The sequence below is a fragment of the Accipiter gentilis genome, chromosome 9 (assembly GCF_929443795.1).
Source record: "Accipiter gentilis chromosome 9, bAccGen1.1, whole genome shotgun sequence".
Taxonomy (NCBI): domain Eukaryota; kingdom Metazoa; phylum Chordata; class Aves; order Accipitriformes; family Accipitridae; genus Astur; species Astur gentilis.
In genome coordinates this window covers 28,175,938-28,683,624 of record NC_064888.1, presented here as the reverse complement: position 1 = coordinate 28,683,624, position 507,687 = coordinate 28,175,938, and the positions used below count along the sequence as shown (strand labels likewise).

General features: G+C 51.0%; 11 protein-coding genes across 37 annotated transcripts; 3 read left to right on the top strand and 8 right to left on the bottom strand.

Moving 5' to 3' along the window:
- Positions 1–20,768: 20,768 nt before the first annotated feature.
- Positions 20,769–29,350, bottom strand: FGF8 (fibroblast growth factor 8). 3 transcript variants are annotated; one of them, XM_049809944.1, is made up of 5 exons: positions 29,174–29,350; positions 29,046–29,082; positions 26,672–26,852; positions 22,239–22,345; positions 20,769–21,173 (listed from the first exon to the last, which is right to left on the bottom strand). In XM_049809944.1, the coding sequence occupies exons 1-5, from the start codon at positions 29,203–29,205 to the stop codon at positions 20,886–20,888; spliced, it is 645 nt and encodes a 214-aa protein (XP_049665901.1). In that variant the 5' UTR covers positions 29,206–29,350; the 3' UTR covers positions 20,769–20,885. The 3 variants fall into 3 exon arrangements, with proteins under 3 accessions (XP_049665901.1, XP_049665902.1, XP_049665903.1); XM_049809945.1 differs by having other exon boundaries at positions 26,672–26,819; XM_049809946.1 differs by having other exon boundaries at positions 26,672–26,723.
- A 12,937-nt stretch (positions 29,351–42,287) lies between these two features.
- On the bottom strand, positions 42,288–46,856 carry NPM3 (nucleophosmin/nucleoplasmin 3). Its single transcript, XM_049809949.1, has 6 exons — positions 46,685–46,856; positions 44,746–44,831; positions 43,915–44,034; positions 43,573–43,666; positions 43,022–43,147; positions 42,288–42,901 (listed from the first exon to the last, which is right to left on the bottom strand). Exons 1-5 carry the CDS (start codon positions 46,854–46,856, stop codon positions 43,053–43,055), a joined length of 567 nt encoding a protein of 188 aa, XP_049665906.1. The 3' UTR covers positions 42,288–42,901; positions 43,022–43,052.
- A 2,046-nt stretch (positions 46,857–48,902) lies between these two features.
- Positions 48,903–74,915, bottom strand: OGA (O-GlcNAcase). Of its 4 annotated transcripts, XM_049809906.1 has the most exons (16): positions 74,324–74,908; positions 70,509–70,560; positions 70,075–70,172; positions 68,693–68,823; positions 67,822–67,993; positions 66,675–66,773; positions 66,203–66,487; positions 65,462–65,620; positions 63,599–64,209; positions 63,025–63,199; positions 59,091–59,176; positions 58,119–58,223; positions 56,390–56,475; positions 55,201–55,393; positions 51,961–52,120; positions 48,903–51,202 (listed from the first exon to the last, which is right to left on the bottom strand). In XM_049809906.1, exons 1-16 carry the CDS (start codon positions 74,508–74,510, stop codon positions 51,066–51,068), a joined length of 2,736 nt encoding a protein of 911 aa, XP_049665863.1. In that variant the 5' UTR covers positions 74,511–74,908; the 3' UTR covers positions 48,903–51,065. The 4 variants fall into 4 exon arrangements, 1 of the variants encoding a protein (XP_049665863.1); XR_007507229.1 differs by lacking the exons at positions 48,903–51,202; positions 51,961–52,120; positions 55,201–55,393; positions 59,091–59,176 and having other exon boundaries at positions 74,324–74,914; XR_007507227.1 differs by lacking the exons at positions 48,903–51,202; positions 51,961–52,120; positions 55,201–55,393; positions 56,390–56,475 and having other exon boundaries at positions 58,160–58,223; positions 59,091–60,753; positions 74,324–74,915.
- Positions 74,916–77,105: 2,190 nt separating this feature from the next.
- Positions 77,106–125,774, bottom strand: KCNIP2 (potassium voltage-gated channel interacting protein 2). 10 transcript variants are annotated; one of them, XM_049809935.1, is made up of 9 exons: positions 125,461–125,773; positions 83,825–83,924; positions 82,534–82,654; positions 82,054–82,123; positions 81,883–81,953; positions 81,250–81,357; positions 80,762–80,866; positions 80,418–80,480; positions 77,106–80,086 (listed from the first exon to the last, which is right to left on the bottom strand). In XM_049809935.1, exons 1-9 carry the CDS (start codon positions 125,531–125,533, stop codon positions 80,039–80,041), a joined length of 759 nt encoding a protein of 252 aa, XP_049665892.1. In that variant the 5' UTR covers positions 125,534–125,773; the 3' UTR covers positions 77,106–80,038. The 10 variants fall into 10 exon arrangements, with proteins under 10 accessions (XP_049665892.1, XP_049665893.1, XP_049665900.1 ...); XM_049809936.1 differs by lacking the exon at positions 125,461–125,773 and adding an exon at positions 122,556–122,820; XM_049809943.1 differs by lacking the exon at positions 125,461–125,773 and adding an exon at positions 99,735–101,177.
- A 9,486-nt stretch (positions 125,775–135,260) lies between these two features.
- Positions 135,261–266,020, bottom strand: ARMH3 (armadillo like helical domain containing 3). Of its 7 annotated transcripts, none has more exons than XM_049809913.1 (26): positions 265,900–266,020; positions 258,458–258,569; positions 257,930–257,986; positions 257,648–257,794; positions 255,625–255,732; positions 254,411–254,503; positions 253,458–253,532; positions 252,694–252,780; positions 247,209–247,265; positions 246,106–246,149; positions 244,537–244,597; positions 243,454–243,500; positions 242,693–242,768; positions 239,956–240,049; positions 235,067–235,168; positions 231,210–231,268; positions 229,774–229,839; positions 228,027–228,096; positions 226,413–226,473; positions 223,431–223,519; positions 208,529–208,611; positions 207,888–208,014; positions 204,724–204,799; positions 169,894–169,972; positions 143,623–143,739; positions 135,261–137,633 (listed from the first exon to the last, which is right to left on the bottom strand). In XM_049809913.1, exons 2-26 carry the CDS (start codon positions 258,557–258,559, stop codon positions 137,541–137,543), a joined length of 2,070 nt encoding a protein of 689 aa, XP_049665870.1. In that variant the 5' UTR covers positions 258,560–258,569; positions 265,900–266,020; the 3' UTR covers positions 135,261–137,540. The 7 variants fall into 7 exon arrangements, 5 of the variants coding, with proteins under 5 accessions (XP_049665870.1, XP_049665872.1, XP_049665871.1 ...); XM_049809915.1 differs by lacking the exon at positions 265,900–266,020 and adding an exon at positions 264,878–265,179; XM_049809914.1 differs by lacking the exon at positions 265,900–266,020 and adding an exon at positions 263,073–264,870.
- A 340-nt stretch (positions 266,021–266,360) lies between these two features.
- Positions 266,361–269,444, top strand: HPS6 (HPS6 biogenesis of lysosomal organelles complex 2 subunit 3). The gene is made up of 2 exons (XM_049809907.1): positions 266,361–266,415; positions 266,686–269,444. The coding sequence occupies exon 2, from the start codon at positions 266,701–266,703 to the stop codon at positions 269,158–269,160; it is 2,460 nt and encodes an 819-aa protein (XP_049665864.1). The 5' UTR covers positions 266,361–266,415; positions 266,686–266,700; the 3' UTR covers positions 269,161–269,444.
- A 1,010-nt stretch (positions 269,445–270,454) lies between these two features.
- Positions 270,455–284,587, bottom strand: LOC126042591 (prominin-1-A-like). Of its 2 annotated transcripts, none has more exons than XM_049809909.1 (25): positions 284,506–284,587; positions 283,345–283,495; positions 282,010–282,071; positions 281,575–281,780; positions 281,012–281,132; positions 280,815–280,878; positions 280,293–280,382; positions 279,830–280,020; positions 279,664–279,738; positions 279,285–279,348; positions 278,839–278,998; positions 278,412–278,564; positions 277,814–277,937; positions 277,564–277,655; positions 277,253–277,337; positions 276,994–277,137; positions 276,658–276,726; positions 276,358–276,447; positions 276,174–276,227; positions 275,726–275,806; positions 275,344–275,412; positions 275,158–275,247; positions 274,783–274,895; positions 273,498–273,515; positions 270,455–273,131 (listed from the first exon to the last, which is right to left on the bottom strand). In XM_049809909.1, exons 2-25 carry the CDS (start codon positions 283,472–283,474, stop codon positions 273,080–273,082), a joined length of 2,397 nt encoding a protein of 798 aa, XP_049665866.1. In that variant the 5' UTR covers positions 283,475–283,495; positions 284,506–284,587; the 3' UTR covers positions 270,455–273,079. The 2 variants fall into 2 exon arrangements, with proteins under 2 accessions (XP_049665866.1, XP_049665865.1); XM_049809908.1 differs by having other exon boundaries at positions 283,743–284,549.
- A 2,268-nt stretch (positions 284,588–286,855) lies between these two features.
- On the bottom strand, positions 286,856–313,945 carry LDB1 (LIM domain binding 1). Of its 2 annotated transcripts, none has more exons than XM_049810216.1 (11): positions 313,823–313,945; positions 293,417–293,519; positions 292,746–292,790; positions 292,429–292,504; positions 291,994–292,096; positions 291,610–291,782; positions 291,156–291,278; positions 290,896–290,979; positions 290,466–290,589; positions 289,877–290,025; positions 286,856–289,532 (listed from the first exon to the last, which is right to left on the bottom strand). In XM_049810216.1, the coding sequence occupies exons 1-11, from the start codon at positions 313,845–313,847 to the stop codon at positions 289,302–289,304; spliced, it is 1,236 nt and encodes a 411-aa protein (XP_049666173.1). In that variant the 5' UTR covers positions 313,848–313,945; the 3' UTR covers positions 286,856–289,301. The 2 variants fall into 2 exon arrangements, with proteins under 2 accessions (XP_049666173.1, XP_049666174.1); XM_049810217.1 differs by having other exon boundaries at positions 289,883–290,025.
- Positions 313,946–317,750: 3,805 nt separating this feature from the next.
- Positions 317,751–331,794, top strand: PPRC1 (PPARG related coactivator 1). Its single transcript, XM_049810730.1, is given in 15 exon segments — positions 317,751–317,909; positions 317,912–318,151; positions 322,044–322,187; positions 322,320–322,475; positions 322,915–323,031; positions 323,412–326,175; positions 326,564–326,617; positions 327,027–327,087; positions 327,437–327,504; positions 327,668–328,469; positions 330,034–330,219; positions 330,396–330,459; positions 330,711–330,832; positions 330,979–331,130; positions 331,454–331,794. Coding segments are annotated over 15 exon segments (5,193 nt in total). The 3' UTR covers positions 331,558–331,794.
- A 17,508-nt stretch (positions 331,795–349,302) lies between these two features.
- On the top strand, positions 349,303–438,635 carry LCOR (ligand dependent nuclear receptor corepressor). Of its 4 annotated transcripts, none has more exons than XM_049810003.1 (7): positions 349,303–349,478; positions 381,160–381,225; positions 381,647–381,726; positions 391,970–392,102; positions 396,783–397,070; positions 399,919–400,012; positions 427,112–438,635. In XM_049810003.1, exons 1-7 carry the CDS (start codon positions 349,382–349,384, stop codon positions 431,610–431,612), a joined length of 5,259 nt encoding a protein of 1,752 aa, XP_049665960.1. In that variant the 5' UTR covers positions 349,303–349,381; the 3' UTR covers positions 431,613–438,635. The 4 variants fall into 4 exon arrangements, with proteins under 4 accessions (XP_049665960.1, XP_049665963.1, XP_049665962.1 ...); XM_049810006.1 differs by lacking the exon at positions 427,112–438,635 and adding an exon at positions 402,833–404,468; XM_049810005.1 differs by having other exon boundaries at positions 349,382–349,474.
- A 2,359-nt stretch (positions 438,636–440,994) lies between these two features.
- On the bottom strand, positions 440,995–506,212 carry SLIT1 (slit guidance ligand 1). Of its 2 annotated transcripts, XM_049811226.1 has the most exons (37): positions 505,853–506,212; positions 493,513–493,584; positions 493,128–493,199; positions 492,406–492,477; positions 458,893–458,964; positions 458,694–458,765; positions 458,198–458,269; positions 457,722–457,885; positions 457,181–457,328; positions 456,600–456,671; positions 456,294–456,365; positions 456,119–456,190; positions 455,854–455,997; positions 455,557–455,720; positions 455,421–455,444; positions 454,794–454,938; positions 454,580–454,654; positions 454,207–454,350; positions 453,775–453,918; positions 453,491–453,657; positions 452,239–452,371; positions 451,066–451,134; positions 450,601–450,672; positions 450,284–450,355; positions 449,891–449,962; positions 448,169–448,332; positions 447,660–447,784; positions 447,351–447,448; positions 446,400–446,539; positions 445,908–446,001; positions 445,591–445,728; positions 445,006–445,243; positions 444,779–444,909; positions 444,534–444,688; positions 444,164–444,452; positions 443,343–443,554; positions 440,995–443,260 (listed from the first exon to the last, which is right to left on the bottom strand). In XM_049811226.1, exons 1-37 carry the CDS (start codon positions 506,053–506,055, stop codon positions 443,016–443,018), a joined length of 4,617 nt encoding a protein of 1,538 aa, XP_049667183.1. In that variant the 5' UTR covers positions 506,056–506,212; the 3' UTR covers positions 440,995–443,015. The 2 variants fall into 2 exon arrangements, with proteins under 2 accessions (XP_049667183.1, XP_049667185.1); XM_049811228.1 differs by lacking the exons at positions 445,908–446,001; positions 446,400–446,539.
- Between the last annotated feature and the right edge of the window lie 1,475 nt (positions 506,213–507,687).

Here is a 507,687-nt window from a genome sequence, read left to right as displayed (position 1 = left end):
TTCAGCTTACGCCAAGCCGTAAGGCAAATTTTACCCTCTATTCTCTTATTAATGAAGCACACATGTATATTAAAAAAATACAGAGTAAGGTATCCCCCTGTCCATACAGTGTAGGTCCTAGTCCTGCAACGGAGTACCATGCCAAGTGCAAGGTCCCACCTAGCAGATTCATACGTAGGTTTGGGGCCTTCAGCCATAAACCCCTTGGGGAAAGCACTGTGCCTACAGTACCTCACATGCCACGACTTCTGCTGTGACTGCAGGCTCTGAGGTATTATCATAAGGAGCAACTAATGCTCTGTCACTGCAGTAACTGTGTGTTTAGATACCCTGTATTACTAATGCACGTGATTTTTAAATAGGCCTCAACTTAACCTCAGGTTTTGTGACGAGAACAACAAACTGCAGGAACTGCTAATTACTAACCCAGTTTATGGGTCAGGGAACAGGCCTTAGATCCTCATTTACACAGGTTTCTTATGATCATGTAAGCCCTACCTCTCCAAGACTATTTTTGTTTGTTTGTTTAGATCAGTTTAAAAAAAAAAAAATCCCACATCCCAAAATAGAGAATGTTTTCCTTTGGAACTGGAAGCAAACACACTTGATGGCTTTAACATCTGCTGGACAATGCGTGGATGGGTGGTGGGCACCTCACACAGTTTTGTGACAAACACATGTGCGTACAGCGTGTCAGATTATAAATCCAAGAATAAAGAGTCATTAAACCCTCCCTTCTTTAGCCCACCTGCCATGAAAATGGGCCTTTCACTCTATCTATTTAAACTGAAAATGAGTATTGGGAAGGAAAATGCCGACATTCCAGGGATTCAAGTCAAAATGTCCCCCTCCAGTAAAGGAGGTCTGTCAATTGAACATAAATTGATCCATTGTCTGTCTCCCATCAGGACCCACAAGCCACCCCATGCACATATGCTTCTATTCTTGCTAGAAACTGAGACCTCACAGACTAAGACCATCACAGGAACATTTACATCTGTCATTGGCTTGATCTGAAAGTGCATAGTTCTCAAATACCTTTTCTGCTTTTGCAGCCTGTTAGTGCCTGGTGCAATTTTTGGGTGCAGATTCCAGTGAGATTAACTTGCTACCCAGCAGAGCACAAGCCCTCACAGCTCCACCATGAGTGCAAAGCTTTCTGCTCTTGAAAGGGAGAAAAGAAGAAAGAGCCACTTGCACTCTGGATCAACTCTTACCAAAATTCACTTGAGTACCACAAATGATAAATTTGGTCCTTTCTCTTTTTCTCCAGGATTGCAGTGGTCTTACCATTGTTAGTGTGTCGGAATTATTAGTAGCATTATATTGAAATGCATCTCAAAGTACAAAACAGCAAGGCTGTGCAAGATGCCTGTGACCCTGCAGAGGAGACGGGACTTCCGACTTACAGACATCAGTTGTGACTCTTGAAACTGAATTTACTAGTATGTGATGACTGACAAATCACAATGCTTCTCATAGGTTATTCTCCTTACCTGTAACTGTGCTTCTCCATCTGTTTAGACATTATGAGCTTTGTAACACACTCTGAGTCTTATAACTGCATTAGAAATGCCAGGAGGAGAATAGCTTTCTAAAAGGGGTAAAGCCCACGGCACTTTTTCCTGTTGCTTATATCTCATTCCACGCATACAAACGTGCTTTTTTTTCAGCATGAACCTCTGTACAAGGAATCAGTGAAGCCATCTACGTGCTTAGTTACCGTCTCACGCTCTGAAGTGCAAGGCCCATTTGCTGCGTGGGTGCCTTAGCAGGTGTTTGGATGTGCAGGTGTGTGCATAGGCAAAGTCCCGAGCGCAAGCACAGACAAAGATTCAAATACCAGGGCCTTTCAGCCTGAACCTGACACTGCCACTTTAAAACCAGAGACATGGACATCAAAGTTTTCCACTCCCCAGAAGGAATGGACTATTTTGCACCCTTCCAAATGATGTCTCTCATCTCTCTGCCTTCCCTACAGCCTTCTCCCTCTCTCACACGCACACTTTTTCTAATACCATCCCTCCCTCTCCACTTCAAACCATGGGAAAAACCTAGGAAAAGAAGCTTGCTGACTAAGGGACCGTTTCGCTGCATTGTGTTTTCCAGCTAGACCTGAACAGACTGAAATCAATTCAGCTCTCGCACTCGCTCTTTCCCTCCCTCTCCCATGTCTTTTTTTGTTTCTCTTAGATTGTGCTCTCTGCCTTAAGAAAGCCCAGTTTAGTTATATCCATCCCCATAGCAATCAAGTGACCAGTGGTTTTTTATTGCTTGTAAAAACACAGTATCTTTTTCATGGGAGTCAGGTTCTTCTATGGTTTGAAATGCTCAGTGAGCAGTGGCAACAACCTGCAGAATCTTTGATCAATTCTCACATATCCATTTAAAGTATCTTTAGCAGACCCATCAAAAGAAAGGGGCTTGGTAATTAATATTTTAATATAGTGTACCAGCCTCTCATTGTGTTATTGGCAAGAGGCTTGGTTTAACAGGAGCGTGCAGAAATACCTGTATCTGATCTGAATCGCTACGTCCTCTAAAAAATATACATTATTAAAGCTGAAGTCCAGCTGTTGCTATATTAATATCCTCTGTTTTTTATTTGCTCCTACCTTTTGGAAGGTTTCAGTTTTCATTCTGAAATTTTCCAGGCTTTCTCCCAATACCGAGGTTATAACTGCAGGGTAAGAACCAGAGGAGAATGCAAGAAGGTTCACTGGAAATTTGAACAGGCGAGATTCAGCACAGCAGAGCCAGCAGCCTGAAGAAAGCAGAAGTGTCACTTAAATTTTGATCGCACCACCTGTTGACAAAGGGACAGAGTTAAGTTGTGTGTGCAACCTGACTTTTATGACTTCCAATCTTTGGAATAGTTAATTATGCAGTTACTGTTCCCTTATCATATTTTTTTCTTTCCCTGAGTTGTCTGGGGTCTCAGGGCCAGATGTGAGGTTGCTGTAAAATAACAATTTCACTGCATTTAACAGAATTATGCTGCTTTACATCAAAATGGGGTATCACCCAAAGATAACACAAAAATTATCCACCTGGCCTATCCAGAACTTCCATAATAAAGAAAACGCAGCAACCAAGACTGACCACAAAACAGAAATGTCCAATGAAAGCCAACCACCACCATTGCAAAACAGTTTAAGCAAGAAAAATAAAGGTGTTGCAAAGTTGCAAGTTATCGCCGCCACCCAGCAGGCCTGAGCCCCAGGGACGATTTTATAGCTTGCCCTAAAACAAACGTCACTGCTCTCCCAGTCAAACTGGACTTGCAAAGTCCAGCCAGAAGATAATGGTATGCCAAGAGCTTCTTCGCATGTAGCCTCAGTTGACCACAAAATGCTGAGGTCTTGATGCACTTTGACAATAGCTAGATCAAAACCAGCACTGCAGAAGCCCACTCACCACTTACAAGGCGTTCAGTTCAGGTCATGTCATCCATCACCTGGTCCCAGGGGAGTACATCCCATTTAAGAACTGAATTGTCACCTTCTGTGCTACCTGCAGTTTCCAGCTGGAGGCTGGAACTATCCTAAATACAAGCAATTGCACTAAAACCTGCCTCCCAGATTGACAACCTCAAAGTCTGTTGTCTGTTTGTCACTGCCTGCTGAGTACCTGTGAAAGTCAAGCAGAGCTGTTGGGTGCTCAACACCACTGAAATGTCATTCTATTTAGGTGTCTAAATACTGTTTTCAGTGTCTAGCTTCTGACTTAACACTACCCGGTGCTGCGACTCACTTGCCTTTCATGCTACTTTGCTGTGATATGAGATTTAATACTACAATTTCAAATCATTTCACAATCAGCACAACACAGCATGGGGCTGTTTTTCCTCTACCACCTCAAACACATCGGTAGTATCTGGTAATTGCCTTGCAACTTAAACTACCAGAGATTCGTAACCAGTATCTTCTAAGCATCTTTATTTTGGCCACACTCAGAATGCGGCCTAATTATTTTCAGCCAGCTGCACAGCTTTTCAGAGCTATGTTTACAAGAAGAGGTGACTAATTATGACCCTAATTTTGTGCAATACAGACTTTCAGGTAAAGAAACTGAAGAGCTCAGCCATTCAGGTCAGCAACAATTTCATTTGGTTTATACATGTCAGTATTGTGGGTGTGTTTATAAATAGTCTCAATATTTAATACGGTATTGTGTAAATACCGTTTACCAAATATTTTTCCTATAAATGAATATAAGCTGAGTAACATGCAGTATAATAGATTCTATACAAAACTGCAGAAAAGGGCAAATAAAATATTGTACAATTAGGAAATCCTAGATGATAATAGGTATTTGTCTTAGAGCATAAATGAAAGTGGCTAGAGTTAGTTACCTCTACTGCAAGCTACCTCCTGATTAGTATGCTTAATCATTCAAATGTAACGGTCTCCTGGAAGCTTTAGCACTGGTGGTTTTTGGGGGGGGTTTTTTGGTTGTTTGGGTTTTTTTTGAGAAAAACAGTGCTGTGATAAAAAGAGGAAAAAAAAAAGTAAAAAAAACAAACATAAGGCAAAGCTTCAGTGTATTGTCATTGTTGTGGGTGTATTTTCAGGAGCAGTTTCCCAAGAGCTCTGTCTCTTACATGCTATGATTTCTTCTGACTCCTTATTTTATATAATACAAGGTGAAAATCTGAATACAAGCTTTTTCAAACCCTTGTAGGTGCTGAAACTGCCTGGCAGCTCTAGTTGCCCACTTCCAGGACTGCTGAACTTTTCTAGCTTGCAAATAATTGTCACAACTGTGTGTAAATGCCATCTCTTGGGACTCCTGCAATAGATACTGTAGGAATGCAGTTCCCCTGGAAGTAGCCAAGAGGGATCCACTTTCCTGCACATCTTAAAACATTCTTTGGGGAAAAACTTTTTTTCTCCATCCAGACTCTCAATTATGTCCCTGAAAATCCTGGGAAGAGAGTTGAAAACAGGGTACACACTCCAAGAAACAAAAAATATGAACATTAACAAGGGAATGGGGGAGAATAAAGACATTTTCCCACTCATACGAACAGATGGACAAGAATAGCCTTCCAAGCAATCTGAACTTTGTACAGAAGCATAAAGGCAGCAGACGAACATTGTATTAGAAAGGCAGAGGAGAGAACTACAGTGAGAAAGCAGAGCGATGGTGTTGAGACACTTTCGGGGGGGGGAGATGATTCGTTGGGCCAAGTGACCTTTTCCCATCCAGCAATTTCTTCTGTCCCAGTGCAGAATGACAATGGGAACCCAATGGCAGCACAATCTGACATCCACGTCCATACCGAAAGAGATTCAACTCGACCGTGCTGCGCTGCTGCAGCCATGGGATGCTGTGAAACAGCCCAGACGCAAGTTTCCAACTTGCCCTCTTTTCTGTTGTTGTTGTTATTGCTGTTTGTTTCCATTCACCCCCTTTTATTCTCCATTTTTTTTCTGTCTTGACTCTGATGGGGGCTCTTTTTGTGCAAAACAAGCCCTTCTGATCTCTTTGAAAGGCCAGCTCTTGTCATTCTTCCAGATCATCATTGTATGACATGTTTTTATATCAGACTGACAAAGGAGCTATTTGATCAGGGGGTATGGTGTGTGATTGTAAGAAATTCAGCTAGCCGGTGGCAACCATTGTTCCCCAAAGCGGCTCCCTGACCCCATTCTATTCAAGGAAAAACTCCCTTGGAGTGGCCTCTATTCATTGAGTAACACCAGTCCGCAGTCTCACTCCAGGAGTATGCTCAATTCAGAGGTGTGTCACCGATATTGCCCATCAACCAGCCTTTAACTCTTTCATCAGCATTAGGTTTCCAACACAACAGCTGTTACCGTAGGATGAGCTGGGGAGGGGGGTTGTGATGCATTCCAGCTCGCTGGAGCTCTCCTTATCTTGGAGAAATTTAACCTTCCTTTCAAAAGTTGCCTCAGAAAATATCCGTCTGCTGCTTTCTGCAGAGTGCAGCCTGAGTCGTTTGCCTTCCCATCCCTGTGCCCTGAAACATCCCAGTTTGTTACTCAGTTTCTAAAACAAGTATCTCTGTGCTTTCTCAGGCTAACAAGGGGCTTCACATTGATTTAAATGGTCTGTGGATTTGGCCTAAAATGTGATCCTCCTGTATCCCAATCCCACAACCTTCCCTCTCGCAAATAATCTTGTGCCTATGTGTGCGTCCATGGCATCAGTGCAACCAATGGCTGTAAGAAAGAACACAGAGCCAAGACTCATCTGTCTCCCTAGAAGACATTTCATCTCACATTAACAGCAGAGAAAACTTAGGGCATTCCCATGAGCTCTGAGAAGGTTATTCACTAAAACTACTCCTGCTTCCTTGAACAGAGCCCTCCATACACAGAGTCCCTCCAAAACCCAGGGAAATGAGTGCAAAAGCTCCCATGAGGTTTAAGAAGCTGTGGATCAGGCCCACAGTCCTGTGCGTGCAGTGGTTACAGAGCATTGCCATGCAGCCAAAACAGGATCAGACTCAGGTGCAAGATGGCAAACAGCTATGGATTTGGCAGCACGGTGATCGATGGTTTTGAACGCTATCGGGAGAACTGTCTAGATGACAGGATTAAAACTGGTCAGCCCAGTACAAATGCAGGTACACAGGTCACTGGCTGTGCACTGGGGAAGTGTCTGAAGCAAATTAAACTCAGTTCATCCATCTTAGCATAGCTCTGCTGAATCTTTCAGTGCAAAAATTTTTCCCCATGCAATGAGCATATCCATTGGCTCTTGCAGGACATCCATCTCTTGACATGGTTGTAGTGTCCCCAGAGTAGAGTCATTTGCAGGGCGTCCTGCCGAACCACTAGCTTGCTTCCCTGGTTGGAAATGCAGCCCTGCTTTCAGCATCACCTCTACAATCCTTCCACTTTCTGCAGCCTTCCTCCACCGGCAAGCATCCTGTGCGGGCTTTGGTACCACCTTGATAGCGGCTATCTTCGGGATCGGGATTTGTTAATAAACGCGGGCTCCCTCTGCTGGGATAGAGCACAAAATACTGGGGGGGGGGGGTTGGGGTCCTGTCTGCAGGACAGGGTTACTTCACTGCTGGGCTTTTGGCTTTTTTTTCCCATGACATTTCAGTAGATGTCATGATGAACCCTGCATTTTTCTCCCCTGGGTGATAACGGTGGAATAAACAGCAATGCTTTGCACTGCAGCATCCTTCACTGCATGCTCCAAAACCTCTGGGAAACTTGCATTAAACTTCCAGTGACCTGTGAAGTGATTTGGCACCATCTCCGTTTTACGCAGGGGGCAGGAGCTCAGGTGGTCAACCAGTTGTTCCATTTCACGAGCTGAAATGTGTGGCCCTCTCCTCTGTCCATTGACAGACACGTATTCCCACACCACAGTGCTGGTTTTAACCCCTCTGAGAACAGTCCTTTAAAATGCTTCTGCCACAAACTTGCTCTCCACCACAGGAGACTTTTTACATCAACCTCAGATGACCACAAAAGTTGCAGCGGCTTGGGGAAATCCTCTCCTCCCCTCGCCCAGAAGCATGCTCTGCAGCAAGACCCAGTTGTGTGCACAGAAAGGTGCTTCTTGGGGGGCTGTGCCTGCGCAGCCATCTCTGCATCACAAGTAGAAGGCACTTCCCTGCTCCACCCACGCCATGCTAAGCTGCCACCCCATGATTTAAAGCATGGGGGGAAAGATTCAGGTGCAGATGTGCTAGCCAAGCATTCCCAGCGTGCAGAGGTGTAACATCCCTGAGCAAATTCATTTATCATGACAAAGAACTGCATTAACTGGGGCTGCTAGGATTAATCGAGGAAAGGGGAATGTGGGTTAAATCTCAGGAAAAAGGTCCAGGCAAAAGTGAAACCTGCTAGGAAAGAGAAGCAGAGACAGTCCTTGGGTAGAACGGACAAAGCTGCAGAGAAGACACTTCAGGGAGACTTTCCCAGTGGGTCTAGGACTCTTCCCATCTGCTGCCTATGAATTCAGCATGCTACATTATCTCTATGACCTTTAATCCACCCCTAGTTACTGTGCAGAATGTTACTGCATCAACGTTTTTTCCAACAAAAACTGCAGTGTAGATCAAATTAAATGCATTTCCTCAGCAAAGCTGCTGCCTTCATCGCTCACATCTGTGCTTCCTGCCCAGAGATCACTGCTGAGGGTAAGCAGGCTGATCTGGATGCTCTAGTTTCAAGGAAGGTCAGACATTTCCCTAGCAGCTCAATACAGGCCAAGTAACTCAAGGAGACCTGTTGCCTTCCATGACAGCAATGACTGCTTTCGTCAGTGATTTGGGCACCCAGCTTGCAGCTAAGTCCACAGTACTGTCCTGCGGCATCCTGACATTTACCCTGCTGCCTCCAGTCTTATCTAGGGCTGAGCCTTCTCTGTGTAGGCTGTTGGCAGAGTTATAGGTTCACTGCTTTGATGGGGAAAGATTTGCTTCCCTGCAACGTGCATCCCTGAAACAGTACAGCAGCAAACACCTTCAGAGTTCCTACCCCAATAGGGAGTAGCTATAGGTTTAAATCAGAGCAAGTAGCAACACAAGAAGGTTTCTGGGCACGAGGACTCTGTACTGTGTTGGCGACCCTCCTCTTCACCATCCCAGGCTCTTCATGCCCCACCGGCACCCGCCCAACCTTTTGCCTGTCTGACCGCTCTTCGGGCTGCTTGTGGCTTTTTGTATCATGGCCGCTTACCAGGTGGCCTGCTCCAAACCTGCTGCAGATAACAGCAATGGCAGTGTGTACCCCGTGCATAAAAATCAGCAAGGGAGCACGGTTGGGAATAAGTCGGCACACTTAGAGCTTTCTTCCACAGACGGGAACCGGTAAGGCCAGACCTGTAACTACCAATGGCTTCAGTGCACAGTACCTGTGATGCTGTGCAGAGAGTGGAGCAGAGTATGATCTCGGTGTCAGACCTCTTCCCTGAGAAGTCAGCGGAGCTCCTCTGAACCATGAATCAGGACAGGGTACGGCCAGGTCAGTCCAGCTCACTGTGCCACGGGGTGCACCCAGCTCTGGGGTGGAACAGATAGCAGAGGGGCAGCGAGCAGTTGAGTGCTATCCAGCAAACTAGCCATGAAATAGTTGCCTGTGCCACAGGAGGTTTGCCTTGCTGGCATTTCTCTAAGTGAGGGTCCCCTGAAGCAGCCCTTTAGGGGTTCACTTAGTCTCAATAGCAGAGGCTGCACATTTGTCACCTCTGGGTGCCCTCGAGGCGACAGGAGGACTAAAAGTCCATGTGCTTCACTGACTGTTCGGTTCTAGCTTCCCTCTCCTCCCCACGGACATTCATTCCCAGGGAATGTACTTTAGGGAGCAGAGGGGTGGGATCCACAGCCCCTGCTCCCCACTCCACTGGCAAGCCCGGCTGCCTGGCAGAGAGGGCTCCTCTGCCTTCTTCTTCCTTTCCAGCTGGGACTTACCCACTTTGTCCCCTCCACTCTTTGTCCCTTTGCTCACATCACCAGGAGAGTCTTCCATGCCGTAGGCAGCAAGTACAAAAGAAATGCCCCATCCTCACCACGTGTAAGGTGATCCCATGTCACAGCACTGAGGGTTTGTCCAAAATCCCAGCTCATGGAGCCTCGCCATCAGGGCAAAAATCTCAGCTGTGATTTTCTTTTCCCTGTAGGGAATTTTCTCATCCTTACTGATGCTTAAGACAAGCTGGCTCCTCCAGGGAGCCCCAGACTTGATTTGGGGAGTCCTGGCTGGTGACTGGAGTGCCTGGGAGTATAGTGGCCTGGGGGCTGCCACATCCCACCGCACCAGCTGGCAGCATGGCCTGTGGGGAGGCCACCTCCACGTCACACGGCACCACCCTGGTATTCAGCCTTGTGCTGGGAATGGTCCATCTCCTTCTTGCGAGGCAGTTGGAGGGCAGCGTTGGTGGAGGACGGGCGGCTGCTGTGGTGGAGGCAGTCATCAAGCGCAAGTCATCTCCCTGTGCCAGTGTCAAGTGCACAGCGAGCCCACAGCTCTGCGGGGGGAGGTGGTGAAACCCTCAGCTCCTCACAATAATCGCCCTGAGAGGGAGTAAAGTGCGGACACTTCTCTGGGCCCCAGACAGAGGCTGTGAGGGCTCAGCACATGTCAGCAACCACTGCTTTCCCCTTTGGTCCCCCGAGTCCTTTAGGGGCTGGGGATGCCCCTTTACCAGCCAGCAGCAATTAGAAGGAAAGAGCTGTTTTTATAATTAACCAGGTTGTGATAGTGGTGGCATTTGGGTCAGCGCAGCAGGTGCTCCACATACTGCCACAAGACACAGCCATAGCCTTGGGAATCTGCAGTTTCCACAGCACCTTTCCTCTCCCTGCCTGGTCATGCCCCCTCCATCTTTCGGTCACACCTCAGCAAATGCTGTGGGACAGCATTTGGGTGCAGCGAGTAGCTCTTGAAACACGGCTTCTGCCAAAACCTTTGGGTATATGAAAGCCTCTGCACTCACTGCTGTCACTGTGCTGGCTTAGCGTAGGAGAATTGCAGATATGGACATTGAAGATAAACCAACCTGTACTCACATCTGAACTTATCCAGAGCAATTCCAGTGAAGGCAGAGGAACAACTGTGGCTTTACCCATCACAACTGAGAGCAAAAGTAGCTCAGACTTCACCAGCTGAATAGTTGAATGACCAGAGATAGAGGTCTCTGGGCAAGCATGAGACTCAGGATTTCAGGATTCATTATAAAATAAATGCTACCTTTGCTTTAGAGATGTGCTGTAGCCTTTGCAGCAGGAAACAAGGGACAAGTGACTGCAACTGTGCCCTAGCTGCACCTTCTGCACGGACCATCCACGCCTCTCTCCAAAACAGGCTGGAGTTACAGTGGTCCCAACTGAACGAGGGTTACAGCTCCACAGTTGGCTTCAATTGCTCTGCAAGTCCCTGCGAGAACCTCTTGGAAAAGACCAGCCCTGAGCAGAGAGACATCACTCCAGTGGGTGGTCACTGCATCATTTCTCCTCCCAAGATCCTGGACACAAGCTAGCCAATGCCGGACTCCATCACCAGATGCTGCAGCCAAAACACTTGGCTGCTCTTCACAAGGGATGTTGACAGATGGGAATCAGTTTAAAAAATCCCTACAAGAGCTTGGAGAGACCTGGAAAACCTGTTTGCAGTGCCTGCAGAAGCTTAGTCAGGTTGGATGGCACTGTAAGCTGGAAGAAAAGAGTGTAAGATCAAGTGCCGTGAGCTGAAGTTAGGCAATTTTAAACCAAAAATCCCAAATAATACTGAAAAATGGAGTCCCTGCAGGATATCCTTCCTTCCTTTTCCTTAAACAAGGACTACTGCTTTCACTCAGAAAGCACTGAGCAGGATCCTCTCATCTGAGTATTGCAGAAGACTGGCATGGACATCGAGAGTAATCCCCACGACCTTGAAATCTGCTCATGTACAAAAGCTGGTTCCTTCCAGGCAGGTTACAGGACAGAGTCCAACCTTCAGTCAAAGCTGGGGAATCGGACATGAGGTTTAGAAAAAGATCAGTTTTGTGGTTTTGTACTTCATTTATAGCTCAGATTATTGCATATATACATTGCTTCCCCCATTGGACCACTTCCATACCTTTTCTTGGCCTCCTGCGGATTGATTCAGCTGATTCACGGCTCTGCCAGGATTTCTTTCAGATCATAATCTTTCTATGCACTGATTCCCCCCACTCCTTCTCTGAAATAAGGCTATGCCACTTGCTTTCAGCTCCATCTGGGAGCCCCTCGGGCCTCACTCTATGTCTGTGCAGAGCCCAGAACAGCATCGGCTGCTGTGGCACAAAGTATAATGAGGATGAGGATGCAAGACTTTGGCAAAATAGCCCTGGAAAGTCTTTGCCGCTTCTCTTGCCGAATTCTCCACTGAGGGTTTGGCTCTGTTTGCGTTGGCTGCTGAAAGCTAAGCCAGCCTGATGATGATGGAGCATTTTTGATGTCTAAAAAAAGCCCCCAACAAAACCAACCGTTTCTGTTTATAACTGACCTTCTCTGTTATACTCTGCTCAGAAAAAGTCTGAGCAGCCAGAGCTCACCCAGCTCCAGCAGGTGAGAGGGACCCGTCACCACCTCCTGGGAGAATGCATTTAGCAACAGCTGAGGGGGAATGAGACACTCAGAAGATTCACGGACCAGGATTGCTGTATTCAGCCTAGTTAAATACACAAGCTGCAAATAAAACATTTGCTCACAGACCCAAGGAGTGGGAAAACGGGGTTGTCAGGTCTCCTGCTTACCCCAAACTTCTCATTTTTCCCTTTGTGAGAATCAGTTTCTCCTTGTACAGACCAGAGGGAGAAACCCTGACTGACCCCCAGGATGCAGAAGCTCACTGCACATGTACTGCCCAGCACAGGGGGAGTCCCAGCTGCAACCCAGCCTCCCCAGCCTCCTCAGCAAGGATGGCAAGGTAATCCCTATGTGGGAGAGAGCAGAGCTACTTTTAGTGGCTGTTTGATGAAATATAATCAACAGTGTTCTGTTTGCACAAGGAACACCTAATACAGCTAATTACAGAAAACATGCACCCTGCTGGTGTACATACTGGTGGGAATCTGGGACAACCATACCTCCCGTGAGTGGACGGCAAAAACACGGCACCAGGGGGAACAAGATCTGCACTTGGAGGAACGTTACGGACAGATCTTTGAAACTTCTACATGGTTCTCAGGTGCCCGCGTCCTGCTGAAAGTCACCGGGACCCAGCTTCAGAAACAGAGCTCAGGCTGCAATGCCAAGGCCCTGGCAGGACCACAGGTCCCCCAGTGCCCTCAAAAGCACAAGGACCATGGTGCTGTATGACAAGGCGCTCACTCCTCACCCTGCATCGCTCTGCTGCCTGGTGCTGTTGGAGTTCACATTTCACAAGGTCAACCTCTGCAGCGCATCCTCTGCATTTTCAAAGTCTTTCCCTAACAGGTGGCTGTCTCCCTCCTCCCCGTACATGCTACAGCTTGAATCGGCCACTTTGATCAGGGGGGAAATATCCTGGGGGAAAAAGCCCTTGAAGTAGCACTAGCAATGTGTTCAAACCAACCTGCCAGTGTACAGCAGAGAACCAGGGCCTGAAACAGCAGAGGGAAATGCATGAAGACCTGACCAGTAATCTTAAACAAAACCCTGCCTGAACCGTGGGACTCAAAGAGTATTTTATGGCTTTCATAGACATACTCACATCTGCAGATGACTCTGCATCGCCTACCAGCAGACACAGGCCAGTGTCCCAGGCTGCTCTTTAGGCATCCCCAGGCTTGCATACGCTGATGGGAACTGCTCTCCCTGTACAAGTTCCCGCGTGGTTGTGCAGATGGAAATGGCCCAGGTGATTTGTGGAAACATCTGAACATCCAAACTAATCTTTGCAGGTTTGCTGGCTGGAACAGTAACTATGGAAGAGAGCTGGACGCTGAGCAGTTCCCATCCATGGGGGCTTTGAATGCCATGATGCAACATGAGTACGAGTGGTTGCCCTACAAACAGTGGTGGCTGTCTACCTGGAGCACAGTGTGGTGGCAGCACTGGCCTGCCGGCTGCCAGTTCATCCTAACACACCCCAACAATCCATGCTTTAATCCAAATGGATAGAAATCCTGGTCATCACATTGCCTGCTCTACTGATGTGGGACAGCTCGAATGTTTGTCTGAGCCAGATGCGTTCACAAAGTCTTGGCTTTAACAGCATTTTGTGAAACAGGTTGGCTCCTCCACTGCAGCCCCAACTGCTGAGAAATCAATCATTACCAGCAGTTAGCTGTTTGATGGTTAACAGCCTGAACTGAAGCCAAACTGGTTGTTAATTGGGCTAACAACTGATTTCAAGGGGTTGTTTTGCAGGGCCCAACACTCCCAGCAATTGACTTGGAGTTGTAACTAGCAGCCAGGCGGCAATTAATGGAGTCAAGGAAAATTCGCAGGCCATTACCAAAGGGCCAGCTCCCAGCTGGGCATCTGCTTCTCACAGGGCAATGGGGAGTACAGCCACATCCCAGGGCCTGAGCAGGCAAGTACAGCCAGCACTCAAGGTCCCATTTCACATCTCAGCAGCCAAAATTTTCATGTTGATGTACAGCCTGGGCCTCATCATCCTGCACTTCAGCTACTCCAGCAGCTTTTTTTGGTTTTTTGGATGTTGCGATTGGAGTTTTTTCTTATGTTTGCTATGAACTTGCACAGACACCTTCCAACCCTTCTTCAAATCCCTCCCCAGGACTCTTTTTTTGCTGGGGTAGCAACTAGACCTGTGCTTAGCTCTGTCTTGCCAGCTTACGCCACCTGCTACAGCTGACCATACAAACCAGCACATCTTTAGGAGAAGGGCTGCCATTTACTCTATGAGGAGACTCTAGCCACCAAGATGTGCTACTACAGCAGAAAGAGTTGGCAAAATAATCACAGCAAGAGTGAGGCTGAATTTTCCCTTCTCATGCTGCTATAAAATCTTTACGAGGAAAACAAAATAAATTTAAAAAGGCTATTGGCCATATTGGCAGGAGAGGCCAGCCCAGGAAGCAAGGACCCTTTGCAGTGCTATGATCATGGCTGAAAGGGCTTACTTACTCCATGGATGAACAGAGGACTTGAATGGGAGCAGGGGCACAGATAGGGCACCCACAGAACTGGGGAGGCTCTGGCAGCCCTCACCATCCCGCTTCCAGTCCACAACAATTGACAGCACAAGCTTAGAGAAGTGGTAATACCTGGGCATGACTGGAATGGTTCTTCCCAACACAGCCAAGTCTCCCCCAGCCTCTGAGCTAGGGCTTTACAACCACAGATTATATCTTGGTCATCACATCTGACAGCCTGGAGGGACCTTCTGGTGCTACAGCCACTACGAACATAGGAGAGATGCTGTAAATCACATGAAGCCCAAGACCATCCCCTCTGCTCCCAGTACAGCAAATCTAAAGAGCATTTCATTGCAGAGTAGCCTGGGCCATTAATCAGGTAATCTGGAGTAATGGCTGTAATCTTCAACCCATCCACACAAGCCCTCTCTCATCCTCTAGCTGACATGGCACAGGGCCAGTGGGAAGACGAGCAGCTTTGCTAGAGCCTGGCACCAGTTTCATGCTGACTTTTACCCAGAAAGGCTGCAGTTTCCCATTAAACGGGCCCCCAGTATCCCTCCAACATCTCCCAAGAGCTCCTCTAGTGCACCAAGCCACAGCTGCCATGTCTCCCCAGGCACAGGGGTTGTCAACACCAAAGGATGCAAATTGCATATCCTCCCTCCAAGAGGAAGGCAAACAGCAAACTTAGCCATCAAAGGTCTTCTGCAGCAAAGCCACACCACCCACCCCAAACTGCTTATTCCAGTCATGGACGACAGCTTCCTGCCCCCACCCCAAAGCAGAATGTGGCTGCAGCTCACTGGGACCCTGCCCTGAAGATTTCCAGGATGAAAGTTGGGAGGTGGCCCCATTTCTAGGGGAGAGCTCTTACTGCTGTAGGCATGTGTGGGGAGGGAGCAGAGACACTGCAAATGGCAAGTGGGGTGGTAACGAGGAGCAGATGTGTAGGTGCTTGGAGCATCCCAGGTGCTAGAGAAGTGCTAAGTGTTATTATCATGGCCAGGAAACGCTGTGAAAATCCACTGTACTCCACATCCCCTTGCTCTGTGCCTTCTCCAGGATCTGGAGCCAACTCTCCCCATTAGCCTCAGGAAAAGATGAGACAGCCTGGAGGTGCCTTCAGCTGCAGCCGTGCTGGGGACACCATGGTCAGAGGGACTGTGCAGAAAGGAGAGGAGCACAGAGAGGCCAAATCTCAACAGGAGAGTTGGGTCTGGTCCACACGTGGCCAAGGAGACTTTACACCCTGTCACAGCGTGATGCAGTCCCCCAACACATGCAATTCCGTGGCAGTGTGGAAAGTTGTTTCCCTACGTGAGGTTCATTTTGCGGCCAGCCTATCCAACGTTACCCATCTCATGAGCTCCTGACCCTGGAGAGTCATTCCCTTGGGACACCACTGAGCTCATTTCTGCTCCACCCTGCGCCTCCCTCCAGGATGCTCCTGTGGCACTTGGGTCCACAGCCAGGGCTTGCTGACCGGCTGTGGGGCAGTGCTGAGCCCTCTCCGCTGGCAGGATGCGGTCTGCCAACAAGCCAGTTTGATTTGGAGTGGCCGTGTGAGAGCAAAAATATGGGATACCCCACTGAGCCCCTGAGCATCCCTGTTTCTGGCTATAAACCCCCTTCCAAGGAGGTGTCTTTAGAGAGCGGGGCCGAGATGATCCACAAGCCGCAGCCGTCCCCCACCCCCTCCCTGAGAGGAATTGCTCTCACACAAATGAAATGTGTGTAATTAATGGGCAGGGGGCTGGACAGGTCCGAGATGAAAGCGTTTCCTGGACTTGTCCTTCATTTGCATGGTATCAGAAGCTGTTCAGAAGGTGTGACTTTTCCCACAGGGAGCCCTCAGCTCGGTGGCACAATAAAGCCAGGACTTCTTACCCAGAATTAATTAAAGGAGGGGGAGGGGGATGGCAGGGACATGTTTGAAAGCTGAGCCTGATGCAATAAACAAACACCCCAGTCCTCCTTCCCAAGCCAGGGCATACTCAAGGGGGCCCAGGCAAGCCCCAACCCTGCCACAGCATCATGCAGCCCATCCCGCTCAGTGGGCATCCTTCCCCAAGCAGACCTCATAGAAAAGTTGTAAAGTGAGAGAAGCGGTGGGAATGGAGACAGCATGTGCCAAAAGGTTTGGGGCTTGGTGGATCAAGCCCTCGTGCAGCCCCTGCTTGGACGGCAGAGACCCCTTTTCTTGCCACTGTGACTTCTTCCTGCTCATCCACTGTTTCTCTGCCATAGCCACATTAACCTGAAAACAGCTCTTCTCCCTGCCTGGTGTTGCCCTGATGCGTTCACCCTACATTTACTTCTTGTCCAGCGTTGGCTGGCTGGACCAGCTGGACTCCCCAGTCTTGTCTCATGAGGCAGACTCTCCCAAACGCCACTCATCTCCAGCCTCGTCGCTGTGTCCAGACGGCATCATGAGGCAAAGTCCTGTAAAGGCAGGGACACCCATGCACCACTGCCTGGAGCTCAGTACAGGGCAGTCATCCCTGCACCAGCAGCCAGGGCAGTACAGCTCCCCTCCTGCTTTAACTGCCATCTCCCTCTGGCCAGCTGGTGGCAGTGAGGGGACCGCAGGGTGACACTGGGAGTGGTGGCTCTAGGGATAGGCACATCCCCATCACAAGGATTTTGCTAGCTCAGAGCAGGGATTTCTGCCCAGAACACCCATGCTAACAGCACGAGTCAATGGAAGCGAACACAGACCTCCAAAGCCTCCCGTCCCCAGCGCTCTCCTGAGTCCAGCCCTGGCTCAGTGTCCTGCAGTCCCCAGGGCCTTTGGCTGTCTGTGATTCTCAAGCTTGGTCCACACACCTGCTGATGATGAAGGAGGGAAAAATCCCAAATTCCTGGGCTGATGATTGACCATGCGTGTTCAACCAGCAGCCAGGGTTTCTGCATGCCTGGAGAAACAGCAGATACTACCAGGGACTGTCACCATCTCCCTGCATAGATGGTGGGAGCTACCAGCCCTGGAGGACCACATGCTCAGGACCCTGCAGGGCCCAGGTCATCAGGAAGAGCGTGAGCTGCTCCGGTCATGCCAGGGACTAAGCAGTATCAGTGCGGAGACAGGGTATGAGGAACCATTAATTAATTCACTTACTCATTAACTAACTAGTAGTGGGCTCTTTAATCTTCCAAGCAAAGGTGAATCAACATTTGCTGGCTGGAAGCTGAAGCTGGACAAATTCGAACAATAAACGAAGCCCCAAGTTGTAGTTCTTCTAGGCAGCATGGCCACCCAAAAGCCCTCTAATGAAAAGGGGCTAATTAACCATGGACTGAGCGAGCTGGGAAAGCAGGGCACCCCTTCCCAGGAACCAGGCTTGGGTGCCTTTCGCAAAGTCAGGCCGCAGCAGAGCAGATGGCAAGAGTTGTGGATGGCGTGTGGTACACATGATGGTGTGCAAGGACGCAGGGGTGTCCATCCCCAGCTCAAGCACCCAGGGTGCTGGGTCCTCCCTCCTCCAGCCCTTGACTGCACTCCAGGATGGCAGGGATGGGGAACAGCCTTACTGGAGGCTGAGCACCCCATGCCATGCCCTTCCCTGCCATCACTGGCCCTGGGGGACAGGTACCAAGGGGGAAGACGGCTGCTGACCTGCATGGAGCCAGTCCTGCCCCTCCACTACCCTTATCTGGAGCAGCAACCCAGCACCAATTCACCCAGATTCACAAAGCCATTAAGAAAAGCAATTAGACAAATTAATGAAAGAAAAGCACCCATTAAGGACTATCAAACACCACCTCTGCCTGGGGAAAGGCCAGGAGCCATTCACTTTTAGTTCCGGTAGTCTGGAAACCACAACATGGGGTTGCCCCAGCGCTGCCAGCTCCGGGCTTCTGTAGTCCTTGGGTCCCTCCTGGGACAGCCAGGCAAACGCCGTCCATGCTGTCCTGCAGCCTAAGAACCATCCGCAACCTCCATGACGCAGCATCGATACTCAGATGTAGAACACGGCTGAGCAATCAGACCCTGCGTTTCCCTCTTGAAATTAATGATATATATTGACAGCTCAGCCTAGTCTGCAACATCAGCCAGGGGACGGCTGGTCCTTGCACCCTGCAGACAAGTAACACCCCGAGCACTGAGCAGTGTCATAGGGACCCCATGAGGGTAGCAGCACCAGTGGGGCTGGCACCGATGATAGCAAGACTCTCACCGTGCTAGGTTGCTCCATTTCTGCAATTATTATTTTTTTAAGCATATTTAACAATTTTATTCTTGCATCTTTCCATACCTGAGATCATTCCATATCTGAATCCTCCATCAGCTCCTGTGAGCAAGACCCAGCACCTCAGCTGGTCTGAGTATCCACCCAAGGAGGGGACTCAACAGCCCATTTTGCACAGACGCCAAGCTCATTTGGACCAGAGGGGAGCAGATACCGGCTTTCTCTCTTCGAAAGCCTCAGCCCATGCTTGAAACTGGCAGTCAAGCCTCCACTGCACTATGTCCCCATCCAGCCTGCAATAGGCCTGTCCCCACAGGGCAAGGAGGTGGCATCTGCCCATTAAACCTGGAATTTGCTGCAAGGAGAACCATGATTTCCACAAGACTCATCTGGGTCTAAGATCTCAGGGCATCCTCTCACTTCCTACATCCATTCCCTTGGGAAGGGGCTCACACCAAGTGGCAGCCTCAGCACCATCCTGTACCTCACCATCCTCCTTCACCTCTCTCCAACCTGCCTCTCCAGCCCCAGCCCTTCCCTGGAAAGCATCAGGCTCCGTTAGACTAATACAAATTTTTAATGCACATATTAAATAAATATTTCAATCATTTCATATTCAATTTGTACACAACCAAAACAAAACAAAAAAATCCTTAAGGAAACAAAAAACAAACAATCAAAAAAAGATTGGATGAAAAGTCACCCCTGGTTCTGGCTCCTATCCAGTGTCTTTGTTTGCCCTCCCCGTGAAGAATAATTGCTTTAACCCTTTGGAGAGAGTCGCAGTCCCAGGGCAGCATGTGCAGAGCAGAGCTGGCTGGGGATGTTCACTCAAGAGATTTAATGTTTCCTTTGGGGTTTTTTTTCTAAATAGAAAATTAGGCTTCTGTCAACACAGAAATTTTGAAAGAAAAACTCTCCTTTCCTAGTAGGACAAGGACAGCGGCATTCCTCATCAAAGAGCAAACCTGGAAGAGATGATTGACAAGGGAAGTGCCAACCACAAACTGAATATTACAACAAAACCAGCGCAAAATGGCTCCACAGTAATTTGTAAACTTTTTTTTAATTTTACGGATGAAAATTTCCATCTGATAAAAAAATATAAACAGAAAAAAATTACCAATTTTTGGTGAGAAGTTCACATTTTCCACATGGGAAAAAAAACCAAAAAACCCCCAAAAAACCAGTTACCAGCCCACTCCACAGCAGCCATCGCCCACTGCCTCTCCTTAGTAGTTTAAAACAAACCTAATGCCAAAGATGCTTTCATGGGTAAGAGGTACCAAGTCAGTTCAGGACTTTCTCTGGGGTGTCCATGACCCCTGTCCCCTCCTGAGAAAAAATAAGTTGGGAGCTGTGAAGCCAGCAGTGTTTTCAGAAGGATGCAAGTGGCTTCCAGCAACCCCTCGCTCAGCCGAAGAAGTAGGCACATCCAAGGAAGGAAAGCATCCAGCGGTCCTCACCCCGGGTGTTGCAGCCAGCCCCCACAGGCAGTGCCCACACATGACCCAGGCTGCAAAACCCACCCAGGAGGCCTTGAACCACCACTGAAATAAATCCCCTCCCCTTAATTGTTTTCTGACCTCTCCATCTTCTCCAGTAAGCATTAATTCAGTTCATTTAAGTAGCATATTGCTCCCAGATTTGGATTTCCATTTTTTTTGCTTGTTTGTTTTAAACGGTGATTTTTTTTTCTCCTTTCCCCCTAGAGCTACAAAAAAAAATAATTACAAAATCAAGCGCGACCCCAAACAGACTAGAACATTTCTAAGTGAAGGGGTCTTCACCCTTCACCAGTCTTTGAACATTTCTTTTAAAGTTGGAGTACAAAAATAGAGCCTCTCTCTTCTTTTTTTTTTCTCTTTTTGCTTTTTTTGTTTGGTTTTTTTTGATTTTTTTGTGGTTTTTTTTGTAAAAACCAAACAACCCCCCCAAAATTATCAACAACTAGAGCAGGTAATTTTTTTTTTTTTTTTTAATCCTCCCCCCCTCCTTTTTTTTGGTTTTTTTTGGTTTTTTTTTGTTTTTTTTTTTTTTGTTTTGTTTTTTGTTTAATACCCATATGGGAAAGTCTCTACATATAGTCCACCAAGCTCAGAGGAGAGTCCTCCAGGAGAGGTCCAGGCAGGGCAGGCAGAGGCAGGCACATCAAGGGCCTGCCCTGGAGCTGGAGTTTCTAGTCCTTTTACTTCTCCGGTTGAAGGGGTAGTTGAGGAACTCAAAGCGTCTGTGGGGCTCGGTGGTCTGGTGGCCCTTGGGAAGCCTCTTCATGAAATGTACCTCCCGTTGGTGCTGCCGGGTCTTGGAGCCCTTGCGCGGGCGGCCCTTGCGGGTGAAGGCCATGTACCAGCCCTCATACTTGGCGTTCTGCAGTGCTGTGTAGTTGTTCTCCAGGACGATCTCCGTGAAGACACAGTCCTTGCCTTTGCCATTGCTCTGAGAAGGGGACAGAGAGGGAGATTTAAACAACGGGTGCTCAGTCAGAGGGCTGCTTCTCACTACCCTAAGCTGGACTGGCTGGTGTGGCAGCACAGTTGCAGTGCTTGTGGGCAGCCAAGGGCTCGCTTTTCCCACCTCTTCTCCTACAGGTCAGAATTGCCCAAAATCTGCTTTTCCTTAGAAAGATGCAGGGAGCAGGCATTGCGGCATGGGCAGACACTGCTCATCGCAGCTCCCATCCCTGGTGTTATGCAAGCCCCAATGCAGCTTGTCCCAGCCTTCATTTCCACTGCACCTATAAGGTGATTTTTGCCTGCTCCCATCCTGCCCCCATCCATGCCAAGGGCTGGATTCCCTTACCAGCATGACAATAAGCGAACCCTCCATCTCGGTGGCAGTTCACCCACCCACCTTACCCCCCCTGGAGTCTTTAATACAGGAGGGGCATCGAGGGGCAGAAGAGGGGATGTGGGGTCCATGGGGATGGTGCCCACAGACACAGGTGGCAGGGAGCACAGGGGCAGCTGAAGGCTGTGCTCCTCTCCATTACAGGCAGCAACGGGACCCCAGGGAAAGAGCCACCATGGAAAAATCCTCCCAGACAATTGCTGCCCCAGTGGGATTTTGCACACCCAGCCCCCTCCGCCCCCAGGGAGAGAGCATCGAGGCTCTGAGGGAGCGTGACTAACCAGCATTTGGCGGGGCCTGGCCTTGGGGCCAGCCCCACGGAGCATCTTAACATTCCTGGCACTTGTACCATGTAATCGGGGAGAATAGCCCAGCAATCTGCCTATTTGTTCGAGGAGATACAAGGAATGTGCCCCACACAGCACCCGCCCACTTCCCTTGCTCCCCTTCTTCCCTCCTGCCACCCGGGCTGCAGGATGGCCCGTGCCTCTGCCCTCCAAAGGGTGCATTGGCTGAGCCCCCGGGACCCCCATCCCACCTCCCCCTCCACACAGGTGGGCTCCATACTGGGCAAGAGTTCCTCTTCCACCGAGCCCCGCTCAGCACCCACAGCGCATCTCTGTCTCTCCCGTGCCCTTGACCCCAGCACCCTACCTTGCCGATCAGCTTCCCCTTCTTGTTCATGCAGATGTAGAAACCTGTGGCCGCCCCCTTGATGCGCACACGGCTCCCGAAGGTGTCCGTCTCCACGATGAGCTTGGCTGGGGAGAGCAGCGGGAGGAAAGACAGAGGGAGGTCAGGGAAGGCTCAGAGATGGGGCATGCACAGGGATGGAGATCCCAGCAATGCCTGACACTGGGCACTGTGGGCACACACTGGGCAGGGAGGTGGCTGGGCCAGAGAGAGCCCTAAAATCAAGGTACGAGGTTAAGAGCCAGCCTTGGCCCCAATACCCTGCCACTGTGTCCCTGCATGACCTTGGTCACATCCGTTTGCCACCCTGAGCCATGCTGGAGGGGGAGTAGCTCTCCCTTGCCCGGCTCCAAGGGACTCAGCAGTTCAGGCACCACAGAGACATCCCAGAAGGGAGGCAGGGCAGTGAGCAGGGCATGCACTGGCCAGTGGAGAACAAGCCAGCTGCCCTGCAAACCGAGGCAGGTCTGAACAAGCCTGCAGGCAGGAAGCAGGCAGGAAGCAGGCAGGAAGCAGGCAGGAAGCAGGCAGGCAACCTCTGGAAGTGCACGGCGCACTGCCAGCTGTCCCCAGCCCAGGGGACACCGCTCCATGTCTCTGCTGGGCCAGGGCTACAGCAGGAGCAGTGACTTTGCAGCTGGCAGGGGAGGCGTGAAGGGTACAGCCATCCTTTTAATGCCTTTCACCTTTGCACGAGTCGAGAGGGCATATTGATTTGGTCTCAGTTTTTTAATGGAGGCATCGATCGACTTCCGAAGGAGCTATGCAAATCGCCAGGTCGATGTGCCGCCTATAAATAGACCTGTCACCTTCTCTCCCTGCCTCCGCCCTGGGAACCCGAGCCCGGCAGCCCATCAATCCCCAGGGAAGGGGGAGAACGGGGACGGGACATCCTTCTCCTCAGACCTGCAGCTGCTGTCCCCAGAGCCAGCTTCCCTCCCCAGGGCAAGCCCAACAGGGATGGTGGCTACCTGCTTGCACCTCAAAAGGGCTGTGCTGTACCAAACACCAAAGATTTCCCCATGGCACTGAAAAAGCTGGGACTGTCCCAGCTCGCTACCATCACCTCTTGCCCAGCATCAGCCCCTAGTGCCATAAGCACAATTTAGCGAGGTAATCAGAGCAGAGCCTGCAAAGCTTCCAAGTCTATAGCCTTATTATGGGAATAAGCCCATTGATGCCTCATTTCTCCTCTCTGATCTCTGTAAAAGGGCTCCTCGGTTCCTCGGGACTGTGGTCCACCCTGGCTTACACATCTCTACCCCAGGATGCTCAGCCACCAGCAAGCGCCAGCAAGGGCAGCAATGTGGCTCTGGAGCAGGTGGCTTTGCAGGAAGATGCTTTGAATGGCAGAAGAAGGCTGTGGGTACACAGACAAGCTGAAGTGAGCCTAAATCACACTCTGGGCTAGGAGCAAACTGCTGCCTGTCTCTGCAATGCCCTGATCCTGCATCCCTCACATCATGGGCACTGCTGAGGTCAATGGCACCGAGGGTGGGGACAGCAAGCGGGCAGCACTGCCAGCAGCTGAGTTGAACAATGGAAAGGGCATCACAAAATTAACTGGGGCCAACTGATTTGGTGCTGCTGGGCAAGACAGGCTCAATGCGCATGCAGGCACCCTGTCCCCACACTCCCTTCTGCCAATGTCACCCTGCGGTATCTCTTGTCCCCAAACTGCCCCATGCCCACAGCCCACCAGCTGGGCACGGTCTGGACTCAGAGACGAGAAATTTGGGAAGAGCCAACTCCAGGCTGTGCCACCCCAGCACAAATGCCCAGAGCCTGGCACGCACCCAGCATCCCCAAAACCAGCCATGGGGTGCTCTGCAAATGAAGCACTGAGACAGTGACCCCCTATTTATCTATATGGGGAAAGGGGGGGGGGGAATTGATCTCAGAGGCAGTAAAAGGTTTGAGGAGAATTGATTTTTCTCTCTGAGAGATAGAAAGAGCACGGAGGGAGGGACGGAGGAGGGAGGGAGGGAGGGAGCTGGGAGGCCTCGGCCCCAGTGAGCACAAAACCACGCTTTAAAGATGCACATTGCTTCTCTTTCGGCCTTTTTTTTTTTTTTTTTTTTTCTCCTCAAACGGCAGCTGTGATTTACAGCCACCGACCGGGTTTGCTACCCTGCACGAGCCCAGCCAGAGTGCTGCTCCGGCCCCACCAGCCGTGGAGGATGAGGACAACCTGTCCCCAGGGACCTGCACCCCCAGACCCATGCAAGCGACCCACAAAGCCCGCAAACCCCAGCCCCGACCAGCAGAAAACCCCGGGCGCAGACAAAGTCGGCAAGGAGCTGCACCAGCATCCCCAGCCACTCGCAGGGTTTAGTCAAGGCTGCAGCTGGCGGCAGCTTGCTTGGTGGCAGGCATGGTCCGGGAGGGATGAGCCAGGATGCACCGGCTGCCCGCCTTCCCTTAGAATTAAAAAAAGTCAATCAAATATTGACAATTAAGACAGATAACTGAAAATGCCGGACTCGATGTTAAGTCGGCTGTAAAAATGTCAGTGTGGGGAAAGGGGTCATCTGCAAAAATAAATCAACCCCTTTTACACGCCCACCCCCAAAAATGAGATAAAAAAGCAGAAGGAAGGGCTTGGGGAGGGGGGCTCTTAGCTTCAAAAGTAGATTTCTAAGTAACATTTTGGGGGAGTCCTTCTCCCCCCCCCCCCCTTTTTTGAGGAGGGGGAGCTTAACGTTTCCAACTCTATTCTTTCACTTAAGTGACAGATTTATCCCAGTAAAATTATGTTTCTTGCTCAAACTTTGAAGGGAAAGTGGCTACGTAAATGCTGAAAAAATGCAGCGAGACACACTTGATCCCCCAACTGGACTGCGAAGAGGAGAAAGTATTCAGGAAATGTTAAAAAAGGTGAAAGTAAGAAGCGTTTTAATAGTTCTTCCAGACATGGGGGCCTCCCTAGAGATTCATATAGAACAATCCTGAACCTCTATTTTAACATTTACAGACTTGCAACTCTTTTAAAACTTTACATCTGAAAAACTGCTTGTTCTCTTTCTGGTTTAGATCAGTCTTCATTTTCCTCCTTAGCTCTTCAAATGCTTAACCTTTTTTTATTACATTTTAATAGAGTTTTTCAAGCCACCACAGTCCCCTCCTTCTGGCCTTATTTAAACCTGGTCGTTATTTAAATATGCACTAACTGCCTTTTAAATCCAGGCATTATAGGTCTAAAACAAGACAGGATTTTTTGCTTGGGAAATTAGCTAATGCCCTTTCAAGCCGGAGCTGCTAGAAGGATGGGAATACTTCATTTGGAAGATTAATGCTGGATGTATGGAATACCATATAGATGGAATCTGTGCTTCAATTGAACTGCTAAAGTCCAGCATGAAATTTTCAGCCAAAGCAAAAGGAAGAAAGAAAAAGAAAAAAAAAAAAAAAACACCAAGAAAACAAAACAGAGAAGGGGAAGGAAGAAAAGTGTTTCCACTAATCTCCCCGAGCAAGAAAGGGAAATTGCAGCTAATACCAAAGAAAAACAGTTGTGATTCCTCCATACAACACACATGAATACAGGCATTTCCCTGATCCGGGTGCAGGATCAGGCCTCCTGGTGCCAGGGCTCGCTGGCCCTGCTGACCCCTGCGTGGCGTTTGACTGTCCCAATGTGTCATTTACACACGCGATCAAAGCATCTGGGCTACGGGTGCCTCCAGAGGAGGGATCGGTCCCCCTGGCCCGGGGCTTGGGAGGTTTTGGGGGGGGGGGGGGGGCGGAATGCCAGGGCCAGGGTGATGGCAGAGGGCCGGCGGCATAGCGCACACTCTTGCGCTCACAGGGTTCCCCCTGCTTTGTCTCTGGAGATGCTGCAGCATCTCCGCCCGCAGCCAACTGCCTCGCTGACCGTCTGCTTGGGATTTGTTTTGAGAAGGGAGGGACGGGGGGCTACATCGGGAAAATGCCACTTTGGACAGTTCTAGTTCAGGGAAGGCTTCCAAAGCAGCCATCCTCCCTTACCCCCTTGCCCCACGTTTCTTTTTCAACTTTCCTTTCTATTTCTTTTCCAAAAGGAAGTCTCAGAGACTCCCAGCCCCACAAAGAGCTGGGCTGAAATGACTGATGCTGCTCTGCACGCTGCAGCCCAGAGCCCTCTGAGTCAGGTGCAAACCAAGAATGAAGAAGAAAGGAGCAGAGCCCATCCTGCAAGCACCGGTCCCCTCCCTCGGCATGGGGAACCTGCCCTCACCTTGAATCACACAGCCACTGATCGCTGACCCCTATGTTCTCTCTTTACAAGCCTTCACAAGCCAAATGATTTTAATGATTTCTGGCTAACAAACAGGACGGAAATCATCCGTCGCCGCGCTGGGCTGCGAACACCTCCCCAGCTCCCCCTCCCGCCTGTCCCCATCGCGCGTCCTTACCGTGCACATCCCCATCCTCTGCCATCGCATTGATTTTCTTGTTGTCCAAGATCTGCACATGTTTCCCACTGGTCCGGCTGTACAGCTGGTAGGTACGGACGAGCCGCCGGCTGAGCTGATCCGTCACCAGGCTCTGCTCCCTCACATGCTGTGTAAAATTAGGTGGGGACTGAACAGTTACCTTTAGGAAATTAAAAAATATACAACACACCATTATAATCTCTACTCCTCAGAGGGGCGATTGGGCTGAGCCGAGATCACCGGCCTCCAGCCGGGCTTTACAGGGAGGCACAGAGCTGGGACCGCGGTGGTACCTCCTGTGTCAGCAAAGCCTCCCCGGGACAAGAAGCATTAAGCTCTGGGAAACAGCAACCAGAGCCCTTTACAGAGCCGTGCCCACTCCGGACATGCCCTGAGCAGAGGGGTGCAGGTGACTTGGGAGCACAACAGGGCTCGGTGATGCCAGAGGCCTCCCAGGACTCAGTGGGTCCTGGCTGGCACCGAGGTACCCGAGATGGGCATCGAGGCTGGGAGCTGGAGGGGGTCCAGGAGGGGCATGCAGGATGGCACTGGGCTGCCCCCCCAAGGGGCCGGCACATTCATCCCACACCTCTCTCACCTCTGCAGGAGCACACTACTGCTCTAGCTGCCCCGGGCACGTACCCCAACCTCTGCCCCATCAGTTTCAACAGCTGCCTTTCCTCTGGGTCCCGGGCTCTTTATTTGCTCCTGAACACCCCACTTATTGAGCTTTTTAAATACAAATTTCCCAGAGAAGGTAGACCTATAAGGTGTAAGAATTATAAGAAAACCGTGCCCCAGCCTGGGTATTTAGTGGCATAAAAACCCAAGGATACTAACATGCTACCCATGAAAAGACATCCCCCAACTGCAGCCAGCTGTTTGGTGCCAGCAGTGGGGTTGTCCCCAGCCCCGGCACACTAAACCCGTTAGCCCCAGAGCCGGAGCTGAGCCCGTCCCCTCCAGACCCGACGCCACTGCTCCTGAGCTTTAAATGATTTTCATGAGCAGCCAAGCCTGCTCCCCCCTCAGACCAAGCTTGCGAGCGTGCACAGAAGTCTTTTCCCCCCTCGTCTCAAATCCCTCTTTTAAGTCTGGAAAGTTTCGCTGCTCCCTGACATTTATAAAGATGTATTCTGAGCAAATGTTAGGAGATAGCTCCTTTCAACATCAGAAGGCTGGGACTACCCCCCGCCACCCCCACGTCAAATGGGAAGATTTCCTCCCGTCTTAAACAACAACAACAGAAAAACCCAATAAAAGCAAAAGCCGCTGCTTTCCCAAAGCTGGCTTTATAGAGATATCTCCCCTTGACAATGTCACCTCTCTCCCTCTGCTTCTGCCTGTGCATGTGTGTTTCCTATAGACGGGTTTTGGATAATGCAGCAGGATTCTCTCCCCGGCTCTGATGAGGGTACCATGTGGAGGAGAGGTCATTAGCCATGCTGCTATTTGGTCTCCATCTCATACTCCAAAATATTACAGCTATGTTTTTATACAACTGCACACTCCCAGCGCTTCATTCCCTTTCTCTTTTCGGCTGGAAACTCGATTTTATTTTTTTTTCTCCCAAGCTTCCAGGAAAAAAAAAAAAGAAGAAAAAAAAAGTAGCTTAAAGGGCATTTTAAACAAAGCTTCTGCACCTGTGATCTCAGGGGGAAGGGGAGCTTCACCCCAGTTTGAAGGCGCACCGCTCCCAGCGACGCGTGCCTGCTGGTATGCGGGTGTTGCAGAAGCTCTGCCCGGGCTGTTTAATCTATTCATGACACTTCTGTCTCTGGCCATACAAACCAGCGACGCTAAAGTCTGACAGTTTTAAGCTGAATCAAAACCTGCACTGAATCAAAAACCAGTAAGGTTTTGGTGGGGTTTCTCTTCCCTTTTTAATTCCGCCTTACTTTTTGGATGAAGCGGTGTAGGAAAAAAAAAAAAAAAAAAAAAAACAAAAGCAAAACAAAAAAAACCCCAACAACAACAACAAACAAACAACAAAAACCAAACCCAAAACAAAACGCGGACGAGAGGAACGGGGGTATCCACAGTGGCATTTAGAGGTGGTGGGGGGGGAACGGGACGTAAAGCTACTTAAAAGTAACCCTGCGCAACTCCTTGAAACCCCGGGTACTCCCTGCCTCGCAGCCCGAGCCCTCCGCACCTTATTTTGCAGCCCGGGGGCTTCCCCCCTCGGCCTCGGCTTTTTACAGCCGGGCGACTTTTGTCTCCTGGGTTTTAAACTGTTCCTCCCTCTCTCCCTCCTTCCCTCCCTCCCGAGCCCGGGGCGCTCGGCGGCTGCTGCGGGGCGCCCCCCATCCCCGAGGGGCGAACAAAGCCGGGCGGCCAAGCGGGCACTTACCTGGGCTTGCAGGCAGAGGACGAACAAGTGCATTAACCTGGGAGGGGGGGGAGAGAGAAAGCAGGAGAGAGGTGTGAACCGGGGGGCTGCGGGCGCGGGGCGGGAGGGCCGGGGCTGCCGGTACTCACACGTAGCTGAAGAGCGAGGAGCAGGGGTCCATCGCGGCGCCGGTGCGGGGCCGGGAGCCCGGGGCCCGGCGGCGGCGGGGAGCGCCCGGGGGGGCGCGGCGCGGCGCGGCGCTGCCTCGGCTCCTCGCCTCCTCTCGCCCTGCCGGCACGTCCTCGCCCCGAGGAAAGGAGGGCACAAGCGGCTACAGAGGGGAAAGGCCCCCGCCGGCCCGCCCGCCCGCACGCCCGCCCGCCCGCCCAGCCCCCGGGGCGCACGGCCGGCGGCCCCCCGCCGCGGGGCGCCCCCCGCCCCGCTCCGCGGCCCCGCTGCAGCCCCGGGAGGCGGCGAGGCCGGCCCGCAGCCCCGACGGCGGGGGCGGGCGCGGCCGGGGAGGCGGGGGGGGGGGGGGGGCGGCCGCCACCGCCGCCGCCCCCGAGGAAAGCCCGGCCGGACCGCCGCTCCCCTCCCCGGCCCGGCGGTACCTGCCGAGGCGGAGGGGGCGGCGGACCAGGTGTCGCCGAGCTCGGTCGGGGCTGGCACTAAGGGCCGGGCTCCGCCGCCGGTCGCCGGCGGGACGCCCTCCCCGCCCCGTGCCTCAGTTTCCCCATCTGTAAAACGGGGTTTAAGGGCTGGGAGGGAGGCAGGGAGGGAGGGTAGAGGGCGGCGGGGCCGCGGTTCCCCCGCTGGGGGCTCGCCGCTCCGCGGGCGCGTTGTGGATTGGGAGCGAGCGGGGGAGCCCTCCCGGGACGTGCCAGACATTAAAAGGATTACCGGGGGATGGAGGGGGCCGGAGTTTCGAGAGGCAGCGAGGCTGAGCAAACACCGCAGCCGGGGTGGGGAGCGGGCAGCGGGATCCCCCCCCGCCATCCCGAGCATCCCCGCCGGGCGCTTACCTGGTGGGGCGGGCGGGCGCCCTCAGGGCCGGCGGTGCGGGGCCATGGGACCGGGCGGCGGCGGCGGCAGCGGCGGGACGGGGCTCAGCCCCGCAGCCCGGGCAGGGCCGCCGAGGGCTGCATTGTTCCGGCGAGCCCCGGCGCTCCCGGCCCCGCCACCTGTTGCGCACCGGGGCGGGGGCTGCGGCGGGGCTGCGGCGGGCGGCCCCCGGGGCCGGTACCTGGCCGGGGCCGGGGCCGGCGCCGCCTGCTCGGCGCTGAGTGACAGCTGCTAATTTGCCGGCCGTGCCCCGCTGCCGGTCCCCGCGCTCCCCGCGCCCTCCTTTATCTTATCAGAGCCCATAATTACAATTGCTATTTTGTTTCCTCGAATCAGCAATCAGCGCTATCTGCCGCCGCTGGAGAGGCAGCTCCTGTCAGCCGGCCTCTGAGTGACAGAGCGGCGGGCCGCACCGCCGCACGGGCACACACGCGCGTGCACGGCCCGCCTGCACACGCACACCGCCGGGCACACGCCTGTGCAGCCCTCCCGCACACACACGTGTGCTTGCACGCAGCCCTGGCGCGCGCACCCACGCAGCACACCCCCCCCCGCCCCGCACAGACCCCTTCACGCGCGCAACAGCTTGCACGCCCGCACGGCCTTTCCTGTGCGGCCCCCTCCTTCCCGCTCACCCCCCTCGCACGCGCAGCCCCCCTACGCACGCGCAACCCTGTACGCGCACGCTGCGCACCCCCCAGCATGGACACACGCGCTCCTCTCTGCTCACCCCTACCCCAAAATTACCCCCCCACACCTTGCACACGTAGGCACGCGCCAGCTGCAGTCACAGGACATTTCTCTCTCTCTCACACACGCGCTGACATCCAGCTCGCGCGTTTTCCCCCTTTGCTCAGCAACCCCAGGCACCCGTGCCCCTGCACCTCTCCCCACCGCACGCTCAGCTTTTCACCCCAAAACGCACCTCCAGGGATGGATCTCCCAGGGGTCTCACCTGGTCTTGCCCAGCGTCATCACTGTTAGGGGGTGCTGCAGGCGGGCAAGGGAGCCCGGGCACTGCCCGGTCCCTGGGCTGGCCCCACAGGGCTCAAGGAGAAAAACAGCCCCCGCGTCAGTATCATCAGACCCAGCACAGCACAGGGCTGGCAACTGCCTTGTTCCGGCAAAAAAAATCCCGCAAAATCAGCCCCTTGTGCATTTTCCTTCCCTTTTTCTTGGTGCAAAAGGCCAGAAGGATGTTTCTGAGGGGGGTTCCTACATGTAGAAAGAAGTCCTAGGCCAAGCCTGCGTTTAACTGGAAGTCTTTAGGAGCACCACAGGAATGGGCAGGATGGGTACTGAAGGTGCTCAGCTGCAGCAGGGGCAGGTTTCCAGGGGCAGCACACGCTCACACACTCAGCTTGTGGGTTCAGCACATGCTTGGGATAAAAACCCTCCACGTTGAGCTGCGCAAAAAGCTGATGTGCCACAGCACAGGTGAGGCAGCTCCCCGTATCCACCTCTCCGGGTTGCCTAAGGAAAACCAGGCAAAACCAGAACAGGCAGCACTAGATATTCCCGATGCTCTAAATTCAGACAATCCTCAGGTTTTTATATATAAAAAATTAAAGGGATTTAGGCACTATTTCCTAGATGTTGCTTTTGCTTACCGGCAGCCGCCGCTGCTTTACCTCCAGCAGGCTCAGGGTCGGGCCGCACATTATCCTGCACACCACACACTGTGTTCAACAGCACCATGTCCAGAACAGCCCAGGCTGCCTTAAACCAGGAGATTTATGGTGTCCTGTACGGGGTCAGAGGCAGCCGTGAGCTGACAGCCCCGCGTGCCCCCTGCCCTCAGCAAACAGGCTCAAGTGCCAGTCATGGCTGTAAAATCGAGCCGGTGCGGGATCACCCAGGGGCGGCCACACTTCGCCTGACAGTGGATGACAGACGATGCTCCTGCCAGCATCCTCGGGCCCACAGCCAAAGCCTCCACAGCCCCCATCCTACCCCACCTTTGGGCAGGGGAGAGACACGAGCAGGTTGGTGATGGTAGCTGAGGACAGGCAGCATCACAGCTGCTGGGCTCATCCTACGTCTGCTGCTGCCTCGGCTCATGGCCATGATCTGCTTCTTGCAGGGAAGTCAGGTGCCTGCACAGAGGCGTTTGCATCCTTCCCTCAGTGCTTCCCAGCCCACCACGGGGGTCACCCGTGTTTGCATCAAGAATGACACCACCCTGAACCCCCCCGTTTGTTTTTTAAGTAAAAACCAAAGCTTTTTGGAAAGCCTCTCTCCTGTGCAAGACAGCACAAGGGAAATCAGCCTCCCTATCAGCTCCTTCACAGGCCATCTGAGCTAAGCCCCCTGGTCCACGGGGTGAGGGTCCCCTCCATCCCCAGGCATTGAGGCTAAATGGCTTGTCTGGCTCTCCTGTGGAGCAGAGAAACCCCAGCCCTGCACTCCTGAGACCAGCTGGGCCTCAGGCCAAGCTGCTGTGGAGCTGGTGGAAGAAGTCACCTCCTGGCAGAAAGTTTTGGGGACCTGCTGCGTCCCCAGCACTCCAGGCAGCCATCAGGCTGTGATCCCTGGAGGAGGCTACCAGCATGGTGCCATCAGGTGCCATCCTGGTGCCCCACTGCTCCATTGCCCTGATCTGCAGAACTGGGACTGTGTTTAGGCTGGGCAGGCACAGGAGCGTGTTTCCCTCAGAAAACAGCTCATGTATTTCGTGTTCTTCAGGGATGTTAAATGTTGCAGATGAAGCATCAAACACCAAAGGTGTGAGCTGCAGCCCTTTCACCCCTTTTCCCATAAAGCTGAGAGTGCTCTGGTGCAGCTGCAGGACTGCAACACCAAGAAGCGGGAGCCAAGAGAGGAACCAGGACATGGAGATGGCTGTCCCAGCCCAGCTGGGGTCCAAACCTTCCCCACCTCCACCTCCCCTTTGCATTCCACACAGAGCCTCCTGGCAGCCAGGAACTATGGGGGCAGCTCCTAGAGCAGCCTAGACTGTGGTCTGGTAGTGAGCAGACCAGGAGAGCATTTGAGGAAATGGAGGAGGCAGCAGGCGAGGGACTCTGAGACCCCTTGGGAAGGCACTGCATGTGCTGCCGTACAGCAGAGACTGGAGAGAATGCAGGGGATGCCGGCGGGCATCTTCCCCCATTCCTGTGGTGACCCTCAGCACTTCACCCCCCCAACCAGGGCCACCCCAGCACTGTCCCTGCTCTCTCCTAGGATGTCCCTTCACACAGCTGCAGGACACAGCCCAGGTCCCAGCACCAGCTTCCAGTCTGCTTCTTCTAGGGCACCATCCCCATCTGGCCCAGACCAGGTCAGAAGTGGTCCACAGACACCCCTCTCCTCCTGCAGGGCAAGGGACAGCAGAGCAAGCCCCTGCTCCCCACAAGAAGTCAAAGCCAGCAAGGTGTAGCTGTTACCAGCTCCTCCCTGAGCATCAGTCTAAAATCTCCCCACTAACAAGAGTTCTTTCAGAAAGGCAGAGCCAAGAAAAGCAACAACAACCACAACTTTAGGGGCAACCAGTCCAAACGGGGGAGAGTGGAGACAAGGGCTCCTAGCAAACTGGGAGTTCACATCACAAGAGGAGGCTGGGAGAATTTGGGGTGAGGGGTCGCCAGCAAAATACCTGCAGGAGGTTTGGCTTGAACATCTCTTTATCAGGGGAAACTATCAGGCAGAGAAGCAAACAGAACATTGCTGTCACTCACAGAAAAGGGCCAACAGGCACAGTTCCCTGCTCCTGCCAGGCCAAGGACATAGACAGGACCACAGCGCTAATCCCGACTGATGGAAGAGAGCAGCACCTGCAACGGCACACTGCAACACTGAGCCAGAAGGCCTCCTCTCTGCAGGCGCAGAGGACTCAGAGAGTCTGCAGGGAAGTTGCCTTTGAAAGGGAACACACAGTGTAGGCAGTGGGGTGGCTGGCATGGGGCTGAGGGTTAGCCAAAGGCTGGGGCACACAAAGATGAGGACACTGGAGCGTGGGCAGCTGCACCCGAGCATCTCTCTCCCCTCCAACACCATATGATGGAGAGCCAAAACATGAAAACCAGGATCCTGTAACACTTTGCGGCCATGACTGGAGGATGCTTGGCCATACACCAGCTTTTGCCACCCCAAAATAAACATGTGGAGGCTTCCCAGCTGAGCCAGAGGGATGCTAGCCCGCTCCACCCTCACCCTTCCCAGCCCCAGCCCCACAGCCCAGCACCCCCAGCCCTGTCCGCTGATCCTTCACAAAGGGACTGCAGCATTAATGGGGCGTTTCAGAAGCAACAGCAGCTCTTCCATGGCTGAGCAGTGCAGAGCAGCCTGGGGCGATCCCACCGCTTGCCATTAACCTGCGTCGTCCCCCCCCCCTCGAAGGGAAGGAACTTGGCCAAACCCCACCGGGATGTGTTACATGGGAATGACCTTGTCTTTGCTACCCACAGCGCCAAGGCAGCCCTGAGGCAAACGAGGGGAGGGGAGACACAGCCTGCTCACAATTAATTCTCCTCTCTATTCAATTACTAGCAGCAGGGTTGAGGCATGTTTCATGGGCGGTGGGAACGCCAGGCTAGGAGACTGTCCCTGTGTTCTGGTCACAGCCCCCTGGAGCTGTGCCCACCCCTATGCAGGACCAACCTGGCTGACATGGCCCTGTTAGGTCCCTCTTCAGCAGCCTGCTCTCATGGCTTGGTTTCAGGGAACTGGGCTCCCTCCTCTGCCCTTTGGAGACCATTTTGCCACCACCTGTCCCTCCTGCCCAGCAGCTTTCTAGAAATGTGGCCTTTGCTTCCGTAATTTCAGGCTGTGCTCCTGGAAGTGCTGACATCAATATTGGCTCCATCATCCTTTGGTGTCCATGTACTGACTGCCAGGCAGTGATGATCCTGTGGATCAGAGAAGTCAAAGCTAGGCTCTGCTTTCCATCCAGGTTGGGTGATTTGGAGAACTCACCACCCACATCAGCAGGGCTGCCAGCATGGCAGGGGCAGCCTTGGGTGGCTCAGCATTTGGCAGCTTCGCTCCTGGTCCCCAGGCAGAGCAGGAGTTCATCCAGGGCTGTCCATGGATGCACAGGGGGATTTTTCCACTGGTGTTAAGCATCCGCCTCATGGCTACATTTGGCTCTGATGAGACCAGTGCTATTTTCATCTCTGGCATCCACACCCAGCGCACGGGGGAGGGCTCAGAGGTGAGCCAGGCACATGGGTAAAGATCTGGCAGAGCTGAGCAAGGCCAGGAGCCTTGTGGAGGACACCGAAGGGGACATGCACCCTGAGGCTGCATCCATCTGCAAGGAGAGAGAACTGGGATGGCTCTGAAGCCACCCAGCTTGGGAAGGGGTCCACACAGAGTCCCACAGCTGGGCATGAGCTAGGCAAGCCAGAAACAAATACCAAAGGCTCGCAGTGAGGGCAGTTCACATGGGAGCAGCCCAAGGAGAAGGTGGCATCCCCAGCCCTGCATGATTTAAACCCAAGGTTGAGCGTTTTTGTGCAAATCTGCTCTGCATCTAACAGGGGTCAGTAAATGAGCAGCCTGAGCAGGAATGGCCATGACAAATGTGCGTTGGGGAAGGGGCGACACACTGGGACACATGGATGAGGGTACATGTGCTCATGGCATTTAGGCAAGTCCACTTCATTCCTGACCCCTTTGCACACACCAGACAGCATCTCCAGGACCTGGTCCCAAGACATTCCTGGCTGGCACAACTTCCCCGGCATCATAGATCCAGCCCAAGCAGCAGCACCCTCCTCAGGGTCTCCAGCCACACACCATCAGGCAGGGCTGGGAAAGGGGGGTCAAAGCCAGGCTGGGTGGGAGGGGGCTCCACTGGCCACCCAGGAAGGTGGGAGCCGTCACTCAATGCCGGGGATCACTCTCCTCTCTGTGGGATGGGCTCAGAGGCTCCTTCAGGGCCATGAGGAGCTGAGACAGAGATGCAAAATGCTGGCCCTTTGCTGCCCAGCTCCAGCCTCAGCTCCCAGCCAGCCCGGCCAGGCAATTTGGCTTTGGTTTGGGTCCTCTTAGGAAGACTCCTGCGCACAGCCTGTGGGGGGGTTAAGCCTAAAACTAACAGCAGTGGCCGGGGGGGGTGTGTGTCTGTCGGCTGTAACTCTACCTTCATTTGTTTGCTTACAGCATCCACCCAAAATGCCCGTGTGTGTCTCCAGGCCCCTGTGTCAGTGGCAGCTGAACTGCTGACCCCAGGAGTTTGCAAAACACCAGGGTTATGGCCCCTTTGACATCCCACCCCAGCAGAGACGCAGCTCGTCCTGACCCTGGCCCCAGGAAGCCAGCCCCTGGGGCACCCCACATGGCCCTGCAAGAGCCAGGGGTACAGGGGGAGGCAGCAGGGCCAGCAAGAGTAAACCCCAAAGAAACGGCAAGCTGGGCATGCTCCCCATGGCACCTGCTGCTCCCCTGGCTTGGCCACACACCCTCACTTTGCTGGCCAGCCCTACAGACCTGCCCCCAAGACCCCTGCTAGCCCTTTTCTAAGCCCAGCCCTCCAGCTCCTGTCAGCCCTCCAGCCCCCACCCCACGTTAGCACTGGGGCTGGAACAGGAACCGTGCCCCTTTCCAGCTCCCATGCCCAGGGCCATGTCTGGTCTCTGTACCACACTGCACATCTCTGTGTTTTGGAAAAGCAGGGAACGTGGTCCCAGGCAAAACCACAGCCAGAGCCTGGAGACAGCCTGTAACTGGCTTCTCCCAGGCACTGGCTGTGGTAAGGAACTTCCACACCATCCTGGAGCATGGCCATGGCATGCACAAGATGCCCAAGCAGCCATTGTGGTGCAGACACCATCTCCAGGGTATGCAGGGATGGGTCAGGGCTGCAGGGAGCCAGACTAGGCACAGGAACAAGTACCCAGGGAGTTCAGATGGGGTTTCAGAGGTCTCCAGTGACTCTGCTCCCACTTTTTCTGCAGGAGCCAAAATCCCATCTCCCGAGGGCCCAGCCCCACCAATAGACCATGCTGCCTCCTCCTAGTGAGCTAAGCACTGGGAGATCTAGCAAAGCAGACCTGCCACAGACAAGATCCCTGTCCCCTGCATTCACTTCATCCTCTGCTCTGCCCATTAGCAACAACCCTTCCTATCCAGCCCTGAAAACCTTGTGTGCTGCAGCTCAGGGGTCTCCACACCCCTGAGAGCCCATCAGGGGAGCAGGGGCTAGAGGCATGGAGGGGGTATGAGGTGTCCCACAGCCCCTGTGCAGAGCCATCACCAGCAAGGACACCACAGAGGCCAAATTCTGCCCATCTAGCCTAGGGCTCTGCCACCCACGGGGCTGGGAATCAGGGACCACAATGTCCCTGTGCTCCCTACAGCAAAGTGCCTCCCTGGGAGGGTCCCTCCAGCAGATCCTAAATCCCCTTGGGGCACAGCCCAGCTGCTCTGGGAAGACCCTGTCCCCCCGCCTGCCACCAGCCCTGGCAGGGACGCGAGGCCAGCAGTGACGGTCCTGCCAGTGTCAGGGACAGCCCAGCCCAGAGCGATTAGATTCACGCCTCAGAGGGGTCGAAGGGCAGGACACCTGTGACCTCCGGGTATCTCGGCTGCGGCTGTCGAGCACAGAGCTGCTAACGCCGCCCTGACATGAGATGGGCTGTGCTGGGGATGCGGGAGGGGACGGTGTGGGATGGCTGCCATGGAGCCTTGCCCAGGCTGTCTTGCCTGGGACTCTCTACCACAGCCCAGCCATGTTCATTGTTAGCACCTGCTTTATGCGTTCATGAGTTTAAACCCAACTCATGGCACAACCTCTACTCTGGCATCAACCCGTGCTCCTCCAGCACCTTCTGCTGTGCCTTCACTGCAGGCCACAAAGCCACAGCTGTTGCAGCAGCACCTTCATGGAAACAACCCCCTCTTGTATTCTGGGCAGTGCTGTGGATCTGGGGACACGCATCCCCACTGCAAGCAGACACACTGAGCTGCTATTGCAGCCTGCGAACACCGGGAGTGGAGCCTGGCCACAGGCAACCTCCTGTGCCGGGATGTGCAGCCGGGAGCAGCTGTGATAAATCAGCCGCTGGCACCCGCTGCGGAGCCGAGAGCTGGAGGAGCCTCTGCTTCTCCTGCAGAGCAGTTGGTGGGGTAAACACCCACACATCCAGGCTCCCAGCCAGCTCAAGGCACGCTGGGGATGACCCAGCACATGACCAAGCACCAGCAAGCAGGAGATGATCCCAGACCTGAGTTTTGGCTTCTCACGCAGACAGAGCTGTTCCCACACAGTGCACCAGCAGCATTTCCCTCTGCAAGGCGTGTTAATGGGAAGAGGATGGGAACTACCAGCAGCCTGGCCCTTCCAGATCCTGCTGCTTCCTCTTGTTGCAATGTGTCCCCTGGCTCAGCTCTGCCAGGGCCAGCCCTGCGCGTCAGGGTGCCGGTGGCTCCCTGAGGCAACAGCAGAGGTACCTGTGCCCACTGCCCAGCAGGACAGAACAGGGATAGCACAGTCAGCTAATGCTGCAGAGAACAGGACTCTCATCACACCCACCACCAGAATGGTCCTGTCTGAGTGTGGCTTGGCTGGCCCTTTTCCTGGTGCCACTGAAGTGCCACCCACCCCATGGCTCTCTGCCCCACCTCGCAGAGCCACTGCACCCTGGGATAATGGGTGATGCTGCATCTCCAGGGGTGTCCCACTGGCTTCCCCCAAAGCCCAGGCAGCCAAGCCTCAGCGAAAAGCAGTATTACCCCAGAGTTCAGTGTGGGAACCAGCAACAGAGAGCTCATGGAGCAGGGGACCAGCCCCACCTACAGCACAGTTACAGCTGCGCCTCTCAGCCACGCTGGGGCTGAGTTCTCAGCCATGGAGAGCTGAAACCCAGCAAGAAAACTGTTGGGGCAGGACCGGCTGGGGCATCACAAGGAAAACTGCTGCCTGGCCATGCTCGGCAGACCAGCTCCCCATCTTGCTCCTCCGTCCCTGAAAAACCAACTCAAACCTGACCTCTGAAATCAAAGCATCCTCTGGGAGATGCTGGCCAGGCTCAGCCGCCTGGCTGGTGGCAGGCAGCCAAGGCCCAGCCCAGTAGGGCTGCACCTGGGCCAGAGCCTGTAGCGAGCAGCCCAAGCCCCTCACCGGGTGCAGCAGGCTGGTTTGGGAGAGCCATGGAGAGTGCGGCAGCATGGGTGCATGACCATACTGCTCATTCATGGTGACCTCCATGTCAAGCCATGCTATGGCCATGTTTCTCTGCTGCATGACTCAGGCCAGGGTTCCCCTGGTGCTGCTGGAGCAGCGATGGATCCATCCCCACCAATGTCAGCGTGCAAAGCCCCAAAATGCAGCAGAGAGGAGGGATGCTCAGACCAACCACCTTCTAAAGCAAGCCCTGAGCCATCAACTGGGTTGGGGCATCATTTGGGTCCTTGGGTACTGGCACCTCCACCACCCCATGGGAGAGCGACAGGCTCCATCCCCTTACATACCTCTCTAGCACATGGAGCCCACATATGTACGCAGACACACAACAACTTCATTTTTTCCCCCCACCCTATGCAAAACAATGCAGCCCTCACACTGGGAGCTCCACGCTTCACTCCTCACGCACAGAGCGCGTCCTGCCCCCTGTCACCCCTGAGCACCCCCCAGCCTGGCCGTGCCCAAGCTCACCTGCTCTTAGACAACCCTGTTTGTTTGCCCAAGGTATTTGCAGCCGGGGGCACCTGCTTTGATACCATCAGCTCTGCGAAGGAAGCTGCTCACCTAGCGTGACCCCTGTAATCCCATCCTTCCCCATTAAGCACTGTGTGTGAGCGCATCCCCCCTCCCAGCCGCCTGCCATCTCAGCATTTATCTCCCTCTCCCCGAGCTGAGCACATCAAGGCTGTGATATTGCTGGAGAGGGGGGAGCAAACTTCCCCAAGTCACTTAGAAAGGGGCCTGGCAGTGCCAACACCCCCCAGCCCTTCCATTGCCCCCTCTGGACTCAGAGTGTTCCCTCTCCCCTGGCCTCACCCTGCAGCAGGGCTGGGGACCAGACAACACTCATGGCAAGGCCTTGAGATGGGCTGGTCCTGCAGAGGGCTGGACAAGCTAGGTCTCCTCAAGCCTCCTGCCACCAGCACTGTGTCCCTCACAGTGCCACCTTTGCCCCCTGGCAGGACTGTCCCTCCTGCCACAGCCCTTGTCCCAGCTACCCGGACACCTCCAAGGAGACCAGCGCCCTGAAACCATCTCCTACCCTTTAAGAGGCCAAAGGCTCCTTCTCATCAGCCAGTACTGCCTCTCCCACCCCACGTGAAGCAGCTCTACCACCCTGCCAGGGCTGAGCTCTGCACACTCCCTCCCCTCATCACCTCCCACCAGGCTCCGAGCCAGCTGCCTCCCCCAGCCCACCCTTCCAGAAGCACCTTGTTAGAAATGATCTACTGGCTCTTATCTCCCCCGAGCCAAGCTGCTCCTCCACAGAGAGCAAGCAGGACCAAGGCCCAGCAGATAAATTAGCCCTGACCCCTTCCACATGCACAGAGCCAAGGAGATCTACGAGGTCCTCTGTGTGCCAGCCCTGGCAGGGGCTGAGCACCATCCCTGCACCCCCACAGCCACAGCTCCGCCACAGCCCTGAACTCCCCTCCTGCACCATCGGCACAGGCCACAGGTGCGCTGTGCCCCACCAGCACTTCCCAAACGCACATCCAGCCCTCAGGGAGGATGCTCCCACATCTCTTCGCTCAGCAAGGCTGCTGAATCGCCCCGCTTCCCACAAATTTCCCCAGGGCAATGAGATTTGCAGGGCGATCTCACAGTGCTGGTGGGCATGGGCACAAACCGCCAACCCCGGGCACCTATTGCCCTGGGATGGCAGGACGAACAATACTTCCCTGGGGACGTGACCTCTCCCTGCCAGCACCCATCCTCCCCGCAGGACCAGACCCGAGCACGCCGCTCCACCCAGGGGCCGGGAGCAGAATGCTGGATGCCCTTTACATCCCAGGGGCTGCTCGGACCCGGAGAGCGTGCCCTCATGGCAGGGCCGGGCAGCCAGGCAGGGGCAGGCAAGGAGAGGCCAGGGGCCGGCTGGCTGGACCCCGGTCCCCCGGGCCGGGAGCGGGGCCGCAGAGCCGCCGCGCTGCCCGCCTGCCACCTAGCGGTCCCCGCGCTGGGACACCCCCCCCCCCCCCCACCCCGGTACCGGGGTAAGGCCGATGCCTGTCCCGACCCGCCGGCGTCCTCCCCCCGCGCTGCTGCGGGGTGCCACGCACAAGCCAGGGGGTTCACCTGCCCCCGGCCGGGTCTCCTCCGTCCTCTGGTGCCTCCCAGGCAGGCAGGGTCCCATGGCACGGCGTTGGGATGCCAAGGGTCCTTTCCCCCCTTTGCTGCAAGGGACATCGAAGCCTCCCTCTGTGCTGGTCAAGGGGAGCCGATCAAGGGCTGTTTGGGGCCAGAAGAAAACAGTGGGGAGGTGGCAAGGAGCTGCACAGGCCCTAGAGAGAAACGGCCCCACTCACGACCTAGGATGGAGCCCAAGCTGAGGATCTGCCCTGGAGGATTTCCTACCGGAGTCCACGCAACTGAGAAACTCACCAGGTCCCAGGGCACCGACAGAGCCAGCGGGGCAGAACAGTACGTGCTGCTTCTCAGGGACAACAGCCAGTGTCACAGACAAGGAGGGCTGGGACAGGCATCCACCCGTGGGCCAGTGATCCAAGGTAGGATGCAGGGGAACCACCAGAGAAACATTTAAGGACAGGACCAGCCCCCAGGCATGAGAAGTGCCACCTGACTGAAGCGCAGAAAGGATCAAACCCTCTCCAAGTACCCAGACACAGGGGAATACAACTCCTCAACAAAGGTCAGAGCTCAAACCTGCCCCACGGCCTGCAGGTGCTGGTGTTTCACCCCTCCACAGGGCACTGCTGGGCTGAGAGCAGGACACAAGCGAGGCCCTTGCTGTGACAGTGCCCAGCACCAGGGTCAATGTGGCCCAAACCAGGGGGGTGTTGCTAATGGCTGGGTTACCTTTGGGAGCACATGTGAAGCTGGCTCCCTGGCCCATACAGCTGCCTGCAACTCTGCCTCTTCCCTCAGTAGCCTGGATGCAGCGCTGAGCTGCAGGGCACAAGCACGCAGAGCCCACAGGGGTGACAGAGGGGGCCCTGAGTCCCTCCTGGGAGCTCCACAGCATCACCAAGGGAAGCAAGTGTCAGGGACTGGACATGGAGGAGCATCTTCCACTGAAACGCACATGGGAGGAACCTGGTAGCCAGCAGAGATCCCTCTCCAGCCCTGATGCCTGAGAGACCTTTATTCAGAGTGTAAAAACAGTTCTTTACAAAGCAGGGTGACCCAGAACCTCCCCCCGCCCCATCAGACAAGCTGTGAGCTCCCACCCTACCATAACTGCAGCTGAGGACACAGCCTGGGCCCCAGTTTCACACTTCCAAGTGCATAAAAACCAACAAATTGTGAGTAAAGAAAAGCAAACACACTAGAATCAGTGAAACCGCCTGTCCCACCACTGGCTTTACGTCCATCTGCTGGGGAAGGGGCCAGGACTGGGTATTTCAGAGCCAGGAAGAGGGGGTGCACAGAGCAGAGGTCCAGGACAGCAAAAAGGCACAGGGCAAGGATCACCTCCTCCATCCCCGACTCCCAGCACAGGGATGGGGGGAGAGGAGATATACCAGCAGCATCCATCCAGTTTTGGGATCAGCCTCCCAGGGCTGTGGGAAAGGAGACACCCCAGTGATGGGAGCAGCCCCTGCTCCCCAAAAAGTTAAAACAGAAAAAAAAAAGGGGGCAAAAAAACCAAAGCAGCAAATGTTGAGGTCCTGGCAAGAGGTGTCCGAGGTAAAAGCCATCCAGGGAGAGAAGTCCCAGCGAGTACCTGGAGGAAGAACCAAACTGAGACCAGCAGTCTCCTGCAGCAGGGCAGCTTCCACCCACACTTGCCACACCAGCGTCACAGCCACCCAGACCCTTCCACCAAGGCTTCCTGGCCCCTCACCTTGCCTAGAGATAAGTTACTGCTTCCTCTTCTATTTCTTGGCTGGCATGATAGGAGCAAGTTCCTCCTCCTCCTCCTCCTCAGACAAGTCATCGTCCTCCTCAAAGGAAGCATCTTCCCTGTGCACTAGGACATACAAATAACTCTGTTACTTACCAACATATGTCTTCAGCAAATACCACTGACCCTCTAGACACCCCAAGAGCAGAGCAGCCCAAGGAGCACTGGAGCAGTTTTAACAGCAGCTTGTGGGCAATAAGCTGTATCCCAGCTGGAGGGAGGTCTCAGAGGGCAATGGTGAGAGCCAGCCACTGGAAAAGGGGACAGTATGGGTCATCCAGACCCCTTTTCCCATGCAAGGCTTTATGGCAGGGGAGGAATTCCTGCACAGAGATGCCCCCTGGGGAACCAGCACAAAGGAGGCACTGAGCACACGTGCTGGGCAGCACCAAGTGCATCGCCCAGGGGCTCCCCAGCTGGTGTTCACACTGGAGAGAGCCCCTCAATACCCCTCGCTCCTCCCAAGCCTTTCCCCATGCATGAGTGCTAACCTATCCGGTGCCAGCCGGTGAGGTGTACTGGGCCAGAGCCCGCTGCCAGGCGGAAGGTCACTGGAGGCTGGAGCTTGAAGTTGTCCAGACTCAGCTGCAAAGAGACAGAGATGGAGCTGAGTTAGGGGCAGAGGCAAAAAGCAGAATGTCCTGCAGTCCCCAGCACGGCACCTGGCCCAGTTAACCGTGTCCTTCTGGGGGCACCTGCAGCCAAGCCAAGGCTACCCAGGGCACTTCCCCGTGAGCTCATGGTCAGGATCCTAGGGGAAAGGTCCACAAACATCCAGAGATGTCCAGTTCCCTGCAGCCAACCCCACCTGAGTCTTCAAAACAACCTCTTACCAAGGGCTGGCATGACAACTTCAGGTTTGCCACAGGCACGGCGATCTCCTGGTTCTCGTGGTTTCGTCCAACAACCTCCACCACATTGCACTCATCCTTGGCACCATCCGTGAGGCAGACCTGGGTGGGAGCAGAGATCGTGAACTCCTGGTCTCCCATGGGACACAGCAGGGAGAGCTACGGCTCTCCCTGGGACAAGTGACCCACAGCAATACTACCAGTCCAGCTGCCATGCAAAGTTTGAGGATGCTGCCCCCAAAACAGGGAGAGCACAGAGCATCCCCTGCAGCAATTGCCCCCTTAGTGCCTGCAGAGATGCTCTGTGTCTTTCCTAGCTGGGACAGCTGTTCCTGCAACTGCCTCAAGAGATGGCACCTGGGCTGCATTTTCTGCTGATCCGATCCATGCTGGCAGGTCCTGTGCTCCCGGGACAGAAAGTGACCCCCAGGGAGAGCCAGGAATGAAGCCCTGCACCTACCTGGGCTTGGAAAGCAACAAGCCAGAGACCCAGCTGGTGTGAAGGGCATGTTCTAGTGGGAGGTTCCAGCAAGGTGAAATACAAGGGAAAAATACCTTCCTTTACCCCATGTCTGGAGTAGTCCTCTGCTGAGCAGCCTCCGGCCACCACTGGCTTTGCTCAAGCATCTCTGTGCAATGGATAAATGTGACAGCCCCATGCCCTGCCCTGAGAGCAGCCAGTGGCGAGACCTCAGCCAAGGGAGTCCCCTTGTCCAGCCCAACCCGGGAAAGGGGAATGAGCCTGTGAAGCGGGGGTGAGGCTGTGGGCCACTATGGAAGAGGACAAGCACAGTTAATTCTCATTTCTCTTACCACAGACAGGGCCAAAATGTGGTCAGAGTCATCTTCCTCGTCCACCTGAAACGTGTAGGATTTGGTATTGGCAGTGAGCTCGCAGCCTGGAAAGAGGAGATGAGAAAAGCTGCAGTGGCCATTATGCAGCCGCAGGCACCATGGGCAAAGGGTTCCCAGGGCAAGCCCCAGCCGGGCACGCACACGGCATCCCTAAACCACTTTATTTTCTCATGCTCAGGAACAGCCTCAGGCCAGAGCACCCTGGGCTCCAGGAAGGATAAAGTGTCCCCTAGAACTGTGCACCCAGCTCAGCACCATACAGGGACAAAACCTGGCATCCCCAAAGCAGGCTGCTGGGAAGCAGTGCCCAGGGGCACCCAAGGCCCCCAAGCGCAGCCAGGGCAAGGCTCAGCCCCTCCAGAGAGCAGCAGAGCCAAGGTGCACTGCTGTGGACAACAGGAGAGGGAGCAGGCAGAAAGGCAGCTCTGCTCTCCTCAGCATCAGTGGAACATTTGCTCTGGTGAGAGCGTGGAGGCAAAGACACGGAGCATGAGACCTGAGTGATGAGGGACAACGTGAGGGGACGATACTGGGCCAGGCTGCAGGGGGCTGGAGTCCCTCAAGACAAGTCTCGACACATGTTTTATTACATACTTCTCCAAAGAGCTGCAAAAACGAGGGAGATGCAAAATTACGTCCTCAGCTCTTCGGATTAGGATTCAACCAGCCGTGGGGAGGAAGGAAAGGCAGAGCGCCCTGGGTGTGTTTGCTTATTGCAGGATGATTCACCAATGTGAAGCAGATCGGAAAAACACAGACCTGAGCCCTGCATACCAGACCCGGCATTTGCAACGGAGAGAGAGGACTCAGCCTCAGCAGACGCTGCCCAGGGCAGGACCTCTCCCTAACCGTGCTTCTGTATTCAGCTCACCGGGGCAAGGACCGAAATCCAGGTGCATAAAAGGCCTGGGGGGGCTGCTGCTCCACTCCCCTTTTCGACAGAAGCGTTTGCCGAGCCGCCGTGTTTGCGGCGCTGTGGGCCGGGAGCAGCCGCGGACACGCGTGCGCACGCCTGCTTGCACACACGTTTATGAGCAGCGCAGGGCCACGTGTTGTGGGGGTTTAACAGCCCCGGCAGAAACCCCTCCCAGGGAGGAGGGACGCGGCTCTGCGTCCCGCGAAGGGCACCCACGAAACGCTGACGTGGGAGCGCGGGGGATTAACCGGAGGAACGGGAGAGGCCGGCGAGAGCCGGGGCTGCTGCCTGCGCTGGCGTGGAGCTGTCACCTCTCCCCCTCCTCGCCCCCATTAGTCCCAGCCCCTCCCGGTCTCCTGCACCCACAAGAACCCCAAGACCCCACGCGGCTCCCCCCAAACCACCCCAGGACCCCCACCACGTGTCCTTCCCCACAAACTCCAGGGCCTCGCTGGTCCCCTTCTCCCCCTGCCCCAGCCACTCACAGGTCTCTCCCCAGTGTCGTCCACCCCCCCCTCCCCTCCGCACGTCTAGTACCCCCCAGGGCTCAGTAATGCCCTCCACGTGTCTCTCCAGACCCACGTGTCTCCCCTCCCCCCCCCGTGTGTGTCTGCTGCCACCAGGTCTCTTTACCCCCCCCCCCCACGTGTTTTCCCTCCTCTTCTATTCCCAACCCATGTGTCTTTCCTGCCTCCACGCCGTCCTCGTTATTGCCAAAGCCTCTCTCTTCCCCCATCTCTCCTGCCCCCACGTGTCTCTCCTAGCCCCCCCACCTCCCTATTACCCATATGTCTCCTTACACCCATCCCTCTCTTACGCCCCCCCCCCCCCCCGTGTCCCTCCTGGCCCCGGTCTATTACCCCCCGGGCCATGTCTCACCACCCCAACCCATCTATTACCCCCCACGTGTCTCTCTTCCATCCCCCCCAAATCTCTCTACCACCCCCTCCGCGCTCGCCCACGGCCCCCGGTGCCGCTCACCGAAGAGGACGCTGCCGGGGCAGCCGGGCCCGTGCGGCTCCATGAGGCGGCAGCGCGGCGCTGGGAGCGGGGCGGGGCGGGCCGGGCCGAGCCGAGCCGCCCCGCCCCGCTCCGCCCCCGGCTCCTGGCTGGGGGTGACCAAACCAAAGGGCCCCGCAGCATCATCCCGCATCCTGCGGGGGGGGGGGGCAAGAGGGGGGGTGTCCTTTCGGCAAGGGCTCGCTCGATGGAGCAGCTGTGCGAGGAGGGGGAGTACCTGGTGAAATGCCGTATTTATAGTATTTTATTTCCTTGCAATAAAAAGGGAAGGGTTATTACCCCAACGGGATGCTAATGACTTTTCCTGGTAACTGAAGGAAGCAGAAGATTCTTCTAGGGGGGGTAGGCAGGAGGGTGAACAGTGGAAGGGGAGACGATTTTCATTGTGAGGATGGGGAACAGCCCAAAAACCACACAGGAGATGAAAGACACCACCACACCCTTTAACTGTAGGGTCTCTTGCCCATCCTTGGGCCTTCAGCCAAAGCCAGTTCAGCAGGACAACGCATTTACTGACCACACTGCCAGCTGTGGAAATGACACACCGACCAGAAAATGGCACTTACTGGTGGTTATCCACCTCTGGCCCTTCTCATAGGCACCATCCTGGCTCCACAGCACCAACAGAGCTAGGAGAGGCAGAAGACCAAGGGCATGAAGAGGGGTATCAGAGCGGACCGAGGTGGCAGCACAAACAGGAGGGACCTGCTCACCTCTATCCCTTTAAGTGTGGGCGAAGGCAGCGTGATCTGACACTGGGGACTGCGGCACAGGAGCCTTTGAGCACAGAAGGCAAGATCCCACTTCAAAAATCTATTGCGGGGAGCAGAGGGCCTGACTGGCCTTTCAAAGCAGAAAGGGAAGCAGCCTGGTCCATGCTGCAGGGTTGGAGAGGGGAGCAGCTGAATTAAACCCCACTAACGATGAGCTCACACTGCGTTCTCAGTTGGAAGCTGGCTTTGCTCCCACCACAGCAGAGACCTCCACCAGCCGGCCATGTGCTCTGCTTCAGCTGGAGTCGGTTCAAGAAAAACACATCTGAAGAGGTTTGAAAAGCCAAACCTGGCCCCAGAAAAAGGCAAGTGCTCAGCTCAGCGATGGTTATACAAGCACGCGCGCTTGCTTCTGCAGTAGCTGCTCTCTGCAGCCATCTGGCTGGCGGCGACATGTTACCTACGTGACCCGGAGAGCCCATTCCTGCTTCACAATCCCTTAAAGGAAAAGTTCCTGGCGCAACATCAGAGCCCCAACCTGCGTCCCAGGCCGAGATGGGTTTGGCATAGGCAAGTTATACTTGCCATTTCTGTTGCAACTTTGTGAAATAGGCTTCAAGAAAACAAAGACAACTATAGGCAACAAATTACGACTTTGTGAAGAAAAACTACCTTTTTAATATAGCACAGTTACTGGGTTAGGAGAAAAGTTTTTAACTGCTAATTTCTCTGCTTAGTTTGCATGTTATTGTGTTCTCCACAATACATACCTTTTGCACCGCACTTCTACACCAGGTAGATGAACTCTTGCAAACTGACCTTAGCAAAAAGCTGCTTTTCATACCCCTGACCCATTCCTTTTGCTTGGCTGTCATTCTCAGCAGGAAGGTACTTGCTTTAGCTATCTTGGGTGTTTAGCTTGGTAAGTTAAATTTTGTGGACATACAACTAAGGCCAGACTGGAGCTACAATGTCTGCCCCTTACACACAACGTGACCCTCAAGTCACTTCATCTCTCACCTTGTTTCTGCTGGCAGGCTCTTCTGGGATTCAGCAACCTCTACACTCAGCAGCCGGCAAGAAAAAAAAAAAAGGGAGTAAAAAAGAACAAATGAGCACTGCTGCAACACAGCTCACAAGGGCTTTGAAGGACACTGGAGATGACCTTTGAAAGAACGTTTTTTCACAAAACAGTTGAAATGCAACTGGTGCTACTCACAGAAGGGCCAAAAAGAAATGTCATTGCCACCTCAAAAATTTTGGGGGCGAGTACTTCTGAACGGTCACTGAATGCCTGCCTCTGAAAAGCATCAGCACAGGTAAGTGTCCACCACCAAAACCAGAGACAAGCTTCTATGCCAGGTGATCTTGAGGGCATCCAACACATACAGCATGATATAACATACACTGCTGAACCACTTCTGGTTCTGGAACCTCATACACAAAATAAACATTTCTTATTTACATTCACTTCTCAATTTTTATTCTATTTCTCGCATGGTCTTCAAATACAGTTTTACAGGTCGTTTTTTTCTGCTACAGATACTGTTGATCTAAAAACAGATTAATGAAAGTGGCATTCCAACCTTAATGAAAATTCATAACCATGAAAGATATGTCAACATATCACTTTACAATCCTAGAATGATGGTATTGGCCTGACATTCCATAGGCTTATACAATTAACTTCTATAATAATAACAAAGTCATAGGAAGAGAAAATGTGGCAACTCCTTAAGAGCCAAGAAATAAGGCCACAAGCATCCTATGCTGTAATGTTATGCATCCAGATAAAATAAGTTGACTCTGGTATCCATGAAGAAACAAAACTCTCCCACCTGATAAACCAAGTATCAGCTACTCAACATGCACTCAAAGCTGTATAAAAACTAGTGGCATTCAGCTCTGACTTACATGAAATCCCATAGCACAACCCCGTACCTCTCTCTAAAAATGAAATGAACTTGTTTCAACTTAAATATTTCGCTACCGCATCAAAAAAAAAAATTGTTCACATTCTGCAAAGGAAAAAAAAAAAAACCAACACAAAAAAACCAACCAAAAACCCTGCATGTGACTGTACCAGAAGGCCAAACACAGCATCTCCCTACAGGTCACAGACAACATTACTGCAGTCTTAATGCCATTCATTATAGGTTGCGTAACTTCTTCTATGCAGCTGGAGGCTTGTAAAAGGAACTGAATTTCCTTTGTGCACCACTGGAAAAAAACCCAGGAAAATTAAAAAGGAAGATAAAGACAGCTGATGGCAGCAGGTGAAAGAAGCAAGTTACTGCAAGGTGTATACCATTGGCCAGTTATGTATCTGGGACACTGGGACTTCTGTGAAATACCAATTTCATAAATGATGCAAAACTACCTCACTACCAGATCCCATACCATGCTGATTCCATCCCATAGCCAAGTATGTCAGTCCTGGGTAAAAACAAACTCTTGGAACATTTAAAAGCAGGTAACCATTTAAATAATGTGTAAAAATGTTCTTATTGTGGCATTTCTTATAGAAAAGTTACTTGATACAAATGTGCAGGACTTGAAGACCCTGATTTAATCAAACTAGTACGAACAGGCTTTGAAACATGGTGACTGTTCCAAGGACAAATCCCAGCTGTGGGCCAGCTCTCTCCCTCTCACCATCTTTCATCCAATCCCATGCGAACGTTACCAAAATTAACAGGTTCAGCAGACCGCCCTGTGAATTGCTGTTTCAGGCCCAGGAGAATGATGATAACCCCAAGCAGTGACACACTGCTGTCTGAAGGAAGGATCATTTGGGATCTGCTCCCCTTACCCAAGATGGTCAGTTTCTAGCCCTGGATACGAGGCACAATAAGAAAGGTCAGTGCTGAGGACAGATTCGTTCTCCATTGTGGTTTTAGGTTATTGAAAAGTGCCATCTTGGACCTATACCATTTCACTTTTGAAAAGAAAAAGTTACAAAAACTGGTAAACAAAAAGTTAGTCAGCATACGGCTAAGTTTATATACACTGAAATTTACAAGTTTGTCATTAAGTGACTTCTGCCACAGACCACTGAACATTTGTCCCTAACAAAGCACAAAGCTTGAACCAATGGTCATTAGAAGTGACAATGGGTCATTGCTTTATCAACAAGCATAAAGATAGTAAAAAATAGAACTGTAGCTACTTATCTTTAAATTTGCTGATTGACACAAGCAATCCCTCCCATTTCTGCAACTTCCAGTTGCACATCCTGCTCTATGACAGAGAAAAAGCCTGCATCCTTCTAGATACTTCTGCCAGAGACCACTTTTCTGTTGACACGTGAATGCAGAGAACTGCCATCAACCACAGCACCAACTGAGAGGGATTCCTCTGAAAAGCTATAGCCCATGCAAGATTCCTTGGCACTTCACACAGGACCAGGAGAGGACAAGGTTTCTCTTTGTTAAAACAGTGTTTTCAGCAGCATTATCCTCTTCCAACAAATTACAGTCTGAATTGTGTGATGGGTGATTTTCGCATAGCCCCGTCTACCAAGCTGGCTTATTGCTGGCTTTGCGCAGCCAGACCATATGAAGATCCCCACCACTACCTGCCCAGCTGTTAAGGGACTACAGTACTGGAACAGTTCGCTGTCAAGCACTTCACAGGCTTCTTCCAAGGATAACAACATCCTTTGGAAATCCTTCCATTTTAGCAATTTCAAAACAACCCAGCTTGCTGTAAAATTCCAGGATTCTTTTATCATCTGGTCTCACTTCACAAAAAGCCCCACGGGAGCCTGAAGAAGGAAGAAAGAAACAAAATACTGTAGGAGAAGAGTTACTGTAAAAAGCACAGACATCAAGTATTACTAGACTTTCCACCTATCACTGATCCAATTCCATATGGAGCATAGTGCCAAAAAGAGACCAGATTTATGGCAACATAGCTGACCATCCCCTAAAGGGACTGCACATTGCAGAAGTCTTCTTAGTCTGAACAAACCCTCTGTACACCTTTTATTTCACATAAAAGCATTCTGAAACTCTGATGTTGGCTCAGAAAATAGCACTAGAAGAGGACACCAAATCACACAAAGGAACTGTTAACCTCAGGTGCACAGTAAGGCAGACAGCCAAGTACTTCCCCATATTGAAGGTTTTGGTAATTACCCACCAGTGTACACTGCCACACATAAGAGAAAGCATCATTACCAATGCCAGCAGGGGAAATATAGACATTTGTGCATTGTTCAAGATGTAAAAATGCATGCTCTTATTGTCAAATTGCTCCCTCAGTTCTTCCTATTTTCCAATTTGCAGGAAAATGGCTAAAGTGAAGAGCTACCTTTTACCAAAGACAGTGGCAGAAGTTAGCTATCCAAAAGCTTTTATAATAATTTACCTAAATCTAGAGTGCTGACTATGGCAGGAATTGAATGTCTCAGGCTGACATGCAAATACGGTATGTTATAATATAACCATCCCAGGTTTGCCTTGCATCCTAGAACTAACACATAATTAGCAAACAAGGAAATTTTGAGTGCAAGAAGCTTACCATTAGCCTTTAGAGAAGAAAGAAGGCAGGCCATCATACTTTTGGCCACGCTTGGATCTGTCACTTTTTTGTGGATATCAATCTTTATCAATGATGGAAAGTTGGCAAGGAACGATTCTGGCAATACTTCTTGCTCTTCATGGAAGCTTAGCATTATTTTCTGAAAAGAATATGGGAAATAGACATTCAATCATTATCCAGCTTTTCATTTTCATTCATCTTTACTAAGGGAAGCTGCTTCACTCACAGACTATACCTCCAAATCAGCATGCTTTTCAACCACATGTCTGATGGTCACTTTGTTCCTTACCTGCTGAATTGCTCTCTGTATTCCAGATAAAAAAGGCAGACTACGGAAGCTTCTCAGACTGTCAAAGGAGGAATGCAAGACTCCTTGCATGGCTTCTCAGTGACTGACACTTCAAGCAAAAAAAACCATAAGCCAACACATAACAGTTTGTGCACGGGTATTCCTTCTCTTTGCATTTTACACAGGCAGTTTTAGTTCCAAGTGTCCTAACCTTTCACATGTATTCTTTGGTTCACAGCAGCCTGGAAACATCTCTCATATCCATGCAATTATCTTAGACTACCTGCCCCAAAGACAAATTTGCCTCTAACTTGAAATAAGCCTTACTGATGACTAAAGCATGTTGTTGATCACTAAAGACTATTGCAATCACCCAGGAAGGTCTTGGGAATGTGACATCAGACATTAACTTCATGCAACTCACGGGAATGGAACAATCAAGTGAGGTAACACAGAAGTAGACAAAGCCAAACCTGAAATACGCTCAAGTCATTCCCCCTGCTGATTACCGAATTTTAAAACCTTTAGGGAGCATTGCCTCATGTAAACAAGCCACCTAACTTCATTTCTTGTATAACTGAAAGTCACTATCATAACAACCCAAACGATGACTTCATCACACAAGGAACCGTAACATTAGCAATCCCCACATTTGTTTTCAGGTCAAGTTTAAATGCAATCCCCTCAAATCTATAAACTGCCATCTCCCAACTCTTGCAGGAAGAGTGTCTGCTCAAAGTTACTACTTCAAACTTGTTGAGCTACTTCAGGTTCAGAACCATGCCTGCTCCTCTGGGCTTTTCTTTATCACAGCTGTAACAGGCACAATCCCACATAAAGTGTTCAAAGCTAGCCATGCTGGCTTCAGGCACCAAGGCAAAGGTGATACCTGTTTCTTCCAGCCACAGAAGCACTACAAGAGGTAAAGCAGGTTATCAAGGAGTAAGGTACAGGTGGGGTTAAGAAGCAGTTAGAGAGATGATGCATTCATCTCTTGTGATCAATAATAACTAATCTCAGGAAAAGCAGATACCAGATAACTTCCCTGACAGGAACCTAGACAAAACTGCAAGACAAGCTCACAACAGTATGACACAAGTCAGAGGACTGGATTTTTCTTTTATTAAACAAAAGATTTTATTTATCCCCTAATGTTTGGAGCTCAAGATATATTTAAGTAAAATAGAGAACAACTGAACTGTATTAGAAGTCAACAATTTGAATCAAATGATCTAAAAAGTACAGAAAGGGAGCTTTTTCAAGCCAAAGCGGAGACTGAGATTATCAAGAGGTAAGAGGTCTATAAAGGAAACGAAATCAATCCTATTCCGTGAGAAAACTTTTCCCTACATAATCTTCAATGACAATGGCTTCTAAGCAACTACTGAGTATTCTCTATGTTCCATTGTAGTGTCAAAAGACTAAATGGATAAAATCCCACAGCATCTACCTCAAGAGCAAAGTACAAAGAGCTCCTCTGTACTCATGGGAACATCCCTCAAGCCCATAGTCTCAAGAAACAGACTTTTTTCTGAGATATTGTACAAGCAACAGAAATCCTGGGGCAATGTACCAACAGCAAAAAATGTTCTTAAACATCTCAATGGAAAAGCTAGTTTATCAGCACAAAACACCTGCTTTCTCTCTGAAGTTTGGCTTTAAACTTCTGGAAATCAAGGCCCCTTGTCCCTTACTGTACCCACTACAGCTTTGCTGTGTTTAGTTCCTGGTATCTTTATATGCATTAGCTTTGCTTCAAAAATTTGAATTTACATATACAGTTGAAAGCACAGCACAGCACTGTGCAAATGTACAAAAATCAAGTCATAAAGCCTATAGACTGCAGCATTAGCTCTGCTTCAATAGTGGTAGTGGAAGTTGTTTGTTTTCTAGAATGTACTTCACTTTTCCCCCCAATCAAACGTGCCTATAAGTAGTGGTCATTTTCACAACAGGGTGACAAACATTTCACTCCATTTCCAGGAAGTTTTTCTTTACTTGTGGGAAGGTCTGTGCTCTCAGAGCCATGACCTCCTTTAAGACTTTGTCTAAGTCCTAGTCAAATAAAGCAAGGGCACACTGCCATATATGTCATTTTTGCACTGCCCTTACCAGCCAGGGATTCCCTTATGAGGCCCACGAGTCTGACACTACCTTTTGTATTCCGACAACTTGTTGGAGAATACTTTCTGGAAAGTACTCTTTCCCTCTTGAGAGGAAAAGAAAAAGGCTAAGAAGTGGTGTTTCTGGGCCTGCCTCTATTACAACTTTGCACAGACCTCCTTCCACTTGCAGATGTGGATCAGCACCTCTTAATATAATATTAAATGCATTTCTCTCCTTGACAGGAGTGCATCAGCTAGAACTTTTCACTATTTCTAACAATTCAGTGACATTGTTTTTCTAATTTCTTCCAAAACCAATGCAAGATAATGATTTTCAGCATTTGCTAGAGGGCAGATGTTGTTTTGCATCATTTACAGCTGTCACACTACACAAATAGCTCAGATTTTAACATCAAACCCAAGTGCTCTTTAATTTGTTTTCCATACTTAAACTGATGTGACTATTGGGGTTAGCCTTACCTGCAGCATGGGGAAACCAATATCTCATTTTGCGGGAGAACAGAGCAGAAGCAATCTTTTATTTTCATAATGTAATTTTCTCTGTATTAAGGTGGCTTACATTTAACTCCATTGATTACTACTAAAGTATACCTCATGGGTGTATTACAACGCACAGCTGTATCTGACCGACAGTGAATAATATTACTGTTACCTTCTAAGATGTCAGATACTGTGCTCATCAAAGACTTCAGAAAAGTACAAAAACTGAATTACACAGAAGCTCAAAATGCAAAAGAAAAACAAAGACCTGCTTTGGAAAGAAAGAGTTCAGAATACAGTTCTGACCTCATGGGTTATACCAACCTCTGCCTCAGACAACTCCTTGTCACTATTTGGTTTAGTATATTTTTCTTGCATGAAAGGGATCCAAGACATTTTGCATTTTTTAATGAAAGGAGTCACATCAACCGTTCCCAAAGCATAGCCACATATGCCATCCTCATCTTCTAAGACGAAGCAGTAATCCAGGCTGAGGGTGAGTAGACCTCCTACTAACCTGCAGAAAGAAGTGTCCAAATTCAGTCAAAAGAACGTCACTTTGAACAAGTATGCTCTTCAGGTATTCTGGAGGAGACTCTAGGGTCATCCAAAGAAGTGACAGAATCCTTCAGTCACAGAATTAGTTCCTACAAAGCATTAACAGACTGATCAGCTGTCAAAACTCGAACTATGAGCAACATCTGCATGTCAGGATCCCATAATTTAATCCTATACACACTGCTCTTCTGACACACTAGAGACTCAAACTTCCTTCACCTTTTGCCCTCAGTTTCTCTGTGGCCATTACCTCCTTATTCTTCCATCTTCTATTTTGGGTATTTTTTGATACCAGTTACACATTCTTTCTTAACTACCTTCCTGTCACTCACAGAGCAACCTCTTTACAAAATTCTATCTAAATTAAACACTCAAGATATAAAAAAAACCTACTCAAAGTAGCTCATTTTACAGCTCAGATTTAATGCCTTTTTTTTTTTTTTAAGTTAATCTCACTAGTCATTGCTTATTCTTTTTAGAAGTTGGTACAAGTAATTAATAACATGTATTTCAGAAAAAACTCAAGGCAGTCAGCTGGGAGATCGGTCCTCAAAAAAAATTTCAATTATTTGAAGCACTATACTAGGTTGGAAAAAAAATACCAGAGGGTAACTACAGACTATGAACACTGTCATGACATACTTTCACAAAAATCTAAAATAATAAGATACTATGATGCACAGGTTTCATAATACAGAGGTTTCAGCTAAGTCTTTTTTCTAAGAGCTCACAACAGGTGACCAGAGCATGAACTGAGACATAACTGTTAATGGTATCTTTAAGAAATGAAAAACCCAATTTCATGAGGCCTGCAGAGGGCAGATTTTTATTTTTTTTTAAACCAAATGCTCTTTGTATTCTTCACACACACACTTTTAAAAACTCAAATTAAATGCAGTGTCAGGACTTCATCCTTCAGAACTACCTCTGTAGGTCATTCGTTTCTGATACATACTTGTCTCCAATTAAATCTGGTAGACTATGGAAGGGTTGGTCAGCTCCATCAGCATACATTTCTCTGCAGATCTTATATACAGATGCCTAAGAGGAAAGAAGAAAAGATTTCAAGTAATCAGTCGCATTAAAAAGCTATGAACTTTGTTTTAGTGAGATTTCATTAACAGCTCCACTGTAAACTAGTACTGACAGACACTTAAGCTACACAGAACAAGAGTACCCCTCTATGAGAAAGCATCTATCCACGCCCACACACACACACCCCCCCCCCGCCCCCCCCTAAAGTAACTCTTCAAGTTGCCTGCCGAGAACATTGCAGTTAAGTTCAAAGGCTGGGAAGGACAGGCTGGAGGTCAGCCTCCTGCACATTGTAAAGCACAAGATTAATCCTGAGGGTTAGTTGCCAAACACTCACTGAAGATCAATACCCTTGCTACAAAGTCCCTTTTCAAAACCTCTACTGTTGACATGCAACAATTTAACCACTGCAAAGGACAGACACACCCTGACTTTCTACATGTTAAAAGGCTTTCAGCTGAATCTCTTTAAAGAGTAAACTTGTATCAGTAACATTTTAAATAAGAAACTACACTTTTCAACAAAAAGGCTTTGCTTTTGACGTGTCTCAGGCCTCCCTTCATAAAAAAGGAGTTCCTCCTCAGAAGAAATACTCTTTATGACTGCATGTTTAGCTGTATCACCAATTATTCAGGTGGCTTAGAAATATCAGTTCCATTGCCTACAAAGGAACAAACCAGCTTAGGTACAGTCCTGCACTAAGGTATGGAAAAAGCTGCTTTACTGCTCATGAGAACAGCACAGGACAGAACTAGCCTAAAAGTAGCAGGTAAAGGACATGTGCTAGCCCTGTCTGTCTGATTGGCTTCAAAGTCAGGAGTCATTTGAGCTGCTGCAAACTCAACCTAGATACTTATGTTTCAAAGGAAACACATTTCATCTCAATGTAGCTACAAATGCAAAAGTTCAAGCTACATTAATCTTTACACTGTTTAAACTGCATCCACAGGGTCAACTAACTGTTGGTTGATATATCAGTTTCAAGTATTCTTGCTACGTTAGTACGAATGAAACTACACCATGGATCTGTTCAGTGGGGAAAAAAAAAAAAAGGAAAAAAAGCTCTAATCAATAATGATCAATGCAAAATTCCTGGGTTTAAAGTATCAAACACTCCAAAGCAGATTTGACAGTTCTTTAAAAAACAGGCCAAAAAATTTACAACTGTATGTAAAATTATAAGAATGCCTGAAGTATCATCACATTTTGCAGCTACATTTTGAGATGCAGTATCAACGTTCTGCTTATATAGCTCTGAGAAGACTAGGAGTTAACCACAATAATTACTGACTGAAGAGGTATACACACCCGCCCCAAAGTTTAATCCATTGCATGTGTCCCCACTGCAAGAATTCCTCTACTAGCCACGAACAACTTCAACTTGCCTTTCAGAAATAGGGAAGGCATTCGCAGATTTAAAAAGGTGGTGGGGTGTGAGACTGAGAATCAAGATGCAGGTGTACATGTACTGTTGCACAGCATGTTGTTGAACCATAGGCAAGTCATTCAACCTCATTTCTCCTGTGAGCTTATATTTGTGCCTTTGTGCAAGATATTGGCACATCTGTTTGAATAGGGTATGAAGGGACTCAGCAGCAACAAAAGGAAACGAATTACTAAGAACAGTGACAAGTGTCACAAGCACTTACCTCATCTTTAGGAAAGTAGGGTCGTATGGTGTACACTTTGGAAGTGGGCGTTAATGGAGGTGGTTGAAAAAAGAGGTCATTTGCCCCATCAATAGGCAGCAAACGCTGTGAAAACAAAATACTTAATATGACTGTATGAACAACAAAACCCATTACTCTTGGGTGTGCACTGCAGACTCCCAAATTAACATTTGCTATTTGCAGGCACCCCAGAAGAAGGTGGGGTTGGTATGCTTTACAAATGCAAAGACCTTATTTGAATAGAAAATATCCAATTGGTGTTTTAAAATATGCAATTGAAACAGCACATTAAGAGTCTGTTAATCTTATCTGCTTTAAAATACTTTTTACCAATCATATCTACACTGTCTCTGTATAAGAACATAGAATGTCAGGAGGAAAGGTTTGGTCTGAAGAGGGTTAACTGGCCAGAGGAGACGCTTTATCCCAAAAGCAATGCGCTGATTCAATTTGCTGCGCGCAGAGCACCTGTGAGGGGGGAAAAGTATAGCGCCTGAAAAATCCATGAACAAATTTGAACATGGTATAAACAATGATTTAAGAATATTTGCCAATTGAAATCTTCACAACAAAGCTCATTACAGCTTTATTTAGAGAGGAATCGAAATTTGGATGACCATCCGTTTTGCTCATGGAATTCCCATCGGCAGACAAGCATGCGCGCATTGTGCAATTGCGGGCGCAGATAAAAATGCTGTGCGACCTGCAAAGAAACAATGTGAAATGTACAACTAAAGCCGCTGCGCTTCGCATGCGCGTGGGACAGGCAGCATCTCCTTGAGAAATTACTGTAGAAAGGGGAGGAAAATTATTTTAAACCAAGCTGTAAGGCTAATGGGCTTTGGACCAGAAAGCCTTCGGCAGACCAATCCTTCCAGACCTCTGATGTGCAACAAAAGGTTTCTCATAAAACAAAGAAAATGTCATTCAGTTGTGAAGTCATATTGATACCTGGAACTCTCCTGCTAGACCACCTCTAAAGGCCCAGGGTTCTTGGTCTCCACTTAAGAACTGTGCTGAAGATTGACTACGACACCCTGTTGAGATCAGATCCAAGCGGAGAATGTTACGAGAAGGGGGATTTCCTGGGTGTCTAACATGTCCAAAAAGCTAACACACACTTGTGGAAAAAGCTCTCTAACTGAGCTAGAATCCAGGGCTTAGGGGGAGGCTGTAATAATGTAGGATTTATAAAGATTTTGTGCTTGCACACTAATTGCAGTATTCCAAATTTTTGATTACCTGTAACAGACTAGGCTAAGAACAGGTGAGGTGATTCAGTTAACACACCTCATTCCAGAACAGAAGGCACAAGAATGGTGCCATCCACAATTATGTAAGCTTCCCAGATATTTTGTACGTTCTTTTTTTCTACATTTGTGGCAGACACATCCATCTCATCTACGAAAAGATGACATCTTGGAAGCTACGTGGCTCAATAGCTACTATCATAAATTTTAGATCAAACAAATGCCATTATCACAGCCCCTTGAAAAAAAAAAATGGACCTTTCTGAAGTCACATTTTAGTAATGATTGTTTCTAATCTTGTCAGAAAACTAGGACTGGCAATATATGCAGTTTGGAACAGTTCAGGCAGCCAGGACAGTTGTATGAAACAGTATTCTTGCAAAAGACTATGCAGATTTACATAATCCAGGCTGTACCTTCACAATGCTGCTGGCACATTAAAAAGCTAAGCAGTATTAACAGGAATTAACTCACAATTGAACTAGTACACCCTGTAGGCCACAGATAATACTAGCTTTGCTTTTTAGCATCTTGATTTTTTTTCCTCCTCAAGCGTATCAGATGCACCAGGGTCCCTGCTGATCAACCAGCCACAGCAGGCCCATTGAAGTGCTCAGCTTTAGTTTACGCTTGCTTTAGAAAAGAAGCTGTTTGACTTTTAATACTGTTCCGCCAGCAAGATGCCACAGCCTTCACCAGCTAACATAAATGACAAGTCTGGAGAAAACAAACAAACAAAAAGCATGGTATCTGGAGTGGAGATTTCAATTACCTGCCTAGTTTTCTGACAAGATGAGCAGCGCAAATACTCTCTTCCTTTTGTAGACAGCAATCTACCTCCTGTTCAAGTAACAGTCTCAGATCAGTACAGACAAGTATGTTGTGCTAGTCAGAGAGTCCCAAAGTGTGCCAAGTTTGACATTTTTGAGAGTTTAGGAATATATGTTAAATGCAAACTACCCTAAGTATGGTAAATTTCAGAAATTATCCAAGCATCAGAATTTGAATTTGGTTTACTCCCACGTTTTTGAATTCTCACATAAAAAGATACCCTTCATAAGGAGATTTAGTCAATAACTTGGAAGACAGTATCTGTCTGTCCTTTGAGACTACAACTTAACTAGCACTTCCAATTATTACAGTAAAGAGCTGCGTGAATGAAGAGCTGTATAAATGAAAAACATAGTTAATGCCTTAGTCGCTGCGCAAATGTGACTTCAGTTCATGCCTATTGCACATCTAATCTATCTGAGCTGCCTCACAGACAAAACCTTTCCATTTTAATTAATTAATGACGACGCGCTGTGAACATCTGGCGCTGTCCATCCAATAGCAGTAGAAACTTGTGCTGAGGATTCTCCCATCTGTACACAATGGGGAAGAAGACAATAGAAGTCATTAGTAATCCATAGTACTGTACAGCCACACTAATTTAAGGGACTGAATGCTAGCTGGACTTGGGAGGAGAGGTGAAGAAAGTGAACATTCAGTGGACCATTGAGCACACCATTGTGAAAAATAATTTGTTTGGATTTGTAATGTATTTAGTTTTATATAATTATGTATTTTATCAAAGACCATTGAATTATATGTATTTACACTAGTGATAAAATGCAAGCTGAAGACAATAACATCCCCTCTCATAGAAGCACTGTTAGCATAAGAGTATTAAACTGTGCATGTCAAAAACTCTTATTTTTTCAGCTATCTAATACCAGTTTGAGTACTGGAGTAGAACAGTGCCAAAGTTAACAGACCTAGTATTTACAAAGTTGGCTTCTAACATGAACTATTGCAAATATTTGATTCATTTAAAGACTTGAACCCAACTGTACAGGGACATTGAAAACTGAAGACAATTTCAGCTGAAATCAGAAGGCAGTCTGATAATTCTGAAATTCAGTCTTAAGTTGGGCCCTCAATGTTTAGAAATTACAAGAATCACTGTTCTCTTTATATAGCTTTGGCCTGGAGTTTTAAACAGATTATCAAAAAGAGAGCTTTCTTTCTAGCTAAAGGTCAACATACAGCAAGAATAGTAAAGTTGGGGGAGTTGTGTTACACTGGTCTTAAAAATGCACAAACTAAAGCTTTTAAACAGCATTGGGCAGAGATGTTAATGTACTACAATGCTGCCAGGTTTTCCTCCCAAGCTAGTTTTCTTCTCTGTGCTTTGCAGAAGGCAGTCTTAAAAGCTTTTCTTCTTTATCAACCGTACGTATAGGGATCAGATATTTAAAAAGCACAAAACACAGGAAGCTGCGGAGCATGGACTGACTTGATGACTTAACAGGTCTTCTCTGTCCCTGCTTAAACCTGCCAGTGTTTAACAGTATCATTTAAAGACAATCCAAACACTAGGACTAGACCAAGGTTGTGTAATGGTTAACCACTGTGAGGTTTGTGACAGCTACAAGAAGTGTGACGTGAGATCATCAGCTTTGCTGCCTGCTGTGTATGTCAAGCAAGTCCACAGCATATTCCTTACAGTTGGATTGAAACCTGAAAGTGAAATGAGGTCACTAAAATTACCCAGGCCATGCTGGTGCTATCTGCCAACTTAGGATCCCCCAAAAATCTTTCAGGAAGGAAAAAACTCAAACCACAACAAAAAACCCCACCAAAACCAAAAAGCCACACATCTAAAGAAAAAAAAGGAAAAAGAAAGGGGTGTGTGTGTGTGTGTGTGTGCAAAAAAAGAGAAAGAGAAAGGGGGGGGTGCAAAAAAAGAGAAAGAGAAAGAGGGGGGGCAAAAAAAGAGAAAGAGAAGGGGGGGTGCAAAAAAAGAGAAAGAGAAGGGGGGGTGCAAAAAAAGAGAAAGAGAAAGGGGGGGTGCAAAAAAAGAGAAAGAGAAGGGGGGTGCAAAAAAAGAGAAAGAGAAAGAGGGGGGGGCAAAAAAAGAGAAAGAGAAGGGGGGGGCAAAAAAGAGAAAGAAAGAGGGGAAAAAGAAAAGAGAAAAAACTGTTTCAGGATCAGTTTAAGTCTCAGACTACATCTGTCTAGAGAGCTCCACAATTTCCACCCATTATCAAAAAATAAAATTAACAACAACAAAAAAAAAATCAGCAATTTGGAAAGTGTTTAAAGGGAATTATTTTGCACCAGAATAGCCTTATGCTAAAGCTCGCATGCGCACAGGGCTGGGAGGATCGGCTTCCTCTTGGCCAGGCCCACTGAAAGGTCGCTTCTGCAATTGTTCTGTTGAAGACAGCAATAATGTTATCAAGACAGAGCAAGCAGCAGATGGCTGATGTGGTCACATTTCGTAGTGTCATTTCCAATCATACACCAAGGTATCCAAGAGTTACATGGTATAGTCCAGTGTGCATTCAGTCAAGAGTAAGTTAAAGTCAACACTTACGTGTCAGATGAGATTCAAGTTTCATTAGCCCAAGAAGAAAATCAAGGTCTCCGATCTTAAGCATCCAGCAGACTTCACTTATAATACCAAAGCAAATTCACAGCAAGCATTGCTTCAAGTAGTGAGACAGGAAAACCTTTAAAACAGGGTCAAACCAGACCCTATGTCCAAGAAAACACACTTGCCTAATATTTTGTTTTCCCCGTGGGCTAATTAAAAAACAAAAAATAAAAATTACACTATCTGGGATTATAATGGCTCCCAATGCACCTACCTAACCACTGCACAAAAGATTTCACCATTGACATAATACTCTTGATATCCCAGACGTAGGAGTACATGTCATAAAGGATTGTCCTGTTGGCACAATTGGAGAGGCGAGTAAACATCCCCATCACCAAGCTGCACATCTCTTCAAACTTGGCTGCTCGGTTACGCCATTCTTCTATCTATGAACAGAGGCAAAAGATCCACAAGATCAAGCACAGTCTTCTAGGGAGAAGAGGTACTCCAAATATGGAGGAAGACTATACAGTTCAATACTTCATTTTACCAGCATGGAGTACCACACCACATGATTCACAGATATTCTCTATGGCTGTTAGAAGTGAGGCCAGTACAGGGATAACTGGTCAAATGCAGACACCAGACTGACTTCAAAGCTAAATGGCACTACAGGGCTTAGAAGAGTAGATTCCACTGGAGGAATAAAAATTACTGTGACCTGTGGTTAGTTATACCCTACCCTTCAGGTCCTAGGAAGTAGAACACCAGTCTCTATTACATACAACAGACAACATTGCTCAGGACTTTGATTTAAAAAGGAGAGAAACAAGATTCACACTCACTTTTTCAGCATCCTTTCCTTTGCAATTAACACTGACAACACTGCTATTTGCTCTGAGCCACTGGAATTCTCTCAGCATCTGTGCACCTTTGGGCCCATGTTCATATGGAAGGTAAAACAAGTCAGCAAGAAGCTGCAAGTCCTCTAAAGTCACTGGTTCTACTGTGTAGAGAGGCTTTTCATTTGGCCCAGGCACAAACTGTTCTTTGTTAATTTGCTCATCAGTCTGCATAGGGGCAATGTCACTACCAGAGTCTTCCTGCATAGACATCTCTGGGGACTTTGATTCAGCTATGCTCTCCTTATCGGTATCCATTGGCTTCAACTCCTCTGCCATCTTGGCTTCGGCAATATCTGTCAGTATCTGATTAGCATTCTTGTCTGCATCATCTTGTTTTTCCACCACCATGTCCATTGGTTCCTCATCAGATTGCTTCTTCTCTTCCTCCTTTACCAAGGCCGGTGACTCGCTGCTCAGTGCTGCCCCCTGACTCATGATGGGTTCTTGGTAAACCGTGGTAACCACAGTTGCTGCATTTAAAGAGGATGGTGCCACCAGAGGCCCTACATCCCCCACAGTAGTTTTAGCACCACTGTGGGCCACTTGCCTACCTGAGAATAAGAAGAAATAAGTTTAGAGTTTTCAGTATCTGTCAACTAACATTCAAATCGGCAACTTCTGCAAATCATGGATGATTCTGTTGCTATGGCATCTGATCAGCTCAGCTTCCTTTTGGTACTTTGCCTGCTCACTTCTGTCACTGTAATTATAACTACTGACTTTGGTTTTTTGCAAGCTTCCCCTCCATGTAACTGGTAAGCAAAGACAGGATGAGGAAAAAGTTAGGAAAATTAGTTAAAATTTATGTGCTACCAGCAGCATTTCTGACTTATGCCACCAGAATAAAAAGCCTTCACAGTTAACTTCTTCCCCTCTGCATCAACTGACTTGTTAAAGTTGTATTTGGATATAGAGCACACTTCAAAATAAAAGGACTAATGCTTAAATATTTCAAGTGCAAAAGTGTCTTTAACCTAAGGAAAACAAGGGACATTCAAAAACTGACTGGACATGGTCTTGGGCAACCTGGTTAGACTAGGAGATCTTAAAGAGGTGCCTTCCAACCTAAACTGTTCTGTGAAAATGGAGGAAGATGACGTCTTAATTACTACTCCTCACCCAATATTTTTGCTGCAGTTGAGTTTTAGAAAGATCCGAAACCCTACAGCAGTTCAGAAGGATAACTGCACCAGAGCAGAGCTGGGAGGAGAAGAGGTTCTTCCATTCCACCACCAGTTACCAGAGAAGGGCACACTGACCACCTGAAACCCACATTTGAGAAAAACAGATTTCACCTCAGATCCCAAGCTCCCATTGCTACAAGGAAGGTGTACGATGCTGGGCGGAACCTAGCTGATTTCTGTAGACAGCAACTCAGAAAAACAAACCCATCTTAAAACAACTGGAAGAACATGGACTCTTCTGGGCCAGAACTGATGTTTACAATAATCTAACACCCACTTCAAGAAAAAGCCTATTCTTCCTCTCTTCTCAGGTCCCATGGAAGTCTAGTAACAACCAGGACTAGCAAGATCAAGACTCTTTCCTGTCTTGTATCAGAAGTACCAAAGGATCCTACACAAAGGTTGCTTCTGCTGATCAGTCAGGGCACTACAGGCACACTGCAGAATGTCAAGCATTCTCCTTTATTAAGGTTTCCCCAGTTAGGAAGGCAAAAAATACTTCAAACTAGAAAGTATACAAATTGCCAGGATCCGTAAAATAGTTTTAGTCTAAATGCAAGTACTGAAAATTTAACCCCATTTTTCCACCAACCCCAGAAAGATACCAAATTAGACTCACTGCTGTATTGTTGAGGTACCCCAAATTCCTGCAACCATTCCGTTAAGGCCAACTTCAGGGCCATTTGTGGGCTGTAGAGAACATCCGTTTCAATATCTTCATCGCTCCCTTCATTTTCCAATTTAATCTGGATAGAAACTGTACTGTCTTCAGTATCAGCTACAGAGACAAGTTTTTAAAAGTTACCATGCAAGTTTCATTTAAAATAAATTAAAAAAACAAATGTCACGTTAGACAAGGCATTTGAGAACTCTTTAACAGCCTTACTTCACAAAAAAGAACAAACCATTACATCCTAATTAGACAAAATGTAAAACTATGGTCACCATCAATGTCAACACAGAAACAGTATGCAAAAACTAGACATTCTGGCATTCAGTTTCTCTTTTGATCTGAACTGCTTCTATTCCAATGACATCAAATCCATGGGACGCTTATGTCAAATTTGGGCATTAAAATTGCTTGCTGAGAGTGCTTTTTATACAACCAGATACTTCTTGAGACTAAGAAATTCTCTGGTAGCATGTGCTACAGATACTTCCCAGGAAGTCAGTAAAACAATCTAGATGCTCATGATCTTTCAGGTAACTGCCACTTACTTACAGGAGAGAAAATGCTAGATGATCTTAAAAAGAAAAAGTTGGTGAAGAAAAGGCTAGAATCATTACAAAAAATAAAATCAGTATGACTTATATGGTTAAACATAGATCCCAGCAAACAGTTAGGCATAGGCATACTTACTCATCACCACATCTTTTCTCACTCCATTCATGTTAGACTTGTACCAGGTAGCAAGCGTGTGAATAGCAACATAATTGGCTTCAAATTCACAGTTTGGATTGGTCAGAACTCCCTTTAGTCGAGGGATGAGCTCAGTTGACCGACCTTTGTAAGGCCCAAGAAAAAGCCTCTTTTGATCATAATCATTAGCATGAATGTTATCCCAGATAACTGGTGCTCTCCTGATGATCTTAGAAACTTCTTCGATGGATTCTACTGGAATGTCTTTGGATACAACTTTTGGACCTAAGAGGAAAACAGGATAATCACAGGGCTTTGCATATACTTGAAGAGTGAACCCCCAAGTAGCTGGACAGTTTATTTTACTAAATACTTCTGAGAAATAATTTTTAACACGAACAGTGAATTCAGTGAATTAAAAAAAAAAAAAAAAGAACAAAACCTCAAAACAACCAAACCAAACAACTTTTACCTGTCCATAACACCTCGATGCCAGGGAGCAGCTTTTCTCCTACAGTCCGTAAATACGGCGACTGGGCAACATTTGGATAACAGAAAGTTCCACAGTACTCTGCACAGGAAAAGAGAATGTCACTGTTAGTAGAAGGATGCACCCATGTGACAACACACCCAACTGTCCCATGAACACATTGAGAGAATACTACCATTTGAGAAGCGAATTACCTATAAAATTAACCAAGAAAGGCCCAGAAGTCTAAAGTATAAACAAAAAAGGACATTATGAAATGATACTTAGCATAAAGATCAGAAAGGAAAGGTAGACAGTTTATTTAAAATTGCTCAAATGACAAGATTAGGAAAAAACTAACAAAGTCCATAAATAGAAGGGCAGGTTATAGCAGACAATATGCGAGAACTAGAAACCTTAAGACTGATTATGAAGTGCAAATACCTAAAAATATTAACACCAGCACATATATCTCTCAAGTTAAAGAGGAGGTCTGCAACAGAACCAAACTACTACAGTATAAGGGGATAAACAAATTAACAACGATGATAACATTGCTACCGAACTGAATTTTCCTTGCAACAATCCACACCTCTGAACATCATGATTCTCTCTCCCTTACAATATTGTTACAGGTATTAGAGGAAGCTTGCAATCTAAAAAAAGCAATGATTGGACCCAAGTGCAAGCCACCTTATTTTTTAAAAAGTAAGTAAAGCAACTCATTGACTAGTGAAAGCAGGTAATCTTATTAAAAACAGGTACCAATGACAGAAGCGAGCCCAGACTGTGCTGCACCTCTACTTTAAGAAAATTCTAAGAAACTAACAGCTAGCTAGATCAAGAAGCAAAAAGATTTTGGTACAAGTCAAATAGAAGTCTTCTTTTAACCTAATTTTCAGTTCAAACTTCTTGAACCATTTTATCAAGCTGCCTTCTTTGCTTGGCATTAAGCCTTTCAGAGATGTGCAGATTTGGCAAAAACTCGGCATATATTTGAGTTACTTGAACCTTTCTTTGTAAGTCAATTTCTTCAAACAACCCCAAAATACTCCTTAAAGCAGCAATTAAATATTAAACAAGCTTTTCAATCAGTAAGATAACAGCCCCCCTCTTTTGATGCTGAACTAAATGATTAATCTCATTTTACCTGTAGGACAGAAAAGGAATGTGTCTGGTTCTCCTAGATATTGATAAATTTCATTTGTGATCGAGACTTGAGCATGTGCAAAGGAACTGAAAACTTCTTTGTCTGCTGCACACATGTTGTGATCAATATCATCAAACAGCAATGCAAAAGACCTGCAGCCAAACTGAGAGACCTAATACAAGAGACAGGAGCAAAGGGTTTAATTTTTAAATTTTTTTTTTTTTTTTTTTTTTTAAATCAAACCATAGAATTTTAAAATCTAATCTAGCTTAAAGGAAAAGCTACAAGAATGGGGGAGAGAAGGTACAGGAGGCAAGACAGACTTTGGTATCTATTCACAATGAATGCCTATCTCTGACCCACTGCTCTGATTCTCTCAAAGATTAGACCTCTGAAGACCTGTAATCTTTTCCAGGTTTAATAATCCAAAGCTGATCTCACTGCACAGACAGCTGGAAAAAAGCTAACTCTGTAATAGCTTTTGGACAAAGGAGAGGAGTCAATCTGGAGAACAACGAAGATGTGCATGTCAGGTCTGCCTCTGAAGGTGTTTATTGTGGATAAGAGTTCTTGCTTTAGAAATGCATCTTGGCTTCAAGCCCCTAAAATACTCTGAAGACAAGCTCCCAAGAACAGCCTTCAGAATCCAATACAAGATGAGACTTTTTTTTTTTTTTTAAAATCTATACGATCACTGGCTACTTCTGCAATGCAACCTGAACACATCCATTGGAATTGTTCAGAGGTGTCCAAACTAATGCTAGTGCTGAAAACATTAAAGAGGCTAGTGAAAAGCTGCAAGAGTGAGGAGGGTACTGAAGTTTCCAAATTAAGTAGCACTGCAGCTGTGGTAAATTTGTGTCATGCTTACCTGGTCCAGCTTGCGTTTCAATGTGGATACCTCTTTAGGATTGGAGAAAGTGATGTCAAGTCCAGGAGAGATTGCATAGATGAATTCTATTTCATGTTCTCGTGCAGCTGATATTAGAGTCATTAGCTGCTCTGGAAATCAAATTGAAATATTCCAGAAGAATTCAACGATTAAAAAACAAACAAAAAAACCCTCAGACATCATTGTAAGTAAATTATGAAGTGCAGATGCCTCTGCTGCCATAATAATAATAATAAAAAAAAAAGATTTCATGGAATTTCTTAAAACTAACATAGCAAAGAGCATCAAATTATTTGGAGGAGTTCTCAGAAATTATGCCAAAAGGAATACAACAACTGTCCTTGTATTGTTATTTTCTATGTTAAAACTTTTAAAGGCTTTAAAAATTCTCTTTATCTCAATGTTGTGAGACAAATGTGGATGTAGTCTGTTTTTACAGAATGCACACCAACAGTTCTAGAATTATTACTCACTTTTTCCACTTTTGTCACACATATTAAGAGACAATTCAATGTAGTAATATGCTGCATGACACTGATTCACATACTATTCATATGACTGAAGCTAGAGGCACATGAAAAAGAGCTTTTTTTAACATCACTGTGCAGAAGCAGTTGCTTTAAGATACGAACTTCAAATTTAATCTTCTATACAATGAATAAAGATAGTTATTTTTAGAATATTTAACAATCTTTGTTCTTATTGGCAATTATCTTGCAGTATCCTTTAGATTATATTTCTGCAGTGATTCAAAGTGGCTTCCAAGAAGGATTATTTAATTTCAAGCCAGTATCATTTTTCCCCCTCACCCAAGAAAAATGATAATCCCCACAGGCTAGTAAAACACTGTAGATCCCATAAATACCAGAGATGAATAAAAAGCCTCACACCAGCTTAAACAGGTCTTTCATGTTCCAACTAAATATTCAGAGGCTGCTTTTCTGACTGGTACACTCTTCATTAAGACAAGCACTTAATGAATCACATAAAAGGGCATGCTATTTGCTCATCAATCTTTTTTCTTTTCTGAAGCAAATAATTTCCACTTCAAAATATGGCCCAGATGTTCAAGAGCCAGAGGAATAATTCTGAGCAACCTTTCCCTGGAAAAAAGTAAATCTCGTAACACTAAGCCTTAAAAGCAGTTTTAGAAATCATCTTTAGAGTTATAGTTAAAAGAAGTAAATCCGTGCTTGTACCAAATATAAATACACTAAATACATCTGCGGGGTATTAAGAGCAGGTCTCTGCTCACCGTTGGAAATGGCTACTGTGATTAAATACACACAAGCATACGTAGCAATGTTCAATTCATTCAAGTGCCTATTTATAGAAAACAGAGGGAAAATAAAGGCAATTACCCGCTTCCTCCACAGAGTACATTTCTCGCCAGAACATCCTGTGCTTGTAGTCATCCTTTGGAGCATACAGGTATGTATTTAGTCCCCACTTCTGAAGTCTATAAACAGGAAAAAAGCCTTCATTCAGAGAATAGTCTACAAATTCAAGAATTCTATGTTTTACTTGATCTAATTCTAATTCTTGTACTTAATCTAAATTTTTTTTTTTGCATAGAACATTGCGTTATACTATTAAGTCACAATAACCTTATGCACAACTGATGTAAGATAAATTTGGTTTACACAAGATGGAAAGGTGAATATGAGCCCCCAGGAATATCGATATTAGACAAAAAGCTGCTCTAGGTTAGAACAATAATTCTTAGCAGGCTTAAGTGGAAGATTATGATTATATTGCAATGGAATGTGCTGCAGTAAGAGGAAGCATGACTTGCCTTCTAAAAAGTTCTTTCCTCTGCTCCATAATCCAAGGTCTTCCATAGAATCCTATGGGAAACAAGATTAAAATTATCCAGTTAGATGTTAGATTATGTCCACTCCATGAAACATTATATTACAACCCACCATTTTCTTCCTCTTCTGCTACATTCATCAAAAAGCTTCCCAAAGCAACAAAAAAAAAAAAAATCCAGTTAGCATTAGGAAAGTGTAATAACCCAAACTTATCTAAATTTAAAATGCAATTATAACTTAGATCATAATAAATGAAATAGTTCTTATCATTTTGGCCACAGAAGCAATTAATTTTCAGAATCCAAACTGTATTCCTGAGCATATGCCCTTGACAAGTCAAGTCAGCATTATTGTAAGAGCAGACTGAACAGTCATAACCTAATTAAACTATCACTCCAGACACACACAAAATAGATTTGATTGTAATGTGAACACTGAAGACACCTGAAAATATTTACCAGCTCAAAAATGCTTAACCGGTGGTACAGATTTGAATGCTAAATACACACACAAAGTATATAAATACGTACTGAGGTAGATGATGTGTAATTAAAAAAATGTGCAAGTGAGTCAACAAAATGCTTAGGATTTCATTCCTTTTATTCAGTTTAATAGGCTCCTTGTCAAAATTAACTTGCAAGCTGATATCTTGCTTTACAATTCCCACATCTTTACAAGCTAAGACTATGTCTTTGAATAATCATATAAAAGCATCTACACAAGTGATTTTAGAATAGTGTATATTCAAGGTCATGGAATTCCATGGAAATTGTAACTGCTTCTGGTTTTAAATCTAATCCTTCCATTCTAGAAACATAATACCTTAAAAAGCACTCCCAATGCACTCTTAGTCAAGTAAATTCACTTAGACCTATGTGCAAACAGTTCAACCACAAGTGGGCACTTCAAAACAAAGCTTCACTTTGGCAGTCTGTGCAAAGACCAGAGACTAAAATAACACTGAAATTTAATAAGCTCTTCTTTTCAAACAGCATGGCCAGTCAGTGATGAACGATGCTCCTAATACACAAAGCTCACACATCCCCACAGAACACAAGTTCAAAAGGTAGACAATATCTTCATTTCCAGAGCTGTTCATCATTGTAAATCTTCAAATATTTGGTCTCTCAGTGGTCAAAAACACCCTCCTACAACCTTTCAAAACTCAAAACTGATGCAACTGAAGCATTTTCTGTATGTTAGCATGTATTTCAGTTACCTGTTAAGTGAACAATGCTCCTTCAAGAAACTTAAAACAGGCTCAAGTTTTAAGAATTAATCTCTCTGAGTGATTGATCTTAGACTAACTGGCACCACAAAGTGGCAAAGCTGAGTAACTACTGCTCCTCACAAACCGCAAAGTGACAAACGGAGGACTGTTAAACAGAGGAACAAACAAGAGAGCAGTTGCAAGCCGTGAAAACCTCCCAGTTTATTTCACCCAGAACAAATTTCTCATTTTCACTAGCATTACCTAATTCTGACTGATGCTGCCATCAGGAAGCTCAAGAACCCACAAAATGAATGAATACCACCTATGTCTCATAACTTGTTCAGAAAACTTTTGCTTTACCTATGACACTACCTCTCAGACTTACTAGCCTAAAGCAGAGCAGTGGCCTACTATTAAAGAAAAAAAAAAAAGAATATATAACAAAAACTAATTAAATAAGACTGAAGAGAACATGCTAATCTGAAGTGACACTTTTCCATCCATCACCACATTTCGTAGATTACTAATGGTGCCAGCTCATGACAATTCTTGGAGCCTTCTGTCCAACTAAAAATTGACCTGGTTTTGTATTACTCCCTCAAGACTCTGTGTCAGATTAATACAAAGTCAACAGATCATGCCAAATACCTCATCCCAGTTACCACGCTCTCCATCACTAAAAGCCAGGATATATCCTGGAGGCAGAGCACCAGAGCAGAGCTTTGCATCCACGACTCTCTTAAATCATATTACTCTCCCCAAAAATGGTGAATTCTCTATCAGTCATAAGCTCTTTACATTCTTAGAGTGCACACCCAGTATTTTACCAATTTCCCCCCTACTTTTCTACAAAAGACCCAGACTCTCCATCTCATTGCTTTAATCTCACCATATATTTAGTCTGTTAACTGCCACACTACATTTATCTTCACTTCTAAAGTTAATCCCTGTTTTTCTCTTACCCCTATAATTCCCTTGAGTCACTAAAGAGACAGATGTTTTCACCCACTACCTTTTACCTAATTCACCACAACAGTTTGTTTTTAAACACTCTCCTGTTCCTTTTTTGTGTGTGTGTGCATATTAATGTTAGACTGGTAACTCCTAACTAGTGTTTAGACTGCTTCATTGGGCAGAGGCCATTTTCTTGCTTTATGCACAGTATAATCAAGAACACCTGCACCAAAATATATGCAGAGGAGATTAACCATGTAACTAAGATGACAAGAAAAACTATTATGGTATATGCAGTGGTTCTGATATAAACCTGGATGAACAGGTGATCTATGGTCAAGGTGTATTGGCAGGAACATGAGAAAACATGCTGTTACAATCTGTATTTCTGTTCACTAGTATCTGTCTCCAAAGCCTTCAATTTAGCATCTATTTTCACAGAATTAAGTCTATTAACAAAGTAAAGGCATCTCTCTCCACACTGACTGTATTTAAGCCCTAGTAAGTGCTAACAAAATAAAGGCATTAACTGGACCTAGTGCACTTCTCATAGTAACATTTGCAGAAGCCAAATGGTCTTTTCTGATATGAACAAAAGGCATTCTGCAAGCAATGCAGATACTGACTTTGATAAACTGCCTGTTTCCCTCTCCATTCCATCTGTTAATCTTTTTTTTTTTTTCTCCTACTAGATTTTCATTATAGGTACAGAAATAATAGCAGTCCACAGGAATTCAGAACAATTCCAGACCAACTATTATGTTGGGAATAAACCATTTTTCTTGCTGGCTTTCAACCACCTACCTTAACTGACCTGTCTGAAATGCACATAAATTCTGTAGTTACTGAGAAATGCAAAGAGAGTCCCTTTATTCTGCAGCTTCTGCAACAGTTTAAACCTTTTAATGCTGCAACTATGCCAAAAGGCAGAAGACGACTGTTCCACCGTGCAATTAAAATGGTAAGCTACAACACTTTAGAGAACAGGGAGCATTTAATATTAATTCCAGAACAGATGTCTATGGAATCACCTACTCCCTACCCAGGAAACTGAATCTGAGCCTCTGGCACGCAGGAAAAAGCATGTACAGCTGGGATAATCGCACAGTAGTTCTTCTCTCTCTCTCTCCTACCTCCCCCTTTAGACACGTACTAGCAAGCGAGCCACAGCACAGCCTCAGCTTCCATTAAGAATCATCGGCCCGCTGGGGGTGCCAGGCCTGCCCTCAGCCCGCCGAACAGCTGCCATCAAAGGGCACTCCCTGCTAGCGAACAGCTTCCAGCACAAGCCCCAGGGGCAGCAGCCCCGCCCGGGAGCCGCGGCTCCTCCCCGCCCCCCAGCCCTCTCTAGCGGAGGGAGCTGCGGCCAAGAACCGCGCACCACCCTCCTCGCAGAGCGGGCTCCTCCGGGCGTCGCAAAGGGTCGGGGGAGGAGACGGGGAACAGCAGCGCCAGCTGGACCCAGTTCCACCCACCCCCCCCCCGGTCTCCCGCGGATACCCACACCCCTCACGGCCCCCAAATACCCCCAGTCTACCATCGTGCCCCCCGCCACCCCGGAACACCGACCCGTCCCTCCACGCCCCCGGTCTGCCACGGACGTCGGACGCCCTCTCCGAGAGCTCTTACCTTCCACGACGCCGCAGAGGAAGCGGCGGGAGCCCAGCGCGGTCTCCGTCTCGGTGTCGGTTTCCTCGCCCCCCGGGACCGGCCCCGCGGCGGCGCCCGGCGGCTCTAAGGGAGCGCCGGGCACTCCGGCCGGGTTGGGGCTGCCTTGGGGCTCCTCCAGCGCCGTCTGCCCCTCCTTCTGCACCATCCTGCCGCCCGCCGCCAGGACCCCCACTCGCTGGGCCGGGCCGAGCCGAGCCAACCCGAGTCTCTCCTTTCCCCTCTCCACAACCCCTTTGTCTCCGCCGCTCCGGGCCGCCGCTGCTTCCTGTTTACGGGGCCCTGCGCCTGCGCGGGGAACCGGCCCCAACCGGTCCGCACCGCTCTGCCCGCAGCCGCGCCGCTCGGAGACGCGCACAGGGATCGCCGCGGAAGCCGGGGGAGCTTCTACCGACGCGTGAAGGAACGACACGGGCCGCCGCGGCCTAACGGCCCCCCTCTCGCCGCGCCGCCAGGACCGCGCCACTCGAGCGGGAACAACGGACTGAGGAGAGGGAGTTACCTCAGAGAGCAGGCGGGCGGGCGGGGGAGGGGCTCGCTCACGGCGCATGCACGGAACGCGGAAGGGCGAGCAGTGCGCCTGCTCGGGAGGCCGGCGGGGGGGAGGGGCGAGGCCGCGGCTGCCCAGGGCGCCGGCGCGGAGAGCTAGTGCGTGCCCGCAGCGCATGCGCCAGAGGCCCCGGGGAGGGGGGGGGGAAGGCGGCAGTAGGAGAACACGCAGGTGCGGGGTGGGGGAAGCGCGCATGCGCTATGAGCTTTGTGTAGGGAAGCGGCTCGGGGGGGGGGTGGATGGGTGGGAAATGAAGTGTTTACTTCGGTTCTGCGCATGCGCCTCGGGGGACAGCGCTAGCGCGCCTGCGCAGGACCGAAGCGCTGCCGCTCGCGCTCCCATGAGCCGTGACCTACTTCTTGCGGCGCCGCCGGGGCCCCACAAGCTAAGCAGGGTACCCTGCGGCTGGGGCGCGGATGGGAGACCTAGCCGCTGGGACCCTGCCGCAGGGTGGGCAGGGGCCGCGGATGGGGTGCAAGGGGAAAAGCCCCTACAGCTGCTCTCTCCCTCCTAGCGCAGCCCAACTGATGTTACACTTGCAGATGTTTCCGCACCTGGAAGGGGCTACGAGGATGCTGAAGGATGGGCTATGAAGCTGAGATCATCTCAGTAAATCAGAGCAGGGGCTTGAGGTCAGACAGCATCTCTCCAGGGAGAAGCTCCAGCTGCGTGGGAGCATGTGGGGCTGGGAGCAGCAGGCACCCAGAGCATGTCAGAGACCACAGGGCTGAGAAGATGACCTCCCATGAGGCTACATAGAGAGGACAGTGTGGTAACCCTTCCAGCCCACCCAGCACTGGGGAGGCCACAGCTAGGTGCCAGCCAACAAGAAACCAGTGAGCAAAAAGCTGCTGGAAACCCTAGCTTGTGAGGAAGGGCTGGAGAAAGCCTGCAGACATCACGACAGCCATGTCATGTTTTAGGGAAAACTGAAACAAAATTAATGAAAACTGATTAAAAACATCCCCTTCTGATTTGGACAGTGCTCACCCCTACCCAGCTCACTCAGCTTTCCCAAAATGCTCCCGTGCATTTTTGAAGTCTGTTTCTTGCTCTTCAAGCTTATTTCTGCTGTTGATATTTTTGTACAAGAAACCCAAGACGGCTGCGTTTCTGGCTCCATCTATATCCATGCTCAGGAAGCTGCAGCAAAGACCCTGGCCAAAGAGCATCTCTAGTTACCATCATGTCCAATCTAAGGCTTTCAAAGAGCAAAAATAGCAATTGTACTCCTACCCTGAATAGTAACTAGCTAAATTGTGTTAATGTGCAACAAGACTTTATGAAAGATTTAGAGAAGAGAAATGCACAAAATTTGGGTGGAAAATACACAGTGCTCTCACCACTGTATGCAGAGCTGGGCAGTTGGCTGCTAGGTCAGAAGGGACCCTGAAGCAGCCATCATGCTCACAGCTTTGTGCAGAAATAATACCGCAGTAACAGTTCCCACAGTGTTGGGATCTCAATCCTTCTACAAGATGTTTGTGTTTCTAGGCAATATTCAGGATGCTGGAGTGAATCACTGCCCAAGGCTGCATCAGCTGCCTCATCCAGTTGCTCAGCTGTTTTCCCACATAACTACTATTCTTTTTTCCTCTGAAAGCTGGGAAAGAGATGTCTTGAAACAATACAAGGCTGCCCTTTTCCAAGCACCCATGAGCTCCTACCTCTGCTCTCAGCATAGGCCCAACAGCTTTGCTGTTACCTACCCTTAAATGCCACTTCCTAACAAGGGACACCAGGTCCCAAGCCCTGCCTCAGACAGCAGCTTCTCATAACAAACTGATGACACACCTGGAGGGACTGATCCAGTCCTCCCTGCCTTTGGCCCCTTCCCCCAGGGCCTGCCCCAGGGGGGAGCTAAGCAGAGATTATTTTTTGGCTCCCAGGGGACCAGTTGCCTCCCCACCCCATAGCTACCAGCAAGGATCCCTGCCCAAACCTATTCCCATTTGGTGTGAAAAGGCTATGGCAGCATTTGAAGGCTAAGCCCCACAGCACACTTTTTCTCCTTGTGACCCCAGTCCCTTTCCTGCCCTTTGTCCTGGACAGAGGGACCCAAGGGACCCCATCAGTGGCTCACAGCATCCTTGTGCCATGAGGGCACATCAAGCCCATGGATGGCATTGCCCAAAGTAGCAACGAGCCAAGCAGAGCTCATAGGGAATACGACATACTGTGAAGTATGGGTTAGAAGGGAAAATGCACTCAGGCCCATTCATATTGCTGTACGTGGACCTGGGTGGTTGCCAGCAGGTCAAAAAGGTCCCTGGGGAGTCAGAGGCTTTGGAACGAGCAGACTCACAGCTTTCCCAGTCCCACAATAGCAATTTCCCCGTAACTAGAGCCCAACCCTTTAAGACGTTTGGGTCTCCAACAGCTCTTCACATTGAGCTTTCAGTTCCTGGAACACATACTGCGTAATGCTGGAGGGTGTGGTGTCACTGTCCCACATCAGGTCCATTATCCTGTTCCACTGGTTTCTTACTCACCTGCTTCTTTTTTCTTCTTTGTTTTGCTTCAAGCCATTTTTCCCAGGTCTACAAGGCTGCACTTTTCCAAGGACCAGCGATTGCACATCAGTTCACACCCCTAAGAAAAACCTCTTTCCAGCCCATACCCACCTCTTCAAGGCAGTAGCTACCCATCTTCCTGTTAGCTCAGCCTTAAATGTCACATCCTAATAAGGGCCACGCCGCCTGGTCCCAAGCAGCACCCAGCAGCATCTCATGGCAAGCTGAAAACACACCTGACAGCCCCACTCCTGAGACCTGACACACTTGCTGTAAGACCCTGTTAGCCTAAAGCTACAACCTCTTAGCAGGGCAAAGACTGTATTTATGGGGCCATTGATGGCATTGCCAGGCTGTTTGGGACCCTGGCCAGCTCAGCACACACCTCCTCCCCCATGCAATCTCCCAGAGCACCCAGGCAGAGCACCCTGCAGCACTGCAAAAAGGCTGCCAACCCTCTGCAGAGACCCTCAGGCCCTATTTCCCCTGTCCCTCCCAGACAGCTGACAGATGCAAAGACATAACGGTGGTGTGCATAGCGATTGTGGTTAGATTTTATTGGTTTTTTTGGTGTATTTTTTTTAACCCATATTATTGTTATAATACAAAATATACAGACTGGAGATGCCAAGCGGGTTGTGGGTCACCATGCCCCGGGGCAGGGGGTCACGCCATGCGACCTGCAGCGTGAGGGAGGAGGCGGCATCTGCTCCGCGTGGCGGGGGACAGTGGGTACCCCAGAGAGCCTGGGAGGAGGGAGGATGGGGAGAAGGAGACAGGAGGGGTAAGGGTCAGGATACCTGCCCTCTCACCCTTGGGAGACTTTAAGTGGGAGCTCAGTCCCACAGCAAACCCAGGAACAGGACTGTGAGATGAACGATGTGTTAAATGAACATAAAAAACACATCATGTCTGCAAGGGCTGGGCCAGGGATGGTCCCACTGGGGAGCAGCCCCATAGCTTTGGCGCAGGGCCCTGCGGGTTGGTTCTAATGGCTCCGACACCAGGGGCTCAGCCTGGGTCTGGGGCCTGGCCCAGCATGGTCCTTGCTCACCCCTTCCCCATTGATCCCAGACACCGCAGCTTGGGCCAGCCCCAATTGCCCTTGGCTGCTAAGGATGCGGAGGCTGGAGCAGCTGAGCAGGGGGCTGCCGGGGCTGGGTACATTCCCAATGCCTGTGGAATTGGGCAGAGGGGCTTCTGGGGTTGGCATAGGGTCATTAGCCCATGGGCATCACTGTCCCATCTATGACTCGGAGGGGTATACAGGCAGGACAGGCCTGCCTGCACATACCCAACTCTGAGGAGCTGGTCGTGACAAAGACGTGGGGATCTGCAGGGTGCTGGCTCCATCCCCAGCATCCCCAGGCAGGCTCTCACATGGCCATGCCAGGAGAAGGAGCTGAGCCTGCCCTGCTCCAAGGTGACCCTCCAGCCTGCCAGCAGCACAGCAATGACTCCTGGCTGGCCCCAGCCTCAACTTTCTCCCCAAGGAGCTGCCAGCTCAGCAATGCCCCCCAGCACAGGGCTATGCCTGTGGGGACACCTCTCTGCCCCATTCCTCTCTCCCCCGCCTCCAAGGCAGCAGATGGGCTGGGGCAGGCCAGGGCACAGGAACAGCGGAAGGTCAGCAGAAATGATGCCGGGAGCATGGCTGTGAGGCCCAAGGGCCAGGGCGGCCACTGGAACCCAGCACACCTCCCTGGTCCACGTAGACCCATACCCTGGCTGCCGTGTCCTTGGGGAGGGGTAGGAAGGGTAGCTCTCCATTGGAGCCTCAAAGTGGGTCCCTGAGGTCCCCTGTGTGCCAGCACCCCGAACTTGAGGGACGAGGGCTGAGGACCCCCAGCCCAACATCCTTCATCCTGGGGGACCAGTGCCACAAGAAGGCACCTCAAGGTGCTTTTAGTGTCCCCTGTCCCCACATCAGGATGAGCCTCCTAGGTCTAACCAGGCCCCCCAGGATCAGGGGTTGCTTGCCACAGCTCATGCAGCGATGAGCCCCGAGAGCCCGTGCAACTGCCTTCTCCAGGCACAGCCCTCTGCCCACCCACTGGCCCAAGGTCTGGGGAAGGAGGGTGGCCAGCGGCCCACAGCCGACATGCCAGACACAGTCCCCACTGCAAGGCACAGCCGGGGCAGAGGGGGAAGCCAAGTTGCTGGCGCCTGTTGCAAGACTTTATTTGTTTCTAGACAGCATCGCTGGAGGATTTAGGCTGGAGCCGGTGCTGGGGGCTCCCGAGGCTGGGGAGGGTCGGGGTAGGGGAGCCGTGGCTGCACGGGGTGCTGTGCACGGGGGAAGCCTCTATCGCAGCCTGAGGCTGCAGCTTTCCTGCCAGGAACGGGTGCAGGGAGGTCCATCCAGGCCAAACGCTTGCCCCGTGCCAGCTGTGCCCATGCTCTGACATCTGGGAGCACCTGCTTGGGATCCCCCAAGGAAAGCAGAGCCAGCCCAGGGGGAAGGGAAGATCCCGGCACCGACCACGTCTTCGGGAAGGGAGGCCCCTTCCCACAGGGTGCAGCCAGCAGAGGGGAGGCTCGAAGGAAAAGTCGAGAGAGAAGCAGGTTCTGGGCCCGGTGGCAGGAGAGCTCGGCTGGAGGCAGGTCCGGGAGCTAAATCACATTGTCAAAGAGCTGCATGGACCGCATGATGTTCTCATCCTGCGTGGAGGAGGTGGGAAGCAAGCGGGTTGGGCACGGAACAGCAATCTGGGCCGCTCCCCCAAAGCCTGGCTTTATCCTCATGGCAGCTCTGACCCACGGGACAAGAGGCCTAGGGATTACAGGCAGTTTCCAAGCCCTACTGGGGTGCACAGCTCTCCTCGTCTGCACAAGGATGCTGGCATGGATACAGTTCCCAAAGCAGAGCCCCAGCTTTGCCCCTGGGAGCCCTGCATTCACCCCCTCTCTGCCAGGAGGGCAATGGGGGGACAGAGGTGCCCAAGGGACAGGAGGTGGCCCAGCCCCAAAGCAGAGCTGCTGGTGGCTTTACCTTCTGGCAGGACTCCAGGAACTCCTCAATTGTCACCACACCGTCCTTGTTTCGGTCCATTTTCTGAAGAGAAGCACAGCACAGGGGGCATGGCAGGGCCAGTCCCAGCCCCAGGGAGAGCCCAGCACCACCTACCCAGGTCCTGCAGGGGCTGGACACAGTGCACTCCTGCCCCAACCATCCCCAAGCACCCAGTAGGACCAGGATGGCCTTTTCTTTCCCTGGCTCCAGCACAGCCCTGCTTCATCCCCAGTGTGGGGTATTTTCTCCTGTACCGTGCCAGGTTTTGGGCAGCCACTGGCTCTGTGCTGGAGCTCTGCTTCCCTGGGACGTGCTCAGCTCACCTGGAAGAAGTTCTCCACATGCTCCCGGGGTGCTTCCTCCCGCATGGCTGGGTAGGTGTATTTGCCCATCATGTCATAGATGGACTTCATGATGTCCAGCATTTCCTGGAGGGTAGGGGAACAGGGTTGCAGGGTCAACACAGGGCTCTGCCTCTGCCTGGTCCCCAACCCACACCTTTTTCGTGATGCTCCCGAAGGAGCTGTGGGGTACTCAGCTGTGTTCCTGCTGGCTCCATACATAGTGTGTGGCTATGTGTGTGCCTGCATGTGTGATGGAGCGCCAAAGCAGCACGTGCCTCATCCACCCTCCACCCCAGAGACACACCAGTGCCAGGGGGCCAGGAGGGACCTGTCTGCAAAGCTGAGCTCAGTAAATATTGACACACTGCCCCCAGCCCTTCTCCAGAGCTCACCCAACACCCCCTTGTCCCTGCTGGGTGCAGACCTGCGCTGGCCCTGGGGACCAGCCTGGATCCCCCCCATCCCACCTCTTTGGTGATGCAGCCATCTTTGTTCAGGTCATAGAGGTTAAAGGCCCAGTTCAGGCGATCATCAATGGTGCCCCGCAGGATGATGGACAGTCCAGAGACAAAATCCTGCAGGGAAGGACAAGGCAGGCAGACGGGAGTTACAGCCACAAAGGGTCTCATGGACACAGAGGGCACAGCCCTGCTAGTCCCTCCTGCAGAGGGAGAACTTGGCCCCAAAGCAGATGTGCCCTGGAGCTGGGCTGACAAGGAAAACACTGAGTATCAAAAAGAGCCTGGGGAAAACTGATTGCTTGTCCCCAAATAAGTCCCACACTAGTCCCTTGGGTCACAGCACCCATGAGGACAACGTGTATCAGGACCTGCTGTTCAGCCAAAGCCTGAACAAGACCCAGCCATGGCTGTGCCTGCCAGTCTGGGTACCTACAAGACAGTAACCAGAAAATAGAGAAAGCCCCCTTTTTGTTGCTTTTCACTGTTTTTTCATTTACTCTGGGAATTTAATAAACTCCACCAGCCCCTACAAAGCTCTCCATCCATCTGCAACAGCAATGCTGCTCAGCCCAGCCTGTGGTACCTGAAAGGCTGTGCCCTCCCTGCCCCACTGCCATCCCCACCTCGGCAACAGCTCACCTCAAAGCTGACGGAGCCATCGTGGTCGGTGTCAAAGGCATTGAAGAGAAAGGTGGCATACGTGCTGGAGTCTGGGGGGAGGTAGACAGTGTAAGGGGGTGCTGTGTGACACCCCACCCCAGAGAGGCACCCATACAGGGCATGGGGATGGGGACAGGGATAGGCACTCACCTCCCTGTGGGAAGAACTGTGAGTAGATCTGCTTGAAGTTTTCTTCATTGACAATGCCGCTTGGGCACTCCTGCCAGGGCAAGCCACAGGGTCACCTCCACATTGCAGAGAGGGCCTGAGCACCCTCTTAAATCCCTGTGGCTCCCTTGCCTTGCCCACTGGCCCTGTGCTCCCTGGTGGGGCAGCTGGTAATTCTGCTTGGAACATGTCCCTGATTTTGTGGGCTGTACCCCTCGCTGGAGGGGCTCTGCATGCCAGGCACGCAGGGAGGGGGCTCTCTGCACCCAAGGGATGGAGTACAGGATCAGGCCTCCCCACTGAGCTCCCTGGAGGTGGGATCAGGCCGTAGCCTGATATAAACTTCAACCCCAAGGTCCTGAAAGCCTTTGCAAACCCGAGGCACCACCAGGTGCAAAGCATCCGCTGCGGTGGACATGGCAGCGGAGCAGGGGCTAGCAAAGCTGGTCAAGGGGTACTCACATTCTTGAAGCCTCGGTACAGGACCTGCAGCTCTTTGCGGGTGAACTTGGTCTGCTCCTGGAGCTGCTCCAGCCCCTCGGGGCGATGGCAGACGGTGGAAAGCTCAAACTCATCCTCAACGCTGTCTGCAAGGAACCCAGGGGAAGAGAGGGCGGCTGAGGCCAGCACTGTCCTGCCCTGCCCTCCCCTGCCGTGCCAGGGGGGCAGGAGAGGCACCTTGCACAGCACACCCCATCATCTCACACCTGCCTGGGGTGACACATTTTTAGGGTACCCTGCTCAGCTGGAGTTGGGTCTGTGCCAACAGGGGACACTCAGAGACACCCTGGGGGCAGACCAGTGGCTGACAGTGGGCAACAGCCTCCCCAGCCTCCGGTAAAGCCCAGGCTGGGCAGAAAGGGGGTGTGAAATGCTCCAGTGCTGAGACTCCTCTTGCCCACCCTTCTCATCCCCCCCAGCACAGACATCTGTCCTGCGGAGCCGAGACTGTGGACATCCCGCAGGTCTGTGCTGCACTGGGACTCATGTCCAGCAGGAGAGCTGCCCACCAGAACCCCCAGCCCCAAATGCCCCCCCCCCACCTTGTCTAGACCCCATCCTGCCCACTGTGCTGGCCCTTCATCAATGGTTTCTCCCCACCATCTCGCAAGCTACACAACCCCTGCCCACAGCAGCCAGCACCCCCAGAACCCACTGTAACCGAGAGAGGCTGTAGGTCCACGGCGGATACCCCCCCCTCTGTGGGGTGGATTACCCCTGCCCCTCCATACTCACCTCTTCTCCCAAGGGGATCAGCTCACACCGTGGGGCAGGGGGACACCCCAGCCAGGGTCTCGGACTCACCGAGGGGCCAAGCACACCCAGTGCAGGGTAGGTAGGGGGCTCTGGGCAGCTCTGCGCTCACTCCGTGCTCAGCCCCTTTCACCCCTCCCATCACACCTCCATCTCCAAACCAACACTGAGCTTCGAGCAACAACCCCCCAGCCCTTAAATCAGTGCCAGCAGGGTCCCGCTGCCCTGAGCCAGCTCCAAAGTGGGTCTCGCCACTGTGCATCCTGTGGGAGTCGCTCCGGGGAGCTGGAGAGGGAGAAAACCAGCCTGGAAGCAGGCGAGGACAGAGGTGGGTGCAGAGCCCATCAGATCGGACCCCTCTGGGGCAGGACTGATCCTAACAGCCCCAAACTCAGGGCAGGGGATGGTGGAGGCATCCCCTTCCCATGGGCTGGGCCAGGGCGGAGGGCAGGCAGCAGCACCGCCGGGGACACACACACACAAAGGCAAGAAGAAGCACTTGCTTTCGCTGAGCGAGGGGATGGATTTGGGCCGGCAGCAGGGCAGCAGTTTGAGGAATCGCTGCTTCAGCGCTTTTTTAGTTTGGCCTGGCGGGTTGCCTGGAAGAAAGAAGGAGTCACCAAGCAGAAGAAGAGTTAACAGAGCAGCAGCTCCCAGACCCAGCAGGCAGTAGGGTTGGCACCCGGCGCAGGGTGAGCGGGGCTGGAGGCAGCACATGCAGCATGAGGCTGGAGGAGCAGGAAGGCAAAGCCCAGCCCAGGCTCTCCTCGGCCTTTTGACTTTATCCCAGGACAAACCCAGCACTGGAGTTTCCCTCCTTGGGAAGGATGGAGATGGCAAAGGGGCAACCCTGCTGGGCTACCCACACGCAGCACCTCTGCACCCTCCCATCGGAGCATGCCAGGATGCACTGGAGACATCCAGCAGCCCAGAGACCCATGAGATGGCAGGGCTGGACTCTGCCCTTTAGCCTTGAGGCCAAATACCTTCTCTCTGAGGACACTCCCCTCCCTGCGGGGCTGTGCAGGGAGGCAGGGCAGGATAGACCCCAAGAAACAGCCTGCGGCTGAGCCGGTGCATTGCATCTTCCCCAGAGCTTGGGGCTGGGTTTGATCCTGCTGGCACCCGACGGCTGAACACGAAGCATGCGCCGAACGCAGCCATGCAGCCCAGACTGCGGCATGCACCCCAGCACAGCACTGGGATCCGAGCCTGGCGACCTGCTTTGAGACAGCCAGAAGGGGAATGGGGCTGAGGGCTTTGCCTCGGCCAGGCTATGGGGCAGGGTGAGGGGCTCCCCACATCAGCCTGGCCCATGGCCATTGCTTCCAAGCAGACCTGCATTAATAGCAGGTGTCCGCACTGCACAGACCCCCCCCCCCCGCCACCCCCAGTTCCTTCATCTGGACCCCAATGGCTTTGCTCAGCCCCATCTCTCCCAGCTGGTGCTGCCCCACAACTGCAGACCCGCTCCCTCCCTTCCCACAGGGCTCTGCAGTGCCTCAAGCCAGCAAACTCAGCACAGGACTAACACCGCAGGCAGGAAGGGGAGGAAGAGGAGGGGATGAAGGCCATGCTGGGCTCCAGCCCCCAAAGGGAGGCAGACAGCAGCATGGGGCACCAATGGGACGAAAGGTGCAAAGTCCCTTTGGGGCTCTGCTGACACCACGTTTGCTCCAAGCGCCCTGGACCTCTGCAAGCAGCAGGTCACAACGCCTACGCAACCCAGGGCCTGGTTTTGGGGTTGTTTCTCTAGGGGGCTAGCAGATGGGGCTTCTCTGGCAGCTTTCTCAGCTTTGTGGGACTGAGCTGAGCCCCAGCTGCTGGGGAAACGGTGCTGCGTGGTACCCAGCTCCAGGATAGGGACGTGAGTCCGCATCCAGCAGCCCCTGCTAGGCAGGTCGGTCCCTGAGTGCCCACAGGCAGGACCTGGGACCCTTTGAGCTCATGCCAAGGCAGCAGGCTGGGGCAGGCAGCTCCATCCCTCTGCGACAATGGAGAACAGCTCCAGGAGGTCATTGTCCCAGCAGGACATCGCACAAAGCTACTTGGGAGACGGCAAACTTGTCCCCAGGGAAGTGGCATCCACATCAGGGTGCCAGTGTCGTGCAAATGCGTAGGGATGCACAAGGGACAAGGGTGAGGGCCAGGAACCTGGTGCTGGCAGGACAGCACAGCCTAGCTCCTGTCTGCTCTGAAGTTTGCAGGCAGGTGAAGAAAGAGGCTTTTTCCTTCCTAGAAGCAGACATCAGTTGTGCATAAAACATGATTTTGGCCCAGCTACTTTTCCAAGACTTTAATTTGCAGAGAGAAAGGGAAATTGCACCTTTCAGCCTTCCAAAGATGCTCTGGGGCCAGGTGCCTCTGGCAGAGCTGAGCTGTGGAAACAGACCTGGGAGGCAGGAGCAGCTCCTCTGCCCAGGGCGAAGGGACAGGGTGGGCAGAGCAACACCCAATGCCAGGGTGGTGTACCGGGGAGGGAGCCGGGCAGGAGGGAAACACACAGCGAGAGAGATGCAACAGAGAGTAAACTGTGGTTGGACTCACAGGGGCAGCAGGTATAGGCACGTGCAGTAGGTCAGGTCGGGTGCAAGTTACACTTTAGTTTGTTATAAAGAAGGAAAAAGAAAAAAAAAAAATAAAGAACATAGGTGTTTTCTTAAGGAGGAAACTGAAGAGGGCCCAATTCCAGGGGCCCCGGGGCAGGGGAGGGAGCACGTTCAGCACATGCAGCTTAACAAGAGGAGAGGGGTGACCAGGGCTGGGGTTTTGCTGTCCTGGCTTTGGTGTACCTGAGGGCTCTGCTGGGGAGGACACACTGTCCCCTTTCTGTCCCTGGCATCCAAACTGTGAGCAAGTCTGGGGGCTCCCTGGTCTCCCCCTTGCTGGGAAACAGCTCTGCCCAAAGACAGGGAGCAGAGCCCTGCCACATGCCGCCCCACTGGGTGCACGGGATGTCTGCAGCACAAAGCCCTGTCCCTGCCAGTGACAGTTCCTTTTCCAGATGTCACTCTGCCCTCCACCCCTCTGCAAGAGCCATCAAGTGGCTGGCACAAAACAAGCCAACAGAAAGGTCTGGCAGTGTTTTATCTGTGGTAGGAGGTCTGCCAGGTTAATTGGCTTGTTGCTGCCCATGCATCACTCCATAGCCCAGTGACTTCAAAACACACATGAACACGCACACAAACCTCCATCCTTGGGCAGCACCAAAAGCAGAAGGGATTTCCCATCCCCACCTCCACATGCTGTTGAAATGAATTCTAGAGGTTGCTGGACACTGGCTCTGAAGGGGCCCGCAGGGGGTGGACCCCTGACCCCAGAGGTGACCACCACCAGGATGGCCATGGACCACTTTGTATTGAGCCACCAGCAATTGATGTGTCCTTGGGGGCTGGATCCAGCCAGTGCCGCTGTGTTGGGGGATTACATGCTGCTGGGCTGACACCCCCCTTGCCAAGGAGGACCCAAGCCTGGGCTGCTCCATGGTCTCCCCAGAGAGAAAGCAGGAGCCGGGGTCAGCCCAATGCATGATCATGTCCCTGCCCTCCCCACAGAGCCACAGCCACCAGTGCCTTCCCAGTGACAGCTGGCTGAGGAGACCAACCAACCCCTTCCACAGCACCCTCCTGCTAGAAAATACCCTACAATAACAAACCAACAGGCAGTGCTAAACCCACACACACACTCTCAGTAACCCATCAATAAATGCTTCATCACAATGAGTGGAAGATATGCATCTCACAGCGGTGAGACCTCCCCAGTGTCCCCAGTTCAGTGCCCAAGCACAGCACCATTCCAGGATGGAAGCAGAGCACCAGCAGCCACAGTGTGGATCATGCAGCTCCCACAGCCCCTGCTTGGCCCTGTGGGGCAACAACAGATCGGTAGGAAGGTCAGGAGAAGCTGGTACCCAAGGGACAATCTGCCCCAGCACCCTGCCCTAGGAGCAGGCTGAGGTGGCGAAGGCAGCTGGGCTAGGAGACCTTCTGCCTTTTCAGATAGCCTGGCTGGGAAGCAGGAGGGCAAACCGCAGCCAGGGTAGGGGGATGACCCAGAAGAAGGGGCATGGTAGGGGGGCCTTATGGAAGGTTCCCCAGGGGAGCATGTGGAAGGGGTGAGCAGTTCCCAGAACACACTCTTTTCAGTAGAAGAGCCTCCATCCCCTTCCAGAGCATCATCTTTTCCTGGGAGGCTGGAGGCACATCCCCAAGCTCCCCCTGCTAGGCCATGGCTCTGGGTCCATCCAGGCAGTGACGCTGAGCCCAGCTTCCCCTACCTGTGGCTCACAATCATCTCTGTCCAGGGCTCACCTCCAAGCAGGGTCCACCAGCCCCTGGCTCTGTTCCCTCTCCACAGTGCCCAGCCTCAGGCAGTGCCACCTCCTGCTCAGGAGGACCACAGCTCGCCAGGGTCTGCAATGAAGGCCGGCAAGAGGCAGAGACGGTGAGCTCACCCAGCCGCCCCGGGGCAGGTCAGGATGGGTCCCACCACTAGCAGCTCTGCAAATGACCCTCATCAGTCAGCGGTGACAGAGCTGAGTGTAACCAGGACCAAGGTGCCTGCAGCAGCCACTGGGGCCAGACGGTCATCCATTAGGGGAATGAAATCAGAGCTGACATCTCCCAGGGGAGGGGACAGAGTCCCTGTCCTGGTGGTGGGACAGGGGAAGCCTCAGCCCGGACACCCAGATCCAGCAGGGCTGAAGGAGCTGAGAGCAGCAAAGCTGCCGAGTGAGACCTACAGTTCATGGGACAGAAGAGACTCAGGGCCAGGATGTTCCCTGGTGCCAGAGGGAAGAGAGCGGCTGCACAACCCTCATGCCAAGCAGGACCCAAAGGGAGATGGGGGCATGGGCCAGAAGGGGCTGCAGAGCAGAGCAGGGGTCACAGCAGTGCTGTCCCCATTCCCATCCTCAGTGACAGCGCTCCCAGATAGCTTAGCTGTGCCCAAAGGAGATGTTGGCAGAATAATAATTTCTCAGGCCACACCACGTATGAAACGTTGTGAGGAGAGAATAGGACAGGATACAGGTACCAAGGGACAGTGAAGCTCAGGGGCTCCCCAAACGGAGCAGGTAAGGCTGCGGGACTGGGACAGCCATGTGCATCGCCCTGCTGCAAAACCCAGGGAGGGTGCAGGGACACATCCTGCCCTGTCCTCATCACCACCTCCATGGCAGGGATGTCTCTGGCAGCAGAAACCGGCACACCCAAGGTGCCATGCCAGAGGAGCTACCCCAAAAATGCCCCAGCAAAGCAGCAGCTCCTCTTGGCTGCAGGCAGTGTGTCCCATAAGAGAGCTAGTGCTCTGCATACCCATTATCCAGATGCCATCCATACCCTCCCCAGTAAGGCACAGGGATGAAGCCTAGACATGCCTCAGCCACAGCCCAGCCAGATCCCAGGCAGCTCAGGGATATCCTACATTACAAAGGGGTTGAAAGCACCTCCTGGGCACAGTGCCCTCCTTCCCTCCCTCTGCTCAGCCACTAATTGCTCCTCTGATTACTCCTATCCACACATCCTCCCATCCCAGCTCCCATCCCAGGACCTGGCTGCCCAAGTGGATATGATCTGCAGCCCCTTCATCTCACAGCATCTTCAGCACCAGCCAGAAGGCAGAGGGGATGGGGGCAAACAAACCCCAAATTGCATTCATGCAAAGTCTGTTGGCAGCCCTTGTGTGAGCCGGGACTGTCTGTGGCACAGCCAAGGAAGGCAGCCAAAGGAGACAAAGCAGCAGCACTGTGCAGCTCTCTGCTCTCCCGTCCTCACCAGGCACAACCAACAGGTCGTGCATCCCTTGCTCTGGGGTGTTTTTGGCCCTCTTGTCTGGCCACATCCAGCCCTGTCCTCAGCATCCACCTGCCAATCAAGGGAGCTCAGCACCCACAGCAGCCCCTTCCCTCCACAACTCTGGCACAGTCCCACAGGGAGGGTGAAGGGGCCAGGGCCTCCAGCCTTTTTTAGCCACGCTCCCCCCATAGCTGCCAGTGCCTGCAGTAGTGGGGAAAGCTTTCCCCTGCACGGTGCCATACCCCACATCCATCACTCCTTGCCGCCAGCTCCCATTTTTTTCCCCAGCCCCAGTCACCTGCACCTTTTCCCCATCATCTTTCAAAGCCCAGTCCTTTGCATCCCAGTGCCCCCAGACTCCAATACCCCAAGATAGTCCCAGTCCCACAGCACCCCACACATCACTGCACCCCAATGCCTCCAGATCCAGATATCCCCCACCCTAATGCTTCCAGGCACCCTAGCTTTCTAGCATCCTGCATCCCACATCCCAATGTCCCCAGATATATTTCCACCCCAACATCCCTGATAACCCTACACCCCAGTGCCCCCCCCAGCACCCCAACACACCCAAACACCCCCAGATCCCAACCCCCAGACACCCTCCTTTTCCAGCTCCCTACACCATAATGCTGCCAGACACCCTAGACACCCTCTCACACCCTAATGACCCCCAAATGCCCCCAAACACACTAATCCTTCCAAACCTCCCCCCAGCCACCCTGCAGCCCCTGGGACAGGTAAGGAGCACCTCCACCACAACAGCCCCATCCCATTGCAACCCCATCCCCATCCCTGTCCCTGTCCCACCTCCCCTGGCCAGGTCGATGATGCCCAGGGCATGGAGTAGCTTGAGGCTGGAGCAGAGCAGCAGGATGATGCCCACCATTTGCAGCCCCTGCAGGTCCCAGGGTGCCCCAGAAACCGACATCCCCCAGACGTGCAGCCCCAGCAGGCAGCTGGTCTGGCAGCAACAGACCCAGCAAGGGAGGAGAGGGGAGGGCAGGGGAGGAGAGACCTGCCTTGGCCCTCCCTCTTCCCACGCCGGCACCCTCTGGGGTCCCTCAGGGCACCCAGGCTGCAGGGGAAGAAGGAGCCCACGCAACTGCCGAAGTGACTTAGGTGTCAACTCTCAACCCAGGGCACCCCTGCACCTACACAACCTGGCACAGGCACTCCACAGCACTGGAAACCACGGAGGGGTGCAGAGCTGGTACGGATGGGTGAATGGAGGAGGCTCAGCTGCCCCCGACTCCCACCCCAACAGCAATGCATGGTGGCACTGAACCTGGAGCCAAGCCACACGCGGGGACCCTCGAGCTCATTGCTCACTGCCCCCAGGACACTGCTGCCACGCAGCCCAGGGACCAGCCCTGCCCAGGTCAGCCCCTCTGCCCCATCCCAAACCACCAAACCTGTTCCTCAGCAGTGCCCCACCTTGCACGCACTCACAGCACAGCAAAAGGAGCTCCCGACCTCGGAGCTCAGCCTTGTCTGCCGATCACCTCCACTGACACCTGCCACCCTCACCTCTTCCCTCTTCACCTCCTAGGGGAATATCCACACCTCTCCGCTCCAGCAAGTAAGTCACAGCCCCATGCAAGATCTGTGGCACAGGGAGGAGCCACAGCTGGGGGCTGCCAGCCCTGGGTACCTCACTTGCTGCTGGAGGGAAGCGTGCCCCACTTCACTCTGGGGTGCTGCCTGGAGGGAGGAGAGCTTGGCGGGGTGACCAGCCAGGGTGGGAACTCCCTGCAGACCACTCAAAGCCCTGCCTTGTGGGCAGCAGGGCAGAGACCCCAGCCTGGCAGCAGTGGTTGTTAGAAAGTCTCTTTCAGATGGTTTTCTATGCATCTCTCACCTAAAAGCTGCTTCTGATCTGGCCACCCTCTGGTCCAGTGGCACAGCAAGCCCCAGGGCAGGCTCCTATGGGGAATGAGACATTTCCCTGCATCCCTGGGAGGGGACGCTGCAGCCAGGCACAGTTGGTGTGTGGGACCTCCTGCTGCCTGCACTCTGGGGACCACAACCCCACAGAGCCCTGGCCAGCACACCTCTATTCCCACCTGTGCCCAGTCCTGGGATCTAATCCTGCCCCTCACAGGGGAGAGGTAAAGGAGAGTCCGGTGAGCTCTCACAGCACCCTGCAGCCCAACACAGCTCTGCGCTAGAGAGCTCCAAGCCGACCTCTCCCATTGAACTCCAAGGTTTCATCCTCCACCAGCAGAGCAGGGCTGCAAAGAAGGGCTGTCCCAGCAAGCTCCCTTGCTCTCTAGCTTTATTGCTTTTTCTCTAGCCTGCAATTTTCTCACCTGCCCGTGGCTGAGTGATCTCCCTGCCCCTCCGTCCGCTGGCTCAAAGCCCATCTCTGGGGCAGGATGCAGCAGAGTGGGGTCCCTTCTCCACGTCCGGCTGGGTCCCCTTGCTCCCCTCTCCTGGCACATCAGCAACAGAAAGAGCAAGCCAGGCCAGAGGGAATTGGGAGGGAAGCAATGTGAAAAGTGATTAACGTGAGGCCGGAGGGAGAAGAGATTCAACAAGCTAATTATGTCTGGCTGGGCTGAGCAGGACGTGACACCACACAGCGGCAGAGTCAGCAGGGTGTGTGCTGCGGGCACTGCAGTCCTTGAGGAGCTCTGTGCTGGGAGAGCTGCCCTGCCCTGGCCCCAGCTGCGAGGGTCACAGCCAAGGTGACCCAGGGTCAAGTCCCCTTCTCCCCCAGCTTCGCCCTCTCCAGGCAGGACAAGACAGCGCAGCCCATCCTGTGTCCATGGCAATGATCGGGGCTGATGTCCCCGGGTGCAGAGTATGTGGAAGATGCTCCACAGAGGAGAGAGTAGGATACCCAGGAGACCTTCTTCTCCAAGACCCCAGTGCTGGCAGGATGTGGCCCAGCTACAGCATGCCTCAGAGTGTAAAGCTATGCGGGGATCCAAACTCAGAGCCCGGCCATGGCTACCATACATCTCTGCCCCTTCCCCTCCTACTTTGCAAGCCCTCACCATGAGTGAGCAACTCTCTCCTGATTCAGGCACCAGACCCTGCCCAGCCCAACAGCCAGCTGAAAAGCTTGCCAGCTCTTGGAAAAGGAAAGGCAAGGGTTAAACCCACTGCGCATGGGAAATCTCTGGTGCATCCCAGCCCAGAGAACCCCAAACTTCAACCTGGAGCACCTGCAGCTGTCCCAGGCTGGATTTCCATGCTCCAAGACCTACCCCACTGATAGCCAGCTCACCTGGATCTCTTGGGTCTGTCAGACCCACCAGGCTGGATGGTGCCCTGAGCCTGGGGACCCCTGGCACCATGCCCCAAAGGGCCAGTCCCTCCTGCAGCCAAGATGCCGTGCTCCTGCCAAAGGGGTTCCTGGAAAGCAGGAGGAAAGCCAGGCTTGGCACGGGGCTTCGCCCTTACCAGTGCTGTGAGGATGCTCGTTTTCTCCCCTCTCCAGAGGGACCCCTGCCCTGAGCCCAGCACGGGGAGGTGGCCATGCTGCTCGCTGCCACCGCCCTCCTGCCTGGCATCCTCTGGGGCACCAGTGGCACCCATGCAGGCTGCTGCTCCCTCCCGTTTCTCCCCAGACTCTGGAGGTGTTTGGCACACTCCCCAGCCCCACTTCCCCCTCCACATCCTCAGCTCTGGGGCAACAGCAGCAGCCTCCCAGGGAAGGCAGGGGCCAGCGCACCCCATGTCAGGGGGTCTCCAAGACACCCCCAGTCCTGCCTGCCCCATGCACAGGCCCTGACCCGGCCACGGCAGGGACAGCCCTGCCAGCCCCGGGCAGGCACCAGTTATCCTGCCAATAACAATCTGCAGCTTCATCTAATATTCATCTGAGGCCGGGCTACGCAGGCAGCTCTCCCGCCTTTTGCCTCCCGCCCACCCCTCCTCCCAGCCAGGACCGATTGCTCTGCGCTGAATTATTGATGCTGCACTTCAGAGCCAAAATCGATAGTGTTTCTCTTCGCCTGCCCCCTCCCAAGCGCTTGGCTGAAGCGGGCTCTTGGCAAGGGGGCTGGGAGCCCCCCAGGCAGCTCAGCAGTGCATGGACAGCTCTGCGAGGAGATGTTCGGGGCTGGGGATAGGTGTGGTGGCACAGGGCAGCAGTGGGGTGACGTGGCCCATGAGTGATTAACTAGCTGGTAAACAACACTGGCTCCAGCATCCATCGCCCCTGGAGTTCCTGGAGCACAGCATGCCCACAGGAGATGCTCCGCTGCTGCTGCCAGACAGCAGCTCTAACCATGCCACCAAGGCTGCAGTGGGGTCCAAGGGGCAACAGTGCCAAGGGGACAGGGCAAGGGGGTGCAGACAACCAGTGCTCCTGTCCTTGGTCAGAGGAGGGCCAGCTCCAAATGGAGGACAGCTTGTTTGGGGCCTCAGCCAGCTGAGTTTGGGAACTCACCAAGCCTGGAGTTCTGCCACATCTTCCTCCTTCCCTCCGCAGTCCCCCCAGGGGCAGATGGGGTCTTGCTGCCAGATACTCCCACTAAACCCTTCCCCAGAGCTGGGGCATTTCTCTGGCCTCCTCTGGAGAAGTTGCATCCTCAGCCCATCACCGTGGAGGCACGACACCTCCCAGCACAACCCATCCCCAGTACACTACCAGCACAGCCTGGGCAGAGAGACAACTGCAGGCAGGGGACCGGCAGGGACGGACCAGAGAGAACACAGGCACGGGGCAGAAGCCGGGGCAGGGGAAGCACGGCAGGCTGTATTGATGGCTCCACAGCGGGTGGCGGGGCCCTGTGTCCATTAGCAGACCCGAGCCATTAGTGTACGGTTTCAGGCTCTTTGCGGTCCCTGGGCTGTCACTGCCGGCCCAGGCATGGCTGGTAAACAACCCCCAGAGGGGACTCAGCATTTCCCAGCTCCAGACACTGCCTGGGACCTTCCCCTGAGAGCAAAATCTCCTACCTGCTGCCTCCCAAGCCAAGGAGGGGGATGACCCACGCAGCAGCACCTCACCCCCATCCCAACATGCAGCTGCTCACCCACAGGACTCCCCATGTGGTGCCCAGGGCTCAGTACAGCTCAACCTCAGCTGATTTCTGCCCCTCAAACAACACGTTTCCCTCTCTTCTGGGCACCTTTTGGCAATGCGAGCAATCGCTGCCAATCTGGGGCACCTGGGTCCCTCTCCCACCGCCACAGCTGGGGCAAATCTCCAGCCAGGCCAAAGGGACCCACAGCACCCCAACGTGGGGATGTGGAGGTGGGGGGATGGGGCAGGCTGTGCCTTCCCATGCTACACAGTGACAACACATCCTCCTGGGGACAAGAGAGGACTGGTGGTAAGGCTTGTCCTTCATGGGAAACAGGCACGCCACCGCCCATCCCAGTCCCCTCTGGAGGGGTGCTGGCTGACGGGGACAAGTCTGGACAAAGGACACCCCATCTCCAACCTTTTGCCCTGGCCCAGGCCAGAGCAAAGATATTTGCAGGGAGACAAGGAGTGTGCCCCAGGGGATGGAGGAGCAGGGCTCAGGCAAGGAGCAGCCATAGGCCAAGGGGTGGCCTCTGTCTCGTCCTGTGCCCCCAGCAGGGTTGCTGTCAGGTGCCAGGGATCTCTCTGCCTCCCCCGTCTCCACCACGGCTGGAAGCCAGCATGCTGCAGAGCAGCTGCAATCAATGCCACCGACTTTGGTCCAAAGCTTTGAGCAGCTGCATGGGGAAGCAAACGCACAGGGAGGCACCCCTAATCACCAGCAGAACTGGGGAGGGGGGGTCCAGTCTGGGCACAGTCAGCCTGTCCTCCCTGCCAGGGCTCACAGGCAGGATGCCTGGGAGTTAACTCAGCCCCTGCCTCAGTTTCCCTCCTGACATGATCCACCTAGGAGTGCTGCTGCTGGAGCACAGGACAAAGCAAGTAGTTAAGCAGTAATGAAAGCTTTCCTGCCCTGCAAGCAGGTTTGCAGGCCCAGAGGGAGAGAGGCCCCCGTCTGCCCCCTCCCTCCTCACCCCCAGGCACGGCCAAGCCGAGGATGCAGCCCAGGGGTGCTGCCCAGGGGCACATCGGCACCCTGTGTGGAGGGGAGCTGGCATTCACCGCTGCACCCAGCCTGTGCAAGAGTCAGCACTGCAGAACCAACGCGGAGTATCCCAGGGCTCCAGTGGACCAGGCAAACTGCCTGTCACCTCCTCACCCTGTGTGTGCCCTGATGCCCAGGGCTGGGCAAGCTGCAGCATCCTTCAGGTGGGCGTCTGCAGGCATGAACAGGGGCTGGCAGGGCTGGGGGACCTTTCACACAACCATCACGCCTGGGACTCCAGGGAGCAACTGGCTGAGCAGTCCTGACCTCCCTCCCACCATGCACAGAGTCCCCCAAGCGGATCAGGGTTCCGCCAAGCATGCCCCACACACACTGCTCAGCACCTTACACAGTCTGTCCCCAGCCAGGCAGCACCCCTTGTGTCCCCCCACCCTGCCCAAGGGCCACAAGGGGCCCTGGGGAGAGCCAGGATCAGGGAGGGCAGCAGGCACCCATCCTGCCCAGGCCTGGCTGCTCTGCAGGCTGGTGCTGAGTCTGACACCTCATGTTCATGGTGAGGTGACCACACCCCCTGGGGACACCTTGCTCCTGTAGAGGTGCTGGAAAAGACCCTGGTGTCCACTTGCACACTCACACAGAGTCCCAGTCCACAGCACCCCGGCACACATCAAAGTCACCACCGTGCAGCAGACACCCTGCCTGCCCTGTCCCCTCCCCACATCTCCAGCCGCTGGAACCTTGCACGGAGCAGGCAGGACACCCCAATCCTTGCACCAGGAACCCTCTGCTCACCCCTATGAACAGCACACGGACACTATGTCCCAGGACTCTCCCGTGGATGCAGCAGCCTCAGAGCATCCTCGGGTGCAGCTCTGGACACCCACTGCCTGCCCCCCGTGTCCCTGGAGGAGCCAGCACCACCCGCACCCGTTACCTTCCAAGGACACGGGCTCGAAGAGGCCAAATTGCTCCAGCACCTTGACGAAGAGGACCAAGACCACCAGCACCGCAATCATCTCAAGGCCTTCCAGGTTCATGGTGGGGGGTGTCTCATGGCCCCACACTCCCACACCCCCTCCCCACCGCAGTCCTGGAGCCCCCTCACCCCAGCGCCGCAGCTGCCGGACCACGCATCCCCAGGGACCCCCGCCTCTGTCCCTGAGGGGGGATCGGCTGTCACCCCTCTACTCAGGGGCACCCGCCATCAGCCGTGGGCAAGCAAGGGGGTCAGCACGGGGCTGTGGCGGGCGGCTCGAGGAGCCACGGCCAAGAGCCCAGGCAGAGCACGGCTGTGCCTGTGAGTAGGAGTGGAGAGAGGCCAAGTGGAGGGAGGCGTGGGGGGGGTGGCAGGGATGGGGGGGCCGGGGGAGGAAGGAGGCATGCCCTCCCATTCCAATGACACCACCTCCATCGATTTGCTTAATGCAGTTGCTAAGGAAACGGGCCACAGATATTAAAAGGCACTCGGTTCCCGGGGGGGGGGGGGGGGGGGGGGGGGGGGACGGGACATGGGGAGGGACAGGACGCTGGGCACTGGCTAAACATCCAGGATAGGGATGACTCAGACTTGTCCTCTGTGCCCCACACAAGTGCCTCCCCCACAGGGACCACCGTGGCTGAGCACCCCACGGTCCCCATAACCCTCTCTCTCCTGGGGAGCGTCTGGGGCAACAGGTCCAGCTGCCCCATTTCGGAGCAGGTGGATGGGTCCAGCTGTCTCACTGGGAGAGCCAAGGGGAGACAGGGAGCAGGGTGGGGGAATGGGCCAGGAGCTGGGGGCTGCCATGCACAATGCCGGAGATGCTGCCAGACCCACAGGCAGCACAGCAACAGGCAAGAGAGGAGGGGACACAGGGGCTGGGGACCCAGCGGGACCAAGAGACCCAGCCAAGGTCACACAGCAGCTGAGTTAGTGGGCGAACCCAGGCGTCCGCGTGCCTCGAGCACACATCCACGCACAGCCAATGGGGCTATATTTAGCTCCTAGAATTTTTTTTTAACAGTGTCCCAGCCCTTGCCTGGCTGCTCAGTCACAGGCCACAGAGACCACTGGGGAGCCAGAGGCCCACCAGTCCCTGCCCCATCACTGGGGCTCAGCACCCCTTGGGGTGCACAGCTTCCCCCAGGGATGCTGCTGGGACTGCCCATCCCTGGGTGGATGAGTCCCACATGGGGCATGAAGCAAACAAGACTCGTCCCAGCTCCAGCACCAGTGTGGCAGGCAGAGAGCAGGGCTGCCCCCATGCCACCACTGCTGCCCACCCTGCCTTTTCCCTGCCAGGAGCAAGGCCAGCTGCCCCAGGTACAGGTGGGGTGGCCATGCCCAGACCCCCTGGCCAGCTCTAGGGTCCCCCCACCCCCACAAAGGGCCCTGCAGACAGGGCCGTGGCAGAAAGCCCGTTTTCCTCCCTGTTGTCTTTGTGCCGGGGGGGGGGGGGGGGGGGGGGGTGGCGGAATATGTCATCAGGGGAAGAAACGTCGCCCTGGGACACCCCCGTGGGGGGAAGGGGATGGCAGAGATGCTGGTTGATGCCGGCAAGCACTCCCAGCAGGGCTGCCACACACCAACCCCCCAGGGCCCCAGAACCCCCACCCAAGGCCCCCATTCCCAGCCCAGGAGGCTGCAGGTTTGTCCCCTGGCAGGGAATGGAAAGGGCTGGTGGCTCAGTCCCTGGTCATGGCATGGCTGGGCTATCTAGCGGCTCCGTGCCACCAGGCTTGGCGTCTCCTGCCCGCCTGGGGCGTGCTCCCAAGGCTCTGACGCCAGCAGAAGATGCCAGCGATGCATCAGAGGCAGTTTGGTGAGAGCGATGAAAGTCCTCCCTGGGGAAACATCCCTCAGGCTGGAAGTTTTCAGACCTGGCATTTCCTTTTCTTGGAAAGAGGTGAGTTTCCAGGCACTGAGCCTGGATTTCACCCAGCTGGCTACCGACTGTGCCCCAGTCCCTTCAGGGTCGGGGCGACACAGGCCTGTTGCACTCTCAGAGGAAGTTTCCCACTGACACCAGCTGCATTTTTAAAGTGATTTTTCTTGCTGAGCCCTGGTTGCAACCCATTCTCTCCCCGAGCCTCCAGCTGCTCCCAGGGCCGATGCCTGTACCACATGCCATAGGGCTATTTATGCATCCTAATATTGTCCAGAAACAGCGGTAGAAGAGCCCTTCCAGCCTGAGCCAGGACTTATCCCAGCAAAGAGGGTTTGGGGCAGCTCCTCTGCCAAGCAAACCTGCTCAGCCTACATGAGCAGACTGTTGTCGGCCCCTCATGCGTCTCCACTGGTATTGTGAGATACTGGGGCTGAAGGGCACAGCGGCAGGTCAGCCACCGAGCAACAGCTTCCCTGCCTGCCCTCGTGCCTGTCCTGTGCCAGCCGACCTCCCCAGCAGAGCAGCAATAAATCACCCGCCAGCCGCCATGTCAGGATTACTCATTTCCGTGCTGAGGCCATTAATAAAAGCCCTCCACTGTTCACTACCAGCATGATGTAGGATCCCACCAGGACCAGCACAGGCACCCGGCGCCGGTCCCACATCCCAGTGCCACACACCATGCCAGAGCCCATCTCCCAGCACCCCCAAATTCACCAGGGTTGCTTGCCCAGAGCACATCCCCTCCCACTGAGGGCAACTCCAGATGGGCTGCGGGTGTCAGCGGACCACCCCCTCAGCTCATCCAGGTCCCCAGAGATGCTCTGGAGCTGCCCCCAGGCTGGAGGAAACACATGGAAGCACACGTGGAGCTTCGCCCATGGAGCCAGACCCGCAGCCGCCTGCAAGGGATGCTTGAAAGGCCATCCAAAACATACGCACCCCACCAGAAGTGGGACAGAGCTTTGCCTGCCACCCCACCAAGGGCCATCACTCCCAGGGGTGGCTCTCCGCCCCTGCAGCCAGCCAGCAGCATTTGGCCATGCCATGGGAAGAGTCACAAAGGCCCTGGCTGAGCCGTGCAGTGAGAGATCACACAGATGGATGAAGAAATGCACACCCTGGGTAGGAGAGGCCCTGCATGTCCTCAGACACGTGGCACCAGTGCCACCCTTCCTGCCCTGCTCCTTGCCTTGGGGGTCTCACCCACCAAAGCCCCTGGCATGCACATCCCACTGCAGCGGAGCTTGGAGAGACCCTTTGCTGGGGAAACTGGAACCCCCACCACATCCTGGAGCTCCCCAACATGCCAGCTGAGGAGCAAAGATATAGGTCATGCCCAAAGGGACCAAGAGCCCCAAAATGCAGGCTGAGCTCTGGCATCGGCACTGAGCACTTCCCACAGAGCGGGAGGCTCCAGGGAGCCTGTCTACATCTCTGTCCCGCAGCGAGGGGCAGCGGTACCCAGATGCCGGAAGCACAGCAGAGCTGGATGACCCCGGAGCAGCCCTGGGCACCACCGCAGCTCGGCTGTGGCCATACACAGGCTTCTCTCGCACACAGTGGAGCAGGACCAGTACCAGGAGGAACAAATAAAGTGACTGAGGAGGAGATCAGGGTGCCCCAGAGAGGCAGAGATGGGGGTCCCCAATCCCCCTCTCCCACACCAAGAGCCTGGCTCGCCTCACCACCTGGCTCGTGGAAGGAGACAGGATGGGCCAGCGTCACCCTATCCCCCCGTGTCCCCAACCCCATACCTTCAATGCCGCTGATAATTTTGAAGCAGCGAGTGGTGAACCAATAGGAGATGAGGAGGAGGATGGCAATCAGGGAGGCATAGAGCAGGCTGTCGTTGTGCAGGGATGTCCTCTCCATGGCTCCATCCCCTGTGCCCGCTCGCGCCCCCCACCTAGCCCCGCCGCGCTATCTGGGGCAGCCCTGTCCCGGCAGTCCCCCCGCCGGTGGAGCCGGCCACGGCGGGCAGGGAGGCGGGCAGGCAGGCAGGTAATTGGGAGCGTTGTGTGAGAGCCAGGCTCCCAAACCAATTACCTTAATTGTGCTCAGGCAGCACATGGCAAACAGTTAAAAATAACCCTCCCGGCCCGGGGGGAGAGTGGCACCATCAGCCAGGAGAAGGAAGCAGGGGGCAGAGAACAGCCGGGGCTCGTTACACATGTGGCTGTGTCTCCATGCTGCGGGGCCAGCAAGGCATTACCACAGTCCAGCGGCTGCCCTGAGTTCACTGATGACCCCGGGACCCTCAGGGCTCAGCCCCTCACTGCCAGCCTGCAGGAGGAGCTGCAAGTCCTGGAAACAGGGCTCCTCAGGGAATGATGCTGCCGCCCAGGATTAACGAACACCAGGATCTTCACTGACATGCCTGTGTCCGTCCTTGCTCCAGACACTGGGCCTTGAAGGAAGGTGTCTCTGCAGTCCTGCCGGCCCAGAGAGCTGGGTCTGGCAGAGAGACGCTGGCATCTCATTCCCTGCACCCCAGCGCAGCACCTCGCCAGGGACGCCTGGGATCAGCATCCGCTTTTCTCAGCTTGGAGTCAGAGTCAACCAGCCCAGTTCCTGGTCTGCAATGCCAGGTGCACTTGGGAAGTGCCACTGTGGGTTTGGGCACACTTGCTCAGAGACCCCAAACCCCGCAGGATTAGCTGCATCCATGCCTGGGACACGTCCAGTCCCCAGACTGCACTTGGCCCCATCGGCTGCCCCATGGGACATGTGGTGGGGGAAGATGCTGGACCCAAGTGTTTCACCCTGACACCTCTTTGCCTACAAGACGTCCCATCCCTACCCCTCCAGCTACAGCCAGGGGATGTGGCCACCCAGGCGTAGGGTGAGGAGCCTTTCAGGGCACAGAACCCAGGTGTCTGGGTCCATCCCCCCTTCCCTTCTCTCTGCCCCCAAGACCAGCTGCTCTGAGCATCCACAGGGGACACACAGCAAAGTGGCCCTGGCATGCACCCACGGCTCGGCACCGGGGAGGGCAGCGGGCCCTGTAATGCTGCCCCAGGCACAGCTGCGCCAGGATGGGCAGCCCAGACTGGCACCGTGTCCACACTGCCTGTCCCACTTTGGGCTGTGACAATAACAGCTGTGAAGCATCCCCTGCCCAGCCACCCCTGCCTCGGCTCTCCAGCACTGCCGGCAGCGCAGCCGTGCCACCCAGCTAAAATTAACCATCCCGCCAGCCACCCACTGTGTATAAATAGAAGTGCCTGGGAGCAGGGTTTCTTGTCCAGAAAGCAGCTCTGTGCACACAGCATGCCGCAGGCACGCACAGGGCAACACCCAGAGCTGTCGGGTAGCCAGGTGGCTGGTCCCTGTCCCCACTCTCCCAGCACCACCAGAAGCTGGGCACGGGTGACTGTCCCCCACTGTGGAACAGGAGCAGTTGGGGAGGGAGCAGGGCAGTCACCCATCACCAAGAGACCTGCCTCTTCGGGAAGGGACCACGCACATTGACCACAGCCAGGCTCTGTCCTGCTTGGGAGCTACCCGTGTGTCTACCCCTAGGGTGCTCCTAGCCCAGTGCTGCAGGGTGCTAGGGCACTACCCCCCCCCAAAACGTGCCATGGGACCAGCTGGGCCACAGCAGAGGCAATGGGCCTGGGCACAGCTGGGCAGCAGTTGCCCAGGTCCCTTGGGTGCTGCCGACCACCCGGGGGGGCCAGCCTGATGGATAGGAGCCTTTCCTTTTTTTTGGTTCTCGGGGCCATCATCCATTAGGGAGAGTTAAATTTAGGTTACAGCTGATCCCTTATTACCTCGCTGCTAATCAGAGCGCGAGCAGATTATTAATAAGCACATTAAAATATTGGCGAAATGCTATTTTTGGGAGGTGAAGTCACAGTTTTAATCTGGTTAATTGATTGAGTCATTTCTCTTTCCCCCCATCAGCGACCCGTCCTTGGCTAGCTCCCCAGGGCACCCAGCCAGGAGGGCACCCCACCCCGGGGCCTGCCTGGCTGGCACCCAGTGCCTTCTGTGGTGAGTTCTGCAGGACCTCCTTCACCTACACAGGGAGGGCAAAGGGGCTCATTGCCCCTCAAAAGGAGCCAATGGGCAGGATAGTGGCTGAAGGGGGGACAGCATCCTGGTGACCCATGTGCCACATGGACCGGAGCAGCAGCTGGGGAGGGGGAGATGCTGCAGAGTGGGGAAGGCTGTGCAAGCCCCACATCCCGCTCTCAACCCCGAGCTCTGAGCTTTGGGGGCGGACGGGGACAGAGCTGCCCAGCTCTGGGTTTCATGCCACTTCAGCTTGTCCCAGAGCTTCGGAGGACTCCAAGAAGAGGGTGAGCAGTGGTAGCTAATGCCCTACTGCCAGCCATGCCCTCTGTGCCCATCCCAGCCCTGTGCACCATGGCCACGCTGCACACCCTGGCAGGGCTGCAAGGACAGCATGGGGCTGGGCTCTTGGGGCCACCCAGCACCACACATGGCCAGCCCAGAGACCCGGTCCTACAGACCCAGCCCCATAGCACCCAGCTGGAAAGCCAGGGCACTGGGACAAGAACCTGCAGGACATCCTTGCAGGTGGTGGGGACAGGAGCACCCTGAAGTCCCCTTCCCACTCTGCTCCATCAGCTGCAGGTCTGCCCCTCGGACCCAGGGCTGGACTCAGCTGACTCATCTTCTGCCCCCTCTACTCCAGGCTAGTTGGCCAGTGCCCGATGGAGCCCACTAGCAGGGGCAGACCCTGCGCTGCCTGCAGGCACACCCAGCTTCTGGACCCTGGCACACTGCTTGGTCAGGCCCACACTTATCCTGGCACCTCTTCCCCTACTGACATATTGTGGGCTGCTGCAGAGCCCTGAAGAGCTCATGGGGCTGGGAATTGATGGGAAATGCCCACAGGGAGCATTTCCCATGGCCAGGAGACCCTCCGTCACAGGGCTCGGGTCCCCACGGGCAGGGAGGTGGCATGGCAGCTGGGCATTGCTCACAGGGCGGGTACTGCTCCGTGTCCCAGCCCCCAGCGCTGTACCAAGAGCATCGCCAGGGTGCCCCCACCATTCCTTGGCCCCAGGGATGGGCACAGGCTGGGGAAACCCAGGGGCTACCCCGGGTGAGGAGGGGACAGAGCCTGGGAGGGTTTTTCCAGGCAGGCTAGCTCCTGGCAAAGTCCCAACCCTGCTCCAAGGCGTGATGCTGCCACATTGGCCCAACAAGGCCTTCCCCATGCTCCCGGCACGGTACATCTCTCCCCAGCACCGTTGTGGCCCAGGGTGGCAGCCCAGGGGTCCACAGCCAGGCCAGGCCACAAGGAGGGCAAGCTGCCCCAAGCACAGGGATGGGGGCAGGAGCCAGGCACCCAGGGTCCCAGCACACACAGGCACACAACAACCTCCCCGAGATGTGCCCATTGGGGTCAGGAGGTAGCTCTGGGCTCACACCCAGGACAGGGGGTCCTGGCCAGCTGTCTGGGCTGTGCGAGGGCTGGCAGGGGGACACGGGTCCCGCCATGGCTGTGACAGCAAATTGGGAGCACGCGGCAGGCAGCTCTGTCCCCAGGACCAGGCAGCACAGGCGGATGCAGGCACCAGGGTGTGTCCCTGCCCCAGCCCATGGGCAAACCCAGGGCTTCTCTGGCCGGATGGATGGAGGGCGCAGCCCCGGCCCCAGAGGAGGCAGATGCCTGGCACGGTGGGCAAGGGTCTGGCCAGCTGTGATTTATTGGCACAGCAGTTTATCACGCTCCACTCTGCACCAGTCCCCTCCTGAAACAAAACATTCCTGTCACCCCAGGACCACAGGGGACCTTCAGGAGCGCTTGTTGTCTCCCGTAAGCATCTCCGGCTTTGCCCCACACGGAGTCAGTGCAACCTCTCCGCCTGGGGCTGAATCGCTCAGCACCGCTCAGCACCTAAACGGCATTTCCCCCCCCTCCCCAAATAACCCCACAGAGCCCACCAGACAGAGACCCCTTCCCGCAGAAGAGAGCCCCGTGCCCCCCCCAGGGCGGCACCTACCTTGGGAGAGGGTCCCGGTGACAAACTGGTAGAAGAAGCGGATCACCCGGCCCAGCTGCCTCTTGCAGCGCTGCTGGCAGTGGCTCATGGCTCCAGCTCACAGCGCTGGGGAGGGACCCAGTCGCACCCCCCTCCCGGCCGGCAAACAGCCCCCCAGCTCCTCCGAGCAGCAGGCGATGCCCGGGGGAGGACAGAGCCTTCCTTGCCCGGAGCGAGCCTGTGGGCATCGGCGGCAGGTCCAGCCCGGCGGAGAGGGCACAGGCAGCGCCTGGCAGCGCGGCAGCCGCCAGGCCCCGCTCCCAGGCGGCAGGCAGCCAGCTGGGAAGTTTTGTGCTGGGATGCTCCTGTGCAGGCTGCCTGCGATCCAGAGGGGCCGAGGCAGCCGACGGCGGTACCCCTCCTGGGGCTTAGGCTCACAAAAGCTGCCCGCAAGCTCGGAGAAGGAGCGGGGTGCCCGGGCGAGCCTCCCCCCGTGCCGTGCCAGCCCGCCGGCCCCCTCCGTGCAGCAAAGTTGCAGAGAGAGGGGGGGAGTAGCGGCAGGGGGATGCTCGGGACTGGGGAGACCAGCGGTGCCGGCCAGCTCTCCGGGAGAGGCAGATGGACGCCTCCCTGGCTGGCAGAGCCCCGGGTTGCCCCTGGCTCCTGGTCCGCCCCTTGCCGCCAGCTCGACCCGGCACTTCACGCCCCGGTTGGCCGGGAACCAGAGGCAGGTTGGTATGGCAACCCGCAGACTCCACAGGTCCCTCTGACCAATGAGGCACTGCTGCATCCCAGGGCCGCCTCTCTCCAAGAGCAGGGAAGGATGCTCCTTCCGGAGGGGAGCCGGCACCGAGAGCATCCTGCATCCTTGGGCATCAGCCCTCCGCTCCCACTACCAAGCGCTGTGAGCATCCTGCATCCCTGGGCATCAATCATCTGCTCCGGTCAGGCAGTGCTGCAAGTGTCCTGCATCCCCAGGCATCAGCCCTCCAGCACTGCGAGCATCCTGCATCCCCAGGCATCAGCCCTCCGGCACTGCGAGCATCCTGCATCCCCAGGCATCAGCCCTCCGGCACTGCGAGCATCCTGCATACCTGGGCATCCATTCCCGCTAGCTCCACGCAGGGGAGGAGATGAGGATCAGTGCAAGGATGGGAGGAAGAGGAGTCAGATTCCCAGACTGCCCAGACTGAGAGCTGCTTGCTCCAAAGCTCAGCCTGGCAGCGAGTTGCTAGCTTGCACAGTATGTCAGAGCCAGAAGAGAGTCTTGCGCGTGGCGGCGGTGGGATTTCCCTGCTCCCAGAGCCAGCCCGAGATGCTTTGTGCAGGCTGGCGGCCACATCCCTTCCCCAAGTCCCATTTTCCCAGCTGCAGTTCTCTCTCCACATCACATCCACACCCCGCACCAGCAGGATCTCAGCTCTGCATCCATCCAGGCTCTATTATCTCAGAAGCTTCATCTCTTATTAATGGGAGAGGAAGTGAACAAAAAGCGAACTGATGGAAATTATAGCTTCTGCTCCCTCGAGGATAGGAAAGGGGGTGCAGGCATGGTCCAGCCAGGATCAGTCAGACTGCTCAGTCCCCACTAATGCCTGAACAAGGGGCCCCAAGGGAAGGGGCAGGAGCCTCCCCAGGGGTTGGTATGGGGTAACATCTCCCCCTGCTCCCCAAAAGAAGGGCCATTCCCTCCAAACCAAGCCTTCCCTCCCTGTTATGCCAGCTGTGCTCCTGCAAAGGGTGGGCAGCCCCCAACAGAGAGACCCCACACCATGGCAGACAGTGCCCCGGGGCAGGGAACAGGCACCAGGGGATGCTGCACTGGTCACTGCAGGTGTGAGCCAGGTTTGGGGAGACCCTACAGCAGGGTCCAACACACAGTACAGCAGGGTCTTGCAACCCTACAATAATACATCCACAAAGCCTCGGGCCAAGGAAGGGCTGCAAGGTACATGGACCCCACAGGGCGGGACAGGACAGCCCAGGACAGCCAAAGCAGAGCAGGCAGCTCAGCAAAACACAGAGGCACAGATGCAGGGACAGTCTGTGAATATAACAATTTGATTGAACCTACTTCCTGCGGACCACCTGCCGCCAGCCAAAAGCTTAGAAATTTGGGCTGGTAGCAGTGCCCAGTCCCTTCCTGCCACCTCCCAGGGACAGGTCAGTGGTTTAGGACCCTTGTCCTAACCTACAGTATCCGGGAGCCCCACTCCCAACTCAAACCCAGAACACAAACACACCGGGACAGTTTCTTGCAACGATCAGATCCCGTGAGCTGTGTGATACAAGGCCAAATGCTGCAAATGCAGAGCTCAGCTCCCCCCGTACTGGAAGAGAGACCCAGCTCCACAGCATCACCGCAGCGACCAGCCAGCGCAACTCAGCCCAAGGTGGCCGCAGCATCCCAAAAGCCCGTGGGGTACAGGAGAGGTGGCAGAACAGCCACAGGAGGGTGCCAGAGCCCACAGGACCTGACAGCAAACAAAGTTTGCAGCTCCAGCCCAAACCCATCATCCAGCTCCTCGGGAGCCGGATCCCAACCTGGCCAGGAAGGTTGCTCCATCCCAGCATGTCCCGCGCAGGTGGGAGATGCAAGCATTGTTCTGTGCACCCTGGTCATGATCACCATGCGGGACAGGGGTGCTTATATGCCTCTCCATCAGCATGCATAGACCACCCCACTCCAGCCTGCAGGGACACGAGCCAGCACCAAGGTCACACACTCCACCTCTAGGCTTGGCTGCCGCTGCCCACCAGCATCCCCAGGCGCTACAACCAGTCCAGAACTGGTGAGTGATTTCCAAAGGACCATCACTCCTCCGGGTTGGCCCTTGACTCTCCAGAGAGGGCCTTGTGCACTGACACCGAGACAGAAGCTCACGGGGACCATGTGGGTGAGCTAGGGGACCGTCCTCTCCCCTGCACCTAGCAACCTGCAGCAGGTATTTTGCAATGACAGCACATTGCACAGAGACGTGAGCTGGCTCGCTGCCATCCCAGGGGCTCCCTCTGAGCACATGCTCCCCCGGCTGGCACCGGGAACTACATGTCTTGCTTCTGCAGAAGGGCAGCAAAGCCACTCAGTCACTGACCCACCTCCCTCCAGCAGGACAAACAGGAACCCAGCAGAATTAAAAAACAAGCCACAAAGCAGGGCTGTTGAGCCCATCTTTACACAAGCTTTCTTGCTGAAGAGCTTCCACCTGGGTCACAGCCACCACGGGTGCCACTGCAGGGTGCACCCTGCCAGCCTCCTGCCCTGCCGCCCAGCCTGCGCTTCTCCCAAACCTGCTCCCCCCACAAGGAAGCCACTGATCCCCTGCCCCAGCCCCAGGGGAACTCCAGTCCTCACGGCGCTTTAGAGTGCAAAGGGCGGCATCTCCCAAAGGGATATTTTGAGCCAGCCTGTGTCCCCAGAGCATCTGCTGGGCCCCGAAAGCGGACATGGCGTTGCCAGAGCCACAGCAATGGGAAGGAGGAAGAGCGTGGCTCCAGGCTCTGTCTCCAGCTCTGCTCCCGCCACGTTCTCTGGCTCTGGCAGGGGGAGCAGATGCCCCACACCGCCCAGTGCCAAGCCTGCGCTGGCGCCCCGCCCCGCTCCCCACTGTAGGGTATAAATGACAAATTCGGGGAGACTGGGGAGCAACATCGTCCCCCACTTCCTTGACCCAAACCCCTGCTGTCTGCCGGCAGGTTTGGGGGCTGTGCCGGGACACCTCCAGCTTGGATGCACGGGAGCCCAGGGCAGCCCACGCAATGCCTGCGCGGTGCCACGGCCGGTGCCACGGCCCGACCCCCGCTCTGTGCGTGCCACGGTGCCGTTGCCGCTGCCTGACGCTAAGAGGAGCCCCCGTACAGCACAGCGGCAGGGCCGCGGGGAGGTGAGCCGGGGACACGGTTCGTTCAGACAGCTGTGGCGGCTGATGGCACACGGGGGACAGGAGGGGACACGTGCAGTTGTGTCGGAGGGCGCAGGCAAGCGTGGCCGCCTGGGCGAGGCCGTGCGGGTGCGCAAGGACACCGTGCGTGGACCTCCAAGGCCCCACCGCGGTCCGCTGGCAGGTCCCTCGCAGGCTGAAGGGACAGTGACGGCACCGCCGGCGAGGGGGACACGACACAGCTGTCGACGCCAGAGCCATTGCTTCCTTCCCTGCCCAGGTCCTCTCCTCCCGAGATGGCTTCTCGGCAGACACATCCTTCCTAAGCCACCGACGCCTGGGTCGGTACCTGTCGCGGGAGGAGCGCTGGGGCCAGGGAGCAGCCGGGGGAATTCACGCTGGTTGCTGGCCATGAAATATTCATTAGCACAGCCATGAAGAGAAGGGGAAAAATAGAAGGTAAACAGAATAGGGGGAGCAGACACAATGCTTGCTAGCGGCTCAGCATGGCACAGACAAGCCCACAGGGTGGCTGGATCAAGGTTTTCAGGGCCGGCACTTGTATATGGGTCTCCTGGCACCTGCGCAAAGGCTGTCCCACTGTCACGGATGTCACGAGCACGTGAATACCCCTGGAAAATGCAACCAGGAGACAGCCATCCTTGCAAGCAGCCACATGCTTGTGTGCACACCCAGCATCGGCAGGGACACCCTGGGACACAGACATCCCCAGGGGGTACCATGCTGGGCTGGTGCTCAGGGGTCATTCCTGCCTGTGCCAGCCCTGGGTGGTGCCCAGGCTTCAGAGTGTTTCAGCCCAGGCCACACACCCCAAGGACAGGAACAGAGCAAGGCTCCAGCCTAGGGCCACCCTGACCAGGGCATCTGGGGGCTCTCCGGAGTCATCCTGGGGCTGGCAGAGGGCAGACCCCTGCAACATCGTCTGCCGACAACATCTCCCTCAAGGAGAAATGGCAATTAGGGTGGGCAGGAGGCACATTTCCATTAGAGCAATCAAGGTGGGAAGGGTACAGGGCACCTTGCAGCCTTGTGCCAAGCCTCAAACCGCTACTCGGGTCCACAGGGACTGGGCAAATGCTCTGTTCTCTCTGTACCTAAATCCAGCAGTCACGTCTTTTTGGGGGATGGAGGACGCGCACATCCCAGCAATGCCAGACCCGTGGCTGCCTGGGGGGTATGGAGCAGCTCCTGCCTGGAGGTGGGGCTCAGCAAGACTCACCCCAGAGCCAGGACATGCCGAGGGACAAGGAGGGGGACATCTGACACCAGGGACTGCGGGACCCATGTGAATCCCTGGTCTCAGACACATCATGTTGGGGCAGGTGGCTCCGTGGGGACCAAACACCACTGCCGTCCGCAGAGGGAGGCTCAACACAGCCAGCCCTGTGTGCAGGTCCCACTGCTGCTCCTGCCTCCTCCCAGCCCTGGGGACCTGCAGCCTCCAGGACCTGGGGAAGTGCTGAAAACGTGATGCCAGAGAAAATAAATAAGGCAGCTAATGAGGTAATTTGCATAGCTATTAGCAGGCAGGATTTGCAGCAGCTCTGACATGGGATGTGCTGTCACTGAGAAGCGCAGCCCAAGGGCTCTCTGCTGGTGCTTGCAGACGGAAGCACACCACAACCGTGCTGCGCGGGCCCACCGCTGGCACCTGCCACCCCACCCCGCCTGCCTCCCTCACCAGGGAAGTAATGGGGACAGGACCAAACAGAGCATGGAGGTGGGAGGAAGGCTCAGAGTGGGGCAGCCAGCCTGGGAGGAGTGGTGTGCTCTAACCGTGAGCCCATGCTGCCTTTGGCCACTCACCACGGGGCTTAGCCCTGTGATGTACAGAGCATAAGGCAGCACACGCCTCATACCTTGCCAAGATGCACAGAGAACATCCATGAAAGGGTGAGCTTGCCAAAGGCCAAGGGAGAGCTGCCAGCAGCCCAGGCTGCCTTGTGGGGCAACCCCGCCATGGCACAGCCAGCTGGCTCCATGTGCCTCCCTGTCCATAGAGCCAGCTACAGCTCCCTGCATCCCTTACTTCCTCTTGCTCCCTTGTGAACCTGGCCCAAAACACATCCCTGCACAAGCCCAAACCCTTCCTACCTCAACCTGGCTGCGAGCAAAGCCAGCTCGCTCTGATTCCCAGGAGAAGCTGCAATTTTGGGGTGTAGGACTGTGCACGAAGCCCAACAGCAGCAACAGCTCTTCATCATGGCTGCTCCCATCCTTAGATGCTCAGTTCAGGAACTGCTGTGCCATGCCAGGCAGGAGGGCACTGGCCATCCCAGTACCCCCAGGGATGCAGGGGCAACACCCCTGCTACCTGTGATGCTGCCAGATCCCCAACCTGCTCTGCTGGGATAAATGTCCCATAAATTGGCTGTGTGATGGAGGGGTGGCATGCAGGGCCACCCTCCCCCGGCCTGCCAGGGCACGTCTGGCTTTGATCACAAACCTGCGGCGACAGCTCGGCTCGTTCCCAGCCGATGGATCTTGTTAAAAAATGCATGTGGCGTGATCCGTCTGCTTGGGAAGGCGCTGCCAGGGAAGGAGCCCGGCCCAGCGCTGTGCACCGGCCCCCACCGCCAACCTGCCAGCAGCCGGCACGCCGCAGGTGACAGGGCAGCAGCCTGGCTCTGGTGGCACTAGGCTGGGGACCAGGACATGCCCCAGCTGGCATTTAGCTCCAAAGCACCCCTCCAATGCAGGGAAAGGATGAGGGCACCCCCATGGTCTCACAGCAGAGACAAGCAGAAAGACCCAACAGATGGGTGATCAGACACACAGACAGACATAAGCTCCACCAGCAACTTAGGTGGTGGGTGTAGGGCAAAGACCGGGTCAGAGTCCCCCCAGTGACACCTTGGTGCATCCATCATCCCCCCATGCTGGCCCTCAGCCCTCCAGGTTACGCTGAGGCACTAACTCCTCCCAAGTCGCATTTTTTTAAGTCAGTTCTGCTAAATATTTCAGGGATTTACACAGAAAAGCTCTCTGTGCTTGGCGGCACGTCGGCCCCATTGGCATAACGCAGGCAGCAGCAGACACCCCCGCCTGTCGGGGCATGAATAATTCATCGCCCCCACCACAGGGTAGCAATGGTGGGGAGGAGGGGACAAGGCAGGGGGGGACGGGCTCCATCGCCCCCTGCCCAGACTCCTGGGGTGCACCCCGAGACCCTCCATGCCCTGCAAAGGGAGGGTAAAGACCAGCACCAACATCTGCAAGGAAACCAGACTATAGGACTGACATGTCGAGATGGCAGAGGTAAGCAAGGACACCACAGCCCGCCTGGAGCATCCGGGGCCATTTCGGAGCTTGTTGGGTCTGCAAAGCACAGCAATGCTGGGGGCACCCAGGATATATCGGGCAGTGGTGCAGCATGGTCCCCAGGACCTCCAAAGAGCCCAGCCTTCACGAGCAGGGACATCGCCGTCTGGGGTGCATGGCTCACGCTGGGGCACAACACAGCCACAGCATCTCCTTATCCTGAACCAGCACCTTTTTGCTCCTCAGATGCCCACCCTACTTCATGCCCATGGCACCCCACGAGGATCACCACAGGCTTCCAGCTGCAGCACAGCACCTTGCATCCCCAGGCTTGTCCCAGCTCCCACTCCAAGCCTCACCAGTGCCTCCTGAACTGTGAGGCTGGGAAAAATCTCATCCTGGCCATAAGTGATGCCAGCCCTGTTTCCAAATCTGCTCTCAGGGAAGGTGTGGCCCTCGACATCCCCCCAGCCTCGCCACGCTCACCGCCCCATGCCAAGTCACGGTGACGGTGACAAATTAACAAGCCCCGTGCAATCATGCACAGGTTGGACTCTGGTAAATGGGAGATGGCACTAGGCTAATTTCCTTGCAATCAGTGCTCACTCGGCCACCGACAGCTCTGACTCGGCACGGTGACAGGAGGAAGCGCAGTAGGGACAGGCTGAGACACGACCTCAGCTCCCACGTGTGCAAGCAGCATGGGGCTGCCCGTAGGCCAGGCAGTGGGGCACCCTCGATCACCCAGCCAGACGCTGTCGGGCTGAGCAGCACGGGCTATTAGCACCAGAGCTTATCCAGGGGCTCCGGCACGTGCCGGCTGCACAGCTGGGAGAGGGAGATAAGGCGCCCGAGGGATCCCGGGGAGGGGAAACATACTTCAAATGGCAGGAATCTCCCCCAAAACGGACTTGGCTTGAAGGCACCAAGAGCATTTGCTGCTATTAATAACTCCACTGCTGCAACAAGGCACCTGCCCCCCGCTCCCTGGCTCAGACTCTCCCTGCACGGGGAGATGCAGTGACAAGGCAGGGAGGGAGAGCAAAGCGGTGCTGAAGATGGGGCTGAGGTCCTGACCAACGGCTTCTTGCCTGTCCCCACGCCAACAGCCCCTGGCACTGGCCTGAAACACCTGGATGGGCGACGACCTGGCTGGGGGCACCTGGGGCCTTAAGGCAGGGGAGACACACAAGGTCAGCGCTGTCCTTCCGACAATCCACAGCCCACTTGCACCTTTCTCCAGCCTCAGTCCAAGACACTGCGCAGCCCCACAGCCGGGCTGATGGCTCCCCATTCCAGCGCTGACACTCTCCACAGTCGTATCCCAAGTGAAGGCTCAGCCCTCCAGCCTCCTGCCCTGTGCTCCCTGCCCCACGGTGCAGCAGGGCCACCCGCTCAACATCTCCAGGGCACCCGCTCAGCCCACTGCCAGCCCGAGGGGGGCCCCCAGAGACTGCCTTTTTAAACTGACATTTTGGGGACAGGAAAGCTATTTTCAGTTGTTTCAGAGGCAGTATTTCCATCACAGTTTGTCTGCCTCCGCTGGAGGGAGGGATGATCTCCCCAGGGGTGCCATGGCAGGTAGCTTTGGGCTGCGGTGCTCAGCACCAGCTCTGCACCACTAGGTCATCCTCACCCCCTACTCCGCTGCCTACTCAGTGCCTGGAGCCAACAGGCCCAGGAGCAGGTGGGAAAAGACATCCCTGGGTTCCCACCTGGGCACAAGGGTCAGGAGCATCCCACCTGGCAGAGGGGCTGGCGAGAGACACAGAGAAGAGACTGGGGGCTGTGCTCCTGCCCAGGACATTCCCAGCATCAGAAAGGTGTCTTTTCCACACGTCTTGGTGAGACACCCCCAAAAATGAGCACACAAAGCTGAACAGCCCCCCTTCCCCTAGAGCCCCCAAGCACTCTTGATAGAAATAAATGTGCCTGGCAATTACATGGGGGGAGAGTACAGCCTCCCAGTGCAAGACCTGCTGAGAAGCTCAGAAATAAATATGTTAATAATCGAATATCCATCCTGCGCCTGAGCTCACGAGAGGACTTTCAAGTCTAATTAGCAGCAGATTTGTACCATCGCTGCCTGGGCTCAAGGGACAATTTGCCGTGGTTCCCACGAAGCAAGAGGCTCTGCTATAATTAGCCAGCAGCATTCTGTCTGCAAGGATTACCTCCAAATCCCCCCTGCGCTCCGGGCTGGGGGGGGGGGGGGGCAGGCGGGACCCAGGTAAACTGAGATGAGAGATGCCCCCAGGCTTTGATCTGTGCAAAGCAACTCTCAGCTGCAAATCCAGGGCAGGCAAGAGGACAGGCAACGAGAACAGGCAGCATACCAGGAGGAGAGGCACCCTGAGCCTGCAGGTCACCCCATGCTCCCCTGCCTGCAACGCAGCCCCTATGCGGGCAGGGAGCTCTTCTCCCCGCAGCATCCTGCCACGAAACCCCAGTGTGGCCCCAAAACTTCTCCATCCCCACACCGATCATTTCCAAGCCAGACTTCTGACACCCAGGGCTGCCCACAGCTCCAGGAGGCCAGTCCCCAAATGGGGGACATTTTCCAGTCTACCCCAGCCACACACGTTGTACATCTCATCACCAGTGCAAAGAGCTGCCCCCACCCTCCACAAGACCAACACTAAGTGTAGCTTGCGACGCCGCTTGCACAACCAATGGTGGGTGCTTGGTGCATGGGGACTCGGCACTGCGAGGGAAGGGGATCGCATCTGCAAAGGGACCCGGTTCCTCGCTGCAGGCAAGCACAAACCTCGGGGCTTGGCAACAGTTTGGGGATGTTCATCAATCCCCGCCCGGCCCGGGCCGACCTACTGCAGCTTGGTGCAGCGCTTTGTCTCAGGTAGATGGAAATCCCGTCAGATCAGACTTTTCCTCAATCCGTCACAGCAGCACAGGCAGTGCCTGGGGGACTGCTCCCACCGCCCCTGTGTTTTTAAACAGGGCCACATCCTGCTCCTGAGGATGCCATCACAGACACCATTCCCGGTGCTACAGCACCTTGCAGGGCGGCTTGGATGGGGACAAAAGGGCACCCAGGGGAGCAAAACAAGGGGACAGCACCTGGAGGTGCACCACTGCCGGTGCCCAAACTGGCACCCTGGGTCCATCATGCCAGGGGCTGCACAGCGTCTCGCACCAGGGGAAAGCGCAAAGGCAGAGAGACAGCAGAGGGATGAGGGAAGGGATGGGGAGAGAGCAGAGGGGGCCACGTCCACGCTGAGGACCAACGGCACAACTGAGGGTGCTCCGCCAAGCGGGGAGCAGGACCCACGCGTCCAGCCCCGTGGGGGGAACGCCTGGCAGATACTCAGCCAGAGCTCACTGACCCAGCAGCAGCTGCCACGGACACTCATTAGCACCAATTAATTGTGGGCAGAGGCAGCTGGCCTGGCAGCGGGCACCCTGCCCGCTCACTCCTCCCAGCCTGGCAGCAGGCACAGTTCTGAGCCAAGGGGAGAATTAAAGACGGGGCAATGGCAGTCAGATCCAGGGCACCTCCTCAGGGATGGCCTGGAAACGTCTGTGCCAGAGATGCTGTGCCCATGAACAACAAAATCAGCACTTCATCCCTCTCGGGCACAGGTACCCCGCATTCAACGGTGACCCCCAAGTCAGGGCACAGCCATCCCTATCCAGCTCCTCTGCCAGCCCCAAGACACCTCCCCAGCACGACCGGGTTGTTCATACCAGCAAACAAGGGGTTACCAGCCCCTCACTTCCCCACAGTTATTTAATTAAGCAGTGATAAAAGGAAAGACGTATTATCCGGAGAGTGACAGCGGGTTGTAATTACAGCAGGGCGGGCTGAGAAAACAAACAGCGCCGAGGGGGGCACAGGGTGGTTTGGGGCTGGGGAGCCACTGCAGCCCCTTGGGACCTGTATCCTCTGCCCCAGGGCAGAGGTGGGACCCTCGGTCATCGCAGGGAAAGCTCTTTTGCCCCAGTGGATGTGGTCCCAAAAGAGCCTCCCCCTCTAGCTCACACTGGGCTGGGATTGCCCCAGTCCTAGCCCCTTCACGGGGATGCTGGGTCTGGACCAGCCCCAGGGAGCAGCAGGTTTTCAGTGAGTCACTTCAAAATATTAAACACCATCTCCTCCCTCCCTGCACTGCTTTGGGGCAGCCCTCTACACCTAGGGGACTTGCTGTTCAGCTGGAGCGAGGGGACAAAGTCCCTGCTGGGACGTGGCATCCCAGAGGGTCTCTGCCTGCCCCCCACGGAGCCGGACACGATGCCCATCCGCTGGGTTCCTCCAGGCTTGGGTTTGAAACTTCTGCCCTGTTTCCCACAGACAGCAAGGGGCATGGGTGGGACATGGGGCACAGCCCCCTCCCTGCCCAGCCACCCAGCAGCGGTGCTCTCCCTGGGGACAGGGAGAGCTTCACTCCCACATCCTTCCAGGGGTTGGTGGGAGCCACTGGGTACCACCCCAGTCATGGCTGGGACACATTGGGGTGACTCAGTCCCGAGGGGTGCACGGCCACCTCCTCCCTCCTGCCCATCCTGTGCCATCAGATGCCGCTGTCCCCTGCACTGTCCCCAGCCCCAGCCACGTCCCTTCCCTTCGTTAAATCCTCCTGCTCTCAGCCCAATCCTCTTAGGCTCCCCCTCTCCCATTGCAGCATCTTTAAATTAATGCCTGGCCGAGCGTGGGATAGAAGGAAATTAACCTGGGGCAGGGGGGCAGCCTCCGCAATGCCTTTTAAAAACTCAAGCACTCTTCCCTGCCCTTCTCCCCCTCACTGTGCAGGGGAAGAGACCTGATCTGCCACAACCACAGCGAGCATCATTCGAGCAAGGGCTCCCAGCACCTGCAGTCCTGGGCTGGGGTGGGTGAAGGCAGCGAGTACCCCCTCCAACCAGTCCCCTGTTTGGGAGGCTGTGAGGTCCCCAGGAGGGAGCCCTGGCCGTGCTTGTGTTTGCACCCCAGGCACGGTTTCGCTATTGCCAGCAGCAACAGCCGGCTGGGACCTCGCTGTGAGCGGTTGCAGTGCTGCCCTTGGGGCTGTAGGGCCCTGAGCCGCACAGGGTCCCGCATGGCCTGCACCCCCGCTGGGGCACCTTGGAGTCCCCAGCTCTGAAGCAAGAAGCCAGGAGGGATTCAGCTGCCAGTGGGATGTGTTTGCCTCCCCACGTCTTGGGGAGCTCCGAGGAGCTGGAGCAGCACATGGCAGGGATGCGGCAGGGATGCAGGGTGCCATAACACACAACCTGATCAATTCAGGGGATGCTTCTTGCCCATGTCACCGTGGAGAAGTTAGGACGAGCCACTTTCGGAGGAGCTGTGTGAGGGTGAGCAGACACAGAAGCCATGACAATCCTACTGGTCCAGGTGGGACTTGATGTTTTTTGGGAGAACGCCTCAGGGAGCCAATACCATTGCTGCCTGCGCAGTGCAGCTGTGGGACCACAATCCCAGCAAGGCCTGGGATGCTCCCAGCCTGCAATCCCACCAAGCTGCCGTCTCCCAGGGCAGCGGTGGCCAGGGCAGTGGGAAGCCAGGACCTGGCATCACCTGCCAGAGCAGCACTCCCGCTGATCCTCTCTGTTACGCAACAAATTATTCCACTCGCATTAATGACTTTGCGGCAAAGGGGGAAATGACATGAATGATTCCTGGTGCCTGGGAGTGACTCACTTTGCACAGCAGAGGGGAGGTGAGCAGGGAGGGAGGGCGCCAGGGGAAATTTGTTCGGGTCAGCACAAGCAGCACAGGGCAGGGGCTGGGCTCGGAAGATGCAACTGCTGGAAGGAGAGTCAGGGGGAAAGAAAAAAGTACTTAAGGGCAGCTCTCACCACCCAGGAGAGGGCTGAGATGTCCCCAAGGGATGCCAGGATCAGTCGTAGCCACAGCATATTACAGCATTCCTTGCTGCACTGCCCGAGCCCTGCACCCATTTGCCAACCTGTGCTGCGACCCCAAAACCTGGCACCAGCGGCTGTCCCTCCCTGCTCTGGGGTCAGACAGGGAGCCAAGACCCCATGCAGGTGCAACCAGAGCTGGGGTGCTGTGCCCTACCACCAGAGCCCCCCAACTCTAGCATGCCCCTAGGAGCACAGCAGGATGGGCAGGGTGGGCAGCTGCCCCCCATGGCCCTTGGGGCAGGAGTGGGGGGCAAGGGGGACCCATCACATGGGCTGCAGCACTGAGCCCAGAATCTGACCTTCACCCTTACCTCCAGGAGGCTTCACTACATCACACCATTAAAAATTCATCCATATTTCCTCCCAGAGTAAATCAAGAGCTGTCAAGGGCCAGCCAGCCCAGCCAGCCACCTCCTGGGGACACCAGAGACACGCGGAGACACACCAGGGACTTTAACAACCCACTCCCAAGTAGCCCCAGGGGAACCTTTGCAGTGACGGAGGACCGGGTGGATTATTGCCTTTAAACCCATTCAGGGGCTTTCTGTAAGCAATGCAATTTTAAAAAATTCAATCTAGGAAGAAGCGATTAACCAAACGGGCCAGGAGCAGTGGCTCGCCTGTCTAATCTCATTAGCAAGCAGGCCGGCTCTCATTTCACCCCACTGCAGCTCGATGGGCCACAGTAACCAGGTGAGAGCAGCCAGACAGCTCTTCCCTGGCTCCTGCTGGGTCTGAGGGTGACCCACGGGTGCACGAGTTTGCCGGTGCCTCCCTGCATCCCGCAGGGCTGCAACCTTCCCCAGCCAGGCCAAGGGAAAAACCCTGGAAAGCCTCTTCCCTGTGACTCAGATCCTGGCCAGACCATCACCAATGCTCCATCCCTAAAAAGCACTTTTTTGGTGTCCAAATGCATGGGTTTGGTGATGGGAAGAGTACAGATAAGGGAGCCAGAGTATCCCAGCCCTGCTGCTGGAGTCAGTGCCTGGAGCCACGAGCAGGGTCCCAGTTTCTGCCCACGGAGGCTCACTGATGGAGTCCTGCCAGTCTCTCATGGTAGCATCTTGCCAAGAAACCTCCCTCTGCTTCACACTGTTGAGTCCCTTCCCAGCAGGAACATCACTGCCACAGAGGGAGGCTCACGGGGACAGCAGGACAGCCCAGGGGGGGTCCCATCCTGCCCAGTCAGTCCCTCCATCTCTGCACAGGAGATCCGGGACAGCAGATTCACGCCATGCAGAGTTAGTCACTCCATCCCTGTATCTGACCTGCTCCCTGGAGAGGGGCTGCAGGTGAAGCCATCCATCTCCACTGCCAGCCTGGCACCGGCCCTCAGGGCTCTAAGCATCCCCTGCCTGCCCATGGGCACTGCTGCTGCTGTGGCGTGGTCCTCACCAGACTTCTCTGTGGGTCAGCCAGACCCCACACCACTCCCTCCCGTCCAGGACGAAGCCACCAGCTTGTCCGAGGTGCAGCCCAGGGGCTCGCCTGCATGCAGGAGCACGCAGTGCCCTCGCCTCGCACAGGGCACAGCCCCCAAAACACTCAGTGGGGATGGAGCTGGTGCAGGAATCATATGGGCACCGCAGCAGCCATGCTCAGACCTGGGGCATGTGCTTGTATGTCCCCCGGACCTCGATGTCCCCAGGTCCATGTCCCCAGGAGGGGTGAGCAGGAGCAGCATGGATGGGACACCAACACTCTTGCCACACCACAGAGCCCCCAGCAGCAATGCTGACACCGTCCCAGAGTTGGGAAGGGTGCCAGCTGCCTGAACAGGAGGGATCCCCAACGGAACGGGTTCAAAAGCAGGGTGGCTCCTGCCAAAACAGGGCTGGAGTCACCTAAAGCAAGACGGAGCTGGGCCCTGGGGGCTGTCATCAGGTACAGGCAGGAGAGGCACGATGCTGCGAGAGCATGGGCACGCACACGTACAGCACCCCTGCCCACAACTGTCCGTAGGTGACTCTCTCCGGCTGGACCAGAGAGGAAATGTTCAAAAAGACCCAAATTCAGAGGCAGTGAAGGTGACAGCCTCCCATGTCCCCCATCCCCGCCAGCTCCTGTTGAACGCGGCAGCCATCCTGCCCCCAGCTCCCCTCCCGCAGGGCTCCGTATCCAAACAAGCTAATTACCCACACCACTCCCTGGGGAGCTGCACCACCCATCTTCATTTGGAAGACAAATTTACTTAAAAGGCAGAAACAGCCAGAGCCGCAGCAGCTCGAGGATGGGAGGACCCCGACGAGAGCCTTCCACCCAGAGCAGCCCTGCTGCCACATACCCTTTGCAAAGCCGCTTGGTAGGGTATTGCTGAGAGCGGGGCCACTCCATCCCCTGCATCCCATCCCCAGCCCTGTCCCGTGCACTGTCCTGCCGCTCACCCGCATGGCATGGCACCCACCCAGCCCCAGCTGCTGGCAGACACCCTGGCACAGACAGTGGGGTGAACAGAACCCCTGCACCCACCCTTGCCCCCTGGAAACACCTTGCCCCCTGGAAAGGGGCTCCTCTTGCCCTTTGCTCCCAGGAAAGCTGCTTGCATCAGCCCCAGCAGTTCACTTGCTTGGCAATAACTCCACCCAGGGCTCCACAACCCCTTAGTGGAGGATTTTGATCCCCCACCCTAAGCCAGAGCCCCTCACCGTGGTGTCAGGGAGGCAGCCCTCATGGCTCAGCCCCCCCCCGGTGGGGCATGGCAGAGAGATTCATTTCACTAGAGGCTCATTCATCTGCAGCGCGATTAAAGCCCAGGGCTGGGATCCATCCCGGCGGCAGGAGAGCGATTTGCCAGCAGATGGATTTATCATCTCCCAAGCACAGCAATTTGGCTTAAACAAAACCAAACCACTTCTCCTAATGAAAACACCATTAATGAGCAGAGCCAGCGAGGGAGGGGGAGGGCAGCTCCACTAATGGGGTCTCTCCCGTCCTTTGGGGCTGGCACAACCCCCTGATACCCCAGCTGGAAGGCAAGGGCATGATGCTCTGCTCCACCTGGGACATACGCACCCAGTATGGCCCAGGGGAAACCAGAGCCTGCTCCAGGGACCAGCTCTGCTCACCCTCCCAAACCTCTTCCATCCTGGATCCCAAAGCTCTGGGGGGCAACTGGTCCCAGCACAGCACACAGCAGGAAAGCAGCATGACCAAGTCTGGATACCTCCTCTGGCTGTCCAGCTGTGGGGAAAAACTCCTCTCTGTGCTCGGACACAGAGATGGTGAAAGAGCAAACCCCTCCCTGCCCGTGCATTGCCAGCCCTGTGCAGCAGGAGCTGTACACCTTGGCCAAAGTTGCGACAGGCCATGAATTATGCATTGGCATCTGCAGAAATCAGCCGTTTAACCGCCCCAACCAAACCCCTGAACTTCCTGTCAATTAATCCTGTGCCACTAATTCCCTGTGGGCTCCGACCTGCCTCTGCCTGCAGGGATGCAGCAGTGGCTGCCAAAACCTCAGCTCCGGCCTCTCCACCTGCAAAATCCAACCTGCCCGCAGGCAGCGGTACACAGCGGCATCACCCACATGCCCCTCGCCCCATATGTAGCTCTGCCCTGGCACAGGCTCGGAGCAGCATCCTCGCTGGCAGGGACCCCCAGGATCTCAGCCTCCGGTCAGGAGAGGCCACAACACCCCATGAGAGGGGATGCATCGGCATCAAAGGGCTGCAGACAAGCCAGGACAGCAAAGAGGGAAGAGGCGGAGGGGTACAGATGCCAGAGAGAAGAAGACAGCAGACAGAGACGAGGCAGAGTCAGGCAGCGCTCCCATCACCCCAGGAAGGTGCAGCATCCATCGAGGGCAGGGCGCTTTGGCACAGAGGGGACCCCACGGGAGCTCCCTGCCCCAGCGCATGAGTGGGAGCCCCTTTTCCCCCCATACCCCACCCTGACTGGGGGCCTCCTGGGGAGCTTGAGGACCTAGCTTGAGGGTCAGCCCAGCTTCCAGCCCAGCCTTACCGTCAGGCCGTGGGCAGTGGGAGCAGAAGCAGCAAGCGGGGGGGGGGGGGGGGAGGGCGTCATGTGGGGCAGCAATGGCAGTGCAGAAGAGGCAGGTTAGCGGGGGAGCAGGGGGGATGGGCAGCACACTTGGTTCCCATGGGCCAGACGCCTAGGGGAAGGACATTGGTGTGTGTCACCTCTCCTAGGGGCTGCTTCTAGGAGAAGGGGACGAACCATGCATGCTGCTTGCCACGGGGATGCAGGCAGCCGGCCCTGCCAGACCCGCGTGGGCAGAGCAGAGCCAGGTGGCCATGCACCCTGTACTGCTTGAGTAAGCAACCAGGCAAGAGAAGGAGCTTTATTCTGGGCATGGGCGAGGCACAGCCACAGTCTTGGGCACAGTCCCCATTGCAGTCCCCTTCACCAGGGTCTACCCCAGCAGTCAGCCACGGCACACAACCCGCCACGCACACTCGCAGCCGGGGCCCAGCTGGCCCCTGCCTCTCTCCTGCCCTCATTCCCACCCCATCGGCCCCATCACTCCATCCTCCGGCTCCAGATCCCAGCTCTTCCCCCTACACACACTATTATTTTGCACAGGCTAGCACTGACACCCCCTTCACACGCTGGGAATTAAATTATCCCCCTTGCAGGTGGAAATACTACACTATGGCAAGCTTGCAGACATTTTCCTCCCGTCTGGCTGAGTGCGGGCTGCGAGCAGCCACAATGGAGCTGCCGGGTTTGCCGGCAACAGAACAAGCTCCTGGCGCAGCCCTAGATCTGCCCATCACCTGGTACCTGCCTGCAGCAGACACATTGCTGGGGCACGGCTCTTCAGCTTTACCCCACGGCAGGGACCGGAGCCCAGCTCCCGCTGTACTCCCGCCAACCCCACTGACCCATCCTTCCCTTGGGGTGTTTGCAGGGGACAGCTCTGCCCCATCTCTCCTTTCTTACTGCCACAGAGAGAGATGCCTCCAAAACACCCTCCCTCCAGGCAGGGAGGGGAGCTCAGCCAGATGCTGCGCTAAGGCTACACTGGTACCTACAGTTTTCATCTCACTGGGTGGGCTGCTAAAAGTGCTAAGAATTAGGGAGTCCCCATCCATCAGTCATGCCTGGGCAGGATGGAGGATCCCAAAGCTCTGAAGATGGTCTCTATAGCAATCGCTCACCCACTGCAAACGCTGCGGCTGCCTTTGTGGTGGAGCAAAGCAGTTGCTTGAGACCCCCCCAACCTGACGATGGGAGGAAGAAAGCAGGGGTGAAAAAGCAGGGATGAAAAGTGAGCCTCCCAATGCCTTTTTGGGGGACCAACAGACCCAGAGAGGTGAATCCCTCATCCTTCCAAAATGCAGCTAGGGGGTTTGACTCACCCCAAAGAGCCCGGGTGTTGACCCTGCGCTGGCACCTGCCGTTCTGCTCACAGGACACAGCATGGCTGGGACGGGCTTGTCCCACAGGGTGAGATGGGGCACCGGGCCACCCACCCCTGCTCCCCAACTGGGACTGGGGCAGCCCCGCTGCCTGCACACCCCTGCAGAGCAGCGGGCAGGAGGGAAAGCCGCCTCCGAGCCCCACTCGCCTCTTGGGCCGCCGGGATTCGGGGCTGGGGACGCGGTACCTGCGCTCCTCAGGGCATAGCGGCACCAGGGTCCCATTTCTTCCGCACGGAGGGCCATGTCCAGAGCAGTCCCGAGACACTGGCTCTGGGCTCTGCTTGCACACTAATCGCTCGTGTCATTAGAGGGCTGGAGGAATAATGTAATTTATGGATGGCTTTTATTTCTCGCTAGCGTCATCTAAATACCCCAGAAATGGACCAGTTTAATTTCCTAGTGGCATAACATAAACATTTCTCTCCTTAACACCCAGGCAGGCGCCCAGCCCCAGGCTCAGCAGCCAGGCACGGCTGGTGCCTGCCCTTGCCCCACACTGCCGCACCGGGCCCAGGCATGGGCAGAGTCTGTCCCAGCTCACCCCAGCGCAGCCGGCCCTCGTCCCCCTGGCACACGGAGCCGGTGCCTGCTCTCCCTGCCGCTCACACTCAGGCAGCTTTCATTCACTCGGTCGCTCTCGCCTCTCACACACACATCCACGTGCCGCGCGCCGGCACAGCCCACGGCTGCTCTGGCTGGGGACCGGGGCAGCTGGGCACTGCTGGAGATGCCACGGGGTGGGGGGGGGGGGGGGGCTGTCACTGCATCCCCCATTTTCAACAGCTCTTGAAATGTAAAAATCATTGTGCTTCTGGGGAAGGTGGGGGGGGTTCTACCCTGCGGATGGCTGCGGGTCCTGCTTCCCCTTAGCCTTTCTCCTTTTGGAAGGGGGTATTGCTAACCCTTCTCTGGACACGCATAGATGGGTGTCTCATGTCCCCCACCCCTGCTTTTAGGGAGTGATGGGGAGGCAGCAGGACCGACCGGTGTTCCCATGCACACCAGCAATCGCTGGAACTGCCGTGGGGTTGTCACATCGCCTGACATCAAACAATCTCTCAGTTAACAGCTCTTGCATGGCAGATGTCCACCAGACCCTGATGGACCCTGATGGATGGAGGTCCCCAAGGCTGCAGGAACACCCCAAACTGCCCATGCATGTCCCCAAGCAGGGCTGAGCCACCAAACAATGGGCGCTGGCAGGGACCCTCCCATCTGCAGGGAGAGACTAAGCCCACACTGGCACTGCCAGCTCCACTGCTGGGCTTTGCTACAGCCCCAGAGGGGTCCTGGTTCCTCAACACATCCTCAAGGAACTGGGAGAGCCCAGGCCAGGTTAACAGGCAGGGGCTTGAGCTATTAAAGCCTCCCCAGAGCTAAGGCTGCATCCCCTCTCCTCCTGCCTGCATCACTTCTACGCTCTTTCTGGGAGAAAAACAACTTTCCCTCCACAGGGAGGGACGGCTTTGGTGCGTTCAGCCAACGCAGGGGAAATCGGTGCCACCGGGACCAGCTCCCTCCCTGGCTCTGCCCTGACAGGTCAGTGACCTGACAGCGATGGCAAATGAGTGACATGCTCTCCCAGGGCCTCCATTTCCCACACTGGGAAATGGGGCAGATGTTTCCAGCCTTATTCCCCAGAGGCTTCCCAGCAGCCCCATCCCCACGGGCAGGGGCCAGCACAGCGGCACAGCTCCCCTCTGCCCAGGTTCCTGCTGCACGGCTGGCTCGGAGGTAAGCCCAGGCATAAAAGGTCTCAGCCTCAGAGAGACTGGAATTTATTTTTAACCTCGGTTTGATTTAAATCCATATGGACATTTTAAAGTTACCGGAGAAACCAAAAGTTGTGTGTGGGTTCCAAGTTCCTACACAGCTCAAAAATATCTTCTCTGCAGCACGTTTGGGCAGGCAGCAAGCAGCGTTTCCCATGCGTGGGGCTGCTCAGGAAAGCAGAGCAGGGGTCCTGCCCTGCTACCACCACCTCCTTGAAACCCCAGAGCAAAGCCTGAAATCCACTCCAGACTGTGGCAGGAAAAGCACCACCGGGACTCAGGGGAGACGCCTGTGTACACACCCCAGTGCCTGCGGCACGAGGGCACCCAACCCCACCAGCTACAGACAGGTTCGGCTCTGTCGTGGGCCCCCGGAGACAGGTGGGAAGTGCTGCCCCATTTCACAGCTGCTGTGACGGAGGCCCTGAGAGGGGATGGGATTATGGGATTTGACCTGATCCATGGAGAGCAAGTGGGGAGGGAAGGGTGTCGCCAGCTCCAGCCCAGCTGCTTGGCTACCGGACGGGGGGGGGGGGGGGGGGGGGGGGGGGGGGGGGATGAGGTGCGACGGATGGACGGATGTATTGGTGGGATGTGGGATGCCAGGCAATAACCTGCTGGGGCAAAGGATGGAGGAGGATGCAATAGGGTCACAGCTGGGTCATATTTGGCCTCTCTGTCTGACAGCCACCCCAAGTCGGGGGCAGAGCATCTCTGGAGATACTCTGGGGGACACCAGGTGACAGGTGGAGAAGACACCAGGCTCTGGGGCACTGCGGGGGTTTGCTGACAAGGGTGAGCCTCTCCGTTCCCGTGGAAACCTGCGGCCGGGGTGCTGCCAGGCCACCCCAGGGTGCAGCGGGGGGTCCAAGGTATGGCAGAGAGACCCCAGCACCAAACCCCGGTGTCCCAAGGGGCTTGGGAGCAGTGGTGAGGTAGGGTGAGCTTGGGGGTGGCCAAAAGCATTTCAAGCAACCCACCCCCCGGTGGGGGCCTTTTCCCTGCAAACCTGCCTCGGGGCAACCTCCGTCCGGCTGGGACCGACCCTAACCCCCCCGCCCCCCCCCCCCGGAGCATTCTCTCCCCCGGCCCCGGGACTGTCCCCCTGCTCCAGCGCCAGGGTCGCGACCGCCCCCCCCCCCCTCTCCCCTCCCCGGGCTAAGGCGTGCGGCGAAGCGGGGCGGGCAGGGAGCCGGGGCTCAGCTGGGTCTGGAAGCGGGCGGGCCGGGGTGCCCGGGGCCGGGTCGGGGTTCCCGGGGCCGCCCCCGCGCCGTGGTCCCGAGCGGCTGCTGCACCTTCCCCGGCGGGCGGCACTCACCCGTGAGCTGGTCGTAGGAGCCGTCCAGGTCGCGGGAGTCGGACAGGCTCTCCTTCCTGCCCTTGCTCCGCATCTTCCCGCCCCGCCGAGCGGCGGGGGGAACCGCGACGGGGCGCACGGGCTCCGCCGCCGGGCAGGGGGGGCCCGCGCCCGCCGCCTCCCCCCGCCCCGCCGCCCGCGGCACTCACCGCGGCAGCAGGAAGGGGCCGGCGGTGCCGGGGAGCTCGGCTCGGTACGGCTCGGTACGGCAGGCAGGAGCGCGCAGCCGCCCCGTTCCCCGCCGCCGCCGCCGCCGCCGCCGCCGCCGGGGCTGGGCACGGCCGCCCCCTCCCTCCCGTCCTTCCCCGCCTCCTCCCGGGAGCCGCCGGCCCGGCCCCGCCGCCCTGCGCCGCGCCGTGGCGGGGAAACTGAGGCACGGCCGGGGGCGGCGGCGGCGGCGGGGGGGGGGGGGGATGCTAGAGACAGGGAGGGAGCTGCTCCGCGCTACACCGAGGTGGGCTCTCCGGCGGTTTGGGGGAGCCCCGGGAGTCGGGCACCGCGCAGGGACGGCCAAGGGAATGGAGAAGGCGCGGGGAAGCAGAAGGAGCGCAGACCCCCGCACCCCGCTGCGGGGCAGCGAGGACCCCCCAAGCCCTGAGTGTCGGTGCCCAAGCCGGCCTGCGCCTCGGGACCCCCAGGAGGTACAGAGGAAGAGGGACCCCAGCCCTGCCCAGTCCTGGGCGGCTGCTGCACATCCTGCTGGGGGGGAAGCTGGATGGGAAATCGGTCAGAGGCGGAGGGGATGTGCAGCGGCCGAGAGACGCAGCAGAGGTGTGGGGAGGGTGGCCCTGGTCCGCCTGCCTGCAAACAAGTGCAGGAGCAGATCCCCTCCGCCGCCCCCCGCCCCGAGCATGGGTTTCCCATTGCAGGGTTGGAGCCTTTAGCAGGATGCTTCCCCCCCATCTCCTGCAGCCCCAGGGAAAGGGTGAAGCAGCAACGCGCCTTGGGGGGGCTTCCAGGGGCACGGTGCTGCCGAGAGAGGAGCTCGCAGCCCCACCTGTACATCTGGCACCGGGGGCTGGAGGTCCCGCTGCTGCCTCTGGTTATTCGCTGCCATGTGTGCACGATGCCGTCCCAGGGGATGCGGACTGTACTGGAGAGTGCCCGCCATGGGCAAAGCCAGGGGCTTTTGTCATGCCATTGCTCGTGCACTGCCTGTTTGCACCGTGCCAGGGGTCCTGGGCACATCTCGGGGGCTGCCCAGCTCCCAGTGTTTCCCACCTCTCCTCCCTTCATCCTTCGATCTATGCAGAGAGGCAGAGGGGAGCAGGGGGTATGGGAGGAGGCAAAGCATCCCATCCCGATCCCTGCACCCAGCCTGGCCCTCCCAGCCCACGGGAGCTGCAGGGCAGACAGGGAATCCAGAGCAGCGAGGAGGGAGGGCCGCGCTCACGCGGCAGCATGTTGTCAGCGTGCTTTGGTGTCAAGCCATGAAAGAAGCCGCCTTAGCGAGGCAGCGATGCTTAGCAACTGCCTGGATCTAAAAATAAGAGCCATTTAGCGAGGAAAACGCAGCGGAGAAATGCTCAGAGAACTAAACACACTCTCCCGGCCCTCCCCGGGGCCTGGCCACCACCACAGAGCCCATGCGTGCAGCCCAGTTGGAGAGAAACTTGCGGGACAGCCCTGGCGATGCCCCCTTTGCTTAGCCAGAGCCCAGCCAGCCCGGGGACCCCCTTTGCTGCTGGGCTCGTCCATCCTGCTGCTCCTCGCCCTCTCCGTCCTCCTTCCTCCATCCTCTCCATCGCATCCTCAGCCACATCTTCTCAGCAGCCCCTGGGCACCAGCGGTGTCCCAGGGAGGTAGCCTCAGTCAGGAGGGCTGTATGAACGGTGCCCAGGCTCACTCGGCCCATCTCCAGCATCCTATGGGTTCATCCCACTGCAGACGTGGTGGGCCCAGCAGAGCTGCACGGGGGAAGTTTTCACCTTCTGCCATCCCTGGTCCATTGGGAGGCAAACATGGCTATTTTTATCCCAGCTAAGTGCTCCTGTTCCTGCAGGCAAGCGAGAGATGTTTTGCCAGACTGGGGAGAGGGGGGAAAGCTGGGTGGGTTGGTGGGTACCATGGGGTAGGATGGGGCAGCCCCAGGGCCAGGCTGACAGAGCCCATGCCCCCGCAGTGTAGAAAACAGGCGATGCAGCTTGCTTCCTCGCTGGCCACAGCTTCTTTCCTTAGCAGACACAAGGGCTGGGCATCCTGCCAGGATTCTCAGCCTTTGAGCCTTTCTCTGCTTGGGAAAAATGCAACATCCTCCCCTAAATGTTCCTCCGAGCACTGGGAGCCACGGGTCTGCAGGACGCCAGGGTGGGAGCAGCCCACTGCCGGCTGCTGCTGCCTTTGTGCTGCGGGAACAGGTCCAGTGCCTGCCCACCTGCCCAGACCCAGGCAGGGACCCTGCTGTGCGTACGCTGGGTGCAGGGACACCTTGGTAGTCACGTCTGGCCAGGGACAGGCATGGCAGCAAAGTCACCCTGGAGTACAGAGAGTATCCTTTGCAGCACGTCTTACCGGGACGTGCAGCAGATGCAGAAAGGCTGGTCCAGGCTGAGGAAAATCACCTAAGCGGTGTCCGGGGCTTTAATCAACGCTCTTGTGCCTTGCACAGCCCCGCTGCCCCTGGCCATGTCCACCACAAAAGCAATCAGCAGGTCCGAGGCAGGCAGGAGCCATCCGCAGGCAGGGCTGGTGGTCTGTACTGCTGCAGGCACTGCTGGATTAACTGTTTCCAGAGGATGGGAAGAGCTCCGGCGGCTTCCGTGAGCCCAGGTCCCAATTACAAGGGGTAACTGGGAGGGAGGGTCATGCCCCAGCTAGCCAAGAAGTGGCACAGGCTCCACAGCAAATGGGGCACAGCTCGCCGTGAAGCCCATACCCTGATTCCCAGGGCCCGGGAAGTGTGGAAGACAGGCAGGTGGCCAGATCCGGCCTGCTGGGGTGGGCAGGGGTCCTGTGGAAGCACCCAGGTCCCCTAACTCATCTCTGGGAGAGCAGCAGAGAGCCACAGGGGGAACAGGGCCATGTAAACCAGCCCCACGGCTTGGCACAGCCAGCAGCGGGGTGGGATGGGGATGGAGAACGGGGGGGCAGGTGACAAGAAGAAGGTAAGCTGGGGGCACGAGGGGTGCTGCGCACTGAGGCGCACCCCGTGCTGTGTGCTGTGTGTCTCTTGGAGGCAGGGTGTCCCCGGGACCACCCATCCACTCTCGCCGTGATGGAAATCACCCGTTCACATCAGCCTAGGCGTGAGGCACGTTCTCTAAGTGGCCCATCCATCACCCTGTCAGCGGCAGCGGCGCTTCAATAAAGGACATCTGCACGGGATTAACGCTGCTCCCCAGGCAGCAGAGCTACAGCCAGGAACGGCTCTGAGCCGGGACGAGAGGGGCCAGGAGGTGTGCACGGGGCCACGCTGTCCAGGGGGCTTGTTTGTCCCCAGGTCAGCATGCAGCCAGCGCAGCCTTGTCAGGAGTAACCGGGGAAGGGGACAAGTTTGGGGATGCTCCAGTGCTGCCCGGAGCACTGGATGCCGAGTCCCGCTGCAGGCAGAGCTGTGCCAGGCTGCCTCCAGCCTCGTCCCGACCTAGGCTAGACCAAGCTGAGCCCACTCACAACCATCCCTGTTCCTCTCCAGGACACCCACCCTGCAATATGGGGCCGATCCCTTCGGCTCATCCACGCCTCCAGCTCCCCTCTGGGAACCCTCGGGCTCTGGGGGAAGCAGCCTGCTCTTAGCTGCTGCTGCTGCATATCCCCACTCAGGCCTGCTGAAAACCCAAGGCTCGACACAAAGCCCAAGATGATCCCAAACTGCTCCCATCCATAGAAGCAAGAAGAGCCTGGAAAGGTGGCGGGAGCACTGGGGTCTGCACCCCACTGGGCTGGGGTAGAGGGGCCTCTTCCCCCCCCCCCCCCCCCCCCAGGGACGAGCCCTGCAAGCCCTCTGCAAACAGCCTGCTGTGGCTGTTATAAGGGGACTGGGAGAGGGAAAGATGCAATTTAACACTTCATTAGACAACCACAAGGCATCGATCTGCCCTACCAGCCTGCGCGTTGTCTAATTGCATATCTCCATTCTTATTAATTCTATCGGAAATGCAGAGAGCAGGACTTGGGAGTCTGATCCTATCTTTAGGAAATTTCAAACAGAGATGTAATTGCCAAGTGCTCTAAATCATGGTGCTTTATCCACTGTTAACAGTATTTTAAAGCCATGGTCATCAATAGCAGTCCTCGGGATGTGCTCTCATCAGATGCCATTAATCTTATTTTGGCTGCGGTCGCCTGGTGCCTCTGGGCTCACATTTACACTTGGCAGTGAGGGACAGCTCTGCATCCACAGCAGAGAGGGCTCCTGGGCAGCTCCTGGGCTGGGACATGGGATGCAGCACCCAGGGGCCGGTTCCAGGAGCAGAGGGCAGAAACGGGAGCTCCTTAATCCAGCCTCACTCCTTGCAAAAATGCCAGCAAACAGCAGCCTTAGACAGAGATGAACAGCTCAGCACCAGGGGCTATTCCTCCCCCAGGACCCACGCAGCCCCCCAGCCTGGAGGAGGGATGCTCGTGGCTATGCAAGTGGCTGTGGGGGGGGGAGCTCCAGGCAGGGCAAATGGCCTCACTCAGGAATAAACCACAATATTGAGTACATCCACAGAGGAAATGGATCTGGGTGGCATGAGACCTAGATGAGCCCCTCAGTCTCTGCAGGCCTGGGGTCCTGAGGACTGGGGGAGCAGCTACAGCAGAGCAGCAGGTCCTGGGGAGGTGATTCCCCAGCAGAGCATCGCCCAGGACACAGGCAGCTGGGGCAGACAGGGGAGGACAAGTCCCATCTCTGCAACCCCCCCTGCAGAGACACACGGGTAGGTGGGAGCTGCTGAGAGCTTTGGCTGGGGGCGGGGGGGAGGATTTCAGCTGCTGTAAATCTTGCAAAGCTAGAGGAGGAACAGATGCCTGCAAGCTGCTGGGTGAGCCTTGCAAGCAGGAATGATGCAGAAGAAAGGGAACCTCCTTTGTCAAACGCAGACCAGCAGGTGGGAGAAATCTGGATGTGCAGGAGGGAGAAAGGACTTTGCATCACACTCGGCATCCTTGAAAGCTGGTCACCTGCCTCTGCCCATGCTTCCAGCAAGGAGGGAACTCCCCGGCACGGCCCCACTGCGGGGCAGGCTGCGGGGGGCTCCGTGCCCACCCTGAATATTTCTCTGCCACTTCTGCATAACAGATGCAAAACCTGTGTGAAGAAAAGCACTTGTTTTAGAGAGGGGAGACTGGACTGGAGCATTACTGGATTCAGGAGGTACCCCAAGTATCAGGAGCCCTCCCGGCGTTATAAAGCATCTCGTGTTTGTGTGCTCAGTGCCTGTGGGCTCGGCTTTTATTTAAAGAGAATGAGATACTATTTCCAACCTTCACTTACACCATGCTGGATGCCACACCAGGGGGCCTTTCAAGTAGTTCAGGCCTGCTGTGAAATGGGTGTGCATCGCTGTCATGAGCGAGTCCATGCTGCGGACACGTGTCCTCCTGCTTTGCCAGGGCAGGGCCCCGTGCCCGAGCTCACCTCCGCGGGAGGTGAAATCCACACTGCGACTGCGGTCTCAGCACACTGCTCACTGTTGTCCATCCCATCTCATTGTTCTGGCAATGGCCACAGCAGAGGGGCCGAAACCAGGGCACGGGGGCTGGGGAGGTGCAGACCGGTGCTGCTGGCGCACCACTTGGCTGTGGGAGAGCAACCGGCTTGGAGCTGCTGAGCACAGCGCAGCCACGGGTCATTAGAGCATCCTCGCCCCTGTACGCCACCGGGAGGGCTGTGGTTGAACCCTGGAGCAGAGGGACTCCAGCTAATTAGTCACTAATAGCTTCAGAGAGGAAATGAGCAAACCCAACCTGTGCATCCCTGTAGCAGTGACCCGTGGGCCCTGGGACCCAGGCAGGCTGCACGTCACCGAGAAATGGTTGAGGGTTCATCTGTCAGAGTAGAGCTGGAGAACCAGCCCAGCCCAGTGGATGTCCATCTCCCTGCAGCCTCCTCAGCACCTTCGTGCCCCCACGGGACTCCCGGGAGCTCCCAGTGTCTGGCAGCAGCCTGGCAAGGCTTTGAGCCGCGCTGCAGCGAGCGGCAAGCCCGGCTCATTTAATCTATTCAATTGGATTCAATTTCCAGCCACATGATTCAATTAGCCCCGGAGGGACAGCACAGGAGAGCCAAGGCCACGGAGCATGGCCCTGTCCACGCTCCAGCAGCCGCTGAGCTGGGAGAGGGGAGCACGGCGTGGAGCCGCAGCGGCTGCTCCGTGCGGGGGCCAGGTAGGGGCCAGGACCCTACGCTTGTCCCTCTGGGACGTGCTGAGATGATGGGGGCTGCAGGGGAGCCCTGTTCTGGCAAGCAGAGGCAGGGGCTCGTCTGTGTACAAGCTGCTGGTCCCGAGTCATGTGTGGGCAGCTGTAGGGCAGGGGCTGGGGGCCTGTCCTGAGCATCTCCCTCTACAGTCAGTCACAACCCTGAGAGGTGACAGCCACTCTGGGTCAGATTCAAGGTCTGCACCCCTGAGCACCTGCCAAGGGTGGCCTAAAGATGCTTTAAAAAGACAACAAGAGTGAGGCAAGCATCCAGCAATGCTCCCCCAAGGGTGCTGCCTGTCCCATTAATTTGGGGTCACCCCTTGAGCCTGCCCCGTGTCCCCCTGAGCTCACCCATACTGTGCTGCAGTGGGGAGAACCAGGGCTCTGACCAGCACGAAGGTCTCTCAGCAGCCCTGGGGAAGGCCAGATCCTACAGGCCTTGCAACAGCCCTTCTCCAGCCTCCTGGCCCAGACTTTCATTCATCATTTACCTTTCTGTCTGTCCTCCCCCTGAAAGCATCAGCAAAGGCATCAATAAATTTCCACTAGGGGAAAAGCCCATCTTATCCTGGCCTCTTTGGATGTCTGCACCTCCCAAAGCTGGGCTTTACCCCTTTCCTTTCAGGTTACTGCAACAACTCATCTGCCAGAAAACCCCCATCACTTCCACAGGGACAAACTTCCATCCAGTACAACCCTGCTCATCCCAACAAGTATCGAACAAGAAAACAGAGCCCAGAAAACAGGAGGTGAGAATAAATATCCACGATGCATTGCTGCTGACACCGAGATGGAGAGCTGCTTGCGAGTGCTAAGAGCCAGCTGTAAATCTTACCACAGACTGCTGGCTGTGCACCAGCCCCAACATGCACGACGGCAGCCGTGACTTGGCAGGGGTAACAGCATCTCCCTCTGCCCGCCGTGCACGCGGCTGGGAAGAATAGCAGGTCCAGCCCAGGAGGGAAGCATGGGGAGGCAGATGGAGCACACGGGTTGATCCCCTGTGCAAGTGCCATCTAGGAGATAGCTCTCCCCAGGACAGCAAACTTCTCCTCCAAATACCCACCATGCAAAGCCTGGCAGGACCCCAGAGAAGGGGAACAGTGTCCAATTCTTCAGGCAGGGAGAGAAAAGTATCCCAACGGGCACCAGGACATGCTCACGTGGATGGCAGCTCAATCCTACAGTTACAACCATGTGGATGGGATCACAGCAGGTAACAGCCATGACAAAGAAGAGGACAAAGAGGCTTACAAACAAAACAGAGCAAGTGGGTGAAGGTGCACCCTACTCTCTGGCCGCTGTACATGAGACTCAGGGGTCTGGTACTACCTGCTCCCAGCACCCCCAAGGAGCAGCCAAACCATCACATGGAGCTGACAGCCTCCACCAGCCTCCCATCGGTACCCTGTGCCAAGGCATGGTGCCTCCTCTGACAACCCGCAGCCCAGGTAGGGGACACTCAGCTCCTGAGGACCTGCACCTCTCGTGAGTCTGCATGAAAAATGGGTCCCATAAGAGCTAGGGAAGAAGAGACAATACCAAAAATCACAGTGGCATTTACAAATCAATTCTTAATAACTCCCTCCAAAGTTTAGCTCAAACTCAATTTTTCTTCTCTAGAATTTGGTCATTAGTTTGTAAAATATTTGTCTCCCTGCAGCGGGTGCCTAATTTAAAGTCAGCAATCTGATTTCTCCCCACACTCCCCAAACCTCAGAAACAGCTCTTCCAGTAATAGACTGGGTTATGAATTAGATATAATAAAATACACTCAGCTGGTCAGATCAGATACAGGAATGTTTGGGGCCATCAGCCATGTGCTGAGGTTGAATGTTGGAGTTAAACGACTTCCTGCTCAGTTCAAGCTGGCCTCAAAACACAGGTGGTAGTAGGGTGTTTACTAAAACAGGCAAATCTGCAGCAGCATCTGAGAGCAGGAGTTTGCGGACACCAGCAAGGTTTGGCAAGGTTTTGGTAGCGGGGGGGGGGGGGGGGGGTTACAGGGGTGGCTTCTGTAAGAAGCTGCTGGAAGCTTCCCCTGTGTTCGAGAGAGAGCAAGCCCATACTAGCCGGCTCTAAGACGGAACCGCCGCTGGCCAAGGCCGAGCCTATCAGTGATAGTGGTAACGCCTCTGTGATAACATTTTTAAGAAGGAAAAAAAGTTGGGACGGAGAGAAACTGCCGCCGGAGTGAGGAGTGAGAACATGTAAGAGAAACAAGCCTGCGGACACCAAGGTCAGTGAAGAAGGAGGGGGAGGAGATGCTCCAGGCGCCGGAGCAAAGATTCCCCTGCAGCCCGTGGGGAAGACCCTGGTGAGGCAGGCTGTCCCCCTGCAGTCCAGGGAGGTCCACGGTGGAGCAGATCTCCACCTGTAGCCCGTGGAGGACCCCACGCCGGAGCAGGTGGGTTCCCGAAGGAGGCTGTGACCCCGTGGGAACCCCGCGCTGGAGCAGGCTCCTGGCAGGACCTGCAGATCTGTGGAGAGAGGAGCCCACGGAGCAGGTTTTCTGGCAGGACTTGTGACCCCGTGGGGGACCCGCGCTGGAGCAGTGTGCTCCTGAAGGACTGCACCCCGTGGAATGGACCCATGCTGGAGCAGTTAGTGAAGAACTGCAGCCCGTGGGAATGGCCCACGTTGGAGGAGTTCGTGGAGGACTGTCTCCCGTGGGTGGGACCCCACGCTGGAGCAGGGGAAGAGTGTGATCAGCCCTCATCCTGAGGAGGTGAAGCAGCAGAAAATAACGTGTGATGACCATAAACCCCATCCCTGTCCCCCTGTGCCGCTGGGAGGGGCTTGGTGGTGAAATCCGGGAGGGTAGTTGTGCCCGGGAAGAAGGGAGGGGTGGTGGGAAGGTGTTCTGAGATTTCATTTTATTTCTCATTACCTTGCTCTGGTTGACTTGTAATAAATTGAGTTAATTTTGCAAACTGAGTCTGTTTTGCCTGTGACGGTAATAGTGAATGATCTCTCCTGTCCTTATCTCGACCCACGAGCCTTTTGTTATATTTTCTCTCCCCTATCCAGCTGAGGATGGGGGAGTGATAGAACGGCTTTGGTGGGCACCTGGTGTTCAGCCAGGGTCAACCCATCACAAGAGCATCATACCGTGCACAGGTAGATCTCTACATCCCTCGCTCACAGGCTCTCAGCCGTGCCTGTGTTTTTCTTACTGGCAGCCCCAGGGGCACGTAAGAGGCGGAGGGCTGCTGGCTACTGGCTCATACCTGCAGCCTGGACCAAGGAGGTGGCACTGCTGAGTGGCACCACAGCCTCCCTCGCAACAGGCAGGAAGAGCCCAAGGGCCAGCGACTACCCTGCTGCAGCTAGCATGCCACCAAACGGTGATAGGGCCACCCCCATAACAACCCCACTCTCCCCTCTGTGAAGGACAAACACTGCACACTCTGGACAGGCAGGGCTCTGCTATTTATTGAGCTCTAGGTTTGTATGTACATCCATTTACAGTGCTTGGTTCGGCGACAGCATGACAAGAGGACGCGTGTCACAGTCTTACCCAGCTCGATCTTGGGTGACGGCTGACTTCAGGAGCTGCTCCCAGTCACAGCCTGGGCTTCTCAGTCCACCCCAGCAAGGGAGCGCCCTGGAGGAGACGAGACCTTCGATAGCTGAGCCCAGAGCAAAAAGCTGAAAATCCCGCAGGTTGCGCAGGCAAAGGCAGACTTACCCCCAACTCTCTCACCTATCTGTCTAGTCTCAGCCTAAGCAGGATCAGAGAAAAGGAGGCATGTGGACAGCCGGGTGACTCCGTGCTCTGACAGCAGTGATGCTGGGGCTGCACCTCAAGGAAGCAACTCAAGCCCCCTTTAGAAGAAACTCCCCTCTCAGAGGAGAGAGCGTCTACCAAGAGCTCCCCACACATACAGACAACGGTGCTGTGTGATGCATTTTTACTTATTTGCCACTGGAGAAGCTGCCTCCTTCTACATGTCCTAGCCTGTTCTCAAGCAGAGTGATTTTATGGACCCTGCTTGCTCTCCCAAGCACCATCCCTCTGACATGTATACGTTTCCACACACTTGCATGGCAGGAAAGCAAATAAGTGCCTGGCTTAGCTGATAAAAGCCAGACAATTCCCTGCTGAGGCAAGTATCTTCTGTTGGGAGAAGCCAGTGCTCCCAAGGAAAACATACAGTCTTCATCGGTCGCTGTGCCCAGTGGGTTGCCAAGGACACAGTTTTCAGTTTCCCATGCTCATGGCAGGTAAAGATGAAACATTAACACAATTAACACACGTTAGCATGAATAAGCCTTGCCTAAAAATGGTAGTAAATGAGCATGACATTCACATCACTCACACCAACCTACAAGGCTAAGAGCAGGACTAGGCACTTTTTTTAAAAAACTGTTTTCTAGGGGAAAAAAAAAATGGATCTGGGATGTAAATAACTTCTCTGCTTCAGTCCACCAAGTCAGGCCAGATCCTAACATCACTGCTGGGAGCTGAAAATGCACGAGCAGGGAATGGGTGTTTATACTGCGTATTCCTGAGTTGGCAGCCTGACGCAGCACTCGGAACAGGCTCCGACGGACCTGGGCACCTCTGAAACACTGTCTCTGGAGCAGAAAGGTCTGCCTGTGCCCCAGAGCATCATCCCAGAACTCTTCCTTAGGAAGTTCTCAGTAGATTGTTGCTGCAAGTCGCTTGGTGAAGATGGGAGGGCAAGTGAGAAAGTAACTAGCTCTCCAGCTGCATTTTAATTACGTGCTACACACAAGGGAAAAATGAAGGTCACCAGGCACTTGCAAACGTGCAAGGCAGATGTCCCTGTGAGGAAGAGGAGGATTGTCACAATGCAGTCTCTGAATGGGCAGTAAGGGGAGTGGGGAGAGGGAGTCAGCCTGTCCTCTGCCCCATGAAAATGTAATATCTAAAAATGTCCCTCAACCTTAGAAACAGCAGAGATGAGCTGGACTACTGGAAGCAACAGTGACCCCAAGCAGAGCTGGTCTCCAGTTACAAAGTGCTCTGTTTGATGACCCATATTCTTGCATACTGGCTCAGACTGGACCCTGTACGCCAACAGCCTTGGAGGCAAAATTTCTCCTTCTCCAGCAATCTGATGGCTTGATTCAAGTGACACCTTCTGACATCAGGAGCCAGCAGTGAGCAGGGCCTGCTCCTTGGTGAAACTGTTTCATACTCCAAAGCCATTCCTAATGGGATGGCAGTGGATTTGACCCACATTGCGGGAGGGCAGGTTGATCCAGACTGATAGAAAAGAACAGCTCTCAGCTGGGATCAGAGAGCTTTCCCCGTAGAGCAGGCGAGCAATCTCAACCCAGAATTGTCTCACAAAGCTGGACTGGTTTTATTATTTTGGTTGTGAGCTCTCCCCAGCTCTGCTACAAAGGTTTCCAGTGCATCTTCCCTGAGGCTGTGGAGGGAATCTCCCATTGCTACGTCACAGGAATGGCTGCTCACCTCCATGGCACCTTACAAAATTGCTTCCTCCTCTTCCTCAACATGCCAATCACCTTTCCTCAGCCCCAGTCCTGTTGAAACACACGCCTTTGGGATCAAACACACAGCAGCAAGGTTCTCCCCTAAAAGAAATGCAGTCCCTTCTGCAGGCGGAAGGCGAGGGGCGACCAGCTGCAGATCTGTAGTGTCCCTGCCCAGACAGGCTCATCTCTGGTCAGCCCTGCACAGCAGCAGTGTCCCCGCCTCAAGAGATTGTAGAGAATTCCTTCAGCAGCAGTTCCTGGCTCAGCGTGTTGAAAGCAAGGTTCTTCCTCACATTGATGCTGATAGACCGAACCTGACAGAGACAAAACAAGATGTTTTAGCCAAGGGACTCTTCCTGGCTCCCCATAAGCATGGCAGCTTTGACACGGCTGACCTCCAGGTTCAGCATGAAACCATTTTGCATGCTGTTATAGCCCCAGACAACTTGCTGAAGCCAGCTCCGAGACTCCAGCTTAGCAAGAAATCTCTGAAGATTAGCTGCTTCCTGGAATAACAGGAATGTCTATAGTGACATCCCAGCAAGCAGAGTAAATTCCAAATGAGACAGGGATGGGAGAGGATGCTCTGTCTGGATGCACGACCTATGATGTGTTTCCTGTTCTGGGGCAGTGATGTGAAAAGTGAGCTCTTCCAGGTTGCAGCTGGAAGAGCATTTTTTCTACCAGTGCCCATTGGAGTGCCAGCCAGCATTCTCCTAGATCAATGCAGTGCCATGGCCTCTGTCCTGCTCCAGAACCTGCAGAGCCAAAGACATGGAGTCAAGGAAAGCACAGAGGCCATGCTATTCTGCTGTAAACGCAAATTATCACCCAAGCTGGCAGAAAACCATGGGTTCAGAGCCAGCTGTGTGTATTCTGTGCTGAGTGCCTTACGCTTGACGCTGGCTCACTAGCTGTCTCTGAAGAAGAGACACCTTTATCCTTTAATGATGCCCAGACTTCTGGTCACCCACAGAGTTTGTGAAGAAGAGCTGGGCAGCCCTGTTGCACAGCAGCTTCCCTTCCCCCTTCATGCCTGCAGACTCATTGGCCGAACACACAGGCCCCAGACTGGGCTCAGTCTCAGCTGCACTCAGCAACGAGAAAACAAAGTCAAACATCATCTGTGTCAGCGACTGTGCAGCAGTGACAGAAAGCAAAACTGACACAAGCTCATCCAAACAACAGGATTACAGTTCCCAGAGACTTGGAGCCTGTGATAATAAGGTTGTTGCTGACCTGGTTAGTGTTTTGTGCTTTTTAAAAGCACTGGGGGATGAATTATATAGAAGCAGAACAAGGAATCTGACACTGGGGGCTGGAACAGCAAGTTAGCAATGTTTATACTGCTGAGGGTCCCACTTGCTGCCCTGGTGAGGAAAAAAAGAGGGGAAAGGCAGAAAGCTCCCAAAAAGGCAGAATGTGTAAGAGTGGGAAGCAAATCAAAACATAGAAGGTTAACAGAGAAAGCTGTGAAATGAACCCCAGTGAGCCCCTTGCACAGACCCTAACAACCTGAGCAAGCTAGCAAAGATGTCTATGCTTAAAGACAGCATATTTACGTTTTATGGCATCTGCAGAAAGCACAAACTCTCCTTCATCAGGATGCTTGGCAGAGACTCCATGTATCTTTGCTCCTTTGGAGCACCTCCTGAACTCTCTTCTCTGGGTGTCTTTTGACCTACTCCTTACTGAAATAGTTTGGGATCATGTCTTGTAAGATAACCACAGGTTATAGCCTACGTTAAACACCACTGCAAGTGGTCTCCAAAACACTGGTTTGCACTGGGCTGTCTCCCAGCCAAGGAGACAGGACCCTCACTGGCAGGTTTTGGTCCCAGTCCTACCAAGTGCTCCCCACCTCAGCGATCCGGTCAGTTCTGACAAGAGGGGAACAACAAAGCTAAACAGATGCGGGGAGTCCTCTGCCCTGGGGAACGTGACTGCCTGCAGAAAAGGGGCAGATGCTACATGTAGTGTAAGCCAGCATCCTTATTCTGACTAGAAGCATTTCTATGGGTTCCAGCAACAGAAAGAACAAGCAGAAATAAGCTCCTGGCCTCAGAAACTGCTGCCAGGGGCCAGGCACCTGCAGCAGAAGATGCCCAACTTGTATACACATCAAGGTCTCCAAGAAGGATGTGGTGGCATTCTCTACAAGCCCAGAAAGAGAGGCTGGAGTGGCTCATGATGAGAACACAGGGCTTAGCAGAAACTGTAGCTATGGGGTAGAGCACAAGAAATTAAGCCTGTTTAGTTTGCAAAGAGAAGGTTTAGGAGGATAGAGCAAACACTCTCCAATATGTAAAATGAGGTCAGAAAGAGAAGAGTGAGTAATATTTCTCTGGCTCCCCAGGGATGGGGCAAGAAATACTCAGCTTAATTTAAGACAAAGAAGATTTACATCGGAAAAGAGGAAATACTTTCAAACCTATGGGTTGTGAAGCAGTGGAGTAGTTCACCTGGGGCCATCATGGAGCTCTTTTCACTTAAAGACAGCTTCAGGTTTCAAGAGGAGCTTAGACACAAACTTTGGTCAAGAGCAGCCTAGATGGATTTAGATCTGCTTTAACACAAGTTGGGGAAGGGGGTGGGCATAATAACAACACACAAGATGACTCCAACATTTCGACAAATCTCTGCCCAGCATTTCTTCTGCTTTGAGAAAGCAGGCAGCTCTGAGCCAACCAGTTTAAAAGGTAAGAATAGCTCAAATTAAAGTTAAATCAAGTTATCTCCAGCACCAGGGCTCAGCACAGGGAGTCAGAGCTCATCTCCCTTTTGGGGTTGGAAGACCAGACGGCGACACAAGGAGGTGTCAGCCTGTAACAAGGATAAACTTCAGAAGCTTCCTGCAGTCTGGCTGAGCTGTTCCATCCACAAGGCTACATCCCAGGACTACTCCCAGCTCATGGTGCAGCGAGAAGCCCAGGCCTGCCTGCCAGCCTGGAAGCTTCCAGAGTTCTACGGTGTTCTTATACAAGGGGCCAAAACGAGCCTCAGAAAGTAAGCTCAGAGCTTTAACATTCATTCTGCAAGAAAGTAAAAGCAGAGCACATGTCCTCTTGCTTCTGTAGGGAGCATGCTGGAGCACACTAGGGCCAGAAGAGCTTTTAAAAAGTTGTTTTCTCCTATTAGAAGCTTGGATCATGTTTAAACCACAGACTTTGAAGAAATGGAAAATGCATGAAATGCTGACATCACCTGGAAAACAATGAGCAAATGAAAGAATGGATGAAGCAGTGGCACCAACCATGTGAGGAAAACATTAATCAGTTCTAGTTTTGTGTCATTATAGCTGGATGTGTGCAACACTGTACAGACATTCCCATTTCGCAGCAAGTCCCATCAATTAAACTTGTTTCCAATCAACAAGAAGCTCTTAGGAAATTTGTACAATGGGAGGAAGGTTTACACTGACTACTACATCTAATTAAAAGTCAAATTAGTGTAATTTGCCCTGCAGAAATCAATCCCTAATCAGACTATTTTGAGACTCTGCTGAAACCTATCCAACTGCAAAGACAGTGAATGTTTTGGAAAGATGCTGAATCTCTTTCCACGCATTCCTCCAGCTGCAATGTAAGGGTCCAAAAGCTCACATCCAAACCATTCATTCTATCAAAGCAGCACAGACCTCAAATGACATCCCTGAGGGTTCAAAGGAAAAGAAATAAAAAGTGTTAGAAAACTTCCTAACTTACTTCCTTTAGCCCCTCAAAGGCAGTACAACAGGCCGGAAAGCCCAGTTGATAAAACACTCTGCACATCACCTTCCACCACAATGTGGCTGCAGTATTGCAGGCCTTTGAAAGCTTCTTTGAAAAGGGAATGGGAGAAGAAAGCGGATTTTTCTTTGGGATTAGCAAGAAAGAGCAGCACTGAGGCAAAGCCAGAGAAGTGAAGCAGTGCATTAGCAAAGCACGTCAAAGGAGTGAGAACAAGATTTCTAAGCATAAAGGAGCCAAGAGAATGGCTTGGGGAAGTTTCTGCTCACCCACTTAATGGCAGCACAGAGAGATGAAAAGGCAGCCTAAAAGGAAAATGGTTCCTGCGTGTCATTCCCCACCAAGAAGGATCTGCTTTAATGCAATCACACAGATAGAGGTAAGAAAACCAGGCAGAATCTGGAAAGAATTATTTGCAAAAAGATCCTGTTCAGGAAGACCTGTTGGGACCAGCATGAGTTTGGAAACCATAGTGGAAACCTGTGGTTCACCACCAGCCCTGCTCCTTTGGCAGAGCCCACAAAGAAAATTGTGGCAACTTCACTCTGGCCCCACCATGAAAACCTGCAAACCTCAGCAGTTAAACACAATGCATCGGGTAGGGGGATATTATCCAACATCAGACCAGCAACAGAAGCCGAAGTAAAGACTCAGAAGCCTCGCAAAAAGGAAGCCAAGCACCTGGTTTGAACAGGATATGGGGAGGACAGGGCAGACTAGGACCTTGTTGATGAGTTGTTCAAACAATTAATAAAGCCATCAGTTACTGTGCACCGAGAGGTAAAAACAGTGTGGAGGACAAGAGGCCAGATGAGTTTGCTGAAGACAAATCATAACATATCAGGTTGATTTCCTGCTGTGTTGAGGGAATGGCTTAATGGAATGCAGGGGATTTTCTGTAGCTGTGAGTAAAGAACATTTAATAGGGTCCCAATTCTCAGGGCATCTAGAGAAATGTGGATTAAACAGATTCACAACTGGGTCAAATCAGCACATTTAGACAGTAATTATTCAGGCTTTCATATGCTCTTGAGGAGAGGGTCCCAGGGGTACCTGGACAGGCAATTTTCAGAAGGGAGTTGAGGAGGGACTGGTTATGCTAAACAGATTCTTAAGTGATACAAAATCGGGATTTGGGAAAAAAACCCATCAGGCTAGGAAGAAAATAATTTTAGCTGAAGTGTTTGTAGCTGTGATGATCTTAGGAATGAGAATGTCATTTTAATCAATTGGCATGATCAGCCTGAGTGTCTGCCAGGCCACGTGGAAAGCAGGGCATGCAGGAAGCAGAGCAGTCATGTGGCCAAAAGGCTGGGGAAGGAGATGCTGGCTGAAGTGGGCAGGAGCCCTTGGGACAGAAGAGATGACAACAGAAACATGAAGGCATCTTATTTCCAGGGTACAATAACAGGAGAAGCTAGTGTCACAGGAAGGCTATGGCCAAATGTCTTTGCATGTATTCCAGATGTGGTACTAAACAGCAGGCCAGAGAAACAAAAATAGGCACAAAAGAACACAGAAAAATGGCATGAAAGTGATTGCAAGTGGTTTTGCCCGTATACTACCCAATGGCAGTGCTGGAATGACCCAAAAAACATTAAAAAGCATTCTGTAGAAGGAAGCAAAACCAATTCAGGCATGCTTGCTCTGGAGCAGAGTAGACAGAGGGAGGTATAACATTCCCAAACTCATGCAGACTCGTGACGGAGTGGGCAGGCATCAATTACTCATCAATCACCAAGGACAGAGCTGGGAGAGAGAATCAGCTCTCAAACTGGTGGAGAAGCTGCCAGAGTTAGAGATCTCTCCCTTTGCTGAAGCTGTAATGATGCAAAAGTGAGGAAAAACAGGCTCCCCTCAGATACTAGCCACTACAAAAACATTGCCTCCCTCGTGATGTGGCTGTCGGACAAGAAAATGTTGCATCAGGGCTCTCTGGAGCAGAGTGAGCAAGCTGGCTTGCTGAAGAATATCACTACCAACCCGAATTATTTGGACTCAGTTTTGTCTTTGCTATATTATTTTTGTGAGGCTTCCTACCATTAGTCTTCTCCTCTGGCAGAAGGAGACATTTCTAGGGAATGCCTTTGCTTTCTTTGCTTGGGAAGCCTATTTTGCGAGTGATTGAGGAAAGCAATGAGCAGGCACATATTTCACCAGCATCCCATATTCTGCTCAGTCCCATACTTTGTGGTCCCCTTAACAGCAAAAAGGCCAAGTTGCGCTGCACGATAAACCCAAAGTGGGAGGAGTCAGCTTCTCCGCCACGCAAATTTACCACCACAAAGCACAGTGGATCCCCATGGCTGAAGGGACATAGACTGACTAACTGGTTGGTGGCCTGAGCAGTCTGGTGGTTCCTCCCCAGCCATGAATCGCAGGGCAGGGAGCTCCAGGGAGCTTTCAGATCTGTTGAGACATGCAGTGTCCATTCAGATCCTATTCCTGCCCTGCCTTTGAAGGCAGCCCAATGGAATAACAGGGCTGCTCAGCTATACCCCAAATGCCACTGCCCAGGCCATAAGCAAAGGCTTTGGAAAAGGGTTGTTGATTCTGTAGAATCAAGGCATCTTACCAGCTCTTTGAAGAAGGCAGCCTCTTTATGCTGCTCCGAGTAGCGCTCATACTGGTCCAGTCCGTCCTGCAGTTTCAGGGTCAGCGTGTCGTAGTTGGACCGTACCACTTCCAAAACCTGCCAGAGACAGTCAATACAGGACAGGAGTCAGCAACCACAGACACCTCAGCACAGGAGGAGCAAGACTGAGATAGATCACAGCTCTGGCACCTGCTTTTGCAATATACATGGCTTTAATATGATTAATTTGATTCCTACCCCTACCCTTCTACTTCTCCTCTTGTCCTCCCAACAATGTAAACACTACCCTCAATTGCCCTTTTAGGCAGCTGGTGGCTCCCGCCCTTTACAGGACTGAATCATGTCCTTATATCCTTTACTCTAGGAAACCTAGACTTGCTTAGGGTTCCTTCAAAAGCTTGTTTCCTCCAAACTTTGCATGTGACAGTGGTACGCAGAGACACTCATGCAAACGCTTAGAAACAGGCTAGGGCCTGAGGTAGCAGAAGCCACATGGCATCATCCAAATGAGGACTGGGGGCAAAAAAGGGTCCCAGAAGTGGTTCCCAGGTGAGATGGTCACACAGCAGAGTCTCTTTGCAGCTCAGCTGTCTTCCAGCATTGCAGAGGCAAGCTAGGGGTAGGAATTAATATGATTTAATATTTAATATGGCAATATTTGGCTCATGACTAACAACACGGACGTGGGCACTAAAGTCTTCCTAATGCCAGTAAGAAACAGCCCTCAAATTTACAGAATTTCTCCATTCATGAGAACAGTGGAAGAGCCTATATCTACGACAGCAGCAGTTTTCAAAATACTATTATGTCACCAGGAGAAGTAGACATGATCTTATCAAATTAAGCAGCTAATTACCATGTGTACACCCAAATGTAACACAGTAGGCCCTATGCAAACACAGGTTTGCCTGACCCCATGGTCCTTCCAATGCTCGTTTTGCCAGCACACGTCCCTCCTGGCTTGCCAATCACCATTCACAATCTGCTGAACTGCCAGCTTCTACAGCTGCTCAGGTCAGCTTCCATACAGAGCACTGCACTTCTCTCCTGATAGGAACAAGCTTCTGACAGGCACTAAGAGAAGACCCACTGTGGTACAGACTCTGGTTTTGGAAACAGATGGAGACACGAATCCAGGTCTTCCCGCCCAGGAGATATTTTATTATCTGCCTTCACCGCAATCAAAGCATTCCAGCTTATATTACTGCCTTACTCTGCTCCCAGCACTGGGCTATACTTGCAAATTCATAGTTACATATCTCTGTCCTATTGAACTATTCATTTTCCTAACTAGGGAACACCCAGAGTGACTCCCACAATGCTTTTTAGCTTCAAAGCATTGCATGGACAAACACATTCCTCAAAGCATTTGTGAGATGGTAAGTAATCTTCCTACCAGGAACCATATAGCTCAGCACTCCTGGGCAAAACATATGCTTGAAACAATTCTCTTAAACACATGAACTTCTTTCTCAGGCTGTTACCATTTGATCTGAGAGCTAAACAGAGTGCCAACATCTGAGGTTTGCATTACAGCAGCCTCTGCTCATGAAAAGCCTCAGCCAGGAGGACTACATAGTATAAAGTGCAAAGGAAAAGGACTCTGCCTCAAGGCATCACAACTCAGATAAGATCCTAAGAAAAGCACTGCAGAGGATTTAAGACTACAGTGACCAGAACAATAAGGAACCCTTCTACTTCTCCTCTTGTCCTCCCAACAATGTAAACACTACCCTCAATTGCCCTTTTAGGCAGCTGGTGGCTCCCGCCCTTTACAGGACTGAATCATGTCCTTATATCCTTTACTCTAGGAAACCTAGACTTGCTTAGGGTTCCTTCAAAAGCTTGTTTCCTCCAAACTTTGCATGTGACAGTGGTACGCAGAGACACTCATGCAAACGCTTAGAAACAGGCTAGGGCCTGAGGTAGCAGAAGCCACATGGCATCATCCAAATGAGGACTGGGGGCAAAAAAGGGTCCCAGAAGTGGTTCCCAGGTGAGATGGTCACACAGCAGAGTCTCTTTGCAGCTCAGCTGTCTTCCAGCATTGCAGAGGCAAGCTAGGGGTAGGAATCAGCATTTTGCAATGTTATTTAAGAACAGCCTGTCAGCGTCCTGCTGCTGCAAGAGCACGCAGCCTCCTCTCCAGGACTTATTTCCTAATGCCTTTGTCAGCTCCACGGGCAGAGGAAGAACCCCTGCAATGACAGCCATCTCCAAATTCAGTCTGGCCTTCTTACTCCTGTGTACAGAAGCTGCAAGAAGTATCACAGAGCCAAGAGCAACGATGAAAGAAAGCCACCTGGGTACAGGAATAATTTACTCTGGGATACAACTATCCACTAGGGATGGAGAGTAATAGCATAATGCACTTTCTTTTGAGCAATACAGAATCTAACAGCTTGCATGAATCAGAGGGCCATCCTCCTGTCAATCTGAGGAAGCCAAGTTGACCAAGATTAATAAGCTGCAGGGGAGAAACCTTGTTTGAAAGGTGAGGAGTAGAACAGGCTTCTCCAGCAGTAACTCAGAGTGGAGGCATTTTATTCCCACTCCCCAGGAACCTTCCCTTGGGCTCCTTTTCAGCCACCTGTGCCCACATACACACAGTCATGCACAGTGCCACATAGGTCTGCCCAGACAATGGATGTACACGCTTCTCCATGAAGAATCAGGATTCCTCCTTACTAGCTCTGAGTAGAGAGATACTCAACAGAGGCATCCTCAAACCACGCTGCGGAATAGTAAACTCCGAGGGCAGCAGCGAGTTCTGTAAGCAGTATCCTTTAAATTGGCCCTCCTGTGTCACCTTTGAAAGGCAGCTAAAACTCAGTTTGATACTCTAGGAGGAGGACAGGGAAGGAACAAGAGGCCCCAAAGTCTCTACTGTGTTACCCACTACTTACCATAATCTCTGCAGTGAACTTGAGATCAGCTTATCCCCTTAGCTGTATATTTTCATTGGCTTCCACTCCTTATCTCATTTAATTATGAAATAGAACTTAAAAATAAAGGGTAAGTTAAAAATAAACAGCTTCTTCTCACTGCCTGGTAATTTCCCTTTCTTGCTGCTGCTGAGAAAAAAATGCTACGTGGGATCTGGGATAAACCCACTCACAGATCATTTCACTTCATACCCTATAATGGATAGGAACTGTTACCGAGATTAGGACCTGTCACCCTTGAGACAATTTCATCTGCTCTTTAAGATGCAGCTGCTAGACAGAGGAGAGGTTAAAGAGCAGCAGAAGGTATTAAGAGCATCTAACATGAAGGTTTGAAAGGCATCAGCTTTCTATACAGATGACAAAAACTCACATCCTCTGTGTAACAGAAGATTGCATGTTAGCATCCTTCACCCTTCTTACACACTGCTTTGACTTTTGCTCAGGAAAACTACTGCAGGGAGAATGCCCTTTCACATTAAACACATGAGATCTTTATCTGCACTTTTCTGCCAGATACAAAAGAACTAGAGGAATTTAATTTTAAGATTAAAACATTTCTCCTTCAAGGTCTTGTCTGACCTGGTCTTCCTAGAAGTCTCTATGGAAGACTAGAAAACATTAATTCCAAGACAGTGAAGTATGAATAACTTAAGAAGGAAAGGACTTTTAGCCAGACTCTTCCACACGGACTTTAAATAGATATTTGTTTATTTTAAATTTCACAGGCAGCTGGAAGAACACCACTTCTAGTGTCAGGCAAAGAAAGAAGAAAATGGACTGTAGATGATTTCCAAGGAGCTTCTCAGCAAGCAAGAGGGAAGATAAGATGTGATACTCCTCAGTTTGCAAGGATAAACATGCAGGGCAAACTTCTTTAAAAAAAATGCTTTACTGGATCTTTACAGTGGAAAAATATTAAGTGAAGAGGAGTCACAACCTAAATCTCTTTTTGTAGATTACCTTAGGGGGATCAGAGTCTTAAAAAAGCAGTATGACAGAAGTGAGCAACTCAGACATGGTCAATACAAGAAAAGTAAAGGCTGCTGAATTCCTTTCCTGCAGTTACCTGTATCAGCCCTAGAGGCTACATTTGCTCATTTACTCCACTGCAACAACCCAGAAGTCAGTGGACCTGCACCACTGTAATTTAAAGATAATTTGCCATCAGATTAACCCCCTGCCCCACCACTCACTAACTGACTGCTTTCCAGAAGTTCCAGAGAAACATTAGCCATACAGGTCCCTGCGTACATGTCCCCAAACCAACCTTTCAGGAGCTGCTCTGAACAGCAAGTGCTTTCTGTGGCACTCAGGTTTCAGCTTGCTCCTGCAGCTACAACTGCCCAGGGCCCATAACTCTCCTTCCCCAGTAACGACAACCTGTGAGTAAAGGCACCCCTCAGGGTAACATGGCAGGGGGGCTGGCTTACAACGGAGGGGCTGACGTGGGGCTCAGCTCTCCGCAGCATCCCATCCGTGCCACACCATGGTGTGCCACCGCACCCAGAGGCACAAGATTATTTCAGACTTTTTGGCTCCTTACTTTGCTGCATCCACCAGCTTACCGCTTCCTTGCAAACTGGATGGACAACCTCCGAAGGGTCAGTGGACTCTTGCGGACACGAGCTCTGAAACCAGTTCCCCCAGAACAGACCATGCTTTGCTGTACCACTATCTACACACAGGCTCCTTCCTTACTGCACCAGAGCTGTTCTCTCTGACTGATCCTCAACAAGAGCTGACTTGCTGCGCTCGCCCAGGAGAGACCAGACCTTCTGGAAGAGCCTGTCGCAGGGAAACAAGGGGATTGCATACAGCAGTCTCGAAACCCCATCCTGCCCAGGAGAACATAGCCACTGTTAGCAGCAAAGGCAGAGAGGGAGCTGTACCAGCAATGAAATCTAAGGGGCAACACACAGAATGAAGGCCCACCTATCTGGGAGACACAGTAAGCTTCACTGCTTAGTAACTTTTTAACCCACAGAATCCTTCATCATCTACAACCGCAGTCTCTGCCTTACTAAAACATAAAATTAGAGAGCACCACCAATTCATGCCACCCAGCAAAGAACCTGGTGGTGGATAGGTTCTGGGAAGCACACAGGGTAGTGACAGAAGAATAAAGGAAAAACAGAAGCAAGAGAATGCAAGGGCTCTACACTGTCTTTTTAATCAGCAAAGGACAAGAATGCAATCCGTCAGCAGCAACAGCACCTTGCTCAAGCCTCTCCGCGCCCATAAGACAGTCATTAGCTACCATGGCACAGAAGCAGTTGGAAAAGAACTGACTGAATGATTTCACATCAAGCAAAAGGCAAAAATGAATCTGCCCCCCACCCCATCTCTATGCGGCTCACAAGGCTGGGACAGGGGGAAGCTCTCCAGATCAGGCCTAGCAAGCCCTCACAGGATGGAAAAGCTGGGTGCTGCTGTCCCAGCTGTCCCATGCTGGAGGATGGAGCAGCCTGTCTATAGGGCATGTAATGCCCTCACCAGCGCTACTGCATGGACATTGAATAGGGGCCAATGGCAGCCAGGGATAGACAAAGGTGCCTTCTGTCCTCTCTACAGAGGTGGTGGAGTCCCTGTCACTGCCAGAGAGGGACTTAGGGCAGTCCCACCTCCAAAACCTAGGCAAAGCCCAAGATACCACCAGCAAACCCAGCAGCCTGTCCCCTCAGCTCAGAGGATGGAGACTGTAGGAAGAGACATTAAGGTTTCCCTATTCTAGTAGAAGCCTGATGTGCATTTCACACTGGAGTCCTGGCTTGTTTACTTCAGGTTTAGTACAAATCTTCCCCTTTTTGTCCCTCACTAATCTCCACAAGCAACTCATAGTCCCTGAGTGTTTCTCCTAGTGAATTCAAGTGAACAGCAACATTTCTCATTGTAATGAAAAGGCTGCTGCCACCTGGACTACAAAGAGGCTATTGCCTCTCCATAATAAAGTGCCAGATAATTGACATAAATTGTACAGTAGTATCTTCTAATTAATATGGAAAATGATTTTTTTTTTTTTTTCCAAATGGCATCACACTTCTCACAAAGCAACTTAAAAGTTGCTGATGCAGGCTGGAGTCTTTGCTGGAATTAATCCCCAGAAGTGCCAAAGACAAAGCATATAACTAAACAATTAGAAGTTAAATAAAAATACACACACAGGTGCCACATTTCCCAACAGAATCTGCCCAGACCCCGACTGCACTCATCTCCTTCTCCCTTTCCTCTTTCACTGCCTGCAGGAGCCAAGTTCAGAGAGAAGATCCCCTAAGACTGCCAGTGCTCCGTGTGTGCTGAAAGCAGCTCCCATTCACACTAGCTTCAAGAAAAGCACCCAATGTAGGACAAGCAGCAGCACAGAGCTTTTGTCTGACCCAACACTACCTTACCTTTGCAGCTGTCCTGGAGCTAAATGCAGTGCTGATGCTTCAACATCATCCCTTACCCCCAAGCTGATCAAGCCATAAGTATTAATTCCATGTTCATGAATGCTAGGAGGAAGAGGAGGAGGGTGTTGCTATGACAGTCTAACGACTCAGATTCCCAAGATATGCTGTGCACACAGCACCCATTTATGGATCCAGAGGATGCAGAGTGGGTCTGGTGCACATGGTGGAAAAGACAAAGATCTGGGCTTGAGATGCAAGTGTAGTCATGCCACATACATGCAAGATAGGCAGCACATTGTCATTCCTGCTGCAGTGCCCCAGATCTCCTGCATCAAGCAGTTGCTGTTTGTACTACACGCAAGTGAAGGGCCTATGGTCCTCTCCTGCTGTGGGCTGAGAGCGTGAGGTTGCTCAGACTAAGCCTGTTAAGACGGCTCCCACCAGCTCACACAACTGTCACTCTCGGAGTAGGAAGCAGCATCTTGTCTGCCCTGAGGGCAGGAAAATTCCTGGAAGGAGGATTTTTTCCCATAGTAAAAAGCTCAGCTAGCCCAAAAGACTAAGTGAAAGCAACCAAGGGCAAATTTCTCCTCTGAGGTATGAAACAGGACTGCACTGATGCAGAATGCACCAGCAATGCTGGGCAGTAAGATACAAGAAGTCTGTCCAGGTCATAGCGGGGAGAAAGGCCCCCAGAGGTGGATGCAGCTGCCCATGAGTGCCAGGATGGCACTGAGCCATGAATACATGCTCCAGTCCTGACTGTGGAAAAGCAAAAGCCGATGGGACTCATGGAAGTCTCTTGTTCAGGGCCTGGAGCTGGACAGCTGGACAAGGCTGAGCAGCACACAGCAGTGATGAGCCAGGAGATAGGGAGAGAAGGTGCCTCACCCTGCTTTCCAGTGCTAAGGTGAGTGCAGGGACCCCTTGCACACAGTTCCCACCAGGTTACTTGCATTTGCCAATCTTCCTCTGCTCAGCTCACTGAGCATTAGCCCTGTGTCTAGGAGCCCGGGAGTAAACAGTCTTTGCCCATCAGTTTGTCCTTCGTCCCTGCCAGTCACTCGTGGCAATCCTGCCGTGTTCAGTGCACCGCCCTGTGCCCAGCTAAACACTAACTCTCAATGTCCCAAATCCTTCCTGAGGACTGCTTTTATACATTTGCACTTGAGTGGTATTGAAATCCAGGCCTTGCCACCTGTCTACACAAGGCAAAAGGTTTTGATTGTACATAAAAGATGATTATTATTATTTTACTTAGCAGCATCAGGGAACGACATTCCACACTCCCTTTTCCTCACCTCAGCATAGAGCCATTCTGTGGGGCTCAGATGATACACCGTAGCTCAGATGTTTGTTCAATGATCTCACAGAGAGCTGTGATCTTTAAAGGAACAAGCCTACAAAGTTGGCAGTTTCTATCCATGGAGTGGGAGTGTTCAGCTACGGTCTTTCTCCTCTGCCCACAGGTGCCTCTTCTAAAGGTAAGTAATTGATAAGCTCACTCAGAAAATTACTGTTGTTCTCTGAACTCTGCTAGCAGAAATGGCATCCTATTTTGGCACAAGAGTTATCTGCTCCAGAAACCTTTTAAAACCACAATCCATTAGAAGCCTAAGGTGTTCAACTCTATTTAATGGTGGGAAAAGACTCACTGATCCAACCAATCTGGAAATCACACAGCTTTCAGAAACATCTCAAAGCCAATCAAAGCCAATGCGGCGCCCATCCCAAGCTCTCATGGGACAGCCTTCACAAGATTCAACAGTTACTTCAACAAGCAGAAGGGCTGCAAAGTAGGACAAAGGCAAGTAACAACAGAGACATACGGTCACAGAGACCAGCTATGTGCGCAGCTTGTAGGAAACTTAATTTGTAAGAAGTATAGACAAATAAAAGATATTAATGTGGTTGATAACCCTTGACACCCCTGGGGCTAGGAAGTCCTGTGCTAGGAGTATGACACCGTCCGAGCTCTAGGAGTCAGGTAGCTGCAAGACTGCTCACCTCACCAGAAAGCCTGCGCCATGAATGCTTTTTAGTAATTTCAAGAAGCCATGTCTACACACACAACAACTCCCACACATTAAATTCACTTTGCTCCAAACCCAAACAGGTTGAACACAAGGAGCAAAAATGCACTTAGCCTCGCACTGCTTTTTCTCAGGACCAATCCACTTTTCTCAGTTGCAAAGATGGTCAGTAGGTTTATACTAATCTGCATATCCCACTTGGCACAAAGAACCTGGCACACTCCGTGGGACCCTGGGTGCTCTTTTCCAGACTGCAGGGACAGGGTCTCAGGAGGAAATACAGGAGACAATTCTGTGTCATTTGAGGGAGGAAAATGGGTTCAGTGGGTTTCTGCCAAGAGAACGAACATCCCTGGACTGCGCAACATTGGCACTTCCAAAGCCCAGGCAGGGAAAAAGAAGTCAAAGATCCTGAAACAAATTATCTTAAAAATTATCAATTAATAAAATAAGCACTCTCCAGAGCAGACTTTTAGATCTGGATGGGGAGATCCGCCAGAAACTGAATGAAGTCCACTAAGCTTGCCTGTTGTTAGAAATTCTGCGAGGAAGGCAGGCAGGCAGCATAAGGAAGGCCAGGATGATGGCAGGAGCATAAAACCCTGAGATAGATAGATTTGCTATTTTGGAGTTACAGCCCATTTTGGAGTTGTGAACCCTTATCTCCAGCTGGTGGCATTTATGAAAACATTTCTCACTGCTAGGTACATAAGAGCACTTGCAATTCTGCCAAGGCTTAAAATGCACTGCAGATAGCTATGGACCGGACCGTTAATTTTTTTATTTCCCCATTGTGCTTACAATTAACTTAAGTGCTGAAATGTGATGGGCTGTTCCAGGAGAAGCTTTTTATCTACCAGCTGCATTCTAGCACAGCAGTAAATCAACTCTGTCACCAAAACATCAAACAAGAGGACGAGACCATCCTTATGCTCACTGTGCATATTACCTGTTCAGCCTAAGTGGCTAACCAGCGTTCAGCAAATGAATGCTGTGATTTGTGTACACCCTTTGGTGCAATTCTCTATTTACAGAAGACTTTGTCCTCCTGAACACAGAGAAAAAAAATAACCAGCAGCAGCTCTCCAGCACCAGTTAACTGAACAAAGTAAGACCAGTAACCCTGGTGCCCAAAACAAGATAAAAGAGTTTAAGTTGTGAGCTGCTGCTCCAGTTGAACTGAGAAGCCAGGATGTATGAAGCTGTTAGAGAAATCAAAGACAGCTACAAAAAGCTAAAAAACAGTAGCTGAAGATTTTAAGAAAAAATGAAATCTTAAGAAGATTATTCTTAAGAAGAAATAAAATCTTTCTAGGGCCAGCAGCCAGAAAGCATCCTGGCAAATGCTGAAACTCAAATACACAACTTTCAGTTCAGATTGCCTTGATGAAGGATCCCTGATGTACACCAGAGGAAACTCATTCCTAGTAAAGAAATTCAAATTTTCCCAGAAGACAGTTGGCTCAGGAATAAGGCTGTCTAGAGAACAGATTAAGACAGGGTATACAACAAAAACCTGTCCCTTCAATCAAACCCTGACAGAAGCAAGTGGACTGTTCCAGTTTGAAGAAACCAAAACCTAATTGTGCCCAAGGGAAAAGCAATGGGGATGCTTATTCTGGTTATGATCTAATCAAACACCTGCAGTCACAGGAGGTTTCTGGTACTATGTCACCTGGTCAGGTTCACAGGAATCAGTGGAGGATCCAGGAGAGCTTGTGCTCCTCACACAGCCAGCACAGACTTCTACAAGTTGTAATGATTACAGGATGACTTAGAAAAAAACCCAAAACTCACCAGGACTCTGACTTGAAGATCAAGATAAATGAAAGGAGAACACAGACATTCCAAAAAGCTATGGAGCTGGCCATGCATTTCATTTTTCTTTTTTCTTGTTCTTTTACAGTAACTAGCAAGCAAACGGCCTCTACAAATGCTACTAGTACAGCCCTGGGTCTGACACTTGCCAAGAAAAAGTAGATGCTAATCTAGCTCATTACTTTTTTTTTTTTTTTTAAATGATTAGGAATCTTGTTAAGCTTGGTTTGTGAAACATGAATAAATTTAATTAAAGGAAGCAGCAAAACTAAATAGCAATATGCTAAAAAACTGGCCACGAACCAAGTGGATGCTGTATATTTAAAGTAAGTCAAAATAATATTGGACATGCCCAGCTAGGGTTGGGGGAGGAAGGTATGCATTTGGAGGGGCAGAGCTTAGAAAGATCAGTTCCATAGCCCCTACTTATACTTAAGCAATAGTGACAATAGAAGGCCAGCTATTAATCGCACAATGAGAGTGATAAAAGGCAATAATTCAGTGGCCTGAAGAGAAGCAATGAAGCCAAGATGGAAGAAATCCAGAGCTCACCTGCCTAACTGAACACATGTGGAAAATGAACTCAAGTCCATTCTAAGACGGGGAAAACAAGAACTTTTGAATACAAGCAACAAGTCTGGATAGCCAAGAAATCAGATGAGCAAATAACTGTTTGATTATCTATACTACTTTGCAGTTCTACAATATCTTTTCTGCAATAAGGGCACTGGAATCAATATACAAGATTTAAAACATGGCTTGTCACAGACTTATACAGTGACAGCACAGTACTCCTGCTTTATTTTTGTTCTCTCTCTAATAATTTCTCTATTTGCCTTTCTGACCACTGCTGAGCCTTGAGCCAACATTTCCAGGCCTACCACAGTGACCTTCCTACAGCTTAAAGACTCCAAGTGACTTATAAATTCAGTCTTCAAAAATGCCTTCTGAAGATACAGCCCCAAAGAAATAGATCTATAGTCAATTGGTTAGCCAAAAATAGCTAGAAAAACTGTAGTAGCAGTATGCTAAGGTAGCTAGCTAATAAGGAAAGGTGGGCAGTGCTTGGAATTTTATGTGACTCAAGCTGTATAAAAGTTCTAGCTATTTAGGCTTTTGCAAATTTGGAGTTGGAACAGACAGCTATAAGCTGCTGGATGATCCTTATAAACAGAAAATCCTGTAGTGAAAAGGGAACTTCAGTTGCAAAACATCTGTTCTAAGGCTGCAGTTCCAAAAGTGGTTTACTGCAGAAATAAGACATTCTAATGTGCAACTCAGAAGTCTCTTCATTCTGGACACAAGCACTGAGAGTGCTGATGACCAGGCACAGTACTGACATCAGGAGTAACTGAGAAGGTAAGAAGGAGCAGAGATGACCGTCCCCTAGATACTGAGAATATAGCTGTGCAAGTTAAGTTTATAAGAATTATGACAGTGGTGAAATTCCTACCAAAATAATGGAATTAAATCTGTCCCAACTAAGTGACTCCTCACAAACCCTAGACACACTTTTGGATCCTACTCTAATCTGCATTGCACAACTGAAGGAAAAGGAAAGGACAAAGTCTGTGATGAGGGCAGAAATAAGAGAACCAAACAATTTCCAATATGTCGTGCTGAAGGAGTGACACTTGTTAACATTTTAATTTGTTAAACTATCCCCTTTTGTGCTGTTGGAATGTGTCATTCTTTTTGAACTCCATCTGGGCAATGACCAGAGCTGAAACAGAACGAGACCGTTTATGCTTGGAAGCATTCATGGCCAGCACAGAAAACATCTTTTGCCTGTATAAACAGAACTGCTTAAAGTTGACTGCAAAGTTAATTCAAAAGGAACATTTAAGTGGCTATTGGGACACATGGAAATACGGGGGCTACTATCCAAGATAATCACTAGCAAGGGCAGGCCTGATGAGACGCTAAACGTTGTGTGCCGAGACATTTCTTGACTGAAATGGAGATGTACAGGATAGCTGGTCAGCAGACAGTCAGCAAGGTGAAGAGAGGGAGCAGAGGAGCAGAGACTTGGGCATGGACCAAACACAGAAAACAGGTCAGAGGTTTCTGCGAAATCAAATGGTCTGCTGCTTATTACTGCCCTTCTCAGGGAAAGAAGTCCGTGTGCATTCTCTGAAATAAACAAAGAGACACCAAAAGTTGCTGACACTCGGTTATTTCTAGTTTTTTCTTCTTATACCTAACCAAAGCAATCAAGGCCCAAGATAATAGCTATGACTTTCAAGAAGGATTCCTGCTACGGTTAAGTGGTGTCTTGCAATCCAAAGATATTTGGAGGACAAAAAGGGCTTGCATGCCTGGGAACTTGTTTATCCCTGCAACATTTGTTCTGCTTACATTCTTAAAGTGTCAGACCTACCACCTCTTCAGCATCAGCTTTCTCACAATTCAGACACTCCCAGTAACAACCCCAAAACACCACAGGAGACAAGTCCCTTCAGATTGTATGGCTTAGAAGAGACTGAAAAGAGGCATCTTGCCTCTATGAGAGTGAAGGTGTTATCTCCACAGAGGTTCAGATGCTGGATGGGCAGGAAGGACGTGACACAAAGTGGAGGTTTGTTGCTAACGGGCCAGATAAGATTATTGTGTTGGCTGTATGCCCACCATTGACATTCAAAGGAAAGGTGACTTGTGCTGGCACTGGACCCATTCTCCCCAAAGGATGAGGAGAACAAACCTTATGCTTCTTTTCCAAAGCACCTTTAGCTGCTGAATCCTCAAGCTAAGCTAATCAGTACACAGAGCAGCAAGCTGGAGAACTACTTGTCCACAATGCCTGCCCTCTGAATCAAAAACATGCACCCTTTGCATGTCACAGCTCTAAACTGAACCTGCTGGCTATAGAGGTGGGATGTATTTGTACATACTACTGAAGATTTAGGCAAAGACGATGCCACGCTCTTGGGGATAAGGAGTTGATCACCAAGGCTTCCGCTTTCTCTGTAAATTTCTCTTTTGCCATATTCCTGGGTAAGTACCTGCAGGATCTGTAATGGAAGTATCATCTCCACAGTAATTTCTGCAGTGCTTGGAGGACACCATTGTTCTACAGCCTAGAAATCCCTGTGTGAGGATTTAGTGCTCCCAAGTGCCTCTTGGACATCAAACGTTTTCAAAGCTATTAGCTCTGATGGGTTTTTGAATAAGGCTCAGGGAAGCCACTCACTCAGTATTTCTCATAAGAAGAAGGTGGTAGCTCTGACCTGGTAGAATAAAAATTACTGAGAAGGAGGAGGAGGAAGAAAGCCCACACAGCCCACGTTCTCTGCAAGCAAGGAAATGAGATTTGATTTACTCCGTGATTCTGAGGTGTGTTCAATTTCAGCTTGAATTCCTACTGCATAAATTCAGCTTGGCTGAGCAATGTCCCCATTAGAGACTGTCCAAAGCAATATAAGGTGATCCACACAATGATCTTTGAAGCTGAAGGTTCAAAGCCTTGGTAAGGTGGGTTTTTTTAGCATATTTTTGCATGTACAACCCACAAACCTGTGTCTTCCAAGAAGTTAGAGGAAGACAATATAAAAAAAGCAATTAGATACAGTGTATACACAGCTCCTTATTGTTGCCAATTAATCAATTTATTTATTTAGCTCACTGGTTAAATTTCCTCTTACTACACAGCAGAGAACAACTCTGGGTCTATGTTTTCCATGATTCAAAGGGATTAGATGACAAGCAGAAGTCACTCAACTAAAAGGACTTAAGGGCTTCAGTTCAGGGATTAATAACTCAGCTCCTTTTTCTCCAGATTTTAAACCCACTAATTTGTACTGCATCAGCTGGTAGTTTTATTTGCACAACTATTTTTGTTTTAATGGGAATCTTAAACTCTGCTCTTTCCAAAATGCTTCTGCGTTGCCCTCTCGATACTATTCTCACATCTGAATTTCTGACTATATTTAAAGAGGATTTCATGCTTGCTTAGCAGATTTCTTAAGAAACTTCACCTTATACTAATACACACAAGTTCAAGTTCTATTTGACTTTTCCTAACTAGCCAGGCATATCAGTTGAACAGTTCCCTCAGGAATTCACCACCACTAGAAGGCAACTTGGGTGGAAGCTTTGGACCAGGTCTCTCTGCATCTCCACTTCGGTCTCATGTTTCAGAGAAGCTCTACAAAATACGGAGATTGCATGCATTTGACCACATAGTAACACACCTTTAAGGTCCAATAAACCACAGGGATCCATTCTTACCCTGGATTAACACAGAATAATTGGGTACCACACTTATCCTGCTGAGAAACCAAGTAACAGAAGTTGAAGGGGACCACATCTCTGCATTACTCTCTGCAGAGACTCTGATCTTACAGTTCTGAGAATCATTCACAAGGGGGAGTTTCAGTGAAAGAGTGCTATAATTTAACCCCAACACTTCTACAACCTTGGGCTGTATGAATAAAACCCCAAAGCAAGTCTGCAGGTTGAAAAATTCAGGTACTTTAAAGTTCTGGGGTTTGTTGTAAATCTGCTGGCCTGACTCAGGAAAGACTAATTCCTTCCATATGCCTTTTTAAGGACTGACTTGTGACTGTGCCTAGAGCTTTTGTTTGGTGCATTTTTATAAATGGTAATAAGTAGAGCTGTTCACTTGGTTTACTGCGTCTAGACAACAACTGCCAGCTACAATCAACTCAGAGAGAACAGGAGGGCAGGGCTGGCAGCAGCCACAGGATGCATCATAGCAGCAAGTGATGGTTGTGCATTAGGAAAGCTGCCATCATTCTTCCTTCTCATCTCTGTGAAACATGTCAAGGGCACTAATTAACAGGGTATCCAAGGCACACAAGGGCTACGAAGAAACATGTCCCTAGTGCCCTGTTAAGGCCCAATCCCAAAATGACTACTGAGGCTTTAGGAGCCTGCTGAACTCTCCCAGACACGGGTCTCCAAAACTGTCTGATATTCAGAAGAATTCAAAGATCATAAGAGCTGCAGAACTGAGAAAAGCAGAAAGGAAGTAGAATGACCTACTTTATATTCTGCTATCACATGTTGAAAGAGACAGGATTGTAAAATGCCAGAAGAGGCACATGTAAAAGAATCCTCTCAAATGTGTGTGCTGTCAGCAGTGTGATGGCACACAGCCCCTCATGGAAGAAAAAAGGGCAGGGAAAAACTCAAGTCAAATACTGTGCCAGAACAACAATTCAATACCCAGAGAGAAAGGAACCTACAGTAGGAGCTATACAGAGTAAGAGAAGCCTGCGATCTGAAATGCCACTCACCATTACCCTGGCAAGCATTAAAACCTCTGCCAGGGAGGAGCACCTAGCATCAGAACAATCTGATCACCTTTTCCAAGACCAAGTGACAGAGGAGAGGTGTGATCTTAAATATTTTGTAGATATTTCTGTTCTTGACTTAGTAACAACAAGGCAGAAGAAACTGCAGTAGTCTGCGAGCACCTGGGCATGACTATGTAAGATTACTGGAGAGAGGGTTAACAGTCCCGAGTCTGGATTTACCTTTTAAACCACAACCCTGTTGAGTGCTGGAAAGTAAGGCTTTTTGTGAGAGTACAGGCAGGTGGATTTTTCCCTCCTTTTTTAAAGGGGAATGCTATCAAAATAAAATCCTCCTACTCCCCAGATTTGACTTCTGAGATTTTTGCATCATTCTTTTCTAAAACAAAGATCAGGATCAAATCAACTGACCGTTTTTCTTCAAAGCATCTTAACCTGACCTTTTCCAAACTCATCACAGAAAAAGCTCTCCCTGACATACATAAGCTGAGGTCACACTGAGGTATGATCTCATGTACAAAAAGCATGGCAGCTTCAATCCAGGTCTCCCAACAGAAGAGTTACCTCCATCTTCAAACTACGCTTCATTCAAGTGAAGGGTTCCTGGGTGAGGATGAGGGACCAGGCTATGCCTCAAGCTAATATTGTAGCTGACAAGACCACAGGTTTCTGGTTTGACTTAACAAGTGACTTCCTGATGAGTAATTGGGACAGGAGTGGTCAGCGACCAGCTTCTTTATGTCAAAATGTATGATACGACATTAACTGCCCAGCCTTAGCATCACCGAGTCCTAGTTCTGAAACATCAACATACTAAATAGTGACAGACGCACTTTAGGACTCAAGCAGTCCTGGAATATTATCCCTCTGGGTGCTACTGAGGGTGGAAAGCTCAGCAAGAACTGGATGATGTGGGAAACTGTCGTCAGCTGGAGAAATTAAGTTCAGATCATGTTAATACTCTCCCCTGCAAAAAGTGTGTCATGCTCAGGTATCTGCAAAGAAGGCTGAGTTGAGGCATTACAGTAGCTTTCTTTTTATTCTATTGAGAAGGGGAGTTCAGCCCAGCAACAGACCTAAGTTTCCTTTCTATGCCTACAAAGCACCTTGTAGGTGGTACTGTAATTAAATTGGTCCATCACTTAAAATAGAAAAGCACATCTTTATAGCTGAGGTGAGAACTAAGAGTCTGTAGTGAGATGCTTCCATCAAGTCGTTGGTTTTCAGGAGCATTAACAACAGGGCAGAAAATTCCCGGCAAAGCAGCCTGGATGCAAAAACCAAAACAGTCAGGAAGTCTAAGTTCCAGGATGACTACCTTGGCTCCCTCACAAATCCACATTTCTGTTTCCATCAGCTGGAAGACTGCTCCTGTCCTAGTGTTTCAAGATGTTCAACAAAAAGAGTACTTCTTGCAAACAAAACAGCCTTAAAAAGTCTATTGTGTAGCTCACAGCTACCTTTTGTAAGAAATGAAAGGGACAAAAACCCCTGCAGATATCGTCATGTGAAGCTCCATCTAGATCCATGTTCTGTGTTACGTACATCCTGTTACATAAAATCACTGATAAACCTTAGGGCGACAGTAACAGCCAACATTTCATGTAAGTTGGACAGATGCCTGACTCCAGCAAACCACCAATATGACACAGCTGAGCAAAGGCTAGTATCTAGTATCTAGGTTTGGGGGGGGTGGGGGGGTGGGGTGGGGTGGAGTATAGGTATTTCTAGTGCAGAAGAGGACTAGAAAGGGAGACTCAGTCATTAGCCAGCTAAGCACACTTTTTCTTTAAACACTCAGAAGAAGAACTGCTGGCAGAATGAGAAACATCTCAGGGTAGGCTCTGTGTGACCTCCATATGCACATATAGATTAATACATCCTGGGTTTGGAACATTAATTTTCACAGAACTAGTAGAAGGCTGCAAAGGACAATGCAATGCCTAAGTAAATACCAGTGTCTTACTTGCAGGAAGAGCAATGATTTGATTCACAGATGTTGCTGAAGAAGTATAAGCAGAGGGGAGTTGATAGCAGTGCCCCAAGAAAAAAATTCTCACAGTATCACCATGATACTATTATTTCCATCTTTCCACTGTGTTAAACATGCTCATGAGGCTCCAGGACAGCTCAGTTTGGTCTGCAAAAGATAGTACAGACCTTCCCAAAGCCAAAGCACCCCAAGATAGCTAGCCATGTCATGCCAGCTCCCTGACACCAAATCTCATTGCCAGAAAGATGCTGTGTCCTTCTCTGTCATCACATTTCGCTGCAAGCAGTGGTCATTGTCTCAGAGATGCAATCGGTCCATTAGCGGGACAGGAGCTCGCTCATGCCATCATGAGTGGGAGAAGCACTCACAAGAACTTCTCCACCTCTAGAGCTTCTACACAGGACACAAACCCAGCATTTTCTAAGAAGTCAGGAAGTCCAAGAGTAAGATTTCAACAGCATTGTGTGTGTGTTTACATCTAACTCAAAAAAAAAAAAAAAAGCAGTCTGCTGAATTACAGCTGCTGAGGAAAATACATTTGGGAAACCAAGATGGGTTGTGTGCACAAATAAGCCTTAAGCACAATATTTCTTCAGTGGGGTTCTGCACATAGTAAGACTTAGGATCCAAGTTTCCAACTAGGAAGCTGAGGCATATGGCAGGGGCTACTGGAAACAGTGTTATTAGATGTCAGTCCACAAGAAACTACCCCATTCTCTAAATGTTAAGGATAGGTCAGCAGATTTTCCATACTTACTCTCTTACAGCCAGAGGTCATCCTAACTAACCTGTGTTTTCATGGAAGAGAAAAGCTTCCTAGTTTAAACTAACATTGATGCAGCTGTGACACACCAGTTAACATTGATGCAAGTGATAGTTGCTGGGTCACGTCAGCTTATTTCAGAAATCCTAGGTACTTTCAGACAATGGTCCAGGCCAATTCATCAGCTTCTTGTCTGGGAGGCTGGAATACACCTTCCCTGTTAGCAATTCTTGCTGTGAAGCAGTTATTGATGGAGAACATAAATCCATGGTTTGGAAAAAGTGAAAGAACTCCTACGAATAGGTGCTCAGGTGAGACCAAACACAGGGCTATGATTTAATATCCTTCCACAGGCCTACACTCATGCCAGCTGCAAGGCAGATGCTGCTGCTGAAACAGCATGTGCTGCTAGCAATACTTAGCTCCCCAGGAGCTTATTTGTGCCTTAACTGAGCCATGGGGGAATCCAAGCGCCCTCTGACTAAGGTAGTGGAATTGATTTATCGCTCCTGGCACTTGGCTAATGCAGAAGCACCTTCCCCAATTCCATCTCTCTGGACATCCATCTCCCCTGCTTGCTGTCTTTGAATGACACATCTTAGCTCCCTGAGCAATCCCGCTGCCTGCCTCAGATCTCCCATGAAGACAGGAAGAGTGACACACATCAGAGATGCCGCCTTCTCCTCTATTAAAAGGTTTGCTTTTGAGCTCCCTACTGTAGACAAGAAATTTGAACTTAGTGTCTTAACATCCAAATGCCAAGTGTTAGAGAGCCAAAACCCCAAATCTTCCAGCTGAATGGAGCTCTGTTCAGGTGCAGCACCTTTTGCTCAGCAGCATTTACTCTCCTGCTCTGGGAGGCATAGGGACTGCAAAGCTCAATTTGCTTCCCACTTTGAAATCAGAGCGATGACCCAATTTGTCACGTTTTGGAACAGCTGCAGCCCCAGCTAGAGGATCCAGAGGAGGAAGGCAGAAAAACATCATCTGTTACAGCAGGATACTACCAGAGAGAAAGAAGAGTGGCAGTCTCTGAAGGCAGGAGTTTTATCCTAAAGAAGCCCCAAAATGAGCATAGCTGGCAGTCACTGCAAAGCCTGTCTCTTTTTGTGAGAGGAGAATTTGACTCCAGGAACAGTTACTCACAGTCACATTGCCATCTGTAACTGGCACAGCAGGCTATAGCCTGTCTGCTTTTAGGACTCCCAAGCAGAGAGATGACTGAGTGTAAGGAAGCTTAGGGTGGAGCTCGGGACTACAGCAACAAAGTATAGTGCTATAAATCCAGCTTTACAGAGGACCATGAAAGAAATTCGCATGGTATCTATATGCATTATGCACCTGGCAACAGCCAGCGTCTATTGTTCCTGTTTCACAAGGGATTAAAAAACCTTCTCAATCTGAAGTTTTACAAAATGCAAATTGAATTGCACGTTCGCACAAGCCAGCCGTTGACAGCTCCTCCTTTAATCGTAGATGTGCAAAGTTGTAATTTAATCTTTATAAATGCAGGCTGTTTTGATCCTTCTGTTGCAATCCTCTGTGGAGCTTTCCCTGCCCTATACAGGCGCTTAGCAGTGACGGCAATCCGTAACATTGCTTTCCACTTCCACAGCAGCCTTCCCCAGCAGATCGCACAGCACTTCAAACGCTGCCTGGGTCTCCAAGAGCTCCACACCACCTGCCCTCTCACTTGGGAGGACAGAGGGCTCAAGGTTTGCTCAAGGCAGCACACTGAAAGCTAGGAAGGAGTTCAGAACCCAGCTTGCAGCACCTTCCTATAGCTACCCACAGTCCTGTTTCCACATTTAGTTAAGTACCACATATAAAAGAAACCTACCAGGCATCTGGGAAGTGCTTTGTGAAACACATTGACCAGGGTGCAAGACAAGCACTGAAACTAGAGCAACGTCAGTCTGTCTCCGCAGTATGGGCTGGGACCTTATTACAAAGTTAAATCTGTGGCTCTTGCTCAGCACGCTGCCAGTTGTGATTCAGACTGGGCTCATAAGTCACATCCCTGAGTGCTGCCCCTGTAGCCCCAGTGCAGAAACTTATCTAGCTCCAGGAGACTTCACCCTGTTGCAGCCAGCAGTGAGTAGCAGCTCCGGAAGGTGGCTCTTCCAAAACAAGTCCCCAACATTCAGTGGTCACCTACACTACAGTAGTTTTCAGGCCCTTACCAGTCTCTGTGGTACTAGCAACAGCCAGGCAAGGATATGAAAACAGCTGTGACAACTGAAGGCGAACCTTGCTTTGAAGTTTAATGGACTTATTTTGTTACCAGTTTGTACTTCGAGGCAGTCCCTAATCTGCCCAAGAGGACAGCTCACAGAAGTGGTAGGAAGCAAGACATGCCTTAGCATTTGCCATGCACAAAGGGTGGAAAGACTCCTCTGCTCCTGGAGCAGTCAAGGTGATCCAGGGTCATGCTGCCTCTGAGAGTCACAGAGCAGCTCACTGCCACTAGCGGTAATGGGCACGATGCCGGGGCACCTTTGCGTAGAGCCTGAAAGAAGGGAATTGAAGGATTCTTCCCATTTCTTATTGAGGTGTCTGGGACTGAATTAGCAATAGGGTTACATCGCTCCAGCAGTAGGTGTTTTTAAAAACAAAGCCCTTCTTCTGTCCCTCTAACAGCCTAGCACGCGTTGTCACCCCTCCTCCAGTGACGCACAGTTTATTGTATTCTGCATGTTAATAAAAGGCACTACACAGCACAAAGTCACTGTTCCAAAGCTCACCTCCAGCTTAAAATCTCCTTGCAGCAAAGCTGATCAGTCCTTGAAGCCTCTTCAGACCCATTCAGTCTGGCACACTGCATAAGGCGGTCTGAGGCATTAGTAAATTGCAGGGATATTTCTATGGTGAACAAAAAACCAAACAAGCAAAAGATACCTAAACCAAGCCCCATCAGCTAGGCAAACTGGCAATTTGCCAACTCCGGAAGACTTTTTATATATATTCTCTTTAACCTGGGATTCCAATTTCACCTGGTGCAGCTCAGCTCTTTCTATTTAAACAATAAAATCTGTTTCAAGCCACTAATCACGAGTAGGTGTCTGTAATGAGACCATGAAACCCAACATCCCTGCCTCATTTGCAAAGATGTGATGATTTTAAATTAGGGCCTTGCCTTGGTGACCCCTTGGCTGTTGTTTCACATTCCTACTACTGTGTGCTACATGGCACTAGCAAGCTTGATACTTTCTACCCCAAAGCTCACTGCATTTCAGAAGTGAAGTAGCATTATGCCAAAACCATTTAAAAGTATTTCTGGAGCCCTCACAATGTGTTATATTAATGTAGGAGATTAGCAGGATTTATTGGACTAGTACCTAGCATCGATGATATTCAGCATTTTAAAAATATCAAACGCACACATGCCAACAGGCTTTTAACTCCTAACACCACAGCCAACAGTGCTAAACAGCAACAAAGCATTTGTTATCTGCCGGCAGTTTTGCTGCTAGTTACAGAACCCAGAACAAGTTGAATAAACTGTGATGTCAATGGCTCAGAATTAGAATACTTTAGGGCACCTAAAACCAACTGCACCCTTTTGTGACTTTCTGTGCAAGTCACTGGTGGAGCCTCCCTGAGCTGCACTTTGGGTTAGACCCTCAAAGCCCCGGCAGGTAACAAAAGGCCATGTGGATTGGGGGGGGCAGGGAGGAGCATTCAACATTTGAGGTGTGACCCCAAGGAAAGGGAAACGGCTTTGTGAGATTGCCTGAACAAACTGGATTGCAGCTACCCAAGTTGTAAAGGTATTACAACGTGGAACAACCCAAGTATTACACTCATTTGTCACAATTTCAAAAGCGATACAGTTGTCCTGTTTTTCCATCAGAATCTGCTCTGGCTCTCAGCACTTTCCATCTGCAGTTACCAGACTAATACACACAGTATAGGTGTTCACAACAGTCTTTCACAATTAACTTTACACCACCTCCAAAACAGAGGTACCTAGTGTCCCTGCTTGTGGCTGGGAAGAAAGAGGGGCTTCTACTAGAGAAAGCATATAGATGTTTCTGACTAGCAAGCATCATCAGTCCTACATGTCTGCCATCTCAATTTTAAGACCCTTAGAGTGGAAATTATAGAGAGAAGAAGTGCCAAAGAGAAAATGAGACCTTACTGACCAATTTTGCTTACTGACCAAGACTTGCTTGGCATGCAAGGCACCACAGGACATTCCTGCTCAGAGAGGATTTCACCAGAAGTACTGGGTTCCTCTCACTTAAGCCTTTCTAGAGTAATTGTGCTACATCACCATCAGGCAGAGAGCTGCCTTCTTACAAACAGCTGCTCTTTCACATCCAGAAAAGGTAGATGTGAGACCCTATCCAGATCATTCATGCCCTGTGTTTTCAGTTTTTCTGTTTGTCTGTGTTTGCCCTTCTGCCCTTGTTGCTGTTTTCTCACTGCCTTGACCCTGTTCTCTGCAACTACTTCTGCTAGAAAACATGTTGGGAGTTTCTCAGATCAGATATGGCACAGAGAAAAGTCTACTGCCTCCAATGTATTAAGTACAAGGCAGTCCAGTCATCTGGAGAGTACAGATAAGCCCATGAATTCATTTCACAGAAGGCTATTTTGCCCTTTGACTTGAGAAGGGACCGAAACATCTTTGAAGACATGGGAATAATCACTTGCATGGAAGGGCTAAAACTACATTGGTAGTTAATGGCCAACCCTATCTTTTTGACTGTGCAGCATCTGTCAGTTCCTTAAAGGACATGCAGGCAGGAGCCAAACATGGTGAGAGGGAGAATACCACAAAAACACAGATTAACACTTGAAGTCAAGTTTAACAAATTAGCAAGTGAGGGAAGATGCCAATAACTGGCTAAGACATTTCCTGTTTCATGGTGAGGAACTACAGCAAGGTCAAAATAGAAAATGACTAGGAAGGATTATGAGTTTGCTTTGGCAAGCAGACTCTTTGCAGAATGGCACTGGTAAGGATCACACAGTGTTGATAGAATGAGGTGGCTCATCATCAAATCCCTGGCATTTGCTTGCTCCTGGGAATCTCCCACTCTTTGCCCAAGAGAATATGGAAAGAAAAAGGTCTCTTCCCAGTATTTCTGATCTGAACATTGGACAAACCCTACAACAATCAGCAGGTCCTGCCAATATACCTGCCTAGAGCACCAATTTGCATATTCAAACTATGGTTCCTGGAGGTCTTTAGGGCTGAAGATGTACAGTAGTATTAACGGCCTATCCTTAAAACAATCCCATGTCCACCATTTCCAAGGCCCTACAAATCCCCTCAGCATGTAATAATGTTAACATTAATGCTTATAAATAAAAAAGGAGAAAGCACTGAAATGACAGACTGAGAATGGTAATAAACGGACATTAGTGATTAACAAGGTAATAAAGCCTTCAACAGGATTAGAAAAAGAAAAAGATAGAGCAAAATCTCTTCCAGCTGATTACTTAGCTACTTTCAAGGATATTAAAAATACAGAAATTAAAAAAAATAATAATTAAAAAAAAATCATCTAACACATGAACAGGGTGCCAGAACAGTCAGGGAGCAGCATAGTTAAGTTTGACACAGGCTCAAGTAAGAGTCTGCAAGCTGATTACGTTCAAGTGAATTGGAAGCAACTCAGAGCAGCTGGAAATTCCCCTTCAGATAGAGCTATGTTAAAGCCATGACATAGCCTGATTAACAAATCTGCCTGATTAATAGGAGATTCTCAGATACCACAGAGGAGTACGAGCAGCCATATGAGAATCTGGCCAAAGGCTAGTATCTGGGAAGGAAATCTTCATTAAAAGAAAAGATTGATCCTCAAAATTGTAAAAATGAATGTTTCCAGTAAAGAAATACCAGTCTCCTGATATTATTGAAATAACTCAAAGGAGAGAATGACCAGTCCCAAACGTAATATCTGTGTGTGGATATACAAGTTAAGTGTCAGCACTAAATATTTCAATATGGTACACTTCAGAAAAACAGGGCTATAAAGGAGGGTGGATTTTGTGTAGAAAATATTTATGGAGAGAAGAGAGAAAGGGAATTAAGTGAACACACATGTAAAAACAAAAGGTACAGCTGGAAGAGTTAAAGAGACTGCAGCAGCCAAAAGGCAAGCTTGACCACTCACCTCATGCTGAACAGCTAACACAGAATGAAAACAACAAATTCTGTACCCCACAAAAGACAGACCCTGGCCTTGATCTTGACCATCTACCAATCTCTCATGAACTTACCATGTGGGATGGCTACTGATGGAGGGGAAACCACAGTCCAACACACAGACCTGAGCTCACTGGCTAATTGAAAGCGGAGGCAAGAAGTCTCCATCCCTCTCCTCCTTGTAGAGTAAATTGCAGAGTGCCAACTAAACACCCTCACTGAGACCACACAGTCCCTCACCACAGTGACATCGCCATTATTTCTCTGCAGTTCACCAGGGCCTATTATTGCTTTGCTTTCTTTGATGTTCTCCCTATGTTGAGAGAAAGCATGAAGGGAGAAAAGAAAAAAGAGGAATCTAACTGTCTTTCAACTTCCTAATCATCTTCCTCAAAATGCTCCATGCATCAGCACTGATTTCATTATCTGCCTGCTGCTAGAGATTTTATTTAAGAATAACACACAAGGAAGAAAGGATTTAATCTGACCTCCCTGAACCGCTGGGGGATGAATACCACACAGAGCCAACAGCAAAAAGCTCGTTTCCTTTCTCAGACTAACCCAAAGACTATGCAAAATTCCCCTCCATCCAGGTCCCCAGTTTTAAATTGGGCTATCAAAGGCTTTTCTTTTTTAGGGGCCTGGGTTGATGCAATCAGCATATCACCAATGAATGAGGATTGATAACATGAACCATTGCAAAGCATAGCTGTAGGTACAGTGACTCTCACAGACAGAACAATACAGAAAAAATGAGTAAATTAAACCCCATGTTCTTCTATCCAGCTACATCAAGAAGAGAATAAAAAGCAGTAGAGTCTACATTTTTCTCCCCACTGCACCAGTACAGTATTAGACCTGAGACTTTAGAGTGTTACGTATTACAGATCAAGTAGGATAATAACCGAAAAGGTTAGTGGGAGGCATGGAAGGGTATCATCAAGTAATGACTAAAAATATCATGGACAGAAAGAGAAATTAATTGCAGAGAAAGATACAGTCAGGACCTTGTAATGGGCACAAGCACGGGATCTCATCCAGTGGAAGGAGCCATCCAAGGTGACTCAAATGAGGTGTACGCAGCCTAGGACAGACAATTACTTCTCTGGAAGGTCCAGAGGTGTTGACACAGCTGTGTCTGGGATGATGCCCCCAGCTCGCATGGCAGCTCTGTATATTGTCCGCCACAGGCTCCTACAGAGTCATTTACCTCTCCAAGAGTGATTAACATACAATCCCAATATTTTATTTTGGGAAATAGGCCATCTCTTCCCTTCCTGAGACCACACATAGTAGCCTATTTTCAAAAAGCCACATTTACACATTTATGCAATACAAGCAAGACACGGAAAGAGCAAACCAGGCCAAATTAAGGAAGGGAAACCTAACCTTATCACCCCCTCTTTATTAAAAACCTTCTCTTTTCAAAATCTAAACCAACTGAATTCAACTACCCTAGAAAATTTCTACCAACTGTTGCCTGAGTTCTAATTCCCCAATATCACAGAAAATCAAGCTACACCCAACAGTTCTATGATAACTAAATTTGCTGCCAAAAACTTCCTGTCCCATTCTAACCACCAGCATCTGCAGTCTCCAACTGCAGTTGCTGACAATGCCGCATATTTTCATCGTTTGTACCCATGCTTCTGCATTTACTGGACCAAGATATCTGCATATGATGGTAAAATTGGCTAAAGCGAGCCTTGTTTCTCTTCCTCTCGCTCACATCCGAACAAGGAACATGAAAGTCCTGCCTTCACCCCTCATACTGCTGCCACGTGATCAGTCCCAGTGAGCACAAGGAACTCCTAAACACCAATATTGCAGAGCTCACCATGGAAAAATGGTCATCGTATGCCTGGCTTACCTGATCCTCGGAGAGCTGTGATATGTGATTCACCGCAGCATAAGACTCTATCTTCGGGTTGAAGTGATTGATGATGGCTCTGAAACACAGGAGGGAAATTTTCAGAGGTCTTAGGAACAGCTTGGGGTTGCAGCAGAAATTCCCCACCAGCCTGAGTCAGTGCACGTGGAGCCACAGTCCTGCAAGAAGTAGTTCCTCCCTTACCGCACTGCATTGCTTGCTCTGCTGAAGGCACACTCCCTGCTGAGAGGCCAAGGCAGATTCAGCGACAGGCTCACTGGAAATTGCAAGCACAGGCACTGCCCTACACGCAGATGCATTTGTCCCAGCAGATGCGGGGCTGTGCTCGCCGCTCTGGCAGAGGGAATTGCTGCCTTCCTGGGAACAGGCTGCAAATTGCTCAGTGTTCCAGTGGAGACACAGCAAACCTGGCCATCGCTGCCCCATCCTGCACAGAAACTGCATCTCCTCATCCCTTCCAAAACTAGTATCACCTGACATTTTGCTCTATAGAACTTTGTTGCCTGATGTGTTGAAGCTGCTGGTTTATTGCTTTGGATCTCTACTATGTTTAAAATGTAGCTGGCTCTTACTTGTAATCATCCACCACTACAGCCACTACTTTGACTTCTTCCCACAATGACTGTAGTCCTCAGCCCCAATTTAGAACATTAGAGATAACTTATGTCAGTGTCCCAAACACAGCAGCAGAAACACTGATCACTCCTACTTCTCTGCCTTGTTTTTCTCATTGCCTGCACCAACATACTCCCCTTCCCTTCTAGGTGGATCTGGAAACAGGTGTAAGAAATCTAAAATTGAAAATAAAATAACAATTTGGGGAAAAAGAAAAAAAAAATCAAACTGTAGCTGGAATATTTCCTCAGCTCTCCTCTGCTTGTCAGGTGCAGCTGAAAGACAAATAGCAAGGCAGTAAAGTCTCCCTGGGCTAGACTTTGCAACTGGTCTAGCTGGGATATTACTCATGAGACCCACTGCTGAGGTAAACGCTCATCATGGGAACAGCCCATGTCAGTGCTTAGCACAGATGTGCGTTGATTGTGCCTGGAGAACACTTGCTTGGCCAAATTACACCGCAGCAAGTCAGGGCTTTCGCTCTCATATTCATCAGAACAAAAATTCACTCCAGCTCTCTCTGTTGCACTCTAATGGGTTCCTCCTCCCCACACCTCCCCCTGCAGAAGGGCTTTCAGCTGCTTTCTCCAGACATCATCACAGCTAAGAGCTAGTGCCAGAGTCCAGTAATAAGTGATATTCAGTGGTGCCAATCAGTGCCAGTGAAAGAAAACCTGCCTGGAAGCATCATTACTTCTTTAAATACACAGATAAAGAATAACAGTGTGGAAGGGCAGGCAGTGGAAGATTAAAAACCAACCAAGCAAAAAAAAAACCCCAAACCAAAACCCAACCCAGAATCTGCAGATTCACTGCAACATTCCCAGCCATGCACCTCATCGACACACCACATGCAGTCCATGTACATGGACAGTCACTCCAGTGGCTACTCCTACAGCATCAGTATGTACTTAGCACAGGGGGAGCTTCTGCAGTCTCGCCAGCCTTAACAGTTACATCAGTAAAACAAATTCAGCAGGGTCCCTGCCAGGCTTCCCATACCCCTCCCTCTCTCCAGAGGAGGGCAGGCAGGCAGGTAGAGACATGCCCAGACTCTTCCCATTTCAATCAGACCAGAGAAGCAGCTCCTGTGAGTCACGATTGTGACTACACTCTCCATTACCCAGCCTCTCGAACACTGTGGCTTTCAAGTTGCATGTTTCATGCCTGGCTAGAGTCATATTTACACTCCTACAGGACACGCTAAAAGTTATTGAGAGAAAAGGGAACACAGACTTACAACAACTTAACTTCTGGCTTGACAGAAGGTTTGGCAGCTCGGAGGGGTTCAGTGCACTCACATGGTTCCAACATTTACCAGGGAACAGATTTAGCATTCATTTATATCCACTGCTGTGAAGCACTTCAACATGGGCCGCCTGCTCACAAGTCCCTGCTCGGATCTGAGCTAGTGGAGCGGCACCTGCAATCACAGCTGGGATTCACCCAGGGAAAGCAAACCCAGCAACCAGCTGCCACTGCAGTAGGAATCAACAGACATTAAGGAAAAGAAAGAATTCAAGTCTCCTTCCTCATTTCCCTAAAGGTGAATGGACAACTCCTCAGTGACTAGAGGAAGAAGTTCAGCTGTTTAATTTGTTTTAAGTGAGCTCTTTCACTCTGAAGAATTCCTTCCCAACCTGATTTTCTGCAGAGCTGTGTTCCCGAACCTGCAGGCAGCCTGGGGCAGAGGAGCGTGAAGAGCTTGGATTCAATCCTGGCTCTGTGTAGCCAGGTTCTTACTGCCCAGCATACGCTACCGAGGCCAGGCCCTCCATGTGGTACAGCTCCTCCTCGCACATCTGCTACAAGAAATTCCACCACTGCCCAGCCCAAGCTGCTGTGCAATAGCAGTGCCTTTCTGCATCAACTACTCTGATATGCCTCCGCTATCCTTCCATCTCTCAAAATCCATCTTGTCCCTGGGGCATACTTTTAGGTAACTGGCCTCCTGGGTTACTGGGTAACAGCTGGAATTTCACTTTGCAAAGCTGCCACTCTGCAGGCATTTGTTCCTGGAGACAATAGGGGGCTGGAGCTTTTAAGCAGAGTCTCCCCCTTATGGACAATAGAACAGCGGCTTTGCCATCATTAGTTCACACACCAGCACGTCACAGCTGAGCCTTGGCAATGTTTTATTTTTACACTGTGTTTGCCTTGATTTTTGGGATATCAGCCAGTACCTTTAGGGAGGGGGAAGGGAGAGGTTAAAGCGGTTGGAAAAGACGTGATGTGCGGTGCTCTACTGAGATGTTCATATCGATCATGGAAAAAAAATAAAAACCTGGTGTTTGGTATTCATGAAGCACGAGTATCTTCAACGCATTTGTAAAACAAGGAAATAGTAAAGTGTCAGCTGAAAGACAAAACACTGCAGTTCCCCAACTAGCCTTTGATAGCGTGTACACTTAGACACTTCCACACCGCAGAGTCCCTCAGTGGTGCTGGCTGCCATTTGTCATACAAATTTCAGAGTGCTTTTGGAACACAATTCTCTGGGGACTGAGAGATGTCTGGAGAGATGTCACTTTAGCAACACTGCCTCCTCTGACAGATGCACAGTTCAGCAGTCAACTGGCAAGAGGAGACTGTCACTGGACAAGGCAAGGATGCTGAACAGGCAGAAGGTGAAACAATGGTTCAGGAATGAAAAATCTGGCTCCCAGTGGCTTCTCTTGAGGTTAAGCTTAGTGCTCCGAGGCAGACCACAAGCGATCTCCACGTTCTTTATTACTTGATCCTGTGGTGAGTCATTTACACACTAGCCATGCCAGTGCTCTCAGAAGAACACACATCTCTCATCACTTCTTCATGCAGCTCTTCAGAGAGCAAACTACCTAGACCCCATGATGCCAGAAGCCATGTAGAGGCACATATAAATGAACCTCTATTTTCCTCAGGATGAACAACCTAGGACACTTGCATTTATGTATTTATGCATTCATTGCATATTTATTGCATTTATTTATTTCTTTAGGAAGAAGGGAATGATTGCAGGAAAAATATAAAGTGTTCCACCCTGATTTAGGAACCTGAGTGCCAATGAATCATTTATTTGTACTAGCTGCATTAAAGTAAAAGCAGGTCCCACTGTAACAGGTATTGTACAAATACAGAATGGCAGAAAGCCTCTGTCCCAGAGAGCTAATGATCTCAAATGCAAGAGAACAGGGAATGCTCAGAAAAGTGCAGTGGCAACAGAAAAATATAACAGTGCTGTTACTTACTGAGTGTAATGGAAGACTTCAGTTAGAGATAAACCAAGGATAGAAAAAAAAACACAGAAAAAAATACTGAAGGAAGCAGCACAGAGAAGGGAAAAAGGAGACAGAAGGGTAGATAGGATCAAGAAAAACAGGGGTGAAAAGACTACAGGACAGAGATGATGAGAGCAACAGCAACTGATCCCTGGGCACTCTGTCCTCTGCATACTGGAAAGCTCTGACTGGTGGAAAGTTTCTGCTTTGGCTGTTCTTGAGGCTGCAACAATTGGCCAGTCTTGAAGTGACTGTTAACAGCCCTTTGTCCCCTCAAAAACACATGGACTGGAAGCTCAGAGTAAAACAACTTCTGAAGATGCAGAGTTTGCTGACAGGAAAGGGCTCCTGTGAAAACAGATATGGCATGCATGAAAGCAAAGATTTAATTGATTCCTCAATTTAATTTGCCACTAGTTGTAACATCAGATGTGAGAAGTGAAATGCATCAGCAACACTAAGCTACCGATCCCTTAATTGCTAGCATCTTCCAGCACATGTGCACCCACCGTGGCAAGGAACACCTCCCTGCCCGCCTTAACCTCACAACAAGCTGGTCTGGGTCCAGTGTGCAGGGAAGCAAAATCACTATGCTCAGGCAGGCAGCACTTCTTCAGCACGTTTTCTCTGACCTCCAAACTCTCCACATCAAGTTACTGCAGATGAGCTGTCTAATACCCACTCCTGCTTGACAGCAGCTACATTTCCAGAGTCCCGTAAGACAACACTGTCCTCTTGTCCTGAGTAGTGAAATTAAGCACTCTGGAGGTGCTGAAAGTAGGCTAAGGGAAGAACAGAAAGGTTGCAAAGCTTATTATAGAGATGGGAATGCTGAGCCATCATTCACTGCATGAGCCTGGTCTTTGCACCTACTTTGCAGGTCCAGTATGCAGTACCTGGCGTAAAACATTCTTTGTACGCTCAAACATTTCTTGTACAATAAAAGCAGCACTGCAAGCTCACTTCTTCCTACATCCTGTTACAGTGCAACAGAGAAGCTGTAACACCCGGCTGGTATTCACCCCTTTGTGGGAAATCAAGGGTGACTTTATACCCACTACACACATTCATCTTCTCAACTGAATGCTCATGCCAGCATAGCACACTGAGCAGCAGCGAGTGCATCTCTGTCTTCATGTAAAGCCAAATGCATGGCAAAGGCAGCCCGTTCACTTTCCCTCTGCAATAAAAACTGAGAGTATGTGAGATGGACAAATACTCCAGCATGCACTAAGCTTGCAGTACCATGATGAAAGTTAGGAACAGGCAGAAGCAGGAAAGGGCAGTTGTCTTTTACCACATTCCACTTTATAAAGCTGCTTTATTACAAAAGGGAGACCTGAGATACAGTGGTTTTTGTTCAGGAACAGGAATGAGTAAGTGACCAGTTTCTCTCTGAGTTGCTACAGCAGTTCCCTCTCCCTCTCACATGCCTTAGCTTCTCCCTTTATAAAACGGGAATAAAAACAATCACTTCCACAAAGTGTTTTAAACCATTAAGGTGAAAAGAGCTCAGAGTGTTTTACTATGTGGTATGTTGGAAACTGCTCAAGCACAAGGCAGCAAGTAAATTACATATAATACAGATAGCACAATGAACACAAACTACCTATCCTCTTCCCCTGTCCGTGCCATCGCAATCATGGTTGCTGGAGACCTGCACAAAACTCCCAACCACAAGCCAGCCTTCCTGCAGCAAGCTGTGTCTCAGCAAGCTGCTGTTTGGGGCAAGGATCCTGCTGGCATTGCTCTCTTACACACTCCCAGCACTCAAGACAATAAAACCCCATCTGTTCAGTGCCTGCAACAATTAGATTGAGTTACTCCATATGTATAGCCCCACCAGGCAGGAGGTGAGAGGGTTTAGATTATTTTAACACATGTCCACGAGGCATTGCTGTAAAGTACACATACCTACCATATCTAAGCTGTGTGCATCAATTAAAAGCAAGCAAACCCCCTGGAATGGTGCACTAAATTCTTCCTTCTACTGTGGTTTAACTCCAGTCTGTTAAATTTCTTCTGCTCCTACACTTTAATGAGTACTGACATTAAGCTGAAAGTCCAGAACTCACAGGGGGAGGCATCTTCCAGACACAATAATAAACTGCAGGGGAGAATCCAAGACAAAAGGATATTTTACTCAAAAGCATTTGCTTTACTACTCACCAAAAATATCCGAGTCAGCACTGCTGCAATTTCACAAAAGGAATAAGACTGCTACACCTGTTCAATTCTGCCATACTGAAACCTATTGATTGTGATGACAAGCTCTATGGCAGAGGGAGATACATAGTCTATTTATTTAATAAGAAGGGGACAAAAGAGTGCACGCGTGCCAGCTGAGCTCTCGCAATTCGCACCATTGTTTCACCAAGCCCTATTCTGCAAGGGCAGAAGCAGAGGATGTGCTTTCTGACCTACTATGCAGCTCCGCAGTGCATCTTTCCACTTCACTGTTTGCTGGATACTAACCTGATATCATCATGGCTTGCAGGATATGCTGATTTTCTCTTCTTACAGTTCATGTCCATACATTTAAGCCAAGCAAACCAAATACCTCCACCCTCACACCTAAATGACTTCTATTTGGCTTCTTAACTAAGGAAGCCCTCATGGCTGAGCAGTTAACTCTTTGGGGACAGCTGTAAGACCTCACTGGAGACTACAACTCAGGGATTTATCCACTCGCATATTTTCATGCGGCCACGGCATCACTGGAAACTAGTCTAGGTGCATTTCTGTTCCCTTTTTTTAATAAGTAGGCATCAAAATTCTTAAGTATACATAACCAATGGCACCGCTAGTTTAACTGACATGAATGACAAGGTAGAAAATGTTGCCTAGGCTTTGGGAGTGAAAATATCTATTCAAGCACAGGGCACCAACCTCATCTGCATTCCCGCTCTTCTACCAATCTGTCATCAACTGTTCCACAACAAAGCTATGACTTGATAAAGAATAAATTTCTCCTCCTGATGATGTAATTTATGAGAGATGAAATGACACATTTAATGGCACATTTCATTGCTCTGAAAAACCTGGCTACTAGTGGTGAGAGTTTATTTTTACCAAAGTAAAAGCATTAAAAAGCCAACCCTCCATTACACCTCAAATCTAGAGAGCAGCAGTTAACGAATACCTGCTCACCTCTAACTACAAACAGAATTGGTGCTGTTTGACAGAATATGGAAACATCACAGATATAAAGCCTACCCTCTGGGCTTGGGCTGCTGGGGACTAAAACCTGCAACTCAGTCTAGCATGTTCAAGATGTGAGAGCTGACCATGATATGCCAGCATACAGGATTTTAGGCACAATGTCTATGCTTCCACAGCTGTATTAGCAATTTTGAAGTTTCAACCAACTTCTAAAATGAGAAGCCCTCCTTACAAGGTTTCTTAATACACGCTTTTAGAAGGTACCTACTGTCTTAGGGCCATGGTTCCACCTCAATATCTGCACAGACCCATAACAAACATATTAACATGGAAGGATCTTTTCCAAAGAGTCTAAAAAACCTTTTCTGCAGCATGGTCCCCAGTCCTCTTACCTCATATATATTCATTTGTCCAGACAAAGTTCTTCAGCTGTGCCAAACAAGCAGAAAATATAGTCCACAGACCGAACAGGCTGTTGATCTTTTAGTATCTAAGCGCCCTTTGATGTAAACAGCACAATATTCTCTAGTAGCCAGGTGTTTTAGAGCCACAAAATGTGTCATAAAACACTGCCTCAACACCAAATACAGCCCTTTAGCTACAACTACTTTTAACTCCCTCATGTACAGGGCAACCTGCTCTCCAAAACAAACAACAAGGTATGAACAAACAGCTAATCCAGAAGGTGGGAAAAAAAACCCCAAACAAGGGGGGTAGGAGGGAAGGCATTTGACAATGGTTTACCAGACAGGTTTGCAGAGCCACCCTCTCTGGTTAGGACCTGAAGTAAAGAACTTTTGGCAGATACTTATTCTCTGCAAGCACTATAAGAGGTCAGCATCTACCCATTGCTTCATAATTCACATTACAGACTGCCATCCAAGCCTCCTGAGACCCAAGACATTGCAAAACTTCAAACAGGATAAAAACCTGAAATATTTTAAATTACTTTTATGCCCATTAGTATCTTAGTATTTTATCACAGGATGTTTAACTTTACGGAAAGCAGAAAGTCTAGCTTATTGGATGTTGCATTTAGTGCAGAATGCCATATGGACTGCACGTACCAGCTTCTAAACATACCAAGCAAAGAGTGAAATTTAAAAAGTTTATAAACCATCCCACTGGGACATTTTAAAGCTGTCTGAGAAAAGCAAGGAGTATGGCTGCTAGTCTAATTAACTTAATAACACTTGCCATCAACCCCATATTATCTAGAGTGTGCAGAAATGACTCTTATTACCCCATTTTGTCAGGTGCAAGCCAGCAGGTATTGCATGAGGCCCTGAACACCCTGTTTGCACACTGTGGCAGCAAGACAGAAACCTCTCTCTTTAGGTCACATAACACAACCTTATTCTACCAACTCACAGTAAAAACTGTGCCTGTGACAAAAGTCCCAGAGGGAAAGGAAGGCACTGAAGCATCAGCATTTGTCTGGATTGAGCGAGTAAAGGGTTAGAACAATACAATCTAGTCGTGAAGTAGCTGGATATTAAATGACACTAAGAGAGAGGGGGGAAGGAACATTGCCTAAGCAAGAAACAACTACAGTCAAACCTACTTCGCAAAGGAAATGAAGTTGAGTCCCACAATGATGTTTAATTAACTTAATTACACCAACTGCCAGCTACAGCTATACCTGCACAGCCATGTAAATCTGAAGGATTCACAATCTTCACCTTTCAGACACTACGAGCTACCATGCCAACCAAAACCCATTATTTACAGTCCAATCCTCTCAAAACACAAGATGCTGCAAACCTCACGATATTTTCTCATATGCAAATGAGAATCACATTTGTTGATAAATGCCTGCTGGAAATGACTAAAGCAATGCCTTGCCTTCCAAAATCCAGGACCAAGACTAAAGCATGGACTCTGATGACACCCCACACACGCCGAGTGAATACCACATCCTCAATAAAGGTGTCATCACACATCATTTGGACAAGGTGAAGTTGGTTTTCAATGTCAAGGAAAGCTGTAGAGCCAAACAGCATTTCAGCTGAATGAATGGTACTCATGATATTTATTTCATGTCTGAAACACTGGAGGATCTGTAGTTTATCTACTTTCTATTGGGATCTCTACTTTCAGTATCTAAGGGGTGATGATCAGAAGCAAGAGATTTATTGAACAAGTTATCAGCTAAGTTACTGAAAACAGGCAGGTATTAAATCCATTGTGACTGCAGAGTAAAACGCTATACTTCAAGCTAGCCTGTGTGCACACACTCATAGTTCATCAGACAACAGTGAGGACAAAAGGAGAACTGGGGGTCAACTCATCACAGCCTGACTGACAAGTGGCAACTTTTTTAATCACCTGCCTACACCAAGGATTTTCAGAATCACTTCAATGGTGTTGGTTTTTTTTAGTTTTTACTTTTATTTTGCACATCCTTACCCTGCACCAAATTTCAGTCAGATATTGACAAAACCCACACAGCTGAATTGGCTGTTGAAGGACAAATCTTTGGGGACAGACTTTCCCATGTCATGCAGAGGAGGAGAAAGTTATTTTCTTTTCAAATACCCACAGTGCCCTCTTGCCCACCATCATACCCGTCATACACCTGTGCTCACCTCCCCCTCAAAGCTTTGGTTTTGTAATTTATACCTACATTTATTTTTTCTGCTCTGTTCTCAGTATGGGTGTTACTGAAAGCAAGGCCAGTGAAGTGCATTTTCTAATTCAAAAGTATGGTTCTGCAATTTAAGAAAGAGTGGAGCACCAAACATTTCAAAGTTTATTGCTGATGTTTTCCTATCAAGCAAGTCAAAGAATAAGCCCAACTCCTACTGCATTCTGTTACTGATATGTCTTTTATGCTTTTATGCTTTAAAGTGTTTTTCAAGGCTCTTACAAAAACATAACACAAAAAAGCCACGTGTTTTTTAATCAGTTACATGTGATATAAAACAGGTGGCAGAGGATCTGCAAGCAGTAAGGACGTCTGAACTTTTCTCTGTGAAAAGAGAGTTAAAGGTTTGCCTCTGCTTTTTCCTTATAATAGCTAATACACAACTACACACTGGAGAGGTACATTGGTTCTAACAGGGCAGTAGCTTTGGACAATTCAAGCTAACTTCTTTGTGAAGCTTAAGCTGCACAATTCTTAAACCAGCACCTCCAATTAAACCTTCCAGACCTTGAGCCAACCTCCGAGTTGTGCAACCCAGACTGTGTTTTATCACCTCCTTTCCCTTTTTCTTTTAAGACAAAGCATCTATGTATTCAGTTGTCGCTGACAAGGTTTGTAGACACTCAGCAGATGGGGAAGACTGCACAACTTCCCAGGTTCAGCAAACAAAACTGTGGCCACATTAAAAAATGTTACCCACAATCAAACGAAAATGCAGGAAAAAACAAGCAAACAATGTCAGGAGCCAAATGTGCTCTTCCTATTTGCAAAATAACTAATACCAAAAAGGAAGTTGCCACACTGAGTTGCATTAATTCCTATAAACTCTATGTGATTCAGAATTGCTTTAGTGAATACCAAAAAGGTTCCAAGCATTAAAAAGCCACTGAAATCTTGAATTCTCATTTTACTATTACACTTGCATTGGCCAAAAATCCAGTGCTGACTACTTGTGTTAAGATACTTGATTTTTCCTCAGTTCCCTTTAGCTCTTCCATTCAAAGACTGAAGGCAACACTTCCTTCCTGGTCCACTCACTGCAGCAGGCAGATTCCTCTTCCTGCTGCACCGCACCACGCTTCTGTCTGCGTGCAAGGGGCCAGGATCTTTTCCCTGGTGTTGCTTCTTCTGAACCAGTGTTAACAATATCATCTCAGCACTAGAAACGTTTGAGATAACAGTGCTGCCATACACTACGAAGAGAAAGCTGCTCAATTTAATCATTTTGGGAAATATGGAAGAACAAGTATATCTTACAAAAGAGGCATTCAGCACACACACAGGTCACTATTACAAAGTTTTACACTGCCAATAATTACTGCACGTTTCTGTGAGTGATACGGCAGATCTCCCACATTTAAAGAGGAAAAAAATTTGCATGGCTTCTATTACCTTGGCTAGCATTCATTCTGAGCATATGCATAATTACTTGCTATTGATAGGCACATACTTAAAAATTTCTGACAATTTAAGCCAGCTCAAACACTGCTCTAGCCTAACTGATACAGCATTTATTGCCAGGTAAAACACTGTAAAAATCTTGCTCCAAAAATACTAGTCAAACTTGCAACAGAAAATCTGTTAGTGCAACATAAAGCAATCAGGCTGCTTATTGTTCACCTACCAAACCCTGTTCTCCCTTCACCCATACTGCACTTAAGTCATCATTTTCCTGACTATATTTAAAAAGCATTCTTCACCACCAGCCCTCTAGTGCTGTGTAAGTTAGCTTGCATGGCAAAATTTCCTTGTCTCTGTCAAGATTCCTAAAGGAATTAAACCATGCAAGTCATTAAAGAATTTTGATTATTATATTAAGTAACAGGTCAGATGATTACAGAACCTATTCAGTATTAAAGGGATTAACTGCTGCTTTAACAGCCAACACGTGCTAGCTGAGCAACACAGCAAAAGTGATACGGACTGTGGCATTTGATGCTAATGAGCAACGACACTTACCAGTTTGAGAGAGCCAAGGCGTGGCAACACGCTTGCTATATGAAGAGAAAACTGCATAAATCCCTCTCCGGGAAAAAAAAAAAAAAAAAAAAAAAAAAAACAACAACAAAAAGCAAAAAAGGAGGAAAAAAACCCCAGACCAAACCTGAATGCTATCTAAAGGGCAGAACTATATTTGGCTTCACAGACAAACTACATTGTGATACTCAACAGGAAAGACGATCAAAATTAGAACAGAGTTGAAGATCCCTTTCTTATAAAGGATTTCAACTTTAGAAGTCTGGCTATGGTTCAAATTCCAAATGAAACTGTATGATCTTTAACCTCTCCATTAAAATTTCATATTTATCCTTAATTTAAATTGATCAAAAACTTGTTTGGACAAAATTCAGTATTTCAGTTCAACTTTGAAATACAAGATTTGGGAGAAAAATTGTGATACATCAAATTTTCATGTTGAAAGCATCCAACTATTAAAAAAATTGAGGTAAGGACTAATTTCAAAACAAGAATTGGCAAATACTGAAGTGTGTTTTGTTTTCAGCCTTCCACTGGAAAACGGCTATATCCAAGTTCTTTCCAAGCTATCTCTAAAATAAACCCAGTAGCTCCAGCACAGAGTATTTCATTGCACAGTGCATGTATCCATACAGCAGACACACTAGATGCTCAGGACTAACTGTTCGTTTCCCCTTTCTAGCAGGGCTCCTCTTGCCACAGAGCAGGAAGCTCAGTTCAGGATCTACGGATCTCTAAGCGTTCAGATGCTGCATCTCTGCATGGGAGGAGACATAAAACTGCTTTGTACAAAATTCACTGCAAGATAAATGTGGCCATAGGCCCCTGGCAGGAGGCCGGAGGTGCTGACAGCAGGACAAAGTTTGGGGCGTATTATCCTAGGCTGGCAAGCCTGTTCATCGCTCAGCGTGTTCACCATTCTGCCTTAATGGGAGCCAATGTGCTTTCCCTGACCTTTACTTCCCACAATTCTCAGAAAGCCTGAAAAATTAATATTCAGGCGACTTCTAAAGCTTCATTCTGCATAGTGATGAACAGGGAGAGCCAGCAGAGAAACAAAGAACCTCTCACCTCAAGGCAAGTAGCACAGGAGAGCAGGAGCAAACAGAGTGCTTAACCTCCTGAATACCAATGGCAAAGCTGAGTGTCAACAAACCTTAATGACGTACTGCCCCAAAACACCTCTGCCATTATTCAACGGGCAGAATTAAGAGGCAGCATGAAAAGAGCAAAGACCAGCCTGCAGATTCTCTGCAGCTACATGTTGGGACAGCTAATGAAAGCTCCAAAACGCGCTGTTACTGGGCTTTCTTAAATCCTCCCTCAGACCACCTCTTCATGACCCAGTAATAGAACCACATCAAGTATTGACTGCCTTTCCTGTTTCCTTAAATGGTTTTTAACATATCATCAATCATACCATCACTTTTAAGAGTTTTTAGCCATTTCAGGGAAACTGTAGCCAGACAGCTGCTAAAAGGTCACGTTCTCTTCCAGCTCTAGCAGGAGTTCGGATTCACCACAGCCTGCTCGGCTGGGGCAGAGTTCAGCACAGTTTACTTTTTCCTGATGGTGGGCATCGTTAAGATTCAGTTCCTGCCCTTCCTTTACACGTGAAGCGTTGCTATAGGAAGTGCCAGTCGTGTTCCAATTACAGAGCGCCTGCATGCATGGAGGCCTCTTAGGAGTGCCGGGCTGCAGACCCTGAATCTGGTAAGCAGGACCTCTTGTGTCAAAGGGTGTCTTGACATCCTGACCTAAAGACTCAAGCATCCTCAAGATCACAGTGTTTAAGAACACCAACACCACAATAACACTCTATATGTATGCACTTTTGGGGAGGAAAAAAAAAAAAAAAAAAAGAAAAAAAAGAGAGAGAGACTTTGCTGAAATAAACAGCAAATTTAACCCTTCTCTGGGTTTGAGGCCAATTCCCAGCATTATTTACTGCTCCTGTCCATTAATTCCATGACTAAACATGGAAGGCTGAGCGAAACTCATTCAGTAAAAACTTATTTTTTAAGTAAGAAATAGACTTTAAAAAAATAGACTCTCTGAAGTCTCTGAAACACTCTAGGGTTTTTTTGCTATTACAATTTAGTATAAAACTCTTGCCGTTCTGAAACACAATGGGCAAAATCCCTGCTCCCATATAAAAACTGAAACATGTATGGCTGAAAATATAAATTACAAACATAATATTTTTACCAGGAGGTTAAGCTAGTGAGTGATTTTTCCACGCTTCCTTGCAGCACAGCTCCTCCATCCCGGCCCATACTCACTGAGCATAGCCATCGTGGTGACTGCAAACTGCAGAAAAAATGAAAAGCTTGCAGGCCACTGACATCTTTGTGAATCTCGCCTCTGTGTTGTGGTCTTAAAAGCAACAACTCCTCAAAATAAGTCTCAGGACAGCCCTTCTGTTTAATTGCTGCACAGATAAGTTTCAGTAGGTCTAAGGCTGACATACAGGAGGAGAACTCTCTCAATGCAAAAATACAAGCCTGAAGCACAGGAATCCAGAGTGAATTCATTACGTTTTAAAAGCAAAATGAGATCTTTGATCCAGTATTTAACTGATTCACAAAACAAGTCAGTAGATCACCTTATCTGAACTTCTGTATATCACAGACTGTTGCATTTTTCAACGTTATCCTTGCACTATGCAGTCTTATGTCAGTAGCTAGCTAGAGCATCTCTCACAAAGGTATTCTTTTCAGATACGAAGTGAAGAAAACCGATCCCTTCTGTCATTTACTACAGTGGTTAATTACCTATTAAAAAATAGATACCTAATTCGGAGTTTCAATTTGGTTTCAGTGTCTAGCCTTACGTTCCTTTTCTGTTTTGGCATTTTATCTTCTCAAAAGTGCTCAAACACTCTGAAGAACATACCTCAGGTTTTGTTTTAAAGAGATTAAGATACTGAAATCTTGAAAGCATTTTTACTAGCCTCTCATATATGAGGCTTCTCTGTCCTTTCTCCAGTTTTTCAATGTACTTTTTGAAACAGACACCAGACAAAATTACAAAATGTATATGATCATAAAATCGCTTTCCTGCTCCTGCTAATATTTCAAGGGTCAAATAAACCTTTTTAGCTCTACATTTCACGAGAGACCTAGACTAAAGCTGCCAGTCAATGCTTCTTGAGTCACTGCTTTTCAAGATACAGCCCCCTTTTGCAGACTGGCACTTGCTTTTTCATGAACTGCACTGCCTGACAGGTTAAAAAGCAATTCAGATCACACTGCCTCATCTACTTCATGATTTAACCTTCTGCCAGTCTTCCAGTAACTTGCAAAATTTATCAGAAATTCTTATGTCCTTTCTGATCACTGAAAAACTTACCACGTAGCACTATTTTCATACTTGTCACCTAAGGAAGTACACCCTTGACATCCTTGCCTTCTGGGGATGCTCCATGACACAAGTGCTTTGTCACATCACTTATTCTCAGAATCTACAGCATTGTTATTGATGCACACTACTAGCTCCAAAAGAAACACTATGAGTTTTACATGTCTATACAGCTTTGGTAATCTCTGCTATAAAACTAACATACAAAGGTTCTTAAATACCTCTTCTCTCTAATGTCACAAGTTGTCCAGTTGTGCAGATGAGCTATAATGTATGCATGTCAGCAAACAATACTTGGAGAACCAACAGGGAAAATTTAAAGCCAAGTCTGCCCAGCAGCAAGCTCAACAACTTTTGAAGTCTCCCCCTGCGCTGACGTTCAAGAGCTCTCTAAGTTACCCTGGGCACCTGGAGTTCCTTTGGTAATGAATACTGACATACGACCCCAAATTCCTAAAAACTCTCTGCTGATGGGCAACGTGGTTCATATGGTCTGTCTGTTTTAGCCAAGACAAAGTGCTTGATGCTAAACGACTTGAAGCAGAACTACTGAGTTCTGAAATTGTCTTATAGCTGTAGTCTGCAATGTGCTATTTGATCACATCAGCAGTTTTGGGGCCATCAAGTGCAGAAAAGCGACAGGAAGACAAGTCTCAGCTCTGAAAATAGGCTGTATCTATGTTTCCCCTTCAATTAACAATACTAATAGCATGTAAACACATTCTTCATCTTGCAACTGTGGTAACTAACATCAAGTAACTGCCAGGGAAACATTGATTAGAATGAATTTATGAGCATACAAATACCTTCTCTCTCCTCTGCAGGAACCACTGTCCATCAGTTGATTTCTCCAATGCAGAGAAGAACCCAAGCTGCCATGACCACAGACCACTTTGAAGAAAAAAATCAGCCTTGATATGCTGGATATTTCTAACAGACCAATCTAACAAATACCACATCCCTCTACCTTTTTGCTTTCTTTACACATCACTGACATAAAATAGAGCAAAAATCCAATTAAATTTCTAAAAACAGGTCACCTCTAAAACTCCCATATACTTTCTACAAGACTGCCAAGGAGTTCTCATACAATCTGGACCTAGTCCAACCTGAAATACATTTTGGTGCCCTAAAGCCCATGGAATCTCAAAAGGACAAATTATTCATCAATGTCCCCTACTAAAACGCATTCTGCAATGTTGCTAGCACAAAATGGCTGTTTGCTATGAGCCGGCAAAATGATTTATTTAGTATATATACATACAGCCTCTGAAGCACTGCAGTCCTTCTGACAAAGAGGCATACAAATGTGAGGATTATGCAGATAAATCACAGGCGCAGGACTGGATTTTACTGTACTTCCACTATGTGTATATATATGATTTACAACTAGTTTCAGATGAAGTTTTGTAATATTCTAACATTAAAAGCTCTTGTTTTATAAAGTTGATTACCACTTTCAAATACCTATCTTCCTACCCCTGTGTATTGACTAATACATTAAGCTAGAATAAGACAATATACTTTTTGCTTCACAGCTATTGAGAAACTCCTAACCATGATTAGATTAGCTCAGTTCAACCCAGACCAAAATGATTTCTGGGATGTTCCTACAGCACATTTCATCTAGTACATCTACATTATTTATGGCATTTACACAAGGAGGATTGAAGGCTCTTATAAACTAAGACACAAATCAATACAAGCTCTTAGCAGATGGGGCCTTAGTAGGGTTCCACAGCAGCATCGTTCCACACCAAGCAAACTCCTTCAGCTGAATAACTGGTAACGCAGAAGGAAAGGTCTGCTTAGAACGGCAAGAATTAGAGGCACCCTCGGCACCCAGCCTTTCAATGAGTACTGTACCCGCCTCATTTAGAGGCTAAACAGTCAGGGCTAGGTTTGCATGCAATAGGTAACTTAAACCGCTTCGCAACACCAGACTGCAAGCAATATGATAGCTCTGTTTCACTTCCTTCCCCAAGCTAAGATAAAAAGGCTGTAACACAGATGGCTTTCCCTGTCAGAGGCACCATGGACTGGGGAAGAAACGGATGGGCGGCAAATTCAGTTTGGCACTCAGTCAGGTCAGCAGTGTACTCCAAAGGAGATGCTTCTCAGCCTCCGCTGTGTTGGTGCTTGTTGTAGGCAGCACAGACAGAGGGGCAGAACTGGCCTGCGAGACCAGCACTGAGCAGGAGAACCAGCTGGAGCCACAAAGCCTTAGTTCCTCAGTGAGGGAAAGACCCTCCCCACCTCCAGACAGACACAGCCCACAGCTGGGCCAACGTGGGACGGCAGGCGACAGCAAGATATGTGGCTTCACATCTGCCTGTTTCCAGATAGTGCTCTTTAATTCACCTTGGCTGGTCTTCACAGATAAATGCTCTTCTCAAAGAACGGATCGTTATTTGAGGCACTTACAGCAGAGATCTCCCACCCTGATCCGTTTGTTTTCCTAACCCATCTAACTTGTGCACTGAGAATTGACGACGGGGGTTTTTTTGGATTTAGTGAAATCGAAGTTCATCTTCAGAGATTTTGGCAAAAGAACCTTTTAAACATCTATTTATAGAGCAGTGTATGGGGATCTGCAGTAGCCAGAAGGAAAAAGGAATGAATGATAAATTATCCAACATGAACTTCCTTTAGAACAGTAACCTGCAACAGAAAAAACGGATTATGTCCCTGTTCAATTCCTTGCTCTACAAAGGCTCAGTAAAAGGATTTGTCCCCTTAACCAAATAAAAAAAAAACCCTAGGGTCTTTAATTTTTTATTTTTTTAAATCAAAGAAGTCTCAGAAGGTCCCACCAACTCGGTCGTCTTCAGCTGACAAACAACAGGCTACTAAATTTATGAAGACCTTTCTTCCCAACCGTTATATTTGAATTGGGGCTAGCAAGCAAGGAAAAAAAAAGACAAAAAATCCTGTTAGACTTAATTAAAATCATGCCTTGCTCAGCTGGCACAGGTTTTACTTTCATGAGATTTATGAGTTCATGATCCTGACAGCTCTCCATGAGTTCTTTCTGGAGGAAAAAGGGCCAGTGAAAAAAATGACTGAAATTCTAAAGTAAGATCACGAGGGAAGAAAAACCTTCCATGGTTAATCATTCCACTCTTCTCTCCACCAGTGCTCCAGAAAATTACACACTTCTCTGCTACTCCCAGAAAAGAGCAAAAGGCTGCTAGACAGGAGACCAGCTCATAGTAAAGTATAGTCGTCTTCCTCAGACATCTCTCTTCTAAATTATCAAGGACAATATTTCCCCTGCACACACAAGCAGCAGCAGAAAGCCACAGAACGGCTTGGAGGCCTTCTCTTCTGTATGCAAAGCTGATGCGGGTCAAAATGTTGGTAAGAGACTCCTTCATATATAACAATGAACCCTTACAGACACCTAACATGGGATTCCAGCCTTCTCAGCTTGAAAGTAGTGACAGCCTTAAACCACATACATGACCCAGATGGGTGATTTTAAGTAAAATGTAATCCTTCAGTCCTGAAAGCAGTGGGATGGGGATGCTGGCACGTTGCCTTACCCTTGGTAAAGGCTTTGAAGCAAATAGCCGATTCCTGAGAAGTTGCTGACAGATAAAATTTATGTAAACATTAAAAATTGCCATACTGACTCAGGTAAAAAAGGCCAGCTCAGTGTCCCCAACTTCGAAAGTGTCTAGAAATGGGAGCTGAGGTAATGGTATAAAAGCAGACAAGAATAAAATGATACTGCCCCAGAAACAACTCTTACTTCAGCCATATGCAGTTCAAGATGATATGTGAGGCAGAGGTGGTATCTGTATGATCAGTAACCCATGAGGAAATTTTCTTCCATTAATTTGTATAATCATTGATTTAAATTCACATAACCTTTCAGGTGTTCCACAGCGTAACTAAGTTTTGCACGGAGCAGTATCTCTTTGGTTTGAGCTTATCTGATCTTCTGATGCACCCTCTTGTAGCTCCTCTTCATCTGCTTTATGACATTTAATATTTTTTACAAACTCTTGTGTATTCTCTGCCATCTCTCTTCCAGCCTGAAGACTTGTCATGTATATAAATGTTCTTCTTAACACATCTGGTTCCATACCTTCAGTCATGCTTGCTGCCCCTTTCTGAAACTCTCCTAGTTCTGCTACACCTTTTTGCATTTTCTATGCTCTGACTTCTACACAGAAAATGAAAGACTAGGTTAATTAATACAAAAACTTGCCTTGCCTCTGGGAATCAATTCCAATAGAAGACAATACACTATTTACTGAGGGAGAGGGGTTAAGTTGAGAAGCAAATAAAAAAAATAATATTATAGATGGGTAAGAGATAACCTCCACTTTAGAACCAGAGGCTTGAATGTTTTTAAACACCACAACTAACAGTTTAGTTGGTACATATTAAATATTTCATCTGGAGTGTTATAGCAGCATAAACAGTTAAAAAAAAAAAGAAAAAAGAAAACCAACAACTTTACAATAGAGCCACTGTAACGTTGTGGGAACATTAGGTTACCTGCAAATCCCAGGCTTAGTGTTGCAAAAGGATGGGGGTTATTTTATGCATGGGGGGGGGGGGGGGGGGGGGCAGTTGCACATGTAGTCGGGTCACCGACTGATGAAGGGAGAATGAACTAATGTCCTAAAGGTTGGGGCAAGTTTTATAATGAGAACTTAAACCAGCTTTTTCTTATTTTTTCCTTGAATTATCTACTGTTGGCCCCCTTCAACAATTTTAGGCTGTTACCATAATTCAGGTGCTGTTCAGCTTCTTGTATTTCTATTTTGTAGGCTGGGGGGGGGAGGGGGGAAGCCTCGGGCATGATCAGCGAGTACAGAGTACGCCTCCAAGAATGAGGAAAGCACGTGTGGTTCTTCCCTCCAAATCTGCTCTGAAACTGCAGGCAACGTAGAGAATACCGAACTGCTCTAGCATTGATTTTTCAGGTGAGACAAAAAACAAACATCCTGCCCACTTGGTGAGCTTTACACTTTCCAACAGAAGCACAAAGCTGAGCTTCAGTACCCAGATAAATTCCTGTTTGGGTGGCAACTCTGGAAATTTGCCTCCACAGCTTCAGTTCAGACATTCCTCACTCCTCACCTTAGACTGCCACATTGTGAACCTGTGCAAGGTTAGTATCATTCCTGTGTTGCAGCAGCACACCAAACAAAACACAGAAAAATCTCCGCATGTATCCTCTACACTGTGTGGTACTTCTATAAAGGAAACACTTTCTGGAAAAAGGGCAGTAAGAGTATAAAACGGTGGTCAAAAGAAAAATACAGACATCTTTCCTGAGGCTAGGAGAAAGCATGCTGTGCTAAACAATTTAATAATTAAATTGAAGAAGAAAATACCGTTGTAATTAACATACAAAGAACCAGCATGGCCTAGCTAATCTCATCATGAAGAGATCGAATAAAGTAGCATGCGTTTTATGGAGCAATTTAATCTGGCAAGCAATTAATCGTAAGAGCACTAAGTCAAACGAATAGATTTCCCTTTAAGGAGATCACATTCATCATCTGTAATGTATTCTAAACTGCAATTTGTTAGCCAGGCCCTGAATTTTACAGAAGACATTTACTGTCTTCCTTTAGTGGAAAAGTGATCCCTGACTGACAGGAGGGAGTGGCATCAGTCTTTTGGAACCAGCTAGCCTATTAACACTAATAGGTTCTGAATCATTGATGCAGGAAACAAATAACTTACAAAAAGGAGCTACAAGTTCTTAAAGTGTACTTTAGAAAACACTACAATGGTATTTACCAGACTATTCGAATCATGTCCTAATCCACTGACGAACCTGATCTGACCCATCTTTGTAATGTCCTGGAGATGATAACATTACTGATGGAGGTGGGGGGAATTAAAAAAAGCAAACAAACAAAAAAATCAACCCTTGCTCATTGAGAACGTCAGCAGGCATCTCTTGCCTGGGCTCCTCCTGGTGCAAGTCTGGGATTCAGGCGCTCTCCATCCTCTCATATTCTCAGCTACAAGACAATCCTTTCCTGACTAGTTTTAAACGGAACTAGATAGTTTAGATTGCATCGTCCTAATTGATCACAAGACTGCCCCAGACCCTCAGTGCTTTTAATGTTAGAATTCCTTTCACTTCCAACTTCTATTTATTCATAATACTCCCTGCCCATTTGTTCACATTACAAACTGCCCTCTAGCTTCAGAAGCTGTTCTACATCACTTGTGTTCCCCACTACATTAGTAACCACTAGTTTTCACTTTGCTGCATCAAGCAAAGCATGCACCAAGTGTCCTTCGGAAAGAAATCATGATTCTTGTTGCCTGTCTCTGTACCTGTCCCCATCCAAGTTTATCTTTCTAGAAGATGAATTTGAAGGCCTCCTCTCTTCCTAGGAAAGGCTTTCTGTTGAGTATTTTCCTATCTTACTGTGTAGCAGGCATTACTGTTCCTCTGCTTGAGTGCACAGTTTGGATCATGAAGATTAGCAGGCTGACAGCAATCAAAGCTCACATCCTCTAGGTGTCCTTGGGCCCAAACTGATTCCCCTCCAAACACAGCAAATGCTTTAAAAAATAAAAAAGTGTTATCAGACAGAAAAAAAGGCCCCTAAGAACCATTCAGTGCATCTTAAGTCTTAACAGGGACCACTAAACTTTACCAAAAGATACGTGGCAACATTTCACTTTGTCTAGAAACCACACAAAATTCACTCAGCTCAAGTGAGGCTATGGCCCACGTGCGACAAAAGCTTGCTAGAGACATAGAGCTTCTGCCAGTGCCTTCCTGCCCCACTGTCACTCTGAATCAATTCAAAAGACAGATTTCTTCAGAGTAATGACAGGATGAGACCTATGCCTGGCTGCTTTCAGTCCTCTTCCATCCTGATAATTTCCCTAATGCTTCACTCAGATTGAAGGCATGAATGTAAAGTAGCCCCATGCCAAATCAAAGTTAAATAAATAGTCCTGGAGATAAAGTGCAATGAAAAAAAAATAAAAAAAAACCAACCATGAGCTATGTTCCAGACCAAGTTCAGTTAGTATCACCTCATTCCAAAACCAGTTAAAACAAAACTTGTATTAAACTGATTATGAGAAAATACTGCTTTACTACACTGTCAAAAAAACAGCATGGGGAAAAGCTTACAAAAGCAAAATTAATCAAAATACAGATTTTGGTACTTGGGGGGGGGGGGGGGGGGTGTCACAACAAAAAGATGGCTATACTTGAGAAAAACTCCTGATGGCTAAGCCTTTAAACTCCTCTGACCTGAACCTAAGTGCACAGTATTGTTTCCTGATGCCTTCCTGCTATATAACATCATACTTACAATTAGACCGATACCACATTAAAATGACAGCAAGTGCAGGCACAATTCATTTAACAATTAATCTACCCTAGCTATCATTTTCACTTGTCATTAACTGCCTCTTAAATGCCCTCAATTTCATATAACCATAGACTCTTCCGTTAAACATACACACGGGGGAATATGCCATTATAGGCATTATTCAAAGAAGCGCTTTCTGTCCCCGTCATCAACCACAGCATTAATCATACTGAGAATAGTTTCTTCTCACAAATGACTGAGTTGCATAGTTGGATCTCATCAGCAGGATCCAATTTACTGGTAAGTTCACAGACAGCAGACAATACTAGGCATCTGCAGCAACACACACTGTGAGTTCTCTAGTTTTTACCCTTTACTGATCTTTCAGAGAAAGAAAATAGATACCAAGCACCGCAAGCTCCCACTGGTTTAAGTAAGTGCTCTCTACTCAGCATCTTTAGCAGTTGGACCCAGAGTCAACATATAGCACAGTGCACTCAAAGAAAACAAGCTTTCTTGCTTCTTTTTCCATTTGACCACGCAGCAAAGAGACTGCTCTCTAAAATCAAATGGGTTAGGTTGGAAAGGACCTTTGGAGGTTATGGGGTCCACCTTTATACACAGCATAGGGCCAGTTAGACCAGTTTGCTCACAGCTGTGTTCAGGCAAGATCTGAATAACTCCAAGGATGGAGATGGCACAACCTCCCTGAGCAATCTGTTCCAGTATTGGATCACTCATGTTGAGAAGAATTTGGGAAGAACCTCCCTAACTACAGTCCGACTTATTTCCTGGCCAGACTTAAGATCTTGGAGCAGTCTTGTTTTGTGGCTCTTCTTTTCCGACAGTAGTTTATGCCGAAAGTGGAAGTCAACAAACAAGGAAGAAAACAGGTGCTATCCAGTGAGAACTGCACTGTCTGCTCCTTCAGCAAGGCTCAAGATAACACACATGGGCTAGCCTCAAAGCAAATGCTAACAAACAAAGGAATCAAGAACAACATATGGTAGACCTATTGCGCTCTCTGAGTTTAGAAGGGAATGTCTGCCTCAGACAAACTCATTTCAAATGTCCGTAAAAAGTTAACGTCAAGCTCAGATTCCAAAGCAAACAGTGCTGCAAAATTATAAGGATGACGTTAAATAATTATAAAAGTATAAGTAAAAGCAATTGGCCTTTGTTCATATACACTGCCCTGCTTAAGAGGCTCCCTGTTAAGCCTGTTCAGACACCCCATGAAGGACTTTATATAAAGTGTACCATATTCACACCCCTCTGTCAGCAGCAAGAGCTTTACATTAATTAACATAACACACAACATTCTGGAAGAAGGATCCAGTTCAAAATTCCTCATCCGAAATGTGCACAACATCACAAGTTTGTTTAGAATAAAAGGCATTTATCCTGCCCTCAAGCACTTACCAGCTACATTTTCTATAGTGGATAGAAGCATTTTTTCACAGTACCCAAAGCCATCATTGAAATTCAGCGTTCTAAAGTTTGAAATCATCTTTCCCTTGGCCACAAAAGTTGCATTACTTTGCATCCCACACAGACTCAAAAACTTTCCATAATCCAACTAATGAGAAGAAAAATGTCACTGTAATTAACACATAAAGTGATGACCTAATTGATCACTAAAGCAGCAACATGAAAAAGCTTTTGGGCTTTCAAAGTCTTCTAGCAAAGTCAGGCAAAAGGATTGCCAGGGAGCTTTTAAGGTCATTCCACTTTCAGCCATCCTCGAAAGAAGACACATTTGAAACCATGTTCTTATATCCTACCAAACAGGAGTCTACTGCAGTGAGATACCTTCAATGCATCAGCGATCTCCTACTCAAGATCCCTTTCCGAGTAGCACCCAAGTTCTCACGTTTTGTGCTCTTGGCAGTATTGTCTCAACCCCAGTACCCAAACTGAAACTTTAGGCAGTGGTTATGTTGATATTTGTCTTAATGGCAAGAACAGTTTGCAAAAACTGCCTTGCACTGTACCAGCACAAGCAAAAGAATATGTGCTTAGAGCCCTGCGGAGTCACATCAGTGAACTGATGACAGCAGACAGACTTAAAAAACTTTGCAGCGTATTAGCCTAAAACTGGTGTAAGAGGTCAATGCTGCTAGAGAGACTGTCCTGTTGTCCCTAACGCTGAGCTGCTTGTACACACACCCTCTACAGGGCTGACAGCTGCTTGCGTATCTGTATGCGACGAACCAGGCTCGAGAACTGACCCAGGCTAAAACACATTGGTTTGTTCTTTTTTTTTTTCCTGCCTAGACAGTTTTATCCTGGGTCAGGTCCCCGGTCTCCTCCTTTATATGCAGCTGCACAATGCAGGCTGCACCCCACAGAAGAGACGGCAGGAATGAATGGCAGGTGAACCGTCCTGCTCAGCAACACTGTCAGTTTCTACCTGCTCCAAGTGACTGCAGAAGCACAGGCTGAGGAGGCACACTAGGGCAGTTTTGCCAGAGTAACATCCTTCAACTAAATCCTTACCAGCATGAGATATCAGAATCTGTCACAGATATCAGAAGCCTGTCACAGATGAATTCTTCACGAGATCACCGTTACCTTAATCAGGTTGCCTTTGATTGCTGAGAAGCAGCCAAGCACACAGGTGTTTCTGACTGCCAAACCTTCACAGTTAGCATCCCTTGAGACAGGCAACAGAACCTGACCTCAAAGCTAAGGGAGAAATTGTACTTCAGAACCATTACGCCATCATTTTCTGAATTATTCTTACAGCTATGAGCGTTAGAAAAAAATTTAAAGACTAGAAAAGGTAATAACAAAAGGTTGCATTCTGGCATTCCCAAACAGCCAATTTAATTCAGACCACCTGAAGCTCTGACATGTCTTACAGTCTCTGTCTGGGAACACAGATATTACAGCCTAAAATATTTTCACATTTTGGAAGAAAAAGAAAAAAAAAAAGATAACTCGAGCTCCCTTTTTTTTCTTCAAGGCAGCATTCTACTTTCACCTTTGTCTTGGCTATACCAACTGGTATTTACTGACGGTTGTGAAACTAGCCCCTGTGCTGGTAAGGCGAGACAACCTTCTCTGCCTTTAAAGGGAAGAGCTCCTAAAAAACAAGCATCTTAACTTTGAAAGCTAGGATGCGTGTTTCTTTTAATGAACAAAGTCTTACAAACAAGATGCCCTCTTCTCACGGTTCCCTGGGAACTGAGCTCCAGATTCTGGTGCAATCTTCAAACAACTGCAGTTCTGCAGTCATGCTAACAATGTATTATCCTTGCTTTCAGTTCAAGATAAGGTAGGTACTTCATTACCTTAATGAGCAGATGTACTTAATGAGCAGGTACTTTGTCAATTTAGTCCTAAAGGAAGAATTAAGAGAATAGGGCATTTACATTTCTAGAGCAAAAGCAAATTTTAGGCCCCCCACTAGTATAAGATAATAAGAAACACATGTTACTGGATTTTTTAAAAGCTTTTTTTTTTTTTTTTTTTTTTTTAAGTACACACACATCCCACAGCCCAGACTTTCAGAGGGAATAATAATTCTGGCTGCTGCTGTGAGCAACAGATTTCTTTTAAACAGAAAAGAGCAAAACAGCATTATACTACATCATTTTTCAAGGGGTAAAGGTGTTATTTAAGCTCACAATGATTTTTACATTGTTTGGGTTATGAAGAAAGCCGCTTAATGTTCTCTCTCCATTAAAGCAAATCTTGAAAGCTAGATTTGAGACCAGTGGAGATTAGAGTCCCTTATATTTACCCAAAGAATAAAAACAGCATGGGCAAAGTTTCGACAAGCTATAAACAGCTGTTTCAAACTGTGCTTCAATCATGTTCCAGTAGGGGTAGTTCTTGGGGCCAAGAGAATCCGGTTGCTTCCTGGCTGCATTAGAGCCACCAACAAAGATGTCAACTGTAAGGTTGAAATCTATCAATTAGGAATTGAATTCAGGCCAGCCACAGTACCAGAGAAATAATTAAGATTGTTCTCATAAACAGGATGAAACAATACAACCATTCAAAGCGAGAAAACAGCAGACCTTTTTGGATTTCATGCTGCAACAAAACCCCTGAGATGTTTACAAAACTGCATCCTAGCTTTGCAGCACATGCTTTACATATTACTGAGCTCATACATAACTTGCCTGTGCCCAGTAAGGGGATTCAAGCCCAAAATATCTGCAAACAAGTCAGAAAAATAACTTCTGACCAATAAATATTATATCCACTTCTGAAATAAACCAAACCCACTCCCAATGCTAACATATATTCTCCACTATTTTTATGTTTCTACAGAGAAAGGTATTTGGCAAGCAAAACAAGAAAGAATTTCTTGCCCGGTGCCACCCTTCTTCAGATTAGGCAGTGCAGTCCACTCACATAAATCAAACAGGAGACCACAATCGCACTGAGAAGTCTCTTTCACTTTTCTCCTCTACTGACTGCTCTCCCAACACTCCAGACCCTGAATTCACTAGGACAAAAGCTGAAACTATGTGCCAAACATTATACTTCCAAAGCTGAATACACAGATTTCAAGAAAAAACTGCTAGCAGCTTAACTAACTCCATTTTGTAAGCCCACAGTCTGCACTCATGAATCCAGTAAATGAAATCCATAGACAGGAATTCCCCTATTCACAGGGCAGTTGCATTTGATACAGAGTAGATGGAATCCGGGTTGCAATACCTCAGTAACGGAGGTAACATTTCTCAGCAAACTTCGCTAAGTAGCCTACAGATCCTGGCTAACTTTCCAAACCTTTCAGATCTCAGGGAAGAAATGTTTCCAACAAAATGGCCAAGATGACGAAGGTTCACAAGTGGGTAAACTTTGCACTGAGAAGTTCACTTTACGAGAATCACATGAACTAAGATACTTGCTCAACTTAGGAAGGGACTGCCAAACAGCAGCTATGCTGCAGAAGAGTTTCCTTTCTGCCCATCAAACAATTGTCTCGAACAGATGCCTCACCTCTACAGCAATCCTTACAGAGCAGCTGAAATACAGAAGTGGATCCTTCTGCAAGTTCCCTCTTAAAAGGCCAACCTGTTGACTTTGTGACATGAGGAAAGGAGATGAATGCAGCTGACACAATTACAGACATTGGAAAGAAGCTAAGAAAGTCAGTTAAGCAAGGCTACCATCCTGGGAGTAAATCACTTGAAGTTCATCCCCATCCCAATCCAAAAAGCATTGCTTGCTTTGAGGATGAAATTTCAGAGAGATAGTGATCCCTGCAGCATGACTTTCAAGTGCATTGAAGCTGTGGCTATGGCATCTCAGATAGAGGCATTTCTTTGCCATACAAACAGCTTTTCTCAAAATCAGCATCAGCTCTAGAAGCCTTAAGTCAGCACAAAAAAAAAAAAAAAAAGCTAAATTAATCCTCCCCAAAACCTACTGGAAAAAAAAAAAAGAAAAAAAAAAAGTTCATTAAAGAGAAAACAGGCTTGACACTGTCAGAGCCCATTTCAGTCACTGCTGCCTGGGAAGGGAAGTTACTGGCAGAAAGAAGAAAGGTGACCTGGGATGCACCTGACTTGCCGAGCCACACTGCAGCATGAGTGTAACTGGTCTATACAACACCACTCAACTAACACATTTGCTCTCTGGATTTGGGCCAGTGGCAGAGACAACATTTGATTAAGCCGCTGCATGAATGAGAAAGAATGAAGGTAAATTATAGCAGAATGAAGTTGGCTGCAACTCTGTATGAGAAGCACACCAAGATGAATCAGCTAGTAAATAAAGAGCAATAACACCACTGCTTCAAGAAGAAATCAGATAACGTAAAAGAAATGAAATGCTGAAGTTACACAACTAGAGAAAAACCCTAAACGTTAATAAAAACACTGGCAGCATGGGTAGAGTGCCATAAAAAGATGAAACAATGCACCCTGAGACAGGAGTGCTTCTTTCTTTTTTATTCTTCTGTTAGTATGTTGCTGGTCACAGTGGCCTGGAAGTGGTCTTTCCCTTTCAATCCACCTGCTTTCTCTGCTCAGGTGCCAGCTAACGCCAGAATCCGTGCACGTCGAAATTTGTTGCTCCTAGCAAATGAACTTTCCCTACCAGAATACTGCAAGGTCAAGTGAAAAACAAGCAGTGGTAGCAAATGAACTCTGAGTAACCAAGCTCCACTATAACCACTGTGGTATTTCAGGAAATGTTCTGCTGTGCCAGTGTCCCTATGCAACAAGAAAAGGATGCAACAAAAAACACATGAAATGACAGGAAGGGTCTACTAACTTTGTTCTGATACAAGATGTTCTTCTGAACACAATGGTCTTGCTATTTCTTTACCCAATTATTTGCTGACCGGTAGTAGATAAGAGCTCTGTAAGCTGCACAATCTATAAGATACCAAAGAAAAAAATGCTTTCAGATGGCCTTGCAGTGTCTGGAGAACTGCGTCATTAATGTAGACATAGATAATAGAGGCACTAATGAGCATTCTTTAGGATAAGATGTATCAAAACATGTAGAAGATCACACTGTGCAGAATCATCCGAGAAGGGTCAAACAGCAGACAAGTGAGGAAGACTACAGAAGACCACCAGAGGACTCCTGAAAACCACCAGAGACTTCAAATACGCCTGCGTGAGGGAGATTTGCATATGATAATGAATTAATATGTAAAACTTTTCTTGGAAATCTAATTACTACGTATATAGAACCTGTATATAAACTATGCAATTAACCTGACCAGGTGCACACAATAGGAGGATAGATCCCCTGTATACGCAGCGCTGCAATAAAGGATACCTGCTTAATAGTCTTCCAAATATTGAGTCCTGATTTTGGCTTTTCATGGCATCAGTTCCTTCAATGAGGAGTGAAGTGATTACACGTCACTAGAAAAGATCTAGAACCAAGCCAGAATCTTTATCTAGAATCCACTTTCAGTTTTTCAGCATCATAATTTTTTCAGGCTACCACTCGAAAACTGTGATGAACTAATTCTTCAAATGACTTAGGTGCATAAAGCTTGGAAGTCTTCTTACAGCATTTTAGGAACAATTTGATCCTTAATCTTAGCAAAAGTATGTTAGGATTTTAAAGTACCAATAAAACACATTTATGAGTTTCTCTTTGGGTTTTGTTGCTTTTTAGTAATTGTTGACTGTCTTGTATTAGCCTGTGATCTGAGCTCAGTCAGACTGATTAGTAGTGACAGCATGTCAGAGGTCATTACCATTAAAGACACCCCAGTGAACAATTCAATGGAGTTGTTATTCCACCAGCTGTAGCCCTCACAAGTGGGTTTAAGAATTAATAGGGAACCAACTCCAGATCACGCTGGGCTAAGCTGCATGCCTGAGCACCCTCTGCTGCTCAGCGCTGGGCAGCCCAAGCCGAGCAGTTCTGCACGGTCTGTCAGTCCCGGGGGGGTTACGTACGCACCCAGTGCAACACTGCTGCTGGCAGCTACTGCTGGAAAGAGTAACACCTGAGCATCCTTACCCAACACTCGGAGTTCACCTTGGACAAGGTTGGAAACAAGCAAGTGGCTTAGCTTTTTCAGCTTGGAAATTATGGCTTTAGATTAGCCCATTGTCAAAGGGAAGATGTTTGTATGTGTGTGTTTTATATATAAACATATATCTATATTTGTAAGTATATGCATGTGTGCGAATATGTGTGTGTATGTATTTATATATACACAGATATCCATATATGGATACACATTCATATATCTACATTCATATATATATGCATATACATATAATATACACACAGATATCCATATTTCACATACATGCACATAGATTTTTTTCTTGACCACTTATTTTCATAAACAAGCTTTAAGCTTGCCCTCCCTTTTTCATTCTCTTACTCATATTGGCAAGAAACGCATGTGTGTGTGTCCATTAAGTCTGTACAGAGAGGGAGAGGGAAGGAGGGAAGTGTGTGTAAAAAATACATATTTTTATATACATAACACAGTCTCAGCTGACTGTAATCCCTAGGCCTCCACTCCATACAGAAGCACCTATCTATCAGCAGGTCCCCTTTCATGTATCCTGCATAAATGCTACAGCCATCCATTACAACATGACTAGGTCAGCAGTGTTTAGCTTTTCTCTTCCAAGAACAGATGCTAAATTCCTTGCTGTAAAGCAGAACAACGCTGAAGGTACTATGTGGACTGCTTGCAGCTGCTCACTTTCTAACAAATATCTGAACAGAACCTCTTCCTCCATCAAGGTTTTCAATAAGTGCAGCTCTGTGGAGTGCTCATAATTTAACATGAGCTCTAGCTTCAGATCAGGGATGCCAGGCAGCCTACAACAAACAAGCACAGCCCAATTTGGCCTTCTTTCACATGAGTAAAATAGTAAATGCTCCTTTGGAGTGCTCCTGCCCAGACTGGCAGCAAGCATAACCATTTTATACACATCCATGTGATGCTTTAAATGCTCCTCCCAAATCCCCAATCTCTCCTTTACAACCCCAAACGCAGCCTTGGGAGAAGCAGCATCTCCTGTACAAAGAAAGAATATCACACAGGGTGGCTTATGTGGAACAAAGGTAGCTGCAAGATGGAAGAGTGAATAAAAGCACCCAAGTGAGGATTGCAGCATATGCTACAACAGCACATAAAACACGCTTTAAAAAAAAAAAAAATCCTACCACCTAGTTCCATACTACAGACTTACTCTCTGCTTGTTAAAAGTGTTTCAGTGAGAAAAATAAAATTACTTTTAAAATGATGATGGGACTGAATTTCAGACAACGGGGAAATTCAGTCTATTAATCATTGAGTTAATCTATTTATTCACCTTGAAAAAATCCTGATCAGGAGAAAGTCTATTAAAAGTATGCAGGGATTCAGCTGCCACCTTCCTCACTGAGTAAGCAATCAGAAGATGCCCCTTTGAACCCTGCGTTAATAAAATTCTCATTAAATGCAAACCTGCACAGTGTTATCTTAAAGAGGCTCATTAGCTTAAAAAAAATTACTTGTCTCAAAATGTGCTTATTTCCTCATAGGTGAAAAGGTGAGTTTTCAAACCACTAACTGCTGCAGCTTCTTATTTCAACCCCATCAGCGCTGCAGCTATATCTTGCAGTCCATCATGTCTCAATTATTTATGTAAACCACAGAGACAAATCCACAGATAGAAGTTATAATCACTATTATGGGATACCATAGCAATAGGCATCACTCATGCCAGTATGGTATGCAAGATTCTAGCCAGATAAGGCTATTATTATTCTGTCTTCTTCAAATTTTCATTTTCTTTAGGTTGGACAGAAATTATGAATTGTCTGTAAAAAGGAGAGGTATGGAGAGAAGCTAGCAATAGCCTCCCCATCTCTCGACACTCAAAACATTTGTGACTGCTCTTTTCCCTGGAGTAAGGACTAGAAAAATCAGACAATCAGCAACAACAAAACCTAATCAGACTGCCTAGTGGAGAATAGGGTCCAACTAAAAAGTACAGGTAATACCATAATAGGATACACAAAGTGGGATCTCTGCAGCTGAGTTTAAACAAGAACATGTCAAAGATTCTCTAGGTATTACTCATCCTGACTCTGTATTAAAGCAATTAATCAGATGACCTTGCCAATCCAGCACTGTGGGGTACAAGCAGGACTGTTTTATGCCTCTCCCCAACAGTTACTCCTGTAACACAAATGCATTGCAGCCTTGAAAAGTCGTAAACAACTCACCACTCCTCTCCTGGCAGAAATACACGTAAGATTGTACAGTAGGATTTAAGACACTTGTTAAAGCCCACCACATGCATGCACACACAGACGTTTTTACATTTGTAGTCTTCCCCACCAAAAGCCTTAGGATAAGGAAATGACAATTTTTATTTATTTATTTTTAAATAGCTGTTGTAATGAGATAAAGATATAAACCAAAGCAGGTAATTGTTGTGCATAAAAACTTTCCAGAATGATGGAACAAGCTGAGGGAAAAATCCAATGCGAGGTAGATTTCTCTAAACTCATTCCCTTCATGGCAAAGGCACCCAAACAAGAAACAGTATGCTAAGACCACTCTAAGGGGTAATCAAAGGGGCATAAACAAACAGGCAATCCAGACAATGGGGAGCTAAGCCAGGTTCAAACCAGCACATCCTTATCAATGCATGAAATAATTACATCTGATTATAATATTATCATTCATCAACATACTGTGTTTCTCTAAGAAAGCCATCAGCCTGAAAGCCCTAAAAGGCTTATTCTTCTCAAGCATCCTCTCTCCCTTTTCTCTTTGTTGATTTGGGCCTGCAACATCTCCATGACTCTGCAACACACAGCCACAAGCGTGTGTGCACAAGGCTCCAGTTTGCACTCCTGGTCCAACACCAGAAGAAAACATGTGGCCCTAGTATTAAGTCCTCCTACAGCCATTGCCACAGAAGTGGGGCAGCCAACAGGCCAGGACAAAATGGTCTTTCCAAACAGACTGCAGAAAACTTCAGACCTTGGAAGGCTCGAGGCAGTCCTCGAAGAATTATCCTCTTGTCCTTCTGCTGCATGATCTACAACTTTCAAACACCTAAATTCAGTCTTTAGGCCAAAATGGAGTATTACATTATCACAGGCCCTTCACTTCATCCATTTTCACTGTACAGAGATGAGTCTTTTGGAACTTTCTAAAGTATGTTCTCACAAAAAAAAGGCATCTAGTCCTAGTCACCACTTTGAAACATCACAATGTCAATCACCTTCACAAAAGCACAGTACCCTTGGGATTTCTCCAGCTTCCAACAACCAGCTGCTCTGAAATCTATTCAGTTAAAGAACCCCTCAAATGTAATATTTTTACCATGAGAAGAAAACAAACTGGTAGACAAAATACCTGGCCTCTTTTTTTTCTTTTTTTTTTTTTTTGAGCAAGAGAAGAAATGGGATAAGTCAAACAGACTAACCTCTCTGAATTCTAATCCCTCTCCAGGCCTTGAATCATCTCGAATTTAGACCTTTCCTAATTTCACTGAAAAGCTGCTATTCATGAAAACTTCTAAGGCTAGTAAAAGACCACATGAAATTTCAACATGCATGAGCAGTTAGGTAGAGCAGGGGAAAGCTACCAAAAGCCTAGAAGGGAAACATGTTAGAGGATTCGCTGATTCCAGACAGTACTGTGTACTGAACATGTCCAGGGAAGAGTATCACAGTGCCAGTTTTTTGGTTGTATCTTGTCTCAGTTGCATGCTGATCTTTACAAAAGCAGCTGTTAAGCCAACAGGAAATGAGCCAAAGCATAATCTTGGTTGCACAGACCAGGAGGTGAGCACAAACCCTCTGTGACCACTCGCTTTTTTTATCTCTTCCCGGTTTAGACTTCTCTTGGGGGGTATGCAGAGAATTCCCAGGGCAGACACTTTTTGACCCATTAAATGACATTAATTTGCCAACAGCTATCTGTTCTGCTGTTTCACTCCAAGTCCATTATCTGCCCACAAGCTTTCATTTATGTCTGTTTACAAAAAATAAAAATAAGGATAGTAGCAAAATAAATCTTCTGGAACCACATGTGATGTTATTAAGCTTACAGACTTACTAGGGGAGCCTTTAAGGTGGTTTATAGACATGTAAGATGTATATTGACTTGAAAGATGCCCTCTTAGTTAGTTCTTGTCCTACACAATCTCTTTTGTAGTGAGGAAAATGACACGTACTAACAATGTAGCAGTACTGAGCTACTTGGTGTTGCATAGACACCGAGTGTCTGGGCTGACCAGGGAAGTGATGGACAGCTATTTTTTCAGTATAAATACTTGTATCTTTTACGGTTTATTTACAAGCCAGAGATAAACAGTAAATTCTCTCTCTCAACATTCTTCCATTTTCAAATCAATCAGATCCATGAGACTCTTGCCCAGTACCCAGCTAGGTCAGTGCTAGCTGCTTCAGAAGCCAGGAAAAGAAATTATTGCTGTTGTGAAGGAATACAGCACAAAAGCACTCCTAGATATTCCTTAGCCTTACAAGCAGAGCATAACTTCTGCCCTTGAACAGGAGGAAGAAGTTTAAGAGAATACTGAAATGTCCTTAAATAATCAGTTTTAAACACACACAAAATCTTGCAATGTTAAAAGAGGCCTCGAATCTGCTTATTACAGCTGGCTTATAGTCCCCTTCATAGCTTCATGGAATTGCAATAGAATCACACAACAGAAATCCATTAGGTCCACAATTACTCTGCTAGCACAACATTGTTCCCTACTGTATAACTTCTCCCAAGAATGCTGTGAAGATTAATTCATTACAGCTTGTGTCACGCTTTGAAAGCACTCAGTCTACAGAAGAGCTGAGAGAATTATTAGAGAAAGGACAACCAAACCCTGGTGATCCTCTCTTTAGCCCAGTGGGCCCTGTTTAAAGCAGCAATTTAGTCCAACAAAGAGAATAAATTCAAAACTAAATTCAATACAACCAATGTGAAAGTGTCATGATAAGAATGCAGTCACACAGGACACAAGAATCTTTTAAATGGTTAACAACTTCTACTCCTTACCTAATATTGACCAACGCATGGGTCACCTTGCTTGCAGGCTCTTTCCATTGACCAGCATTGGTAGACAGCCTTAGAACTGAAAGGAAGAGACAGTTAGTGTGGCGCAGAACTGGCAATTTTCTAATCCAAAGCATCAAAAAAACCCTGCTTTGGCGAGATGGCGGTCTGGAAACCACATCAGAACAAAGGTCATCTTTGAGATGATCTGTGATCCAGGGCAGAAGTTCCCTTCAAAGCCCATCTAAGAAACGTAAGGAATACGTAAGAGGTGAGCAGAACAAAATAATGGCTGGGAAACAGGAAGCAGAGGGGATAGAAGAGCCTAGGTCCTCCTAACTGCTTTCATCACCACATATTAAAGTTAATTTCCCCCAGAAACAGGGCAGCGTCGCAGGTCTACGATACCCTTTGTTCCACACACTGCTGTTCTCCTCTGGCTCCTATTTATGCAAGGTTCCATCTGAGCTGGACTACATCCTGCAATTTAAACCCACCCCAGCAGTGATGGATTCTTTACCTCCCCATTTATCTGGAATTGCAGAGAGGAATTACACACCAGCCTAGGGAAAAACACTCCCTGTAGGAATGAGGGTGTTCTGTTGCACAGATGGTCTCTGACAAACTTGGAGGCAGATCTGAAAACATTCTGCAGCAGGAAGAACTTCTAGGGAATCCAGTCCTTTTCTGCCAGAGTACCAAAAATATTTATTTAGGTCAGAATCTGTAGTGTTTCTATGGTGGTAGTTACCTGCACATCTCTTGGTAAGTACCAAAACAATAACAGATCCTCTAGCAAATGTTTGGATTAATTTCCATATTGCCTGAATAGAAGGGAATTTTCTATGAATTTGTATATACAGGGTTTTCCGGAGGTTACATTTCACAGTCAGGTTCACCCTTGACTTAGGAGTGAAGGAACAGCACATCACTCAAAGCTAGGATCACCTAGAAACATGGATGAATCCATAAGCACAGTGGCTGCATACTCATGCCCATTATTGCATGAGAGAAGCTTTCAGTCCTGCAGATCTGGATGAAGTACAGATTCAGGACAAGAAAAATAAAGAAATAAAACCCAAGACAATTAGATTCCACCTCCACTCCCAATGTAGAAAGTTTCAACCACATTAACAGGGAAACTAAGGGACAGAGTAGCTTTCTCATCTGTGCTAACGAATATCCCAAGGCTAGGGGGTATGTCCTGGTTTCAGCTGGGATAGAGTTAACTGACCTCTTAGTAGCTGGTACAGTGCTATGTTTTGAGTTCAGTATGCGACAAATGTTGATAACACTGATGTTTTCTGTTGTTGCTCAGTATTGTTTAGACTATAGTCAAGGATTTTTCAGCTTCTCATGCCCAGCCAGGGCACAAGAAGTTGGCACAGGACACAACCAGGGCACCTGACCCAAATTGGCCAACAGTGTATTCCATACCATGGGACGTCCCATCTAGGATAGGAACTGGGAAGTGGGGGGGAGGGGAATCGCCGCTCAGGGACTGGCGGGGTGTCGGTTGGTGGGTGGTGAGCAATTACCCTGCGCATCATTTGTACATTCCAATCCTTTTATTACTACTGTTGTCATTTTATTAGTGTTAGCGTTATCATTATCATTATTAGTTTCTTCTTTTCTGTTCTATTAAACCATTCTTATCTCAACCCACGAGTTTTACTTCTTTTTCCTGATTTTCTCCCCCATCCCACTGGATGGGGGAGTGAGTGAGCGGCTGCGTGGTGCTTAGTTGCTGGCTGGGGTTAAACCACGACAGGGTAGAAGGGTGACTATAGTCCCAGTGAGATGGACTGACAAACAAAGGGAAGCTGTCAGGACACCTGGTTAGGTGACTTTCATCAACTTGACACAGTGCTACCTTCTCACTTCCTAGTGCTACCATTACATGTTATCTGCAGAAAAAAAGACGTCAGCTCTGAGTAACATTATTTTGTCAAACAGCAGGTACTGTACTTGAATATCTGAAGTAATGTATTCAGAAAGGGTTTCCATTCAGGCATCTACAACATTAATTCAAAGGGGTTTGCTCTGTGTAGCAGGATGGAAAACATTCATGTGACAAATGAATTTTTTCAACAGGTCACATGTGCCTATTGCAGCCCAAGTGAGTAAGTTTGAGCGCATTATTCTTCTACTCCACTTGCCTTCAGCTTCCACATGGGATGAGTTTGAAAAATTACTGGCTAGTAAAAGCACCTCATTTTACTAGGTGCAATTCTTGGGAGTAGGAAATGGGTTAGCAAAAAATCTTATGTGCTCAGAGGGCACAAAAATGGCCAAGTGATCCCTTATAAAATGGATGAAAACTGTGGGTAGTTTGTACAAAAGGGCAGTTCGCTTTTTGCCTCCAGTTGCAGGGACTATTTAGGCTACTTTATTTAGGTGAGGATGGTTCTCTCCTACGTCAGAAGAGTGCTGTGGCCAACTGTCTGTCTCCCATTGCCCTTTAAGTCCCCTTATATGCTTATATTAATTCCTGTTGTTTATTGAGTGATCATCCTGAGAAGGGAGCAGGGGGTGAAGGGAAGAAAGGTCCGTCTACAGCAAAGCAAACAGACACAGCTATATTCTTTTCTTCACAGCTTCAAGCATGCAGGCACTACACCAGCGCTGCTGCAGCTACCCTTGGCTGCAGGCTCCTGTGTATACACTGCCTGATTATGCCTCCATGCATTCCTTGGTCTCCTTTGTTCCTCTTTTCCCTGCTGGGTGTCACTTGGTGGCATTCCAGCATGCCTGTCTCTCTTTGAAGGATGGCAGCTTCCCCCTGTTTTGCCAGTAGGCACATTCTTCAGTCCAGTGATTTGCTTGTCATTGCATGCAGGTTTGTGAGCACTGTTTTCTTGGTTTGATTTGGCAACGAGTGTAGTAGATGTGCTTTGTCTAGCACAGCAAGCTTCTTGTTGTAATTTTCTCAGAGACAATGGGTCTCGTTTTTTTGTTTGGTTTTAACTAAAAAAAATTATCCCTTTAACAAGTTTATCCCTCTCTCAATTCTTCATTTACCAAACATGTCCTAGTACACAAAACATGTCCATTCACCAAGACACACATCAGTAGCAGGTGGACAGAAAACACCTGACACAAACATCCCCCCACCACAATCCTCACTTCCAGTCAACAGTAGTCCTGACCACTCAGGAGGTACTCACCCATAGAATAAAGGTTGTCAAAATTCTGATGCATCCGAATGATTTCATAATACAGCTCATCATAGCTGCTGGGAGTGGGGAGGAAGGTATCTCCGTAAGTGATGAACATGTTGAACAGGTTCACAACCTATACAAGGAAGTCAAAAGAAGTTACAACAGGAATATTTACACAAAATCTATTCTGCAACATAAACAATACAAACTACGTCCAAAACCTTTGAACAAATAACACTGTAATGCAACTGAGGGCTAATTACTTCATTGCTTTATCTATTATTTTCCTTATAGTACAGAAGAGACAGACAAGAAGCTTAAATACTATCATATCTGGGGTCAGGAAAACCGGTTTCTATTATTTTGTATACAAAGAGCCACAGAACAAGAAAAAACATTACCAGATCTGGAAAATTAAACTAAGCCTTTCCTCACATAGACTTGTTTATTTCAATGAGCAGACCCTACAGTGAGTTCCAAGCACTGCCCTTTCCAAACATCTAGCAAAACCAACCATAATGATATTCCTCCACTTTGTGGCCTTCTACTGGTATCTCCTTACCAGGCCAGAAATCCTGTATTCTTTCCTAAGATTTATTCAAGATTAAGTTGTTTAAAATAAGAGGATTTGCTTTGTCTGCACTCACCATAAGAGCGAGGGTGAAGATGTTGTGCTTGGCCAGCAACACAGTCTCATTAGACATGAGGAACTTCAACAAGTTGATCAAAGCTAGGAGAAAATACGTATTTTTTAAATAAAATTAAAAGCAAAGCCATTCTCAAAAAGTCACTTAGAGACACATTTTCATTATCTAGTATAAACTAACCTAAATTCCAGCTGCTTACCTCTCAGAAATACCTCAATTTACATGTGGGGTTTGTTGGTTGGGGTTTTGTGGCTAAAACACTCTGCTGGACAGGTAAGCGACAGCTATTTTACTGTCCCACATTTCTTCTCCTTCACTGACTTCCCAATCAAATCTGCTCAGGCTCAAGGTAAGTCTCTTGTTAGCTTAGTCGGTTCACAGGAGATTTTTCTATCTGCCAGATCCTGAAGTGAGCTTTGGGGTTAGAGAATCCAAGTGTCTCGTTTCTGCTTCATACATCACCAACATGATGTATGCATAGTCAGCCCCAAACTGTCACTCTTGTTGATACATGCAGTTAAAAAAAAGTATCAAAAAACCCCACGGCATAGCTTTTCTGTAGCTCTATGTCAACGCTGCTGCAATGGTACAAGGAAAGATATAGTACTTTATTGTGTCAGTTATCTTGAGCTGTGCAGTAAAGACTACAGATCTGGTTCACACTTGTCTTAAAAAAAAACAACAAAAGCTCCTGCATAACCACACAAAATCAGTTAGTGATAGTGGGAATTAACAAAAAGGTTGGCTAAAAGAGCTTTAATCAAACAGACTTTACAATAAACAATTGTATTCCATACACTTGAATAAAATGGAAAGTTCTTTATCTTGTTTTTTCTAGTTCTTGAAAATTTCAAAAAAGAAAGCTATTTTCTTCTGCATTATAGCTGCTCAGGACTGAAAGCTGCTGCCTGCCTAGAGCAGATTCTTAATGCACTCTCTGCTCTGAAGTCAACACATTTGAATTAGATAGCCTGCAAAGTCAAGCTGGAAGGCTATAAAGACTTTTAAAAAGGTTCTTAATTACCTACTAATTGGTAACTGCATCTAACAGAGTAATGCCAGGCATTACTCCAATTTTATAGGTACAACTAGAATTTGTTGATCTGTTCTTCCCCCCACCATTATACAAGTGTTACCCACTACCCAGTAACCTGCAAGAAAACCAACTCAAGTTTGAGTGAACCCCATGGCAAATAGAGAACAGACCATTAATTTCAGTCCAAAGGTACAGGCTATGAAATAGGAAGAGATAAAGCACAGGGAACAGGAATGAGGTAATGGCAAAATTTAGATATCCCCCCTCTCCTTCAGGATTACAAAGTATTCACAAAAGGTAAAACCAAAAAAACCAACAGTAAAAAGACAGATGAGAAGAGACTGGTAAGATCTGGAATTAAACAAAATTGTCAGATTCCGAATACAGTCCTGCAATCACTACCTTCCAATACTAGAAGTTCACCAGCAGTATCAAAAGTTTGTATATTCCCCCAAAAGGGAAGCCTACAACCCTAGTGTGGGTATTTACTCATCACAGACAGATGCTACTTCAGATTAATCTACCAGCTGGTGGCTTGATGCTGAAGTGCAAACCAGAACGAACAAAGTTCTCTGCAAACTCCAGACATGCAACTGATTTATCTTTCAGAGCTATTCCAGGATTTAACAATCAGCAGTAGCATCTCTCCCTTCCGTGACAGCAGCCCACCTCATGAAGCAGATATATTAATACCTTTTCAATCCAGCCACAGAACTCGCCATACCATCATCCCCTCATCATCAGACTGAAACTCCTGGGACCAGAAGCAGAGCCTGGATTCCACAATAATCCAGCTCTGGAAATACTCCTATCAGATATTTTTCTGTAAAACAGCCGTTTCAAAACAAAGAACTAGCAGGTACAGATGGGCTCTCCACCAGAGCAAAGATCCAGCTAAAAACAGGTTGCCAAGGTAACCAAGCCTCCACAGCAAAAAAGTAGAGTCTCCCGCAATCAGTGCCTTGGACTGAAGGCAGCTGCCCTGCATCTCTGTCACAGCAGCTTATTGGCCATCTCTCTGTTAAATAGTTATAAGCACGGTTTTACCTCTTGCCTGGCCATGCAACTCCACATAGCCACATCTCATGGCCAGGCGCTGCTGTTCAACTACTAGCAGCTGGGGCTTTTGAAAGCAGAGTAGCAGAGCTCTGGATTTCCTGTAACAAGTGGTGTGAAGCCTCTTGTTTGTCCCATTGCCTCTCACTTTACGACCAGAACCCTGCTGAAGGCCTTTGCCATGGCTGATCGCACAGCATGATAAGAAGTCACCAAACATCCAAACACAGTGAACATGAAAGCTGACCGTGGTGGGAAGACACCATTTTTATTGTCTAGAGCACGAGCACTCACCGACTGACATGGACAAGTACCCTGTGACTGCCCACTGCAGTATTTCTCAGTTACCGCCCTGAAGCACTTGCACTGCTCTATATTGGTGACAATGCTTGAAGGAGAACTGTTGGTCTGTTCTACCCCAACAACAGCTCCTACATTTGTTCCAGCCATTGTGATGAATTTGCGCAGGTTTAATTTTCCTGTTCCAGTTACAAAGAAGACAAGAGATTACCACTGCTTGAAATCAATCTTTATACCTGAATTGTACTGCAGCATAGCCCACTCACAGCCGATCTATGCTGTTCCTTCTCTAAGAACTAGGAAGGAGAGGGGTGTGCCTCACATGAGGAAGAAACTCAGCACTGGGCTCAGAGCTGGTCAGAAGAGCTAATCCACCAGGTTTACAGTCACTGTGTGCACTCACAGTGACTGACAGACAAATTTATCCAACTGTTTGGAAACTACACATTCCTAAAAAAGTTGCAGTGATCCTAATTACAATATCCACTACACCAATACTCAAAGAGCAACCAGTCTTTTTCCACACCAGTACATTCTGCACCAGCCTCTGCTCAAGTGGCTCTGAGGAACAGGAACACTGTGGAAAACAAACTCTTAAAACTATGGCTACCTGTGCCTCCATAGTTTGCTTGTAAGGCAGACCCCATACTGAAAATGAGGACAGCTGTGCCCTGGAGTTTTCAGGATTAACTACTTTTAGATCAAGCTTCATATGCCCAGTGCCCTTCAGTGACAATTACACACACAAAATAAACCTTTAGAGCAAAGGTCCACCGGTTTAACACCCCTCTGCCCCTGAGCTCCCACGGGGCACTGCTGCTACTACTCCTGAGCAACCTGAAGCCAAACCCAATGTGTCGCTTTTTCCCTGCTGCAATCAACTGTTTCCCTCTCACATCCCATCTGCAGGCTGCCCTCTCACACTAGCCAGGAAATTGTCCATGTTTTTTCCTAACGGAGGAGCAGTTCAATCTCCCAGCTGCGCAGGCAGACAAAACTGTGGCCCTTGCTTGGGCTCAGCCACATTATTCCAATTCATGCTCCAGGATTTAACAGTGATGGATGGTTTCAGCATGAGATCTATTTCAGCATTAACTGGAAAACAGCACCATTTTTGCAATAGCCTCTAGAGCTTTTTTTTTGCCTAAAGATACCTGTCTTTGGAATACACCCGCTACGGTGAGTCTTGGAACATCCATAATTTCACAACACAATTGTGTCACTAGAACTTCTTTAGCCACACAAGCAGGAGGCTGTAACTAAACTAAACTAGCAGCCATTACTATTTGCATGCAAGCTCCTCATTCTGTGACCTGAGCTGAACACACAGGCTATGGTTCTTAAATCAGCAAGAAGAGAATGTGGCCTTGAATACCTACATTTACGGCCTCAAAACCAAGTAGAAAAGCATCTTGAGTTGACACTTAAATTGGACATGAAGCCATGTGATTGGCTGTACATGAAAGTGGTATAAAGCATACAGGTTGGGTTTTAGGCATTTTTCTCTCCCAAGGATTATTATAGCCAAAGGATGAAAAGTGACATCACCAGCTTTTACAGATAGCCTCCCTGCTTTTTAAACTGAAATGACTGCAGTGAAAGAGGCTCTTAGCTCCTCCACTGCACAGCTGCTTTTGAGGACAGATACTTTCCCTTATCAGCTCTTGTGGCCAGTCTGCTGAGGAGCAACAGCACTCCTCCTTGGTTATTTGCTGCCCTTCTTGAAGTCAATCCTCTGTAAGAAGATGGCCAGCCAGCATCTCTTCTGCTCTTCTACCAGGAAGGAGGTAACTCCTGTTATGGACAGATGCCCTTCACTCCGTCCTCCCATAGCAGGCTCACCTTCTTTCCCTGTAAACCTTGTTTCAAACAGAAGTATATTCAGCACATTTGGGATTCACACAAAGTTTTGTTCTATTTAGTGTCTCAGTGTTCACTGTTTGCATCACGTGTAACGCAACAGGGGCGTGGAGGTAGGTTAAATAGAGAAAAAGGGGGGGGGGGGGGGGGGGAAGTAGTACGGTCCCTTGGGCAAACCAGAATGTAGCACAGATTCTGCCAAGAGCATCAAAAGGCTCTGATGTGTTATTGCACAACAGAGCAGAAGAGAACAGCCCTGAGACACACATCAATGAGAGGTTGGATGGGTTGAGCACAGTATGGAGGCCTCTGTCACTGCATCTGCTGCACTTACAGGTCAAAAATCTTCTAATGGTGCATATAATGGCCCTCAACAAAGGAGCAAGGGAGAAAAAGACATGTGAGGACTCCTCAACTGCAGTATAACATCAATTAACAGGATTCTGTACTCTACTAAAATCCTCCAATTTTCTACCCTCCAGCTCTCAGGACACAGTGTGAAGAAGAGTGATTTTCACATTCCTTCTGGAAGTTACCATTGCACCAACAGTACAGTCAGTGTCTCCCTTTAAGTGTTTCCACTCACAACCCCCTTAGGAGGATCCCCAACCAAATGTCACTACAGGGTGGCTGTTAATGACATCTGGGCAAGGCTTCCATGCTGCAGACAAATCCTCTGCCTACAAGTGCTTCAGCAGCACAGTAACTACCCTGGACCTCTTGCAGCCAGCCTGTTCACATATACACACTCCCAAGGCAAAGTCCATACAACTCATTGTAGTGCATGGTAAGCAAGATCTGGTAAGGATTAGCGTGCTAGACTGGAACTGAGAAAAAGCTGGATTTGATTCTTCAGGAAGCAGGACTTTGGTCTTTCTGTGCTTCAATTCCTCCAACACAAAAAAGAAAACAGCACCATTCTGTCCGCAACAGCACTGGAAGCATAAATAGAGCAACAAGAACAGCCCTGGCTATACCCAGTCAGACCAAAGGCCCACTGACGCTCAGTATTCTGCCTCTAAACGGCCGAAATCAAATGCTTGTTAAGAAGTAATAGGCCAAACAAAGCTTTCTCATAATGTTCTTCCAGATTCCAAAACTCAGCATGATCCCTTTACTCAAGGGAAACTACAGCAGAGAGTGTGGAAGTAACAGACTCTCACAACACGACAATACCATAACCATGGGCCAGTCCACTCTCCTATTGCAGGCTGGAAGTCACAAGGGCTAAGCTAGCATAACCACATATCCCACTGTGCTGTTATGAGGAGGAAGAGAGACCCTGCAACAGATTTATCACCTCTAATAAATACTATACCTGAAGAGAAATTCAGAAGTAGGGAAGCAAAAGGCTCAAATACGATATACTGAGATGACCTGAGTGTTAAGAAGGTGCAGATCTGGCCACATTCAGCATGGGCAGACACTCAGCAGAGCAGTGATCAAAACAAACTCGGCAGGAGATGAGTATCTACAGATAGGGTTTGACAGGAAAGAACCAACGGAGGTAGTTTCGAGATAGAGCAGTAGGAATAGGAAGCGTGTCCGAGAAATAGCTACATTGCTATTACAAACTAATGCACCAGAACCCCCCGAGGCACAAACTATCCCAGCATCCTTTGACAAGTGAACCAATTACTCAGGGACAGCACTTGCAGCTTCCTGTCAATCAGCCAAAGTGCTGGAAAACAAGACTGTTGCACCATTGCTGCAGTTGCCTCTCAGGGAAGTGGGGGAAGCAATAAAAGCTCTGTCAACATCACTATTCAACATGCTTCAGCTCCTTCCCTCTGCTCTGATAAGGAGGGAGCACCCTGCTCATAGTTGTAACAATTCACGTGGCCGGATGGCTCCTCTAACCGCTGCCTCCCTGCTTGCTGGCACAGGCACTGCCGAATTCCTGCTCCTGGCCACCAAAGCTCTGGCTGACAGCAGCTGGCTATTGGCAGGGTCCCCATCACCAGCACCTCAGCACTCTACAGCTGTTCCCTCTTTTCCCCATGACTCTCAGGGTATAAGCAGGAAAGCAGCCTGTATTCTTAATGAGAAACATCAGCTTGCCAGAGGCCTGGAGTACCTGCTGGCATAACCCATCGCTCCCAGGATCAGTTGAGTAGGCCACTTCACTTCCAATCCTTTACTTTCTTTATATAGTCCCCATCGCTGGTACTCGCTGTTCCCACCTAACTGCAGCCAACAGTGTGAAAATTGCAAGCGTAATGGAAATGCTAATTGCTGATGCCAGACCAGTGCTGCTTGATAGCAATCCAGCAAGCAGTAAGAAAGAAACCAAATTTTCCAAAGCTCAGATGAACAATATGCTTTTTTTTCTGAAAAAATAAAAAATAAAAAAGCAAACACCCACAAGCTTCATTCCTCTTTAGAGGAAAGAGAAGTATTGAGCTCAATTCTATTCTGTCTGACAGTGCAGGTTCATACTGTTAATTAAATAGCAGTCTTGGGAGTTAAGGTTGCACATTTTTGCATGGGGTTTTAAAACAGAAAAGGAGGAGCATCTGGAGAAAGAGCAGAAACTTTGTGTGAGAACATGGAAAGACAGCAAAGTAGGCGACCCAGGACTGCTGCTTCTTGAAAACAAAAAGGGGACAGGGATAAATCACTGCATTCTGAATGCTGCAACCCCTCCATGCAGACAAAGAAATGGCTGTGAACAGCTCTGGCTGTAACACTCCTGTCATCAACGGGACTGTTTCCCAGGAGAAATTATCACACTACCTCCACTAGGTCACCATGATCTGCAGACTGTTAGGGATTCACAATCAAATTGTCCTGTGTTAGCCAGCTTTATTTAAAAAGTAATTTGCAGGACAGAGCAACATATCCGGATGAGACCTGCCAGGCTGAGGCACAATGACCAAAAGGTTACTAGACTTCTGTCCACTTAGATGACTAAATTCCCTTTGTGCTCATCTGAGCAAGGCTCTGTTGATGAAGAATTCCCATCCTGATCTTACCAAGTGATCAATAACTGCCACAAATCTTGTATTATTATTCTTCTCTCCAGCAGCAAGTGGGGCCAAACTCTTTATCATCAGTATTAAAATATGTTAAAATAAAGTGAAGGTAACTAGAATTAAGTAATAGAACACTAAGAAGGATTTAATTAAAAGCAGATGCTTCCTAAAAATGCCCTGTGCAGAGAATTTAGAACATCCTCTTTTACAAGAAAGTCACTGAGTTTTTTGCATTTCTTACATTATTTTATTTAGGATATTTATACCAGTACATTTCACCAAATGGCTGTGTGCTCATACCACAAAACTGTTTTAGCTTTGGTTGAAGGAGGAAATGTGGAAAGGTTATCATGAAATTGGACCACCAGTTGAGAACAGCAGCAGAAGACTACAAGCAGATGTTTGCAGTCTTCCTTCTGAACTTCCATCTTCCACCTGTAAGTGACATTTGTAAGATGGGACTAGGGTTTTCTTTGGGGCAACATGGAGTGCTACCAGAAGTACAAATTAAATAAATCAATAAATATCAACACGCAACATACATCACAACTACAAGCAAAATTTATTTTATAAAACTATATTTCAATTTCAATCCTTTCCTAAACTCACTGAAATAGCTACCAGGACTAACAGTTACACTCCTGTACCAAGCCTGTGCCAACATAGTACCGCATGTCCAACCAACCACCAGCATTCCTATAAGTAAAGAAAATAGGCAACTCTAAGGGCTGCCAACTTCCACTACCTATTCTATGGCACATAACAGTTACAGCCTTTAATTTGTGTGAGAAACTATTCTTTCCAACACATTTTCAGAACTATTCCACCTCCTCAGAAACTTCACTAGAGTCAACAAGGACAAATGCTTGTAAACCTGTTGGGCTTCCTACTAAACAGCTGGCCAATATTATCTATTTTCTTTCAATTTCAAAGATAAGGAATAGAGATAAAGCTTGCCAGTCACCTATCTACAGGTAAAGGTGAAGGAAGTTGCCATAGACAAGGACATTGCATGAAATGCAAGTTAAACACAATTTTAATAATGATTTACTGAGCCACTTCGAAATAAACACTAATTTAAAAACTTCAACTTAATGACCCAGTTCATTGGAATACTAAAGACCTCACTGTTTTTTGCAGTCCTAGAGCTAAGCATCTCTGCTCTCAGAGTGCTAATATGAGACCTGTGAAGCCCTGTCCATGTCCTTCTTGGCACAGAAAGAAGTCATAAGCACAGCTGAAATGGTCAAAACATCATTCCAAGAAGAAAATATCCTTTTCCTCTTTCAAGCATACAATTCATTAAGCAGCACTAGGAAAAAAAAAAAAAAACAAAAAACCCACAGGATACACACCTAAGCTAGATGCTAGCTCTCATTCCTCAGCTTCCCACAACAAAGAATAGTCCCCGGAAGACATTCAAATAGAAGAATAGGAAAAGGATATTTAGTCCCCTCCTGAAAGTTAAAAATGCTGAATAGCTCCCTCTTCAGATCATGCCACGATTTCTAACCCAAAGTTTCTATCTGGTAACACCTCCCAGCCTCTCTAACCCCAAACCTCATCCCACCTAGTGCCTCCTATTCCTCCTAACACACTATCACCTCCAATTCATCTCAGGCTCTCCATCAACCCAGGTCGAGATCCCCAACAGCTCCAAAGACCCACCCACCCCATCAACTCAGAACTCCCCTTCCCATTGCAGCTGCTCAGCAGCTCACCTTCAACAAGCTTGGACACTGTTCTTGACTCTTCCTCCCTCAGTTCCTGGTGCTCCCACTGAACTACCAGTGGGAACTGCAGAGGGAGCCTATCATTCCCACTTCCAGCCTCATTCCTCCGTGATGTGGCACTCTCTTTAAAAAGCCAGCATCCCCTTGTACTCAAACAACTCATGAGATCCCAAATCTCCAGCATGGCATACGGCAAATGGCTGGGAGCTCTCAGTCACATGGAGATTCCGATGTGCAGCTTTGAAAAGTTGGGCCAACCTCCCACTATCAAAAGGCATAGAGAAATGAGAGGGCAAACACCAGGTAAAACCTTTAGGTAGAGTATGTTGACCTGCAAAGTTGTTAAAACTCTAGCATTTGTTCTATAGTTCTCTTTACAGTTTACGAGCAGCACAGTGAAGTCAGAAAGCATTTCTGCTGGAAGGTATTTGAAAGGTCAAGTCTCACATAATGACTCCTTTTTCTTCCCAAAGCAGTAAGTTCAAGTAGAACCCTTTAACAGAGACAAACAGACCTCCTCTTTACTCACCCTAGTTTTCATTTTACGGAAGTATTTTACACTTAACACACAAGCTCCTGTTCCTTTTACCCTACCCTACACAATGACCTTTATTAGTTACCTTTGAACTTGCTGTGCTGAAGAGACTGTTCTCTTATGCTTGCAACATCCTTCACAGCTTTAAGACATTTCTTTCTTTGTTACTACGTTATAGAATTCTTCATTGTGCAGAAATTACCACAGCAGCCTTATCTATACCCTCAGCTGGACCATGACTGCTTCCTCTGAACTCTTAAGACTTCAGAAGCAGGCAGAAGACAGTGCTGTTGGATCTTCTACCTTGGTAGCATTTTTTAAAGCCACATAAGACATTCTGTGAGTTTGTAAGAAGGTCAAATTTTAGGTCTTTAATGCTTTTCCCTAAAATCTTTAAGTCATTTGCTAACTGGCCAAGCAGCTCTATAGTCTTTCAAACTCTCATGGCACTCGGTGATCAGGCATTTTACCAGTGAACTAGGCTGTCTGGTACACCAGTATAGGAATCCTGACTCCACAAGAGCTGCAAGGAGACAAGCTTCCCTTGCCAGGTAGCTGCTGCAGAGTATGACAGCGACAGCAGGATTAGATATAAAGGGGAGACACAGTGTCACCTGATTTCCAATCTGTTCAGCAACACAAATCAGAGGGCTGAAGTAGACCTGATCAATAGTTGGAGAACCAGAAATGCCATAGGTAACAAATACTATCAGTAATAATATTTCAGCCACAGAAATAACAAAGCAAAGTACAAGCGACTAAACAATACCACCTTAAACATGCACTGTATAAAGGCAAGTGTGTTATACAAACTGAAAGTGGGATTTTTTTCTCCCCTAAAAAATATTGCCTCTTTATTTTAAGAAGTTCCAGAGGAACATTTCACCTCTTTAGTATTCTCCCAAAAAGATTTTGAAAGCAATATTATCCTCATGTTATAAATACAAAAACTGACAAAAAGATCTAAAGAGTCGACAAAAAGGAAAAAAAGTATATTTTGCCCAGTAGCATTGCAAAAGTCTGTTTTGATAATCCTAAAATAAAAACAGAGATAAATTAACTTCTTCATAGTGCTACACATTTGAAGCACCTTCATTTTAACAGTGCGTTCAGCATCTATCAGATTAACTAAGCTACAAGCTAAGAAACTGTAGCCCTTATGTTAACAATAATTTGGAAACTGATCTTCAATGCTTACTAATGGCAAAGGTCATTTTTAATCCTACTTTGCATTCAGTTGTCCTAATAAATAGCTATTTCACCATTATTCATTATTATTTTTAAGATTTTTTTATGATCTACTCTTGCTATTTTAAGTCTATATTAGAATTGCTTTTCTGTTTCTTTAAACATGGCTTTTTGCTTAAAGCAAACCATAGCAACTGCAAAGAAGTTATCTGCACCCCCTAAGCTCAGAGTGAATTGCTCAAGCATTACTAATTTTGAGGTGGGAGGAGTTGAAGAAATTAGGTCTTTTTATATAAAAAGCTTAAATGACTCATGAAAACTCTTTTGGCATAGCTTATACATGCTTGACAACAACATATATAGCACCTTCCATCACTCAAATGCTGTACAAACTAGTTAGAGTTCAACAATTAAAACCCAAACCCTGCCTTAATGACCAGCAAAATCAACCTCATTTTCACATGACAAGGAGCAGAACTTAAGAAAAACATTAGGCATAACATGCTATTTCTGAGAGCAGGGAATTTGTTGTTACTGAGTAAAGTTTCCTTATCAGCTCTATAAAGTACCTTACACTTGACATTCAATAAATCAGTGTTTAAAAAGTATAAGGTACCTGGCATAACAGTCCAGGAGATTTCCAATTGGCCAAAATGACAGTAAGGGAACAGGTCAAACACAATGATATCCACTTAATGGTTTCTGACCTTGGCCAAATTTCCAGGCTAGTGACCAGTAACAGTACACTGTCACAGAAGAAAAACCTTAAGATTTTCTTCAGTGCTCAAAAAGGAAGAGCTATCACAGATGATTGTACTGAAGCTAATAATCTGCTGAAAAGGTCCATTAAAAAGGAACCAAGATCAAGAGGCATCTCTAGATGTGAATGTCTGGTCCACCTATCAGTAACTGCGCTTGGTAATCATTTTCACAGGCTAATCAAATTACAATTGCTTTTCACTCTCCAGCACTCTTTCCAGGATATTCCAGAATCTAGCTCCACTAGTGATCTGATATTTATTTTCAGACTACCTTTAGCTGGAGCCAGCTTATATATACTACTTTGGCCACCTACAGATCTTCCTTCTGTCAGTCCTGCTTCCAGCTCTCAAACCCCTGCATCATTCTCTGTCAGCTAAACATTTTTGGTAATCTGGTCAGCACAGCTAGAGATTTTATATTGTATTGAGTGCCATGGTCCTGGCCCCTTAACTTAGTATGAAAGAATTGATCTAATAACGAAGCTAAGGCTGAATCACAATGAAAGACTCAGTAACAATATTGCTCTTCCTCAAGCTCAGATGTTGACAAAGGAAGTCCAACAGAAGTTAAGATCATATGTATGCAATGTGCCACATAGTGGCATATCCAAAAAACTATAAAGTATTACAGACTGCACAAACTGCCTGACCTGTGTCCTGAGAGATGCCAAACACCAGGCTCCGCTGCTTTTCTCTGCAATCATTGCAACTTAAAATCAAAAAAGGAAATGCAGAAACTCTCAAAGTGCTGCTGGCCTTCCATACTGAAGACAAAGCACCCACAAAGGAAGAGCATCCATCCATCAGATGAGACACAAGTGGCCTTCCTTGATTAGAGACTAGCTAACATTAGAATCAGCAAGTGAACAGAAGGCTCTACATATTGCTACTGCTTCCACCTACCACCTTTATCTCAGTTCCTCCACACCCTATACCGACTACCTACCCCACAGTATTCCCTTTGTCTTCTTCTCCCACTCAATTTTCTGCCTGAAATGACTCTTCTCTTTTCATGTGCCAGGTAGAATTCTCTCCCCTTCTTTCAATACTTCCTTACACCAATTACCTCCAGCATCTTTGTTCCACTCAGCGCTGTTGGGGGGCTTCCCTTGCTATTATCCATGCTGCACGACAGGGGCATTGCTTCAGTCATCACACACCTTGTCATTCAAGAAGACAAGTGTGGGCTTGAAGACCTTCTGTAAAGCACACCTGATGGGGCAACCTGAGATCTCAGACCTTACAGTGAATAGCTGCTCCCTTTTAGTTATCACTGCTGGATGAACAGCTAATTCTTCGATGAAAAATAAAAGCCCAAAGGGGAATATACTCACATAAAGGATAGAAATGAATTCAGAAGTCCTTGTGCTCTGGTTTGGAATCGTCTGTCAGATAGATCAAGACCAGAAAAATAGCCATTCTTTCACATCCAGGGCAGCAGCATTCTGGGTAATCAAAGAGCAGCCTTGACAGCGGTAAGAGTTAATTATGAAATACAGCTCAAGTTAGGGCTGGCAATTAGCATTTAGTCTGCCACATATAGCACTCTAGAAGTACACACCTGGAGCAGCCAGGATGTGCCCTTTTGCAGGTGCACGTACCATTCAACCCAGGGCCTCCCAGCCTCTATGGATCACCTAGCAGCTACTGAAGAATCTCTCTGTTCACCTCAACACCCTATAAGAAAAAAATCTGAAACATTCTTACTGTAATTTACTCCCGCATGAAAGGATCTTCCTAAACATGCAGAAATCTATAGTAAGCATGGAGCTCTTCAGTGTGCAGGCATTCCAGGTCCTTCACAGAAACCTGACCAGAGTGCTTTTTTACTTTAATGCTTTGCTTTTGAAGTATGTGCAGTACTTAATACTTCTGAGGCACTTTACATTTCCAAAGCACTATACAAACACCAGCTAATTAGAGACAGCTAAAAAGAATATCCCATGATACTGAATCTCAGCATGTAGCAAGGATTATTCCCCCCCCCCCCCCCCCCCCCCCAAATAGGGAAAGTTAAGGATTGAAAGATGCCTAAAAGTGTGCTCTCTGAACTGTGGAACAGTACATTCAAGCAAAAGCACTATATTTGAGACTTCCATACTGCCAGTGTGTAGGAAAGACCCAGCTCAGCCTGGCCAAATAGGAATGCATCTGGTTCACTGGTAACTGCTGAGAAGGCATCACACACACTGTCAGATGCATTTGGATTCACAATAGATGTCTACACTGCACATGGTGTTCTCCTGAACCAGCACTACACTGCAACCATGCCTCTAGGGGCTCTGTTCTGAAGAAAACAACCAAAAAGAACCAACAAGCAAAAAGAAATCACTAATCCCTTAATTAGCAGCACCCACTTCACCTTCTACAAGAATAATTTAAAAAGTCTGAACGGGCCACATGCCACACAAGGTGAAAATTTAATAACTGAAAGTGACTCAGATTGTTGGTTCATTTCTCTGTACGTACACTCAGCTGTGCAAAGCTACTGAAGGGAAGTACTCAGTGTTAATTGAGAGCAGCTTCGCAAACCACTCATCAGCACCTCTTTCAAAAGTCATCCCCTCTCAGATTTCTGATGGAGTTGCATTACACCAGCCAAGTCGCTGATCCTAGGTCTCAAGCACAGCTCCAGGAACACACAATTAGGACCATGTTCCCTTGAATTTTCATAAACCTCTTGTTTAAGCCACAACAGCTAGGGGATTAACTGTACTTTCCTAGCTGAGCTACTTCACTGCTTGCAAGATAAGAACAGAAGCACACACCATATCCACAAAAGAAGCCTGTTAGGTCTCATCATCCATTCTGCTGACCCCTTCCTCAGACTTCCCACACAATGATTGCATCATAAAACAGTCTTACAAAGCTATGTCCACTAGATTATGAGTCAAACCCCATAATACTCATCTATCTCAGGATACCAGTGGCATGAACCAGACTATCTATTGTCAATGCAAAGGTCAGAGTTAAAAGCCTCTCTTCCTTCCCGCTGACATTTCTAGGTTGCTCTCTTCAGAAGGAGCTGCACACACTACTCTACGTGTATCTATGTCTTATAGTAAAAAGGAAAAGTAAGGTCCACCTCCCTTTACCCAAGAGCCTACCTCCTTTCTACTCACAAATAACTGAGAGAGAAACACTACTGCATAAAACATAACTCCATTTCTCCAATCAGGTAAAGAGGGACTCGGGTAATAAAACAGAAAAACAAAGACATTTGGATACCATGGTAATCATGGCCAGACAAGAAAGTAAATTAGCCACCATTATGATAATGACCTGACTTTCCAAAAGAGGTAATTTGCACATAGCAACTAAGAAGCAAAATAAAGATGCTTTAACAGAATTGCCACTTGCTGTTTAAGCCTGTAGCAATGGAACAAGCAGTCATGGCCACCAAACAGCCACACACTCTGGGCTTTTCATATTTGACTGTCTCTGCAGATGCAAAGTACCTGACCAGAGCTCCCTCCAGGTGTAATGAAGCCTCACTCTGCATTTCTTCTGGTAGCACAGCAGCTTGTGCACAATCTGAATGCACCGTCTGGAAAACAGAGGGCAAAGGATGGATTACATTGCATTTCCCAGCAATTCCACATCAAACCTGGAAACGTCTCTGAAATCAGCAGCAGGGAAATAGACAAACCCAAAGCCTATCAGAGGAGGATGAGGTTCGTGGTTTTGGACTCTAAGGGGAAGCAACACTCGCAAGAAAGAACCAGACGAGACAAGAGAAAGGGGCCTGTATGCCAGTTTAAGCTCAACGTGATTGGATCGACTACAAATGCAAGTTTGTTGTTTATATTTAATTAATACTTTCCACTCTTTGCTGCCCTTACCTGAGGGCCTCATAACGTCCACAAAAGGAGTTACTTAACTTGCAGGCTCCATATGTATGAGATGCTATTTTGTAAAATCTGGACACAACGGAGCCTTTCAGTTTCTTTGGCCCAAATGATGAGGCTAAAGGAAATGACAGAGTCAAACAAACTGCAGGATTTTTAGTTTGACTGAGGCATGCAGTTTAATTATATAAAAAAAGAAAGACATTTCCGTCAATTTTTCCAGCCTCCTTAAACAAATAATTTAAGTATGAACTTTGGAATGATCAAGCAATACACCTACAAGCTGTAAAATCCCCCAACATACAGCTAGTATACTTGTTCATTCTCCAAATCCTGTAGGTCTCCATAGCATCTAGTGTTTATACAAACTCTTAGGTGTACAAACATTCTTCACAAATAACATCAGAACTAAATATACAATATAATTAGTAAATTCTCTAGCATTAGCTATCATTAAGGACAAGACAAAAAAGATATACAAATTTGAATGTTAGACCAAGCTATTTTTATTTATTGACATTTAGAAAGAACAGAAGGAAGACTTGGAAAAAGAGAAATTCTTTTCCCCAAATCCCTATTTCTCAAAAACACATTATCTCATTAATATCAACATCTCTCTGAAAAGACACTACTGAAAGACACTACACATCAGACAAACACAGAGAAATTGAATTTTAAAAATTTGCATGGAAGTAAGTCAAAATGGAGTGAAGAGTTCAAAATAAGGCTTTAAAAAGCCTTAAGAAATAAAATGGAGAAGGTATACATTATTCTTTTCAGACCCTTAGATGATCCCAAAAATAGCACAATGGGGTAAGGATTGAAACTGACTTTAGACAAATAAAGGTAAAACCATTTTAATAGCTGAGCATCACTTTAAGTGCTGTATTTCAAACCAGATTGTCATAAATTCAACGAAGAAGAGGAAGCAAACCAGCTAGAATACAGACAGCTGTCTTCACACCAGGAACAGCAATTGCTCTGGGAAGGGACCTGCTATTTCTGATGTTACTGGTACCAGACAATGCCCAATACCTTTCCACCTACGTATTTGCTTGGCTGCAAGCCTAAAATTGGCCTCTACAAAAAACCCCAACTATTTAAGGCACTAACCAGAGAGAACCTGGCAACAGCTAAAACATTTCTTTGTAATTACAACAGCTGTTAATGCAAAATACTCTGCAAACATATCTCAGCATTGAAACCTTGTGGTTGCATACAGTAGCACACAGCGTTCTGGGTAAAATCAAGGCATGGAAAAAAAGGGATGAGGAGGGGCATAACAGTCCCAGCACCCTTGCCTAAGGAGCCAGGGCACCAGCTAGCAGCCTACAGACTCCCAAATCACACTGCTTTAGTTATGAAACTGCTTTAGTTATGAAGTTATCCACCCTGGTAGGGTGTGTCTGTTTTTTTAGCTTTGTGCTGAGGATTCATAACACACATAATGGACAAAAAACACCCTTGGTCAAAGCAACCTGGATTTCTGTTTTAAATATTAATATGCCCTCCCTTGAGCAGCTTCATATTGTCACCTTTTAAATGTATTGCAGAGAAGTATGACACTATTTGTGCATTCAGAACACCCACTTTGCAATAACTGTGTCTGCTATGGGATGGTTTCAGACAGCAGTGTAGTGAAAGGACTGCACAAACATGCCAAAATGAATGGATACAGATGTCCACTGATGGTTGCTACTGCTCATTATTTTTACTCTCAGGGGGTTTCTAGATGTGACCTTACATTTGAGCCCAAGCATTTCACACCTTTCTTGTGAAATTCCAATGCACTACATCCATCTACAACTACTTCTCTAACTGTCATTAAAAAAACATTTCTCACAAACTCATAAGTGAACTGTACAACCCTTTCAAAGGCACTGTAGTTGCAGGGTTATTTGGGCAAAAATCAGAACATGCTGAAAAGATACCTTAAGGGAAAACAGCCTATGTATCTTTATCTCTTCTACAGAATATAGTGCTGTTCAAGCCTTGGGGAAATTCAGTACTGTACAGTCAGAGCAAAGCCAATGATCTGCCTAAATCCTATTTCTGCCCTCCAGGCTGAAGCAGAACAAAGCATTCTAGGGGCCTCCTGGGACACATGGAGTGCTCTTGTGTAGCCCTGTCCTCTTCTCTCCTTTTCCCCATTGCTAGGTTTTACCCTTTGCTGCCTAGCAGGCTATTTCAGGCTTAAACCTCTCCCCTACTGTCCACATTGCCTTCCAGGCCTCACGTCAGTCATCCTTGGTTTTTCAAAACTGACTTTTCAGTTTCTAGACCAAGATTCAACTTCTGGAAGGAGGGATTCTTGCAATGACTGCTATTATGAACCTTCTTGCAGATTGAAAAGCTCTTTGTATTTGATCAAGTAGATTAGGAAATTGGCCTGAAAGGTGGAAATTAATTTTGCTTTCAGTTTTCTGGTACACAGAGCATTTTAGAAGTAGAAAAAGTTGCTGGAAGAGTTCATGAAAAGCCATCCTGCTCCCCATCAACCACAGTGTTATTTCAGCCAGAAGATTGCTCTGACTAGAATCCACCCAAATTCAAACTTCAAACAAAATCATGAGTCACCCCACAGATACTTACATGTAGAGATCCATCGGAAATTCTTTCATCATGTGTGTTACAATGAACTCAACCATTAAATCTGACAGAAAAGAAAATTATAAAAGTAAGTATTGAGCTAGCTATAGTTAAATTCTAGTAGACAACAATGAGGAAGTCAAACTACCCTGCCTACCTACCTCTACCAGACGATAGTCCGACTTAGATGAGAGAAATTTCCCTTTTTTTGTTGTTGTTGTTGTTCATTTTAAAGAGAATTAGACATTCTCTGGAATTAAAAAAAAACTACTGGAAACTGAGGTCATGTAGTGTAATTTGCTTTGAGGCACTGCTTCCCCATATGCTTTCCCCCACTATTAGTCAAATAAAGAATACACCACAAATTCTGATGCTTAGAATTGCTCTTATATTTCAAGCCTTGTCACTAATGGAAAATTCCATTGAGAAGCACATTTTAGAAAAATCATTCCTACCAGAAACAATGTACAGCCTAGATGTTTAGAGAGAAAAGATTGTAGAGAACACCTAATTTTTCCCCTAAAATAAATTCTGAAGCAAGTAAACCTAGTGTGATCTCAACACAGACTAAGCTTCTGCTTCAGGCTCATTCAGGGGGAAAAAAAAAAAGTTAAAAGTTAAAAAAAAAGGGAGAATGTCTCTAACATTTTAGGGCTCCCAGTGTGAGGATAAGAGGCAAAGAGTAAAGAAATACAATTGAAAGAGATAAGTTACTATGGTTCAGCTAATAAACATGAGCTGAATCTGTGTGTGTTCTCTGCCCAACACAACTTCAGCATAAAAATGCTTAATCCATGCCAGTGGTAACAATTGTGAGATGTAACTTCCTAGGGTACCAATAGCCCAGCAATATGATTCAATAGTGATTAAAAACAATCTAGGGAAAGAGTGCCTGAAAACCGGTAAGTCCAGAAAGATATTTTTTTTTATGCAGCACTTGTATCTTGGCTTCAAAAATCACCTGTTTGAAAATGCTGTTTTCCATATGGAAAGACTGTTTCCATATCATCAAGTGTAAGACTCATTCAGGGATTCAGGCTCTGTCCATTTCTGTACCCATTTATGTTTTTGGCCTCCACAGCAACAAGTGTCAGAATCTAATCATATGCTGCATGAAAAGCTTTCAACTGAGCCTCCATATCCACATGCAAAACCTAGCTACTGACATTCCTATTGTTTTTTGCTCAGAAAAGGTTAAATGCTGAGAAAACACCTTTCCCCAACATACATCTGTCCCTTCTGTAGGTTTGCCTTCATTCTATCGTCTAGAAAGTACTTGTAACCAACTGTTACTACGCTCACCTAAAACTCTAAATTTATCAGCTGCCCTCCCTATTGTTACTTATTCAGGTAAAGGAGACCAACAGACTTCTGCAAAACTTACTGTAAATGTATATAGGATTTCTTGCTACAGAACAGCAATTTTGGCTTTAATTTCTCTGTGAGGCAGCCAGGTATAGAGATGGACAGTCCATCGCTGGAAATATCTTTAGTACCTAACTGCCCTCCTTTTAAGTCCATCCACCACTCCCCTTAATCCACAAATCTCATACTTCTATTGCAGAACAAAAGATGCTTCAGGAACCACAAGAGCACAGGTACTCTAACAATACTCACCAAGCACCGCACATACCAGCGGGCGACAGGGCAGGTTCTTGTCTGCTGCTTTCTTCCTGTGTCTCATTGGCTTCAAACACACAAAGATGAAAAGAAGTCAGCAGAAGCCTGAAGTGACATTCTGTGTATTACTGTATTTTTCATGCAAATGGTACCATCAGCATAGGCTTCCCTTTGTCTTTTTCTCCAACTGCTATCTCACCTATATTAATCCTAAAGGCCATGGCTAGAGCAAAATTATGCCTGTTTTTCAGCACACTGACCACTGGGTTTTTGTTCCTCTAGCTGTGTAACTGGAGGGCACTGTTATATCATGGGGGCAGGGGGGAAATCACACAGTAATTCCTCCCCCCTTGGTTAACATACTGATTTGCTCCTGACCCAGATGTCTGATCTGCATTCTTAACAGTGTGTGCATATTAAATGGCTTTGGCCTTTATTGTAAGAGACCAGAAAGGCTAATTGAATGGTGTCGTGGTTTAGCCCCAGCCAGCAACTAAGCACCACGCAGCCACTCACTCACTTCCCCCCCACCCAGTGGGATGGGGGAGAGAATCGGGGGGGGAAAAAAAGTAAAACTTGTGGATTGAGATAAGAACAGTTTAATAGGACAGAAAGAGAGAAAATAATAATGATATTAGTAACAATAATAAAATGACAATAATAACAATAAAAGAATGGGAATATACAAAACAAGTGATGCCCAATGCAATTGTTCACCACTCACTGACTGATGCCCAGTTAGCTCCCAAGCAGCGATCTGCTCCCCCCCCTCCCTCCCTCCCCAGCCAACTCCCCCCCAGTTTATATACTAGGCATGACATCACATGGTATGGAGTATTTCTCTGGCCAGTTTGGGTCAGCTGCCCTGGCTGTGTCCCCTCCCCACTTCTTGTGCCCCTCCAGCCTTCTTGCTGGCTGGGCAAGAGAAGCTGAAAAATCCTTGGCTTAGTATAAACACTACTTAGCAACAACTGAAAACATCAGTGTGTTATCAGCATTATTCTCATACTAAATCCAAAATATAACACTATACCAGCTACTAGAAAGAAAATTAACCCCATCCCAGCTGAAACCAGGACAAATGGCATGTTTGCTGTTAAGTGGGAATCACTAGTAGCCTTGCAGTATGCTCTCCATAAAGATGTTTTTTTCTATCCTGGACTAGTGACACTTCCAAGTGCTGCTTCACTATGAGATGAAGTGGAACTTGCCAGTACCACAAAGACAGAATGCATCAAGTTAGGATAACCATTCAAGCTACTTGTAACTACAGAGCTTCATGAGCCAGGTAAGGACACTTCCTCCATAGATACCTATAGGAAAAAGCTCTGGAAAAAATACTTTCCTCCTTGAAGGTGAGTCACCACACCCAGCATGAAGCATAAGCCAAATTACAGCACTCTGTTTAACTCCAGCTGGCTATTAATATATCACATGAGGGCTAATGCTTGCTGAAGATTAAGATTGCCACTGATTTCCTCAGAGACCTTGTAATACACAGCTCCTCCGCAGCTACACAGGCCTCTGAATTCACCAACAGGGCAACCAGCTCTTTGTTCTCTGAAGGAGTGAGACATTCTGAGAGTGATTTCAAAATCATTCCCAGCTACTGCACTTCTCACAGTATTTCCACATGCCTTAATCTAGATTAGATGTTTGTGACACAGTTTTCAACATACAGGGACTCAAATCCTCTGTGCTCTCATCCCAAATAGTAACAGATCATCTGGAGGAAAAGACTCACCATCCTGTGTAGGTTTACTCGAAAATTCATATTGTCATCATGGAGAAAAGCATTAGCATACTGATCCTATTGAAAAGAGCAAGAAAAGGGAGGAGATATGAATAGCCAACCAAGTGGCCAACACCTTCCACTTGCCTGTCAAATCACATGCGTTTCAGTGTAAAACTCCCAATATATAGCTATAAGGTTAAAAAGCCACCTGTCACCTCCTCTTGTCCCCACCCATGCCTCCAGTCACACAAAAGTAAACCCATCCTGATCCCAATTCCACTTCACTTAAAGTCTGTGCTACTACTTGCTTTGTTAGCAATTTATTTTCCATTCTCCTCCTTTGCTCATCCAAACTCTGGACTGCATGCACCACAGTGTCAAGAGTTTAACAAGTGCTGTCTAACTCACGAGGTGATTCTCTAGCACGCAAGCTCCTGTGACTGCGTGGACAAAGGTTTATATCGGCGTTTTGATGGACCCATCACACCAGAAGTTACTGCAGTACTAGCAGGTAGGTTTATCAGCTGTCCCACCCCTCAGGCAAAGCTCATTCTAAGACCAGCTCTAAATCAAAGTGGTTCCTCCAGATAATGCACAGCCAGATTGAGTAATAAATATACCCTCCCTTTAATACCAGAAGCAAAATATGTCCTTGCTATGTAGAAGCAGAATTTCTTATCTTGTATTATCTATGCATCCACCTGAAGAACTCAAGTACCAAAACCATTTAATTATAAATATTTGAAATGCAGATGGTTAGCTTTCAGGCTGCACCCTGAAGAAACATTACTTCAGAATCCTTACACTGGCTATCAACATTGCTGCTTTTTATTCTTTGTTACAAATGAAAGGCCTTTACTTGCAAGCAAGCAAAACACAAATGCCATACAAACTCAATCACCATTCAGGACACCAGTCAAGCCATTAGTACATACTTCCCATGAGACAGGACCACATTCAGTCAGGACTGCTGATGTAGCGCCATGATACTGCTTTCTCACACTACCACCAGATTTGCTACTTGTCTTGCTTGTAGGGGCCTACAACCATGGGGCTTTCTTTCAGACTCATATCGTTCTTAGGCGGGAGAGATATGGCATTGCCCATGTTTACCATGAACAGCACAGAGCTGAAAGCCATTAGCACATCACTCATCTAAAAGCCACACCACAAGGTCACTTGACAGCTAAGAGAGAAAACTCTTAGGTTCACTCTTTTCTCTCTTCATCCCTGGGAGTTGATTAACCCAAATAAGATGATCCAATTTTCAAGTTTCAAGTCAATTTTAACAGTACTACATCAGGTTTATTAGCAAAACGTTAAGCACCTGAGTCCTCACTACCACTGCAGATCTTCAGCACCTGCTCAACAGGAGGCAGGGGTATGCATGCAGATAGACCCCTGTAACACACAATCTGCTGAACAGTTTCACAGAAGAAACCTACCTCTGCTATGCACGTCAGGATAATCAGACACAGCTTGCCACTGTGTAGCCGGTGCTCATCTGCAAAGAAGAAAAAACAAGTCTTCCATGAGCCACACAAGCCTAGCAATGCTGAAGAGCAAGACAGCTGTTGCAGCAAGAGAAAAGCCCGGCCTTGGAGATTGTTCATATTCCTACTTCGTCCATGATAGCTAATAGTTTAGCTACTCTCATTAAGCACTTGGCCTCCAGCCTGACCACTAAATCCCACCAATTTGTCACTAGTCTGCACCAACAGCAAAGTTTCTGATTTGAACCTCCAACAGCACCGTAACTATCAGTGAGGCTTCTGTCTCATTCAGTTTTACTTCCACAGATATTCTAAACACTGGGGTTAGTCCATCTTTCTGCCACAGCAGAGACACACTTTTCCCTCTCTTAGACAAGATTGAAAGAAAAAGATCACCTTTGCTGTAGGTTACGAAACAAGCAGCAAAGCTTTGGTAGAGGCGTAGCACAGTGTAGCAGAATGACTCCTGACATTGTGCTCAAAGTCCTGAGTTTTAACGCCAAGACTGAGAGACATGACCCACTCTGTGCAAAACCATGAAAGAAGAAAGTCTGCAAAGGCTTAGCATTTTAAGCCAAAGGAGGTCCACCCTGATCATATTCCACAATTTGTTATTCATCTCACAACTTCAAGCAGCTTTTGCCCTGAATCACAACTAGAGGGCTGAAAGACTCACAAACAGAGAGGGACTAAGACCGAAGAATGCAATTTTTCTTTGGATTATTTAAAACTCTTCTCTCTCAATTTTAACCCTGAAATACCAAAAAAACAAGATACATACAATCACAGAGTAACTTAGAATGGAAGAAACCTCTGGCCCAATCCTTGCTCAAAGCAGGGCCAGCTAAGATCAGGTTGTTCAAGGCACTGTCCAGTCAAGTTCATTTAAAAATTTTTGTTCTAAAAATCAAACCACTCACATCACACACCTCCATAACCACAAAACCAAACAAACAAAAAACCACCACAACATACTTGTAACTAAACCCCAAGGAAGCTTAAAACTGCACATTCCTGAGACCTCCAATAGCTTCTCTAAAGCACAAGACTACTAAACATCTGCCTTGGAGTCAAACCTGGAGGAGAGAGAAACCTGAAACAGTCAAACCACTTTCATATAAATCAGAAGACAGCATCAGTCAAACTCCTTGCATCTTTTCAGGTCACTTTTACAAACTTTGCTAGTTAGTGGGTATATGGTTATCTACAAAAATAGATAGAATGGGCTTAGCTAGCTGTTCTGCCTAGTTCAATGCCTCTTTTGTTTTCTTTTCTATGCTGCTGAGGGACAGTTATTTACTAACAAGAGGTGCCCTGAAGTGTGCTGATTTCATCTTGCTGTACTAAAATGAAGAGGAATTTTGGAATGGGAGAGTTAAAAGTCTCTCCTATGTCTCCTTAACTCAGCTAAAATGTTTAAGTGAAAAGTTTTCTACTCCAGCAAAGCAGGAGAAATGGCCTCAAAGAACACTGATACACTGAAGCCTTGTTATTTTCCTATTGTAAGGCCTCCCTATGTATTTTTGCAGGTGCTGCTACCACTTCTCTCTCTGGGTATTATGCTGTAAAGGCTTCTGTTTCACACCAAGTACTCTGCCTTCAGCCAGTGTGTTGCGAACATCATGCTGGTTTCAGCAGTTATGGGGCAGCTATGCAGGCCATTACTCACACAGACACTTTGTACTTTCACAGCATCCTTCATTAAGGGAACAAAGCAGACCACTTCCTATGGGGAGGTATATCCGTATGAACTCTATTTTACGGATGGGAAAAAATGATACAGAGTTTTTGTTTCTCCCAAGGCAGCTGCCTCTGACTGACATGAGAGAAAACAAGAGGACAATCCAGCAAATACAATCTATTAAATTATGCTCTCTGGGACAGGACCAAAACAACTGTCTAGTCCTGGATGTGGAACAAACCAGTCTCCCCTCTAAGTGTTCCCACCTGTCTCAAGACACATGGAGTAATTAGAGTTATTAATTCTTCTTCTCTTGTTGCTATATTGGTGTCACATGCTTGGACTTAGACAAAAAGAAAAAAGTTAGGCAGAGCCTCATCTGTCATCAAAATATAAGGACAGGAATATACACACTAGAATTAATAAGCACTGGTTTGGAAGGCACGCTTTTTTTTAAACAATCAGTCAGTGGAGCTCATTGCCACATACTACCATGACAGCAAGGAGATTAAGTCTATCAGCCACACGAATTTCAAATGTTATAGAAGCTAGAGCCAAATCAAAGAAAGAAACATCAACTCCTGTCTCATACCAGAATAAACTCATCTCTCACTTGCTTGTTTAGTAAGGAATCCCCTCTATAAGATTTCACTCCACCTGAAACTAATCCAGTTTGGCAGTTTCTGAGGCCCTGTGCAGACTTTCCATATTACAGTGACAAATAAGTGCAGAAGTGAAATTGGAAAACATAAAATTGTTCCATCAGAGACTTGGATCATCAAGAGAGACCCTGAGAAAAGCAAATGAGAATGATTAGAGAGCTGGTAAGCCCTCTTCATGTGTGCAACCTATAAGAAATGACTGAGCAAAGATTTGACATGGTTAGCTTAAAGACAAAAGCAAGAGAAAACATGAAAGACTTCAAATACATAACGGCTGCCACAAAGAAAGAAATAATCCATTCTCAGTATCTGTCCTGGAGAAGATAACTAGTAATTCATTTAAATCACAGAAAATAATTTAGGAAGCACATGAAGCTTTCTCACAATAAGGGTAGTTAAACACTTCACTGGAAGTCCAAAAATGACACTCCACTATCAGAGTGTCTTCATCCAACCTGCTAGCAACATCTCTGAGAATAGATACACATAAACCTGATTCTGCCTTGGTCTTGAGGGGTACGCTAGATATTTTTATGAAGTCCCTTTTGGTCCTAATTTCAATTATTCACTTTTTCCTCAACTAGCTTGGATACTGAACAAGAAAAACACAGCCAGGTACAATTTCACTGCAAGCTAGCAGGTACAAGGAAACTCTTCCACCTGTTCTCTTATTCAGTGCCAAACATTCATGAAGTTCAGTAATCCACGTGTCATAGCTCTGCAAGTATCTTCCTATTTTTGCTCAGTTGTTACATTTAACTTAACAGCAAAAGTCAGTAATAGGCTGAAATATGGTACAAAGATCACTTGTTACGTTCACACTGTGGTACTGCCCATACAACCACTGGGGAAAACAGCACCCTTGGGTACCTTGAGCAGGAGATGAAGCAATACTTCAACTCCAGCAAGCTGAAATTAACCCCCACAAAACTATCAGGAGAAACAGAAAGCACAATATGGAAATATATCTTCTCAAGCAAATTACTGCCAGTATAGTGTAAGTTACTGCTGTCCTGTTCATAATGAAAGAGCCTGTTTAACCAGCAAGTATCAAAGGACAAAGAAAATATTTCCTCTTAATGCTGAGCTTTGCCTCCTGTGCCAGCTTCTAAATGTTCTTAAAAATACACTTCTCTGGTACATGGTTTCTCCTGTCTGACAGTTGGGAATCAGATACGCTCACACCTCCTGTATAGGGACAGACTTGGTTATTAGGTACTATTATTATTATTACATTCTTTTCATATTTGACTTTCCTCCTGCCAGCATTAGGTCTCTCCTGGTCTCATAACTCTTATCTCACAATAAGAAATTATTTCGTATTCTCAAAAGGTGAAACCTTCAGCTCTCTAAAGGGACTCCAGTTAACTTCTATTTCTGGAGTCACTAGACATGTTCTTATACCCTCCTGACTTCAAGAAGCACTGCTTGCTGCATCCACAGCTGCATCAACAGAACTTATTTACCTTTTGTGTCCTGCATCACAATCGAGCTGTACTTCAAGAAGGTTATCAGCAGGTTGCTAGTTTGCACATCAGCATCCAAAGGCAGCTCTGCAGAGCTTATAACTGGAACAAAACAGATAAGACACGTTTACCCTCCACAAATACAAGAGATAACTATACAGAGAACCAAGTCACAGACTCACAGATCTGGGATAGGATCAGCTTATTTGCAGGGCCACCTGACCTCCTCCTCCTTCATGACCATCCACCAAAGATTTTGTTTTGAAGACTGGTACCACTCCCTCAGAGACCGTTTCTCCTGCTCTAAAGATAGCTTGTGGTACCCAGCAAAGTGATACCCTTCTCTGTTCTGCCCCTTTGCCACCCCCACCCCTGAGGGACATCAGCCTGCTGTTTTAGCAATCATCAACACTCCCAACCTAGGGAGCTCAAGATATTCTCACCAACACAGCTAACATTCACACCATTCTCAGCTTTGAAAGAAACATGCCAAGCAAAGACCCATCTCAGTTTCAGCAATTTTGGAATTTCAGTTCCCAAAGGTCCACATCAATTCCATTCTTCCCTCCCAACAACAGCCTCTCTTGCAGAAGCAACGCACAAGACAGTCATGTAATAATTATTGCGTGACCAAAATGGTAGAAAAGAGAGGTAGAAAGACCAACTTTATAAAAATCAAGAAGCAGAAGCAATCATAGCCTGCGCTAGAGAAATCACAACACAGTAGGGAACAGAAATGTACTTTCCATACCTGCAGCAGAACAGCAGTTCATTGGCACATGTCTAGGATACACTCCTTGTTACCACCAGCTGTACTTTTGACACCTTAACACTGGACATCATCTGCCTTAGACTTTACAAGAAGCTATCTCAATTACTCAGGTAATTGCACAATGTGCCTCCTGCTCACTCCCCATGTACCATCTGAAGCACCGAATTTATGAGCTGTCAAACCTCTGACTGAGCCTGAGCTGTCTGCAAGGGCCATTCTCAGTCTTCCCATTCAGAAAAACTTTACAAGAAATGTTGAAGGAGGGGAAAGATAAGTAGGAAAAACGCAGCATGCATTTACCTGCAGATCCTGCCAGATAAGTCTGATATCGTTTAAGATAAATTAGCTCAGACAAAAAAAACCCAAAAATCACACAACTGATGAAGCTAGTCTAGGAGGACTTCAGTAAAGCATTCAATACAGCTCTGTATGAAAAATTAAAAGTGAGGCATATAGGTGGGAACAAATGCAGAAATTTAGAGTACATCAAAGATCTGGCAAAGGAGAAACAATTGGAGAAATTATTAGTCTGGGAAGAAGTTACAACTTGAATTCCTTAAGTGTCAGTTTAGGGAATAGTTTTCTTTTTTGAGAGTGACCTGAGCACAAGAAACAGTTGCTTGCTAATGAACTTGCTATGGGCAGAAAGTTTGGATATGTAAACACAGAGGAACATCAGACTGCGCACAAAGAACAAGATAAAACCAAGGACCAGATAATAAACACAAGAAGAAATTCAACAATGCAAGCTATAAGGTCAGGAACTCAGGGATTTATTTCTGTGGCAAGCTGACTGCTCATCAGCTGCAAACGAAACGCTGTGATATCATGGTACCCTATCATACCATGAGATGACGAGCTACCAACACAGAGCACTGAAGAGTGTGGTCCTACAACATATCCAGAAATCCACTTCCAGCAGAGACAGGAACACAGTAACGCACTGCACAAGGTGCTGGTGAGACCTTGTCTCGAACACTGTGCATAATTATGCTGATCCCATGTTCAAAGAGGATGAACTCATATTTGAACAAGTTTAGAAAAAGGCTAGTAGGTTGACCAGAGGAACAAAGTGCCCTTCTTAAGAGACAGAAAAATACACAGGTGGGTAACCCAACATATGAAAAAGAGCTATCTGTGTTCCAACATAAGGTTAACATGATAAACTGACAAGAAATGCAGGTTGGAAAGATGAAGATTTCTAACCAAGGAACAAGATGCTGAAACTGCCTCCCAACAGGAATTAACAGGAAACAAATCTAACAAATTAAGACAGAGTTTGATAAATTTAAGGGATCCTATGATGACGTGCCTGAAAGCACAAGGCACTAGATTCAAGGAGTCAAGGGGATCTTTTCCAGCTCTATGTGCCTCTCCTGATGTGACAATAATACTACTGTTCTGGCTGCCTAGGAGCTCAAACTCACAGGTTTTCACAAGCAGAAGTTCATAGGTGGCTTGAATTACAATTGCCAGAAGGCTCTCTCTCTTCTCAAGCTGTAAAGACAGCCAAAGATAGGGCTCCCTTTGCACTGGAAACAGATCTGCAGACCACTAGGACACACATCTTAAGAGCTATATTATCTCTTTTCCATTTATCCTCAGGAATGCTGGAGGCTTTTCTCACTCTTAAGGAAAGATGAAGGCATTTATGATGAGATTGGACCTTGTGAGAAGTGAGGAACTACCCACATCTGATTTTTGGATGGCTAGGTTTGGGGCTCTGAGGGGTGTACGCAGTTGTATTTTGGTTCAGAGAAAAGTCTGCTTTAACAAACAATGCCTTTCATAATTCAAGCCTTATATCTCATAACCCTGTAATGAGGCAAGTAAAGGTTTATCTACCCCTGGAACTGGGGCAAGCACAGGCACAGAAGGATGAAGGAGATGAACCAACAGTAAAATGCAGGTTTCTTTAAACTGAGCACTGAGAAGCCCAGAGCACAGCAGAGGTTCTCATGGAGCTCAGGATTACACAATCACCTTGAATATAAAATTGTAGCCCTTGGAAACAACAGGCCAAATAGATCAATGTAACCTCACTGTTCGAATCACATCAAAGACATGATAAAGGGGCTTTTAGCTTCTAAAGGCTGCACATCCCCAAGTGCGAGCTGTTTTATTCCACTCAATCTTGAAGCTCTGGGGCTCCTGACACGTTGCTAACGTGCCCAGTCTGTTGGCAAAGTCTATGCAATGAAACTGGAAGCTTTTTCACCCCCAATATTATGAATAGCTCATAGATTTAGCTAAAAGTCTGAAAAACATATTTATATCCCCAGTGGGTCCTTCTGGAGCTGTTACAATGAACGCAGTGAATGAGTATTTAACAACAGTAAGCAAACTGACATTTAGATAACTATGGTGACAGGCACACTTGATTTACATATTATGGATCAACAGTTTCTAGCAAAAGTCTAATTTTTTAAAAAAAGAAATCACTCTGAAGAACACATCGCTGCTTATCCTGGTTCATGCTACAGACCTTGATTTTTTTAACACACATTTTGAAGCTTTAAAAGGTCTTAATTCACACTATAGGCTAACAGCCAGAGAAATTTCAAACCAGAATATGAACCCACTTCTAATCCCAGTCTGCACAAAAAAAGGTGCCTGAAACTCAAAGATGGATTTCTACATGTTGCTGTAACTTGAAAATAGCTCAACTACACACTTTTTTTAAATGCAGGAGAAAGAAGAAAGCAATCTTTTCATTCCAAAGCCAAAAAGCCTCTTGCTAACTTTCAGCCATAGTCAAATTTTACAGCTGAGTTGCAAGACCTTAGAAAACAAGGAGAATTCTGACATACCTTTAAAATAACAGCAATACTAAAGCACCACCAAATTAAACCAAGCCGAGGTCCTCAAAAAAAAGAAAAATTATCACTGAGAGTAGGGGTCAGCAAGGTGACAGCAAATAAAAATAAGGAATGCTTCCCGATGTAATTGCTGCCCATTAAGATCAGCTCCTCTCCTTAAACTTAGTAACCCTACAAGCAGCAAGAAGCCTCAAGCTTCACAAGATCACTGCCTCTGCTGAAAGCAGGATGGAGTTTTTGTTTTGCTTTTGGTTTTCGGTAAATTAAAAAAAAAAAAAGAGTGTGAGCAAGCTGTAGATGTAGGTAAGCATAAATTCTGTCAGTTGTATAATATGGTGTGTGGGTGGATACATTTGCAACGAACACATTGAACAGAAGCCCACAAAATGCCCGTCCCTCTACATTTTATGTTATATGCACGGGGAGATTTGAGGCATAGGGGGCTTTTTAACTGAAGCTTTTGATATCCATGGTAACCAGACAGAATTCATCCACAAGGAGGATCATCCTTAACTAGGGTATCAAATGACCTGAATAGCTGATATAACTGAGTAACCCAGGCTGCTTTTCCCCAGAAATACTTCCAAACTGTGCTCTATTCAAACTGACTCTGTTCCTTCATTAAACGCTTTCTTCAGATCTAGATGATGCCACTGAAGTATGTGACGACAGCCATTTGATTTCTTCTCTTAAACTAGGCTATATCTATCCATACCTTAAACGAAAAGGGGTTTATTTTAGATGATTTGAAAGCATATTTATGTGGACATGTAACATCTCATTTAGAAGAAAGATCTCCAGTCATTTACAAAGCCTACCAGAGAAAAGGTAACAAGAGGGAGGAATACCTCCACACCCAGGTTGGATTGAAATCCCAATTAATACAAAGCTGAGGACAAGTGCATTAATGACAAGCAGGAATCCACTGCAATTCTCTGTAAATCTGTTCCAGTGACAAGTAATCACAGGCAAAGAACCTGACAGTAGAAATATTCATAAGTAAAAGCCTACATAGAATAACTAAAGGGTTGGGTGTATCTTCATGAAGATACTGGGACAGTACTGTTTTCAGAAGGAATATCAGCATAATTTTGTTGAGCAATATACAAGGTAAAACAGCAATAAACTCGAGGCAAAGAATCTCGCTCACGTTTAGTAAGGCAAGTCACTCCAGGAAGAGACCATCAGGTTACATCTGCTCCAGACAGACCTCATTAGTTGCCATCTTGAGAAAATGCTTTGCTAGTTATTTTACAGTTTGTAATTGTTTTTCCCCAGGAGATCATTACATTTCTTACCATCTGAAGAAGGCGGGGTGGTTCCAAGTGGAGTGACAGGTGTCATTGGAATTGGGCTTGTCGGTGTTGTCATCAGCCCCATTTCAGGATGGCTCTAACAGGAAACACAAATGGCCATACATACACAGGTCAATAGCTTCCCTAGGCACTAGTCATACAGACTGCAACTTGTACTGTTCCAAGGTCTCACGCAATAGACGTGACTAATGAGGTCTCAAGAAACTTCAACCTCTCCTCCAAAAAGTAAGGCTATGCTTCTTGACCTTGGACATCTAACAACTAAACTATATATCAATTTCTTTACTCCACAAAACATAAAAATATGTCAGAAAGTGGTGGCTGTCCCCAGCAGACAGATAACATGCCCTTCTCCAGAGTAGAATGGGAAAAGGTATGCAGAAGCCTACACTGTTTACAGCTTCCAGTTCCCTCCAAAACAACCCAAGGGTGTGCATTTGAAGTCTTCCTCCAAGATCCTTTTATTTTTCTTTCTAAAAGGAAATTCTCACTCCTGCCCTCCACCTGTTCATATTCAAAGACGATGGCAATTTATTACTTCCTTGTCTCACTATGAAGCCCAGGCACTGCAGGAAAAGAGCACATAACATAAATAACACTATCATTATTGATCCTCTCAGCTTCCATCAGTCCGTTACTCTCCTCACTTCATCTTTGCTAATAGTTGCCTGCCTAATTACTGCTTTGACTTTACTCTTTATGAGCTTCCGGATCTATCCACACTGGTGAGACTGTAGGCAATCTGCCATGCTATTCTAAGTCTGGCTGCCAAGCAGCGTCCATTTCATAGGGCAAGCTTTACATAAATGTATCATCTGCCTTAATATATCATCACAATTTCAAAATAAAAGAAAGGGATACAGAACTGCTGATTTGACATTAGTTCCACAGGATTTTTCATAAGTGGATATCCACAATGTCTTTGAATACCTCATTTTATGAGCAACTATAAATGCATGTATTTTATGAGAAGCACAGACACACATACCACAATTCAAAGACAATTTAAAATCATTACAGGTACAGATTTAAACTTTAAAATACAATTTTCCATTGAAAATCTTACATAAAACACATTTGCTTCCATAGATTTTTGTGTGGCGTTTACCTTTCTTTTCCTCAAACACTGTCAGTTGAGAGATGATAGTGCCACCTAGCAGCAAAAACTGAGGACCAACAAGGTGGTAAGTATACCAAAACGTTAACACTTCAGGCATCAACACAACTGTATCCCTGCTCTTCCTATGTGCCCACACAGCAGCAGGTAGTCATTCATGCAATGACTGCAATGGACACCAACTTAGACAAGACCATTCATCAGCTTTTATAAGTTTTTTTCAAAGGACAGAATGACCTACCTTGCCCTCTCTTAAATGAAGGATTACAGACAATACACCCAAGAACATCAGGCCTCCACTTCAATTAAACCCACTGATCAGGGGCCACTTCAGCTATCCCTTTCACAAATAACTAGTTTATCCTTTTATTTTTAATTAAAGAGCTTTTACTCTAGCTGCTCTTTTCCTGCTCTACTCTTTTCCCTACCAAAGGCCTCTCTTCCCTCTGGGATATCTTGACCACAGAAAGACCTAAGTTGGTATTACACAGAACTGAAAGAGGAGAAATCTCTCACAAGTGGTAGGAATGAATAACCTGGGAAAAGAGAGGCAGAGAACTTCAGCAAATTAACCACTTGTGGAACAAAAGCTTTCTTCAGAGGCAGTAGTTCTGCCTATCCGACCTCTTCCATCACCACTACTGCCAGGAGTCCCCAAAGGTCTCCTCTGGCACACCAAGTGTCTAGCCTGTGATGCATGGCTGCACTCTGAGGACCTGAAATAACTGGGGAAAGGTGTTAACTGTTTTGTTGATGTCATTTTTCTCACAGATTACCACTAGTACTTACAAACCAAAATTAAAAGCCTAAGCCTGAACATTTTCCTAAACAAATCAGACTATCCTTCCAGCTAGCCACAGCACAATCACTGGATCAGACAGACTTGTTATCTGTCTCCAAGCAATAACCACCTTTGCAAACTCACACAGTGTTTAGAAAATCATCCAGAGGTTCGTGATCGGAGGTATGGAGCAGCCCACTGCTTCTCAAAAGGCTGCCATAGCTGTTTCTTCACCATAAACAGCACAAAGAAGAGTGCTATGCTCTGGCAACAGTCTCCGAAGCAAAAAGGGCTGGGCTCTCCAAGGAAGTTTGAACACAAAATAGTATTTGAAACAACAGTTGTCACATGTGCCTTAGTCCCTAAATGAAGGATATCCAAACAGATAACAACGTGCAGTCTGTGCACACCCACAAAGGGCAATTCATCCAACTTTGGAGCTGGATCAGCCTCTTTCCCTCAACCTTAACCTAACAAAAGCATAACTGCAGCTATCTTATCCCTACCAGTCCACTCACTCCATCCTCCCACTAAAGGCAGTATCAACAGGGCACAGAAGGCTCTCCATGCAGACCTTCCCATTCAGTGGGAAAAACGACTCATTCCAACATGAACTGTGCCCTCAAAACTTTACTCGTTTTCTGGCAAGGCAGGAAGCATTTCCTACAAGTATAATAAACCCAGGCCCTCATCTACACCTATGACACGTATGCAAGGGGAAAAAAAAAAAGAAAACTTATCTTTTCACCAGTTCCATTTCTGACCTTAATTTCAAAGACATCCCTTACAAAGAAACAGGCGAACATCACACTGAAACTCACTTGTGCCAGAACTGTGATGAAATTCCGGTTTAAGTGAACAGCTTCATAGAGGGCCAGAAGGATTGCTTCATTCGTTCTGTAGAAAGACATACAGACAAAAGCACAGTTAGTTAAGGGCTAACACCAGATGAGAATCCCAACAGCAAAGTTTTTCAGAAGCATGGCTCATCTGAAAGAAGAAATTTTATTTCTTTTTCAACTATATAAAACTCTACCTCTGCAATCCAGTTGTTCTTCTGATTATTAGTACTTAGCAATCCATAAAAAATAGCTATTTTTGGAGCTCAACTACAGTCTTTGTTCCCCTCTGGCTGAAGGTCTCCCTCATTGCTCAAACAGTGTTTTCCCTTTAAAGTCCTTTCTTTTAAGGGCAGGGGCTCCTACAGACACCACAAACCCTCATAGTGATCACTTGCCCCCTTGATTTAGAAAACATTTTGTTGGGGACAAGAGTGCACAAACCATCACCTCCCATCTGCCACCTCCAACATGCCCATTATATGTTAAAAATGCCTTGTAAAAACCACAGAGGGTTTTTTATACACTTCATTACAAGCAATTCAGCTGTGGCTCTTCCTGCTGCACCCTTCTCACTTAAGTTAGAATCCATAGTTTGCAGAGGTGTGGTACCATTTTAGTTACAAGAGAACTTCTCTCTCTAGTTCACTTTGCTACATTAGAACAGCTCCATGATGGAGGGGATCATGTTGACCAGTGTGGTGAGTTGCCATTCATTGTGTAACAAACATCTGTGCACTTACTGGACTGAGATTTTCTCATCAGCATCTGCTATGAACATGCTGCCCACCTATGGAAAGAAAAAGTATTGCATAGGAGGAATTTGTGAAAGCTATTAGACAAGAGAGAAGACATGGATTTAACTAAACCAGAAGTGCCCTGGGAGAGGTGTTCTCATCCAAGGCACACATGCAGCTTTCTAATACTAGTAAAATACAAATGGGAAACAGGATGACCATCTACAAACACATTTTATTTTGCACTACTGTCACTGACCAATGCTTCACCTGTCAAATCACAAAAGAGGAAAAAAAGGACTGTATCTTGAATCCCAACCTGGATTAGTCTGCAATTCTGTAAGAGGACAACAGAGATCATTTCCCATCTGCTTGCTCAAAAGTGGTAGCAGTTTTACCCACGTCACTCCTGACAGACCGCTGTCAACACTGAACTGACTTTATTTACAGGAAATTTTCCTGTCAGTCAGATCTCAGACTACAATTAAATCTCAGACTAAATCAAAGCCAAACTGAACAAGGGGAACAGTGGATACTCTTTACAAGGAAGAAATTCACAATTGCCTTTGAAGGCTACCCCTCCAAAAAATGCAGACACTGCTCATTGCAGAATCCAAGCTTACTTCATAGCTACAGTGCATCCAGGCTTGAGAAACAAGACAGTAAAGAAACCGATCTCTAAAACTAGTGGCAGACTAGACTTTGCCACAAAAATATTCAGCTTCTCTGTTTAAGGCTACATCAGCAGAGCAGCAACTTGTTTTTAAAAATAAGCAGCTGTTTAAAAGTGTCCAACAAGTAATTGTGATTTTTAAAATAAAGTCAACTAGAATGAAGACGATGAAGGGAAACAATTTCAGTTATCAACACCAGAATAGAGATCTCAACTTTTGAAAGAGCTTTCCCAGCCAGACAACAGCACACTCCTCAGAATACAGCCATTTCAGTTGTATTTGGTTTGCATTGCATCAATGCATGTCCTCCTCCAGACCCCACATCCCAAACTCACAGTTTGTGGAAACACCCTATTGCTGAACTTCCCTGAAGGCACCTATTTTAAGAATAGAAAAACACTGCTTCCTTGCTTACCATATTAGTTAGGGCTGAGAAGAAACCACTCTGGTGCTCCTCTTCCTTATCTTTGTATTGCCTGAACAAAAAGGAATAAGGATGAAGCTTCAGGGTTAGAAATGGAACTAGGGTTATTTTATCTACATCCCTATGAGACAGTCTTATCTGATAAAAATACAGGATGGAGAAAGCTTCCACATTCACAAGCCCTTTTCAAGAACTCACAAAAAGAGATGCAAAGGATATTAAAATATCTGTAAACTGTGTAGAGTTGAAGTGGGGTTGCTGAAAGATGTGAGACTGAACAATATCTGTGCTGTTATAAAGTACACATCCAGTTTGGGCTAACACTGAAGCAAGAGGACCAAGTGACTTCAGAAATTTTGTCCTGCACTGGCAAAACAGTAATGAACCACATGAACACACACAGTCAGTAACCACAGAACAGTTTCATTTCAATCGTCATCCGCTACAAACTAAACCAGAGTCGATCACCCTATGACCAGCAGAAACCATGAGGACCATTACGGTTCATGGCCTGATCCCATGTTCCTGGAGTAAGTGAAGGGACTGGAACTGGAGTAAGTGAAGTCAACAAATAGGTTGGGTACCTCAGATTTAAGCTAAGTTGCTTCACATGGCATTCAAATGGACTAGCAAAGTTCACATGGCCATTTGTTGTGTCTTTCATACAGGAATCTGATCATACAAAATGCAACATGCAAAGAAAACAATTTATATTTTTTGGGAAGGGGGAAAGAGCTAAGCAAAACAGGCCATAGTCTGAGACAGCTTCTGTCAGAATGAAGTTGGGTGGCTGAGGTTTTTTCTGCTTTACTCTAATAATTTACTCTGTTAAATACATTTACATGATTTGCTGATCTTGCAAGTCATCTGCATATCTATAACAGCAGACCTTTAAAGGAAATAAAACATTTTTCTGGATACTTTGAGAATCCTACTGCAGAAAAAAAAGTCTTGGGTTGCTCAGGAGAAATTGCTCAAGTTTCCAAATTCTTCTGAAGTCCTTTCTTCTTAGGCAAACTTCTAAATTTTTTGCTGTTGCTTATGAAGCAGAAGCTCAGAACATGCTACCCCTACTGCTGGCTTTCTGGCCCTTTCTTCAGAAGCAGTTAATGTTTTCCACCATTTGGAAGAGCATACAACCCTAATCATCTCTGATTTGGCATATGGGTAGTCCTGGATACATTTATTTGGTTTAGATCATGTTTCAGTTAAATCAATTTTCTAACAGAGAAGTACTCAGCAAATCATTTATCTTTTCACTTGGGACTAAGATTTTACACGAGGCTCAGAGGTAAAATCCATGACAGTAAAAACTTACAATAGATATCTTCACCTACAGCAAGATCTCTCCTGAAGCACATCAGCACAGCTGGTCCAGATGCATTTACACTTGCAATGACAGCAACAACTGAGCCGAGGTACCTCAAAGCATAAGACTATTCCCTGCCTCTCCAGGTGCATCAGAGCTGTTAGGTGATAAGTGCTTTAACACAAAAAAAAGTTTGTGGAAATGTACAGCAACTATCGTGCACTGAAAAAGAAGAGACAAATAGGTTTTACCTGTTATATTCTGATAGAGCCTGGGCAATTACAAGTCCCATTCCCTGAAAAAAAAAAAGCATTAAAAAATATTTACATTACAAATCTCAATGAAGGAAGTCACGCACTGAACACACATAGCAGTGCTGCCCCTGCCAAGATAACCTAGCACGCTATGAAGAATTTCCCCTGAAGCTGTTTGAACTATTAAGACATGCTATGATACAACAAAAATATCATTCAAAAATCAAGACACCAAAATTTAAAGTTGACTAAAGTTGAAAATTTAAAGTTTACTAAGTCCAACAGAGAACATTTACTCTCTTTGGACCTCCAGACAGAGCTGACTCACTCAAGAAGCCTCAATAAAGCAGCAAGAACTTCAGAAGGAAGCTGGTGTCAGAGGAAAGACACCTAAAAGTTCAAAACAAAGGCCACAAACACCAGTAATCTTTTCACTTCTTGCAAACAGCTTCCACCATTCCACAGTTACTGGTCATCCTTTCCATCAAGCTAATTTAATTAACTCAGAATAATCGTTCTCACCCTCTGGTTAGCATGGAGCTTGCTTTTTACTTCATGCTGAAGGACAGCTTCTAAGTCCAGACCTCACACAGCTCATAGTGTGTTGCCACTTTCTATCCAGGCCTGAATACAAAACTTAGGCAGTGGCTACAACCCAAAATATGTTGCAGGACTCTTGACTCTGGTACAAGCTTCCACTGAGCTACAAGAATTGACTTGTAGACTGGTAAAATTGGATGACACAGCACTGGAAATGAGATGATCTTTGGCATAAGCCATCTTGTGCCTCTTTGGCACGTGACAGCAAATAGTGTATAGATAGTTCATAAACGTATAATAGATCAATTTTAGCATGTTCCTTGCTACCTAGCTTTTTAACCACCCCCACCATTTAACTGGTGATCAAACTGTTCAAATCATGAGCTGCCTAACCTATTGCAAGAGCGCAGTTAGAGCAGAAACCCATTATATTGGTGTTCTTTACAGTAGCACTGTTCTAGTCGTTCTTTCTACCAGACACCATGACTGCATTCATTACACTAACATCACATGTGAAAGAGCATCCCCAGCAGCGCAGAGGAATCAAGTCAAATACTCACATTGAGTGTGGCTTCATCATCGACGATGGAGAGCTTCACAATGTAGGGATTCACTGACTGCTCAGGGTGGGGGAGAAGGAAGAAAGAAAATTGGTCTTAAGTTCAGCCTTCAGGAAAACAACACTATTATCTTTCCAAGTTTACCCAACCACCTGGGAAGAATCTCTCTCCTGTCCCACAAAGCAGAATACACACAAAGAAACAGGAGTCACAGCACATGCTAAGGCCACTATGCCTGGGACACCTTCTCTTCACTGGCTCAGCCAGGCAGTCTCCTGATTTTATTGAGAGGAGAAGGAGTTTCTGCTCCTCTGCTAGCTCATCTGTCAGTCTTGAAAGTGGAGCAGCTGTCCTGCAAGCCTGTTATCTGTGACATACACACTGTTATGCAGCAGGAAGAAGCAGTGAAGCTGGGTCTGAACATTAGCGTTCTCATTATCTCCCTTCTGCAACACCTTGCAAAGATTGCTTAAAGAAAGGAGGACCCGGGAAGGCATGACAATGCTATAGAGTCATCTGCTGCTGGGTTAGAGCTCAACACTTTAATAGTTTACACCACTGAGAGGTGGAAGTCTCTGGAGAACATAAATTCCTCAAACTTAGCTGAACAAAGCACACAGGCTCCATCTATAAAGATAATTCCTAATACTTTGGGAAGCATTTTAGATTAGCAATGTACATTTGTTTTTCCTGGTTTATACATGTCAGTGCAAAACTAAACACAGCTGATTTGGAATGGGAAGAATAAAACCCAAAGCATGCATCACATGCAGCCGTACAAGTGACGCAGTTATCTAATGGATTTGCTCATGGCTTAACAGCAAGTTAAAAATAAGGCTGATCAGAAAACACCACTCTCGCAATTATTTGGTGCTTTGGGAGGATCAGGCTTTCCTTTTGGTTCAGAAAAGAAACTGATCAGAACAGACCAAAGCTCAGCCAGTCTGTCAGCCTGCCCCCAGCAGCACGCACCTCTGCCTGCTGTCTCAGAAAAAGACAGAAAACTCACACAGAACCCATCTGTGCATGAAGCATGCAAAGACACTTCCTTGAGGCTGGAGTAGAGACTCCTATTGAGTAACAATATATGTGGTCCTCTCTGTACAGCCACGCTCCTCTTCAGAAATTAAATTTAGTCAGTGTCAGTAAACCAGAAGCAAGCTTCACAAATTTGTAATTAAACATAGATTAAAATCCATCCTTGTAAATATCTTAGTTTTGCTAATTTCAGTCATTCTCTTGCTCTCCTTATACAACAAGGAGAAACTCTCCACACCACAGCTGACACACAGAAGAGAGGCCTGCCTGTGACTCGTGACCAATAAAAGTGATGGGGCTTTTCCAGGCAATGGGCAGCAGGGCTATCCTGGATTAGAGGCTGCAGAGTTATCCAAATTCCCAGATGTGGGCAATAAGCAAACTGGGAGATACTGCACTGACCAACACCACCAGACTGCCCTGAGACCCAGGCATACACTCCATCCCATCACAAAAAGGGAGGGGGCCTGGGTTCGTTGTCATCTCTAGCCTACGAACAACTCTTCACACTCCCGTTGCCCTTGGCTTTCCAAGATACATGCTCCATGTCTCCTGCCTCTTGGCAGCAACATGTCATCAGTGCATGGCTGAGTGGGTCATGAAGCGGCCTAGCTAGCTACAGATCTCTGTCCTCTACCTTTTCAATTGTCATTTCCATATCTGCAGAAGTCTGCTTAATAATTCCTGTCTGAAGTATTCCATTCCCCTGACACATTCCATGCTTCTCTAGGCTTCCCTAACTCCTTAAGCAGCAGGCAGATGACTAACCAGTGCAATCCACATGCCATGTCACTCTATATGGGACAAGGCAGTTTCTAGTGCCTTTCAGTGTGCAAGTCTGTACCAGTGTGATAAGAATATTTCCTGTGCTGCCCACAGAGCGTGCAGTTTGCTCCTGCCCCTTGAGAGCCAACAGTTCCAGTTATTGTCTACGAGCATCAGTCTACACATCTACAATGAACATCAGCAACCTACAAGTTGTACAAGCACCCCTAAGCCCACGCCATGCACAATCCTGTTGTTTCAGAGTCCAGTTCCCCTCTCACTGGGAATCACAGCAAATGTTTTAAAAGTCAAAATTACGCCTGCCACTCCACAACATGCAGAAACTTGCAACAGCCTTGAAAACTGGTTGGTAAGCATTTTGAAAACTTCAGTGTGTCAATGAAGCGGTTATACAAACTTAGAAAAAGCTTCTGCCTCCAGGAAGAACTCAAAAATATGATTTGCAGCTCTTCAGAGCACAGGCCTTTTCCTATCACTGCCATCAGATAACAAACACTATAGCATTAAAGTGGTCTTGTCAGTGATGAGGTACAGACACAAACTCCTGGAACTTGGGAATACTCAAGATGTCCTCCATGAACTACCCACCATTAGATGCCAACAATCTCACAGAAATAAAGGTGGAATCTGCGAGGAGATCATTACCAGGTAATTTTTAAAGCAATCCCCAGGTGAAAGATGCCATACAAAGTGAGTATTATATGAAGAAGCATACAGGTCTGACAGAGGGAGTGAGATCTCCCCCATGCCCCCAGATGTACCTCTGCATCAAACACAAACCTATGGGAAACAGTTTTTTGGTAGGAAAAGAAAGTAGAAGAAAAACAAGCTAACCATGTATAATCTCAAGTTAAGTGCTTAACTTATGTTCACATCTGTAACACAAATGAAAGCCAGAGTCCACTCGATTATCCCTCACAAGGCTTTTCCCTGAACACTCATTAGGGATGATTCAGCAGCTTTGTTGCCAGCCCTGATGAGGCCATCTCCTCTGCAGGCAGGCCATCTTGCAGGGAACTGGAGCTTGGATAATTACTCTTTTTGTTAAAGAGATTCATTTAAAATAATATGAGGTGAGAGAGACTTTTGTTTTTAAAAAAAAAATTCTGACTCTTCAGTGTTGCTAAGTGTCTCTTCAGCACCTCTACTTGACTATATCAAGGGCAGGCAAGTACACGTAACTGGACGTGAAAGGCTGTTGGATACACTATATGCTGCCAGACAAGCACACAAGCGGGAAAACCCACATTTTGACTGATTTCTTTCAGCTCTGCCTAGCAAAAGATACAATATGCAATTCTGGAAGGTTGAACAAGAGGCAAAGAAATTTCCACCTAGACGTTACCAAAGAATCTAACTATTTAAAAGTCACTACCTGATTTTATATTTTAACTTGCTATTCTATCAGTCATCCCTTAAAACACTGAGGAAGTGATCACATAAATACCCTTCCTCATAGCATTTTCTCTGTTTGGCAGTCTTTTGTGTACACTGAGCTTCACCATTTTCCTGATACAGTTAATTATTTAGTTACTCTTATGTTTGTCTCACATAGTATCAAGGTAAAAGTATTTTCTCTGAAATCAAGACTAGGATTAAAAAACCCATAAAATATAGCTGAAAACTTGAATAAGTATATACTTGGAACAACTTTTGAAAATTACTAGGTTTCAAATCAGGGACATGTTTAAAGGTTCCATGTAAAGACACATAAATCATTTTTACTCCTAGAACAGAAGTTAATGAGCAAGCCAAGACCTCAGCTACACTGGTAATGAAAACGTGGACAGATATTCCCCAGGGAATTTGAGAAGAGACCACAAAATTCACATCCCAAAAATATGAAAGAACATCCTGATGCAAAACACATTGGTATTCACATTAAAGACAGACACAAAATCATAGTCAACTAATGAATTTTCAGCCTAATTAGACTTTCTTAAGCAGCTGGAAACACAATTTAGCAACCAATGAAGTTCAGAACAGAAAAGAGCCTATCAACTGCAGCACAGTTAGCTAAAAAGAGTACTCCAAAGGATTTGAGACATGAAAGTATGCTACAATACACTGCCAACCCGGCAACCACCAAACTGACTCTGAGGGCCAAAGAACAGCAAATGAAAGCTGCTACTCTACTTAAGGACAAGGATTATGACTTGGCTTGTAGTGCTGCTTACAAAGGGCAATGTGAGGCAGCCATCATATGAAACCTTTCTCCAAGTTGCTTTCAACTTCACCAGGTGAACTGCTCAAGCTGAAATTCCCCTTGCTACAAGTCTGCCTCAGGTTGGATTGTACTTTTTTAAACATCAGCACAATTTCTTTTGGGTGCACAGTTTGAAGATATCTAGGACAATGTTTTCCAAAGCACTCGACCCCAACTCAATAGAGAAAGCTACTGCAAAAAGCAGAGGACAAGTCTTATGTACTCACAGCACTCTACCTTACTAAGGACATATACTATAGTACACAGGGATCCATAGCTCAGGGATGGGACTACACAGCTCTCCACCCTTTGACCTGAATATTGCAATGAGACCTCTGGTCTTTCCAGTCTGCCCTCATCAGTAACCCTCCCCATATCATTCCCAACAGTTTTCCTTCATGGCCATATACTAAAAGCAAACTCCATGCTCCTATTCCACGCTACCATGACACAGATTGCTGAACAGAATCTGTAATTCATGATTCTGACAACATTTACAGGAATGAGAAATTAACAGGGATTACTTTGACACTAAGTGTAGCTCCTGTCTTTGCCTATTCTCTAGGTCTCTTCATAATTCAAAACAAGATCTATTATAAAACCAGGTAGGTTTTAGAGCCTGCCCCTCCCAGTAATTCTGTTGAGGAGGGGGTATTCCAGCACTTCATCATTTTTTGCTGATCTAAATATATTAAGATATTCCTAATGATGGAAAAAACCAAGATTGTTCATTAAAGCATCGTGCCTCATGCAAAGAAAAACCAATATTGGGTGTGGTTTTGACATTTGAAATGTTCCTTTTTCAAGGTGATGAATAACAGAAAAAAAAATGGGAATACACCACAAAGTAGCACAACCAGTTTAAAAAAAGGAAGATGAATAAAGTTTCACAGAAAGGAATCAGTCAGAGATAGAGACAGACTTCTCTTGGAAATACTAGCTGTGATGTTTCAGTTCATTCTTTGGTCACAGCTTCGCTATCTCTTCTGGGGATCTGTGCTCTTTCAGTCTGCTTGTCAGGTTCTGAATCACAAATTCAGTCTGAAGCCCAAGACGACCAACAGCTCGTTTTACTTTGGAGATCATGTATAACCACACAGTCATACATACAGAGGCAAACACGCGAGTTTGGCACAACAGTAACTCTTCCAAAAGGACCTTCCTCAGAATACTTTCATGAAGGAAATGCAAATCCCCTAGGTAGTTTCTTTCATGCTTGCACTAAAGGAGCTGTATATCATACACATTTGATTATACACATATGTCAGAGACAGATACAGTTAGCATAGTATGATTGCCATGCAAAACTTCCGTAGCTCTGTGCTGATACCCTGATAAATGTTACAGTGCGTACTGCTGAAAACTGTACTGTAGGCTGCCTTAATAATCCAGAGGCCAGTGTAAATTAACGAAGTAGAGAGAAGCGATGTTTCTGTTATCCAGAAGAATACCCACCTCATACTTTCTGTAGTTGACCAGCAAGGCAAGAAGGACAACAGCATCATAGCCATGTTCCCTGCGACTAAGTGGGCTGGACAGGATCTGGAATAAATAATCACACTGTTCTGTTCAGGCCTGCTTCAGGAAGCTTGCAGTGACTCTCAAACAGCGTGTGGCATGAAATACATTCATAAGAGCAAATTATGTCTTAACTGAAAGAGGATATTTAAGGTTAAGGGAGTGTCGGTGCTTCCAAGAAGTTCTGCACACAGAGAAGCTTACTTATTGCAGATAGGATGCACATAGGCTTTCTGGGCATAAAGGGCAAATATATTTCTCAACAGCACTGGACAGTATCTCAGTGCATCACCAACATTATCTGTGCAAGTTTTCTGGGTTTCCCCAAGCCCAGTTCCACTTCTTAAAAGTATAATTTATCAAAGAGCAGAAAAAAACTCAATATATCCAGAATGCCTTTTGAAAAAAGTTCATCCAATACAAGAAGCCTCTGTGAAATTAGCCCAGCTTCTATGCACAAATGTCTCAAGTGAAAATACTTTACTCAGTAGTGACTAAAAACAGAAGACTAGAGTAAGGAGGAGACAGCACTAAAAAAAAAAAAAAAAAAAAATTAAAAAAAAAAATCTGTGACTGAGCTATGAATGGAAGCAACACACAGAGCCAGTCAGCTATGCTGCACTGAAAAAGCGGAAAACCAAATGTATCACCGAAAAATCTCACTACAGAAGAGCACCTGCAGTAGAAGGAAGAACCCTTACCTGTAATATAGCTTCAAATATGCTGTTAATCATCACATACTCCAGGATAGTGTTCTGGCTAATGTTATCTGTCACCTGAGTACAAACACAAGTTTTAAAATCTCACCCAAAGTCTCCCATGATGCTGTAGCTGCCTCTGGCACACACTGGGAACATAAGAGTTCTACTACCAGATGGACACATTTATCCAGAATCTTACACTTAGTCAGCAAGTCAACGTGTGACTAGCAGTAGAGCTAGACATGAAGTAAAAGAAATCTGTCCTGCCTCCCACCCCTCTCTGGCAAGAAGCATGACCCTCATACCAAGAGCTCCCCCTTTCCTCTACAGATTGATATTTTACACAGCTGCATGACAACAGCCACCAGCAGCTGAAGCAGGCTGCTACACAGGAGGCAAAGAATAAAAAAACAGGGCACATATGCTCCACTGAGCACTTTCCCATCATGAACAGGAGAGTGAAGACCTCCCCACACTCAATTATCTCTTATCGCAACCAAAACAGTTCCCAGTTGACGATCTCCAAGAGATGATGAGTGGCCACTAATTCCAACTTCCTCATTCTTCACATCCTCACCACTCTTGTCTACTCCACACTTCCTGTCTTTCCTCAACCCCTCTCCTCTTCTCCCTTGCCATTTATCTGAGAATTCTTAAAGATCTTTTTCCCTAAAAAAGCCCTGTCAATCCAATTGACACTTCCTCCTACGTCTCTCCCCTTTTGCCCCAGTTGGCACCTATTTTATGAGGTGAAAACAGTCTGCTGGTCTATATTGGCATTATGGTTAAAGCAATGATGCATATTCTGGGCTGACCCTTGTTCTCATTTACAATTTCTTTCCCCTTCTTAGGCTTCACACTGCAGCATTCTGCTCAAGTTTTGAGGCAGTTCCATAACTCAGAAAGTGGCTCACATAACCCTGTAAGTTGTTATACAGCTGGTATTTATTTACCGTCACCAAGCAGAGAAGTAGCTTTAGACACAAGCTTTTGAGGCTTTCAGAACCTTCTGCACAGAGGAGCGAGTCCAAGCTCTCCATCAGATTCTAAAGAAAAACGATCACATTATTTAAAAGTATTATTTAAAATTATTTGAAATGTTTGTTACAAAAAGCTTTTGGGGAGATTCAAATACAAGAGCACCAATATAAAGCCATGTTATTCCAGAATCAATAATTGAGCCATTACTACTGTTACACAGGCCATATTGACACTATTGGTTCTCAATATTGTTTTGTGTTAAATACGTTTTAATGACTACAGGCATAACATCATGATCGTTTTCCAAGAGTTTTCTCTAGATGCATGAGAGATTTTTGTATACATGTAACAACAGATTTTATTCACAAAGTAATTTTGAGCTCTACAAATACGATCTTCCTTTTTGTTTGCAAGACAGTAATATCAGTGCTTTCTTTTTCCAATATTCCATTTTGCTTATAGGCACCGTGAGATTTTTTTGTAAGCAGCACACCTCCAATTCAATAGGACATACATTAGTTATGATTAAAAACAGGTACTATATAGCTCTTTAACACATATTCATAAATAACTGTTTTCCAAATACTAAGTAATGGGTAATACAGTTATTCTTCAAGGAAAAATGTAGTTCTGATAGGCAAGTTACTACTTAATATTTTCCCCAAATGTATTACTATTTGTAGAGAGATGAAAATTTACTACTTTTTGTAGAGAGATAAGAAATATAACATGAATTCAGCTTTATCACTGATTCCTTTGTCATTTCCCCAAACTCAACATCTTTACAGTGAAGAGCATCAAATAAGTACAAAATGGTACATGTGCTGATGGAAATGTGATCACACAGGATATGACTATCAGCTAAAAATTAAGCACAAGGTATGAGGTTCAATACTAGGTACTAACGGCCTGTGACAGCCTTTTCTGGCCTTAAGATTTCTTACCAATAGTGACTGCACAGCATGGAACTAAAGGAAAAGTGCTCTGTTATATTACTAACAAACACAGGGACCCCACGTGTCTTTATGCCACTAGCAGGTAAAGAACTTCAGCACAGCTCTTTTTAATAAGTGGCTGGAATATTTCCCCCAAAAGCTGCACCTTGGTAGATACAGCTGTCTACATATCACTGCCCCTGCAACATGGTCGCTGCGCAAACTGTTTCTCTACATTGCCAGGGCCTCACCTTCATACACAGCTCTGCCTTATCAAAACCCACAAGCATGTTGATGATGTCAAACCCAGAAGTGGATTTGTTCTTCTGATGGACACCCCGAATCAATGCACATAAAGTCTGCAAAGGGAAAAATCAGAGGATAAGATGTAAGGCAACACCTACAACGGCAAAACTCACCCTAAGACCCTCTCCCAGCGCTGTGTCCTGGTTCAGCTGGGATAGAGTTAACTGTCTTCCTAGTAGCTGGTACAGTGCTATGTTTTGAGTTCAGTATGCGAAGAATGTTGGTAACGCTGATGTTTTCAGTTGTTGCTAAGTAATGTTTAGTCTAAAGTCAAGGATTTTTCAGCTTCTCATGCCCAGCCAGTGAGAAAGCTGGAGGGGCACAAGAAGTTGGCACAGGACACAGCCAGGGCAGCTGACCCAAACTGGCCAAAGGGGTATTCCATACCATGGGACGTCCAGTATAGGAACTGGGGGGAGTGGGGGCAGGGGATCGCCACTTGGGGACTAGCTGGGTGTTGATCAGCAGGTGGTGAGCAACTGCACTGCGCATCATTTGTACATTCCAATCCTTTTATTATTACAGTTGTCATTTTATTAGTGTTACCATTATCGTTATTAGTTTCTTCTTTTCCGTTCTATTAAACCATTCTTATCTCAACCCACAAGTTTTACTACTTTTCCCGATTTTCTCCCCCATCCCACTGGGGGGGGGGGGAGTGAGTGAGCAGCTGCGTGGTGCTTAGTTGCTGGCTGGGGTTAAACCACAACACACTGGCAAAGCACAGATATTTAAATGAATACCACCAGCCTGGAAGCTATACATTTTGTCCGACCTCTCCTCCACCTCTGTTGTTTCTAAGGAGGATCTTGGATGCTGAAAACTCAAAACATTAGAGAAGAATATATTTGTCCATATTTTTCCTGTTTATTCACGCCTTCATCTCATAGCACTCTGAGGAAAGGTAATCTTACTGCTTCTTCTGTGCAGACCCAGTTTATACCAGACAGGACCATGATCTTTGGAAAAATAGCTAAGTGTGGCTTTAAGGCCAAAAATATTGACCAGGAAACTGCAAGGCAGAAGCAGTGTCCAGGATATGGATACACATGCCTTAGAGCTTTCCAGATTAATTTCTTATTTCAAGCATGCCAAAACATACAACATCCATACAACATAGTTTATCACATTATGCCTGTCCATACAGCAGATGCTTTTGCTATAGAGAGCATAAATTTCTGTTTGGTTACCACATTGCTATACTAAGTCTGACCAATAAACTGTCTCTTTGAAGGAAAAGAAACAGGAAAAGAAACGGGAAAAGAAACAGTCCAATGTCTCCTACAGGTGACTTCTCCAAACCTGAAATTCATATCCTGTATTCCTACAGCTGAGAGAAGCTGAGACAAGTGCATTCTCCAAACTGTAAGAATCAGCCTGTGAACTAATAACATCAAACATGAAGACTGAAGAGGGGAGTTTCCTGCACAAGACATGGGACAGCATAGCTTTGGTAAGGAGCAACCTGCAGGAAAATGGCTATTAATTCTGAATGACAATTCTTCACAGCTTCCAGTTACGACGTGTTGAGCAGGGAGAGTCCCCTATATAAATTTCACACTTTCTCCAGAGCTTTATTTCATTTTCAACCCACATGGAAATTCAAAAAGGAAGCTGAAATGAAGGACAACAGGCGAAAGCAGAATACAGACAAAGCTACACAGAGTACTCTTGAGCCCCCAAATTGACAACCTGCAGTGTGAACAAACCCTTCTTGTCCCCCCCCATTGCCATCCCCTTCATCCTGCATCACCAGATCCTCTTGAACTCTGAAACAAGCTATTGTTCTTCAAAGACCAAAGAGACTATAAATGTTTGTAACATCCACAGACACTAAGTAGCAAGTGCTCTGTAAACATTTCTTCTCCTCAGAAGCAAAGAAAGGAGCACAAGATGTCTGATACCAGCAGCAAATACATTGGCTCATCAGAAGCAAAAAAGAGCATTCACTGTCTCTCAGCGTGGTACCTGTAATGCATTGACCACTCTGATTGGGTGCTCCTCACCCAGGGCCTGGATACAATGCTGAAACAAGCAGTTGATGTTATCTTTTATCTTCATTAACTCTTCCCCATCCAGAGCCTCCAGCTTGCCTTCTAGATATTCCAAGTTGACCTGTCAGGTTAAGAAGCAGTTCACTCATGTTACACAACCACTGACACCTTAGAAACACAAGTCCTTGCACTGACAGTCTGCCACTTCTTAGGCAGAACAGCAGCAGCAAATCAGAGGACATTCAATTCCTGTTACCTTCATGAGAAACAGCTCCTCCCAAAACCTAGGGTTGCATTTACTGGGGTCCTCTGTCTGAAAGGAGAAGGAACAGCAATGAGAGCAAACAAGAAGAAATCATTCAGGAAGAATTTAAAGAAAATCATTATCATGAGTAGCTCAGAGTCAGCACCATCCCACTGGATGACCAAGTGGTCTCACAGTATGGAATTCTGTCTACACAGATTCCCAGAAACAGAAGGACAAACAGAAGCAGCTCTCAATTGGGATGCCTCTGTTTATTTTCTGGATTATTTTTTGAGAAATACTTGAAAAGCTGTGACTCGCCATAGATCACAAATGGTCCTGGTAGACAACAGGACAAGGTGACATTAAGAAAGAGCAGAATACAGAGCTCTGCATGACAGTAGGAGAGCCTGAAGTGTGTGCGTACAGTGTGCAGTCCTTACCTTGGGAAAAGAATCCACCATGCAGAGCCCTCAGCACGAACTAAACCAAGAAAATTTAACACAACACTTTAGAAAGAAGAGATGCTCAAGTCCTTACCGTGAAAATCTCGTCATACATCAACACAACTTTCTCCTTCAATGGCTTCTTGGAGGCTGAAGATTTCCGGAGCAGCCCACCTTTCTTCTCTGTTTGGGCCATGCTGTATACCCTGAAGGTTAGAATAGACAAAAAAGGCTAAGGAAACTTGAACTTTTCTTCAAGGCATATCTGGCCTGCCTCAACCATGAAAGACTTTTTCAAGGCACTGAAATACTAATAGTCTCTCACAAGCTGAAAGTAGGGACTTTAATAACTATACCAGATAAGAAATCAGATCAAAGGTCCTATCTAGTCCTATATCCCATTTCAAAGAAAGATGCAAAAGTTCATACACAAGCAGATACAGAATAAGCTCCTTATGGATACACTTTCTTAATTCTTCTCTGCTATAAATTGATTCATGATCCAGACCAATGCAGTTTACATCTAGAAAAGTAAGTATTTTTTAATCTCTTTGCATGCACTGTGATACTTGTTATCAAATGGATGCCCAGTCCTTTATGACGCTGGTCAAGCCTCAAGGACATCTTGTGACAAAAAGCTCCTAAAACTGTTTGAAAAAGTCTTATCTGTTTAATTTGCTGCCTACCAAAGCACTTCAGAAGTCTACTTTTGCACTCTGAGGCAGCGTCCAACACTAGGAAACATTTGGCTGCAAAGCCTCCCTCAAGCACTCCTGCCACTCTTGTTCATCCCTACCTCTGCACCTTGGCACCCCTCAGCTGTGCCAGCTGCTCTGCAAATCAAGCCAGAGAAGAACCCCAGCCTCAAAAGCATCACATGTGGTTCAGTTTTGGGAAGAGGATGGAGGAATACAGTGAGGAAGCTTTGCAGGGATTTTTTTTTTTTTTTAAATCAGATGAATTTCCTAACCCATTTGACAGCAAAGGGTTTTCTGGAAACACAAACAGATTTTACTATAATTAATTGGTGTCTCATGCTTACTGATTATCCTATTAAAAAAAAAAAGGGGGAGTATCATTATTACAAAATGAGCTGTTACAAAAAGTAACAGCCATAGCTGTAGTCCTGAACCTTCTGTGACAGCCAACCCATTCCAGGGGCTGAGAGTCAGAACGCATGACTTGCCATGTATTCTCAACCTCATATCTGATGCTACAAAGCACATCACCACTCTGACCTTGCAGATATGTATTTATCTGTAATCACAGATTTTTCTGGCAAGCATCACAGCTTTAGCACTGTTCTTACCTCCTCTATCGCTGCAGCACTGTCAGAGATACTTAGCAGAAAGGGAATGCCATCCCTTCTCATATCACTCACCTCCCAACCTTTCTCCCATACCTCCAAAGGTAATTACACACACAGCAGCAGCATACCTCAGGCAGAAGCTTGACTTAAGTCATGCTCCAGAGAAACATGGGCAGGCTCTTGTGGTAGCTGCACTCAGCAGTACTAAATTATGCATGGAGAGGGAAGTTCACTGCAGTCAGCATCTAAGACCCCAGAGCTTTCTGAGCTGGCAGCCATGGAGACAGCTTTGGATTTAGCCTCCATCCCAGACTGCCTGAACCCCTTCCACAACCACAGCATGTTTAGATATAGATCTCTTTCCCTCAAAGAGCAAGTTCCCGCAACTACTGAATGCCAGTTCCAGATCTCTTCTACATTCTTTCCAATGCAGACAGCTTTTGATTGATAAACTACAGCTATGTTCTCAACTAGGATTCTAAGGCTCCCAGAGTTGGTTATTCAGACATCCATCCCTTGAGCTGTAAAACTCAGTTCTAAGTGGCAGGAAAACATCTTTGGGCCTGGAGAAATAATGGTGCTGCAAGAGACCCTACCCCAGATATGAAGGGAAGGAGCTTTGCCTGGATGGGAAAGCAGAAGGTAGGACAGAGAGCAGCAGACCTCACGCTTGAAAAGTTGAGATTTATATAGAAAGGCAGAGAGGTGTTCTGTCTTCCTGCTAGAAAGGGAATATGCACAGCTAGCTGGTTAAGGGCTGGTGTGAGAATGGAAACAGCTGCAAGACATACTGACAGAAGAAAGCTTAGCAACTACTGCACCATAACCTGTAAATACCAAAATTTTTCCTGTAGCTTGGTAGGTCTATATATCCAATTAAGATCGAAAAAGGTTTCAGTCTAACAAATGAAAAAGAAAACATTATTCAATCATCTTGATAGCGTCTCTTTTACAGACTTTGCATTATTTTTAAACTGTCATGGGAAATAAGACATTATTCTAATTAGAAACATAATTGGAAACAGAGAGAAATCTATTAAAAACCAAATCAAGAACGATGTCACTTTTAGCCTAGCAATACAAATCTTACCCAAGATTGCACAAAACAATTTCCTAACTAGAATTGTAAGTTTCTGAACCTAAAGCAGCTGCCAGCCCCAGCACACAAACACATCCATCAGTGTGCTTCTAATTGAATTACAGCTAACGAATCCCAATGTCAAAACTAATAAACTAACTCTCAGTGCTTCTAGGTCAGCATTCTCACATCAAAATGTACACATGAATGGGAGGGGATCAATACACTCTGCTTAGTCCCTGGATTTTTGAGACCTGCATTTTAACACTTTTCCTACATTTCCAGAAAGACAGAAGAATCTAAATCCCACAAGACACAAAGGCTTGATACTGGGTGAGCATCAGAGAGATCGCATGATCATGTGAAAATTCTAGTCTCTGTCAAAATGGGACTTGGGATTCATATTCTCTCAACCAAAGCTGCACAGAGCACGTACAAAGAAGACTGCTAGAGGCAAGGATTAAATAATGTTCTTGTTTATAATTTGCTATTCTACAAATGAGCATATGGAGGAGCACGGGGAGAAAAGTAAAAGTCGCCTTTCATGCCAACACTTTATTAGGCTGTGCTTGTTTCACGACCTATGATGATCAGGCGGTACAAATGGCTTTTTCTTTTCACTTTATGCAATTACATTTTCTAGATGTCATAAAGAGAGAAACAGGAAACTGCATTTCGCTAATGGGGACCTTCTAGGCAGCTGCAGAAAACAACAGTTAAATGCACAAAACATTTATAAATGAGTTGTAGAGGTGTCAAATTATCAGGATGCCATGACAGCTTATGAAAACAACAACACTGAACACAGTTAACAATTATCCTTTAAACACATCACATTTAAAATCATCAGTGCATTTTCCACATTTTAGGTTCAAATGGATAATTTATTCTGTCAATAGGTCAGTCCCATTAACACATGCTACTAAGTGAATCCTGCTGTAGTCACTGACTGCACAGGATAATTACCCCTCAGGGCCAAGAGAAGCACATGCATGTGGATTTTTAGAACAGCAAGTACTTTGCTGTGCAGCAGAAGATCCAAGCTGCTTCATCTGGAAGTAAAAAAAACCTCAACATAGCATGAGTCTTGGCAGCTCAAAGGCAGGAAGATAAAAGCCAGGGCACACAGAAGTTCAGGCAGACTCTTGTTTTATCTATCATCAACCCCAGGATCAGCTGATCCAGTCAGGAAGAAAGGGATGAGCGCAACCAACCATCCACTTCTTTTCCATTTCATTCCAGAACTCGTAGCAGAGATTCCAACCAAACGTGACGTTCTGAGGAACACATCTCTCTTGGCTTTTCGTTAGAATATCCACAGGAAAAATGAACCTGACATTTTGAGTCTGATGTTTACTCAGACTTGTGCACATTGAAAACTCTAACCGCTCCACATTGGTCACTCAGCTCCTGTACAGACTTATTATTATTCCATAGATCACCTTTTGATAGCAAAAATACCACTGTAGAGAACATAACACTAATGCATAAATACATTATAACGACATCAGGATCCAAAACTTGTAATTTCTGTAATCTTGCACGCAGCCCATCGAGGACTGTATTTTGCATTTAATTTCCTAGGCTAACAAACCTGAAAGTTTTCAGGATTACAGATACATATATATAACCCCCACATACAACCAAAACATGAATAAGTGTATTTTTTTCAGTGTGGACCCCTCAAAAAAAATATACTGTAACACTTCTTGGCTAAATAAAAAGAAAACAAACAGATGACATAAAATGGTATTTTCACACACTGACTTAATTGGCAAACCATTTATTCCCTATCTGAAAGGGAAGTGCTAATGATGTGATCTATATTAGTTCGTTAATGCCAAAGCCCTGGACCTCAATCAATATTTATAAAACCTCTGAATAAGAACTGAGATACTTTTGCTTTTGAAATCCAATATCCCTTGACTGGCCACTTCTACTAAGAGATCAGACTCACTTGTTTAAGTATTTCAAGGCTAGTAATTGCCCCCACCACCAATTGCATGCACTTGGGACCCAGTGTGATCACGCTTTGCCTTTCAAGGTATTTTGCAGGTACATCACTCAAGTCTAAAGGAAAGTTGTTCAAAAATTACCTCGATCATGCAAGAGAGGGGGATAAACCCCTGCCTAAAAGAACCTAAAGCAATGCATTATAAGCCAAGTAGTCATTAAACTCTTCAGTGAAATTCCAGGAAAAGCTTGCACTTAATCCACATAATGAATCTGCAGAGTCAATATTGGACCCGACCAACAGGCAGTTTAAAAACAGAGGTTCCAGCACTCATTCATCACTGGAAGCAACAGACCATCTGCACCTACCACAAGAGTTTATGAATCTCAGTGCATAGACAATGCCTTGACCCAGTTCCAGTTTGAGTATTAAAACCCCCAGGACCAACCAGCAGCAGCCTGGCAGACCACTAGTAAAAACAGAGAGAGGAGGAACAGGTTGGGCTGGATTTTGTCAAGGCTTTAGCAACCATCATGACCAAATTCCTGTCCTAAACCCTTCCGCAGATTATTCTCTGCCAGCCCTCGTGTTGGCGTTTACAGTTTGTGCTAGTACATCCACGCTGCTTTTATAATTTCTTCCATTCTTTACAATCTTATTTGTATATTGTCCCTTGGAGTGCAAACTGCTCAGACTGTACCTTTCTTTACAACTGTAAGGTACCCAACCCACCAGCAAGGGAAACAGTAATGCTCACAGCACACAAGCCTTGAATCCATCTGGCAGAATTTCCAGGTGCCTTCATGCAGTATATAATGAGAAATATATTCTGAGGGTGTGCTGATAACAAAAACCCACACAGATCCTACTTTTTTTTCTGCAGTACCAAACATCATAATCTCCAGCACAGTCTTGGTACGTGCGTTTCTACTAGCAAGTCCTTCCATCCCACTCAGAGCAGTAGCAGTGTATGTGCTTCTACATAGACAATCTAAAGTTACACCACTACTGACCTGTTCTTCCCCCCTTGAAAAACAGGAAAAGCAGCTTCCTAATACAGATACAACCATGGACTACCTCCCACTACACCTGCTTTAGCAAGGATATAAAAGAATAACATCCAAGCTACATTTTTAACTTCATCCATAATTGCCTTTCATTTCTATCTGTCCAGTTACAATAACACCCCATCCATCAACTTCACACCATCAACCAGTTAAGCTTCTTCCTGTCAAGTCCATCTAGACAAGCGTCACATGCTTCCACATCCATCTGTTCACACCATTTTTCAAAATTAATTTTTTCATTTCATCACACTTCCTTTCCGTATTCCTGGCCACAATGCCCAGCTCTCTCATGTCAGAAAGTCTCTCTGGGTTTTCACTTTCCGAGCCTTTGAGAATCCACCCCACCTAGTTTACCATGAAATATTCTGCACTGCCTCTACACTCTCACCTAAAAGCTCATGCCTCGGAGACCTTTTCAGATGTCTTCCTTCTGAAGAAAAACACTCTCCCTGTAACCTTCCCCTGCCCTTCTCCCATGGCTTCAGCTGTCAGTGTGGATCCAAGGCCCACGCTGAATACAGCGCAGCCGCACGACCTTGGCTCTGGCTTCTGAGGAAGCTGCTCTGTTGTAAGAAGCTGTGCAGCAGAGCCACACCAAGATAAGAAAGGTATGAGCCGCAGAGAGGTAACATTTTTGAGATATGGAACATTAGTAGCACAAGCACTTGGGAGGAAAAGCACAACACAAAAAGGTGTAAGTCCTAAAACAAACAAACGACAAAAAAAAAAAACACCACCACGGAGCCAGAATGTAGCAACTCAGCAACTTTGAGCAGCAGAGGCTGACCCTTCCCCTCCTGAGGGATGTCTGCGTGGCTGCCTGCTGTGTTAGCAGGGGTGGGGTGGTGGTGAGCAGATGAATGCTTAGCCTAGCATTATACCCCGCCTGTAGTATCTCTGCACACAGCAAAAAGTGCCCTAAGTGACACAGAGGATTACGCTATTATTATTGGAAAACAAAACTGATGTCTTCCCCCCCTCCCCCCCAAAACTCCTCTTAAAAATTTTTGTCATACTTCCTACAAGAGCTCAAACAGCTGGTGAACTGCAATTGCCACATACCACAATGATCCAAATTATCTTACTGCTTTGCATATTCCACCCACCTGCTCAGCCCGAATTGGCTCTCATCATATATTCAGTTTACAGTCTCTGCTTAAGAGCAAACTTTCTTACACTGACATACGCAACAGGGTTTTGACTGAGGCTGCACGCTTGCTTACATAGCAAGCTGCCTCTGCCTTCAGCATAATAAACCTAACAACTTCCCACTCCTCTACCACCGCTCACTGCTCCCCTTTGCTTTGCCAGTACAGGCGCTTGTAGGACCGTGAGGTAAACCAGATAATTAGAATGGCCAACAGTAAAGCAATGCGCCCTGCTCATTCTTTTTCTAGAAAGAGCTATCCGAACCCAAACCATTTCAGCAGCCAGCCGACGCTGTGGCCCAGGAGCGGCGGCACCAGCACAGCCAAAGGGTTGTGCAGCTCCAGCCTGCTGCGAGGCCTCCCCAGGCAAGGCAGGGCTCGCTCCCTCCCTCCCCGGCACCCGAAGGCACTCGCTGCGGTCAGGCATGCTTATGGGCAAGAGCAGCGCTGCAGGCAGGCGGGGAAAGGAGCCACAGCCTCCACGGGACAGACTGCTGTATAAAACGAGTCCCGCACGCCACGGGTTTCCAGGAGGCGGCCAGGCCTCACACGCAGGGCAGGGCAGGGCAGGCACCGAGGGGCCCTGACGGAGCCCGGGGCCACTGGCCCGCGGAAGGGGCTGTGGCAAAGCAGGCTTCGGCCCCCTTCCCCGAGACCCCCGGCAAGGTGCCGCCAGCACCGGCTGCCCAAAGACCGGGGGGGGGGCTCCCCGGCGCCCCCGAGAGCCGGGCCTGCGGGGCACCCCGGCGGGGCCAGCGGCGGGCCGGCAGACGGGGCCCGGCGAGGCCCCTCGCGGCGGGCAGCGTCCCCCACCCGCCCCGCCGCCGCGGCGGCGGCGGCGGCGGCAGAGCCCCAAGGGCCGGGGCCGCCCGGGGCCGGGGCCGGGGCCGGGGCGGCCGACTCAGGAGGGGCGGCGGGGGGCGTGGCCTGGCCCCGCGAGGGTGGGGGGGCCGCGTCCCTCCCCGATCCCCAGCACTTACCTGCGGGCGAGCCGTTCTCCTTCCCAATGCGCAGGCGCCGCCGGCCGCGCCGCGCATGCGCTTCGAGGAGGGTTGCGCCGCGCGGTCCTAGCGCCGCCGGCTAGGCGGGGGGGGGAGGGCGCAGAGGGCGCTGTCAGCGCCGGGCCTCGCCGCCTGCCGGTTCCCCGGGCGGCCCCGGTTCCCGACGGCAGGCGGGGCGGGCAAGGGCAGCGGCGGGGAGACTCCTCCCCGGGCCGGACGGAGCTCGCCTCTCCCTGAGGAGACTGACACACCCACCCTCCGGTAAAAAAATGGCCCCTCCGCCTGCAGAGCCTCACGGGCCGCCCCCGGACCGCGGCCCCGCCGCCCTCCCCGCACCGGCGACGGAAGTAGGAGAGGGGCGGCCCGGACCGGCGCGGCGCGGCCCCGCCCGGAAGCGCGCCGCCTCGTGATTGCGCAGCCAGCGCCGCGTCGTGCCGAGCCCCGCCGAGCCGCCACCGGCCCGGCCCCGGCGGAGGGACGCCCCGGCCGCGGCAGGTAGGCCCCGCGGGGTCCCGGCGGGAGCGGGGGGGGTCCCTCGGGCGGAGGTGGGTGTCCGGGGAGCCGGCGGCGCGGCAGGTACCTACCTCGGGGGGCTGGTGCCCGCGGAACCGGCTCGCCGCGGGGGGGGAGGAGGGTGCCCGGAGGGGTCCATGGGGGTCGGAGGGTCTGCAGAGACCCTGGGGAGCGGGGAGGGGGGGTGCGGAACTCGGTGGCAGCAGGAGCTCCGTGCCCCTGCTCGCCCTGGAACGTGCTCTCGGTGACCAGGGCGGGCGCCCCGGGATGAAGCGAGCCGGGATGCTGCGGCAGGTCGCCGACTTCAGTGACTTCAGCCGAGGCCGCTGGCTGCAGGAGCTGCTGTGCCGGGGAGAAGAGCCCAGGTATGTCCAGTCCAGCCCCGACGGGCAACACCTTTTGGTCCTGCAGAAGAGCCGGCCGCCCCCCCTGCCCCAGGTGGTGGCCTTCCAGCTCCACGGCATGGGTGGAGCCGACCTGGAGAGGAACTGGCAGCCGCCCCAGCCAGCCCTCGTGGGACTGCTGTTCCTGCAGAGCCCTGCGACGCTGGGCTCCTGGGTACTGGCCATCGTGTGGGAGCACGGCCGGACCGAGGTCTGGCACTTCGTGGTGGCCGTGGGCTGGCAGCTGCTGCAGACGCTGGAGCTCTGCCAGGGTGCCCGGGCCCGAATCGTCTCCGTGTGCAGCCAGGAAGCCAGCCTGGTGTGGTGTGAGGAGAGGCCTCCCCTGGATGCCCACTCAGACATGAGCAAGTGTGCCTTCAGGTTCTGCGTCTGCATCCGAGCTCTGGAGGTAGGGGAGCAAGGCGTGCGGCTGGGCGCCGTAAGGATAGTCTTGCACAACAGCCCTGAGTACCAGGTCCTGGCCTCCCCGCAGCACATCTTCCTGGTGCCTGCCGCTGCCAGCTTTGCCACCATTTCCAAATTCCTCCTCATCTGTCATCCCGAGAAGGCAAAGCTCACCATCACAGCCCCCTCTGCAGGCTTCGTCCAGAGCAAGGTGCTGTGCTCCAGCAGCGAGTCAGACTTCAGGAAGCTCCTGCTTGGTTCTGTGGGTCTTCTCTCAGGTTTGGCACCTCTGGACATTCACACCTCCGCTGTGTCCAACAGTGGGGGTCTGCTGCTGGTGAGCACGAAGGGTGCCGTGAACATAGTGGAGCCAGACGGGACGCAGAGGCATATCTTTGACCTGGAGGGTGGCCCCCTGGCCCAAGAAAGTCCTGTCCAGCTGAAGACCTTTGGCAGCATCCTGGCCTGTGTGCTGGCTGGGGTCCTGTACCTTGTCGACCAGAACAGTGGCAGGCTCGTAGAAAAGAAAACCCTGAGCATGAAAGAGGTGCATTTCCTGGAGTCCCCGGGACAGGAGGACAGCATTCAGCTCCTCACTCAAACTGGCATCTATAGCTTTAGCTTCTCCAAACTTGAGGACAGCAGCAGACCTGAGCCGTGCCTGGTGGAGATGGTGTTCGAGGAGGCCTGCAGATACTACCAGAGGAGGAGCCTCAGCAGCTCCAAGCTGACAGTGGAGAAGTTGAAGAAAGGCGGTGTGTTCCAGGCTCCTGTGGCCCTTGCTGCCATCCTGCAGCATAGCCTCCGTCAGAAGCAGAAGGCAGCCCGAGGCCTCCAAGACACTTACGCCAAGCTGTTGAGCACAATGAGCCTGGAGCTGCAGAGCTACATGAGCCTGGAGCTCCTCAAGACCTGCGTGGTGTGTGCCCCAGAGAGTGAGGTGGAAAGCTACTGTGAGGAACTGGTGGAGCAGGAGGTCAGCCGCGTTCTGCACTCTGACATGGACAAGGACAACTTGGCCTACCTGAACTCCATCTTCGCCTCCTTCCCCAAGGCTGCCTGGAAGGCCATGAGGAGCTGCCTGCAGCTGCAGCAGAACGGGGACGGCCTCTTGGTAGCCAGGGCCACCCCGGAGGTGTGGAAGAAGGTCCTAGGAGGGCCGCATCAGGACGAGATGGGTCAGAATGGGGTGGTCCCCCTCTTTGAGCTCATCTGCGCCTCCTTCCTGAGGTTCAAACCCAAGTGGCTGCCCAGTTTTGTGGAGCTGACCCAGCAGTACGTTAGTATCTCTTGGACATACGGCAGCAAGGAGGGCCCAGAGGGCCGGGTGCCGCTGTACAAGAGAGCACTGGGAGTACTGGCCAGGAAGAACAAGCGCAGCGAGGCAGATGATGAGATGGAGCTTGAACTGCTGCTCTGCAGCATGAGGCCTAAGGCCGTGCTGCAAGCTCTGCACCTTCTCATCCGCCTGAAGCGGTGGCAGCGGGTGGTAGAGGTGGCAGAGAAGTTCTCTAAGCTCAGCCCATTGCTTAACAAGGAGATATTCACAACGCTGCTGGCAGAGTTTGCCCAGCACCGGGAGCTGGACCCTTATCTGGACACACTGTGGCCGCTGTGCCCTGTTGAGCTCACCGCCTCGGACGTCCTCACCGTGGTCCTACAGCACCTCCCTCGCTCCCAGGAGGACCCAGTGCCCTTCTCCAGCGAGGGGAACCAGCTGACTGTAGGCTTGCTCAAGCCGCTGCTGCAAAGGATTGTGCAGCGTCCCTGCATCCAGGATGAGATGTACTCGGATGCCTTGCAGAGCCCCACCTTCCCCCCTCCTACCCCACCCCGAGAGCACAAGAACCCTTCAAAAGCAGCAGCTGATGATGCCCCTCAGCCACCCGTAGCAAGGACTTCCTCCCCCTCAGCACTGGTACAGGGTGACACTGCATGAGGGGGGGAAGCACAACGGGATCCCAAGCCTTGGGTGTACAAGGAAGGAAAGCCGCATCCATGCCAGGAAATCCTACCCTGCCTGGCAGTACAGAAGCCTGCTCCTTTCTGAAGCTTCCCTGTGCCGGCATCTCAAAGAGTCTGTTGGGTGGCTAGGGTTGGGGGATCTCACCTGAAGCTGGGGCAAGCTTTCTGGCTGTTTCTAGCAAGTGCAATTGCACGTGCTCCAGTGGAGGAGCAAATGCCAGGTGCATTTGCAGATGAAAGCACTGGCTGCACTACGGGACAACAGAACTGCTCCCTGCCCAAAGCACTTTGTTTTTTGTTTGCTTGGCTCCTTTATAACTTCACTTCTACTTCCCTGAGCCTCTAGGAGCAGCGGTAGAGTGGTGGGCTGGGACGCAGTCTCCCCCCCTCCCCCCCATTCTCTGATCAGTGGGTTAGGTGGTGGCTCCAAGCTCTGCCTGTGAGAAACAGCATGTTTCTTGCAGTGGGGTCACTGAGCCCTGCTGCTTTGGGCTCAGTCAGATGCTAAACACCAGTGTGGCGCGGCTCTGTGGTACTGGGGGTCCCAGCACACGCGCTGGCAGCTGCAGCATTCTGTGCGCTGTCTCGCTGCAATTCCTCTGGGATCAGTCCTGTAGCTGTGACTGATTGCAGCTACTTAGCTGAAGAGAGCAGCCTAATTCCCTTATCTCTCTATCCCAGACGGTACCCGAACTCTCTTCTGAGCTGAGAAGCTGGCAGCAGCCTGTGCGAGCTTGTGGCTGGCCCTGCCTCTCCCTTTCCTTTGTGGAAGCTTAGATTATGCTGCAGGACGCCCGAGCCCTCTGTTCCCATCTCCTCTACCTTTGGCCTTTGCACATAAAGGGGCTTTGTCAGGGTTGTCTGGCTCATATTGTGCCTCTGTTTGCAAAGTCAGTGTAACTTGAGAGCAGTCATGCAGGAAGATCCAGGTTCCAGCCTCTCTCCTGTGCTCACTGCCTGGCCCCCTCCTCCAGGAGAGAGACCCTGGCTGTGGCTTTGCCCCTGCATTCCAGGCTGTGGTGTGAAGGAGCCGTCTCGAGCCTGGCTGGGACGGGATGGGATGGGGGACATTCGCCTGCATTAGTCCTCTTGAGAGTGGGGTTAAGTGTGGAAGATGGAATCCTTTTAAAAATAAAGATTCCCAAAGCAGTGCTGGGGCGGTGGTGGATGTTATAAGGACGCACATCCTCAGGAGGAGGGAAGTTTAATTTTGCTTCTGGTGGAAAGTGGCCAAGCTCAACTCACCATGGTACTGCCCAGTGTGGCTCACCGCTGGTACGTGCTGAGCTCAGAAATCGAGCTGTACCTGGCCAGCCCATTCCCTCTGTGGTACTCAGCTCCTTACCACTATGAAGCCACAGAGGCAGGAGCCTGCACAGGCAGGCAGGAGTATGTGTGCTGCAGAGAAGGGCCATCCAGATGGTATATGATTGTGGCTGGGCCCAAGGTAGAATTGAGGAAGGGAGAATTTTTCCTCAAGAGCTGCAACTTGTCCCTTTGTTCCTGGCTGGAAAACCAGCAACAGGGAGCACCAGGCTGGCCCCAGCGGGAGCCTGCTGCCCCAGGCATGCAGTGGCAGAGCTGCCGTTGGAGGGATCTTGAGTTGTCAAACCCCTGTGAAGATGTGGCAGGGCCTCCCTCCAACAAGGGCTGGGCTGCAGAAGGTCCCTGTGGTGGAAAAAAGTCTGGCAAAGGGGAAGCGGAACTGCTGCAACGGTTCTTTAGAGGCTGGCTGGCTATAAATGAGACCTTCCTTATAGTGGGCCTTGTGCTGTGGCCGTGGGGTGCTGTGAGTTTCCCTCCCACGCAAGGGAAGCGGATGCTGACAGCTGCTGCTGATGTGAACAGAGGGAGCCTGGCCTGAAAGGAGAGCCAGCAGCAGCCGCTGTGGGCATTTTGCAATGAGCCGTCCTCACCTTTTTCCCCGAGCAGCTGCTGGCCCTGCCTGACACTGCTCTTGCCCACCTCCCAGGGCTGTGCAGGAGGAGGAGGGTGGACCCAGGCCCCTCTTAGAGCCACAGCTCCAGGGACTGGGATGCTGCCCTGGAGCAGCACAGAATGGGGACTGCTGAGAGCAAGCCCTAGGCCTTGGCAAAGGCTGTGCAGTAATCTGGGGGGAGATTTTCATTGCCAGGCCTGGGTTTGGATGCAGGTGGCCACGGTGACACAGCGAGCAAGGAGGGTCAAGCTCCCTGCCTTCCAGCACTAGCTCTGCAGAGAAGAAAAGGCCGTGGCTGGAGGCTGAGCAGAGAAGGAGCAGGGAGGGAGCAGTGCCTGCAAAGCCAGCGAGCAGAAACCGAAGCCTGCAGCAGTCCTGCGCAGGCTGCTGTCCCCGAGGCTCAGCAAGGGACGAGGAAGTGGGGAACGCTGTGCGGTGGGTACAGCCTGGGGCTCGGGGATGGAAACCTCCACACGCAGCCCCTAGACAAGCACAAAATAGTCACGGCTTGGGAGGTTGAGGGCTTAGGGTAGGGGAGAGCAAAGGCAGAGCAAATGGAGACAAAACTGAGCTAAATGCTCTCCAAGGGGGTGCTGGGAAATCCCATCCCAAGGACCAGAAAGGGTGCGCATCCCTTGGGGGGAGCAGGGGCTGAGCCACCACCCAGGACAGATTCAGCTGGGTGATAGGCAAGCGCGGGGCTCTCTTTGCGGTCAGGACGAGTGCTGCGGAGAGATAGCAGGAGGTAAGGCTGGTGCAGCTTCAGATAACGCCTGAAGGAAAAAACAGTGATTAGAAGATCTGAAGGCAAATGGAAAAAGCGATAAAGCACATGCACATAGCAGAGAGCAAGCTGGCCAGCTTGGCCCTGTCGCTCACTCCAGAGAGACTTGGACTTTGCAATGAAGGAAATGAGTCAGGCTGCTCGCATACGTCCCCTGTGCCTGGCGTGGCTTTTGGGATGGTCCCTGTACTTGCACCAGGGAGCAGCACAAAGCAACTCTTAACCTCACCACAGGTGCAGACCAAGTTGCCCTTGGCTTACGTGTGCATGCAGCTGTCACCATGCCCATCCGTGCCATGCAGCAGTGTGGGACATGCAGTCTGAAAGTCCCCATGCCACCATACCCAGTAGAGGGAGGGAGGTGCAGGCTGCAGGCACCCCATTAATTCACTGGAAACCCACGGATGATGGATAGGAGGGTTGCCAGCGGGCACAGGAAAGTGTGCTGGGAAAAGCATGGTGTGGCACCTCACAGACAGAAGGGTCTTGGTGCAGCTTTTCCCAGGGAAGGACCTGGCACCCACCCAGCCACAGGTGCAAAGGGCTGCCCAGTGAGGGGAACCGTCACCCAGCCCCAGTGACACTGAGCAGTGGTCGTGCATTGACCCATGGGCTGGGTCAGGGCTCCAAGAGCTGGCTGTGGGCAGAGCGTGCTTGGGGACCGCAGCAAGAGCCCTCTAGTCCCAGGCACATCCCCAGCTTGTGCCAGCAGTGGGGAACCCTCCCTGCCCTTACCCCTGCATCCTTCCATCGAAGCTGCACACGAAGAGCGGAGCCACATGCCCACAGTACACACAAATGCCCCATTTATTGTTTGACGCTAATAATCACAGCCTTAGAAAGAGGCTCCCTGCAAAAATAAATAGTCACATTTTTCGAGCGAGGGGCCTGCGTGAGCAGGTTCCCACTGACCAGCGGCACAGGCTGTGGTGGCATAGACCATGCAAGCTGCCCTGAGCCCACAGGGTCTGGTGTGGAGGGGTGTGAAGATGCACCTGAGGCAATGCAAGGTGCAGCCCCCCTCCCACACATACCGGAGCATCATCACATAATGGGAATGGGAGTGGGAGTTTCAGCCGGAGGGTCCCAACCTGCTCCCTGGTGCCCAGGGAAAAGGCACAGTAGGTGAAGCAGCCTTGTCCATCTCCTCTGTGCCTGGGCAATGGGGGGCTAATGCCTTGTGGATGGTCGGGGGATTTTGTAGAAGTTGAATGTGGGTGGCCTGCAAAACCAAGGTCACTTATGTCCCCAGCCACAGCCCAGGATGCGCTGGGATGGCCAAATGTCATCCCACCTCTGTCACTCAGTCCCATAGGAAAGAGGGTATGGAGACCATGCATCCCACCAGCTTGGGGGGGGGCTCGGAGCAGCAGCACCCCCAAACTTAGGAGTGTGGGAAGATGATGTGGGGGGACCCCAGAACATTGTACACTGCACAGATTCCACCTTCCCAGTCCTCCCCTGGTACCAGCACCCTCCAGTGCCTGCGCTCACCCTGTTCCCCTCCTCACCACCCTCCTGTGCCCTGTCCCGCCTCGTGCCACAGGAGCTGCGCCCTCCCACACAGGGACCTGGCACTGCTACTTACATCTCCAAGGTTTCATTCCTGGAGGGGAGAAAAAAGAGGTGACAGTGTCAGTGGAGCAAGAAGATGCCTCCTGGGACAGCCCAGCATCTCCCAGTGGGACAGGGTCTCCCCTGGGGCACACAAGGAGGACACAGGGGGCTGCAGGGTGCTATGGTCCCCTCTATCCCAGCTGCCCCATCTGGACACAAAGCACGGGCTCCTACAGCTCTCCCCAAACATTGCTGCCCCCAGAGCATCACTGCTTCTTCCCCAGGCGGGCAGAGCGGGGCTCCACACTCACTGCCTCAGTGGCACACCGCTCCCCCATGCCACAATTTCAGTTCCCCCAAATTTCCCTGGCAGCTAAGCCCATGTCTCCAGCCAGTTCAGCTGCTGGCTGCAGGGGGAAGTGAAAGGCGCCGGGGCCACCAGTGGGGACCCTGGGCAGGCTGCGGGCAGGGCACAGCCCAGCTCAGCACCACATCCTGCACACATCCCATACAACCCCAGCAAGGGTCCTGGGAAAGCCAGGACGCAGAGTGAGGAGGAGTGGGGCAGGCAGAGGGAGGAAGGCTGGCTGGGGCCACAATGGGCTGCAAGCCCCGGCTCCCTAGGCAGCTGCAGCCCTGGACCAAAGGGGTGGCAGGTGGGGGGCCGGAGCAGGGGAACCCCCAGCAAACTGGCTGCACTGCAGGGCCAAGCCGTAGCCCTCAGCAGTTGGAAATCCAACTGGGAACCACTCGCCACCCTCAGGGGTTGGCGGCTGCACTGGAGGCGTGACTGCTGGTCAGAGTGCCCCAGAGGAATGGGGAAAGGGTCCCAGAGGGCTGGGGGACAGCCCTGGGGCGCCGGTGGCCACAGGCATGCAAGCAAGCACTGCACCCTCGTGGCAGCGATGCCAACAGTGCAGCACATTGCATTCTGCGCGGCATCCAGCTGTACTCCCATTTGGAGGCCCCAGCACAAAAAAATGGTGCAAAGTAGAGCGAATAGGGCAGCAGACCCCCGAGCCAGGCTGGGGGCTGCAGCCGTGCCATGCAAGCCAAGCTGCTTCCTCCGAGGGGGGTCACATGCAGCTTCAGCTGCCCAAAGAGGAGTTGCAGGGCAGGCAGAGACAAGCTCTTCTCCAAAACGTCTTCATCCTCAGAGGCTCAAGGTCCCAAGCCACCTCCCTGCCCCCTGCCCCAGCCCACATTACTTTAGGATCAGCCCCACAGGCTGCCACGGGGCACATGAAGGGGCAGTTTGCAGTGCGCAGGGTGGACCCCAGACCCAGCGCGGTCACAGGGGATGGGCAGCTCCTCACCTGTACACATCGGCGGTGTCCATGCGGCGGTAAAACTTGGCAAGTCTGACAGCCAGGATGATGCTGGGCAGCAGGAAGAAGGTGCACCAGCCCAGGCTGAACCAGAAAGTGTTCTGGGGGGGCAGGGAGAGCCATCAGGGCCCAGACAGCAACTGCAAGAGCCTCCTCTGCTCCCAGGCCCCCCCAAAGACCACCCACCCACCCCTTCTCACAGCCTGGCCTTTGCTCTTAGCCACAGCAATCCACTGGTGAGATGCTGAGCCCTGCTTGCTTGGGACAGAGATAGGTACCCCTCATCCTGTACACGAGGGGGGACAAAGGGACCTCATTACTACCCCACACACGTGTCACCCCACACACCGCAGCGCCACTCACCAGAGAGTCCAGGATGTAGTTGCAGGTGATGGCCTCCACATTATCCAGGGTCTGAGCTATGGGCTTGCAACGTGCCACGTCTCCTGTCAGCTGGGGACACCGTGGGGACAGGACATGTCAGTGTCCTCAAAACCCTGCAGTCCGTCCTCTCCTTCCCTCCACCCCACCAAGGAAGGCTCAACTCACCCTGCTCTTGGCCCAGGAGATGTAGGTCTCAAAGAAGTCCAACAGCTCCTCCAGGAAGGCCCACGTGTCCTGAGGGGAGCAAGCGGAGAGTGGAGATGCTGCACCCCCAGCCCACTCCATGCCCCATGTCCCCTCCGTGTCAGGATCAGGGCTGTCAGACCACCTCAACCGAGCAGCTGGCTCCTTCCCTGGAGTGCCATAAGGGCAGGGGTTGCCCTAATGGGAGGGGGCACCCAGGGGTGCAGGGGACCCCCAGGGAAGATGACAGGGTGGGACGAGCAGCCAGACATTGCTTGGCATCCCTGCGCAGAGGGAGGTCTTGTTGTGGGGGTCCAGCCACAATCCCACTGGGTGGCCTGGCAGCAGGGCAAGGCGAGCTCACATTCTTGATGATGTTTGCCATCTCCCTGTCCAGGAACTCCTGGGTTTCTCTGGCTTTGTCCAGCGCAGCTTTTGTCTGTGCCTGGGGTGAAATGCGCTCTCAGCAGTGTGATGGGGGAATTGGAGTTCCCACATCTCCCCCACCCTGCCCAGCAGCAATCCCTGGGGTGCAGCGTCTCTGAGCTGTGGTGTCCCCAGCAGTCACACGCTGGTAATGCCCAAGTACCTCAGGTGGAGGGAGCCTGCACCTGGCAGGGTCCATGGTGTGGGCCCCCATCCCTCTGTCCCATGAGCAGCCCCTACAGTGCATGCTTGGGGAGTCCCACAGCAGCCACCAGCCCCCCCAGACTGCAGGTTAGCCCCCACCATCTCCACTGCAGGACCTCAAGAGTGCTTCGCAGGGTGCTTTGGAGTGGGGTGTGCTCAGGAGGCCCCTTTGTGTGGCTTACCTTGAGCTGGGCAGCCCTACTCTGCACCAAGTGGATGTTCTCCTTCAGGCTTTGCTGGGGATGGAGAGAGGGGGGTCAAAGGCGCGGACCCCATGGCTCAGCCAAGACCCCACCAGCAGGCTCCAAGCTCTGGGAGAGCCCAAGCCAGCACCCCCAGGACCTTCACCACCCCAGCATCGCTCACCAGCGGTCCAGAGAAGCTCATCTGCATCTCCTTGTCCAGCTCCCTCAGCTTGCGAGCGTCAGCCTTCAGGTCCTCTTTCACATCCGTGCCCTGGAGGAGCTGCAGTCAGCGATGCCCCCCAGCACGAGGTCCCTACCCCACCACAGCCAGCTGATGGGAGGCCGGGCTGGAGAAAATTGCTGGGGGAGGGTGAAGGGCCTCGCCTCCCCTCGGCAACCAGGCAGGTCTGTGGAGGAGCCCCCACAGCCAGTGGCTTTGGGCACAGGGTGGCCATGCCCCTGGGGTGCCATGGTCTCTCACTTTGTCTGCCAGCTGCTCCAGCTCTGTGGACAGATCCAGGAGGCTTCCCTGGGTCACGTTCTGATTCAGCTGGAAAAGGCAGAGACAGAGCCATGAGAATCGGGAATGGAGCTCACGGGGGGCGTGGGGGGGATACCCCATCCCTGCAGGGCAGAGTGGAGCCAGGGCCTCCTGGTTGGAGGAGGTGCCCGGTTGCCCCAAGGGGTGACACAGATGCTAGGGGACACCCTGGGAGCCTCTGGTGGAACTCCCACAGCAGCAAAGGGGAGGGGGCAGTGGACCACTTCAAAACATTCCAGACACCCCCATCCCAACATAAGGCTGCCCCCAGCCCACCTGCTCCAGGGCGAGGGTGAAGTCAGGGGGCTGCCCAGCCTGGCTGGCATTCAGCAGCAAGTCTCTCTGGCTTTGGTTGAGCAGGGAGATGGGGCTCAGGGTGATATTCATCTTCTCAAAGGCCGTGGAGATCTCTCCTGTGTACTGCCAGAGCAAGGGGAGCTGTGATGGGGCACAGTGCTGGCCCCTCACTGTCCTCCGCAGCGCCAGCCCTGCGCCCCCAGCTCTGGCCCCCAGACCCTGGCACCCCCACGCTCACCTGGCTGATGTTCAAGAGCTCGTCCAGGGACACGGTCTGGTCCAGGTGCAGCGTTTGCCACAGGGCAGCGTCTTGCTGGCACTGCCTGTGGGAGGGGGGCACGGGGCTGAAAACAGGGCAGGCGAGGGCCACCCCCTCCCAGGAGCATGTCCTCACCCGCGTGGGCAAGTCGCACTTTGCTCCTTCCCTGGCATGGGCGTCTGCCTGCAGCCAGGGCAGGTAGGGCAAGCTGCCCCCATCCTGGGGAGCATCCGAGGGCGCTGAGTAGCTGTACCCCTTCCCAAACACGCGGTGCTGGGGCTGGGACCCACCTGTACATCTCCGAGAAGTTTGCTGTGCCACCCTCCTGGCCCAGCAGCTCTGACAGGTTGAAGCCAGGGATCAGGCCAGGAGTGTCCAGGAGCTGCGAGCAAGGGAAAAGATGGAGAAACTGGACACGGCGCAGGGCAGGACACCTGGGAAGAGCTTCCCAAACTGGCCAGTGCTGCCTCCGCTCCACCAGGTGCCCTTGGAAAGGTGGCGGTGACTCCAGGCAGGAGTGTCTCCCCATGGGGAGCTCACCTGGAAGAGCTGCTGGCTGCGCCAGGACTCACAGATGAGCATGTAGATGTTCCCCCCCAGCACGAAGGTGATCAGCACCAACAGCATCAGCAGCCAGGAGAAGATGAAACTGAAGCCGACCCCTCTGCCGGGACAGAGACACCATCAGCAGCCAAGGCCCTGTGCCCCAGTGCTGATGCTAGCACTGCCTCCACCCGGCAGATCCCAGAGCCTGCACACCCCTTGCACCCCCAGCAATGTCAGGAAGCACCACCATTCCCACAAGCGTGTCTCCACTCTGCCTTTGGCCCCCGGAGCACAGCCAGGCTGTACCCTGGGCCGTATTTCCGCCGAGCTTTGCAAGCCACGACCCACCTGCAAAGTCCTGGGACCACGCACACACTGCCAGGCCCCCATCGGCAAAGGGTGAATGGGCTCCACTTGAACACCTTTCACCAGCACCGTGTTTTACCCTTGTGTTTACTGTGGTGAGTTGCCACAGGGCAGGCCATTAAGCCACAGTAATTTCATGATTTGGGAGCTGGAGCATCCCCAGGCCAACCCTGCCCGCCCATCCCACTGCTACCACACATGTCCTCGGCAGCCGAGGGAGCCTCACGCCATGAAGAAGTTCCCGCCGGCATTGGAGAGGCTGCTGCGCTGCGTGGGCAGCACACTTTCCTTCAGCCCCAAGGGCCCCAGCAGCAGCCCAAAGACATTGCAGAGGACCACCAGCAGCACCATGCAGCACAGGAGGACACATATGCTCCACCTGGGGCAGAAGGAGGGCCAGGAGTCAGACAGCAGGACCTGGCACCCCGAGCAACACCCAGCATCCCATCAGCTGCCTTCTCAGGGAGGAAAAAGTCCCCAGGCACTCTGGCAGAGAAGGGGCACAGGTGGTTGCAAGGCACAACTCTGGCTACCCTGCACCCACAGCCCCACCATCAAGCAAGCCCCCAGCTCCAGCAACTGGAGGATCAAGAGCCTGAGCCTCTCTGGACAAAGGAGCTGGGGGATGCAGCAGCCCCTCGCCACGACACTACCTGAGCCTATCCAAGGTGATGATCGGCTCCCTGTACTCCTCCAGCACCGACGTGGCGTTGCCCACAAAGGCCTCAATATTCTCCTCCACTTCCAGGAGCGGCAACTGCTCCTGCCAGCTTCTGATCTCCTGCCTGATGAGGCCCAGCTGGTCCTGGGTCTCTGTAGGGGACAGGGACAGGTCGGTGCCCTGAACTGCTGCCCAGGTGCTGCTCGTCTGGGGCAGGTAAGCCTGGGACAGCAAGGAGTGGGAGAGGATGGGAAGGAACGGGGTGGCTTTGGTCAAGGATGGCATCAGCATGACAGCACATGGGGACTTGGAGACAGCCAGCACTGCAAGCAGTGGGGTGGCAGCAGGGGAGGTCTCCAGGCAGGGATGGGATGAGAAGGGAGTATGGAGCCCTGGGAGAGGGGCAATTTGGCACATGGGCCACAAAGCCCTGCTTACTTGCCACCACATCCTGGGACTGCTCTTGCACCTTGGCAGGGGTCGTGTCCAGCGTGCTGTTAACCTGCATCCGGGGGGACACAGCGTATAGCTCATGTCCCTGCCTGCAGCCCAGGGCTGAGCATCACATTCCCTCTGTCCCAGAAGCTGGTGGCACAGGACAGCCAAGCTCCCCCAGCACCCATCCCTGATAGTGCCAGCGCCCAGGGGTGGCTGGGACAGTGGGCAGGCTCCAGCCAAGGCAGACCTCTGACGAGCACATCCACGCAACAGCAATTAACTCATTGGTGGCTCATCCCAAGCCACCCCATCACAGCACAGCCCCAGCAGCACCCAGACCTGTGCCTGCGTGCGGGGGGGGCGGGACACAACCCCTTACCTCCTCTAAATCGGATGCTATGTTGGAGCCAGACACATCACCCAGTGCCTCCAGCTGCCGCTCCACACCGGGGATCTGTGGGGAAGAGCCTGGGGTGAGGGGGCTGCAGGAGGCTGGGGAAGGGGCTGCAGCGGGGCCCCTCGCCCCACACCCTGCCCCTCCTCACCATGCTGAAGTTGGCGCTGAAGGCGAGGCCGTCCAGGGACACGCTGCCGCAGGGGTGGCCGCAGCGCTGCAGAGTCTGGTTGAGACCGTCCTGCAGGCTGGCCAGCCGCCGGCTGTAGTTTCTCTGCAGCTCCTCAAGGCGCAAGCGAGTGCTGGCGATGCTGCCAAAGGTGGCCTCCAGTGTCTCCATCCCTGGGGAGACAGCGAGGGGTAAGGGCCTTCATCCTGCCAGTGCAGCCGGGGCTTGTCCTCACCCAGCTGAATCTTAGGGACACATCAAAAAATGCAACATAGGGGCACCCCCTAAAGCCTCAGCATTTACCCCAGGCTGCAGCTGGGAGGCCAGATGGACCCCCCTCCCTGGGAGCCTTACCCAAACATGCATCTACCCCAGCTCTCAGACCCAGTATCCCTCCCGAGTCCCCTCCAAGGCCCTGCCAGCCCCCCAGCAATGGGGCCACTACCTTGCAAGAGGCTCTGGAGGGATCCCAGAGCCCCGTCCATGCTCCTTCTGATGCCCAAGATGATCATGCCACCCAGGTTGGGCCCAGTGTCTGCAGAGATGGGAGAGATGGTGTCAAGGATGGGAGCCCCAGGGTCCTGGGGCTTGCAGGGGAGCTGCCAAAAACACTGACACCCCCCCTGCAGGACCCCATCCCACACCCACCCCCGGGCAGGGGGCTGAGGGGATACCTTCACCCTGCCACCACCTGCCCGCATCACTCTCCTCAAAGAGCCTGAATGGGGAAAAGCAGCACCTGGAGCAGTGCAGGAGCCTGGAGGAGCCCCCAAACCCTCTCCCTTTAGACATCCCCATGAGAACCAGCCCAGTGGCCCCCAGGGTCAGCAACCATCTGCAGGGCAGTGAGGCACACCCACGCAGCACCCCCAGCCGCCCCCACTCCCCAAGCACCCACAGCCCTGCCAGAGCAGCTCGCTGCAGGTGCACGGGGATGCTCCAGCCCCTCGCTACCACACACCCTTACCCTGGAGGCTGCGGTTGGCGTGACCCAGCGGGACGTCACTGCTGTCGATGACAAAATTGATTTGCTGCAGGGACAGAGATGGGGTGTCAGTGCGGGTGGGGACCCTTCCCCGCCTCCAGCCCCACTGTCATCCTTCCCCAGGGGGGCTCTTTGCCCCCCATCAGGCACCCCAGCCAGGGTAGGGGGACCAGGCGTGCCTGGGGAATGGAGGCCACGTAGATGCGGACATTGTCCAGGGTGCTGTTGATGTTGGGGAAGGTTCCACACACAGCCTGGGAGAAGCGGGTGTTGCTGATGAAGGCGCAGACATCGCCAGCCCTGCAAGAGAAGGGTGTCAGGGTCAGCACGTGGGGACCTCAGTCCCGATGCTCCCCCCCAGGACCCTCCAAATCCACCTGCACCAACTCCAGGCTGCAGGGTCCAGAGCACACCGCTGAGCCCCACTTCCAGAGCATCCCAGTGAGTGCCCTGCACACAGTCAAGGGACCAGAGAGGAGGGACACGGGAAACTGGGGCATGGGGGAGCACGGTGCCTGGTGCGCCCACATTTCCCTGCAGCAAAGCTGTCGGGAAGGGTCTGTGCCTGCCAGTGTGCAGCCCCCCGGGGCCAGCTCCCCACCGCTGCTGCTTCCTCTCCTTTGTCCCGCCGTGCTGGGTTCTGCTCCTCTGAACAATGGCAGCTTCCTGGCACAGCCGCCAAGCGCCGGCGTTTCCACCCTCCCTCGGGTCCCATCCGGAACCTCCCAGCCAGCACACTCACAGGAGGAGAGCAGAGACCAGCAGGACACCGGCCCAGAGCACCCGGCGCCGGCAGCCCATCCGCCGGCCCTGCTTCTGGTACATGCGGCCCCCACAGTTCCCGCAGCAGCGGCAGCAGCTAAAGCAGCATCCCACCAGGGGCACGAGGATGATGAAGAGGAGCCCGATGGCCATGCAGACCAGGAAACCTAGTTCGTAGAGCAGCAGCTAGGAGAGGAAGAATGAGAGGCAGCATAACACCGGTGCCCCTGAAGGGTCCCCGCACTGAGGGTCCTGTCCAGACCCCCATGGGGCAGGATGGGTCTCCCCAAGGGTTGCACATCTCCCCTTGCTGCTGCACAGCACAAGGGGCTCAGCCTCAGAGCGGCACCCACCAGCATCTCCCAGCCTGTGGTGGTCTAGGGCTGCCGGCTCCCTGCCCTGGCTGCCCACTCACCTCCTGGACTTGCTCCCCGATGGCCTCCTCACTCTGAGACTGCCCAAAATCTGCGATCAGTTCTGGAGGACAAGGAGTGGGGAGGACTGTGAGCAGGCACTGGGCCCTGGGGGGCTATCCAGGAGGGCCACACACCCTGCTCACCCCAGAAAGGGGCTACCAGCACTGGGCACCACCTCCAGCACTGCGGCTCAGAGCGGCTGTGAGTGCATGGTGTGTTTCTCCCCTCCAACTGTCCCTCCCTGGCCATCGTGATGCAGAGCCCTTTTGTACTCAGGAAAAGCTCTGCCAGCCCCCAGGCTCACAGGGCTGCGTGGAGCAAGGACATCTTCACCTCAGCAGGCACCAGGGGCAGGCTTGGGGGAGAATGCTCTGACAACCACCTCGGGTGACCTTGGGCTACCCTCCTGTGGCCCAGCCCCAGGCAGACACCCGGCCAGCACTGCCAGCATGGGATGGGTGCTGGAGCAAAGTCCCCCCACCACACTGCCTCTTTCACCCTGAGGGCTCACCCTGCCCGTGCCCCATGGCCTCATTACAAGCCATGCCGGCACACAGTGCCATGTGATCGTACCCCGATATCTGCACAACACAAACAAGGCCACAAAGCCGTTGCATTGTTTGCCAGCCATGTGTTTGCCTGCAAGTTTCTGGTGACCAGGGGCTGAGCCCAGCAAAGGAGGAAGCACAAGCACCAGCAGCCAGAGTGGCAACCCCCCCTCCCCAGGGTGGGCAGCACGCGCCTCAGGGGCATCGAGCAGCTGCAGGGTTCTGGCATCACCCATCCAGACCTACAGCCACTTTGGGGCAGAGCTGTGCCAGTGACACATCCCCTCGGAGATGAAGGAGGGAGAGAGAGCGCTGGCAAGCAGGGTGGTGCACAGGGGGTGCCTGCAGCGCTGGCATGAAGGCACTGGGACATGTTGTTCTTGGTGGCCCTAAGCCAGATCCTGCTGAAAGCACACCTTGTCACCTGCAAGCACAGAGGGCTGCAAGCCAGGCAAGGACCCTGCAAAATCATAGGTAGCGTGCGGTTTGTTCTGCACCTTTCATTGGGGCCTGGGATGAAGATACCTGGAGGGAGGATGGGGTAGGACTCTGCAAGGTGGCACTGCCACCAAAGCCTGTCCTGGGGCCCACCTGAGACTGGCCCAGCAGGACACAGCTGGCAGTCCTCAGGGACCCCGCTCCTTTCCCACTCCGCCCCATCCCTCCTAACCCAGTACCCCACCATTTAAATGCTGGGTGGACAGTCACGAGTGCAGGAGGGCTCAAGCTCAACCAAGACCCTGCAGCTCTGAGCAGCGCCCCCCCCCCCCCCCCCCATGCACCCACCTATGGGCAGAGCGTTGGGCTGCACCAGCCGCAGGAAGCCGTGCGCCATCCCCACCAGGCCCGGCATGCTGCTCCCCGGCGCTTTGGGGCCAGGGCCGTACGTGGGCTGTGAAACATTCCCCAGCTCCATCGTGGCAGCTCCAGCAGGCACCTGGACACAGAGAGGGGTTGTCAGTGTCGTTGGGGTGCAAGGCCACCCGACCCGCCCTGGCTCTGAGCAGGAAATGCGGGGAGAAAAAATCAGGCACCTGCCAGCTCCTGCCCGGAAGGAAAGAGCTATGGGAGAGCACCGGGGAGGGATGGGGAGTTCCGGGAGCAGTGGGGTGGGGGTCCAGGCAGGAGATGCCCATGAGGGACCAGAGGAGCTGTGGGGGACGAAGCGGAGACGAAGCACTTACCCTGTCCTCGGCACCTCCATGCACCCACGTCTGCCACAGGGCCCAGCCACACAGTGCCAGCACGCAGGCTTTATGGTTTGTTTAAGTTTCAGCTGTGATTGCTGAAAAGCTGCTTGCCAGGGAAGGCGGCGATGCTGGGATCGCCTCACCCTGCCCCTACCACCTCCTGGCAGCCGGCCACCCCAGGCCACCTCCCCACACCCGGGCCAGGGTCACCACCAACCCGTCCCAACCCAGGTATTGGGAAGAATCCCTTCTCCTCGCTCTCTGCAGAGCTCCTGCGTCCTTTCTGGTTTCCTCCTGTCCCAACCCAGGAGCTGGGTGATCCATGGTGATCCCGAGGGCATCCATTCTGCCCGCTCCACCCCAGCACCAGCTGCATCCCTTCTTCAGAACAGGGTGTGCTGGACCGGCCACAGTTTCAGCACAAACCAGCTCTGGCCACAGAACCAGTTTTTGCACTTAAAAAACCTTCCCAAATGGGGCATCGCAACAAACGCAGCATTTTCCACAGGCATCCCGATTCCCCCCAAGTGGGGGACAGCCTCAGGGGCCCCCCGACAGGATTTTTCCTCCAAGGCTGGAGGTCTGCCAGCGCCTGCCCGGCTCCGTCTCCCCCTCCCCGCCCACCGAGGAGGGCTCCCACGCCGCGGGAGCCACGCGTGGCTCTATGCCTGCCACCGCCCCGTGGTCCTTAACCCCCACCCCGCCGCCGGGGAGGGCCGAGGGTCTCGGGTCTCTCCCGGTTGTGCCGCGGACGCACCCGGTAGGCGCGGGGCGGGTGCCCCGGGGGTCGCGTCCCGGTGGGCGGCGGCGGCGGCGGCGGCGGGACCTCCCCGGCACGGCTCGGCTCCGCACGGCACGGCCCGGCTCCGCACCGAGACCGCGGCGCGGGCGGCCCCGGGAGGGGTGGGCAGGGCCGGACGGGGCCGCCCCTTCCGCCCCGGTCCCCCGGGGTCTGCCCGGGGCGTGCGGCCGCCCCGGCCCCCGCCTCTGCCGGGAGGGACCCCCCGCACCCGCCGCGCGGCGCCTCGGCACCCCGCCTCTGGCCGCGGGGAGCCCTGCTCCTGTCCCGTCCCACCCTGCCATCCCGCAGAGACCCCAGCTCCTGCCCTGCCCCACCTGGGAGAGCGCACTGCCCCCCGCGCCCAGCCCCTCTGCCCCATGCCCAGGTGATGCTCTCTCCGCCCCACAGAGACCCAGTTCTGTCCCCACACTGCCAGCCCCAGCGCTGGCCCCTCCAGCAGCCCACCCTGCCCCAGCCCCCGTGCCCAGAGCCCCCCACGCTGCCCACCTTGCCCCCACGCCAGCCCTCAGCCGTGCCCCGCAACTCCCTTCCCAGGGCAGCCGGTGCCCCCAGCAAGGTCCTTGGCCCCTGCCCCAGCCCTGTGCCCCCGCATGGGGCACCATATGCTTTCAGATGGGCACCAGTGGGGAGTCTGGGCGAGCCGTACCTGTACGTGCTTTGCACGGCTGGGCTTCTTGGCCCCCTTATCGCCAATGGCTTGCTGGCCGCCATCTCCTAAGTTACTGCTTAACTTTCTCTGGCACAAGCAGGCATCTGCTCTCCGTGACCTTGGGTGAAGGCGGTGCGGGGAGGAAGGCAGCCCTGTCTTGGGGTTTCCTCCTGGCCTGGCCTGGCCTGTGCCAGGGCACCGTGTGGGACCCTCTGGCTCAGCACTGGCACTGGGGCAGGGCAGCACAGGACAGAGATGCAGCCCCCAAAAAGGGAAAAAAAAAACCCCATCAGCAACTGTTAAGTTTTGCACAGCACTGGGGCTGATGTGGGGAGGGAGGTTTGGGGGTTTTACGTGCATCCCTGGGCTTTCCAGCTCAGACCTCAACCCCCAAGTGTTGCATTGGGGCCCTCCACCAGCTCCCAGGGGCGGGGGACACACGCAGAAGCCGGGCACCAGGGACAGGGCTGGCTGCCCTGGGTGCTGCCCTCTCCCAGGTTGGTGTGCGCCCTACTCCCACAGCTGCGTGTGGGCAGGATCTGGCCAGGCATTTGTGGGATTCTTCACAGATGGAAGGATCTGCTTCTGCAGGGTATTGCTCCCATTCAGCCCAGAGCATCCCGCTGAGGCTGCTAGAGCTCGGTGCACATCAGGAGCAAGGGTGTTGGCACGTCAGCCCAGGGTGCCACCATGCCACGGGCTCACCGGGGCCACCCTGCTCCCACCTGCCCAGCCATGATCTCCCACCATAGCACAGGTATCCTGCAGCTCCCCAACCCCAGCCCCGTCAGGGGGAAGGACGGCAAGGTGACATCCCTCAGTGCAGATGTCAACCCAAGCCCTGCCACTGCTCTGAGGACAGGGGCCCATCCTGCCCCCACCCTCTGCTGCATTAGCCTTATTTTAAGAGCCTGTTTCCTCCACATCCCTTTTTCCTCCCCCATTACTGCCAGATCTGCCCCTCGCCCCAGCATTACCTGCAGCCACAGGCTCCTTGCCCTGCACATTTGGCCAGGAGGGGTTGCATGGGATGAGGCACCCACAGTTTAAGCCCAGTGTCCTCATGGCTGGGGGCTGGACCCAGTGGGGATGACAAAATGCCATCTCTGGAGTCAGCTATCTGCCCTGGTCTGGGGGAACTGGGAGCCAGCATCTTGCCCCCAGTGCTGGCAAGGGGCCCCCCAGCTTCTGGAAGATCGGGGTAGCCCCCATGGAGGCTGGTGCTATGCCTCCCCCTCTGGGAGGGGTCACATCTCCCCCCTTTGCCCCCCCCAGGACACCTCCATGCTGCTTAGCTGCTGCTGCCCCGTTTCCACAGCGGGACTGTGCCACCCCCACTGCTCCCCAGGGGATGTGCCCATCACCTTGGTGTCCAGCCAGGCCCTGAGCCCCTTGTTTGCTCTGACTCGGGTACAGGGCTGTTTGCCAGCAGCCCTGTGCCTCATCCTTGCTGGGATTTCTGCTTTCCATGGCGTGGCAGCAAGCCAGCCAGGGCCAGGGCCAGCAGCCTGAGGTGAGCCAACATCGTCCCAGGAGCACAGCAAGCCCTGTGCCCGCACCCCCTGCCAGGGCACGGGCAGCACAAGGGGACGCCCCTCCATCTTGCCCACATCAGCTGGTTCCCATGCTCAGAAATAAGCGCTCAGGACAGCCTCAAACCGAAAAGTCATTTTATTGGTACCATACATGACTCATAAATGGCACAAACTATGGAGGGGAGGAAGAAAAAAAAAAAAAAAAAAAAAAGAAACAAAAAGGCATTACAGTGTGCCCGGGGGGGGGGGGGGGGGGGGGGGGGCAGCGAGGGGCTCCACACCCTCCATGGGAGCCCAGCAGTGCAGCGGCGAGAATCGTACCTTAATTGCAAAGCAGAGCCCCCCCTCCCCACCACGCCGGGCTCCCACCCTGGGAGCCTATCCCCCACCTGCAAAGAGGCCATGGGGACCCCCCGTGCCTGCGGCTGGGGGTCAGCGGGGCTGAGCCCTCCACCTTCAGGCTGCCCGTGGAGTGGCCCAGGAGCCGACACAGGTGGCTCTCCGGGGATCTGGGGCTTGAGATCAGGCCAGGATGGAGCCAAGGGGCTCCCGTCTCCCTGCCAGACCTCAGGGACAGCAGGGGGGGGACGCAGGGGGGCTGTGTGTGTGTCCCCCTGGCTCGGCCACCCCTTGCAGTCTCAGCCACGAGTGGGTGAGACACAGGGTGCAGGCAACACCCCTGCTGCAGCCAGAGACCCCGTGCAGGGGGGAGCCCCTCAGTGATTCCTGCCAGCCCCATGGGGCAGCAGGACATGTGCTGCGGGATCCCCTGTGGGGAGCTGGGAGAGGGGGGGGTCTGGTGGAGAGAGTGGGGTGCATCCCCCCCTCTCCCCCAAACCGCAGGGCTGCTCTGCCTGCCCCAGGCTCCCTTACACACGCACAGACAGACGCACAAACCTCTCGCACACGCACTCTTGCACACACACGCCCCCACACCTCACCAGGGCAGTCCCCTCCCTACCCCGGCCACCCCTGTGGCAGCGCTCGCTGCAACCCCACCTCGGGGCCATGCCAGGGGGGTGCCCACGGGCAGCCCTGACCCCCAGCTCCCCCCAAAACCCCCCTCTGAGGCTGCTGGGGTGAGCTGGTGAGCACAAACGCCCTCCCCCAGCACCTCCCATCTTCTCCTTGGAAGAAGCCTTGGAAGGGATTTTTTTTTTTCTTTTTCTTTTTTTTAAACCAAAAAAACCCCAAAAATTATTATTTTTCTCATCGTTTCCCCTAACATCAATGGAGGCACCTGCTCTAGTGATAACACATTGAAAGAACAGTATCGTACACACTGTCTACAGCGCGGAAATGTACAAGCACGAGGTACACGAACCCGAGGCGGGGGTGGGGGGAGCGGGGACAACAGCACACAAGATTTACATTGAGGAGGGAGGCGGGGGGCTGCCCCCCCCGGCCCCTGGAGGGATTAGAAAGGAAGTCTGCAAAGTCTCTCCTTGGTTTGAAGCTCTCCGAACTGGATATAAAACGAGACTCCCAAGAGAAGAAGCCTGTACAAAAGTCAGGACAGGGTGAGAGGGCTCAGGGTGGGGAGGGGGGAACCGGCGAGGGGGCTGGGGGGGGGCTTGTCCCATTTTTTTTTTCTTTTTTTTTTTAAACTTACAATTTTAATAATATTATTTTTTTTTCTTAAAAAAAGACAAAAGTAGGAGGTACTGGGAGCCGGGGGTTGCAAAGGGGCCCCAGGCGGACTCACGCGGGGTGGGGGGAAACGCAGGGGCTGTGGGCAGGGAGCCCGGGCACCGGCTGCTCTGGCAGAGCCGCAGGTCCTCCGTGCACCCCCCCAGTCCCCCCCAAACCCCCCCACCACGTGCTTCCTATATACAGAGTCCCCCCATGGCCCTGCTGCGCTCTCACCCCTGGGGAGCGAGGGGAAAGGGAGGGTGCAGGAGAGGAGGGAAATGCGACGGGGCCATATCCTCGACACCAGCCCAGCGCAGCAGGATCCGACCCCAGCCGGAGGAAGCTCCGTGGCAGAGCCGGCAGCACGGGGAAGGCCTTCCATCACCGGCCCCCCCCACCCAGCCCCAGGTTGGGCTGGGGATGTGCAACCCTGCTGCAGGTGGCTGCCCAGCAAACCCCAGCCGTAGGACCCGGGGAGGAGGAGGAGGAGAGGAGGAGGGTCTCTGGGCTGTGCCAGACCCCAACACACGGCATTCACACGCCGCCAGCTTCCCCATCGTGCCAGCCACTGCCAACACCTCCCTCCTAATTCTCCCCGCTCAGCAGGCAGAGGCTGGGCACATGAGGGCGGGGATGAGAAGCTCTCCGGGGAAGAAGCAGGGAGGAAGAGGGAGAAAGGGGAATAACGAAGCTACGGCCCCGGAAGCCCACCCCTGCCCTGGGGTCCGGCGGGGAGACAGGCGTGGGGGGAGCGGGGAGGCGGCGGGGGTAGAGGGCTGGGGGCTGCCCACCAGGCACGCGCCCCAGGCCGTGCACCCCGTCGGCCGCGCGGCGCCAATCCGCCCCCGGTACCTCGCCGCTTCCCAGTCACTCTCCGTTGCAAATGTACAGGTAGATCGGTTGGGACTGAGTCCACGGGGCGGCGTGGGGGGCCGTTACTGCGACGCCTGCGACGTGGGGTTCTCTGACTTGCTCTCCTGGCTGGAGGGCGGTTTGCTGTTCCAGGGGCTGTTGGCCCCCAGTGCCGGCGAGTTGTTGAAGCTGTCCTCGTCGTCGATGCCGTTGGCGGCGTCAAACTGCGTGTTCTCCAGCCGGGTGATGAGCCGCTCGTCCTCATCCCCAAACTCCCCCCCCATCAGCGTGGGCTCGCCTACCACCATCACATCCTGAAAGGGGAGACGGTCCCGAAACATAATCGAGGTGGGGGGAGCCCGGGCCGCCAGACCGCCCCCCAGTGCTGCAGCCCCTTTTCCCAGCTGCAGGGCCACCTCCTCATCTCCATCGCAGGACCCGCACAGGGCAGCACACCCTCACCCCCTCGCATGGGAGCAAAGCAGCTCAGGGAAGGCAGCTGGGACACCCCCTCCTTCTCCCCATCACCGGGAGAGAGCTGGGGGGGCTCAGACAGGCAATCCCCCGGGGCCTCCCCCTAGCCACTCCCAGGGGCCGGGGCAGGGAGCCCTCCCCTCCACCCCGGGGGAGGAAGAGAGAATGGAAACGGGATGCTTACAGGTACCTGACTGGACAGGGCAAAGGTGCTGGCTGGGCTCTTCTTCTTGCTGTTGCTGTTGTTGGTGTTTCCCCCGCCGGAGCTCATGGTGCTGCCCCCCGACATCTTCCTTTTCCGGCGCTTGCTAGGCTGCTGCCGCGCTGGCTCCGCTGGCAGAGGAGGGAGACGTGGTCAGTCCTGATGTGAAGGAGCTGGTGCACCCCAGCCCCTTCTCTGCAAACCCCTCTTCTCTGCAAGGACCACAGCCCCCTTGGGGGAGCATCACCACCCTCCTCCCCTCCGCAGCTTCATTGTCCCGCCAGCACAGGGGACAGGAGAGGGTGCAGGGAAGATTTCCGTCCCTGCTTTGCTTTCTGCAAGCAGCTGGCAGCCCCTGGGCAGGGAGCACTAGCTGCCTGCAGCCCTGCTCTGCCCCAGTGAGAAGGCAGGCCAGCAGACAATGAAGCTGGCTGCCCGACCCACTGCCCCAGCCTCACAAGACAAGGCCAGAGATAGGCTCTGGGGCTGGGAGAAGCCTGCACCGAGGGCAAGGCCCGAGCGGGCAGCACCGGAGACCCGCAGGCAGCACAGCGGGCAGCGTGAGACTCACCAGGTGGAGCAACCATCCGCTGCCACTTCTGGAAGAGGCAAGTCTTGAGGCAGTCCCGGGGACTGAGGCTGTAGGTCTTGTGCCGTGACATGAGCTCCTGCATTGGTTCTAGGATTACACAGAGCTGCAGGGAGCAGAGACACGGGGTTAGATTGTGATGTTCCAGGTCCCAGCAAAAGCCCCTCTGTTGGGCAGCCATCTGCACTGCGCCCACCCAAGCCGTGCTGGGAGCCTGTGGGCTCTGGCAGGCCCACAGCCCCACAGCTCTCTGCAGCCTGTTTGCAAAACCCCTCTTGCAGAGCCTGCCCCACTGCCTCCCCCTACCCCAGGGCAACCAGGTGTTGGGCAGCTGAGAGCACAAGCTGTGGCCACCCTAGGCCCCCCCCGCTGGAGCAGAGCTGCATCCCCCCCCTTCTTCCCGCATGCTTACTCGGAGGTAGTTGAGTGTGGAGTTTGAGAGCCCACAGCGGGTGATGTTCTTGGATAACTGGTCCAGCATCTGGGGGTCCTGTGCCTAGGAGCGAGAGGGACAGATGGCTCAGCTGTATCCAGGCTGGGGATGGTCCTCCAGTGCCCCGGCCTGCGATGGGGGGGACAGCGTTGAGGCCCCCCCAACCTGCACAGCAGGAAGAGGAGCTCAGCAGCCCTGTGTCACTCATGCCCCAGGCGAGCTCCCAGAGAGGTACTCACATGCATTGCAAGGATGCTGCGGGGGATGAGCTCTCGATGCTGGCGGATGCTGAAATGCCACGTCTTTATCCTCATCATGTCGTCGAACATGAACTCCAGGTAGAGCCGCCCCTCCACACACACCTGGGCAGGGCGCAGGGTCAGGCACAGCCTGCCGCCCCCTTCCCCCAGCCCAGATCCCGTGGGAACCCACTGCTGCACACTGGGACACCCTTCTCGTGGCTTGCCCCTGCCTGCCATGAGACTCTGCACAAGCCAAACCCACAATGGCAATGGCCAGGGGATCTCTGCAAAAAGGGGATGCTGCAAGGCTGGCTGAGACATGTGGAATTACAGCATGGCACTCAACAAGCCATGGAAATCAGTCTCCTTTGCCCTGTGGGACTGCAGCCACCATGAGGGCATGTCAGACCAAGACATGAGGGGCAGGAGAAGCTGCGGGTGCCGCCAGTACCTGGGTGAACATGGGCTTGCCGTGCTGGGTGACCATGGTGCACTGGTCGCAGTCCAGCGAGACGAAGTTGTTGTGGAAGGACTCCTTGGGGTGCTTGAGCACGTAGTAGAGCTCTGTGGCCCCCCCTTCAAAGATGCTGCGGAAGTAACGGGGAATCAGAGTCCGGCCGATCGCTGGAGCAGGAGAAGGAGGAAGATAATGTCAGTAAACCTGGTTCACCCAGACATGCCTTGGGGCTGCATGGGGAGGGGGCCTCCCGGTCCCTGCTGGCTGGAGGCAGCTGAGCTCTGACACCTGCCCACATCCCCGCCCTGCAGCACAACCACCGCATCTCCTGCCAGAGAGGCAATACCCTGGGGAAAAAGGGCTCAAGCTGCTACTCACTGTATCTCTTTGGTCCATCCTCCAAGCAGAAAGTGATTGTTAACATGGCGTCATCCTCAAAGAACTCCGTGGTGAAGGCGTCCCACCACAGATTGTCACATTCCTGGGGACAGTGGAGAGATGCCAGGTTATGGGGAGACAGACGGACAGACAGCTGCTGGCTGCCAGGCACAGCAGCCACACGCTCAGCCCATGGAGGGCTGCACTCCCGGCTGAGTGCTCGGAGACAGGGATGATAAGCCCTGTCCCACAGCCAAGCGAGGCACAAGGCACTCAGGGACCTGCACAGCAGGGCAGGACCCCGCTGCCAAGGGGATTCCTCCTAGAGGCAAGGCAGCTCATGAGGGCAGGCAGCGCAGAGGACCCCATCTCCAAAACACACACCTGGGAGCATCCTCCCATCCCTGGCCTCCCCTCACTCTCCCAGCTCCACACCTCTGTCCAGTTCTGCAGCCGCTTGTTGAGCTCAAATATCCTGTAGTCGGTCTGGTTCCCGTACGGCGTGTGCCTCCTGCCCAGGGAGCAGAGCAAACAGTCAGAGAAGGAGGCAGCCACAGGGTGGGGAGGGGACCCGAGCCCACAGTGGGGGGGACGCACAGCCCCTCCAGGGCTGGGCAGAGTCCGAGCAACCCCCCTCCCCGCCCCCGCAAATCCCTGCAGACAGCAGCGTGCCAGCCCTGCTGAGGCATACCCGCTGCGGGGCATGACCTCCTCTCCCCTCAGTGCGGTCCCTGCCAGCCCCCCCTGCTTACCCGATTCCAGGCTCCAGGTACGTTGGTGGGTACATGGGAGTAGGTCTGGTGGGGGGGAAAGAGATGTAGGCAGGTCAGTGCTGGTGGGGATCTCCCTCCCTGCCCGCCACAGCTCCCCCTTCCCTGCCTACAGCAGCAGGCAGTCAGGCTTGCTGGAGGCGAGACCTGACGCATGTTGCCGGCTCTACCCTGGCTGCTGACGTCTGACAGACCCATGGGGTGACCTGCACCCCTGAAACTGGGCTCTGCTCCTGCATCAGTGGCTGCTCCACTGCCCCTGGGACCTGGCCCCTGGCTCTGCAGGGATGTGCCTGGCTCCTCTGCAGCTGGGGCTGGTGCCAGACAGGATGGATTTTGGAGAAGGGGTTGTTTTGGCAGGAGCTGGGAGTGCTCCTTATCCTGGGTCATCCCAGGGGCTTGGCCTGGCAAGAGGCTTGGCCCAGCACAGCTTGGGGACCTGGGGGCTCCCTTCCACCCAAATACCACCCTTTCTCTACCCAGTCCCACCCGTGCCTGCTCCGATCACCTCTCTCCCCTTGTGCTAACTCAACTCCATGTGCTGCAGTCTCCGTATGCTGCTGGGAAGCACGACAGAGACACCCTGGGGTGCAGAGCCTGGGGAGGGCAGAGCACTCCCAACCTTGCAGACCCCTTCCCAGGCCCCAGCTCACCCCACATCTCGATCCAGCATGGTGCCCGGGTGGAATGGGGGGAAGGCGTTGCCGTTCGGGGGCTCCTTTGGCGAGTACAGCTTGAATGACTTAGAGGAACAGCCTGGAGAAAGAGAGGGGACATGGGTCAGCCGGGGGCATCCCACAAGGACAGACACCCTGCTGCAAGGAGGAGGAGAAAAAGGAAGGATGCAGAACCAGTCAAGCCCCTATCAGCACAGCCCCATCCCTCTCCTCTGCCCCCCCCCCAGTGCCAGCCCAGCCCCTCACCCCACAGAGAGCTCCAGGCCTCCCTCATGCAGGATAGGACCCACAGGGTCAGGGCTGAGCACTCAGGATCAGCAGCTGGAGGGGCCCATCCCCATCCCAGAGATTTTTCACTGGTGCCCAGAGTTTGTCAGTTCTCAGCTGGCCAGGCTCTGGACACGGCACCCGAGGGGGACAGTCCAGCTGGTGAGCTGGGGCGGGGGGGCTGGCTGGGCCCTATCGTCCCCCCAGCCCTCCCTCCTGCGCCGCTCCTAATCCCACCAACTCGACCCGGGAATCACACGGGATCTTTTCGCTGACCTTTCTATCGTCATGGCGACGGGTGAATAATCGCCCAGAGGGACGGATGGCGGGTCCCCAGGCAGCCACCATCTGCTGCTCGGGCAGGCCAGCGGCCACCCGGCTCCAGGTGGACAGAGATCCCACACACCAGTCCCCATCCCTGATCAAACCACCCCAACGCCTCGCTGCCCCCCGCAGCACCGGGGCAAAGGACGAGGAGCCCACGGACGGCCACGGGGTGCGATGCGGGGGTGCAACGAGGCCTGCCACGTCTGCAAGCCAGCACTCATCCCTGAAAGCAACCTGGGGAACCCCCAGGCCTGCCAACGGGAGACAGAGATGCCTGCCGGACCCAGCCACGCCAGCGCCATCCAAGGCTCTGGAGGGGCAGCCGGGGACTCCCACGCTCGCTGGCCCCCTCCCACCGCTGGGGCAGGTTCCCGGGAGCGGCGGCTGCCAGCACCCCTCTCAGAGCCCCGCGGGAGCCCCGGCACGCCCTGCTGCCGGCAGGACCCGGCACGCTGTGCCCGGGCGCTGCCGAGGCACGCGGCTCCCTCCCGGCAGGCAGCCGGGCAGACGGGCTGACCTGGATGGGGCGCAGCGGCGGGCGGGCTGCCAGGCAGCTCCGGCTCCACCGGCTCAGCCGGCCCTGCCGCGCACAGGCACGTCTCCCCCTGACACGCCGTAGGTGGGGGCCCTGAAGCTGGCCGTGCCAGGCTGCCGGCCGCAGCCTGGGCCGAGGCGGGATTCCCGTCGGCCGCCCGCAGCCCTGGGCTGGGCGCTTCCCAACGCCCACGGGCCGCCGGGATTGCAGAAAGCGAGCCCAGCAGTGGAGGGAAGCATCTGGGAAGAGCCGGGCACGCTGCTGCCCATCTGGGTACTGCCGCATGGCCGGGCAGCTGGGAAGGGTGCAGGGACAGGATCGGAGCAGCCACTCGGCTGCAAAGGATGCAGGACGGGAGCAAAAAGCATCAGGGTTAAGGAAAGCGGTGCCACCAGCACCGGGACCCAAGATGTCCACTTTGTTGCGACCTGTTAGCCAACACACGAGCCCAAATGACCAGGGCATCACCATCACCCCTGCTGAGCTGCTTGGGACCCCGAGCCCGCAGTCGCAGGGATCACACACACAGCTGAGCAAGCAAGGGCTGGTCACAAATAGAGGAAGCCACCTCCCCAGCATTAAATACAACTTGCATTAGGGGAAATCTGTGTTTCGCTCCTTGAATCTTGCCTTCTTGAGGGCCTGGTGCCTTTTCACCTCGTTTCCCTGTGGCAGCCAAACCCAGCAGCCTCTCCCCAGCACCCACCAGGATGCACTGGTCCCACAGGGCTGGAGCCAGCCGGGCCGCTCTGCTGGGGGCTTGCTGCTCCCGCTCCTTGCTCCTGCCCGCCTGCAGCGAGGATAAGTGGGGCACGGCCCAATTTCTCATACAGCTGCTAACAACATCGGCCTCTTGCTCTTACCCAACGTTTTCAAAGATAAAAAATTTTTTAATAGGGAGGTCGGTGCTGGTGCGAGGGAATTTTTGCTTTCTGCTTTAATCCCTGTCAACTTGCGCCAATGGAAATTATAATTCAACCGGAATTGCAATAGAAACACAGCATTTCCATTTCCTCCACACTGCTGTTAAGCAACATGACGTCAAAGTGTGCTTGATGCATAGGAAACGTCCCAAAAGCGCATGCCTTCTGTTGAAAACAAACCGATTCATTAGCCAGAGACAGCAGTGGCTGGAGACGGGGAGCTGAACTGCTTGTTTCTGGTCACCACGTCTCCTCCACAGGGGGTGGGGGAGAAAAAAATCAGACCCAGCAGATCTTGTCCTCTGACGCTTTGTTTTTATTCACTGATGAGAGATGTGAGGAAAAAGCCCCCAAGGTTTCTTGCTGTCCTTGGTCCCCAACTTCCTTCTCAGGGTGCAGGAAGGTCTTCTGGGGTGGTGAGACCAGGGGGACATGTCCCTCTCCATCCATTCTGCTTCTCGTGCTCTTCCCTAGCCCCCTGCTCCTGGAGGTGGGACAGCAGACGAGCTGGCCCGCCACTCCAACCCAAGCATCCTTTTCCATCCTGGGCCTTCCCAAGCAGGTTAATACAGACACGACCTGCTTTTGGGGCTTCACTGGGTGACCTATCTCAGGATCTAGAGGAGTGGAGAGGAGCCTGTTATGCGACCTCAGCAACACCGGCATCCTGACCAAGTATTATTTTTAATGCAGCATAAAATATATTACTGGATTCAGTGGTTTTAAATAACGCTAACAATAGCCTCAGGATTTGATACAGGCTGTCCAAATTCTACATTCACTGCAGACACTCACACTACATGCATTACATGAAATAACGCAATTACTTTACAGAAGTAGCAGCAGCATCAACACCAACTTTTACTCATACAAGTATCACACCGCCCAGTCCAGGAGATCCCTCCATCACCACCTCTCCCCTTCATGCTGCCCCAGCAACCTGCAAGCCCTGTCCCACTGGGTGCAGTGACCCAGACCCACAGGATGCAGCCCTTCCTGAGCCGAGCCAAGCCCAGCGCTTGGCCCCAGCCGATGTCTCCCCATGCCCCTGCTTTGCCTCCCGATTTGAGCACGTAAGATCTGGGCAGGCTCAGTGCAAGCAGGGATGCCGCTTGGCAGCTGGGCATGCGATGCCTCTGCAGACCCTGAGATGATGGGAGAGGCTTCCCATGGCTGTCCCTGGGCACTCACCCCGTGCCACAAAAACACATGCACGGTCAGCAAGTGAAAAAATCAGGCTGACACTGCAGCTGGTGAGCTATCGGCCCGGGCAGGTCCGGACAAACGGCACGGTGCCCATAGCCAGGTTGGTGGCCCCACGGCTCCTCCTCGGCAGGGAGGTGCAGGAGAAAGGAACTCCATAGAGGGATGCCCAGGTGCAGCGTCCTCTGCTGAGGCCAGGTCCCCAGCCAGGGTCAGGATGGAGCTGGCCGGCACTGCACAGACCTGCCAAGAGAGCTTGGGCAAGGAAGCAGCTCCAGGCAGGCAGGTGCCTGGGGAAGGGAAGGTGGGTGCTCTGCTGGTGACTCACATACAACCTGGCGTTGCCCAACCCTCTGCCTGCCTTCTCTGCTTTGCCTGCCTCTGCGCTGCCAGCCCTGTGGGGAAGGCTCTTCTGGTGCACTGCCCAGTGGATATACTGGAGAACGGTTAAAACCCTAACCAAGCCCCCAGAGCTGGGGAATGTCAGGTTTCCCAAGGAGCCAAGAGCACGGTGGGCACCTTGCAGAGCCACCACAGCCAGGAGACAGCGGGGCACCGTGAGCTGAGACCAGCAACAGCCAGGGAGCTACCTGCCTGGGCAGGGGACACACAGAGCCTTCCTTGGCATCTGGCAGGGAAAAAAGCCCCTGCCTGCACTCCCCTTGCTCTGTCTTGCCCGAAGAGAGCAAAGAGCTGCCAAGGACAAAGGCGAAGCAACGCCAGTGCCTCGCTCCTACACCTGCAGCCACCGGCAGGAATTGGTGCTCGCTGTCCCAGAGAGGAGCAGTCCCTGGCCAGGCAGCCAGCACGCTTTCCGTGCAAGCAGCAAAGCTCAGCAACGAGGCATGGACTCCAGAGGCTAAAAAAAAAATAATGATAAAAATAAATGAAGAAACAGGGCTTGAAAGAGGCCGCAGGGTTACAGCTCAGCCAGGGAGCATCCTGCTCCTCCCAGCAGCCCGGCAGCAGCGAAGAAGAGGGGCTAGCCTTCGCTAAAGGCTGTCGCTGCTTCCCGGCATGCACTGTGCCTGCTGCTTCCTGGCTGCCTAACGAGGCTTTAAAGTGTAAATAGCGGCATTGTTTCGCAGGGCTGCCTCGACGGGGTGTGGGAGCAGTGATAGCGGCAGGAAATCCATCTTCCCAGCCCAGCCCCACTGGCAGGGCAGTCAGGAGGGTGCTATCCAGGAGGGTCCTATCTGGAGCCGGGTGCAGGGCAGCGTCTCAAGTAATTCACGTGGGTTTGCCCGGTGACAGCGCCTGGTGTCAGGGAAGCTGGCAGGGCGGGGGGACAAACACAGAGAAGTATCCAGAGCAACTGGGACAGGCAGAAGCACAAGGAGCACTCCGTGGTCTGCTCCCACAAACCTGCCTTCACCGCTTCTTTCTCCTCTTCTTCGGAGTGGAGGGGATGGAGCGAGGCCAGTTGCAAACCCCGATGTTACTAAACCAATGGGAACCCAGGCAGCACACACTGAGGCATGGCCCGAGACACAGTTGGTGACAATCTCAACTTGCGGCAACCCCATTGGCTTTGAAAATGCAGAACTGACCCAGCTGAAGCTCCTGGGAGGCTGGGCTGTCCAGGGAAGAGGAGATGGCACTCTTGGAGAAGACCATGGGATGATGCCATGGATCCTGCGGCATCCAGGGACCGAACCCGGACAGCACTCTGCCCGGCCCTGACCTGCACGGAGGCAAAACCTGCAGCACCACCAGCCCTGCTGCATGCAGGGACTACCCTCTTGCTTTTCTCAAGCCACACATGCGAGCTGGCCGCGGAGCCTATCTTGACCATGAGCTGCCTCTCTGCCCACACCACATGGCTGTGCACGGTGTCCCTGCGCGCAAGGCAGCGGGGAGTGATGCGTGCCCCAGGTCGCATCCTGCAACATTAGTGCAAAAGCCCCCCACTGCAGCACACAAAGCACCTTGGACCAGCAAGTGCTCCTCTCCATCGACTGGCCTGCAAACTCAGGGGGATGACCAGGGAAGTAATAATTAGCTGCAGTTACTTATTACACAGTGACAAACTTGATGCAGGCTGTGAGGCGGCACTGTTCGAAAAGCAGCGGGAGAGGAGAGCCCAGGCTGGGACGTGGATCTGGGGGTCGAGGCTCAGAGCCGTCCCACAGCTTCAGCTCTGCCGGAGCCCAGGGTCTCCCGAGAAGGCAACCTGTGGAGCTGGGTACTTAGCAGGGGCCCCGGGGGACTCACTGCCCTGCGGTAACCCTAGGGACGCAGTCTCCCCTTTCCCGTTCAGGCCCTCAGATGATTCAGACACGTGGATGGGGATTTCTCTGGGAGGGAAAACGGGAGAAGAGCATGCCCTGCCAATTGCAAAACAGCCTGAAAATTGAATCACGTCCAACGCTGCAAGCCCCAGATGCAATCCCACAGATAACCCAGTTTCAGCTCCACTACTATCAACTTACCACGAGGCAGTCATTTCCTGTGACTCTCGGGGAAATATCCCACTGTCCCTAATTACTCCTTTCGGCTCACCGTCTCAAAGACGATCCATAATCAAACACTGCCGGTTTCAGCCTCAGGAACACACCTTTCACATTTTCGGCTGCTCTCCCTCTCACCCAGACCCCTGCACCCTGGGGCCCTGCTGCCTTGCGGGGCTCTTGCGGTGACCAGGCTCCCGTCCCTCCCACAGCACACACCGAGGCAGCATCGGCAAACAAACGAACGACATGGTGTGGGAACCGTGGGGCTGGAAAATAAACCCTTGTCAGCATCCCATGAAAAAAAGCCTCCCGACAAACTAGGATTTTCATCTTCAAAGGTTTTTAAGGCTCTGCGGCAGCAAGGAAAAATCCACAGCCATAGCCAACCGTGGCAATGGCCCTGCAGAGCCTGCAGCCAGCATCTCTGCTCCTGCTCCCGGCTCCTCGCCTGCCACGCACGTGGTGGAGCAAAACCACACGGCTCCACACGGCATTGTGGGGCTGCTGCTCCAGGCAGCCCTCCGCAGGGGCAAGACGTGCCCCAGGAAGGCCGGAGCCAAGAGCCGGCAGGCAGGGAAGTGGCGGAGAGGGGCTGAGGTCTGTCCCTTCGGCCGCAAAGGGGGATCCCCGGGCTGATCCCCTGGACCCGCAGGACCCCCAAACACTGCTGCCTCGGAGTGCAGGAGGCTGTCAGCCCCCACGTGGCGCATGGAGATTCGCAATCCCGGGATGCAACGCTCCACCTCGCTCCCCGCTGCTGCCAACGGCACTGAGTGCTGCACGCTGGGACGCGTAGTCTCCGGAGACGGCAGCCCCGCCGCCGACAGCCGCCTCGCTCCATGTTGCGTCCTAGGTGGAGCCCCGCAGCCCTGGCAGCTGGCCAGCCACCCGCTCCAGGGGGGAAAAAAAGCTGGATAACTCCTGCTGCAAGGATGTGGTGGGAGCTGGCGCCTTCCAGCTGGCCGCGCCGGGGTGGCGCACGCCTGGGGGCAAACCTTGATGCTGGGGTGCAGCGCTTGCCTCAAGGTCCAGACCATTCACGGATGCCTGCGGAGGGGAGGGACAGCGAGAGCATGGTGGGAACCTGCTCGCTGCAGGTTGCAAGGCACCTCCATCGCTTCTTGGAGCTGTCAGGGCAAGCCTCTGCCCCCCCTGCTCAGGCTGAACTTCTCTCTTGTTAGGACTTGGTTTAAGAGGCGACGCGGGAGCAGCTGAGCGAAGGACGGGGCGGGCCGCTGGCAGTGCCGGGGACAGAGCAAACGCTTGCGGTTGCCGGACTCGCACCGCGCCGCTGCGCTGGCAGCACGTGCTGTCGCTGGCGCCAGGGCTTTGGATGACCAGTGCAGGATGGGGCCAAAACCCCAGGAGCAAAGGGCTGTCCCTTTGCTCAGGTCTGTCTGAGCACACCTGCCTGGTGCTCCCAAGGCACGAGCAATCCAGCCTGAGCTCCCAACCCCAGCAGCACAGTGCTGTAGAAACCATCTCCACCATCGCAGCACAGGCTTGGGGAAGCCCTCTTGGCCAGGCATCCCCATTTGCAACACCAGTCCGCCCAAAACAACAGCAACCGGTGGGGCAGCAAACCTCATCGCGGCAAGCGTTGCAACCCACGAACACACATGCATGCAGTGCAAACAACAGTGGGAGCACCCCGTCCCCAGGTTGCTTGGAGGATGGGAGGTTTCCGAGGGAGAGGTCCAGGAGAAGTGCTGTGGCTGCTCTGCCACCACGCAGAACCTGGCGTTCGTATTTTTTATGCAGACCTCAAGCTCATGCCGGTGCAGAGCTGCAAGCGTGCGGAAGGCCGGCACACTGGGAGAGACCACTTAGGGACAAGCGGTGCTGCTACCCTGCCAGCCACAGGACAGGGAAGGGATCCTGGGGCTGGGCTGGTCCACCTCACCCTCCACTCCTGCATCTCGAGGGGCTGGGGAGGCTCAGGGCTGCCAGCTCTCACCACTCTCCAAAAAGGAGCTGAAAGAGGGTCCAGGTCCCCAGCCCGGGGCACCTCTGCTCACAAATGAACTTCTGCGGCTTTTCATTGGCCTATTCCAATTTTACATGGACTGTGACCTGCTGCGGGCAAAGGGAAAAGTCCCCACCGAATGATGGCGAAAACCCCGTATCACCAAAACCTCCGACACCAGCCTGTCCCCCCTTGGATCACAACTTTTCTTCCCCTTTCTGAAGCAATATAGCTTGGGTGTTGTTCTGCTTGGCACTTGTCTCCCTAGTCTTTAAGGCGTGCTCGGATCACGGACCTGGGATTTCTACAAAATCAGGAGGGCAGAGACCATGTTCGGCTCTCCTTCAGTGAAAGCCACAACTCTCCAACAACGAGAACACTCCAAAACCTGAGGCTTTGAAGAAGGAATAAGGGCATCCAAATTTGCCCGTACTTACAACAGAAAAGGTAAGAGCCGATACCTGACCAGTGCTGGAGGAGTCGCTGCAAAACTGCCAAGACAAGGTGCTATCAAAAGCATGGGGAGAACAAACTGGGGAGACCCCAGGAAGGGGTGTTTGCTCCCACACCTGCCTGACCCGCCGGGCACCCAGAAGCCACCTCAGACCCTCGTGGTGAGACAGAAGCAGCCGGGGGTGGGGGGTTTCAATGCAGAGAGGGTGCACCGCTCCGTGCCCCAGAAGGCGATTCCCCACGGGACCCCACAGCCTCCAAGCCCTTTGCTCGCGCCTCACCCAGGGACCGGCCGCCACCTCTAGTTTGGGCTCTTGCTGCGGCACCAGCCTGGGCAGATGCCGGTGGCTGCTCCGCGAGCCCCTGCCAGCCAGGGCTGCAGCGATGGGATCAGGAGCTGCCTGAGCCGAGGAAGCCCTGGCAGCGCTGACCCGGGGTGCTTATCTTATTGCCCATCCCGGGCGAGCGGGCTGGCGGGCACCGCTGGAGGTCAGAGCCCAGCCAGCGCCCGAGATCAGGGCAGCCTGCCACAGCATGCTCTCCCGGCGGGTAAGATACCCCTCTGCAGCCCCCAGCACGCATGCCGATTCCTGAGCTGGAGCTGCAGCACTGACTTTCCCCCAGGCCTGAGGATGCTGCAGCCACCCCCAGCCCAGCCCCCCCGGGCCGAGCTGGTGCTTTGTCTGCTGGGGAGGATGAGCCCCCTGCACCCACAGGCCCCGAGCCCGGACCCCCCGGCGGGGCAGCTCCTGCGAGAAGGTGCATGGCTCCCCAGTGTTTGCACCCCTTGGACCTTTTGATTCTCTTCGAGGCACCCGAGGGAGGCTGGCGGGACCCTGCGAGCCACGGGCAAGGATGAAGTTGCAGCAGGCAGTGAGGGGAGGCAGGCGTGCAGCCCCCGGAGCCGGGCACCGGCCCCGCAGCCCCTGTGACAGCATGCACGGGGGGACCGGGAGGGCGCGGGGCAGCTGTCAGGGGGCTCGGGCAGGGGAAGGAGCCGGGGGAAGAACAAAGGGAGCTGCGGGCTGGGATGGAGCAGGGCACGGCAGGGCATGGGGGCTGCCAGCAGCCACCCCGCGGGGCTGGGGATGCCTCTCCGAAAGCCAAGACCTAGGGGATGGAAAGGGGAGCCAGGGGGACAGGCGGGGGGGGGGGGGGGGGGGAACAGACCGGGGAGCTGGCGGTGAGGCAACAAACTGGGGGGCCAGGGATGCACAGGGCCGCTGGGGGAGAGGAGAGGGACGGGGGAGCTGGGCAGGGATGGAGAGAGGAGCTGGGGAGGGAGAGGGGAGCTGGGGACGGGGATGGAGCTGGAGCGGCGGGGAGAGGAGCGGGCGGGCCGGGGGAAGCAGAGGGGGCGGGCAGGGGGCTGCAGCGGGGATCCCGGGCTGTACGGGGTTCGGGCGGGGAGCGGCGGCGCGGTGCGGCCGCGCACAACTTCGCAGGCGCGGGGGCGGCGCGGGCAGGACCCCGGCCCTCCCCTCCGCCGCCCGAGCGGGGCCGCCACCGGGGGAAGGGGTGGGGGGGCGGGGGGGCAGGCCGGGACCGGGAAACTTCCGCGGGGATGGGATAGGATGGGGGGGTGGGGGGGGGGGCGGGGTGACTCACGGCGCTGGCGGCGGGCGGGGGTCCGGCGGCGGCGCGGGCGGCGGGCGGGCGGGCGCTGGGCCGCCGCGGGGGCGGGGCGGGCGGGGCGCGGGGCGGGGCGGGGGCGCTTCCTTTGTCTGCGCCGCGGCCGGGACCACAATGGCTGCGGCGGCGGCGGCGGAGACCGCTCCCCCCCCCCCCCCCCCCCCCCAACACCGCCCCGGCCCCGCGCTGCCTGGGGTGGGCGGGGGCGGCGGAGTGGGTGCCTGTGGACCGGGGGTGACGGCCAAAAGAGGGGGTCCCCAGAGAGCTGACACACACCCCCCCCCCCCAACCCCTGTACCGGCGCTCCCCGGGATGCGGGAGCCGGGTCCCGGCTGAGGAACTAGGCACCAGCCGGGGAAGGGTTTCCTCCCCCCTGCGAAAGTTTCAATAAAAATATACCTTTTCCCTAGTTCGGTTTGGGGTTTTCTTTGAAGTTTTTCGGGATTTTTCTTTCTGAAACTTGTTTCCCTTTCCCCCAGTTTCTGGCGAGGGAAAAAATACACAGCCGTTTCCTTTGGGAGGGGGTACTAAAAATGAAGTGTGCTGGTTTGCAATTGCCAGCGGACCCAAAGGGTCTCCTTTCCTTGACAAAACTCCAACCTCTTCCAATTAGGAGTTTTTACGAAAATCTCCATTTTTGTAAAAGATTTCCATTATGAAAATTTCCATCACAAAACAATCCCATCTTTTCCATTCCCACCTTGCCCCACACCTGCCCCTCGCAAGCTCCTGCTCCTTGCCCTGGCAAATCAGACTGGCACAGACCTGTGCTCCCAAGCCAGCTGGACAGCCCATGGGCGGCAGAGACACGAGCCGGGACCCCAAAGCCCAGCCTGCGTGTCCCCCCAGAGGCCCAACAGCCCCCAGCTCCGGGTGAGAGAGCCAGGCTCGGCACACGGGGCTGTCGCAGGCACACACACGCACACGTTAGTGCATCTCACCCTGCACGTGTGGGCTGGCGTGCACGCTGATGGGCCAGCATGCGCTTGCACATCTCCCCAAACGCCTCCCGGCACACCCCCGGTCGGGTGTGCACCTACGCCTGGAGCATGCACACCTTCCCACGCCCCCTCGATCACACGGCAGGGCCTGCACCTCATCCCCTCCCCAAAACAGCAGCTGCAGGGTAACGCAGGCACAACCGGTTGGGGCCCGCCAAGCATGCTTGTCCCCCCGACAGCACACGCATGGTAGGCACAAAATCTCAGCCACGAGGTTTCAGGGGTGTCCTCCCCTCCACGCCCATGCACCCCCAAAGCCCTGCACCTGAGGACTGGGGGTAGCCCCCTGCTCCGCAACTGGGTGTGCTGCTGGCTGGGACCAACACCAAGGAGGGACAGGCAGGAGTGGCTCTGCAGCAGCAAACCCAGCTCCTGTCCCCCACACTCCTTGGACAAGCAAGGCTCCGGCCCCACTCTGGTCCCCATCATGCCACCGTGCCTAATTTCCCCTTCCCCTTGCAGGCTAACAACCTGCAGTGAGCACCACCTTCCAGGGGCACATGGATAAACGGAGCAGAAGTCTTTGTAAAACCCAGATCAACAGAGAGAAAAATTCACTGTAAACCCAAAAACCTCTGTGAAACCCTGCTCCGCAAAAGGTACGTGCAGCTGGAAGTACCCACGCTGTCGGTGCTGCAAGATCTGGGCACGGGGGATGCAGCGAGTGACCCGACACGCTGCCCCATCGCTGCCTGTCCCCCTGCCAGCCCACATCTGCATGGTACCAGGTGAGATGGGGCTGTGGCAGGCTGCCACCCACCATCATTAGGCCAATAAATCACACCAGCAGTTACGCCGGTGACAGCTACAGGATGGCACAGCCCTCCTGGTCAAGACAGGCCATTAAATACAGCCTGCCTGCACCCCATTCCCACTCCAGGGCTGAAGGATGCACGGCGCGCAGCCAGCCACCAACGCTCAACACGGTGCTGTTACTGCAAAATACTGCAAAACGCTGCAAAAAGGGGTGCTTTGCCCCTGTACCAGCGGCTCCCAGCGCTGGCGCCATGGCCAAGGGGATCAGAGAGGAGCCCCCACCGATCCCCAGGCTCCACGGCCCGGCGCATCCACGGCAAACATGCCCCAAGCAATTTATCCCGGGGCTCAGCAGCCCTCCGGGACTGCTCACGTGTCCCTGCTCGGCTCTGACGACAGTGCTGGACTGGTCCACGTGGCTGCAGCAGCCCCAGCTGTTTATGGTTATAGCCGAGTTAATAATTAAATAGATGCTGGATGGAGAGCAGAAGGGCTGGGATGCAGCTGGGAAGCGTGTGTGGCGGCGACGGTGGTGGGGGGAGCCCCTTCCTTGCAATGTGCTCGCGCCCACAGTGCGGGGGGAGCGGAGGGTGATTCCAGCTCCCTGGGTTTTTGTGATGGGGCACCACATCCCCTGGATCCCAGCCTCCACTCTCCCCCTAGCAAGGGCCCCACGCCTGCCTGGGCTCCCCGAAGCCCAGCCCTGCTCCGACACCCGGTGCAGGTCTTGGCCAGGGAACTGGCAGCAGCTCACGAGCAGGAGTGAGCACAGGGATGCATCCTTAACAGGCGGATGGGAAGAGCCCAATGGGGACCACAGCAGCTGGGGGATGCCCAGGTCACTCTGATCCCCATGGCCAGGGCTCGGTGTGCCCGCAGAGCGCGCCTGAGGGATCCCAGGCGAGCAGGGCATGCTCGCACCGACACCCGGTCAGGGCCCCGGCAGGCACAGGCATAGAGCAGGGATGCGGACCCGTGCTTACATAAAAAATAATAATAATAAAAATCTGCTAGCTCTGCAAACAGCACAGCCTGCACAAGGGGACAGACTGGCCTGGCACTTCCAAACCTCTTGGACTTATCCAAATAGTGGCGAGACTGGGGCACCGTCACACGCATGCAGACGCAGCCTGCAGCAGTGCAGCACAGCACGAGCCCCAGAGTCCCCCTTTCAGGAACACAACAGCCACCCTCCCCCCCAAATCCTACCACCTTTCAACCAGCAATATGCTTTGCTTCCCTGTTTCTCAAGGAGGGGCTTCTCTCCCCCCTAAAGCTATGCACGCCCAGATCAAGGCAGGGGTCTGGGGCAGGAGGGGCCCCCTTTTTTGGCTGTAGAAGGCAGGGCTCTGTCTCTCCCCAGGAGAGAGGCTTGGGGGAGGCTGGAAACTCAACAGTGAGTCATGCCGGGCAGGCCGCAGATCCGGGGGGGCTCCTGGGATTAACCCTTCAAAACCAGAACTGCTTCCAGACACCCAGAGGCAGGAGAAACGCCCAGGGGCTGCGGGAAAAGCTGGCTGCCAGAGCAGGGTGGGAAGTTACAGGGTCACATCTTGAGCATCCCACAGGGGATGGACAAGACCACCTGACTACGCAAGCACTGGATGAGCAGCAACCGAGTGCGTGCATCTGTGCCCATCCCCTCCAAAACAAGAGGTGGAAGAGAAAGATTACAGGGAGCGCAGGACCCCAAAGTGCACAGGGTCCATACAGGGTGTCCACCCTCACATGACGCCTTGCTCTGGCACAGTGGGTCGGCCGCAGCGCTGCCCGGCTGGCCACAGGCTCTGAGGGGAAGGCACAGTCTGCAGGCAGGCTTTGGCAGGTCCTGTTTGGCAAGGGGTTTCCCCGTGGCACCAGCACCAGAGAAATGCCCCGCAGTGTTCCCGTTCCGTCCTTGAGACATCGCAACGCGTGTCCTGCAAGACTCAGCCCCGGCGTGGCCACCCGCAGCAGCAAGCCCTGGCCCCTCTGGCAGCAGCCTTGGGCCAGCCTGCCAGAGCCGCAGGGTTTTAAGGCTCCTCCAGAGGCTCCAGGTGGATTCTCTCATGTTACAAGAATGGTTCATTTTACAGCCCCCTTCCTGGCCTGGGGCTGATCCCCACAGCCCGGCTGGGCCTGGGATCCCATGGCGGGGAGGGGGGTGACATGCAGCATGACTGTGCAGCCCCAGCATCCTGCAACTGCCTGCTGTCCCCCAGGAAGACCTTCACCCCTCTAAGGGGCAGGCACTGTTGCTTAAAAGGGAAACCAAGGCACAGCCCTCAACACCCAGCCCCGCAGCTCAAGAAACTCTCACCCCAGCTGGGAGAACACCCCGATCCCTGGTCTGCTGCTCCCCCTCCATCCCCTCCCCTCTGCCTCCTAAGCTACAGCAGGACCCCAGCATACCCACAGAGATCTGCACGGCTGGGAGCTGCCACCCACCAAACCCCCACACCCCAGGGATAAGCACAAGGCTGGCATCCCTCCTGGCACCCACATGTCACCATGCCCTCCCATGTTGGAAGCCCTCCAGGAGAAGGCAGCGGACATCACCTGGGGCCATGGCCACACGTGGTTGACTTGAAGCAGGTAAGCCTCCACCAGCAGAGCCCACCCCCCCTGCCACTCCCCTACTCGGTGCTGCCGAGCGCTCCAGAGCGGCTCTCCGAATATAGCAGCATCAAATAGCTCCATCAATAATGCATCGCTTCTGCTTCCTCTCGCTGCTGTGTTTTCGTTGCTAACATGCGTGTCCTTCCTGTTAGCGATTGCCTCCTCCCCACCAGCTAGGCCAAGCAGGGACACGGCCACCGCGGGATGGGGACGGCAGCTCCCCTGGCTCCAGGTCCAGTGCCCAGCGGCGGCGGACATCCAGCCCCGTCCACCCCATTCGGGGGCAGCCCAGGGTTCAGGGGAGACCTCGCCGTCGATCCGAACCTCCTGCAGCACACGCACTGGCAGCAGGCAGGGTGCCTCGGCACACTGTGGCTGCCCAGAGGACTTGGCAGGGGCCACCGAGCTGGGAGGAGCATGACGGCATCTCCCCGGCCTCAGCGGCAAAATACCCCTCTGCGAGGATTTTTGGCAGCCTGGTACCCCCCGTGCCCAGGCGGCACTCCCACTCCTGACTCCAGGCACTGCTGCCCCACGCCGGGCTCCTCCAGCAGCTCTGTGCTGCCGCACCAGCACTACCATCCCCGGCGGGGAGAAAGCTCCCACTGCCTTGCTCCTGCCTGCCCCTGCCCGCAGCTGCCCCGGGCTCACCCCGGGCCAGTCAGTGCAGGCAGGTCGGGGCGCCCGGGCCTGCCCCGTGCCCGGCGGAGCTGCGTGCCTGCGACGCGGCGTGCTGCCATCTGCTCCCACCAGTGGGGAAGTGGGAGCCGGGGCGGGCAAGAGCTCGCACCCACCACCCTGGCAGGGGAGGGAGGGTGGGCAGCTGCCCGCAGTGGGCAAGGGCAACCCTTGCCCCTCGAGCGGACCCCGCAGGGCTGTGCATGACCCTGGCCAGAGGAGGACGCTTGTCCAGAGCAGAGGTTGGCGCAACCAGCTGCTGCAGAGCGGGGCTGCGCAGGAGCTGCGCCCCACCGTGGAGGGGGTGCTGACAACCCATGGGGAGGCTGACACCCTGCCAGCCCTTGCCCAGCACCATCCCCATCACGGCCGGCATCCCAGCCTGGCTCAGGCGGCAGATCCACCTGGGCTGCACTGCAGAAAACTGGCTGCGCTCCCAGCACCAGCCCCTCGGTACGCAGGAGGGGGGCCGGGGCTGCCACTCCTGCAGAAAGCAGGGGGCCCCCCCCCGGCTCCTGCCTGCCGCCCTCACGCTGCGGGGCCATCCCCGGGGGGAGCAGGCACCGTCACCCTGGTGCAGAGGGACATCCGGGACGTGCCTGCGGGTCCCGCAAAGCTGAGGGCAGAGTGAGACCCTGCAAAGGAGGGGTGGGAGCTGCACCCCACAGGGCCCCCCCCCCCCCCCGAGAAAGCGGCCACAGAGGGGTGCAGGCAGGGCCTTATCGGCCACCCTGCGGGCAGGGTGGGGTCAGGGCCGAGCAGGGGCTGGCGCCTGCGGCAGGGGAGATTACGCCCCGGATCTAACGTTCGCCCCGATCAGCAACCTGCCTGGAAGGGAAGGGGGCGACAGGGGGGCTGGTCTAACAGTTCAGGGGGGAGGGGTCCCATCCCTCGTGGCGCCCACTGGCACCCCTGCCCAAGGGGGATGCCCCACGTTGGTGCACAGACCACGCTCCAGCATCTCCATGAGCACGCTGCAACCCAACCTCCCAAAAACCCGCTGGCATCGCCCCTGCTACAGCCACCCCATCCCTGCCCAGCAGAGCCCCTGGGACGGGGTCCCAGGCGGGTGGCTGCCATCATCCCCACTCCAGGTGGGGCCCAGCAGGCCCTGGCAGCCCTGCTGGCTCCCCAGCACCCTCCCCCCGGCTCCCCCCCCCCCCCCTCCCCGGCACCAGCAGGAAACCACAGCCTCAGCCTGCAGGCAGGCCGATAACGGTCACCCAGCCCCATCCTGCCTGCACCCACCACCGCCTCGGGGAGGGGGCACCCAGCCCAGCTGCCTTGACACCCGCTGCTCCCCAGGCGCAAAGAAGGGGCGCACCCACGCCGCACACAACGGCAGCCCCACGGGACCCGTGTCACCCCGCACTCTCGCAGGCTGTGCCGGCAGTGCAGCGCACCCCAGGACGCACCAACAGCCATCATGTGCATGGGCACACACGCTCCTGGTGTGCCCCCGGCACACCACGCAGCCCCACGCCTCGTGTGTACAAGCAACACGGATGTGGCTGGGGAATCCCACAGCAGATGGGGGGGGAGGAGAGGGTGGCATGAACGGAGTGAGCTAAACACGCATGGGCCAGGCAAGGGATGCCTGTGCTGCTGCCACTCCTGCCCTGCCTGGGGGCATGTAGCTACCTGGCCAGGGCACTGCTGGCCACAAGTGCTCCTGGGTTGCAGGGACACCTCCCTGCCCTGGCAGTCCCATCCCACTGGCTGGCATCCACCCACTCCCCAAAGGAGCAGCTTTCACAGCAGCTTTGTGTTGAGCAGACAACACCATTTCTGGAGTAAACTCAGCATCCAGCACAGACACCCAGTGCTGAGCCCACTGGTACGGCATTAACCCATCCACATTTCTCCGGCCGAAGCTAAGCCGGCAGCAGGGTGAGCTTGCACCAGCCCCAAGGAGTGCTGTGAAGTGCGCAGCCTCACACCAGTGCCCGAGACCCCGAGGAACTGCCTCGCCAAGCACCGGGTGGCCATGACACCAACCTGCCTTTGCCAGAGCGTGCCAGGCACGGGCAGGTGACATGGCGCACGTAGCATCTATCAGCCAGGTGCTTTGCCACGCAGAGCGGGACGGGGCGAATGGCATCTTCCATCCAAGCATCGCCCACAACACAAAGAGAGCCTGGGCAAGAACACACGGCCATGCAGGATGAGGCTTTGGGACCCCAGCTGCTCCCTCCCCCCGGCATGCCCGGGTGCGCCCCAAGGTGCCAGGCAGGCCCGGGGGGTGTTTCAGAGCCAGAGCCCACGCACGTCGGGGCTGCCCGACCCCCCCCCCGCCACAGCGCCCAGCCTGCTCCCCGCACACCGCCGTCCCTCTCCCAGCGCATCTGTCGCAGGAGGCACGTGGCACAGCTCGGCCTCGTGACGGCGGGGGACGCGCGGCACCAGCTTGGCAGAAGGGAGGGAAATGGCAACAGGCTGTCCCCCAGCCGGGCACGTCCATCCCGGGACCCTAAGCGCGGGGATCGGTTCATCTTCCCTCCTGCCAGAGGGGTCCACAGGCAGAGTCCCTGCAAGGTGTCCCAGGGAAGAGGTGCTGACCTCGGGAACGTCGCTGCCCTGCCGTGAAGCTAGAGCCAGAGCCTGCTCCAGCAGGGCTACCCTCCGGAGCACAGCTCTGCAGCCCTCCTCCCCCTCTCTGCACCAACACCATCCCTATGGGAGGAAAAATAATGATAATAATAAAAATAATTAAAAAAGAAAGTGCGGAGCACGGTGGGAGAGCAGTGCCCCCAGGGATCAGGACCCCGCTGGGGTCTGGATGCCAAGATCTGCCCAGTGCAAAGGGCTGAGCCGAGCGGCCCGGCTGCCAGCCCTGCTCCGAGCAGCCCTGGGGGCGGCAGCACCAGCACCGGGTGGCTGCCACCCTGGCCACCATCAGCTCCACTCTGAGCCTGGCACGCTCTCCCTGCTCACATCTCCATTTCGGGGCTGGGGGCTGAAGTCCCCCAGCCCTCCACTGACCCCAGCAGCTCCCCACCATCCTCAGGCACAAGGACCGTGGCAGGTTCCCAGTTAAGCAGCCACCCCATTCCCCAAACCTCTTGAAGAGTGGGGTGAAGAGCAAGGAAACATCCCCGGAGGGGTGCAAGAGGAGCTGCAGCAGGGCAGGATGCACCCCGGGGGATGGCAGGGAGTGCATCGTCCCCCCAGCAGGGCACAATTTCGAAGGGGGCGGCCAAGACCCCCCCAACAGCAGCTCCCAGGCAGGAAACTCCTCCAAGTTAACGCAGCCCCGAAGAGCAGCCTGGGCAGAGCGGCTCATTAAATGTTTCTGGCTGGCGGGAGGCCAGCGGCAGAGCTTGTTTTTTCTATATTCCGATAAACAGTCCGGGGAGGGAAAGGGGGAGGGGGGCGCAGGCTCTGGATGTGCCACCCAGCCCCGGCGGGGGGAGCGGGGGGAGAGGCAGGGGGCACACGCGTGTGTGCACACACGTTGCACGCACCCGCGTGTCCTCCCCGCCGCGGGGGAGCGGGCAGCAGCGGCGGGGGGGGGGGACGACACGGACATGACAAGACATGAAGCCATCCGCAGGGATGCTCCCGGCTGCGGGGCGACCCCACGGCTCCCCCATCACTGCACCGAGGGAGGACAGCCCACCCCCCCACCCCCCCTTTTGCGCCCACCAACATGGCGATGACATTCCCAGTGGCACGGGGCCAGCTCCCGGGGGACGCGACGGGGCCCCGCCGTTAGCCACCGCTCTGCCTTCGCCCCCACTGAGGCGGGACCCCCGCCAAGGCCGGGGGAGGAGGAGGGGGTGTCACGGAGGTGGGGGGCGTCGAGCCCCCCGGGTGCGGGGTGCCTGCCGGGGCGGGTGCTGTGGCTGCTCGGCCTGGCTCGCAGGGAGGTTCACGTGACTTTCTGCTTGAGGAAGCAGCGCTCTGGCAGCTTCCAGTGGGAGATGGAGGAGGAGGATGGGGGAAGGGGCCGCCTGCCTTCATGGAAACACGGCGGAGAGGCGCAGGCAGCGCAGGGGCGGGGGGCCGCCACGCAGGGGCACCCCCCCTTCCCCGCCCTGGGGAATCCAGCTGCAAACCCCTCGGCGGAGGCAGTCCCGGGGGGATGCATGGGGACCGTGTGCCGTCACAACGTCCCGCTGCTCCCTGCAGCCTCCCCAGCACCGGGGGTCCCGGCCTGGCGGGAGGCTCTCTCGGGATCGCTGGGGCACCAGAAAGCTGTCATGGGAGTTGGGCTGAGGAACGTCCCCCGTTGTCCCCCCGCAGGGACCCCAAGAGCTTGGCGGCCCAGGGAAGCGGCAGAACCTCATCCCCAGGGCCCCTGGGCAGGGGTCCCTGCTTCCACCACCCGGTGCCACTGGGACCTGGTGCCGCAGAAGGCTCTGGCAGCCCTCCGGGACCCCTGCCCTGCCTTGCTCCCGGCACAGCGACGTCCTGCACACAGCAGCGGGCGACGCAGCTGGGCCAGCTGCCCCAAACCTGCCCCAGACCCCAGGCGTCCGGGTGAGCATCCCTGTGGGAGCGTCCCTGCCAGGTGCTGAGACCTCACCAACTTGTCACACCCCCCAGGAGACCCCAGCAGCCTTGCCAGCCCACGGGGGCCAGGACAGGGAAGGAGCCCCTCAGCAGGCACCCCACAATAGCCACGGTGGAGGGGCACCCAGCACCCACACCCATCGGCAGTATGGCCAAGCCACTCTAGGGACCCCGTGCCCCGCACCCACGTGGGGAGCACAGGGGCAGCCCACAGAGCTATTGCCCCAGCTGCGGGGTCTGCTTCAGGGTCACCCCTCGCAGTGCCACCTGCACGCCTGCCCAACGCCCCTGAGGCACCCTGCCCACGGGGTCCCAGCCCCGGGGCTGGCACCGGCACCCATGCCGTGGGGCCCCAGCCCCACAGCCAGACCACAGTACCCACACCCTGGGGACTCCAGCCCTACAGCTGGACTGGAGCAGCCATACCATGGGGACCCCATCCCCATGGCTGGACCCAATGGCCACGCCATAGCGCTGGGACTCCAGCCCCCCCTCCTTGCCGAACCCCGCTCCGTAGCTGGACCCCAGAACCAGCACCACGGAGACCCCAGCCCCACGGCCAAACCACAGCACCCACGCTGAGGAGTCCCCCACCCCATAGCTGGCTCCCAGCAACCATGCCCCGCGGACCAGACCCGTAGCCAGCCCCCAGCGCTCAATGCCGTGGAGACCCCAGCCCCACAGTCGGCTCCCAGCAGCCATGCCCCGGGGACCCTGGCACCACGGCTAGACCCAGCACCAGTGCCAGGGGGTCCCAGCCCCACGGCCAGCCCCCAGCACCAGTGCCGTGGGGACCCGGCCCCATAGCCGGACACCAGCATCAGTGCAGCGGGGATCCCAGCCCCACAGCCAGACCCCGGTCTCCATGCTCTGGGGCCCCAGCCCCATAACCAGCCCCCAACGCCAACGCCGCGGGGACACCAGCCCCACGGCCGGACCCGGACACCAACACCACCGGGGCCCCCGCCTCACAGCGGGCCCCCAGCCCCACGGGCAGCCCCGATGCCGTGGGGACCCCAGCCCCACGGGCAGCCCCCAGCCCCGCACCCCGGCCCCCCGCCGCCGCGGCACTCACCAGGGCATGCACAGCCCACTGACATCTTCACATGCCTGGCCCGGCCGGGGGTCGCTGCGCGCTGCCCGGGCCGCGGGGGTCTCGCATGGGCGGCGCGCCGCGGGCTCCGGCGCGGCGGGCGGCGGGCAGCCCCGCGCGGCCGCGGGCACGGCCACGGCCAGGGGCGGGCGGGCGCGCCGCGGACGGGCGGCGGGAGCGGGCGGGGCTGGGGCCGCGGCGGCGGAGCGGGAGCGGGGGCGGCTGCGCCGGCGGCGGCGGCGGCGGCGGCGGCGGCGGGCGGGCGGGCGCGCCTCTGCGCGTGCGCGGGACGTCCGTTCGACACCCCCCCCCCCCCGCGGCGGGCGCGTGCGTGCTGCGTGCGTGCGTGCGCGCCCCCACTGCCCGCCGCCGCGCACGCGCGCGAGCCCCCCGGCCCCGTCTCCGTTCCCCCCCCCCCCCCCCACCTCGCTTCTCCGCGTCACCCAGCGGGCGGGTGGGCGCCGCCATGTCAGGCGCCGGCGCCCGCCCCCGCCGGGTCCTGGGGACACACGGCCGGGCCGGACCCTCCGTCCGAGGGGGCTGTGGGGGGGTGGGTCAAGGGCTCCTCAGTCCTGAGGAGGCGCCCGGGCCCTTGGCGCTTCCCCCCCCACCCCCCCGCCCCGGGGTCTGCAGCCGTCGGAGGAGGGGACCCCACGCGGGGAGCGCTGCCCCCAAAACACCCGTGGGTGAGGGCTGTCAGAGCCACGGGCTGTGTAACTGTGTAACCCGTGGGGGCTTGTCCTCCCCGGGGAGGTGGCGGGGGGCTGAGCCTCGGCTGCAGACTCCCACCGGCCTCGGGGGAGCTGGCTGTCTCTAACCGGGGCCCTGCGGAGGCCTCAGGCTGCAGCTCCCGGCCCAGGCTGCCCTTCCCCCGGGGCGGAGAGAGAACCAGGGAGAAGGTGGAGGGACGAGTGCGGGGGCACCCAGGGGAGCAGACGAACCCACCCGTCCAAGCCCAGAGCCCAACGGCACGTGGCCAAGATCCAGATCCCGGGGCAGGCAGTGGCCGTTTCCAGCCGGGAGGCTGGGGCAACACGAGGGGAACGCCATGGCTGTTCGGCATGGCGCTGCACAAGGCTGGTGCAGTTTGGGACCTTGCCAGTCCCCCAGCCGGGGGCACCGTGGTGGCTGCCAGCCCCGGGGGAGGCTAGAGGAGAGCGAGTGGGGGGAAGGGGCCAGGCAGCTGCAGAGCTGGGGGGCAGGAAGGGAAGAGCGTTTGCAGCAGCATGTTGCACGGTCGGGGAGGTCATGGCTGGTGCTTGCTGCACCTTGTGCGGAGGTGGCAGGGGCTGCCAGGCAGGAGGCAGGGGAGCTGCTCGGATCTGTGCTGCACCCTGTGCCACGCAGGGACGTGACCACATCCCTCCGCCTTCCCAGCACTGAGGCCGGAGAGATGCCAGGCCAGAAGGAGCAGAGTGCCATCCAGACAGGGTCTCCCTGGGGGCATGAGCCCCACGAGGGATCCTCCTCCGGCCCCACACAGCTCTGCAGGACCCTGCACGCCTGCTGCAGGGGCAGAGCCTGGCACGGCCCCAGCGTCCCCATCTGCAAGGGCAGGTGCCATCCCTCTGCCGCCCGGCAAAGATGCAGCCCTAGCCCCACGGTGGGAGCAGCATCCCGGGCAGAGCAAGCTGCCTGGGGAGCCTGGCCCCCCTCTCCCTGCTGAAGGGCCAATGCCAGCCCATCTGCTCCTGCCCGGGTGGGACTCACATTCCTTTTCACTGAGTGTCCTTTAAGCATCACATGGGTTTGAGCTCTCCTTTACAGGCTGTTCCCATTAGCCCCGAGCAAACTGTCCACTCCGAGTCCTGCACAGGCTGAGCCTGGGTGGCACCGGGCAGCATCAGGATGGGCTATTTGCAGGCTGTGCCTGGCCAGGGACGTCATCTCTGCGAGTGGAGGGAGGGGAGCTGCGGAGCTGGGATGCAGTACGTGCGATTTCCCTTCTGCCTGTTGTTTGTTTTTCCCTGTAAACCAGCAGGAGTGCCTGGTGCTGCCCTTGTGCCAGGAGAGCACACCTGGCGTGGGTCATACTGAGGGAGGGAGGTACCTGCCCTCTGGTCGCACCCCAGGGACCGCATGTGCAGGGGATATGGTCCCACATGCAAGACTCACATCAGGCTAGGCTTGCTCTGTGAGGGGTCGGCCTCGGGATCAGCTCCCTGTGTGAGGAAATGGATGCTGCAGGGTCCTGCTACATACAGGGATAGTGATTAGGCAGGTCACTGCATGCCCTGGATGCACCCCAGGGAGAGGACACGGAGGGAGAGGAGGGTTCAGAGCAGGAGGAGGAGAGCTGTGGGTCTCCAAGGCCAACGCTGCTCCGCATCCCTGTTGGCAGGTCCCTGGGTGCTGGGTCATGGCCGCCTTCTCCCTGGGCCAGTGGAGAGACATGGGCTTTTCCAAAGTGACTTGTTACTTGTTTTAAACATGTTGAGCTCAAGAGAACAAAGTGTCTTTCAGAGGGGCAACCACTCCTGGGTTGTAGATGGAGCCTCGAGCACTTGCCCACATTTCCCCCGCTTCCTCTGCAGTGCTGGGGTGAGCGCTGGCCTGAGGAGCCTGTTGTTAGAACCAACACAACCTCCCGTGCCCAGCACCCCAGGGGCGTGCTCATGTCTCCCCTTACCAATGTGTGCATGACCCAGCGGGTGCTCTCTGGTGCTCACACGTGGGTCCATGGCCCCGGAGGAGGACCCAGCTGCCTGGCTTCTGCTCGGCCGGCATTTTGGCCAGACAAGGGTGTCCATGAGACGCTTGGAAGGTGCTACAGGCCTGTTGGAGGAGCAGGGGAGAAGCTCGCCTAGGCAAAAGCCTGTTTGTTGCTAGGGAGGAGCAGCCCCTGTGAGGCAGGAGGTGACATGGGACAAGCAATTGCAGATGAAAGTCCCTTGTGGCAGGGGTGGAAGGAAGGAGAGCAGCAGGATGAGGCTCTGTGTGTCAGACATGCCCCAGCTCAGTGACCAGGCACACAAGGCTGAACAGAGCAGCTCTATCCTGTGGGTCCCCAAGAGAACCTGGCCTGGGCAAGTCTGTGCCCCCAGGGACCGATGGAGAGGCCAGGACAATTAGCCCCCACCAGGTGAATCCTGCACCGCAGAGCTCCTACCAGCATGTCCACACTGCATTTGTGCTGCTGTGAGCACATTCCTGCACCCTGCGAGACAATCCTGCTGTCTGGGAGGAAGAGCTAGAGGAGGTGACAGCACCCAGAGGGTCTCTGGGCTTACTGAACAGGGAGTGCCAGAACGGAGCCAGGCCAAGAGCCACGGACACCAGCATCTTCCGCCCCTCCTGGGGGAGCTGGGCTGCACCGCAGCTGTGTCAAATGAGCCGAGTTTGGTTTCCTCCAAACCCTTGCATCCTCCAGGCCATTTTCCGTGTGCCAGCTCTGGAGAGCTGCACAAGCCCAAACACAGGGTATGACTTGGAAGCCAGTCCCGTCCCATGCCCGTGCCAGGCGGCTCACGGTGCCCATCCTGCCAGTCACCCCCGAGAGGTTTTGTTTGGGGTTTTTTTCCCCCATTCCCCCTCGCCCACCACGCGTGCGCATCGCCCCCGTCGAAGTTTGGCTCCGTGAAGCACGGAGTGCTAAAGCACGTCCCGGGGCCGGGCAGGCCCAGGGCCGGGGGACGGCGAGCCGCGGCCCGGCGCTGCTCCTGCAGCGGCTCCTTCCCCGGGAGCCCGGCGGACAGGCGGAGGGTCCCTGCCAGCCCGCCGGGACGGCGGAGGCCGCCGCGCCCACGTGTGCGGCAGGGCCGGCAGCGGGGCGGGCCCCGCCGGCGCCGCGGGAAAACGCGCGGCCGCCCCGCCCCGCCGGGGCGCTTCCCGCCAGTGACGCCCTGCTCCGCCCCGCCCACCGCGCGGCGCAGGGCGGGGCCGGCCTTCCTCGCCCTCGCCCGCCGCAAAGATGGCGGCGAAGCTCGAGGGCCTGCCCGCCCTCAAGATGGCCGCCCGCCCCCCCCCTCGGCGGCCGGGCGTCCCCGCAGGCCGGCGTCCGTCCTTTGGCGCGCCGCCGGCGGCGAAGGGGTGCGCTCCCGGCCTGCCCCGCGCGGGGCGGGGCGGGGCGCGGCGGCGCGGTGGCCGCCGGGAGCTGTAGTGCGGAGCGGGCGGCGGTCACGTGCCGCGCCCGGCAGTGGCCGCGCTGGGAGCGGAGGCGCCAAGATGGCGGCGCTGCGGGGCGGAGCGGTGCCCGCCGCCGCCGCCGCCGGGGCCGGGGTCGGCGGCGCCGCGGCCGGGGCCGCTCCGCGAGGGCTGGCGGGCGGCGGAGCCCCGCGCGAGCCGACCCTCCGCGCCGGCAGCCCCCTGCAGGTAGGCGGCGGCGGGACGCGGCGGGCCGCGCCGTGACACGTGGAGGCCGGGGCGGCTCCCGCGGCGGCGGCACCACCACGTGTGCCGGGAGCGGGCCCGCCGTGCCGGCGGCGGGCGGAGGGCGTAGGCGGAGTGGGGCGCCCGGTGCTCTCCCGATGGGGTGGGGTAGTGGCGGCACCGGCGCGGGGAGCCCCCGGGGCCAGGGGGGGTCCGCGGCACGGGCCCGGGACCGGCCGGGGCTCTCGGTGCTCCCCCGAGGGAGGTGACGCGCGGCCCCTAGGGTGTGGGAGCCAGGGGGGCGCCGGCCGCGATCCCCTCCGCGGTCCCTCCATCCCGGCACCGCCCTCCGCCACTTGCGGCCGCGGTGGAGGGGGGGGGGGGGCGGTTTTGGACACCGGCACTCGCCGGTTTCGGTGGCAGGAGCTCTGGCTGGAGGAGGCGGAGTGCTCCGGCCCGCGCCGGGGTGGGGGAGCTTCTCCGAGCTGCACCGGGGGCTTATACCGGGGGCTTATACCGGGGGAAGCGTCTCCCGCTCCGGGGCAGGGCTGGGGTGCGGTGCTGCCGCCCGTGCGCAGCGTCCCTGCCACCGCCGGTGTCACCGGTCCCGGTGGGACCCTGCTCCTGCTGGGCCTGGATGCGGGTGTGCTGCTGGCTGGACGGGACCTGGGGGCACCTGCGCTCTGTAGTCTTTGGGATTTCGGGGAACCCTATGCTTCTGGCCCTTCCAGGGTGCTCCTCCCTGGGTAGGGGGCTGCCCCGGGGGCTGCGGGGGAGACCCACCCACCCCGAGCCCAGACAGGGGGACACCGAGCCCCTCTCACCTCTCCCTGATGCAGAGGAAGCAGTCTGCATTTGGAGAAGAGAGGTGTTTTCCTGCCTGATGCTTCCCGAAAGCATCGGCAGAATTTGCAGAGCATCCTCTGCCGGTGCTGCACTGGCTGGTTGGAGCCCCCCCGAATCACCGAGCTCGCCCTGTCCAGGTGAGAGCTGCCTCAGCAGCCTGCCTGTGGCCGGCACAGGGAGGATGGCCACCCTGTGCTTGGGGCGTAGCCCCGGCACGGCATGCCGGGCACACGTGTCACGCGTTGCCAGTGTGGCTTGGATGGGCAGCTGCCCGCGGAGGCCTTGGTTGTGCCTCCTGGGTACCGTGGCAGCAAGCGCAGCGTCCTCGGCTCCTGTTGGGTGCCGCAGGAGCCGGTGGCCACGCTCAGGCCGTCTCCATCTCAAGCTGTTGGCTCAAATCCCGGCTCCCTGTGTGCCCGAAGGTCACTCTGGGGCTGCGGGCATCCTCCCTTCTCCCCGGCGGTGCCGGCTGCTTGCAGACGGCATGGCCCGAGTCCAAGACTGTCCTTGAACATCCCTGTGACCAGCAGCGCATGGCCTCATCCCTGCCGGGCCTAAAGCAAACACGGGGAGCTGGGAGGCCCCGGAGGGTGTCCCCCCCTCTGAACTAGGGGGGGGCAGGGGTCTCTGACAAGGAGGAGAGCGGGCAGGGATGTGGGAGCAGGCTGGGCTGGTTCGTACCTCCGCCCCGACGCACAAGCGGCAGGGCTGAAGGAGGTGCCCGGCCCCAGGTGGATCAAAGAGAGTCCTGGGGGAATGTAGCCTCGTTCACCAGTGAGTCATGGCTGTGGGACTCCTTGTTGCAAGGTGCTGAGTCAAAGGAGTCGAGGAGGGCTTGGGCGATCGCCTGCCCGCCCTCCTTCCTGGGCTGCGGGCAGCAGCCGTGGGAAGAGGCCATTTGAGTGGGAGGATTTTACTTCCCTCCCTCCAAACATCCAGTGCTGGCCACGACTGGAAACCTCTTATTAGACACTGCCTTTGGGGAGAGCCAGCCCTGTGGCAAGACGTGCAGGGCCATGCCCCACCCGGGGGGCATCCCCTGGACCCCCCCTGCCATCAGCAGGCAGGGGTGAGCCGGCTCCTGCATCCCTTGGCTGCTGATGCTCCACGAGATCCCTCCCGCTGGCTCCTCTGGTGGCCCAGACACCTCTGTCTGCCGGTCACCGCTGACTCAGGGCTGCACGCTGGCGCTTGGCAGTGCTGGGCGTGTGAGCCTGGATGTGCTTCCCCGCTCCTCCCAGTATCTCCAGGAGGATTGGCCGGGAATCGCAGCCAGGCTGCGCCGTAGACGGCTGCCAGCGGGGCTCTGCGCCGGGCTCTGACCGGCAGCCAGTGCTGGCCGAGGGAGGGGACTGGAGATGCTGAGCGGTAAAATTGCTCCATAGCCTGGTCTGCACGGCAGGGTGGAGCAGTGTCCTGGTGCGACTGGTGGGTTCTGCTTCCAGGCCAGAGACCCCTGGGAGAGCATGGCCTGGGCTGCTGAGCTGCCTGCTGAGCCCCAAACCACTGCAGGCTCCTGCTCTTTGGGGCTGCCATGTTGGCATGCAGTAACAGGCTGGGGGGATTTGGGATGGGTGGATGCAGGGCATTGCCGTGGGGTTCCTGGCTTCGATTCCCAGCCTGGTCCTGGGATGCCTGTGCTCCAGGGTCACACAGGGCTCCTGGCTGTGCTGCGGCTGGAGGTGCCTGCTCTGTCTGATGGGGGCAAGCTTCTGAAGAGCCCCAGGGACCTGGGGTTTGAGCACGTGGCTTTGGTGCTGCCATATTTTAGGAAAAACCTATTTAGCAAAATGCCTGCTCTCCCTCCGGTGCAGCTCCCCTCTTTCCAGAAGAAGATTTCAAAGTACAGGCAAGTCTTGTACAGGGATGGAGGGCATTTTGTCCTGCATGGGGTCAGGCTTTGTGCAAGCTGCGGTGCCTACGTGAAACACGGGTGAGCCACATCAGATGCGCGTCCCCCACGGTTTGGCCAGATTCTCCCTGTGCTGCTCCAGGGGAAGGATGGCTCGCTGCCTGCTCCCTGCCAGCTTTGGGAGCAAGGTGTACCCTCCCAGGGCTCCGTCCTTGGTGCCCTTATCTTCCCTGCCTGCATTATCTCTGCCTAAGTCTGTCTGCAAACAGGAATTTGCGTCCTGTCTCGTGCTGGTGACGCCTCCGCTGCTGCTCCGCTCCTGGCAGAGGCTGCGTGGCCAGCAGCTCTGCTCAGCCGGGGGCTGCAGCCATTGCCCTTGCCCGGCATCTTGATTTTGCTGGCTTTTCCTGGCCTCCCTGCAGCACCGGGCTGCGTGGCACTGTGGAGCGCAGTGCAAAGACCTTTCCGAAATTACCTGGCGTTACCCAAACATCCCTGGAGCTAGCTGGGGGAGGAAAGGACGTGGGGCTGGGAATTTGAAGGAAGAAGAGCAACAAAGCCAGTTTGGTCCTGGATTGCGAGCGCAGCCTGTGTCCTCTTGTAGCCTGCAGCAGAGGTGTCAGGGTAGGGGCCCAGCAGTGGCAGCTGGCTGCATCCCTGTTGCTGACTGCTGCGCTTTTGTTATGAATTTCGTAATGTTTTGGGGCTTATCTGAAGCGCCGACAGCCAGAGTCGGAGGAGCGCGTGACAGTCCGTGGGGTGGGGGGAGCTTGCCTCTCCCCTCCCCGTTCAGCACGAGTGATGCATGGTGTTGGGCAGAGCCTGGGGGGAATTGCTGGGGGTTTATTGATTTGTCTTGCCCAAACACGCAGCTGCGGAGCAAATCGGAGTTTTCGGTGTGGAGGCATCCCTGGTAATCGGAAGGGTCTCAGGCTGAAAGTGGCATGGGGCTTTGTGCGGTGGGGTGGACTGGCCCAAACCTCTCCTGAAAAGCAAGAGGGAAGGGTCCCCTGTGCTATCTTCTGACCTGCAGCGCAGCTGTCCCGCCTGCCTCTCCTGTGTGTCTGGGGGTGCCGCAGTGAGCTGAGCTGCTGTTTGCAGCACAGGCTTTCGGGAGTCCATGTGCGCTGCGGAGGAGAGCAGCGTTGGTAGTGGTGCTTTGCAAAGTATTTAACTGGCTCCCTTTGTCCTCGACAGTGCTTTTCCCTTGAGGAGGATGACCTGAACTTAACGTCGCTGGATGCAGAAACCATCTTGGAGGCTGAAGAGATCCTGGGGACGATGCAGAACTATCTCGACTCCTCTGTGATCTCCATCATCGAGGACCTCTCTCTGAGTGAGGTGGGAGCCCACACACATGGGCGTGGGAAGCGGTGGCTGGGCTGGCTCTGGCTGTGGCTGTGGGGGTGGGGGTGGTGGCTGGGTCCCGTGGCCATGCCCCACCGCCCTCTGAGACTGCCCCTGCCCTTGCAGCAGGGCAAGGCCTGCCTGGATGCACAGAATGAGCTGTCCCTGCTGACTGCCATCACTGAGATCCTGGACAGCACGGACGACGAGACCCTGTCCCCCTTCGACACCATCATGGATGCAGAGCTGCTAACCTCGCCTCGGGAGCGGGAGAATCCCTCGGTGAGTTGTGGGGCAGAGCCAGTCTGACCTCAAAATGGGTGGGAAGATGCTCAGGCAGGGTTCTGCCAGGTCCTGGTATGAGGGTGCCCTGAGGTGGACCCTGGTTCCCAGTGCCCTGGGATGGTCCCTTTGACCAGCAACGTGAGAGAAGGGCTGAGCCAGCCCTGGACACCCCTGGGGCTCCAGTGTGGGCTCGGGGGGCCATGCCTTTTCCTTGAGTCTTGATGTAGAGCCAGAGATGTGCCAGGCGCTCTGGGGAGCAGCATGTCCCCCTCTGCCTGACCAACCAGGGCTGCATGTGCTGTGGGTGAGACAGGGTTGAGTTTGCTCCCAGGCTCTGCGGGGTGACATGCGTGGCCGCTGTGGGGCTGGGGGTGGCCTGTCCCCTCCAGCAGTGGAAACCTGCTGCTGCCTCATCCTCTGTCCATCTCCTCTCCAGTTTCAGAAGTTTCTCAGCTTATCCCGTCCATCACTGGAGTGTGAGAGCTCTGCCCTGGAGCAGCCCAAGGCTCTCAGGCCTCTCAGCAGCAGCAGCAGCATCTCTGTGGTTGGGAAGGTGAGCAGCTGAGCAGGGGAAGCTGAAGGAGCGGTGTCGGGGTGGTGCTGGGGTAAGTGTTTCCCTGCTGCTGCCCCCCCGGCCCCTGCCTTCCCGCCATCCTCTCCCAGAAGTGATGCTTTTGCAGGGCACCAGTGGCAGTGGGAGCAGGGCCTGCCCCAGCTGGTGGGCACTGTGGGTCTGGGGATGCTGTGGATGCCGTCATAGGGGTGGCAAGTTTCCAGCTTTGTTGTGTCTTACTGGGAGGCTCAAACGTGCTCCAGCTTTTTGTCTGCCCAGGGGCTTTGCTGCAGACTGGCAGCAGACCCACAGTTGGCTGTGCCTGGGGGGGCTCCGGTGAAAGCCCATAAGCTGACGCTTGCTCTGGTTCCCCTTCCCAGAACGACACAGACCTGGCTTGGGACTGTGCCGCTCATGGCCTCGAGGACCCGGTGCTGCCAAAGAAGCAAGTCTGCAGCACCCCAAGGGTGGAGAGGAAGGTGGGCCGGCACAGGGCCCGAGAGCAGCCCCTGCCGCAGCGCAGTGATGGGGAGGAAGAGGAGGAGGAGGCTGCCTTGAGCCCAGAGCTAGACAGCAGGACAGAGGCTGGGGAGTTTTGCCTGAGCGGGGCCAGGGCAGTGCTGGAGGAGCACGAAGACCCCTGCATCATCAACACGGGCGATGTGTCCCTGAGCGAGTTGGTAAAGTCCATGCACCCTTACTGCCTGCCCACCTTCACTGTGTGCCTGGACCCCGACACCGAGCCCGTGGCTAAGGAGCTCCTGAGCGGTCCCGTCTTGCTGGAAATTGTGCCTGGCGAGGGGGAGAGCGTGGAGATCCCTGTGGTCCTGCAGCCCTTGGCTCCCAGCTTCCCTGACCTGGAGCCCCAGCTCCTGGGAGCAGAGGAGGGTACTGGGGAGTCAGCCCCAGAGGATCGAGAGGAGCTGCCAGGAGCTCCAGCCCAGAAAAACGGGATGGAGGAGGAGGAGAAGGTGGAGAAACTGCCTAAGAAGGAGCCCTCCTGCACTACCCCGGAGAGCACATCCCCAGCGGAGGTGGCAGCACCCAGCGCCTGGAGCCCCGACAGCAGCTCCCAGCGCAGCACGGAGGCCCTGGCAAGCAGCAAACGCGAGGGCTGTGAGAAGGGACGTGGCCGTGAGAGAGCAAGGAAGAGTCGGAAAAAGAAAGCAGAGGAGGACCAAAGCGAGCAGGCCAGGCCAGGCAGGGACTGCGTGGCCCACCGGCTCCGCTCGGCTGGCTCTGGGCAGCCCCTGGGCCAGCCACCCACGAGCCGGCGACGGGCAGCGTGTCCCTCTGTCCAGGTCTCAGACTTCCTGGCGCGGCAGCTGGAGCAAGCCCGGAAGGAGGGGCAGATGGAGCTGCATGCCGAGCGGGTGCCGCGGCCCCGGGGCAGGCCCCGGAGCGTGACGGGGAACTCCCTGCTTGAGAAAGCGCAGCGGGAGCTGCAGAAGCAGCCGGCACCAGAAACGGTGAACGTGGCCCCAGAAAAGGCTGAGACTGTGGTGCCTTTGGAGAAGACCGCAGCAAGCATGGAGGAGCGGCCAGCAGCTGCATGTCCTGGCCCAGTGGACCAGGCTGAGGGTGGGGGTGATGCACAGCCAGCCGCCAGACAGGGTGGCGGGGTCTCGGAGGCTGCCTCTCCGCTTCCGGAGCGAGGCGTGGGGCTGGAGCCCCCTCAGAGCCTGGCGGTGGCGGAGCCGAGCGAGGGCCTTCCCAGGGAAGCCAAGCCCAAGGCCCTGAGCCTGCGGGAATACCGCATCCGCATGCTCCACCGCCAGCCCAGCCCGGGTGGCAGGAAGGACAGTGAGAAGCAAGCGGCCAGCAAGTGGCCCAGCATCCCTGAGCCTCCGACAGAGCTAGCGGAGATTCCCTGCCTGGTGTCGCCCGTTCGCCCCGCCACCGAGGCGGCCAACGCTCAGAAGAGCCCGGAGAAACCCGCCAGCCCTGCTGCTGTCCCTTCTGCTGGCAAAGCTCCTGCTGCTCTGTCTTCAGCTCCAGCACCGGCCATGGCTCCACCACCCCCGTCAACACCAATGCCTTTCATCGCACCAAATGTGCCCCCGGCCGCTGGGGTGGCCCCCGCTGGGATGCCACCAGCTTCTGCCGGTGCTTATGCCCTTTACCCACCAGTGCCTTCCTGGCCCTGCTTCAGCCCGCAGCCCATGGGCTGCCATGGTTTGCCCCCACTGCCCAGTGCCGGCTCCCCCAGTACTTTTCACATGGTGCCTGGCCTCCCGCCTCCGGCCATGGCCTGGCCCCCGCCAGCTGTGCCGCCCCCGCCTCCTTTTGGCCCCGGCGGCCCCTATGCCCCAGTAGGGTGGGCACCGCCATCGTACTGGCCAGGAATCCCCATGCCACCTCCGGTGCCTCCCCTGGCGTACGGGGACCCTGGAGCGGCACTGCAGGGTGCCGCTTCCTTCCCAGCCGGTGGCCACCCCAGCACGGCCCTCCTGCACGGGCAGTCTTCTGCTGCTCCTGCGCTCAGCTGCCCGGAGCCACCGGCCTTCCCCACCCAGCCGCCCACTGCCCCGGCCAGTGAGATGGGGGCTGCAGGTGGCCCAGCCAGGCCAGCGACTGGCAGGGTGTCGGACCCCAGGAGGCAAGCACGGCTGGCGGGGGAGAGCTCTCTCCCCAAGGCCCCTCCAGCCCCAGCCCCTGTCCAGCCCCTGGCGGTCCCATCGGCTGCCACTGCCCAGCCCAGCAGGGTCCCTCCTGCAGCGCCAGCCCAGCACACAGCAGCCCCCCAGGCTGCCCCCACCCAGACACCAGAGGAGCCCCAGGCTGCAACTCCCACCCAGCTCCCAAAGGCCCCCCCAGCTGCTACCCGTTGCCTTGTGGAGGTGTCTCCTGCCGCTGGCCCTGTTGGGGAGTCCCCTGGCACCCACCCCACGGAAGAGGCTGCAGGGCCGGGGAAGGGGGCAGCAGAGAAAGCCCTGCCGGAGCCCCAGGCAGCTGCTGGGCAGGAGCTGCCCGGCCAAAAGTCCACCTCCCAGGCTGCGGCACCACCACCAAAAGCAGGTCGAGAGAGCAGCCTGCCCACTAAGGCACCCACCGCACGGCCATGGAGGCACCAGCCGCTCCTCAGCCCGGCGCAGCCCAGTGACAGAAGCAAAGACATCGTGCAAGCCTTCATCAGCGAGATCGGTGAGTGGGAGGGCTGAGTGTCGCCAGCTGGCAAGGCTTTGGTGCTGCCAGCAGCCCAGGTAGCGGGACCGGTTCCTGGCACTTCTGGGGGTGAGGGTGGCAAAGCTGCGCCTGTGGGCTTGCAGTCTCTTCCCGGCACTCTGCCAGGAGGTTGCCTCCAGTGCATGGTCTGGGCTGGCTGTGCCCAAACTGGCCCCTCCTGAGGCTGCAGAGCTGGGTGCTCCTGTCCCCACTGCAGGAGAGATGGAGCTGCTGCAGGCTCTGCTGCCGCTTCTTCCCAGCACTTGCCCTGTCACCTAGGGAGGCTGATGCAGGGGGAGGATGGTACTGGGGTGCATCCCTGAGGGTTTTGACTGACCTGGCTTGCTGTGCTCTCTCCCTGGCCCAGGGATCGAAGCCACTGACCTGTCCAGCCTGCTAGAGCAGTTCGAGAAGTCTGAAGGTGCGGATGCAGCGTGCTGTCCCCCGCGGGGCTCCCTCCGTGCCACACCAGCCTCTCTGGGCTGCCTGTGCTCCCCATGGTGGGGTGGGAGCTGGGGAGTCAGGATGCTGCTGCCTGCAGGCTGGTGTTACCTGGCCTGGGTGCCTTGTCCCGAGGGTGTCTCTGCCCCCATCTCCTTCTTGGCCTGTGAAAGCAGCTGGGGGTCCCCAGGGCAGCTGAGGGGGTGGTGAAGAGCCCGGGAAGGAAAGCGAATGTGCAGCTCCTCTGCTGGGAGCTGGGTTTGGGATGCTGTGAAACCTCTCCCTGGCTGTCCCGGGGGTAGTCTGTGTCCCCCCCCTGTACACAGGGTCTGTCCCTTGCCCTCCAGCCCCAGCCTCTTACCACCCTCACCCACCCGCTCTCTTTTCAGCCAAGAAGGAGGAGACTCCTGTGCAACCCCCTGTGGACAGGCGGCCAGCGGGGAGCTCCGGGTGAGTACCAAGTCCTTTGCAGCTGGTGCCCCAGCATGGAGCCTGGTAGAGGGCTGAGCCCAGCTCTCAGTTCTGGCAGGGCCTGAACTGCACTGGGGACTGTGTCCATCGGCCCAGGAGGGGCTGAGCTTCTCACTGGACCAGGGATCAGAGCTGGCACTGAGGGGGGAAAATTGGGGGAAGCAGCGGTGGGCATGACTGGGCTGTGCAAGTTCCGTCCTTGCAGCTCTCTCAGACCCTCTGTCCCCCCAGCCCAGCTGGTAGGGCAGCTCGGGTGCGTGCCCCAGGCGTGAGGACTGGGGCTGGGCTTTGGCTGCTGCATTTGACAAAGCTCCTTTCCCCTTCTCAGGCCTGAGACCCAGCAGGACAGGAAGCCCCCGGATGGCCTGCAGGCCTCTGAGCTGGCCAACGTGGCAGGTAATGCCCGGGGCGAGGTGGGGGAGCCCGCCGTGTCCTGGCAGGGGCTGTCGTGGGGCTGGGGGAGACCCTGGAGCTTGAGGGGAGTTGGGCCGGGAGGGAGCCCCAGCTGGGTGGGTTGCAGCAAGGGGCTGCTCTTGAAAGCCCTCCGGTGCTCTCGCAGGCCTCACCCCCCCAGCGACGCCCCCCCACCAGCTCTGGAAGCCATTGCCTGCTGTCTCGCTACTGGCCAAGGCCAAGTCACCAGGGTCTGCACCCCAGGAAGGGCCCCAGAAGACAGCCAAGCTGATGAAAGCCAAGCCGCTGCCCCCAGGCAAGCTTCAGGGGAAGAGCCTGGCTCCAGCCCCTGCTGGCTCAGGCCCCAGCCACGTCTGCTCGGGAGACCACGACTACTGCATCCCAGGTGCGGCGCGGCCGGAGAGCAGCAGCAGCACTGGCACGCAGCCCCCTGCCGAGGGTGGCTCCCGCTGGAATGTCAAACAGCACCGGGACATCACTATCAAACCCATCTCCTCCTTAACCAAACGGACGCTGGACCAGGCCAAGCCCACCCCGCCAGCCCCCAGCACCACCGTCGTGGGGCCCAGCCAGGAGCCCCTGGGGACAGCCTGCCTAGCCCCCCTCGATTATCGGACTAGCGTCCCCAGCAAGGCCACCACTGAGTGCAGCAGCCCCCCCACCTCGGTGCTCCTGTCTCCAGCTGCATCCCCCTGCCGGGACCAGGAGGTGCGGACTCCCAGCGCCCAGCCCAGCCGTGCTACTGCCAAGAGGTCCCTGCGCTGCTACCGGAGACCCCGAGACTCGCCCAGCCCCTCTGCTGGCAGCTGGAGGGCTGGCCGGAGCCATGCTAGCCGCTCTTTCAGCTCCAGTTCAGATGGAGCTAGCGAGTCCTCATCTTCATCTTCATCCTCATCCTCCCGATCGCGGTCACGGTCGTTCTCCCCACCACCCAAGCGGTGGCGAAGGTAAGCGGTGGAGCGTCTGTCTGCTTGCTCTTTGGGCAATTGTCTGGTGGCCGGTCTTTTGTGAGGGTGCCCAGACATCTCTTTATGGGCCTACTTGATGGCTGTGTTTGATCTTTCTGTCCTTGTGGTCTTTCTGAAGTGGTGCCTGGCTCGCAGAGACTGGGGGAGCTGCTGCGACACCCTGCCAGTGGGTGTCTGGCTGAACCCCACATCTGGGCAGGTGTGCCTGCAAAACCACCACTGAGCTAGGCTTCCTTACTCCTCCTGGAACACCATGGTACGAGTCCTTGGGTGCACCTTGCCTTTTAGATGCTTTTTCTGGGGTGTTCTTGCAGGTGTTGGTGTTTGTGCTGTGGGGCTGGTGCAGCCCCAGGTGTAGAAATGAGAGGAGCCACAATGGAGCCCTCCAGGGAGCTGCTGGAGGCAAGGAGAGAAAAACCCATCTGGCTTGGCTGCCTCAGGGGCTCCCTGTGCTCCTTATGGAGGTGGCTGCATAGGAAAGTGGGGTGGCTTGGTCTTTGCGGAATGTGTTTCTTTTGGAGTCCTTGTATATCTTGAGTGATGCACAGCCTGTCCCAGCTGCAGTGGGAGGCACTGGAGCTGGCGAGGGATCCCTTGTCTGCCCTTCCCTGAGTGTTCAGCCAGTTCTGGAGACATCCCAGATCACTGGCTGAGAAGGGCTTGTCCAACCAAGGCCCCTCCATTGGTGGCCAATAGGTGGAGGCTGGAGCTGGAAAGGGCACATACATAGTGCCATGTCCCAGGGATGTGCAGCCCAGGCACTTGTCCTGTCTGGCTTGGCTTTCCAGCAAATGCACCTGGCCCTGTGCTGGGAAATGTCCCCACAGACTGTGCCATCCTGACCTGCTGTCCTCCAGGAGAATATGTGGCAGTACCAGGCAGCACACCCTGCTTGGGGCCTGTGTTTGCTTATGGCGGGGACCACCTGTGGGCAGCATGTTTAGTGAGGGACGCTGCTGCTGTCTGGAGGCAGCACAGCTTGATCCCAGAGGGGTTTCAGTCCAGCTGCCCTCAAGCTTTGCCTGGCCCTGCCAGAAAAGCTCTTGTTGGCAGAAGGCTGTGGGCACAGAAGCCCAGCCCTGTCCCAGAGCATGCCACGGCCCTCAGCATGATTGGAGGCATGGATGGTCTCCATTCGCATGGCTGTTGAGTGCAACATGGATGTGACGGCTCCGTTGTCATCCTGTGCACCGTGTGGGGCTCAGTGCTGCAGCCCCGGCCCCTTCTGGGCCCTTGCCTGGTCGCAGCCATGTGCTGCATGGTTCCACCATGACTATTTCTTGCTCTTCAGAGGCTGTACCTGTGAGCCTGCTCCCTTTTCACTGCGGTGTTTGGAGCCAGGTGGAGCAACATCTCTAATGTCATTACTGTCCCGGCAAACTTGGGCAGAGGTTTCCATAGCTCAGCTCAGCCTGGGGATGGGTCCTGTCCGAGTCGGGTGCTGGGGACCTTGGGGAGGATGGAGGTCTTTTTCTTCTCTGGAGCCTCATGGTGCTGGGCATGGGGAGAGCTTGGCAATGAGCTGTGTCTATCCTTCCCCCAGGTACCGCTCAAGATGTTCCCACAGCTCCTCTTCCCGCTCCAGCTGTGGGTCATGTGGCAGGTCCCGGGACAGGTCCTCATCCTCATCATCAACATCCTCCTACTCATCCAGGTCCACATCCTGCAGCCAGTCTCGCTCTCGGTCCCGCTCCCCCTCACCCTGCAGGAGGAGTAACAGGCGGAGAAGGTGAGCGTGGCCACCCTGCAGGGGTGTGAGCTCCCCCCAACCCATCTCTCAGCCTCCTGTGTCCTACCTGGGCAGGGGTGAACCCCCTCCTTCAGTATCTCCCTTGTGTCCAGAATCACTCTCGTTCTGGAACCCCATGACCCTGTAGCTCACGTGTCCGGTTTCTGCCTTGCCAGATACAGTTACGATGCACAGGACCACTACCAAAGGCAGAGGATCCTCCAGAAGGAACGTGCAATAGTGAGTGCTGGAGGGCTGGGAAGTGAGGGCTGCAGATTTGGGGGCCCCCAGCCCCTCCATCACTTCAGAAAGCTGTGGGTTTGCAGCCTTGCAGGCAGCATTGCTGGGACGCTCTGGCCAGGGCACGGTGTGATGGGTGGCAATGCAGGGAGGGTGCTCTGCGTGAGAGGTCCTGCTCACTGGGAGGGCTCAGGGATGCCAAGTCCCCCCCCCCATTCCCATCTCATGGGACTGTGCATCCCTCCTCACAGGAGGAGCGACGAGTTGTGTTTATTGGCAAGATCCCCAGCAGGATGACACGGTCGGAGCTGCGACACCGCTTCTCTGTCTTTGGGGACATTGAGGAGTGCACCCTACACTTCCGCTCTGACGGGTAAGAGCTGTGGGGATGTGGGGCAGCCCTTTTCCAGGAATGGCTCCTCTTGGCCCTTTTCCCATTCGTCAAGGGGATGGCACAGACCAAGGGGGAACAAACATACTGCATTGCTGCTGATCTCCTTCCTTCTTCTTTGGCTCCAGGGACAACTATGGCTTTGTCACCTATCGCTATGCCGAGGAAGCCTTTGCTGCCATCGAGAGCGGGCACAAGCTGCGGCGCCCAGATGAGCAGCCCTTCGACCTGTGCTTCGGTGGCCGCCGGCAGTTCTGCAGGAGGAACTATGCCGACTTGGGTGAGTTGCTCAGCCCCCAAGTTGGGGGGTGGCACCCTGTGTCCTCTCTCCTTCCCAGCTGTGTAGGAGTCACCATCCTTGGGGTCAGTCAGGCTTGGCTGGTCAGAGCCATGTCCAGGGATAATCCTGCCCCGAGGGGAGGTTGGACGGGGGCTCCCCGGCCCTCCAGCGCTGTGATGGAGACCAGGTCCAATCCTCTATCAGCCCGACGCTGGGTCTAGAGGTTGGAACATGAAGTGAGATGGGAAGGAGTTGCTGTGGGGATGGCTGGAACTGTGCCAGCGTCCCCATGGCTCAAGGCAGCCTCTCCCCATGTTTTCCAGACTCAAACAGGGAGGATTTTGACCCGGCCCCCGTCAAGAGCAAGTTTGACTCCCTGGACTTCGACACGCTGCTGCGGCAGGCACAGCGCAGCCTGCAGAGGTAGCAGCAGGCGAGGCGGAGCGCCCGCCCCAACTTTTATACTCAAATACAAAAGACAAAAAAAGTATGGAGAGAGAGAGAGAGAGATGGGGTTTTTAAGAAAAAGAAAAAGGAAAAAAAGAAATTTGTTTTATAACCAATATTTAAGGAGGACGGGTCATTTGCCTTTGACCGGAGGGGCTCTGGTGAGTGGCAGCCCCAGGCTTGCCCCAGCCATGTAATAAATGTGGATGCCCAAACAGCAGTGCTGCATTGTCTCCTCCTTCACGTGGGCCATTCCCAGGCATGGGCTCGGGCTGTGCCCCCTCAGGACCCTGGGGCCTCTGTGCTAGGGTCTGGCCCCATGAGAAGTAGCACAGGTCAGGGACTGGGTGCAGGAGTGGGGTGTCTGGGGAAAGTGGGGCAGGACTGGGGTCACCAAGCCACTCTGAGGGCTCTGTGGCAGCTCCCAAATGGCCTGGCACGGGGTGAATGCCTCTCTGAGGACAGGCAGCGCAGACCCCTCCGACTGCCTCTTGGGCTCTGCTGAGGACTCAGCACCCCAGCCCTGAGGCACCTGGCTAGGTTTTGAAGTCACCTGCACCTCCCGTGATGGCCACGGAGGGGCAGTGCAAGATCCTCCTCCACTGCCGCTCCCTGCTGTGGGATGGGGTACAAGGGGCTCAAGCCCTTGGCAGGAGCACGGGCCCCTGCCCGCTCTGAGGGCAGCGTGTGCAACTATGATGTCTGCCTGTCCCCTTCGAGCCCGCTCGTTGATTTTGCTCTAGCTCGCCAGGAGAGGGGTGTCTGACATCTCATCTCTGGGTGTCCCCTGAGGGAGGGGTGTTGGTGTGACTGCAGAGAGGTTACAGGCATCCACAGTGGGCAGCACAGGATGGTGCTTGGCAGAAGAAGGATGGACAGTGACAGGGAGGGAGGGGATGCAGATGCCTGTCCAGGCCCCCCCACTGTGTTGCAGGTCACAGAGGAGAAGGGCAATCCCAGGCAGCCCCCAAGGGAGCGTGCCTGGGCCTGCTGCTGAGCATCTTCCCTGCACCTCGTCCTGAGCCAGCAGTACTGGGGCCCTGCACCCTGCTCTTGTGCTGGCAGCCAGAAAAGAGCCCTGCCTTGGGCTGCTCCTGGGCTGGGACAAGCCCAGGGATCCCCAGCACCAGAGTGGGGCTGAGCTGGCAGTGCTGACTGGGAACCCTGAGATGGCATCGAGCACCCTGGCTTTGGCAGGGTGCAGTGGTGCCTGGTTGGGCCCTCTCCCGGCACACCCTGGGGTGGGAGATCCTGCAGCCGCCTGGCTGGGCTCTGCGGAGCAAGAAGAGCGTGGGGGGAGGGGACGGGCAGGGAATGGACCCCCCCAGGGCTTCTTGCAGTGCCTGGAGTGGGAGAGGGCTGGTCAAAGTCCCCCCAGACCCCTTGCTTGATGGAGGCAGCGCCCACTCCTCTGGTAGGAGAGCAGGGAGGGGAATAGCAGCAATAAACCCAGGGTGGGGTGTCCAGCAGCTGTGATGCTGGGCGGGGGGTTCGGCCAAGCTGATGCTGCCACTTGGATCGCACTCAGGCCTCCGAGGCCCTTTGGGGGTGTGCCTGGGATGTGCTGCATGGCGATCCTATGGTCTGGTATTAGCACAGTGGCTGGAGCCCGCTTGTGCCCTCTCTGCTCCCCTGGATGGAGAAGGATGTTCCTGCCTGTATGCTGGGTGACTTGTGCCACTCTGTAGCTCGGCCCAGGGAGGCCTCCACAATACCCCAGGTATGTGGGGTGCGGTGAGGCTGCCAGTGGGGTGAGCCCAGGGGCAAGCTCCCACCCTGTCATCTCCTGCCTGGCCCTGGACTTTGCATGAGAGAGGGTCCAAGGAGGCGGCTGCAGGCAAAGGTCTGAGCGGGCTGGGGGCAAGGCAAGTGGGGGGCTGTTAATTGGTAATGCAGCTCTTCCCAGGGATGTTGGCTTGGTGGGAGGGGGTGAAAGCCAGGGTCTGGCAGGGACTCGGGGAGGATGTGACTGTCCCTTTTTGGGAGTCCATGCAGATCCCTTTTGCTGCAGCACACATGCAGCCCCTCTCCTGCCCAGGGCAGGTAGGCCAGTCGCGGAGCTGACAAGCATCTCCCTGGTCTCTGAGCTGCCACAGCAGCGCTGAGGGTGTGTGGATCCAAACAAGAGTGTTGCAGGGAGAGTGCCTGTCAACCAGCTGCAAACAGACCCGCAAGCTGTAGTCTGAGTGAGGTCTGAGGAAGGGCTTGTGTGCTGGTTTCTCCAACTGCTGTAGGTGGTCTGAAAGTTTCTTCACAGCCTTTCCTTGAACCTCTGCTGCAGCTGTGGAGGCAGGCTGGAGCTGGGAGCGTCATGGGGAAGCCGGAGCTGGGCATGGGGGATGTCCCCATGCAGAATGATACCTGGGGATGTGCTACCTCCTGGACCTGAGGTGGGTGCATTTGGGCAGCCCTGTGAGCACGGCATCACCCCAAATGCATGTGCTGCTGGCTACAGCAGGAACAAGGCTGCATTCCTGGGGCTGGGCTGCACATGGTCCCCTCTCCCCGTTCCTGCGGGTGAGGAGAGGCAGGGGGTGTGAAAGCGTTTGTGTTGCCAAAAGAATTAACACCCTGCTGTTGTGCCCTATAAATCTTTCAAGTGTTAGACGCTGGCTTTATCCCCCCGTGTTACAGTTTAATGGTTTCCGTTAGCAATAACCTGGCCCTATGTTCTGGGGTTATTGATTTAAGGTCTATTGTGGAGGGTGTGAGAGTTGCAGAAAGGTGTTTTCCTGCTGCCCAGCTGGCGGCAAAGGCGCCATTGCAAAGAGGAGGCAGGAGAGCGGGAAGCGGTGCACAGCCAGCTCTCTGGAAGTGTGGGTGCTGGTGGGAGCTGTCTGGAGAGGATCAGGGGACAGTGGCAAGGAGCAGCACTTGGAGCATGTCCCTCGCTCAGCCCTCATGGCTGCAGCCGCAGAGGTGACTGCAGCTGTGGTGGTAGCAAGGCAGCACAGATGCATCTTCTGAGCTCTAACACACACAGGACATGCCTGCCTTTGGCTTTTGTTGGAGTTGTTGTGTGCATGGACAGGCCCTGTCTGGACAGCAGGCAGCCCTGTGTGCCTCCCCGGTGCCAGATGGACCACGCTGCTGCGCTGCAGACAGCTCAGTTTGGGAGTTTGGACCTGGAGCTCCCAAGGCAGAGGCATGCCTTGTCTCTCCTCTGTGCACACCAATAGGTAAGTCCTGCTGGTGGCCACATTGCTGGCCCAGAATAGTCTCCCTCAACTCAGGTGCTCTTCAGAAGAGGCTGGGGTGCAGCTCATGCACAGCCTTTGTCCCACTGGCATCAGTGGTACCTGTGGGGGTTTCCCCTGCCAGAGGCATGCCAGAGGTGAGGGACAGAGAGCTAGGGCTTTGTAGGGACACCAGCTCCACTTCACTCAAGGCACACAGTGCATTTAGAACAGCCAACCTTCCTCCTACAAGTCTCGGCATCCTTTGGCATCCCTCTCTGCCTGTGTGAGTGGCTCTGTCTTGAGCTGCAGCAGCCCATGGCTGGGGACTATACAGGGGGTGTTTTCTGAGAGGTCACTAAGTAGAGCTGGGATTTTCCCTCTATTTCTCTTCAATGCACTCTCAACTTTTCTCTTTCTGTTCCTGCTGCAGACTCTACTCTCTTGCGGTTGTCGCTAACCCTCCCTGCACCAGGCCCTGTCGTCTGCACCCTTCTGCTGGAACAAACTTCCAAGGGACTGATGCTTATTTCACATCTTCCTCTTCCCTTTCCCTTCTCATTCCTTCTTGCATTAGTATGTCCTGAATGTGATCTCCAAGCTAGAAGGGCATTCAGAGTGGTCTTTCATCGTGGGTAAAACCTGGAAGATGAGGGGCCTCTGCTCAGTGCATCAGCTGGTTTGGACCCCAAGTGCAAAAGGCAGTGGGGCAGCAAGAGAGTCTGACAGCAGCACTCCTTGCACACCTCTGCCCGGGGCTGGAGGCTGCACAGTCCTTGTCCCCATTGCTTTGCAGAGCTCAATGTTTCCCCAGCAACAGCAGCCCCTTATCCTCAGGAAAGGTTATTCTGGGACCTTGGAGTTGGATGTTGCCAGGTGCTGAGCACCCATGTTGCTGTGAGCTGGGTGTGCTTTTTCATACTTAGGAAGTTCACACTTAAGATGTTCAGCATGCTCATCCTGAAAGCTGACAGGGATGCCCGTGAGAAGAGGTGCCAGGCACAAACCTGGGTATGCGATGCTCCTTGCTGTTTGCACCCATTCCCTTTCCTGGGACCACCAGTCCTTGAGATTCAGACTGACTCCGCACATTCAAGAGCTCAGAGGTCCTGACCCAAAGCAGAGGCTGCTGCTGCGTCATGTCTGTGCCTCCTCAGCCTGGACTCCCTGTACTGGGAGCCTCACAGGGGTACCCAGCTTCAGGGTACCTCCAGAGAAGGGCCATGGGAGTTTGGTGCTGGGATCACTGGAAACATGGGCTCAGAGGAGCCCCGGAGAGCTGGAAGAGACACTCATCCCCCTACAGCACACAGATCCTGCAAGTTTGGGGTTCCCTCACTCTCACATCTTCTCTGCTCTGTTACACATCCCTTGTCCCAAATCCCCGCCTGCCTGCAAGCAAGCCCTGGAGGCCAGCCAGTGGTTGTGCGTGCTTTAAATCTGTGCTTGTACAGCTGAGAGTCTGGGTTAATTCCCGTGTTCCCTCTTACAGCTGCTTTTGCAGTTATCATGTGTACTTGTGCTCACATTGGGGCAGTTCTCCAGGGTCACCCCATAGTCAAGTGTCCTGCAGTTGTGAGTAAAGATGCAATGAATGTACTGCCAGTGCCTCTACACTGGACACCTGCTCCACTCAGCCCACAAACCAGGCGCTGCAAATGCTTCCTGACTCCTCTCAGCAAAAAAGCTGCAGCTGTAACATGCCACACAGAGCAAGCAGGGAGATTAAGGGACCATCAGGTCTGCAGCCTGGTGATGGCAGAGAATTTGTGAAAAAAATTATGTAGGATCTAGAAAATAGACATGAACTTGGAAAAGTAAAAAAAAATAAAATATCCAAAGCAAAACAACAACAAAAAAACCCCAACCCCAAACCACGCAAAAAATGTAACCACAATTTTTCTATCAATCCAGGAAAATTCCCTTCTGACCCTAATCTGGCAATAGCATTAAGCCTAATGTGTGAGCAGACCTCTTGGACTGTAATGCTGGGAGCACCAATGCATGAGGCCCAGAGCTTGCCTTTAGTGCTCTGGAAGAAGGAAAACCATAGTACCTTTAGAAGCAAATTAAGGGGGAAATTGTTTATTCTCCATCTTCACAGTGACCAGCAGTAACCCAGAAGCCTGGGGTTGAAGCAGCACCTCCTCCAGACAACCTTAGTGCTGCTGACTCCTTGGCCAGCCAGGAGCTGTGTCCCAGGGTGAACTGCCCATCTCCAGGGTTCCTCAGTTTAGAAGTTTATGGAGGGAATTCTATCAAACTGTAGGTTAAAATGATCTGGGTTTCTCTGCCCCATTGCCCTTCTTGGAAGGCTGGTCCAGAACTTCGCTCCTGGCAGGGCTAGAAACTCTCCAGTTCACCATCTAAACTTATTCATTATTTTGTACCATTATTGTATGTCTTAAAGATTTTCTTAACATTTTCTTATTTACAATTTTCTTTCAGTGGTTCTTCAGAAATATGTTTGTCCCCTGACAGCCTCTGTCTGGCCAGAAGAAGCCAAACTCTTCTAGTAGATCTTCATCACCTGGTGCTTGTTTGTCTCAGTATCCAAATAGTTTTTCTCTGTGCAGTGGAAATTTATCCTTCCTGGATGCAGAGCTACAAGGATATTCTGGAAGAAGTCTCACAATGCCTTGCGCAATGGCAATTATATTTCTGCCTCTGCTAAAAATAACTTGTCTGATGCATCCTAGCATCATGCCATTCCTTTTTCACAGAAGCATCATGCTGCTGCTTCACATTCATCCTTCAGTGCAGTAAGGTCTTTCTATTCCTTTGGTGCCTCCATTTCACCAGTTTATAGTAAATGTCCTTACTGCTGGTCCCCAAGTATTTTAAGTTTTCCCTTTCTGCTGTTACATTTCACCCTACTTCCCCCATCCCTTCACAAGGTCAGGGTCCTCTTCTTCCTCTATGAGGAACTATGTCTCTCAGCACTTGCAATCCCTGCCAACCCTGTGCTGTGTCTGCATTTTGGGAGCTTGCACTTGGCTCTTCTGAAATTACCAATGGATTTACTAACCTGAATTTATTCCCAAGATACGTGGTTAATATCCTTCCTGCAGCCTGGTCATGCTTGTTTTTGATGCAGCTTGGGCAGTCTTTCCCATATCTCCTTACCAACCTTGGGACTCATCTTCACCTTTAGCAGCAGTTTCTCCTGCTTCGTAGTGCATCATCCTTAACTCTGAATTGAGTGCCCTAGTCTAAGAAACTGGCAGCCTCATCTATGTATAATTTCTGTTGCCTTCCTCCTGTTTCACTAGGTATCTCATGGCTCCCTGTGTTCCCCTAATCACCTTTACTGAAATGGAGTAAAACCCACTCTTGGGTTTTGACCACAGCTGGCTCATGCCTCCTCTTCCTCCACTCTGCTCCTTGCAGGATCTGCCTACGTTGGGTCTCTGCTCCTTCCTGCAGGTCTGTTGCCTGACTGATAGAGCAACCTCACCATTCACTAAACCATGTCTGAAATAAAGTTGTGTTTTACGTTACAATTAATCGATAAGGAAATTTGCTTTCTGTCTTGTGAGGATACCTGAGCCCTGCTATTCTGGCACTGTTTAGTGCCTGGCATTCACTGGTAAATTAAAGGCTCCTATAGTTACACAATTTCTACTCTGTATTCTTGTAGCCTTAGAGACGGCACAGTTTATACTCAAGGCTGCATCTGGTGCATCTGTAGCCAACCCCCAAGAATACCTGTGCAGGGCCCTTTTTACCACCCTTTCTCACACCTCCTCAGGACATATCTTATCCATGTCATCCCCTTTTACATCCTAACAATGACCTGTTTTACTAGCAGTGCCTCACAACTTCCTACTCTCCTCCTACTGACCAGGTGCACCCAGCCAGCTTCCACACATGCTTATCTCTGCAGCTTCATTCCAGGCAGCACACTCTTCCTCTGCCACATGTCCCAACATGCGCTGGTGTGCACCATCCTCTGGCTTGTCATATTGCCAGTATGCCAAGATTCTGGATTGCCTGATGTGACCACAGCAGATAGCAGAACTTGGGGAGAAGTCTATAAAATCAGTGGCCACAGGCTGTCACAAAATCTTAGAAGTTGTACGGGGAATGGATGAGGGAGATAAAGGACATGGTGTTTCTAGTTTAACCTCATGAGATTCAGATTAGGTGACAACTGAGCCTTAGGAGACAATGCTGCTAGGACAAATGGATTTAACACTTCCCGGCTTAATTCAAGGGAGACCCACAAGTCCATGTGAAAATGCTAAGCAAGGTAAATTGAGTGTGGCTAGAAGGCTTAGTCAGTGGGTGAGTTACAAGGTTGTGAAATTGTGTACGATATCAATATTGCATACAAGCTCTGTTCCCAGGTGAACTGGCGAGTATTGGAAACTGCATCTTTAAATAGCTTATTTTTAGAGTCAGGAAGTATGTAGAGAAGCAGCAGAAAATACACTTTCTCTGTTACCTAGAGACAGTTGGAACTTGTCCCTAAATAAAGAAGCTCTCCTTCAAGTACCTGGGGGCAAAGGGATTCCTGAATACCACTTGTTTGCTAGAGCAATGCTGCACAGGCTTAGAAAATGAAGTTTAACAGCTCTAGACATGCAACCCAGGAGTGGACATGCTGGACAGCGTCATTCAAATGGCCTGATAAGGATAACAAGCAGGATGTCTATAGTCCATCAAAGGTCTCGTGAAGTGTACATGGGACATTTACAGTGTTGTGCAATGAAGATGTGTAGACTGGGCAATGTCTGTGTATCAGAACTTCCAAGACCTGGGGTTGCACTTAACATGGAGGCAAAGTACTTAATTGGTTAAAAAAAATGCACATTAAGCGTACAACAGAAGATCATAACCTTTGGGGAAACACATGGTACAATGCATGAGGAACTAGTTCAGACTATGCTTGGGCTTTTATCGGGTTTGAAGCCTGGCTACTGGACAGTTAGACCCTGCTCTGGTCCATTTTCACCCATGGACAAGAGTGAGTGCTACCTACAATCTCGTGTGAGTGAAGAGAGCTGCAGGATGTATCTGGTCATGAATTGTAGCTGCCACTGGAGGAAAATGAGTAAGTCAGGGTCCTCCAGATGCTGGTGGATGCAGACCCCAGAGAAGGCAATGTTATTAATGGCCTGGATAAAAGGAATAGGTCAGAGCATGACAGGATCTCTGGAGTGCCAATAGCAACCAGGGAGAGAGGTGACAGCAGCCAACAGTACTTACTGCGATGGACAGCTGTTCTCCTAATCCCCATCTCTATCAACATCTCTAAACATCTCCATGCAAGAGCAAGGTTAGTGAAGCAGTAATCCCTCCCAGAACCACAAGCTGGCCTCAGTTTTGTCTTTGTTGCCTCTCTCTCATGGTGCTTTGACTCGTGGCTAATTAGTTCCTCAGACCTCAGTGCTTCCCATATGACTATTCACTTCAGAGTCATCCATTAACAAAATGTCTCTAAGTTAACAGGGACTGAAATCTGGTCTGAAACCATCAGTCACCACCTTATTATTTCAGCAGTATTTTCTTCAGGCTGCTGGAAGGCACATAATGGAGTGAGGCAATTATAAGGCTGGACCCAAACTTCAGTAGAAATAATACATATACCCATTCCTGTTAAACTGCAGCTGCCTGGGAGGCGGTGCAGGATACTCAATATCTAGCAACAAAATGTTTGGATGTGCACAACTGTGTCTGGTGACAGTAGCCTGTAGTGAAGGTCATTTTTCTTGACTGTTCTTCCCTTAATTCTTGCTGTTGGGCCCCTGAGTCCCCGTAGGCTTTCTCCTACTCTGTAAAACATGTTTTTATTAGTAATCTTCATATTTTTAGCAAGCTGTTGTTCAAAAACTATTTTGGCTGGCCTAAATGTGTTGGGTTGTTTTGTTTGGGGCTTTTGGTTTTTTTTTTTTGTTTGTTTGTGTTTTTTTTTTTAATTTAACTTGGCAGAATTTGGGATTTTCTGTATTTCTTCTTTGGTCATAACTTATACTTTTTGAAGGATGTCTTTTTATTTCTAAATGTCTTCTTTGCTCAGCTGTTTAACCGTGCCAGACCTGGGGATTTTGTTGTTGTTGTTAGCATATTTTGAGTAATGGCATACTTAAAGCTTTAAATACAGGTTCTCAATGCCCTTGCGAGCATTTTGTCCTTTCATCAGCTACTTTAAAATTCTTCTTAATTACTCTCCTGACTTTTATACTTACTCCCTTTTGAAGGAGAATATACTCATCTCTCTTAAGTTACATTGCACTGCAGTGTACTTTAGTTGCTTTTTTTCTCTCCAGCAGTAATATTGGATTTGAGCACATTGTGTTAGTTATGACGAAGCGACTGTTCAGTATTACATTTCAAACTCCTTCCTATGTACTACTCATGACTAAATCAAGAGTTCATCCTCCACTTGGCTCCTCTGAGTGGTCATTCTAAGAACTATGCATTTATCAGGGCTAAAAATACAGTCTTTGCATCATTCTTTGACATGGTATCTACCCAGTCTATATGGGGGTAATTAATATCTCCCATTATCATTATGTTTTCTCCCCGGACAACCTCTTAAAGTCCTCCAGCTGTTTTTCATTCCACTATCCTAATCAGGTGGTCAATAGTATACACAGTATTAGTTAAGACGCGTGTCAATACATGATGGTTCTCTGATAGTTTAAACAACATCCCAGGCTTTTTTTTCTTCTTTCTTTTTTCCTCCCCCCACCCCCCCCCCCCCACCCCCCCACCCCCCCCGGAACCTGGTCAAATACTGTGCCAGTAGCCTGAATAATTTTCTGTGGCTTCACATCTCGAGCTGCTGCTCTGGCAATCATCTTCCTACTGAAATGAGACAAGATCTTACACTGGCTTGGGTTTTTTGTTGTTGTTGCCTTTTTAAGATAAAATTCACATGTTCAATGTCTAGCTCTGGGCTTTGCTCCATGAAAATGTCTTCCTTCACCAGCTCCTTTTTCAGTTTGCTGAATGTACATTTGTAACTGAAAAGAAAACTTTTATCACCTTGGAGAAGGGCAGAGAGATTTTCTAGCTGCATGTGCTCCCCTTATCTTCTGTAATGGCAAGAAGCATGTTATGGTCATTGCTGGTTAAGGTCAGCTTATATAAAGACATTCAGCTTTTTATACCTATACTGGAGTTCTTGCCAGGGTGATGGGTATGGTAATCATTCCCCAGTTTCCTCAGTCTCTACACATGGCACTACATTTGCCACCTTTCACTTGATTACTGAAGGCCAGCTTAAGCAGAAGTTTGTACACTGCATCAAATAATTCAGTGGTTTCACATCTGAAAGTTCTTGGGCAAGTGCTATTACAATTAGTCATTTGTCACTGAGCCTCCAGCACCTCCCTCACACCTTCACAGTGACCACAAACACATTTAACATTGAGCATAGTTTTGAACGTGGCTGTGAGTGCAGGACACCAACATCCGAAGCCAGTCTTGAACGCTGCCTTTGTTGTTGTAGTCGATCAGGTTTGGGGATCTTTCATGGGCAAATTTAAGTTCTCAAACTCTTTGCATCCTTCATTTTGGGGACACTGCACCTGTCAGGTTGCTGGTGTGGCGAGCTTGTAAGGTGCAACTGCCTGTTCCCCTTGCTTCTCTCCTAGGATGCACCAAGCCTTCCTCTGAGCTACCCACATGCTTCATTAACCTAACATTTTGTTGTTTCCTGTTTCTGTAGCATTTATGGTTTTGGCCAAGCTCCTTAATGAACTGACACCCACAAGACCATGTTGTCTGCTAATTACCTTGCTAAGAGCTTTGGAACTATACTGAGATTGCCACCATTCTTGCAAATTTGACTGAATCAGACGAAGGTCGATTAAGTTCCTGCAAATTTCCTGACAATCAGCAGTGGCACAGGTGAAAGATAGCTGACCCTCTCCCCTACAATCAGGGGAAAAGCAGAACCCAGTGGTTATCTGTTCCTTTAGCAGCAGAATGGCTCATCCATCACACATGTGTATGACCAGCTGTGGTGCCTTGTGTGAATGTAAGCATCATGCAGAGGAGATATGCTTAGTACATGCAAGAGACAGTGGCACTGGAGCAAAGCACACAGAACTGAACCAAGTCTGCTTTTCTTTGGATTATGGTGGGTATCAGATGCAGCCCTAGCAACAGCCTGAGGAAAAGGTATCTTGCAATCCCATGCTTTGCTTTGCTAAGGGCAGTTGCAAAACCCTGTGGACACATCCAGGGTGGCAAAATATTCGGTGTTGTATTTGTCAGCAACTCTCATCTTGAGGGTTTTGTATGTATGTATTTGGATTTGGAGGGTATCTGTGTGTAAATGAAGGACTTTATCTATTATCTTCCTACATATCCCCATTCTTGGGTTTCTTTGTTTTTAAACCCATCCTGAGACTTTTGAGGGTATAGCATTATATACATTTAGCCTCTGATAAAGACAAAAAAACTATCTCAAGTTGTACCTGCTGGGGACAGCTCGGCTCTTCCAGCTCTATCCTGGTTTCAGATGAAAGTTTCCTCATCCCCTTGAAACAGTTACAAGTTAACCTAGTGTTCTCCTTGCAGCATGCACCCTTCCTTTTATTACAAAGGTGATCTTTTCTAGTCCATTTATTCAACCCTCCAGCTTCCCTGTTCCTTTAATGGGGATAAACCCCCTGCTGTGAACCCCAGATTATTCCTGTCCACCTTCCAAATCTATTGTTTTCTATTTACATTAATGGTACAACTACTGACAACACATTGTCCTGTGCACTGAAATCCATCCTAAACTTAATAACTCACTTTCAGGCTGATAGTCTGTCCATCTCTAGTGAAGCTGTTACTGCACGTGACAAAACCCTCTGAAAAAGGGATCTAATTGCTGTTCTTTCCATCCATCCTGCGTGCACTCCATGGTGGTTTGCAGACTACTGCCCAGCAGCGTCAATCACAAAGTTTCCTTTCCCACTATCTGTGGATCATGGCACGCGTCACTCCGTGCTGTTCTCAACTTGACTGCCTCTCGTCTCATCTCTTGCAGGATGTACAGTTGTATCTATCGCGTCAAAGCATGGCCCACAAGCTTTGCTTGGATGGAGTGACTTTTGGGAGTGACTTTTGCTGCACAGCAAATGCTGGATGCCTTGTCAAACGTTAATTTTGTGTCTCTTCCCATTGACTGGGGTAGACTTTCCAGACTGCAGTGTTGTCTCCTTGGCCTGTGATCAGTCATGGTCTCCCCTGTGATTTCACTTTCTTTTTCTTAATTCCAGGCAACCCCCACCCCCACCCCCCGCCAAAACCTACCGTGTTAGGTTTTATTTCAGTGTAGGATAGAATATACACATTTGTGTGGGCTCCTCCCTGCAGTGGGCCTGGGACAAGCATTCAATCTTGGCTTGCATTATTCTAACAGTAATCCAAAATTTGCTGCAGGGAACAATCCTGTCCTGGCGAGAAAACTGAGAAGATAATATCTTTCTCTCGTTACTATAAATCATTTAACAAAGGCAATATATTGGAATTAAGCCACATTCCTCAGAAGAAGGCATGTTTCTCCTTAACGTTCAGTGAGGTCTCATTTGTTGCTCTACTTGACGGGACGTAATCTGCTTTTGGTTCTGCTTGTCTGAGGGCTCCCCAGAGGACTGGGTCACTTGCTTCTTCATTCAAAAGTTCACAGCATGTAGATAGAAGCAGAGTTTGTGTGATATGGTCAATATACTTTGTTGATGACTGGCAGAGGGTTACAAAATTGAATCTGTGCCTTTTTTCTCACTTGTCTTTGTTCATACTTGTGATTCAATGCTGCCTTCCTGAGACTGCGGTACCTCACATTTCCACGGGGCAGATTCCTTTCTCACCTTTCCATTTTTCCCACACCATCTCTCCATAGCAGGAGCTCTGCCTAATCGGGGTTCTCCCTCGAGCATGTGATGTGCTACCCTAGGGAGGAGTCCCAACCTCCTTGTCTGGCGCCCATGACAAGGGCTGACTGAACCTGTGGAACCTGCAACACATCCATGTGCTCTTTTGTACCCTGCCTCTGAGGGGACCCATCACTGACCTGTAGGTTTGCATGCACTTGGCAGTGTGCTGCTGCCTGTAGCAGATCTACAGAAAAGTGTTTTGCTGGCATATCCACTTAAGAGAATAGTCCAAGGCCGCCTGTGCAAGTCTCACTTCACTGCAGCTGGCCCATTTCATTCAGACATCTGCTGTGCTGATGGAGAAGGTGCCACTTTCAGAATGGGATTGCTGCAAGCACCAGCCACACAGGAGCCAGTCTCTTGCAAATCAGCAGTTTACAGCCCATCCCCTTCTCCCACTTCTGTGTATTCATACTGCAGGACCAGAGAGGCAGGCAGTTTATGGGGCTTGGTGGTAAATCATGCTTCCACTGAATCCCATAAAGGCCATGCATTTGGATGGGGCTGTTTTTTATTCCTGCTATTTCCCTGCCTCTGGCATCTCTGGGGCTGTAATGATACTGGGTGTGGTGCAAGACCGGGTGAGAAGACAGGTTTCTGCTCTAATACCTTTCTGAGTATTTTCTGTTCTATGGCAAAACGGATGTTGGAGAGACTTGCTGTAGAATCTGCCTTGAAAGTCTTACCTCTGAGATGCCAGGCCCTGCTCGGTGTTAAGTGAAATTGTCTGCAGCTCATTAACATCAAAGCATTTTCTCCACTGGTCTGGGCAGCTCAGTAGTAACCAGCAGATGAACCAAAGAACAGCTACGCTCTCCACTAAGCTTTGCCTGCAAACAATTAACATCAAAGGGGAGCCACTGTGAAACAGGGGAAAAACAATGCTACACTTGCAGAAAGTCTCATGGCTGGTGGGGAAGCGGGGGGGGGGGGGGGGAGGCTGAAGCTCTGTCCCAGCTAGAGAGTTTGTGCTGAGACGTTTGGAGGAGCGAGCAGAGGAATGGCTGCTGGGGCCTGCTGATGGTGTTGGCCAAGAAAACGGTGGATCCACTTTGGTTTAGACAAAATTGTCTGATGGTGTTGGTGGCAGCATGGTACAAGCTCTGGTGTATCAGACCTGGGCCAGCCTAATTCTAGGATCAAGTCAGATCTGCCGCTGCCTTGGTATGTGTGTGATTGCTCACTTAGCTGTCTCTCTTGATGGGCCTCCTGAAGCCAGTTCCACTGTTCTTTACACCCTTCTTCTCCATCCCTCTGAACACAAAATGTTTGGCTAGCAATTCCAGATGTTGCTGCCCTTTTTTAAAATAGACCTTCACACTCTGTTTGCCCTTCCCCACAGGAGGCCTATGGAATTAAGTCATTTTTTAGATTACAGGACTGTTCCCTTCCTCTAGCTCTCAAGCACTTTCTCCTCCTTTATGTACTGGATCTTCAGGTTCATGCTTTCCTCTTCCTCTCTGCTTTGGTGGTGGGTAAGAAATCCAAATTGTTGGTATTTATCATGCTAACAGTCTGTGATTGGCCCTGGGGGGGCAGCAGGGTTTGGAAAATGAATTAATTCTCATACGTGTCCCAGTCAAGAGATCAGAAGCTTTTTGGTAGGTGCTGCACCACCACAGAGTAGAAATGTGGGGCTGCCTCAAAGAGTTTGCTATCCAAACATCAGTCTAGGAAGAGAGGATTGCAGAAAAAGAGAACAACAAAACTGGAACTCTCTATTAATAAGTGCTGGGGGTCAAGATTAAAGATAGTATAACCACAGCAAGATGTGCCAGCCAGTGCATGTGCCAGCCAGCAAATGCTTCCTTCCTGCTAGCTCTGCTGTGTGAGTGCTAGCCTCCAGCTACAGGGCAGATGATAGACCTGCAGGACACAACCAGAACAGTTCAAGCCACCGAGGGTCCTAAGTCAAAGTTACAACTTTGTGACCTTCAGGCAAGGTACTTTCTCCAGAGGGCGGGTGCACTTTGTGGAAAAGCATACCTAATTCTGTGCATGCTTGCTCAAGAAAAGTATGTTCAAAACCGATCAGGCGCACCGAAGGACAGCTAATACCATCTGGGCAATAGTCAAACTGCCACAGAAGGAACTACAGAAATATATCTTGTCCACCCTAGAAAAATGAGGGCCACGTGGAGGCTGTGCACGTAAGTGTGTTAGGGGAAGGCTGGGGAGAAAAGGTGCTTAAAAGAGCACTTCAGCACTGCCTGCGGGTAAGTAGATTGGGGAACGCGGGCTACTGGTATGTTAGGAGCTGGTCTGCAGCCACTAAGGAAGGGAAATTTGGGGGAAGCCTCCTGAAAGTAGTTAGCGGTAGCAAGAAACCAAACTTGCTCTCAAATGGAGATTGATAAAATTAAGGCTGGCATCATATGACCCAGTTGCCTGTCACGGCAGGGATGCAAACTGAGAACAGAAGAAAGAAGGAGATGGGAACAGCTTGATGGCCAATACCCATGCTGAGAGCAAGCTCACCACCACCAAGTTTATTTTGTGGGCATTGGAGCAAGAGAAGAATCTTGCAAGGAAGAATTTGCAGGAGGGCTCTCATGAAGACCACAGTGGGCAGGTACTAGTCCTGGTGTATCTGGACGACTGATAAGATGCAAGGTCAGCAACCATTAGCCTCTCTAGCAGCTTGTCCACCTGCTGCTCTAGCTATCATCCAGACTGCAGACAGAAGTTCCCTGCCGGAGTCTAGAGCATTCATGTTGCAATCCTTTTGTTTAGATCAACTACCTCCCAGGGAAGAATTTCTGTGGTTAGTACAGCGCCTAACAGACTTTTGAATTGGCTCTAGCAAGAAGCATGTCTGAACTTTGAGTGGAAGGAAGTTTCCCCACTGCCAGCACAAGGACGCTGGAAATGAAGACACGTAGACTCCAATGGCTTATCGCACTGAAAAAGGGGTGGAAAGAAGACCAGGATTATCACCAACAACTGGAGTGAGGTGCAGCTAAGGGGATCATTCCAGAGCAGAGGTGCCCAAAGAGCTTTACCACAGTTTGTAGCAGAGAAATTCTCCACAGGTCATGCTTTCCTTCTTTCCAACACTAATGGCTTTCAAACCAGGACTGGGATTCCCTGGTCACAAAACCTGTCTGCTCTGCTCATGAAAACAAGCTTCGTGTTGCCCTCTTCACAAGGAAGATGCATCTTGAATCAGGCTTTTGCCTCTTGCTACTCTGATTGCTGTCTGGTCTGGGAAGTTCCACCTCCTACAGTTAGAAACCATCCTCTGATTTTCTCCACGAGGTTATTAAGAGCCAATTAATAATCTGTCCTTATGCTACCATTGGGCTTCAGATAGCTCCATCCCTTCCTTGGAATTTACACCCTTTCCTCACTGGACCTTCCCCAGTACACTGGCAGAGCAATCACACTTCAGTTTTGCTTCCTTTTGCTGGACTAGCCAAACTGAGCTGTCCTGATCTCCTTTTGTAGGACAAGCTCATGGCTCTCCTGCCTACATGTACCAAAAACCTGCTCTGTGCCTCTTGGATTTCCCTTTGAATAGGACAACTGGCTTACTGCAGCTGGGACTGCACCTGAACAGCGGCTTAAACACTCCTCTATCTCCACAGGAAATATCTTATCTGGGACATCGTACTACGACGTCTGGATACAGCCAGCTTTGACCTCTCCGCCTTCCAAACTCCCTAATTGTGCGTGGCTTGGCAAGGTGAGGGTAATGGCTCTGATGGTTAGGGTGGGGGGATAAAGGCCATGACTCCTGGGCTTCGTCTCTGGCCTTGTGGCAGGGTTTGGGGTAAGACATTTCAGTTTTGTGAGCTCTTCCCCTGAACTTGCAGAAAGCTGGTGCTAATGTTTTCCTCCTGCACAAGGCACCAGGCGGTACCACGCCTTCCCTTGCCTATCAATGCGCTCACCACTTGCCGTCAAAAGTGGTGTTATTGCATCATCAACCCCCTTACAACATCTGAGCTCACGCCAGAGGGAGGTCTTTGTTCTTGCGGTGTAAGGCTGAAGAGTAAATGGATGCCGCTACAACAGAGGGGGTGGTCGTGTCAGGGAGCTGTCATGGCGGGATTGGTATCAGGAGGCCTCTTGGCCGTTGCAGCCGGTTGTCTTTCCTTTTCATCGTGGCCACCAATAGACCTGGTGTTTCCAACTACACCGTGGAGCAGATGAGGAGATTTCAACTCTTCCTGACAGAAAACTAGGTGGCCCCCTCGGGGGTGGGATGTTCCCTGAGGGACAGTCACTCAGGGGTGGCACGGCCCCTCAGGGGGCAGCGATCCCTCAGGGGTGGCACGGCCCCTCAGGGAAGGGACGGCCACTCAGGGGCGGCAGGCCCAGTGGACCGCAGCCTCCGGCCAGGCCGGGGGGCGGCCGCCGCCGGGGTCCAGCGGCAGCGCGCGCTGCCCCGTTCCCTGACGGAAGGCGGTGGGCGGGGTGGTGGGGGGGGGGGGTGGGGAGGCAGAGCGCCCCCCAGCGGGCGGGTGCGGCGGCGCCGCACGTGCGGGCAGGTGGGGGGGGCGGGGAGGAGGAGGATGCCGCGCGGGCGCAGGCGCGCGGCGGGAAGGGGCCGGCGGCGGGGCGGGGCGGGGCGGGGCGCGTCCCGGCGGCGCCTGCGTGGCGTGGCGCGGCGCGGCGAGGCGAGGCGGGCGCTGACGGCGGGTGGGCGTGGCGCGGCGCGGCGCGCGGCCCTTCCTTCCCGTCCCTGCCCCCCTGGCCGTGCCCGCCGCCGCCCCCACCCCCACCCCCGCCCGCCGCCCAGAAGATGGCGAGCCCGTGCGGGCGGCAGCAGTGCTCCATCGAGAGGCGCGGCGTCCGCCACCAGCTCGATTCGTGGCGACACAAGCTCATTCACTGTGTAGGTGAGGGACGGCGGCGCGGCGGGGAGGCCGGGCCGGGCCCCGCGGCGGCGGCCGCGCCGGGGAGGCTCCGCCACCGCCGCCGCCGGTGGTGGTGGGGAGGGGGGGGTTGTCCCGTGAGGCGAGCGGCGCCGCGGCCTGCGGGCCCGCCCCCCCTCCCCCCGCCGCCGTGAGGCGAGCGGCGCCGGGCCGGGCCCCGCCCTTCGCCGGGGAGGGGGGGGGGGGTCCTGCCCTGCCCTTTTGTGCGGCCCCTGTCAGCGCCGCGCCCGCTCCTCCCCGCCCGCCCGGCCCGGCCGCGGCCCCTTCAAACTTGTTTACGGCGGGGCCGGGGCCGCGCCCGCCGGCGGGGAGCGGCCCGCCTGTCACTGCCCATCCGCCGCCGCGGGAGGCGAGGCGGGCCGGGCCGGGCCCGGCCCGGCCCGGCCCGGCCCGCCGCCGTGAGGCGAGGCGGGCGGGAGGGAGGCCGCGGAGCCGGCGGCGGCGCGCCCGCCCGCCCCGCGCCCCAGCGGGCGAAGCAGCCGGGGGGAGGCTCGGGGAGGCGGGGAGCGCGGTAGCGGGGCCGGCGGAAAGTTGTGGATCGGGGTGCCGGATTGACGCCGCGAATCTGGCGCGGGGCTGCGGGGGTTAAAAGGATGTGTGATTGCTTTTCTCTTTTTTTTTTTTTTTTTTTTCCCCCCTTCTCTCCCCCCCCCTTTATTTTTTCCCCCTACTCCTCTCTTGTGCGCGTTTGTTGTTATGCAGGCTCCTTGCAGTCAGATGTTTGTTTTTTTTGAAAAAAGAAGTCCCCCATGCCCTTTCATCTCGAGTAACTTTCTCCATTCAAAATACAGATTTAGCCGTTTTCTCTTTCCCTAGTCAGAAATCAAGGCCCTTTCTACGGGTCCCAACATACACATAAACGCCAGCTCTAGGCCTGGAATTTGGTGGGTGTCTGCAAAGATAGTAAAATAGGTCTGACAACAGTAGACTATGAACTTCCAGAGTAATCTTAAAAATCTCTAACCAGAACACTGGTATGTCTCTTCTTCTTTGGCCTCCTGCTTTTAATTGAGCACATTTTATTTTTATATATGCAAATATGGCCGTAATCTGCCAGTGACTGCTCAGGGTAGGTAATCTGTAATAACATTCACAGATTCACTTTAGTTCCTTGTGTGCAGAGTTAAACCTCTTATTGTCAGTTAGCTCAGCATCCTAGTTCATTATCAGGGATTTGAAACACCATTTTTGGTTACACCAGGAGTTGTAACTGCTGCTGTATATATTTTTGGCTTCATCTAAATGTTTAAATTTTTGTAATATACAAGTGTGCGCTAGATGCTTGTTAACTCCAGATTAATAGGAGTGATTAACTTGTTTCAAGCATAAAGTGATTCAAGGGCAATACATTGTTGAGAAACTCAGCCTCTACACAAAAGTGCTGGGTTTTCTTTCCAACCAATTAGTGATGCTTCTAGATCCAGTTTATGGCGTTTTATTTTTATTCTAGCTTTGCTGTGTTAGGAACATTTTGTTGGCATCCACCTCTGCTTGAACCGGATTTATTTTACTTCTATCTCCTTTTCTCATCTCCTCTTACCTCGGCTGCCGTGGATCACCTGTTCTAGTCCTTTCTAAATTCCCTACTTGCAGCATGTCATCTTCTCTTCCTCTTGGTCCTTGCTGCTTTATTGCTAGGTCCTTGAATCCTACAGTGGAGCTGTCCTGCTGCTCAGAGTTTTAACCAGATAGCTGTGAGGAGTAAATGGGGGGGAGGCATGAAAGAAAGGGGAAGGGGGGGGGGGGGGGGAAAGAGGACAGTTTCAAAGCTGCTGTTGCAGATCTTGTGTTGGGGTGAAAGGCAAGAATTGTGTCTGTTCATTATGCTGCTCTTTGGGAAAATCTTGGGTAGCTAGAGAAGTTTGTATTACCTACAGACTCAAGGAAAACACTATGTTATTAAAGTTCTTAGCAACCCTATGTGCTAAAACTTAAAACAAACACCAACACCACCCCCCGCCACCCCCATTTATACACACCCTGTTTCACTTCCCTGAAGCCATTTAAATTGCCAGCTCCTGGAGAAGTTGATTTTGCCTCTGTCCCTTCCATATCTCTTCCTCGTGCCTAAATTTGATGTATGTTTTGTTCGTCCAAAAGATTTCTCTCTGTGAAAGTCCCTCTGTGTGTGTTTAACAAAAGATACTGTGAGTACTGTTAAGCACAGAGTTGACTGGAATTTTTTGGAGGTAAAGTACATAACCATTTAACAAAAAAAAGTCCAAAGTGTAACAGTGCTATGTTACTTTTATCTTGATGGCACTATGTCATAAATAGTTTCAACCTTAAATTGATCAGCTTTATGAGATCTTCGGACCTGCCCTGTTCTTAGTATGAATCTTGCACAAATTGTTGGGTCATGTAAATGTGTTAATTGTTACCTTTTTTGGTTTTGATATTTTTTCATAGAATTCTAAAAGGTTTATTTTATTGCACTAGCGCAGGATGTCCAGCTGAAATTATGCTGTGATCTTAACCACTTGCCCCAAATACATCTCTGTTGTCTTTTTAAGTGAGTATTGACAATGTTCCTTGAGATTTGGAAGTTGACCTGTTAAACGACGTAATGTTCTGTTTCACCTTGACCATTTGTAAAAGTATTTAAGAAATTGGTCCTGTAATAAATACTGATAGATAAACATGGGGAGGCAGAGTATTGGAAAATCCTTCTTGTTACTTCAGAAATACCCATTCATATTTAGTTCTGAAAGTAAATGTGAAGTGTGTGGGATTCTCTGTGTTAGCATCATTCCCTGAAAAGTCATTCTAATACCGCACAGTGTTGTAGTCAGAAAAAATAGTCTGTGGTTTGAACTAGCACATTTGGCAATTAAAAGTGGCTTAAGTAATTCACTTTCCTCTCTTGTTTCTTGCTTCTCCAATAGGCTGCTCTTTCGGCTGTGGCTTCGTGACAGTTTGTCAAACTAAGCTTGTGCTCTCAAGGGGAGCAAAAACACAGGAGGGCTGAAGGACTACCTTTGACCATCAGGAGCCAATTCAGGGGAGCTATGCTAGCAAAAAACATCTTCTTTTGGAGGGAATAGAATAATTTTCTGCTAGTATAGCTCCCTGGACTGGCTCACTGTCGGGTCAAGCAAATACCAGTGCTAGCACAAGGAAGAGGGTGAGAATGCATAGCTGGTGGAAAGGAAAAGAGCGAGAACGAAGTAGCAGAGATCTAGATCATCTTGAACTGCCACTGAGTTGCACCTTCAGTTGTGCCAGCACAGCTTTTTGTGGGAGGTAGCTCAGGGAACTGATTTGGCTTAAACCTTCCTTCCTTGTCATGCATTTCAAGCCCTTTTTTGAGGGAGGGGGAGGTGGTGCAGCTGGTGGGGGACAGGTCTGTGAGCAGTTCCGTTGATGCAGTGATGCAATTGAGGGAGCAGCATGCCGTGGTCTGGAGGTGGAGGGTAGTGTGGAGAAGGGGTGTCTAAGCTCCCTTTGCAGTGAGATGTATTGAGGCTGTTGAACCACAGCATGGGAGGGTAGCCGGGAGCGGTCGTAGTGTCTTGATGCCCTGGTGGGACTTTGATTCTAGAGACACGGTGTGCCAGAGGATAACTATTTGATGCTGACATGTGTGTTCTCTGTACCAGTCTTGAGTGTTAGTGTCTTTCTTGGTGGCCAAAAGCAGGTACCTAGAGACAAATCTTTGTGATGGTTTTATTTTTTTTCATTTTTTTTTCCCCTCCCCCAGCCTCCAGTCACCTGTTCAGACACTTGCTGAATTGGAAATGGTTGATGAGATCAGATCAGTAAGAAATGGGGAGTTAGAGGGAAGAGAGAACCCACAGATCCCTGAAATCCTCCTGACACCTTTTATACAGGCAGTAATAGCATTGAAATGCTGTGTGGTTACTGGAGTGATAGTTTGAGGTGGTCGCACACATTTCTACTAGCTGGTGATGCTTGGCCCTTTGTTAAATATTAGCTGTACTCTTAGAGACTCCCCGAATGAATTACAGCCTGTTGGGGGGTGGGGTGGGAGCAGGGAGGGAATGTATTAGCTCTCTTCAGCAGTGATCCTAGTTTGGCGAGCAAAATGATGATTTAAAGGGAAAACCTGTAACATTCACATAAGATTTCCAGTCAGCTTGAGCTCTGTCAGTGTTTCATTGAGATGCTGCTTAGCTGTTCATTTTACTCTTAAGCTGTGAAAATAAGATGAAGTAATTTCCTTTTTTTTTTTTTTTTTTTTTTTTAAAAATGATTGTTGCTGGTAAAATACTGGAACCTAAGTACCTGGTCTGTTTCTGTGTACTAATGTGTTGAATAATGGTGGTCTTCAGTGACCTTAGATACTTAGGACTAAAGTGTGGATCCTGTGAAAGAAATGTGATATATCAGGAAGTATTAGAAGCTAATATTAATCAAGAGAAGGTGTATAACAGTTGAATAATTCTGAAATCTTTATTACATTTTCTTATCTTGATTATTGCTTGGGTATAGTTCCAGCCTGTATGTGATATGAATTAGCTGCTGCTTCCAGTTAGCCGTGTTATCTCATCATTTTGGAAGTAGGCTTGAGTCTCCAAGTGTTTAACGTAGTTCTAGTTCAAAGGGCAGATTGTATTTCTTTGTTTCAAAATGAGAAAGGTTATTATAGCCCTGATGTTGGTGAAAAATAATAATAAGAAGCAAGTTAAAGTAAGTGAGAAAGTAAAAGTTTAAATGTAGGACTATTCTAAACTGTTATCTGTTTTAGATATGCGCCCAGCTATGTCCCCAGCAAATGTGCAAGTGGTGCTATTTGCCTTATTTCAACCTGCATGTAATGTAAATGCAGCTTGTGGCTTTTTTTTTATTAATATAAATCCACTGTACAGAAACTTTACCGTATTGTAGCTGAAGGCTTGTTCAAGAAGATCTGGGCTACACACACTTTTGCCTGTTGGCAGGATGGGTACAGAGGGAGAATTACCCTCTTATGACAAAGTTATGCCAGGAAAAAAATTGAGGCAGCTGTCATTTAAAAATAAAAATCTTTAGTTGTAAGGAGTGAAATTTACAGTTTGATATTTAGCTTTACTTTAAAGGTGCATGGAAGGATGGTATGCATCTGAAGAACAGTAGAAGTTGAACTGCGAGGGATGTATTTAGATCTGTTTCAAATATCTCTTTGGATTCTCCATAAGTCACTTCAGATTTGCCCTTGTTTCCCTATTTGCAAATGAAGAATACCTTCTACTCTGAGAAGGACTTATGTCAACCAAGCAAAAGTATACTCAAAAAAGTCTTGACAACCACTTTCTATTATACTATCTTGAGTTCTTCTGGTGGCTGTGACATGAAATTTTGGACTAGGCCAAATCACTTAGTTTGGTTTGCGTTTGAACAAAAATCTATTTTAATTTGTGTGAAGTAATAACTATCACTGCAAGGTGAGAGGTTTCCTTCTTGGGACATGTTCACCCTGCAGGAAGCGTAGGGTTTTTTGACTTAATTTCTAACTAAAAGCTAATGACGTTCAAAGATCATCCACTTCTAATAGAACTTCTCAAAATGAATTACAGTAATCCATTCTGTGTGTGCAGGAAATAGTCCAAATCCACCTAGATAAAATCTCTGTAGTATTTATATTGAGATATATATACTACAGATTTACAGTTTTGTGGTATGGCACCATTTTAAAAGAGTACCTGAAGGACTGTTCAAAACTTGTAAGCCATTTTTTGCCGGTTTGTGCCGTATATTGGTGATAATCCTAACAATGTTATGTACAGAAATACAATAACTGCACTTTAACTAAGAATGGATGATACAAAATGCCAGTTCTTGTGCTCAGTTGTCTGAATCCTTATTGCATGGTACTTAAATGGCTTAATGCTCTGCCGTCTTAGGCTATTTTACATCCAGACATTACTGTCATTTGTTTTGGTGTTCAGTTTTTTGTTTTTTTTTTTGTCTGCAAACTTTTGTGGGTAATGTAAAATAACAATGAGAATACTTCCTAAAAGTCGGTTTAGGCAAGGTTTGAGGAAAACCAGGCATTTAGTAGGGTTAAAGAAAGGTAGCCCAGTCATGCTGGTTGGGGTGGAGGGGACACTACTGCAGTATTTTACAGGGGACTTTCCAATCCTCTTCCTCACCCTCCTATATATATTTATATTTTCACTCTTAAGAGGATGAAGCTTTGGTTCTCAAAGGTTACTGGGATGGGTATTTCTAATTCTCTGAGAAATACAAAGCTTCTGGGATTTTCTGAGGGCAGGGTTGGATGGGATGGACTCAGCCAATCTAGGCTCTACCTCTGGCCAAAAGGGGTGGTAGTGCTTGTTTTTACTAAACTGACAGAAGACTCTGCAAAACCAGCTAATCTTCTGGTGATGCTTAGTAACCTGAGTCATCCCAGTGAAGAATGAGATGAGCAGGAGAGCTCATCTGAAGCACTGGATGGGATCATTTCTATGGGGTGAAGCAAAGGGGAGAAGAGAATAGAATAGCTTTCTCCAAAGGCAGAGAGTTTTCTAGTTTGCATCTTCTGTCTTGTAACTGTGCTACAGACTTTCGTTATGTTCGATAGCAGTGCCGTCTAAGCTGGCTTAAATAGTCCTCTGTGCTGCCACAGCTATGTGTGGCAGCTTGGTGAATCAGTTCCCTGACTAGACCTGACTGAAAAACAACCTTTTTTTTTTTTTTTTTTCTTGCTACAACATCTGCAGAGGATGGAGAGGCAGAGAATGAAGAGTTGAGGCTATTCAACTGGCATTGTCACACATGCACAAATCCAAGTTGTCATTTGCTGAATAAGTGCTAATTTCTGCATGTATCATGTTCACTTACAGTAGCAGGAAGATTGCTTCAGTCACCCTTTTCAAAGTGCCGTGGGTTATACCAGGCTCTCTCCCTGATAAGGAACTGTGGGCTTTGCTTTCCCAACCATGTTGGATGCTCTTGTCCAGTACCTTCATTAATGAGTTGCAGCTTTACACCACCTCTCTTCAGTATCTCTGCAGGCCTCTGGGGTTCCTCAGTCTTCTCCGATAAATCCATGTGGCCTCAGCTTCTTTTGGGAAATGAGAGCTTCAGCTTCTTTCTTTTTCTCTTGAAGAATGCTATACTGATATTTCTCTGGACATCTTCAAGTCATTTACCTTTTGTCTCAGATTCAGTTTGCCTTGTATACTGTGTAGTATCATGTGTTCTTTTATGGTGAGTTGACAAAAACATTCAGCTCTCAAAGCTGAGTAGTAGATTTAAGTTATACATCAACACTGCTGGCACATGAAAGATGAAGTGGAGGTTATGGTGTTTCAACATTTCTGCAGGACACCACTTCCTATGTAGTAAAATTGCTGTTAGATGATGTCTCCATCTGTTTTTTCTACTCTTCTTACAGAGAAAAGAGAAGATCGTACTCCTGTTGCGTTTTCCAAAAGCAGCAGCGAAGTGGCTGCACAGGGAAGACTTGCTGGGAGACAAAGGATGTTCCTTATGCCCTGAGGACCATGATATTTTATGGGAGGGAGAAGAGGGGGAGAAAAGAGGACTAGACAAGAGCCTAGTATTCATTAACAAAGGAAGCTTTCAGAAGCTGAATCTAGCAGTGTGGAAAGACATCAGAGGCCACCAGGCAATCTTAACTCTTGAGCTGAGTTTACTAATGAAAAATTTCCTGGTTCTCTTTGAACATTTTTTGTGTACGCTTATAGTACAGGCGTTTCAATATCTAGCTGGAGAGAATTGCATGGATGAATCTATATGATGTGGTCTTTTGCCCTTGTCTGCTGTTAGTCGATTAGGGTGCTGCTCATGTTTCAAAAGTGGAGTAACTGACAGAGTAGGAAGAGGAACAGGTAGTCAAGCTACAGAGTTCTTAATTTCTTGATTTCTTTTTTTCATTGGTTACACTAACAAAAGGATGTCAAAGTTTCAGCCCACAGCCTGCAATTCCCCATGCTAATACTTCCAGGCCAGTACATAACGCTAATGCTCTTCACCCTGTTCTCCTGAATTCATAGTGGTGTCAGTTGTTAGTCTGTAGCAATGTGCTGTTTGGCTCCCTTTGCTACTGTATATGTGTGACAGGTGGCAACTTGCTATGTTACCTGTGTTACAGACTTTTGAGTTCAGCCTCCTGTCTTGAAAGAAAAGGCTAGTCCTGCAGCTGTAAAACTCTCCGCAGCAGTTCATATGCACAAAGCTCTTATGTACTCTGCCTGTGCTTAATGCGTGGACAAACGTGGGTGAGTTTTGAAACTTTATCGTGGGATAGCTACAGGTCAGTCAGAGTACTGTGCTTGTACGCTTCAGCTGGGGAGTCTTGTGGCCAGAAGAGCCCTTTCAACCTGTGCCTTGTGTCCTGCAGTCTTGGGCTTTTTAAGAAATATATAAATATATTGGAATACACAAAATGGATTGGCTTTGTTTAAATGCTCATAGCAAACTGGCTTGCTTGGCTCTTGGCTTCTTTGGCAGTTATTCTGTCCTTTTCATGAACAAGTTGAAGCTAAGCTAGTGTTGCAGCAGACCTTGTCTCAAGTCTGGTCTTCTCCTGGATTAATATTTGTAATTGTGGCAAAAACCATGAAAACTGCTTTCTAGGAGATGCTTTATCATGATCTCTAGATGCGTTTCTGAAAACATGCCATTTTATCCTTTGCGTGAAGAAAACTTTTTGCAGAGGTGGACGTTTAATAACTTCCATTTTGCTCTGCAAAAGCAAGAGAATAGGAAAGCATGGAGGTCATTTCCTTTTCTGACCTAAGAAAGCTTAAAAGCAATCTTTTTAAAGCAGTGATTCCATTTTATATCCTTTAGAAAAGGAGGAGCATATCTACCTTATCCCTGGCTTTCTATTTTATATTTTGAAGTGATCAGTGAAACTTAAGTATATGATACTACAGTCTCTCTTCTGGATCTCACAAGGATCTTACTTATTTTTTATGGAAGAACAGCCATCTGATAGTCTTCACTTCAAAAAGAGGCAGTGAGGAAAACTTCTCTTAGAAAAAAAAATGCACTTTTGTTTTGATAACCATTTCCTGATCTAATTGACCTCACTGCCAAGTAAGGGGAGTGCCTCTTGCTGGTTTTAAATGTCCTTTGGAAAAGTTGTTCTCCTATTCAACTGGAAGTGGAATGTTTCAGTGAGCTTAGTGGTTATCATTTATCTGCATACTGTAGTTTACTATCTTTCAAAATATTACAAGAGTGAGTGAAGGATGGAAAAGTGTGAGGGAAAAACTAAGTGTGAAATGTTGGTTATGTGTAGGTTTAGATGAGTATCTATACTGCAAAAGGTGTTGTGTAAGACAAGTGTACCAAGCCTTTGTAAAAATGAAGTGTCAAAGTCTCTTGGAGGGGGAAAAAGTAACTTTTTCCCTGAAATGTTTCCCATGAATGTTTAGGTTATTCTAGCATATACTTGGGGGGCAAAATTACAGCAAGTATAACACTAATTTTAGTATTTGTGGTTAAATGCTTAACTATGGCCCGCACATTTCTCTTGTTATTTATACTTTTCTGCCCTCCTTGTAATCCTGTGCATTCATATGAAGTAACAAAAATGTAATCATCTAACTATATGGTAAGATGCTATGAGAACCTAGTTCTCATATCTTACAGGAGTATTTTTGTAAACTCTTCACAAAATCTAATCCCTTTGTCTTGCCTCTGCAATTTTTTTTGAGTGATGTGCAGTGATTTGGGAGTGAACGGGTTCAGTGCTTAGATGAGACAGGCCATGTGGAGGTCCATTTTGTGTGTGATCTTTTGAATTCAGCAGGAATGCTGTATTTATCTCTTGGACAAGCCTAAAACCATTGAGAGAAGAACTGTGTTTTGCCAGGGCTCTCTTAAAATCAGTGGTTTTCAACCTGGAGTTGGCAAGAAGCAACTGGAAAAACAAGGCTATTGCCAATAGTTTAAATTGCATGGGGTCTTTATGCTTTTCAGGAGCCCACAGTTTGAAAATTACTGCTCTAAATGATTTGTAAACAAGGACTGGTTTTCCTTTCCAAAGTGGCTGTAGGTGTTAAGAAGTATGAGCTGATATTTATTCATCTATTAGATTAGGATTGAGTTTTATCTTTCTTTTCTCATACCTAGCTATTTAAAAGTATATTTTATCCCAAAATGGGTGTCATGGAGGAGACTAACTGTGGAAAACTTCAACTTGAAAGCTAACTTCTGGAAAAAGGTTAGAGTGGCATTAAGTAGGTCTGTTTTAAGTGCTGTACTCCCTATACTCAGGGCTTCCTTATTTTCCCTTCCAAGAACCTTGGCTGTGAAGGCCAGACTGCTGCTACAGAGTTTGTGTTGGATCTAAAAATTTCATTAGCACTCCTCCCTTATGTGGTTGTGAACAGAATTTTGAATACACAGGCATAACTGATGTAGTCTCCGTGCTGTGCATTGGCAGATACCCTGAAACAACAGGTAAACCACCTTTTTGGTCTCAGGAGGACATGACTTTTTTTATGTTAATGACTAGAAGGTATTTGAAGTATGGAATGGACACTAGGCTGTTTGGTAATCGCTAGGTGCACTGCTGTTATGGGTATCAAAGCCCAAATAGTCTCCATCCTGACCACTCTTCAGCTCACTATTTTATTAGAACCATAGCTGAGGTCACAGACTGAGTGTGCTAACAGTACAAAATTGAATATAGAGTTCAGAGGTTACTCTGTTCAACAAGTTACTCAGTTTCAAATTAGATTAAAAATTGACTTTGTAAGTTAAAGATGTTGCAGAACTGTAGTCTACTTTGCTGTGGAGGCTGCACTCCTTGCCTATAACAAACAGATTGGTTCTTGTTCCTTAATCATCTGCTTGCCTGTGACTAATCTTGAATTCGTATCTTCCTGCTGCTTGTACTTTGAACTGAATTTTGTGCTCCAAATAAGAACAGCAGATAGGGCTTTAAATTTTCTCAACCCCTTGTAGCCCAAGGACTGCTTCTGCACCTAGGATAGGAAATGCCTTATGTAGCTTTATATATAATGGGAGATGGTGGAGGGGAAGGCATGTAGGGAGAAGTCAATCACAGCTGCTTTGGTCTATACTTACTGGCATGTTGATGAACTTTAGCAGCTAAATGCGCTTGTGATGACACCTCACAAACTTCAGAAAGTAAGCAGTTATTTTTGGATTTTTTTTTTTTTCGGGACTAAAACTACTAAACCTACTTTAAAAAAAAAAATCTATGCAAAATCACTAGTTCCCAAGAAACCAGCACCTTCTGTGTATCATATTCATGGCTATTTCAGCATCCTAACACTAAATCCTGCTTGATGTTCTTTCCTGTCTGTCCTTCTTCTAGTATCTGGAACTTGTGGAGCTTTCCGTTGCTGTAAGAGAAGAGGAATAGTTCTTTCATATTCAGTTTGGGGGAAGACATGAGTGGTTTTCTGATCTCATCTTTAAGGCAGATAGATCTTTGCTCTCAGCATGCCATGGTGCTGCCTAGGCGGATTTTCATGATTCTGCCTGTAAGCAGCAGACAGAGCTAATTTCAGAACTGTTTTGTACTGGCAGACTTGCAGGGTTAAGAGTGCTGAATTTATTTCATAGTTTTGAGATTCTGTTGGCAGTGGCAAAACTTTCTTTAAAAAAAAAAGTATTCTTGCTCTGATCACTAGTTTGCTGCCCCATAGTTTTGCTAGTGCAGCTATATTAGGGACTGTTTGTAAGCCAAGCCTTGAAGTCAGGGTTTGATAAGCCTTGACTTTAGTGAGAGGTCGTAGTTTAGGCTGAGCAGGGTGCATGGGACCTTAGCTGTGAGTGGGCCTGAATGAAAGCTGTGGATTTGGGTATGTGGAAGAATTCCTGCAAGTGGTGTCCTATGCCTCTGAGCTACAAACCATCTATTCACAGTGGCTGCAAGAGGGCACTGGTGCCTGCTGGAGCAGCTGGTGGTTAGGTGTGTGACAAGTGAGACTCTCCTATGGACAAATTCCTGCTTTCTGTCAGCGTGGCAGCCAGCCTGCAAATAGGCTTTGGCTGTTAGTACAATAACTAGTTCACTCTCTGCTGTCAGTCCACATGCGGTGTAGGGTTGGGGGCTAAAGCAGAATGAGCCACATGGTCTTGGGAATATGATCTTTCACTTCAGGTGGCCTCACAGAAGGTCATAAGTTTACTATCATTCTCAAAATTACATGCAAAATACTTGTCTAGAGACTTTAAATCTCCTTGGTAATGCATTCTTTTACTCAGGTGGCTCCTCCCTATTAGTTCAGTCTGAGGGGAGGTAGACAAGATAGAGCTGATTATGAGCTAACAGGACATCATAGCCTTGAAATATCCCAAGAATCTTTCCTCTCAGAACCAGTGAAGGAAAATGAATATCTCTCTAAAACTAGGTCTCTTTTTGAAAATCCAGATTTAGCATAAATGAGGGTCAAACTTCACAAAGAATGCTTTTAGAAAAGGAGATTATGAACTTTAATAGCTGTATAATTACTTGCCTTGTTTGAATCCACTGAAGGAATGTAAAGGTACATCTAAAACAAAGAATTAAAAAGTTTTGGTGGTTCTGCCTCTCTATTAAGTGGGCTGTGAGTGTCATACTAAGTGGTATAGTTAGTTTAGTTGAGAGATGTTTCTGTGAAATCCAGAGACAAGAAAAATGGAAGGTCAACCAGAGCAGTGAAATAAATTTTGCATAAAAATGTAGTCCTAAATGGATGTTTCTAGTGGTGTGGTGGTTTTCTGTGTGTTTCTTTGGGGTTTTAGGGAGATTGTGGGTTTATTTTTTTTCTTTTTTTGATGGGGTGAGGGTAAGCATAACTAAGAGACCTGTTTGAAGGGAAATCATGGCTATTTATTTTAAGGTACTAGAACTACAGACTAAACTCTAATAGTCTTCCAAATATATCTTAAAGCATTTTTTGGAAATGGACAAAATGTTGCCCACTCTAGGTGAAAAACAGTTTCAGGTAAGTACCTGTCATCTTCCCATGAGAGTGAAAGAAATATATGTGTTTGAAGCCTTTGCTTGTTAAAGTTCTAGCTTAAAACTTGGAGGATAGTGTTTGGGGAGAGACTGTTGGGAGAAGGCAGGCAGGTTCTGTGGTTTGGTTTTTTGGTTTTTAAGCTTAGAAAGCCAAATAGAACAGCTTTTTCCAGAAACTTCTAAAAACTTATTGTTTTCAGTTGATGAGTTAAGGGTTAGGACAGCATATTTGCCTAGATAGATTCATCAGAGAACCTTCATTTTAAGGAAATTGACATCAGAAAATGGCCCTCAAGAATATTTAATAGAACCACTGTTGGCTTATAAGCCATGAGTTATTGTTTTTCCAGAATAAAGTTAAACATTATGGTATTTTTTTAACTGTATTGCATCACAGTAATGTAAGCACGTTTGTAGAAGGTCATATTTCTGAAAAGGCATGAAATTATTCTCTGTGCAAAATTACTATTTTAGTAGAAAATATTGACATTTATTGATTATAGTTTATATATCCTAAATTTGATATCTAGTGTGTGTAGAAGATGCTACAGGAAACATTCAGTAGACTTTTTTTCCCTTTTAAATAAAGGAGAGGTTATGCTAGAGCAATTGTAATAAAGTATTTCACCCTGACTTTGAAGAAACTGCAAGTTAATCTACAGACCTTGCCAGACTGTGTGAATTTGCATTACATTTACAGTTGATACAGGTTTGGGCAGTAACCCTGATGGTAGTTTCTGAGAAATCACAATTTTATGTCATTTAACCTAAATGAGCAGTATGGGAGAGTACAGTTGTTTAATGCCAGCCAATATAGACGATCTTTCAGGAAGGGCCTTGGTTCCACCACAGGAGAAGAGAGTACACATCCAAGGGATGCATAACAGTGGAAGTGAATTTTTTTGTAAAAACATGATTCATGGTTACATAGTAGTTTTTAATCTAGTGTAGATTTAAAATGCTGCAGAGAGGAGTGATCATACCACCTCCTTTGTGCTAGTGCCCTCACTTTGTGTAGATGCATGGTGGGTTGATCAGGGAACTGATCCCTGAGCCATCTTGTCATGTTACCATGCAAATACAAGGTGAGTGAGCATCTGAGGGGTGGGGAGGATGAGTGGGATCAGCCCTTTCAGTGGAGAGGTGGATTTATCGTGGATTAAAGTGCCAGGTAATCAGTAAACATAGCTTCAAGACATTGAAGACATGCTGCAGAGTGGACTTCCATGTTTACAGTAACCTTCAGTTTGCAGTAATCTGTCTTCTAGCAACTTGGGATAAGCAAGTTGTGGAATTTTGAGTCTTCTTACTCTGCTTCTTGTAATTAACAATTTACACAGTATATTTTGGCATCATGCATTTTACATGCACATGCATTCTACTGCTGTTAAATTTTTTTTCATCTTTTAAAGCACGAGTCAAACAAGCCTCATTCTGCTCTTGATGGTGCTTTGCTAGTGAATGTGCCTCAAGTTGCAGTACGTCTCCAGTGAGTAGATAAAAATCTTTTATCCAATGTGTGTGTTCTTCATAAAATTAACAGAAAATTACAGAGAAACTGATGCTGTAATGGAGACATTAGGATCATTGCTAGTTGCTGTCAGCAAAAGATGCTTTCCAGAGATCAAACCAGCTCAATCTATCTTTTTATCCCTTACTAGTGGTTTTCATAGGTATTTCTTGTTTCTGGTTCCTACAGCGTAATGGTAATCTTAATTCTTCTCCTTTTGGATTAGAGTTGGCATGCTTTTGAATGTTAGCCTAAAGGAAGGGTTTCTGTTTACCTGCTTGTGTGATCTGCATATTTGGGCTTTAAGGAAATGACAGCAATCCCTGTGAGGTTACCATACACCTTTAGGTTTATGATCTCAATTGGAGAGATGGACCAGTGCTGAATCAGCTTGTTCAGGGGCAGTACTTTCCCAAATGGCAGAGGCAGTAGATTTCTAGCCCTGGGAACCTCCTGAGGGTAGTCGAACCCTCATCACACCAGACCACTGTGAAGCATTCTTGTTTTAGTTAAGTATCTTACCTTTTCACTGAGAAATAATCCCGACCACAAAGGATTAATGGGTTGATCACAAGATGTATGAGTTGAGCAGGTTTGGACTGGACTTTCTATGTGGTCATTGAGTCAGGGTACGTATTCATCATGGCTACTGGTTTAGGGCTTTTGCCTTTAGACAAGGTTGAAAGTTAATATAGGGCTTGCTTCCAAACAGGAGTTACCAGGGAAAAAAATCACGTAGAGCTAAGGGCAGTTTGGCACTTTTGCTGAATTCATCTGCTGAGATTTGTCAGCCAGCAACTCTGATGGTTGACCAAGGAGCACAACAGGGCTATGTCAGACCAGCACAGTGTTCGGGAGAAAGAACTGGAATAAGATCCATTCCCAGAACACATCCATTTGCTCATTCAGCAGTAGGTCCCTTTGCCTTCCATTGGAGCTTTGTGATCCATGTGGTGGTCTCTCCTGCAGGAGCATGAATCTGGTCTGCTTCTGTATGTCTCGTCTGTTCTTAGCAGCCCACTGTGCAAAAAACTATGTAGCACATGGTATTGTTGACTCTAGCTCCCTTCTGTTCTAGTAGGCCTTGATTCTCCAGTATCTTCAGTGTAATACACATCTCCCATGTTTTTCACTTACAAGGAGTCCAAGGCAGTTACACATCTAACAAATCAGAGTAAGTGCATACTCTGTTCTTGACCAGTCTCTTAAGCAGTAGCTACACTTCTAGTTCCTAAGCAAATGTACTCTGGGGTTTGCTGAGCATGCTTTTCATGATGGCATTAAGGCAAACCCTTGTGTGGGCACTTACACTTTGCCCTTATTGGAATTGGGATTCTGGGCTAGTTAAACCTTTGTCTTAACCCTGAACAGCCATTCTTATGCAAGGTGAACTTGCAGAAGTTACTTATTTAAAAAAAAGAAAAAAGTGAGGGGGTATGGGGGAGCAAAATCACTTGTCTTGTCCCTTACGCAGTCTCATGAACTTGCACCAGTGTAACTGAAACTCTTGGAGTGCAGGGGTAGGTATGAGTGATGGAACAGAGAAAGGAAGGGCTGCAAAACCTGCTGTTACTGCTGAAAGATAGGCTCATGAGACTGTGCTTTAAATCTATAGCCTTGATTGGATTTTTGCCTCCATGAGTTTTGCCTCATGCTAGCACTGAGCCTTCAAAGGAGGCAAAAGATTACATAGATACTTTGCCTATGTCCTCTGGTGCCAAAAGCAAAGGTTAATTTTTGTCATGTCCAAAGCCTTACATGTTCCTAAAGTGCATTGAGTTCTTCAATGAGATGATGTGGTTCTTGGTTCTGTACTGTCCCTATAGTTTGAACTGCTTTAAAATGGTACTATAGTACCCTTAAAAGCTGTGTTTCATGTGCCTTTGATTTGAGGGATGCCTGATAATCTGTCGTTTGAATCTCAATTGAAATATGTAGGACTAACCAGCCTCTATCAAAGATGAGGCAGACTGGTAAGAACTGTTTCTTTGTTCTTGCTATCGCGCCACAAGCAGAAGCTGTAGATGTTCATTGGATGACTTATTTAAGAAATCACGTAGCTTAGCAGTTGTCAAGAGGAGGGAGAACCTTCGTTCTCCTGTTTTCATGTGATGATGATATGCATAAACTGAAGTACAAGCCTCCATGCTGGAGCTTGTCCTAAGATTCAGCAACATGATAGGCAGAAAGATGGCTTCTGTTAAAAGTTTTTTTTTTTTCTTTTTTTTTATTTCCTTTTTGATCTGTGGACTGCCCTGAGTATAAAGCATCTACAGAGTTGCCTCACAGAAGCCTTGTTAGTGAGAGTAACAAATCCTGCAAAATTAACCTATTCTGTTAATTTGGGAGTGAAGCAGAATAAATGATTTGTAGTTTGTGCCTGGTAGTATTTCTGAAGAACAAAGGCTTGACAATTCTTGAAGATGTATGCTGGTTACTTAAACTTCTGCATTTGTATTTATGTGGCTGCTGCGAGTGGGGATCCTCTTGTAGCCTTTCTAAAGGTGGAATCGGTTCTTTCATCCTGTCGTCTTTGCCGTTAAAGCTGGATAGTGCAGACATCTACCACGATAGATGAGTGGACGTCATTCTTGGGAAAGTAACTTTAAGGCAAAAGTAAAGGGTGAAGGTTTTGGTGGGTTTTGTTGTGTGTGGTTTTTGGTTTTTTGGGGGTATTTTGGTTTTTTTTAGTTGTTGCACTAGCTGTTTTGATTTCCTTTCTCAAGGACCACATGAACAAATCTGAACAATGTGAGGTTGAGTTGCACCTGTAAAAATGGATTCATTTTGTTAGCTTCCTCCTGTTCTGCACAAAACCATGAGCAGCAGAAGTACTGGAAGAACCTGCTGCGTAGGCTTATGCTAACCGTATGTTAACTTTGCTTAAAAAAAATTAAACCCTACCTCCTGCAGAACTTGATTTGCCATTGAGAAGAGCTTTCCACTTGCTGGGAGTGAAGGGGAATTTTTCAGTCCCTGGCAATTGTGCAAGGAGATGGCTATTGTTACTGGCTCAAAGACTGTAGAAAGAACTTTAATTTCCCTGCTCTGTTTGATGCCTCTGCAACTTCAAACTGTTTTTCAATGCAAATATTCAGCTGACTGTCCACTGTTGCTTCTAGGTTGCTTTCATTTTACTTTTTCTTCCCCTATCCTCATGTTTCCTCTACATTGAGTGTTTGAAGTTATTTTTCATGAGATATTTTTGTTTTTAGACTAATTTTATTTTCTCTCTAGGGCATTAAGTATTTGTCTTCACTAATGTTTACAACATCTCCGAACATAGTATCCTCTGTGAATATAACTAACATGCTGTTTACCCTTTCTTCCAGATCCAGTTTCTGATCCTACTTCCACATTTGGGAGTATGCAAGGGACAAACACATCTCTTTGCGTAGCTTGACTGGATATCCCAAGACTAGGATGTTAGTATATTTAAACAATTTTTTGCATTAAAATGTTGCCAGTATCTTAATTGCACATAGATTATTATTTTTTGAAATGTAATTAGCTTCATTGGCATTATGCATATTCAGAAGCCTGCTAGTAGAAACAGTTTTTCTGCAGTCTGACTAGTGCTCATTGGTGACTTTAAAATGGGTGCAGGAGTAGGAAGAATTTCAGGGTTGATTTTTAAATGAACCAAGCTTATTTAGTGTTATAGCTTTAGCACTCATTCTTGAAAATCTTAGCTCTTTGTCTAATAAGATTAACTGTAGGTTAATCCAAGAACATATAAAATCTTTAGACTGTGTTCAAGATATTTATGAAAGACCACTTCAGACTTCTGAATGCATGAATACAGGTCCTAGGAGAGATTTTTAAATACTTGAAATAGTCGAATACCTATAGAAATACTTGCATCAAATAAGTGTTAACATAAAATAAAATTGCACACTGAAGTTTTTTGAATCCCTGCATTGCAGGTCACATTCTGGTACTTGTAAGGAACCAGTTGTCTGGAAGAGAGAAACCCTATGCTAAACTATTTTTGCAGATTTGATAATGCAGCTTCCTTTAAAATGTGTTTTGTGATTGTTTAGTTATTGCAAAATGAGATATTGCATGTTTTCTGTTATGTAAGCTATTGTCTGGCAGTAATTAGCAGTTCAAAGATAAGTCAGCATTAAACTAATGTGCTATTTTTAAAAATGTATTTTTGACTCTGCCACCTCTTGGAGTGTCTCATGTATTCAACTACTACTATATTTAATTGAATTACTTATTGAAATACTACTATAAGCAACTATTTAAATTACTGAAGTGAATTTGATGCTGAATGCAATGTTAACTGTGTGGCTGTGGATTTTGCAGGTTCCTCTGCAGCCTTAGTTTTCCAGCGCGCTTCCATTCTTTTTCCCTTGTAAATGAAAGGAGCCTTCTCTTCATGTGGTTTGAATTTCTTTTGTTAAAACTGTTGCTGATCTTCTTGGCTAACATTTTAAAGCAATTGGTTATAGTTTCTTTGCTTGGATTTTCATTTGTACTGTCCAGCTCTGTACTTGGGTAATAAATTTAGGTAAGACTGCAGTTCTTCTTTGGCTTAGCTACTTCAACAGATGTTCTCAGAAGAACTAGTGTTAGGAAAGTGCAGTGTTTTCTAACACTTGTTCTAGTATCCCGCTGCATTTTGGTTTAGTGACTGATTCCTTCACTCGCCCCTTCTGGTGTTATTCCTGTGGTTTTTACAGAAAAGCAAGTTTGTTATGGTTGCTTACAAGCTTTTCAAGGGAATTTTAGACCCATCAAGTACTATTGTTTGTTTTATCAAATCTGCTGAAGTACAATGTGTTCTAGAAGTCTAATATTCCTTGAGCCTGGAAATGTTTCTGGTGTCAAAGAACACTTTTTAAAAAAAGTCAGCTATATCTGAAATAACCTGCAGAGGATTTAAGGTATAAAATTGACAGTAGTGGGGGACAGGGCACCTACATGAAATTGTTATTAATGCTTCCTGCACACACTGTCTTCAGCGATTTATTGTTCACTCTTTATGGCATACTTTGTTCATTATATGTGCATGATTCTCTTTCTTTTAGAGAAACTTATGTATGAAGAATTCTGTAAGGAAAAAATGACCTTAAGGAAAGATATTTACAAAGTGTCATAGACCTAAACCTGTAACTTTGAATATCTGTTAGTGCTACCCTAGACTTTTAATCCCATAGGATCAGATGATTAGCATGTAGCCTGCAATAGCACAGTTTGTATCAAATTCCTTCACTGTTTATATGGCTGTACTGTTGGCAGTTCCTAGCCATGGATTAGGAAATCCATTTCAGAGATTTTTCTCTGAAAGGACTGTTCAGAAGTTAGAAAAAGAGCTGCTTTGGACATAAGTGGACAGTGACCCTCATCTTGAAATCTGAAGCTTTTCTAGCAAAGTAGCACTCAAAACTGTGAAGTGTTTCTGTTGTTTCTTCATATAGAGGTTGTTACAGATGTTTCAGTCTCCAGTGAATTTAGCAATACAACCTAGTGTGGAATGCCAAGCTTGAGAAACTGTGTGTAGATTACCTGGAAAATTTAACTCAGATTTTAAACAAAGGTCCTGTGGTAGGCAGTTTTTTAGAAGGCCAAGTGTTCTCCCAGCGTTTCTTCACTCAGCACCAAAGAACTGTTTTTAGATCTACTGGGCATCCTAAACAGGGACTTCATTCTTTGAACAGACCTGGGGCAGTAACAGGTCTGCTAAGACCTTTTTATTGAGGTGAAATTGGAGCAAGGCTGGCTGCTCTAGAATGCTGATCTCCAGATGTTTGTAAAAGTGTGATGTTCTTGACTAGAAACCCATAATTTGATTAATTGTGAGCATATTCTGAGATTCTGCTGTAATTTAATGACATTGAGAAACTCAGTGTGCAGAAAGTGTAGGACTGCTGTCTTCTCTCAAGTTCAGATCACACACACTGCTTGCAAGCAAAGAACTTCAACTAGAATGAAAACAAAAGTTGTGAGGGAGTAGGGTGGCCTCAGCCAAAGTACAGTGGATTAAATGTTTGACTTCCTTGATTACGAACGGGCAATAACATGCTGTGCTTCACACATTCTAAAAGGTCTGGAGTAAATGAGATAGAGAAGACTGGGCAGTGTCAAAAAGCTGCACAGAACTGCTTGGCTTGAGGAAGACTTAAAAATGATGATAGCAACTGAAATTACTTTGTATATAACTCAGTTCAGTGCTATGTAAACTGTTCACTATACCCATAGACACTGAATTCACTGTAGCTACCCAGAAAAGATACTTGGGCACAACTCTGAAATCCTGAATGGCCATCATAAAAGATGTATTCTCTATCACGTTACTTTTGCATCAACCAAATCCCAAGGGGTTTTTTTCTGACTAGCTCTGATCCAGTATCTACTTCAGATGTCTCTCTCAAATCTGAATAATGGGAAGGCAATCTGAAAGAACAAACAAGGAAGTCAAACAGATCTTGGATGTCACCAGTGTTGCTGTCTGAGCTGTTGCTGTCCTGCCACTTGTTCCTGCTGATGTAACTGGAGTAGGCCAGGAAATTGTTCCTGTCTAGAAATAAAGCAAGCAAAAATGATTATTTTTTTTCATTGTCTTCTGAATGCACCTGCACAGTTGTTTGTATTGCCAGTGAAAAGGGAGTAGTGTGAATAGACATGCCTGATGTTAAGCAGCCTTTCTTCTGTCCCGTGTTGCTGTCGAGGAGGAAAAAGAAAAGCTCAGTGTAACCCCAGTTGTAGTTGGACACAAGATACCCTAAAGAAACTGAGTGCTTCTCCTGGGAAGCACATCTGCAGTCATAGGTTATGGAATTGATGATGTGTATCTGAAGCTAAAAGGTTAGTAAGATTCAAAGAGTTGCTACCTGAAATGATGGCAAACATTATATGACTTCAGAAGTAAGAGAGATTTATCAGTCATTTGCTCTTTGGGAAAAATTCCATTAAACTCCAAAGGTCAGGCTATCTTATAGCTGTTTACTGCAAGTTTCTTGCATCTGTGTGTAGTTTTCTTAAAGAAGGTTCACTGTTCCTAGTCTATACTGAGTAATGCTCCATCACATCTGGCAATTTCAGTTCCCACAACTTATTTCAGCACCAAATTGTTTTGCTGCTGTAATCTTTTGTTGCGAAGTTGCCAGTGGCTGTGCTTATGCTTCTCTCTTTCCAGAGGAGTATCAGGGCTTGCAGCTTCTTTAGTCCATAGGCATAACCTGAGGTGTGAATGAAGGATAGGTAAGAATAATTCTGCAACTATTTAGCTCTGTTGGCAGAAAAGCAACAATAGTAATACAGCTACATCTTCCGTGCTGTATGCAAGAGTTGTCACGTGCTTACTTTGTACCATTGTGCTCTTGATACTATTGTGCAAACGACCATAAAGCTGGAGAGCGCTGTTAGGCTTTGCTGTGCCCACTTTTCGTTTGCACACCTTGTGTTGTAGACTGATGAATGCCTCACATGAGGTATACTTTCAAATGTGACTTCACTGATGACAGTTAGTCACTAATCTGTTCTGTAGCTCGTATGAATTCTATGCTTATGTCTTTTAGTGTTAAGACACTTCTCTTTGTGTGCCGATCTGTTTGGTTTAGGGGTTTTTGTTTAAGGTGGATAACTTTTGCCCCCTGCCCAGCTTCCAGGTACCCTTTCATTTTTGTGTAGCTGCCTGTATCACACACTGATTTCACCTAGATAATCCTTTCTGTTGAGACAAAACTGAACAGTCAATCTGAAAAAGCTAGGGATACTATTCTAGAGTTTCTAGGGAAGCCTTCTCAAAACATGGTGTGCTTCATATTTACTATAGTCATGATTCAGCTTTCTTACCATGATCTAGATTCTTCTTTTCTTCTGTTAGCTTCTTAATCAGAATTTAGATATACTCACTTGTATTTTAGTGAAATAATGACTTGACTTGATAAAGTGGTATGCCTTTGCATATTGTAGGATTTTTCAGGATGCTGTTAGCTAGCTGGAGTCAGAAGGCATACTCTTCATTGGGGCAATTATGTAATGACTTATCATGGAGGTTTATTTAACATCAGACAGACTTTTACAATTTCAAATAACAGAATAAAAAGGGCTCTTGGCAGTTTTTACCTTACAGGTAAGCTCAGTATATTCACCTCTCAACTAAGAAACATTCAATAAACTTTTACAGGTCTCTGCTATTGTTGAAGATCATCAGATTTCCAATGTTGGGTGATATAACTATATTTAGTTTCCTAAGTAGAATCACATTTTCATTCCCGTTTGCAGACTTCTGCATAGAATTGAAAATCTCTGTAAAGATGGTGAAAGGGGTATTTATAACTTGAGATCCAAAAAGAAGAGTAATGTATTGAGTTAATTCGGTAATGAATGATGATGTAACTGACCTCCTGTGATCAAGGAGGTGAAACTGAGTCACGGTCCAAGGGTGTGCTTAGATCACAGCTGTGGCTTGGTAGATGACTTTTCTGCTGGCAGTCCTTGTTTAAATGGATTCAGCAGCTTGTGTCTACCCTTTCTGGGCTGTTTTTTAGCAGAATTGTTTCAACAAGTCTGGTTTCAGTAGGTGGCTCTGTGTTGCAGACAGAATGATGTGGGGCAGGACAGAGTTGCTAGAAGCAGGCAATGCTCTTCACATAGGACTGTTGTGGAGTATGAAATATAGCTAATAGCCAGTTTAACTTGCACCTCTGACATGCTTCTGCATCATGCTAATACATATCTCTTGAGGCTGGGGTGGAAATCACTGGAATCCTGTGCTTCCACATATACAACTTTTGGGGGAGAAGGAGGTTTTAAACTGACTTGGGCCTCTGCTATACCCATTTGTGGCAAGTTGACCTGGCAGCACACCTGTCTCTGGCTGATCAGTGGTATGAGCATTACTGTGGCCATGAAATAAAGTGGAGCAGTGAATCGATGCTGCTGGAAATCCTATCTCTTCTGTGGGAGGCATTTTCCAGGCAGATCAATTCTGTCTACTGCAAGGCTAGTCTTATGCTTGTGCCAGGGGAGCATGGGGTATGGGGATAAACACTGTTAGTTAATGAATATCATCTTAACTTTGCTTGGCAATGAAGCATTAACAGGTTGTCTCCCACAGGAAAAAAGTTTCAAGGTTTTGCTGCAATAAATAATGCAACACTGTTGGATACGGAAGAAAATTGCCTCAAGTTTGAGAAACGTTTGGGTCTCTATATAAAAATTTTTGGTTCATGATGTTCTGTGCTATTGAGCACTCTCATTCTTTGGCTATTTGGCTCTTTTGATCTGTTTATAAACTTGATATTGTTTCTTCTCGGTGAAAGTTGTACCTGGCTGCTTGCTGGAACTCCAGACCTGGAGTTTGAACAAATAAGAGCACCGTCTTTGAATTGAGATACTGAAAAACAAATACCACTTCAACTTTTAGTATTACAGTTTGTTTGTTTGAGATTTTTTTTGTTTGGGGGGGTGGGGGTGGGGTTTTTTGGTTGGTGTGGTGTTTTTTTGTTTTGTTTTGTTTTTTGTGTGGTGTTTGTTTTTTTTTAAATTTAGATCTTATTCTACCTTTAAGTAAAAACTACCTTTTTAAGGATACATAGAAAGTTGGTAGTTACTGAAACTCTTCTGCTGTCATTCGTTTCCATTTTGTGATATTTGTATTTTTTGGTTTATTTTCTAAAGTAATAAAATGCAAGTATTTACATGAGAAGAGTCCATTTAGGTTCTGCATTGGTGGCGACTGGCTGTGAAGAAAACCAGGTAGTTGTACCATAAACCTCCTGATCTTGAGTTAAAATGTAAAACGGAAGCCCACAACCCCTGACTTGAACAACTAGCCAGATTAGTGATGCAGTGCAGTATCTACAAATCAGTATCTACAAATCTTCCCACCCCGACAAATCCACATGAAGATTACTGCTCGGTCTGCCAGAGCAATTGCTGTGTCTTGAGGTGATGTTGAGACAGCTATTGCAGAGAGTCCTTGGCTTTTCTTGAATTCTGCTGCTGAGTCTTTTGATCAGAGATAAGAAGGTTGCATGCCTTCATGTAATTCTCTTAATACCAGATCACACACACAAAAATACTCCTTGTGGGAGGGGGGCAGGAGATCATCCATATTATGCCTTTTGCCTTGCTATATTCTGTACTCTAGCAACAAGCTTTATGACTTGTCACTTCTCTTATTTGGGGGGTGACTTTTCAGTTGTAATTAGAGATATAATCTGCCAGTTAGAGTGCTAACATAGGATGGGGAGACCTGTTTCCATTTCTCGCACTGCAGAACAGCCTGATAACTTGCTTTCTTTGCCCCTTTGTTCTCCCCTGTAGAGGGAAGAGACCTACTGTCTTTTAGGGGATTTTGTAGGGCTCTCTTCTGTTGTGAAGGCAAGTGTGATGCAGCACTGTAGTCCAGATACGTAGCTGGTTTTCTGTTATACTTAGCTCATTAACTTTTAAATGCCTTGCTGTGAGTTTGATACTGCATCAGAGAAAATGTGCTTAGACTTGATTCTCAGAGGAAAAGGAATTGCTTGGTTCAGAGGGATGCTTGGAGAGAAGAGTGAGGATGGCCTGCTGCAGCTGCTTCTTCTTTATTAAAATTACAGACCAGTATTGGAATTTTAATGAAGTCTTGCAGAATGGATGGTCAGAAGCACTTTTATCAACAGTGCTTGTCTGCTCCCGTAGTAGGTTTTTTGTCCCTTTTTTGATTTTTCAGCTTATTGCTGTGGTAAGTTACTGTGTGAAATGGCTGTTTGACAGAACACGCACCTTGTTGGCTGCTTGATTGCTTCAAATGAAACTTCTCTACAGGAGATGCTGTTCTGTAGTGAGTAAAGCATTAGTCTAAGGCTAAAGGATGGGATTTTTTTCTCTTGAGCACCAAGGGCCTGTTTAGGGACCTTAGCAGGTCATACTACATATTTTGTCCTAGGAACACGAGGTGTTCTGGTGAAAAAAGCTATAGAAGAGCTATATGTATTGCTCTATAGGACTTGGTCATACCTGTTCTTTTAAACAGTACCTATCTTAACATCCGTAGTTCTTTTCTTCTGTATGCATGTGTCTGTATTGCTCTTACAGAACCAGGTTATTGATATTTAAGGTCCCTGGAAAGTCCTTGGATTTACTAAAGCATCTGTTGTCTCTGGAACAGGGAAGTCTGGAGTAAGTCCCTGGGCGGTGCAGCTTCATTAACAAGAATGTGGAAGCATGAACTTTGAAAAATTGCTGAAGATGCATAGCTTTTTCTTTGTTCCCCCGGAAGCTAAGACAAAGTTGGTTTAACTTGTAGTTGGAGTACTTAATCGGGCTCCATTCAGATAACGAGATCTCTCATCATAGGTGGATGGGAGTTTCTTTTATTTTGTTGCATGAATAAAAGAATATTCACAACTTAAAATTATATGCATGTCCTGAGACTTGGTGTATATTAATAACTGTCCTGTGACTTTTTTCTCCTCCCTTGTTGCTTGGTCTTGCTTTTCTATTAAGATGCCTGTGAGTGAAACATTCAAGTTTAATAGATTTTTGTCCTGAAAGAGACAGAATTCCCGTGTTACATGTAGACTGTAGGATTTTTCTGAATTAATTCCTGCTTCAAATCCCATAGCTGTGGATAAATATATCCAATCTTGACCAGAAAATCTAGGCATGAGAAATCCAATAAAAACCTGATGTGATGGTGGTGGCTCTTGCTTCCTACTAGTTAATGAGACTCCTAACATGATGAATGTAAGTGCTGGGGGAGAGTACAAGGGGAATAGATCTTAGCGGCCAGCCCACGCTTACCTAAATAACACCTCCAGAATCCTAGAGTAGGGAAAGCGTCCGTCTGGTCCTGGAGTGCATATCTTGTGTTTTCAATTGGACCCTTGTAAAATTAAGAGTATCTTATGTCTGGCTGAGTTTGATCAGCTTCCAATTTCAGCTGCTGGATCTGGGTATGTCTTTGAAAAGCTGTTTTTCCTGTTCCTGGATGTGTGTTTTGTGGCTTTCTCCATTCCCCTCCGCCCCCCTTTCAAAGTAGTGTTTAATTGCATTTGCTTTGGTAAGCAGCCTCTGTGACCTGGGCCTTTTGTTATTTACTGTTCTTCCTGTCTTTGTATCTCCTGCAAATTTAGTGACTGCTTTCTTCCAAGTCACTGACTAAAATGTTAAATGGCATAGGGCCAAGAACCAATACCTGATGGACTTCACTAGCAGTGGTTTCCCATTGACACCAACATTTCAAGAGCTGTCACTTAATCGATTTTTAATCTGTTTTGTATGTATTTGGCTGATTTTTGTTTGTTTTGTTTTAGTTTATCTTTTTTAATTATTTTTTTTCTGGCTGGTTTTGGTCAAAATGTGTTCTGCTAGCCCAAAAATGTTATATAAATCTAAAAATATTATATCAAGCCTGTTACTGTTGTTAATCAAATTTTTAGTTTCATAAAAGTTAAATAAGATAATTTGTGTAAGCCTATGTTGATTGACACCATTTTTGCTGTTAATTCCTCAGTAGTCCTCTGAGCTATTCCTTGGTTTTGAAAACCTTTCCCAGGTTGAGACCCTAGTACTAATCTGTTTAATGTTTTGACATTTGAAAGGGATGATTCTTCCCCCCCCCCCCCCCCCCCCCAGTCCATTGGAACTTTCTCACTATTCCAAGACTTTCTGGAATTAAACACTGCTGCAAACATTCTTTGAGTAACTCCCACAGAAAAAAAATCGCCTCCATAGGATTTTAAGACTGTTAACTTACAAATGTTAAATAACATCACTTTTATAGATTTTGTTGAATGATTGTATGCCATTCTATTGAGTGTTTGTTTGTTAATATACTACCATATTCTTATAGAATTTTTTTTAGGTGATATGCATATGTGCCTTCTTTTTGATTTTTATCTTTGCTTACTTTAAAGCTGTGTGTGTCTCTCTGCTCTGATCTTTGTAACATTTCTGAATTTTGATCTACACTCTGTGCTCTGAATCCCCCTGCCCTTCTTCTAACCTATTCTCTTGTCTTCATGCTTTCACACATTGTGGTTTTGGGTTTTTAGGGGTTTTGCTGTTTTTTTCTTATTTTTTAATTTTTTTTTTAATTAACAGGTCAGATTTTTTTCCTATTGTATTGTTTTGAGGGTTTCTAGTAAAAAGTTTGTAAATAGTTAAGAAATTTAAACAAAAGATGTAGACAACTATTGTCTTAATTGATTTGACTCAATTTCCAGCTTTTTGAAGTTGTCCTTTTAAAGTGCAAATTGCTATCTATTAGGCTGATAGTTTACTATAAATAAATGCTGGTGAATCAGTTGTCTTTTTTCTATTTCAGTTGGTCTGCAGTGTCTACATAACTACTGCCCTGGCTCGTACTTACTTAGCCTATTGACATCTAGTTTACAAATTGATATTCACAGATTAAATTGATATTCACAGATTAGGGTTGAAGAGTTGATAACTATGTATGTTGTTGGGTTTTTTAATTTATTTATTTTCCCCCTTAGGGGCCCTTGCTATGTTGATTTATTTTTTTTTATTATTTTTTACTTGGAGTTCTTTAACAATTTATGTAGTAGTAAAGATGGATTATAGCTTTTCTTTTCTTTACTACCCTCAAATTTATTTGACTTCTAGTTAGTGGTACAAGCTTTACTGCTTTGACTAGGTATGTGTGTAAAGCTGAATTATGTAGTGAGCATTAAAGGGTATGTTTGAGCTGTGCTGTTGCAGGGTAAAAAGCATTGTTTGAAATGCTAGGCTCTGTGTCAGTGGCAGTCCAGAAATGCATCCCTATCTTCTTCTGAAGATCTTGCATTCCTGTTTTTTAAGGGGGAGAATGTGTCTGACTAATCCACAACACTAGAGATCAGTCAGTAAAGTCCTCTCTTGGATTATCAACTTCTGTAATAGTGTTATCTCAAGGAGCCTGGTAGCTACTTAATCATTACAAGTGCTCTCAGTTTTAAGGCAAAAGATGATATGAGGATCTAACTGGATTTTTTTTTTCTTTTTGGTAAAGCTGGAAGTTAAACTGTTGTCTTGAACTGTTAACCAACAAACTATAATTACAGTTTAAATTTATGACTTAAAATATTTGGTTACAGAAGGGAGGATGAAAATGCCAGAAAAGATGAAAATAAAACTGTTTAGCTGCAGAGACAAAACCAGTGAAATTTGACCATGCTGAAAACTGCATAGTTAACTCTTTCTTTTTTTCCTTTTGTTTTAGTTTTAATTTCTGTACTTGTTACTCTTAGCATAAAAATGGCACATCCATATTCTGACTTTTTTCAGAGGACATTATAGAGAATAATGTTTCTTATATATTGCTTTACTTCTAGAGCTAGCAATTGTGAAATAGTAACAAGTGTGTAACAACTTCTGCATTTAAAAAGTTAGTTCACCCTTGCTTCAGTACTAAGAGTTTTCTTTGTTCTTTCTGGGATTTTTTTTTTTTTTTGCTAATTCTTCACTTACTGGAGAGCCTTCTGAGATAGAGAAAATGTTTTACGCTTTATAAATGTTGTATTTTTTAAAAAAATAAAAACTTTTTTTCTAAATTCTTACACTAACACCGTAAGGATGTTTTCCCTTGTCTAGGTCACCAGTAACATTATAAGTGTTAAAGGTATGGCTGCTTTAATTGTGAGGAACGTACCTAAGACAAAGCTCTAAAATATTGGGATCTTCATCCTTTTTTCTCCTCTGTTATTCCTGCAACTTTTCCACTGGCCCTGCTCTTCAGCTGCTGTGAACTGTCAGACAGTGAAATATGGATGATGAAAATATAGAAACTGGAATTTAGCAGAGGCAGCCATGTTAATTTCTGTTCCATTTGAAATGCAGGAAAATATCATCTGCCAAATGGAAAAGGACAATCGGTGGGAAAAGAAATGTTCTTTTCAAGCTTCTAAGAGCAGTGACAATGGAGAGAAAAAATACTATAAAAAGTAGGCAGCTCCTTTTTCAAGATTTTGTTTTCAATGTATTATGCATGATTAACTGTACACAGTTGCTCTTTTGGAGTCCTGAATGACTGAATACTACATCGCAGGGCTTATACTGTCTTTACTGCCTTGCACTTTGCATTTGGGGGGGGGGAATAGGTCTCATCTTCATGGCAATTTTGCCAGTCTTTAGTATAATTTTTGAATACATTCATACTTCCCTTACTTGTCTTTTTTAATGTCAAGCATTGCACATAAGATGTTCTGCTGTTGCTATGCAACTGCTAAATCCAATATTTAATATTAATAAAAACCAAGTGGCATTAGCATCACTGAGAACAGTGGGCTAGCAAACTATGATTGTACAATATCCAAGCTGTAAAACTTGGCAGGGACTTCAGTGTGCAATTGCATGCATAGCAAACTGTGGGGCATGAGTCATTGGCAGTTACTATTTTAAGAGTGGTGAGTTTGAGTAAAATTTCTGAGCTCTTCTGATTTTTATTTATATCTATAAAAAATACAATTTTTTAAAACAAAACGATAAAGAATGAGGTTGGTTAGCTGTTTTCCTTAAGGTTTCATTCGAGATACAAATTCTGAGAGGTCACTACCCATAAAAGAGTCAATGTTATAAACCTACGGGTCAATACCCTGATTCTCCTATTTTTCTTCTAGGTCAGGTTGGTTGGCCCTTTCCCACTGTTCCTGCCACTTCCTGAACCCTGAATTGGCTTTTTTTGGAGGCAGTGCTACTTCTCTGCCTGACAAGGTGCTGTTCAATGGGATGTTTTTGCAGTTTCTCCTCTTCCACCTTGTTTTCTGATCTCTCCCCTATTTTTCTTTACTCTTGACTGTTATTTCACTGTCACTCTTTCACCTTTTGTTTTTGTTTTTTTTTTTTACTTTTGTTCTCCACTCGGTGCTTTCTGAGATCAGAATTTTAGTATCAGCCTCTGATAGGCATTAGATCAGGGATGGTGGTGTGCCCTGGCAATGCTTTGGCCATTTAAGTCATGTTGCAGGCTGCAAATTTTGTAGGGGCCTGCATCTGGCATCTGAAGATGTTAGTGCACTGGCATTCTTGCTGATACCCAGAGGGATGGTAACAGTACTTGTCCTTTCCTGTTGAAGACTGCTGTCCAAAAGATAACTTTGATACTAGATCTGTATGTAGTCAGAGTTATTTTAGAATTATCGCTCTTTTGCAATGTAGTAACAGATTTTCTTCATAACGTGATCATTTAGATTTTCATTTGTTTCTTAAAAGGGCTATTTCAGGTAGTTTATCTGTCCGCAATTCACCCATGCAACTTTCTGTAAATTTAAAACCATATTTTTCTGTCTTAACACTTTTTTTTGTCATTTCTTCTTCTGCTTCTCAAAGATTGAGGCAAGTAGAAGTTGCCCCTAGCTATATGCAAACTTTTATTAAACCTACAAAGCAGAAGTATTAATGGGGGGGGGGGGAAATACAGTAAGTTGTAGTCTTGAGTTTTATGGTCATATCTGGAATACATTTTTATAAGCAGGTGGAATTTGTTTGTCCCCCTTAAAGTCGTCTTTGTACTTTTCATATTCACTCTGCTAACCTGTCTTCTCACAGTATTGGGTAGTTAATAGCTCTGTAGATTTTACTGCCAGCAGGACTTTAGTGTAATATTGATTTAACATTTCCAAATAATGGCAGTAATTTCGGTAAAGGTTTTTCCTCTTTTGGAATAAACTAAAATTGGTTAGATTTATTTTAAGTGAGGCATAAGTCATGGCATTGAAGTAAATTGGACTGTGTATCTTAGATGCGGATCTGTGATTGGAATTTGGTTCCTTAGTCGCTTGACACTGCTGAATCCCTTTCCTTCGACTTTTCTCTCTTCAAACCTGTAACTCTTCAGGAAACACTGATTCTAACATTTGCTGAAATTCAGAAAAGCAACTGAGTGCCACTCAGATGGAAGAATGTTTTGTTGTTTTTTTTAATTGGGAAAATGTACCTTATTTCAGTTTGGAGGCTTAAGCAAGAGAAATTTTTTTGTATAGAAATTACCTGGTCAAATTGTAGAACCTACATCTTATTTTATTTTCAAAATGGTTTATTTCAATGTCGCGGTGTTCTTTGTTTTTAACCTAGCTATTTAAAAAAAGTACAGGAGTTGGTGGTCTCTAGATTGTGCTATGATTTGTCAGTAGTTCAGTCATCACAATTGACCCATGCATCTTGTAATACTTAGAGAAAACACATTGAGCTCTGTTCTTGGAACAGATAAATATAGAACTGCTATTGTGAATATTCTTGTAGTGACGTACTTAATCTAGAAAGCTAACAATTCTTTTATTTGCTTTTAGGGTTTGAAAGTATTCTAGAAGGCCTGTTTGGACCTGGATTATTAAAAGATCTCAGTTTGTTTAAAGGTATTCAATCTCTATGTTTGTATCTTGTTCTGCATTTCTAATGACAGAAGCAGCCCCAGCTCTGCCTCTAGAAAATGTGTGTTACCGTGGTGATTTGTGCTTTTTTTTTTTTTCCCCCTCCCCCAGGCAGTGCTCACAGTTAGTTTCATATTGGCTAAAATTACTAATGAGTGTGCGTTCATCTTTATGTAGCTGGGAGTGTATTTGGCAGTGCTCGGAAAAACAGATTTGTTGTGCATAGATAAAATGTATACAGTTTGGTAATCTGGGGATTTAGAAAAATGGCTGAAATGAAGCCTGCATCCTCAGAATGCAGGCAAGAATGTTGTGAAACAGGTATTTAATTCGGCATTTCTCTTTTGGCTCCAGTTGTGTCGCGGTTTATGAATATGAAGTAATTTGCTATTCCTCTGATTTACAGACTGTGAGCCTGAAGGTGTTTCTGATTGGTCTTTTGATGAAAATTGTCTTTTCTGCTGCCTGAGAAGAGAAAAAGTGAAGGTAACAATGCAGATGTGTGAAGCTAGTAGTTGTAGGGGAGGGACAAAGGGAGGGAGTTTGCTGCTTCTAGTTAACTGAACATAGAAAATCTGCAACCTCCTACCCCTTTCCCCTCCTTCAGAAAAAGGCTTTCTGAATTAAAATAATGCAAGCTAATTGAACAGACTTGCCTCTTCTCTGCAACTTTTTCTTTCTAGTATGTGATGCAGATTTTTTTTCTTTTCTGTGTAGTGGCTCTTTCTGTTTGGTGTTTTTTGTTTGGTTTGGGTTTTTTGAGCTCTTTTTAAGAGATCTTGTTGGGATCATGAAACCCTTCCCAAGGGAGCCAAACTGTGGCTTGTGCATGTTTACTAGAGTCAGAGGCTGGGCTTATCTTCAGTATGGAAATGTGGTCCATTTTAACAACCTAGTGTCTTGTTCTGTATCTTGGAATCTCTTTCCCTATGGGCCATATCCCTTTTATTAAGAGGCTCATGTGTATGGTAGATTTTGTACTGTGCTTGTTTATAACCAAGTCAGAGCCTAAATGTGGACAAGTCAGCTTTGCCCACATAATAAACTTGCAGTTTGTTTTTTTAACAAGATTATAGCGTATATGAAACAAAGGCTATCATGCTATACGTAATTGTTGCTCAGACCATGTGTTGAAATAATGATTGTTCTATAGCATAGGAAGGAAGGCTCATCTGTCTTGGCAAAACTTCATTTGCTGAACTCTTAACTACTACTTCTTCCTGCACAATGTAAAATAACATGCAGAGTGGATCTCTATCAACTTAAGAATGAAACAAAAGCACCCTTTCCTCTGCAGCAGCTAACACTTATGGCTGCATGGCTTGTTTATAAAGGAATTACCTTGTTGACACTAATACTTGCCATGTTGCCAGTTTATGCTTGGTTTTGTATTGCAGTTTTTGTTAAGGCATGGGGAGGAGGGTTAGGAACACTTGCATTTAGAACAGATAAAGGGCATAATTCTTTCACTGAGACTGACAGCAGGTAAGCTATATGTATGCTTGTGCTGTAAGAAGTTCTGTCTTGTTTGACTTATGTCATATCATAAAAAGACAAGATCCAGTGTTTAGGACAGTTCTAGTTAAGCCACTGAATTGATTCAGAAATTAATTTTGTGCTGCGGTCAGAGACTGGTTGTAGTATGGGAGAATCATGTAGTGTACAGTGTACAGGTAGAGCTTCAAAAAGACTGTTTACATCTCACAGGTCCACAGTAACTAAAATAAAGCTCCTGAAAATCAGTGATTGTTAGGTGAAGACAAAAACTAAGAACATGAATGTCCAGTGTGCTGGTTAAGCATGGTCGTCTTGTCCTTTTCAAGCTTCTACACAACCTTTAAACAGAAGCTGAGATATCACTATTTATATTTTCATGTACTTTGCTAGGCTTTTCTTTCTAGTTTCACGTAGTAAAGTGTAGCCCATGATTGTGAGTATCACTGAAAAACTGGCAATGTGTTCCTTATGCTAGTGTTAGTTATCGTTTACGTTAAGGTTCCTCACATGGTTTCCCATTGTACCGTGTGGTGGCTTTTAAATGGGCAAAAGAAAAGATGCAGATATAGTCACAACTGGTGTGCTCTGTGGTGTTTTGGCATCAGGGGTCTAAGGAGATTTTAGGATTGTGTACAGACTGACGCAGAATGCAGCAGGCGTGTGCAGCATCGCTAGGCAAAGGTGCTAGGTGAAGGGGAAGGAGGTTTTAAGTTCTGAGCAGGCTGGATAGAAATGTGAGTTAAGAGAGGCAGTGGTAGTGTCAGTCAGCTACTATGGGCTTGGATAGAATAATTTTTATAACTAAAACCCAAGCAATTTCTGTCACTTTACATTTCAGTAGCCAAAAATACCTGTTTAAACCATTTTTCTTACAGCCAATTGATAAACAGGGACAGCAAAGAGAGCTTTGTACACATGGTTGTTTGCTGGGTGGCCAGGGATCACTGACTGGGAGAGGGGGGATTGGGGAAGGAGGGTGAACCACTCCATTCAAATCAGATGTGTGACTTCTCTGTTAATCCTGGTGATTCTCCTCATGCTTGGCACAGGGCTTCTTTGGAGTACATAGGATTCCCCCACCACCACCCCCATCCCTCAGCCTCTGTATTAGTTCTGCTGGGTTGTTTTTTTGGTGAGAGGATTGGTTTCTTAAGGAAGAATATGGCTGCTTTTAGACCTAGTGAGTTCTTGTATGTCAGCTGAGGGAGATGACAGGGTGGGAGTGCTTCCTTTCCTCTGTGAGTATGCCAAATTGCTGCACTGCTGGCTGTTTCTGATGTAATTAGCTTGCAATACAGAGTTAAGTGTGACTCTTCTATGGGGGTCTTCAAATAGTATGGATTTAACAATATCATAATTTTGGAATAAAACATTGGAGACTTAATTGTTACAAAAAAGTTTGTAACTTCATTTGGTATTTAGCCAAATGATGGCCAGTCTCCAGCTGATGGACTGAACTAAATTAGAAGTGGTACCTAGTTTATTTGAAATCTCTTCCATTCAACATCTGTAATGATAGCTTTAACTCTTCCTTTTATGGAGTTGCAGGCTCAATCTTCTGTAACTGTGAAAACATGTCTGTTCCTGTACATAATGTGGTAGCAGTTGTACTTTCTGTGCCACATCCTCTGTTCTGCTTATTTTATTGCTGATGTGCATCTTCTTACCTTTTTAGGGAAAGAACTGGGCAGGATGGGATGATTTGGGTTTGTGCTTGTATACTGGTGAGTTACAGAATTAAAAGGTGTGTAATTGATGTTGTAGCTGGGAGCAAGATAGCCACAAGCCACATATTACAACGCTGTGTGGCTGGCCTTTTTTTCCAATGAGTACATCTCTACCAATACCTCCTTTTGGATTAGCAGAATAATCAATTGGTGTATTTGATTTTCATCTTTGAGTGACATGTAGGCACCTGGTCTGACAAGTTCAAAACCAAATAAAATCTTCAGGGTTTTTTTTCTGGATTTCATTTACCCTCAAGAATTACCTGTAACTTAGGAGACCAGTAGTTGTCCTCAAGGAGAACTGAGTTCTGGACTACAGGATGAAAATTGGAAGCTGTTGTGGTTTAACCCCAGCTGGCAACTAAGCACCACACAGCTGCGCACTCACTTCCCCCGGGTGGGATCAGGGAGAGAATCGGGAGAGTAAAAGTGAGAAGACTTGTGGGTTAAGATAAAGACAGTTTAATAGGTAAAGCAAAATCCATGCATGCAAGCAAAGCAAAATAAGAAATTCATAGACTACTTCCCATCGGCAGGCAGGTGTTCAGCCATCTCCAGGAAAGCAGGGCTCCATAATGCTTAACAGTTGCTTGGGAAGACAAACGCCATCACTCTGAACATCCTCCCTTCCTTCTTCTTCCCCAGCTTTATATGCTGTGCATGACATCGTATGGTATGGAATGTCAGCTGGGGTCAGCTCTCCTGGCTGTGTCCATTCCCAGCTTCTTGTGCACCCCCAGCCTACTCGCTGGTGGGGTAGTGTGAGAAGCAGAAAAGGCCTTGACTCTGTAAGCGCTGCTCAGCAATAACTGAAACATCCCTGAATTATCAACACTATTTCCAGCACAAATCCAACACATAGCCCCATACCAGCTACTATGAAGAAAGTTAACTCTGTCCCAGCCAAAACCAGCACAGAAGCCAAGATTAGTTTATTGGCGGAACTATTTAAGGGAGAAAAAATTACGCTTGCTCTCCCACCCATTTCAGTGATGTTGGTTCTTGCTTTTACAAGCAATCAGATTCAATTACATGCATTCTTCAAAGGATGGAGAACCATCTGCGGAAGTATTCTGAAAAGATTAATTTATTTGTAGCACTAGTTCTACTTGCAAATACTGAGCAAATGCATGGATTTTATGGTAGTCAAATACAAGACCGTTTTTGATAGAGAAATAGACTTAAGTGTTTTCATTGGAAAGGGATAATAAAAGAGACAAAGTAGGGAGCTAAAATCTTCCCAGACATATTTTTTCCCAAAGCCAAAGGGTTATGTGCAATAATGTAAAGCTTTTAGAAATTGGAATTTTTTTCTTCCATCATATAATATAGAATACATAATTGTTTCAGTATGGTGTAATCAGAGAGAATAACTAGTTACCTAAGGATATGCTATCAGGTTATTAACACGGGTGCCTGTGTGCAGAAAAGCCTGGGTACATTGATGGGCATGAAAGACAAAAAAGACAAAGTTGGCAGCTCTAGCTGCCTGCTCACAGTGAGAGGATGTAGATTGGGTTCTATGGGACCAAACCTGGTGAACTTTCATTTGGATAATCTGCAAATATGGTAATTCTCAATTCTTTGTGGGCTTTATCCTTCATAGGGAAGTTTTAAGGTAGTATATTTTGCAAGGTGGTTGGGTTTTGGTTTGGGGGAAGGGTTTTGGTCTTTTTTATGAAGCTTTCCTTCTAAAAAGTGGTACAGACAAGACCCATCAATTCAGACAAATTGAACTCTAAGTGTACTTGACTTTTTTTAATTACAGTTCTTAATTTTTCAGTGTAGCTTGTTAAATAAACTGACAGAGCTATCATTACAGAAGAAATCTGTGGCTCCATGTAGAATGTCTGTATCAAATGAGGTAGTCTCTGCTGTCACTTGCTCATAGTTGGAGCTCAAGCCTAATTTAAGATTTATTTTTTAAAAAAGATGCAGATAGATAACGTCAGAAGAAAGCACCAGTAATAAGAGGGGGAACTGGAAAAAGAATCCTTAAAGAGAATTAAGTTGAGTATATTAATTCGGAAAAGAAAACACTGTTGTCTAAAGCTACATAAAGCAATTTGTACATTTAAAAAAAAAAAAAAAAGGGAGGGGGCGACACGACTAATCTCATTAGTTGGTGAGAGCAGAACAAGAAGGATAATACTCCTAAGTACATTAACTATTTTATAAATATATTTAAGCTACAAAAATAGCAAGAGAGAAGATGACTTTTAGGAGCATATTGTGGAGTCTCATGCTGTTGACGGCAGAAGATTGAGTCCAGTCTTCCAAGTACCATAAAGTACCTGGGCTTCAGTGTAAGGATCTCTAATGATTTTTTCAGTTATGAAGAAGTGTGGTAGGGTGCAGCATGTGAAGGAGTGATTTTAAAATTCAAAGTTACTCTGATATGATTTGGATATTTTTAAAAGCTTGTAAGTAATTGCTTTACACAAACATCTAAAAGGTAATGCCCAAAAGCTATCACTTGATTATGATTGATCATAATAACAGCCTCTGAGTCTGGTGTCCTTTCACTATGGAGGAACATAAACAATAAGTAGTAAACTGTGGTAAGTGTCTGAATAATTCCAAAGAGAAGCTACCACTATCATTTAAAGCATTAAGTCATAGAATAATTGAAGATGGCAAAGGAAATATCTGAGAATGAGTTGAAGTTGCAGAACTTATGATTTTTGATGGCTTCAGAATGTGTTTAAACTGTGTACAGAGAGCATAAGTGCGCTAGAAGATGCTCTAAAACATTTTTAATGGATTTCATCACTTCAAAAAACTCAAGCATTTAGACTGTCAATTTTGTATTGGGTCGTTTTAAAATAATGTTATATGGAGGCTAAAACCTGAAGAGGCTGTTTGTGATAATCTCCAGCTGTGTTTAGTAGTAATGCAGGGTTACAGTTTTGCTTGTGCATAAATATGAATGTAAGCGTATTTATTTCCACTGATTTTTTTTCTTTTTTTTTCCTCTCCCCCTTCTATAGATAATAAATGCTATTCAGTAGTTATGGATCAGTCAAATTTGTTTTGAATTTGATAAATCTGACATCAGTCATCTTGGTTAATAAGAAAGTAATACTGTTTCTTACTATAAAAGTAGGTGTGCTTAGTAAGTGAGGAACATCTTAAAACTAATTAAACCATTTGAATTTTTAGTTGATGCCAAGCTGGGAACAGTTCTAGATGCTTTAAAGGGCATGCTTAGAATTGAAAATGATCTTGATAAATTTGAGAAATGGGACAGGCAGACTTGTTTTATCAAGTAAAAAATTATAGATGTCTGAAAAGTCGCAGCATTGTAAAAGTAGTAAACTATTTGGGGGGATATATCCAGAGAGGCATTTGTCTTAATACCTGGAGAGGAAATTCTTCTCTTACCTAAATGTTGGTGAAGCCTCAGCTGGGTGTAGCATTTTGAGAGACACAAACAAACTGAATAGCACTGAAATGAAAGCAACAAGAATGACTTGGTCTGGAAGGTAGAAGGAAGAGAAGGAAAGACGGCAATCTCTGGTGCCCTTAAGGCTTGTCTACAGAAAATAGTAGATTATCCTCCTTTGCATTGGCTAAGAGTTAAAAAGACTGTACAGTCTTAAGAAAAATGAAGCATTGGAGAAGACAGTCTAGGGATGCTGAAACATTCCTTTCTTACTCACTGTTCCTGATCTTGCCTTGGGGTGGGAGGCTGGATTGTATCCCTAGGGTCCATGGGTTGGCCGGTCAACCACAGTGGTCTGTGGGAAGCCTCCCTCCGTTTTCTCCACAAAGATGGGTAGGAATTCTCTCATACTATTCGAGTTAGCAGGCAATTCACCCTCCATCTGTGTGCGGTCTGTGGCTTAAACACGAAGCTGCTGTTGCCATATCTATACAAAAACCAGCCTGCATCAGACATTTCTCTTCATGCCAGCAGTTTAGCATTTAGAAATGCTGTATCAACATTACCTACAAGGAGAGTGTCAGTGAGGATCCAGCACTAGTGCTGACAAGGCCGGGCTGTCCAGGATTAGGTGGTCTCTCAAGGTCACGCATTGACCTTGCATTTTGAAAACCTAAGCCCTGTATTTCTAAGGCTCTTTGACTTAATTATATAGTTATACTGTATATCTTAAGGTACAAAAATAGCTTTAACCCTTTGGGGGAATGTGCAAACCACTCCAACTATCTTTTTCTGAAGCACTATTTTTTCAATATAGTGGTACTGCATGTTCACTGTTGGGATTCCAGGGATGGTTTCCACCTGAAGAGAAGCACAAAGAGAGTGGAATGAATGCTGTGTTATAAATAATACGTAAAAGTAACTGCTTGGTTTTTTTCCAGGGTATTTGTAACCAATGACAATGCTATTTAAATATTAATAGGTTATTATTCTTCCTACTACCTGCATGTTGGTACTGAAAACTTTGATGTGATTCAGGGCTGTAGAGTGAGAGGATAAGACTGAAGATAGTGGATTGAAATAGTAGTTATTGGGAAGAAATGGTTGAAAATGTGAAAAAGAATCCACAAAACCAAACCAACCAAAAAAACAACCAAGCAACCAAAAAAAAACCAACCCAAACCCGTGCTTTTAGAAGTTGACCTTAACTGAAAATCACAGTCAAATATTTAGTGTGGAAACTTGAACTTTCCCTCTAAGGGTGAACCATCTGCGAAGATTACTGGAATAATTGTGACACAATTAATAAGAAAATAAAAAAATGCAATAAACAGAAATCTTTCAAGTATATTTTCTCTCATGTAGTCGGTGCTGTACTGCAGATGCCAGAAAATAGCTGAAGATTTTTTTTGCCTATGCACAAGGTTAAACCTGACTCTTTTATATAACTGATTATCTTTACATTTTGATGTCTTAGCATGGGTGTTGGTAAAAATCATACATGTAAAGAGATGCGTGCTCCTTAGTTTGAGGGGTAAGAACTAAGTGCTACCATTGCCTTGCTATCCCCCTCTTCTGAATGCAGATCAAATGATCCTTTATTCAGCCATTCACCATTGTAAGCCACTTAGAATTCTTTTTTCTGGCTGATCCCTTTTTCTTCATTCCACCTCTGTGTGGAAAATGTACAGCTTCAGGTAGTCTAGGTAGATTAAATTGTATTCTTTATACATTACCTTTATATGAGTAATGCAAAGTAAACCTGTTTATGGTGAGGCATGCTGCCCCTGAACTCGGTTTCCACTGAGTTGCTAGGCTAGTACTTACTATGTATTACCTTAGTTGTAAAAAGTAGGAGGAAGATTTGAAATGCATTGTGTTGGGCAAGGGTTATTTTTATTTTAGGCTTCTTGCAGAGCTATAGTCTGTCAAAGGGCAGAGTATCAGATCAGGTTGAAGGGGTAATGTTTCCTTCAATTTTTAATTCTCTGTCCTTTGAATTAAAAGAAAGTTTTTTGCAATGGCTTGTGGGACTTTAGCCAGAGGATGCTAATTAACTCTAATGGATCTTATATAGCCAAATCTCTGCAAATCAGTTTGCAGAGATTCCTTTTTGAAGTAAAACTTAAAGCAGTTTGTCTGTAAATGCTTAGATATTCCAGTGATTGTTCTAACACTTCTGTATGCTAGATTACTTCTGTTATTAGTTAATTTGCACAAACATCTGCTTTTTACACAAACTGATGAATTTACAATTATCGTGATAATGCCTAAAAGATAATGGAGCTTGACTCAGAATGGCTGTCAATAACTAGGACAGATCCTGCATTAAACTTTGTCAGATGCGGAAACACAGTTTAAAAAAGAGAATGCAGGTATATTCTTTCAAGTCTCACCTGAAGAGTAACTCTTCCAAAAATATTGGGCTTACTTGCCACAAATATTTTTATTGTGAAATCCTGTACAGACTTCACACATTTTAAGTATCAGAAAAGTACAACTGCATTTTCAGCATGTTCATAAAATGCCAGTGAACTGCAGGAGCACTACTGCTGGTTACTGGTACAGGACTATCTGGCACAGAGGTGAATGCTTTTATTACAGTTAACACATCGGTTCAAATGCGTATTCTTTAAGGCTGTCTCAAAAGTGCTAATACTTCCTATGACAGCCAGCAGGTTTGAGAGCAAGCCTGGAATCTCTCTGGTATGGAAAAAAGCATCAGTCACTTTGTGAGATGTTTGCTTCTGCAGACTCTTACCTTCACAGCAAACGTGTTGTTTTACTCACCTGTCACCTCTGTCATTGCATGCTCCTCATCTTTTCATTTCGCATAAAATACTGCTTTGTCTCTATACGCTGTCTGAGATAGTATCTCCCTTTACTTTTCATGGAGAACTTTTGGAAGCTGTTAAATTACAAATCTGAGGGTGAGAACCCATGCTGTTCAGGTCAGAGTCCAGAGCATTTCATATTATTGCCCTTTGCACATAGTTCATGTGACTGCTGTGTGTGTTAATTTGCTATGGGCTGGTTATGTAACCTTGCTTCATTAAACCTCTTGATGTTGGGATGGTACAAACTTAAGAATAGTCATTCTTTTAGTTTATTGTCATTTATAAATGAATTGCCAGTTCTTTCCTTCCCTTCTAGTCCCATGGGGATACAAACCTGAAATCAACTTGTAAGGTAGAGGCTAAAAAAAAACAGATGTAGGCTAGATATTATGGTAACTGATACTTTGTAAAGGTTAACAAAACAAAACACTCCCTAAACCCAAAGAGTGGTTGTGTATGCATTCCTGCAGTAGGTAAATACAGGTTACTTTAATACAGCCTAAAATGAAAGTGGAGGGAGAGGGCCAGGAAAGAGATTGTTCTCCTAAGCAGGAACAAGGCATTAAAGTGGAAGAAATGAGAGGGTGGTGTGCGTCTAGGGGGCAAATCCAAGCATTTAGATTTTGTGGTTTTGTAACCATTGTCTTGTAGTTTCTTGAGTGGTATTTAAAAGTGAGTAATTTATCCTGGCATCTCTCACAATTTAATTATCCTAGTTAAAACACTTGTTTTGAAATATTTTTGAGATAAGTCAGTTGCTTCCAGTTGTAAAAGATGGAATTAATTTTAATTCATTGCGGGTGTCATAAGTAGCTAACTTTATTTCACTTAAAAGTAGCTACTACTGAGCCTTTTTACAAAAGCACCTGTTTTTTGCTAATGCCATTGGTCATTTATTGCTCAGCTTGCATGTGTAAATTAAGGAGAACTTTCTGTGTTTTGCCTTCAGCAGTTATTTCTTGGAACTAAAAGTAATAGCCAAAGAACAAGTGCCTAGATATGAGATTTGCAGCCAAATGTAAAATACCTAAATCTTCTTTATAGTGGGTTCTTATTTCCCATAATGCTATCAAATCTTACAGGCTTCTGCTGCATTTACAACAAGAAAACAGGACAAAGTACAATGTTCTGGAGCAGTCAAAAATCAAGTTGTGATTTCGATAGATTCAACTCTGTGCTGAGTACCTAACAAAAGTTTTGAATTTAGTAAAATGTTTAACACCTAAAGAACTTTATTCATTTTGGAGTCAAGAAGATCTTACAATTATTAAATGTCTTTGCAGGAACACTTAGTCAGTCTGGATGAGCCAGCCTCAGAAGCTGGACAAGAAGCTCTGCTTAGACAAGAGCAAGCAAAAATCATTCGTTTTGAAAGGCAAGCGGAAGAGTTCCTCAATGCAGTCTTTTACAGAAAAGGTTGGTTTTAATGGGGGGAGGGGAATGGTATCTTTTGCTGGTCTTATTGCACGCAATGTGGGTATCAAAGATCCGACGTTAAAGTTGTCACTGTATGTTCAGTATTTTTCAGTTGTCTTCTTTTTATATATAAATAAATATATATATTAAAAATCCAGATTAAAAATTGATTCTCAAATAATGTGGCAATACATCTGTGTGCGCTTGGGACAGAGGAAGAGAGTGTAACATATTTAACCCTAAAACAAATCTCTCCATGAGAACACTGGTGTTTTGCACTTTTGGAGGAATGACTCAGTTCTTACCCAGAAGAACTGCTCCCCTGAAACCAATGTTTAGGCGAGTGGGCTGTTTGGAAGAAGAGGCAAGTGGCAGTGGTGGTAGTAGTTGGGTAATTTTTTTATTTATTTATTTTAATGAGATCTGTACTAATGCAGTTTTTCTTAAAGGTCAGCAGTCTTCTCACTGTGGTCTGTAGTGATTACCCACCCCAGCAATCCACAGTATAAAATACTGTTGGAATAGTGCTAAGGGGGATATACAGAGAATTCAAAACGTGATCAGCAAAAGAATTGGAAAATCAGTACTGTAGAATATGCTAAGAACAATAACAGTAGCTCAATGCTAGAAAATCCTCTAAATCTCTTTTGGAGAGTTATGTCAGTTAAACTGTGCTCTTAGGAAGGCACAAAACTCATTTCACTGTTTTCTACCAATCTGAGAAACGGGATTCCAGAGGTTGCTTCCAAATGCATCCTGAATGAAAGTACATTGTACTTATCAGTCTAACCCATGTGTGAGAAAATCTGCCAAATCAGTAATTCCAACCCGTCTGCTGGGGGACAATGCGAGGCTTCAGTTTAACAAATTAGAAATTGCTGTAGCCAGTCCTCAGCCCTTCTCCCAGTGACCAAAATATTTAAAGGTGTTTTAAGTAGATAACAGTATCTTTGCCTTTCTTTTATGACTCAAATGAATAAATACAAACTGTACATTATGATGTATTGCATAAAGTATAGAAGCATGCAGGATAGTAGGAAGGATAGTTATTGCATTACTACTGATAGTTCAGATAATGCTTTTATTCCAAGTCCTCCTTTTCAGTGTGGATTTTTTTTAAATTTTTTTTTATTTTAAGGTTAAAGTTTCCTTTTGCGTTTAGATTTATCCCATCTCTCTTTAAATTCAGAAGGGATATAAGAAAACAAAAATCTAGAGAAAATACACTTTTTTCCATATTACTCTTCTGTTGAAAGGAAAAAAATGCAGTTCCATCACTTCCAAATTGTTTATTAAAAATGTCATCCCTTTAACATTGTGCTTAAATTTTTATGTATGACCTGTGTGCATGTCTTATTAGAAATGCATGCTTCCTTAATTGTTGGAAAACTACTGGAACTGTGCTGATGAGGGGTTTAACACTCTGTCGATGGCCAGATACACAGAATTAAGACAATGAAATCACTTTAGGTGTCTAAGCATCTTTGAGAATTTTTTTAGTCCACACTTGCTTTCATTCCTGTGGCAGAGCTGTGCTTGGTGCAAAAGTAATAAGGGAGGGGTAGAAGCCTGGCAGGAGCTCAGTTCTGAATCCTTAATGCATCGTTGTCAAGTTTGGCTGTATTTAGATCGCTTGAAAGGTTATTCTAACTCATGCCACTGCCATAAGATCCCCAGGCACTGTCATACCAAAGAGGACGCAAAGAATGGCAAAACTCTGATGCTCTTATGTTGCTCCGAGATGCTTAGCTCTCCTGGTTTCATGCCAGCAATTAGTTCTTTTTTTCTTTCCGTCCTTGCTGCCAGTAACATTTGAGACTGGTATTTTGTAGCCCAGGCAGATCAGAGAGTATGCAGATGTTCTGCGAACAGATGCCTGTTGCACGTCAAGGACATGCACTCATGCACTTAACATACATAGGTAATGAGCAGGATCAGCAAACTTCCTGAACAGGTTTACTGTCCATTAATCTTACATACTTTTCCTCTGCTTTGTCCCCATGGTACTCTGATTCAGTAATGCTTCTTTCAAATATTCATACCTTCCAGTGAAAGTAGACTGGTAGAACCTAGTTGTCCGTTACACCTCTGCCTTGTGGCAGGATGGGACCTTCTCTTGATGGTTTAATGAAATCATACCTTTTTTTGTTTGATACTGCCCTTCTAAGATTTCAGGATAGATAAAATACACAAAAGCTATTAAGGTTTTAAAGCTCAGAGGTACTGCTTTTGATTACTTAGAGCTCATAAATATTTACTGTTATTTTTTCTTCTCTGAGAATCTGTTTTGGTTAATTTTAGTTTTTGTTGGGGGGTGTGTGTTTTGGGGGGGGGGTGCGGTTTGGTTTTGGTTGATTGTTTGGGGTTTTTTTTTTTTAAAAAAAACAAACCTAGAGGCTTGGAGTCAAAATAAACATCTGTTTGATTTCAAGTGATGCTGCAGGGGCACGAGCAAATATTTTGCACTAACTTTTCAACAGTTTTTAATCCTTAGAGTTCAAGCTTTATATTAAGCAAGAAGCCTTTAATGTGCTAGGTAACTACCCTTCTGGTTGAAAATTGAGTTTTCTGTCCTGAATTGGAGAGTTTATCTTGAGCAGCACTGGAAAGCTCTCAGTAGTCACTCTGTGCTGATTCTTTGAAGTTGCAGATTACAAAGATGCATGGCTGTAGGCATATGTAATATTTTCTCCCTGAATTTGGAAATATGTTCAGCTGTAAGCATTACAGAATTGTACATAGGAAAACTGGTGCACAGTAAAGGCATGATTCTTCAGAAAAAATAAGTGCCATAGAGCTCTGCATTCCTGCCAGCCCCGCTTGTATCTGCTACAAGCACATGTCAAATACTTGGTATGAGTGTGATCATGCCATCAGTTAGTGCCCTTCTGGGCTTTCCTAGAGCCTTTCATAAGTCCTTCAGCAGATTATAGTAGAGAGGTTAGAAAATGGAAGAAATGTCACCATAGTGGAAAAAAGCCTCCACACTTCTCCAGGCTTGTGTCCTTATAGACCATTTGGGAAGAAAATGAGAATATAAATGTACCTAAATTTAAGTTTGGCTCATCTCTTGGCTTCTTAAAACTCTAGTGTCTTGTCTTTAGCAACAATAAAACATCCTGTAGATTTTACAAGAAGATGGTTATGTATTTACATAAACATCTTGGAAGTTTACAGCTATTATACCTGTATAAGAATATACATGGTGACTGTATAAGGTCTTAGATTTAGAAAGCTGTGCTTAACAGGAAGGAATTTGGGCTTGATAAGTATCTAAAGCTCAGTATGGTTTTTCATCAAGAAACACAGTAGCTGCTTACTGCTGCTCTCTGGCTTGTGGGCAACTCCATGTTCAAACCTTTATGTCAGTTATCCTTTACAGATACACTAAAGCTGGCTTGCTGGATTGATGTACTTTTGTAAAAATGGTAGCAAAAGGCAAAACTAAGGCCAAAATGTGTCTCAGAAGATTTTGCTAATACTTCTAATAATTCAATCTCAATAGTTTACCTTTCAACCTGGGCAATCTTTTTTAAAGAGGAAGTAAACATTTTTCTATTGTTCTGTTCTGAGAGCTGCTTTTAAAGATTTGTTTGGTCTTCTAGTGCACAATTTTCTCTGACTGTTTCTTCAGAAATAGAAAAATCAAACCTTTTGAGCCATTTCTGGAGTTGTGTGGTTATGGTCTGTTGTTTTGTGGTTGGAGTGGGGTTTTTGTTTGTTTTGTTGGGGTTTTTTTGTGTGTGTTTTTTTTAATTATTTTTATTTTTTTTAACCAAAACTGATTTGGCCAGAGAACACAATCAGTGTCTGAGGTGAAGTGGCAGGATTTAGCTTGTGTGATGTAGGAATTACAGATTTGCTTTCACATTGTGAATTACTACTGGTCTAAAATAGTGATTTATTTTTTTTCCAATATGTTTTTGGGTTGCCCACATCCCCAAATACCTTTGTATTTATACACTATTTCATATAAATAAATTGGAATGTCTACCTGTTCCATTTCACATTTTTTACTAATAGATTTAGCAGCTCTTCTAGAAATAGAATTACTTTTCATGTGACAGATCTTGCTTTTTGTATATATGAAAGTTCTTTGGGTAATCCCTGATGCTGCATTGATTATAATGATGGAAATGTCAAAAGGAATAGATAGGATGGGATGGAAGACACTCGCACATTTGATCTTCATGTGAATTATTTTGAAGAATCGGAACTATAGGGCTTTATTTCTCAGTAAACTTGTAGGGAACTGCTGCAACTTTATTCTCTTTTCTTTTCTTTTCTTTTGTAGTTGCAGGTAAGTTACTTAAATCTTCCACTGAATAACCCATTCAATTTTTTTGGAATGAGCTTTATTACTTGGTACTTTTCTTCATGGGTCTAGCTTTCTTTTGCATTCCACACCTCTTAAAAGTCTGGTTGAATATATCTATATTTGAAAACAAAAGATGAGATTGCGTATTTCTCTTAGGAAACTGTTATTTTGGGAAGATTATACCAGAATTAGCAATGGTTCTTATTCAGGTATTCTAAGACTAAAGTACATTTTCTGCAGAAGGTATTTTATCTTTGGCTTTCATTTATTTCCCTAGTTTTTTTTTTTAATAAACAATGCCTTAATATAAAAGCTGTTTTACTTAAAGTGCTTCCTTAAAAAAAAATCTCTAATATTTACAGACAGTCCTAGGGTCTCTGACCCCAATATTCCCCTAGTGGCCCGTGAGATCATGCAGCGAATGATCCGACAGTTTGCTGCTGAATATACCTCAAAAAATAGCTCTACTCAGGACTCCAGCCAGCCCAATAGCACAAAGAACCAAAGCCTGCTGAAAGCATCTCTGGTCGCCTCCTCTCCCACGGCTGCAACTGCTCAGAACCCTGTGCTCAGCAAACTTCTCATGGCTGACCAAGACTCACCTCTGGACCTTACTGTCAGAAAGTCTCAGTCAGAACCTAGTGAACAAGGTAGGACTCTTACCAGTGTCTTGCATCCTATGGCAATCCATTAATGGCATTCTTGTTGTAAAACCAGACAATTAGAAGTTTGCACTTTCACATAAAATGTAAAGTGGGAAAGCAGTAGATGTCTTTACAATAAAATAATGACTAGCTAGATGTGGCTGGAAGAGAAGAGACTTTTTGCAAGAATGTAGGCCCATAGACATGAGTGATTTTTCTGAAGAAGGGCAAAGGGAATGGACATGCTCTGGGGACAAGTGTGCTGTTCTTGCTGGGAGCTGCAAGAAACAGTCTGCCAAAATAGACTGTACGCTTGCTGATAAGACAAGTTCATGTGGTCATGAAAACCATAATGTCTCCTTTCTGAAGATCTGTACACAGTCTGACTGAAGGACTGATTTATTTTCTTTCTGGTCATAGTGTGAAAACAGTATCTTTTAAAAGTCTGTGAGAAATTGCTTTGTGAAGGCTGTAAAAATGATACCCATGACTGTACAAAACCTCTAGGTTTATGCATTTGGAAGAAATATCTCTTTTCTACCTTAAAAATAGACTTGTTCTGCAGAGCACAGATTGAATAATTTGTAACAGTGTTGCAGAACTTGTTTTAATTTGAAAACCTTGCTTTCCATCAAAAATGGTTTTTAACAAGCAGATTCTGTGAGTGATTATAGTATGTGAATGTTTTTTTCTGAAACTGTTAGAGGTTATCGTAAGTGTATCCTCCTGATAGGGTTAGAAGTAGCCCCTTTACCGTTCTTTAGAAATGTATTAGTGTCTGAAATCATTCTATCAAGTGCAAAGTAGGCTGTCCACCCTCAAGTAGAAAAGGTGCCTTAACAGAAAAAAAAAAAAAGCCTTTTGCTAGCTAGTACAGAATTGTAGGTGTCCCTTTATTCTTTGAACTTATGTTTATGAAACATTTTGTAAAAAGGTTAATTTTATGTGTCCAGCAATGTGCAACTTGGGCATCTGGACACTTACTACACATTGAAAGTTGTTGCCACACTTCAGTTACAAAACTGCAGTGAAAGGTTGTATGGTGTGTTTCCTGAAGTGAGGGGCTGTACGTTTAGCTGATAGGCATTTGTTTCTAGCTAATTTTATTATAAATGTATTTCATGAGTGTCTTTTGCAAATATGTTTATAAATGTTAAACTGTTCTCATTGTGAAGCTTTTCACTGAGAGAGGGAGAGAATCAGTTTTGCTTCTGTTTTTTTTTAAATTAGAGGATCGTATGGTGAAGAAGAAAGCATGTACATGAACTGTTGTTTAGCTACCATGTGACAAAAAAGCTGTAAGATAATTTATAATGTTCATAATACTTGTTATGGAATTAGAACATGTGCATATTAACTTACACAGTAATCTGTTTGCTGATGTAATTTTTTTTCTCCATTTTATATTTAATGTAATTGGGAAGAGATTTTGCTAGACTTGTTAGTGAGAGATTTAAGAGGCTGTCATGAAAGACTGCTAGTGTTGCTTTTTGTTATATTTCTATTCTAGCGGGTTGAGGGGAACCCAGCTGGTTTGTAAACTTCTCCATGGGGTATGAGGCTGGTCCTACTTGCCCTTGGAGAATTCTAGGTCATAATGACCCTTCTGATGGAGGAAGCGTGGATGCAAGTGTTTCTGGCAGCAGACTGTGCTGTTTAGTATAGCCTCTTGAAAAGGAGATGCTACTTGATCCAGTCTCTGTATCTTGTGGCTGCATAAGTGTTGTTCAAAAGGAAGATTGAATTCTCTGCTTGCTTAAGTTTGGGTTATGGTGTGTTCCCAAATGCAGTGGGTGGAACAGCTTTCTGTAAGTTAATTCTAGTTCACTGTTTATCATGTTTTCTCTCCATATGTCAAATGAGAACTTTAAGCAATCTGAAAGCCATCTTACATTGTTCTTGTGTTGGGTGGTATTTACTTGAGTAGATGGAATGAGCAAGGAGCTCTGAAATGTCTCTAGTTTACCTTGCCAACAGGTTTCATTTATCTTTGCATCATAAATTCCTTGTTCCAAAAGTTTCCAGAAATTTCAGATGGCTGTGCTGCTTCTATGACAATGTTGCCCTTATTAAAATGACCAGAATTTCAAGTTGGTTTCAGTGCGGTGGGAGCAAGGCTATTCTAGCAAAAAAAGCGCTCCCTTCTCTGTTGCCTAGAAATGCAGAGCTTATGTAAGGGCTTGCAGAGGAGTATGGGTGAGCATGAGGAAGTACCATTAGTGAGAATGGAAGAAGCAGTCTAGCAGGAAAAACAATTGGTATATGGAAGAATACAGGGAGTAAAGTGGCACAATAGAGAGGGGAAAGGCAGCAGCTCTGCCAGTAGGGACCCATCACAGACACGGAAAAAAGGATGAAGCTAGCTGCCAGGTGAGGAGTCATCTCACATTTATGTATGTGTGTTCATTTGAAAGTGAGTTTCCAATGTGAAATTCTCAATGAATTTTCCTATGGAGATTTGGAACAAAAAAATCCCAAATACTGGCTTAAAGCCCCCCAAATCTCAGAAACTTGAAGAATGTCTCATTTTAGGACCACTGAGGGTTAGTTATGCGACAGGCTTTGTTGTATCCTGAACTGTCATTTGTAGGTCAACTTTTATTCTCTGGGCCTTGTAACAGATGTACTTTAAATTTTTGCCAAATTTTGTTGTGACTTCTGAGGACTGTGTTGAAGTCACTTGTAAGCCAAATTGCAAACAAATCCAAGCCTTAGTTTGTTTAAAAAAAAAAAAAAATAAATTGAAAATGCTTTGCATTAAATACAACTTTAGCCCAAAAGCCTTGTTTTGTCAAGGGTGAACATGGCTGCTCCTGTTTCTTCAAACACTGAAGTCATTCTTCTGTCTCTACAGACGGTGTGCTTGATTTATCCACTAAGAAGAGTCCTTGTCCCAGCAGCACCTCTCTGAGTCATTCTCCAGGGTGCTCCAGTACTCCGGGAAATGGGTAAGAGAAAGCAACTTACTATGACCTTTTAAAACTGTTTTTTACTAAAAATGTGTGCTTACTTCCTGTTAATATTAACTTAATTTTGGTGTTAACCCTTTGGAGTAATGTGTTTTTCAACTTGTACCTTTGGTAAATACCTTCATCCCACCTGCCAAGTAAGAGTTGTTGCAAACTGAGACAGGTTTAACTTGCAGTTAAGAACTCTTAATCTCTGTTATTTTGGCCAATTTTGTACTTAGCCAAAGATTTTTCCATTAGCTGTTTCTTGGGTTCAGTGATAAGTGATGTCCGTGGAAATGCAAGTTCAGTTAAACGTATGAAGAGTCTTAGATGCTTTGCAATATAATATAGATTTCATTTCACTTAGTGGAAAGTTAGCTAACAGAAAAGTTTATTTTAGTGGTAGCAATGTTCTGGGTGATGAACCGAGCTGAATTAGATTTAAGTCACTGCCTGCTCTTTGTTAATATTTGCTAGCATAAACCACAACTTAAAAAAAAGAAAAGCCGGGGTAAGTGGTAGTCTGGTAGTTCAGAAGCAATTGCTTTTTTGGATTTGTGATTGTACTGTAGCACTGAACAAGTTTTTTGTTTGTTTTTTAAATTAAAATGTGGTGTACTAGTCTTGCCTTAAGTAGTTCAAGGTGTGAAAGAATGTTATATCAACAAGATTTCTTTAAGGTTTCATATTTCTAATGGTCACCGTTTGCATACATTTAGAAACCTTTTACTCAGCCAGGATTGAGTTAATTGTACTGGAGAGGCTGACTGGGACCAAGAGGGATTTTGGGTGTTGATGGGAGAATTTTTTTCTTGAAGCTACTGTGAACAAGTACTTTTTTAGTGAAGTACAGAAACAGTATATGGTTTAAACTGCCATTTAATTGCTGGATTTAGTTTTACAATAGACTTTGAAAAACTAGAAATTTTAAACTAACAATCCACCACCACCACTAATTCCACGTACTGCTTACAACTGATCTAACTTTCACATTTCTCTTTGGAAAAATATTACTGTCTCAGATCTCTCCCTTCAGGATTACTTTTTCAATTTAATATTTCTATTAATAAAATACTTCGATCCTTGTTTAAAAGTTAGTCTTAATACTTTTTCACAATTCTTTAGCATAAACATTCCCTACCACCTCTTCTCTTTCAATTCTAAACAGATTATTTCCAGCTTTATTTACCTAGGAAGGCAGCAGAAGCCACTGAGGCTGTGTATTGTTTGTTCCCTTGTTTGTGTATCAAGCGAGGGCCAAAGTCCAACACACAGAGATGATAGGGCCAGCATCTGGCACTGTCCTGATGGTCAAGAGAGGATGTGGCGTACTGGCACCTGTGGTTACTTGTACAGGTGTGTGGTAAATGAGGGTGACTGTTTAGCATCAGCAAGATCAGATATGACCCTCTACCATAGTTAGCTGCCAATATGTCCTTTATTTAGGCATAGAAACACTGATGTGCATTCTGATGCTCTTATGTGCTGTAGAAAGGGCAGAGAATGCACATTTCTTGAGAGAGTTCTCTGGAATAGCAAACTTTCATTCCTTTCTCTGGGTTTTGTTCTGAATCCTTGTTGACTCTTGTTACCCACTTCAACTATGACCTATTGCATCCTGGAGAGAAGCTAGTAGCGTATGTATCAAGCACTGTGTGTGTTATGTGCCAGGTCCTTTCACTGGATGTCTTTTCTCTAAGGACTTTTTTTTAAATCCCAGTGTGATGTTAAAAAGAATCATGTAGCTTTTCATTACTATGTATCCTACCCTTAAATAATGCTGACTTAGTTAGAGGGCTTTACATCAGTATAGTGTCCCAGAGCATTAAAATAGAATCGCTTCCTAGTCTCTTCGTTAATCTGCGTGTTGAACTTGGAGAAGTTTGGGGGTGGATTTTGAAATTAGCGTGACTTAATTTCTACAGGGGGCTAAGCAAGCAAAATAGTAAAATACATGTGTTCATCTGCAGTAGTAGTACTTTGTGTTGTAGAAAGAACACTTGTGATGAAAGGAAAATGGTAAAAATACATACCACTTTTTCCACTATTACCCTTTGATCTGGATGACAGAGCTAGGATCTTTTTTTTTTTTTTTTTTTTCCTAGCCATGCTCTGTATCAAATGAGAATCAGGGACATGTATATATGCAATCAGTTGTTAAGAGAGCAATTTGGTAAGTCTAGTGTAATGCAGTGTTCTTCTTTGTGATCTGCAGTATCTCAGCTTTCATATTTGGTGCTTAATGAAAGTCAAGCAAGTACCTCTGAGGCCTGCTAAGCATGTTTTGGGTTTTTTTTATGCTGAGCAGCGATTCTTCAGTATGATGTAAGCGAACACTATCCAAGGTTTCCACCTATGTGTAGATACTGCAGGTGGCAGTCATATTTGCATGTTGAATATGTTGCACTTTGGCTTACTCTTTTATTACTGTACTTGTTTAGTGGTAACGTCACACCAGTAACACAGTTCTGTGTAGATCTATGGCGATTGATTACTACTTTGTAATTGAGGTGCTATTTTCAGACGCTTGCGCGAAGTCTTTTCTACTCCGAGAATTTGTGAACCCAACCAGAGACCAGCCAACAGGTTTCATTTTTCTTTGCCCAAAAAGCTTCTCTTTTTTTGTGAACAAGTTTTAAAACTGACTGATGCTGAGACTTAAAAAAAAATTAAAAAAAAAAAAAATTTAGAGAAAAATAAATAACACAAAAAGTGATGTTACCCAAGCAAGGCCTTCTAATAAAGGAGTGGCCCCCTCACCCATCCCTCCCTACCTGTGCAAGTCCTGCTCACATCAGTTTCCTTCCATCCAATTAGGCGACCTGGGAGACCCAGCCAGCACCATCCGGAGGGACTACAGAGTGGTGATGGGGTACCTCCAAGAAGCTTGCAGGATGGAACCAGGGAAGGTTATGGCCACTCCACATCTCTTAAAGTACCGCTGGCTCGATCACTCCAGATTAGTGAAGAACTGCTGAGCAGAAACCAGTTTTCTACAGCTGCCAGCCATGGGCCATCTGGACTACAGAATCATGGACAGCACTTAATATTATCCAGGGAGGCTTCTTGGGCAAAACCACACTACGAATTCAATTTCAGCCGCATGAAATTCAGGGGAAATGGTGCACTCAGCAACATCAGTGACCTTCCTTTTCTTACAGAAAACTCTGCCTTTCAAAAAATGGCACTTCAAACTAAACAGGATGGGAAAAAGGACGTGAGCCATTCATCTCCTGTGGATTTAAAGATACCACAAGTTCGAGGCATGGACCTTTCATGGGAGTCCCGCACTGGTGACCAGTACAGCTATAGCTCTTTGGTAATGGGTTCACAAACGGAGAGCGCGCTTAGCAAAAAGTTAAGGGCTATCCTTCCAAAACAAAACAGGAGAAGTTTGCTGGATGCTGGACCAGATTCCTGGGGCTCAGATGCTGAGCAGTCTACCTCTGGACAGCCATATCCCACCTCAGATCAAGAGGGAGATCCTGGCTCCAAGCAACCTAGGAAGAAAAGAGGGAGATACAGACAGTACAACAGCGAGATACTGGAGGAAGCAATCTCTGTGGTTATGAGCGGGAAAATGAGTGTTTCCAAAGCTCAGAGTATTTATGGGATCCCCCACAGTACACTGGAGTACAAAGTTAAAGAGAGGCTGGGCACTTTGAAAAACCCTCCAAAGAAAAAAATGAAATTAATGAGGTCGGAGGGGCAGGATGTTTCAGTAAAGATTGAATTAGATCCCCAGGGAGAAGCAGCACAAAGTGCGAATGAATTGAAAGATGAGTAGGGATGTTGTAGAGTGCCAATTACTTTGCAAACTGGGTGAGCACTACTGCATTGTTCCACCACCACTGAGCGCACCTGATTCTCCTATTTACTGCAATGATCTTTCCTTTGCAGTTTAGCATAGACTTGTGTGGACACAGGTGAAAGGTGTGCTCTGAATGTCACATTTGTAAATTTTTCTAGCCTGGTATGGCGCAGTTTCCCCTCCTTCACCTGCCCACTACCCCCCACTTTTTTTTTTTTTTTTCTTTTGCCTTTTGCATGTTTCTCTGTAATAGAGAGTTAAGTTACCTCACAAAGAATGCAGATCTGTGGAAGTGGACATCTTGCCTGTAGAGCCTGCCTGAACTTCTGGTTTTGGATTTTTCATGTCTGCCTTTATAAAAATAGTCCACTTTGTTAAACTGATAGTCTCCTAAAAGCAGGCATTTTTTGAATGAGGATCAGACTGTCATTCTTCAAAATATTTCAGAAATCTTTTCCCCCCACCTTTTCTTTGATCCAGTTGATTGAAAGATTTAAGCTAAATCAAGTTATTTAGGAATGGTACCTCTCTTGAACTCAGAGATTTGTTTATTAGATGGATAATCAATTGGGTCTAATTAGGCTCTCCACTATTTTCTTTCTAAATTAAACATACTTACCATTCACTGTCTGCTTAGTGCTCACCCGGGGGGGGAGGGGGGGGGGGGGGAGGGAAAACTTACATACACTACCTTCAGAATATGTCAGTTAATTATTTGTGACACTACCTTCGCTGTAATTTTGTTTGATATTTTTGAAGGGTGATATTTAGACTCACCTGCTTGAGGATGTAGCCTTATCTCACGGAAGACAAGCTTCTCACAGTCAGGAGCAGTCAGGGTACACTAAATGATGTATTAGGGTATGCCTCATTATAACAGAACTATGGTTCTTTGTGACCTTTATGCTTTTTACAGACTTGATTCTCAGTTTACTAAACTATGTGGTTCCAACAACTAGTTTAAATGACTATAATCTGGGGAAGGGGGATTTGTGTAACAAACTACTGTGATATTGCAAAAAAGAAAAAAAAAAAAAAAAGGAAAAAAAAGCCCACAAAACAGTGATCTCAAACGTTACAACCTCAGTAGTCTGCCCAAATATCCACATTAGTGAAGGAGCTTGTTAATGTTCAGGGAAGAAGTAAAACACTGGTAGTCTGATCTAATTCAGGCTCTGCATCATATCTATCTGTAATACTGTCAGGGTTGAACACTCAATGAATGGGTGTTTCCTTTTTAAATATTACAGTTGCCAGTAGCAGGAATTAATCTAAGTCCTGCTTTTTTGTTGTTGTTTTTATTTAATCTATTTTGATAGTGGTTTAGCACATGCTAGAATAAGCATTTAAACACCGTAAAAGCACTCCGTAAACCACAAATCCAGTTTTTTTCAATATGATGATACTGTTTATCATTATATGGAGATCCAGGATAAGTTTTGTACAGAACTTTTATCTTTGATACTTTCTGCAGGAGTGGTCAGTAACTAGGTGGAGCTTACTGGACTTACCGCAATATGACCAAATCAGAATTGCTGGTTCTTCAGGTAGAAACAATTTGGTCTTAATCTGTGCAAAAGGTAAATAGAATTACCATTTTTTTCCCCGTTTGCACAACCAAAAGAAGCATTGGAGTTTTTGTGTGAGAGCATTAAGTGACATCAGTGATTGAAAGTGGTTTCTCAAAGTTCATGGGAGGGTGGCCTAGGGTAGCCCTAGGGATGCTGAATGACTTCTGAACAGTTGATTCTATTAGTCTCTCCCCCTCCCCGGCAACTTCATATTTTCAAAGGTTAGGCACACCATTGCTGTCTTTTTAAATATGCACTGCTCATTCTCGAAATGGACTGGGCGTTTGGCCCCAAGTATACTTTTGTTTTTGTTTACTTAATATATTTTAGTACTCAAAATCCTGGTTCCTCGTAGCTCTCTAGTGTCATCTTGGCATTTAAAGCAGTTTAAGCTCAGTAGCAGTATATAAACTCTGCAATACGTTCCAGTTTAGCTGGTGATTGCAATAAAGGTGCAGTTAAACGTGTGGTTTCATCTGCTATTGAAGGTTATGGTAGAAAGTTTGCTGCAAGTTTAAAAAAAAAAAAAGTAACACAGTTTTACTGTTCAGAGAGGTTTAACCTTTTGCAGTTGTCTTTATTTAAGCAACATGAGTTGAGTTTTATAAAACTTGTCACTGTAGTGTATGTGGAGTGCTCATTTTACTAACCTAAATATTTTGTATGTGTATGTTTAAGTGGGTGACAATCGTGCAGCAGAAGAATGGTGTGCCTACCCTTTAATGCTGCAGTTTTAAAAGAGAATTTGTCTTGTCATTTCAGACTGTAGGCTAAGAATTGTAAATAGATAGTGAGAAGTTGAGTACTCTTTATTTGCTTTGGTTAGAAAGTGGATTTAAAAAAAAAAAAAAAAAAAAGACAACAAACCAAACGCGTAACTTTCTCAGTTTAAATGTCCTGAGACCTGAAGATTGTAATACTCATGTCTGCAAAGCTTTTAAACACAACACTTGATCTGTGATAACTTAATATTCAGGTAATCTTTCTTTTTCGAGAAGCTTTTGAACAACCATATTTCCTCCAAAGGTCTCTGTTTAAAAAGGAAAAAAAAGAAAAAAGTGTAGATTATTTTTTAAGCACTAATTGCATTACATTGGTAACTGCAATATGAAATAGCCATTATTGTTTTGTGAAGCATGGTTGAGATTAGTTAGTGGTCCCTTTTTAAAATTTCATGAGCCTCTCAAAAAATAAAAACAAATTTAAAAAAAAGCTGCTGAATATTCAAAAGATATATATTTTACCTTATTGTAGGTTTTGTAAATTTAGTCTGTAATATTCAGGTGCACCTTTTAATGTTACCTTTTTGTTTCAAAGTCCCATCTAATGTATTTTCTCTGAGGTGATTCATCACATAAGACTAGTATCACTCTAAGTGCTGCAGTGATCACTAATGTTTTTGTTTCATTTTTCACTACATATTTTTTACAGGCGCTTTCAGTGTAGCTAACTAGTAGTATTTGGGATCATTTTAAATATATGATTGGAATTAATGTTTGTCCATTAGCATGCTTAATTTTCTGCTGACCAGCAGTTTGCATGGCCAAAATCCCTGGTTGACCATATTTTGGTGTGGGAAGGTGTGGTTCACTGCTGTCTTTGTAACAAAAGCCTTGTTTCTCATGTTATTTCTGGTAAGTGGATGCTTATGTTACTTGGATCACTTGGTCAGGAGAGAAGGTTTAAAATCTTTCTCCTGCTGCTCTTTTGAGATCGCATTAACGTGTAACATAGACAAACTGCAACCCTGTAAAAATCGAGATGTCGTTAGGAGGAGGCCTTTCGGGTATTTTTCGTCACTAGTTTTCTCTTACTCCCGAGAATGTCCATCCGATGTAGTTATTGGACTTAACAGTATTGTTGTGTACTACGTTGATGTAGCTGAAAAAGCCTGACAGCAAGAAACTGTGAATAATATTTGTGGCAGTCTCTGAAAACTAGTTTTTCAGTCCAAGTATCATGAAGGAGAATCCCTCTCCCCTGCCCCATCCTAGCAAAGTAATTTTATATTTTGTGTGTATAAAGTTTTAAGAATCAAGTTTCATATTGTACTGAAGTTTAGGTGTTGCTTGGTAAATCTTTGCTGCAGCATATAATTGAAGATGAGTAAGGCTTAGTGTGGTAGGGGTCCTGGTGTGGAGTTAATTATCGTACAGTTCTGGTGAGAAAGCCCAACATGTATGAAATGTGTCCGTTTTTTTTATTTGGACTTGTAAGATGTAAAAGTGCTTTTTTAGAACTCTGACCTATTACAAACTATTACCTCACTTTCAGCCAGCTGGATCCTCATTCCACGGTGTTGTTGGCATTATTGTGGCCGTAATGCTTGAGTACAGCTATAGAGTTGAACGTTTCTAGTTAGATATTGTAGGGACATGTTTCTGGACTTGTTTTTATTTCTGTCAAAAGATATTTTCTTTTCCAGTCATTCCCTGATTTTTATTTTTTTTTTAAAGGCTTAAGACAGTTTCCTTTAGAATTTCTCATTTTTTTCCCTGTTGCGCAGGAGAAGTTGCTGCATAAGCAATACAGGTATGCCTTTACTTTCTTCTTGTTGCAGAACTCATAATTTGATGCTTGCATTACCAACCCTGTTGCTAGACCTGAAGTCGAACTCTGAATTTTCATGGCAATTGGAAAACAAATGATTTTTAATAATGCAGATGTACAGGTAGGGTAGTACCTCCAGTAAGGGAACACATTCAGATTCTGTGTTCTCATGCAACTCCTATACCACCTTTTTTGTAGAGCTTTCCAGTGCTCGAGGATATTCCTAAACATAGGAGGCAACTGCACATGTTTTTAGACCGGTTAAGAGCAGACAAGGAATAGTCTGTGCTTTATCTTGTGGCAGGCTGACATTTGAGTCTTAAGCGTTCCTTTCATGAGAACCCAAGAGTACATTGCCTTCCCCTGGAAGTTCACAGGAGCTGGCAAAGTGATTCAGGGGCTTTAGGATTGAGTAAGCTTTGTATAGATTGGAACAACTTTTTAGGTGTGATTGAATTGCTTTTTGTATCGTCTGCAACGATTCTTATACAGGCAAAACTGGAATTACTGTGTTTCCTTCCAGTTTACTTTGAAGTAATGCTCTCAAGATGTCCTTGAGTCTTAGGAGAAGAACACAGTGTCCAAGGAGTGAAGGGAACACTGTGCTGTTCCTTGTTTCTCAAAAACAGTGTGGCTACATCTGTAATGTAAAGAGCTCTTTCTTCAGTGAAGACAAAATTTTAACTCTCCAGTGTAAGAATAGCATACACTTGTTGCAGTCCAAACTCTTACAAAGGCAAAATAATTAACCTGTGCTGAAAGCTTTGTCACAATATTTTAATAGCTTAAATTCTCTGCCAAATGTTAGAGGTAGAACGGGAAGGGTGGTTTACCTCATTTTCATGAGGATCAGAAACTTCCAGGTTTTGCCCACAAATGTTTTAGAAACTAAGTGTAATTTCAGTCTAGGTCCATGTTGCTTTTTCTTGGCACCAGTAGATAATGTTGACTAATATTGGTTTAAAAAGCTGTACCTAAAAAAACAGTTTTGAGACTAGTTTTTGGTACTATAAAGGTTTCCACTTGATCTCAAATTATATCAAAAACTCAGTAATTAGAACCTTCAGAAACCTGAAAATCTGCACTGCTAGTTATATGCAGTTCTGATGGATGTAGCAAATAAAGTAACCACTACAGTTATTCATTTCTAATTATCCAGTGTCTAAACATGGTATACTGTGATGATCACTAAGCAGAGAGATATTGCGGACTCAAAATGATCTGTAGATTTGCTCCACATATACCAGAAAAAACTGGAAGTACCTACAGCATTCCAGTGTCCATCTCTCTCCTTCTTTCCTGTTCTTGCTTTGATTGGGGTCAAGTCTCTATACCAGTATTACAGCAGCAGTTTTGGACTTCATGTCCTATCAAATTATACCTATATTCAGGTATGGTCACGAAAAACCTTCATATTAAGAGAGCTTTATTTAATCCTCACAAAAATCTCTTAGCCCAGTTGCAAAATCAACTTTCCTGGGCAATGTACTAGGAGGAAGGATTTTTCTCAGCTTGTCCAGGGCATTTCATTCACCTTCTTAAAAACAAACATTCCCACCCCTGCCCCTGCGCTTCTTTTTACTGAATTGGTAAGTATAATTTAGAAGGACTCAAGATGATAATTCTACCTTATGGAGCAGGGATTAGGATACAGACTTCATTCTGACTGTAGCAGGAAAAGTTAATGTCAGAAAACAATTTCTGTAGTCATCACCTAGTACAGTCTAACTTAATGTTTTTTTCCTACTTGGAATTAATGAAGACACCACTGCAGCTACTAATAGTTTATCAACTACTTGGTGCTACATTTCTCAAATATTTTTGCAGATATTTTTTATGCCTGCATGAAAGCATGTAAACTTTACTGTCACTATAAAAAGCACTTGTCTGACCTATTCTAAAGTACCAGAAAAGGGATAAGTAACTGCAGCACTTTTTCTGTTACAATGCCAGAATCTTAATTAAATCTGGTCTTCAGGTTATGACATATTTTAAACATACAATCTAGGATCATTAATGGCTTTTCAGGTCAGATCACAAGTTCTCTTGGGATACTAATCTGTCTTTTAAAGACTAGTACAACAAAATATTCTGAAGTTCAGGCAGGGGATGTATATATATACATGCCTGATATTTTTAACTAATCATTTCAATAGGCCATTTCAGGGCTTGACATTTGGAATCTGGGATGATGGGTAGGGAAAGGGAAGTTTCCCAAACTGAAAAATCATTTTGGATCATTATTTAATCTTCAGTTTGAAAACTATATCACAAGAAAAATGGGTAGGGATTCTTTCTCCCTTATGCCTTCAGGGAATGAGTAGTATTTAGAATCTCTGGCTGAAATTCAAGCCTTTTTACCATGTAAATTTTTAATATAAACTCATTGACATGCTTTTTACATCTGAGGACTGAAAATGGATCTTAATGTTTAAGTTGTGGAATGGTATATTTCTTAAATGAAGGGGGAACATTAAAAAAAAATAGATTAGAATACCAGCATTAGTGAGCTTAAGGAATTTTAGTATGTAATAGCAAAGTATAGCAAAGTATTTGATTAAAAAAAATAATCTTGAATTGCTAGTCTGTAACTAGGTGCATTCTAATTTAGCAGGTGAATATTCTTTACTTATCGATATATGATGGGCTTTTTGCAAATAGAAACCTTTATCTGAGTCCCATGTGTTGCTTGTACTGATGGGATGTATGCTTACAGCAGCTTACTGCTGCTTTAAAATGTATAAAATATGTTTTGAGTGTTTGCTCATAACTCTTTCTAACCTCCACTTGTTAAATTGTCAGACATTGGTATTTTATCAGTCCGCAATGTAAGTTTAAACTAATGTTAGGAATCCAACTTGTACACACACTGTTTAAAAACCCTCAGGGACAGTTTACACACTATCCTCACTCAATTCAGGTACTTGTACTCTCTTCTTAAACCTAGCAGTGACTTGTATTTTGTTTTGCTTTTCTTTTGACGTGCTGATAGCACATCCTTGATGAATGTCAACTTAAAACTCAGTTCAGGTATCCAGGTATAACTCAGCCAAACGGATTTTAAAGCTGCATATTTACTCTCCAGCACACAGTGCCTCAGACACTTATAGTGGCATTCTGTATATTCAGTTATTACTACTGAGCAGATCGCGTGGGGGTTCCTGGTATGTATTGTAAGAAATTCCTATGTATATTATATAATATGTATTATATTATATACATATATAGTATATATGTTATCTTAAACTTATATATTTTAAAATGCCACTACTAGCCAGCGCAGCTAAAAATGAAATACATTCCCAACTGCTTCTGCAAATGGCAGAGGCAGCTTCTTAACGTGGCTCTTGCTTCTCTCTCACCATAACTACTTCTAACCTCAAGCACGGGTCCTTGGCTGTCTGACCTCTACACTCTAGTTATGCAATGTCCTTAGAGAATTCTGTGCACTGGCCACTGTGATGGAAACCAATGGGCCGGGAGTGCTTTGAGTTTATTAGTAATTGTTCTGCCAAAGTTGGTGTTTGTATGATAAGCGTGTAAACCTGTCAGATAATCAGCAGAGGTCCAAGTTGGTAATGGTCTATGTAATCACTTCCACCTAACTGGTAGGACCAGATCCTCAGCAGGTGTCTCCTCTCTAATGCTGAGCACTAATTCAGAATGTGTTGGCACTTAACATCTGTAGTGATGGGCCTCCATGCCACGCTTGTGAGGAGGAGAAACTTTAAAATCTGCTGTTCTGCTCTCGCAGTGATCTGTTGGCAGTCGCAAGTCAGCAACACCTCTGCTGTATTATTTGACACTTTACATCTAAAAAGTCTTCTCTTTCTATTTATGTAACCCATAGTCTTTGAAGAGTATGGAAAATGGCATTTCTCTCTGACCTCTAGAAGTTCAAGTGTCATGGGAAAAAAAAAAAAAAAAAAAAAAAAAACAGGAACCCCCCCCTTTACTCTTATGGACCTCATTTCAATATACTGTTTACAGTTTGACGGAATTGTATAATTTAATATTTCTCTTGTACTGTAGTTTATATTTATTTACAGATTTTTTTTGTACTGTGTGATTTGAATTTTTTTGTTCCTTGCTATGATCAATGTTTTATGTAGTAGAGCACTTATGATCACAAATTAAGGTTTTTGGTTTGATTGCACTACATTAATTTTTTTTAATGCAGTTCTGATTTTTTGACTGGACTAAATAAGCTGTGTCTTAATGTATGTGATAAGTACTTTAAAATTTTTATTTCATGTGGTCCATTTATTTTTTGCATTGTATGTCAAAGCGCTAATTCTCTTGTTGTGCATGTGTAAGATTTAATGGCTCCATTGTATTATTTGACCATGTCATTTTGGAAACACATTCCCAGCTGTAACGTTGTGTATGGTAGTTTTCACTGGATGCTAGACTTTTCAAAACCACTATTCTTCTAATAAATTTTGTTGTGAAAAACTTTAAGGGGTTCCAATTCTATTGTTTCTAGTGTGCTTTCTAAACGCCCACACTAATCACCTGAGGCTATGAAATGCAAACTATCACAAATCAAGAGAAGCAGGGGAGGAAGTGAAAACAGGAGGTAAAGCAAATTCTGGCCAAAGGATCGAGCTTTGGAGTCTCTGTACTCTGGTTCTTGTCCTAAATAGGATTGGCAAAAAAGCTGCTTTAGGAGCTGGGTAGGGAATACATGTGAAAGCTGCAACGCTGTCTTGTAGCAGCCTGGTCTCATGAACTCCCGTACTCTAACTTGCTCTTCCCTACTGGCTGCTTTCTTTCGTGGTAAATAATTTATCCGATGAAGAACGAACAGTCTCTCTCAGGAGGAAACCAACAAAAAAAAAAAAGTGATGTAGGCTTGTTCATTGAGCACTTAGTAATGAGTCAAGGTAGAAATGGTGGTAATAAAAGCCTTGCTGGGAACCCTGGTCGTTCCCTTGTGCGGTTCAGTTTGGCTGGCGTGCACAGTCTCATGTGTGCGCCGGGTTAGGCGGCGGGGCAGTGTGCCTTTTTGAGCAGCTCGGTTGTTTACCAGAGGAGATGGGGCCAGGCTGAGGGAGGTTGCTGAGCTGCTCGCTTGCACCAGTAGGCACTGGTGTTGCTTGAAGGTCCCCAGCTCCCGATTAACTTACGGAAAGCTCTGTCCTACTGTCCTTCTGCACAGGGGCACAAGGCAAATTCAGCAGTGACACCATGCTTCAGCTGGCCCTGGTTTGAGACCCATGTTTACTTTTTTGCGACCGTACTTTGGGTTGAACTACTTTTGATGTTATGCATTATTGATACTGAAATGCTGAATACTAAAAAGTAGGTTACAGTAAGTGGTGTATAATGGAACCCACGTGAGTTTAGGCATTTCTGCTAACCTTTGTGTTCAGTCCTAGGATGATTTTTGAGAGTGATGCATAGGGATTTCTTAGCTTTAGGAAAATTTAAGAGTGCTGCATGTTCTCTAGCCCAGGTTTCTTTTCTCCTGAGAAATTGCTTTTTTAGTTTGTGCTATTGAAAAGTAGGTAATTTAGGGTTTACATTTGCTAATATAATTTTTTAGTGCCCCCTTTTTTTTTTTTTCTTAAAGATACTTAAATAACTGTTACATTGCAAACTAACTATTGTATTCCTTGTATACTAGTATTAAAAACAAAAAGCAATGGGTGTTGTCATTAGTTTAGCTTTACTGGGCAAATCTCTTTTAAATAAAAACTTGGTTTGACTAGAGACTACATCTTACACTTACTCAGGAATAGTGAGTCTTTATGTGTAAATAGCTTGAAAGCCTTGTGCTGTAAACTAGCATTTATCATATTTTTTTCTGTATGTCTGAATACATCTGTCAAATCTATGAAAATAGCCTTTGAAAGTGATGAACCATATTCCCATCTGCTATTCTTTAGGATGTATTACACTCCGCAAGCTTTTCCCAGAACATTTTTAATTGACACTTTTAGTCCTGCGATTATCAAAAATACAAAGTTTTTCTGGTTTTCTTGGAGGACTCGCTGATGGTCTCACACTGTTAAGCTGAGTTTGTTCAGACTTAAAGGAACACAGTCTCGAATTCTTCTTTTATACCTGTTTTCTGTAATACAAATACATATCATGACAAGAGTGCCAAAGATGTTGCACGCAGACCCAGAAAGAAGCATCCATGCCGTTGTCATAGAAGTAGAAAGGAAACCTAATTAGCCCTTTTAGGCAGCTTAAAAAGTCTTCTGCTAATTTACCTCAGCTCGTTGTGACTCAAGATGGGTTTTGAGCTGCTTCATTTGTTTTTGGAAGAGGCAGCTGCCTCTGCTGAACCTGCAGGAGCATATCTGGTCACTGTCTGAAGTAACAGATCCTTCATGGAGTAGCAGTGGGCTATACCCCCACATACACCTGGGTCACTTTCTACTCTAGCAGATGTGAAATGAGGGGCTCTGCTGATGCTCCTTTGTGAAAATGTGTGCTTCTGTGAAGGGAAAAGCAGAAGGCTTCATTCAAGGTCACTACCTGTAAGTGCTGGGATTAATGCTAGACCTGAAAGTGGCAACTCCCTGACCTCAGCGTGAAGGATCTGAAACACTCTTGTGTTGGAAATCATGTTAAGTTTTGCGAGTGAAGCTGATTTAACTACAGAAATTCCCAAGCATCACAATTTCATCTTGTGCAGCCAAAACTGAGCCCTCATGTCATGGCTGCTCAAACAGCAGCAGTGCAAAGCTTGCTCTGGCGTTCTCAGTAAGGCGGATCACCGGTGGCTTTCTGAGCGTGCTGAGCTCTCTAATTTCCTAGAGGCATGACAAAAGTGGGTCTGTGGGGAGGGGGAGGATTTAAATCCCAATTGAGGAAGATGCTTCAGCAAATCACTAATTCTTAATCTGCAAACTGGCCTCTGGCAGATGCCCAGCCATGGGTACTTGCTGAACTATGGTTTTAACTGGAAGTGAGTAGCAGGTTCATGGACCTATTTAGGAATGTGATTCATGGACAGAGGAGCAGAGGTACAGACCAAAAGCAGTTTCAAAAACAGAGCTTGAAGTGTTAGGGGCAAATCCAGGAATATGGAGTTTGATACAATGAAGATTGCAGAGAGATTAAAATAAAACTTGATATTTTTAATGTAGTTATTCTCAAGATACTTTAATAGACGTTACAATGCTGGAAGGATCCCACACAACACCATTTGTGGGAGTACTGTTTCCCCTGATCTGGTACATTTGATGCAGACTCTGTGACTTAAAATCCAAGATGTTCTCAGTTGTCTAGTAGGAAATTCAGAAGAAATCTGAATGACTTCACACTTGTGAATTATGAATTAATTAAGTTCCTTCTTGCCCACCACTCTGAAAACCCCAGACAACACAACCTTTAAAAGCTCTCTTTTAGTATCATGAAGAGGCAGCACAAAACATTTGCATCTTATTTTTACAGGTCACTCAACGTATCAAAACGTACAGGTTGCATTTGAAAGAGAACTTCTAAAATCTTCTCTTGCCTCCTCCTCCTATGCAGGTGTCACGCAGCTCTGCAGGAGGTCTATTCTGTACACATTTGACTAAAAGGCACATTTTTTTACGAGATGGCTAGAGGTCAAATCTCCAGGAATTGTTTAAAAGCTCAGCTAAAATTAGAAGTGCTTAAGGTATATTTCAGCATAGAAATATAAGCACTGCTGCCTGAAAATGCGAAGACTGACTGCCTGTATGGAAATATAGCTGCATCTCCCCACGGCACCAACCACAGTTGCGGGCTGTAACCTTCTGAGCGCCCCCAGGAATGCCGTGAAGGACAGGGCAGAGACTGCAGCTGGTGCGAGAGCCCGTGGTGGATCTAGTGACAGGCTTCTCCCAGCCCGTGCGGAGGCTCCTGCCTTATCTCCCTTCCCGCTCTTACCTGGGCTAGCTCAATCACAGCTTGAGCGCCTACCTTTGCTGGACTCCTGCCTCCGGGTGCGGATCAGCCAGCCTCTGCTGGCAGGAGGAGTGGTTTGTCTGTACAGGGTTCTCAGCAAACAGTCTGTAAAAATTACGGTGCTAAATAGGCAGTTTTGTTACACCTGCTAAGGTTTAGGGTTTTTTGCTGGCATGCACCTAGATCCCTTCATCATGTGTCCCAGATCCCTCCTGCCCAGCTAATGAAGTGTAGGACTTGCTTAACTCGTTTCAGAATGACGTTCCTCACTTTGAAAGGGGCTTTTATGGTTTCCTTTCTTAAAGCTGAGCCTTTGACTGTGTTTTTCTTCTCACTGAGCTTTAGAGGAAGGCTCTGACACTAATCGTTGAGATTTACTCAGACTCTGCAAGGGAAAAATTACCCTTGGGGAAGCCGAACAGCTTCCCCACACGTGTGAAGGGGTTTTCATACACGCAGCTGATACCTGTGCTGGGACCCTTGCTGCAATCTAAGCCACAGGTGGCTGCTTGGAGAATCTACTAGTTTCCACCATGTTCCCCTTTTAGGTGAAGGTGGTGGTATAGTTTTTTTCATGTTTTCATATGTGCTGTGGTCATACGTGGTGTCTTCCTTAGATACCTTTCAGGCCTTTAAAGCTGCGTGTGAGGTGTTAGCAGTGGTTTAAAACAAACTATTTGACTTTGAAAGGAAGCTGTAAAAAAAGGCACTATGGGATTCTGCCTTTGCGTAAGAAACTACCATAACAAATGTACTCTGTTTGTATGGAAATACAAGTTTTCTTCTGATTTCTAACCATCAAACATCAGCCCAGGATGTGAAAGTTAAGCCAGTTTACTGGGTGCCTGAAGTGTGTTCGCTAATAACAAAGTTCTTGTTGGACCATGGTGACAGCTACCTAACCTCACTGCTCGCTAGAGGTCTGCCTAGCTGTAATTCAGTGAACTTTTCTGTTGATGTGTAAAAAAAAGTAGACTTTTGCTCCTGTTTCAGGGCCTGTGTTGGCTTTTCTCTAATAGACAGACGCAAGTGTGTATGGTAAGGGGGACTGCTCGACTGCTCTTTAATTCTAGCCTTCTTGCCTACACCTGTCCTTATGTTGGTGCCTTTACTTCTGTTTGGGTGTAGACTGGATTCCTAATTGATATAAGCAAAAATAACATAACTCTGGATTTAAAAGAAATATGCCTTGCAGCTCCTTTAATGATCTTATTATTAAATTAGGGATAATAATTAGTAACAAAACTTAAAATCAGTGTAACCTAGCACAAAGTGACAAAGGTAGTTGCTTAGTGCTGGCAAAGAGCAGGTTGGTGAGGTTTGGGTTTTGGCTGTTTCATCTGTTCTTTTATAGCTTCTGAGTGAAAAAAAAGACTTTCCTCACAAGATTAATAGGAGTAGCGAGGCCTCAGCAGGACAACAGGGAATCTGTCACTCAGCCTTTTGTGGGTCAAAAATCCACACGGCATACGTGGTTTGGGCTCTGGCGTCACCGTCTGAATGTGTGAGTCACTGCGAGGAGGATTTTTCAGAGGTGGTTCTGCTGCGATTTCTGAGGATGGTCACATTCTGTATTTCTCTGGTCATATAAAGCACAGTGAAAATGCCAACATCCCCTTAGTGCCGTGGTCTCGCTACCACCGCGTGGTTAAGCGTGAGTTCATTTCTCTGAGCTTTCAGGGTTTGCGTAGTGCACTTACTGTTAATACGATAAAAAACGTCTGCGGTAGAGGAGATCTGTGAGTGCTTGATGGGCAGCATGTGCTAATGGGCCATCATTGCTTTAGTTTCCTCTGCGAAGGTTAGGGACTGCTTTTCTTGCTGCTGGGAGCAGTGGGACCAGGGAGGTGGAGAAGTCAGAGGGAGGCAATCTGTGAAGGCATCTGGGGGGGGATCTGCCTGGCTCTGGTGCTTGCTCCTTCCTCACTGTGCATGAGGAGTGATGAGTCACTTCGGCTTTTTCCAAAGGATCTGTTCCTTTGCAGGCAAAAGCTGTTGTTCATAAATTTTTTCCTTTTATTCTTCTCTTTATGGCAAACCAGCAATTGATGGGTTTTGTCCCCAGCATAAAGAAACAAACAATACCTATCATTATGCTGCGTGAAGGAAAATCACGCAGAGATAAAGTACATTTTAACGGTGGCATCCAATTATAAAGGGTAAACTGCCAAAATTCGAGGATGCTTTAAATACAGTAAATAACACTAAAGAGAACTGGGTGTATTAGCGGTAATGGCATGTTACATGCGAAGCAAGGTGTAGTTCCCTGCCTCAGTTTGCCATATAGCTGGATAAATATCAGATGCATGGGGGAAATGGGACCTTTTTTAGTGGACATTTGCTGTGGTCAGACAAGGTTTATTTGTTAGTCTTCTTTTAGCATTGATATGTGTGACGATGTAAATGAAGGAGAAAAATAATTGTGGGCTGGGATACCAAGGTGACTGTTTTGAGAGGAGAATAGACTCTCTTAAGAGGGGGAGAAAGGACAATGGTATGTAATGACTAGGGTTAAAAAAAAAAAAAAAAAAAAAAAGAGATGATGTGAGGGATGTGCAGAAATGGAAGGATGAGAGGTTTGAGCTGAAGGGGAGGGGTGTGCATTAGCGCAGAGGAAACCTCTCCCTACTGGCATGCATAGAGACATTTCCTGCCTTATGTTTTGGTTTCTTAATAGTTATCTGACTATAAAATTAACCTACATCGTTTAATGGTAGTTGAATGGCAGTTAAATTAACCCACTTTCAAAATAGAGCTTACCTAGCCCGTCAGCTCTGAGACAGCCTCGTCCCCAGGCATCCGGGGCTGCAATCCACTCTCTCTGCCTTAACCTATTTCCCAAGCAGCCAGCCAAAGTGGTGCTTCAGAAACAGGATTTGCTGCTCAGCCTGGCAGTTGACAGAGAATACGGACATGTATCAAACCACTAATTCAAATTTCACTAGGCATTTTTGTGCAAGGAGGTACGGCATCGGCACATGGGGAACGCTGCGTTAGGAGTTGTGATACTGTTTCTATTAACAGCGTGGCCTTGATTATCTGAGGCCCAATTATCTGAATCTCCAGGTTATCTGAAATGGGGTCATATCCCCCAACACCTGTTAATTACACTCAAGATACCCTCCGCTCTCCAAATGTCTTCCTCTGGGCCCTCCCAAGCTTTGGTGACTGGGTTGTGCTGGGTGTATTTAGCTCTAGTGAGCACTCTGCCTAGTTGCTGCATTTGGTTTTTCATATCCGTGTTGGTGAAAAATAAAATATCCTGGATATTTGCAGACTTTGAAATCCTTGAAGACTTCTAGAAGTAGGCAGTGGCTGTGTGTGGCGATTTGCCTGTTGGAGATGGGACCAGCGATGTCTGCAGAGAGGGCATCTGATGCATTTGGGTTTTCTTCCACCCCACAGGTGCAGCCTTGCAGTATAGGTGCAGCGTAGGAAGGGAAGGTGAGATTTATCACGGCACAGCATATCCTGCTCACAAGCCTTCATTTACTGCAGATGAGTGCACCTTTGGTGGGGGGTTTGCCTGTTGGACCTCTATGGCTGCAGTGGCTCCCGCTGACCTACACGTGCATGCAGGAGGGCTGGGTAGGGAAAGCTTTGTCCCCAGGTTACTGTGGGACAGACAGGGAGCTGACGGCGATGGGCTCAGGAGCAGGGGAGCGGCCGTACACCTGCCTCACCTTGGGTCCGGAGCCAGCAAGCGTTCCCAGCTCATACACGGGGCTGTTAAAGATACTCACGGCATCCCTCCCTGCTCCATAGGACCTGTCCCCGTGGTTCGTTCTCCTTTGCCTTAAGTGGGTGCTGCTTTTTTTAAAACATGTGCAAAGCTGTGAAAATCATTGTAAGAACTTTTTTTTTTTGCCCTGCATGCTTTTGTTATCTATCTTCTGGTGCTGTCTGTTTTTCTATCTATTCTGGTCTTCTGGTGCTATCTATTCTTTTGGAGCACCTAGCTCAGGGAAGATGCTCTGTACTGCCTCAGAGAGAAACACTCGTGGTAATTTTTTTATTTTTTTTTTTTCCCTTAAAGAGAAGATCCCACATGTCCTTGATAATTAGAAAAATTAGCAAGGACAATTCTGGAAAGGCTTTGAAAGCTAGTATGTAGAATAACGTTTCCAACATGATAAATTTCCCTTGGTTTTAAAGCAATAGCTCAGTGGTAAGATTTTTAATTAGTCATTAAATATTGTATTAGAAGTATCACAAGTGATGATAAACTGCTATAGAATACGGTTGGGTTAGTTACTTGGGGAAGGTGGGAGTGGAGGAAGCTATGACAGGAATATAAAAAAGATAAACTTATTTGAGGTTGCTGTTGGTTTTTTTAATGTAAAATCAACTTTGGTTTGATTTTTATTTGGCTACAGGTGGGGAGAAGGTGATTTTTAATGTTTAACTACTTTAAAAATAAATAAAAGACACTACTCTGAAGGGTTAAAGGTCTGAATCTGTAATGGATGTCTGTTGTTCATCCAGTCAGTTGGCTTATTGTACAGCCTGGATACCTTGACAAATACATGCAGCTGACAAAAACCCCAACCAAACAAAACCCATCTATAACTTGTTTCTTCCTGCTTTTCAGTTGAAATGCAAGCTCAATCCATCCCCACGTGCGTCACCAAGGACGGCGTAAATTCAGGGGCCTTGAGAACCCAGCAGCAGTATTTCCATAGTTATTTTGGCTGTGCTTTGCACAACTTCAGCTTTTAATTTAGAGAAGAAAAATGCTTTTTCTCCTTCCTAGCTGTTGCGTGGAGCCTCAGCTCTTTCTGTGCTGCTTTTCTGGTTTTTTTTTCAGTGCAGCAAGAGAGAATTACTGTAGCACCCACAGAGGTGTGAAGGGACTCATTCATCTGTGTGGGGTGTGTTAGGTGCCAGGCATATTTCTGAGGATGGAAATACAGGCATTTAAACTGGCACATCCAGTGTCAGCCTTTAATTGGGGCTTTGAGAGATGAGCTCCAGAAATTCTGGCTGCAGTGGCTTACATGGCTGTTTTGCCCATCCCCTGCAAGGGATTGCCACATTCCAGAGTGGTGCCAGCAGGAGGAAATGTGTCCCCTCACCTCCACCTCTCAAAGCACGAGGTCTTTGCTGCAGCTATGAGTGAAGATGGGTTTGAGCACAATACTGCGTGTCAAATGGAGCAGGGAAGATGGAACATGGGTGGCCTATTGCCGCCCTAGGATAATAATTTCAGGCAGAGAGCTGGCAGTAGCTATGGCTCCGTGTCCACCGCGGTGACAGTGGTGTGGGCTGCCACTGAAAGACACAGTGCCACCTCCAGCCTTGGTCCAGTGTCTTTCCCCACTGGCGTTTGCTTTCACACAGCCGCTCCAGCAAGCCAAACCAGGGCTGGCAGAGAACGCATTTCCCCCTTCCGCTGGGCAAGACCCTCGTGTGGCTCGGACTGCAGCCCCTCTGGCATGGGGAAAAGCGAGCCCATCTTCGGCAACCCACAGCCACAGACGCTTTCAAGCGCGCGTTTAACATGCAGGATTCACAATACCCCTGGGACTGGGGTCAGCTCACCTGACTGCCAGTGGTGAACGAGCTCCTTTTAGAGGCTGCTCCTCCTTTGCAATCCCTCAGAATGGCATTTCCACTCGCCCTGAAAAATAAATGAAGTGGCTGAAACCATCAGAGCTGGAGGTGCCCCCCGAGACCCATGAGACACGCTGCCTCCGGCCTTGGGGTCAAAGTGGGCATGGTCAGTGCTTTGAGTTCAGCTGATGGAGAGCATTGCTTGCAAGTTAGACTTTCTTCTTAGTCATCCACATTTCTCAAATCTCTCCTTTTAGCCAGGTTTCCAAGGCACCCTTCGGCTTGGTGGGGTACTCCAGCAGTACCTCTGGTTTTGGGGGGTGTGAGGCAGGGCTCCACCAACTGGCACAGAGTCAGCTGTGTGACAGCAGGAGAGGGAAGGGAGATGTCATCCCCGTAAAAATACTAAATTGGATTTTATAAGTTTATAGCTATGTTTTGTTTCTTTTACAGAGCTATAATCCTGGTGCTTAGAGTGGTCTGAAAGGAACAGAAACACTTAGCCTTGAACTTTTGTTCTGCTGCTGCTTCTTGTGCCTCTGAGGTACAAAACATACCTGTAAACTTATAATCAATCAAACTGATGTTCAAGGGCTAAAAAAAGAAACCCAAAAAGGGCACAGGCTTCATGTTCAATAGTGAGAAACTTGGGGTGGGCAAACCAGAAGATTGCAGTTGGCAATCGGCAGGTTTTCGGAGACCGGCGTCCCAGGTAGGTTGGTATGAACCGGTTGATTTCTTTCTCCCTCTCTTTCTTCTCCCCCTTGCTCCCCACCAAAATACACTCTTGAATCACAAGCAGTCTGGGCTGCCTGTAAAGCTCTGTTCCTGGCGTTCACAAGCAGAACAAGCTCCGTGTCATCCCGGTGCACCTGGAAAAGGGGAGATGCGGCAACCCCACCAGTGGGTCGGGGCACAGCCGGAGCCAGCTCCGCAAGATGGGCAAGGCTCCTCGGGCTGCACAGGATGAAATCCAGATAACTTGTCCTTTCCCCACCATACCGTACATCCTATACCTGTGCAATCTGTAGGTGTTATGGACATGCACACCACTGCCTTCCCCCAGCCCCGTCACCCCCAACTGCATGGCCTTTGTTGGAAGCCCCGTGTGTCCCCCCCAGCAAGAGCTGGAGGAGGGCTGACTTCAAACTCCACTAAGCAGTAGAGGCACAATGCAAACAAATGTATTGCAGCACGCAGCTATGCAAATAGCTTTAGAGCACAGCACGTTTTCCCCAGCGTTAATTGCTGCACTGCCAGGGTTGCGTAGCAACAGCTCCGTTTGTGTCTCTGACAGCTCCTGCCCCTTGATGCCTCTGACACCTTCTGCGGCAGGCAGGGAAGGAGGAGGGAACAGGGCTGCCCTGGGAAAGCTAGAAGGGCCAAGAGGCAGGGAGGGGCTCAGGTGATAAGATTTGCTTGGGACACCGGGGTGTCCAGTGCCGGCACGGGGCGACACGTGCAGCGGGGCGTTGGGGCGCAGGAGCAGAGGAGCCTCCGGCAGCCGCAGCCTTGTGTAGGCAGCTTTCCAGGCTGGCGGCCAGAAAGGGCAGAGCTGCCATCTCCCAGGCTCTGCAGGAAAGCTCACTGGCAGGTGGGTTGTCTCTCCCATCACAGTGAAATCCTTCAGGGTACCCGGTACGGGTTTGTGACTGTGCTTGCAGCTTGGCTACAGGCATAGGAGGGTCCCCAGTAAGCCACCTCTCCCCAGCCACGGAGCTGCAGTAGGCTTGTGGCTTCTCCAGCCCTTGAGAGAGATGACACGTTCCTCATACACACCCAAACCTAAGAGAGCCCCAGGCCAAGCCCTGTGGGAAGGGGTGAGCGTGGGCACCGGGGAGAGGCTGCAGACCGTATGGGCAGCCCCAGGCTCCCTCACTTGTCTGCTGAGCCCAACAGCTTCTGCCAGGCTGACCTGTCCCTCTCCGAAAGGCAGGCTCTTCAGAGACAGGGGTGGCTGCCTCTCGAGAACAATTTTTCCTCCTGTTTAAAACCACGTTCCCAAATTCCCATCCTCTGCATTCGCCAGTCGGTCTTCAGGTCCTGCTGCGCCTTTGCCGGCAGGGATGAGGAGCCTGTTAGTAGCCGGCACCTTCCCCCAGGAAGGCACTTCAGCTCTGCAATCAGCTCACCTCTCCTCTCCTCACTGATAAGCCACGTAAATAAATAGTTTCTCTGCAACAGTTTACACAATCCGTAAGCAACCCTGCCTGAAGCTGTGGGGCACTTGAAATAAACTCTTCTATTACACCTGAGCATGAAAGAAGCTCTTCTCCAAAACTGCCTTAAGTAGAGAGGATGCAGGCAATCCTTCATCCATCGGCCGCCAGGCAAGAGAATGGCCATGGGCAAGTTTTATTTAGTAATAATAGCTAGAACAGACAGGAATGGTGGGAAATGCTGGGCAGCTACCAAGATGCACAGATTACTGGGTCCCAGGGAGCACAGAGCTGTTTCTGGGAGATCTGGGGATGAAGAGGCACAGGCTGCATCTCAGCACCCTGGGGGGACAGGGAGAAGAAGGACTGAGGTGGGATCCAGCCGTGTTCAGAGCCCCACTGCAGGTGACGGACAGAACTCTGCCTCAAGGTTATCCTTTGAAGCGGAGAAAAAAGGGGTTACTGCCTGCAGTACCCAAACAGGGGTGGGCTGGGGAAGGAGAGCTCAAGGCAAGAAGTTGCAGCCTATCTTTGAGCCAAAGTGATGTGAAAGCAGAGGACCCTGAATACAACGCGCCTGCAGAAGCAGCTGAACTGTGTCGCTGAGTGTAAGATGAGTTTCCTAAGGACAAAGGGCATCAAGGCTGAATGGATTTATTTCCTTTATCAAGCAGGAAAAATATTTATCTCTGGTTTTTAAATTTACAGCTTGACAAGCTGTGTGTATCTCATATTGACTCCTTGGAGTACAGTGGGGCAGGTGAGGTGAAAACAGCCACCATGGCCTTAGTCACACTTCAGAGGAAGAAACTAGTTGAAGGCAAGGCAGAAATGCCACCCTGGAGCCTTTAGGACCAGTGAGCCCAGGTCCCCTCTGCCATACAAGCAGGACACGGATCTTTTCCAGCCCCGCACACCCGTGCAAAGCAGGCTTGAACTGCGACCAGGTGCATTCGGCATCACTACTGCAAGGCAAGGAAGGATTGTGCCCAGCCACTTTGGTCCCTTCTCCCAAATTAGGGAATCTGTACGCAGACCCGCAACCTCCTCCCTCACCAGGCATCACCCAGCCTGTAGCTCGCCTTTTCTTCCTTGCCACCCACCTGGGCAACCGCTTCGCCTTACGCCATGGACTCTTCTTTTGCAGCCATTTGCGTGTAGCACCCGAAGGTGCCCTGGCAAGGAGGGATTTGGCTGTTTTGCCACCGTAACCGCTTCCCGAGGCTGCCCGAGGAGCGTGGCGGCAGGGTGGGCTGGGGCAGGGCCACACTGCTGCTGCTGCCGTTATAAATTTGGTCTTGCTGGGGGAAGATGGCTGCCGCTCTTAGGAGCTGGGCTTGTGTGCAGGCAAGAGGAAAGCAACCGCCCTCTTTGCAAAGGTGGAAAAAAAGTTGTGCTGAGCTCTGCCTCTTTGCAAAGCCCCCTGCTCCAAGCCCTCCTCTTGCGGGGGGGGGGGGGGGGGGGGGGGGGGGGGTGAAAGGTTTTTTATCTCTTTTGTTATTCAGCAGGGCAAGGGGAGGAGCTGGGCTGTGTAAGAGATCCTGGCTGACATAACCCTTCCCATGCAGGGATCTGGAGAGGGGCCAGGTTGTACCTGAGCATTTTTATTTAAACTAATCCCAGGCATTGCAAATTGAAAGTCATCACAGCGCCAGGTAGAACCAGTTGAGACGGTTGCTGAAGGGTGTTTTTCTTGCCCGGGTGTAGTAAAGCAGTCTCGAGGTACGTTGTTTATCGCTAACCCCGGGAGTATGTTCTGGAGGTGCCGGAGCACATTTGGCAAGCTGAGCTCGCTCAGCCTTTCTGGGTGGTTTTGGGAAAACCCTGCCCAAGAAGCCTTTAAGGAAACTGAGTAGCTGTGATTGAGAGGCTCAGCCTCATTATGCTTAAAAATTTGGGCAAACTGGAAAGCAAAGGGCTGGCTAGCAGATGCTCAAGGCAGTCTTGGCTGCAGCCTAGCATTTCTGGGTGAAGAGGAGACCGGGTGCCACCTGGCCAGCATGGGGTCCGAAGCGGCCCCCAGGCACCTTTCCCTGCCCTTTGCTGAGTACGGGGGCAGACCTCACGAGCTGGGGGGAAGCAGGTTGCTGGAGGTGCCTCCCTGGTGCTTGTCAGTTCAAAGAAAGCAGCCAGCAAGCAGTAAGTAAGCAGCAGGTGAGGGCTGCCCGGGCCGTCTCCGGCATGCCGGCTGCCACCGAGCATGGCCGGCTCTGGTCCCTGGCTTTCCCTCCTCCTCTCTGCTGACGGCTCCTCTGAGCTGGGGCTCTTCCTCCCTGTCCGCCTGTCTAGCCCTGTGCCTGGCAGCTTGGGGAGGGAAAACCCACTCTGGATAAAGCTTCTTTTCTTTTCCCAACCCTGGCTCTGAACCCTGCAATAAGCGTTGCCCTCCTCAACCCAGCTGAGCAAGTAAGGTTGGTGTCCAGTGCTGGGGGAGAGAGCAAGGCGGGGGGGGGGGGGAACGACAACTTTCAGTCCTCCGGTATAAGGCCAGGAGGTGCAAAGTGCAACCCTACAAAGCAACCCGGCGCTGCTGGCAAAGATTCTGTGCCAGGCAGTATGGGTGCCAAGGCACGTAGACCCCTCGGTGTGGCGAGGACTGGGTAGGAATCGCCTGTGCTGCCACTGGGAACAGATACGGTCTCAATAATAGCACCTGGCGTGGCACTCCTGATGAGGTCATGCAAACACTGAGTAATTATCCCTTAACCTCTCCACCAATAAGTCCTAATTAATTGCCTCTGCCAAGCAGGTAAATGATAATCGTCTCGGTTTGAGAGCTAGCTAGTGGCAGTGATCCTGTGCTGTAGAAGCAGACCGTTCTGAGTGACCACTGCACATTGACAGTCAGCCCATCAGCTGCAGAGCCACTTTCTTAAATGGCAGTAAATCAAAGGTCAGTGCAAATGGCAAGGCACTGCACCACACAAGGGTGCATTGCTGCCTGCACGTCATACAGGCTGGGAGCTCGCCAAAATTTCTGCACTGATTACGGAGGAGGCTTAGATCTGCTCAGTTTGCCCTAGACCCATCTTCTGCCACCGAAATGTAAGCAGAAGTTGAAGACTTATAGTAGTTCAAGATTTCTGGCATCTGGCTGCCCAGCTGGGATGCTGCTCTGCTCCCACCCAGCCTGGCTGTGCAGATCGAGCATGGTGACATGTGCAGTCATCCTGGTGGGTCCCAGAAGTGCTGGGCCTTCTACACTGGGCACCGTGCAGATACTAAATGTGATTCTCACTGGGAAATTTAGGTTTGCTTTGAACATGTCACATGGTGCCTACACACCAGGATGTCCTAGGCAGAAGTGTAATTATGGGTGCTCTGGCAGTGGGAGACAAACAAAAGTACAGTCCATGTCCTGCCAGCAGTATGCATACATAAGTGTGCACACTGGGGACTGAAGGGATACCTGTCAGTCCTGTAACAACAGGATGCTTGATCTCACCTGGAGGTCGGGCAAGCAATATGCCTGAGTGGGAGGAGAAGTGTTATTCCAGTTTTGCAGCATAAACTTTTATTCCCTGGGACATGTTACTGATTGCTTCTCTCTTTGTCTCTCTAGTGAGGATGCAGCAGAGACAATAGCAATAGACTCTAACAATCAGCCGAAGTCTCCACTGGAAAAGTTTATGGTCAGACTGTGTACACATCACCAGAAGCAATTCATTCGTGTGCTAAACGACATATACACTGAAGTACAACCAGACTCTGAAGGCCAGCAGTTGTCTGAATCCAAGAGCATGGAGGCCTCTACTTGTGGCTCTGGTTGTAGCCAGCGAAGCACTGAAAATCATGATAAGGGTGGTACTTGTACTGAATCAAAGCCCCCTTCTTCCTCAGACCTGGGACAGTCGGGGTCCGATGTCCCCCTGCATGTTACAGGACAAGCCCTGAAGCAGCCAGCAGAGCTGAAGTCTCTGGACAGAGCAGAGAGCTCCAGTCCTGCTTTGAGAAGGGACTTCGAGCTCCCCGTCACGAGGCTTCGTTCTGCTAGTCCAAAGGATAACTCCACCCAAGGATACCTCAGCACGTTGAACTCTTCCTCTTTGAATTTCCATCATGCCGTGAAGAGCCTGGAAGGGCAGCAAGCTGCTGGACACGAGCAAGAAGCCGGTGTCAGAAAGTGTGAGGACAATAAAGAGCAGCTAGCAGGTAAGACTCTTGTGGAAGGTTATATCTCGGTCAAAGTGGCAAATGTGAACGGCAGCGAGGACAGCTTAGACAGCTGTCTGGGGTCCCAAAAGAGCTCTTTCAGAGCTCTGCCGGAAGAGTCCTGGGATCCTGGCTTTGCGGTGACCCCCCCTCGCAGAGCCGACAAAGAGAACACTTTGCAATGCAGCTCGAAAGCATCTTTGCACCAGGACTTAGACACAAAAGAACAAGATGCGAGACCAAAGCAAGAAAACCACCTGCACGCCATGGCCAAGGGCAAGGCAGGCTGCCACCTGCACCCGGCCGACAAGGGCCCGCTCGACAAGTCCAAAGAGGGCTGGCTGCCCGCCGGTGCTGCGCCAGCCGCCCACCGGACCCCCGGCGGGCACCCCCGCGCCAAGGCAGCCTCCCTCAGATCCACTCGGAAGAGCAAGAAGGCATCGGGGCTGAGGATCAACGACTACGACAACCAGTGCGACGTGGTCTACATCAGCCAGCCCATCACCGAGTGCCATTTCGAGAGCCAGCGGTCGGTGTCGTCCCGGAAGACGGCGAGGAAGAGCACGCGGGGGTACTACTTCAACGGGGAGTGCTGCGAGCTCCCGACTGTCCGCACGCTGGTTAAGAGCTCCCGGGCAGAGGAGAGGGGGAGCAGCCCGGCATTGCGAACAGAGACCCTTGTAAGCGCCAAGCCACCCCTGGTGCTCTCGGTGGGGGGGTCTACAGGGGCAGGACGGGAAGGCGAGAAGAGGGTTTCCCTGAGGCTCCTGGCTAAAGGGGCACCAACCAGCCGTGAAACAAAAGAGAGAGCTGAGCTGGGCTCTGTGCAGCCCCGGGATACCCGGGCACTGCGGTCGAGGGAAGCCACCATGGCCGTGCCCTTCTTCTCCCTCTCTGCTCCACCCAGCCCCCAGAAAGAGGACAGCTTGGCCAGCTCGCCACCCCCTGGCTCCCCTCCCGCCGAAGGAGGGGGGACGAGAGCCGGAGGCACCATCCCCTGGGAGGCTGGCAGCAGCCTGGGCTCCTCTGGGGACAGTGGTGGTGGTGGGCAGGCTGCCGATTTTGCTGCCCTTCCCATCTCAGAAGCACCCGGAGGAGAGGAAGGTTGTCCAGGCTCTGGCGTACAAACTGATCCGGACCTCCCGGCCAGCCCGGAGCCAAAGTCCCCCTTGCAGCCCTCCGCCGCTGCGGACACAGAGCCCCTGGCCCATGATGGTGCCAGGGATCCTGCCCAGCTTCCAGGCGTGGGAGACACAGAGCCCTGTGGGCTGTGTCCGGCAGAGCCTTCCCCATGCTCTCCAGGCCTGCAGGCTCCTGATGAACCCCCTGCCAGCGTGGACGGGGAGAGCCCCCTGGAGCCACCTGCCACCTTGCAGTGCATGGATGTGAACAAAAACATTGATGCTGAACCAGAAGCCGAATTATCAGGTATGGTGGGTGATGCCTCCCTCGAGCAAGAGGAGGCTGTGCTGGCCAGCACAGCCCTCCCCAAAATCTCGGAAGGGGAGGCAGTGCAGAATAACAGCCCAGCAGGTGAAAAAGAGCCTGTTGAAGGGGAAATGCTGCCTGAACCTGACGGCTCAGACACTGCAGGGAAAGACTCTGTCTCTTCCAAAGACAGTGTAGATAAGAAGCGAAAAAAAGGCAGGAGAGCGCTTGTGGCATCAGACCGGCGTCTCCGAAGCCAGCAATCCCAGTCACCCACTGAGGGCAGTGCTGAGGACACTGGTTCTTCCAGCTCTGTGCAGCTTCCTTGCCTTCAGGTCAAAATCTCCAAGAGTCCTGGCGCTAAGCGGTTCAAGAGAGAAGTGCACCTGGATGGGGCAGCATCCCTGCACTTCCCAGATGACTGCTTCCCCAATCTGCTGCTCAAAACCAGCGAGGGGCCGGGCATTGACCAGGCTTCAGAGAGCATCGCTGAGCAGCGGCCAGGTGAGGAGAATGGTGTCACTACCAGACAAACCTATAAAAGCATCTTAGCGAAAGAGACTGCGTCAGAGGTAGAAAATTCCTCTAAAGATGACCCCCCTGCTAATGGCAGCCAAAGTCAACCAGGTGAGATGCTGGAAATCAGCATCCAGGCTGATTCTGAGAAGAGGAGTATTCCCCTCCCTCTGGAGAGCAGCGTGCCTACAAATGATGCCAAGCAAGTGGATGTGAAACCAGGCGATGCCAGTGCAAAGGATGAGGAGGGCTCTGACAGTGCCATGGACATGGGCAAGCTGGAGAACTACGAGCCGGTGGCCAATTCACCTCCATGTCCCAGCAGCAGAGGTGGAAGCAAGCATCTTCCAGCAAAGGCTGTGAAGCATAAAAAGGTCGCCCTGCAGTTTTATAACTTAAGACATGCACCTGCACCTGTAGACACCACAAAAAAGAGCACACCAGGGAAGGAGTCTGTGCAAGCGATCCCCAAACTGAGGGATGAAAGCAGTTCAGGGAATGACAGCTCCTCAGTGTTGGAGGACATAGACACGGCTGACAGCAAACCAAAGTTCATGGAGTGGTGTGCTGAAGAGGAGAACCAGGAGCTCATTGCCGAGTTCAACACCCAGTACATGAAAGTTCAGAAGGGCTGGATTCAGCTGGAGAAGGAGGTGCAGCCAACCCCCAAGGTAAAGAACAAAGCCGACAAACTGAAGGAGATTTGGAAAAGTAAGAAAAGGACACGGAAAAGTAGAGGCTCGCTGGAAGTGCAGAAGCTTTCTCCTGTCCAGATGCTGTTTATGAAGGCCTTTAAGCTGTCCGACATCTGCCAGTGGTTTCTGGAGACGACCGAAACCAGGTCTCTTGTGATCGTGAAGAAACTCAACACCCGTCTCCCGGGGGAGATCCCCCCCATCAAAGTCCCCATGCAGAAGTATTCCTCCTCCAGTCTCTACCCCAGTTCACTGCAAGCAGAACGTTTGAAAAAACATCTCAAGAAGTTTGCTGCCACTACCCCGGCTCGGAATAACCTGAAGAACCAAAAGCTTTGGGCCAAAATTCGGGAGAATGCTGATAAAGCAGAGGCTGAAGAAGCCACCGCTCCCAGCCAGACGTCTCCCACCGACGCTGGCACAGGGGACCTGAGCGAAGACAAAACCATCCAGCCTGCCCCCAGCTTGCCCACGCAGGCCAGCACCCGGATCCTACGCAAATACTCCAACCTGCGGGGCAAGCTGCGAGCCCAGCAACGCATGGTGAAGGCGGAGAAGAAGAGTGATGGCCCGGGGGACCACCCATCCCTGGAGAGCAGGCAGAGCCGGAAAAGCGTGTGCATCAACCCACTGATGTCTCCAAAGTTGGCCTTGCAGATCAAAGCAGATGCCTTTCCCGCTAAATCTCCATCAGTGGATGGGACGGGGAAGGGGCGGAAGGGGAAGAGCAGGTCCCAGGAGGACCTCTCACCCAAAGCCGACCTCCAGCTCAGCAGGAAGAAGAGGACGCTGAAGGAGAGCGGGAGCGCCCAGGAGCGGTCCAGCTCCTCCACCAAGGACAAGCTGCCTGCCAAGAAGGCCAGTAAAATAAAGCATTCGGAGGTCAGCACGAAAGCTCCTGCCACCCGAAAGCAGGCTGCCATGGAGAGGAGCAATAAGCTGGCTAGAAAAATGTCTTTGAAAGAGAAGAGAGTCCCAAAAAGGCAGCTGGAGAAGGTGCGGCTCCCCATGCGGAAGGGCAAGGAGAACACAAGCAGACGGGCCGTGCTGCCTCCTGGCCATGAGGAGCTGGCCAAGTCCCCAAAGCAGAAGCCCCTGGGGGAGTCCTCCACAAGGTCGCAGAAGATGGCCAACAAGAAGCCCAGCGGAGGGAAGACCCTGACGAGGTCCATGAGGAAGATGCAGGAGAGCAGCGGGTCGCAGGGCAAGAGGAAGCTGAGGGCAAAAGTGGACTGTTCGCACAGCAAACGCTCGCGACTGGACCCGAAATAGCAAAGAACCGGTAGCCATGTACAAAACTGATGTATAGTAGTAACCCTTTACCATGCATTAACTAAAGCTGCTTTTATAAGCTGTAGCAAGCCTTTAAAAATCCGCAGTTAAAGGATAATGCCCGTGATTTTAGGCATCGGCAGATGTGTCTCGGACAGAGAGAAGAGGTCGGCCTGTCTGGCTCTGCTGTTCAGAAGGAAGTTTCTGCAGTTTGAACGTTCCTTGGGTTTTTTTAAACTTGGAACCAGGCAGTTTTAGTTAAAAGTACAGTGCCTTATTTATCACTTTAAAAATAAAAATAAGAAGCTCGTCTGTGTGATTTGGAGGCTTGCGTTTTATACTTGAGGCACAAGCACTTGTACTGTAGCAGAAAGAAAACCACCTTTGTGCACATGAAGTAGCTTTCGGCAGCCTTTGCGTGCACGCAAACATTTCCCTTTCCTTCAGAGTCCTCCTTCTGTCTGTCTTCTTAGTGGCATTTAAAGCAAAACCAAAACCATTTCCCATCAGTGAGGGAGAGAAAGGCAAAATCTGTCCTTTGTCGGTTCGTTAGTAGCAGCTGCTGGTGTCCCATACTGTTACCTGCATAAAAGTATTAATTAGCTACTGGTGTGTGTACTGCTGATGGCTGCCTCACTCCCCCATTGCACAGCCCATGGGGTGGGGAGGTCCTGCTCAGGTGGAGGCGGTGGAGGAGATGCTGCGGGTACCAGGCTGCCGCATCCACTGCTGCCGGGCGGGCGTGCTGGGCTGTATCCGTCTTTATTTCTTGCTGGCTTCAGGGATGAACCGGTCCTGCTGTGCCCTGCTTTTGGACAGACCTCCTTCTCCCATTTTGCTGCGCTCATGGTGATTTCTGTGGTCTCTGACGGCAAAGCAGTTTCCGCAGTGCTTTGCTAAAGGTTGAATTTCTCCCTTCTTACGGGCTCGAGCTTCTTCTGATGTTGGTGCTCTGCAAAAGGGGAGCACTGGCCCTCACCCTGTGCTCTTGTCCACGTCTTGCCTAGCACCCTCTTAAGCCAGGATTTGCAGTTGGAGTAGGATTGAGAGAAGGGACTGACTTAAGTTTATTTTTTACCATAATTTGCATTTCATCTGTTTACTAGCAAGTTGCGGTTGGTTTGTTCTTGCTTGTGTCTGGTGCTGTGTAGTCTGAAAGCAGCCAAGCCTCTGCCCTGTCCTGCACGATGCCTTTGCAGGGCTCCTCTGCAAGCCTCTGCAGCACATTTAAAAGCCTGCTGGGAGTCTGCAGCGGCAGAGCAGGGTCATGATGCCTAGCACCTCTGAGAAAAACCTGTTAGAAGTGCACAGAGCATGTGGCTGTGCTGGCTCTGCTGGGTAGGGGTGCTCGGTGGCCGAGAAGGGACCGCTGCGGTCTGTGCTCGGGGAAAGGGCCCTCCTCAGCCATTGCATCTCCACGGCTTCACTTGGCATCGCTGCACAAAGTCCGTTTGCGTGAATCCCGATGCAAGTCTCCTCCTGTGCAGAAAGCAGCGATGCCCGAGAGGGCACCATGTGGGCTCTGGGGTTGCCCAACCTTTAAAGAGTCACTTGCAGGTCCTTGCTCAGCTCCTTGTCCCTGCTCAGAGTAAGGCTCTGGTGCAGGCCACTCATTCAAGAGATGCCTGCCCTGGGGGCAGAGGCCATAGAGGGCTCTGCTGCAATGGGAATTGCTTTTTGAACCCAGATCCCCGAACCTGTGGACTGAAGGTGGAAAGCAGATAATCATCTTTAAATCTTTCATTGTACCTATTTAGAGGATGAAACAAGGCGTTTGAGATTCACACGCCCCTTGCAGAGCACCTCCGGCTCTCTTACAGGTATTCCCTTCCCCCAGCACCGACGCACACGAGGCTGCGGCACATTTTTCTCTTACTGTGAAATGGCTGATTTAAAGAAAAAACCCCCACCTTTACCTTTCCTTTGAATCATCCTAGAATAAGTTAACTCTCTGAACAGCTAGGAAGTGATTAAATCTAGCCTGTCAGTCCCTGTACAGATTAATATGAAGTTATCTATTACTTTAATTTTTACTGCATGCATTAAATATGTCAAACATTCCATCAGAAAAGATTTAAAAGCGTTTCAGGAGAGGTGTGAGGCAGGAGTGCACTGATGGCAGTCATTTGACTGATCTGTACCTTTCTTACAGGTTGTCTTTCCTTCTTGCTTCTCCATCTGTACTTACGGTCCTCTTCTAACCTCCTGCCTCTCGGCAGGCATGCGGGCCCGGCGTTCCCCCTCCTTCCTCTTGGGCCAGGCATGTGTGTAAGCACCCCTCTTACCTCCACTCCTCGTGCTGCTCCCCAGCAGCAAAACCCCTTTTCCCCATCCTTCACAACCTCTCTTTCTCCATCCTTCACCATCACTCCCGAAGCACCTGCGCTAGGCTGCGCATGCAGAGCCATGCGGGGCCCCATGCACCGAGCATTCCTCAGGTCTTTCCCTCTCTCTTGCTTTCTAATTTTTTAGCTGCTCGTAAATGCAGGCTGCTCTGCTCTCCATCTTCTGTGCTTCTGGGAGTGGGAACCTCATTAGGATAAAAACCTTAACAAAGCAAGTGGAGGTAGGCTTTCTGGATGGGGTGTTGCTGGCTGCTCCAGCCTCCTGGCTGCCTTCCTGCACCCTGGGGCTCCACTGGCACCAGTTGGCTCAGCATGGCAAGGGTGGGAGATGGCAGGTGTCACACCGGTGCAGGACCTGGGCACCTGTCCCAATTCAGTGTGCACGGCTTGGCTGAGGCGGTGGTGGGATCAGCGCACTGAGGTTCCTGACAGCGTCCCTGCCAGGCGTCAGCTCCAGAGAGGAATGGCCAGGACCTGTCACGGGGAAAAATCAGAGATACTAAAAGGACAACCATATTCCTCCCAGCCCTTTGAATTTCCAGTCTCGGTCTGTAGTTTTCTGTCATACTGCTGTGTTTCAGCTTAGTTGGATGGAGATTTCCTGTGCTGAAGGCAGGTCTCTATGGGACGAAGCCCTGTCAGCAGATGCTGTAGGAATCACAGGGCTTCAGGATGGAGTGAGGTGGCATTGGCTGGACAGTGTGCAGGCAACGTGGCCTGAGACTCAAAGTGCCTGCAGCTTGTCCCAGGCTCTGATCGCCTTCAGCCAGCAGCTCTGTCCCTTCCTGGGGGATGCCAGAGGCGTTCAGCAAGCCTTGGCTTTCCCACGTTAGATCCAGCATGTCTACACAAAAAGTAATACTCACAAAATCTGTGCAAAGACCCTATTGACTTTTAACAGGAGCTGGGCTGTGCCTCGTAGGTGTAAATCTGAACTTCTGCACCCCTTAATGAGGAAAGGTAGAGGGCGCGTTTTTTGTCAGGATGGGGCTGAGAAGAGGATTCTGGGCTGGGCTGTGAGTTGTTATTCTTGTCTTCAGAAAGCAAATGAAGAAAAAGCAAATAATTCTGAGGGTTTTTTTCAAAGAAAAACATTTTAAAATACAATTGCCCCAGCCTGCTGCCTGGGACCAGACCAGGCGAGGAGTGTACTGCCTGTCCCTCGTGGGCACCTAGCTCAGGTGGGCAGATGGCAGAGCAGCACCTTAGGCATCTGCAGGGACAGGGAGCAGCAGGTTTCCAGACGTGCCGAGCCATGGGGCTGTCCCCATGGGGTGAGATGGTCTGGGGTCTTGTCAGCAGGGACCCCCCTGCTCCACTGTTCTTGGGTCTGGTCCCTGGTGCTGCAGTCCCTGCAGGGCTCTCCCCGCTGGGCACAAAAAAACCTGCTCAGAGCTGCTCCGCTCTCTGCCTCCTCTCTTTTCCTCCCAACAACTCCCCCTTACTTAAAAATTACAATTTTAAGGAAAACTGGAGTGATTCTTCTCTACATCGAGCTGTTTGTGAGGAGCTGGCAGGAGTGTTTCCTCCTGCGACTGCTGCGCTGAGTGGTGGGTTTAACTTATGCAGGTAGTCTTTGCAGAGGTCAGGCTTGTTTGCTGAGGGATGGATAGGGTGAAGCCATTGCCTGACTGAGTTATTGCAGCAAGCACTTGGGGCTTGACCTTTCCAGCCCACCCCGAGGTGGGAATATCATTGCTTTAGTACAAGTTCTCTGAATTACAGATTTGTGCAATCCTTTGGGTTACCCCAGGGGAGGATGCCCCAGGGGTGAGGTAGGCCAGCAGTGGTCGTCATCTCTAGAAAAGCGTTAAGGTTTTCTGCTCTGAGGAAACCCCCAGCTCCTTGCTGGGCTCCTTTCCTTGCTGTCACTGCTCCAGGAGATGCCGTCTTTGGCCCCTCTGCCTCTCCTGTGTGCATTCTCCACTTGATACCGGTAGTATCTGTATCTGCAGGACTTGCAGGTTAAAAGGCCTGCTTTTAATATACTTAACGCTTGCTTTTGTGAGTGCTTTATTTTGGGGCAGGAAGGAGGAATGCTGTAACTTGCTAGAAAATTAAATTTCAATTTAATTTGCTAGCAAATTAAAGGGTCTGCATGTGAGGTGACTACCTGGCAGGGTGGCATTGCCTGGATAGCTTCATTTTCTTTATCAGTGCTCAGATGCTTGAATTTTTTCTCCTTTCTATTTTTCCCAATCAGTCCTCGTGTTGCATTACTCTCTTCCAATTTTACTTTCCAGTTTCCTCTCTGCACACAGCCACGTTTCAGCTAGAGCGGTGCACAAGAGACACAAAAATAAGTAGAGGTGATAGCATACATATATAACCTGTCGCTCTTTGTTAATGACTTGGGACATGCACTACCTGTGTCTGTCTGTTCTGCAGCGAGGCAGCGGTGAGGTGTGCTGCTGAGGCACGGCCCCTGCTTTGGAGCAACCTGTTTCCAATAAATGCAGCTTCTGTGCAATGCAAGGGGTGCACAGGGAGCTGCAGACAATCTTAATGAATGGAGGGAAATGAGCAACGCGATTTATTGCCTTATTCCACACGGGCATGGAGTGTGTTTCGGTTTGCCATGGTGCAGAGCTGCCCACTGGCACTACCACAGTGCCATCCTCAGCTCCACAGCCTCATTGCGCTCCTCCTCCGGGCCACCCCGCAGCTCCCTGCTCTGCTTCTTCAGCTCTGGATTTCAGCAGAAGTGCTGTGTCCCACAAAACAGACCTCTTCTCTTTCCATTACTTTGGCTTTCCTTGCTGGCCACTTTCTCATCCTATTCCTGAAACTAGTCTCCATCCCAGCTCCGTGGTCCATGTACCAGGAGCAGCATCTTCTTAGCTCTGCACCTCCACAGATGTTCTTACTGTCCCTCGGCTGCCAGCCCCCCTCTCTCACTGGCACGGTTATCTTTTCCTCTCTCACCTTGTCATCGGCAGCTCCAGGTGGGTCTTCACACTTCACGTGGTCAGGAACCATCTACCTTACCTAAACTCTGGGAGGGGCTGGCTTTGCTGAGCTCAGAGTCAAAATCTACCTGTGGGGGGTTGAGGGCTGCAGCAAGAGCAGTTTGAGCCCAGGACGGCTCCTTGTATCTGTAGCTGTTAGGGTCTTGTCTAGCAATGCTAGCCCTGGGATGGGTTTCTCTGCTGACGGGATGCATGCAGTATATCCAAGGTGTGCACGTGTTTATATTCATCACTGATGAGGTCCTTTTTGCTCACGTTTGCTGCGTGCCGTGGTGTTTCTGTGTTCAACTGCCAACAGGTCAGTGAGATGCATTTGCAGCAAACCTTCTCCAAAGAGCTGTTTAGCCGGTGCTGACGCTTTCAGCAAACTTTCTGCCACGTTGGTGATCATCCTCCGTGAGCTGGGAGAGCAGGATGAACTCGTCGCCGCTGCTCTCCGCGTCCCTGTCCCTCCCGCGCTGAGGGGAGCCATGCGGTGCTGGACCGAGTGGGCTGGCGAGCTGCCCGAGCCGCTTTTTGCCTATGTGTGGATGAGCGAAGCTGCATCCCAGCTCGCATCCCAGCCGCTTGCACGGCACCTCTGGAAATGCTGGTGTTTCCGAAAGCTCTGCCAGCCCCTGCTAACACCCTGGGAAATAGAGAGTCAATCTCAGAAGGACACAGATGTACTGCTGCCCTACTCTAACTGATGGACAGTTTCTCTCTCCAGCTCGTATTCTTTCAGCCTGACAACTGCATTCCCAGTTGAAGGCAACTGGGAAAACTGCAGTTCCCAGCCTCCCGCAGGCATGGGCAATGCCTGGGGCAGCAGGGAAGTGCGTTCTGCCGTCCGGCTCGGGCTCTGGCCTTCCCACCACCGGCGGTCGCGCCGGGGGAAGAGGGCTGAGCCCCAGCCAAGGCGGGCTCGGGTCCGCATCCTGGGGCTGTACACCTGGACAGCCCAGGAGCGAGGCGGGGGTAGGCCCCCCTGCCAGGGAACACCGCTGCAGCTTTTCTTGTAGTGGTAGGTTTTTTGAGCAAACCACGAGGCTACGATGTCCCCGCAATCGCGCGCGTCCCCCCCTCCGTGTGTCGTAGCGTCCCTTCGGCCCATCCTTTAGCTTGGTGGTTGTGAAATGAATCCATCTGTTCTAAGATGTTCTCAGGAGTTCTTGTTTGTATTAAGCTCACCCCTAGGCTTAGCAGAAATCACGGTCCCCGTCCTTCCTCCTCCCCTCCCCGCGGACAAGCCCTCTCTTTCACGAGCACTTCCACCCCCTTCCCGAAGGGCGGCGGGGGGGGGGCAGCTGGCGGTTTCGATTCAGGGCACGTTGGCAGCTTGGGGGGCAGCCGGAGGAGCTGGGGTACAGCCGGCCGGCGTTCGCAGTGTGGGTCGGGAGGCCGGGCGGTCCCTCGGGCTGCGTTGCTAGCCAGTGTTTTCTAAGTCTGTTTGTAAGAGTACCTAATTTTAAAATGAAATGTGAATATATATTATGTGTAGGTGCCATGTAAGATAGTGTTGTGCTAGGCAGCAGGATGCTAACCTACTTTTTAAGCTTTTTGGGGGCAGGAAAAAGCATTTTTCTCTCACTTCATGCTCACAGACCTAATATTGTAAATAGTTTTTTTTAATATTTATTTCATGGGCTTTCCACAGGTTCTTGTTCTGACTGGTGTGTCGGTTGGTGGGGCTGTATCGCCCAGCGTGCCGCAACCAAAGGGCTGGCTATTGCGTGGGGGGACGGGTCGGGATGGGGTGGGTGGGGGGGGTGGTGTTTGGTTTGGGTTTTTTATGTCACATCGAAGTTGAAGCATTAACTCTTTCTCTTCATCTCATTTTGATGATGTCAGACCTGGTCGATGGCCACGGTCCCCGGGGAGGCAGTGAGCTCCCGTGGCCGGCCGGGATGGCCGTTCCCCGGGGCGGGGAGCACTGCAAGCAATAAGATTTGTAGTAATAATGTCTGCTTCGATGGCAGGGGCTCTTGGGGCTCGGGGCCCGGTGGGAATAACCCCACTCCCAGTGGGGGCTCAGTCCAGCATGGCATGATGGGGGTGGGGGGGGGGCACACACGATAGCTCTTGGCCTGGAGATGCCCAAGGAGGCGTCCCCAGGGATGCAGGAGGTGGGGGCTGCCGTCACCCCCAAGGAAACAACCCCCCCCCAGAACAGCCAGGGTAGGGTAGGTAGTTACTGATGGCAAACTCCTGCTAGCGAATTACTGCAGTAAGCAGCTGCCTTTGGGGCTCCTGCACTTCCTGCGGGTATGGGTGACCCAAGGGAGCGCACTGCTGTCGCCGTTACAATCCCAGTGCTGGCTCCAGAAGGTCGTTTGCTCATTTGATTGCCATTCTGCAATTTTTATTCTCCTTCTAGGGGGTTTGAGGTCATTTGGTTGGTTTTTTCCTAAGTGTGTTTGGACTTTTTTTTTTTTTTAATCCTTTTTGCCTGGAGGTGTTTGCTGGCTCTGCTCCCCCCAGCCTGGCTGGCTGTGTGGGGCAGCGTCAGCAGGATCATTGCTACTTTTATGGTGATGGGTCCCTGACTTTGGAGGGTGGAGCAGGGAGTGCTGCCGGGTCCTGGCCCTGCAGGAGCCCTCGCCAGACCCATGTTTCCTTTGCCCTTGGAACAGGTGTGTATGAAAAAAAAGAAAAGGGAAAAAAAGGCAACAACAGCCCAGTAAATTTTTCTTTTATAAGATGCTCAGCATTTAAATATTATCTCCACCCCGACGGCAAATGTTTTTCCTTCATCTGTGTCTACTTCCCTGGGAGAGTTTTGTTTCTCTGTTTCTGTATGAATTTTAGACACTGAGCTGAAAAGTCCTCCTGTCTGGTACTGTATGTTTGAGCCTAAGCAATGTGAACTGTACAGACCAGCGATGGGAAATGGGAGCCGGTGACTGCACCTGGGAGAGCCATGGCTTGGGACGGCATTCCCGGCTGCTCTGGGGAGTGGGAAGTACTGCGTCGCAAGTTGGGAAAATGAACTGTCTGCTGTGAATTCTCAGTTGGAAATGCGGAGAGGGGTTTCCATTAGATAATGTTTACATACCTCACCTGACAAACCTTTGAAAGTGTATATAAAAAAAAAAAAGAAAATAAAATTATATTAAGTTGCTTTAAATCAATATGTATAGCTATAAGAGCTGGGTCATTTGAACTTTGAATATGTATCAACTCTCTAAATGTTGACATTTTGTGAACTCTGTGCTCCTGTCTTTTATTTCATCCTAGCCTATGGAAGAAGTTGTGTTCTTGTTCCAGGTAAAAGGTCCCTGACTCAGATCTGAACTCCTCAAGGATTCCCACCACCTTGTTTTCTTTTCTTCCTCCACTGTCGATATTCACCCTATGAGCTTTCTAAAGGTCCGTATTTTATTGCAGCTTATTAAACGTTTCTTTGATATCAACGTTTGTTTGGTGTGGTAACTGGGGAAGGGCAAAGGTGAGTGAGTGCACGAAGGTGGGGCAGCAGGCTGGCACCCTCTGGGTGGGACCCCCCTTCTCTGCAGGGGGGGATATAAATGCCCAGGTGGGATTTGAGTGCCCCCGTGCCAGTGTCTGTGCTGGTGGTACTGCTTTCACCGGCAGATCTGCGTTTGTGGCTTGAACAGTGCAACCCCTCTGTGCTCGTACGGACTGCTGCCCAGGGCCCCTCTCCCCTTCCCCAAATTGTTACAGGTGCCCAGTTTCCTCTGCAGCCACTCCATCCCGGCAGCAGGCACCGGGCCCTTCGGCACCTCGCGCTGCCCCGCGCATGACCCAGGTAGTGATGGCTCCTTTTGCAAGGCATTGTACGAATAACCCCGGCTCTCCCTGGCGACGAGCTCTCAGACTGGGGCTGCATGTCCCTGCACCATGTGGGCAATGCTCTGGCCAGAAGAGGTGGCCAGGGCTGCTCCAGGAGTAGCAGGTCCTCATCTATGGCAGGAGTAACCATCTCCCCAGCCTGTGCCACCTCCTCGTATGCCCAGCAGCTCCTGAGCACCAGCTGCACCCTTCTCCCCTCCAGGAAAGAAGAGGCCAAGCCTCTGAATGAATAAATGTCATGTTCACATGGAAGACAACATAGACAATACCAAACATCTCCTAAAACAATACAGCCTCTGCCAGCGGAAGGATGCTCAGCGCCTCCCTCACCAGCCTAGTACAAACCAGCGTCTTCAACAGTGACATACACAAACCCCACGGGCCAAACAAAGCCACCGTCATTTTCCTGCCCAGTAGCATCTGTAAACAAAAAGAAAACATCATTTGTTGACCCCAAACATATAAAAATACTATAACAAAATGAAATACAAATATATATTAGAATCTGTAAGTATTCTGTATAAAGAGATACTTTAGCGGTTAGCTTACAGCAAGAACAGAAACACAACACAACCAAGCCCTGGCAGGGCCACGGGCAAAATGAGATGCATCCCAGCTCCTCTGTGTGGCAGCGGGGGCTCCCGTGGAGAGGGCATTTGTGGCAGAAACACATCCCCGTGGTGGCGGGAACGTCCTGGATGCTGGTGGTGAGCAGGGATGGTGCCGGCACCCACGGAGCCAGATGCACCTGGTGGAGATGCCCGGAGCCCAGCTGCAGCTGGCGGTGTGGCCCTGAAGCCGATGCGCTGGAGCAGTGCGATGGAGAGACCCGGGGCTGCAATTTGTCCTCCCGGGTGACATGGTGATGCGCTGTCCAGCTGCGTGCACCGACCCAGGTTGGGCCCCATCATCCTCAGCCCCCATGGGTGTAGAAGCAATGCTGCTGCGGAGGTCAGGCACCCCGGCGCAGGCTCTCCATGCTGCACTGGCAGCAGCCCTGCCCCTGCTCCCACACCAGCCCAGCGCATCCCCCAGCACTGTGGGCTTTGGAGACGTGCTGCCCGGGCGCCGGCACCCGAGTCCAGGAGGTGGTGGGACCTGCCCTGGCAGCGGTGTTAGCTCCAGGCTTGCAGGCTTAGGCATCTTCAGCCTCTTCAACCGGCCCTGGCACCCACAAGGCTGAAGCCCCCAGTGAGGGGCATGGCAACCCGCACGCCAGCTGTCTCAGCAGCCTCCTGCCCTTGCTGGCTCGGCCGCGAAAGAGCAGGGCCAGCAGGACATGGGGCACCTCTGCCCAGCTGCAGAGCCCCCCCCAGGGCTAAGCCTGGTGGAAAGGTGTTCCCATGCTGCCCTATATGGCTCCTGTCTCTAAGAAAAGCTGCTTGGCTGGACCGGGGGTATTTGGGGTCCCCTCTGCCTTAACGGCACCGTGCTAGTCCCCCACGGACATCTGCGCCCCACTGCCCGTGACCCACTCAGCGTGCCCGGGACCACCCTGGTCCTACTCCACCCCGCATGGCCCCAGTGCCACTGCAATGTGCTGGAGCCATGCCCCGTCTCTGGGTGCCATGGGGTGCACCCCGGAGCACAGCCCAGAGGTGCCACCAGTGGGCAGGCTGCAGCCCTGGAGCTGGTGACATTATTTGGGGCACCGGGGAGCTGCTCACTGCAGCTGCCATCAGGGCAATGGCGGGTCCTCAGCAGGGAGTCCAGGGCTGCCGGTAGAGAGGACGGGGAGCCAGGTTCCAGGCTCGCCGGGACCACGGGATGCCGGCTGCACCACGCAGCCCTCTGCCAGCCCTGGCTTACCACGGCCCATGAGGCTCTGCCACATCAGGCCCCTCCACTCCAGCCCCAGGTGTTGGAAAAGCCACCTGCTCACCCAGATGGACACAAGGGACAGGCTGCTGGGGAGGGGACACGCGAGGGACACAGGCGCTGCCCTCGGCGGCTGTGAGGCTGTGCTGGGGGCAAGGCAGAGCGCTGTGGGGAAGGGGCAGCAGGGCAGAGCACCCACCCCGTATCCACACATCTGTGTAGCTGCAGTTCTTAAAAAATTCTCTATCTACACATTTGCTTTGTTTGTGGGGGTTTTTTTTTCTTTTTTTTTTTTTTCTTTTCTTTTTTTCCCAACCCTCTAGATGCAACAGCTCTACCCTCCGCCGGGCTCCTTTGATGCAGCTGCGGTTCAGGAACACCCAGACAGCAGTACCGCAGCTGCAGGGCAAAGCGAGGTCCTTGGCTCCAATTGGGGGGGCTCCCTGCCAGCGCCCCCACTCTCCGGGGCCGGTGGCCGCTCACAGGCACTGGCTGCAGCCACACTTGCTGGGCTTCTCCACCTCCTCCACGAAGGTCGCACCGTTGCTGCACTCGAAGGCGTATTTCCTGCGCCGGAGCCGCAGCCCGGTGCAGCAGCCGGTGCTGGGGCCGCCGCAGGCCCCCCGGCACTCCACCCAGGCCACCGGCCGTGTCGTCTGGCAGATGGCGTAGCCCCGCTGCACCTGGTGGTAGTCCCGCACCGGCTCCCCATGGCACTCCGGCTCTGCGGGACAGCGATGCTCAGCCCGGCGTTCCGGCACAGGGCTGCCTCCCCCACCTCAGGCACCCACCTCCCTGGCACCTACCTTGGTCGCAGAGGTCTCCGGTGTAGCCGCCGTGGCACTCGCAGGTGGGCTGGCCGCCCGGGGTGAGGCGACAGTGGCCGTGGACGCAGGGCTGGCGGCGGCAGGGGTCAGGCGGCTCGGAGGGCTGGTTGCAGAGGGCACCCTGGTAGCCCTCGCGGCACTGGCAGCTGTAGGAGAGGGCGTCGAGGGGCAGGCACAGCCCGTGCACGCACCTGCGGGCAACCGGTGCTGTCAGGCACCTGCCAGCATGGCACGGCACAGCACCGGCACGCACAGCCCACCAGCACCGAGCACGGCATGGCTCAGCACCGGCACCGTATTGCACCGGGACTGGCGTGGCACTGCCACAGCGCAGCACTCATATGGCACAGCCATCATGGCACGGCACTGGCGTGGCGCTGGCACAGCACCATGAGCACAGTACAGCCCCGGCATGACTCAGCACTAGCGGCATGGCAGGTGGCATGGCCATGGCAAGGGACCACCGGCCCGGGGCAGGGTGGCGGACAGCCAATGGGAGAGGTGGGCAGGGCAGGCAGTGTGGAGGGACGGCCAATGGAGAGGGCAGGGATGAGAGGGGCAGCCAATGACAAGGCAGCCAATGAGCCAATGGAGAGGGGCGGTTGCAGTGGGGCACGTGGGTCACTGTGGGGCAGCCAATGGGTCAGGTCTATTGCTGTAGGGCAGCACTATCGCTTCAGGACAGCCAATGGGGCAAATGGGTCACTGTGGGGGAGCCAATGGGGCAAGACCCTTGCTACGGGGCAGCCAATGAGGCAAGACCATTGCTGCGGGGCAGCCAATGGGGCGGGGGCACTCACTTGTGCCCCTGGCAGGGGCCGCCACGGGGCTGGTCGCAGTGGGGCCCGTCCCAGCCGGGCTCGCAGTGGCAGACGGGGCCCTGGGCGCCGGTGGGCTGGCAGATGCCGTGCAGGCAGTAGAGCTTGCGGCAGGGCTCGCAGCCCGGCACCACCCCTGGCGTCATCCGCGTCTTGGTGAAGTCCTGCAGCTCGTTGTTGATGTAGAGGTTGCGGATGCACCCGTGGAAGCTAGTGCCGTTGAGGAGCTGCCAGAGGCGGAAGGCGGCCGAGTTGACGTCCACAGGCATCCCTGGGGAGAGCAGGACCAGAGAGCAGATGGGCATCAGCAAGCCCACGTGCCCCGCCATTGCCCCCCCGCCCCCTGTCCTACCTCCCACATAGAGGGGGGCCTCGCTGTTCAGCGTGTAGTGCTTGCCCGAGTTGTCCATGGTCATGGGGCTGCCACCGTCGATGGAGAGGTTCACCATCTGGTCGAAGGTCACCAGCTCCACAGTGTGGAACTGCCCATCGTTGATAGTCTCGGCGCTGGTGGGGATGGCTGGGTCACCGGGGCCACCCCAAGCCCATGCAATGGGGGTGGTGGTCCCCAGCAATCAGGGAAGGGGAGGCAGGTACCTGTAGATGGCCGAGCTGGGGTGGGTGCCGGGATCGTAGCTGACCCTGACGTGGCCCTGATACAGCTCCACAGCCATGTGGTCGCTGTCACCGTTGTACAGCAGGATGCCGTTGCCTTCAGCTGTGGAGACCTGACAGGGGGAGAGGTGGGAGCCCACATCCCCAGGGCAGCACCCTTGATGCCACCCTCCCAGTGCCCACACACACACCACCCCCCCAGCCCTCACCTGCAGGGTGATGTTGGCCCGGGGCCAGTCCTGCAGGTCGGTGAACTGCAGATATGTGTCACGGTCCACAAAGTTGACGCTCAGCAGCTTCTCACACTTGGGGCCACCGAAGCCAGGCAGGCACTGGCAGAGGGCACGGGCGCCCCGCTCCACACATTGGGCCCCATTCTGGCACTCGGCTCGCTCGCAGAGGCCGGGCTGGCCAACGGCACGGGGCGGCATCTCACAGAGCTGGCCACTGCGGGGCCAAGGGTGATGCTGGGCATGGGGCTGGGAAAGCGCCCTACCCCCTGCCCAGTGCCCCATGGGGCTCTGACAGCATCCCCCTGTGCTGGGGTCCCTGGGGAGGCTCTCCAGCCAGGGGCATCAGAGGGGTGCCCAGCTGCTGAGCCCTGCCCTGGGGTCCCTCCCCAGAGATGCTGGCACCCCCCAGCCTCCATCCCCGGAGACCCACACCCCCAGGGCCACTTCTTCCTCTTGCACTGAGGGTGATGAATGGATGGACATAGTAGCCAGGACTCGTTCCTCCTGCACGGTGACATGTAACCGTCCCTGCTGTCCCTGGTGCACCCCCATTTCCATTACCTGTAGCCCTCGGTGCAGAGGCAGGAGTAGCCATTCACCTCATCCAGGCAGCGGGCGTTGTTCTGGCACCGGTGGTCCTGGCAGTCGTCGAAGTCCTCGCTGCAGTTGCTCCCCACATAGCCGGGCACGCACTCGCACCTGGGGCAGGCGGGGGGCTCATGGCTGCCCCTTCCTCCCCACCCTGTGCCAGTGGGCACCTGCTCCTCCTGGCATCCCCCTCCCCATGCCCCCTCACCAGCCTGTGAGCTGCAGCCCCCCAGAAGCAAATCTCTCCCTCCAGGCAGCCAGGAGAAAGCAGTTTGGGGAGAGGGGCTCACCTGGGCCCCTGGCTGGTAGAGATGCAGGTGGAACCATGCTGGCATGGGCTGAGCTCGGCTGAGCAGAAATCCAGCAGCTGCTCACAGAAATACCCTGCAGGGCAGAAGAGGGGGTGCCGGGGGGTGCCCAGCAGCTCCAGGACCAGAGGGGCAGCCCCGGACCCCACAGGGCAAGGGGAGACCGTGGGGTGCTCAACTCAAGGCAGGGAGCTGCCGAGCCTGCAGCTTGCACCACCACGGACACAGGGCTCTGCTCCACTGGAGGCAGATTTTGCCCAAACCAGGCAACTGAGGGCATCCCAGGGTACAGGGGCTCAGCTGGGTGTACCCAAACTCGAGGCAGCTGGGCCCAGAAGCCATGTCAATGGGTATGGGAACAGCAGGCAGAAGAGCTATTAGCCCTCATCGCTGGGAAGGGAGAAGCACTGGGCACATTCCCCTGCCAGGCCAGGCCCGCGAGGTTTGGGGATGGCTAGCCTTTGTGCTGGGTACCTGTGTAGTGGGCAGGGCACAGGCAGGTGTAGTTGGTGGCACCAGGCATGCAGGACCCCCCGTTCTCGCAGCTGTGCTCCTTGCAGGGGTCGCTGGCAGCGCGGCAGCTCGGGCCCTCAAAGCCCGCCAGGCACAGGCATCTGCCACAGGGCATAGAGCAGCATCAGGGGGTGGGAATCGGAGCATTTTGGGGTGATCCCCCCAAAAACTGCCAGCACAGGACCTTAGCAAAACGCACACATGCATGCCAAAAGGCTCTGAGGAGCAGGGTTTGGTACTCCCCTGCCGAAAACCGGGCGCAGGGGAGGGTGGCAGTGTGCAGCCCCACGCAGAGCATTCTGCGAGGATGCTGAGTTGCCACGACAACGGGCTGAGAGGCCACTCAGCACGGGGAGGGGGGCAGGCGGCTGTGCAGCCCACGTCCTCATCCCCAGCCTGCAGTCTATTTTCAGCCACTAATTGGGCCCTGGTTCCCGGAAAGGGCTGAAGCGTTCGGGGTAGTGAGGGTTGTGCGAGGGCACAGCAGCACAGCAGCCTCGCAGGGAGCAGCAGCGACCCCAGGGCTGCATCCTGCCCCATCCCACACCGTCAGCCCCACTACGGCAGCCAGATCCCAACCCCAAATCCCACTGCCCTCTGCCTCCCCATACCTCCCATGGCAGCAGGACCCCCCTCTCCCCGCTCAGCCCAGGAGCCTGCAGGGCAGGGGGACACGGCAAAGCAGAGCCAGCACTCAGCCCTGCTGGTGCTGGGCTGGCAGGACGCACAGGCAGGGCTGCAGAGAGCAGGCAGCACGGGCCGGAGCTGCCGGGTGAATGCAATATCCCAGCTATGTGCCCCAGGGAGCACACGGGAGGGGAAGGAAGCACCAGACTTTATCTCAGTGGGATGCCAGGGCTCCACGCTGCTGCCCAACCACCCGTTTTTCATGTGTTCCCACCCAGCACTCACCTGAACCCAGCTCCTTCCCCCTCCTGGGGCTGGCAGGTCCCCCCGTTGGCACAGGGGTTGGAGGAGCAGCCACCGAGTGCCACCTCGCAGTCCCTGCCCTAGGGAGAGGGAGAGGTGGGAGTGAGAAGGGTGCCACAGCACCATGTCCCGCTCCCCCTGCCCTGTCCCACTCGGCAGGGCACTGCGGGGAGCAGAGAGGGGGGACGGTCCTGCAAGCAGCGAGCCCCGGGGGCACGGCAGAGCCCCCGCACTGCCTCCTTCCCCTCTGCATAGATGGGTCCCCTGGCGGTGGTGCCAGGACCAGGGTACCTTGTAGCCACTGGGGCAGGTGCAGCGGTAGAAGCCAAGGGGGTCGTTGTGGCAGGTGCCCTGGTTCTGGCAGGGGCTGGAGAGGCAGGGGTTGCACTTGGCCTGGACGCTCAGGGCGGGTGGGCCTGCGGGACGGGAGGCGCAGAGATGACCATCAGTGCGGAGAGCGATGGGGAGGTGTCCGTTTGTGGGCACCGACGTGGGGGGCAGAGCCCCAGCCACGGCTGGGAACAGAGCATGCCCTGCCAAGGGGCTGCACACCAGGCAATGGGACAGCATCAGTTTTGCTCAGGCACCAGGGATGTGCCACCAGCCAGGCAAGGGGACAGAAGCATCCTGGCCCCCTCCTCCACAAGGCACCTCAACAGACGAAATGCTGGAGTCTCCCAGACTCGCGGAGCATCGTTCTGCCGGGTGCGGGGCAGCAGGCAGCCCGGCTCCCTGCAGTGCCTGCTGCCCTGCCAGAGGACAGCGCGGATGGGCAGATGGATGGTGCAGCCTTCTCTCACCTTGGCACTCAAACTTCTTGGCGGGGGTGGTCAGCAGCAGCTTGCCTTCCATGTCAGGGGGCCCAGCACAGCGGGCGATGCCTGGCTCCTTGTACCCCGTCTTGACCCAGCTGGAGAGCCAGCGCAGGTTGCAGCTGCAGTACAGGGGGTTGGCCCCGATGGCTCTGCAGGAGGAGAAAAGGCAAAACTGCACCCGCTGCCCCACAGAGGGAACTGGGCTCGGAGACTTTGGGACTGGATGCAACTCCATCACTTGGCTGGGCTGCCACGGGATGGGGGGACCCAGCGGTCCTCCATTTCTGGACCCACCAGAGGTGCCGCCCACGGTGGGAGGACTGAGGCACACAGCCCCACACCGCTGCCCAGTTCAACCACCCTGCTGCCAGCCCCACAGCCCACGTGGCGCCCCATGGCTCTGTGCTGGGGCTTTCCTCCGCTGCCTGCACAGAAATCCTTGGGAGTCCCTCTCCAGCACTGGAACAAAGCTGCCTGGGCCCAAGGCAAACTGGGCAAAGCACCCTGAGGCTGTGCAGAAACAGGACCATTGCACAGGAGCTGCAGGGCAAGCCAGGGCTCTGCCGCACAAGCCTACAGGGCAGGGACATTGGAGTGGGCTGCTGGCGACAAGCAGCGGGTTATGGCCGGAGCTCGTGGAGACAGCATCGGGGGAGAGCAAGGAACTGCTCTCAGAGGAGGAGGGAAGGTTGCTCTGCTCCACAGCAGAGCAGGGCAGGGAGCAGCAGATGACATGGGAGGCTGAGGGGTTGGATGCTTCTTTGCATCCTCCTTCACTGCAAAGGTCAGCAGTGATGGAGGGCTGGTGAGACCGACACCTGTGACGAAGGAAGGAGACGGCAGCCCAGAAAGCAGGCGGTAGGGACAGCAGATCTGCTGGGGCTGACAAACGTGGTCCTAGAGCACCGACAGCGCCGGCTGGTGACACAGCTCAGCCCTGCGGGAGCCGGCAGCACCAGCTGGCAGCAGCAAAGACAGCACCGCACTTCGGCAAAGGAAATCAGTGAAGAGCCAGGGGAGACCAGACCGAGCCGTGCTGCTCCCAAAAAACACAGGGAGGCCAGGATTGGAAATCAAGATGCTCTCTGCAGGCTGGAGGAAGAGCCTGAGAACCCCAGGATGCCAGAAGCAGGACTGGCCACCAGCAGGCAGGTGGCAACAGCTTAGCAGAGACAGGGAAGGGACTGAAAAGTGAGCAAAGCTGAACTCCTGCCCCGGGCAGTGGGTACAGGGCTGTGCTCCTGGGGTACAGGCTCCCTCAAAGATGGGTTGAAACACAGCCACTGGCAATAGGATGCTTGATGACAGCCTGGGGGGGGCTGCTGCAGGGAAGCGCCCTGGCAGAAGGCTAACGACATGCTGGCATGGGTCAGAGCAGCCCCTGCCAACCCACGACCGTGCCAGCACCTTGCATGTCTTGACTTACATGTTAGGGGACCCTAGGGACCTGGCGGGGGCGAGGGGGGATGACCCTACACCACCAAGGACCATAGGGCCACCCCAGCAGCATTGGGAGGCTCAGCTGCACACCCAGACCTGGGGCTCAGCATGGGGAGGGCAGGCACGGCACAGCATGGCACTGCCCCACAAATGCTGTCCCAAGTACCAGCAAAGAGAAGAGGAGAGGAGGCAGCGCAGCCCCATGTTTTTTAAAGGTCTCCTGAGCCTGCGTCCAGCCCTGTGCCCTGCAGAGTGGCAGATACTCACAGGTGGGACAGGGAGGTGACATCTGCGAAGATGCCCTCAGGGAGGCTGGAGATGTCATTGCCGTGGAGAGACCTGCAGAGAACAGAAGGTCCTGCAATGCCCACGGCTCCAGGGTGGGCAGCAAGGACTGTGACCAGCTGGGCTGCCCCCACCCCACGGGTCCAGACATGGGTGGCAGAGGTGGACATGGGTGGACCCCACTACACTGTCACTGTTGCAAACGCACCATCTGCTCCGAAAGGCTGATGCATCTCCCCTTGCTCCTCCTGCAGCCTGTACCCTGCCCGCCTGCACCCAGCTCCAAGTGGGCACAAGGGACACAGGCAGCAGCAGAGAAGGGACCGGGCAGGACTGCGAGCAGGGCTGTGAGCAGGGCTACGGGCAGGTACTTACAGCAGCCGGAGGGAACGGAGGCCCTCGAAGGCCAGCGGAGGGATGCACTGCAGGGAGTTGTAACTGAGGATCCTGCAGAAGGGAAGAAGGAGGCAACACAGCGCCGGGGGCACCACTGTGTGTGCTGCAAGAAGCCCACCCTGGGCTGCACGTTCACCCTTGCGTGAGCTCCAGCTCAAACCACAGCTTCACCCCAGCAGATGGGGGAGGCCCTGGTGTCCCCAGCACACCCCAGTCTTTGGGGTCCTCTAGGAACAGCCCCCTGCAGCTCAGCTGGGCTGCAGCCCAGTGTGGCAACCTGCAGGGACTGCACTTACAGGGTGGTGAGCTGGCTCATATTGGTGAAGGAGGAGTTGCTCAGGGAGCTGATCTTGTTGTTGCTCAGATCGCTGGAAAAGAGAAACCACAGAGCATGGAGCCAGCTGGGCCCTGTCCCCCATCGCTGCTCCCCTGCCTGCTCAGCTGCAATGGGGTGCGAACAGCAGCACGGCACAGCCTCCAAGGGAGCAGCAGGGCTATCACACAGGCTGATGGCAGCAATGCCACTGTCCCCACTCTGCCCCATGTCCAGCGACAGCAGAGGCTGTCAGCACCCAGGGGCTGCGCATCACTGCCAGCCAGCTGTGTCCCGGTGCAGAGGGTGGATGCAGAGGAATGCTGGGGGTCCCTGCATACTGCCAGGCCCCTCCTCAGGATCATGCACCACGGGGACAGCCTCTGTCCTCGCCCAAAGGTCCCAGCAGTGGGACTGGCTGCCTGGGCTCCTGCTCCTGGCTACTTACACAAGCTGCAGATACTTGAAGGTGGAGAGCTGCCCCGGGACCTGAGTGAACTGGTTTCCATCCAGGTAGCTGCAAGGGACAATAAAAGCACCTTGGGGTGGCTGAGAAGCAGGAGGTCTCTCCCTCTGCCCTCCCATTTCTCCTGTGCACTCCCACAGACCTGGGGCTGCGAAGAGCATCTCTAGCACCACCTCCCTCCCAGCAACCAGGGTCCGCGGGGCTCTCGGGGGCCCCCTTGGCTGGCAAGGGAGCCAGCATGCAAGTGCATTAGCACACCCAGGGGCTTTGCACGAGAGTCCCTGGGAGCACTCTCCCAACAGCCTGCGTGTGCTAGCGCAGCCAGCCATGTGCTGCATTTACACATCTGATGTGAGCGTGGGCGGCCATAACCATTCCCAAGGCATGTGTGAGAGAGAGCGGAGGATGCAGAGAGGAGGGGTGTGCGAGACAGCGCAGGGGTGTGAGGGGGTGGTATACATATGTATGCGCACAATCAGTGCCTATACCCCCCCCCCCGCACACAGGACTTGCTGACATCCCCCATCCCAGACGGGTGCAGAGCCCCTTTCGCAGCGATGGGCATCACAGTTTCTGCACATCCAGACCTGGCATGGCTGCTTGGGTACCTCCCTGAAACCCATGATGATGGGTAGCTGACCCCAATCAAACCACATCCCGTTGTCCGCGTGCTCGGAGATGGGACTACCAAGAACATCCCCGCAGCTGTGGTGAGAGGTCACAGCAGAGAGGAGCCAGGAAGCTGGCAGAGGCAAGGCAAGGTGGCCCTGTCCCTGTCGCTGATGGCAGGCTGCTGGGGACCGCAGAGCCCTGGGCTCCACGGCTGCGTGGGGACCACAGCTGCAGGGGGTGGCTGTCCCACACTGCCCCCTCTCAAGGGCCAAAGAGCAGGGACCCAGCTGCTGTGACAACACCCCTTGCACATCACCCTTGGTAGCCCTGAGTTGGCCGAGAGGCTCTCGCTGAGCCCCTTGCTGAGGTTGGGGCCGGACAGCGTCCCTTGGCTGGGTGAGGGTCCTGTTCCCACTACCGAGCTGGGGTGGGGGTGTGGGAGGGAGCATCTCTGCCCTGATTCCTGCGACCCCGCAGCAGAGACCTCCTACCCAGAGCTGCAAAGCTGTGGGGGGAGAGCCTGGGCACTCGCCCACCACTCACAGCTCCGTGACGTTCTTGGGGATCCCCTTGGGCAGGGCCTTGAGGTGCTTGTTGCTGCAGCGGACAACGGTGTCGAGGCAGGTGCACTCCTGCGGGCACTGGGGCCGGGGGATGCAGCTGGTCTCCTCCTGACCTGCACCGGGCAGAGAGCCACAAAGTCACTGGGGCCCAGCCCTCAGGCACCGTGTGAGGCTGGACTCAATGCCTTGTGCCCGCCTAGGACTGCTCCCCTCCCATGCCAACCGTCCCCTCACCCTCAAAGCAGGGTGCTGCAGGCAGGAGCAAGCTATTGCTTGTGGGCAATAGCCTCAGCCCAGCTGAGAGTCAGCAGCGCAGAAATCACTCCTGTGCCCAGAAACTGCCTGCCCCAGCAGGATGGATGCAACCAGCCAGGTCAAGGCTGCTCTGATTTTCACCATTTTCAAGCTAAAATGCAGTCCCAGGGACAACAGAGAGGAGGGCTCGGAAGAAAGGGCTCAGCCCTGCAAATCCTCCTGAAATAACCTCCTTCGCCCATCTCCCAGACGCAGGCTAGAGGGAGCGGTGCCTGCGCCAAGCAGCCGGAGGAGCCGGCGTTGCTCCCCCTTGCCTGCTGCAGCGCTGGGCTCCTGCGGGAGAGGCGTCCCTGGGACGACCGTATGTTATCTCGCACTGTTAGGAAAGGCGCAGGATGCAACCCTTCAGTCTTTGACGTGGTGGAGGAGGGAAAGCAGAAGAAATGATGATTTGTTTGTAAATATTTTCCAGAGGGCTCAAAAGCTGTTCTAGATTAAAAAAAATTTTTTTAAAAAGGCTTTTCCCTCAACACGCACACTCCCCGCCTGCTCCATCTGCCCAGCTCCGGTGCGTGTGCGGGGCTGGGAAGGGAAGGAGGGAAGGAGCAGGGTGAATCCCGCTGCGCCTTGCTTACACATCTGCTCCTGCCAGCACCCAGGGCACAGAGTTTGCCAGCACGGACCTGCCTACGTACAAGGGCCACGCAGTGCAGTGGGTGCAAACTCCTCTCCTGGCTTCAGAGCAGCTCGTGTGTATTTCAGTGCAGCCCTAAGGGCTGGGCACCAGGAAGAGAAACTTGTGCCTTGTTAGGGGAGGGTGTTAACGGGCTGAAGGACCCCCAAGCTACCAGCTTGCCGCCAGGCACTGCCAAACATCCCGGGAGCAGGGGCAGTGCTGGGACAGGGAGCACGGTGCCAGCCTGGGAGGAGCAGACTGGTCCCCCCTCACCCCCGGCGCCGCAGGGCCCGTGAGTTACCTTCCTCACACCTGAAGTCGGGGAAAGCCACGTCCTGGAGCGGGATCTGCCGGAGGAAGTCGGGGTTTTGGCACCGCGGGTTCCCCGTCACGATCTTCCTCTTGCGCAGCCAGTCCCCCAGCCAGGCCAGCTGGCAGTTGCAGTTGAAGGGGTTGGCGAGCAGGTTCCTGCACATGGGAGGGAGTGCGAGGGCATCACCTGAACAGCCGCTGGGCAAGCGGACCCCCTGCAGCCCTCCAACACCATTGGGACAGCCTGGGAGCATCTTGGGGCCCGAGACATACAGCGTGGAGAGGGACTGCAGCGTGTCAAAGGCGCCCGGTGCAATGGTGCTGATCTGGTTGTCATACAGGGAGAGCAGGCGGACGTTGCGCAGCCCCGTGAAGCTGTCGTTGTGGATGCAGCTGATGCGGTTGTTCCTCAGCATCCTGCAGAGGAAAGGGGATGAGGGCACTTAACGACCCAGGCAGGTGCTACAGGGGAAACCCACCTCAGCAGTGCCCAGGCTGTGCCCACCTCACTGCCTGGCAGCAGGATAAGCCCGAGCTGAGCAGCAAAAACCTGTCCCCCCAGCTCTGGATACGGCCAGTGGATGGGTAAGGCACTCCTGAGCTGGCCCCGCAGTGATGCAGACAGCACCAGCCCGGGATCGCGGGCAGGGGAGCAAGGAGCAAGGATGTCCCCATCCCTGTGCCCACGGCGGAGGGGGGACTCACAGGGTCCTCAGCCCGTCTAGGCCCCTGAACATGCCGCTCCGCACAGACTCCAGCTGGTTTACGGTGAGATGCAGCTCACTGACGGAGGATGCCCCCTCGAATGCCCCATCCTCAATCTCCGACACCTTGTTGTTGCTGAGGTTGCTGCGGAGAGGGGAAAGCAGGCTGGGATGGGGGGCTCTGCCCCGACCTCATCCTGAACCCTGCCTCCTCCAGGTCCCACTGAACACCCTGTGATGCCCAGTCCCACGGGTGACCCTCAGGTTGGGATGTGCCCCCCATTTCCCACCCCAGGCTGCCCTGGCATCAGGGCCCTATGTGCCTTCCCAGACCCCAGACACTGTTGACGGGGCTGCGCCTGCCTGATACTCACATTTTCTTCAGATGCGGGAGTTTCTTGAAGATGCCGGTAGCCTCCAGGATGGAGATTTCATTGTTGTTCAGGCGCCTGGCATGGGTGGCAGGGAAAATTGCTCAGGAGATGGCTGCGAAGGGCCTGGCACCGACCAAACCCTGAGCCAAACCCCAGCAGCGGTGACGCTCTGGCTGCAGGAGAGAAAGCAGCGTGGGAGAGAGGAGGGTCTTACAGCTCTGCCGTGGACTGCGGGATGCGCTCTGGGATCTTGGTGAGCTTCAGGTTGGAGCACTCAACCACGCTGGATTCACAGCGGCACTTCGGGGGGCAGATCACATCGCTGTTGCACTCGCTGTTCAGCTGGTAATCCTCCGTCCCTGCATGCCGGCGAGGGCAGCATGGGCTCCCGTGAGCAGAGGCATGGGGGCTGAGCCTGCCCTCCCCTCCTCTGATCCTCCCACACCCTCAGTCGGGCTCCATCTCTTCCCCAGTTCCCCTAACCCCAACCACTGTGCACATATTACTCCTCTCTGTGCCCAAAGCAGCTTATCTGCAGGGTATTTGTTGTGGGTACATGGGGTGCTCCGCTGCCCACCACCCTCTCCCCTCCTGCAACCACAGCCAGACCCCAGGGACGCCTCCGTGCCCATCCGGATAACGGCACGATGGGAGATGCCGCAACATGTCCTGGTACCCAGCGCTTCTGTTACTGCGGCACCTAGGAACTCAGAAACCAGAAACGATGGGAAATGCAGCGTGGTCCTGCCGGGCCAGACCACGGGGCTCTGGCACAACCACCCCCGCAGGCAGCCTGGCCAAACGGTTACCAGGCACACATGCATGTGGCTCCTCCTCTTACCTGGGATGAAATACTGCTCTTTGGCTGCAGAAAAAAAAGCACATCAGCACTCCGAGCACACGGACACCAGGCTGGGGCAGGGCTGAGGACAGCCGTGCTGCAGGGTGTCCACGACAGGGATGGGGACAGCTCTCACCCGAGCAGCGAAACTTCTTGCTCTTGATCTGGCCGATGCGCTTGTTGGCCAGGCGCCGGGGGCTGGCACAGCGGGCACCGCTGGTCTCAATGGGGTTGGTGCGGAGGAAGTCTGCCAGCCACTTCAGGTTGCAGTCGCAGACGAAGGGGTTCTGGGCCAGGTGCCTGCACCGGGGACAGCGGGTGACACACCGCCGGTGGCAGCGAGTGACCACCAGCTCCAGCGCCGGCTACCCACTGAGATGGTTCCCCCCAGGCACCCGCCTGCCCAGGCATCGGAGCTGGCACGGGCACTCACAGGGTCTGGATGGCCCGAAGGGAGGTGAAGGTGCCCTTGGCCAGACTCTGGATCTTGTTGTCATAGAGTGAGAGCAGTGAGAGGTTCTGCAAGTCCTGGAAGGCGTCTGCCCGCACGCAGTTGATCTTGTTGGCATTGAGGAGCCTGGCAGGGAGGGAGGGAGGTGAGTCTGGGGACCCCCTTCACTGCACCATGGGTGCTGAGGACCTCAGCCCTGCTTCGTGGTGTCCCTGCAGAGCATCCCACCCAGCCACTGGCATCTTACAGAAGCTGCAGGGCAAAAAGTCCCCCGAAGACGCCTTTGGGGAGGTCCGTGATCTTGTTGCCATACAGCACCCTGAGAGAGAAAGACTGGTGTGAGGGGGATGGGGGAGAGTGGTGCGGGACATGGTTCAGGGGCTGCGACCGTCCACCCCACACACCCCGGTGTGGGCACTTACAGGGAGTTCAGTGAGCGCAGCCCCTGGAAGGCGTCGGGGGCAATCTCCGAGATCTGGTTGTTGCTCAGGTCTCTGAAACCAAAAGGGAGAAGGTGGTCTGGTCCCCTCTTCTCTCGCCCCATGCCCCCATCCTCCTGCTGTGTCCAGGGGACCACCCCCAGCCTCTGAGACACAGAGCTGGGCATATCCAAGACCCCATCCCAGTGCTGCCATGTGGGGCAGCCATGTCATGGCAAGTGCCCCATGCCCATTGGAGTGGGGGGCTGCGGGCCAGCAGGGTGAAGGGTGCTGGGGCTGCACACTTACATCCTCCGCAGCTTCTTGTAGGGGGAGAAGGCACCTGGGGGGATGGACTTGATGCCGTTGAGCTCCAGGCGTCTGCAAAGAGAAGGGGGAGAGATGAGGGCTGTAGGGCTGGCCGAGCCTCAGTACCCCATTGATAGGGCTGGGAGGCCACAAGACCCCAGGCTTGCAGTAAGTTACCCCACCAGAGTGGCACCATTCACCCCAGGGACAACTTGCAGCCTGTGGTCGGGGCTTTCTCCAGCAGGGAGGGGTGCCATGGGTGGGGGGACTGTGCTGGCTGGGGCAGGGGGAGCACCTCCTCCCCCCCAGCACCCTGCATCTGGGGGCACCTGCTGCCTTCCATGTGCTTTGCATGCCGTCCCAGCAAGGGCTTTGCACCATAATTGGATTCCCCTAAGGAGATTATTTCTCTATTTACATTTTTAATGCAGCTAAATCCATGGCTAAATCTGGACAGCATGGGAGAAGGGCAAGGAAGGCCTGCCACCCCGCGGGGTGGCTGAGCCATGGGGCTTGCCCCTGTGTCCCCACTGCCTTGAGCCACCGAGAGCCCAGCAGTGATGGTGTGGGGCTGTACTCACATCTCTGTCATGGTCTCGGGAAGGTTGGCAGGGATGGCCGTCAGCCCCTTGCCCCGACAGTCCACAATGCCGTTGCTGCAAGTGCACATGGCCGGGCAGGAGCCAGAGGACAAGCTGCAGAGCTGGGCACGTGCCTGGTCCATTTGTCCTGCCAGGGAAACAGCCAGCACGGGAATTGCAAAGAGTTGAGCCAGGCGTGCGTGTGGCAGCACCCCAAGGAAGGGACCCTGATGACAGCTCAGCATGCTGGGACAGCTCGTGGGTGCACAAAGTCTTGGTGTGCCCCAACCCTGTGCAAAAGGCATGCAGCTCCAAGGGCGCAGACTGACGCGCCCTTTGTCACACTGATAGAGTGGTGGTGTCCCCATGTTGTCCCCACACCAGGGACAGTGCTGACTTGAGCTGAGCCCATGGCTTTCATCCAGGCTCTGAGCTGGGGCACATGGCAGAGAGCGGAGGTGGGCTGCATTGATGGGATGGGCTTTGTCCTCCCAACCCGTGTCCCTGCCCTGGCACCCATTGCCTCCCCTGTTCCCCTCACCGGAGCAGCTGAACTCATTCTTCTGGATCTCAGCCACATTGAGGCCGCGGAGCTGGGCTGGAGCGGCGCACTGGGTGAAGAGCCCGATGGTGGGGCGCTGGCGCAGCCACTGCGAGAGCCAGGCCAGGTGGCAGTCGCAGAAGAGGTGGTTGGAGTGCAGGCGGCTGCGGGCAGACAGGGCAGTCAGCAGCCACAGGATGGCTCCTGTCCACCCCACTGCCCTCCAGCCGCCCCAGCCTGGCTCATCCCAAAGGCTGGGGGCATACAGAGTGGGACACGGAGGAGCCCGACAGCATCTGTGCCAGTTGCCAAGGCCACCTTGCTTGGCAGTGCTTGGGGATGCTCTGCAGGGCTGTCACCTCCATCCCCTCCCCACGGTGCTGTCCCAGCACTGCTGAGCTGCCTTGCAGGCACTGGCAGCAGAACTGGGGACATCCCACTCCAGCCCAGGCAGTCCTTCCCACCCCAGCACTCACAATGTCCGCAGCTTGGGCATGTGGTTGAAGCTGGACACGGGGATGGAAGTGATATTGTTGTTATTCAGGGTCCTGCAAAAAGGCAGAGGGGGGCAGGTCAGGGTGGCCAGGCCATAAATGGGAGCGTGAGATGGTCCAGGTGGCACCAAACCCCCAGGAGCAACAGCACCCACCCACCCCGGCACAGGGTGGATGGATGGAGAGGCGAGGGATGGGGACAGCCCAAACCCCCGGGCAAGGCTTGCTGCCCTTTCCAGGCTTTTCCCCTCCATAGCCAGCTGCAGCCATGTGGACCTCCTGGGGCAGGATCAGGCCCTGGAGCACAGCTCTGCAGCAGTGGTACCAGACCCCTCCTCAGCCTCTCGTCAGGGCCAGGGAGAGACAGCACAATGGGGATGTCCCTGCAGCGCCTCAGTGAATGGGGAGCACCCAGGGAGACCCTCACCCCGCGTGGGGCTTGCAGGCTGGAGGCTCCAGCCGGCCCCTGGCCACTTACAGGACCTCCAGCCCCCGCAGGGCACGGAAAGCCCCATCCTCGATGCAGCTGATCTGGTTCTTGTCCAGTTGCCTGGAGAAGAAAGACAGAGGGAGCATTGCTGGGACAGCCCAGGCAGAGAGCAACCTGTGGGTCCGGATGCCTCCTGCCACTGGACCTGACCCCAAACTCTCTCATGCCCATCCCTGCAGGGACTCACAGGTTCTTGAGGTCGGTGGCCCCACGGAACGCCTTCCTGGGGATGGCCTGGATGAAGTTCTCACTCAGGTCCCTGGAGAAGAATAAGGCAGGAAGGAAAATGAGCAGTGCCTGCAAAGCATGATGCCGCATGGGACAAGGACATCCACAGGCAGGGGCATGCCCCAGCACTCAGTGATCCCCCAGGGGCTCCGCGTAACTGTAGTTTGGCTTCAGGTCCTTGGTTGCCCACTGCCCTGCTGGCATTCCTGAGGCAAGTCTGGCTGCATCCATGGTGGCTGCAAGTGGCTGGGGCTCCCCGGACACTGCTGTCCCCGGCTCTGATAAGCAGAGCAGCAGGGCACAGCTCTGGGAAAACCCTCTGCACTTAAATATCCTCTGACTGCTATAATTACAGGTCCCTGCTGATTAACTAGTAATTACACTTAGTGGCTCCAGCAGGCATTCCCATGGAGCCTGCCCCGCACTTTAGAGGGCACAAATAATCGGGTCATTAATTACTTCATCACTACACGGCACCGTCTGTGTAATCACCTGCTCTGCAATGCCGGCGTGTGCCAGGCCAGCACAGGCTTTGTGTTCCAGGGCTGGCAGCGGGTCGGAACCCCCACCATGCCTGGACTGCCTTTTAATGACCACGAAGGCCAAAAATCTCACTGCAAGTAGGGTCTGGGTGGACTGGCTCAGCTCACCCCATCCTTGGGGGGACCTGCCTATCATATTTGTGCCCCATGGCTCCCGTGCAGCCATTCCCTCTCCCACCCCAAGGGCCATGAGCTCCTCCGAGCTCAGCAGGTGCCTGCATTGCCTGCCCTCAGCCCCATGCCAGCACAGCCCTGCTCCAGCCACCCATGGGGCAGGAGGCCAAGTCCCCAGCTCCCTCCTGGCACAGGGAAACTGAGGCATGACACGACACGGTATCTATCCTATGCAGCAAGTCCATGGGTGAGTGAGGAGCAGGACCAAGGCATCCCGTGCAGATTAAGGCCCCCCTAGCATTACACAGGCCATGCAGACACACCCTTCCCCCCGCCAAGAAGTGGTTTGGGGTGTCCCTGGATGCCAGCATGTCACATTTAGTGCTCACCTGTTCTGCTTCAACATAACAAAGCCTGTTCACTACTAATATCCCAGGGCAGTTGGGCTGGGTCAGGATGGAGGCAGAGCACCCACGGTCCTCCCCGTGCCCTCATTTCCTCCAGAAAATGGGCTCAGCATGGCCCACAAGCTGCTTGCAAAAGACCTGGAGGTCTCCAAATTGGGACTTCACCCCAGCCGAAAGCTCCACCGCCACAATGGGGAAATGTTCCCAGAGGGAAGCACAAGCATCACTTGCACAGATGCACGAGAAAGAAAACCCAAGGACGGCGGCCTTGCCCAGCCCTCCGTTGGGATGCCCAGCCACCAAGGAGCTGCCATACGGTGCCAGAGCGATGCACCGGCCCCTGCCCCCCTGCACACACAAAGTGCACACAAAGCGTGCGGGGGGGGCAGGGGCCGGTGCATCGCTCTGGGTCGCTCCTGGGGAACCAAACCCGGCTGGCAAAGCACCGTGGCCGGGGCAGAGGAAGAAGGGAGATGCGGCCCCTGGAAGGGTCCAGGCTCTCGGGGAGGCTAAAGCCCAGCTCCCCTGCGAGCAGCCGGGCGCGCAGCAAGCGCAGTTTCACCGCTACCCGCGCGGCGGCACTGCCAGGCTGCCCGGCCCGCGCTGCCTGCGCTGCCTGCGCTGCCTGCTCCGCCCGGCCCCGCCCAGGCTGCTCCAGCCCTTCCCAGGGCTGGGGGCCGAGCCCCCCCCCCACCCCCGAAAGGGATCGGGGTCGCCTCGCACTCTGCAAAGGAGAAGGACCCGACACCTGCAGCAACCCCCGACACCCCAGCACCCCTTCGGATGCAAACGCCCCCTTCCCCATCCTCTGCTGGGGACGCGATAAGCCCGGGGACCCCCCGGAGCTGCACTGACCTTTCAGAAAAATGCAGCATCGCCCCAAAGCCCCTTTTCCCTTTTGGCTCCTAGAAGAAGGAATCCCCTAGAAACCCCTCCGGAAATCCCCAATGTTCACTGCTCTTCCTAGCAATGCATTCAATGCATCGCGCTCTCTCTTGGCAGCTGCCTGTCCTCCAACATTAAACCGGTCACAGCGGGGCCAAGCATGGGAACACCCACCACGCCTGCCTGGGCAGCCCCTGCCTGCAGCATGTTTGGTTCCCCCATGGAAACCCTGCTCTCGTTTCTCTGCTCACAGCACATGGGAGTCCCAGCGCGCCCGGGGAGTAAACCCAGGCGTCTGTCTGCAAGCTGCTCACTTACAGCTCGCAAGGGAAATGCTGCTAGAAGGTTGCAACTGACTTTGCGAGGCTTCTCCCCTTCACAGCTTTTTGTGACAGTCACCGATGAAGTGCTGCCGTCGGGGGTACCGAAGCCAAGAGGGACAGACGCTGGATGCAAGGGTTTCAGCAAGGCCTCAGCACTGGGCTTACATTGCCGGCACGGTTACACAGCTGACGACACCAGGACAAACACATGCTTTGCCTGCAGGATCCTCGGGCCCCGGCATTGGAACGAGGCATGGCTCCTTCCCTCCTGGTGTTTCATAGCTCCCAGCTATGTTTGCTTTACACTTTGGCGCCGAAGAAACAGCAGATGGCACGGCTTCTCCTCGCTCCGCCGCACGGCTTGCGGCACCCTCAGCGGCTGCGCCGGTGCCACCTCGCACCCCGCCAAATACAAGCGTGTCGCTGCCATCGCATGTGGCGTGCCAGCTTGCAGCAGTGACCACAAGCACTGACAGGTCTGACAGCCCTGCTGGGGACCAGCCGGCGGACAGGCACGGACAGAGGAAGGGGAAAGAAAGCAGCTCCTGCCCTGTCGTCACAGCCGCCCTTTCTGTCTTTTCTGGTTTCACTTCCAGACATTTTCCTAAAGCTCCAAGTTTAAGAGTTCATGGTTATTGAATCCAGGGGACGCCCAAGCAGCTGGCCCATCCACAGTGCCACCATCCTCCCATCCCTGCACCACAGGGACCACGCAGCTGGTGTTTCTCCCCACACAGCACAGGGTGCAGAGGGCTCCGGTAGTCCCAGGGGTGCAAAGAGAGAAGGATGATAAGGGGTGAGCAGGTGATGGGGGACACACAGCCTCTGCCCTGCGAGTGCGAGAGGACAGAGCCAGACGTCTGCACTTAGGCAGACCCTGTAGCACACACGCACGCCCAAACGGGAAGATCTCAGCAGCCTGTCTGCAAAGCAGGACCCCCACTTGCCCCCCAGGAACCCACTACATTTCCACTCCCTCCTGGTCCAGCCCCATCCCAGATCGCTTCTGTCCCCAGGCTCACCTCCCACATGGGTTTCTGACCCAGCAGATGCTTGTTAATTATGAGCAGCCAGCTCCAGCCCATGGCCGTACAATGGGGAGAAAGCAGGCACCCACTTTCCTTCTAAACGTCCCCTGAAAGCCCTTATGGCCAGGCTATGTCCACACAATTCCCCCCCTGGCGGGGCAGCGTGGGGGATAACGGTGGTCAAGGACTGAGATTTTGGGGACTTCCCTGCTTGGATCTTATACCCCGCTGCCCTTGCTCCACTCCGTGCACGATGGCTGTCGGTGCAATATCTGTGGCGGATCTGGAGGTGCCCCCGGCACCGGCTCTCCTGGCAGCCAGCATCCCCTGCCCCACCGCCGCCGGTCCCCGGGGAGCCTCGGCGAGGAGCCAGGCGCGGGGCTGCCATGGCTCCCTCGGGGCTGGCAGGGGCTCGGCGGCGGGAGCCAACCCCCCAGCGTGCCGCCCTGCCCAGCACTTAGCGGGGCACCCGAGCAAAACTGTTCGACATCGCTTCCCAGTGGGGAGCCCACTCAGGCAAACAAACCTCGGCAGCCTTAATCTCCCCAGCAAGAGCCCGGCGGGCCGGAGGGCGGGTGGGAGGGAGGGGGCTGCAGCGGGACTGCGGCGGCCAGGCGGTAAGGCCGGGGCTATTACCACGCTCTCATTCTTTCGGCTAATCCTGACTTCACACTTTAACCTGATTGAGCCTTGTTTGGCGAGCCGGCTCCTCGCACGCCGTGTGAGGGGATTAGGGCCGGACGCAGCGGGGAGGTAATTGCTTCCCAGCGGCGCTGGCCCCACGTCCTCCGAGCCCCCCGCCGCCTGCCAAGAGCGCTGGGGCGGCCTGGCAGCCCTCCGGCACGGCGCTCCCCTCGCCAGGCAGCCCGGCTTGGCAGCGTCCACCGGGGCTGGCTTTGCCGGCGGTGCAGAGGTCCATCTCGCCCGGCGCCGGCAGCCAGCGGGGCACCTCCGTCCAGGCGAAAGTCGCAGCAGCCCATGTTGAGTCCCAGCCATGCCGGCGAGTCTGCGGAGACATGCCGCGGCAGGCGAGCGGCTTCCCATCCTGGCAGCGCCCACATGGCCAGGACCGGCTGCCGGCTCCAGGCGGGTGAAGCGCAGGGGGTTTGCTCTCATTAATTTGTTTCCCCCCCCCCAGCTTCCACGCTAGCATCCGGTGGTCTCCCTGACTCTCTCCTGCTCACTGGGGCAGATCAAAGGCATAAACCTTTCAGCTGCTGCCAGGCTGCTGCTCCCACGATGAAAATGCAGGACAGGTCCCTGCTCACGGGCCAGGCGCTTCCCCCAGCAGCTTTGCTCCACCGGCGGCACTGGGACCAGCCACTGCAGGCACCAGCTTGGCCACAGCAACCGTCCACCAAGTCTCGAGCAGACAAGGCAGCTGCCCTCGCAACCAAAGCTACACAGCCCTGGGCAGCACCAGCTTTTTGGGCTGGGATAGGTGGTCCTCAGATCCCAGCCTCGCCTCGCTGGCACTGTGCTGGAGGAGGCTGTGCCAGGGTGCAGCCGGCATTTTCCCAAGCCAAAGGGCCTGCCAGGGACTAACCAGCAAGGACCACGCCACCAGCAGCTGTTAAGCAGCCCGGTGTCCCTCGGGTCACTCCACACATGCTGTTTGTCCCAGCACAGCCTGTCCGGGGCAGAGGGACGGGCAGAGCCGGGGCTGCCCCGCCGGCACGGCTGTTCACACCACCACCTCCACCGCCTGACAGGTGACAAGGGCAAGCGTGAAGGGACAGAAAGACTCCTGCATTACGCGAGATCAATAAGACTAATCAGCACTCACATTAGTGGCCGACAGCGCAGAGTCCCCCTGGGGGTTTTGCACTCCCGTTTCTTACTGCAGGGGAGGAGGGGCTGCACCCACTGCTTGTGCTGGCATTGGCACCCACAGCCCCATGCTGGGGGAAACAAGTGTCACCCACGTGTCCCAACCGCGTGATCGATTCAAGGTGATGGACACCTCGGTGACAAGTGGCGTTCCTCAGGGGTCAGTATTGGGACTGGCGCTGTTTAATACCTTTGTCAGCAACATGGACAGCGGGATTTAGTGCACCCTCAGCAAGTTTGCCAACGACTCCGAGCTGTGTGGTGCAGTCGATGTGCCGGAGGGAAGGGATGCCATCCAGAGGGACCTTGACAGGCTTGAGAGGCAGGTCCGTGCGAACCTCATGAAGTTCAACAAGGCCAAGGGCAAGGTCCTGCACAATACAGGCTGGGCGACGAGTGGATTGGGACCAGCCCTGCGGAGAAGGACTTGGGGGTATTGGTTGACAAGAAGCTCAACGTGACCTGGCAATGTGTGCTTGCAGCCCAGAAAGCCAACTGTATCCTGGGTTGCACCAAGAGAAGCGTGACCAGCAGGACGAGGGAGGTGATTCTACCCCTCTACTCCACTCTTGCGAGACCCCACCTGGAGTGCTGTATCCACCTCTGGGGCCCCCAGCATAAGAAGGCCATGGACCTGTTGGAGTGAGTCCAGAGGAGAGTCACAAAGATGATCAGAGGGCTGGAGCCCCTCTCCTATGAAGACAGGCTGAGAGAGTTGGGGTTGTTCAGCCTGGAGAAGGCTCCCGGGAGACCTTACAGCAGCCTTCCAGTACCTAAAGGCGGGCTACAGGAAAGATGGGGAGGGACTTTTTATCAGGGAGTGTATTGATAGGACAAGGGGTAATGGTTTTAAACTGAAAGAGGGCAGATTTAGATTAGAGGTAAGGAAAAACTTCTTCAGTGTGAGGGTGGTGAGGCACTGGAACAGGTTGCCCAGAGAAGCTGTGGATGCCCCATCCCTGGCAGTGTTCAAGGCCAGGCTGGATGGGGCTTTGAGCAACCTGGTCTAGTGGAAGGTGTCCCTGCCCATGGCAGGGGGTTTGGAACTAGATGATCTTTAAGGTCCCTTCCAACCCAAACCATTCTATGATTCTGTGAGTCCCCAGTGCTGCAAGGACCCAGTACCCAAGGAGGGGTGTCCCAGAGGGTAGCTGCTTGCCAGAGTTTGGGAGCAGCTGCCCCGCTGCTGCATTAGCAGGGTGCCGGGGTAACGAGGCAGGGTTTTGTCCACCATGTCACCCGCCCTGGTCCCCAGCGCCAGCATGAGCAGGGCCCGGCAGCCCCATCTCAGGTTCAGGCTCCCATGGCATGCCCCCAGCATTACATTAGGCTGTTTGATTTTTAATGGACTCCGCTGGCCCACCTGCTGGCACAGCTCCATCCTGACAGACCTCCCACTCCCTCCGCCCCTGCCTCACTCCACTATCCCCAAGGTCATGGGGACCCTGCAGGCTGCCTGCTGCTGCCTGCTACCGACTGCGACGCCGGCCCCTGGGGCTGATGGTGTTTGCGCAGGTCAAGGCGGGATGGCAGAGCCTGATGCATGGGTGCAAACAAGCCAGGGTGCAGCATGGTGGGCTCAGCATGAGCCCCTGCCACTTGGGAAATGGCACCTTGTCAGGGGCCAGAAAGGGTAATGGAAGGGGATGGGACAGGGTCCAAAGCAGCACGGTGAGGGGAAAAGGGAACATTATTCACTGCTTTTCACAACACCAGAACAAGGTATGTCCTGCACAATCACAAAGGTAGGCTTAAAATCACAGGTAAGAGTGACTCCTCCAAATTAGGCATTGTTAGTCCGTGGGACTCCCAGCCACAATCAGCTCAAAAGGGGAACGAACAGAAAAAAAGTGCAGAGATGCACCTGCAATGCTGTGCTGCAGCAAGAAACGCATGCAGGTGGATGCTCGGGAGCTGGCTTCTGCTGCCAGGAGACCAGCTGGGCACACACCTCTGGAAGCCACCACACTGCCCGGTGCAGGCGCTGCCAGGCACGGCCGATGGCTCAGCCGCCACTCAGCTGGCAGGGACTGCCACCCAGCAGGAGTCACTTCTCCTGTCAGCCTGTTTTAGTGGGAGCTGGAGATGTACAACCCTTCTGCTCCCCAGAGCAGCGTGGCGGATGTCAACCTGGGGTCAGCCCGATGCCGGCACACTGCACCCAGCCACGACAAGGTGCCAGGGTCCCCGCTCCAGTCTCTTGCCTGCCACTCTTGTCCCTGCCTCTCCTAGGCAGGGGGCGACGACAGCGAGTCGGGGAGGGGGGCTGCTCCTGCGGTGGTTCAAGGAGGAACAGCTGGTTGCTGTGAGGAGCATCCCAGGCTGGGTGGCACGGCACAGCCCTCCCCGCTGGCAGCCGGAGCGAGCGCTTCATCAGGCAGCCCCAGCCGCCAACAATTACGTGCTGAGTAAATCGATGGGATATAATTGGACTATTAAGATCTCATTATCCTCCTGGCTCCGGGTGCTGCAGCCTGCAGCGTGCTGGGGGAGACTGCAACCTGCAGCCACAGAAACTGCCTCCCGACCCAGACAGCCTTGATGAGTACTGGGGACAGGGTGAATGGAGCAGGGACGGTACAGCCAGAGGGGACAAGGATGATGGCAGCAACCTGTATTGAGCACAGGAGACATCTCTGTGGCACAGCAAAGTGCTGTGCAAAGGCCGGGCGGGAGGTGACCCTACAGGGGCCCTAGAGATGAGGAGGTCCAGGCATCCTTCTTCTAGCCACCACAGCAGCCTGAAAGCCACTGCTGGCCTCTCTTGCCCTGTGCAGGGCTCATTGCTCCTGGGTGGCAGGGGGAGTTTGGCCTCTATATGCACTTTCATACGTACTTCTCCCCCAGCCCCGCTGGAAAGAGGGGCCCATGTCCCCACCTGCGAGTTGCAGGGTCTCCATGCTCCAGTACTGGGGGTCCCCTCCCCTTTGCAAGGGCCATGTACCTGTCATCTCCATCACTCGCTCACCCATCACTCATGGGGGAATGATGCGATTCCTGGGCATGGGATGGTCCTCCTGAAGGGACCAGAGTCCTCAGCACCTCTTGTCGGGCAGGATGACACAGCAGGTCACATCCACCGAGGTCCAAGAAACAATAAATAATCAATTCCCTTAGGAGAGCTGCCCCCATCCCCACCTGAGGTTTTTCTGCAGTAATATTTCTTGTTATCTCAGCACCAGCAAAAGCAATGGATCAGAGCTCATCCTTGCCAGGCCTATATGTATAAGCACAAAACAATCCTTTGCTGGAGCAAGGCAACACACTGCTAGACATCATGATGTCGTGCTGAGCATCTCAGACCACAGACCTCAGTGACACGAGCTCAATAACAAATTCTGCCTGTCCACCACGTACACACAGCAAAGGTGAACGCTGCCAGACTGGGGAGCGATGCTTCACACTGCTCTCCTGCCAGGAAAGCCTTACCAAAGCACCACGCTGACCCTAGGCTCCGGTCCCAGCCCCTTCCCTCCCAGGAGATGCAGATGCTTCCCCAAACATTAAAGCTGGAGGGGTTTGTTGCTTGGACAGCCGAGCAGAGCATGTGTAAAATGCAACATATGCTCATGGCAACAGTTAGCAAGAAGAGTCCCAGCCCCAGCGCGGAGCTGCTGATTTAGCAAAACATTTCAGGGCATACATAAATCTCAGCAGCTTCAAAGGGATGCTGCTGACCCGTGCCATGACCTGGGTGGCTGTCCTTAGCAGAGCACGAGCGACTGACACCATGTGGTATCACCCGGTGGTGCCGTCACAGTGCCAGCATATGCCACAGGGGTGCACCTGGGGTGCCAAGGCACATGGGTGCATGCACTACAGGTGACACCAGCAGCCCTGTGTTTGGGCACGAGGGAAGTCGGGGACTTGCAACATCCATTGCGAGCAGGATGATCTGCAAGGGGAAGGCATTTTCAGGAGCCAGACCTTGCCGAGCACCTCCCTGCACAGGGCAGCCCTTGTGCGGTGGCTCTGATCCAGCTCCAGCAAGGAGCGGCTCCCGCGTGGGCTGCGCTGCAAAGCCAGAGCTGCGGGACTCAGCCTCCATGGGAAGGGGGATGCTATGGGAACAAGGGGAGCTGGCCAAGGAAAAGAAGGGAGGGTGGGAGGGAGGGGGAATAAAGCATCTGCCACCCACCCTGGAGCCTCTTCAGAGCTTGAAACCAGTTAAAAGCAGCAGCTTTAATGGAAACACAAGTGAAATAAGCTGCAAACCCTGCATGCCTGTCGCCACCCCCTCCCCACACTGTCCCTTTGTTCCTGCAACCTTGTTTTCTGTGGGAAGGGGAGCCAACGCGAGGCTAAGGCATCGCCACCAGCTCCCTGGCATCCCAAAGTGCCTCGAGAGCGCCACAGCACTCTCTGCGCCCAGTGCCCCATGGTCCAACAGAGGCCAGGCTGGGCAGGGGGGTGCCCTACAGCACAAACCCGGGAGCAGCCAACCTGCCGCTGTCTGCAAAGGGACCTGCTGTGTAGCTGACACGTCTCCCAAGGCTCCCACTGACCGCTGGCTGAGGGATCATCCACACCAGCAAGTGAGCTCCGGTCCAGCTCATCCCCTCTAGCTGGACACCGTGTGTTAAAACCACACCTGCCCGGCTCACAGCCTCCGTGTCCCACTGCCACCAGGAGCTGAGGCACCCAGCTGCACCCAGCCAGTGGCCCCATTGCTGCATGGCCTCCTGCTTCTCTCCATCCCTGCTTTTCACCACCTCCAAGTCCCCTCTGCCCTGGTGTTCAGCAAGCTTGTTCTCCTCCCTCCTTTCATGTTTTTGCTTCTCTAGTAGTGGGAAATCCCTGCAAAACCCTCCACCAAAGCATGTTTTCTTTCCAGCTCCCACGCTACCCTCCAGCCTGCGTTCCTATCTGCTTCACATTTCCATTGCCCGGCTCATTTCCAGCACGTTCCCGACGCGCTGCAAATCAAAGGCGTGGAGCCGTTCCTTTCCCCAGGGCTGCACGGCCCTGACAGCCTCCCCCCGAACCCACTCTCAGCTCACTGCCCCACTGCTCTCCTGTTGCAGAAGGAAACCACTGCCTGTGGCAGAGCATCATCCCAGTGCTCACAGACCCAGCACATCCTGGGGCACCCAGCAAATCTGGGTACCGCAGCCCAGCAGCTCCAGAGCTTGAGGCAGAGCAAGCCACGGGGTAGCGGTGAGGATCTGTCGGACCACACGTGGGTCTACCTCTGGCAGACGGCAGAGTGCCACACTGAGACTCTCCCGCACAGCACCACGAATGTTAGGACAAGGTCAATCCCCCCTCATCCCGCCATGACCCCATGCACAGAGGGCCCTGCTGGGTGATGGTGCTGTGCCATGCTGGGAGAGGTGCCAGGCTCCAGCCCCATGCGCCGGGAAGCCTTGCACCCTCCAGGCACATAGCGTGTGCTCCCTGCCCGGCAGCTCACGCCAGGGAAGACACCCCAAACTCCATGCAGCAACACTCATCCAAGGTGTAAATGAAAAAGCAAATAGCTCTTCTGGCAAGCCGGCCCCAAGCCCTGTGGGGAGCTGGCTGTGGCTCTCGTTAGCAGGCTCATCCCCTGGGTTTGCGGCACTGCTGAGCTCAGAGCTAATTGACTACCAGGCTCTGAGGCTTTTAATTGCTAATAAGTGTGAAGCCAGCCTTGCCGGCCCTCCTGGATTCCTCCGAGGTGTGAATGAGGCTGAGCCAAGCTGAGAATTGCGTCCCGGCTGTCCCAGATCTGGCGCAGGCTGGTGAGCCAAGGAGCGATGCTGCCGATCTGTAACACTGCTCCTCAGCTTTGCAGGTCCTGGGATAGCAACACTAAACTCTGGTCCCAGCTTTGGGAAGGGCTAAAGCAAACTCCCTCTGGCCTGGAGGATGCTCTGAAACCAATGCTGAACCTTGCAAGACCCAGCTGGAGTCACTTGGCAAGATGCCCTGGCATGACCAAGGGTCCTTCAGGCTCCTCACACTCAGCCCTAGCACTAACATGGGCAAAACTCTTGCCCCAGCAGTGGCTGCATGTCATAGCCTGGCTTCCTGAAAGCTCCTGGGAACGACCACAGAGCCGGCGGTGGGATGCAAGGTGGGAGATGCAGCATGGGGTGAAAAGCATCAGCTGCCACTGGGCAGCCAGGATGGAGTCAGCGGGACATCTCAAACCCAGCCCAGCAGCTGCAAAAAGAGATGTGATTTTACACGGGGCTGGGAGGAAACAGCCCTGATAGAAGAAGGGTCCAACAGAAGAGGAGGGTGGAAAATGGGGCAGAGCGAGTGCAAGGCTGTGAGAGCACCTGAGCACAGGAACCAAGCGCAGAGGCGCACAGCAGGGAAAACCCAACAGGCAGATAAAAAGACTCCATCCTGTGTGGCACACATCAAAGCCAGGATAAAAACTGCTGGCAGGGCAGCAAAGCCCTGCCACAAGGCTAGGCTTAAGTTGGAGCTGCCCTTGCCCCACTAACGTCGCTCCCAAGCAGGTTTGGGCGAGCAGCACCCAGTCAAGGCCATGCCACAGGGGACAGGGAGCTGCACCCCAGCGCAGAGGGCTTCCCTCCACAGAGCAGCTCTTTGAAGAGCCCCCGGCACAAAACCACACCGCGAGTCTGGGGAAGCCTCTGCCTACAGGCAGTTCGTACAGCTGCAGCCCCCCTGGTCACAAAATACTGCTGCCCACGGACCTCGCCTGTGCTGGGGATCAACAGCTCCTCCTTGTTTTGGGGAGGCAGAAATGAGTTGCCGGAGGCACATCTGGGTGCTCCTCCTGCCTTTCCCCGATCCACATATGCATGGAGCCTTGGAGGAGCAGTGAGCCCAGCAGCAGCGCCCAACCGCAAGGCACAGACCAGGGAGCCCCAGCCCTGAGCCCACACGCCCACCTGGGGGGCACGCACAGACCTTCAGCCTCCATATTAAAGCTCAAGTGATGGAGAAGCCCCACATCCCTTTGCAAGCTGCCCGGAGGTTAATTATCTTTGAGGTTAACGGTGCACCTCCTGTCTCTGCTCCAAGCGCATCTCACTTCAGGTGGGGACACTGCCTGTGTGACCCCAAGAGCCTGCGGCTGACTCTGCCCTGCAGACGTGCCTGAATAGCTGGGGGCTGTACTACCTGTGTGTCCACATCTTCTGCTATAGCCCGACTGAGCTGGGAAGGGGAGGCTGTGCGTTCCCCAGGAGGTAGCTACAGTCACAGGTGTTTTCACAAAGATTGAGCATCTCACCGCCATCACGCATGCTATGCCAGAGCACACAGCTCCTGGGGATCCCTAAGAAAAAACACGCACGCCAGAAGCAGCTCACCTCTACGCCCCTCTCCCATGCTACACTCCTCCATTTAAAACCTAGCTCAAGCCCAGCTGGGATTGCAGCGGGGATTCCTGCTAAGGGGAGAGCCAGGGTGCATCCAGGGAGAGAGGACGGGACCCTGAACCCCGTCTGGCTCAGGGCGTCACTCGTCCCAGCTTCAAGGGAGCTGCTGGCTGGGGCTGGATCTGCCAATGTTGCAGCCAGCCTCCAGCACGGCCGCTCGGGTGGCCCGGCGCTGCTCGGCACAGCTGTGGCTCGTGCTCTAGGACCCGGGGAGAAGAGCTGCCAAGGCTGATTACCCCTGCCAGAGCAGGCCTGGCGGGTTTATTTTTAACAGTTCTGATTGAAGCTGGTTTCCTGCTGACATTTACACTCCTTCATCATTATCGGCTCCCTGGCTTCCAACTGCCAAGATTAAAGGGGGGATGAAATTTCCCGAACAGTGGGGTCCTGGCTGCAAACCCCACAGAGGGGGAGAGACCCACACAGGCACAGATGAACAGATACCAGTCCCCTTAGAGGGAAGCGGGTGGCCGGGGTGCCCTGTCTCACAGCAGGGGCATCGCAGGCTGGGACCCCACCGTGGGATGCAGCAGGAACCATCTCAGGGCAGCCTAGGGAGAGATACGTGCCATCCATCGCTGGCACATATGCAAAGACGGCCAGGCTACAGGTGCAACTTTAGGTGCTGGTGTGCCCAGAGACACCCCTGCTTCTGGGAGTGCCCCAACCATGACCAACTCCAAGCGTTGGCAGCCCAAGCCACGGCTGCTGGCCTGGGCCAGCAGAAGGGTGAGCAGCCAACCCCCGGTTGCATGCATGTGCCCATACCAGCACTCCTGAGCTCCCAGTGGTGGGCGCAGGGCAGGGCTTGGACCCCCAGCATGGTCCTCTGCAATGGGAGAGGTGAGTAGAGGCTGCACAGCACAGCCTGACCCTCGTCCTCCTTCCCATGCTGCCATAAAACCTTATTTTCAAGGTGGGCAATGCAATGCAGAGCCAGTAGCAGGGCTCTCAGCATAGCCAGAGCTAGGTGCTCAGATCTGAAAACCTCTTTTTTTCCCTAAGAAACAGTCAAATTCCAACACGTGCAGGCTAAAAATACATGACAGTCTGCCAGGGACTCTGCCCGCTCTTACATCTCTTGGATGATTCATATTTTGTCAGATCCCAGCTCAGTTTCAAGATTAAAAATACCAGGTTTGGGAGACAAGCACATCATGGGCCCAAGGTGCCAGAGCCCCATGCGAGGTGGCTGAAGACCTCACCATGGTGGGAGATGTCCTGCTCCAGCCAGGACTGTGGGCTGGGCATGGTCCCTGCCATGGGGAACGGCTGTCCCTCACCCTACGGAGGAAAGCCTGGCAGCAGCCGTGGGTGGGTACACACCGCTCCGAGGCCAGACACCTGGTATCGACCCCACTGCATCCCAGAGCAGCTCCAAAATGGGGCAGATGCATGCATGGGAGCTTGTCTTCAGCTTTTACCTAACTTAATTACCTCCCTGGGTATGAAATCGCCAATAACTAATTAGACAGCCTTGTTCCCACCTACTACACTAAAAGCTGCCTCCTAATTAAATATTATAGGGATTTAAAAGCATTTCTGACAACATATTAGATATGTAAAATACTGCAAATCAGTCAGGCCCCCCACTGAAATCCTGCCCAGGAACAAGGCAGGGTCCTCCTGGCTGGGCAGGAACCCGGGACATCTTTTCAAGTAAATTGGGAGAAGGGCTATTCTTCTGGCAAAGAGGGTTTTTTCCTGCGGGTTGGAGATTCCCGGAGCACAAAGGAGGCAGCCCAGAAACGCCTCTGCCGGTCCCACCGCCCCCACAAGCCACCACAAGCGCCGCAGCAAAGGCGCTTGGGATGTAAGAGGGTTACCGGTTAGTTAAGTAAACATTAATGCAAATTGTCGGCGAGCCTGGAGATGAGATCCCAGGCACAGCCGCTCGGAGAGGAGCAGGCGCTTTCTCATATTATCAGCCCATCCACCCACCAAGGGGGGAGAAGAAGCAAGGAGCTGCTCGGTGCCAGAAGAAAGGAGCTCCGAGAGCCAATTTCCATCCAACTGCAGCACATTTGATGTCTTGTGGAGTCGAGTTCACACATGCCGTCTCGCCTCTGCCTCGCACGGGGAAGGGGCCAGATCCTCCCTGCACACACGCAGCCCCAGCTCCAGCTGAGCACGCGAGCATCCCACAGCACCCTGGGATCCAGTGTGGGATGAGTGGTCCCTGCTGCATCCCTCTAGCCAGAAAGCAGCTGGAGAGAAAAGGGCTTGGGTTTGGTCCCATCCTCGCATGTTGGCTCTGAACAAGGCCAAAGCATGGCTGCTTTGCTTTACCCCCTGCACAGAACATGTCTGTGCCTCCACCCTCAATGCCTGCTTGGAGCCAAATTCAGCGCTGAGATGGACTGCAGCATCCCTTACCATAATCTGCAGGCAGGAGCCCAGCCCAATGCAGCTTGTAGCTGCTCCACTGCCAGGCTCTCCCCCTAAAAGCAAAGCATAGAGCAGGCAGTTTGCAAAGGAAAAGGCTGCGAGTGAAGGCAGGGAACAACACCGGGTAATTGCCTGCAAACTTAACTCGGCTTGCAAGTGGGAGCCGCAGCGCCGGGCTTTGAACCAGACTGTTTCATGTGCCTCGTGCTCCTGCCGCTCTCCTTGCCTCCCATCAGACACTGGAGAGGGGATGAGGACAGAAGGAGCGTTTGAAATTCACACTTCAAAGTTGATATCCCAGTGGCCTGGCCTGTATTTGCAGCACAACTGAAGGCAAGTCGGGGAGCAGGAGACGCTGTTGGTGCTCCCACAGCCTTTTAGTGCTGGGATCAATCGCCCGCTCGGGGATGCTCTGCCCCAGCGGGAGCGAGGATACACACTCGCCCCTTCCTCACTACAGCTCCCGTGCTGCAGCTTGTGCGCGGTGGTAACGCTGCCTGATGCTGGAGCACTCTTGGACCAGGGGTTCTCCGCACACTGCTGCACTGCCTGGAAGCATCTCCCATCGTGCCCATACACACTGCGGCACACATGCTGCAACCCATCACCCACTGCATCACGTCCATACACCCACCAGCGCGCAGACACGCTGCACATGCATGTGCTCTCTTAATCGCTCCTTAATTCTTGCTTCCAAACCTTTGTCCCAGCACTGTCATTTTTGACCCACCCCTGCACAAGCACATCTGGAAGAGCAGTGCCCTGGGGAGCAAGGTGGGGTCATGGCCCCTCCAGGAGTCCAGCCCATCTTTTGGGGCTGGTGGAAAGACCAGTGCAATGCTCTTCACCCAGAAATGCTTCCCTGGGCACAGAACCCAAGGAACACTCTGGGGAGGAAGACAGAAACCAGAGGCTGGGAGCAAGCAATTCTGCTACTGCAGTGTGTAATTAAAATCGGTATCCAAACCATTCAGGCCGGACAGAAAGGGACAGTGGTAGTGCCAATGCTGAGGAACAGCATGAGACATCAACATCTCCCTGTAACGCTCACAAGCACCCCACACCTCCACCTTCACCCAGGAGACCCAGCGAGGGAGCCACGGAGGCAGGCAGCTCATGAGAATCCTCCCAGCCCCGTAGCCACCACTGGGAGCCACGAATGGGGCAGGAGGTGGGGAGCCACGTGGCCCTCGGCTGTGGCAGGTGATGAGCAGGGGCTGCTCTGCCTCTCAGGCACTCCTGCATCTTCAGAAATAACAGCACATCCTGTGTCCCTGGAGTCCGGGATGCCGGATTCAGATACATTTTTGGGAAAGCAACACCTGATGTCAGTGCACGGCAGGTCTGGGCAGCCCCTTCCTGGGCAGGGGTGGTGCTGCCGGACGGCGGCAGGGGGCTCTGTGCAAGGGAGGAGGGTGCCTCATCCTGGCCGTGCTCCCCCCAGACCCTCACTGTCCCTGGGGTGGGTGCAGTACCCTGATGCCCCGTCATCCAGCCCAGGGATGCATATGTGTAACCCCACATCAGGCCAGGCTCTGCATGCTAATGCTCTCCCCACAACACAGCAGGGTTGGCGGTCTAAATACATCAAAGCCAGGCTTTAAACTGGCTTAAAGAGGCACCCTGATTTTAATCGGACTGCCCACGCCACTGAGGACAAGATCCCCCTGAGCCATCTGCACCCTCTCACATGGTGTGCCAGACCCTCACAAAGCGCAGCCAAAGCCCAGACCGGCCAGAGCTGGCAGACCCAGCGGCTCTCCGGGACAGGCTCTCACCTCCACAGCTCAGGGGATGGATGCGCTGGGTTCAGGTCCCAGCCAAAGGACAAGCCCTAAGCTGGGGAACAGACTCCCTTCCAGGGCTGCCACCTGCTTTCCAGGGACTCAGCAGCCTCATCCCCCTTTTTCCACTGACAGATTAGAGCACAGGGACGGCGCGCATCGATGGCCATAAAGCCAAGGACCGTGGACTGCTTTCCCTCCTCCAGCCCCCGGAGACTTCCCGAGCTCCCCGGTCCTGCCAGCTGAAAGGCTGTCCCAGGCTAAACCCCATCTGCTCGCTGGAGCCACGACGTCTGCGGGGCCGGACGATACCTGCCGCTTCCCCGCCAAGGCACCGCAGGGTGGGCAGCCGACCCATGGAGCTGGGACATCCCCCCTCACCTCCGCGACCCGCAGGCAGCTGCCTGAGCGAGCATCCCCCAGGTCGCGGGGGGCTGCAGGCAGCGTGGGGCCAGGGAGGGAGGGCAGCTGCCCACCTCCCCGGGGGAAGGCAGCGGGCAGCCAGGAGGGGACAGGCGCCAGCCAGACCCACGCCAAGAGAGGAGTCACTGTGCACGAAGGCAGCCCGGTGCCGGCCACACGCTGCTAAGGGCTGGCGCGGTCAGCTGGCGGACGGGGCCCGGCAGGAACGGGGTCCCACCGCCTATTTTGCCCCCGGAGAAGAGGGTTTGCAGCAGCGCCCACCCCGCCAGGCTGCAAACAGCCTCTCCCCCTCATTATTTTTTCACCGCAAGAACTATCTTATACCTTATCAATAATTCACAGGTACAAACGATAACGTTCGCTGTCGTGGTCCGGGAGCCACATGTTCCCGGCGAGGGGGAAGGGGCCGGCTGCGATCGCTATTGTTAATGCCTGCGGAGTCGGGGGGAGGCGGGGAGGATAAATATTTAACACTGTGTCTCCGAGCAAATGTCCATGACCGAGGGCTGAACATGGGTTTTACACAGAGCTGCTCCTGCCCTTGAGAGGGTCATTAGCATGTTAAAAGCCGTCAGAGTGGGGCTGATGGAAGGGCTCTGCTGGAGGGACCGCCCCAGCGCTCTGCCCGGGGCCGGTGGGATGCGAGGGGGCTTTTTGCTGTTGGGGGAACACGGCGATCTCCACCCTGCCCAAATTTCCCCTTTCCTGAGCACAAAAGCTGTGCTCTCAGCCACCCGGCAAGCAGCATCCCCAGCTCTGCCTGCTGCTGCACCGGGGAGCACAGCGGACGGGGCACCTGGGGGTACCCCGGGGCTGGTGGGTGGCCGGGGCAGTTCATTGTGCAGAGGAATTACAAAGGGGACACAAAGAGCCACACACCGCATTTTGTGTGAGCTTCCTCTCCCGGGCCGCCCGGGCCTTTCTTTTGCCATGTTGAGGGTGAGCTTTCTGCGTAAATCCCCGGGGGCGCGGGGGAGAAAAGGTGTCTTTGTGAAAGAGGCTGGAAAAAAAGGGGAAAAAAAAGAAGCAAAAGCACAAAACCCAGACCCAGCAGTGGCAGGCTGCAAGGACAGGAGCACAAAGATTCCCAGAGCATGTAAAGACATTCCTACAACTGGGGGATCAGGGGTCGGCAGGCTGCGAGGACACAGGGGTGTTTGCACGCACTGCCCTGCTCACGGGGGCACCGATGACACCCCCCAGCATCCCACTGCTCTGCACGCGTTGTCCCCAAATGTACAGCCAGGGTGGGACTTTCCCAGAGCCACATCCCCAGCTACAGCCAGCTTTTGCCTTCTCACTGTCCCAGGAACAATTTCAGGGGACCAGCAGCCAGGAAAACCCCACGGCTGGACAACCTGTAAGCATTCCCTTTTGGCCTCACTGTCATGGTCACGGCTGGCATCTCTCTGCAAAGGGATGGGAACAGGAGAGAAGCAGATCCTGCCCGGCTCTGCAGGGACGGGGGCACTGGAGGAAGAGCAGTTGTGATGGGCAAGGGAGCGGCGTAGGAGAGAGACACCATCTTCAACCACCACCGCCATTTGCCCTGTGAACTCCAAGCCAGAGCCCTTGCAAAGCTCAGCCAGCACCTAACCCGGCAAGGTACTCTGCAGCTCATAAAATCAAAGCAAAGCCGTCTTTTCCTTTTACCGTGCTAGTAAAATATAACTCTGCCTAAGATGCTCAGACAGGATTGCAGCGCAGGGGTCAGGAAGGCCACGGCTGAACATCCCCCGGGGAGAGCGTGGGAAGACAGGCACCAGCGGATCCCCCCTGGCCTGGCTGAGCAGCATGGGCAGCCTGGGACATCTCCCGCCCCGGTAGCCCCCCGGCTGTGGCAGCCCCATCCCCACCAGCAGACGTGCCTGCTCAGGCATCGCCTCGCATCGTCCTGGATGGAGAAGAGCCTCTGCAGCCGGCTTTGCTCAGCCAGGCTTGCAAAGCAGGGATGCTTGAGGTCTTTGCAAGCAATTAAGGTCCTGGCCTGGGATGCAGGTGCTGGATTGATGTCCCCAGTGCCCAGAGAGGGACAGCCAATGGGGTGCCATCCATCACCCAGAAGGGGACACTTTATCACCGGGACGCCTCTGCGCACCCGGCCCAGACACAGAGCCTTCCTTGGGATTCCTGCTCCAACCCTGTCCCTTCCCATTTTCACCATCAGGCAGAGAAGTACGATCTCCTTTGCAACTTCAAAGGACATCCAATCCACCTCTTCCCAGCTGAGTGTTCAATGGTTAACTGCTCTCCATGGTGAAAAAGCCAAATTTCATTCTAGTCTGAATTTGTCTGGTTCCAGCCTCCAGCTATTGAATGATTTTATGCTTTTTCTTTTCTTTTTCTTTTTTTACAAAATTAATGAGGTGCCTACAGTCAGGCTTCTCCCCATGCAGGTACACAGAGATGGGGATAAAATCCCCTCCTTACCTCCTCTTGCATACACTAAATAGGCTGAGCTTTTTAATTCTTTTCACTGGAAGGCAGGTTTTCCAGACCTTCAATTATACTGCACTTCCTCTCTGAGCACTTTCTAATTTCCCAACATGTCTCTAAACCATGGGCCCTGAAGCAGAAACAATGCTCAACAGAGGCCTCCCCGCTGCCCCCCAAAACAGCAACCCCCCCAGCCCTCGGTACCCAGAGCTGCTTTGCTCATCCATCACCCCAGAAGCTTCAGCGCTGGAAGCCTGCATCCCAAAGCATGCTGCCACGACGGCTGCTAAGTCTTTTTCAGTGTAACCACGTCCCCCGACGCTGTTCCCCGTCTTGTAGCTGTGACCTACATTTTTTTTTCCCCAGCTGCGTGACCTTGCACGAGGATGTTTTCCAGCGCCAGGTGTTTCAGGCAGAGCATCCCGCCGGACCAGCATCCCACCGGCATCCACAGTCCTGCTCCTTTCACCTATTGGTTCATGTTTGCTTCCAAACAGAGCTCTGTGACGGTGCAGGTCACTTCTTCCCCAGCTAGATCACCTACACCACCCACCTCACTGCACACCCTCGGCTGGGTGCAGAAAGATGAGGCAACAAGAGGCTAGAAGGCTTGGGGGTGGTTGGCAAAAGTCAATATTTTGCCACTGAAGATCCCAAGACCACTGTGGCTCTGCAGAGATGGTGAACATCAGTTCATCATCATCAGACCCCCGCTGCACCCTGCCAGAAAGGCGACCGCTCCAATTCCCCCAGGATGTCTACCAATGAAGCACATTGTCAGAAATGCTACACTGATTTTTGCAGAATATTAATGTTTTCATCGCAACATCCTCCAGGCAAGAGTAAAATGACTTGCAGAAGTCTCAGTATATCATGTCAGCACAGTCGCTACTTATCAACCCAATTTGTCAGCTCATCAAAAAAAATGATATCGGGTTTGTTTGACGAGAGCAATTTTCCATGTGGATTGGCATTAATTATCCTTTAATTCCTCCCTGATTGCCAACTGTATCGTTATTGTAGCAGGGATCGGTGTCAAGCTGGAGGCAGAGCAGCCGGCTGCTACCCGGGCGGAGGCGTCGCGGGGATGCTCTATCATCGCTCGCCGCGCCTCGGCCCAACCACTGCCGTGGGGGTTAATGACCTCGCCGTCACTCTCAAGGTGGCAAAATGACTGATGCATAGAAAGTGTCACATCCCTCCATGCGCAGCCCAGGTCCTGGCCAGGGGCAGTTGCTAAGAGACAAGACCAGGATGGAGGGAGTGAAGAAGGATGGGGGAGAGAGAGGATACGCTTTGCTGGACCCCACTGAGGCCAGATCCTGCCCCGGGGAGTGGGGGGCTTGCAAAGGCTCCCGGCATCAACACAGGTCCCGCACTTCGTGGAGCAACTGCTGTGCCACAAAACCACACGCAGGGCTGAAGGGGGACAGGAGGAGCCCAGCCGAGAGGGGCAGGCAGCGGGAGCTGGCAGCGCTGGGCTCGCGCCATCGGCACCGCACGCACGAGCTCCCTGCGGAGCGGCCGCAGCCCTTTCCAGCCACGTGCCTTCAATTCCCCGAGGCACAGAAGCGTGCCCCAGGGGCAGATGCAGCAACAGGCAGAGGGGCAGCCAGCCCTGGCAGCACACCAGCTGTGCCCCCAGCCCACCGCAGCCAGTGACCAGCCCAGGCTGACCCTTCAGCCCATCACCCATGTGGCTTTGCCTGTCCCTCCCGTGCCGGGGCACCTTCTGCCCCAAGGAGCGGGCTCAGGCCATGGCGGGGACCTCATGCTACCCAAGCAAAGAGTTGCGTTTGTGCAACCACCCCTGCCAGGGATGGGGACCTGCCTGCCCCATGAGCCCCATCCCTCAGGCAAGAGGCAACCCTGGCCACGGGCACGGGCTGGGGCGGTCCCCGGAGAAGCCAATATTTGCTTTCTTGCTGGTTAACCCTCAGGCTGAGGAATGCGGGGTCACCACCTGCACGGCTCCCTGGGGAGTCAGTTGTGCGTGGAGGGACACGGGGATGTCCCCTTTCGGCTGCGCTATTTATTTTCTCAATATTTGTGGAAGGAAATGAGAGCCGGGGGAACACTGGGCCAAGGATGGGCCAGGAGGGCTGGAAGACAGAGCCTCGGCTGAGGGTCAGCGGGTGAGGGAAGCCAGCCAGGGCTTCCCAACCGCCCTGTGTACCCCCCTGCCCAGACCCTCCTCAGCCCCCACCTTCTGCTGCAGCCCTTGTGGATCAGAAGTGCTGGTGTGGGTCTCCTCCTCTGCGCCTTGCCTCATCCCCTGGCTCAGCCATCTACTTGGATGCAGCTGAACAAGCTGGAGCAAACCGCTGCCTTCACAAAAAGCCATTGCAGGGTGAGTGGGCTCATTCTTGCCAGGAGCAGGGCTTTTCCAGCTTTCAGTAGCAAAAGGTACCACTCAATGCTCATTCCCATTAAAACTGATGGGCTCTTCTGCAGCCCACTCCCCTAAGAAGCTTAAAACACCTGCAAAATGATGAGCCATCCTACAGAACGGACGATATTCCCAGCAGCCAGCTGGCTCGCAGCTTATGTCCTGCTCCTGCTCTCAGCCATTAATAAAACTCCAAAGCAATGACCCTGCCCATGACCCTATGGTCACTGTCAGCAACACTGCTCCCCAGCAGCCCTTCACTCCTGCATGCTTCATCTCGCTTGGGATTGATGTGCTTCCAAGCTGGGCACTGCCACCAGACAGGCTGCAAACATGTAGACCTGGCACCACGTAGCAGGTGTGGAGAAGAAATCTGGCCATCAGTAGGAGGCACAGCCCTTGGAGAGCCGGGGAGGGCTGTCACCATGTCTCTAATCCCTACAGGTCTAGGAAATGTAACTGGCAGGGCCATGCAGGCAATTTAGCTCCTGTCTCTGGTACTCAGTTTTCCATCTATAAATAAGAAAAAATATGCTGATGTCTGCTGCAGTGGGGATGCTGGAGTGAGCGAGTGCCCCGAGGTACCCTAGAGCCCAGGGGGAGGGCGTCAAAGACTAAATATTATCATTCCTGACATTGCAACCAAGACTGCTGAGCAGAAACTGCCGCTCCAGCAGTGCTGCTGTGGCGGGCTGTATTTGCACTGCCAGCTAATGCTGGAGCTGAGGCACCTCCAAAAGCCAGACTCGCATGCAGCAGTTATCCCCAGCCCTGCATCCCCAGAGCCCATGGCGCTTGGAGGGGAGAGTGGAGCCTGCTGCACTCCATGCTCCAGGCCAGCCAGGGAAGGTTCCTCCTGTGGTGCATCTGTCTGCTCACCCTGGGCATGGTGCAGAGGCAGCCAGCACCCCAGGAGTCTCAGGGCACCCCAGTCCCACGGGCACAAGCTTGGAGCAAGCCACTCTGCTGTGGGAGAGCCAGGCAGCCACCCGCTGTAGCATCCCAGCTCCCAGCCCCAAGCTCCTTGCCAGCAGCCCCTGGCTGGGGTTGGGGTTGCGGGGGTGTTTCCCAGTCCAGGATGCCCATCTGGAACCCATTAGGCACCTTTAATCCCCCTCATCCATTCTGGTGCTGTCTGAGCTCCCCCCCACCAACACATACAACGCTGCCATTCAAGCAGTTAATTTAAACAAATTCTGCCCAGCCGCCACATCGAGAAGCGATGAAAAAGCCAAACGAAGCAGCTCAAAGCCAAGGGGGGAGTTGAAAAGAAAAGAAAAGAAAAGAAAAGAAAAGAAAAGAAAAGAAAAGAAAAGAAAAGAAAAGAAAAGAAAAGAAAAGAAAACCACTTGTCACGGCAGGGCTGATACCCAGAAAGACCAGCTGCATCCTCCCATCCCAGCCAGACCCAGTCCTCCCCTCTCGCAGGCAATCAGATACCATGCGGGCTGTGTAATTGGATGGCAAAGGATAGAGAGAGACATCTTAAAGCTTGGGTCTAATCTCATTAACACCCGGCTGCGGGGATGCTGTGAAATCGTAGGATGCAGGAATGAGCAACACGCTGCGCCCGTGGGGAAGAGAACAAGCGAGCCGGAGCAGGACGGCAATGCTGGGAGGTGGAAATGCCTCCGGTCAGAGAGCAAGAGCTGGAAACACCACTGTGTCCCGGGAATGCAGCCAGCCTCCCCTGCTTGCTTGCTCCTGTTTACCCCAGAAGCACAGACCCCCCTCACTACACTGCCCCAACTTTGTCCCCATGATTAGTAATTAATAGCACTGACAGTAATAGCCCAGCTGTGCAATGGAGAGGAGCTGCAATGGAGCAACCTTGGGGTGAAACCCCAATGCCAGGTACCTGCATCCCAACCCTACACCCTGTGCCATGTGTGCACCAGCACGGCACACGCTGATTTTGCATTTCCATCCCGCTTGCCGGGGACCAGCACGTACCCAGCAAAACACGCGACCGTGCGTTTTGCTGGGTACGTGCCAGTCCCCGGACAAACATCCCAAAAGGGTCCCGTGATGGGGTCAACCCCCAACCTGCATCCCCAGGCCCCCGTTGCTGAGGCGACCCGCAAGCCTGTGTTGCATAGCGACGGGCCAACGACGGCCCCTGGGAAAAAGCATCCCAGCCCAGGGGGAAGGGAAGGGGGGGAATGAAGTGCCCACCCACCTGTGGGGCTCGGAGCTGGACAAAAGCCCCTTTGAGTGTCGTACCAGGGATGGGGGGGGGGGGGTGGTGGTGGAAACACAGGACCAGGACTCCTGGGTCCCCTTCCCAGTTCTGCCATAGGAGGGTTCTATGGATGGAGGACTTCCCAGCTCTGGGGCAAGAGGCACTTTTTGGGAGCTTTTCCTGTGCTTTCCACATTTAACACTGTGTTCATGCAGTGGGGCTAATGCCCCTCACTCCTCTGTAGGATCCCAAAATTACCATTTCCCAAACACTCAAGAGGATGGTCAAGCTCTTCCCACTTGCACCTCCCAGAGAAACCTCTCTCCTCCAGCCCCAGGCCTGGAAAAAGCCTGAGCAACTTTATTTCTCTCCAGGCAACTCTGCCCCAAACACCACCCTCCATCAGAGGGGTGGTGAGGGCCAGAGGGGGAGAAGGGGGGGGCAAGGAAACCATTTTAAACCATCCCTGCCATTTCCTGCCTCCTGGTTTACAGAAAACAAGACAGCAAGACGTCTTTGGTTACCAACAGCTCCCTGAGGAGCAGTAAAAATTAATCCAGCTTTTCCTGTCCTGAAGGGAAATACAGACACAAATGGGAACCAAAGCCTCTGGGGGCAAAGGGGGTTGCAAAAACCATGGAGGGGCCAGGGGAGGCAGCCGGTAAGACCCCCTAATCCATGTGCTGCTTAGTTCTGGCAGGGCAGTGGGGGTCCTAACCACAGACGTCTGCATCTCGCTGGTTAAGTGAGGATAAGCCTGAGATGATAATTAATTTAACACAGATGAGAATCTGGGAAATGAATCCCCACCTCCCCAAACCCACCCCCAACACGCTGCCGGCCGGGTTTCTTTGCGCAGGGATGCCGACCGGCACGCACAGGGAAACAGGCTTTCCAAACCAGGACACGGCCAGCCCATCCCTGCGGATGGGGGACAGCTTCCCCTTGGCAACGCCTACAAGCCCTGCCGCACCAGGACTCCCTCTGGGCATGAGAAGGGGCATCTTCCCCGCTCACATACATTTGGTCTTTACAGCACTTCAGCGCTGGGAAAATTACCCACCTACTGCAGTGGGTAAAGCATCCCGCTGCCCCAGGCAGCTTGCTTGGCAAGAAGTTGGTGCTGGCACCCACCAAGCTGAGCTGCTGGTGTCGGGGCTGCAGGCTGCGTGGTCCAGCACCGATGCTGACAGCACCACGGGCCCCTCGGGAGCAGCAGAGAAGGGACGTGGCACAGGCACCGTTGCAGGCAGCAGTCGGAAGCAGTGCTGGAAACTGGTGACAGCTTGTTTTCGTGGCAGCCCCAGCAGGAGCAACAAGGGGGCCTAGCACCAATCCGCAGGAGAATCAACCAGCAAACACAGGTTAATTACCTGGCTCTGCACATTAACACATCTGTGGGATACATGTGCAGGGGTGCCAAGTTATAACTTACCCTAAAATCACTGCTTAAAACTTTTTTCTTCCACATCCTGGAAGTCAAATTACCAAAGGCTAATTCTGCTCACGACACTTTAATATCACTTTGAACCTTTCTACTATCTGAGCTGTGAAAACAGGAGGAAGGAAATGCTTTTATTCTGCTCTCAAAACATATGGACAAAGGGACTGGCTCCTCCAAGTGCTCTTTTAACTCTTTCAGGGGACCAAAGGTGGCCAAGGGGTGAATGTGGCACAATGCAGGCAATGAGCCGCAAGGCAGGGAGGGAATAAGTAATTCCCGTGTTTTAATAGCTGTGTAATTAGCACTGCTGCCCAGCACTAGGAAGACTTGATTTTCCATTGCTTTTTCCCATGAGTTGCAAATTCCCATTGGCTGGTGTGGCAGGGATCGCTGGGGAGCTGGGCAAGGATGCTCTGTACGATGCCATGTGGAGGTGGCACTTTGCAAAAAGGGGCAGGGGGCTGGAAGCTACACCTCACTACAGACACAGACCCCTTTCCTTTAATACCATTACAAAAGCCAAATCCAAGCCTGCACCCAAAGCAAGACTGAGGGTGCACCCGGCAGAGCTGGCAGCTCGAGGACGGAGCTCCAGGAGCAGGGCTCAACCCCACGCATTGCCAGGGAAACCTTGGAAGCGGCTCAACACCCAGAAAGCCGGAGCCGGCCGTGGGTCAGGAGCACAACAGAGTGCACGGAGGGAGGGGGCAGATTATCTCCAGGCAGCCGGCTGGCAATGCCCACTCCTGGCAGCCCCGGCTTGCCAGCAGGATAATGGCACAGAACAGAGCTGGGGGCCGGGGCACCCCTGTGCAGGGTCTGCACCATCAACCTGGTGGGAGGGGGCCCGGGCTGGTGGGAAGCAAAGCGGGAGGCTGCTTGGCAGCAGGTCGGGGCATGGCAGCGACTCTCACCCTGGCACTCCTGTGTCTCCAGAGACTGCAAGTCAGGTCCCAAAAAGCTTATGGAAGCACTTAAATCTAAAAAGGTCTTAAACAAGTGTTTAATTCGTGAGGCTTTGAGGCTTGGCTGTACTCAGGATCCCCCAGGGAGTCTTTCTGGGGCACCAAAAAAAAGCTGAGGTCTGTGGCACATTAACGATGGAGGAAGAAGGGGGAGAGCAAGCAGGCAGCGAGCAGCTCCCTGCACAACAGTGCCACTTCCCAGCAGGGACACCCAGCACAAAAACCCAGAGATGTCCTTACTGTGCCCATAAGGATGTTGTCCCCATGGGGACAGCAGTGCGAGGGCATGCAAACCTGCCTCGGCTTGGCCCCGGTGCAGCCCCCTGAGCCCCCCCTCCCCAGGCTGGGGGTGCCAGCCTCAGCCCCTCGCTGCCTGCCAGCCTGCCCTGCCGGGGAGGGGGCTGGCCGCCCGCCTGCCTGGCAGCATCTTTTCCTAGGTAACCTCCCCACCTATTAGTGGCACATTTGTTTCCCCGCGTTTCCTTAGAGCTGTCATGAGCCACACTGACTCTTTGTTCCAGGGGGCTGCGGAGAGGCCTCCCTTCCCCCGGCCTGGGGGGGGGGTAAATCTTGCAGTGCACAGACCCCGCAGTCCGCCCCCAGCTACTGGGGTAAACACACTCCCCTTCCTGATTGGTATTCGGGGGGACACGTCCCAGCCCGGCCCCCCCAGCCCCACTCTGTCCCCGACAGAAGAGGCTTTGTCGGGAGCGCGAGGGGGTACGGCACCCAGAGTCGAGGGGACAACGGCCGAAACATGGGCACGGTGACAGCGGGGACACTTGGCCCTCACCCAGCAAGGGGAGGGGGATGCTGCTGGAGGGAGGAACTGGGACAGAAATGCGAGATGCTGGGGAAGGGGAAGCAGGGACGTTTGCTCCCAGGGGCAGGCTGCTCTCGGCTCCGACCTTGGCACTTTGCTCTTGGGCCACGGAATTCTGCACAGGGACACCGGCACATACACACCTGTGCAAAAAGCGCGGCAAAGGGGCACACGCTCAGGGAGCCGAAGCCACCCTGCTCCAGCACGAAAAGATGAAAACACAATGCCGTGCCCGCAGGCCCCTTCCCACGCAGCGGCTGCAGGCTCCCAGGCGCACGCCGAGCTTGCTGGCTGCAGAACGACCACAAAACCTCGCCGGAGGTAGCGAACCTCAGCCAAAGCCCCAATGGGAGTGGCCGTGGGAGGACGGGGCGGGTGTCTGGCACAGGAGAGCCGGCACGCAGCCAGAGCCAGCCCACCACCACGGCCGGATTTCCAGGGAGCCAACATGCAGGCAGGCACCGAAAGTCCCCCACCAGATCAAAACCGGGGCTCGGGGCAAGCAAGTCCCCCAGGCTGGGAGGGGAGCAGAGCTGTGGCACCCACACCCCCCCCCGCACCCACACCTCCCACCTGGCACCCGCGCAGCCACCCACTGCAGAGGCACAGGACTGCTCCTCTACCCAGCCGCCACCGAGCACGCGGTTTTTGTCCCAACATTTCTCCATCTCTCCCTTTCCTATCCGGGGGTTTTCCCAGTACAGCAGCAAGAGGAACGGTCACTGATACAGTCTCGCAAGCAACACCTCCCACGCACAGCCAGCCCCACTCGAGCAGGGCCTGTTTTGTTATTCCTTTCTCCGACAGCTCCTTTTTCACTTGTCACCCTGTTTTGCTACTACTCAGCTCACAGCTTCCTCCCGCGTGGTTGTGGTCCTCTCCTTCTTGAAGGATGTCATTTGCATTTTCTCAAGTTATTTAGCAGCGCTCCATTTTTCTCTGCTTGTTTTTCTAAAGGCAATTAGGGCTGAGTTTGGCCAGATGCAGTGATGGTGCGAGGCACCTACCCCAGAGCTCACCAGAATGTAACCTCTCCTGCCCGGGCAGCACACCCAGTTGCAGTCCTCTCTGCGACTCAGTTCGAAACTCCCTCATCACTCAGATCTTTAAATACCCCTGGTCCAGAGGTGGTCTGGATCAGCCCCTGGTCTGTCTCAGCTCCCAGACAGAAGTAAGTGCAGAGCATCACTACTGCTCAGCAGGCTCCAGCCACAGGAGGAGAGTCTTGTAGGAGCATGACAATTCCCCCAGCTCCTACAGCATTTCACATGTCCCCAGCTCAGAAAGCCACCGGTCCTGATTGAGATGTTAAAGCTGTTTCCAGGGAGCCCCTGCCCTTACAGATGGGAGAGCAGCACCATGGCCCTTCCCCCTGGGCTTGGCTGCCAGCGCAGAAGCGGCACCGTCTCCTCCACCATTTTTGCTGGCGCAGGTCTGACAGGAACTGATGGGCTGCAGCCCGTGTCCTAAATCTTCCTCCTTCTGGAGACAAGACCTTTTCTCCCTACTCTCTGCTCATCCTCTCTCGGCTCCCACTCTGCTGAGCATGGAGCAGCTGCTGCAGCTTTTGGCAAGGGAAACCTCTGGGCGGCCACTCCTGGGGGGATACATCCAGCCGGGATTGCTGCTCCCCTGCGGGAGCATCTCCCCAGAGCTCCCCACAGCTGAGCACGCACCTCTCCGCTCTTCCCTCGTGCCAGCTCGGCTTTCCTTTGGAGAAAACCATTTATTTATAGCCATTCTGGCTGCCTTTAGCACATTTCGACAGCCCACGTCTTTGCCTCCCTGACGATGCGCCCGCAGCGTTTCTGTTCTCACCCTGCTGCTATGGCCATCCCAGCCTCCTCTCTCCTCCTCGCATCCCCCACCCAGCACCCCCAAAGGGACTTAAAAACGGCTTCAGGAGGAGGTTTTAAGAGAAGGTGGGGAGAAAGGGGAGACAAGGCTACAAAACTCCCCTCCCATCCTTTCCCCATCCCTCCCAAGGAAGCAGAAACTCAAGGGCTTGGGTCCCCGTCCCCCCCAAGGGAAAAAAATAACTCCTGGCAGCTCGGGAGAGATGCTGAAGCGAGGTCTGCCAGCACCCCCCTGACTCCCGGCGTGCCGCAGGGCTGCACCGGGGCACCGGTGCTGAGCCAGGATGTGCACAGCTGCGGGGCACCGGGGATCACCACTGGGCAGTGCAATAGCAGAGGTCACCTTCTTGCCTGGGTAATCCTCGATGGAAGGGAAGATCCATTTTTTATCAGCTCTCCACCTTGCAGGAGACGTGCTCTTCCCCAGCGAGCTGTGGGGGGGACCCCAGCCCCCCCAGCCCCACAATGCTTTGTTCTTCTGTCCAGTGCTGACAGTTTAATTAAACCCAGTTTGAGATGGGGTCACCAGGGTCAGGCGCTCTCCAGTGAAACCTCAGATCAACACCATTTTCAGCCACCAGGACTGCTTAATGAGTTATCCGCTTGTTGCGGCAGATATAAATAGGAAGGCCACGCGGAGAGTCCTCCTGCCTCCCAGCCCCTCTGCTGAGGCACTGGCACAGCCCCCCCAACCCCACCATCTCAGACCAAGACAGGCTTCGGGCAGGCGTCAGCTCAGTATTCCCAAATACCAAGGGGAAAACATTCTTCTCCAGGCGTCTCACCTCCCCCAAGCCCACCATCTCAGACCAAGACAGGCTTCGGGCAGGCGTCAGCTCAGTATTCCCAAATACCAAGGGGAAAACATTCTTCTCCAGGCGTCTCACCTCCCCCAAGCCCTCATGTGAGGTTTGCTTTCTGCTGGCCCTTTCCTGCCATTCCCCAGTTTATTTAAGCCCCGACGGATCAGGTTTAACTCCAACCCTTTCCATTATCCCAGTGCACAAATGCTCTTTATAGCCGAGATCCAAGTAACTAATTGCAGCTTGAGCCGGGCTGGGAGACCACAAAGCACCACCAACGTGGATTAGGCTTTGACACTCAGACCCAGGAGGCGGACAAACAGCTCTCCATCCTGACCTGAGCCTGAGGTCCTCCCCTCTGTGCTTGTGAGGTATTTCCATGAGGCTCGAGGTACAGTGGAAAACTGCTCTATGGGTATCACATACCCCACATTCAACAGACTTGCCTTAACCTGCTGCCGTGTTACTGATGTGTTGCTGAAGATGCATCAAGACTAAGGCTAGAAGAGGCTGGAGCGTCCAGGCCAGCACCCAGGTACCCATCTAAGCAACCCCCACTGGTTCCTGCATCCACCCCTGGCTTTCTGCCTCAGCTGCCACCCAGCTGCCAGACCTGGCAGCCTCATTTCCCAGCTAAACAGATCTCAGCCTGACTCGTTCAGCCAGTTTCTGCTAATTCAAGACCTCCCGGTATCAAGGTGCAACGACACGAGGACCTAGCAGGTACCTCCGGGAGCTTGAGGAGAACGTCGTGGGTGGCCGCAGTGGGCAGGGCATGGGGGGCACAGGCACTGCTTGCTGGAAATGGTCTGGAGACCAGAATCTGCAAGAGCACGGTGCTGCTAAAAGCCCTCTCTTCCCATCCCATCCCGTCCTGACCAGCACAGGTCCTGGCCTGCCTCCGGGGCAGGGAGAGGCCACAGAGCCACAGGGCCACCCCAGATCCATTTCAGCAGTTAAATAAGCACAAAGCCTGGCAGAGAGGCTCCGATTTCAGTTCAAGGCAAGCTGATTTCAATTTAGCTTAAACCTGCTCCCCACTGACTCATATCCCTGTAGCCTGAGCCAGGTTTGTGGCAATTTAAGAGCCTCCTTATGACCTCCCACACTGGCCGGACTAGCACCGGTCCAGTTCCCACCTCCTGTTAAGCCAGCGCGATGGTGTGCCTAGACAAGGTCTGGGCACCCCTGCTCTGCTGTACCCCCCAAACCATCCTTGGGCATCTCAGCAATGGACAGCCACAAGGAGAAGGAGCAGCAGGTCCTCCGGCACACAGGGCTTTGCTGCCCAAACACAGCACCTGAGGCTCTTCCCGGGCAGCGGCTCCTGATGTGCTCCCCGGGCAGACTCCAGCACTGCATCCCTGCCCTCGCTAACGCAGGCAGCGTGTGGGGTAACATGCTGCAGAGAAGGATGGCAGGCGGCTCAGTGTGTCCCCCATCCCCAACCCCACAGCTTGTCACAGAGACCGTCTGCTCTGAGCGTGCACCAAAGCTCTCCAGGACACGGCACCACCTATAGCTGAGGGGCTGCAAAAATCTAAGCCTGCTCACACAGCCCCAGATTACACAAGAAAAGCTCCAGGTGCTGGTGTCCAGGTGGTGGCTGTCACAGCAGAGATGGTCAGAAAACAGCTTCAAGGCAGGGCAGGAGGGAATAGGTTCCAGAAAACCACCACATGGCAGGAAGCAACAGCAAAGCAACAGGCAAAGGCTGAAATGAAACTGCGCACGGGGTGGGGGCGGGCTGCAAGAAGCATCTTGCACATCCCTCCTCACCCATGGCAGTATGTACAGCCCCAGCTCCACACGAGCCTGGGAGCTGTGGAGGGGCACATCGCACAGCCCACCCGGGAGGCTGTCCTTCTCCATCTCCCCAGTGAATTGTTGGGGTTTGCTTTTTGAAAGAGCCTGGTATTAAAATATAGAGAAGATTGAAAGGGAAAGATTAATGTTTGTAAAATAATTCTCTCAACTGTGTTTTTGTTATGCAATGGGCGGCTGGAGGAGGATGGGCCCTTTCTGGCTCCACGATACGGCACAGCTGAGCTCAACAAATGCCATTCGATAATTAATTGAACGCCTGTGCTATCAGCTGCCATTACCTAGGCCCATCTTTGGCACAGGCCCACCATTTCACACATCCCACGCTGGCAACCCACACAGCATTTTAACCCTTCATTACACCGCCTCCGGCTGGACTCCAGGACTGACTCCCTGGCACTGTCAGAATAAACCGGCATCACTGCTGAGCAAAACGGCTCAGCCGCAGCCTGCCTGCGTGGGCAGGGCTGCTTGGCCCTGACATGGTCATGCCTGTCCTGGCAATGTCTCAGCCCATTCAGTTATTTCATCCACTCCTACCCTGTGCCGGCAGGGACCTGGCATCCTCATTTCACAGCTGAGAAATGGAGATACAAGATGCAGTAAGCAGAGAGCTTGTGTCCCAGCCACAACTACCCTGCTCCTACACACTGCAAATCAGCCACAGGGTGTAAGCATCTTCTCCGAGAGATGGAGAGCACCCAGCCCCAGTTTGGCATGCACCCTCTCCTCCTCACAGCCCCCTTCCCAATGTACATGGTGCCTGACATAGCTGAGAGCCGGTAAATGCTTTGTTAAGAGGATTTCCTGCAGTTTGAAAAATGCTGCTGTTGCCCGAGCAAAGCAGCCCCAGGCAAGGGAAAGCCAATATGGAAAAAGGAGTATTTATCAAACCCCGGCAGCCCTTCTCTGGCAGCCTGCTGCTGCACGGAGGGAAGAGGGGTCTGCAGAGCTGGGGCTTGGACAACAGGAGCCGGTCCCTGGGGGTGCTTCTGTGGGTGCAGAGGGACAGGCAAGGATGGAGGCAGGCAGGGCTGTGCAGAGAAGGAGCAGCAGGCACAAGGGGCTGGATCTGCCCCAGGCAGGGCTTCCTCCTCCTTCCCCAGGCTGCCCTGGACACCAGCAGAGAGGCAGCTCTGGAGTGGGGCCATGGGGCTCTCTGGGCCCTGCAGAGGCCTCTCTGGGCAGGACTGACCCCTGGGGACATCACCCTTACCCTCCCTTCATGACAACCTGGTCTGGGGCATAAGGGCACCCCACCCCAGAGCCTGTGGTCTACACCCAGGGAGGAGGCTGCGGGGCTCACAGCAACTCTGAAACTGGCACTGTGCAGGCACAGCCCAGCTTAGCAGCGCCAGCCCCAGCCCAAACTTCCAGCACCTCCTTCCACATCCCCATGCACCGCAAGGACATTTAACACAGTCTTTAACAGCACTGGTCTCAGGCCTTCTGCAGGGCAAAGCCAATTCCCTGCCATGCTGCATGCTGGGGTCGCTCAGAAACAGGGTGCATTGCCCTGCCACACACCAGGCACTCACAGGGACAAAACACCAGTAACCACCAGCAACCCCCCCCCCAGAAACAGCACCCTCCCAGGATGTCAGTGCCCCTCCAAACCCCATCGCAGCCCCAAGCAGCCCCACAAGCAAGCCCATACCACCCACCGGTATGGAGGGTACTTACAGCCGTGACAGCGCCTGGTTGTTCTGGAAGAGGAGCTCAGGCAGGTTATGCAGCTGGTTGCGGTTCAGCCGTCTGCAGGAAAAGAAGAAAGGGTCAGGGTTTCAGGGGCAAAGCAATCACCCCACCTGCAACCCAACTGGCAGCTCTGGGCACAGCTGGGGTGCTTTGGCTCACTCAGAGGGGCCATTAGAGAAAAGAATCCCCACCTGGCAAGGACACCCCTGTCCCACCCACAGCACTCCCAGGCAGGGGCAACCAACGGGGCATTAATAGACTTACTCACAATGTTGTAATTACATGCAGACAGGACTCCAAGCTGTTAACTGCTGATTGCTGCTTAAATGTGCTGTTAACCTGCTGCTAGCTCAGCTCCTCTATTTGCTCAAGCAGCTCCGGATTTTTAAACTGCTGAGCTATTTTACTGAGTACTGGACTGGAACTTACGGCTTCCTCACTAACACACAGGACACAGCTGATAACAGCGAGAGTGATTTGTGTTTAACCTGCCCCTCACCTCAAAAGCATCAGAAAGGACTTTAAGATCTATAGAAACAGAAATAGGTTTGCTTCCCACACTGTAAAATACCACTGCCACGCAGCAGAGAAGGTGTTTGAAGTCAGGCAGCGCTGATACATTATGGTTTAAGCCAAAAAGGAAAGGATGCTCTCTGCAACTAAACCCAGCCGCCCTCCACCAACTGCCTCCCCGCCCAGGCACTCACAGCCGCTCCAGCTCCTTCATGTCATCGAATGCCCCACGCTCCACTGTGCTGATCTGGTTTTCCATCAGCTGCCTGCAGAGAGAAGGGGTCAGCTTTCCAGAAAGGTGGTCCCCAGCACCCCGTCTCACCAGCAGTGTCCCCACTCACCCTCCAGACCCAGGGCCACCTCGCTCCCACCATACATTCAACACAACCTGGCCTCTTTCTCCCCACTCCCTCCCAGCTGGAAGCCCACCAGGCTCAGCCCAACTCAGATGTCCTTCAGCCCCGCCAGCAGATGCCCAGCAAAGGGCTCAGCATCATCTCTACAAGCCCCAGGAGGGACCACGAGCTGAGCACGGCGCCTGCCAAGGTCAGACCAGCCGACCCCTCGCCGGGAACTCACAGGACGCGGAGCTGCTTCAGCCCGGCGAAGTCATTCTTGTTGATCCGCGTGATGTTGTTGCCGTTGAGCTCCCTGTGGAGAGAAGAGGCAGAGATCAGCGAGGAAGCGCTCAGGAGGTGGCCAGGCACGGGGGCTCCCCAGCAACTCCCCAAAAAGGGCAGACAGGGCCCAAAGGATGGTAGTGGTTTTTGCATTTCTGTGCCCCTCGCCAGGAATGGCGTCTTTCATGGACCATAAAGCAGCAAGGGGCAGGAGCTGCCTGGCTCCCCCATCTCCCTGTCCCCATGCTGGATGCCCTCCTTGGGACAGAAGCCCCAGAGCCCTCAGCAATGCAACCAGAAGCCCAGCAACGCCAGCCGCCGCCTGGCTGGATGCACATCATCCCACTCTGGAAATGCAGCAACACCTCGTAGGGTCATCCCAAACACACAGAGCTTACAGAGGGCAGGGATAACAAGAAAGCAAACAACCGTCCCCCAGAAAAGCAGGATCGCTCCAAACACCCAGCTGCAGGTCACCCACATGCATCACGACTGGTTCAGTACACAGCCATCTCACACCTTCTGCCTGCAGAATAAGCCACACTTCAGGTTTCACCTGCCAGGAGACGCTTGCACAGGACAACCTGCTTCTCCTGGCATTGCTCTCTCATGCAAAAGCCCTGGGTGAGTGCAGGGACAGGCACTCCAGCCAGAAGGGAGATGCTGTCCCAGCTTGCTTGTCCTGCTGGTGGAAATAAGGGGAGAGGGCAGCCCGTGGGGTGCCTACACCCACCCCATGGCTGCTCTCCTGCCCAGGCTCTGCTCGGCACCGGGGCAAGGTGTGCCCCACTGCCAGACCCACACGCGGCAGGGGCTCTGCACCGAGCCTGCCGGCTACACCTCCCTGGCTCTCCCCCATCACGGTCTCCGCGTGCCCCTGCTAGGATTATCCTGCTTTAAAATATATTGAGCCGGGAGCTGCAGAGATTTGCGCCTCACAATCTCAGCTTTGCAGTGCCTTTCTGCATTACGGGCTGTGAGCACTGTAGCGAGAGGGGGCCTGTCACCCCTGGGACCCGCAGAGCAGAGCTGAGGGTCCCTGTGCAGCACCCCACAGCAGGAGAGAGCCTCCCCCCTCTGCAGCGCAGAGCACGGCAGCGTTCGCTCCTTGCCACGAGGCCGATCTGCCCACGACACGCACTGGGGACAGAGGACGCCCACGCGAGCGCACGGCCCGGGGAGGGCTCCCACGCCGGAGACCCGCTGCTTGCGCTGAATACAGACACAGAAGTAAAGAGGAAACAAACAAACTACAAGAGAGGGAGGCAGCCAAGGGAAAGACGAGCTGCTGGAGCCAGGGCAGAGGCAGGAGGGTGCCACCCCGGAGCAGGGTGCGAGGCCCGGGCAGGACCCCAGCACCCAGGGCTCCATACCCCCCCCCAGCCGCGGCAGCGGGACCGGGGAGCAGGAACGCCCCTCATCACACGAGGGGCCGAATACAAAGCCCATCGTTCCCATCCGGAGCCCAAGTCTCCCTCCACCGGGCTCTGCGGCCACGCGAGGGGCCGAGGTCAGCGGCGGGCTGGCCTCCGAGCCACCGAGCAGCGTGTACGGCCGCCGGGTACAGCCGGCGCAGCCGCGCACCCCGGGGTGCTGCCATTGTCCTGCTGAAACGGCTGATAATGGCTAATGAGTTCCAGCTCGCCATTATAGCCTCATAATTACACCGCTATTCAGCGCCCGAGATTGCCGGGCTCCTGCCATTATCCAGCCGTGTGTGCGAAGGAGGTGGGGAGAGCACGTTACTAGGACACAGATGAATGCAAGCCGGGAATGAATAGAGGTTCCCCAGCCCCGGCGATTAAACTGAAACCCACACCCGGGCTCTGCAGCCCCACGGCTCGCCCGGCTCCCCGTACGGCCAGCGCACAGCTGTGCACATCTGGCTCCCGGGGACGGGGCTCCAACCCGCAAGGTTGCGCCCTGTGGGACTCGGCGCTGCCCCTCTCCCGGGGCGCAAAACCCACGGGCAGGGTGTGAGTCCCAGGCGCGAGGCGCTGGGGTGGGTCATGCATTCTAGGGACATCTGTCACCCCAGGAGGGGTGGCTCGGTACAGGCAGATGTGTGCCCATCTCCTGACCGATCACAGCCTTGAGGTCAGCCAAGGTTAGGGAGAAACCCCGGCTACAGGAGTGGTTTTTCTCCAAATGTCCTAAAGGGTCCTTGCCAAAGCAGATTGCCTGGAAGCTCCCCAGGGCCGTGCTGGAGGCCAAGCTGGAGGTAACGGTGTCGGTCCAAGCTCCAGCCAAGGGCAGGTCCCTGGCAGGACTCCCATGTTGCCGCCTCTTAAACATACCTAACATTACTCTGGCTGCAATGTGTAAGTGGAAGTTAGGAAACCTCCGGTACTGCAGACAGACAGAGCAGAGAGGCTTCATTTAAAAACTGCTCAATCAGAAAGCCAAGACTTACACCTCAGCCTGCAAGCCCACGGTGGGCTTGGACTCCTATGGGGTCCCCAGAGCACCGGCACCCCAGACCCTTAGCCAGAGGCAAAGCACAGGCAAAGCAGCATGGAGATATGCAGGAACACCACAGAGCGATGGACTGGACACGGCCAGTCCCTCCACATGCCAAAACTAGGCTCTGCCCTCTCTCCCAGGCACCTTCTAGGATAGAGGGGTCTGAACGCAAAGACTTTTCAGCACAAGGAGGCGAGGTAGGATGCATTGCCCTGGGGCAGTGCCAAGGGACAGGCCACCCTGGAGGGCAACTGTGCCACATTCCCAGCCTACCCCAGCCTCCGCTCCCTGCATGCTCGCTGAAGATCCTCCGAGTGCTCCAGCACTGGGGCTGGTGGCCATCCCTAAAAGCAGGGCAGTGCCCTAGGGCTCCTTCACAGCCCTGCTCGGGGACTGGCCCTGCATGCTCCCTGACAACTTCTCTCAGCATCCCCCCTTGCCTTTGTTCGGGTAGATGATGGCCTTTGCAACCAAGATGGGAACGAACAGCAGGTAAAGCTTATTTGTAAGGATGCCGAGGCAACACTGCTATTTAACTTCGTGCCATTTTTTCCCCTCTAAATCCCCTTCAGTTCCTCATGGAGATAAATTACAGTCTGCTGTGCCCAGAAAGCTGGATCCCCGCTGCTCAGCTGCTCACCCGCTGCCTCTGTGCCCTTTCCTAGTGAAGCGAAACACCCTGCCCTGCCCCACGCAGCAGAGCTTCGATAAGGACTGATGTGTCTGGGGAGCTGCCTGGCAGATTGGTTGCATTTCTGGACTGTGATTTGAAAACAGAGATGCAGGGCATGCTCTTTCCTCGTTAATCTATAGGGGCTAATGCCAGAAAGCATCCTCACATTCATCCAGGCTGCCTTCCTCTGTCCCACAGCACCCCAAATCTCACAGTGCCGCTGGAGAGGCAGCGGATTTTCATTTGCAACCTTCAAGTTTCAGAACCCCCCTCCCATTTCTCCCTGGGAAGAGGAAAGTCATTAAAACAAGCAGTCCCTTTGCTACGTTGCTTGCGGATCATCCCACTCCCAGATGGGATGTCTGTGCTGCAGCAGGGTTCGTTAGACTCAATTTGCATAGTCTGGGTTTATATTTGGTTTCTAGCTTTGGATGGTTTATTCCATTCCCGGGGGGTCTGATGCATCTTCTCCCTTTGCAGGGTTTGGATCTACACTAACTCAGTAACAACCTCAGAGAGTGCAAATGCTGAGAGGTAATTTATTAAATACAGCCAACATGAGTGATATTTCCCTGGGCACTGATTTATCAGGAGCGGGAAGGGGAAGGAGCAGACAGCGCAATCCCACTATCCGTGCTCCATTGCAAAGCATCAGCTATTCGGCACACACGTGACTCCCGTCCTTGTGCTCAGCTCCGCTCTGCTCTCCCACCGAGGCAAAAATCCTAACTGGTGTGCTCCCCAGACTCCTGCTTTTCAGGCGGCAGAGGGAAAGTCTGTGAGACAAATCCCTGCATCTGCACCCACAGGTGGAGAAATGTGTCCCAGCCCTATCGGCACCAGCACAGAGTGGGTACTCACAGCACCCAGGCAGTGACTGCAGGGGCTGGCAGAGAAGGGGTCCATGCCAGCATCACCTGCAGCTAGCCATGCTCCTGCGGTCCATGCTCTGAGGGCTGCCGCTGCCCCAGTGCCCGGCAAGGCCGGCAGTTGCATCGTTCGTGGGATGCATCCCTCCCTCCATGGTCCCCCACTGCCCTGCCATTCCTGCCCTTGGCTCAGAGCACCAGCCCCTGGGGGCACAGCTCCCCTCCCAGCAGCTCCGTAGCCCTCATCCCAGAGTCCTGACCCCAGCTGGAGCCAACAGTGCCAGATAATAACCAGGGAAGCGGAGAAATGAAAGCTACAAGGTCACGCACCCCACAGCAGTATCTCTGCAGCCCTCCATCAATCCTGACAGATGCACACACGGCTCCTTCAGAGCCAGGGACTGACACTCCCCCATGCCCTATTCCAGCATGTCACTGCTCCTGCCTCAAGGCCCATTTCCAAAACTCTGACCGGAACCCCTCTTGCTGCAGGTGAGCCGTATTCCTGCCTGCCCTGGCCACCATGGTGCAGAGGCCAGGCTGCTCCCTTGCCCACACAGGTCCCCTCTCCCAGCCCCATTCCCCCCAACAAGCCACCAGCCCCCAGGGGCACGGCCCTCCCTTGGGGCCTCTCTGCCTTGCAGGGGCAGGACCCGCTCGGCTCGTGCTCCCATCTCACATCTGTGCTGTTGGTGATCCCCTGCCACCAAACACCTTCCTCCATTCCGCAGGCAACAACATCCTTTTTGTCAGACTGTTCCTCCTGTTCGCCAAGCCCACTTTGAAATCTCAGCCTGTACTCCAGCCCTCTTGCATCTCTCCCAGCCTGGTGGCATCTGCAAATGTCATAAGCAGCTCACGTCCCATCACACAGACTGCTAATGGAAACACGGACGAGCTCAGACCCTGGACTGACCCCTGCACTCAGCACTGCGGGACAGAGCAGCTGCAACCTTTCATCCTATACTTTTACTGCATTTTTCAAGTCTTCTCAAGATTTCACCCAGCTGCTTGAATGTAATCGAGTCCCAGCACAGGCTTGCTGAGTGGCCCAAGCAGCGAAAGGCAGGGCAGAGCCCTTCCCAGTCCTGTAGAGCTGGTTCCCTCCAGCACCAGCACAGCACAGAGGGTTGCTCACCGCACCCACCAGCTCCCTGCTGCCCATGGGGGCATGGCTGGGTGCTAAGCCCATCCCCTCCAAGGTGCAAGAGGGGTACAGGGTACTGCTGCCCGCTGCTCAGGGAGGGGGAACCGGGCACCCACACCCGGGGCTGACACAGCTGCACAAGGGGCTCAGCACCTTCTCCTCCTTTTCCTTCCTAACCCTGCCCTGACCAGAGCCCTCAAGGAAGAGCAAGAGCGCCCATGGGGTCCATCAAAGTCTCTTTAAGGGTACCACACACCCCAGGGCGAATGCCTTGCCTACCAGATGCCTGCAGGGTGATGTGCCCAAAGAGGAGAGCTCCGAGAGCAGCTATGTACTATTTGGGATCGTCTCAGAGTAACTGCCCCTAGCCGAAGGGGAACCCAGCCCCATGCGCTGCGTTGGCCCCAGAGCACGGGAGGCTCTGTAAGCTTTTATGAGGTACTAAAGCAGGTTAGCATCACAATAAATTTTTAAGTGTTACAAACAGCACTGATCATGCAAGTAACGGTGAGGATCCGGAAGGCTTTCTGCTCTTACTAACTTCTCTCTGGGGTTTTCATGCCACAGCCATTAGCTGCTCGCAGTCAGGGAATGCTTTACCCTCACGCAGCATCATGGTGTGTCACCTTCAGGGTTAAAAATAAATAAATAACCTCCCTCAACCTCGGTGTGAGAGAGAAAAGGCAGCAAGTCATTTCTGTTTCACAAATGGGGAAACTGAGGCTCAGCTAAGAGAACTGATTTGCCTGGATACCTCCAAAATTTGGCTTTTTGTGCTGTGCTGAGTAGCCTGGCGAGAAGCATCGATACTCCCGTGGCTCCTCTGCTTCTCAGGGCAGGGGAGGCAGCCCAGCCCTCAGGCTTCATCCTGCCACCCAGCAGACCAAGGTCCAATCCATCATGCATCTTCCTCAGCAAACCCCCTTTGCTCGTCACTCGCGGAGCAGCTCACAGTGGGGACAAGAGGAAAAGTGCACCCAAACTGCTCAGGTACGGGTGCCTGCTCAACCCCAGACCAGCTGGGTCTCCTGAAGAATCCCATTTCGGAGCTGGGGCTTCCTCCTACCGAAAAATGTCCAGGGCCAGGAGCTTGCATCTCTCCCACTCTTGGTACCCAGGGCTGCTCCTCGACTGCATCGCTTGAAAAATTAACCTTCCCTTTTTTCTGATCTTCCTCCTCCTAGCAGCCTTTCTCCCCCATAGGACACTTGCCTCTGCTATTTTGAGCAGCAAGTGCATCCAAAATGCATGCCAGGAAAGCAGGTACTCAGCACAGCTTCAGAGCCTGTATGTGGCAGGGAAGCCTGAGATGGTCCCAGAGAGGACAGCCTGGGACTGACCCTGCATCAACACCACGGAGGGGTCCCCTCCATCCCACCTCTTTCCCTTTCTGCTTCCAGCAGTGCCACGACCTGAATGACCAGGCTGCAATCCATCCCCTCTCACTGCCCACACTGCTAATTGCAGCCTGGTGCCATACAGCAGGAAAACCTCTGCTCACCGCTCCTGCCACTGCAGCCGTCCCTGGCTGCCCCCCCGAGTGGGGACAGGGGCCAGCTGCCAGAGCTGGCCTCGGAGCTACTCACACGGGAAGCCTGGCGGGGAGCAGTGATCTGGGTCTTGACATCCCCTGGGACGGGGCCATTTGCTAACGTGCAACTGGTTTTTTTTATTGCCTTTCAGCAAAACATGCACAGAAACATCTCCTCGCCTATCAGGTTTTATGAAAGGTTATTTCAGCAGCAATAAAGATAAAGAGGATGCGTCCGCAGCACGAAGTACCTCTGGAGCGGGCAGGGAACCATGAAGGACTCAGATGGGAGACAAAGACAGGCTCCTCGGCTGCCCACCTCGCCCTCCTGTGCCTGCACACGTCCTGCTCCAGCGCTCGCCTTGCCCACCCACACCAGCTCCCCGGGGAGCAAATTGGAGCACGGATGCAGGAAAATTCCCTCTCAACGCGGGGTCACAGGCTCATACACCTTTCCCCAGATGGGACACCCTTTCCCTGCCCACACCGCCTTGGTGGCACCCCGAATCCCCTGTGTTCCCCCAGGCTGCAGGCTCTGCTCCCCCGCAGGGGTCTCTCAAGCATCCTTTGTATTTTATAGCTGGCTCGCTCTTCTGCTGGCCAGAGGTTCGGTAGGAAACAATGAAGTAGGGGAGCACCAAACTCAAAGCAAACACACGTCCTGTAACGAGACGGCTTAGACTGTTCCTGTGCATGCATGTGCATGGGTTGCTGTCCTGCACCAACACCGCTGCTGCTGTGCCCAGCTCACCCTGTGGCTGCAGGCTCTGGGGACAGCAGCAGCAGTGACGGCGTTTGAAGGTGCACGCGAAAGACACACAATTAAAGCCAGGAACAATTCCCCCTCCTTGCTTCCACCTTAGCAGTGAGGAATTGCTGGCAGCACAATGCATCACCCCGGAGGAGCAAAGTGGCAGCACATTTAAGGCAAAAATATCTATTTTAAAGGATGCAATAAAACAGCGCCAGGGAAGGGTTTATAGGGAAGCAATTGCTGTGCAGGGTGAGAAGTGGTCACCAGAGGCCAATCCGCCTGGCTTTATTGCCTGTTACCGGTGACTTTTCCCAACCAGGGGACAATAGATCCTCTGCTATCAGCCACGGCTCCAGTCAATACAAACACGACATAGTTTTTTAAACTAATATTTTTCCAGCATGCAATTCCATGGAGAGCAAGAACGCAGCGTTACCATGGCGATATATAGACAGCATCTGCCTTGGACGTAGCTGAAGGGAGAAATTGGAATAGAATTGCAAATTTCCTCCGTCCAGGAAGGCTCCCAAAGAAGCCACTGCAGCGGGCCGAGTAGGCTGCCTTCCCCAGCCAGGCCGCGTCCTCCCAGTGCCCAGCACTGGCTCTCTCAAGAGCCAAGGGCAGCAGGGCCCCCTGAGCACTGCCCCGGCTGGATATCGGTCCTGCACTCTGCCCCAGATCTCTGCAGAGCCTACGCACTCCCTCGCTGCCTCTGCCACCAGCCTGCTCAGCTGCAACACCAAAAACTTGCCCAGGCACCCGAGGAAGGAAGAGGTCGATCCCCTCAAGGTGCTTCCTAGGAATTAACGTTCCCTGAAGCCCACCAAGGAGACACAGCCCAACAACTGGTGTCAAATGCATGAGCGCTGCTGTGATACGCCAGCCTTGCTGCTGCAAGACATTTTGATTAACCAGCTAGAGGGAGACACGGGTGCATGAATTAAACCCACTCTGAACAAGAGCCCACTGCTGTAATTTCGGCAGGGGACAGCTAGGCAGCGCGCAAGCATGCTTCAGGTGCAGCCACCCCAGCATCGTGCTCCTGCACCCAGAGGCTGGAGCTCAGCACCCCTTCCCTCTGTCAACGCGGAGCGGGGAGATGGCAGAGCTGGCCGCAGTCTGGATGGGGCCCATTTCAGCAAAGGCAAACCCCAAGTTGGGGGAACAAGGCAAACAGGAGCCCCATGCAATGCTGAGGCCAGGGACCCTGGGAGGGAGAAGTGGAAGCCAAGGGGGATGCAGCGATGAGGACCCCCAAAACCAGCTCTGCTTCCCCCCACATGGGGGGAGAAGGGCACTGCACAGCCATTCAGCCCACCAGAGAGGAGGCAGAAGGGGTGAGTGGGGCAATTCTCAGCTGTCAGCTGAAAATTTCAAAAGCAGGAGCAAGTGCAATGCCATCAGGCTCAATTCATCCCCCACAGGCAAAGAGCAGGGCTGGAAGCAGCCATTTGACAGTGGCAAATTTGCACTGATCCTGCTGGCATGGGGAGAGTGGTGAGGCTCCCCGACAGGGCAGTCCGCTCTTCAGAGGCACTTTCAAAGCAAGAAAGAAAGAAAAGCAAGCAAACAGGGAAGGGAACTGTGCCTTTCTCCCACGGCTCTCCTCCGGCAACTGAGACCCGAGGGACTCTTGGAAGCAGATAACACTGTAGTACTGGAGGATTATTGCCCTGTCCTGCCTATGATGCCTCCAGGACCTGCTCTCTCGTGCTTGCCAGAGGCGTAGGCAGGAGCACAGGCAGCCATGCAAAGCGCCCAGAGATTTTGCTGCTTCCTGCCTTGCTGCAGCATAAGCCTCTCTACTCAGTGCCTGATCCAGGCAGAGTGGGGGCTGCAGGCACCGCTTGGCATTTACGTCGGGTTGCAGGCTAGAAGGCACTTAGGGAGCAATGAGCTGTGCCCTGGAGCAAGGAAAGAAGGGTCCCGTGTCCCCCCATGCAGCCACCACCCATGCTAGACACGTCTCCAGCCCTTACCCTGCACCAATAGCACGGCACCAGGGAGACATCACAGGGGAAACCTTCGAGCAGAAGAGGAGACAATTTCTCCCCAACCCATGATTTGCCAAAGTTGCAGTGACTCTGCAAGGCAAATAATTCCCTCTTCTTCAAAGGAAAAGGGTGTATTTCAAAAGCGATGGAGCTCAGACCTCACCACCGGACACTGCTGTCTGAGTCCCCATGATGACTTTGGCAGTGCCAGCACATGTGGCCGCAGCAGCAGCGCTGTCCTGCCCAGGGGTTCCACCCATGTCACCACGGGGCTCAGCCAGCTGGGAGGCTGGAGAAAGCATGGAGCCTCCAAACACCACACTAGCTGCCCCACAAGGCTGCGGGCATGCAACAGGCGGGCAACACGACAGCACAGCACAGACACCACTGCTCAGCGGCACTGTGGGACGCATGGCGAGGTCGGCACCACTCACGCCGTGCATCCCAGTGCTTGGGAAAAGAGGCAGGCAGTGGGGGGCACTGGTAAGAGGTTGCTGGCTTCCCAAAGAAAGCCAGCCTCTGGAGACAGCAAGTCCCGAGCACAGACCCTGCTGCAGGCTCCCCTGCAGTTGCTAGCTGACACCGCTCCATCAAGCGGTGAGAAGTTGGAGACTGCGAGGTTGCAACCTCTTTAAGGGGAACTCGAACTCGCTTACGAGCTGTTACAGCAGGAATTCACTGCTCGGAGATAGACCTGCTCTGCACAGACACCTTCAAGCACCTGCAAGGGTGTGCAACACAGTGGGAAGTAGTTATCCAGCAGACAACACCCACGAGAGAGCAGCACGCCCAGCTCAACCCAGCCAGCAGATCTGGCATCGGCAACTGCATGAATGTACAAAAAACCCAGCATCGCCAAGCGGCAACACCCAGCCAAGGGCATCCTCCATCTGCCCACTCCAGCATTGTCTCCTCTGAGCGGTGCTGAGCACCTGCCCAGCGAGCAGAGGCAGGAGCTCACTGCCCACGCTCCCCCAGCACCCTGCAGCCGGGTGCATGGGAAGCTGATGCTGCGGAGCCCACTGAGCTCCCCAAGGGGTGGAAAGGGCTGGTGCAGGCTATGCGCAAACCTTTCCCCCACCCTGGGCAAGGAGGAAACGGGGATCCTATCTCAGAGCTCACAAACTGGCTCTATGGGACTGCAGCTCGCAGCAGCCTGGTCGCTGTGCTGGGTAATAATCATTTGTATGAGGATAATTATGGCGAGAGAAGAGAAAACTCCACTAAAGCGGTGTCCCGCAGAGCTCCCAGCGCCGCATGCTGGGTGCAACCCTGGCAGCTGCCAGGCTGCCTGCAGTCCCTGCCTGTGGGGACTCTCCCCAGCTGCAGGCAAAGGGCACACTCACACTCTGGTAACTGGAGGCAGCGCAGCACAGGTACAGGAGGAGCCCCAGTTGTGTGGCTGTCCCAGGATGCATCCAGCAGCTCTGCTGCCCAAGGAGGCGGCAGCCCAATGCTTCCCCGGGCTGCAAGGGGGATGCCGGGGCAGTCTGGGCGTACAGCTGGGGCTGGGGAGGCTGGCTAGTGTGCCACCGCACTCCACTGCAGCCCCTGGAATGGGTACCCACTGCCCCCAAGCAGAGGGGAGAGGCTGGGGACAGCCCTGCTCTCCCGCGGGGACTGGGGACACCTGCACGCCGGGAGCCTGCCACCAGCAGCGGGTTGGACGCATTCAGCTCATGCCCCTCTCCCCAGAGCAGGGACCCGCTGCAGCCACAGGGCCCCCAAGCAGGGAGACTTGCCCAGTTGGGTGCAGTGGCAAAGGGGCACCCTGTTCGAGGGAGCTCGGCGGGCTCCGCAGGACCCCCGCAGCTGGCTGGACCGTGACTCTGAGAGAAAAGCTTTCCTTACAGGGCTCCTTAAGGCTCCAGCACTCCCAGGAGGACTTCCCAGGGACAAAGGGGTGCCCAGCACGAGTAGGGGCTTGTGGTAGCCCGGACCCTCAGGCAACCCCTCCAGCTGTGTGGGTACCCCATGACAAGCCACAGCAGGGGCAGCCACACAACTGCCTGTGGGTGCCATGGGGCACACAGCCCCACACATGCAGCCCATTCTGGGCTGCCCCAGTGGAAATGACCCCCCCACCTTGGAGTAACCCACCCCTTCAGGCACAGCTCTAATCCCAATCCCGCTCTGCAGGGTTGCACACCTACTGGCACACGCAGGCTCTTGCACATGCCGGACCCCTTGCACACCCCTTCCCCAGACGAAGGGCTGCACGCGTACCCCGCCTCAGCAGGCTTTTGCACACACACTGCTCCCCCACCTCGACGGGCTATCGCACCCCCCTCACGGAGGGGACGATGCACATACGCCCACCCAACAGGCTCTTGCACGCGCATCCCCCGGACAGGCACTTTTACACACACCCAACCTCCCCGCTGCCCACGCGCCCACCCCACCAGGTTCTTGCACGCGCACCTTTTGGGCAAGCTTTTGCACGTGCCCCCACGGGCATTTGCACAAGCACTCCCCTTAACAGACATAGGCATCCCCCTTGGATGGGCGCTTGCACACCCACCCACCCCCCAGACAGGCTGTCGCACGCACACCCCACGGACAGACTCTTGCACACGCATCCTCTGACGGGCTCCTGCCCACACTCCTGACAGGCTCTTAAACATGTACGCACACGCCCCTACACACACACACCCCCGCTGGGCACTCGCACGCACTCGCCCCGCGCTTTTGAACGCGCACACGCACATCCCCCCCGCCCCGTCCCCCCCCAGGACAAGCGCCTGGCCCCAGCAGCCGGCGGGGCTCTTGCTCTTGCACACGCCCGCGCCCCGCCACGGGCCGTTGCACACCCACCCGCCGCGGCCGCTCCCACCCGCCCCGGGCCGGACAAAGCGCGGCGGTACTCACAGGCGCTCGGTGCCGCGGGGGATGCTCTTGGGCACGGCGCGCAGGGCCGTGCCGTGGCAGTCCACCGTGGTGCCGCTGCAGGCGCAGAGCGGCGGGCAGGCGGCGGCGCGGCCCCGGCACAGCGCGGCGCACGCCAGCAACCAGGCGGCGGCCCGCAGCCCCGCCGGGACCCCCGCCGCCCCCCCGGGGGTCGGGGCCGCCATGGCAGCGGGCAGCGGGGTTAGGCGGCGGGGCCGCTGCGCATCACCGGGGAGGGGAGCGGGGCTGGGGTCGGCACGGCACGGCTCGGTACGGCTCGGCTCCGGGGCGAGAGCCCCGTCGGCGCACACCCGCCGGTCCTCACTGCCGCCCCATCCCGCAGCCCAGGCACAGCCTCCGCGCTGGCTCCTCCCTCCCGCCCTGCCCGCCCCGACGGCCCCCCCCCCCCCCTCGCCGCCGCCGCCGCCGCCCCTCCCCGCGCCCCCGGCACCGGCGGCTGCGGGGGTAGGAGCGGTCCCGGCCGGGCAGGGCACCGGCACCCCGGTAGCCGGAGCCGTCGGGGCTCTGCCCCGCCCCGGCCGTGCAGCGAGGTGGGCTGCGTCTCGGTCCCCCCACGCGGGACAGCGGGGTTGGTGCCTCCCCCGCACCCCCCGCGAGATGGCTGCGGGACGCCGGGGTGCAGCAGGAAGGCGAGCGGGTAGCGTGCGGGCAGAGGCACCCCGGGGACTGGCAGCGACCGGAGAAACAGCCTGCGAACCGAGCGGCGGCTTGCGGAGCATTCCCACCTCTCCTCGGAGGGTGCCAAAAGCTTTCGCATCCCCCGGTGTGCTCCAGGCACCCCTGGCCAGTCTGCCATCCTGCAGCCCGGAGCCCTGTCCCCATCGTCCAGAGCCCAGGCGAGGCGCGGGGACCCGGCAGCCCGTGGGGACCACACAGCGGGCTGGCACCGGTCAGCCAGGACGGTACCCGGTGCGCTCATGGGAACCCTGCGGCCAAGCACCCCAGCACGCAGGGGACGCTTGGGGATGCATCTCTGCTTTGGTCTTTGCTCTGCTCACAGACAGCAAGTCCTAAAGTCCTGGCTGTGGCATTAGCTATGTCCTTTCCCACTCCAGGGGAACATCTTAATGTCAAAGACACCAAAATGTCTTTGTGGATAATCCACCTGGAAGAATGAGGCAAAATATACCTATTTCAATACAAAAAAAAGTGAAGCCAAGAACTCCTGTGAGCTTGGTCCCAAACGGTTGACATCTCAGAAACGTGAGCATTGCATTCATTTTGTTACCTTCCATTTTCTTCCCTGAGGTCTGCAAATGCAAAGCAGGAGGGTGTAACCAGGAGGACTGGTCACCTGTTTTATTAATGACACCTGAAACACTTGTAACCCCATGGTTCCAAGAGCTGAGTCGTTAAGAACAACAGGCATATTGAGATGCCCAAGAGAGCCCTGGATGCTGGCAGCTACTGCTGCAAATGTCCTCCTTGGAGACGAAACCTATGGAAGGAGGGGAGGTGGGAGCCTGTCATATCACTCCGGCAGCGGGAGGAGAGGTGTGTGAGTACAGACGACTCACTGCACGTTCATTTCCCCAGCCAGCAGGATATTTGCAGGGACGGTGACAGGTCCTGGGGCAGAAGTGGCTCTTAAATCAATGCCCCCTGCGTATGGAGCTCCACAAGTTCCTTAATCAGGGTGAGAGGGAGGTGTCTGCATGGGGGTCTTGCGCCGGCAAGAGCCACCTCACACACACACACAGGGTTGCACCAGCTTGGCCCAGATCAGCAGCCCTTTCCCATCCCGAATGCAGGCTCCCATCATCTGTCTGCATTTTCGTGACATCTCCTTCCTCTGG

Coding starts and splice junctions, on each gene's coding strand:
- FGF8 (XM_049809944.1), bottom strand. CDS start 29,205: ATGGACCCCTGCTCCTCGCTCTTCAGCTACGT. Junction 29,083..29,173: donor TCCTCGCTCTTCAGCTACGT/GTGAGTACCGGC, acceptor CCCCCCTCCCAG/GTTAATGCACTTGTTCGTCC. Junction 21,174..22,238: donor AGGGGAAGCTGATCGGCAAG/GTAGGGTGCTGG, acceptor TCCCCTTCTCAG/AGCAATGGCAAAGGCAAGGA.
- NPM3 (XM_049809949.1), bottom strand. CDS start 46,856: ATGCGGGATGATGCTGCGGGGCCCTTTGGTTTGGTCACCCCCAGCCAG. Junction 44,832..46,684: donor CCCCGGCAGCGTCCTCTTCG/GTGAGCGGCACC, acceptor TCCTCTTTCCAG/GCTGCGAGCTCACTGCCAAT. Junction 44,035..44,745: donor ACATTTTGGCCCTGTCTGTG/GTAAGAGAAATG, acceptor GCTCCCACCCAG/GTCTGCCTCACGGATGGTGC.
- OGA (XM_049809906.1), bottom strand. CDS start 74,510: ATGGTGCAGAAGGAGGGGCAGACGGCGCTGGAGGAGCCCCAAGGCAGC. Junction 65,621..66,202: donor GAGAAAAGATGTGGTGATGA/GTAAGTATGCCT, acceptor TTGTCTCTGTAG/CTGATACTGAAGACAGTACA. Junction 55,394..56,389: donor CCAGATTTAATTGGAGACAA/GTATGTATCAGA, acceptor TTCTTTCTGCAG/GTTAGTAGGAGGTCTACTCA.
- KCNIP2 (XM_049809943.1), bottom strand. CDS start 99,852: ATGGAGAGGACATCCCTGCACAACGACAGCCTGCTCTATGCCTCCCTG. Junction 83,925..99,734: donor AATTATCAGCGGCATTGAAG/GTATGGGGTTGG, acceptor TCTTTCTTCCAG/GCAACCCGCCAGGCCAAACT. Junction 81,358..81,882: donor ATGGCTCCGTCAGCTTTGAG/GTGAGCTGTTGC, acceptor CCTTCCCTGCAG/GATTTTGTCTCTGGACTGTC.
- ARMH3 (XM_049809911.1), bottom strand. CDS start 261,802: ATGAAGCAGCTTGGATCTTCTGCTGCACAGCAAAGTACTTGCTGTTCT. Junction 244,598..246,105: donor GCTCTATCAGAATATAACAG/GTAAAACCTATT, acceptor CTTTTTGTTCAG/GCAATACAAAGATAAGGAAG. Junction 228,097..229,773: donor GAGTAAACCTACACAGGATG/GTGAGTCTTTTC, acceptor GTGTGTTTGAAG/CCAATGAGACACAGGAAGAA.
- HPS6 (XM_049809907.1), top strand. CDS start 266,701: ATGAAGCGAGCCGGGATGCTGCGGCAGGTCGCCGACTTCAGTGACTTC.
- LOC126042591 (XM_049809909.1), bottom strand. CDS start 283,474: ATGGAGCTGGGGAATGTTTCACAGCCCACGTACGGCCCTGGCCCCAAA. Junction 280,021..280,292: donor CCTCCAGAGCCTCTTGCAAG/GTAGTGGCCCCA, acceptor CTGTCTCCCCAG/GGATGGAGACACTGGAGGCC. Junction 277,138..277,252: donor AGCTCTTGAACATCAGCCAG/GTGAGCGTGGGG, acceptor TTGCTCTGGCAG/TACACAGGAGAGATCTCCAC.
- LDB1 (XM_049810216.1), bottom strand. CDS start 313,847: ATGTCAGTGGGCTGTGCATGCCCTG. Junction 290,590..290,895: donor CCACACTCAACTACCTCCGA/GTAAGCATGCGG, acceptor TGCTCCCTGCAG/CTCTGTGTAATCCTAGAACC. Junction 290,026..290,465: donor GCGGATGGTTGCTCCACCTG/GTGAGTCTCACG, acceptor CTCCTCTGCCAG/CGGAGCCAGCGCGGCAGCAG.
- LCOR (XM_049810003.1), top strand. CDS start 349,382: ATGGCGAGCCCGTGCGGGCGGCAGCAGTGCTCCATCGAGAGGCGCGGC. Junction 349,479..381,159: donor CAAGCTCATTCACTGTGTAG/GTGAGGGACGGC, acceptor ATTTGCTTTTAG/GGTTTGAAAGTATTCTAGAA. Junction 397,071..399,918: donor GTCAGAACCTAGTGAACAAG/GTAGGACTCTTA, acceptor CTGTCTCTACAG/ACGGTGTGCTTGATTTATCC.
- SLIT1 (XM_049811226.1), bottom strand. CDS start 506,055: ATGGCGGCCCCGACCCCCGGGGGGGCGGCGGGGGTCCCGGCGGGGCTG. Junction 456,191..456,293: donor CTGCGCTCACTGAACTCCCT/GTAAGTGCCCAC, acceptor TTTCTCTCTCAG/GGTGCTGTATGGCAACAAGA. Junction 443,555..444,163: donor GGCCCCTGCCAGGGGCACAA/GTGAGTGCCCCC, acceptor GGTTGCCCGCAG/GTGCGTGCACGGGCTGTGCC.